This window comes from Cetorhinus maximus, chromosome 1, assembly GCF_964194155.1.
Source record: "Cetorhinus maximus chromosome 1, sCetMax3.hap1.1, whole genome shotgun sequence".
NCBI classification, from domain to species: Eukaryota; Metazoa; Chordata; class Chondrichthyes; order Lamniformes; family Cetorhinidae; genus Cetorhinus; species Cetorhinus maximus.
The window spans coordinates 67,598,668-68,175,383 of NC_135879.1; the positions used below are offsets into that span (position 1 = coordinate 67,598,668).

A 576,716-nucleotide genomic window follows, 5' to 3' on the forward strand; every position below is an offset into this window, starting at 1 on the left:
CGATGCTGCCAGACCTGCTTAGTTTTTCCAGGTAATTCTGTTTTTGTTCTGTTTCCTGTAGGTGCTTGACCTGCTGATCAGACAGTGTAACCACATTGTTGAAGCTCATCTGCTTAAGTATGTTCAGCTTTTCATTTTCTAATACAAATTTTATAATTTTATTCATGTTTTCAGATATTTTGACCCTGAGTTTAGCTGGGGAAGAATGTTGAAGCAGGGGGAAAGAGTTCTGGTCAGGATCCTGGAGCTGTGGAGTTTTAACTCACCAGCTTGTAAGAGTTTAACTCATAGTATATGGGGGTTTAACTCTCCAATGGGTTGGTGTTTAATTCTCCAGTGGATGGACTTTAACTCTCCAGTGGATGGACTTTAACTCTCCAGTGGATGGAGTTTAACTCTCCAGTGGTTGGGGGTTTAACTCTCCAGTGGGTGGGGTTTAACTCTCCAGTGGGTGGGGTTTAACTCTCCAGTGGGTGGGCGTTTAACTCTCCAGTGGATGAGGGTTTAAGTCTCCAGTGGGTGGGGTTTAACTCTCCAGTGGGTGGGCGTTTAACTCTCCAGTGGATGAGGGTTTAAGTCTCCAGTGGATGGGCGTTTAACTCTCCAGTGGATGGGGTTTAAGTCTCCAGTGGGTGGGGTTTAACTCTCCAGTGGGTGGGCGTTTAACTCTCCAGTGGATGAGGGTTTAACTCTCCAGTGGATGGGCGTTTAACTCTCCAGTGGATGGGCGTTTAACTCTCCAGTGGATGGGGTTTAAGTCTCCAGTGGATGGGCGTTTAACTCTCCAGTGGATGGGGTTTAAGTCTCCAGTGGATGGAGTTTAACTCTCCAGTGGGTGGGCGTTTAACTCTCCAGTGGATGAGGGTTTAACTCTCCAGTGGATGAGGGTTTAACTCTCCAGTGGATGGGCGCTTAACTCTCCAGTGGATGGGGTTTAAGTCTCCAGTGGATGGGGTTTAACTCTCCAGTGGATGGGGTTTAAGTCTCCAGTGGATGGGGTTTAACTCTCCAGTGGATGCAGTTTAACTCTCCAGTGGATGGGGTTTAACTCTCCAGTGGGTGGGGGTTTAACTCTCCAGTGGGTGGGGGTTTAAGTCTCCAGTGGGTGAGTGTTTAACTCTCCAGTGGGTGGGGGTTTAACTCTCCAGTGGGTGGGGGTTTAACTCTCCAGTGGGTGGGGGGTTAACTCTCCAGTGGGTGGGGGTTTAACTCTCCAGTGGATGCGGTTTAACTCTCCAGTGGATGGGGGTTTAATTCTCCAGTGGATGCGGTTTAACTCTCCAGTGGATGCGGTTTAACTCTCCAGTGGATGGGGTTTAACTCTCCAGTGGATGGGGTTTAAGTCTCCAGTGGATGGGGTTTAACTCTCCAGTGGATGCAGTTTAACTCTCCAGTGGATGGGGTTTAACTCTCCAGTGGGTGGGGGTTTAACTCTCCAGTGGGTGGGGGTTTAAGTCTCCAGTGGGTGAGTGTTTAACTCTCCAGTGGGTGGGGGTTTAACTCTCCAGTGGGTGGGGGTTTAACTCTCCAGTGGGTGGGGGGTTAACTCTCCAGTGGGTGGGGGTTTAACTCTCCAGTGGATGCGGTTTAACTCTCCAGTGGATGGGGGTTTAATTCTCCAGTGGATGCGGTTTAACTCTCCAGTGGATGCGGTTTAACTCTCCAGTGGATGGGGTTTAACTCTCCAGTGGATGGGGGTTTAATTCTCCAGTGGATGCGGTTTAACTCTCCAGTGGATGGGGTTTAAATCTCCAGTGGATGGGGTTTAACTCTCCAGTGGATGGGGGTTTAATTCTCCAGTGGATGCGGTTTAACTCTCCAGTGGATGGGGTTTAACTCTCCAGTGGATGGGGTTTAACTCTCCAGTGGATGGGGGTTTAATTCTCCAGTGGGTGGGGTTTAACTCTCCAGCGGCTGGAGAGGGGGTTTAACTCTCCAGTGGGTAGGGGTTTAACTCTCCAGTGGTTGGGGATGGGGTTTAACTCTCCAGTGGGTGAGGGTTTAACTCCCAAACCCACAGAATTTTACCTGCCAGCAGTTGTTATTTTAACTTGATTCGGTGCAGGGTTTTATCAACAAGCTCCTCCCCAGAAAGCTAACCTTATTTCGTGGAATCTAATGCCCTCCCACATGGTGAGTTTGGTGGCAGAGGGCAATTATTCAGGTGGGAGGGCAGCAGGTGGAAACTCCAATGCCTTCCCATCTCCACCCCAATTAAGCCCATGGAAAGAAGGCCTGTCGATGGCCTTCCCATCAATCGCCAACTGAAAACTTAAGGGCCTCATGCTTCTGCTGCTGGTATTCACCCAGTGGCGGGCTAGGGAGTCACCATACACAGAACACAACAAGCAAACCTGTGCAGGATTGCTTACAGACTCGCAGGGGTTCCCTCATTCAAAGGCACTTAGTGCCTGATCAGGGGACTCAACATCAGACAGGGGGGGCCAGCTGATAGCCACCCCCAGCCCTTGCTGCCAATCCCCCTTCCACTCAACCCCTACACTGCAACAACCACCCCCCCCATCATCTGCCATCATTCACCTGTGGCCTGGGATCCAGCGATGATCCTAAGCCCTGGCTGGGTGTTGTACAGGCAGCAGCCACCATCTCTCCAGTGGCTCTGATTGGCCAGCAGCTCTTGGTAAGTGGAACTTCCGCCCCCTTGATCCCCAGGAGGGCTCGCCGCTGTCCAGTTAAGTGCCTAAGTAGCACTTAATTCTTGCTGGCTCTCCAGCCAGTGGGTGAGACAGCCATTGCCTCCATTAAATACCGCCCATTGATAGACCTGGCTCCCTGTTGGATGGGGAACATTAGAGAAAAAGCCGTAATCCGACAGGAGGTGGATATCCTGCTGCATTATGCATTCGAAAGTGATTGCAAGGGCAGTGGCGGGTGGGGGGGAGGGGGGACGGTGGGGGGCCATGGGGTGTGTGGAGGTTAGGCGTGGGTCTTGGAAAATCAGGGAGATTATACAAATAGGAAAGGATGAGTCTAATGAGGCACTCGGAAACAAGGTTGAGAATTTTAGAATTAAGGAATTGCTTAACTGAGAGCCGATGTAGTTTGGTGAGCGCAGGAGTGATTGGTGAAGAGGAATTGGTGTGAGTTAGTACTCAAGTAGTAGAGTTTTGATTAAATTCCACATTATGGAGGAGTGAGGTGACAGGCCAGTCAGGAGAGCATTGGAAAAGTTGAGTTTAGGGGTAACAAAGCCATGGATGAGGGTTTGGGCAGCAGATGAACTGAGATAGGGGTGGATATGGTCAATTTTTTGGAGCTGGAAATTGGTGGTCTTGATGATGGCGAGGATATGGGACAGGGTTTTCGCCTTCCATATGGGGGTGAGCATGAAGGTGGACAAGTGTGAAAATTAATTTCGTCGGCTGTTTGTGCTGGTTTGCCATCACTGTTCTGATCGCCAATGATTTTGCTCAGGATGGTGGAAGGTGGAACCCAGCAACCGCCCAACTCAGTTGATAGGCCAAATGATACTGTGAATGAGCACGTTGTCAGCTTGTCAGGGGCCAATTTGGAATTTTGGTGGGGAGATATGGGGTTACACGATGGATCAGGAACAGTCCGAGTGGATGGAAGTGGGAACACAGTGAGGAGGCAGTCATGGCCGTGCCATTCAATCAGGAAAGCCAATAAAAGGGTATGTGACTGACAGCGTTATGACGTGGCAGATGATGTGTGCCAGGCGTACCAAATCCACAAAGGAAACTTGGTCACGTTATCACAATGGTTTTGCAATTTGTATTTATTACGAGATGTGTGCACTGAACTCAGAAGTAATAAGTCCACCAAGACCTTTAGAGATTTTAAAAATTAAATTAAAATATTTATTAACAAAATATAAAAGATTTCAAGCACATACATAAGGCTAAAATTATTTACCACTAATATAACTCCTAAAATTCCTAATTAACCTGACTCCCAGTTACACTCCCTTTAAGGCAGAAGTTCAGAATAGATTTTAGATTTAAAGCAGAACCAGCAGGTTAACACAATACTCACTTGACAATGGAATTCCAAATGGCTTTTTCCCAACTTCAGTTTCGTTATATACCAGACTTATGCACAAATGCTGGAGGCTTCATTAAGGCTATTTCACACACTCCTGTTAGATCTTACATGGCCTTCTGACACATAGACTTTCATTCTCCTTTATATATGTTTCTCTCTTTTTAATATGTAAAGTTGATTGTTCCATATGTCTTTGAAACTGTATCTTCCTCATAATATAAAAACTTTCATGTTGCCAATATTGTCAGTAACCTTTGGGAAAAATAAACACATTCCTTAGCCTTGCTTATCAAGCTAGTTATAAACAGACTAAAATCCCTTTGAAATCCAAATCTCTTCATTTACCTAAAAATGAAATTCCCTTCACACCTTACATGCTAAGCCAGCATCCATGTTTACTCATTAGCATGTCAAGCACCTAGCTTCTTTTGATGATTTCAAACTTGCAGTCTACTTGACTCCAAATGTAATTAAATCACACACAGGTCCAACTATACTTACCTCCATAAACCTACTTCACAATAGACCAGAAAAATATTATGAAAATTATTATACCTTCATCACAAGAGGGGCACTCAACCATTGGCACACAGGTGCCATCGGGTAAGGAGAGTTAGCAGAATGAAAGGTATGTACGATCATCCAGAGACTGCAGGGGCAATATAGGGCGGGGTGGCAGTAAGACCACAAGCAAGGCGACAATTGGATATGTCATTAAGGTACTCAGAAATAGTGATGTATAGTGATGAAGATCATCAAGGATCCATAGAGGCAGACATATAGCCCTGGGCATGAGGAGGGCAGAGGAGAAGAACAAGTGGTAGGAAGGCAACAAAGGCCACACTCTCAGCATCAAATGTGATGCCACAGAGAAAGCTACCTGAACATGTCAGAATTGGGGCCACAGGAAACAGCTGGTAACTGAGATTTGTGCCCCATTGAGGAAGGCCTCAGGCCTTGCAGCACTGCTCATCTTTCCTTGACACCTCCAATAAAAGTCACTGCAGTCTTCAACTTCTATGCCTCTGGCTCATTCCAAAGATCAGCTGCCGACCTTGGTGGCATCTCTCAAGCAGCTGCAGGTCGCTGATGGTCACTTTTAGCAAGAACAGGCCAGTACATGCAATTCAAACAGGTGGTCCCTGGCAGACACAAAGGGGAGTGGGATTTGTCTCCATTGCAGAGGGTGTAGGGCACCATCAATTGCACCCATGTGGCCATCAAGGTACTGAGTGAGAAGCCAGTGAGATTCATCAGCAGGAAGGACTTCCACTTCTTCAATGGTCAGCTGGTCTCCAATCACAACAAGCGCTTTATGCATGCATGCTGGCAGCTGCCATGGCATTTTCATCTTCTGGCAGTCAAAGGTGCAGCAGCTCTTCACTCCACCACCCAAACCTTCAGGATGGATTCTCAGGGACAAGGAATATCCACTTACCCCTCTATGTGATCCCGAGACGGAAACACAGAGGAGTTACAGCTCAAGCCACCTGCTCACGAGGATCGCCATTTAGCTGGCCATCGGGCTTCTGAAGATGTGCTCTGGTGTCTGGACAGGTCAGGTGGAACCCTGCAGTACAGGATCTGGCACACCGTGGTGGTCTGCTTCACTCTCATAACATAACCCTTCAGGGAGGCTTGAGGGGCTAGATCGACAGCCCATTGGATAAGGAGGAGGAGAAGGAGGAGGAATATGCAGGGTAGAATGATGTCCCGGCTGTGCAGGGAGATGGCCAGGGCAGCTCAAGAGTCCAAATCTTGTCAGGATGGCGTGAATGCCAGGGCACATCTGATGCAGGTGTGTTTCACCTGAGTGCTTCTCAGGCAGCGGGACTGCATGCCCTCTGAAAACACTTCTGTTGAAGACACAACCTTGAAAGATCCACTTATATTGCCAATGCATGATCCACATCTATCCAGCAGTCTCAGTGTCTCCATTCAATGACCGCAGCCTCCCTTTACCACTTCATCCCTCTTTTCCAGTCTTGCCATTAAAGAATGGAAGCTCACACGTCTGGGATCATGTCTCAACATTTACAGTGGGTGGAATCATCCCAGATTTGCACTGTGTGGTAGCGGGCGGGGAAAACGACATCACCTAGCCGCTTCATCATGCCGGGCGCCACATTTAAAAGTGCAGCCGTGCCCACACCTCTCAGCGCTCCCAGCCCAGGACTGCCACATGGAAGACAGGGTGGCCCCGAAGGGCAAAAAGACTGCAGACCCCGGCTTCAGTGACAGTGACAAAAGGCGCCCCTCGAGCGCATTTTGAACGCTGCGGAGGCCCGCTGTGATGTCCTCTACCCCCACTCTGGCCGCAGGATGGGCATCTGTATCACCAATCCATCATGGGAGGCGGTGGCAGTGGTGGTCAGCACCAATGCCCTGCAAAAGAGGACAGCCACCCAGTGCTGCTACAGGATGAATGGTCTCATCCGTTATGCCAGGGTAAGTCACTCTTCTGATCACTCTCAACTCACACACTCACAAACCCATCACACATCCACAGGGCTCTTAGACCTCAAGGCTCAATACCACTAACTCTCACACACACCCTCACATCTCCATCAGGCTCATATCCTCTGGAGTTCATGTCCTCATCCTATCCATGGCTCTGCTCACCACACAAACATTCCATGCAGTGCCATGTGCCCTGCTCACACTCTCCATCTGTTTTAATGCAGGAAAAGCCTGCTCACATCAGCAGGGAGAGGTCCCAGACTGGGGATGGAGTGGCCCACATTAGGCCTCGCACTCACTCTGAGAAGTGTGCCATTGCACTGACTGGTGAGGACGTGGACCCTGCCTGTGGCGACAGTGAGGTCAGCAGCAAACACCCACGTGAGGATCATGCAGCACATCATCCATCTCTCGACTGTGAGAGACGGAGAGCTCAGGAGCTCTCTCTCCTGTTTGTGACTCTGCTGCCATGCACTAATTATCTCTACTTTAGGTCACAGGGAGCTCTGCCAAGCGACTGACACCCTCAGCCAGCCAGTCCCACAGCTCCATCCACGTCCTCACCTCCAACCAAGAGGACACCATTGAAGAGCTGGAAATAAGCAGCCTGGAAGACCGGTCACAGCGCTTACCCACACCCTCCACCAGCGCAGAGACACACCTCGGTGGGACCTAGATCTAGAACAGGTTCAGGTTCACAATCTGGTTGTCACCACATGGACATGTGTCCACAGCAGCAGGAGGCAGGCTCGGCGAGTTCCCAAGGACTCGGAGGACTGCTGGGGACGAGGCATTTGTGAGGTCTGAGTCAGATGATGAAACTCTAGATTTAGCCTTCCAACTCATACTGGAGAGTCAGCAGAAGGCAGGGGAACATCACACAGAGCTGTTGGAAGCCATCAACAGAGTGGCACATGAGTCAGGGGGGTGCGTCCGCCTGCTCTCTGATGAAGTGGTGCCCACATGTGCGTATATGGAGGTCTCCATGGGGAGGATGGCTGATGCCATGGGGACCCTGGTCCAGCAGAATGCGGAGATGCGCGCAGACCTGCACTCCATCACGGTAGCCATGGGTGAGTTCCTGCAGTGGCGACGGGGTGGACAATGGGGCATCTCAATGTCCCTCCAGGTGCTCCTTCCCCTCAAGGTGTCAGGCCAGGGCCCCCGGGCACCCGAAAGGAGGAGGAGCGGCAGCTGGACACCCCTGGGTCACCCACTCAGGAATCTCAGCGTCTGTCCTCTCCCTCGGAGTCTTCTTTGCCTGTGAGCCCCTCAACCTCGTTCTCTGTCACCGCTGGCCCATGAGTGATTCTGGAGGGGTGTGTGTGGCAGGGACTTTTGGAGCCTCGTGCGAGCACTCCCAGACACATGGATCCTTCCCGAATCACACTCATCTCACTGTCCTGAGCATTTTCAATGCTGCCTGCTGGGGTTCACTTTCAGTTGTCAATCTGAGCTGAGCTTGATCTCCGCCCACCCACTGCTCACACTCCCATGCAGCACCTGATCTCACCCAGCATGACTCTTGTTTCACTTTCGATTTAGGCAGCATGGTCTGGATTCACTTTATCGTGAGCTCCCCCATCTTTTCCCCTCCCCAGTCACCCATTTCCTTTCTCCCATCACAGTTGAGCTCCCTGGCGTCACCTCCCACCTCCCCTCTGTGATCTACCAGCCACAACTCTTTTCCTTTGGGGATGTCCAGGTGAACGTGCATGCTCCCTTCCTTCCCAAAAATCCCACCCCCCCATCCACATTCACCTCCCCGACCTCCTCCTTTCCATCCCCAGAGTCCGTGTCTGCCTCCGAGTCCCCACCAACCACCCTCGCTGTCCCTTCTACCACTACCATCAAACCCTCACCCTCCCAGCCTATCGCCTCACTCTGCCCTCAGTCATTCTCACCATTCCCTCGTCCCACACTCATTCTCAGTTCAGTCCCTAGGAGGCAGTCATGGACTCATCAGAGCCTCTCTTGCACGTTCACCTGGACATCCCCCCTCTCTGGACCCCTTCCCCCATTGGAGCCCCTGCCCCCCACCCCGAACTAACCCCCCACTTGGTCCTCCCCACCTTGATTCCACCCCCGCTTAGTCCTTCCCCCTTCCTTACTCCTTCAAACACCCTTTCTTCTTCCGCCACCTTCAGTGCTTCCCCCCTCCTGACTCTTTCCTCCAGCCTTACTCCTTCCCCCCTCCTGACTCCTTCCTCCAGCCTTACTCCTTCCCCCCTCCTGACTCCTTCTTCCAGCCTTACTCCTTCCCCCCTCCTGACTCCTTCCTCCAGCCTTACTCCTTCCCCCCTCCTGACTCCTTCTTCCAGCCTTGCTCCTTCCCCTTTCTGCTCGTGGATGAGGTTTCGCAAAAAAATCCAAAGGCCACCTGGCCGATTCGCTTGTCCGCCAACCATATGGTTGGCTGGGCAGCGAAGAATTTATTTTAATTATGACATTAATGGCCTTAATAGGCCACTTAACTGTCGACTCCCTTGCGCGCCCGCCAACTGAAATAGCGCTCAAGTACGTGATGATGTCGGGACACTCGCCCGCTGTCATAGCGCATCATTTTATGCTCGTTTGGGTCGGGCACACACCTGCCCGATGAGTGAAATATTCTGCGTATAAAATTCTGACAGGGCTGGACAGACTGGATGCAGGGATGATGTTTCCTCTGGCTGGGGGGTCTAGAACAAGGGGTCACAGTCTCAGGATATGGGGTAGTCCATTTAGGACTGAGATGAGGAGAAACTTCTTCACTCAGAGGGTGGTGAACCTATGGAATTCTCTACCACAGAAGGCTGTGGAGGCCAAGCCAGTGAATACATTTAAGAAGGAAATAGATAGATTTCTAGACTCTAAAGGCATCAAGGGGTATGAGGAGAGAGCGGGAGTACGGCGTTGAGATAGAGGATCAGCCATAATCATATTGAATGGTGGAGCAGGCTTGAAGGGCCGAATGACCTACTCCTGCTCCTATTTTCTAAGTTTCTATTTGAGCAAGGCCCTGGCGGTAAGTTCTAACTTCTGCACGTCACACTTGTCAAGACGTGTTTTGCACCGGTGTGCAATCACACCAACGTGGATGGACGATACTGCAGCAGGGGTGGACAATTCCGGTGGGCTGGCCTTATAATGATATGCTGATGTATTACAATGAGGTTCCCGACGTTCGATGGAAGGGAACGCAGCCTGCCATCAATGGGCTGAGCGGATGATTGCAAACTGGTTTCACAATGTTGTGAAACCGATTCCGGCTTTCTCACCATATTGTCTGCTCACTCCCGCCGAGCACGGAAACTTCCGCCCAGTGCACAAAGTGCACATTTACATATGAAATAGACTCCAGTGAACCCTTAGTGTTCTTGCCCGATGCGGTGGCCTCTGCTTTCAGCCACCTCCCCTTGTGGCCTTGGACAGGGTGAAGGCTGCCTGCTTGTGTGTGTTGGCTTGCAGTTGAAATGCCCGTGCTGGGCATCATTACCGCGGAGATGCCAACGTGTGAACCTCCAGAGGCTGCTGTGTTGGCATCAACGCAGGGCCAGTGCCCATCAAAGAGCCTTGCTGTTTAGTCAAAGGAGGCCCATGATGATGACGGCATCATGAGGGTTGGCATCCTCATCCTCATCAATGACTGCCTCACCCCTTTGATGGCACTGTGGGTTGCTGGAGGGGACCACCAGCTGGGGTGTAACTGGCATTAATTCCATGTATCTCTACACTTTCAGTGCCACTGACTGATCAATGTTACAGAGCATTGGATCAATTCATTGCATGTCAGAGCACTGCTCCTGCAACCACTCCAAATTCTGCCACACAGTTTTCCATGAGGTTAGACACTCTCTCAAAGGAGGAGCTCATATGTTCAAAGCCCTCAGCTATGGTCGTGCCCATGAGCTGAATTGACTCCTTGAATCTCAGCCCATGAATCCACAGTGCCTCAGGAAACTCTGACACGCAGGTGCATTTCTCTCATTGCTGGTCAAAGTAGAGCTGCTTTTCTTATGACTCCTTTGGCTGTGGACCTGTGGCCCGCTGAGTGAGGCTGTGTCTCTCTGCCATCCTCAGATAGTGATGGCCCACAGCTGCCGCTACCCCTCTCACCGTCTCCTGCTCACAAGTGTCACGCTCTTCTCACGTTGCCACTCTTTATAACCACCCCCGAGGATCCACCAATGTCAGTGTATCTGCGCTGGTGGAGAGTGCACTTGAATGATGTGACAGCATTGGCTCTGCTGGTTTAGATTCTCTGGAGGCCCCCAGTGATGCTCGACTGGCCCTGTGGGAGACATAAGAAGGAGCTTGTGAGAACTTGCCTGTGATAGCAGAAACCTCTACAGAGTTGATGTTTTCCAATGTAGCTGAGGCATTGGCGTGCTGTCGGATGGGGACGAGTGCACTCCATCCCCTTCATCAACAGCATTCAATTTCTTTTCACCCTCTCCTCCAGATTTTCTCAACTCTCCATCATCCTACAGGGTCACCCTGGCAATTTCCATTGCAGCCCTCCATGGCTGTACAGGTGGTGAGCTGGGGCACTCCTCGTCCTGTGAGTACCCTCTCCCATGAGTTCTGTGCCTCCTTCCCCTGCGAGGACAAACGGAGGGCGATAAAGAAAAGTTGGTCCCTCCCACCAATACCAGAGACTCATTTAAGTGAGAAGTTGCATCAGTGCTGCTAGGTCCTCAACAGCACTCAGACTCTGGGCCTTGGTGACTGTTGAGTAATTAGCCTGGGTGCGTATTTCTCCCATGTTCAGGAGCAGCATGCATCTCTCCGGCTGCTCAATGGTGTGCCTGTTGATGGCTGCAGCCTTGGAAGCCTTTCATCTGGGTTTGGCACCTTGCCAGAGCAAGGTAGATCATTAAACCTCTTGCAGTAGACCATTCATCAAGTCCTCTGGATGACACTGTGGCTGCTGAGATTTTCTGCCATCTCCAGCCAGGCCTGTTTTTGTTCCGTTGAGTGGCCTTCTCCTGTCACTCTCCGGAAACAAGACCTTTCACCTCTCTTTCTCTTTCTCACTGCCTCCAACTGAACCTTGAGGGCAGCACCTGTGAAGCATGTGGTAGCCCTGCCCTGGTGCCAGGCCTCTGCCTCTCTTCCTACTGACCTCAGGCTTCCATGACAAAGCAAGATGGCCGCAATGGTAATGGCGGCTGTGATGTCTTTAAATTGGGCCTGAACTTTACAAGGCATCCTGCAGCTGCCATCATTTGTTGGCTGCTAAACCCGCCCTCTAGCCAATTAGCAGCTGGCATTGGGGAAAATCACGAGCTGTAATTACTTCCCACCCACCGCGCCCCCTGCCCACCTGCCTCCCTCCAACCCCCTATGGAGTTCCGACCTGGGAACGGCTCCTGACCCCAGAGGCAAAATCCTGCCCATTGTGTCAGAAGCTCAGCACAGGGTCAAGTATGGCGCCAAGGTTGTGAACAATCTGCTTCATGCTGGCTTCGCCAATCAATGGTAGTCGAATAGCATTGAGGTTGACTACGAAATGTACACTCAGTTACTGAGTAGGCAGGGATTCCACTCCCTCAATGTCCAGATGGTGTGTGACAACAATCAAAGAAACTTCCTTGTCAACACCCAATATGAAGGAAGTTGACATAGAAGGACTACATCCTTCATTAATTGGGTCCTTCGGAGAAGAGATTCAGAAATCCCAGGACTCACAGAGTTGGGCCAGGAGTGTACGTGGGAGTTAGTGCAGCGAGATGTAAAGCTGGATATTCAGCCTCGAGGTGGGTAACGGGAGTCAGGGAAATTCCCAGCTCAGCCCGCCCACCTCTGGAGAAAGTGCCCGGAAAGGCGGGATTTTCATTGTTGGGGGTGGGGTAGGAGTGGGTGTTGGTTGTAGGCAGCAGTTAGGCCAGCCGACACTGAAACGAGCTCGGAGGCAGTCTCAAGGGCTGCCAGGTGCCGAGGCGGGATTTATTGTGGGACTTCATTCCAGTTATCATGAATAAAGTAAGGCCCTCTAGCCCTCAACCCCCACACCCCTCACCCCTACACACTCCTCATATCCCAGCCATGCCACCCCATGCCCCCCAACCATCTGCTATGGCCCCTCATGCCACCCCATGCCAAACTATGGCATTTCCAAGCCCATTCTGGCATAATGAACCTTGGCTGAGAGCCCAGAAATCCATTAGAGTACTGAAACACCTGAGCCCCAGGGCAAAATTGCTTGATGGTCTGCTCTGGCTCTCTGATCTCTTCTCAATATCAATTTTTTTTCACACAGGGTAAAGAGATGAGAGATATAGGTGGTGGGTGGGTGCATACATTGGCTTGGGGGCATAAGGGGCTATAGTGGGTGTGTGGGAAACACAACTTGTCATGGTCAGGTGGTGGGGGGGACATAAGGAGGGCCTTTTGAACTTACCTTTCCAAAGATTCTTTGAAAAGCTGGCCTGACTCCATGTAAATTGCAGAGGACTAGGGCCTGCTTATCCCCACAATGGAACTGAGCAGGTCAAGAGTGCAGGGTGTAAGCTCACGACCCGAACCAGCCCGCACCCTTAAAAGACACTCCTGAAAACTGGAAGCCCCAGGAATGGGGTCAGGAATCCCAGAATCGGGTCCCAGCCGCCATTTTCACCCCTCCAAGGAGTTTTCCCCACCCCATGAACATCCAGCCTGTAATGTGTACTGTTGAGTGATTTTCTTAAAATAATTTTGTGAATTTTGGCATATTTATTATGTTCTAAATGTAACTGTTATGGGTACAAAATATAATCAGTGAGCAAACAGTATAGTCACAAAAATTGTTTGAAAGGTTTAAATGGCTTGCTCCATGTGAGCTCCTGTTTTCCCAGCAACAGGCAGATCAGTGAGGTCAATTTTCAATTCGGACACTCGGACTCCACAAAATCCATTGTTGTAAAAACAGTAATGGGTATGTGTTTGGCAGGTTAGGGTCATGTATCATGCACTTAACAGTTTAATCCATCCCACCCACCAGGCAGCAGAGGAATGGAGGTATCATCAAGACCAATGCTTGTTTTCAACTACCTCAATACAACGTCATTTGGAAATCAACAGCAAGTTATATTTATAGAATGTCTTTAGCAGAATTAAATATCTCTAAGCAGAGAGAAAGTACTGGAAAAACTTATCTGGCATGGCACCACCTCTGGCGAGTGCAACAGAGTTAATGTTTCGAGTCCAATATGACTCTTCTTTGGAACTGATGATAGATTTATGGGATTTATGATGTTCAGAAAATGGAAGGGGGGGCGCGGCGTGGAGTCAGGTGGAGCAAAAGAGAAGATCAGTAATAGGTTAGAGGGCGGAGAAGATTAAATGACAAAGATGTCATGGAACAAAAGGCAAAGAGAATGGTAATAGTAGTAAAGAAACACAGCGTTGGTCTACAGTAGGTTTAATAGCAGAATAAAGCTGAAAGCAAAACATGAGAACAAGTTAAAGACTGGTGCTAGGACTAAAAAAAACACAATGAAAGACAGAGTTCATGATTTGAAGCTGTTGAGCTCAATGTTGAGTACAATTAAATTGCTGTACTTCTTTCAATTTTGTCTGCTGTATTCGCTGCTCACAATGCGGTCTCCCTCTACATTGAGGAGATGTAGTAACTGAAGGTATAGCCTCTCCTGCTGTCTATCAGGGTCACGTGATGTTCTGGGAGGCTCTGACCAATGAGCCCTAAACGCGGGCAATCTGGGGGTTTGGCTTCCTAATGAGAGTCCTGGTCGAGCGTGTAGCATCTGAAAAGCTCTCTGTAATAAAGTTTATCTGTTTCTTGTTGAAATCTGTCCACTCCGTCAAGTCATTACATTTGGCGACGAGGATGGGATAGCTCCGACGCTGCACCTTGCCTGGTTACCGTGAGTACATCGAATCTTAAGTAAAAGAAAAGACTACCCACCAGCCATGCTACTCTTCAGCAGAATTGATCCTTATGATGTCACTCTGGAAGTCTGGAGCCAGTATGTAGAGTGCCTTGGATTTTATTTCATAGTGAACAAAATTACCGCGGAGGAAAAGCAGAAAGCCACCCTTTTGAGCATATGTGATAGTAAAACATACAATCTCATTCATAACCTGATGGCCCCGAGTGTGCCCGATTCTAAGTCCTATAATGAATTAGTGGACTTCGTGAAAAAATACTTCCAGCCGAAGCTATCTGTAATAATGCAGCGTTTTAAATTTAATTCCAGAGTTAGGGCTCTGGGAGAGTCCATCGCAACCTATATAGCGAACCTTAAGAATTTGACAAAACACCGCGACTTTGGGGACATGTTAAATAATATATTGTGGGACCGATTAGTATGTGGAGTTCACAACGACACCGTACAGCACCGTTTACTCACCGATGTCGACATTGACTTTAAGCACGCCTTAGAAATCTCCTTCACCATGGAAAGTGCTGCGAGAGATTCATAGGCTTTGCAACACGTACAACATGGTGCTATTCTTCGGCGGGAACCTATAGCTGAGCGTGGTGCGAAAATCTGACCCACAGCATCGAAGCGAGATGCAATGTCCACTGTAAGAAACATGAAAAGGTCGAGTAGAAACACTTCAGCAGCGATTCCAAGATTAAGTTGTTATAGAGGTGGAGGTGACCATGGACCGGACACCTGTAAATTCAAGGAGGCAGAATGTCAGAACAGCCCATAAAGCAGCAAACCAACATGATTGAATTAAAAAATACAGCAGAGCCTGAAGCTGCCGACACCAATATTTATTCCCTATATAACGTCACCGCTGTAAAAACCCAACCTATCATTGTCACAATCCAAGTGAATGAGAAGCCACTAGTAATGGAGGTGGATATGGGTGCCTCAACCACAGCGGTGGGAGAGCACACTTTTAAATACCTTAATGAAGGTAGACAGCCAATAAACCTGGAGCAGGCAAGCGCTAAATTAAAGACATACACTAGAGAATCTATTCAGGTAAAGGGCATCATCACAGTACCAGCGTCTTATAGGCAACAGACAGCCCAGCTGCCTGTGACAATACTGAAAGGAGAAGGACCCAACCTATTAGGCTGAGACTGGTTATAGAAGATCAAGGTTTGAGAAATTTCACCTGAAAACAGGAGGAGTTCCTGAACTGCTAATGAAATACGACAGGGTATTTTGAGGTGATTTAGGGAAGTTAAAAAGCGTGCAGGCCAAGATATGTGTGGATCCTCAGGTGACACCACATTTCTTTGAGCCCACACCTGTGCTTTATGTGTTGAAGGAGAAGGTAAATGCAGAACTGTGCCAGTTAGAAAAACTGGGCATTATCCAATCTGTCCAATTCTCAGAGTGGGCAGGACCCATAGTTCTAGTGGTTAAGCTTGACCAAACCATACGCATTGGTGGGGACTATAAATTGACCGTAAATAAGGCAGCAAAACTAGACAATTACCCCATTCCAAGGATAGATGACTTATATGCAAAGCTGGCTGGAGGTAAGACCTCTACAAAATTGGATATGAACCATGCCTACCAACAATTAGAACTGCATAGCACATCGAGAGAATATGTGACTATTAACACACACAAGGGTCTTTATCAGTGCATTCACTGACCCTTTGTAGTATTGTCTGCATGCGCTATCTTCCAGAGAACAATAGAGAGTCTTTTGCAAGGACTTCCCCAAGTGGTAGTATACCTAGATGACGCTCTGATCACAGGGTCAACTGAGACTGAACACTTGGTCAACCTGGAGGAGGTACTAAGGAAGTTCATGGAAGCCTGAAACCATTGTCTTAGAGACTGGTCCATTATCTTTCCATGTACAAGTGGAAGATAGAATTGTTCGTAAACACATAGATCATATTCATGCTAGAGATATATTCCAACATCCAGCTACTTCGCCTGTGATTAACGTCAAACCATCAATTCCTGAGGTGACAGATCAACCTAGAGTCGATATGCCCGATGTCTCTGTCGAGTTGCCAGACCCAGAACTGCCACTTTCTAATGATGTGTCTCGTGCTGCAGTTCAAGATCCTGTCGATCCCTTTGAAGAACCTCAAGTGGTAGAATTACGCCATTCTAGCCGTATAAGGAGAGCACCTCAGAGACTTGGGGCAGGACTTTCCCCTTGTCGGGTAGGCCTGGGAGTGGCTGTGAAATGGTTCGCCGCCCGCAATTGGGCCCTGACTGCGATTTCACGCTGGTTGGCTAATTAACGGCCATCCAGCATAAAGCGCGCACTGAGAGCCTCAGGGCTGCCGGGGTAGGTATGGGAGGAGTGCGAGCGTTGAAGTTTGCCCATGCGCAGGGATGCGCTCACTGAAAGCTCCCTGAAAGCAAAGAGTTGCGTCAGGAAGCTGCAGATTTTTAAATTGAAAAATGAAGAATCTACAATTAATGTAAACATGCCCCCACATGTGACTCAGTCACATGAAGAAGGCCATGTTAAAAATGAGTTTTAAAAAATGTATTTATTTTTTATTCACTGTAAGAAACCTTATCCCGTGCATGGATGAGGTTTCACAAAAATGCAAAGACCGCCTGGTCTATTCGTCCTCCCACCAATTATAAGGTTTGATGGGCAGTGAAAAATTCAACTTAATTACCTGCTGAAAGGCCTTAATGGGCCTCTTAATTGCTGGTGGGCGTGCTGCCGACTCTTGCGCATGCCCACTGACTGAAATATTGCGCAACTGTGTGATGATGATGGGACGCTCGCCTGACGTCATCACACGCTATTTCACACTCAGGCGTGTCAGCGCCTGCACGTCACCTGAAAACCCTGGCCTTGATCTTTAATCACTTGATGTTGTATACATGTATATGTTGGCCATTCAAATGTTTCCCTGTAAATAGAAATTGCAAAAAATCTAAAGAGGGTGGAAATGTAGTAACTGAAGGTATAGCCTCCCCTGGTGTCTATCAAGGGTCATGTGATGTTCTGGGAGGCTCTGACCAATGAGCCCTAAGCGCGGGCAATCCAGGGGTGGGGCTTCCTGACAAGAGTCCTGATCGAGCATGTAGCACCTGAAAAGCTCTCTGTAATAAAGTTTATCTGTTTCTTGTTGAAACCTGTCCACTCCATCAAGTCATTACAGGAGACCAAATGAAGATTGGGTTACCACTTAGCGGAACACCTCTGTTCAGTCCGCAAGCATGACTTCCTGTTGCTGCCATTTCAATTCACCATCTTGTTCTTATGCTCACATTTCTGTCCTTGACCTGCTGCAATACTCTGGTGAAGCCCAATATAAGCTTGAGGAACAACACCTCATCCTCTGATTAGACACTTTGCAGTGTTCCTAAGTCATTTTGGACTCAAAACATTAGCTCTGTTTCTCTCTTCACAGATGCTGCCAGACCAGCTGAGTTTTTCCAGAATTTTCTGTTTTTATTTCAGATTTCCAGCATCTGCAGTATTTTGCTTTTATGTTTTCAAACAACTTTTGGTCCTGAGCCATATAAGGAGGTAGTGGGGGAGATGACTAAAAACTTTGTTAAAGAAGTAGGTTTGAAGGAGTTCCTTAAGGGAGGAAAGAAAGGTCGATAGGTTTAGGGAGGGAATTCCAGAGCTTGGGGCCTAGGCAGCTGTAAACATGGCTGCCAAATGGTGGAGCGATTTAAGTTGGGCTGCTAAAGAGGCCAGAATGGAGGAGTACAGAATATCTTGGAGGGTTGTAGGACTGGAAGAGATTAAAGAGATAGGGAGGGATGAAGCCATGGAGGGACTTAAGTGGGGAATAGCTTTGGACTTCCCAGTATTTAGTGGCAGGAGATACTGTTCCAGTATGGAATGTTGAAGAAGCAGTCTGACAATATAGAGGTAGTGGATGATCGAGAGTGGCGGTGTGGTAAAGTCAAGCAAAATTGCTAATAGCGCTAAAACAAAAATACCTGGAAAAACTCAGCAGGTCTGACAGCATCTGCGGTGAGGGATACAGTTGACGTTTCAAGTCCGTATGACCCTTCATAAGAACTAAGACATATAGAAATGAGATGAAATATAAGCTAGTAGAAGGGGGTGAGACAGGAGAGCTCATTAGGGGGCCTGTGATAGGTGGAGGCCAAGAAGAGACTGCCAAAGATGTCATAGACAAAAGGACAAAGGGGTGTTGACGGTGGTGATATTATCTAAAAGATGTGCTAATGTGGACATTAAGGGAAGCAAGCTAGTGGCAGATGGCCCTAGTGCTGGTGGGGTGGGGGGAAGAGATCAAAGTGGGATAAAAGGTGGAGATGAAACAATAGATCAAAATAAATTTAAAAATAGGAGGGAAAAGAAAAAAATAGTTGTAAAAAAAATGATAAATTATTGGAAAAAGGGGGATCGGAAAGGGGGTGGGGATGGAGGAGAGATTTCATAATCTGAAATTGTTGAACTCAATATTAAGTCCGGAAGGCTGTAAAGTACCTAGTCAGAAGATGAGGTGCTGTTCCTCCAGTTTGCGTTGAGCTTCACTGGAACATTGCAGCAGGCCAAGGACAGACATGTGGGCATGAGAACAGGGTGGAGTGTTAAAATGGCAAGCGACAGGGAGGTCTGGGTCATGCTTGCGGACAGACCGAAGGTGTTCCGCAAAGCAGTCACCCAGTCTGCGTTTGGTCTCTCGTTTGGTGAGGAGACCGCATTGGGAGCAGCGAATGCAGTAGACTAAATTGTGGAAAGTGCAAGTGAAGTGCTGCTTCACTTGAAAGGAGTGTTTGGGCCCTTGGACAGTGAGGAGGGGGGAAGTAAAGGGGCAGGTGTTACATCTTCTGCGGTTGCATGGGAAGGTGCCGTGGGAGGGGGATGAGATGTAGGGGGTGATGGATGAGTGGACCAGGGTGTCCCGGAGGGAACGATCCCTGCGGAAAGCCGCCAGGGGGGTGAAGGGAAGATGTGTTTGGTAGTGGCATCATGCTGGAGTTGGCAGAAATGGCGGAGGATGATCCTTTGAACGTGGAGGCTGGCGGGGTGACAAGTGGGGACAAGGGGGACCCTATCATGTTTCTGGGAGGGAGAGGAAGGTGTGAGGGCGGATGCGCGGGAGATGAGCCGGACATGGTTGAGGGCCCTGTCAACCACCATGGGTGGAAAACCTCAGTCAAGGATGAAGGAAGACATGTCAGAGGAACTGTTTTGAAAAATGGCATCATCAGGACAGATGCGACGGAGGCGAAGGAACTGAGAGAATGGGATGGAGTCCTTACAGGAAGCGGGGTGTGAGGAGCTGCAGTCGAGGTCGCTGTGGGAGTCGGTAGGCTTGTAATGGATATTAGTGGACAGTGTATCACCAGAAATTGAGACTGAGAGGTCAAGGAAGGGAAGAGAAGTGTCAGAGATAGATCATGTGAAAATGATGGAGGGGTGGAAATTGGAAGCAAAATTAATAAATTTTTCCAGATCCAGACGAGAGCATGAAGCAGCACCGAAGCAATCATCGATGTACTGGAGAAAGAGTTGTGGGAGGGGGCCTGAGTGGGACTGGAACAAGGAATGTTGCTAATAGTGCTTTTTGGGAGGATTTTTTATTGTTATAGTTAGTAATTGCAACAAATTAATGCAATATGAATACAAAGCTTTTAAAAATAAAAAATGAATAAAATTAGGTATATAAAAGCAAATGCAAGTTTAATTACTTTTTGTACTTGACCTGCACTTAGAGGTTAAATTGTGAGCTGAAATCAAATATTACCTATCACCACGGAAGTCCAAAGTCTCATGAAATGTAATTGGTCACTAATGTAAAATGGCGAAACTACTGGCAGCAATTTTTTATTACACAAATTAAATCAAATTACAAGAAAATTTCCCATTGTTCCCTTACCAAAATTCCAACCAGGACAGTGAATGCTTTTTGACCGAGCATGTGAGTAGTTTTAACTTTAATCATTCTTTAATTTTAATTATCACTAGTAAGTGACTCACGTGGTTGCTATTGATCCTCTTTGTGAGAGTGAAGGAAAGCTTCATGGCAAAGAAGAATCGTCAATACTCTAATGCAAGTTAAACTCTGAAATATCAAACCCCTGGTAAGAATAAGAAAAAAGTCCACTCTTTCCAGGTGAATTCATAGACTTTCTTTTTGTTTTAATTTGATTGTTCAGATGCACAGATATTTCATGTGCATCTTATCTATCACTGTTGAATTGGCAACAGCAAATGAGCAAAGTTCAACTGGCAGAATTCATCTGCAAACAGATTCAAGAAACACCCTTCCCTAAACTTGACAAGTTGGTTAAGGTGCACTGACAGAAAGGCTTTTAACCATTTGTTGACGAAAAATTTCATTAAGCATTTTTAAATATTGTATAACTTATTGACAAAATATTTTCAATGTTAATCTCATTAGTTTATGCTAGATTATTCAGTGTAGCAGTGACACGATGTTGCTGCACATGGTTCTTCCAACCCTGCAGTATGAATGGTCAGTATGTAAAAAGAGAATGTGCATTTATATAGGACAGGATTTTTAGCCCGGCAGGCGGGCGTGCACCCGACCCTACCGAGCGTAAAATGACACGCGATGACGTTGGCTGAGTGTGCCGACGTCAATGCGCAGTCGTGCGATAGCTCAGTCGCTGGGCATGCGCCAGAGCCAGCATCGCACCCGCCAACAATTAAAAGGCCTATTAAGGCCATTAAGTAATCAATCCTTCTGAATTTTTCACTGCCCGTTCAGCCTAATGGCTGACGGGCAGGTGAAAAGGCCATGGGCAGGATGAGGTTTCCAAAAGCAAATACAAATAAAAGTCCACTCTCTCAAGGTGAATTTGTAGACTTTCTTTTTGCCTTAATTTGATTGTTCAGACGCCGCAGATATTTCATGTGCACCTTATCTATCGCTGTTGAATGCTATCATTGTAAATGCTCCTCTCACGTCAGACTGAAAACAATTAGATCATCAATATAAACAACACAATTGTTTAAACCCGCAATTACTTTGTTTGTCAGTCTTTGAAATGTCGCAGGTGCATTCTTCATACCAAATGGCATGACTTTAAATTGATATAGTCCCCTTGGCGTTACGAAAGCTGATATCTCCATTGCTCTCTCCGACAATGGCACCTGCCAATATCCTTTTAGCAAGTCAATCTTTGTGATAAATTTTGATTGTCCCACTTTCTCAATGCAATCCTCCAGCCATAGTATGGGATACGATTCCGCTCTTGTCACCGCATTCACTCAAAACATCATGGGTTCCCGCCCACCTGCAAAAGTAAGGAATCACCCTGAGGCATGTTCACATGTGAAGCATTTAATGAATTCACAAAATATAACAGAAAGGAAACTTAATTCAAAGGTGTTGAGCATCACACCAAATTATAATCAACTAATAGCGGGGCAACATAAAACCACCAGTGAGAAGCCTGTGGTGTACCTAAGGTGCCTTAAGTTTACTTTTTTGGGTGCTACATCTAGGTGCTGTCCCCTCGCTGGCACTGGCGTCTGAGACAGCCTGCTCACTCTGCTGTCCTGTTGGCCTCGATGAGCTTGGCTGTGCTCCGGCCTGTGGAGCCTTTGATGGCCCCGCCTGGGATGGAGCGGCCAGTTCCACAGCTGGCTTCTCCCTAGTCACCTCAACCTCATCCGATCCCACAGTCACTGGCAGAGGGGTGGAGGAACTGCTACCCTCATCCGGAGCGCCCTGAGAGGAGCCTGCAGAGATGACAGGCAGCTCATGCGCAGATGTGAGGTCACTTCGAACCTTCCTGCTCACCATTGATGGATGGGCCACTGAGCTGGGATACTTGGTGCCCAATCCATCTCCCACAGTGACACTGACCAGCTGAGGTCAGTGCTGCTGTGAGGGCTTGCTGGTCCCAGCACAACCCCAGGAAGCCCTGATTGTTCTCCTGGAGGTGCATCTCCACGAGAGTCACCAATCTCTCCATGGAGAAAGCATTGCACTCGACCGTAAGGGTCAATGCATTGCTGATCCTCTGCAATGACCCCTCCAGCACAGAGACCATGCCACGCATAGCCTCATGTATCTCCGCCAGATCCTCCCTCACACCCTGCTGGACATCCAGCGTCTGCTGCCTCAGGGACGACCCCAGAGGCACATCATCAGCCACTGACTGAGCATATTCCTGGTCCCCTGCAGTCCTCTGACTGCCGGCGCCCTGGGCACTCTCTGTCTCCGCCTGCACCTCAAGCGAGTGTGAAGTGCCCTCACCGCTGTGCCCCGGGACACTAGCCGACGATCTAATTCCCACCGAGGTGCTAGTATCTGTGCTGGTGCCTGCCTGGCAGAGATGGTGTGACGCTGGTGCTTGCTGTTCTTCCAGGCCCTCAGGTGTTAGTGGCGGCCCCTCTGTCCCCTCCTCCTGGCCCTGCTCCAGTGACGCTGAAAGGAAGAACAAGGACATTTGATTAGTTCAAGTCGAGACAATGTCAAGGTGCATGCCTGGCCCCTGGATCAGTATGCGCTCCTCCTTCCATAATCAATGGGAAACCCATGCTGGAAGCTGAAATCACTAAACAGTCAACAGTGGAATGGTTGCAGGGACAGACATGGTGACCTCAGCGCATGGCACTCTTACCCTGGCACCCCAACCTCATTGCCAACAGTGGACATGGGTGCATGGCGCCTCTCCAGCTCTATCGCCTCCTGCTCGTATCTGGTTATAATCGCCAACTGTGCCTGGCCTCCGCCAGTCCACATCTGCTCTGCGTTATTGTGTGTGGTTTTCTCCTGAAAAGGAGAGAGGAGCATTGATTAGTCCACCCTGTACCTGGATTGTCATTGCATCCCTGCCACCCCCACCTGAGTGAAATATTGCAAGGGTCCAGTGAATCGTGACCCTGGAGCAGACGCACACTCACACCAAGCAGCCAGGGCTGACCCCCCCTTACCCACATGCCACCCACATGGTTTCACCTTGCAAAGCAAGGATGAACAAGTACATGGAACGCCAAGGGCAGCAGATGGATGGGTGCCCCGCCACCTGGAGGTTCCCCTCCCAGTATGTCAGCAGCCTGACTTTGACATGTTTCGGAGTTCCAGCACTGTGCAGATCCTTGAGTTAAGTGACTCATGCCAATACTGTTCCTACCCTTCCTGAGCACAAGAGGTCATTGAAATGCTTGCAGCACTGAATCCAGGTACGTCACACCACGGCGTGTGAACTCACAATCTCTGCCACCTCCTCCAGGCACATTTGGTCATGTTTGGTGGCGGGGGGCCTCCTTCTCCCGTCCCTGGGAATGAGGATCTCACGCTGTGCTGCCACCTCCTCGAGGAGGGCAGCAAGGCACTCGTCTGAAAAGCGAGGGGCACAATGCCAAGCTGACCTGCCCTCCTGCCTGGCCTGCTCACCAGCAGCATTCTGGGGAGCCCTTCTGCTGGCCATGGTTTGCAGCCTTTGCAAGGCTGCAGGAGCACTGTTTGAACGGGCCACCGGGTCGCCATTGGATCCAGTGGTCATTGCAGTCCCGCCACCGCCTGCCAACTCTCGCTGTCCTCAGGAGCCGTGTTCTATGCTGGGAGGGCCTTAATTGGCCCACCCATGTAAAATGACGGCACGGAGCTGATCACAGGCAGCGAGTGGCTCCGCTCCCGCTCCCGACCAGCCCACCTGACGGGGAGAAAATTCTCCCCTAAGGATTGACTAGCCCATGTGTCTCTTAAAATTTTAACAACTTTACCTACTCCACTCTGTACACATGGAAAGACTTTCCCTTCACATACAAAGTCTTTAAACATTTCTGCAACCTCCTCCTCAGAATTCTCTTAAGTAAACTGTGAACACTTTCCCACTTCTTTACCTTTCACTGATTCTCCTCTTTTCACCTGTACACAAACCATTGGTTTATCCTGTGCCTGAACCTCAGAACCCACAGTACTTTTACTTCCAGAGCTTTTCTGTACCCCAACAATTCCTACAGATTTTTCCTGCAATCTCAAACTTTATTACAATGCCCACTTTATTACAATGAAAACACTTCAATTTTCGAATGTCACTTCTACCTTCAGTACCTTCCTTTTTATTCTGAGAAAAAAACGTACTGGGAACTTCCAGCTACTCCTTCTCTTCCCTGAATACCTGGCTTCCTTTCACCATCCCACTTTTTATCCTTTTCCAATTTGAAAGGGTAATGGTGAAAAGGTTTAGCTTTATGAACTAACTCATAATCATCAGCTATCTCTGCTGCTTGTCTTACAGAATCAACCCTCTGTTCCCCCACATGAGTTCTCACTACTGAAGGGATTGAATTTTTAAATTCTTCCAAAAGAATGACTTCCCTAAGAACTGCATAGATTGTCTCTATTTTTAATGCCTGTATCCACCGGTCAAAATTACTTTGTTTTACTCTTTCAAACTCAATATAAGTTTGACCAGGCTGTTTTCTCATATTCCTAAATTCCTGCCTGTATGCTTCAGGAACCAACTTATATGCACTCAAAATAGTTTTTTTCACCACATCATAATTCGCTGACAGTTCTTCTGAAAGTGAGGCATATACCTCAAGTGCCCTACCTAACAACTTAGACTGTAATAATAATGTCCAGTTTTTCTGTGGCCATTTCATCTGTTTAGCTAGCTTCTCAAATGAAAGAAAGAATGCTTTAATGTCTTTTTCCTCAAACTTTGGAAGAGCTTGTACAAATTTAAACATATCCCCACTGGTTCTAGAGATAAACCCTTCCTCATCTACTGACATCTTTTTCTAACTGCCAACATTTGCAGTTGGAATTCTCTCTCTCTCTTTTTCTCTTTCCTCCTTCTCTATCTTCACAATTTCTAATTCCCTTTTAAAAGCTATTTTGCTGTCCTTTGCTTCAAATTCAAGCTTTTTCAGTTCCTTTGCTTGTTCAAATTTAAGCATCTTCATTTGTAACTGAAGTCTCACTACCTCCAGCTGTGACTCACTAGTGTCATGTTTCACTTCCAACTGTAGATGCTGTGCTATACTTTTAACTATATCTGATTTCCTATCCACCACAGGTAACCCCAATTTTAACTTATCTGCCAACTCTTTTAACCTACTTTTGGTTATTTTTCTCCAAACCAATCAGAGTTATCTCTTCTACTCCCAGACAAGTCTTAGCAATTGCCAAAGTCATCTTGCAGTCTCACGACTTCTTAAAAAAAACCTCCCCAACCCCTGAATTCAAAGTGCCTCTCATACTTGTAACCGTCAATACTCACCAATTCCTACTCAATCAAGGAATTAGAAATATAATTTATCCCGGACGAGCCCCCAAATGTTATGACCGATGCAGTTGGTAAAGCGGAGTTATTTAAAAATCCCAGAGGGAAACTTTAAACAACTGTCATAACCTATCATTTTAAGTGTTATGTTTAGGATGTGACTCTAAATTCAGGAATCAGGCCACCAGTTCTCGAGGTTTTACATTAAGCTAAGTGAAACATTTTATTAATTTACACAGGTTAAAATATATAAAATATACATATGGCTTCAAATTACTACTATCATAACTTTCAGCAAATTCCCAAACTAATCTCCTTTAAGGCAACAGCAAGCCATAGGCTTAACCAAACACATGGCAAAGCATTTTCACTTTACAAATTCAAAATGAGGTTCTTTTCACTTTGGTTCCTGTGGAGACAGTTGGAGGCTTACAGCTGCTTTCTGATCTCACATTGCTTCTGCCCTGCACACCTGAAAACTGCTGAGGTTATACCTACCACCACGCATTGAATGTAAATTCTCATTGTATCACCAACTCCCGGAACTAAATCTCTCTAACAATAAAACCCTTTTCATGATACCAATTTTATTAGTAATATTAACATATTGCTTGGTATCTGTTAGATAGGTGTCAGCTTTCACCCCACTTCTTGAATGGTCTATTCAAAAAATGCAAATACACTCTACCTCTCTGTTTATATCTCAAACTAGTATGTATCAGAGCACCCAGACTAGCTGTCTTTAATCCAATTAAGACACACCCACATACTAAACCTCTATTTTAAAAGAAAATATTTTCCAATAATTTTATTTACATTAATAGCTTCATGGCACCAGATCACACCATATTGTCCTTGCCCATCGCCTGTCATGCCTGCTGCCAGCGGGCACAGAAAATTCTGCCCATCATGTATAGCTAAATCTGTCTTTCCCAATTTATTCCCACAAATGGGTCTGTGTGGCTACAATAGCTTTTCCAAATCACTTTGACACTTGTTTGGAAGGTAGCTCAATATTTCATTTAAATTTTCAAGCACCCTTTCATTATCCAATTTGATTAGATGAAAATCAATGTCAGAGTCCTGCATTTCTACCTCTTATCATCCAACATCACTAATACCTCTTTTTGTTCCTCTTCCTGTCAGAGTACTTCTTAAGCATATTTTCATGACACACCCTCTGCTTCTTTCTTCTACCTGGAGTATTTACTAAATAATTTACTTCACTCAATTTCTTTTCAATCATGTAAGGCCCACTAACTCTTGCATTTAATGAATCACCTAGGACTGGTAACAAAACCAACACTTTCCCTCAGAAACAAAACTGTGAGTTTTAGCCTTCTTATCTGCTTTCACTTTCATCACTTGCTGTGATATCTTTAAACATTCCCTAGCCAACTCACATGCTCTGTTCAATCTTTCCCTGAAATTTGATACGTAATCCAGAAGAATATTTTCTTAATTTTGACCCACCAATTTCTCATTAATCAATTTCAGTGGTCCCCTTACCTCATGGCCATAAATTAGTTCAAAAAGGCGAAAACCAGTCGGTGCATTAAGACCATCTCTAATAGCAAATAATAAGAATGGAATTCCCCCCCATCCCAATGCTGTGGATAATCCTGAAAGGATGCTCTCATCATGGTTTTTAAAGTTTGATGCCATCTTTTTAAATCTCCTTGTGACTCCGGATGATAAGATGTTGACTTAAACTGTTTTATCCCTAAACTGTTCATTACTTCCTTAAGCAGCTGTGACATGAAATTTGACCCCTGATCTGATTGTATTTCCTTAGGTAAACCATATTTTGTAAAAAAAAATAATTAACTCCTCCAAATCTTCTCAGTTGTAATATTTCTTAAAGGTATCTCTTCAAGAAACCTGGTAGACACATCCATTAATGTCAGTAAATACTGATTTCTGCTTTTAGTCTTCAGGAGGGGTCCTACACAATCAATCATGATCCTAGTAAAAGGTTCTTCAAACGCTAGTGTTGGGATTAAAGGTGTTGGCTTAATCACTGTTTGTGGTTTCACTTATTTGACATGTATAACATGTTCTATAGAATTTCACTACACCCCTATGCAATCCTAGCCAAAGAAAAAAATCCTCTGTATCTTTTCCTGTGTTTTCCTAATTCCTAAATGTCCCCCCATTGGAATTTCATGAGCAATCCTCAGAATCTCATTTCTATAACCTAATTGGATAACAATCTGATGCACCTCACTCCAGCTTTCACTTGCGGAGACATGCTCCGGCCTCCATTTTCTCATTAAAGTACCTCCCTTATGGTAATAACATATTGAAATACATTTTGCTTCTGTTTCTGAATAAGCTTTCTGATATAACTGCTTTAATTTCAAATCATTTTTCTGTAACTCCACTAACTTACTTGAGTTAAACACTTGAGCTGAATTGTCCTGTAGTCTTTCCTCCTGAACAATGTTATCAAACACAGTGCCAGCTAATTGAAACTGTGTCGCCTTCTTCTTGCCTTTGAACTGCCTGCCTTTCTTGTTTTTCTTGTTTCAACCTGTGATCTTGAGATCTCATTACCACACAATCTGGAAACATTCCAGGATGTTCCTTCTGTAATACCTCTGTTGAAAACACTTCTATAGGCTGCTCAACTACAATAGGCATCACCCACATTTGCGATCCAGCTGTATCATTACCCAGAATAAATTGAACCCCTGTAATGGGGTTATTCCATTACTCCAGCAATAACTTCACCTGTCCTCCATTTGCTCTATAAATTTACCTTCCATAATGAAATAGGTTTAGCATCTCCATGAACCCCACTTATTATCACCTCCTCCTGCAACACTCCCTCTGAAAAACAAATATAACTATCTCACAAACTTAAGGATTGACTAGCCCCTGTGTCTCTTAAAATGTTAACATCTTTACCTACTCCATTCTGTATATGTGGAAAGTCTTTTCCTTCACACACAAAGTCTTTAAACATTTCTGCAACCTGCTCCTCAGGTAAACTGAGGTAAACTCTTGGGTAAACTGTGAAAAGATTCCAACTTCTTTACCTATCACTGATTCTCCCTCTATTACCCATACACAAACCACTGGTTTTTCCTGTGCCTGAACATCAGAACTCACAGTACTTTTACTTCCAGAACTTTTCTGTATCCCAATAATTCTAACAGATTTTCTCTGCAATTTCCAACACACTGACTTTGTGTGCCCCACTTTATTACAATGAAAACACCTCAATTTTCAAATGTCACTCCTACCCTCAGCACTTCCCTTTTTATTCTGAGAAAAAACTTCCTGGGAATTCCCAGCTACACAGCAAGTTGGCTATGATGGATTGGGAAATGTTACTTAAAGGGATGACGGTGGATAGACAATCGCGAACATTCAAAGAACGCATGGGTAAACTGCAACGATTGTTTATTCCTGTCTGGCGCAAAAGTAAAACAGGAAAGGTGGCCAAACCATGGCTTACAAGGGAAATTATAGATAGTATTAGATCCAAGGGAGAGGCATATAAATTGGCTAAAAAAAAAACAATGCACCTGAGGATTGGGAGCAGTTTAGAATTCAGCAAAGGAGGACTAAGGGGTTGATTAAGAAGGGGAAAATAGAGTACGAGAGTAAGCATGCGGGGAACATAAAAACTGACTGTAAATAGGTATGTGAAGAGGAAAAGATTTTTGAAGACAAATGTAGGTCCTTTACAATCAGAAACAGGGGAAGTTATAATGGGGAACAAAGAAATGGCTGACCAACTAAATACATACTTTGGTTCTGTCTTCACAAAGGAGGACACAAATAACATACCAGAAATGTTGGGGAACACAGGGTTTAGTGAGAGGGAGGAACTGAAAGAAATCAGTATTAGTAGGGAAATGGTGTTGGGGAAATTGATGGGATTGAAGGCCAATAAATCTCCAGGGCCTGATAATCTACATCCCAGAGTACTTAGGGAAGTGGCCCTAGAAATAATGAATGCATTGGTGGTCATCCTCTGAGATTCTGTAGACCCTGGAACAGTTCCTACAGATTGGCGGGTAGCTAATGTAACCCCATTATTTAAAAAGGGAGGTAGAAAGAAAACAGGGAATTATATACCAGTCAGCCTGATGTCGGTAGTGGGGAAAATTCTAAAGTCCATTATAAAAGATTTAATAGCTGAGTACTTGGAAAACAGTGGCAGAAATGGACAGAGCCAGCATGGATTTATGAAAGAGAAATCATGCTTGACAAATCTACTGGAATTTTTCGAGGATGTAACTAGTCGAGTTGATGAGGGGGAGCCAGTGGATGTGGTTTATTTGGACTTTCAGAAGACTTTTGACAAAGTCCCACATAAGAGATTAGCATGTAACATTAAAGTGCATAGGATTGGGGGTAGTGTATTGAGATGGATAGAAAACTGGTTGGCAGACAGGAAACAAAGAGTAGGAGTAAACGGGCCTTTTTCCAAATGGCAGGCAGTAACTAGTGGGGTACCACAGTGATCGGTGCTGGGACCCAGCTATTCACAATATATGTTAATGATTTAGATGAGGGAATTAAATGTAATAACTTCAAGTTTGCAGATGTCACAAAGCTGGGTGGGAGGGTGAGCTGTGAGGAGGATGCAGAGATGCTTCAGTGTGATTTGGACAAGTTGAGTGAGTGGGCAAATGCATGGCCGATGCAGTATAATGTGGATAAATGTGAGGTTATCCACTTTGGTAGCAAAAACAGGAAGGCAGATTATTATCTGAATGGCTATAAATTGAGAGAGGTGAATGTGCAACGAGACCTGGGTGTCCTCGTACACCAATCGCTGAAGGTAAGCATGCAGGTGCACCAGGCGGTAAAGAAGGCAAATGGTGTGTTGGCCTTCATAGCGAGAGGATTCGAGTACAGGGGCAAGGATGTCTTGCTGCAATTATACAGGGCCTTGGTGAGACCACACCTGGAATATTGTGTGCAGTTTTGGTCTCCTTATCTGAGGAAGGATGTTCTTGCTATAGAGGCAGTGCAGCGAAGGTTTACCAGGCTGATTCCTGGGATGGCGGGACTGACATATGAGGAGAGATTGAGTCAGTTAGGATTATGTTTGCTGGAGTTCAGAAGAATGAGGGGGGGGATCTCATAGAAACCTACAAACTAGACAGGGTAGATGCAGGAAGGATGTTCCCGATGGTGGGGGAGTCCAGAACCAGGGGTCACAGTCTGAGGATACGGGGTAGACCATTTAGGACTGAGATGAGGAGAAATTTCTTCACCCAGAGACTGGTGAGCCTGTGGAATTCGCTACCACAGAAAGGAATTGAGGCCAAAACATTGTATGTTTTCAAGAAGGAGTTCGAAATAGCTCTTGGGGCAAAAGGGATCAAAGGGTATGGGGAGAAAGCAGGAGCAGGCTATTGAGTTGGATGATCAGCCATGATCATGATGAATGGCGGAGCAGGCTCGAAGGGCTGAATGGCCTACTTCTGCTCCTATTTTCTGTTTCTATGTTTCTACACCTTCTCTTCCCGGACCACCTACCTTCCTTTCACCTTCCCACGTTCTATCCTTTTCTCATTTAAAAGGGTGACGGAAAAAAGGTTTAGTTCTATGAACTAACTCATAATCATCAGCTATCTCTGCTGCTTGTCTTACAGTTTGAACCCTCTGTTCCTCTACATGAGTTCTCACTGCTAAAGGGATTGAGTCTTTAAATTCTTCCTAAAGAATTACTTTCCTAAGAGCTGCACATGTTGTCTCTATTTTTAATACCCGTATCCATTGGTCAAAATTACTTTGTTTTACTCTCTCAAGCTCAATATAAGTTTGCCCCGGCTGTTTTCTCATATTCCCAAATTTCTGTCTGTATGCTTCAGGAACCAACTCATATGTACTCAAAATAGCCTTTTTCACCACATCATAATTCACCGATACCTCTTCAGACAGTGAAGCATATACGTCCTGTGCTCTACCCAGTAATGTAGACTGAAACAATAATGTCCAGTACTCCTGTGGCCATTTCATCAGTTTAGCTAGCTGCTCAAATGAAATAAAGAACTCTTCAATATCTTTTTCCTCAAACTTTGGAGGAGTTTGTACAAATTTAAGCATCTCCCCACTGGGTTTTAGGTTAAAGGTTTTTTCATCATCAGAACTCCCCTCCGAATCTGAGGTCTCTTTTTTAACTTCCAGCCTTTTAAGCTGATATTCTCTGTCTTTTTCCTTAGTTCTCTCTTCCATTGCTAACTTTTCCCTCTGGAGATCAAGTTTTCGCATTTCCATTTCTTTATGAAATAATCTTTCTTTTTCCTTTTCTTTCTCTGCTGCCTGTCATATCAATTTTTTCATTCCCTTTGCTTATTCAAATTCAAGCTTCTTCATTTCAAACTGAAGTCACACTACCTCCAGCTGTGACTCACTAGTGTCAGTCAGGAAACACTTCCAACTTCAAATGCTGTGTTAGCAGTTCAAATATATGAGCTTTCCTAGCCCCAGCAAATATCCCTAATTTTAGCTTATCTGTTAACTTTGTTATCTTATCCTTGGGTATTTTTTGTAACCCAATCAGAGTTATATATTCTACTCCTAGGCAAGGAGTATAGCAATTGCCAAAGCCATCTTGCAGTCTCACCACTTATAAAAATATCTCACCAACTCCTGAATTCAAAGTGCTTCTCGTACTTGTAACCTTAAGATTCACCAATTCTAAACCAATCAAGGACTTACAAATATTATCCCACCAAGACCCCCCCAATTGTTCTGACACAGCAGTTGGTAAAGGCTGAGTTGTTTACATCCCAGAGGGAGTCTTTAAACAACTGTCATAACCTATATTTTCAATTGGTATGTTAGAGGTACAGCTTTGAATTCAGAAATGAAACCACCAAGCCTCCAGAGGTATTTTATGTAAATTAAATTAAACATTTATTAATTTAATAAGAAATTAAACACATACACATGTCTACAAATTACTACCATAATAACTATTAAACAAATCCCCAAATTAATCACTCCCAGGTAATTCTTTACCAAGGCAACAACAACCCATAGGCTTTAAACAGACATCAGACAAAGCACATTTGATCTTACAAATTCAAAACAAGGCTCCTTTCAATTTGTTGCAGACACAGTTGTAGGGTTTACAGGCTGCTTAGGTCTTATATGCCTTTGACCTGCACATACAAACTCCTCCTGTTGTACCTAGCCTTCCCTTAGAATGTAAATTCTCATTGTATCACTAGGTCTTTGAACTCCGCCTCTTCTAACAATAAAATCCCTTTCTTAGCATCAATTTTATTAGTAATATATAGCTTGGTGTCTCCTAGCTAGGTGCAAGATTTTACTCCCTTCTTTTGAATGGTTTATTCATCAAATGCAAATGTACTCTTTACCTTCTAGTCTTACTTTTATCTAAGTAACATCTCAAAATACTAAACACCAAAGCACACAGACTAGCTGGCTTTAATCCACACATGCATGTGTGCACACACACACACCCACACACACACACACACCCACGCATACACACACACACACACACACACAAACACACACACATGCACACACACACACAAACACACGCGCGCACACACACACACACCCTACCACAAGTCCAATTTAAAAATCATTTCCAATAACATTAATACATTAATATCTTCATGACAGGTAACATTTGGTGAGACTTGGTTTGGTAACAGTTGAAGTGACCATACCAACCCAAATAGGTTTCATTGTTGGTAAGAAGGAATAGCCATGCCTTTGAATGTTAGTTATAAAATACCCGTTAGTATAGGGAGTGTGAGATACTTATATTTATTTTTTTGAGGAGTTAGCAAAATCTAACACTGCTATAATTATGCACATATGTATAGTATTAATGTTATTTATTGTTCAATAACATAATTTGGCAGTTAAGCCTAAACAAAGTTCAGTGTTACAATACTGTCACTCCTTCTCTGCAAAGGCACTGGTCAGCTGAAGCAAAGTGAGAAAAGCTTGAAATTAGTGCAGGACTCAGCTAGATCTTCTTCTCCTTCTTCTTGTCATGTTGCTGCACCTTTTCTTGCCACTGTTATACAGGATCTTTCTTGTGAATCGAAAACCTTCAGATTTTCAGGGCTGCATGGCTTTGGTAGTAGAGGTGTTTCATCATTTGGGATGCCTCTGCAGAGTCACAGTCAATAGACTTTGTATGGTTGTATCCCCACTTCTGCATAAAAGGCCTTGCAGTGACCAACACCAGCCCTGAGGCAACTGAGACACAGCCAAGTAGACCATGTTTTGCTGGTTCCTGTTGGGAGGTTTTCCTCAGGATCATTAGGCTACTTGTGCGCCTTCATCAGTAGATGCCTTGACCAGTCAGAAGGTGACTACTCCTATTACTGGGAATTTCCACATCCTTGGTGTTTTGAAGGCCCAGCAGTAAGGTGGGTCCAGCAAACATTTTGGGGTAACAACTGAAAAGGAGATCTTGTTCCAAGAGACTGCAGATATCAGCAATGTCCTGTTGTGAAAACATGAGCCCCTTGAGACTCAGGAAATGCTGAGCCATGTCGAGAGAGTTGCTCCTCTGACTGTATGCCTTGTTTTGGGGGTATGACCTCCTTCCAGCTGGATCTCTGTGTCCATCCTGCTGTCCTGTGGAGCAGCATGTGGCTGGTGCTGCTGCTGCTGGTGTTGCTCCAGCTGCTGCTGGTGTTGCTCCAGCTGCTGCTGGTGTTGCTCCAGCTGCTGCTGGTGTTGCTCCAGCTGCTGCTGGTGTTGCTCCAGCTGCTGCTTGGTGTTGCTGCTTCTCTTGCTTTTCAACAGAGGTAGAAAGTGGAGCTGCATAAGTTGCTCCTATGTTATGGCGAAGGCTGACAGCAGAGAAATGCAGCCGAAGATGAGCAAAGCACTGGACACTTGAAGTGACTTCAAACAAGCTTTCAAGCAATGAAAACAATCTCTGAGAAGGAGTGCAATGTGCACCAGACACTCATCTGGCTATGGCTGCAGCTGTTCAGTTTCACTGGACAAAGGCTTCCCAGCCAGTCAGTTTCACTGAAGAAGTACTCCCTGCTGCGCCTTCACCTGGTTGCCCCTGGCGAGTTTCTGACAGCTCAGGAAATAGGTTCCCTGCCTGTTAAGGTCAGAATGCAGGATTAAAGAAACACTTAATTACCTGTTTGAATAATCCAATTAACTCCCTAACAGTTCCACGGAGGAGTTCCCCACTTGCATTCAATCCGCCCCCTCCCTGTTGAAACCCAGAGGATGGCAGAATAATGTCGGAATCCCAGCCTGATGTCAGTTTTTGGGGATTTTACTCCCCGCATGCACCCAAACCTGCCTCCTTTTGCCCGGAAAAACTCTTATGTTTTTAGCATGAGTGCAGAAAGGAAAAGAGATATAGAAAACATATTAAAATATATTTAATGAAGAAGGAGGTTGGCTTGGTAAAGAAATACACATAAGTGTAGATGTTTTTGTGAATTTAACGTTCGTTGTGTATTAATATGGTGTCATAATTTCCTTTTCTTTCTAGAAACACAGCAGTCCTGTACAATGCAGACCAATGACGGGGACATAAATAATTGCATCAAAATAAGGACTGTGGATAATATGAAAACAAAACAAGTTAGTTTCAGTTTTTCCCCTTCATTTTTAATTTGGTGAACTTCCTCAGTACTGCCGTGAAGTACCAGTCTAGATTTTTGCGCTCAAATCTCTGGAGTGGGACTTGAACTCACAATGTTCCTACTCAGAGGTGAGGGTGCTACCAACTGAATCACGCTGATGTGACAAGGATGACCTCTATTTTTGGACTTCACACAAGCAGAAATATTTTCTCTATGTGTGCCATGTCAAACCCTTTCATAAGCTTAAAGACCCTATCAGGTCACCCCTCAGCCTTCTCTTTTCTGGAGAAAAAAGCATCAGGCTGTTCAGCCTTTCCCAATAAATATATCCTCTCAGTTCTGGTATCATCTTTATGAATTCTTTTTTGAACTTTCTCCAGTCCAAGTGTGGTCTAACCAAGATTCTAGAAAATGCTTAAAGTAACTGCTTTTCAGTCCCTTCCTTCCAGAAGCGAACCCCAATGTTTTGTTTGCTTTTTTTCTATTTCAGTGATTCATATCTGCACCTCCAGATTCCTTTGGCTCTCCAACTCCATTTAGACTCTTGTTATTCAAGCAGTATGTGGCCTCCTTATTCTTCCTTCCAAAATGCTATGTTACAATTAACTACATTGAAATTCATTTGCTAATTTATTGCTCATTTTGCGTGTTTATTAGTGTCTATTGTTTTTCTGTCATTCTTCCTCACTATGAACTGTGCCCCCAATTTTGTGCTTCCTGCAAATTTGGAAATTGTACTTCCTGATTCCCAAGTCTAATTTGTTTATACATGTGGTTAACAACAGTGTTCCCATCCCTGTTTCCTGTGGAATACCACTTCCCACCTTTTGCCAGTCTGAGTAGCTAACCTTAACCTCTACTCTCTGTTTTCTGTTTTGTAGCCAGCTACCTATCCATTCTGCTAGTTGTCCCTTGACTCCACATGCTCTGACCTTAGTCATGAGTCTACTAAGTTCATAGAGTCAGAGAGGTCTACAGCACAGAAAAAGACCCTTTGGCCCATCAAGTCTGCACCGGTCAAACAAGTACCTAACTATTCTAATCCCATTTTCCAGCACTAGGCCCATAGCCTTGTATGCCATGGCATTGCAAGTGCACATCCAAATACTTCTTAAATGTTATGAGGGTTTCTGCCTCAACCACCCTTTCAGGCAGTGACTTCCAGATTCCCACCACCCCCTGGGTGAAAATATTCTTCCTCACATCCCCTCTAAACCTCCTGCCCCTTACCTTAAATCTATGCCCCCTGGTTATTGATCCCTCCACCAAGGGGAAAAGTTCCTTCCTGTCTGCCCTATCTATGCCCCTCATAATTTTATACACCTCAATCATGTTCCCCCTCAATCTCCTCTGCTCCAGGGAAAATAACCCCAGTCTATCCAATCTCTCCTCATAACTAAAACTCTCCAGCCCAGGCAACATCCTGGTAAATCTCCTCTGCATTCTCTCTAGTGCAATCACATCCTTCCAATAATGTGGATTCCAGAACTGCACAAAATACTCTAGTTGTGGCCTAACCAGCATTTTATAAAGTTCCAGCATAACCTGCCTGCTCTTATTTTCTATGCCTCGGCTAATAAAGGCAAGTATCCCATATGCCTTCTTAACCACCTTATCTACCTGTTCCGCTACCTTAATGGACAAGTGGACATGTACACCAAGGTCCCTCTGATCCTCAGAACTTCCCAGGGTCCTACCATTCATCGTGTATTCCCGTGTCTTGTTTGTCCTGCCCAAGTGCATCACCTCACACTTATCTGGATTAAATTCCATTTGCCACTGATCAGCCCATCTGACCAGCCTGTCTATATCCTCCTGTAATCTAAGGCTAGCCTCCTCACTATTTACCACCCCACTAATTTTCGTGTCATCCGCGACCTTACTGATCAACTCTCCTACATTCAAGTCTAAATCGTTTATTATATACCACAAACAGCAAGGGACATTCCTGTGGAACCCCACTGGACACAGGCATCCAGTCACAAAAACACCCATTGACCATCACCCTCTGCTTCCTGCCACTCAGCCAATTCTGGATCCAATTTGCCTAATTGCCTTGGATCCCATGGGCTCTTACCTTCGTTATCAGTCTCCCATGCGGGACCTTATCAAAAGTCTTGATGAAGTCCAAGTAGGCTACATCAAATGCATTGCCCTCATCTACACACCTGGTCACCTCTTCAAAAAATTCAATCAAATTGGTCATACATGACCTACCCCAACAAAACCATGCTGACTGTCCTTGATTAATCCCTGCCTCTCCAAGTGTAGATTAATTCTGTCCTTCAGAATTGCTTCCAATAGTTTTCCCACCACTGAGGTTAGACTGACTGGCCTGTAGTTCCCTGGTTTATCCCTTCCTCCCTTCTTGAATAACAGTACCGCATTGGCTGTCCTCCAGTCCTCTGGCACCTCTCCTGTGGTCAGAGAGGTATTGAAAATTATTGCCAGTGCCCCTGCTACCTCCTCCCTTGCCTCACTCAACAGCCTGGGATACATTTCATCCGGGCCTGGAGATTTATCTACTTTTAAGCCTGCCAGACTGCTTAGAACCTCCTCCCTTTCTATGCTAATTTAAAAAATTATATCACAATCCTTCTGTCTGATTTCCATACCCACGTCGTCCCTCTCACTTGTGAAAACCGACACAAAGTATTAACTTAGGACCCTACCTACCCCTTCGGCTCCACACACAATTTACCACTATGGTCCTTAATGGGCCCTGCTCTTTCCCTAATTATCCTCTTACTCTTAATGTACTTGTAAAATAACTGTGGATTTTCCTTTATTTTACCTGCCAATGTTTTTTCATGCCCTCTTTTTGCTCTCCTAATTTCCTTTTTAAGTTCCCCCCTACACATTCTATACTCCTCTAGGGCTTCTGCTGTTTTGAGTCCTCGTTATCTGCTATAAGCCTCCCTTTTGCTCTTTATCCAATCCTGTATATCCCTCAACATCCAGGGTTCCCTGGATTTGTTAGTCCCACCCTTTGTCTTTCCTGGAAAATGTTGGCCCTATACTCTCCCTACTTCCTTCTTGAATGAGTCCCACTGCTCTGATGCAGATTTACCTAAAAGTAGCTGCTCCCAGTCCACTCTGGCCAAATCATATCTGACCTTATTAAAATCAGCCTTCTCCCAATTTAGAACCCTGATTTCTGGCCCATCCTTGTCCTTTTCCATAACAACCTTGAATCTAACGGAGTTATCATCACCATCTGCAAAATGTTCCCCCACTGATAACTCTACCACTTGCCTGGCTTCATTCCCTAAAATTAAGTCCAGGACCACCCCCTCTCTTGTAAGACTTTCTACATACTGGCTTAAAAAGCTCTTCTGGATGCACTGTAAGAATTCCGCTCCCTCTGAGCCTATCACACCGTGATTAACCCAGTTAATGTTGGGGAAGTTGAAATCCCCCACTATTACTACCTAAATACTTTTACACTTCTCTGAAATTTGTCTACATATCTGCTCAACTATTTCTCCCTGACTGTTTAGGGGCCTGTAGTATGCTCCCAGCAATGTGATTGATCCTTTTTGTTTTTCAGTTCTACCCATATGGTTTCATTTGAGGAGCCTTCTAAAATGTCATCCCTCCTTACTGCTGTAATTGATTCCTTGATCAATATTGTGATACCCCTCCCCTTTTACCTCCTTCCCTGTCTCGCCTGAAGACCCTATATCCTGGAATATTGAGCTGCCAATCCTGCCTCTCTCTCAACCATGTCTCTGTGACAGCAATGACATCATACTTCCATGTGTTAAATTGTGCCCTCAACTCATCTGCCTTATTTGTCAGACTCCTTGCATTAAGATAAATACCATCCAACCTTGCCAAACTTCCTTGTGCCTTAACTGGCCTATAATTTCTATGCCTTCCAGACTCACTTGCTCTCTCTTCTAATTTTGGCTGTGCATCTCCCCCTGCTGAACCTCCTCTCATCCCATCCCCCTGCCAACATTATTGAAGATTTTTTTAAAATCCAAAAATAACACGTTGGGTGGGATTTTCCAGCCCCAACACCAGCGGGCATTGTCATGGGTAGGACAGGAAAATTTGGAGAGCCGTTGACTTTTAACATTTCACATTTCACTCATCAAGACAGTTCATAAAAAATTATCAACAGTAAAAGGGAACAACAATTTATACTGCATGAGAAGAGAGTGCTGATTGGTTAGCAAGTGGACTCTGATTGGTGGAGGCATTGCCGTGGAGCATGCAGCAGGGAACAGTTAAATGCCCAGCTTTGTTCAAATTCAAACTGGGGAGGTCGACTCTTATTGGTCAAGGCATTGCCCTGGGGAATCAACCAAGGAATGATTGTTTCCCAAGTTTTTGTTTAGTTGAAAAAGGTGTAACATATGACCTGTTCCTTCTGTCTGTCTTCTCATTATCTTTGCTTTCCAGGATGATCCTGGAGTAGCATTGGTAGCTTTGGCAGAGGACAGCGAATTCCAATAGCTATTGGTGATGAATTGGTGATTAAGTCAACAGATACACTCAGGTCTTCACCATTTGGATTTGAGGGAGCAAAGATGGAAGCCATATCAGGGGAAATGACCATGGTGGGAGAGAGTAAAGATTTTTCTGGGGATAATGGCATCAAAGTTAGTGGTGAGGGGGTGCTTGAGCAACTTCTAATGTTGTGACAAATGGAAATCCAAGGGCCAGACAGGTAAGAGTTTGAAAGTGTAGTTACAAATGACTCAGGTGAGAATGCTTACAAGAGATGAAGTGGGTTTGTAAGGTGATGGTAGTGTGTAGGTGGTGAGGAACATAAAGAAGTGGCCACAGGTGGCTAAATCTGTGATTGAGACTGAGGGTATAGAATGGCCATGCTAGATTGTGAGGGTGAGGTGTTGGCTGTGATCAGGGATGGAACTGCTCAGTATATAATAGGCAGTTACAGAAACTATTGGCCACAAATTGGAAATCTGGAAACAGTTATCAATAACTAAAACAATTGTTAAAGTAATCAAAAGCTGAACAGAAAGCAGAAATATTTCAGGCAGTTGAATATACACAATCTTGGTGTCTGGCAAAGTGCCTAATCTAGAGTTTACCATGCTTGTTCATGAAAACCAAGTTCAGTTAATTATCTGAAATTCTCTGATTTCACTCTTGACCCTTTCCATGAATAATTCCAGAGGAGATCGTTTACTGCATTGATAAATCTGTCAAAGTCACCAACTTCTATTGCATCTGCTAGAAGCTCCTTATTTCTATGTGTGGGTATCACCACCAATGCCTCTGCCTTAATATTTAAGATAAGAATTTCACATTAGACTGCAATTGAAGATATATCAGTGCTATCATTGACTATCACTTAAATTGCTGATTTTAGAAGTTTCAGTACATCGGATAAGACTAAAGGTATTTCTCAATTAGACAAAGAAAAGCAATTGCAAGAAAAGATTGATTTAAGCTAAGGCTAAGAAACATAGAAAATAAAGGCAGGCAAATTAAGAAACTGCAAGTTAAAAGAGCACACTGATAGGGAAAACAAATGAGGCAACAGTATTTAATGGCTAAGACTGGTTAGCCTGCGGTGGGAAGAAGAATGGATGTGAAAGGGCCTATCGGATATGGTATAGCACCTCAAAGCTAGCACTCTGGTTCCTGGATTTAGATTATACCCATGCTCACTTTGCCAGAATTGCAAATTTAAGATAAAGAAGTCAAAATAGAGAAAAATCTATTACAAAGATATTTTTTGGCCCAGAGTTTGCTGGAATGGAGCTTCTTGTGGCATGCCCTGTTAATTGGATATTTTCCATCACTCTTCAGCTTGAAATTTTTTTGCCTTGAGAGTTGTTGGAAGTGCAGGCTGATAAGAGCGTGGCAAGGGAAATTGTGCATCTAGGACCTTCATGAATGATGATACCAACAGTCTATCTCCTTAACCAATGAGATTTAGAGATTGTGAAAAAAACCAAGCAACTGTGGAAAAAGGAGGGCGAGTTAGGCTGGGTGGATCACAATCAAATCACATAGAGAATAGAAGAAAAGAAAGGTTGAGTTAAGACTTTGAGGAGAAAAAGAAGCTCACGCAATGCAATCTTTAAATAAAGATGCTGTAATTGGGCTGGACCCTAGTCATTAGTAGTGCCAAGCTCTGCCAGGAGGTGGCAACTGCCTGCTGAGCATGATCGTCAAAGGCAGATGGCAGCGATGATAGGGCTTGCTGTTGCCTTGCAGAATGGGGAATGCAGGACATCGGAGAGCCAGTAGCCTCACCCAGCAGACAAAGCAAAACTGCAAATGGCCAACTGTAAGGTCTCGATCCGAGACAAAAGCTCTTGGTGACAAAAAAATTTCTTCTAAAAAATAAATTTCTTAATGAGTCCCTGCATTGAACCCTTCAGCTGTGTACTAATGTGCACTAGACAGTTCAGATTTTGCCAGCTGTGCTTACAAAATCACCTTCTGGCGCTCCCATGCCTGTAACAAGTTTAATGGGCCGGTAAATGGAGGCGAGGGGGTTCCGACTCCACTGCCACTCCCTCACTTTGAAAATAGCAGCATATCTGGAGGTGTTGGGACACTGACGCACCATTCAAGGGCATTACTTTCAAAGCATACCCGCTCCTGGTCTCTCCCCAATAGACAATTAAAAATCCCAGCCTAAGTTTGGCTGTGTTCCACCTTCACCTCTTATTCTCGTTTTATTATTCTCTGGCTTGACCTGCTTTCTTCTATACAATAACCTATCCAACAGAGGTCATGCAAACTTGACAGCTATTGAGTTTTTAAAAAAATGTATAGACAATATCGAACTATGGATTCCAGGGAAAGACTGTTTGTAAGAGAATAATGTATATGGGAGGCATCTTATTCACTGAATACCAAATGTAATATTAACCAATATACATATATGAAATAAGAAGAAGACATGTTAAAAGCCAAATGGGATCTTCCCAGCAATAAAAACCTGGTAAAAAATGCTGAAAATGTTTAAATGGGATCTTTTACCTTCCCAGGGATTGACCTGCCACCTTGTGATCGCTTCATTGGCTGGAGCCTTTGGTTCATCATTTTTGTATGGCTATAACTTGTCGGTAGTAAATGCACCAGCAGTGGTAAGTGAATCAAAACACAAAAATAGAAGCAGGCCAAGAATCACCTCATAGCACCTTTTGTATATTCCCCTCTTCCTAATTCACCCCACTACTACTGACAACTTTCAGCCAACTAAGTCCAAAGGTCCAGAATACCCTCCCTTAAACCCTGAGCTCCCTATCTCCCTCTTCTCCTTTAAACACTCTCCTTACACCCATCTTTTTAACCAAGCTTTTAGTCACCAACCCACACCCTGCCTCCCCCACCCCGCCCCCAATATCCCATTCTTTGGTTCAATGTCTATTCCTTACATGAAGCACTTAAGGACATTTTTAAAAATGCTACTTTAATGCAAGTAGTTTTAATGCTCTACAAATTTGAAACTATTGTATGATTTTGTACTTTGCAACTTATATACTTTTTAAATTTACACTAATATAAAGCATTGAGATTATTGATTTTACAGATGTGATATTAAATTATTTTCTCATATTGCAGAAGATTCAAAAATAACTGAAAATTTAGTTTAATAAAAATGCTGTACTTTGCGTAACTTTGGCACAAGGTTGTAACATGCTTGTTGTATATTGTAATATATGTCAGGGTTCCGAGTGTTAATCGGGAATAAATATTCCCTACGCCATGAATAAATGGGCTAAGCGTGCATTGCGCAGGATGCCATTTTACATTGAGTAACAGTAGCCTTATGAATTTAAAGAATATTGCTACCGTATGCCATATTGTAGAATCATTGAACAGTACAGCACAGAAGGAGGTTGTTTGGCACACTGAGTCTGTGTTGGCTCTTTTGGAGAGCAATTTGGTTAATTCCACTTCTCTGCTCTTTCCCTGTAACCTTTCAAATGTTCCTCCTTCAAATATTTATCCAATTCCCTTTTAAAAGCTACAGTTGAACAATCTGTGGAGGCCTTGTGGCACAATGTGTAGAGTCCTTACCTCTGGGCTTGAGTCCCGCTCCAGGATTTGATGGCCATGGAAGGTGTGCTCATAATGTGGCTAAACAGGTTGATTATCAACCTCTTAATCCTGCCAATATGGCTATGGCGGGTGGCATTTTCTTCCAGGAAAATCTAGCTATGGAAACATATGTAAGCATGCGCTTTGTCTGCTTCATATGCCACTGGTGGGCGGAATTTTACGCCTGCGAGATTTTACGGCGCTGCCGAAAGTCAATGGACTTTTGAATGGCTCGCTAAATTTTATGGCCCTGCACCCGCCATGATGGGGCCATAAAAAACTGTCCTGAATCTGTAACCACCTCTCTATCAGGCACTACATTCCAAACCTTAAAAAACTGCAGCTTAACAAGTTTTTCCTCATGCCGCCTCTGTTTCTTTGGCTAATCACTTTAAAGCTGTGCCCTTTTGTTTATTGATCCTTCAGACATTGGAAACAATCCCTCTTTATTTAGTCTATCTAACCCTCCATGATTTTAAACACCTTATCAAATCTCCTCTTTGCCTCCTCTGCTATACGGAGAATGACTTCAGCTTTTCCAGTCTATCCATATAATATAATCCTTCATCCCTGGAACCATTCTAGTCAATCTTTTCTGCATCTTCTCCAAAACTTTCACATCCTTCCTAAATGATGGTGCAGAATTTCCGACCTTGTTTGATTATTTGCCTGGTAAATGGTAATATGTCAGGTTTCCTCCTCTTTTGTTATTGGGCAGAATATTGCCGTTGGTGTGCAGGGGGAGGGGCCCGAAACATTGATGCGTAAAATGACATACGATGAAGTCAGGCGTGCGCCCCAATGTCATCGCGCATCATTTCAATATTCCATCCGGCGGGAGTGCAGCCAGAGTAAGCTGCTCACCAGCTGAACTGTCAACGGCCTATCAAGGCCATTAAAAAGAGTAATTTAACTTGTTAACAACACTGCCTGTCCAGCCATAAGGTTGGGGGGCAGGCAAAGAGCCCAAGCGGCCTTCGCATTTTTCAGGAAACCTCATCCACGGGTGGGATGAGGTTTCCTGAAGGTTTTATAAAATAAATAAATAAGTTTTACTTACTTCACAAACATGTCCCAGTTCATGTAACACTGTCACATGAGGGGACATGTTTAAATAAATTCTCACTTTATTTATTAAAAAGTTTTCACAACCATTCAATCTCCCTGAGACAGCTTCGAGATTTCTGCGCTCTTTTGTGCGCACGCGCGAACGAGCACAGGCCCCGACTCTCCCTCCTCCCCCCGCCTGCACAGGGAGTGCTCAGCGCTACCGGCCACGCGTTACACTGGGCAGTCCTTAACTGGCCCGCCCGCATAAACTGGGCGTCAACTCTGTGCCCGCCCCCACCCGGTCCCATCCAGCCCGCCCGCCATAGGAAAAATTCTCCCCATAGTGCCAGAAATGTGATATTCTTGTGGTTTTAGTTAAGGGGTTTGAAACTATTATTCTCTTTGAATTATGTGATTATTCTAGCTTAATGTTTCATGTAGAGTGTTAGCAATTGATTTATTTAACTGGGAGAAAAATCAATGTTTTGAAACCATAGTCAGAAGATAATCATCATTTAACAGAAACTGGAAAAGGCAGTTTTACAAAATTGTCCTCAAGGCTCCTGTCAAGAACATGCATTTCCAAAATCAGACCATTAACGTTGATCTTCAAACATTTTTAAGGGTCCTGATTGATTGGGACTTACATTATTTAATTGATGCAAAGAAGGCTTCCAGCCCTGTTTATTTAAATTAGAACTCTAGATTTAATGAGTATAAATATGTCTTGGGTGATGGTACAAAATGGGTAATTGGGCATTAACAGCCTGTTTTATACTCATTCCCATTATCTTTCTATTGATTTATGACTTATTGGACCGTAACTACTAAGCTCCAGTTCAGCGTAACCCCACTGCAACATCCACAATGTGTAGCTCCCGACCTCTGCTTCCCCGCCCCCCTCCCAACCTCACATGGCCCAGCTCCCAACCTCCCAACACCCCACAAGGCCTGGCTCCCAACCTCCACAAATCCCAAACACCCCCCAGACCAGACCCAACCCCCCCCCTCCAAAGGCCCGACCCAATTCCCCCACCCCAGACCTGACCCGACACCACCCCGACCCTCTACAAATCCTACCCAGTTATCTTAGACACTTACCTTCTCCCTGGCTTCTCAAAGATTTTTAAAGCTGTCTGGACCTTTAAACTTACCTCGTTTACGGCAGCTTGTGCTGTAAAAAAGGGTGTGTGGCTTACTTATGCGACTGAGCTGCCCTCGCTGCTAGGCCCTCATAATGTGGTGTATTGCCCAGATTTCGCCCGGCCTGAGTTCGAAGGTCAGGTGAGATCGGATCAACTGGATTTTCAGGTAACTACGATCGAGCAGAGTGGCAATCTGGCTCAATTGCCACTTCAACCGGTAGTTATGGCCCAATATTGACTCCTTATGCAACTTTTTTGACGCCATGTTAGTGGCTTTCTTAATAGAAGATTTTTACCCTTTCGCAGTGCTCTCCTGAGGCTAGGGCCAGTGGAAGGTCATCCACATGGCCGGCGATTACTGGGTGCTAGAATCTGAGACAGTTTGGCTGCAGAATGCTGTCAATAGCTTCTGTATTGGCTTCTGCATTCTCACTCTTGCTTGGCTTATGCTTTGTTGCCTGAAAACACATTGTGCGAGACATTTAATAAACTTTTGGCTCAGTGCCAACCTACTGTAATCTCTCCTTTTACACCAATAGCCCTATTCCATTCAGTCTCTCATTTCAACAGATCTATTAAGATGAAGCCTGAACATACTTGGATGTTGCTGCACAGACCCAGCTTACCAAAATTGTACATTTCAACCCTCATTGATAGGTATGCAGTGCTGTCTGTCACTCATGCACCTCAGTTGTTTTGCAAAGGTCGCCAACGACCAAATAAACAAAACCGAGTTCTTCAGTTATCATCCCTTGAGTCATTAGGATCCCCAAGAAAATTTCGCGAGCAATCAGACCGCTGTCCATCTGGAGGCTGGTACTGCTTTCACAGCGCTTCACAGAGCGGTCCGTAGATCTAAATGTATCATCACTTGAGGTAGCCAAAGAGAACAGGAACAGAGAAGGTAACAAATGGTGGTCTATTTTTCTTGTTTTATTGAACAAGTAGCCTTTCAGTTCCCTATCACTAGAAACACAAAATCTGAATCATATCCTGATAACTTTCTTTTATTCATTCATTTGAAGTGGATGATGCTGACTAGGACAGTATTTGTCCATAATTGTCCTCAAGAATGTGGTGGTGAGCCGCCTTCTTGAACTGCCACAGTCCATCCGGTCCAGATAGACCCACAGTGCCATTAGGAAGGGAGTTCCAGGATTTTCATCCCGTAACAATGAGGGAATGGTGATATAGTTCCAAGTCAGGACTGTGGAGGGGAACTTGAAAGCGGTGATGTTCCTGTGTGTCCACTGCCCTTGTTCTTCTAGGTGGCCAAGGTCACATGTTTGGAAGGTGCTGACAAAGAAGCCTTGGCGAGTTTTACAGTACATCTTGTAGATGGTACTGTCACTATATGTTGATGGTGGAGGGAGTGAATGTTTAAGGTGGTGGATGTGGAGCCAATCAAGCAGGCTGCTTTGTCCTGGATGGTATTGAGATTCTTGAGTATTGTTGAAGCTGCATTTGTCCAGATAAATGGAGAGTATTCCATCATGTTACTGACCCATACCTTGTAGATGGTGGACTGGCTTTAGGGAGTCAGAAGGTGAGTTACTTGCATCAAAATTCCCTGCCTCTGACCTGCTCTTGTAACCACAGTATTTATATGCTGGTCCAGTTATGTTTCTGGTCAATGGTGGATTCAGTGATGGTAATGCCATTTAATGTCAAGGGTTAGATTCTCTCTTGTTGGAGATGGTCATTGCTTAGCACTTGTGTGGCATGAATGTCACTTGTCACTTATCAGCTCAAACTTCTATATTGTCCAGGTCTTGCTGCAGTTGGACATGGACTACTTCAGTATCTGAGAAGTTCTGAATGATACTGAACATTGTGCAATCATCAGCGAACATCCTCACTTCTGATCTTATGATAGAAGGAAGGTCATTGATGAAGCAGCTGAAGATGGTTAGACCTAGGACACTACCAGGAGGAACTCATGCAGTGATGTCCCAGGACTGAGATGATTAATCTCCAACCATCACAACCAACTTCCTTTGCGCTAGATATGACTGTAATCAGTGGAGAGTTTTCCTCCTGATTCCTATTGACTTCAATTTTGCCAGGGTGTGATGCCACACTTGTTCAAATGCTGCCTTGATGTCACTTTCACTCACCCTCTTGTGTTCAGCTCTTTTGTCCATGTTTGAATTAAGGCTGTAAGGAGGTCAGGAGCTGAGTAGCTCTGGCGGAACCTAAACTGAGCATCAGTGAGCAGGTTACTGCTGAGTAAGTACTGAATAGCACTGTTGATGACCCCTTCCATCACTTTGCTGATGACCTAGACTGATGGGGTGGTAATTGGCTGGGTTGGATTTGTCCTACTTTTTATGGACAGGAAAATAACTGGGCAATTTTCCACATTGTCGGATAAATGCCATCGTTCTAGCTGTGGTGGAACAGCTTAGGGTTATGGGCATGGCTAGTTCTGGAGCACAAGTCTTCAGTACTAGTGTCAGAATGTTGTCAGGGCCCATAGCCTTTGCAGTATCCAGTGCCTTCAGCCATTTCTTGATATCACATGGAGTGAATTGAATTGGCTGAAGACTGGCATCTGCGATGTTGGGAACCTCAGGAGGAGGCTGATTTGGTTCATCCACTCAGCATTTCTGGCTGAAGATGGTTACAAATGTTTCAGCCTTATCTTTTGCACTAATGTGCTGGTCTCCCCCATCATTGAGAATGGTGATATTTGTGGAGCCTCCTCCTCCACTGAATTGTTTAATTGTTGTTTGTCAATTGGAATCAGGGAGAAAACTCTCCACTGGTTGGAGTCATACCTTGCTCAAAGGAAGATGGTTGTGGTTGTTGGAGATCAATCATCTCAGTTCAAGGACATCACTGCAGATGTTCCTCAGGGTAGTGTCCTAAGCTCCAGTTGGTCATCAATGACCTTCCTTCCATCATAAGGACAGAAGTGGGGATGTTCGCTGATGATTGCACAATGTTCAGCACCATTCGCGACTACTCAGATACTGAAGCAGTCCATATCCAAATGCAGCAAGACCTGGACAATATCCAGGCTTGGACTGACAACTGGCAAGCAACATTTATGCCACACAAGTGCCAGGCAATGACCATCTCCAACAAGAGAGAATCTAACCATCGCCACTTGACATTCAATGACATTAGCATCACTGAATCCCCCACTATCAACATCCTGGGGGTTACCAGAAACTTAACCGGGCTAGCCATATAAATACTGTGGCTGCAAGTGCAGGTCAGAGGCTAGGAATCATGCAGTGAATAACTCACCTCCTGACTCCCCAAAGCTTGTCCACCATCTACAAGGCACAAGTCAAGGGTGTGATGGAATACTCTTCACTTGCCTGGATGAGTGCAGCTTCAACATTACTCAACAAACCTGAGTAATCCAGGACAAAGCAGCCCACATCCACAAACATTCACTCCCTCCACCACCGACACACAATGACAGCAGTGTGTAGCATCTACAAGATGCCCTGCAGGAACTCACCAAGGCCCCTTAGATAGCACCTTCCAAACCCACGACCACTACCATCTAGGAGAAAGGCAGCAGATAAATGGGAACACCACCACCTGGAAGTTCCCCTCCAAGCCACCCACCATCCTGACTTGGAAATATATCACTGTTCCTTCACTGTTGCTGGGTCAAAATCCTGGAACTGTCTTCCTAACAGCACTGTGGGTGTTTCTACACCACATTTCCACTTAGATTAGGAAAAATAAACATGAGAGGACATGGCTTTAGGGTGAAAGGGGAAAGGTTCAGGGGGAACATTGGGGGGAACTTCTTCATTCAGAGAGTGGTGAGAGTGTGGAACGAGCTACCATCTGACGTGGTAAATGCGGGCTCACTCTTAAGTTTTAAGAATAAATTAGATATATAGAAGGGCCGAATGGCCTGTTTTCTGTGCTGTAGTGATCTATGGTTCTATGGATTTCATTGGCTCAAGAAGGCAGCTCACCACCATCTTCTTAAGGGCAACTAGGGATGGGCAATAAAAGCTCACCAAGCCAGCATCGCCCACATCCCATGAATGAATAAAATAACTCAATACAGTCTAATTTTTATTATCAAAATGTTCTAAAGGCAGAAAACTTACAAAATTAGTCGAGTGGGTGAAACAAAATCAAATTTGAAGTATTGAATCAGTTTTAGTAAGCTGTCCAAAAGCAGACAGTAAGGAATAGAATATTATATATTCTGTCACTTCTACATTTTTCTTCATATATCCACTGAGGTTGGTATGGTCAGCCTGATTAGTAGATTATTACATTTTAAAGCTAGCCTTGTTACATACATAGAATTAGGATGACTGATGCAAGTAACAACATTCAGTACACCCAAGGAATACTGATGGTCCCAGAAGATTTGACAGGAAAATCCAAACCCCCAAACTTCAGCTCTGTGCACAGTTTTCAGCATTTTGAGAGGAGTATGAAGAGAAAATTTAATGGTCTGCTCCTAATGACTTCTGGCATGACCTGCACCAATCACCAAGTTATGGAGGGTGACAGCAAGGGCATTCTGTGGGGCATGGAACCATGTAGAGTTGGCAGACTGTGATGTCAGTTAGTGTGGAACTCTGATTTGATACCTGACTACGTTTACCCTGGAATGCTAAGTGGATTATTTTGTGTCGGAGTTGTTACTTTTATCTTTAACAATTGCATAATTTTCCAGATATGTGTCATAATGTTCAGACCTGAAGCTAGCCTGCCTCTTATTCCTTGCTCATGTGACAGACACAGTGTGCAACACAACGTCCCTTCTTTACATAGCCAGCAGCTGAAGTAATTTAGGAATTGATTTTGTTTTACCTGCACTATTTAAAGGCATTGACATTCAAGAACAGGTGAGGTGCTTTTGGCTCTCTACTTGCAGAGTTAGTGAAAGTACAATATTGTTTGAGATGTGGTCAGAGGTTCTGTAAGTCAGATGGAATAGTGCAGGATGTTTAGATGGAATTGTGTGCTTTTGAAAGACCGCTGAGTACACAGTTGCTCTCAAACATAGGGGAACATATTTACAGTTCTCTTGGGCTGTAGGTTCAGAGGGAGATGGAGCAGAGGAAAATAGAGGACAAGCTGCTTGCAGAGGAAGGAGGAGGGCACTCAGCCTTACCCACCTCGGGTCATCAGATAGCACGCGCCCCTACCTAAACCACAGCCAGGAGCAGTGTCTGTGATGGCTACGCTTCACCATGGAGGTGGTGACGAGCTGTGCCATCTCCTCCACCCAGAACTGCCACTTCAGAGCAGCGAGCTGCTTGCTGCTGCCAGTGACAATCAAGGTGATAATCTCCCTCAATTTCTACACCAGTGGATCCTTCCATATTGGAGCAGGTGACCTCACCAACATATTGCAGTTCATCATCTATCGCTGCATCCAGGAGGTCACAGAGGCCTTGAATGGCAGGACAAGGGATTTCATTGTCTCCTGTTTAAGTAAAGAGAATAGGAGAATTGAGCATATGGCTTCACCAGGATAGTGGCCATCCCCATGATACAGGAAGCCATTGAAAACACGCAGGTGGCATTATGGGTACCATATCTCAACAGGAAAATGTACCAAGGGGTATTACTCACTCAACATGCAGTTGGCATGCCACCAAAGCCAGAACACCATGTTGGAGAATGCCCACTATCTTGGCAGCAGCCATGATGCTTCTATCCTTCGCCAGTTCTCAGTTCCAGCCATCTTTGAGCTACCATGTCAAACCAGAGGACAGTTGCTGAGCGACAAGGACTATCCACTAATGATGACCAATGATCACCCTCCACCACCTGACCAGAAAACACAGCTTGATGTGTTGCCAGAACAAAGTAAATTAAGATAGGAGATCCGTTGCCTTCCAACTGAGTATTGGAAATTTTGTGATCATTATTTATCTTTTTGCAGGATTTTTAATGCTATCTAGAATCTTTGATAGCAATCACGGGCAGAATTTTGCCCTTGACAGGCGGGCTCGGCGGGGGTGGTCGGGAAGCCGACTACTGCCCGCGATCGGCACCGCACCATGATTTCACTCTGGTGGGCCAATTAAGGCCCACCCAGTGTGAAACGTGAGCGGCAGCGCTGAGCGCTGTCTGTGTTGCCGGGGCAGGGGGGGGTGGGGAAAAGGGCGAGCATGCATGTGAGTGAGCACTGCATAATCTTCCTGAGGCACGGAGCTACCTTAGGGAGGTGAAGAGATATAACGAAAAATAATAAAGAAAATAAAAATGTAATAAAACATACTCCCTCATGTGACCCTGTCACATGAGCAGGGACATGTTGTTAATTCAATTGTAAAGCTTTTATTTTATCTTTATTTGCTTTTGGAAACCTCATTCTGCCTGTGGATGAGGTTTCCAAAAAAATGCAAAGACCCCTTGGCCTTTTTCGCCTGCCCGCCAACCGTTCGATTGGGTGGGCAGCAAAAAATGTAACTTAATTGGTTATTTAATGGCCTTAACAGGCCTTTTAATTGTTGGCGGGCGCCCTGCTGACTCTGGCGTGTGCCCGCCGACCGAAATATCGTGCTACTGCGCATTGATGTCAGCACGCTCGGCCAACATCAATGTAGGATTCCTACAGTGCTGGAGAATCACTTACACATGGTGAGTTTTGATAGTTGTTCTGCTTTTACACCATTTTTTTTCCTCTGCTAGGTGTGAAGGGGCTGGGTCTTGCATTCTGCTCAGTCAAAACTTAAAAACCATGCTGCCACACTGCCACCATGTTACATTCTTCTCCACTTTGATCTAAATATACCAGTCATACATAAGGATTGCTGAAACAATAATGTGTGTTCTTTATATGAAGATAAGACTAACTACAGATAGAATTAACTTGGAGACTGTGTACTAGTGAGCTGGCATATGAGCTATCCTGTTCCTTTGCCTGGCTCCAGCCTACTCATGCTCAGTAACTCACCACGTTCAGATCCCATCACTATGCTACACTCTGAAGCACATGCAGAGCCAATATCTGGGCTGGTGACTACAAGAGTCAAATCAAGTGACAGTGTTTCTTCCTCACAGGTGTGGTTTTCCTCTGGCCTTCATCCTCATCATTCAGCAGGCACTGGCTGGTTAGGCCAGGATTTGAGTGCCTAAAAGATTAAATGCACAGGGGGAGGGTTGGAATGAGGGAAGTGTGGGCTGGGGTGGAAAGCAAGAGGTGCATGGTTACACTATCTGCAGCTTGTCCATCATAACAGATTGCCGCCTGAGGGTGAAGTGGGATTTGAGAAGGTGCATGAGGCAGGAACACACTATCATTCCCAGTATCTTCAGTGACATTAGTTACTACAGCTTCAGTGACAGCTGTGCCAATATTCCTGAGCACTAGCTCCTCCAAGTAGGTGAAGATAAATTGCCTGCCCCCCGCCATGTCATGGTTGCTGCCTCCTGTTATGTCACCTAGTAACTCACCTCCTGGCTCCCCAAAGCCTGTCCACCATCTACAAGGCACAAGTCAGGAGTGTTATGGAACACTCCCCACTTGCCTGGATGAGTGCAGCTCCCACAACACTCAAGAAGCTTGACACCATCCAGGACAAAGCAGCCTGCTTAATTGGCACCCCTCCCACAAACATTCACTGCCTCCACCACAGACGCACCGTAGCAGCAGTGTGTACCATCTACAAGATGCACTGCAGGAATTCAACAAGGCCCATTAGACAGCATCTCCTGAACCCATGACCACTACCACTTAGAAGGGCAAGGGCAGCAGATACATGGGAACACCACTACCTGAACGTTCCCCTCCAACCCACTCACTATCCTGACTTGGAAATATATCGCCGTTCCTTCACTGTCGCTGGGTCAAAATCCTGGAACTCCCTTCCTAACAGCACTGTGGGTGTACCTACACCACATCGACTGTAGGAGTTCAAGAAGACAGCTCACCACCACCGTCTCAAGGGTAATTAGTGGTGGGCAATAAATGCTGGTCTAACCTTAAAAAAATGTCCTGCAAGAGAGAGAATGAGAATGTTGCAATATGTTTGGATGATGTATTTGCCATAGCTGAACAGCTAGATGTAGGTGGAAGCTACGAGGTGTGGTTGTGAGGCTTGCTGCAATGTAAGTGTGTCAGGGTGAGGTGGAACATTGCAAGGTTAGGCCTGAGTCCCGATTGCTAGAGACTGTTGGGTGAGTGATGGGGGTGTGGTGCATTGAGCATGGTGTGAGATAGTGGTTGGTAGGATATGGTGTTTAAAGATGCATTCACTGATCTTGCCCACTTGTGTAAGGTTATTGAGCTTCTTCCAGTGCCACATTCAGATCCTTGGGGCCAGAGTCCGGGCATTGATCTCTGTAGCTGTCTGCTCTCACTGCCTTCACAGTGCATGTCTGGAGGGCCTTCTGCCCCCCACCCACCCCTCCACCCCTCCATGGATAGGTCACCTCTTTCTTTCCTTTCTACTCCTGCACTAAGGCCTCCAGTACTGTATTAGGGACCCTAGGAGCCCTTTCTCTGGCCTGCTGCTCTATTACTCAGAGGCAGGATTTTCCACTTGGCGCATGAGCGCACGCCCAACATTCCCAAGAGTGAAATAGCGCGCGATGACATTGGGCGAGCGTCCCAACATCATCGCGCACGCAAGAGCAGGCAGCGCGCCTGCCAACAATTAAGAGGCCTATTAAGGCCATTAATCAATTAATCAACCTGTACTTTTTGCTGCCCATCCAATGTTACAGTTGGCAGGCGGGTGAATTGGCCAGGTGGCCTTTGGATTTTTTAGGAATCCTCATCCATGGGTGGGAGGAGGTTTCCGTAATTAAATTTAAAAAAAACTGGGGGCAGAATTTTTCAAATATACATGTTAAGGTGAGCGAGTCCGCTGTGTGGACATTTTTTCTGGGTTTTTAAAAACTTTATTCATTGGTTTAAAATACTTCAGCTCCCTGAGGCAGCTCTGTGCCTGGTCCTTGTTTGTGGAGGGTGGCCTGTAGGATGCAAGACTGCTCCATCATATGCCTACAGACCCACATCTTACCAGCAGCTTCCTGTTCTTTCACTGTCACCTATCTGCTGTTTGTTTCTGCCCCGCTAAACTTGACAAAGGCTCCCAAAGAATCAAGAAGCCTTCTGAAGCTTTCCAATGGCTTTCAGTATCCCTTTTGTGACACTCTCCTTTAATAGTCCCCACCCCTTTAATTTCGATTTTCACCATTTATCCTACCACTAACCTGCGTTTTATATTTGTCCAAATTCACACCTGAACTTTTGTATAGCATTATTTATTTTGGGTGTTTATGGGGTTTGGGTTGGTGGAAAGGAAAGAGGTTAATATATTGACAGTTATTCTTTGGCTGTTTTTTTCATGTAATCACTGTAATGTATTCAAACTCTGCAGACCCACATTGAATGACTTTGTTTTTGACAGCGTGCTAACAAATGGAGAACATTATTTCTCATTGTGTGTGAAGACAAATTAAACCTCTAGATGGTGCAGTAGATTGATACATTATCCTTTAAGATTGGAATTAAGCATGAAATTCTGCTCTCTCAATTGGCTGTGAAGCCTCTCTTTAAAATGAGTTTGAGAAGCCTGAATCCAGTTCCCAACGTGCATAGATCTATACACAACATTGTATATTATTTTGGCCCTAAATCTCACTTGGACAGGCCTGAAGAATGGGCTGGTGGAATCGGGGGCAATTCTTGTGAAAATAGGTGGGGCTGATTTAAATTGCTGGGGCAGGTTAGACGAGTTGTTAACCTTAGAATTTGGGAATGATTAATGTCGACATTAGGGGCATAAGTTCATCCTGAATGGTATCATATCCTGGGCAATTGCAGATTGGTAGCCCTGTTTGCACTCGACCCAAATTCCTTTTCCATGTTCTTCCTTTCGCTCCCTTGGGTGAGTGACAAGTGGGCTGTTGATTTACTCACACCTGTACTGGCCAGTATAGGCTAATACCCTTAGGCATCCCATAAATGTCCAGAACATCTCTCTCATTATTGAACATAAATGTTTATCAAAATATGTTTAAAGAACAAAAACAAAATAATTTATTTAGGGAATCTATGCATATTTTAATCTGCAATTTGATGCTATTGTTTCAATTAAAGCTGATTTGCCTAATAGCATGATGCATTATATAGAGATTCTGCAACCTCTAACTTTAATAGATAAGACAATTTTCATTCTTATTCTTTAAAAAATCAAAATATGATGAAATACTCTTGCATTTTTGCTAGGTTGGTCGCATTTGGTAGCACAACAGAGGTGAAGACCCTGCTGTAAACTAAATGGCCATGAAGTACTGTACTCCTTTGAGCATTTCCCTAATTTTCCTCACAGGCCTTTGATCCTGGGCTAGATATTATAATGTACTTTCCTTTTCTATGAACATCCCTTAAGTTGCTTTGGTTACGCACTTTCATAGATCAAGTGTTCAACACAGATGGGTTGTTATTGATTACTAGAAATCAGGTATGTTAAAAAGGTGACTTCACATAAGATTACCTGAAAAACAGAAGAGAAAGGCTACTTGGCCTTGGCAGCTTGCTGAATCCATGTCTAATTTATTCTGATCAACTTCCTCTCCTTAGGGAGATAGTCTATCATAGGTAAGGTGCCAAGAAAGTCAACATTTGTTTATTTTCAGACCTGTCATAAAGAGGGATTCAGACAACTATTCTTCGAGATGTTAACTGACCCAGCATTAGCTATTTTACTGAACCTATTCCTCATATCCGCTATTCTGTGTGGAAATTAATTTCTTCTATTTTGTGGGCTCAATTGAGGCTCACTAATTTGTACGAAAAATTTCCAATTCCATGCCCAAGGACACAATAACCTACTTATATACACATTACCTCCGCATTATCCGTGCATCTAAAGAGTTAAAATAATTTATGAATAGGATAAATTCATCTTTTACTGAGTTGAATATTGGATGAAATAAGAGTGTAAGCACATACCTTTCCAGTCAAAAGTATATATATTCAGGTAAATGTTAATCCTATTGGCCTGGGGTAACTTACCCATCAATGTCTCACTTGGATCCCACCATTGGCAACTTTAGCAGCATTTTTGGACAAATGGTGAAGCTGCACACACAAAGCTAATTCGGATTGATCTTAAACTATGCAGATCAGGGTCTGATGACATCACCAGCCTGGAGTGTAATTTTAACTCCAGTCTTGCTCTTTCCCATTAAGTGGAAATCTGTCAGAAGAGGAGTGGTAGCAGAGGAGGCTGTTTAAAGATCCATTTTTCTTTTTCTTTTTGGGCCCCATGCTCCATTAGTGTCTGCAATGAACAAATAGCTTTCCTTTTGTAGCCACAAATGGGAGCTGTAAACTTAAGTCCCAGATATTAATTGTTGCACATCCTCTGACTACAATCTTTGTATTGGGTATGGTGTTATTTAACATCCATCTTTCCAGGTGAGTACCCACGAGGTCTGATCACATGACTCCAAATCATGAGCTGCCTTTTCCTCAGGGCTCACCAGTAATCCCTAGATGGATTACTCTTCTTAGTTAACAGTCTCAGAGTAAGCCATGTCTGTTCACAACCTTGGACATTTGACACTGATTGAAGGACTGCTGTAAGGCCTTGGATATCCCTGTGAACAGTGATCCAGAGCCAAGATGGCAGTTGTCTGAGCTTTCACTGCGGCGTTCAGACCTTCGGTAGAATCTGCTTGTGTTACAATGGAAGCTGCAACATTGGCCATCAAACTTTGCAGCTGACTCTGCATCCACAGGTGTGCTGAAGGAGGTGACCACCCATTTCATGTTGGAAAGAATGGGCTGCAAGCTTTGTGAAAAAGCCTCTGTCATGTTGCTGCTGGACTCTCCATGCTCCTCAACATTCAGGGTTTCTGGCAGGTGCCTCAAGCACCATCTGCCTTCTCCTGCAGCCAGGTCCATTGAAGGCCTCATTTGACTCCTCTGCAGCAGAACCGGTGCCTGACCTTGTGCTCCGGTGAGCTGGCATTTCCTCTATCCTTTCCTGCAGATAGCCTCATCATTAGTCACTTCAGCCCTGCCAGTGGCCACAATCTCAGTGATTCTTCTTCCAATGTGTCTTCCCACTGTTTTTTCCCTGGGTATTAAAAATTGCAGGCACACTTGGCCCTCTACAGTTCATTTCTGCTGCCTCCTGTCATCTGCCAACTTCTTCTACAAGAAAGAGGCATGTGTGTCATTGAGTACGCTGCAATATGTTTGCAGGATCTGCCTGTCATGGTGAATAGCTGTCAGTGTGTGTGAGCTGTGGGTGAAAGGTTTGCAACATTGTGTGAGGGTGAAGTAAAACATATAAGTTGAAGGTTTGAGTACAATCAGTAGAGATTGTAGGAAGGTGAGTGAGGGGATGTAGTGAAGAGTGGGTGAAGCTGGTGGTGCAGTTTGAGGATATGCCATTTGAAGATGAACTCACTCACTTTGACAACTTGTGCCAGGTTGTTAAACATCTTCCTGCACTGTGCCCATGTTGTACCACAGTATCTTTATAGTGCAGAAGGAGGCCATTTGGCCCATCATTGAGTCTGCACTGGCTCTCTGGAAGAGCATTCCACCTAGTCCCATTCCCCTGTTGGAGTAATATTTTTGGCACTGACCTCCACCTGCACTTGTTTCCACTGTCTTTTGAACAAGTGTCTGGAGGGCCTCCTGCCTGTCTAATGATACAAGATGTCTCTCCTTCTTTCCTCTCCTGTGTGGCAGCTAAAATCCTTGATACTCACTCTCGCACATGTTCAGCCATTGCTCAAATCAGAACACAAATGACTGCCCTATTTCTTGTAGTCTTAATTCATCTTCCCTTGAAGAGGCGCAGGCTGCTTTTAAGTTGTGCTTGCCACTTCCAATATCCAATGAACAGTACTGGGAGCACTTGCCGCGTGCAGCAATCAAGGTAGAGTAGCAGGCAGCCAGGATTTAATGTGCTGCCCGCAATGCAATGAACAGGCTTGTGTTGATCGCGTACCACAATATCCAGGCCTGTTTTCAGCGGCTGGCCAATTTCTCACCCTGACATTCTTGTAAAGCAGCACAGAAACAGTGATGGGCATCCAGACAAGCTAAATGACAGCCAACTTACTGAGCCAACCACTGGCCCCTACTTACTTGCTGCTTTTTCAGCCTGTTTCTGCAATTGTCAGCTAGAACTCGCTTTCTAAAAGCTGCGCTCTCATTTCCATGCTCCCCAGCTGATGACTGTAATTTTACAGGGGTTTTACGCCAACACTACACCAATGAATATGCAAGTGAGCTGACCTGCAATATTCTGGTGTAAATACATTTCCAGACCCATGGTGAGCAACTCATTTTTCATTTGAGGGGTTTAGAGACATATGAAACAGGATTAGAATAGGCAGCTCCGTAGGTATATAGAGCTGGTTTTGACTGAAATACCACTATTGATTTGTTTACTATTACTAAGAGGAAGGGAGACTGTGTGGACCTTAAAGTGCTGCAGCTGCTTAAAGGGACACATGGTTTGATGGTGCAGTGGAACAGTGAGTGAGGCAGGAGCAGCCTTTCCGAGGGAGAGAGCGGGAAGTGCTCCCAATGTCCTGATGGGAGTACAAATTCTGCCTCATGAAATCTACTCTTAGCCATCATCTGACTTCCTGCTGCTTCTTTATTGGCTCCACTCTTGCTGACTCTACTCATCAAGGTAAGGTGAGATCCTTCACTGCCTGCCTCCAATATTCAGATTCTGATTTGCGCTTATTTTGGCTATGGTTTTCAAGGAGCCCAAATCAAATTCAAAGAAAGCTCCCATTAAATACGGTAGGCTACAGGCGAACTTTAACTTCCTGAACAACCAGATCATTGCATCAGTACGAAAGACGGCAGCAAGTGCAAAATTTCATATGGTGCAGTCATGGTTGTTGCCTGAAGTTGAGGAAAATGCACTTAGCTGGGGCAGGTTAGAAGAAACTTTACTTTGCACATGCCCTTGCTGTAGCTGTCCCCCAGAGTGCTTAATGCTGATAGCCCCTGGAATTTGCCACCACACAGATTAGTTGTGGAGTGCAGCATATAGACGCATTTAAGGAGAAGCTAAATAATTACATACTGGAGAAAGGAAAAGAAGGACAGGGTGAAATGAAATAAAATGGAAGGAGGCTTGTGTGATGCATAAAAAGTGGAATGTGCTGTAAAATTCTATGTAAATGTTAGCGGTGCCATTTTGAAGCTCAAAACTCCAGCCAATGCCCTCTTTAAACCTTGCATAGCTGAATATGCATTCAACAATAGGAGGGACCCTCATCTGCCTCCTCGCCAGTACTATTTAAATAGATCATCAACTACTTACATGTTAGTGGCTGGTCGACTTCTGGCTGTGGCTGTGATTGTACAAGTGTTTGGTGATTTTAATATTTGATTAGAGTTGCAAAGGTCTACAGGGAGTAGTGTGTCAGGCAATGACAGGCTTCCTGCTTGACATTGTGAGTAATCCAGAGATTGTTACCTTTGAAGTCCTGCTTGCTAGTTTCTTTCCTAGCCCCTAAAAATCTGTCCGCAGAAGCTCATTCCTCTTACTGTTTTATTGTTGGTACTGACCTGGATCACAGCTGCTGGCTGTTTATCCTCCCCCCTCTGAGTGCTCTGCAGTTGCTCAGTGACATTCTTCATCCTGACACCAGGGAGGCAACATGCCTTCCTGGATTGACACCTGGGGCTGCAGAAATGCCTGTCCTGTTACCCTAACTATTGAATCCCATATCTCTGTTGCTTTTGCAACTTTCCTCCTGCCCCTCTGTACAGCTGGTGATGGGATTTGGCACTGGCTGCATTCCCCAGAGGAACCATCACAGAATCACAGAATTGTTACGGTGTAGGAGGAGGCCATTTGGCCCATCGTGTCTGCACTGGCTCTCTGAGCATTTTAACCTAGTACTAATCTCCTGCCTTTTCCCTGTAACCCTGCACATTGTTTCTATTTAGATAATCATCCAATGACCTCTTGCCACGCTCCCAGGTATTCAGAACTGGAAACCGGTTGGAGAGTGAGGTGCACTATCTCCCTGGTCCTTCGGCACTATCTCCCTGGTCCTCCGGCACTATCTCCCTGGTCCTCCAGCACTATCTCCCTGGTCCTCCGGCACTATCTCCCTGGTCCTCCGGCACTATCTCTCTGGTCCTCTGGCACTATCTCTTTGGTCCTCCGGCACTATCTCTCTGGTCCTCTGGCACTATCTCTTTGGTCCTCCTGCACTATCTCCCTGGTCTTCCGACACTATCTCCCTGCTCCTCCTTGACTGTATGGTGTGCACCCATTCTGTTTCTGCCTATAGCGTGAGCACATCCAAAAATGTGCTTTCCATGAAACTCCCAGCCTCACCGGTGAGCCGCAGTGATACTAGCTGCTGCTCAAGATCTCAAAGCTGGAGCTGTTCCATCTGACAATACTTGCACTTGTGGTTGCTCAGGAGGTAGGAAGCATCCTGGAGTCCCCACATAGAAAAGGGTGTGCACTCCATGGAACTGAGATGCCCTGCTATGCCTCTATTTAGTAGACTATTAACTGGCTTAACAGTAATAGCTAAAGACTTAAATAAAGACTTATCAGCTACTCACCAAATAGCTGCTTCCCTCGTACTGAGTTTTATTTTTACGGAGTTAACTCAAATGTTTTATTTAACTCTGATTATCCTTATACCTCATATTATAATTTACTGAAAAATTCAGAACCCTTCAGTGTTACTATACCTTGCTATTTAATTTTAACTTTATCCTCTAGATCTGATTAATTCATTGAATTCTGATCGCAATTCAATGACAAATCATCAACTTGTCTTTAATTTTTATGCTAATCAATTGATCTAGTCTTATTTTATAGCGGATTAACGTAAATTAAATCAAATGTACCAGTACACTCACTTCACGTGACTCCTTGTCCTGTGAGGGGCGAGGGGGAGTAGGACGGGGAACGGTGGCGTGAATGGTGGTGGACAATTAAACAACTCACTGGAGGAGGAGGCTCCACAAATATCCCCTCCTCAATGATGGAGGAGCCCAGCACATCAGTGCAAAAGATAAGGCTGAAGCATTTGCTACAATCTTCAGCCAGAAGCTTCGAGTGGATGATCCATCTCGGCCTCCTCCGGAGTTCCCCAGCATCACAGTTGCTAGTCTTCAGCCAATTCGATTCACTCCACGTGATATCAAGAAATGGCTGAAGGCACTGGATACTGCAAAGTCCATGGGCCCTGACAATATTCCGGCAATAGCATTGAAGACTTGTGCTCCAGAACTTGCCGCACCCCTAGCCAAGCTGTTCCAGCACAACTACAACACTGGCATCTGACTGGCAATGTGGAAAATGGCCCAGGTATGTCCTGTACACAAAAAGCAGGACAAATTGAATCTGGCCAATTACTGCCCCATCAGTCTACTCTCCATCATCAGTAAAGAAATGGAAGGGGTCATCAACAGTGCTATCAAGTGGCACTTGCTTAGCAATAACCTGCTCACTGACGCCCAGTTTGGGTTCTGCCAGGAACACTCAACTCCTGCCCTTTTTACAGTCTTAGTTTAAGCATGGACAAAAGAGCTGAACTCCAGGTGTGAGGTGACAGTGACTGCCCTTGACATCAAGGCAGCATTTGATTGAGTGTGGCATCAAGGAGCCCTAGCAAAACTGGAGTCAATGGGAATCGGGGAAAACTCTCTGCTGGCTGGAGTCATACCTAGCACAAAGGAAGATGGCTGTGGTTGTTGGAGGTCAATCATCTCATTTCCAGGACATCACTACAGGAGTTCCTCAGGATATTATCCTAGGCCCAACCATCTTCAGCTGCTTCATCATTGACCTTCCTTCCATCACAAGGTCAGAAGTGGGGATGTTCGTTGATGATTGCACAATGTTTAGCACCATTCGCAACTCCTTAGATGCTGAAGCAGCCTTGTCCAAATGCAGCAAGACCTGGACAATATCCAGGCTTGGGCTGACAAGTGGCAAGTAACATTCACACCACACAAGTGCCAGGCAATGACCACCTCCAGCAAGAGAGAATCCAACCATTGGCCCATGACATTTAATGGCATTACCATTGCTGAATCCCCCACTATCAACATCCCGGGGGTTACCATTGACCAGAAACTAAACTGGATTAGCCATGTAAATACTGTGGCTACAAGAGCAGGTCAGAGGCTAGGAATCGTGTGATGAATCGCGCTCCTACCGTACTCCTCTGTTGCTCTTTGGCGAAGAGGGGCATCACCCTCACTCTTCCTTGGCCTATTTGGGAATTTCCCTGTTCCCCATTTAAATTTGGCATGAAGCTATCGCTCAAACAGAACATTGGTTCATTAGAATCTGCGTTCCCCGAACCTGTTCCATTTCTCCTGGAATACAACTGCCTCCTAGTGGACGTTTGGCTCCTACCTTACTCCCTTGTGGCTCTTCAACTGGGTGAGGCATCTCCCTCACTGTCTGCCTTTCTGTTTGTGAACTCCCCTTGACCCTATTTAAATTCACCATGAAGCTGTTTGCCAAAAAGATCATTGGCCTATTCCTATCCTCCTTTCTAACCTTTACAGGTCCCCCATGGACCTCTTTTCTTACTGCTGGTCTAGCTTTGATCCTTTTAACTTGCTCAGGTTCTACCTTGTCTCTATTTCTCCCTTTAAGGCCTCTGAACCATTCTAGGTTCCCTGTATTCCTACTGGTTTCCTCCAGCCCTCTCAGCTTCTTTTGATTCAAGTGATTTTTCCTGATTTTTCAGGAGTGCTATCCTTTGGCCTGCCTCAGTTGCCTTTATCTTCCTTTCCAGTTTACGCAGTCTTCTTTGGAAAGCTTCCTCCCTTTCCCCTTCTTTTTCCTGTCTGTCTTCCTGTTCTCTTTGGAAAGCTTCCCTTTCCTCCCTTTTCTGTCCCTAGAAAACTTCCTCTATTTCCCTTTCCTGTCTCTCTTTCCTTTTCTCTTTCCTGTCTCTCTCTTCTTCATCTCTCATATTCTAATTCTTCTCATCTCTGTTCCAGCTGCATCCTCAGCAATTCTACTACTTTCTGTAGCCTTGTCTTACATTTGCGCTGTAATGCTCCAGCCACATGCTCGGATATTATACACCTCAGCTCATTCGAGGGAATCTCTCCTCCTAAGTGCCCAGCTAGCTCTTTTAACTCTTCGAGGATCAGAACCTTTAAATCCTCAAAAGTAACTTCCCCTTCTGCTGGTAAAGCACTGGCATCAAATGTAGACATTTTTACACTTTAGTGGTACAGACTCAAGAAAACCTTTTTGCAGTTTTTAAAATTGGTTTTGAAGGAACAATTTACTTTCCCCACTCTGATTCTTTTTTTTCGTCTATGGGAACAATCTCAGCACGAGCCCCAAATTTGTTACGACCGGTCCCGGACAAGGTCCCCAATTTGTTAGATTCCCGGCAAGATCCCCAATTTGTGACTGGTAGGATGGGACCCCAATTTTGTTATGACCCTGGTGAGAAGGAATGAGCTGGCTCCCCTCTTCATTAAACCCCCTCGGTTAGTCACAACAAGGTTAGTTTAAAAACCCCTTCCCCGTGGATACCTTTTCCCAGTCTAAATGTATTTACTTTTTATAAGGAGCCAATTTAATTAGGCTTTCTTGAGTCAAAGTAAGAGTAAGTTTATTAGTTACTAAAACCTGAGGAAAAATAATAAAATGATGTGACACACATACACACAGATCAGAAATGAGAAGTTAAGGGTCCAAATCGAAGTTAAAAAATATACACAATCTTTACCTTTCAGCAATCAATCTTTGCTACCATGCTTTTCTCCAGAAAGTTAGATAGCGAAGGATAGAACTGGAGCCAATCATTACACACTTTTAGAAATCTTTATTTATAGAGATACACATTACAAGCATGTACCTCCTAACCCAACAACCACAATTTTAGTCTGTATCTATTGTAAAGGAAATATCATTTTTTTCCCTAATACTACTATGGGATACTTTAAAGCAGGCTTATGGGGACTGTGTGTATATATGTTTATATGTGTGTGTGTCTAGTTTAATTAAACTTCAAACAGTCAGACTGCAAGGTTTGAATCATCAAAAGGAATTAGCTGTAAACAGGCATTTGAAATGGAGAAGGATAAGCTAGGATGAAGTGTAAATGGAATTTGCATTTTTAAATAAGTTGAAAAGTTGTTTGATTTTCAAAGGGACATGATAAAATGTTTACAACTGGCAAGATAAATAAGGCAATGTTATTAAGTTTATTTTTCCCCAAAGTGCTGGCCCTAATGACAACATGAAAGATTTTTATATTCTGGGATAAGTAACTTCCAAAGAAAGTTTTAAACAATGGGATTTACAGATCAGAAAGGAGAAATATATTTAAAGAAAAGATGGAAAGTTGTGTGGGGAGTGGCTGTGTAAGACCTGGAAAGGTGTACTGTGTGAAAAAGACCTATGGGAAAAAAAACTTCTAGCCATTCTGGAGAAATTTGCAGTTCCAGAAAACAAGGTTTTGATAAAAGCTTTGGAATCCCATTCTTGAGTGAGAAGGAGAAAGAAGCTGTGAAATACCTCCCTTATAGCAACAGTGGGTGCTTGTGGTAATATTGCTGGTTGTTTTATAGATTAAGAATCTATTTGGAGTGTTGCCTGAAAAGGGTGTGTAGCTGGGAGTTTAGTTAAATAGAAATCTTGTGACAACTGTTATAAAACTAAATGTAACTATGTAACTGTAGTCTTGTGTGTTTAAGTTTTCTTTTCTTTAAATGTTTTAATTTAATCTTTAAATTCTCTAAAGGTGATAGTGGACTTAATACTTATGACTTGCGTGCACAAACCTTCTTGTAACAAATGCAAATCCCAAAATCGTTGTGAAAGGGTGGCCAAGTTTCCGTTTGGGATTTGGTCAGCCTGACAAATACCACCTGCCATATCATAACACTATTTATACCTCTATTAGAAACCCATAAGCAATTAGGTGTCCCATTTGAAAGGGGCACTATTACCCTACTGTAATTAAAAAAAGCTTTAAAAGAAACTTATCAACTTAAAATAAGATGCACTCCAAGTCCTTGGTGCCCACCACCTGGGCATGGACAAAGCTGCAGAAGAGGGGCAGGCAGTTAGGCTGAATGACTCCCTCGACTGCCGGCTGCCTGGAGCTGTTAATGGCTGCTTTGGTCAGGCCCAGGAACAGTCTAATGAGGAAGCCCCCTGATCTGCCTGCCCCCCTCTGCACTGGGTGGACAAAGATCAGGAGTGTGGGGCTGCTGGGCAACTAGAAATTGAGGTGCAGCCCCTTCAGGTGATGGAAGAGGAGCTGCAACTTCTCACACTTTACATAAATGTGAAACACACACTCCCCCAGGCTGCAGAAAATGCAGGCGGCCTGTGAAGCGACTTAACCATTATTGCACGGGACTGCCAAGTGCAACACCTCCCATGCCAAATCCCCGATGGACAACGGGAGGACTCCCTTACAGAAACCCTCCAGCGGGGGCCCCACCTCCTCTAGATGGTAGGATGGAACTCCTCTGAGTGTTGGGATGCTTGATGAGGGCAAGAAATGGAGCGTGTGCAAGAGTAGTCTCTGCAGGAAACCCCTCCATGCAGAGTGGAATGGCACAGAGGAGATTTCCAAGTGATGGCTCAGCTTGTGGGGCTGAGGCTCTTCAGCTAGGTTTCCGAGCCTGGCACCAATTAGAAATTTCATCCGAATTGGGGGGGTCAGATTGGATGGGAGTGATTAACACGCCTGAGTACTCTCGACACTGTGAGTGCAGCTGAGGCTGAGCACCACATTCTTCAGGCTCTTGATAGCTTTGACCACAGGCTGGCATCTATCCAGGGAAGCACGTTGCACTAGTTCTTCCAGCGACATCCAGCTCGCTCTACGGTTCATTTCTCAGGGCACAACTGAATTTCCCAGTTAATGCCTACCACCTGCATATGATTAAACACAATTAATATACAATTAGCAAGTGATTCTTTCTCATCACTATTTCCTTTCTTTTCCTCCTGTCCAGTTTGCAGTACTTGGGTATCTGAAAGGAGGAACATAAGGGTAGAGCTGTTGTGCAGGGAAGTGGGTGGGCATTAAGACAAGAGGTGTGCGTTTACACTATCTGCAGTTTATAAACCAGCAGAGTGTGTGAGAGAAGAAGAGAAAGTGGGATATGAGTAGGAAAAAGAAGAAAGATAGACTTGCTCTGATATGGGTCTTTTCACAATCTTGGGATGTCTCAAAGTACTTTAGCACCAATGAAGTAGTTTTTTGAAATGTAGTCACTGTTGTCATGTAGGAAATGCAGCAGCTGCTTTGTGGGCATCAAACTCCCACAAACAGCGATGTGATAATGACCAGCTAATCTGTGTTTTTGTGATGATGATTGAGGGATATATATTGGACAGATCACTGGGGATAGCTCCCCCGCTCTTCTTTGACAAAGTGCCACGGGACCTTTCACATCATGTCAAGAAATAGAAACTTACCTGATTTCCGAGCAAAGATCGAGAACTACAAGTCCCAACATTCCCTGGGAACTTCTGCACATGCGCAGATCGGGAGCGGGATGTGCATGCAAAGTTCAGAGAGAGTGAGAGAGAACGGGAGAGGGAGAGAGAGAGAGAGAGGTGTAATGTTCTCAATTCAGTCCCGCTCACTGGTTGGAAAGCCAGTGGGAAACCCATATCGCTTTGGGGGAGGGGAGGAGGAGGGGGGTGGGGACTGACCAAATTAAGTGCCTGTCAGGCAGCTAATTCTTCCTTGGGAGTTAGGACCCCACTGGGAATGGTGCCTGCTGCTGGTAATACAGTGAGATCTCCACCAGAGATCATAGTGGTATCCTGGAGAGAGGTCATTGGAGCAGATTGGTGTTTGCAGGGAGGGGGTTGCTGACGAGAGGGGGATGGGGGGGATGGGGGGTCGCAGTTGGATGCAATGGCAGGGGCGTGATTCTCAGCAGGCAGCCCCCCCCTTCCCTATGCTGGGTCCCTTGGTCGGGCACTAAATGCCTTTGAAAGAGGGGGCCCACCGGGAGGCCGTTGGCAAACCCGGCAAGGTTTGCAGGGTGGCCTTGAGAAGCCATTTAAAACCCATGTGAGTTCAAGAGAATCCCTAAGCCACCACAAAGACCTGGTGGGCTCAGGGATAATGACTTTGAAATGGCTCAATAATTAGCCAGCAGAATGATTCCCCATATCGGTCTATCCTCGCCGCTGATTTAATGGGGCTCAGTTGGCCTGACTGCCACCTAGCCTGCTTTGGCAGGCTCCATTAAATCCTGGCCAGAGAGAGAGAGAGAGGAAGCTTAAATTCACAGCTATCATTTTTGCAGTATTGACAGGGGAAAAAAAATCAACTCTACCTGCCCTGAGAGTATGAGAGGACAGTGTGACAACAACAATATGTATTTATATTGCAGATTTAAGGTGGTAAACTATCTCAAGGTGTTTAACAAGAACGATGTCAATAAAGATAAACTTTGAGACCTAAAGTACATTTATTTTAATATGGTGGAAGAAAAACCATTTCATCCTGTGCTTTCAGGTATTTTGACAATTTGCTAGGTTGTTCTGTACTGGCAAATATTCCTCCTCTCCCAAAGCTCAGTGCAGAGTTCTCCTCTATTCGCTGCTTAGAATATTGTAAATTTGTCAGTCTGGGAGCAATTGCATGAGGATAACTGGTACAATGCTTACCACTCATGTGGAACAGGCACCATACCTTGTTCTAGATAAATGTAATTATAGGCACCTTCACAATAATGTTCTTCACAGAGATGCTTTTCACAGGGTACTAATCTGCACGAAACATGCACTTACTTATGTTCAAGAAATTCATACATTCCTACTGGCTGCTTTGCTAGTATGGTTAGAGCCAATCCAAATTCAAATTGCTGAACTGTTTCTTTAAATCAAGGTAAGAATGCCAGTGTGTATGTGTTGTATTGTTAACACTAGGAAAACATGTTGGCCACGAAATTGGACTCCATAGTCCCGATGGCATAAAATGGTGCAAGCCATTCTGCTGGCCACTTCCAGCTGAAATTTCGACTGTGCAGGTCCACTGAACACCTGTGTGAATCACTCTCAGTTTAAGGTATGTTCAGCAACATGGGGCCCCCACACCCACTTCCCTAAGACTAGCACTACTTAAAGGGTCAGCCATCCAACTTGCAGATGAGGTGTTTTGACTTACTTCTGCTATTGCAGAGTTGATGGAAGCACTGTGACTTGTTTTTGGCGGTCTGTCGGTGAGCTTGTGCACTCAGAGAGGGCAGAGAATCTTCTCACCTGTAGTCTGAAAGTCTTATAGGGCTGCAGTTGCATTGCCTCTGGGTCTGCAACACGACCTACAAATGGAGCAGAGGCTGCAGAAAGGGGAAGCTCTGTAAACAGGAAGGAGGAGGAGGGAAATGCTCCACAGAGGCCCTACCAACCATGAATTTTCCAATACCACTAGTCCTAAGCAATGCCTGAGGTGACTCTGATTCACCAAGGAGGTGGTCATGGAACAGTGTTACTTCGTTAAAGAGGCGTCTACATTCTGGCACAGTCTGCCATTCTCTCCATCTTCGCACCTCCAAGAACAACTAGAGGGTGGCTTCTAGGGGTCAAAGGCTATCTCCTCTATATGTGATTGATGACACCGACCATGTTACCACAAGAGAACTACAGGCCAGACTGACATCAGTCATTGGGAAAATGCTAGAATCTAGAAATGAGGAAGTCTCAGTAATGCACTTAGAAAGGCATGACATAATCAGACAGAGTGAACATGGTTTTATGAAAGGGAAATCATTTTGATAAATGTATTGAATTTTTTGAGGATGTAACTAGTTGGATAGATAAAGGTAAATCAGTAGATGCAGTACACTTGAATTTCCAAAAAGCATTTAATAAGGTGCCACACAGAAGGTCAATATGTGAGATAAAGGCTCATGGAGTTGCAGATAATATCTTAGCATGGATAGAGGATTGGTTAATGGACAGGAAACAGAGTTGGGATAAATGCCAAGCTGTGACTAGCAAAGTGCTACAAGGATCAGTGCTGAGGCTCCAGCTATTTACAGTCTATATTAATGATGACACAAAGCTAGTTGGGAATGTAAGCTGTGAGGAGGACACAGAGATATAAACAGGTTAAGTAAGTGGGCAACAAAGTGACTGAAAGAGTATTATGTAGGAAAGTGTGATGTTATTCACTTTGGGAATAAGAATAGAACAGCAGAGCATTTTTTTAAAAAGGTGCGAAACTTCTAAATGTAACATCTTTATTCAAAAGCACATCTACTTATATAAACAGAAATGAACTATTCACCCTTGTGCATTGCCTTAGTGTCTGTCCTGTAGGTGCCTTTGCCTAGCATAGTGCTCCGACACAATGTTACTCCAGTGGCTGCAGCATAGCTGATGGAAGGTTGCTGACTTTCACTGGAGGAGACTGCAGGTGGCTTTGCAGGATGACTTTGAGCTGCTCTGGGCTTCGAGGGCTTTGCACTGCATCACCTCAACTTGGGCGGCAGCAATTTGAGCTGGCTGGTTGAGAGGTAAGGGCACTGGTGGTGTGGCAGTGGTGGGAGCATGAAGAGTGTTCTCCTGAGAGAAGACTGCAGATTCTTGCTCCATGGGTTCACTGCCACTTCCACAGGGTGGCACTTCAGCAATCTTAGTCATCTGCTGGAGGACGGATTGCTGGACTGCTGTGAGAGCCTGCACACTCCTTTGAACACTGGTATCTGCAGCTATGACGGCAGCAGCCTAAACTTCGGTGGCAGCAAGCAGGAACTACATGACCCCAGCCTGAGCTTCCACTGCAGCAATAAGACCTGGGTGGCTTTCGACTGTGCAGCAGTGAGACAGTGGACACCAAACATTGTGTCATGACTGGGTCTACAAGTGCAGTCATGGAGCTGAACACCACTTCCACACTGAAAAGCATGTTCACCAAGTTCTGTGCACTGCCCTCTCTCACTTTGGAGCCAGCTCCTTGACTAGTGACAGGAGGCTGTCTGGCAGGCCTGCCAATTCACCAAACATTTTGGTGTGCATGTTCATCAGCAGGTATGTGGAAGCAGCGAGAGATGAGCGTGAGGCTGGCAGCATTGGTAGGTGTGTGAGGAGGGGTGGAGTATCTAGATGTTAGGCTTAAGAGCTAGTGACTGCTGCTGGGTGAGTGATGGGGTGTGGTTCATTGAGCAGTGTGAGAGGTTGGTATCATGGTGGGTAGGAGATATCATGTGAAGATGCATTCACTCACCTTGACCACCATGTGAGGTCATTAAACTTCTTGCAGCACAGCTGCCAGGACCTCGGGGCCAGACTACCTGTTCACCTCCCTGGCCACCTGCTCCCATTCCCTTTGTAGGGCATTCCTTGAGGGCTTCCTGGCTCCCTGGATAAACATAACATCTCTTTCCCTGTCAACCCCAATGACAAATGCCTGCAGTGCTGCAATTGTGAACTGCAGAGTCCCCTGTCTGCCCTGGTGCTCCACTTCTCTTCTCTCCAATTGCAGCACTGGCAGTCAACAGCAACATCCTCTCAGTGCACCTTCCCTTTAGGGACAGACTAAGATTGGCTTTAAGATAAAAACAAAAAACTACTGTGGATGCTGGAAATCGACTATTTTCTTCTCCACCGATGCTGCCAGACCTGCTGAGTTTTTCCAGGCAATTCTGTTTTTGTTTTGGCTTTAAGAGCTGGAGGCTAACTAGAACATGTGTTGGCCTTGCATACTCTTAGGCCTCTGTTGAGTGTGCAGTCAGACAGCAGTGTGGACGCAGTAAGTTGCAAACTGAAAACATTTAAATGAGGAGCCGGCATGAAGTTTGCATGCAGCCTGCTTCAATAGGAACGAGTGCGAGGCAGATCACGAATTGCAGCCCCTGAATCCAAAAACAGGTGTGACTGAACTTTTAGCCAATTGATTTTAGACTTCATCTCTAAGGTTCATAATTCTAACTACAGGGACAACTAGCAAATTAAAGTGCATTGACGAGCCACCTCATTTATCAGCAGTGCCGCCTTGCCATGTTATTATGCATCCAATTATATTATTTGTATCCAAATTGCTAATAATTATTTGTCACCTTTATATACAACATAGTAATTACTCTATTACCCTTTAGTGAGTTGAATTTTTTTTTCCCTGGAAGTTTATTTCTATAGCATTCTGTGTCTTTGCGTGCATGCCGTAGGCCATATCACATTTCCAATCTGTTCATGTTATTTCATACATGTTAGACATTCAGAATGTAAACAGATTTGACACCTGACTGCCTTTGGAATAGACAGTCGCCATTCTGAGTGCCGTTCAAAAACTTCAAAGATAAACTCAACCGCAAAATCTGATCTTTCAATTAGAAGTTAATATTTCCCTCTTATGTATGTCTTGTGAGACATTAATTATTGTGGTTATTAAGGTCTTTGATTTTTCATGGAGAAAACAAATCTCAATTGAATCTAAATAACTTTACTATCATTCATGAAAGACTAACTCCAGACAACAGTTACGGACTTAATGTCTGAAGACCAGACCATCAAGTGCCTTATGTGGAAGATGCAAGAAAAGCCTTTTGCCTTTTGCTAAGATGGCAACCCAGCTGAGTGACAAGCTTTGCCAGTGAGAATTAATGACTATAAGCAGAGATAACCTAGTCAGCCATAAAGAGCATCCTTACTCCATGCAGTGAGTATTGAATTCCATGTGAAAATTACATTCATGAATGAGCAAGATAATTGACAAATTATCCTTACAAATAGAGGTGAGAAACCATAACAGAAAACTGATCTGAACAGTAGAGTGACTTGGAAAAATTAAAAAGCAAAAAATAATTGAAACCAGCAGCTTGTTTAGAAAAACAATTTGAAACAGTTTAAGTCAGTTAACCTAACAGAAAGTAGCACTGATTTTAACCTAACTGAATGGGGAGGTTTCTGGTTGAATGCTGATTTACACCTCAACTGATCTCACACCCGTAGCATCTTCCAACAGGTATTAGTAAATACTGCAAAATATGCTTTCCCAAAAATATCTTTTTTTAGCAAAACCACTTTAAAACAAAAACTGGCAAGTTCGTGGTTACAGGTTACACTGGAATGGTTTATTCTGTCTCTGTGGCATAGCTTACACTGCTGCATGGTACTGGGCCAAATTAGTGGAGAAATTACAGGGACATCTGACTATTTGGACAGTTTAACTTTTTGGTTATACTAAGCTCTGGAGCTCATAATCTGGGAAGACTTACAGTTCTGTCTTTGTAGCATCGCCATTTCAGGGACATATATGGATCCAATCTTGTAAAACCTAATGAGCTAAATCTTGCTGGAAAAATAATGGCATGTTAATAATGCATGGTGTTACTAATGCAGAAATTGGCCAGCAAGTTGCTTTTAATAACTTGCTAGATTGCCACATTAATTGCCCATTAAACTCGCCACAGAAAGTTAGAATTTTTAGAATTAAGAGTGTAAGTACCATTTTAACAATATAATAATTGTTAATGAAATGCCTATTAATCTCCCTGGTCCAGAAAGAGAACAGTTTAAATTGTCTCATTTTAAATTTAAGTTTTTTTCTTACTTTTTCTTTCTCTCTCTTAATCTAATCTTTCTTTTCCTCTCTTTATCTCTTTCTGTGTACTTGATTGGCCGTGTTCTATCCGCTATAATTCACCTACTTTCTTTGTCATCCTCCATTTCACAATCCTTAAATTACTTTGGTTAAAGAAATAGACTACATACACCCCCATGGTGACGTCACCCAAAAACACATCTGGTTCCACATGTGTGCTGTCGCCATCCAGCTCAACCTCACCTCCACTGTCTCTAATTTGTCAAGCTGCTTTTTGGACATCCAGTACTGGATCAGCAGAAATCTCCTCCAGCTGAATATTAGGAAAATCGAAGCCATTGCCTTCTGTCATGCCCACAAACTATGTTCCCTAGCCACCATCTCTCTCCCTAAGTTCCTGAGGCTGAAGCAGACCATTCGCACACTTGGTGTCATATTTGACCTCGAGTTCAGCTTCCGACCACATATCTGCTCCATCACTAAGACTTTCTACTTCCACCTTCGATTCCACTCAATGAGGTTCCTGCCTGCTCTAGGCCACAGCTCGGGATGACTGTTTTGTTCACCTGCCCCAAGATAATGATGGACTTGGTGTCGGCAGGAATAGATCCACAATAGCATTCCCACTTAGCTCTCTGTCTAAGACAACAGTCAGGTACAAATGACAGCATTGGAGCTTGCCCTGCATATTTGGAGAGAGACCCCCCCCCCACCCCATTGACCCCCACACCACCAGAAACCTGTGGTTGTTCCTCTCACCTGTTCAGAACAGCAGCTTCAACTCAGAACCTGCATGACTTGTGCGGAATGGCAGCTCCACAGTGATTTCAACTGCCCACTCACTTTGTTTCTGTCAAGTGGACCAGTGTTAAACCACCTGCTAGAGATTTCACCAGCTCCTACTTGAAAATGACATGAAAGTCAGGTCTACAGGAATCAACAAGTTCACTTTGAAGAAAACAACAAACTGGATTTAAGTGAATTTTTGGTTAATGTCTAAACTGAAAAACCTGACATTGCCCATGTTCTGTTTTATTTTTCAACAGAACTCTGCCATATTCTGTTTAAGTTCAGTATGATACTATTGCTCTGTTTGTCATAACCAGGGAGTGCCAGGGAGGCAGCAACAAATCAATTGTCTTTTTATAGTATGGTGGTAATTTGGAGCTAGTGGGTAGAGGATGTTGCATGGAGTGGCAGCAGCAGGCAGCCCTGTCCATAATCATTCTTTGTGGAGCAGAATCCAGGCCAAAAAATTGTCAAATTTTTCACATCTTCTTCCCACAGTGTCCGAACCTGCGACTGCTCCCAATCCTCCTGATTTTTGCTCTCTTTTTTAAAAGATTAATAGAAGACCTTTATTAAGTAAATCTTCTTCTGCACAAAATGAAACAGGTGACGAAAATCTGTTTGTGTACAGTTGGCTTGACTACTGTTAAACAAAGCACCAGCAATCTTTTGAATTCTTTATTCCTGCTGCAGCTGGTGTAATATTAGATTAACCCAGGAATTTGCCTTATGTGTTTGATTATAGGGTGAAGGATATAATTCCTAGCCTGACTAGAATCATAGGATCATAAGAAGTTTACAGCACAAAGAGGTCACTTGGTCCTTCGTGTCTGCACTGGCTGAAAAAACTGAACCACCCAGCCTAGTCCCACTTTCCAGCGTCAGGTGCATAGCCCTGCAGGTTATGACACGAGAGGTGCATATCCAGACATCTTTTAAATGAGTTGAGGGTTTCTGCCTCTACTACCCTTTCAGGCAGTGAGTTCCAGATCCCCACAACCCTCTGGGTGAATTTTCTTTTCCCTCACCTCCCCTCTAACCTTTCTACCAATCACTTTATATCTATGACCACCTTGTCACTGACCTCCCTGCTAAAGTAAATAGGCCCTTCCCATCCACTCTATCCAAGCCCCTCACAATTATGTACATCTCAATCAAGTCTCCTCTTATCCTCCTCTGTTTCAAGGAGAACAACCCCAGCCTATCCAATCTTTCCTCAAAGCTGCAATTTTCCAGCCCTGGCACTATCTTCATAAATCTCCTCCGTACCCTCTCTAATGCAATTACATCCCTTCTGTAATGAGGTGACCAGAATTGCACACAGTACTCAAGTTGTGGCCTGGAATGTTTTATATAGTTCCAGCGTAACTGCCCTGCTCTTATATTCTATGCCTTGGCTAATAAATGAAAGGGTTCCAAATGCCTCCTTAACTACCTTATAGACCGGTCCTGCTGCCTTCAGGGTTCTGTGGACATTTACTCCAAGGTCCCTCACTTCTTCTCCACCTCTCAGTATACTTCCATTTATTCTGTATTCTCTTGCCTTGTTTGACCTCCCCACATGCATCACCTCACGCTTCTCTGGGTTGAATTCCATTTGCCACTTTCCTGCCTGCCTGACCAGTCCATTAATGTCTTCATGACTACTGAAGGTAAAAAATGCATAAATAATCCATTGCAATATGGCTTTGCACAAAATCATTTCCAAATTTCAAAAAGTGGACCAAAAGCTAGGAATTCAAACAACAAGAGCATTCTGTAAGGAACTCAGCTCTGACCTAGAAATGAGAGAAATAGGATCAATTAGAGGATTTCTTGTGAAAGAGGAACATTCAAAATTTCCTTCCTTTCCTGATAGCCACACTGTAAATGAGAAATAAACAGTTTGCTCAGAAATCTTGAACTGCAAAATAAAATTGATATTATGGCCAGGATTTTTCCTATGGCGGGCGGGCTGGGTGGAGCGGGCGGGGGTGATTGCTGCCCGCGACCAGCTCTGCGCCGCCATTTTACGCACGTAATACGCAGCTGGTAGTGCTCAGTGCTACCTGTGCAGGCGGGGGGAGGGGGGAGAGTCGGGGCCATGCGCGCGAAAGAGCATAGCAATCTCGCAGAGGCACGGAGATGCCTCAGGGAGGTTGGATGAAGATTGACATAATGAAAGGATTGATTTTAAAATTTATTTAAACATGTCCCCTCATGTGACTGTGTCACATGAGTGGGGACATGTTTTTATATTTATGAAAATTAATTAATTTGTTTAATAAAAGCTTCAGGAAACCTCATCGATTTCCTGAAAAACGCGGAGGCCGCTTGGCCTTTCTGCTTGCCCACCAACCTTAAAGTTGGATGGGGCAGCATTCTCAAATGGCTCAATTGATTTTTTAAAGGCCTTACTAGGCCGTTTACGTTTCGGCAGGTGCACAGCCAACTGTGGCATGTGCCCGCTGAATGAAATATTGCGATGGCGCGTGATGACATTGGGGCCGACTCTGGCGTGCGCCCGCTGAATGAAATATCGCGATGGCGCGTGATGACGTTGGGGTCAACTCCGGCGTCATCGTGCGTCATTTTATGCGTCAGAGTGTCGGGCCCGCCCCCACAGGCTGAATGGAAAATTCAGCCCTATATTTTTTTAAAATGGAAAATTCAGGAACACAATTAGAATTTGCGGAGGGAGAAACAATGACTACTTCAAGTCAATGGCCTTTCATTAGAACAAACTAATGTTTTTCTCTTTAGAATAAGGGGGCAGTTCTGTCTGTCGCATTCTAATGGGGAGTGAAGGCAAAGAGTATAATAACGTTTGGAGAACACAAGGGGAAATGGGGAGGGATTGAATATGGGCACATGGCCACGTTTTAAAAATAACTTTCAGCAATTCATTGCTCGGAAGCTCTTGGCTCTTAGCACCTTCTAGCTCTTAGCTATAGCTAGTGAGTGATACTGGTAGCGTTTACTCTGAATATTCCGACAAAGGTTCTATACCCGAAATGTTAACTTGCTGTTCCCTCCACAAGTGCTACCCAGCATGCTACCAGCATTCTCAGCAGGTCTGATAACATTTGCGGCAGGTGGTGGCATAGTGGTATCATCACTGACTAATATTCCAGAGACCCATAACAATGCTCTGGGGACCTGGGTTCAAACCCCACCCATCGAATCCCAACCAATAAAAATCTGGAGTTAAAAGTCTGATGATGATTGTCATAAAAACACATCTGGTTCCCTTTAGGGAAGGAAATCTGCCATCCTTACCTGGTCTGACCTACATGTGACTCCAGGCCCATAGCAATGTGGTTGACTCTTAAATACCCTCTGAACAAGGGCAATTAGGGATGGGCAATAAATGCTGGCATAGCCAGCTATGCTCACATCCCGTGAACAAATTTTAAAAAATCTTTGGAGAGAGAAACAGTTCAACTCACTGACCTTGCATTAGAGCTTTCTCTTTCTACAATTTCTCTCCTTTGTGCCTCTCACGCCATCATCACTGTCATTTAATCATCTCCTTTCCTCAACCACCTACTCACCGACCATTCTCTTTTTTTACGCCCAAATCTCCTTCTCCCTGGCTCTGTTTTCTCTTTACAAGCTGTTCGTCTCCGGGTTCTGGAGAAAGGTCATCGATCTGAAACATTAGCCATATCTTTCTCTCTCCGTGGATGCTTCTTGAGCTGTTGACTGTTTCAAGCTTTATCTGTTTTTTTTTCCAGACTTCCAGCATCTGCAATATTTTTGCATTTTAACCATATTTCACATTTAAGCCTTGAATGTGTAATGCTGACAGCTTATTTGATTTTCATCACTCGACATCCACAAAGGAAACTGGTCAGCAATAGGAATCCTGGTGGATTACAAATATATTAGTCAGTGTGAAGCTGAAACAGTGTTGACTTACTTCCCTGTCAGTTTGGGGGGGTTCTTTTCTGCTAAACTGAATCAGGCTGAGATCACTGCAGTTGTTTTGCCGATTCTGTGTTGATTCAAATGAATTTTTCATGTGAAAAGCTAAATAAAATTTTCAGTCAGTAGAAGAGTTTTCAGAAATAAATGATAGCCTTGGCTCAGGTGAAAGCACTCTCACCTCAGAAGGTTGTGAATTCAAACCCCATGCGCTCGATATAGACTGACACTTCATTGCACTACTAATCTTTTACACATTTTTTAAGAACAATCTTCCTGTGGAACCAGGAAGAGCAAGAGTGTTCCCCTAACTCCACAGGCATCATGTGCCTCATTGTCTGATCATTCATTAATTTACGGCTTGTGGGGTCTTACTTTGCACAAATCGTCTGTCATGTTTGCCTTCATAACGACATGAGGGTTGCCAACACTGGTTTGACAAATTCCTGGAGAGCTGATCATGTGACACTGCTTGTGTAATGCTTAATCACATGACATTTGACCATGTCATATTTGCTCACTTTGCAAATGTCATTGCATTTAGCTTGCGATGAGTGTCTCAGTATCAACAAGCAATGAATAAAACCTTTGACTTCTTGTTTTATAGTAAGATGAATGACAATTTTTAAATCAAACAAAAAGAACACAAAAGAATAGGAAGTTTTAAGGATAAATAATGTTTAAATAAACCTCCTTCTGTGATATTTCTGAAGTATCGACCACAATGAGAAACATTGAGTGTTTTCAGTATTTCTAGTTCATATTACAGGCTTCCAACATCTGGAGTATTTTGCCTTTGTACCAAAAAATCCCAGTTCCACTGATTCAACAAAAACATTGCCGAAATAAGTGACTTCTAACTAAAGTTCTTGTAGAATTTTATCACTTTTTACAATACACAGCAAATTATAAAAATGATAAATAAAATCAGCACCAAATCTAATTCAACTCACTGAATCCCACACTCACACATTCTGCCAATTCTATTGCTGCTGTTCTGTTTAACCCTCTTTTCTCTCCTATGGTTCTCTGCAGTCTGCTCATGCAACAAGAATGGTGAAAAAGACAGTAGGCCCACAAATGGTCATGTTATCCACTAGATGGTGCAATCTAGTCTAACTCCTCACAGAATCACTGAATTGTTACAGTGCAGAAGGAGGCCATACGGCCCATCGTGTCTACAACAGCTCTCCGAATGTGCAGTTCACCTAGTGTCATTGCCCTGCCTTCTCCCCATAATCCTGCACACTCTTCCTTTTCAGAAAACTGTCTAATTTCCTGTTGAATGTGTTACGGACAGAGTTTGTGTGGCCCCATAATCAAGATGTTTGAATGTAAGACGTGTGTATTTCCTTACCCTCAGAGTGATTTTTCCGAATTTAAAATAAATTCCAGCAGCAGGGTCTTTGGTGATTTTAAAAATAAAGGAGGTTATTTATTATCACACACTTGTCCTGGATAGTTAAAATGCAAAGTCTCAATCACTCACACTGTCACACAGGCAAAGATTAGTTATAGATTAAGTTAAAGTCATAATTATAAAAATTGAGTTTATGTCGATGCAGGCCTGATGTTTCCATGATTGATTTGATATTTTAGTTGGAGTGAAAGTTTTTTTTAGAAACAAAGGATTCTTATGATGCTGCGAAGCCACTTGTAGGCAAATAGCCAGAAGATTGATTCTCTGGTGGGCTTGGAAGCTGGAACAAGTACAGTACTTTGGCTGCCTTAGAGGACTTTCAACTATGATGGTTCAACTGTTTCAGATGTCTCTGCTGTTTCAGATGTTCCCTCACCATCCCCACCGCAGCTGGATTTGCTGTGTTCAGGATATTTTAAACTGCACTCCCTGAAAGATAGCTTCAGTCACATGATTGCAGGGTTAATATTTCTGAGGTCCAGACCACCACAATATAATGGGAGTTGACAACGGTTATTCACTCTTATCTCTGCCCCAACTTGAGCTCAAATATTCTCCTTTGTTCAATATGGCACTTGGAGACCAATAGTCTAGAAATCCCATATTACTTAAATGCTGGTTCATCCTTAAAAGATGAGATATGTAAACTTCACAGGTGGCTGTGAAGTACCCTAATTCAGATCCATGTTTAACTAAACATTTTCCACAGTTTAAATGCCCAGAGTAACATGTTCAGTTACAGCCATCTTAACATGTTTTGTGGCCACTTTCACAAAGTATGATCTTCCAATCCATAATATCCAATATCCTCATGCTTGTACTGAGCATGAAAAATGTTTCGATTGGACCTATTTCCACCATACTCTCAGACAGTGCATTCCAGACCCCAACCACTTGTTGCGTGAATTTTTTTTTCTCATATCGCTTTTGCTTCTTCTACCAATTACTTTAAATCTGTTCCCTCATGTTCTCAATCCTCCCACCAATGAGAACATCTCCTCTGTCCAGACCCCTCATCATTTTGAATACCTCAATCAAATCTCCTCCCAGCCTTCTCTTCTCCAAGGAAAACAATGCCAACTCCTCTGATCTATTTTCATAACTGAGGTTCCTCATACCTGGAATCATTCTTGTGAATCTTTTCTGTACTGTCTTCAATGCCTACACATCTTTCCTAAGCTGTGGGGCCCAGAACTGGATGCAATACTCCACTTGAGGCCAAACTAGTCTTATACAAATTCAACATAACCTCCTTGCTCCTGTACTCTATGCCGCTATTAATAAAGGCCAGGATAATGTATGCTTTATTAACTGCTCTCTCACTTGCCCTGTCACCTTCAATGACTTTTGCACATATACACCCAGGTCCCTCTGCTCTTGCACCCTCCTGAGAGTTGTATCCTTTATTTTATATTGATTTCATATTCTTCCTACCAAAATGAATCACTTTAAATTTCTCTGCACTGAACTTCATTTTCTACTTGTCCGCCCATTCTACCAATTTGTCTATGTCCTTTTGAAGTTCTACGCTACCCTCTTCAAGTTCACAATGCTTCCAAGTTTTGTATCATCCGCAAATTGTGAAATTGTGGCCTGTATACCAAAGTCTAGGTCATTAACCTATATCAGGAAAATCAAGGGTCCCAACATTGATCCCTGGTCACTATAAACCTTTCTCCAGCATCAAAAACATCCATTAACCATTACTCCTTGTTTCTTGTTGCTCAGCTAATTTCATATCCATGTTGCTTCTGTCCTTTTTATTCCATGACCTGTGACTTTGCTGATAAGTCTGTCCCGCCACATTCTATCAAAAGCCTTTTGAAAGTCCAGGTATGCCACATCAACAGCATTGCCCTCATCAACATTCTCTGTTACCTTTTCAAAAAACTCTAGCACGTTAGTTGAACATGATTCTCTCTTAACGAGTTCTTGTTGGATTTCCTTAATCAATCTGCATTTGTCCATATGACTATTAATTTTGATCCAAATTATTGTTTCTAGAAATTTCCCCACCCCTGAAGTTAACTGACTGGCTTTAGTTGCTAGGTTTATCTTTACACCCTTTTCTGAGGGTGTAATGTTTGCAATTCTCCAGTCTTATGGAACCACCTCTGAGTCTAAGGAAGACTGCAAAATTGTGGTTAGTACCTCTGCAGTTTTCACTGTCACTTCCCTCAGTACTCAGTATCCTTGGATGCATCTCCTCTTCTTTGAAGGTATCCCATTGTTCAGCTATCGTCTTTCCTGGCAACCTATGATTCCAATTTATCTGGCCCAGATTCTTTCTTATCCCATGGAGCTTTCCTCCAGTTAATTATTTTTACTCTAGATTGTTCTTTGTCCTTTTCTATAGCCAATCTAAACCCTATGATATGATGGTCACTATCTCCTAAATGTTTTCCTGCTGATACTTGATCCTCTTGGCCCACCTCATTCCCAAGAACCAGGTCACAGTGCCTCCTCTCTCGATGGACTGGAAACATCCTGCTGTAGAACATTTTTGTGAAAACACTCTGGAACTCTTACCCCTCTCTACTTTTTACAATTATACCATCCCAGTCTATGTTTGGGTAATAAAATTCACCATTAAACCTACACTATAATTCTTGCACCTCTCTGTAATTTTCTTGGAAAACTATTCTTCTACATTCTTTCCAATCATTGGTGGCCTATAGACTACAGCAGGCAATATAATTGCACTCTTTTTGTTCCTTAGTTCAGATTAAATAGATACTGAAACAAGAGCAAAAACACTGTGCATGCTTGAGATCTGAAATAAAAACAAAGAGTGCAGGAAAAACTCAGCAGGTCTTGCAGCATCTGTGGAGAGAGAAACAGAGTTAACATTTCAAGTACAATATGACTTCTCTTCCTCCTGGTCTCCTCACATTGATGCTGGCCTGCTTCACACTCCTCCCACTGTCTTCACAGTGATACTGACCTGCTTCACACACCACCCAGTCTCTACAGAGTGACACTGACCTGTTTCACACTTCTCCCAGTCTCTGTATAGTGACACTAACCTGTTTCACATTCCTCCCAGTCCCTTCACAGTGATGTTGACCTGCTTCACACTGTTCCCAATTTCTACGCAGTAACGCTGACCTGCTTCATCCTCTCCCGGTCATTTCACAGTGATGCTGACCTGCTTCACACTCCTCCCGGTAATTTCACAGTGATGCTGACCTGCTTCACACTCCTCCCGGTAATTTCACAGTGATGCTGACCTGCTTCACACTCCTCCCGGTAATTTCACAGTGATGCTGACCTGCTTCACACTCCTCCCGGTAATTTCACAGTGATGCTGACCTGCTTCACACTCCTCCCGGTAATTTCACAGTGATGCTGACCTGCTTCACACTCCTCCCGGTAATTTCACAGTGATGCTGACCTGCTTCACACTCCTCCCGGTCATTTCACAGTGATGCTGACCTGCTTCACACTCCTCCCGGTAATTTCACAGTGATGCTGACCTGCTTCACATTCCTCCCGGTAATTTCACAGTGATGCTGACCTGCTTCACACTCCTCCCGGTAATTTCACAGTGATGCTGACCTGCTTCACACTCCTCCCGGTCATTTCACAGTGATGCTGACCTGCTTCACATTCCTCCCGGTCATTTCACAGTGATGCTGACCTGCTTCACACTCCTCCCGGTAATTTCACAGTGATGCTGACCTGCTTCACACTCCTCCCGGTAATTTCACAGTGATGCTGACCTGCTTCATCCCCTCCCGGTCTCTACACAGTGATGCCGACCTGCTTCACATTCCTCCCGGTAACTTCACAGTGACGCTGAACTGCTTCATTCTCCTCTGAGTCTCTTCACAGTGATGCTGATCTGATTCACACTCCTCGTGGTGGTACCTTCTCTGAAAGGTAAAACAGGAATCAAAAGAACAATTGAAGTGATGAACTGCAGAATACTTGATCTGCAAGTTTTGTCCTTGCAAAATTGATATAAAGTTAGAAAATAAATCAAAACCAGAGGGCGCAGGCCAACAATAACAGCAAACGAGACTCAGTGGGAAAGAAGTTTATTGCCAGAGGGCAATATATTTATGTTATTTAACCATGAATTCCTGGCTTCTACAATAAGTTGTTTAACTTGGGGTTCATAGAAGCTCATCTGCTGCTACTGTCATGACTGGAACAATGCAAACATTACACTGTGCAAATATTTTCAATTACTCTCACCGTGTAACAATCATATTACTGACAGTGACAATGCAATATTTTTATATTCCAAATATAGTTCTGTTTGAATAGGACTCTTGATTTTGTTTATTGTCTCCAGAATCATCCATTTCTCCTGATGAAGTACAGCCACAGCAGTCTTCATGTCTCACATCTGTGCACTCCTCTTCTCACAGGCAGCTAAGCTGGCTGTGAAACAGAGTGCCAGTTGCAAATGATTACTGATATTGTTGGGCTTTGAATGGCTTATAAAGACCTTACAGTTTTGTTCCTCATCCTAGCATATGACACCACAGCTTTTCCTGTTGGAGTATTTAATTCAATTCCAATCTACATATAGCAGATCGTGATTGGATGCTGCTGAGACGAATGGTGCAATTGGAACAAATTTATGCCCCCAATGAGAGTGCATGTCTGTGAACGTGGTGCTGAGGCTAACAGGTTTTTCTCTTTACTGATTTTAAAGTTCAGTTTGAGGATGTTTCCTCAGATGAGGGTGATATGGGCTCCCAGTATGCAAAGTCAATGCTAACTGTGTGAATTTGTAAAATTGCCCCCTTAATAGATTTTGTCTAATTCCCTAAAATAGAAGCTGTCCATTTCAATTCATGGTCAGAGAATCAGGTAGATTCCCTAGTGAGCAGACCATCCTCCCTGCCCCTGTTTTCAGTGCATTTAGTTGACTCAATGTGCACAGGTACAGGAATAGGAAGATGGATTCCATAATTACATGCGAACATATGAAAATAGGAGCTGAGGTAGGCCATTTGGCCCCTCAAGCCTGCTCCGCCATTCAATAAGATCACGGCTGATCTGTTACGTTTCGAACTCCACATTCCCATCTAACCCCAATAACCTTTGATTCCCTTGTCTAATAAGAATCTATCTACCTCTGCCTTAAAAATATTCAATGACCCCTCCTCCACCACCTTCTGAGGCAGAGAGTTCCAAAGTTGCACAACCCTCAAAGAAAAAAATTCTCCTCGTCTTTGTCCTCAAAGGGCGACCCCTAATTTTAAAACAGTGTCCCCTAGCTCTGGACTCACCTACAAGAGGAAACATCCTTTCCGCGTCTGCCTTGTCAAGACCATTCAGGATCTTATATACTCCAATCAAGCTACTCCTCACTCTTCTAAACTCCAGTGGAAACAAGCCCAGTCTGTCTAACCTTTCCTCGTAAGAAAACCCATTCATTCCAGATATCAATCTAGTAAACCTCCTCTGAAGCGCCTTCAACACACTTACATCTTTCTTTAAATAAGGTGACCAAAACTGCACACAGTATTCAAGAGGTGGTCTCACTAATGCCCTTTGTAACTGAAACATAACATCCTTACTTATATGTTCAATTCCTCTCATAATAAAGGATAGCATTCCATTAGCCTTCTTAATTACTTGCTGTACCTGCATATTAACTTTTTGTGACTCATGCACAAGAATACCTAGATCCCTCTGCACCTTGGAATCCTGCAGTTGTTCTCCATTTAAGTAATACTCTGCTTTTTTATTTTTCCTGCCAAAGTGAACAACTTCACATTTTCCCATATTATGTCCCATCTGCCAGATTTTTGCCCACTAGCTCAACTCATCTATATCTGTCTGTAACCTCCTTATGTCCTCTTCACAACATACTTTCCTACCTATCTTTGTGCTACCTGCAATTTTAGCTACCATGCCTTCACTCCTCTCATCTAAGTCATTGATATGAATTGTAAAAAGTTGAGGGCCCAGCACAGACCCCTGCGGGACTCCACTGGTCACATCCTGCCAATGAGAAAAAGGCCCATTTATGCATACTCTGTTTTCTGCCAGCCAGCCAATCTTCTATCCATGCTAATATGTTACCCCCTACACCATGAGCTTTTATTTTACGCAATAACCTTGATGTGGCACCTTATCAATGCCTTCTGGAAATCCAAGTACAGCACAACTACAGGCTCCCCTTTATCCACAGCACATGTGATTTCTTCATAGAACTCCAATAAATTGATTAAGCATGATTTCCCTTTCACAAAACCATGCTGACTCTTCCTTATTGCCTTGAGTTTCTCTAAGTGCCCAGCTAAATGATCAGCTCTAACACCTTTCCCTGGACAAATACCAAGCTAACTGGCCCATAGTTTCCTGTTTTCTGCCTCCCTCCCTTTTTGAATAGAGGGCTTATATTTCCAGTCTAATGGAACCTTTCCAGAATCTAGCCAAATTTCAATACTGGCTCATTAGCCACCTCTTTTAAGACACTAGGGTGAAGTCCATCGGGACCTCGAGACTTGTCAGTCCGCAGCTCCAACAATTAATTTCCTTTGAAGAAGTTTTTTTAAATTTTGCTCATGCATAAAATATTTCCAAGATAATTGGTTTGGAAAAAGACTCATTTACTGCCCAGTTTAGGAGTAATAAATTGGGATTATTCAAACTCTGTTTAAATGTATATATAAAAAAAGACTTGCATTTATAGCTCTTCTCATGACCATCGGATGTCTCAAAGCACTTTAGAGCCAGTGAAGTACTTTTGAACCTAGTCACTGGTGTAATGTAGGAAATGGGCAAGCAATTTGTACAGCAAACTCCCACACACAACAACGTGGCAATGAGCAGATAATCTGTTCTTTGTGATGTTGATTGAGGGAGAATTATTGCCAGGACACCAGGGAAACCATCCCCTCCACCCCACACTTAATCAAAATGGATCTTTACTGTCTCATTCGGAAAAAGACACCTCCAACAGCACTTCCTGGGTACTACGGTGGAGTGTCAGGGCTGAATTTTCCCAGATTTGCACTAAGTGCGGTAGCAGGTGGGTAAAATGACATTGTACCCGCCGGACGCGATGATGGGTTTTCACGGCGTATCGTCCCAAACCCGTCACATTACTTAGGCACTCCCAGAAAACACGCCGTTTCCATGACGGGCAGGCTCTCATTCGCCTACCGGCAATCACCTCACCGTTGCATCATGCCATGTTTAAAGACCAGCCGCAAGCACAGCTCTCATCGCCTCCAGCTCACCACCGCTGCCCGGGAGACATGGCCAGCAAAGGAAAAAAGACCGCAGCCCCCTGCTTCCATGATGGGCCCCTTGAGCAACTGCTGGATGCTGTGGAGGCCCACCGGGTTGCCCTGTACTCCTGCTCTGGCTGCAGGATGGGCAGCAACGTGACCAATCCAGCTTGGGAAGTGGTGGAAGTACGATGTGTTTTTTGGAGACGATAACGGTTGATAAAGGCTGCAGGGAGTTGCTCTGCACACGGGGAAGGCATTGGTTGCCACTGCAAGGGACCTAGTCATAGGGGTTATAGTTGTGGTCCCTTACTGGGCTGCAGCATCAAAGGAAAATGGGTTAGAAGCAGCAATGAAAACAAGCTGCTTGCAGAGGGAGGAGGAGGAGGGCTCTCAGCAGGAGGCCATACCAGGTCTATAGAAGCATTTCTCCCACCTCCACCTTAGCCAGGAGCAGTGTGTTCACCAGCTGGGGTTCACTAAGGAGATGATGAAGGAGCTATTCGATCTCCTAGAACCACTCCTGCAGCTCAGAGCAGAGTAAGGATGGTGCTGCCATTGGCTGTGAAGATGTCTGTGGTCCTGAAATGTTTTGCAATGAGATCAGTCCAGACCAGAGCAGGTGACATAGGTAACATTAGGCAGTTAACCGCCCATTGCTGCATCCTGGAAAGTGACAGAGCTGCTGCATGGCAGGAGAATGGATTTCACTGTCTTCTCTCTGAATACAGCATTATGCACATGACTTTGCCCAGCGAACAGGCTTCCCCACGCAACGGGCAGCTTTGTGGGCAGTGCATCTCAAAGCTGAGATGTACAGGAATTGCAAGGGTTCCCATCTACTCAACATGCGCTTGGCATTGGACCACGCCCAGCAGACCTTGCTGGGGAAAGCCCACTATCCCGGCAGCAGTGATGATGTGTTCACCCTGTTATTGTTTACTGTCCCAGTAATCTTCCAGTTACCACAGTGAACAAGGAGCAACAAAGATCTACCCCTGGCTGATAACTGCCCATCGCAACTCAATTACTTGTGGCCAGCAAGTATATAGTGAGAGCCATGTAGCCAAGTGGAAGGAAATTAAGTAGGCAATTGGGGTGTTAAAACAATAGTTTCACTGCCTCAAACACTCTGGAGGAACCCTTCAATACTCGCTGAAGCGGGATTCATGGTGGTTTGTTGTATCTTCCAAAAGCTGGCTGTCATGAGGCCCTGGCATTGCCACTGCCAATTTAACAAGCACCTCAGGAGGAAGAGGAGGAGGGGGAAGGGAGGAGGCAATCAACACATCCATCTACTGGATGGGCTGTCGGTGAGTGCATCATTCGACTACGGTTCTCTGAATAAAATCCAAATCCGGCTTGTTAAACAGTTCCATTCATTATTATCCTTCTATTGCAGATCATCACAGTGTCCCCTGGACTACAGTCCTGAAATAAGAACCACAACAAAACAACTAACGAACTCTCTCAAACAACACATTCCATACTCCACACAAAACTCAATCAATGGCTCTCGTACATTCACTTAATGTTTGTCTTGCATCAGCTCATCTAGTGTTGCTATGCTACCCTAGCGGCTGCAGCGTGCATGGTGGAGGGCTATTGATTTTTATTGAGGGAGACTGTAGATGGCACTGCAGGACGTCTTCGAGCAGTTCTGGACCTTGAAGGCCTGCCTTCAAATAATGGTATGGGTGGCAGCAATCTGGTCTGGTTGCCTTACAGCTATCAGCAGGTACACTGGCGGAGTGTCAGAGGTAGGAGCACAAATGCTGTCATCCTGAGAGAGGACAGCAGGTTTGTGTTCCACAGAGCCACTGCCGCTGCCCTGGGAGCACGGCTTGCTTGGCTGCTGTAAGCATCTGCATGTCCCTTTGAGAACTGTATCCATGGTGACAGCAGTGTGGACTTGCAGGTCAACAAGCAGAGATTTCATGACCTCAATCTGAGCTTCCACTAGCACTCCGGTGTTGGTTGGTTACTGCTTGTGCTGTGATGGAAGCTGAGATATCAGCCATCAGACACTGTATCACAGTTGCTTCTGTAGGTGTTCTCCTGGCCACCATTTCCATTCTGGAAAGGACAGGCTCCAAGTTCTCTTACGTGGCCTGTGCCATGTTGGAGCCAGATGCTCTCATGCTCCTTAACGGTGATGACAGGCTCAGTGACAGGCCTGCCAGTGCACCAAGCATTTCTGCGTGCATGTCCACCAGCCTTTTCTGCAGCAGAATTCATCTGTGTCCTCAAGTTTTGGGCAGCTGGCACCTGCCCAGTCATTTACCCCAGCCTGGCTGTAGCCCACTTGTACCCAGTGATGCACCATGTGCAGATCCTGCCTCTATGCTATTCCTTAATGTTCGCACAGTGCCAACATCTGATCTGGTGTCTACGAGTGCCAGATCAAGTGATGGTATTTATTCCTCCTCGGTCTCTTCTCCCTCTAGGCCTTCAGCCTTAATTCTGCACCATTGCTTGGCCAGTTGGCAGTTCCTATGGTTCTGTAAACACAAAGACCCAGGGACAGGTCTGAGGAAAGGGAGGGAAAGCAAGAGGCGCACAGTTACCCCACCTGCAGCCTGTACACCATAGCAGATTCCAGGATAAAGGTGAAGTGAGATTTGAGAAGGTGGATTTGGCAGAAACATAGTGTCATCCTCCATGGTTTCAGTCATACACGGGGCATGGCTCCTCCAGGCAGTCAGCATATGCAGCCGTATCTACCCCACTTCCTGCTCCTCGCTGCTGATTTGCTGTTGCTGCTGCCTACAATGAGTCGTCTTGCCCTGCAAAAGAGGAAATGTGTCAGTGAGCGTGGTGGAATGTGTTTGGTTTGTGCTCTGGCCACAGTTGAATAGCTGGAAATGTGTGCAAGTTCTGAGGTGGGAGTGTGTGGTTTCCAGCAGTGCTAAGTGTGTGAGGGTGAGGTAAAGCATATGAATGTGAGGTTTGAGTCATGGTTGGTGGGTGAGTAAAGGAGGGGAGGTGGTGAAAGGAGTAGTATGTGAGGCTAGTTGTCCAGTTGGTAGGATACGGCATGTGAAAATGTGTTCATTGTCCTTGACCACTTTTGTAAGTTCATTAAACTTCTTTCAGCATCGCATCCAGGTCCTCAGGACTAGGCCTTTGCCATTGGTTACTACAGCTATCTGCTCCTATTGCCTTCTCAGCCTGGAGGGTCTCCTGGAACACCTAGGGAAGAGGGCTTCTCTCTTCCTGTTCTCTTGTACCAGAGTCTCCAGCGCAGCATCCACGAACATTGGGGCGCACACTCTTTCTGTTTGCGCCATTTCTGTAGTTCCTCTTAACCTTTCATTCTCCCCCACGCAGTTTCCTTTAATGCTGCAGTCAGAATGCACCTCACCTTTAAGAGGTACAGTCTGGCTTATAGTGCAAGATAGCTGCAAGCAGTGCTAACTCACAAAAACCTGGGTTCCCTGCTGAGGTATGCAGTCGCTCAGCAGTGGGTTCAACACTGGGTTACACCCACAATCATTATAATTAGTGGTAGCACGAAGTACGCGTGCTGCCTGCCATCACTTTCCCAATGCCTACATTGGGGGCTATCCAATTTAGCCCCCTATATGTATGAGGATGGAAGTTTAATCATTATCAGTCTCCATTGCTGACCCATGTCATTTCCACTGATCAAACATCATTATTTGCTGTTTGTGTATATATTCAAAGTCTGCCTGAACATTGTTGCAATCGGGATTTTTAAGAAAAGTATTAATTCTGCTGCTCACTCTTTTTAAAATCTTTGATTTTTAAAAAATTATGTTTGCCATCTAATTTTGCAATAGTTTCAATTTGTAAACAAAAATAATAATTTTCAGACATTGTGCCTACAAATGACAATTGTTATTTCTGTCTTCTTAAACGGTGAAGATGATTACCTGTCAATACCGAAAGAATATGGATGCCCCTTTTCCCTACATCATTAGTGTTTCTTCGGAGGGAAAGGTTTCAAGTGTTTATTTAAACAGTTGCAGTGGAAGGGATAAATGTTCATTTTTGGTCCTTCAGGCAGATGAAGTGCTGTGCCAGCGAAGCTAAAGATGAAAGTTACCTATAAATTGGTGATTTTGTTCAGCAGAGATGTAAGGATGGCTGTTGTGTGAACTGCAGAACAACGCGACCTCTTCTGGGCTATACTATTACTGAAACAAAAATAAAAATACCTGGAAAAACTCAGCAGGTCTGGCAGCATCTGCGGAGAGGAACACAGTTAACGTTTCGAGTCCCGAAACGTTAACTGTGCTCCTCACCGCAGATGGTGCCAGACCTGCTGAGTTTTTCCAGGTATTTTTATTTTTGTTTTGGATTTCCAGCATCCGCAGTTTTTTGCTTTTATCTATACTATTACTGACTTTGATGCTCTGTACCCACAACGAAAACACATTCACTTTCCCATTTGCCACATTAATAAGCACAAAAGTCAGCAACATTTATTTTAAAAGGTGAAGGTTATTACAGTTTCCAGCTGAAGGAATCTATTTCTTTTAGAATTTGATGAGCACATCCACATCTTAAATGAGGGCGATTTGATTATGCCTTCTTTGTCCGCTGTACAGGGCAGTTCCAATCCAGCTTCCTATGAGGGAATATATTACTTTTGATTTGTTTTCATCCTTGGATTTTTCATGTGTGATTGAAGAAATAATGTTCAAATTTAAAAACAGTTATGTGTATTGTCACTCTGAGGAAGTGGTGCAATGAGTTGCATCGTGTCAGCATTCCTTCCCAGCACCCTAATGAGTTTTTGTGGTTTCTAAAAATGATAATTCCGCATACTGGAAAATAAATCCAAAGTGTTGCATGTTTTAGATCACCTTTCAGTGCAAGCATAAATATATCATGGGTAAGTAGTTCTCCAGAAAGAATAGACCAGTAATACAATGATAATGTAAATCTTCATATCCCCGATTTTTGTTTACATAAATGGAGACATTTACAGCATTAGAAGTAAGGTTGGCAATCGTTGGGCATTCATCACCTATTGATGTGTTACTAATATAAAGATTTAGCAGCAGCAAGATTCGAATACACCCTAATTAATATGTCATGCGGAGGGATGGATGCCGCAGAGCTGTGCCTCAGTAGATTTTGGCTATGTGCTGCAAACCTCAATCTTCTGAAGAAAACATATTCTCATTAAGGGCAGAAAATAGCTTTTAAATTTCAAAATGCTTCTGTTTCTTAAAATTAATTGAAGCGTAAAATAATTTTCTCTGTAAGGAATTTAACAAATTACTTATTGCACCAATTCAATTAATTGACATTTTCTTAAAATTTGTTTCTGAACATTTCAGATTTTTAGCTGTTTCGCAATATTCTATTTCGTGACTAAAAATATGACTATATATGATCACAGATCAGTGAAAATAAATAGAAAATATATTTGGGGCTAATAACACTCAATTCTTTTGGTTTATTAACTTTTATCTTATTTATTTTACTGTTTCAAACTGCCCTTATGACATTCAGCTAACTTATTTTTGTTAAAAAAAAACTAGGCAATACGCAGGGATTATACGTAAGTTCAGCACTGCGGTACTGTTTCCTAGAGTCAATACGCTATACAGAGTAACATGGACCATGTCAGAACAATAGCAACAATGTGAATTCCTGCAATGTTCCTCACATGCAAGGAGATGCCTTAAAGCTGTTGCATTACACAAAACAACACAGTGGGCACTATACGAAAGGAAGCAAAATAAACTGGATAAGGTTAGCATGGGAGCTGAAGGCACAGAGATGAGATGGTTTTAACATTGGAAGTACAACACTGAAACAGACTACTCAGTCCAAAAAATCCATGCTGCATTTTATGTTCCACTCAAGCCTGCTCTCATCTTTGCTTATCCAGCTCTGCATAACCCTCTACTCCCTTCTCCTTCATATGATTATCTAGCCTATCCTTAAATGGACCGATACTATTTGTTTCCGCCACTTTCTGTGGTAACAAGTTGCACATTCTCATCACTCTCTGGGTAAAGACTTTTCTTCTGATTACCCTATTTGATTCCTTGGTGACTATCTTATAGTGAATCTAGTTTTGCTCTTCCCCAACAAGTAATAACATCATCTCTGTGTCTACTCTATCAAAACCTTTTATAATTTTAAAGTCCTCTATTCATGGTGTTTGAGTGCTTTTTGAAAAGAGGAAAGCGAGGTGAAGGAAGTTGGCAGGAAACTGGAGAGGAGAGCAATGTAATGGATGAATGAACAACCCCAGTGGAAGTTGTATGATGGAACATAAAGCTGGTGGCAATCATTAAGGTCGGATGGGGTGAGGCACTGGAGAGATTTAAAAGCAAGAAGTGAAAGCATGAACAAGATCCCTGAATGTAGCTCATGGAGCTGGTGTAAGTGTGAGGCTTTAAACAAGCCTCACAGCATTTTGAATGAGCTGTGGTGGATAAAAGCTTATAGGCCAGCTAGGAAACCAAGAGAGAAGCTGAGGGGAGAGGAGATGAGAGTGTCGATTAACAATCTGGCAGTGATCAGTGGATCGGTGGGAATAGAGATGGGAAATATTATGGACGTGTGTTACGGCACAGCAGATGGTAAATGCTGAGCTGTTCAAATCCCAGAAGGAAACTTGAAACTTGCCACAACTATTTTAAAATTTGTATTTATTTTGCGATGCGTGCCTTGAATTCGGTAGTAATAAGACCACCGAGTCTTATAGGTTTTTTTTTACAAAACTAAATTGAACCTTTAGCAATAAGAAAAATAATTTTAAGCACATAAATGGGTTTATAAATTACTACTATGATAACTCCTAGCTCCCCTAGTTATTCTAACTCCCAGTTACACCTCCGTTAAGGCAACAATAAAACACATAGAGCAGGATGTTCTGGTTGGTGAGCGGGGGTGGGGCCTGCTCACCGATATGTAAAATGACGTGGAACTCCCGACCTCACCCCGCGTCATTTCCATTTTCAGGTCGGCAGGGGTGCAGCCAAGTCAGCTGCACGCCCGCTGACCTGTTCACGGCCAACTGAGGCCATTGAAAAACTAATTAAGGTCATTGATGGACCTGTCCGTCTAACCTTAAGGTTGGCGGGCAGGCTGGGAGCCCTGGCAGGCTTCAGAAAAAGCATGAAACCTCATCCATGAGCAGGATGAGGTTTCATGAGGGTATTTAAATTTTTATCCAATCTTTCAATAAAAGTTATGGACATGTCCCAACTCAATTGACAGCGTCACATGAGGGGACATGTCAGGGAAATTTTTTTATCATTTGTATTAAAAATTTTAATTCCGAGCCAATCTCCCTGAGGCAGCACTTAGCCTCAGGGAGATCTGTGTGCTCTTTCACGCACATGCCCACTCCCGGCTGAGGGAATCCCCCCCGCCCGCACAGGGAGCACATAGCGCTTCCAAGTGGACATCACACTGGGCGGACATTAATTGGCCCGCCCACGTAAAATGGCGGCGCGCCCCAAACCGGGGGCACCGATTGGAGATGCACCTACCCGCGCCCGCTCTCACACTTCCCCCCAATGGAGGGAAAATCTTTCCCATAGATTTAAAAAGACCCAGGCAAAGAACACACCCTGGACAGTTGAATTCAAAATGAATTTTTCTCAGCTTCAGTTCCTTGCAGACAGCAGCCTGAGGCTTAGATGCTGAGGCTTTTCACACTTGTGTTAGATCTTAAATGCCTTCTCCCCTTACACATAACCTCATCTCCTTTATACAGGTTTCTCTCTTTTCAATGTAAATCCCATTGTTTCGATATGACTTTTCAGCTCTACTTTTCTAGTAATAAAAATCTTTCATAGTATCAATTTTACCAGTAAGTTTTGGGAAAAATAAACACATTGTTTAGCTTAGCCTCCATTGGTGAGGTGTAACCTTGCCAGCTCTTTGAAATTCACTACTCTAATTTATCTAAAAATGCAAATATTCCCTTTTCACCTCAGATTCTAAAACTACAGCCGTGTTTACCTATTTAACATTTCAAACCTAGCTTCTCTTCTTAATACAACAAAGTCTTCAGACCAGCTGTCTCTAACTCAATTAAGTCACACACACACACACACTATTTCTACTTTACAATAAATTCCAAAAACATTATGAAAATTATTATATTTTCCTGACATCATGGAAGAAAGCAGTTTTGCAACAGAAGTGGATGGGAAATGACATGCATTGAGAGGAAGACACCAAAGATCAACAATATCAAAGCCAGCATGAAGGTTCAAAAAATAGAATGGAGGAACTAGGGTGGATCACAGTTTTAAAGGAGGAAATGACAATGCCTGAGGAGAGACTGGTTAATGATATTGTCAAGCAAGGGACTTCAGAGGTGAAGCTGGGTGTTTGGGACTTGGGATGGGAGGATTTGAGGGACCAGTTTACAGGCTTAATAATTACCAAGCACAAGGAGTCCATGCAGAATCTGAGATCAGGCTTGAGAGAGACCGCTTCAGCGAGGAAGATTTATGGTGAATGAGAAGAGTTTTAAAATTGAGGGGCAACATTTTTGAGAAAATAGAAGAAGCCAAAGGAATAGACATTCAATGGCATTACCATTGCTAAATTCCCCCAATATCAACATCCTGGGGGTTACCATTGACCAGAACCTGAACAGGACTAGCCATATAAATACTGTGGCTACCAGAACAGGTCAGAGGCTGGGAATTCTTCAGTGAGTAACTCACCTCCCGACTCCACAAAGCCTGTCCACCATCTACAAGGCACAAGTCAGGAGTGTGATGGAATACTCTCCGCTTGCTTGGATGAGTGCAGCTCCAACAACACAAGAAGCTTGACACCATCCAGGACAAAGCAGCCTGCTTGATTGGTGCCCCATCTAGCAGCCTTATACATTCACTCCCTCGACCACCAACACACAGTTGCAGCAGTGTGTACCATCTATAAGATGCATTGCAGCAAGACTTCTTTGACAGCACCTTCCAAACCCGTGACTTCTACTATCTAGAAGGACAAGGATAGCAAACACATAGGAACACAGCCACCTGCAAGTTCCCCTCCAAGCCACACGCCATCCTGATTTGGAAATATATCGTCGTTCTTTCACTGTCACTGGGTCAAAATCCTGGAACCCCACTTCCTAACAGCACTGTGGGTGTACCTACACCACATGAACTGCAGCGGTTCAAGGCGGTGGCTCACCACCACTTTCTCAAGGGCAATTAGGGATGGGCAATAAATGCTGGCTTAGCCAGTGATGCCCACATCTGATGAAAGAATAATTTAAAAAAACACAGGGAGACAGGCTGAGCTGGTACTGTGAGAGACAGCTATATCGCTTCAGAACCATTGTCCTACATTGCATTGGGCAGAATGAAGACTATCCCAATTGGAGTAGTGTGAGCTTGAGTCTGTTGGCTAAGAGCCTAGAGCAATGGAGAAAGAGAGCTCAGCGAAGAAATACTGATGAATAGGGCTGGGAAGAGTCCAGTTGTAGAAGAGTCTGGTGTGAGAGGTAGGTAAGGTGCAAGGGAGGCAAAGATTAGACAAAGGAGATTGTAGGTGAGAAAAACAAGGTAAGTGAAGAGTTGGTAAAGAGGCACAGATGCTTTTGTGCTAGCTGACAACTAATATGTGCACACAGTGGAGGAGGAGCAAACAGGTTACAGTTGTAAATTACCTTGGGAGCAGGAAGGGGGAACTCTGTGGTCAGGACTTGGGGGCTTGGTGGGGGCAGGTTACCTATGCTTGAGCCTTGGCTAGAGACAGTAATTGATGAAGAGGAGACTGAAGGCTTCCCCAAGAAGCTCGTGTAGAACTCCTGTTCCTCCTGTCCCATAAAGGGTGCTGTTAAAGACTCTTACCTTGTGGAGCTAGTAGCTCCCACCTCTTTTTCACTGTCAGCTTTTCCAACCACTGGGAAATCTGTGCAGCAACTATCAAATTTAATTCTGGCTCCTTAAATATATTAATGAAGTGTCCTGCCTCTCCAAAGTGGGACACTTGCAAGTTTCACGACCCAGCAATGTGAAAATGGTGACAGGCTTGTACACTGTGAGCTGAGGTCAAGTTTCATGTATTTTCATTTTTATATCTCCAACCATTTTCTGTCCATCCTGGGAGGGTTAATATCAATGCCAGTGACTCCAGTAACAGGATGGCAGTGGATATTGGAATGCATTTCATTACTTCAGTGGGTGTATTTTTCACTCATCTATTGAACAGTTGCTGGCAAAAAAGAAAGTTAGATATTAGCAGATAACTCAGCTCCTAGAATTCAGTTTATTTTCTCTGTTTTATGCTTTATGGCTCTGAGCAGTGGACTTGGTAATTCTGCTAAAGTTATCATTGCCATCATGAATATGAATCAGTATTGAGGGATGGAGTAGCAAAGGCTGTGACTGTTAAAATGTTTGAACTACTGAGGACAACCAAAATTTTTGTACCACTGTCTGGCAGAATTTCCTCAGCCCAGATAGTTCCGATTGTTTTAGTCATTATTTTCTAACTTGACGAAATGTGTTCTGAAGACTGCAAGGAGATCCTTTGGTGTGGATGCTTAGCAACCTGATCTGTAAAGACAGTGGACATCCATTGGACTCCATGACACATCAGTTTTCTTCTTCAATATGTTGGCTATTGTGGCTTTCCAGAAATTAATACATGCAAAACAGATGGGATTTATTGCTAGTCAATTCTGCCTTAAGAATGGCCAAAAAACTTTAGCCATTCCTGCATACTCCTGCTGTAATTTCAGAGATGTGTGCTGGAACAGCTAGAAGCGAAGACTGGCTCTAATATGCAGTGTGTAGTCTAGCACTGAATTTTCTGTTGGGGGCTGGAGTCTTTTCTAGTCCCAAAAATGGCCATTGACATAAGGCACCAGGCCTGAACTCCAAGAATTTCCAATAGATTTATTTTCATTTTTAAGATGGCCAAAGTGAACCTGTACTTTAGTCCAGGGGTGGGGCCATCTTTCTGGTCTGCTCCCCTAATGGGTCAGGTGTTTATGAATAGTGGGAAATGTAGGGACAATACCTGACCTCATAAACTTTGACAGGGCCAGTGACAGAGGCCCAGGGTAGGCATGTCTTATGCTTCCTCAGGGATTTTTGCACCAAAATTTTTCTCCTCAATTTTGTCTTTCCCAATCCAGTTTCACCCCTGGATGACTCCGCCGTTCCTAAGTTGAGATGTGGAATCTATTTATACCAAATACCAGTTGAGATCAACAAACTCAGCACCATTTGTCAGGGAAGATCACAATGGTAGGTCTTCGACAAATAAGAGGTGCATTTAAGATTCCCTCCAAATGACGTTCCTTCTAATTTTTTCTCGGAATGCACGAGCGATTTGTTTAAGTGAGCGATGCCTTTAATTCTTGGCATGGCCACGTACACGCGGTAACTTATAGAGGCTAACTTGAGCAAGACCTGCCCAGCCGCGCAGCTTACAGGAAATATTGCTTCCCTCACGTCAACATGGGAAGTCAGATGGAGGTCTGGTGGCCTAGGTTGAAATGTTTTAGGAGATTTTCCAACCCCAACACCCCCCAGTGGAAAGAAAAGAAGACTTTGATTTTCTATTGAAGATAGAGGGAAAATAGGGGAATTCAATGGCGCAGTGGGTTAGACATGTACCTCAAGCAGGTTGAGACCGACATGAAATAAGTTTGGGAGAGTCTCCAAGCAAATCCAAAGGAGTATGGTCCAGAATGTAAAACTATCCTGAATTTAACAAAATTCAACTTAACCACATTGTCCATCTCGCTCAGAACCGTGATCAGATGGTTGATGTGGGAAATAGAAGAATATGATGAGGTGCAGAGGGGTAGGCTTTCTGAACTCGAGCTGAGGCTCATTGTTCTGGTAATGTAGAAGAAATTTTGCTCTGTATCTAAACCTGGGAATGCTTGGTACTAACAGGTGTGCTTGTAACGGGAAGTGCTCTAACCTCAAACTTCAGAGCAAAACTCTTTCTTTTAAAAAGAAACAGAATGTACAAGTGAGATGATGCTGTCGGAGAAATGGTTTACAATTTTGAGCAGAGACCAAACACCAACATAAATTTGTCTCAAGTCTCTCGATAGCCTTTAATGTCCTGTTTGACACCTGGAGGGAATTTTCTCAGGCAAGGGGAGGTGGGTTTGAGTGTGTGCAGGGATTTAAAATCCCCTAAAAGTGGCATTGGATCAGGATCTCAACATCACTCCACCCACTTCTGAGTTTCACCTGGGTGGCTGTGAAGGGGAGTGGGGAAAGCTGTAAGGTGTCTTTTAAATATTCCAATAGGCCATTAAGTTCTGTTTAAAACAAGAATTCAGTGGACCTGTTTCCTGAGCTGCCAGAAATTTGCCAGGCATGCGCACAGTAGGTAATGCTTCTTTAGTGAAACTGACAGGCTGGGAAACCTTTTGATTTGAAACGGAAGAGCTGCGGTTCTGGCTTGGTGAGAGACTGGTTCTCACAGCACTGCTCAGCACGTAAGTCACTTCACTCACCTTCAGCTGCATTTCCCTGCTGTCAGCCGCCACCACAGCATGGGAGCCGCTTATGCAGCTCCACCTTACACCTCTGATCAGGAACTAGAGGAGTGGGAGCACCACCACCATCAGCAACATGAGAATCAGCATCACCAGCTGCTTTTCCTCAGCCTCCTGATGTTCCACAGGACAGTGGAGATTGGCTCAAAGATCCCACTCCAAAGAAGTGAGACCCCCAACACTGGTGCTTCAGGCAGAGGGTCAGCTCTTTCGACATATGCGAGTACCATTGCCTCAGATGGTCCAGATTTTCATGCTAGGTCACTGCGGACATCTGCAGTATCTTGAAGAAAGCCTCCTTCCCAGTGGAGGACGTGGCCACACATTTCCAGTGGCCAACAAGCTGCCTGTTTCCCCCATACCCCCCGCCACCGGGACACTCCTTCTCCCCCAAGTTGTGTGCTCTCTTCTGTAAGGAGGGAAAGCAGTGAGGAATGTTGGAAATAGTGGGAGGCAGTGCCATAGTGGCGTTGTCACTGGATTAGTATTCCAGAGATCCAGGGTACTGCTCTGGGGACTCGGGTTCGAATCCCACCACAGTAGATGGTGAAATTTGAATTCAATAAAAACCTGGAGTTAAAAGTCTAATGATGACCATGAAACCATTGTCGTTAAAAACCCACCTCGGAAGGAAATTTGCTGTCCTTACCTGGTCTGGCTGACATGTGTCTCCAGACCCACAGCCATGTGGTTGACTCTTAAATGGCCTAGGAACTGCTAAAAAGCCGATAAGAAATGGAACCAGCTGGACCCCCCGGCATTGACCTGGGCAGTGGAAATGACAATAAACTCAGTCCTGTCAACCCTGCAGAGTCCTCTTTAATAACATCTGGAGGCTTGTGCCAAAGTTGGGAGAGCTGTCACACAGACTTGTCAAGCAACAGCCAGTCGTGAATGGTGTTGGACAATTAACCAACTCACTGGAAGAGGAGGCTCCACAAATATCCCCATCCTCAATGATGGGGGAGCCCAGCACATCAGTGCAAAAGATTCAGAAGGATGATCCATTTCGGCCTCCTCCAGAGGTCCCCAGCATCACAGTCTTCAGCCAATTCAATTCACTCCACGTGATATCAAGAAACGGCCGAAGGCAAAGACTGTGGGCCCTGACAATATTCCAGTAATAGTACTGAACACTTGTGCTCCAGAACTTTCTGCGCCCCTAACCAATCTGTTTCAGTACAGCTGCAACTACCTGGCAATGTAGAAAATCGCCCAGGTATGTCCTGTACATAAAAAGCAGGACAAATCCAGTCTGACTAATTACCGTCCCATCAGTCTATTCTCGATCATCAGTAAAGTAATGAAAGGGGTCATCAGCAGTGCTCTCAAGTGGCACTTGCTTAGCAATAACCTGCTCACTGATGCCCAGTTTGGGTTCCGCCAGGGCCACTCAGCTCCTGACCTCATTACAGGCCTGGTTTAAACAGGACAAAAGAGCTGAACTCCCGAGGTGAGGTGAGAGTGACTGCATTTGACATCAAGGCAGCATTTGACAGAGTGTGGCATTGAGGAGCCCTAGCAGAACTGGAGTCAATGGGAATCAGGGGGCAAACTCCCCGCTGGTTGGAGTCATACCTAGCACAAAGGAAGATGGTTGTGGTTGTTGGAGGTCAGTCAACTCAGTTCTAGGACATCGCTGCAGGAGTTCCTCGGCCCAACCATCTTCAGTTGCTTCATCAATGATCTTCCTTCCATCATAAGGTCAGAAGTGGGGATGTTCGCTGATGATTGCACAATGTTCAGCACCATTCGCAACTCCTCAGATACTGAAGCAGTCTATGTCCAATTGCAGCAAGACCTGGACAATACCCAGGCTTGGGCTGACAAGTGACAAGTAACATTCATGCCACATAAGTGCCAGGCAATGACCATCTCCAACAAGGAAGAATCTAACCATCAATCCTTGACATTCAATGGCATTACCATCGCTGAATCACCCACTATCAACATCCTGGGGTTACCATTGACTAGAAACTGAACTGGACTAGCCATATAAATACTGTGGCTACAAGAGCAGGTCAGAGGCTAGGAATCCTGTGGCGGGTAACTCACCTCCTGACTCCCCAAAGCCTGTCTACAAGGCACAAGTCAGCAGTGTGATGGAATACTCTCCACTTGCCTGGATGAGTGCAGCTGCAACAACACTCAAGAAGCCTGACACCATCCAGGATAAAGCTACCCGTTTGATTGGCACCCCATCCACAAACATTCACTCCTCCCACCACTGACAAACAGTAGCAGCAGTGTGTACCATCTACAAGATGCACTGCAGGAACTCACCAAGCCTCCTTAGGCAGCACCTTCCAAACCCATGACCACTGCCATCTAGAAGGACAAGGGCAGCAGACAGATGGAAATACCAGCACCTGGAAGTTCTCCTCCAAGCCACTCACCACCCTGACTTGGAAATATATCACCGTTTCTTCACTATTGCTGGGTCAAAATCCTGGAACTCCCTCCCTAACAGCACTGTGGATGTACCTATGGCATATAGACTGCAGCGATTCAAGAAGACAGCTCACCACCACCTTCTTAAGGGCAATTAAGGATGGGCAATAAATGCTGGCTTAGCCAGTGATACCCACACCCCATGAACAAATAAAAAAATTTGCTTGTGTGGAGAGGAGGGGAGGGTGACATTTGTGGAGGGTGACCGTGAGGCATGGGTGTGAGAGGGCAATAGGATCAGACTGAGTATTTTAATTGTATATTAATTGTGTTTAATTGTATACAGTTGTTGGCATTAATTGGTATTCACTTAAGCCACCTATAGATAATCACAGACAAAAACTGTCATTGTTTGGTTAGGAGATGTGTACTTGAAATGTGTAACTCTGTAAATAAATATAAAAGTATACAAAGATTGGTTCCAGTTCCAACCTTCACCAACTGACTTTCTGGAGTAAAATAAATGGGAGTGTTGGCTGATCAGATGAGGATGTGAGGAGGCATCTGGAGAGAGAGGAATGAGTGGAGCTGCACAGTATGTTGTTCTGAGTGCTGTACAAGAGAATGCTGGGGAAGTCAGAGTGTGGAGTTTATATCCAAGTGTTATGCCACTCACCTTTCCCATCCTCCTGAGGTCCTGTATCCTCTTGGTGCACTGTCTGCAGACTGGAAAGCCCACATTTTTGCTGCTGATTTTGGCCACTTTCATAGTGCCTGCTTTGTTGGAGAGTTTGTCCTCTTCCTCCTGTCCTCAAGAGAGCTCATGGATTGGCCAGAGAATCTGGAGGTGGGATGCTAATGCCCTGGCTGAGTCAAAGGATCTTGACAAAGCCTGCCAAAGCTGTCAACATGTTTCTTATCTCTAATGGTCTTGCATTTCAACAGGGACCATTAGCTGAAAATTCCACCCAATTTGATGTAAACTTAATGAGATGACCTCAGAACATGAAATGACCTAATCCTACATCGCATTGACTGGCACTCTGTATTTTAATATTGGTATGCTTATGCCAAACTACAGTCTGGAGTGTGCCTATAATGTAGCTTTATATCCAGTAAAAGTTCAGGTGAGAGCTTTAATTAAATTTAGGAGATGTTATCCTGCCACCAAAGTAATTAATTGGAATACCTGACCCCTAGAAGAGCAGTAACCGAGTTAGGGAGAAAAATGATAAAGGAATAACTCAAAGTAAATAGATATTCAGAAATAGATGAGGAATTTAAATTGATGATGAATATGTAGGTTATAATGAGAGGATGACATTAGGGAAACATTTTGTATTAATGGAAATGAATGTGCAACAGTCAGGAAATCACATGGCAATTGATTTTATTGGATCCTGACTGCAATCAGCTGTGTTTAAATTTCTGGCTGGCCTTCTAGCCAGATCTCATTGTCATATGCAATACTATTCAAATTAGATGTTGAAGAGAGTCTGATTTTTCATTCCTTTGAACCTGATTGTGCAATTCACACTGTCTATCCATGGTTCATGGACAGAAATGAAGCACCGCATGAACAACATTTAAAGGGACAATGCTTTATGGGGTGGCGGGGGAGAGTTGTAGAATTCCATTTTTCTCTTTGCACCCGAACATGTAGAAATAATGGTAACTGAGCTGAATATTATCTCAAATTCCTAAACAGCAACCATAAATAAGGGAGAAGAGAAAGATTCTTAAAGAAGGAAGACTGAAAAGTGACCACTGCAATGCTTGCTGAGTTTAGTCATTGATGGGATATTTAATGAAGGTTACAGAATCCTACGCCATTTGGAAAATCAAGTTAAAATTAATGAAGGGAATTGTCTGGGAAAGAGTAATCATAATATGGTGGAATTTCAAGTTGAGCTTTGGAGTGATGGGCATAAGTTTGAAACTAGAGTACTAAAGTTAAATAAAGCCAATGTATAGGTATGAAGAAGTTGGCTGAGGAAGATTGGGAAATTAGATTGAAAGATATAACTGAAGACAAGTAATGATCATTTAAAGAAATAAGTTATAATTCTCAACAAATTTACATTCCATTGAGGAATAAATATTCCATGATAAATATGGCTAACTAAAAAATTAAGCTTAGCATTAGATTAAAAGTAGAGGCTTATAATATTGCCAAGAAGAGTGCTAAGACTGAGGATTTGGAGAGTTTTAGATAACAACAAAGACTGACTAAAAAATTAGTAAAGAGGGAGAATCGAAAATATGAGAGTAAACTAGCCAGAAATATCACAGCAGATTGTAAGAGCTTCTATAGCTATGTAAAAAGGAAGAGAGTAACAAAAGTAAACATGGGACCCTTAGAGGCTGAGACAGGAGAAATTATAATGGGAACAAGGAAATGGCAGAGAAATTAAACAAACATACAAACATTTATACCTGTCTTCAAAGCAGAAGGCACAAAAACCTATTAGAAATAGTGGGGTACTCAGAGTCTAATGAAGATGAGTCATTAATATTAGTAAAGAAATAGTACTGGAGAAATAAATGGGATTGAAAGCCACCAAATCCTTTGGACCTGATGGCCTACACCCTCAGGCTCTACAAGAGGTAGAAGCAGGGATAGTGGATGCACAGCTTGTGATCTTCCAAAATTGCCAAGATTCTGGAACAGTGAATTGAAAGGTAGCAAATGTAGCACTGCTCTTCGAGAAAGAGAGGAAATAGGGAACTACAGGCCTGTTAACCCAATATCAGTTGTTGGGAAAATCCTTTATAAAGAAAATGATAACAGAGCATTTCAAAAATCATTGCCCGTAACTTCCGAGCTCCCCAGTGTCGGATTTGGGGGGCACCCCAAAGATACGCTGGGGAATCCCCTGGCATGTTCCCAGGTAAGGGTTTGTACGGCAATTGCCCCCATCACCCTTGGACTTCCGACCGTCCCCAACCTGGACCTCTGACCTCTGACCTCTGATAGAAGCCCTTACAATCTGCTGTAATATTTCTGGCTAGTTTACTCTCATATTTTCGATTCTCCCTCTTTACTAATTTTTTAGTCAGTCTTTGTTGTTATCTAAAACTCTCCCAATCCTCAGTCTTAGCACTCTTCTTGGCAATATTATAAGCCTCTTCTTTTAATCTAATGCTATGCTTAATTCTTTAGTTAGCCATGGGTAAATCTTTTTTCTCATGGAATATTTATTCCTCAATGGAATGTAAATTTGTTGAGAATTATAAATTATTCCTTTAAATGATCATTACTCATCTTCAGTTATATCTTTTAATCTAATTTCCCAATCTTCCTCAACCAACCTCCTGGACCACCACCCCACCCCCCCCACCCCCGCCATGGACCATCACCGCCCTGGACCATCCCCCCCAACCCCTGGACTACCCCACAACCACCCCCTGGCTGCCCCCCCCACCCTCTGCACCCCCAGACCCCCCTCCCAACCCCTGACCAACCCCCCACCCCCAACCACCCCCTCAACCCCGCCCCCATCCCCTACCACCCCTGACCACCCCCCACCCCCAATCACCCCCGGAACCCCCTCTCAACCACCCCAACCACCCTCTGACCACACCCCCCCCCCCCACCCCCAACAACCCCCGGACCTCCCCAACCATCCTCAACCACTCTGGACACCCCCAACCTCCCCATCCTATCTACTTACCATAGATACTTACCTCCCCCTGGCCTGTCAATTTCCCTTCCCCTTTAAACTTACCTGTTTTACGGCAGCAAGTGCTGTAGAAAAGGGGGTGTGGCCTCCTTGAATATGCTGGATCTGGACTTTGCTGCGGCCTGTGAGGAGTCTTTCGATGCAGGCCCCAAGCAGCTCCGACAAATGGAAATGGCAACGCAATTTTCAAGACCAGGTAACTGTGCATTTATTTCTTCTAATTTCTGCGGGCCAGCGCTTTCCGACACTAGACGGAAGTTATGGCCCATTATGTAATTAGGCAGAGTCAACATGGTTTTATGAAACGGAAATCATGTTTGACAAATCTGTTACAGATTTGTGAGGTCATACTAGCAGGGTAGATGAAGGGAACCAGTGGAAGTGATATATTCGGATTTTCAAAAGGCATTCGATAAGGTGCCACTCAATATTATTGTATAAGGTAAGGGTTCATGGAGTTGGAGGTAATATATTAGCATCGCTATATTATTGGATAATGGGACAGAAAACAGAATAGGAATAAATCTCATTTTCAGATTGGTTGGCTGTCACTAGTGGGGTCTCGCAAGGATCAGTGCTGGAGCCTCAGGTATTTACAATCTATATTAATGACTTAGATGAGGGGACCAAGCGTAATGTACCCATTTTTACTGATAATATAAAGCTAAGTAGGAAAGTAAGCTCTGAGGAGGACACATAGAAGATGCAAAGAGATATTGACATGTTAAGTGATTGGGCAAGAATGTGGCAGGTGAAGTACAATGTGGGGGAATGTGAAGTTATTCAGTTTGGCTGGAAGAATAGAAAAGCAGAATACTTCTAAAAGGGGAGAAACTGTGAAATGTTGGTGTTCAGAGGGCTTTTGGCATCCTTATTCAAGGAACAGTAAGTTAACATGCAGGTCAGCAAATAATTAGGAATACAAATTGACATGTTGGCCTCTAATGCGTGTGGATTGGAGTTCAAGAATAAGGAAGTCTTGCTACAATTGTGTGGACTTTGGTGAGGCTATATCTGGAGTATTGTGTACAGTTTTAGCCCCTCATCCAAAGGAAGGACAGTTGAATGCAATGAATGCTCATGAGATTGACTCCTAAAATGAAAGATTTGTCCTATGAGGAGAAATTGAGTAGCATGGGCCTATAATTCCTTGAGTTTAGAAGAATGTGGGGTCATCTCATTGAATTCAGAGATTCTGAGAAGGCTTGACAGGATAGACACTGAGAGGCTGTTTCCCCTGCCTGGCGAGTTCCAAACTAGGGGGCACAGTCTCAAGTTAAGGGGGTGGTGATTTCAGGTTGAGCTGAGGAGTAATTTCTTCACTCAGAGGGTTGTGGATATTCAGGTTGTGAGTATATTTAAGGCTGAGATTGATTGATTTTTGAACGCTCAGGGAATCGAAGGATTACAGGAATCAGGTGGAAAAGTGAAGTTGAGGTCAAGGAGCAGCCATGAGTTCATTAAATGGTGGAGCAGGCTTAAGGGATTGCATGGCTTCCTCCTGCTTCCATTGCTTATGTTATATTATTCCACTACCTTATACTAGATTATCTGAAAGAGCATTTACAGCCTCTGCTCTGCTGGATTACCTTAGAACTCTCGGCTCTGCTCTGTTCATTAATCAATAAATTAATGCTACCTGTTCCAAGCCATACTATCTAGACTCAAGTCTGTTGTTCTGTCCTTCATCTGGATGCTTTTTCGAGCTCCTGCACTTCTATCTAATTGTTTTGACTGCATTCCATGGGCTTTCTGTTACTTTGCTAGATCATTTGGGATTCTTCAACTGCTGAGATTCTCCTCTGTTACTGAACCACCTCATTTTCTCCCTTTGTCTTTTTGTCCACAACATCTTTGTCAATCTCTCCCTAGCCCCCTTTAAACTATCCCCTATCATGGGGACCTTCTATCCTGCTTTACCTGCTCCACCAACCCCCCCCAAACAGTATAAATTCCATCACTTTCTACTTCTCTTTAGCTCTGAAGAAGTCATATGACTCAAAATGTTAACTCTGTTTCTCTCTCTGCAGATGCTGTCAGACCTGCTGAGTTTTTCCAGCATTTTCTGTTTTTATTTCACTTCGTTTTGTCTGCCTGGGATTGAAAAATATCCATCTTTATTTGAAATGATTTCCTTGGTTCCTGGACTCAACTCTACTGGCATGAACTTCATTGCCTTACTGCCATCTGGGCTTTACTTGGCTGCTGCATTGACTCCTAGGTAGATGCCTGCTGACTCCTGCATGGAAGTCTGTTGGCTTGATGGTTTTCCAGCTGTGCTTCACTCTTTTACTGTTCTGGGCTGGACTTTGCTGCTAGTTTCCTGGATTTTCTCTGCCCCCTTACTAGTTCCCTGCATCAATTGCTGCCCATCTCTCACATGTTTTTCCTCTCTAAAGTCTTTGAATGTGGCATTGCTTCCAAACTCTGTGCCCATTCCTCCCAAATCCTCCTATTTGAATCCCTTCAGGCATCCAGGGCTAAAAGCAGAACTATATACAATGATGAACAAAATGTTCAAATTAGGGTCCTATGCTTGTTGAAGTCAATGGAAATGATAACCATGAGAGATGTATAATGTATGGCTGATCCAACATCATCAGTTTTGCATTATTACCCAAAATCAAAATTACATCCAAGGTATCAGGAAAGAAAGGTTGCAACCATGCTGGTTGTGTGAGTAGGAGGAGAAGGAGGTGGAGAGGAGTGTGGTGGCTGTAGGAGTGTGGGTGCAGGAGTGTGGGTGCAGTGACTGTAGGAGTGTGGGTGCAGTGACTGTAGGAGTGTGGGTGCAGTGACTGTAGGAGTGTGGTGCAGTGACGGTAGGAGTGTGGTGCAGTGATTGTAGGAGTGTGGTGCAGTGACGGTAGAAGTGTGGGTGCAGTGACTGTAGGAGTGTGGTGCAGTGACGGTAGAAGTGTGGGTGCAGTGACTGTAGGAGTGTGGTGCAGTGACGGTAGGAGTGTGGGTGCAGTGACTGTAGGAGTGTGGTGCAGTGACGGTAGGAGTGTGGGTGCAGTGACTGTAGGAGTGTAGTGCAGTGACGGTAGAAGTGTGGGTGCAGTGACTGTAGGAGTGTGGTGCAGTGACGGTAGGAGTGTGGTGCAGTGACGGTAGGAGTGTGGTGCAGTGACTGTAGGAGTGTGGTGCAGTGACTGTAGGAGTGTGGTGCAGTGATTGTAGGGGTGTGTTGCAGTGATTGTTGTAGTGTGAAGGGAAACAACGAGTGAAGTATTGTGAGGTTGAATGTGGTGAAGGTGTGAACAGAGATTAAGAGAATGGTATTCTTACCTCAACAACTTTGGTGATGTCATTGAACTTCTTCCAGCATTGCTGTCATGTCTTGGAGCTAAGCGCTTGGCAGTACCCTCCTCTGCTACCTCATCCCACTTGTGGCAAGTGTGTTGCCTATAGGGCTTTCTGCTCTCCTTCCCCCTGTTCACTGCTTGAACCAGAGTCTCCAATGTGCTATCAGAGAATCTAGGTGTCTAATCTGGATCTCTTCCAGCCATCCTCTTGAATCTTTTAGTCAGACAGTACTTCCCCTTTAAGAGGAACTGGAAGCCTTTAAGTGGCATCAGAGTTGTCCTGTTTCCCACCCCCAAACAGGTGTGCAGCCCACGAATATCCCAGGTAACACTGACTGCACACCTGAATCATTTTATTAAAGTCCCAGCGCAAGTTTAGTGTGTTGCCTGGGACCATGTGAACAGGGACATGCAGTATATACCCGATCTACTACCAGCTTGTTTGGGCATGATTGAAATGATCTATCCCATAAGGTTGTGGAAGCTCAGTTGTTTAGTGTATTCAAGACGGACATCAATAGACTTTTGGACACTAAGGGAATCAAGGAATATTGGAATAAGGCAGAAAAGTGGAATTGATGGAGAAGATCAGCCCTGATCTCATTAAATGGCGGACGGGCTTGAACAACTGTATGGCCTACCCCTGCTCCTATTTCCTATGTTCCTAATATCCGTAACTCATCATCACTGCTAACCTATTTGCAGGTTAGGCACTATAGTATGTATTTTACTTCATAAGATTTAAACATATTCAAAGACAGCACTATTTAGTATGAAATGTATATTTTATTTGCTCTATGCTAATTGAGAAGTGCAAAAGAATATACTTTATGTATAGAACTGTTATCACTTGTTTTAATATTTTTGTTATTGCCAAGGGAAAAACATGCAGCCGCACCATGGTTTCGTAAATGCTTTAACAACTTTGGACTTGTCAGTTATTGTTGACCCAGTTAATGACCTTCAGCATGGAAGGGAAGGAGACCTGCAACAGATAATAACCTTTAAACCTGTATTGTAACAGCGAGTTTGATCATGAAAAGATCAGTTGAAGTGCATGTTTGTTTCACTCACTGATGTTTTTCTGCAAATTTCCTGGCTACCGAATTCCAGCTGAGGACAAAAACGTTTATGTACAAATGTAATTTTCTAGCTGCACAGCATGACACTAATCCAAGGCAATCAAACACTCCTGTGAATAAGTAATTATCTCATAAAAGTTTTATTTTCAGCACCCTTTAAAAGTCAAAAAGTTGCATAAACTCAAGCTGATTTTTACAGCCTTTTTACTGATTTCTCGAACGATTGACTCTGCCACATTAAAGGAGATGAATGAGCGCACAGCTGACATTACATGGTTTTTGAAGGGGCCTGGCTTAATGATTATTTTGACCAGTGTTGATTCAGCTCATTCATGCTGTCTAACTCAATACTTCCAGTTTTCCTGACACTTTCTTCAGCAATTAACCTTCAAACAAGAAATATTTGAAAAGAGCCGGAAAAGATGAAAAATGAATATTGATGATATCGCAATAATTTGTGACGAAATCAGCTTTGTGTTGCACAGAGATTTTTTTCAAACTTAAATCTTTCGCTTGTCATGCCCAGTACAGGGTATGTCATATTGTGAACTTGCAGTCAATGCTTTTAAAAATTGGACACAAGCAAGCCATTAAGATGGTTGTGGCAAATCATATGACTTTGTGGCATTTGACCTACAGACATATCAAGTCTCCAGCGAATACGTAATTAGATATGGACATAGTTGAGGCTAACTCACAGCCATTTGTGGAAACATCTCATTATTTAAGGATGGACCAACACCTAAAGTCCTGATGCATGAATCCCAAAAAGCTAACATACAAGTTCAGCAAGTAATAGGTAAGGCAAATGGAATGTTGACCTCTATTTCAAAGGGAATGGAGTATAAAAATAGGGAAGTCTTGCTAAAACTATACAAGGCACTAGTTAGACCACACCTAGAATACTGTGAACAGTTTTGGTCCCCTTATCTAAGGAAAGATATACTGGCATTGGAGGCAGACCAGAGAAGGTTCACTAGGTTGATTCCAGGTATGGAGGGATTTTCTTATGCGGAGAGGTTGAGTAGGTTGGGACTGTACTCATTGGAGTTTAGAAGAATGAGAAGCGAGCTTATTGAAACATATAAGATTCTTAGGGGGCTTGACAGGGTAGATGCTAAGAGGTTGTTCCTCCTTGTGGGAGAGTCTAGGACCAGAGGGCATAATCTCAGAGGAAGACAGAGATGGGGAGAAATTTCTTCTCTCAGAGGGTAGTGGATCTGTGGAATTCTTTACCGCAGAGAGCTGTAGAGCCTGGGTCGTTAAGAATACTCGAGGCTGAGTTAGACAGATTCTTAATCAGTAAGGGAATCAAGGGTTATGGGGAAAGGGCAGGAAAGTGGAGTTGAGGATTATCAGATCAGCCATGATCTCATTGAATGATGGAGTGGACTCGATGGCCTGAATGGCCTACTTCTGCTCTTATGTCTTATGGTCTTATGGCCAGTGTACTGTGCTACAGACTTGCAGAACCTGCGACCTGTGGTCATACACTATCTGCACATTCATCATGGAGTGGAAGCTCTTCCTGTTGACAAAGGCTCCTGCCTCACCCGCTGGCGCCTTGATGGCCACATGTGTGCAGTCGATGGCACCCTGGATGCAGGGGATCCCAGCAATTTTGCTGCAAAGCCTCTGGCTCGCTCAGCCTGGCTGGCCTTGTCCGTATGGAAATGAATAAATGTCAGTACCCATCAGAAACGAGCTTCTGTCACCAGCTTGGTGTAACTGTGGACGGCTGATTGGGACACTCCACAAAGGTCCCCCACTGAGCCCTGGAAAGAGCCAGAGGCATAGAAGTTGAGGGCCACTGTGATCTTCAGAGCCACTGGCATGGGGTGTCCACCCACACAGTCAGAGCTGATCTCAGGCCCTATCACCTGACAAATGGAGGTCACAGTCTCTCTGGAGAGGCGGAGCCTCCTTCGGCAGTGCACCACCGACATATTGAGGTAGCTGCATCGTTGCCTGTAAAGATGAGGAGGAATTTGTGGCATCTTCTGCGGCCCCTTCTGCCTTGGACTACCTGTTGGCCCTGCGCCCCTTGTTGCTCACCTGGAAGCTGCATTGGCCCCCTCTCCCTTCTGCCCCTCTCTTCCTCCTCAGACCACAATCCCCAATTCCAGGGTAACAGAGGGGTCCACATGGTCAAAATCCTCCAGGGGCCTTGGATACACCAATGAGTCCTGAAATGAAGCCTAGAAATACTAGGACTGAAGCTCAGAACAGAGATGAAGCTGTCATGTTCAAATAAGCAACCAGCAGCAAACAATCTCCTAAACTCCTCACTCTCACAATGGCAATGCTGCTGACCCTTTTTATCCCGCCCTTGGATGAGGTTTTACAAAATGTGGTCTGCCCACCTGCCTGTTTTGCCCATGCGACGAGCGCAAAATCGCATGGGCAGCGTAAAATCGGCTCCAATTGGGTCTTTAATGGTTTTAAGTGGACTCTTAATTGATGGCGGGCATGGCTCTGACACCCGCACACGGCTCCCGACCTGAAGACTGTGCGCGTGCGGGATGACACCGGGACACTGGCCCGACGTCTTCTTGTGCTATTTTACACCCGATCGGATCGGGCGCACACCCGCCCGCGAGGCATAAAATTCTGCGCACTGACTATGGGCAGTAAGAGAGCAACTACATGCTGTCCGTGGCACACCCATCTCTCCTGTCAAGGCTCTCGCTGGATTATGATATCAGTGGCACTGGGCAAACTTAATTATCTTAAGATCGTGGTTAGTGGCTGTTGAAGCTAAATCGATCGCAACACCTTAAAAGAGCATTAGATAAATGCTTGAAGAGAATAGCTATTAAAGGGAATGGGAGAAACTATTAAAGGATACGGGAAAGGAATTGCATTAGAGTAAATAGCTGTGGTACGGTGCTAACACAGGCAGAAAACCAAATAACCTCTGCTGAAAGTTCTCTGTTCTATACAGGACTCTTCATGGTGAAAGTTAATGGGCGATGGAAAACATTATGTGTATATTTTCCACAAAATGGCTATGTAGCAATTTAGTTTGAAACTTTTGAAGATCAACATGTAAAATGAATATAAGATACTAGCTCAACAGGTGAATGCCTAGAGTGTTAATGATCTTTTTTCTCAATGGCCTGAATATCTTGGTTGTCGGGCGCGTGCAATCGTCGACCCTGAGAGCGAACGGCCCCCGAGAGCGATTTCACACTGGCTGGCCAATTAACGGCTAACCAGCGTGAAACACGCGCTGAAATGCTCAGCACTGCCGGGGTGGGGGCGGGAAGAGGGCAGGGGCCGACGTAACCAAGGGTGCGGGTGAGCACTTCGGGAGAGCTCCCTGAAGGCAGGCAGCTATCCCAGGGAGCTGCAGACCCCCACAGGCTAAAGGACATGACAAAAATGCTGCAAAATAAGTCCATGCAGCACCTGAAAGCACACCTCATCAAAAACCAGCCCCCAGATATCTCTTTTTGTTTTATTTTATTTCCCCATGGAGGTTTCATCCCGCCCTGGATCGAGGTTTGAGCAAAAACGTGAATGCCGCCTGGGAGAATGGCCTGTCCGCCAACCGTAAATGTGGACAGGCCACGGAGAATCGTCGTTGATTGCATTGTTAATGGGCTTAATTGTCCACTTAATTGCCGGCCGGCGCGCTTCTGACTGCCACATGCGCCCGTCAAGCGAAATATCATGTGAGTGAGCAATGACGTCAGGAAGCACGCATTGGCCCCCTCTCCCTTCTGCCCCTCTCTTCCTCCTCAGGCCACAATCCCCAATTCCAGGGTAACAGAGGCGTCCACATGGTCAAAATCCTCCAGGGGCCTTGGAGACACCAATGAGTCCTGAAATGAAGCCTAGAAATACTAGGACTGAAGCTCAGAGCTGAGATGAAGCTGTCATGTTCAAATAAGCAACCAGCAGCAAACAATCTCCTAAACTCCTCACTCTCACAATGGCAATGCTGCTGACCCTTTTTATCCCGCCCTTGGATGAGGTTTTACAAAATGTGGTCTGCCCACCTGCCTGTTTTGCCCATGCGACAAGTGCACAATCGCATGGGCAGCGTAAAATCGGCTCCAATTGGGTCTTTAATGTTCTTAAGTGGACTCTTAATTGATGGCGGGCATGGCTCTGACACCCGCACACGGCTCCCGACCTGAAGACTATGCGCGTGCGGGATGACACCGGGACACTGGCCCGACGTCTTCTTGTGCTATTTTACACCCGATCGGATCGGGCGCACACCCGCCCGCGAGGCATAAAATTCTGCGCACTGACTATGGGCAGTAAGAGAGCAACTACATGCTGTCCGTGGCACACCCATCTCTCCTGTCAAGGCTCTCGCTGGATTATGATATCAGTGGCACTGGGCAAACTTAATTATCTTAAGATCGTGGTTAGTGGCTGTTGAAGCGACATCATCTCATGCTACTTCACATCCATTTGGGTCGGGCGCGCGCCCGCTCGCAGGGTAGTAACATTCTGGCCAATGTCAGTGGCTTGTTTAAAAACATTAAAACAAGTGATAATAGTTATATGTAAAGTATATTTTTTTGCACCTCTCAAATGGTACAGAGCAAATAAAATATACATTTAATAATGAATGGTGCCACCTTTGAATATGTTTAAGTCTTATGAATTAAAATACATACTATAGTGCCCAACCTGCAAATAGGTTAGCAGTGATGATGAGTTAAAGGCATTAAGAAAGTAAGAAATAGGAGCAGGGGTAGGCCATACACCATACAGCTGTTTGAGCCCATCTGCCAGTCAATGAGATCAGGGCTGATCTTCTCCATCAATTCCACTTTTCTGCCTTATTCCAATATCCCTTGATTCCCTTAGTGTCCAAAGATCTATCGATGTCCGTCTTGAATACATTAAAGAACTGAGCTTCCACAACCTTCTGGGATAGATAATTCCAAAGATTCACAACTGTCTGAAGGAAGAAATTGCTCCTCATCTCAGTCCTAAATAGCAACTTCTTAGCCTGAGACTATAGCCCCTCAGTTGTGGATTCTCCAGCCTGAGGATACGGCCTCTTAACATCCACCCTATCAAGTCTTCAAAGAGGTTTAAGAATTTCAATGATCTTACCTCCCATTCTCCAAACCCCAGAGAGCATAGGCCCATTCTACTCAATGTGTTCTCATAGGACGTTAGAGTCAACCTAATAAACATTTATTGTATCCTCTTTAATGCAAGCAATGCCTTGCTTAGTAAGGAGACTAAATCTACACGGGATACTCCAGATGTTTTGCCAAAACACTATGTCATTGCAGCAAGACTTCCTTATTCTTATACTCCAATCCCATTACAATAAAGGTGAATTTAGGGTGGAATCCTCCCATCTTTGCATTAAGTGCGGTCATGGACGGGAGAAACGACGTTTTACCCGTTGGCCGCAATGGCGGCTTTTCACACCGTATCGTCCCAAACCCACCACGTTAATTATGCAGTCCCGGGAAACACGCCGCTTCCATGGTGGGCAGGCTGTCATTCGTCCATCACGCCATCACCTCGCCGCTTCATCATGCCAGGCACTATATTTAAAGTCCAGCCACGCTCACACCTCTCAGTGCTTCCAGCCCATGGCTGCTGCAAAGATGACAGGATGGCCCAGACAGGCAAAAAGACTGCAGCTCCCAGGTTCAATGACGCACCCCTCCAGCACCTTTTGGATGCAGTGGAGGCTCGCTGTGATGTCCTCTACCCCCGCTCTGGCCGCAGAATGGACAATAAGATCATTAATCCGGCTTGGGAGGTGGTGGCAGTGGTGGAGAGCACCAAGGTCCTGCAAAAGGGAACAGCCACCCAGTGCCGTTAGAGGATGAGTGGTCTCATCTGTTCCGCCAGGGCAACTCACTCTTCTCATCACTCTCAACTCACTCACTCACAAACCCATCGCACATCCACAGGGATCTAACACCTCAAGGGACAACAGCACTAACTCTCACACACACCCTCACATCTCCATCAGGCTCATACCCTCTCAAGTTCACAACCTCATTCTGTCCATGGCTCCACTCACCACACAAACATTCCACGCAGTGCCATGTGTCCTGCTCACACTCCCTCCATCTGTTTTCACGCAGGAGAAGCTGCTCACATCAGCAGGAAGAGGTCCCAGGCCAGGGGTGGAGTGGCCCACATTAGGCCCCTCACTCACTTTGAGGAGTGTGCCACCAGGCTAACTGGTGAGGGCGTGGACCACGCCTGTGGTGACGGTGAGGTCGGCGTTGAACACCCTTGTGAGGATCCTTCACCACATCATCCCTCTCTCAGCGCAAATGTGAGTGCTCTCTCCCCTGCTTTTGACTCTGCTGCCAAGCACTACTTACCTCTACTTTGGTTCACAGGGAGCTCTGCCAGTCCCTCAGCTCCATCCAGGTCCTCACCTCCAGCCAAGAGGACACCTCCTCCATTAAAGAGCTGGAAATAAGCAGCCTGGAAGACCCATTACAATGCTTACCCATATCCTCCACCAGCGCAGAGACACACATCTCGGTGGGATCTAGATCTAGAGCAGGCTCGGGTTCACAATCTGGTGGTCACTGCACGGACACATGTCCGCAGCAGGAGGAGGCAGGTTCATGCGAGCACCCGGCACTCAGAAGACTGCTGGGGACCAGGCATCTGTGAGGTCAGAGCCGCAGATGATGATGCTCTGGATTTGGCCTTCCAACTCATCCTGGACTGTCAGCAGTAGGCGTGTGAACATCACGCGGAGCCATCAACAGAGTGGCACGTGAGTTGGAGGAGTGCGTCCGCCTGCTCTCTGATGAAGTGGTGCCCACATGTGCATATGTGGAGGTCTCCATGGGGAGGATGGCGGGCGCCATGGAGACCCTGGTCCAGCAGAACGCAGAGATGTGTGCTGACCTGGACTCCATCGTTGGAGCCAAGGGCGAGTTCCTGCAGTGGCAATGCGAGTGGGAAATGGGACACCTTGACATCCCTCCAGGTGCTGCTTCCCCTCAAGGAGCCGGGCCGGGACACCCGAAGGGAGGAGGAGTGGCAGCTGGACACTCCTGGGTCATCCATTCAGCAATCTGAGAGGCTGGCCACTCCCTTTAAGTCTCTTTTGCCTGTAAGCCCCTCACCCTCGTCCTCTATCACCAGTGAGCAGCTGGCCAATGGGTGATTCTGGAGGGAGACGTGTATGTGTGTGTGGCAGGGCCTTTCGGAGACTCATGCAAGCACTCTCCCCCACACACAGATCCTTCACTTATCACACTCATCTCAATGTCCTGAACATTTTCAATGCTGCCTGCTGGGTTCACTTTCAGTTGTCCATCTGAGCTGACCTGCATCTGCACCCACCCACTGATCACACTCCCATGCAGCACCTGATCTCACCCACCACGACTGTCATTTCGCTTTTGATTTAGACGGCATGGTCTGGATTCCCTTTTTCTTCTGCTCCCCCACCTTTTCCCTTCTCCCGGTCGCCCATTTCCTTTCCCCCACCAGAGTTGACCCCCCTGGCATCACCTTTCACCTCCCCCCTTAACCAAACAGCCACAACCCTTTTCCTTCGGGGGTGTCCAGGTGAACGTGCACGCTCCCTTCCATCCTGAAAATCCCACCCCCCCATCCACATTCACCTCCCCGACCTCCTCCTTCTCACCCCCAGGGTCCGTGTCTGCCTTCGAGTCCCCACCAACCACCGTCACCGTCCCTTCTACCACTACCGTCGAACCCTCACCCTCCCAGCCTACCGCCTTTCTCTGCCCTCAGTCATTTTCACCATTCCCTCATACCACGCCCACCCTCAGTTTTCTCCCCAGGAGGCAATCATGGACCCATCAGACCCCTCCCTTGCATGTTCTCCTGGACACCTCCCCTCCAGACCCTTTGCCCCCGCGGAACCCCTTCCCCTGTCCGGACCCCTTCCCCCCCCCACCGGAACCTCCTCACCCCTGGAGCCTCTTCCCTTAGTCCTCCCACCGCCTTCCCCCCCACCCCAGACTCCCCCCCCCCCACCCTTCCTGACTCCCTCAGGCACCCTTACTTCTTCCGCCACCTTCAGTGCTTCCGCCTCCCGACTCCTTCCTCCAGCCTTACCTGTTCCTCCAGTCTCACTTCTTCTTCCAACCTCACTCCTTCCCCCTTCCTGACTCCCTCAGACACCCTCACTTCTTCCTCCAGCTTTACTCCTTCCCCTTCCCCAACTCCTTCCTCCACCCTTACTTACCCCTTCACCCTTACTCCCCCCCCTTTCTGTCGCCCTTCCTCTCCCTGGACTCTTTCACCTCTCTGCACTCCTTCCCGCCCCCCCCCACCCCTCCCCCACCCCCACCCCAAGCTCCTTTCCTTACACCTTACACCCCCTCCTTACACCTACCTCCCCAGTTGGTATCTTCCCTCCAGTTGACCCCTCATCCCCCGTACTCCCTCTCCCCCTCCCAACCTCACCACCCCCAATACCTTCACCGCCCCTCCAACCTCCCCCTGACACTTTCATTCCCCCCCACCAACCTCAACTCCCTAACACCTCTTCCTCTCCCAGCCGATCCTAGACCTTTCTCTCCCACCCCTTCGGCCATCATCTGTTGTGAACATCAGTGGTGACTTTCCAACTTCTGTGAGCTGCTTCGCAGCAGAGCCATGTCCATGAGAATCCACGCAGCATGCCAAAGACGTTCCTCCAGTGTCCCATTGCTGTTGGGCACCAGCATCTTCTGCTCCTCAGATGTTTGCGATGTGAGCAAGGCCCTGGCAGTCAGTCCTGAACTTTGCACATCACAGTTGTCAAGATGTGTTCTGCACTGGTATGTTTTCCCACTGACATGGGCGGACAATCCAGCGGTGGGGGGAATGAATCCACTGGGCTGGCCTTATATTGATATGCTGATGTATTACAATGAGGTTCCCGACATCCGATGGCGGGGAATGTGGCCCACCGTCGATGGGCTGAGCGGACGATCACAAACTGGTTTCACAATGTCGTGAAACTGATTCTTGGCCTTCTCACCATACTGTCCGCTCATGCCACTGAATACGCCTATCGCCAGTGGGCACAGAAAACCCTGGCCGAACAATTTGCCTTCCTAATTGTTTGCTGTACATGGCAGATTAATGTTCTGTGATTTATGTACAAGAATCCCCTAAAATTTATTAGTTTTTACCAGGCTTCTACCTTTTTAAAAAATATCCTGCTTTTCTATCATTCCTACAAAAGTGCATAACTTCAGCCTTCCCCACATTGTACTGTCATAAACACTTTAATCACAGAAAATGGTTCATCTTCAAATTCTGGAAGAATTTGTTTTAAAAGACGGTGTCCCTGAAATGGTTAATGCAGGAACTGATAGCTATCCCTGGGAAAAGCATCCTTTTACAAGAAAGGGTAAGTAAGCAGTTGTAAAAAAACTGTAAACCTCTTGACCCTTGTGAACTGTATATGGCTCTGGGAAATAAACCATGCCCGAGACTGTGTTTTAAAAAGTGGGTTTTGGTTTTGCTTTGAGAAGAGAAGGACCAACTGCTTGAGAAGGAAGACAGCAGCCTTTTTGCAGTCCAGAGCCAGTCCACAACCGGAAGTGATCATATGCTGCTCCTAAGTTGCTCTACATGCTGTGATAGAGTACTCACAAGTATTTCGCAAATCAGTGCTTAGAGACCAACTGTATAACCTGGACACCATTTCAAGGACTCCACCATCTATCCTTTGCCTTTGAACCATTGTTGGCTGAATTCCCAAATTCCTCCATAAAGTGTGTGTGTATGTGTTTGTGTGTGTGTGTGTGTGTATGTGTGAGAGAGAGAGAGACACACACTTGGGGTAACTGGAAGGATGATTGGCATAATTTCATATTCCATACTGTATGTTGATAAGCTTTGCCTTTCTATTTGATAAGACTGGTTTTATAATAAACAAATAAGTTTGTTGATTATTGAAAGAAGTCTGATTAAAGTCTTCTTATTCTGGGTAATTAATTAGCCATTTTGGTGAGTGAATTGGACATTTAAACTAATGTTGCGAGCTGTGGAGTAGTGGGGCTAGAGCAACTGGACACTCCTCTCATCCCGATCGTAACAATACTCCCATCTACCACCTTCTTGCCCAATCACTTAACTGCTCAATATCCCTTTGCAGCCTCATGCATCCTTTTCCACAGTTAACTTTCCCACCTAGCTGTGCGTCATTAGCAAACGTAGGTAAAGGCCAATGATACAAATTGTAAATAGCTGAGGCTGAAGCAATGATTCTTGTGGCCTGCACCCTGGGGTCTTAAAAGAAGTGGCTGCAGTGATAGTGGATGCATTGGTTGTAATCTTCCAAAATTCCCCAGGTTCTGGAAAGGTTCTAGCAGAGTGGAAAATCACAATATAACACCTCTATTAAAAAAGGATGGAGACAGGAAATTGTAGGGCAGTTAGCCTAACATCTGTCATTGGGAAAAATGTTAGAATCCATTATTAAGGAGGCAGTAGCAGGACATTTGGAAAATCATAATACGGTCAGTCAGAGTTAACATGGTTTTGTGAAAGGAAAATTGTATTTGACAAATTTATGAGGGGCCTTTGAGGAAGTTGATGAGCAGGGTGGATAAAGTGGAACCAGTCGATGTAGTGTATTTGGATTTCCAAAAGGCATCCAATAAGGTGCCACATGAAAGTTTACTGCACAACATAGGAGCTCATGGTGTTGGGAGTGATACAGGAGCAAAGGGTGAATTTCACAGCCATCCCCACCGGCGTATTTGAAGGCGGAGGGCACAAAAAATAAAGTGGGTGGCCAGCCCACTGCCTTCCAGCCCACCCCCACCCTGTACCCCATATTACAGGGATGGGTAAGGCCAACTAATGGCCAGTTAAGGACCTGATTCTGCCCCTGCCACAATAAAACGTGTGACTGGGAAGGCAGAAGGAAGGCGTCCGGCCCGGCAGGTCTCAAAGAACAGGTAAAGGCAGGAGGGAAGGGTGGGGTACCTCCTTTGGGAGGGTCTCCTGTGCCTATCAGCGGTATTCCTGCCAAGATAGCACCCCTCCTTTGTGCCTCTTCCCCAGGCTCTAAAACCCCTAAGATTAAAATTCCTGAACTTACTTTTAAGTCCAGGAGACACCTTCCTTCTTCTCAGCCCTGCCTGTATCCTAGCATTTGCCACTACTTACTTCTGGCACTCCTGGGACTACAAGAGCTGCCGGCAGCTCTCGAGGGGGCGACTTCCTGTCCCTGAAGGGCAGAGGTCCCACTCTCAGGTAATTAAGGTCGTCCCCAGTGTATTGTTCCTGCAGAGCAGCTAGATTTAAAGCCTTTGAACTTCCAACCACCTTTTTGACCAGGATGGGGCGAGGAATATGTCCTTCGTAAAATTCACCCATGGTCAGGGAATTGGCTAACAAACCGGAAACAGACAATTGGAATAAATGGATCATTTTCAGGTTGGCAAATGTAACTTGTGGAGTGCCACAGGAATGAGTACTGGGGCCTCACTATTAATGATATATATTAATGACACAAAACAAAAATAGCTGGAAAAGCTCAGCAGGTCTGACAGCATCTGCGGAGTGGAATACAGTTAACGTTTCGAGTCCGTATGACTCTTCATCAGAACTAAGAAATATAGAAATGAGGCGAAATATAAGCTGGTTGAGGGGGGGTGCGGGTAGGACAGGTAGAGCTGGATAGAGGGCCAGTGATAGGTGGAGGCAAAGAAGAGATTGCCAAAGATGTCATAGACAAAGGGACAAAGAGGTGTTGACGGTGGTGATATTAGCTAAGGAATGTGCTAATGATGACATTAAGGGTAGAAAGCAGGACGAGCAAGTGACAGATAGCCCTAGTGGGGGTGGGGTGAAAGGAAGGGATCGAAATAGGCTAAAAGGTGGAGATGAAACAATGGATGGGAATACATTTAAAAATAATGGAAATAGGTGGGAAAACAAAAGTATATTTTTTTAAAAATTATAAATTATTGGAAAAAGGGGGATCGAAAAGGGGGTGGGGATGGAGGAGAGAGTTCATGATCTGAAGTTGTTGAACTCAATGTTAAGTCCGGAAGGCTGCAAAGTGCCTAATTGGAAGATGAGGTGCTGTTCCTCCAGTTTGCGTTGAGCTTCACTGGAACATTGCAGCAGGCCAAGGACAGACATGTGGGCATGAGAGCAGGGTGGTGTGTTGAAATGGCAAGCAACAGGGAGGTTTGGGTCATGCTTGCGGACATACCGAAGGTGTTCCGCAAAGCAGTCACCCAGTCTGTGTTTGGCCTCTCCAATGTAGAGAAGACCGCATTGGGAGCAGCGAATGCAGTAGACTAAATTGAGGGAAGTGCAAGTGAAATGCTGCTTCGCTTGAAAGGAGTATTTGGGTCCTTGGATGGTGAGGAGGGGGTAAGTAAAGGGGCAGGTGTTGCACCTTCTGCGGTTGCATGGGAAGGTGCCGTGGGAGGGGGTTGAGGTGTAGGGGGTGATGGAGGAGTGGACCAGAGTGTCCCGGAGGGAATGATCTCTGGGGAATGCCGCGGGGGGGGGTGGGGTGAAGGGAAGATGTGTTTGGTGGTGGCATCATGCTGGAGTTGGCGGAAATGGCGGAGGATGATCCTTTGAATGCGAAGGCTGGTGGGGTGATAAGTGAGGACAAGGGGGACCCTATCATGTTTCTGGGAGGGAGAGGAAGGTGTGAGTATGTCCTCTGACATATCTTCCTTCTTCCTTAACTGAGGTTTTCCACCCACGGTGGTCGACAGGGCCCTCAACCGTGTCCAGCCCATCTCCCGCGCATCTGCCCTCACACCTGCTTTCTACCCTTAATGTCATCATTAGCACATTCCTTAGCTAATATCGCCACCGTCAACACCCCTTTGTCCCTTTGTCTATGACATCTTTGGCAATCTCTTCTTTTCCTCCACCTATCACTGGCCCTCTATCCGGCTCTAGCTGTCCCACCCCCCTCAACCAGCTTATATTTCACCTCATTTCTATATTTCTTAGTTTTGATGAAGAGTCATACAGACTTGAAACGTTAACTGTTTCTCTGCAGACGCTGTCAGACCTGCTGAGTTTTTCCAGCTATTTTTGTTTTTGTTTCAGATTTCCAGCATTCGCAGTATTTTGCTTTTATATATATTAATGACTTGGACGAGGGGACCAATTGCATTGTAGTCAGATTTGCTGATAACACAAAGTTGGGTAGGAAAGCAGGTTGTGAGGAGGATACCTTCACCTTGTCTATGCTTAGGGTGGAATGTTCTTTCTTCACTTTTTCAGTTTCCTGCGCTTAATGTTTAAAATTGATTTTTTATTCCTGAGTTAAACCGTTTAAGTGTTGACATTTCATTTAGTACTGAGACAATTTGTAAATGTTCAAGGAAATGTAAGCTGGACCCAAACAATCTAGATTTTTAATTCTCAAAAGGTTGGCAGGTTTCACAACATATTGATGGCTCCATTTTTCTCAATATTCAATCAGACAACCAAATATTATAATTTATTTTAATTATTCTACAATGGTGTGATAGCCAGGATTGCAGTCAGTTTATAAATTTTTGGATAATTGCCCAGCGTACTAAAAATCATGCTTACATAACAACATCTTCTTCAAAATGCAAAGTGTCGCATTCTGAGAGAACATTTAAATTGCTTTTCCCTCTGCCTGGACACAGATTGGATTCACATCTTATTTGATTATCCACTTCATGGCATTGCAAGCGCAAGTATTATGCATAAAGTTGGGGGAAGACATTCCCTTCCTGCCCTCAATTTTTAAGAATATTTTCGGTAATACATATAGTGACTTTTCATACAGCAGAGAATTTCAACACAGCCTTGCAGAACAGTCTCTTCCCCTTTCCTGTAAAACGGTTTCATTTTTCAGCAAAATGCCCAAAGACTTTTGCTGTTGGCAGGCGATTGCACTAATGTTAATTATATTTTGAGTCAGTATTCATTAAGTTCACTTTTTGAGTAGCGTAAACCATCAACTGAGGCATATCTTGAAGATTTTAAAGAGCTAATTAAATCAAGTTCACTTAAAAACAGAGCACTATCAGTGCTGTAGTGCAATTTCTGGTGAACATTGATGAAAAAAAGAGACATGTCAAAACTTTTCATCTTGCACTCATCAGGATACTTCACAAGAATGATCAGCACTCTCTTCTCATACAGTATAAATTGTTGTTTTCCCCTTATATTGGTATTCTTGCAAGGTGTCCTGATGAGTGCAAGATGAAAAGCTTCGAAATGTTTCTTTTTTCAGCAATACTCAAGGCTGGTGAATAGTAATATTTCAGATTTAGACCAAAAGGCCTGACAGTGAAGAAAATCTAGCATTGAGATTTAATGACATCCCTGTAGGATAGATCATTCTCTATCCACTACCCACCACCATTAGCAGAATTTTAGCATAAAGGCTCAAGCCCTGAATTTCCTCAGACTTTCTGCCATTGTGCCACCCTAGCTTTGCCAGAAGTGCCAACCCCATCCATACATGTGAACCATGTTCCCACCACACTTCCAGCAACATTATGACAGTGCAGCAGCAGAACATTTTGACGTGGCTACAGTAAACTTAAAATTGTATCACTGTAAATTTTTGATATTCAGGCAACAATTGCAGCCTGAATACCCAAGGTCAGCCCCACCACAGCCATTAAAAATGCTTGTAAGCCCTTTCCTATTGGGTTCCTACTAAGCTGAGGTAGCAGGGGCTCCTAATGTGATTAGTTTCCACCCCAACCTCGGCCTGTTCCATCCCAACCCCTTCCCCACATCATTTGATCCACTTGAACTTTTGGTACAGACTGGGACCCGTGATGCCAGGTCTTAGCTATTTTCCAACCCTTCAAGGTGGTGAAAAGTCTGGGAAATTTCTGTCTCAGGTGATCAGACTGTGTAGTGAATACATTCTGGAGAATATAAAACTGCTTGTAGACTGATTCAGTCTTTATTGTTGTGAAGATAGATGTTATTTTTCTTTCACGTGCATGTGCGAAAGAGTGCACTCCTGGGTCAGGGAATCCCCCCCGCCCGCACAGGGAGCACTCAGTGCTTCTGAGTGGACATCACGCTGGGCGGGCCTAAATTGGCCTGCCCACATAAAATGGCAGCACGCCCCCAATTGGGGGCGCCGATCGGGAACCCGCCCGCTCAGCTCCCGCACATCCCCCCTGATGGGGTGGGGGAGTCCTGCCCAATGAGTTTGTTCCTGAGATTTACCGCTCACTTGGTGAAATTATGTTCCCCTTAATAAAGCCAACACACAAAGACTCGTGCAAAATGAGTAGTCACTTGGATGAGATACCAGAGCATGATTGGTTCTCTTAAAGCTTTAGCCAAGAAAGGAGTGAGCAACATCAGGAAAGAAGGGAAGAAAATTGATGGAGAAAAAGATTCCAGTGTTCTTAATTTTCCTCTGAACTATTATTAAAATAGTTTTAAAATTAGCTTGGGGTTTTTTGGGTTTAAATAAAATTTGACTCAATTAATGACTTTTTGAAAACTTGGTTATAAATAGAGATGAAAAATGATCTTAATTGGTGATGCAAGTACATTGGAGCTTGAAGGGATTTTGACATAGAATAATGGAGATGCTGATTTGTAGTCACAATTCCACCACCACCCCCCCCCCCACTCCCACCCACCTCATCCCAGTAGTTATCATCCAGAGGAACAGAATGAAGGCAACTATTTCCCTGGAGGAAGAGGTCAGAGGGACATTCACTGCAGGCTTCAAATATGCATCCTTAGCGGCAGCCCATAGATAATCTTGACAAAAGAATTTGTTTGGAGCAGGCTGGGCTGGGAATAGCGCAAAGTGCAAGGAGGACAAACGGATGAAAAAATTAGTGCCAATACTTTGAAATTCTATTTTTACCAAATTTCATCAAGAAACAGGCATTTATTCTGTTAATGTAACACATTTCACATTTATGGTTTATTGATTCAGAGTCCTGCCATCATGTCAACCCATTGATCGGATTTAATTTGCTTCTTGCTATCCTGGTACTGATACAAATTTAATTTTTCTTTTCAGTACATTCAAGCCTTTTGTAATGAATCATTGACGAGGCGCTATGGAACAGACAATGAAACCAAATCAATAACTCTTCTCTGGTCGATAATTGTCTCCATTTGTGCCATTGGTGGTCTGGTTGGTGCGTTTATTGTAACCCCTTCCGTGAAATACTTGGGCAGGTATGTAGCTACAAGGAAAATCCGAGCTAAAACTGATAGACTTTTTTTTGCGTATTTATTACTAGTCTATTGAATTCCAATAGTTTGGAATTTGCAGCATTACAATGGATAAACTGTCAGCACTCATCATCATTACTATGTAAAACTGATAGCAACCCCTGGAGTCCGTTAATGCATGGCTAAACACAGAAATCCAGAAGTCGTTGTCAGTAACACCCAGCTCCTTCACATGTTATGCTGTGTACAGTCTTTGCAGATAGAATCATTAGAACTCACTGATTTTTCACGAACTACCTGCATTCTGTCCTTGGTCTAAAAAACAATGAAAATGTTAAGCCTTGTGGAATGAGGAGTAACTGAGTTTTTAAGCAAAGTGTTAAGTCATAATTCCTGCTCAACAAGCTCTCTGGTGCTGAAAAAATATTTTTCAAATATAAAATCTTACTTCCTCAGAACATTTAAAAATTACAGTTTTTTGATAATTTTTTAAAGAAGTTTTTGTTCTAAAATTTACAATTCTTCCTTAATCCCATGTGCATACCCCAATCTTTATTTTGCTTTCTATACAATGATTTAAAAGTGATTTATATTCACTGCCTTATACTTTCTGCTTTGCTGTCTGTAAGAACTCTTCAATCTGATTGACTAATCAGCCTGCCTGCTGTCTACACTGTTGTTGGATATTACAAATGCACTGTAGATGACACCAAATTGAAACTGGTGTTGGAAATGAGGAAATCTATGCTCCAGCACCTGCTAAGTCTTTGTGCACAGTTTTCTTGAGATCAGCAGTGAATGTCATCCTTCACTGATGGTCAATATGTTCTCTGCTAAATTATTTGCAACTGTATTGACTTTTCCATTGTGTTGCCAGCACAGTTGTTGTGTAAGTCTGTATCTAGCTAGGTTTTGCATCAGACAATGGAAAGATAGTAGTAAAGCATTTCTCAAGAAGCTGAAAAAGGGACCTTTGCAATCATCATTTTATTGCTTGAAAATAACAGTTTTGCTGTTATCAATGGTGCCTCCAGCTAACTGATTTATTAGTTTCCTGGTGCATTTAACTGTATCATTTCTGGAGAATAGCTATTATCTGATGCAGTGAGGAAAGTATAGAACATATTAATTTGGCACCCATTAAAGATGAGCTCTACCTACTGAAAAACAATGTTAAATTAATGAAAATCTGGTATTTTATTATGCCTATAAAGAAGAAATCTGGTCCTTATCTCAGTGCACCTCCAAATGCTTTACAACTAATTTGGTATATTTTTCGGAAGTAGTCACTGTTATTACGTAAGATACATGGCAGCCAAATTATGTATTTTGCTGTAGTGCTGTAGGGTTTATGGCTGTTGTTACCCAGCTTGGACTGGAACACCAGAAGGAATCAGCACAAATCTAGGGGTAGGGGGATCAGGAAAATGATTGACTTTTTCAACTCAGCTATCCCTTACCCAGGTAACTGGTAGCGTGTCCATTCTTAGCTGAGGCAGGTTGGGCAAGTGAAGGGAAGCAGAGGCAAAGGCAACTACAAAATGTTGAAAAATGTATGTTTTTCAAATTGTAAGCAATGTACTTACACAAAAGTAAAATCCCCTGATAAGTGTTCTTAAGCTTTTAGCATTCTAGGGCATTTGCCACACAAACAAAATTGGCGTTTTTCTTCATGAAACCACATTTTTAAATGCATCCGCCAAGCACAACTTGACCACAGTGATGTGATCCTGCCCAGGATGCCTTACATTCCCCCAGAAGTTAAAAAAGCAATGGTGTAAACTGATTTTTTTTTACTGTTATGACTACAGCCAATTTTAATTGTTGCGCAAACCAAATCCCAGAGAGAAAATTGGCTTAAGGGCCATACATTATTTTTTTTTCTGAAAATGAGAAGAAAACATACTAATCTCAGCAGCAAGAGTCCAGTCACAATTTTTTGGATTTTAAAAATTAAAAGTAAAAGTTTTATTAACAAGAATAAAAGAAAACATAAGCACACAAGATTACAGTTGTACAATTAAAATTAGTTTGACAAAACATTCCCCCAAAGACTCCCTACTTGTTCAGACCTACAAGTAAACACCTTTTAGGCAATGCTCCCTTATAGATGTTGAACTATAAAAATCCAGTAATATTACCCATGGCAAACTGCTGTAGCTTTAATAAAGGCATACCACATGACCTTTAACTCTCTTCCACTCTGCTGTGGAAATCCAAGACTTCAGGATATAACTGCTTGTTGCAGTTCAAGACTTCTCTGGCTTGGCTGGATGGCTGATTCAAACTGCATCTTGTCTCAGGTCCATCTCACAACTCCAGCAGCTCAACCCCTCAGCTCTCCACAGTAACTCTAAAATACCTTTTTTCCTCTTTCATCTCAGGTTCCAATGTTATCACATCTCTTTGAAACTTAAATCCTTCCAAATATCAAACCTTTCATGTTTCTATCTTGTCTTTGCTTTCGGGGCAATAAAATGTAATATTCCCTCTTCTGTTTACCTATGGAACTCCTGCAAGACGCAAACATGTTGCTTTACACGTCTGATTTCCCTTTGATATTCAAACAAACTCTCAACTTATCTAAAAATGCAAATGTTGGATCCAACCTATTCGTTTGTACCTCAAATCTAACACCTCTATCCTTTTATGTTTTTAACCCTCCAGACAACCTGTCTTCTATTAACCTTTGCTCAGCTTAATTAAGTCGTCTACACACACACACACACACACACACACGCGCGCACACCCGTCTTCACAGAATAACAAAATATTCCCCAAAAATATAAAAAACACCTCCATTTCTCACACTACCAAGAGACAACACATGATCACAAAATATAATTAGAGGTGCTCAAGTCCATTAGGAAAGAAAGCATCCAATTGCTTCTTAAATGGTTCCAGGGCTTTTGACTCCAATGCTCCATTTCACAAACTGTTCCTCGGTGTGCAGAGGTATTTCTTGATATCAATCCGAAAATCGCCTTTTACGAGATTGAACCCACATGCCCTTGGTCTACTCACACTATTTAATAGTTGATGAAATTGGGAGAGAGCATTTAGTGTTGAGTGAAGTCCTGAATTTTAAAAATTTGCCCAAATTGGATTAGTTCTTTTCCATAGAATGGTGTTAACAGTTCACATTATGGATTGGATCTTCTTCACTATGCCTGGCAGGGGTGGGATAAAGAAAATCAGCTATTAGATTATTAACAGTGTGTTTGTGAGGTGTGGGTGATATTGTCATAGCAGTATTTATTGCCTGTCCCTTATTGACCTGAGGACATTAAGACTCAACCACAGTGTTTAAGACCGGAATCAAGTATCAGCCAGATATTTTTCTTTTGCTAAAGGACATTAGTAAACCGTTTGGATTTTTGTGACAATTTATCAGCTTTCAGTAATTCTCTGGCGCTAGCCCATAAATTCCCAGATTTTAGGAATTTGATTTCCCAATCTGCCACAGGGAGTTATGAATCTACAACCTCTGGATCCCTGTTCTATTGGCATAACCACAAGGCTATCTCTAAACATATTAGACTCAGTCACTTGTCTATAATTAACATTCTACTGAATAGCTTCCAGTTCCCAAAACACATCTGTTACATTGTTGGAGGCGGCATCCTTTAACCAAGACCTTATCTGTTTGTTCCACTAGTTCAGGCGAGATCAAATGACACTATTCAAAAGAAAAGGAAGTTCTCCTAGTGTCATGGTCAATATTCTGCCAATACCACCAAAACCAGATAAAGTGACCATTCTTAACATTGTTATTTGCCCTGTTCAAAATAGCTGCCACATTTGCTTACATTGAAACAGTTACTGAACTTCATGTGAAAATATGATCATACATCTGAACATACGAACAAGGAGCAGGAATAGGCCATTCAGCCCCTCGAGCCTGCTCCGCCATTTAGTAAGATCATGGCTGATCTGATAGTAGCAGTTAATAACAGTTTATTTTACATGAATCATTTTGAGCTTTTCCCAAGAGTTTTGATAATGTGCAAAGCCAATGAAAATTCTATTTTCTTTTCCTGTTGTTGCTTTGGACACCGCCATAAGGGTTTCCTCCCGATAGCACTCAGATATTCCTTCTCACCAGAACTGTGTGACAAAGAGCTTCATGAAATAACGTTTACTAAATTGAAAGCTAAAATGTTTAATACACATTGCTTTCCTATAAGTTGTACCGAAGTCGAGATTTATTTGAAAATTTATTTAAGATTTATTTGATTGGCCATGCAATCAAGCAAAGCTTTCTAAAACCTAATGCATGGTTTCTGATGTGCGTGGATAGCGAGGGTGGCTCCTCGCCAGCCATACTCCTCAAGTTGACCCACCTGAATATCTCTTGCCATGAATCTTTAAGTAAAAAGATAAATAGTCAACTTTTGATATATGTACATGGCAGCTTTAGTTTCTATGGCATCTATCGTTTACCATAGATAGGGTGACTTCAAACCATTGGAGTGGTTAGCATTGTAAATCAGAGCCTGTCTTGTCAGATGCTGCGTAGAAATTGAGGAGAAATGCATGACACTGTGACAGAATGGAAACACATTCTAATTTGGGTAGATTAAATGACTGGAGTTTTTTTTTGACTGATGCTGGCATGAGATTGCTGTCGGAGAGAAAGTGCAAAACATTGACTATTCCACTTCTGCTAGTGCAATCGAGATTAAAGCTGCTCATTCACTTGTTTCTTTGGGAAGTCAATTAAAAGACAATAGAGGGCAGCTAATAAGTCATAGAGGCCACATTACATGTTACAAAAATATGTTCTCAAAACAAATCTACATCCGGATGTTAGCTTGATACTTTTTAATAGCCTTTTTTAACATAAATTCTATTTTACATCTAAAACATTTGCAGTTGAGCTGCCATATCTTCAGTGTAATCCTTGTTAATGGTACAACACTGAATATGATTAATCTTATTTAACATTATTTTGGGCTTTTTAAATCAATCACTGATCAGGTCTTTCTTTGGATTTTTTGTTTCTCCTGGTGAATTTTTTTTACATTAGTCCAAGTTAGAGATGTTATTGATGGATATTCCTTACTAAGGATAGATATACTTGCCATAGAGCAATGAAGGCTCACTAAATTATTTCCTGGATACAGTGATTTGTCCTATAAGGAACAAATAAACAGACTGGGCTTTTATTCTCTGGAGTTTAGAAGAATGAGAAGTGATCTCATTCAAACATACAAAATTCTGACAGGGCTCGACAGGGTAGATGCAGGAAGGATGTTTCCCCTGGTTGAAGCGTCTAGAACCAGGGAACACAGTCTCAGAATAAGGGGCAAGTCATTTAGGACTGAGATGAGAAGGAATTTCTTCACTGAGGATGGTGAATCTTTGGAATTGTCTGCCCCAGAGGGCTGTGGAGGCTCAGTTATTGAGTATGGTCAAGACTGAGATTGATAGATTTCTACACATAAAACATCAAAGGATATGGGGATAGTGCAGGAAAATGGTGTTGAGGTAGACAATCGGTCATGATCTAATTGAATAGCAGAGCAGGCTCGAAGGGCTGAATGGCCTGCTCCTGTTCCTATTTCCTATGTTCCTATTGGGAAGGGAATGTGTTCTCATTTTAGGTGTCCAGTTCCAGCAAAAAGAAGCTCAGTCAGGTTAGGTACACCATGGGCAGAATTTTTGTCCGGTGGGCGGGCGCATGCCCGACCTGAACGGGAGTGAAATAGTGCGTGATGATGTTGGGCAAGGGTCCTGATGTCATCGCACACTCTTCGATCTTTTGGTTGGTGCGTGCGTGCGAGAAGTGGCAGCACACCCGCTGACAATTAAGAGGCCGATTAAAGCCCTTAAGTAATAAATTAAGTTGCATTTTTTGCTGCCTGCTCAACCGTTCGGTTAGCAGGCGGGCAAATAGGCCAGGTGGACTTTCCATTTTTAACAAAACCTCATCCACGGGCAGGATGAGGTTTCCAGTGCTTACTAAATAAAAATTAAAAATTTTTTAACATCCTTTTTTACATGTCCCTCTTCATGTGACTTGAGTCACATGTTTATCTCATCTGTAAAAAGTTTATTTTTCATTTTAAAATCAGTCAGCTCCCTGAGGCAGCTCTCTGCCTTCAGGAAACTTTCAGTGCATACTCCCTCAGCGCTTGCCCACCTCCCGCCCCCACCCTGGCAGCGCTGAGGCTCTTAGCGTGCCAGCATGTAATCGTGGTCAGAGCCCGGTCGTGGGCGGCGGACTGTTTTGCAGATGCTCCCAGGCCCACCCACCCACCGCGTCCACCTGAGGAGGGGAAAATCCTCCCCCATGTTTAGAAACGGAATAAAGTTCTCACTTTTGAACTGTAACATCATGTCCTGATGCCCTGAATGGCATCTTTTATTATAAGGATGGGAGAGGGGCAGGTCTGTGGGCTTGTTATGATTAAATCATTTTTGAGCTAACTTTTGCAACACTTGGAATCTTTTTGTAGAATATGCCCTCCGGGAATAAAGTGGAGATGAATCAAATTTAGTTAATGAAGTGCCCCTACAGCTCACAGAACAATTTATGACACTTGGCTGATTTCATACCGAGGTCTCTAGATAAAAGGAGCTTTTTCATTCATGGTGCCTGCCACCCAGTCCCTTACATTCAATTGTAGAACATTTTCAGCACATCTGCTGCAGGCCAGTCAGTTTAACCTTGATGGTGCAGAAACCTTTAGAAATGATCTTCCTCATGCACCATAGCCTAAGAGGGCACAGGCAACCATGGACATCCATTGTATTGGTCCATGATTATGCTTGGTAAAGCACTGTAGTGGTTTGCCATTGCCTTCTGTGGTATGGCTAACCAGGAAACTCTCTGAATCTTACTGCCTGCCTTCAGGCACATTGGAAGGATTTATAGGCTGATTATCAACCTGCTTAGCCACGTTCTGAACACACCTTCCTTAGCTATCAAGTCCTGAAGTGGGACTTGAGCCCAGAGTTTCTGGCTTAAAGGTAGGGATGCTACCACTGCACCACAAGACTTCCCTTCTCCATCCCTATTCAGCAATGATAGTTTGGGAAAAAAAGAATAGTCACTTAGGCAAATGTGGATTAATTAAGGAAAATCAGCATGGGTTTGTTAAGGGTAAATTGTGTTTAACTAACTTGCTTGAGTTTCTTGATGAGGTAACTGAGAGGGTTGATGAAGGTAATGCTGTTCATGTACTGTACATGGGCTTCCAAAAGGCATTTGATAGAGTGCTGTACAACAGACGTGTGAGCAAAGTTGGAGCTCATGGAAGGGAGTAGCGACATGGATATGAAATTGGCTGAGTCACAGGAAACAGAGAGTAGTGGTGAATATTGGAAGAAGGTTTATGGTGGGGTTCCCCAGGGATTGGTATTAGGACTCCTGTTCTTCTTGATATATATTAATGACCTAGAAAGAAAGTAAAGCTCAGAGGATGACATGTTTGGAGACTGTAAGGGTCTATAGCTTCTCCTGCCCTATCTGCATGGTGGCTGCTGCCATGTTGTCCCTGAGACACTAGCATGTCGAGGTGATCAAGATGGAATTGCAGATATGTAACATCTTGAGCCCTGTGTGGGATGCTAAAGTTTCAGTGAGATGAGTGACCCACCCTAGCTCTGTGTTCCAATCTCTGATGTGGCGTATTAATGATCAATCAGTTGCTCATGGTCAATGAGTGGATGCCCTTTGTCCCTTGAGGAGTGTCACATCTGGTAAACATGTGACAGGAATTAATGGGAATGCTATATATGATACAGCTGTGTCTCCCTCACTATTGCCTGCATTCCCAAACTCTACATTCCTGTGTGTTACTCCTGAGATGCAGCAATTCTGATGTGAAGCCACTGAATTCTGAGTAGCCCTTTAACGGTGCTAATGAAGCCATTGGCTTTAAGTGACTTTCATCGCAAGGAGGTCTTCCTCCTTTCTTTCTAAGCCAAATCCTGCTCACTCCAGCGGCAACAAAAGGTTAGAGGGCGATCCCAGAAATGCCCCCCTCGTGTTCGTCCTTCCCCATCACTGCCATTCCACAGCCTCCCCTCCCCGTTAACCCCCTCGTGTTTGTCAGTCTGACCCCTTGCCTCACAGCCCACCCCAGTTGAAGTGCTAGTCTCTGAAAGTGGAGGCCTGCATGAGTACCACAGCACAGTGGGTGTTCCTCAGCACAATGAAAGTAAAGAGAAAGAGCAGTCCAACCCTACAGCCCCAGCAGAGCGGTGTTCATCACAACAAGACCGGCGCAGGATTATGGCAGCTATGTTCCACTCACCTCGAAGTTACCAGCGAACTGAGGCTCAACTTGTGCACACTACCCTTTTCAAACGAGTTTGGCGCTGACATCATTTCCCGCTGGCGTGACGGAAGATTGGAAGAAGCGGTAAGATTCTAGTTAGCAGCTGTGTTTTAATGAGCATTCATGACGTGCTAATGAATGCAAATGGCGTTCGAGCCACTAGTCGGCGGGATAACCAACCCACCATGTAAACATCATCGGGAGAATAGCGACATGTTTTTACAAAGGCAGGTTTCAGATTTTTTGCCTCCCGCTGGATTCTCCGCTCCCGCCCGGCACGAAACCCACCGCGGGCGGGTTGGGAGAATTCCGCCCTATGTTTCTATAATCTCTGATGTTATGTTTAACATCTGGAACTTATTTCAAGCCCTTCAATTCTAAGCTACACTGCTTCCATCTTGTCATTGTGAATTGTGCCCATTTTAAGTACTATCTGTCGAAATATAAGATTACTTATCCATCTGAAAGAAGTGCGAAAAACCTCCAAAATGCCATGCTTAATTAGAAGTAATGCATTATCTACAGTTTTCACATCCATGCTAAGCACTAAATTTCAATTTACATCTTACACAGCTCTCAATCACCATCTTTATATGCATCAGTAGAGCTAGTTACAAAGGAATGTGGCTGATAAGAATCAACAGTCATGAATGGAGAGCCCTTGATTTAATATGGCAAAGTGGAGCGTCCCATAAATCTAATTGCTGTAAAAGATCTACCCATATAATTTAGTAATGCCTTTCAATCATGCCTTGCATCAGTGCCTCATGTGTTAATACTGCTTTGAGCTATCCCAGGAGAAGAGGGTCATTTTGCAGAATGTGGCCCCCAGCCTGGCATGTCACTTGCTGGGAGAACTGAACAATGGATCAGGCAGGGAGGCATGTGGCCCTGATTTTCTAGTTATTAAAGTACATATGAATCAGATATTCTGACCTCTGCACTCCATTATCAGAGTGAAGCTGCTGGTGAATGAGGCTCCACACCAGAAAGCTCGACTCACCAAATCATTACTTTGGTATACTATATGCTACTTATTGATACCGCAAATGTCATTGGAGTAGGAATTCTTGATGTTAAAGAGGGAATTCTGCACAGGACATTTGACTTTCACACTTCCTCTGACTGGTAGTTTTAAAGTTGTAAATGAAACAAGTAACAATTGAGATATATCAGTAAATTGCACAGCTATGTATGTTTTTAATATTTAAAAACTTGTGATAATTCAGATACCTTAACTTTACCTTTGGAGGTATTCAAGGGGATAACTCACAAATAGCTTTCCAGAACTTGAGCTCATAACCTAGGTTAATAATACTTAAGAAAGTGTTACATTGTTTGAGATGCCATCTTGTAGATGCAATGTTAAACTGAGGCTCTGTCTGCCTGGTCAGGTGGATATTAATGATCCCATATCACTATTTCAAAGAGTAGGGCATTCTCCCAGTTTCCTAGTCAACATTTATGCCTCAAATAACATCAATAAAACAGAATAACTAGTCATTTATCTAATTTGTGTGTGGGAATTGAGTGCCACATTTGGTTCGAGAATACCAGTGCCAATACTTCAAAAGTAAATTATTAGCTGTAGAGCACTTTGGAATGTTCTGAGAATGTGATAAGACATTATATAAAAATTAGTCTGTCTTTCTTTAATTCAGATACATTTTACATAGATACTGAGCAAACACACTGGCATGAAAGAAAGTTTCTATTTTACATATTGTTAATGCCAGTAAGTATCTCCTTTAGCATCACTGATGCCGGCCAAAGATCTGCTAATGTCAGATTAGACAAGCACCACACTGAAAGGTAAACGTCAGTTCAACAAATCTGCTTGTAAGAACATCAGAGGAGTGAAATGCAATTTGACCCATCGACTTCACCCCTTTCATAGACCATGTGTACTTCTCTATCATGGGCTTCATCCAACCATTTAATCTCCCACAGGAAGGATAGCAGAGTTTGTCCCACAGAGGGTAAATCAAGCACAACACCAAAGTATTGAAATAAAATAAGACATTATTTTATATGTATTCAGCAGGTCAGGCAGCATCTATTAAAAGAGAAACAGAGTTAATAGCTGGGATTTTGTTGGGGTGGTGGTGGCCTGTCCATGAGAGGAAAGTGGGAGGCAGCCCCACCTTGGCTTTTCCTGGGAGCCCCAACTGGATTTTATGTCCATCAGACGGTCAAAGGGCTGTTGCCAGGGCTCCTGCCTCCTTTCAGGGGTGAGATCCCGCCTCCAATAGCTGCCGGCCAATCAGAGGGACAGCAGCTCTTCAGTCTCAGCAGTGTCACCATGAGCAGTGGCCACTGCTGGGACTGCTCCCTGCCCTGAGAAGCAGCATTGTCACTGCCCTCGGAAGAAGGTAAGTGGGTTGGGGTTTCTGGGCCCAGTAAGGCAGGCCCTGGGGAGAGGGTGTTGGATGGTTGGTGAGGAAGGGGTGTTGTTGCCCCAGCAATGGCTGTTGCTGCTGAGGGACCTTCCATGGGCTATAGGGTACTAAATCAGGAGGGACCCCACCAAAACCTGCAGGGAGGTCACCAGTGTTTACCTCAGAGTCTCCCCACATAAGAGAGTACCACCTGCCACTGGTAAAATGCCAGAGGCTCTTAATTGGCCACTTAAGGTCCTGGGGTGGGCAGGACCCTCCACTACCTACCCACTATTCACAATGGTGGTCGGCATGTAACAGGCACCTGAATTTTTGTCACCTCCCCTGTCTCCCAATCTGCTGCCTGAAACCCCATGAAATCCTGGCCATTATTTCAGGTGAGAAACAGAAAATGCTGGAAAAGCTCAGCAGGTCTTGCAGCATCTGTGGAGAGAGAAACAGAGTTAATGGGCAGAATTTTGCCCTTTTTGGGCGGGCTCGGTGGGGGCGAGAGGGGGTGAGAGGGAATTGACCGTCACCCACGATCGGGGTCGGACCGGGGTTTCACGCTGGCGGGCCAATTAAGGCCCGCCCAATGTGAAACATGGGCAGCAGCGCTCAGCGCTGCCTGTGCGGGCAGGGGAGCAGGGAGAGGGCGAGCGCAAACTTCACAGTGCGTGTGGGCGCGCGCTTGAAAATCTCCCTGAGGCACAGAGCTGCCTCAAGGAAATGAACAGTTTTCAAAATAAAAAAAATAAAGATGTTAAAAATGTTATAAAACATGTCCCTTCATGTGACTCTGTCACATGAGTAGGAACATGTTATAAATGAAATGTAAAATATTTTATTTCATTTTCATTTGATGTTGGAAACCTCATCCCGCCTGTGGATGAGGTTTCCAAAAAAAATGCAAAGGCCACTTGGCCTTTTCGCCTGCCCGCCAACCGTTAGGTTGTTTCAAAGACCTTGTTAATGGCCTTAACAGGCCTTTTAATTGTTGGCGGACGCACTGCCGATCCCCACACGCACCTGCCGACCAAAGTATCGCGCGACTGTGCGTTGGCATCGGGTCGCTTGCCCGACATCAATGCGCGTCATTTTACACTCGAGCGGGTCAGGCACACGCCCGCTGAGGTAAAAATTCTGCCCAATGTTTCGTGTCCGTATAACTCCTCCTGAAGAAGAGTCATATAGACTCGAAACGTTAAATCTGTTTCTCCCTCCACAGATGCTGCCAGACCTGCTGAGTTTTTCCAGCATTTTCTGTTTCTATTTCAGATTTCCAGCATCCGCAGTGTTTTGTTTGTACATTCTTTCAGTATGTTGGGCTTTCATCAGAACTCCGATCAGAGTATTGATCTATTCTTATGTCTTATTTTGCTTGTCCTTGGTGTGTTTCCTTCTTTGGCTGTGCAGTTCCATCCTGGCAGTGGAGCCACTATCTTCTTCACAGTATTTGAAAACACCAACTACTTTTAGCAATTTTTTTAAAGCAAGTAAATGGGAGAAATGGTAAATAATCCTGATATTTGATACGATGTCAATGTTTTGATACAAATCTCAGTCTTATGAGGTAAAAGGAGAAAATGCTCAGCTGGCAACATCTGTGGAGAGAGAAACAGAGTTATTGGCCGGGATTTTCCATCTCTGTTGGCGTTGGGCGTCATGGCAGGCGGGTGGGGACAATGTAGCGAGAAAGCCAAAAATTGGTTTCACTCTGGTGTGAAAGCACAGCGGGATCAACCAATGGTATCTACTATGGCGGAATGCCAATCCTGCTGGAGTCTGGCATGAACCTGCTTTGCATCCTGCTAATGACAGAATCACAGAAATCAGGACTTACCATTAGACCCTTGCTCAGATCATGGACATCCGAGGAGTAGAAGATGCTGGTGCCCTACAGCTACCGGACCCTGGAGGAACACGTGTATCACATGCTAGGGGGATGTTCATGGGCTTGGCTCCACCGTGACTCAGCTCATGCAAGGTGGGAGGTCTCCATTGATGCCTGGGGTCTGCTTCGGAACATCACGGTCTTGGCCACGGGCTGCTACAGATGATCAACGAAGGTGGGGGAGAGGAAGGCCCAATTGTGAGTGGGAGAGGAAGGTGTACTGGGGGCGGAAGGGGAGAGGAAGGTCTAGATTTAACTGGGAGAGGAAGGCATAATGGGGGGAGGGGTGAGGTTGGGAGGGTAGATGGGGGAACAATGGGGGTATATCCAGGTGAAATTGCAAAAGAGGGGTCAGTGGAGTCAATGACTGCCTCCTAGGGAGCAAATTGAGGGTGGGGATGGTAGGATGGAATGTTGCATTTGAGAGAGGACAGAGTGAGCCGGAAGGGTGGGAGGGTGAGGGTGCGACAGTAGGGGTAGAAAGTAGTTGGTGGGCACTTGAAGGCAGACACAGACCCTGGGGGTGGAAAGGAGGAGGTCAGGGAGGTTAATGTGGATGGGGGTGGGATTCTCAGGAAGGTAGGGAATGTCCATGTTCGCCTGGACATCCTGGAAAGACAAAGGTTCAGGTTGGTAGGTGACAGTGGGGACGTGGAAGGTGATGCCAGGGGGGTCAACACTGATGGGGGAAAGGACATGGGTGACTGGGAGAGGGGAAAGGATGGGAGAGCTGATCAGAAACTTAACGACTACCATGGCTGTCGAAATTGAAAGTGAGTGGAGCCTCGTGTTGGATGGGCACAGGTGCTGCATTGGAGTGTGATCAGTGGGTGAGCAGAGATGTAGGTCAGCTCAGATGGACAACTGAAAGAAAACCCCAGCAGGCAGCATTGAAAATGCTCAGGACAGTGAGATGAGTGTGATGGATGAAGGCTCCGCGTGTGAGGGAGAGTGCTGGTATGAGGATCTGAAAGGCCCTGCCACACACAAACACACACACACTTCTCCCTCCAGAAGTACTCATGGCCAAGCCTGTAAATGAAGCTGAAAGACAACATTACACAATATTCAGTGAAGGTGAATATATTTTCAGATTATAAAGTGAGAAAATGTTTTCACCTGTGCAACCAACTGTGATCAGAATTTCTTAACTTTTCCAGGCCTATCACTCCTTCTAGGTGCTGCCCTGACATCCGCAGCAGGGGTGGAGGCAGCCTATGCAATGGTTGGCCCTGCTGCCTCTGATGACTTCGGCAAGCACTCTCTGGAGTGCTGAGACCTTGAGGGCCCTGGCTTGCTCTGGCTGTCCTGCTGTTGGCCAGCTGCTCCCTCTGCAGTGGCAGAGGATGAGGTTGAGGGGGTCAGAGGCAAAAAAGGGGCTTGGAGGGAGAGGTCAGCCTCTGAGATTCCTGAGTGGATGAGCCAGGGGTGTCCAGCTGTTGCTCCTCCCCTCTTTGGATGCCTGAAGGCCCCAACCTGACTCCTTGAGGAGAAGGAGCACCTGGGGGAATGTTGAGCTGCCCCGTTTCCCTCTCACATTGTCACTGCAGGAACTCACCCATGGCTCCTGCGATGGAGTACAGGTCTGCACGCATTTCTGCATTCTGCTGGACCAGGGTCTCCATGGCATCTGCCATCCTTCCCATGGAGACCTCCATGTGCGTACATGTGGGCACCACTTCATCAGAGAGCAAGCAAGCCCTCCTTTGAGGGCTTCCAATGGCTCTGCCGGATGTTCCCCCGCCTTCTGCTGACTCTCCAGGGTGAGTTGGAAGGCCAAATCCAGAGACTCGTCATCTGACTTGGACCTCACAGATGCCTCTTCCCCAGCAGTCCCCTGAGTGCCAGGGAGCTCGGCTGAACCTGCCTCCTCCTGCGGTGTGGTGACCACCAGATTGTGAACCCGAGCCTGCTCTAGATCTAGGTCCCACCAGGGTGTGTGTCTCTGCACTGGTGGAGGGTGTGGCTAAGTGCTGTGACAGGTCTCCCAGGCTGCTTATTTCCAGCTCTTCAATGGAAGACGTGTCCTCTTGGCTGGAGGTGAGGACCTGGATGGAGCTGAAGAAGCTCTGAGGAAGAGTCATATGGACTTGAAATGTTAACTCTGTATTTCTCTCCACAGACGCTGTCAGACCTTTTGAGTTTTCCAGCATTTTTTGTTTTTGTTGGGGCTGGAGCTGAGGGATTTGCTGGCTAAGGGTGTCAGTCACTTGGCAGAGCTCCCTGAGAACCAAAGTAGAGATGATTAGTGCATGGCAGCAGAGTCAAAAGCAGGAGAGGGAGCACTCACAGCTGCAGTGAGACAGGGATGATGTGGTGTTCACCGACAACCTCACCGTCACCACAGGCACGGTCCATGTCCTCACCAGTCAGCCCGATGGCACACTCCTCAAAGTGAGTTAGGGGCCTAATGTGGGCCACTCCACCCCTGGTCTGGGACCTCTCCCTGCTGTTGTGAACCAGCTTCTCCTGCATGAAAACAGATGGAGAGAGTGTGAGCAGGGTGCATGGCACTGCATGGAATGTTTGTGTGGTGAGCGGAGACATGGACAGGATGAAGACACGATCTCCAGAGGATATGAGCCTATGAGATGTGAGGGTGTGAGAGAGTTAGTGGTGTTGGCCCTTGAGGTGTGAGATCCCTGTGGATGTGTGATGGGTTGTGAGTTGAGAGTGATGAGTTGGTTGACTTACCCTGGCAGAACGAATGACAGCATTCATCCTCCTCCTGCACTGGATGGCTGACCTCGTCTGTGCTCCATTGGTGCTGACCACCGCTGCCACCGTCTCCCAGGCTGGATTGGTGACCCTGGTGGACCTCTTGCAGCCAGAGCGGGTGTAGGGGACATCGCGTTGGCCTTCCACTGTGTCCGGCAGGCGCTTCAGAGAGGCGTCACTAAATTTCGGAACTGCTGGGTGCATGGTCCGCGAATGGCACTAATGTGTATTATTCAGCCCCTGACGTCAAAAGTTGCTGTTCTTCTACATATTGAACTTTGGTGAAGTAATTTAATTTGGCTATGTGCAACTGAATGAACACATCAGCACAAACAACAGGTTCATAACTTTCCTTCTAATGCCTTTAGTCTGAGCTGACAAAAGGTATCAGCTCATTGCTGCTGAATCACCACACTGGAGGCATCCTCTCTTAATGTCAATTATATATATATGAATCCAGTGAGGTTTACAGCAATTTTCAAAAACTTAAGAAGCAAATACTACAGGATGACACAACTGTGGCTTTCACAGATCATCCCTGTTGAGAGAAGGACAGTTTATGAAAGCACTAACTGTTTTTTATAACCATCAACACAGTCTTAAAATTGTACTGTGCAATATCCGTGTTATATATTTAATGTGTTTACATAAAATTGCTATTTCCAGGGAGATATTAATCCTATGGGCTAATGTTTATAAATATTGCCCAGCAGAATTTCACGTGAACGTTTAACACAACAGAATTCAATGGTGCACTTTTATACATGGAAACAACTTGCTCCTGTTTCCTGCCCCTCATGTGAAAATCCAGTCCCTTATTAGAGAAACACTCCTGCAGGCTGACTCTGCTATTGTCCCTCCAATCTGGACAGGGTCTAAGGCCCTACAGTGGTCAGTCGATTTTCAGCCTTCGCCGCTCCTTTTCTGCCACTGAAATGTGATGATTGGAATTTCAGCCCCAAATTGCCTGGATTTTCACCAAGTCAGGATGACTCAGGAGCCCTTTAAAAATGGCAGGCATGTCCCGATTCTGAGATTCTCATTCCCATTCCCAGGCTGCCTGACTTTGGAGAGTGCCTTTAAAGAGTGCGGGCTGGTTCCTGCCAAAAGCCCGCATACAACACTCTTGACCTGCCTGGCTTCATTGAGGAAATTGGTATCTCCTACTCCTCTGCAATTTTCATGGAGTCGGGCCAGGTTTTTAAAGAGTCATGGTTCACAGCCTCGCAGAGGAGTTGTGAACCCTCGTCTGCATAAGGGGAGCTTTTAAAAGGTGGTTTTTTTTATTTGTTCATGGGAAATGGCCAGCCTTTATTGCCCATCCCTAATTGCCCTCATTCAGAGGGCATTTAAGAGTCAACCACATTGCTGTCGGTCTGGAGTCAAATGTAGGCCAGACCGGGCAAGGACAGCAGATTTCCTTCCCTGAAGGACATTAGTGAACGAGATGGGTTTTTACAACAGTCCACAATGGCTTTATGGTCGCCATTAGACTTTTAGGCCTGAATTTTTCCCTCGTTGGGAAACAACCCCCCAACTGCGATCGGCCCCCGACTGAGTTTTCATGCTTGCTGGCTAATTACCGGCCAACCAGCGTAAAACGCGTGCTGAGAAGCTCAGCGCTGCTGAGTGGGGGCAGGAAGAGGGCGGGCGGCGATGTCACTACGGGTGCGGGTGAGTGCCTGGAGAGAGCTCCCTGAAGGCAGGCTAAAATGCTGCAAAAAAATGTCCATGCATCACAATCAAGCACCTGAAAGCATATCTCATAGAAATGCTGTCCCCAGATGTTTCTTTTTATTTTACTTCCTAACAGAGATTTCAGCCCGCCCTTGGATGAGGTTTCATGAAAAATGTAAAGACCATCTGGCTGAATTGCCCATCTGCCAACCGTAAAGTTAGATGGGTCACAACGTCCTTGCCTGACGTCATCTCGTGCAATTTTCCGCCCGATCGCATCAGGCACGCCCCCACCTGCGTAATCTGCCCTTAATTCTAGATTTTTAAAATTGCATTCGAATTTCACCATCTGCTGTGGTGGGATTCCAAGCCATGTCCCCAGACACTGTGTCTCTGAAATACTAATCCAATGACAATACCACTATGCCACCATGACCTCCCCCAAGTTCAAAAGGTTCTCCTCATACCCCCTATGCCAAGCTCTGCCCTTCCATCCACCCCATGGCCTCTCATGCGCCCATGCCAAGCTCTGCCCTCCTACCCAAACCCTTGACCCCTCATACCCCTATGTCAAACTCTGCCTTTCCACCTACCCTTGCTGAGAGCCCGGCCAACCATTAAGCTTGTTGAAATGGCTGCTCCCAAGAGCAAACATGGCTTGATTGACAGCTGAGGCTCTCTGATCTCTGCTGTCAATTTCAGTGTTTATTTACACAAGTTTAAGTGGTTTCTAGGGTTGTGGTTTTTGTTATTCATACTTTAATGGGTCTGCATGATTGAGACTTTTATTGCCTTGTAGTGAAATTACTTTTTTTCAACATAGTAGAAAGCTATGAATGAATTACTCTTTTAAAAGCTTTTTGCAACACATCCTATTGTCACTATAGGGTGCATTGGTTCAATACGGTGCATAGTGGGTGAATGGGTGTGGAAGTGCCAGAGCTTGGCATGGGGAGAATGAGAGGTCATGGGGGTTGAGTGAAAGGGCAGAGCTAGGCATAGGGCGAATGAGAGGCTATAGGGAGCCTGAGGTGGCATGGATGAGACATGGGGAGTATTTGAAGGATGAGGGGGTGTGAGGGGTGAGGTTTGGACCACCTTTGTGTTTTTATTTTAACTGGGCTGAAGCCCCATTGCACCAAAGTGAGCCTTGTAAACAGTCCACCTCCACACCCAACAGCTCTGTGGTGCCTCCAAACTTCTTCCTGGGTTGGTTGGCCTGACTCCAGCACGAACCCGTCGGCTGGAAATGAAGATCCTGCCTTAGTGGGCACTTTCTCCAGAGGCGGGTGGGCTGAACCAAGAATTTTCCTGACTCCTGCTACCCAGCTTGAGGATGAAAATCCAGGGCGAAATCTCTGGGGCTGAAATAGTATGGAGACTGCACTTGCATTTAGACTGGAGTCCAACAGGCTTCAGTGACACAATGTTTTCAGCATGTTAATAAAATAATTGCACCCTTATTAACATCATATTAGTCAGTCAAGATAAAGGATCATGGGATTAGGCATGAATAGATTTGTATCTAGCAACTCTTGTGTGGCATGTGCAAGGTTGGTACTGACAGTGCAGGCAGCAGCGAGGACTGAGACTGTGGCAAAACTCTTTACATTGTGACATCCTTTGACCCTGAAGCATTAACAGTAAGGGAAATTTGTAATGATCTTAAAATGCTTAGGGAGTCTGTAACTGTAAACATTTTAAACAACTTTCAAAAGAACTTTTAAGTGTTTGCTTCACTTGTAAAAGGATCAATTATAATTTTTGGATAATAAGAAATACTAGTCCATGTGACTTGAGGTGGATGGGCACTTTTCCGGTCTGAAAGTGGTGGTCTTTGGTTGAGGTGTTGCCATGGAGACAGCAATCAGAGTCAACTTGCCAACCAATTAGCATCCTTTTTCCCTGCATGAATAGATTGTGTGAAACTTGGCATTCTGGTGATTGTCCTGACGAATACAAGATGAAAAAAAATGTCTCTCTTTTCAGCAATGTTCAAGTTCGGAGGTCACTCAGTAAATTTGGCTCTTTTGGTTCACTGCTCCCTATGGGGACTGTAACAACATTAGGCGATGGTCCACAAGATGTCTGGGTAGGGACTGATTGACAGCGCCAGGCCCAAGTTGAGGATACATTTCAGCAAATCTACAACTCTTCATTTCAGTTGTGCAGACCCTCATTTATAAGCTTGTATCTAACTTGGTAACATTAGGAGAAGTAACAATGCATTGTTTTATTCTTGTTAACAGAAATCTGCCTGATTAACTTCCTTCCATTGTATATTTTTTGTTTTCAATGAACCTTATTGATGGATTGCAGTCTCCGATAAGAATATTTATTTTTTGGTTGTACAAAAGAGTTTGAGAGGCTTCATATCAATTCAGGGAGTTAAATGCACTAACTTAGTTTTTACTTTTTGAATGCAAACCCTTTGAAATGCTACATTACCTAGATGCTGAGTGTAAAGAATGCATTCTTAAGAAAATCTGTGGGATTCTATATGCAATATTTTCTGAAGCCTGAAGGCAATTTCTTTGTGTGAAAACTTTATGTTTTTTTTGCTTCTAGGAAATGTACGCTTCTCCTTAATAATGGCTTTGCAATCCTTGCTGCTTTGTTGATGTACTTGAGTGAAACTGCTGACTCCTTCGAAATGTTGATTCTGGGGCGTTTTATTATTGGAGTGAATGGAGGTGAGATAATTTTCAGTTCAGTTAAGTTAACCTGTTTAGTTATGTCTCAAGTTGCTAAAGTGTATTTAGCAGTGCGATGGCCCACAGAAAGGAAAGCTTTTCGGGGTCAATTCCCAGGTGCCTGGGATGGCTTGCGACTGAGGACTATGGAAACATTGGATGGATTGGAGTGTAGACCCAAAATGCAAAATATTCTGTCCTCCTCTATTTAAAAACTGGAAGGAAATAAAATGGGCTCTTTTACAGGCTTGTGCTCCGACCCATCCAAGTTTCCTAATATACACTTCACCCATGTAATCCTGTATAATTGGTTGCAGACTCAGGAAAGTCTCCCTAGAATCTTCCTGGTAACAGAATGCAGATTTTTATTTAACGTGCAGTCATAACATGGCAGGAATAACTGATCCTTTGGTGCGAATGTCATTATTGTATCAGGGACTGGAATGGTTAACTGATAAAGCATTGTAAAAAGAGCAAAATTCCCAGGTGAATCATTAGCTTTTAGACATCAGAGTGTGAATTTAAGACCAGCACATCAACTTGTGCTTTAGGTGGTGATTATAAATGCACTCAAGGCCCCACTTGTAAGGTTCCCTTGCAATGCCCCTCCTCTGTCACCCAGCTGGTGGGACTGTATCAGGGAGCCAAATAGTCTCTTTTTTGGTGGCTCTTTATGTGAAAAGACACTACCTAGCTTAATTTGGTTGAGGGCTACTTAATGATTTTCAGGACTCTTTTTTTCATTTTTACACAAGGGGTTCAGGATACTATTCGTCCTTTGGTATTTTCTCTCAAATCTGGATTCTATTTACAATTCCCAATTTATAATAATAAGCTAATATCAGATTCATCTCAAATTCCAACTATTTGACACAATGAAACAGAAATCAGACAGGCATAAGAAGCACTTAATGTAAGTTAGCAACAGATCAAATGAATTTCTGCATGGTTGATCATGATAATACGCGCCACATCTTTAGGGACCCCAGTGTGGCTGCTGCAGCTTTATATCATTGAATGATTGAATCAAACAATGATATTTAATGGGAAGATGCAGAATATGGAATTTGGGAAACAGAATATGCAATCAGAAAATACTAAGCAAAGCTGGTATGAATAAAGTCAGTCACAACTGGGATAAATTAGCTGTCTAGTGACTCGCCCATTGATTGTGCAAACTGCTGTACAAATATATCTCAACATAAGCAGATATATAGTAGTTCTTCGAAGAGAAACTTATCCCATGTTTCAGTACCTTCACCAGCTTCCTGATCATAGTGTGCATTTACATGCTGAGGAGACCATCCGCCTTCAGGTTGAGGTGATAGTGCTGCCATGCCAACACACCAAAGTCAACACTGGTAGGATAGCGGCCACCATGATGACCTTCGTCCAGGATGTCACTCCTGTACTGCAGCAGGGGCAGAACTCCATCGCTGACACCATAGTTTGCCTCCAACAGTGTGTTTATGAGAGGGGTGCCAGGCAGCCCGGTCTCACTCCAGCTACCCCTTCTCCTCAAAGAATTAGCCTGGGATCCTTGGGCACCCATAGGGAGAAGGATCAGCAGGTGTACCCCCACCCCCCCGGGTCATCCATCCAGGTGACTCTGGGAGTGTCCAGCCCATCCAAATCCCCTTTTTCTGTGACCTCAGCAGCTCCAGCTCCACAGGCCGAGGAGGGCGCCACTGCCACACAGCAGGACCCTGAACGCAGGTCGGGCACACCAAGTCTCAGCCCTCCAGAGGACGCCTGCCATGGTCATCACAGACAGGGCATAGCAATCAGCAAGCTGCCTCCACCTCCACTGTGGATGCCAGGGAAGCACCAAGATGTAGCGGCAGGGTTAGGAAAGTTAAGAAGGTATAGTTGCACAGCCTGGGCACAGGTGTTAATCACTTGTACATAATGTTCACTATTGTCAATAAACTCCCAACAATGTCTCTCTGCCTATGGCTCCTTGTTCTGATGAGCAGTGTTCGTGTCACTCAGATGTGAAACCTTTCTGCACAAGATAAAGGCAGGTGTCTCAGTCCAGGGCCTCTTCCCTGTGCTTTGTGCAACCTCCAGACCAAAGTGATGGCCTCACACTCCCTGGACACGTTACAGATGCCTGCACCTCGATGGTGATTGTCATTGTTGTCAGAATGTCGTGGGCAGGCGTCACAGAGTTCTCGCATTCTCTCTGTGTGCTCTCAGCAGCTTTGTGGTGGGGCTGGCCCTGATCACACCTGCATCTGTGACCAGTGACGCTGTGCTCCTGAAGGGGTCAGATGCTAAAGGCTGACAAAGGATCAGGTGTGTCTAAAGTTTCATGGCTGTGTCTCTATGATATGACCCTGATCAGGAAGCGCAGCGAGCTGCCCTCAGCCAGACAGGAGTCAGACATTCTCAGAGGCAATGTGAAGATCTATGGAGTGTCCTCACTGCATGTCATCATCATTGTCCTTGAATCGAGTGACTATTAGGACCTCCAACGCTTCCCAATGACAGGAGCTTTCTCACAGAGGGTATGTGCGTTGCCATAAGCCAGACTGAAGTCAAACATTCACAGATGCAATGTGAGGACCTATGGTGTCTCCTCACTTCATTTCGTCATCATCCTCCACAAATCTAGCAGCAATTGGGCCTCCTGAGCACGCCTGTCTCGTTTGGCTAGTGTGAGGGCCTCATTGCCATCATCGTTGCCTTCGAATACCACCTCACCCTCATCCCTGTTGACGTCCTCCTCATCAGAGGAGACCTCCAGCTTCTGCGTTTCCTCCTCAGGCAGCTCCTCTTCCCATTGCAGTGCCAGGTTGTAAAGGGTGCAGCAAGTGAAGACGATGCATGACACCCTCTGTGGACTGTATTACAGGGCTCCACCAGACTGGTCCAGGCACCAGAACCTCATCTTCAGCATCCCGATGGTCTGCTCCACCAAGGTGTGAGCTGCAGCATGAGCCTCATTATACATTCACTCTGCTGCAGTCTGAGGCCACCGCACGGGTGTCATCAGCCGTGGCCTCTGTGGGTAGCCCTTGTCCCTGAGCAGCTAACACTGCAGCCTCTGTGGACCCTAAAGACGTCAGGGATCTGTGACTGACTGAGGATGTAGGAGTCATGGACACTCCCTGGAAACTGTGTGCAGACCTGCAGAACGCGTTTGTGGTGGTTGCACACCAGCTGAACATTTAGCCAATGGAATGCCTCGTGGTTGACATAGTTGACCCCTTGTTGCAACGGAGATCTGAGTGTCATGTGAGTGCAATCAATTGCACCCTGAACCTATGGGAAACCCGAGATCTGGGCAAATCCAAACGCTCTTGCATCCTGGCTGTCCTGGTCCCGGGTGAAATGCAAAAAGTTGTGTGCCCTCATGAAGATGGCATCCGTGACCCCGTGCATTTGTGGGTGGAGGCTTGTGATATCCCACAGAGGTCACCTGTGGAGCCCAGAAAAGAGTGACTGGCATAAAAATTGAGCATTGTGGTCACTTTCACGGCATTTGGCAGTGGATGCCCTCCATGTCCCCGTGGCACCAAATCCTGCAGCAGGTGACAGATGTGGCCACCAGTTCCCTAGACATGCGCAGTCTTTGGCAACACTGCAGGAATGAAAGGCGGCATCTACGGACCCTGGGTCCAGCTAGGTGTCAACCAGCGGCGGCTCACTGTGGCTCTTCAGCGGCGTATGCAGGAGCTGCTCCTCCCTCTGTACAGCCAGGCACCTCTGTCACTGTCGTCTCCGTCATCTCTGCTCTCTGTACACGACGAGGCATACAGCTTGGTCGTCAGGCTCCATGCTCCTGATGTACTCCTCCTGCAGAATGAAAGAGAGAGACGCATGGGTTAGCTTGGGTATGCTAAGAACCTCTCTTGGTTAAGCCTGAATGCCCCTTAACGTACCCCGGAGAGTGCTCGCCTCCACTTGGATGGCCAGCGTTTAGTGCGCTGTATGGCTGCCCAAAACCCCACCTCCCTCCGCCCCACTCCATCGGACCGATTGGCAGTAGCTTTGCCCATTGGACTGCATGCTGTGCTCTCAGCTTAGGCACAGACATTCTCCTAACCCGCACTGCAAGGCTGCGCTGTTAGCTTGAGCCATGGGGGAGACGGGTCCAAACCAGGATGATGATATTGCAAGGGGCTGTGAGCACCTCCACTAGGCTCCACGGCCAACTTTAGCAAGGAGATTGTACAATGTGCCCAGTCGTCCAACTGTTCTACAGTCCACTAAAACTCTCATAAGTTTTCAGTCTGTGCCCAAGAGGTGAAAAGCTCTGGAACACTTGGTGGCACTTTCATGCCTCTGCGTTGCCCGAGTGGGCAGATGAGCTAGAGTCCCGACTCCACGAATGTCAACGTGGCTGTGCCTGAACTGTCTCAGCTGCAGAGGAATGGTCACTTTATACAAGGTTTCCCTAATGCCTGGCTGCTTCCCTCCCCCCCCATCCGCACCCTGTACATGCTTATGCACTATCTTCAACCGCAGGGCAGCCCTTGCCCCCATCCCAAAGTCAACTCAACCAAAGAGCAGCACTTGCCCCCACCCCCACATTGCCTCAACTACAGGGCAGCCCTTGCCCCCATGCCTCCAACGCACCTTAAACTTGAAGTCCAACAGGTGACCCAGGTGAGCGCTGTGCAACGTTACGGTGTACCCACCTCTGAGTTCTCTCTAAATGCACACCTTATATATGCTGTTGTGAAACACATTGACGTGGGTGGACGGTCCAGTGGGGGGTGGATGATTCCAGCGGGCTGGCCTTATAATGATATGCAGATGTGTTACGATGAGGCTCCCGACGCCCAACAGCAGGAAAGGCAGCCCACCATCGACGGGCTGAGCGGACGTTCGCAAACTGGTTTCACATGCCGCAAAACCAATTTCTGGCCTTCTCGCCATATTGACCTCTCATGCTGCTGAGCACGGACGATTCCACCCATAGGCTCTGGGCCCAAGACTCACTCCAGGATTTGATGGCCAATTTAGGTGCGTTCATACGTGGCCAAACAAGTTGAGTATCAACTTGTGAATCCTTCCAATATACGGCATGGCAGGCAGTAAGAACAGGAGATATTCCTGGGTAGCCATGTGATGGACTGAAAGTTGGAGCCTCTGCCATCACTATCCATTGCTCCAGGCTACAGCATCCATGTAAAAGTTCATGTTGGCACACCAATTCAGAGTCCTTGGGAGTTGGGTTATCTCAGTTGCCTGGACAGCCTGTGTGGATCCAGTTGGTGCCAACAGTATGGGCCTCGATCCCTGTTCTGGCTGGGGTGGATTTGGGACCTGCCTCCTTGCCCAACCTGTGGTGGAGATTGAGGCACTATGGGTCAGACCTGCCTTGGGGCTGAGAATTGAAGAAGAATATTTAGAATATATTCAGAAAGGTGTTTAAAATCAAGTAGAGTTTTGATACAGTAAATAAGGAGAAGACACAGATTTAAGATAATTAGAAAAACAATGAGAGATGCATGTGGAAAAAACATTTACACAGCAAATTAAGGTCTGGAAGGGCAGTGGAAGCAGAACTAAAGAATATCTGACAAATATTTGAAAAGAAAAATAAATCAGGGTTATAGGGAAAGAGCAATGGTGTAGGAATAGTTAGATAGCTCTTTCAAAGAGCTAAAACAGGTTTAATGGGACAAATGATTTTTGAATTTTTTTCTCCCCCTGTCAGGTTTCACTTGATGCATTCTCCAACTGACTGGGCATCTTTTAGCAGATGCGATATGTCAGATAACCATTCCACATCATTCCACAATGTTGTCACACTGGGCACCAACACATTAAACCCCAATGCTAACAGTTTTTATCAGAGGGAATAGGTTAACAAGTTATTTTTGGCTCGCCGCCTCCCTCCCCACCTCTCCTGCTTCCCGTCTCCCCCCTGACCCTCCCACTCAGCGCCTCCCTCTTCAATCTTCCCACTCGCTGTTCCCCGATCCTCCCTCCCTGCCTCTCCCACTCGCCACCTCCCTCCCCGACCCTCCTGCTTATCACCTCCCTCTCCAACCCTCCCACTTACTGTTTCCCTGGCCCTCTACTCCCTGCCAAGCCCTTATTCACAGTGTAAATAGGTTCATTTGAAACAGAGCTGTTTCGTGAATTGATAAACAATCAGGGCTGCGTCTGAAGAGAATGATCTATGATTCAATATTGGCACGTTAGCATGCAAAGAATATGTTTGAGGAATATCTGCAATATTGCTATCCTGGAACATAAGAGATCAGGATAGTGCCGGAAAGGAGTTCTGGAGTAGGCGGAACTGCCTAAGGACAGCATTTTAATTGGCTCCTGACCAGGTGACCAGGGTTTTGTGTGATAATCAGTGCAGGCAGAACAGCTCCTAGCCTGAAAAGAGGTAAGACCTGAAACCTCTCTCCCCTGTGTTTGTAAGATTCCAGTAATTCTGCCACAATAGCTAGCTGGCTATCCCTCACATCTCTGTAACCTGCTTTTTCTGAATACCCCTGTCAAGAGGAAAAGGGAAAAAAATCACCAGTACAGACATTGAAAAGCAAGCTTTTCAACGAGTGAACCACAGGCTGAAAGTGTTGGGTGACCACCTTGTGTCATCAACCACAAATTGCAAGGAATTTGGAAGACATCGATCAAAATCAATCCATCTAATCCTGTACTCCAGATTGGTGCTATCGAACTGTTTTATCTCACCCTTAAAATCCATGTTTTGTGTGTCTTATGTGTGTGTTTGTGTATAGGGATTTAAGAAAGGGGTAGAGTTTAAGTTATAGAGTTAAAAGTTAAAAGTTCATATTTCTTTCTTTTGTCACTGGTTAACGACAGTTTGTCCAATAAACAGTTATTTACTTGTTAAGTTTACAAACCTGGTGCTCATATTCTGTTAACCTAAATTAAACAGTTAGGCAGAATTGGGGCAATCTGGTGGTTTGGCCAAACTTTTCACATTTGTCTTGGCTCAGGGAACAGTGGGGCCTGATATTACAGTGCACTATCCCCAGTGAGTCATGACACAAGTGTTCTTTTACTGCATTTGTATTGCTTTTAAAACATTTAGATAGATTACTTCCAATCTTGACACCATGCAGTGTTGTTATTAAATTCAGTTAGTAACAAAGTGGATCATTTTTCAAAACTTCAAAACTTACAGGCTGGGGAAACCTCTGTCGTGAAATGGATGGGAGAGTTTATCGGCAAGTATCAGAATTTGAGCAGGGTCCAGTGAAGAAGGGTCTATGATTGGTGGCCTGCCATCTGGAAGGGCTGGAGAGATTGCATTGCCCACTGGAACTCTCAAATGACCTGTATGCAGCAAGTTGCCAGCTTCCAGTTCAATTCACGGGGCCCACACATTTGTCGAGGCCAAGGTTTTGTTTTGAAGCACTCCAGACAATGGAAAACTTGACATTTCATATTAGACCTCTGATCAAAAAGGCCAATTCCAACGTTTCCTTCAAACTTCTAATCTATCCAACCTACTCAGTATCATATTTCCGTCCTCCCCACCCAGTTAAACATTGAAGGTGCATCCAGAGTAATGTGGGCACCTGGTTTATGTTAAGTATCTGACTGTGGATACTTCAGTGGGGCCAGTCTGCCTGACAACAAGGTGCAAATTCTGTTCCATTATGGTGGCAGAACAGTTTTGAGGAATTCTGGCCATGGGTCATTTCAGTAGACAACATGCCACTATGAATACATTTTCAGGTTGGAGGTCATCAGAAGCAACTTCCTGTCCTTAAATATTGATACAAAGTGAACAAAAAGTGATCCACTTAATTGGTACATTTTATATGTGTTAGAGTTCACAATTTCTACAAGAAAGAGTTTAACTTTCCTCAGCTTCTCCAAAGAGTTTTATAAAACATGAGGCAAAATATAAGATGGTCTTTTATAACAACATTTGACTGAGTGTGACATCAAGGAGCCCTAGCAAAACTGGAGTCAATGGGAATCAGGGGGAAAACTCTCCACTGGTTGCAGTCATACCTAGCACAAAGGAAGATGGTTGTGGTTGTTGGAGGTCAATCATCTCAGTTCCAGGACATCACTGCAGGTGTTCCTCAGGATAGTGTCCTCGGCCCAACCATCTTCAGCTGCTTCATCAATGACCTTCCTTCCATCATAAGGTCAGAAGTGGGGATGTTCGCTGATGATTGCACAATGTTCAGCACCATTTGCGAATCCACAGATACTGAAGCAGTCCATGTCCAATTGCAGCAAGACCTGGACAATATCCAGGCTTGGACTGACAAGTGGCGAGTAGGATTCGTGCCACACAAGTGTCAGGCAATGAGCATCCCTAGCAAGAGAGAATCTAACCAACACCCCTTGATGTTCAAAGACATTACCATTACTGAATCCCCCACTTTCAACATCCTGGGGATTACTATTGACCGGAAACTGAACTGGACTAGCCATATAAATACTGTGGCTACATGTGCAGGTCAAAGGCTAGGAACCCTGCGGCGAGTAATGCACCTCCTGACTCCCATCTACAAGGCACAAGTCAGGAGTGTGATGGAATGCTCCCCACTTGCCTGGATGAATGCAGCTTCCACAACAGTCAAGAAGCTTGACACTGTCCAGAATAAAGCAGCCCCCTTGATTGGCACCACATCCACAAACATTCACTCCCTCCACCACCAATGCACAGTAGCAGCAGTGTGTACCATCTACAAGGTGCACTGCAAGAATTCACCAAGGCTCTTTCGACAGCACCTTTCAAACCCATGACCACTACCATCTAGAAGGACAAAGGCAGCAGATAAATGGGAACACCGCCACCTGGAAGTTCCCCTCCAAGTCACCCACCAGGCTGACTTGGAAACATATCGCCATTCCTTCACTGTCGCTGGGTCAAGATCCTGGAACTCCCTTCCTAACAGCACTGTGGGTGTTCCTACACCACATGGACTGCAGCGGTTCAAGAAGGCAGCTCACCACCACCTTCCCAAGGGCAATTAGGGATAGGCAATAAATGCTGGCCTAGCCAGCAATACCTACATCCTGTGAATGAATAAAAAAAAACTTGTGCATGGAAATGTAATTCCCTTCCATTTAACTCTTCATATTCTTATAAAGCTTATGGCAGTTAATTGTCTAACTTCCCAAGCCAATGCCTTACAAACACTTCCAATTATTGATTCCAAGCTGCAGGATTAAACTTCACTATTAAGTTATTGTAAGGGACCAAATCTCACTATGTAAAAGGATCACTTGTGAGGTATGATTTCAACAAAATACCACTGACAGTTAATCTGGTCATTACTTCAAAATGTGCAAGTAGGTTGTTAAATTTTTTTTGTGGTGATTTCAAGCTCCAGGATGTCTGTGCTGATTAACAAACGCTTCACTGCTTTTGGTACTCAAGCCATGAATTCCTTTGGGGTCCAGATTGAGGTCCTGGCACAAAGCAGCAGGAGTTAAAACCAGGTGAGACCTGTATAATTCAATGAGCACCCAAGCTGTGTGTGTTAATGATTTGACCCAGCTAACGAAAGGGTTAAAGATTTAATTCAGATAATGGACAGAATTGTCCCAGGTTTGCACAAAGTGCAGTAGCGGGCGGGAAGAAGAATGTTTCACCCTCCGGCCACAATGACGGGTTCTCGTGCAGTGTCATCCCATTCCCATCACCTCCTGCCTCATTAACAAAGCATTCCCGGGAAACACACCAGATCGCTGGCAGGGTGGCCTCTGATTAGTCTGCCCTGTCGTCACCTCAGGCCTTCAGTGATCCGGTCCGCCCCTGCAAAGAGCTAGCACTCTCTAAGGGATCAAAAGCTGTTGCAAAGGTTTGGCTGCCAGAGGGAGGAAACATGCTGCTGTCAAATTTAGCGACACCTCCCTTGGACACCTACTGGATGCAGTGGAATCCTGCCATGAAGTCCTTTAACCCACTTTGGGTGAAGACCAGCAAGCAACATCACCAATCTAGTATGGGAGGCGGTGGTACCGGTGGTTAGTGCCAATGCCCTGCAAAAGAGGACAGCCACCCAGTGCCGAAATAGGATGAATGGTCTCCTCCGTTCCGCCAGGGTAAGTCACTCTTCTCATCACTCTCAACTCACACACTCACAACTCCATCAAATATCCACAGGGATCTCACTCACTGCTGGTTCAAGGGACATTACCATTGACTCTCTCACACACACCTTCATCTGCCCTGTGGATCGTGTCCTCACCCTGTCCATGGCACCTCTCACCACCCACACATACCAGGCATCCTCCTCATCTGGCTTGGCAGACTTCCTGCTTAAGCTCTCACCATCTGTCTTCATGCTGGACAAGCTGCCACACAACCAAAGGGAGAGGCCGCAGACTGGTATAGGAATGCTCAACAACAAAGTCCTCAGAGATTTTGAAAATAAAGTCATCGAGCTGGCCGACGATGATCTGGACCATTCCTGTGCTGAAGGTGAGGTCGGCGGTGCTCTACCAAGTGAGGACCCAGCAGTACAACATCCATCGGACAACCATGCTATGAGTGAGTTCTCTTGTCCCACAGGCCCCTGCCATGCACTAATTATCTCTCCTTGCTTTTGTAGGCACACCTGGGAATCAGCTGACAAGTCCACGGCCGACAGGGTCCACATGTCAGGTCCTTAACTCAAGCCATGAAGACACCTCAGAAGAAGAACCTGATGACACTCTAACTGAAAACCCATCACAGAGCTTACTCACACCCTCCACCAGCGCAGAGACACTCCTCAGTGGGACCTAATACTAGAGTAGCCCCAGGGACACAATCTGGTGAGCACATCGCACTTTCTGGTCCACAGCAGGCAGGAGCAGGGACTTCCAGGTTTCTGGCCCTTGGATGAATGCTAGAGGCCAGAAAACTGCTGAGTCCGAGTCAGATGAGGAGCCTCTGGACTTGGTCATATCTCAGTTGCTGGAGCTGCAAAGGCAAGCTCAGGAACATCAGGAAGGGATTTCCGCTGCATGATGGAGGAGTCCGTCCACCTTCAATCTGAGGTGATAGCGCCAGAATGCCAATGCACTGAAGTCAACACTGGTAGGTTGGTGGTTGCCATGAAGACCTTGGTCCAGGACATTGCTCCTACACTGCTGTGTGGGCTGAACTCCATCACTGATTCCATAATTGGCCTCCAACAGTATTAACCTGAGAAGGGTGCGGTGCACCTCGATCTCACTCCAGCTTCCCCTTTTCCTCCAGGAGCCAACCAGGGGACCTCAGATACCCATAGGGAGGAAGATCAGCAGGTGCAAACACCGAGGACTTCCATCCAGGTGACTGCGGGAGTGTCCGGGCCATCTGAATCCCCTCTCCTTGACCCCAGCAACTCCAGCTTCGCAGACCGAGGAGGGTGCCACTGCCACACAGCAGGACCCCAAATGCAGGCAGGGGCCCTCCAGGCCTCGGCCCTCTAGAGGACGCCCGCTATGGTCATCACAGACAGGGCATAGCAGTCAGCAGGCTGCCTACACTTCTACTGTGGATGGCCGGGGAACACCAAGACTTAGCAGCAGGATTAGGAAAGTTAAGATGTATTTACAGAGCCTGGGCGCGGGAGTTAATCACTTGTACTTAATGTTGTAAATAAGCTCTCAAGAATGTCTCCTTGTCTCTGGCTCATTGTTATGATGAGCAGTGTTGTGTCACTCAGATGTGAAATCTTGGTTCCTGCACAAGATAAAGGCAGGTGTCTCAGTCCAGGGCCACTTCCCTGTGCAGCATGTAACCTTCAGACCAAAGTGATGGCCCAACTTCACACTCACTGGTCACATTACTGATGCCTGCACCTCGATGGTGTTTGTCATTGCTGCCAGAATGTTGTGGGCAGGTGTCACAGAGTTCCATCATTCTCTCTGTGTGCTCTCAGAACCTTTAAAGTGGGGCTGGCCCCCATCCCTTCAGCATCTGTGTCTAGTGATGCTGTGCCCCTGAAGGGGTCAGGTGCTGAAGGCTGACAAAGGATCAGATGCATTTAAGGTTTCATGGCTGTGTCTCTATGATATATGACCCTGATCACAGAGAGCAAGCGAGCTGCCCTCAGCCAGACAGGAGTCACACATTCACAGAGGCAATGTGAAGATCTATGGAGTGGTCCTCACTTCATGTCATCATCATCCTCCTGGAATCTAGCAGCTATTAGAGCCTCCGTTGCATCTCCATGACATGAGCCTGAGCACTGAGGGTATGTGCGCTGCCATCAGGGACACAGGAGTCAATCATTCACAGATGCAAGGCGAGAATGTCAGGACTGTCCTCATTGCATCTCGCTATCATCCTCCACGAATGTTGCAGCTATGAGGGCCTCCCGAGCGCTCCTGCCTTGTCTGGGACCAGTGCAATGGCCTCATTGCCGGCATCCTCACCATCGAGGACCTCATCATCGTCATCCCCTTTCACATCCTCCTCATCGGAGGGTACATGAAGCTCCTCTATCTCCTGCTCAGCCAGGTCTCTCCCCCCCCACCTCCCCGTTGCAATGGCCGGTTGTGGTGTGTGCAGCAAGTGACGGTGATGTGTGACATTCTCTGGGGACTGTATTGCAGTGTTACTCCAGACCTGTCGAGGCACCGGAACTTCATTTTCAAAATGCCTATCGTTTGCGCCATCAGAGTCCAGGTCGCAGCCTGAGCCTCGTTATACTGTCGCTCTGCTGCAGTCAGAGGCCGCCGCACGGATGTCATCAGCCACATCCTCTGCGGGTAGCCCTTGTCTCCGAGGAGCCAACCCTGCAGCCTCTGTGGATCTTGGAAGATGTCAGGGATCTGAGGCCTGCTAAGGATGTAGGAGTCGTGGATGCTCCCTGGGAATCGTGCGCAGACCTGCAGGATGCATTTGTGGTGGTCGCCCACCAGCTGAACATTCAACAAGTGAAGCCCTTGCAGTTGATGTAGTTGACTGCTTGTTGCCATGGAGATTTGAGCACCCATGAGTGCAGTCGATGGCACCCTGCACCTGTGGGAAACCTTTGATCTGTGTAAATCGCAGTGCTCCTGCTTCCTGGCTTTCCTGATCCTGGGTGAAAGGCACAGAATTCTGTGCCTTTGTGAAGATGGTATCCATGACCTCATAACCGCATCCATGACTGCATTTGTGGGTGGAGGCTTGCGACATGATGCACAGGTCACCTGTGGAGCCTCGGAAGGAGCCACTGGCGAAAAATTGATTGCTGTGGTCACTTTCATGGCCGCTGGCAGTGAATGCCCTCCATGTCCCTGTGGCACCAAATCCTGCAGCAGGTGGCAGATGTGACCAACTTGTTCCCCAGACATGCGCAGTCTTCAGCGACACTGGTTCTCAGTCATCTGAGGAGGATGACAAGCGCCATCTGTAGACCCTGGGTCTAGAGAGGCACCTACAAGTGATGGCCCACTGGGAATCTTCAGCTGCGTGCGCAGCAGGCCCTGCCACCCCTTCATCTTGAGAGAGGTGCCCCTCCCTTTGCCAAGCCAGGCGCCTCCGCCGCTCTCTTCTTCTCTGCTCCCTGTAAGCCAATGAGGCATACCGCTAAATCACCAGGCTCCATGATCCTGATGTTATCTTCCTGCAGGATCAAAGAGAGAGATGTGTGGGTTAGCATAGGTGTGCTAATAACTTCTCTTGGTTAAGTCTGAAGGCCCCTTCACGCATTCAGGAGAGCACTGGCCACAACTTGGATGGCCAGTGTTTAGTGCTGGCCACACTGATGGCAGCTTTGCTCACAGGACTGCATGCTGTGCTCTCAATTCAGGTGCAGACATCCTCCTAACCCACACTGCAAGGCTGCGTTGTTAGCTTGAACCATAATACATACTGGTTCAAACCTTAATAAAGAATTGCAAGGGGCTGTGAGCGCCTCCACCAGTGACTGCGCCATGGCCACCTTTCGCAAGGGGATTGTACAACTTGCTCAGTCAGCCAATTGCTCTGCGTCCACTAAAACACACATTAATTTGCTGTCTGCGCCCATAGGGTGAAAAGTTCTGGAGCATTTGGTAGCACTTTCATACTTTTGTGTTGCTTGAGTGGGCTGAAATGCTTCAGAGGCCCGAATCCAAGCACATCAATGGAGCTGCAGCTGAACGGTCTCAGCTGCAGAAGAATGCTTACTTTTGACAAGCTTTTCTAAGGGCAGGGCCGCTTCCTTCACCACCCCTGACCCCCACCCCTCCCCCAGCATGTGCTTGAGTATTTCTTTCAGTCTGTGCTGCCTTACCCCCCACTCCACCCCCGGCCTGATGCACTGAAAGCCAGCCAGGAAGAAGTGACTTACCTGTGAATGCACAGCTCCACTTCTTTGATGTCCTGTGGGCAACATTCGCAAGCGCTGCACAAGGTTGTGTGCGCTCAGCTCTGACTTCCCCTCAATGTTCAGGTTGTCAGGTACAAACTGGTTTCCCGAGAGTGTAAGACCAATTTTTGGCCTTCTCACCATTATGTTCCCTCCTCTCTTCCCGCCATGGTGCCCGGCGCCAAGAGCAGAAAGAGACAATATTATACACAGACGCAAAGGCCTTGAGGAGGCTTTTATCAGACAGGACATTGAGACTTTTTACAACAAGCTGGAGAATTGGAGAACACCTGCAGTCAGAAAACCACATTATTTGATCCCACAAGAATTCGCAAATATAGAACTCTTAAGAGTAAGATAGACAATGGTTATGTTATTCTAAAAGCAAAGAGTTTATTTAAATTAGACTCTTGGGTAAATATCTTAATCTGACTTGAACAGCTAAAAAATAATTGAGGTCTTATCTCCTCTTAGTTGAGACAAAGACAGAAACTACACTTTATATTTTGATTGAGAGTATAAACTTAGTTTTTTATTTGTTTGAATATCCTACATCTATTTTAGGTGGATTTGTATCTTTCATTTACTTCTAGTTGGATTTATTTTGCATTTATATTGAACTTATTTTACTCAACTTGCATGTTGTAATATTGCAACCATTACCATAAAATAATGGTAAAAAAATATTAAGCTTATAATAAAATATTATTAAGTAACCATTATAAAAAAAATGTAGACTCACTTTGTATACGGTAGGACCCTAATTTCTTTAGAATTCTTCAATAGAGAATTCTATGTGCTGAAAGAGGTTAACTCAGAAGAGTTATTCTGCTCTAATATACCTAGTAAGTATATTTTATTGTGAGATATCTTTGTTTAGTTTAAATACTCCTGGGAGGGAGGACATTTTACTTTAAGACCAAGTCTGTAAGCTAAGGTAGTTGACTAAGCTCTTAAAATGATTTAAAATCTTTCCTAGTCAAGGATTAAGACTACTATAGTAATTATAGCTTTGGGAAATGTATGACTGTGGCGTTAAGAATAATCCTGTGTTGTAAGGTCACATGATCTGTGTAAACCAATGCATTAACAGTGTGGGGGAATCTCTCCAAGAGAGTTCTTCTTTAGTTATGGAGTTTGAGGCAATTGTGTAGTTGCTGCTGCAGAATGGTAAACAAAGTTAAATGTTTCCACTAAGAAAAGTTGTCTGAAGATCAACTCTATAACAAACTGGCAATGAAGGTAAATCAGATTAGGTGCTGTGCTTTGCCCAGCAATTGTGAGGATCTAAGATAATTAAAAGGAAAGGAAAATATACTCACTAGGTATGCTGTCACTTTAAGTTAAAGAAAAAAATGGGCCCTGATCCAAATGACTGAAAAATCTCCAGGAGCGCTCCTGACATTTAAAAAAATGCCAAAATTGCAAAATGTCTGAGTGACAAGACGAGTGAGCAAAACATTAAAAAAAGAGAATCTATACTTTCTTGTAAAATAGGTGGCAGCCCCTTAGGTTCAGGAGGTTAGAGAAGCTGGCACACAGCTTGCAAGTTAAAAAAAAGGGGCAATCTGTGCAGAAAGCAGCACTGCAATTTTAAATTTAAACAAAAAAAAACAGCCCCAATTAGACTACGAGGCCACTGGGTCTCCTGAAGTGTGAGATGTCCAACATCAAAAGAACATGTGGAGTTAAAAAAAAGTAAAAAACCCACAGAATCACCCAGTAAAGGGAGAAGAAATTGCTGCTGTGTTTTTTTTCTGAACAGGAACAAAGTTTTACAAAGTTAAAAGAGAAGATCCATGATCGTGGGGATCCTGCCAAAACTCAAAAAGCGCAAGAAGCACAAAAACAGCACTGAAAAGCCGACAGCTGCAGAGACAGACCCAGTAAAAAAACATTGACTGCCCTTAAAGCAGAAATACATTTAATGTGGTAAAACACTGTGTACAATGTCAACAGTTGCAAGAGTTGCCAGTGGCAGCTCCATTACACCCATGGGAGAGGCCTGGTAGACCCTGGGTGAAATTGCACATAGATTACGTCGGTCCCTTTCCTTGGAACCATGTTTTTACTGATTATAGATGCACTTTCCAAGTGGTTAGATGTTTATGAGGTAGAGTCACCAATGTCAGATGCTACTGTAGAAAAACTACGCCAGAGCTTTGTCACCCATGGATTACCAGAGGTAATTGTCTCAGATAATGGTACTGCGTTTACAAGTGCTGAGTTCCAATGATTTATCAGCCTCAACGGTATCAACCACGTGAAGTCTGCACCGTACCATCCATCATCAAACAGACTGGCGGAAAGGACAATACAAACTTTTAAGGCGGGAATGAAAAAATTGACAGATGATTCATTGGAGACCAAACTTGCTCATTTTCTATTTCACTACAGAACAAGTCCCCACATTATGACAGGAGCAACACCTGCAGAATTACTGATGAGGCACCGTCTTTGAACAAGACTAAGTCTGATACTTCCCAATTTGGAGGGGAAGGTGGAAAAAAGTCAAGGGAACCAAAAAGCGACTCATGGTTTGCATAGTCGTGAGCGACAATTTACTGTTGGAGAATCAGTATATGTAAGGAATTTCGGTGGAACACAGAAGTGGTTACCTGGTAAAGTGAGTTCTGTGACCGGACATTGTCATACCATGTGGAAGTAGAGGATTGGATCACCCGTAAGCATGTGGATCATTTAAGAAAAAGGGAGATACCCCAACAAAATGATGTTCCACCTCTAACCATTGCTGAACCTGTGGTTCTTGTTGAAGTAGCTCAACTAAGGACAGACGTGCCCGATATCTCCATCGGAGTGGACAACACTGAACTGCCTGTGCATAATGAGGCACCTGATGTTAATGTGGTTCCAGAGAATGTGCTTCCTACAAAAGAACCTGAAGTCGTGGAGCTACGACGATTAGGAAACCACCTGAAAGACTAAACTTGTAATTTCATGATCTGTGTAAATATTGTAATATTGTAAATACAAAATGTACAGCAAAGTTAAAGGGGGAGGAATGTAGTAATTATAATTTTGGGAAATATAGGGCTGTAGCTTTAAGAATAATCCTGCGTTGTAAGATCACATGATCTGTGTAAACCAATGTGTTAATAGCGCGAGGGAACCTCTACAAGAGAGTTCTTCTTTAGTTAGTTTGGTGCACATGTGTAGTTGCTGCTGCTGTCTTGTAAACAAAGTTAAATGTTTCCATTAAGAAAAGTTGTCTGAAGATCAACTCTATAACAACTACAATAGGTTCAACTAAATAATTTTACCTTGCCAGAGGTAAAGATGGTAGAACCCTGACATGTGCATACTAGTGTAGGTACCCACCTAAAATATTGCAATGAGGTGACCCCTGGATGCCCCAGCATGGTCAGGAATTGGAGGTTAGTGGTTTTTTGGGATTTCCACTTGGCTGCACCAATGGTGTGGGGATGAGGAATCTTGGATTCTTAGAGTCCCCCAGGGAATCAAGCGTTACCTGAAAAGTCATTATACCTCATTGCCTCAACAAGGCATGTAACTCCAGCTTCAGAAAAGAGCTTCCTGCGATAAAATTGTGACAATTCCATTGTTTACAGCAGACAGTTATGCACCCTCTCTAGGAACATTAGTCAATTTAGTACCAATTTGCTTATAATTGTACTCTGGGTCATTTTACTTAACAAACTAAGTTCAGACTGCTCAATCTTATTTAAAGTAGGACTCTTGTAGTTCTGGGAAGAGGCCTTTAATCCATTACTCTGGAATGGAATCAACTTCAGATCCTAAAGGTTACAGTATAGTTATGTTAACCCCCAATATCACCTTATTGCTTTCAGATTTCCACAAATATTACAATTCATTTGCTTAGTATTGATGTTTTCAGGCTAAATAGGACAGCAAACATTAACTTTTTAAGTTATTTTGAATAGTATTGGGCATAAACAACAAAAATTACAAATAAAGTGTGTTTGCGCAGCAAGTCGCAAAAAATGCAATTGTTATGGACCTTAATTCTGACCCTATCAGAACAGCCTGGCTGGCAGCCCTCTGTTGACCTTTAGATTATTGCTGCAGCTGCCGACTTAGCAATTCAAATTTCTTTTTGAATATTTAAATATGAGCAGTCTTCATTATTTCATGACTGGTACCATTACAAATTGACAGAATAAATGTCTGGAGACACATGGCCCCAGCTTTCTGGTTCAATTCTCATCAATTATCTGTTCCGGTTTTTCCAGTAGGCTGACTGTCCATCCAGCAGGAGCCTTGCTGATTGACAGTGAGCTAAGGTTCACCGCTAAGCTTCCTTCTTCTTTTCTCAGCAATCAGACTGCCACTGCTGGGATCTCATCCATCATTCTGGGATGAGTTTTCCCCACAGGATGCTGAGTGCTGCCACAGGGAGTGGTGGTTTCTCCTGGGGCTGTGTCTGGGCGCACTGATCGACAGAGTGATGTGAGGAAATTCAGAGGGACTCCTCCACAGGCGAGCATTCTGACCCACACAATCATCTGGCATTCACTGTCCAATAACAATCCGTGCACCCAGGGCACAGACCCAGGGAAATCTCCTCAAAGAGGTGAGCAAACTGGAGACACTGAACACTTAAAGCAATTCCACATTATTCTTATTATATTCATTAAAAAGATTCTATTTTTTAAGACATCCAATAGAAAACTGAATCAGGGTGAAATAAATTGCAGGTCAGGCAGAACTAGACATATTTTTCCATTTGCTGACTCTTCTGTGGTGAACAGATTTAGAATGGGAAGGATTCCAAGAAGCCAGATGAATGATCAGAGCCTGCTGTAAATTATGACTCTGTAGGAATGGATACAGGTTTCTACTGCTTCTCATCAAAATATGTTACCAGTACTAATATGGGCCTTCAAGTTATTTTGTGTTATGACAAGGAGCTGGCTGATAAGGGACATTCACAAGGCAGCCAACACCACCAAGGTTCGAAGAACATTTCTAAGGGAATATTCCAGGAAGGACTCTGAAAAGTCTGAGTTATGAACCTTACTATATATCTAGGTGCCTTGGCTCAGAGCTAACACTTTTGTCTCTGATCCAGAAGTTTGTGGGTTGAAACCCTGGAGCAGGGAGTAGAGCACAAAACCCACGCTGCCACTCCAGTGCGGTGCTGAGGGAGTGCTGCACTGCTGGAGAGGCAGTACTGAGGGAATGCTGCACTGTCAGAGGGGCCAGCTTTAGAATGTGACATTAAACCAAGGCTCCATCTGCTCTCTCACGTGAATGTAAAAGATCACAGGGCTCTTTTCGAAGAAGAGCGTGGGAGCTTTCCCTGGTACTCTGGCCAATATTTATCCTTCAATCAACATCACAGCTTACCTAGTTTGTGAAAAGCTTGTTGTGTGCAAATTGGCTGCGATATTTCCTTCATTACAGCAGTGACTACATGCAAATGTGGTACCTAATTCACTGTAAAATGTTTTGAATATCCTGAAGTTGTGAACGGTACTATATAAATGCAGGTTTTCCTTTCTTTCATTTTAGCAGATACTATGATTATGTAGGAGATCTTGTTGTGCAGTGGGTTGCATTCCTACCTCTGAATGATGGAATAGCCTTGAAGGACTGAATGGCCTACTCCCATTCCTATGTTGTTGCTGCCCATGGAACCACAATCCTTCAGAACTAGGGGTGAAATCATCCCAGATTTGCACTAAGTGCGGTAGCAGGTGGGAAAAGGACAATTTACCTGCCAGCCGCAATGCTGTATTTTCACACCTTATCGCCCCCTTCCCATGCATTAATAATGCATTCGTGGAAAACATGCCAGATCGCTTGCGGGCAAGCTCGGATTTGCCCACCACGCAGTGACCTCAGCGCTTCCTCGCTCCAGGTGCCATATTTAAAGCTTACCAGAGTGCTGCCTACTTTATGTCTACAGACCAGGACTGCTCCAGGTGACAGGTGACAGAAAGCAAAGGTGAATGCAACCCTCAAATTTAGTGACACCTCTCTGGGGTGCGTGCTAGACGCAGTGGCATGCCGCTACGTCCTCTACCCCTGTTCTGGCCGCAGCAGGTCCAACAGACTTACCAGTCTCGCTGTCCTGAGTATTTTCAATGCTGCCTGCTGGGGTTCTCTTTCAGTTGTCCATCTGAGCTGACCTGCATCTCCACCCACCCACTGATCACACTCCCATGCAGAATCTGTTCCCGCCCAACACGAGGATCTGCTCACTTTCAATTTGAGAAACATGGTCGTGGTCAAGTTTCTCAGAAGCTGCCCCTTCCTTTACCCTCCTGCAGTCACACATGTCCTATCCCCATCACAGTCAACCCCCGGCATCATCTTCGACCTCCCCCACCATTACCCTACAGCCCGAACTCTTCTCCTTCATGAATGTCCAGTTGAACGTTCCCTACCTTTGTGAAAATCCCACCCCCATCCACATTGACCTCCCTGACCTCCTCCTTCCCACCTTCAGGGACTGTGTTTGCTACCGTGTCCCACCAAGCACACTCACTGCCCCTTCTACCAGTACAGATGCACCTCCCACCTGACCAGCTCCTTCTGCCCCCTCTCAGACTCACCATCCCCTCCTACCACGCCCACCTTGATTTCGCTCCCCAGGAACAGTCATTAGCTCCACAGACCCCTCCCTTTCATTCCAACATTCCAACCCCTCCCTTACTCCCTCCTCTCCTCATACTCATTCCTCCACCCTTACCCCTTCCTACCCCCCATTCCCTTCCCCCTCTGAACTCCCTCCTTCCTCCAGACTCCTTCCCCCCCTGAATTCCCTCCCTTACTTCTTCCTCCCCTTACACCTACCTCCCTACTTGCAGCATTCGCCCCGTTACACCCTCCTCCCCATACTCACTCCTCTTGTTACGCTCTCCTCCCCCTTACTGCCTTCTCCCCCCAGACACCCTCCTTCCCCCTGCCAACCTCATCCACTGACATCTTCGCCCCCCACAAACTCTCACCCCCCTGACACCTTCGTCCCCACACCCCCCTAAACTCACCCCCCTGACACATTCGCCCCCGCACACTCCCCAACCTCGCCCCCCGCTGACACATTTGCCTCCCCGGCTCTCCCAACCTCACCCCTCCCCCTGGCACACCTTCCTCTCCCACTCATACCTAGACCTTCCTCTCCCTCCCCCCTTCGCTGATCATCCGTGCCAGCCCATGGCAAACTCCGTGAAGTTCTGAAGCAGGCCTGAAGCATCAGTGGAGACAATGGAAGATGGTGTGAACCCATGGCGAAGTCCGCGAATGTCTGAACCCTCAGCGAAGTCGAAGCTGCTACGTGAGCTGCTTCGCAGTGGAGCTATGTGAATGAGGATCCACCCAGCATGCGATTTACATGTTCCTCCAGGATCCGGTAGCTGTAGGGCTCCAGCATCATCATCTCCTCGGATATCCTCAATCTGAGCAAGGCCCTAACGGTAGATCTTGGCCTCTGCACATCACTTGTTCAGACGTGTTCTGGGCTGGCATGTTTCCCCGCCAGTCTAACAGTAAATTGGACATGGCGGGACAATTCCGGCTGGGCCTTACTTTGCATCCCATTAGCGGGATGCAAATTGGGTTCACATCAGCCTCCATTGGGATTCACAGTCCAGGGCACGATTGGATGATCCCACTGTGATTTCATGCCGCTGTGAATTACTGCCCCTCCTGCCGAATGCTCCCTCATGCCCGCCATGATGCCCACCACCAACGGGATTGGCAAATTCTGGGCAAGGATTTAAAAGAAGACAATAAGAGTTGGAGGGGGAGGAAATTTAAAAAAAAGAATATGGGCTACCAATAATTGGTGTTTAGTCAACAGCCATTTAGACAACATTATTTATACAAACAATTCACTAGTGACTGATCAATAATAAAGATGGGCTTGGCTTCAAACACATTGGCCAGAGTTTTCCAGTCCCATTGGTGTTGGGCATTGTGGCGTGTGGGGGGGAAATATGACATATGAAGGCTTGATTTCATGCTGTTGTGAAACCAGTTTGCGATCGTCCATTCCACCCGTCAATGGTGCTGCTGCACATCAGGAATATCATTTTAATACATTTGCAACCAATTATAAGCCCTGCTTGCCAAAATCATCCCCCCCACGCTGGATCATCCGGGCATGTTGGCATGTTTCAAAACTGTACATAAGCAATGTGCAACTGGCAAGCTGCACTTTGCTCGGGGCTTCAAGGTTTGTTTGCCTACCTTGCTTTGGGCAGCACTCGCGGTCATAAGCGCCAGACTTCACAGACAGCACCACATCACTTTTAGCAAACTCACGGGCAGGTCTCCACCTACAAGACCAGCCGTAGTGCAGGGCTGGATTTTGGCTGCCGGGTGAAGGGGAAGAAGTGGCCTCATGCAAGGGAAGAGGCTGCAGGGCGAGGGCTGTAGTGGCAGGTGGGGTGTCCCAGGCTGTGTGTGTGGGGGCACATGTTGATCTGTGCAAGTGGCCTCAAGATGATGAGGGCCAAGGAGGCAGTCTCCAGAGGAAATGATGCCAGATGGAGATGTGGGGGTGTGTGTGAGAGATTGAGTGGTGATGTCTCTTGAGCTGGCAGTGAATGAGCTGGCAGTGAATGTGTGATAGGCTTGTGAGTGTGAGAGTTTAGAGTGATAAGATGGTTGCCATACCCTGGTGGCATGGATGAGATCATTCATCCTCTTTCTGCACTGGATGGCCAACCTCTTGTGTGCAGCATTGGCACTGACCGCATCCCAAGCTGGAGTGATTAGACTGATGGGCTTCCTGTGGCCAGAGCAGGGGTAGAGGACATCACGGCCGGTGTCCATGGTGTCCAGAAGGCATTCCAGGGATGTGTCATTGAATCATGGGCTGGACTCTTCTTAGCTTTTGGGGCCATGTCTTCACTAGAGCAGTCCTGGGCTGCAAGCATTGAGAAGTTTTTGCGCGGCTACATGAGGAAGCGGCGAGGCAAATGCATGGTGGGAAAATCAGAGGCCGCTCATCAGTTTGACGCCATGTTTCCTGTGGCTGCATAATTAATGAGGGGGAATTGGGACAATATGGTGTGAAAACCCGCCATTAAGGACAGCAGATTAGACGACTTTTTCCCACCTGCTACCACACTTTGTGCAAACCTGGAACGATTCCATCCATTGAGTTACTGTTATTTAAAAAATCTATAAGACACATAACCATGTCAGCTTTTACAGAGATTTATGTTATCTGGCCTTGCCCTCTGTAACTCAATAGATTTGGTTCTGAAAGGTTCTGAAAAGACTTTAACCAACTAAAGCAAAAGCAGAACTTGAATAGTAAATTTGAAAAGAAGTTAATTTTAAAAGGAAAAAGGTACACTTATCAAATACCTGAACAACTTTCACAACTTCCGTTGGGTGATCGAGCCAGGTAGAAGTGTGAACCTTCCTCGGGTTGCCAAACTGCCAACGATTTCCCAAAATCCTGCCTCAGGGAGCGGACCTGCACGACTATTGCCAAATTTGCAAGAATCGAGATGGCTCCCAAAACCCACTTTTAACCCTTGAATTAGCATTACCTCATCTCGAATCAGGACTGCTGTAATGAGCCAATTGGTCATTTGTTGTTACTGGGTTAATTTTCCATGGAGCAAAACAATGAGAGAGTTTATGATCTTTCTTTATCTGAACTTGGATAGTCTTTATTCATTCTTTTGCATCTACCCCAGATGGTCAACGACAAATGAGGCTCAAATTCCCTTCGGTATCTGAATGCTTTCTGTTCACACGGACAAATTTTACAGCAACAAATTAATATTTTAAACTTTAAACATGAGAATATTATCCAACCTTAATAACTATTTGATTAATTATTTATTCTCAAGTATATATTGAGGCTCACTACTTATTTGATCATCTGTTTCTGGCCTGTTACTAATTATACAGTAGTTCTTGATTAATACATGTGAGTGATCATAAAGTACAGAATTCAAAATGACTTGTAGCCCAATGTTAGTGCAAAATGGCAACTTAACCTTGTTAGCTTACTACAGTGAATATAATGTGAAGACTCCCTGAAGATGGTCAAGTCATGCTAAAATCTACTGCCCAGTCCTATGTATAACCATTTGCCAATATCGTCTTGAATTTATGTTAAAAGATTGATATTTAATCTTGCTACAATTATAACACAAAATGCTTCTTACTCTTTCAACAGTGAACAAACTTTGGATCTGTGACAATCAGAGATAGGAGAGTAATCAGAAGTTGAATCAGATCATGCTGATCTTATTCATATTTGAATGTATAGTTCACAGACAGGACTGTATCTCTATTCACTTAATGAAGAATAGAAATGTGTTGCCTTGCTGCAGTACTGTATAGGTCCACAGCCTGTGGGCGCCCTTCAATACTGAAAGGGCTGGTTGTTTTGTGAAAGCCTGGACAGTGAGTGCAGGCAGATTATTTGCTACCAATGGCATCATAAGTGAGTCCAGGTTGTCCTGATCTGACATGTGCACATTTCTGATTTCCAATAGAAGTCATTGGATCAATATGCTAATGAGTGAAAAACTGCAGCTGATGTACTTTCCACCTTGTTCTGACACCTTAATCAGCAGTTCAGATCAGCTGTGGCTCAGTTCATAGCACCCTCGCCTTTGAATCAGAGGGTTGTGGGTTCATGTCCCACTCCCGGAAACCAAGAACTGTGATTGTACTCAAAAGAGTTGCAACCTGTGACTGTTGATAACTCGAAAGAGTTTCAGGAGAGACTGTTGGTTGGTATGGATAGAGGATTGGTTAATAGACAGGAAGCAGAAAGTAAGGATAATTGGGACACTTTTAAATTGGCAGGCCGTAACTTGTGGAGTACCATAAGGATCAGTGTTGGGCCCTCAGCTATTTGGAATCTACAGTATATTAATGACTTAGATGAAGAGACTGAGAATAATGTATCTAAGTTTGTTAATGCTACAAAGTTTTGGGGAAAAATAAGCTGTGAGGAGGTCACTGAGGCTACAAAGAGATATAGACAGACCAAGTGAGTGGGCAACATGATGGCAGATGGAGTATAATGTGGGAAAGTGGAGATTGTTATTCACTTTGGTTGTAAGAATATAAAAGCTGCTGCATTGCATGGAATGGTGCTGTGGGAAGGGGCAGAGTGTTGGGGATGAGCGAGACTACAACCTGGGTATTGCAGAGCAAACAGTCCCATTGGAATGCTGAAAATGGAGTGGATGAGCAGATGAGTTTGGTGATGGCATCACGCTGGTGGTGGTGTAAATGGCGGAGGATGATCTGTTGAACATGGATGCTGGTGGGATGGATGGTAAGGACAAGGGGAACCCGATCATGGTTCTAGGAGGGAGGGAAATGGGTGAGAGCAGATATTTGGGTAACATGATCAAGAGCCTTGCCAACCACAGTGGGGGCAGGGGGAGTCCTTGGTTGAGCAAACAAAGGAAGGCATATCAGAAGCTCATGTGAATGATTACATCATCAGAGAAGATGTAACGGAGGCAGAGAAACTGGGAGAATGGAATCATTACATGAATCTGCGTGTGAGGAAGTGTAGCTGAAGTTGCCCTGTAACCATGCCATGCCCTTTTATCTCCTCTCTCCTTACTGCCCAAGGCCCCAAACACTCTTTCCAGGCGAAACAGTCTTTTACATGTAATTCTTTCAATTTAGCATTCTGCATTCACTGCCCGCAATGTGGTCTGCTCTACACTGGGGAGACCAAATGCAAATTGGGTAACCACTTTGAGGAACACCTCTGTTCAGTCCGCAAGCATGGCCCTGAGCCTCTGGTGGCCTGTCAGTTTAATTTTCCACCTTGCTCAGATGCTGACCTCTCTGACCTCACCTCATGCAGTGTTCTAATAAAGCTCAATGTAAGCTCAAGGAACAGCATCTCATATTTCGAATTGTCACTTTGCAGCCGACCAGATTTAACATCAGCCCAGATCTTCTGTTCTCCTGATGCCGGAAGCTGGACTCAAAAAACCCAGCCAGAAATGAGGAGCACTGTTGGGGCATTGCAAAGTTTGAGCAGGGTGGCAATCCGACAATGATTGTCGCTTTGCGGCAGTCCAGGGCAATTGAGTTCAACAATCTTAGACCATAATCTCTGCCCCATTTTGCTTCCTTTTCTTTGCATCTTTCAGTCTTATTATTGTTTTTCTCTTGTTTTCCTTTTGGATGGCAGTTGTTAATTATTCTGCCATTCACACCTCCTCTAGCCACCTTATTTTGTTTCTTTACTTGTTCCATTACTACCCCTTTTGGCTCTGCACAACCAACTCTTTTGTCATTTAACCTCCTCTGTCTTCTCCCTTATCACAGACTTTCCCTTTTATTCTCTTCCACCATTCAGCATTTCACCTGCTTCAAAACTATTGCATTTCTAACTTATCCCAGTTCTGATGAAAGGTCATCTACCTGAAACGTTAACTCTGTTTCTCTCTCCACAGATGCTGCCTGACCTGCTGAGTTTTTCTAGCATTTTCTGTTTTTATCTCAGATTTCCAGCATCTGCAGTATTTTGCTTTTGTTAAAGAAGGACATGTTGATGAGGTTTGATGATAAAGATTAGGGGAAGGTGAGTTTGGACCATAAACATGCTGGGATGAACAGCCTCTTTCTGGGCTGTGTGTATTATCACATTAGATGCAATTTCTTTCCATGCAAAAGGAAATCCTTGCTTATATTTCTAACCTTTCTTTTCTGTAATTAATATCTTAGTGAGGCATTGGACAGTATTTGAGATGTACTGTAGACAATGCAGGACAAATATTTTATAAATGTGGACTAAATGCAATATAATGAAGAACTCTGCTGAGGTAAAATGTTTTAGGATGTTGCCTTTTCTCTGCATGGTTTTGTCTCCAGCAATGAATCGTTGTCTTATTGTAGGCAATCAGACAGATCCAAATCTGCACACTGTTTCATAGGTTTTGCTTGTTGCTGTGTTTAACTGTAGGCATATTGTTTATAGTTTGGCAGTGATGTGTCACAGAATATTAGGTATCTGATGTTGAAGTTCTGCTCTCTCTACAGGCATTGCCCTCAGTGCCCTTCCTATGTACTTGGGTGAAATCTCACAGAAGCACATTCGTGGCTCCCTAGGGCAGGTTACATCTATTTTCATCTGTGTTGGTGTCTTTGTTGGCCAGGTCTTGGGGCTTCCAGAGATGCTTGGCAAGGTTTGTAAACTTGACATCTCAATCACAACATTACAGTGAGTTCTTTTGAAATTTCAATGTACACCAATTTGTTTACACGCTCTGTCTATATTTATATACCTACACCAATTGTTTGCTTTAATATTGTTAGGAAAATGACAATTAAAGAAGTCATGTGATGTGAGGAGAATTCTGTTGGTTGCTGTGTGTAACAATGCTATAAATGTATTTATTGAGAATGTGGAATGTGCTTGTTATGGACAGGGGAGGAGAAATAAACTGAAAGCCCCAATTCCCTTCCCTTATGGTCTGCAGTCAGTGTGGTTGTTTTTGAAAAGTAGATGTGTATGTTTCTAAACCACCTTTAGTGTGTGTTCAATTTAAAGGGACAGCAGCAGACTTTCATGGGTTTACAAATAAAGAAGATTATTTATTCATTCACTCACCCCAAAAAGTTTAAACACTATGGCCAGTATTTTCTGGCCCCACCCACAGCCAGGATCTTCCTGTCCTGCCAAAAATCAGTGGATTTGTGGCTGGCCTGCCGTATCCCCCGTGGAAGGTCATGGAAAATCCCGGTCTATGTCATTCACACGCCACACACTCAGTAAAGATATAATTAAAGAAGATAGTGCACTTCTACAAGTGTTAAACCAAAAGAATAGTTAACAGTTCATGTGATTAGCTTGCTGTAGGAGATCAGTCAGTGCAGGCTCGGTAATAGGGGTCTTTTTTCACTCTTGAATTGTAGATTAGATGAGTTCAAATCGCCGGAGTGGAATATCAGCATTATTGTAGGATTTCCTCAAAGAGTTGGCTTCTCAGTGCACCATGAAGCCACTTCCTTGTGGCTTCCTTATCAGGAGGTCCAATTTCTTTCCAGATGGCATTTTGGAATCAGGCTGAGAGGCTTTTAAAGACTTTACAGCCTCCCAGTTCTTAAAAGACAAAGATGATACTACTTTTCCTGCAGTTGCTGTCTCTTCAGTGTTTGCCTTCCGACTGCCCAGATCTCTTCTGAGTCTTTAGATAAAACTCATTATCTCAAGGTGGCTTTGATCACATGATTAATGCTGGCATCATCCAACCAAAATGATTTGAAAGTACAAAGCCATAACTACAATTTAGGGATAGATGGTGGTTTTTCACACCAAACTTCTGGATAACTGGTCTCATCAGCTTTCCTTTGTTAACTTACAAACCTGGAGATTCAGAGCCTAGGAGTCCACTGATTCTGTGTGTGGGGTGATCTTTAAACAAGGTGTGTTAATTCCCAAGATGTGTGTTGTCCTGATATGTCCATTGCAGCGTGATTCAATTAGAATTTCCTCGAAGCTTGAGATAACCTGTTGTGGTAATCTGATGTGTAATATACCTTTAAGAAGAATGTTATAATAGAAGATCACATGATCTTATTATCCAATGACAGAGTAGCATGTGACAGATTGAGTAGTGATGTTTCTTGAGCTGGCAGTGAGTGAGATGCCAGTGAATGTATGATGTCCTTATGAGTGTGTAAATTTAGAGTGATGAGATGGTTTCCTTACCCTGGCAGCACAGATAAGATCATTCATCTATTTCTGCAATGGATGGCTGACCTCTTGTGTGCAACATTGGCACTGTCCACCTCTGCCACTGCCTCCCAAGCTGCAGTAGTGAAAATAATGGGCCTCCTTTGGCCAGAGCTGGGGTAGAGGACATTGTGGTGCCCAGAAGGTGTCCCAGAGATGTGCCACTGAATCCTAGTCCATTATCTATTCCAGAATAAGCAGAAATAACAACTTGCATAACTTGAAGTAATTGAGAATTGGTTTTATAATCCCTGGGTAATTTAATTTTGTCCTACACAACCTCTGTCTAAAAGATAACACTATGCTGGAGAGTATTGGAGAATGTTGATTCATGCGAAGTTAAAATTAACTTTGACCTTCCCAGTCTCTTTTAACTCTTAACCTGATGCGTTCCCAGAATCCCTCAAAAAGGGACCCTGTAATTGAAAGGGTATGAATTAATTTGAAAACGCTGCTAAATGTAACGTTTTAAGCATACTTCTTACAATTTCTTAGCATTTCACTGTATCCAGGTAACACAATGCTGTTCCATTTGCTATTATAAAGTCTTTCACTCCTTCCTGTTCAAGTTGCAACTTTGTTTGAATAGTTCATCATTGTCAACCATAAGAACATTCATACAGATCTTACATTACTCCCTTAAAACCATTATATCTGGTACTAATCATGATATATTATTTCCTTCTGATGTTCAGAAGGCTAGACTGTGGATGATGATTGGTGGAAAAATCTGTCACATGCTGGCCAATATTAAGTCAGGGTGGGAAAAAAGCAGCTTTGTCAACCATCTGCCTCTTCATCACCAGCCTCCCCTCCCACCCCCAAATCCCTGGAGCATGAGGTCTGTGAGATTTTAGCTCATTCACATGCCCTGACTTTGATTCTCACCCAATGGTGACGTGAAGGATGTAATCACTGCCAGACCAGAGTCAAAATAATTGTGGGGGACTGAGAACCACCAGGTCCCATAGGAACTGTCCCCATCAAGGCAGATTGGAAGCAGGAGTAGGCCATTCGGCCCCTCGCGCCTGCTCCTCCATTCAACAAGATCATGACTGATCTGGTTGTGGTCTCAACTCCACCCTCCTGTCTGCTCCCACAAAACTCCTGACTCCCTTGTCTATCAAAAATCTGTCTAACTCTGCCTTGAATAAATTCAATGACCCAGCCTCCACTGCTTTCTGAGGAAGAGAATTCCTCAGATAGGGGTTGTTGGGTCTGGGTAGGATCCCGGAAAGTCCATCGGGACCCACAAGGAACAGTTAACAATTTATAAAAATACAAACACACCAGGCCCTGGGTCATTGTTGCCATCAACATTTACTGTGGGGGCTATAGTCAGGTCCATAATTAAAATGGCATGCATACCTTGATGACATAATCGAGGCATGACACTTTTATTTAAGTTCAGTCTCTGCTTCGCTGGGGTGAGTGGTCTTCATCCCTGGAGAGAGGTAAATAAAAATGCTGGAGGTGGAGAATGATGAGACATTGGAGACATGCGATGAGTACACCCTCAGCCACCATCTTATCCCCGCTTCACCATTCCTGCTTAGCGAGCGGTGGGTGGGGGAAATTGACCATATGATCACTGATACTAAGCGATCTATGTCAAGCTAGGGATACTCTCTTTGTGATTACAGTAAAGATCACCAGACCCAGTTTAAAAGTAACTGATCATTTCAAAAACAGTTTTATAGTGTTGGTGCGAGCAGATCAGTAATTGCCGCATGTTGTTCAATCTATGATTGTGCAGTTATTTGGTGCATAATTATTTTTGTGAAGTTAATTAAAGGTTGGCGGTCCTATTTTTTGGTTATCTATCTACTTGGTCTAAGTACACTGCCCAGGCCAGCTAGAAAGCAAGTTGTTTGTTTCTTGCTTATCCGACTATTTTGTACGAGTTGTTGTTCACCTAAGTGGCCGTATAGCAAGCTCGGTGCTTGACTATGTGGCTGGTCCCCTTATTGTTCAGGCTTGAGTCTGTTCCACAGTTTGTGTGATCGGCCTGTCTGGTTGGTTCTAATACTTGCGTCTCCCAGTACCAGTTGGTCCATCTCCTCATTCGTTCATTTTGTCTGCTGCCTACATGCCCATCTACTGAATGCCTGCCCAGCCCACTTGTTCAGTCAGTTGTCAGCTGCTTCCGCTGCCCTAACTGTCCATGCCACTGTCTGCCTGAACATATTTTTATTTTTTCTTGGGCTGTGGCTTTAAGATTGGACTCTGGCTTTAAAAACTACCATGGCTGCAGTTTAAAAGAGATGTTCACTAGAGCAGCAAGAAGAAAATCTACAATGTTGCTATCTCCTGGAATAGTGTGTGCCAGGTTGGACAGAATGGTGCTGGAAAGGAGACCTGGTTTAAGAGGAAACTGCCTAGTGACGGTGTTTTGATTGGCTTCTGACCAAGTGGCCAGGTTCTGTTTGAGGATAGTGCAGTCGATCAGCTCCTAGCCTGAAAAGAGGAAAGACCTGAAACCTCTTTCTCTCCTATGTTTTGTAAGACTCCAGTAATCCTGCCATAGTAGCTAGCTGCTTAATCCTCACATCGCTGTATCCTGCTTTCTTTGAGAAACCTCTGTCAGGAGAAAAAGGGGAAAAACTCATCAGTAGAGACATTAAAAGCAAGTTTCAACAAGGGAACCACAGACTGCAAGTGCTGGGAGCCCACCTCGTGTCAGCCACAACAACCTGCAAGGAATGTGGAAGAAAGCAATCCAAGTCAACCCATCTAATCCTGAGCTCCGGATTGGTGTTATTGAAATGTTTTATCTCACCACTAAAATCCATGTTTTGTGTGTCATGTGAGTGTATGTGTGTTTGTGTGTGTGTGTTTGTGTATAGGGGTTTAAGAAGGGATAGAGTTTAAGTTATAGAGTTAAAAGTTAGCAGTTCATATGTCTTTCTTTTGCTACTGGTTACAGACAATTTGTTTAATAAACAGTTATTTACTTGTTAAGTTTACAAACCTGGCACTCATATTCTCTTAACCTAAATTAAAGTTAGGTAGAATTGGGGCAACATGGTGGTCTAATCAAACTTTTCACATTTGTTACGGCTCGGGGAACAGTGGGGCTTGATACTACAGCGCACTATCCCCAGAGAGTCGTGACAACGTTTAGGGGCTCTAGTCCAGGATACTTTGGAACAAGACAACAAAGATTTGGGTGTAGATTTAGTAAGTAATGAAGCTACAAGGAAACACCAGGTTTGTACTATCAAAAATAAGATGACACTGGAAACTGCTAAAGCTTTCCTGCAAATGGAAGAAATGACCCTGACAACTTTGCAAGGGATCCCAAAAGCCAGGTTAATCGAATTGGCAAGTAAATTAAGAGTAGGGTTTCTTGCCAAAGCTGGGAAGGCAGAGATAATCGAAGAGATAGCACAGCATTTAAAACTGGAAGGAATACCTGAGAGACTGAGTTCTTCAGCAGGTGGTTCATTGTAATGAGCTTAAAGTCCAGTTGCAAATGAAAAAATTGGAACCAGAGGCAGCAGAAAGAGAAAGGACATTCCAAAGGGAACAAGCAGAAAAAGAAAGATAAAGGGAATTCCAAAGGGACCAGGCAGAAAGGCAGGAGAGAGAAAGAAAAGAAATGGAAATGCGAAAACTTTGATCTCCAGAGGGAATTAGAGATGGCGAGGTTAGAAAAGGAGGAAAGAGAAAAAGAGAGAGACAGAGAATTCCAGCTTAGAGTGCTGGCAGTTAAAAAAGAAACATGAGGAGCTGAGGCAGGACTTGTTTCCTGATCAGAATCCAGTGGGGAGATGTTTGAATTTGTACAAGCTCTTCCAAAATTTGAAGAAAGGGATGTTGAAGCATTCTTTATTTCATTTGAGAAGATAGCTAAACAGGTGAACTGGCCAAAGGAAAACTGGACATTGCCCATGCAAAACAAATTGACAGGAAATTTATGCCTCACTGTCAGAGGAGTTTTCTAGGGATTATGATGTGGTGAAAAATGCCATTTTGAGTGCATATGAGTTGGTCCTTGAAGCATGCAGACAAAATTTAGTAATTTAAGGAAACAGCCTGGGCACACTTACATTGAATTTGAAAGGGTTAAGCAAAGGCAGTTTTGACAGATAGATACGAGCATTAGGAGTGGAAACTATCTATGAAGTTCTCAGAGAGACCATTCTCTTAGCAGATTTTAAAACTCCCTACCTTCTGTAATAAGAACCCATGTGGAATGCCAAAGGGTTGCAGCTTCTAGACAGGCAGCAGTAATAGCTGACGATTATGAGCTGATCCATAAAACTAAACTTTTTTCCATCACCCCCATAAATTTGAAAAGGATAGAAAGTGGGAGAGTGAAAGGAATGCGAGTAGCCAGGGTGAAGAATGGGAATACTTTGAGATCTCCTTCCTAGACCAGAAAGGAAGTACTGAGGGTGGAGTTGAAACTCAAAGGCCAAAGTGTAATAAAGTGGGACACATTCGTTCAGAATGCAGGAAGTTGTGAGGGAAGCCAATGGGCCTTATTGGAGTTCATAAGAATGAGCTTGAAAAGGGAAATGAAACAGAAAATGCCACGGATAAAATTGTAGCTTTAACTACAAATAAGGGACTGGAGGTAAACACTGCTGTGAATGCAGGTGAAGTGAATAAGGCAGATGAGAGATATAAAGGGTTTTTGTCTAAAGGGAAGATAACCCCTTTTTCATCAAATGATGCAGCTAAACCCATAACAATATTAAGGGACACAGGAGCTACTCAAAATCTTTTGCTGGAGAAGGACCTAGTTTTCCCTCAAGAAAGTTCAATGGAAATTAAGTATTGATAAATGGGATAAGAGTATATCCCAGTTCCATTGTACAAAGTACAATTGGAGTCTGATTTGTTGCCTGGATCAGTGGTTGTAGGAGTGGTTAAGAAGTTACCAGTGGATGGACTGGATCTACTCCAGGGGAATGATTTGGCAGGAGTGAAGGTTATAGTCCAAAAGAGGCTAAAGAGATGAGCAGTTATAAGAACAGGTTCCTGGTATTTTTCCATTGTGTGTGGTGACCAGAGCAAAGGCTAAACAAAGTCCATCAGCAGAGGTCAAAGTAATACCACGAGCAGATGTTAAAGTAGCCGAAACTTTATTTAAGGGTGAGGATAATTCAAAGGAAGTGTTGGGTAGGTCTTCATTAATTGAGGCTCAGAAAGTAGATCCTGAGTTAATCAAGTTAGCACAGGCAGCTCTTACTGAAGTTGAGGCAGAAGGAGTTCCAGAATGCTATTACATTAAAAATGGAGTTCTGATGAGAAAGTGGAGACACCCTCACAGACCTGCGGATGAGGAATGAACGGTTGACCATCAGATAGTGGTACCGCCCAAATATCGTAAGGGGATATTGCGAGTTGCACGTGAGATTTCCATGGCAGGAATGTAGAAACACAGAAAGCTCAAACATCTATAAACAGGCATTCTACCTGGCCAAGACTTCATAGTGCTATTTTTGTAAAACATGTCATACATGTCAGGTAGTAGGTAAACCTCAACATATAATCAAATCAGCACCTTTAATACCCATACCGGTTTTTGAAGAAACATTTAGTCAGGTATTAGTAGATTTATGTAGGGCCCTTACCCCAAATGAAAACAGGAGCATGTAAAGTAGCACGAGAGCAGACTAATGGGAAAGAGTTGGAGAAACAAGTCAAGTCAAAATCCAGCACGTGATCCAGAGGAGACTAACAGTAAAGATGTAAAATCTAGAAGTAGAGATCATAAACAGAGTAAAAGCAAAGAGAGAGCAAAATGGGCCAAACCGAAATTGAAAAGCCAAGGACAAAGTAAAAGCAGAGAGCGAGAAAAAAGGGCCAAATCAAAACCTCGAAGCCGAGATAGAGAATAGAGTAAAGACAAAAATAGAAGGAAAAGGGACAAATCTTGAAGTAAAAACAGGATAAAAGAAAAAGTAAAGAAAGGGAAAAACATGCAAACTCAAGCAGCAGAGGCAGGGAACAAAAACACAAAGGAAACTGAGTTAAATCCAAAAGTAATGATGCGGAACAGGGCAAGAGTAAAGATCAAGAAAAAAAGAGCAAAACCCAAAAGCAAGGAAAGGATTAGAAGTAGGAGCAAAGAAGGTCAAAGGAACAGAAATAAAGAACAGAAAAAGAGGACGATAACAAAGAAACGCTAATCTACACTGACTATAATCCTCTGGCATTCATTGCGAAGTTTTTAAAACTCGAAATGCGAGACTGTTTAGATGGAGTCAATTATTTCAACCATTCAATGTAAAGATTGTTTACATTGCTGGTAAAGATAAAGGTGCATTGTCTCAGGTGTAAATTACTGAAATCAGTTAATACTTAAGATTGTATAAGGGGCAAGGATGGATGAATGAGTGTAAGTCTCGTGTTTGTTGTCTATGTATCACATCCCTGTGATGAAACGTATTTGTTAAATGGTGTTTCATCTTTTTAAGGGTAGAGGCATGTAAAGAACATGTCTTTATTTTTTCTTGGATTGTAGCTTTACGATTGGACTGTGGCTTTAAAACCTACCATGGCTGCAGTTTAAAAGAGATGTTTATTCGAGCAGGAAGAAGAAAATCTACAATGTTGGTATCTCCTAGAACTGTGTGTGTTGGGTTAGACAGAATGGTGCTGGAAAGGACACCTGGTTTAAAAGGGAACTGCCTGGTGACAACGTTTTGATTGGCTCCTGACCAAGTGTCCAGGTTCTGTGTGAGGATAGTGCAGTCGATCAGCTCCTAGCCTGAAAAGAGGAAAGACCTGAAACCTCTCTCTCTCCTGTGTTTTGTAAGACTCCAGTAATCCTGCCATAGTAGCTAGCTGGCTAATCCTCACATCGCTGTTTCCTGCTTTCTTTGAGAAACCCCTGTCAGGAGAAAAAAGGAAAAAATCACCAGTAGAGACATTAAAAGCAAGTTTCAACCAGAGAACCACAGACTGCAAGCACTGGGAGACCACCTCATGTCAGCCACAACAACCTGCAAGGAATGTGGAAGAAAGAAATCCAACTCAATCCTCTAATCCTGAACTCCGGATTGGTGCTATTGAAGTGTTTTATCTCACCACTAAAATCCATGTTTTGTGTGTCATGTGAGTGTGTGTGTGTGTGTGTGTGTCATGTGAGTGTGTGTGTGTGTGTGTTGTGTGTGTGTGTGTCATGTGAGTGTGTGTGTGTGTTTGTGTATAGGGGTTTAAGAAGGGGTAGAGTTTAAATTATAGAGTTAAAAGTTAGCAGTTCATATTTCTTTCTTTTGCCACTGGTTACAGACAATTTGTTTAACAAACAGTTATTTACTTATTAAGTTTACAAATCTGGTGCTCATATTCTTTTAACCTAAATTAAACAGTTAGGTAGAATTGGGGTAATTAGGTGGGCTGATTAAACTTCTCACATTTGTCACGGCTCGGGGAGCAGTGGGGCTTGATTCTACACTATCCCCAGTGAGTCGTGACACTGTCAATTTTGTTTGTTGATTGTCCACATTCCTGTTAGCTGTCAACCGGTGGTGTTCTTTCAGGAGGATGTTTTTTCTGTGGGCATGAAGTGGTTCAATATATGCTAGGAAGCCACTTGAGCTGTGGTAGTCTCATTTCCCAGAAATAATCTTCATGACTTCCTGGAGGTGGATATTCACCACATTTTTGTGGTGGCTCATAAGCCAGGTTGTGAGAGTAGAAAATGAATTTTTTTGAAGAAATTCCTATTGGGAAGATCAAGAAAACCAAGTACCAACCACTTAGCTCTCACTGTACAGCAGTGTGCATGGTAATTACAATTTATGACAGATTACATCATTGATATTTGTCAATTACTCGATGCATCTTATGTCCCAGCCTCGACTGTTTCAGTCATAGCTAATACAATTGACTGAGTCAAGTTCTCTGCCACTGACCTCTTCTGGTCTACAGGAAGACAAGTTTTGCTGTCAACAATGTCTAGCTGCATTGATAGAATGCAAAGATAAAATACTGTGGATGCTGGAAATTTGGAATACGAACAAACAAATGCTGGGAATACCCAGCAGACCAGGCAGCAACTATGGAGAGAGGAGTAGAGCTAAAGATTCAGGCCAGTAATCTTTAGTCAGTATTGGAAAATGTTCCCGAAATTAAGCAAGCACAGAGGCAAATGGGTTGATGTTGGGGAATAGTGGTGATAGGACTGGAAAGAACAAAAGTGAAGCTCTGTCACAGGGTGGAAGACAGGAGGAATTGTTATGACCAAGATGGGAGGAGTGCACGAATTGTCAAGCCCCACTACTCCTCAGGCCATACCATTATTTTAAATGCTTAATTTTCTCACCAAAATGGCCAATTTTGTACCTATACCTCTAGTACCCAGAAGAAAAGAGACTCTGACCAGGCTTCCTTCAAAAACTCAGTATGATTAATTTATTTTAAACAAACTTCTTTTAACAAGTTGCTAGTACTGGTTAACACACAATTGTAATTGGGAAGTATAACTATCTATCTCTTCCTAAAGAATTCCCTCAGCACACACACACAGACACACACACAGACAAGCAAGGGACAAACAGATAGGGCAGGATTCTGCCCTTGATGGGCGGGCGGGCCCGACCGACTCGGTGACGGGCGGGCCGCTGATCACCGCCGCCGAAACGGGCCCTGCCGCCATTTTACGTGGGCGGGCCAATTAAGGCCCACCTAGCGTGCCGCCCAACAGGAAGTGCTATGTGTTCCCTGTGCGGGTGGGGGTGGGATTCCCCAACTGCGAGAGTGTGCTCTTTCGCGCATGCGTGTGAAAGAGTGCACATCTCCCTGAGGCTAAGTGCTGCCTCAGGGAGATTGCTAAAAGGCCGTGAAACATTTAAAATAGAAAAATAAAAAAATCATTTACATGTCCCCCTCATGTGAAAATGTCACACAAGATGGGACATGTTAATAAAGTACACAAAGCCTTTATTAAATTTTTTTAAATCCGAAAACAAACCTCATCCCGCCAGTGGATGAGGTTTGTTAAAAAATCACTTACCCGCCTGCCCGTTGGGCCCATGTGGCGAGCCGAAGTTCGCATGGGCTCCTCAAAATCATCGTCAATTGCTGAATTAAGGACCTTAACAAGGCATTTAATTAATGGCTGGCGCGCGCTGTGCTACATAGCGCGCCTGCCGACCTAAACATCGCGATGCCGCGCGCTGATGTCGGGACGCTCGCGCAATGTCAGTGCGCGACATTTTAAGTGCTGACGTGCGGGCTCCGCCACCCGCACATCAGCCAGAAGAAAGCTGTGCAGAAATGGGCTTTGGAGGATGGGTGTTATAAAATAAAGGATAAAGTCCGCAGGGTCTTGACGCTGTCGACCTGGAGTTCTCCCATGTGAAGACCGGTGGATGCCTGGAAGTTCTCACCAACTGGTCCAGCTTTGCAGGTCCAAATGCAGACTGGTCACACTCAGCCACACACAATTTTAAGCAAGGTAGAGAGAGGGAGCCAGTCAAGGTAGCCTTCCTTCCTCACTTTGTTCTCCAAAAAGACCGCCTTCAAAACAAGCAGATTCACAACTTAAGTTTTTTCCTCTCTCCCATGTGATTGCCTTTTTGTCTTCCAGCTTTTCATTAATTGAAGTGCCTTGCAGTTCAAGACAAACAAACATCTGTCTCTCAAGCACCATATAGGTCAGGTGATTTCTTGGAAGAGGCCCACTTGTTGACAGTTCCAAGGTGAACCTATGACCTTTTAAAAAAAACCCAGGTTAGCATCCAGATGACCAGATCATGCAAGATTCTTCCATTTTGTAAAAGAAAACATCAGCCTTGTGAGATATGATTCCGCCTGGATTAAATAACAAAGATTAAATGATGATGGTGCAAGGCAAAAGGGGATATTATGGGATAAGTACAGGCTACACCTAAAGATGGGTGTAGGGAAGGTGTAAAGGGCAACACAGAATCATTGCCCTGCATCTGTTTTCTGGAAAATGGGAGCAGAGGCTTATGATCTGAAATTGTTGAACTCAATGTTGAGTCTGCAGGTTGTAAAGTGTCTAATTCAGAGCTATGGTGCTGTTCCTTGAACTTTAATAGAACAGTGTAGGAGGCGAAGGAGAGAGAGATCAGTGCGAGAGTGTGATAGCGATTTATATGTACTTCTTTCAAGTTTGCACATTGTATTATTGGTTAGGAGGTCTTGTGGCGTAGCCGGTATCATCCCTGCCTCTGAGCCAGAAGCTCTGGGTTCAAGCTCCACTCCGGGACTTGATGGCCACGGGAGGGCTGTTCATAACCCGGCCAAACAGATTGAGTATCAACTTGCAAATCCTTCCAACATACACCAATAGCGAGCTGGAGAGATTCCTGGTCAGTCATGTGATGGAAAGAAACTGGAACCTCTGCCAACATTATCCATAGCTCCAGGCTACAACATGCATAGAAAAGTGTATGTTGCCAGAGCAACTTAGACTCCTTGGGGGCCGGTTGGTTCAGTTGACTGGACAGTTGATGTGAATCAGATTGGTGCCAACAGCATGGGGTTCGATCCCCGTACTGGCTGGGGTAGACTCGGGACCTGCCCCCTTGCCCAAACTGTGGTGGAAGTCATAGTGCTGTGAGTCACACCTGCCTTCGGGCAGAGAGCTGAAGATTTATTGGTTACGATGGGGTCTCCTCTAAGTTGCAGAGACCAAACACTTGGGTAATCACTTTGCCGAGGACCTTCGTTCAGTCTGCGAGTGTCGCCCTGATCGTCCAGTCGCTTGTCATTTTTGTTTTTCTTCCCATTCTCATTCTGACCCCTCTGTTCTCGGCCTTCTATGCTCTTCTAATGAAACACAATGCAAGCTCAACAAACAGAACCTCACCTTTCAATGTGATGCTTTACAACCTTTCAAAGTCAACATTGAGTTCAACAATTTCAGGTAATAACTTTTGCTCTCATTTTTTCAGACTGTAGGTGCTGGCTATTCATTAAATCTCTTTTGTTACTTCCACTCCTCCCATTTTTTCCTGCCTTTGCACTTGCTTAAAACCTGTTACATCTATAACAATTTTCAGTTCAAACGAGAGGCCACCAGCCTGAAATGTTAACGCTGTTTCTCTCTTCACAGATTTTTCCAGACCTCCTGAGTATTTCCAGCATTTTCTCTTTGTATTACATTGATAGAGTATCGATGTACTTTTATTGGGAAGAGGAGCTTCATACAGCGATCAAATGAGCAGTGATTAGTATTGCTATTCAGTAATGTTTCTGCGCTATTGCCAGATTATCCTGTCTGCTTGGAGTAGAGGGCTGCATGCACTTGGAAATCAGAACTATTAATGATCTCTCTTTTCCCATTATTGATGGTGACAGATGACACTTGCATCGCCCCAGGGCACAATAAACAATCATCTAATTTTATATAGTTTTAAATATAAATACTACTAGTTGAATTGCTTGTAGGTTTCTCTTTTAATTAACAGCTGAGATCAATGCAAGGTGACATTCACAGAACATTGTTAGAGGGAATTAAATTATATGCACACAAACTAATTTCAGTTATCATGTCTAGGTAAGAATATATGAAAGTATACAATGAGAAAGAAAGATTTGCATTTATATAATGCTTTTTCAGAGCCACCAGATGTCTCAAAGTGCTTTACAGCCAATGAAGTACTTTTTGAAGTGTAGTCACTGTTGTAATCCGGGAAACAGGGAAATTATTTTGCACACAGCAAACTCCTATGAATGTGATGTTGATTGAGGGATAAATATTGCAGTTCTTTGAAATAGTGCCTCATGCTGTTTTACATCCACTGAGCGGCCTCGATTTAAACACCTCATCCAAAAGATAGCACCTCTGACAGAGCAATGCTCCCTCAGTACTGCACTGGAGTGTCAGCCTTGATTTTTGTGCTAAGCTGGAGTGGGACTTGAATCCAGAAACTTAGAGGCAAGCGCATAGCTGAGCCACAGCTGACACAGTCCTTATTTCAGACTTAGGGTTAAATCAGTTATGATACAAAAAAATGGACGTGGCGATTGCAGTGCATGATTAATCGGTGTCTGTTTCCGTTGTAGGCAGCACAGTAAATTGGTGCTGCCTGCAGTTTTCAATGACTGCTGTGTGCAGCCAGCTCCTTGTTGTTCATTGTCTGTGCACATCTTTAGGGGGTCTGATATTGTGAGTGCCTAATGCTACTTAAAGGAGAGGTACACCAAGGCTAGAATAGGTGGTGGGAATCCTTTGTGAACTGAATCTGTGGGCAGAATTTTTAGGTCAGCGGGCGGGCGCGAACAGCGGGTCTGGGATCGGCTGGGGAACGGACCGCTCACTATGATCGGCCCCCGGCCACGATTTCCGGCTAGCTGGCCAATTAACAGCCAGCTAGCGTGAAGCGCGCACTGAGAACCTCAGAGCTGCTGGGGCGGGAGCAGGAAGAGGGCGAGTGCTGACAGGAAGCTCCCTGAAGGCAGAGAGTTGCCTTAAGGAGCTGTCGACCTGAAAAGCATTAAATAAAGTTTTTAAATGAGGAAAAAAATGTGCAAGCATCACAATCAGTCACCTGAACATATACATGATAAAAAAGCTGTCCAGAGATTTTTCTTTTTCTTTCATTTAATAAAGGAAACCTCATCCTGCCCTTGGATGAAGTTTCATGAAAAATGCAAAGTCTGCCTGGCCGAGTCGCCCATCTGCTAATCGTAGGGTTGGACAGACCATGAAAAATCAGAGACAACTGCAACTTTAATTACCTTAATTGGCCTCTTAATTCTCGGCGGGAATTCTTCCAGCTTCTGTGTGCGCCCGCTGGCCAAAATATCACGTGAGTGCGAGATGACATCAGACGCTCACCCGACATCATCTTGCGTGATTTCGCGTCCAATCAGGTCAGGAACGCGCCTGCATGCCAAAATAAAAATTCTGCCCTATGTTGTGAAAGATTAAAAAATGGCTGACCATACAAGGGAGAGTGCGAGAGGAGGACCCAGGGACAGGCAGTCAGCAGCACCTAGAGCAGAGTGTGAGAGGAGGACCCCAAGCCAGGCAGTCAGCAGCACCTAGAGGAGAGTCTGAAAAGAGCACACTGAGGCGGCCAGTCAGTAACACCAAGAGGAGAGAGTGAGAGGAGGATTCTGGGACAGGCAGTCAGCTGAGGGCTCAATTACCAGGGGGCATAGATTTAAGGTGATTTGTAGAAGGATTAGAGGGGACATGAGGAAAAACTTTTTCACCCAGAGGGTGGTGGGCACGTGGAATTCACTGCCTAAGTTGGTGGTTGAGGCTGAAATGCTCAACTCATTAAAAAGGTACCTGGATCTGCATCTGAAGTGCTATAACCTGCTACAGACCAGGTGTTGGAAAGTGGGATTGAAATGAGTGGCTAGTTTCTTTCACCTTTTTTTGGCTGGTGCAGACATGATGGGCTGAATGGCCTCTTTCTGCACCGTAACTCTTCTATGGTTCTATGAGAGGGAGCACCAAGATTTTCTGATAATGCACTGGTGGCCTTGGTGGAAGCCTGCAATCTGAGCAAACCCTCATGCTTGCTCTGCTTGCATGTCTCTGGCAGGAGGAAATGAGATGAATCTGACTCTCTTTGTATAGCGAGTTTCAGTGACCTCCCTTATGCAGCACTGTACTACAAGTACAACTGCAAAATGTTCTTATTTCCTGCAGCAGCCCAGAATAAGCCAGAACCAGAAAAGCTAAGAGCCCTGGTCATCTTGACAGCCACATCTAATGTGGTCCTTGCCCTGCTTTGTGTTTGCTGTTGTGGCTGGAGCGGTTGGCATTAGTCTCATGCATTGGTCCTCATTGAAGTTCAGGTCACCTAATTGCCCCCTAAAGACTCTCAATGGATATGGCCTCCAGCTAAGAGCCCTTCTCCTCCTCCTCCTTCCTCTTCTAGCAGCTTGTTGTGCTCTGTGTGACCTCTCTTCATTCTCCAGGCCATGATCAATTCCAAGACCAAGGTCTACTAGGTCACCAATGCATGGAAGCAACCTGTTTCAATACAAGCTTTTAAATCTATGAAGAAGTCCTTCGGCACCAGCCAAACTACTCCCTGGAAACTATTAAACAGTTCAGAAAAGCTCCAAAAGCATGTACAATTGCATCAATAACCAGAAAACATAATCCAGCAACTAACCTGCTCCGAGGTGGGGCGGGGAGGGGATAGTCCTTCATGCTGTTTAACATTGTATTCAGCTGTATGAGGTTAACAGACGTTGTAGGCTGGAACACCTCATTTGAAAATGGCAGAGCTGGCATCAAATCAGCATTGCACACTGATTGACTTCATAATCTGCCTGCTTTGTATGCTGCAGGCAGTTACCAGGTGCATGCTGCACGAACCCCTTTTCCAAGATGCTGTCCGACCCACTTTCCATTCACCACACATTGCAGATACCATTTTCAAGCATTTGGAAGCTGCATATTGCCGAAAAGAACAGGGGCTACAGAGCTCAATTTCTCCCCTAATATGTCTGCTCTGCACAATTTAATGCTCTTACTCCCATGATGATACAATTGACGGTGGTAAAACTTTTTTTTTATTCATTCATGGGATGTGGGCTTTGCTGGCTGGACCAGCATTTATTGCCCACCCCTAATTGCCCTTGAGAAGGTGGTGGTGAGCTGTCTTCTTGAACCACTACAGTCCATATGATGTACATACACCCACAGTACTGTTGGGAAGGGAGTTCCAGGGTTTTGACCCAGCGACAGTGAAGAAACGGCGATATATTTCCAGGTCAGGATGGTGAGTGACTTGGTAGGGAACTTCCAGGTGGTGGTGTTTCCACTTATCTGCTACCCTTGTCCTTCTAGGTGGTAGTGGTCGTGGGTTTGAAAGGTGCTGTTGACGGAGCCTTGGTGAATTCCTACAGTGCATCTCGTAGATGGTACACACTGCTGCTACTGTGCGTCAGTGGCGGAGGGAGTGAACGTTTGTGGATATGGTGCCAATCAAGCGGACTGCTTTGTCCTGGACAGTGTCAAGCTTCTTGAGTGTTGTTGGAGCTGATCTGTTGGTTGTGGGATCGCTTAGCTCTGCCTATCACTTGCTGCTTATGCTGTTTGGCACGCAAGTAGTACTGTGTTATAGCTTCACCAGGTTGACACCATATTTTTAGATATGCCTGGTGCTGCTCCTAATATGCCCTCCTGCACTCTTCATTGAACCAGGGCTGATCCCCTGACTTGATGGTAATGGTAGAGTGGGGGATATACCGTGCCATGAGGTTACAGATTGTGGTTGAGTACAATTCTGCTGCTGCTGATGGCCCACAGCGCCTCATAGATGTCCAGTCTTGAGTTGCTAGATCTGTTTGAAATCTGTCGCATTTAGCACAGTGGTAGTGCCACACAACTCATTGGAGGGTATCCTTAATGTCATGGACAGATGCATCTGTGGCAGGCAGGTTGGTGAGAATGAGGTCAAGTATGCTCTTATTGGTTCTCTCACCACCTGCTGCAGACCCAGTCTAGCTATGTCATTTAGGACTCGGCCAGCTTGGTCAGTAGTGGTGCTACCGAGCCACTCTTGGTGATGGACTTTGAAGTCCCCCACCCAGAGTATATTCTCCCCCCACTTGCCAGCCTCAGTGCTTCCTCCAAGTGGTGTTCAACATGGAGGAGCACTGATTCATCAACTGAGGGAGGGCGGTTCCTGGTAATCAGCAGGAGGTTTCCTTGCTTGTGTTTGATCTGATGCCATGAGTCTTCTTGGGGTCTGGAGTCTTACAAAAAGATGATACTCTGTGACTTCAAATGGTTTTTGACTAAAAACTCCATGTTATAATTTCAACAATACAATTTATATATTCAACCACCATATGTTGCATACTATTGTTAAAATGGTAATGGTCCCAATAGAATTGGAACCTGCTGTGCCTGTAGTATGTTTGATCATCTTTCCCAGTACATATCCTTTTGATCTCTAATTCTGCTCCCAGCTGAATGGTTATAAAAGATTTAACCCACATAGAATCATCTGCCTTTGATGTCTGTTTATTCTGCGTGTTTACTTCACCATGGGGAAAATAGCTTTCATTTTGCCAAGTCTAGTCTTATTCAAAGGTTGATTTTTTTCGAGTTGTTTTAAGGAGGCAGCTCTCCTGGTAGGAGTAGCTGTGAGCAGCAGCAGAAAGTGGGTGATCTATGCTTGGTACAGGCAGGAGTTTGTTACTGTGCCCAATTCATTGGCTGGTCTCCTGTCCAATATTTATCAATATCACTGGAACAGATTAGCTGGTCATTATCACAGTGGAGTTTAGTGAGCATACTATGTTCAAATTGAGAGGGCGTTTCCCTCTTTGCAACAAGGACCACTCTTCGTGTTGTGTGGTACTACCACTGTGCTAAGTGAGATAGCTTCTAAACAGATCCCGCAACTGAAGACTGGGAAACCATGAGGCGCTGTGGACCATAAACTGCAGCAGAACTGTATGCAACCACAATCTGTAACCTCATGGCCCGGCATATTCCCCACTCTACCATTACCACCAAGCCAAGGAATCAACCCTGGTTCAATGAACAGTGCAGGAGGGCATGCCAGGAGCAGCACCAGACATACCTAAATATGAGATGTCAACCTGGTGAAGCTATAACACAGGACTGCTTGTGTGCTAATCGCATGAGCAGCAAGCGACATACAGAGCTAAGCGATTCCACAACCAACGGATCAGATCTAAGCTCTGCAGTCCTGCCACATCCAGTCGCGAATGGTGGTGGACAATTAAACAACTCACTGGAGGAGGGTCCACAAATATCCCCATCCTCAATGATGGGGGAGCCCAGCACATCAGTGCAAAAGATAAGGCTGATGCATTCGCAAAAATCTTCAACCAGCAGTATCGAGTGGATGATCAATCTCGGCCTCCTCTGGAGGTCCCCAGCATCACAGATGCCAGTAATCAGCCAATTTGATTCACTCCATGTGATATGCACTGGATACTGCAAAGGCTATGGGCCCTGACAATATTCCATGAATAATACTGAAGACTTGTACTCCAGAACTTGTCGCACCTCGAGCCAACTGGTCCAGTACAGTTACAACACTGGCATCTACCCGACAATATGGGAAATTGCCCAGGTATATCCTGTACATAAGAAGCAGGACAAATTCAACCCGGCCAATTACTGCCCCATCAGTCTACTCTTGATCATCTGTAAAGTAATGGAAGGGTTCATCAACAGTGCTATCAAGTGGCATTTGCTTAGCAATAACCTGCTCACTGATGCCCAGTTTGGGTTCCACCAGGGCCACTCAGCTCCTGACCTCATTACAGCCTTGGTTCAAACATGGACAAAAGAGCTGAACTCCCGAGGTGAGGTGAGAGTGACTGCCCTTGACATCAAGGCAGCATTTGACTGAGTGTGGTATCACGGAGCCCTAGCAAAACTGGAGTCAATGGGAATTGGGGGAAAACTGTCTGCTGGTTGGAGTCATACCTAGCACAAAGGAAGATGGTTGTGGTTGTTGGAGGTCAGTCATCTCAGATCCAGGACATCACTGTAGGAGTTTCTCAGGGTAGTGTCCTAGGCCCAACCATCTTCAACTGGTTCAGCAATGATCTTCCTTCCATCAGATGGTCAGAAGTGTCGATGTTCGCTGATGATTGCACAATATTCAGCACCACTCGTGACTCCACAGATATCAAAGCAGTCCATACTCAAATGCAGCAAGACCTGGACAATGTCCAGGCTTGGGCTAACAATGTGGTAAGTAACATTCGTGCCACACAAGTGTCAGGCAATGACCATCTCCAACAAGAGGTAGACTAACCATCACCCCTTGACATTCAATGGCATTACCATCGCTAAATCCCCCACTATCAACATCCGGAACGTTACGATTGACCAGAAACTGAACTGGACCAGCCATAGAAACACTGTGGCTACAAGAGCAGGTCAGAAGCTAGGAAGCCTGCAGAGAGTAACTCATCTCCTGACTCCCCAAGGCCTGTCCACTGCCTACAAGGCACAAGTCAGGAGTGTGATGGAATACTCCCCACTTGCTTGGATGAGTGCAGTTCCAACAACACACAAGAAGGTTGACACCATCCAGGCCAAAGCAACCCGCTTGATTGGCATCCCATTTACAAACATTCACTGTCTTCATCACCTACGCATAGCGGCAGCAGTGTGTACCATCTACAAGGTGCGCTGCAGGAACTCACCAAGGCTCCTTCGACAGCACCTTCCAAACCCATGACCGCTACTATCTAGAAGGATAAGGACAGCAGATAGATGGGAACACCACCACCTGCAAGTTCTGCTCCAAAGCACTCACCATCCTGACTTGGAAATATATCGCCGTTCCTTCACTGTCACTGGGTCAAAATCCTGGAACTCCCTTCCTAACAGCACTGTGGGTATTCCTACACCACATGGACTGCAGCAGTTCAAGAAGGCAGCTCACCACCACCTTCACAAGGGCAATTAGGGATGGGCAATAAATGCTGGCCTAGCCAGCAATGGTCACATCCCATGAATGAATTTTTAAAAAGTATTTAATTGGCTGTAAAGTCTTTGGGGACACCATGAGGTCATGAAAGGTGCTATATAAATACAAGCCATTCTTTCTTTTCCTGTATGAGTTGATGGAGTTTGTGTCAGCAGTCCATTGGACCATGTAGCCATCACAGCCAAGCCCAATCCTATCCTCAACTGATGCCCTCACATATGGGGCTGAATTTAGTCCTTGTGGCAGGGGTCCCACCGTCTGGCCCAAAAGTGGGGGTTGAAGCCATAGTTAGAGTGACCCAGGGCCACATCTCATCGTTGATAGCCAGTTAATGGCAGCCTCCAGAGATGCCAGTCCAATTAAGGACAGCCACCCACTCCCAGGAGCTACCGAACAATCAGAGGACTGGCAGCTTAGCAACCAGGAGTGATGGCCACTGCTGGGACTGCATCTGGAGGATGAGGGAGCTTCGATAGACATGTGCTCTCACAACCAGGTAATTGTGGCCTGGGGGCACCAAAACCCAGTCAGGCAGACCTCAGCAAGGGAAGAGGGGTGAATTTGGTGAGTGCAGGCAGTGCCCTTGTTGAAGGGATGCCTATTGCCTTCTTGGGCTAAAGAATGCTCAAGAAAGAGGGTTCCTGCTGGAAGCTGCTAGGGAAAGACTGAAGCCGTTGATTTTGGTCCCTGCTTCGAACTCCGTTTTCTAGTGACTGACTCCATCCCTCTCCTCGGCAACTGTCTGAAGTTAAGCAAGTTGGTTCACAACCTTGGTGTCACATAATCCTGAAATTAGCTTCTGACTTTATATTTGTTCCATCACCAAGACCACCTATTTCACTTCAACAATATCACTCGACTTGGCCCCATGTCAGCTCTTCTGCTGCTGAAACCCTCATTCACACCTTCTTTACCTCTAGAGTCAACTATTCTAACACACTCCTGGCTGGTCTCCCACATACTACCCTCCATGAACTTGAGGTTATCCAAAACTCTGCTGCCAGTGTCTTAAATCAAATCCTCTATTATCCCTGTGCTCACTGACCTACATTGGCTCCCGATTAAGCAAAGTCCTAATTTTAAAATTCTCACCCTTATTTTCAAATCCCTGCATGGCTTTGCCGCTTCCTATCTCTGTAACCTCCTGCAGTCCCATAACTCTCTGAGACACATGCAGCCTTCTAATTCTGGCCTCTCATGCATCCCCAATTTTAATTGCTTCAGTTTTTAATTACTAACTGGTGGCTGTGCCTTCATTTGCCTAGGCCCCAAGCTCTGGAATACTCTCTGTACACCCCCCTGTCTCTCTACCTCATTTTCCTCCTTTAAGTCACTCCTTACAGCCTAGCTCTTTGCCTAAGCTTTTGGTCATCTGACCTTACATATCTATATGTGACATACTTTGTTTTATAATACCCCTGTGAAATACTTTGGGACGTTTCGTTATGTTAAATTTGTTGTTGTTGTGCTGTGATTACGGTATAATGCTGAGGAAAGACAAAGGGCAGAATTTTGCTGTCGGCGAGCAGGGGGCGGGGCCCGCTCGCCGACACGTAAAATGACGTGGCATGATGTCGGGCAGAACCCCCAATGTCATCCCGCCCCATTTAAATTTTCAGGAAGGCGGGGGTGCAGCAAAATCAGCTGCGGGCCCGCCGACCTGTCAATGGCCAATTTAACCTCATTTATTGACCTGCTGTTTGGAATCAGCGCAGATTCAAATCAGAACCATTCAGAATTCACAAGATATCTTAAAATACATAAGCAGGTTATAACTGTGCCTCATTTTACACTAACATCACACAATAATGCTTTTTTAAAAGCAAAATTAGATCAAAAGCATTTTAAGTAGATATATTAATTTTAATACATATAAATATTATAGTGCAGAATTTTGTCTGTACCATCTAGGATTAAAATAATGGGAAGGAAAACCAGGCTGACTCATAATGGATACTTCATGATTACCCTCCATTGAAATAGAGAAAGTTGGATGGGTTTTGATAACAAGTAAGTAACATTCCCACCAGTTTTCCAATCTATGCTTCACAAGGGGTGATACATAATGTTCAGGCAGTAAAGAGGAGAATGTACTTCTGTAAATTGTAAATTAACATGAAAATTTAAGACAGTAGCATCTTGTTGTGATTCATTGCTTCACTATTAATACTTATTACTATTAATTATCAATTGAAAACTTCAAAAAAGTAGATAATTATCTGAGGAGAAAAAGCTTGCAGGGCCATGGGGGAAAAGGCAGCGGAGTGGGGCTGGGTGAGTTGTTTTTGCTGAGAGCAGGCTCGGATACGAAAGGCTGAATGGCCTCTTTCTGTGCTGTAACCATTCTATGATTCTATGAGTAACATCAAACATGACTGGCACGCCTGTGATCATTTTAAATCGTTCATCACAATAGGAGATGAATGTAATTAATTTATGGCATTTTTTGCACCAATGATCATAAATTGAAGAGCGTATATATGCCATAGTACAGTTTGAGCATGTGCCATGTTATAATTTTAATTTTGCTTGGTCCAGGTCACTGCACCTTGCACTGACAGTCATACAAAATGCAAACGGGATGGATATGAGATTGAAATTTATACTAATCATATGCATGGAGTGCAGTAGGCTCCTGGGACCTCAGACTATGAAGCACAGTGAATGGAGGATGGCAAGAAGAAAAATGCATGTGAAGAGTTTATTAAGGAGAAAAATACAATTGAATGATGGAAAGCTGTGATATGCAATGACAGGTAAAGTAAAAAGTGAAAATTGTTTCAGATAGTTTATGGAAGGTAAACAGCAAATACAATTTTTAAAGGCAAACATAATACATGTATAAGCTCAAATTCCAGTTAAGGAGGAACCTTCACACTAGGTAAAGTAACATGAAGTGCTGCAGCAATGATGGTGAGACCATTATTTATAAGTGTTAGGTCCTGCATGGGCCAGAAATAAACTCTAAAGGAAAAGGGCAGCCATACTGCTTCTTATAATGCGACAAAATAATCAAGGCACTTGCAACTGAATAGTTCACAGAAACGATACAGTTATGGTGGAACACACAGAGGAGCAGCAGCTGATGAATTCAAGCTGAACAAAGCTGTCAGTAAGTTGTGCTATTCGCAGCTGGAAGGTCCATATCTAAGGAATTGAGCATTTGATCATTAAACATTACACTGAAAGACTGAACAGGCTGGAGTTCTTTAGCTTAGAAACAAGGGGCTGAATTTAATGCCCTCCCCCTGACAACTTGTGGTGGGGGGCATTTAATCAGGTGGGAGGATAGCAGGTGGAGGTCCCACCACCTTCCCTTTTCCACCCCAATTAAATCCGTGGCATGAAAGCCCATGTCCCACCACGAATTGATGGCCTTAAGTGGGAAATTAATACCCACTTAAGGGGCTCATTTCATTGCCACTTTTATTGAGCCAGCTGCAGGCAGGGGGCTCACCATGCAGGGAACACAGCAAGCAGACCCTGTTGGGGTTGCTAACAGGCTACCAGTGGGTAGGGGTCCATTGTGTAAAAGCACTCAGTGTCTGATCGAGGGACCCGGTGTCAGGAAGGTGGCGGGCCCATGGAGAGCACCCCCCCCGGTCCTTATTGCAAATTCCCCTCCACCCTTCCTGCAAACTCCACCCTGTGAGCACCCTTCCGTCATCACTGACCTGTGGCCTGGGATCCAGTGGGTGCATGTCACACTGGCAGCAGTTACCACCTACCCATTGGCGCTGCGGCTCATTAGAGCTGCCAGTCTCTAATTGGTGGGCGGGACTTCTGCCCCTGGGGTCCTTTGTCTTGGGGAAAGTCTACAGGTGTCCAGTTAAGTGCCTGAGTGAGACTTAATTCAGTGAGCCTTCCCTAAAGAAGGCAACGCAGGGCTCTTGCCAGCTCTCCAGCTGGTGGGCGAAGCCCCCATCCGCCCCATTAAATACCGGCCAAAAAGACTGAAAGGTGACCTAATAACGGTTTTCAAAATTATGAAGGGGTTCGATGGTGGGGACAAAGACAAGATGTTTTCACTTGTGGGATATCGAAAACTAGGCGCTGTTAACTTAAGGTTATCACTGATAAGGCATTCAGGGGAAATTTCTTTACTTTGAGAGTGGTGAGAATGTGGAACTCACCACCACATGGAATATTTAAGGTGAATAGCATAGATGCACTTGGAATTATCCATTAGTTAAAACTGGAAATTTAAATGAAACAGCATGAGAAGCACTTTTTGCATTATTTCAGATTGAATTAGTAGATAATTCAACGAAAAGACCTTTGATTTCAGAAAAGGACACAATAAGCCCATCAACAAAGCTAGGAATTGGAGATATTTGAGAAGTAATAGGATGAGAGGGTGTAACACAATGAAAAGGATAATGCTAAAATTCCAGCAATAGGAGATCAGCTACTGTAGGCTGGCTGTGTGATTTGGGGAGTTATTTGCCTGGATTTTGCAGTCAGCAGGGAAGGAGTGGCACATACCATTCACTTCGCTGACAGCTGCCCACAGACATTTCACAGGCTTTTGACCGTTGACTGATCAGATTGATGAATCCTTACTGACTCATATTGTGTCTAAACCAGGAACAGAAAGCGAGGGAACGAAAAAAATCAGGATTAAGGGAGAAATAAAAGGGACAGAAAGAAAAAGTAAAAATATATATCTAATCTCCATCTCTAATTAAATGCTGATGGAATGAGACTTCACACTTGTAAATTTTCAGTACTAACGAGGTTGTTTGATAGTAATTATGACTCATCATATCATTTAAAATTCACTTACACTTGAATGCACCAGCCCTAACCTTTTCTGCCCTGTTTATTGTGCAACTAGTAGATAAAGTAGCAAATTCACATTCCTACATTGATATCAATGCTGACTCTATCAGTGATGTACTGTCATAATGTAGCCTGCGGAGTAGTCTGACAGCAACTTCCGCATTTCTGCATTCAATTGTGCATGTGCAGACTGTGGAAATTGCTGTCTGAATTATCTCAAATAATGGTGAGCAGGCTCACCCTTATTCTTGTTGCAAAGCCTGATCCATAATAACCCAATTCTTCTCTAAGGGAGGTTGTCCAATGTTTGAAAGGACTTTAATTTCCTTTGTTATGTTGCAGCAAATTCCTTCTTTTTGCCTTCTTATGTACATTGGGTCATTTGCCTAAATTTGTACACCTGGAGATGGAGCAGAAAATCAGGACTTTGAGGTTCTGGGGTCTCCCTCCATTATTCCTTGATGCCCCCTTATCATTGCAAGCCTCTTTGATTGAGATACTGGGGCTTGATTTTGAAGATGCTGCTATTTGTCCAGGGGTATTGCTGTGACTCAGCTCATGTTGCCTTCTTTTATCACTCAGTTGAAGGCTGTCCATGCACACAGCCCTAGGTGACCTGGAAACACATTTGTCTGCTGAACAATGTAAGCATGTGCATTTAAGAGGTTCTCAAATGTCTCCCTAATTAATGACAAGAAGGCTTCTTTGATGAAATTCCTGCCCTGGACTACCGTGGTGGTTACTGCTGTCACAATTGGTGCTGTTATCTCACCAATAGCAGACCACCATCCATCATCTGGTCCATTGCTGAATGAGATCAAATGACTTCTTCACCTGATCCATTTATTTAAATCAGCCTCATTTGGAATGCTAGCTATATACTGCAGAAATAGCATGTGTGATTGTTCGTCTCACCAATCCCCCATATCTCTTCTACCAATTCTTCACTTTTCCTTTTCTTTACCTTTTCCATATGCAATACCTAATGATTCTTCCCACCTCTGCAACCATAAATCGCAAAATGCTAAAATGTGAGCTGGCATTCAGCGCAAATGGTGAGGTTGTTCTCTCTAATGTACGTGCTGCTTTGGTTCTAGCTACATTCCACTACGTTGTGTGTCAGCATCTGTAAACATGGTGGAAGGTACATGACACTTTGCAAACTACCATTGCCTTTGATTGTAATAATATGGAAAATTGGTGACATCCAGATTGGCTTCTCCACCTATCAGGTGAGTTTAGTTTAAAGTTGGAACATGCTAGATGTGTGTATGTCTCTTTCCCACTTACTCAATAAGAGTGCTTTTCACTGTATTTAAATCAAGATGGGTCACCATCATGATATACTATCATTGGAAGATGGGTCACTTGCTACCTGTACTTTACACTATCCGATTGAAGAATGAAACTGCAGTGCATGGTAAAGGCTGCAGCATTTGCAGTTGTATCTCTGTGTAACCTTGGCAGCTATCCTCAAGTCATAGTGCTGTATCAGTTTATGTCCTTCAGGTTTCTGAGGCATCATAGGTATGCTTAGTAACCAACATTTTGGCACCCTGGAATGAACATGGTCAGTGGCTCATTCTCTTGCCTTACAAAGCTTGTTTGTCAAACATGCCACAAAGAAGGATTTTGAATCTTGTTGGAGAATCATGGTTTTGAATATGGTGATTAGTCATTGTCCCTTAGCCATAGCTCATTTGGAATCCAGGACAACGTAGCCCATTTGATTGGCACCCCATCCACAAACATTCACTCCCTCCACCACTGATGCACAGTGGCAGCAGTGTGTACCATCTACAAGATGCACTGCAGAAACTCACCAAGGCTCCTTTGACAGCACATTCCAAACCCACAACCACTACCATCTAGAAGAACAAGGCCAGCAGACACGTGCGAACACCATCACCTGGAATTACCCCTCCAAGCCACACACCATCCTGACTTGGAAATATATTGCCATTCCTTCACTGTCGCTAGGTCAAAACCCTGGAACCTCCTACTTCACGGGACTGTGGGTGTACCTACACTACATGGACTGCAATGGTTCAAGAAGGCAGCTCACCACCACCTTCTCAAGGGCAATTAGGGATGGACAACAAATGCTGGCTTAGCCAGCGAAGCCCATGTCCCATGAATGAATAAGAAATACATGGTGTCTACATTGCTTGCAAAGAAGTACAGTCTAGAGAGATGTTTTGCTTTGAGAGTTAGAGCTAAATTAGTTTAAAAGCATTCAGTGAACCTTGAAAGGCTACATCATGGAGATGGGAGGAGCTTAAGAAGGTTCTCTGTTTCAATTTATCTGAGTGTTCCACAGCAGGCGAAGGGGATACCAAAAAGGTGCTGCCATTAGCAGGCTCTATCAGTTAGGGCTGTAGAGATCTTGGGGAGCTGAGGAGGTGGCAGAAGAGATCAGTTCTGTGCTGGGGGCAGTTAGGGCTTAGAGAAGCCCTGTGAGCCTTTTATAGCTCGGTGCAGCCAGGAGTCTAGAGTTCAGAGAAACCCAGGTCACTGCCACCTTAGTAAAGTTAGAGGTCTGCGAAAGTGTTGGAATTGTGCTAGTAATTAGAGGCAGAAGTGCAGCTTTGTATATCCCATGAAACACAGAAGATATTGAACCATCAGTAGGTGAGCAGACATTAAGGGAGCCCAAGTCAGAGCAGCTTTGAGGGAATGCAGAGGTTAATCATCAAAAGTGAAGAGTTGAAATTCCTTATGAGGGAGACAGAATTTTAACGTGATTTTGTGACTCACAGTGGTCACTGACATCTGGATGGTTGCTGAGAAATCCATGGGTTGTGTTTTGATCGCATCTGCCATTAATGTGCCACATGGTGTGTTTGAACACAGTTTGCCTGTTAATTCATATTTACCTCATGTTAATTCTGAACGTTAGAGTATAAGATAGATATATTAAATTGTTTTACTTTTCTGACTTTGCATAGTGAACTTAATTTTACTTGTCTAAAACCGTGGAATCTTGTGGCTTTATTCTCCTGATGGGTAACTGGTTAAAATCATGTGACCTCAGAGTCCATTTTGACTTGTAGTCCATTTTTAAAAATGTAACCTGACATGTCACTCTAGTGCATTTTTCAGCCTCCCTGGACTGGCAAATGCATTTTGTGGTGCCAAAACCAGCTGTCTAACAAAGATAAAGCAGTAGAAAGTATTGAAGCAGACTGATATGATTACTATTTACTTCTTCATTGTCACCATGCTTTGCTATTATAAAAATCTGAACAACCAGTGAAATAAGCTTTAGTGGACAATATAATTTTTATGGAACAGAATGTATTTCCATCAGATCTGGGCAGGAGCTTTTCCATCTTTCATTGTCACATGTATATTATTGAACTGCTACACAAATCATTAAGAATCATTACTGAACCAAGGATGGATACAATAACATAGTTGAAACATGGATAAGGTTTTGCAAGAATATCAATAAAGGAGTTGTTTCAAACAAATGTAAGTTTATAGAATCATGGAATAGAAGTGTAGAATGGTTACACCACAGAGAGCTCATTCAGCCTTTTGAGCCTATATCAGTTCTCCGCAAGAGCAACTTATCCTGTCCCACTCCCCCCGGCCTTTCCTCATAGCCATGCAATTTTTTTCTTTTCAGTTGCTTATCCAATTCCCTTGTGAAAGCCACCATTGAATCTGCCTCCACCACACTCTCAAGCAGAGTATTCCAGACCCTAGCCAATTGCTGCATAAAAAAGGGTTTCTCCTTACCTCACTTTTGGTTCTTTTGCCAATCACCTTAAATCTATGACATCTGGTTCTCAACCTTTCTGCAAATGGGACTACTTTCTCTCTATCAACTCTCTCTGGGCCCCTCATCATTTTGAACACCTCTGTCAAATCCCACCTCAACCTTCTATTCTCTAAGGAGAATTCCCCAGCTTCTCCCATCCATCCATGCAGCTGAAGTTCCTCATCCCTTGCACCATCTCATAAATTGTTTCAGCACCCTCTCTAAAGCCTTCACGTCCTTTCTAAAGTGTGGTGCCCAGAATTGGACTCAACACTCCAGTTGAGGTCAAATCAGTGTTTTATAAAGGTTCATCATAACCTCCTTGCTTTTGTACTCTATGCCTCTACTTACAAGGTCCAGAATCCTGTATCCCTTTTTTATGACTTTCTCAACCTGCCCTGCCACCTTCAACAATTTTTGCACACATAATCCTGGATATCTCTGTTCCTGCACCCCCTTTAGAATTGTACACTTTTGTTTATATTGTCTCTCTTTGTTCTTCCTAGCAAAATGTATCACTTCACACTTCTCTGTTAAATTGCATTGCCATGTATCCGCCCATTTCACCAGCCTGGCTAAATCCTCTTGAAGTCTATCACTATGTGCGGAATTTCCGTTCCGGAGACTAAGTGCGGTGGCAGGCGGGAAACTCAGCGTGATTCCCACTGGGTGTCAGGGTGGGTTCTTGCGCCAGATCATATGCTTTTCAGCTCATTAATTATGCAGCAGTGAGGGGCCCGTCGAATCTCGTGGCGGGGTGGGCAGGGACCCACAAGATCCGGGTGCCATATTTAAATGACACCCACACACACATTCACACTCTGCAGGCCAGGGGTTGTTGCAGTGAGTGAAGCACTGGCCCCAAGAAGAAACAAACCATCTGCTCCACGGTTTAGCGAGGCCTCTCTGGAGAGGCTGCCCAGGCAGGCCAGGGCCAGTGGGGAGGTTCTCTATTCTCGGGATGGGTGCCGGAGGTCCACCGACCTGAACATGCTGGCCTGGGAGGAGGTCACCAGGGAGGCCAATGTGTGCAGACCACAACTAAAGGACTGCCCTGAGGTGCAGGAAGAGGATGAACTTATCCCTTCCTCCAGGGTAAGTGAAACTTCTCCTCACTCCAGACTCGCATTCTCATAAGGGCTTTAGTCATTCTAAAGGTTGCAGTCGACAGGGATCTCACACACTACCAGCAGAAGGGACATCAGCACTGATTGTCTGACAGACATCTGAACTTCACCTTCTCATGTAACATCCTGCACAAGTGGCATCTTCAGCCCTTACTGGAAAGGACTCAGCACATACAGCAGGTATGCATGCTTATGATTTGCTCTCTCATCTGCGGTGCTTACAGTCAATCCATCTGTCTTTACACAGGACAAGGTCACACACAACAAAAGGGTGAAATCCCAGACTGGAGGGGGGATGCCTGAGTTGAGGCCACTCTCCTCCTACGCGGGGCAGGTGACAGAGCTCGCTAGAGAGGACTGGGACCGTTCCTGTGTGGAAGGTGAGATCGGCATCTCCCAACAAGCCAGTGAGGGTTCATGTAGTAGACATAGGCTACACCCGGACAATGACTGTGAGTAATGTAAGTGCCTGTGCAGTCAATCAATAATTATCTCTTCTCTCTATTCCAGCCGCCAGCAAGGAAAGGTGGAGGCAGATTTCCAGCCAGCACATCAGCCCCAGGTCCCAGAGCACCTCGGATGAAGAGGCCGAGAAAGCATCCGAAGATGACCCGTCACTGCATTCACCTGCACCCTCCGCCAGTGTAGATACACACACCTTGATGGGGCCTAATTGTATAGAGGCTTGGTGTCATTATCTGGTGAGCACAGCACAGACACGGGTCCACGGCAGGTGGAGACAGTGACTGCCAAGGTCACCGACACTCGGAGGACTGCTGGAGAGCAGGCACCTGCTGAGCGAGTCCGATGACGAGCCTCTGGAATCGGCAACAAAGACAGGCAGGGGAACAGCAGGCAGGGTTGTCAGAGGCCATCACCAGAGTAGAACGAAGGGTGGAGGAGTTCTGTCTGATGTTGTGACTCCAGTATGCAAATGCAACAAGGTCACCATTGGAAGTTTAGTGGCTGCCACGAAGACCTGGTCCAGCGCAACGCTCAGTTTCTGCCGGATTTGCGTTTGGTACTGCACACCATCGCTTTAGCCATGAGCACATTCCAGCAGTGGTTAGGTGAAAGGGGGACGGGGCACCTGAACCTCCCTCTAGGTGTCCCTTCTCCTTAAGAAGTCAGGAGGAGCCCTTGGGCACCCATAGGGGGGTGGAGCATCGGCCAGATACCCTGGGACCACCCACAGGAGTCTCCAAGTTTGCCCAGCAGCTCCAAATCCCCTCTGCCTCTTTTCCCATCCACTCCAGCACGTCAGACTGAAGAGGGTGTATCTGCCGCACAGCAGGAGGCCTTTATCAGCTTGGGGTCCTTCAGGCCAGAGGACTCCTGCCAAGGTCATCTCAGGCAACTGGGCTCGGCAGGCAGCAGGCTGCCTCCACCTCTGCTGCAGATGTCGGGGATGCACCTAGGCATAGCGGTAGGGTAAGAAAAATTCAGAAGTACTGAGAATGCAATGCTGGCACGGGTGTTAAATCACAGTATATACTTTGCACCTTTGTAAATATATTTTGCTTCTCACCATCAAAGTCTCAGGTGCCTAATGGCTCTTCCATGTGGTGCAATGTTCCACGGCCATGCAAGAGTAACAGATTCCCTCCTCCTAAATTATCTCCCATCGTATCCCTCAGTTCCCTCAATCTCAGCTCAGTTAGTCGCCTTTATGCCCACATAAGCAAGATGAACAAAGCCAATTCCTGTATGAACATGGTGGTTGGACAATGCTTATGTAAAACTTGCACCAGAGGAACATATATTGTGGCCTCATGAGTACAGATCTTGGAAGGTTACTAATTACCTTGATGTAGCTGCATTGAAGCCTGATCTCTGTGTATGTTATAGGTATTTATCGCGACCCGCGTTGGAGTTATTCCAACCAAGTGCACCTCTCAATGGTCTCCATGTAATGACTGTCAGGTTTGGATTACAGTTTAAGTAATCATTGAGGACCTTAGCCTTTCAAGCCTGCCTGTAGCATTACCTCGTAGCCGCGTTTACAGCTGAACATTACCCCTATATTAGCTTCCACTCTCCACATGCATGATGCAGAGCAATGGAAGTAGTTTGCACTTGGTGACTCTAGATGGCCATCAGTATGCGATGTTATAGGTGTGTGCCTAGCCTCATGATGCTGGCCTATCACATTTGAGGATGCTAGTTTGCACCTGAAGGCCTGACTAGCATGCCTTTACAGCATTCCTGTGCTAGCTCTCATAAGGATGAGTGTCATGGATCTATTGTGACAGTGCCATCAGTGTCTTAAGCTTCCTCGAACATACCGCACTCTGGTAGAATGAAAATGTGGAGGACTGTAATGGGATGAGAGTGAAGCTCCTGCTCATTTTCTGAGTGGTCTTTAGTATTGACGATGGTACTAAGTTCTTTGTAAATGCTGTGTCGAGACTGACTGGGCCACATCTCTCCCAGATGCCAAGGCAATGCTGGACGTGAACTTAGGAAGCTCCTGATGAATGCAGGGTCATGAGTGCTTGTCAAAGATCACAATATCCTGCTGAAGCACTCTCTGTGCACACAAAGGTAACCTGACTGTCAGACTTGCTTCAGAATGATAGGTCACAGCCTCCTGAAGAGCGATCTCATCCTGGGGGTTCAGTGTCAGGATGAGGTCTGATCATTAATCATGCATGCATTTGGAGAGATGCCACTGTCCAGATTTAGATCTGTCCCCGGATGGTCAAGCGACAACCAGTGACTGATAATTTTCCTCCTTAAGACACTTTGCAACACTGCAGGCATACTGCCATGAGTGCATTGATGTTTGCAGTGGCGTTCCTGCCTCTTGAAGGCTACCATGGGCAGTGAAATGTTGGTGCAATGTAGAAAGCAGCAACATGTCTACTTGCTTCAGATTGAGCACCCCAGATTGAGCACTGGTGCAGTTCTTACCCAATTACAGAGGGGCCACATTCTCCATAGGCTGCTTAGCCTTCCAAGGATAGGGCCACAGTTACTCACGATTATGACTACTCATTCTGAGATTGATGTCCTTCAGAAGAAGATCTTAATGTCTACACTGCTTCAAAGGGATAGGAGAAATGCACTCATATGAGCTAGTCTTAATCTTCATCGCCCAGGAACCTTGTTGCTATAAGGGTCTCATGGGCACGTCTGCCACACTAAGCCCATGCAATGGCCTCTTCCTGTGGGACATCAGCATCCTCGCTCTCTTCGATGTCATCCCTTTTCGCGTCCTCCCTGTCCGAGTAGACGTGCACCTCTTCCATCTCTCCATGTGGTAACTCATCCCCCCTTTGTAATGCCAGGTTGTGTAAAGCACAGCAAACCACAATGATGCAGGAGACCCTCTGCAGAAAGTATTGGAAAGCACCGCTCAACTGGTCCAGACATCTAAAATGCACCTTCAACATGCCAATGATCTGCTTAATTAAGAACTGTGTTGCAGAATGTGCTGCATGGTACCTCTCCTCTGAAGCATCCTGTGGCCGCCAAATGGATGTCATTAGGCATGTCTTTTGTAGGTACCCTTAATCACCGAGGAGCCAACCCTGAATGTACTGTGGGCACTCAAAGATCTGTGGCACCCGTGAGTGACACAGGATGTAAGAGTTGTCCAAGCTCCCAGAGTATTTCACACAGACCTGCACAATCTGCTTCTGGCGATCACAGATCAGCTGCACATTGAGAGAGTGGAAGCTTTTTCTATTGATAAGTCCTAACTCCCCCTGCCAATGGCACCCTGCACTTGTGGGGCACTGGAGATTGCTGTGAATCCCACTGTTCTGGCAGCCTGGCTGGCTTCATCCAGTGCGATCTGGACGTAATTGTGTGCCTTATTGAAAAGGACATCAGTGACCCCCATTATGATTTATGAGTGGAGGATTGCAATATTTCACAGAGGTCCCCAGTGGAGCCCTGGAACGATCCATTGGCAAAAATGTTGAGAGCAGCAGTTACCTTCAGTGCAAACAGCATTAGGATGGCCATCCAGTCTGTGCGGAGTGAGATCCTCATGGAGGATCTGGCAGATATTGTCCACCACATCTCCTGACAATCGCAGGTATCTATGGCACTGTCTCTCGCTAATCTCTATGCATGAGAGGCATCTTAAGTAGACCTTTCGTTGTGCAAAACGCCTTTGTGGATTTGGCTTCTCCTCAGCAGCAGCAGGGTCTTGCTCGGCTGCCACTGGCTCTTGATCCTCAGGGCAACACTCCTCCCTGACTATGCCCTATGGTGATGGGCCCTTCTTCTCCTCACTTGCATCAGAGCTACCAAGAAGATAGCCTGCATTCTACACTTCTTGTATCTATGGACAAATAGAATGGAGAGGTGCTAGCACCTTACCCTGGAATGATCTCCCTCAGTCAGCATGCCATGAGGATAGCGTAGAGTCATAGCCCTGCCCTCATTCCTGACATGTCATCCCCAGGCCACCCCCGACAGCTGAGGCATACCCTGAAGGTTCACATGTGGCTGAGCATCCCCCCTCTGACTTGACTGCACACTCACTAAGGCTCTTTGAACAGGCTGAGTGCAGCCATGTGCTCTCACTCTCAGTCAGGTTACTGTCAGCCTGCCTCCTTTAGTCTAGACACCAGCCCAGCCTCACTCTAATTTCATGACTGTGAGCATTGTGGTCTGTAAGACATCACCAGTGGAATGAGAATGTGGAGTCTTGTCTACAGCTTGACGCTTATGTTCACCAGCTGTGGCACCTTAATTGTTTGAACGCCTTTCCCTCTCTACATGCCTCCCTTACTGACATGTGGGCAATCAGACCAAATCAAATGTTTCCCCAAGCCTTAACGGATTCTCACATGAATGCGCTCCATGAGTTCAGGTACCAGGCTGCTTCAATTGGCATTAGACACATGAACAGATCTCAGCTGAGCCATGATCCACAGGACTTCAGCTGAAAATTAAGGTGCCCCTTCAATTGGCCCAAAATTTCAGTTGTTGACTCCTCCCACACACTCTCTGACTCCTCCCTGGGCAATCTTTTTCAAACTTCACTTTTCAACTGTCATTCGGGACCTGAGTCAAGATGGTGTTGCTGCAGTTTCTGCTTGAGACCAGGTTCCAGCAACACCCCCCATCCCTCCACCCCCGCCTTGAGCTCCAGGTCCCTCCTATCCTCCTCCATCCTCACCACATCCAAACTCCCCGTCCACTCTCTTGTCTCCCCCATCATGCTGGATCCAATCTTCATTTATGTTGACATTCCTGTCCTTCCCCCTGAACCCTTTTCTGTTGATGTGCCCATGCCTTATGTCGACCTGACCCATCCCCTCTTTGAGGCTACATGTACCATGACTTTCCTGGAACCCCCATCCCTGCAATAGACCTTCCAATACCTGCCCATGACTTGCGAGCTCCCACTTTATAAGATGACAGGATGCAGATGCCTCCTCTAACCATGACTGTGCCATCTGCTTCCCAATACGGATCCTCCAACCCCCAGGAGCAACCTTTGTAGCACACTGGCCATGCACTGCACAGCATGCTGTACCTGACCATCACTCGTCAAGGAGGCCTTCCCCCTCCCAGGACTGGGGCCAAGACATGCTTGCCATGCCAAGCCCTCTTGTGCGGACCGGTCAGCCCCAGGGCTGTCTTCTGATTCTGCCCGCGAAAGTGTTGCCTTAGTCCCAGGAGTGGCTTTTGAATCTGTCCCTGACGGTGTGGCCTCAGCCCAGGATTGACTCACAGTACCACCCTCTGTATCTTGGACAATACCTCTCTACCCCAGTCATGCATCTGTGTTCCAGTCTTCCCTCCTGTGCTCCATTCATACCCACCCCGATCATGCCTGTGCCTTCTCGCTCCCACGCAGCAGCCCTGCCACAGCTCCACAGAGGCACTGAGAACTCACAGCCGCACTGTGAAAGGTACATAAGTGTCTAGGTGCCTCGAAGTTGCTTTTGAAGTGAAGGTCACCAAGTGCCATTTTTATATGTTCCTGAAACAGACGGTTCTAATTATCCGCTGGCGGGGTGGCATTTAAGCTTGGAGTGACAATGTGATTCCAGCGTGCTGCATTTTTAATGAGCATTCATGAGATGCAAAGGGATGCAAACATGGATCAGCGGGAAACTCGACCTGCCATGAAAGTCGGGAGAACAAAATTCCAAACTAATTTCCCATCAGCCGGAAACTGACTTTTGACATCACTCCAAATTCAGCCTGCCTACCATAAGTTCCTCCACTGGCAGGGGCAGAAAATTCTGCCCTGTCCTTCTCCCAGTTTACAATACTTCCAAGTTTTATGGCATTTGTAAATTTTGAAATTGTGCCTGTAAATCCAAGGCCAAGTCGTTAATATTTATCAAGAAAAGTAGTGGCCCTTGTACCAAGTACCCTATCATGCGGACTCCCATTATTTATCTTCCTCCAGTTCACCAATACTCTCTGTTCCCTGTCACATGGCCAATTTTGCATCCAGGCTGCCACTATCCCTTTTATTCCATGGGCTTCAACTTTGTTAATTATGCAACACTTTAACAAAGGCTTTTGGAGGTCCAAATACGCTGTAACAATTGCATTACCTCATCAATCTTCTTAGTTACTGAATCAAAAAATTCGATCAAATGAATTAAACATGATTTGTCTTTATCAAATCTCTGCTGGCTTTCCTTAATCAATCTACATTTGTCTGAATGGCTGTTAATATTGTCCGAGATTATGCTTTCTAAAAGCTTTCCCATCACTGAGGCTAAACACACTGGCCTGTTGTTGCTGGGTTTATCCTCACACCCTTTTTTGAACACGGCTGTAACATTTGCAACTTCCCCATTCTCTGGCACCACCCATGTATCTAAGGAGCATTGGAAAATCATGGCCAGTAGCTCTATAATTTCCACTCTTACTTCCCTCAGACCCTCAGGTGCATCCCATATGTTCCTGGTGCCTTATCAACTTTAAGTGCAGCCAGCCCTTCTAATTTGTTTTTATTCATTCACAGGATGTGGGCTTCGCTGGCTAGGGCAGCATTTATTGCCCATCCCTAATTGCCCTCGAGAAGGTGGTGGTGAGCTGCCTTCTTGAACTGCTGCAGTCCATGTGGTATCGGTACATCCACAGTGCTGTTAGGAAGGGAGTTCCAGGATTTTGACCCAGTGACAGTGAATGATTGGCAATATATTTCCAAGTCAGGGTGGTGAGGGGCTTGGAAGGGAACTTGCAGGTGGTGGTGTTCCAATCTGTCTGCTGCCCTTGTCCTTCTAGATGTTGAGGTCACAAGTTTGAAAGGTGCTGTTAAAGGAGTCTTGGTGAGTTCCTGCAGTGCATCTTGTAGATGGTACGCACTGCTGCTACTGTGCATCAGTGGTGGAGGGAGTGAATGTTTAAGGTGGTGGATGAGGTGACAATCAAGCAGGCTGCTTTGTCCTCGATGGTGTTGAGCTTCTTGAGTATTGTGGGGGCTGCACTCATCCAGGCAAGTGGAGAGTATTCCATCACACTCCTGACTTGTGCCTTGTAGATGGTGGACAGGCTTTCAGGAGTCAGGAAGTGAGTTGCTCGTTGCAGGACTCCTAGCCTCTGACCTTTTCTTGGAGCCACAGTATTTATATGGCTAGTCCAGTTCAGTTTCCCAGGATGTTGATAGTGATGGATTCAGTGATGGTAATGCCATTGAATGTCAAGGGGAGATAATTAAATTCTCCCTTTTTGGAGATGGTCATTGTCTGGCACTTGTGTGGCGTGAATGTTACTTGCCACTTGTCAGCCCAAGCCTGAATATTGTCCAGGTCTTGCTGCATATGGACACAGACTGCTTCAGTACCTGAGCAGTCACAAATGGTGTTGTACATTGTGAAATCATCAGCAAACATCTCCACTTCTGACCTTATGATGCCGGGGGGGTCATTGATGAAGCAACTGAAGATGGTTGGGCTGATGACACTACCCTGAGGAACACCTGCAGTGATGTCCTGGATCTGAGAAGATTGACCTCCAACAACAACAACCATCTTCCTCCGTGCTAGGTATAACTCTAACCAGTGGAGAGATTTCTCCTAATTCCCATTGACTACAGGTTTGCTAGGACTCCTTGATGCCACACTTAGTCAAATGCTGCCAGGATGTCAAGGGCAGTTACTCTCACCTTACCACTTTTGTCCATATTTGGACCAAAGCTGTAATGAGGTCAGAAGCTGAGTCACTCTGCCGGAACCCAAACTGAGCAGGTTATTGCTGAGTAAGGGCCACTTGATAGCACTATTAACGACACCTTCCATCACTTTGCTGATGATTGAGAGCAGACTGCAGGGCAGTAATTGGCTGGGTTGGATTTGTCCTGCTTTCTCTGGACAAGATATAGCTGGGCAGATGCCAGAGTTGTAGCTGTACTGGAGCAGCTTGGCTCAGGGTGCAGTTTGTTCTGGAACACAAGTCTTCAGTACTATTGCCATAATGTTGTCAGGGGCCATAGCCTTTGCAGTATCCTGTGCCTTCAGTCGTTTCTTGACCTTCAATATCAATACCTCCTCTTTATCAATTTTTAGCCCTTCCAGAGCCTCAGCTACCTCCTCTTTCACTAAGATGCTGGCAACATCTTGACCATTCCCTGTTCCTCCATGCTTAAGTCTCCTTTCTTGTCCCTAATTGCCTCTACCCTTCTTACTACCCGTCTACTATTAAATGCCTATAGAAGACTTTTGGATTCCCTTTTATGTGAGCTGCCAGTCCATTCTCACACTCTTCAGCCCTCAAACTTTTTCATTCTCCCTCTGAACTTTCTATAATCAGCCTGATTTTCACTTGTATTATCAATCTGACATCTGTCATATGCCTCCCGACATCGTTGATACATGGCCAATGATAGTTCTATCTATTATAGGAACATAGGAAAAGTAGTAGGACGTTCAGCCACTCGCTATTCTGCCAATCAATGAGATCCTGGCTGCCTTGCATCCTAACTCTATGTACCCGCTTAGGCTCCATATCGCTTAATACCCTTGACTAGCAAAAATCTATTGACCTTAGGTTTAAAATTATTAATTAAGCTAACATCCACCACATTTTTATGGAAAGTAGTAGTTCCACACTTCTATACCATGTACATGAAGAAGTATTTCTGAAGTTTATCGCTTGAATGACTTGTCTTTGATTTTGCAGTCATGTCCCCTTGTCCTAGACTCACTCACCCAGTAATAGCATTTCTATCTACCCTGTCAATTCCTTTCAAAACCTTAAAAGCTGCAATCAAATTACCCATTCCAGTGAATACAAGCCTAACGTATGCAATCATTTCTCATACTTTAATCCTTGGAGCCTCATAACATTATGGTGAATCTGGCCAATATGTCTGTTTTAAGCTGCAGTCCCCAGAACTGTGCACAATACTCCTAGGGCAAAATTTTGGGTTTTGAGTTCCCCCGTGCATGCACAGACTTATGCGCTCACCCTCCTCCCGTCCCGACCCCAGCAGCGCTGAGCTTCTCAGCGCGCCTTTCATGCTGGCTGACCATTAATTGGCCAGCCAGCATGAAATCACGGTCAGGGGAAGATCGTGGGCAGCGGGCTGTTTCCCAGGCCCACCCGCCGCACCTGCCTGACGACCTGAAAATCCTGCCCGAGGTTTTCAATTGGAAATTTGTGTCACTGTTGTGATGAGTGCAGAGAATAAGTCGAAAATTTAGAGGCACCAGTGAATTTCTAAGTTGGAGTGTATATTTTGCATTTTATTAACTATGAATGTTCTTTGATTACTTTACATTGTTTAGGATTTGACAATATAATAATATTCTAACACTTGCTCGTACGATTACACATTGATAATTACGCCCTTATAGTTAACTTATTAATGCTGTGCCTGAGGTTTACTGAGAAGGGAAAAAAAACAAGTAAATCAAGAATCACAATAATTTTATACAGCTCCTGTCCTACAGTTAATTTAATCATAATCCTTTAACAATCATGGATGAAATTCAGCTTATAAAGAACATTCTAACTTTCCTGATGATGAAGTGCTTTTAAAATTAATTAAGAGAGTAATAAGCTAATGAAGGGTGGAGATCAGGCATATTTTAAAACGACTTTTAGTGCTTCAAAGAGGAAGGGAAGTATAACGGAATACGACAACCTTCTATACTTTCCTAATATCTACTTAGAAATAAATTGGTAACATTTGTATTTATTATAGCTCAGAAAATATTTTTAGATATTTTGCCTTTATGACTGCTTTGGTGACATTGGTTGAAATGAAATATTGCACACATCTTTACTAAGGGAGTTATTTAGACATTTCAGACCCAGCTGGAAACCAACCAAAGCCAGCCAACCTGAGAAGAAACACTATTGGTTGTTCTCACATATGTTAGCCATTACTGCAGCATTAAATAGAGCTTCTATATAAATAATAAGACTTAAGTAGAAGAGGAACTAGGGGCTCAGTAATAGACTTTTATAGCAATGATAGTATGTGATGTGTGTGGAAACAGTTCCTTCCCTGACTTCCTTTCTTCATCTTAACCATCTATTTTTTAACTTCTGTCCCCTGCTATATGAACTGTTTGCTATCACAAACAAGTTGCCTTCATCAACTTCACCAATTTACTTCGTAATCCTCACGCCGCGTGCCTTATTTAAAGTGCAGCCATGCGCACACCTCTCAGTGTTTCCAGCCCAGGACTGCTGCACAGAAGACATGGCCCCGAAAGGCAAGAAGACTGCAGCGCCCTGAATCAGTGACTGGTCTCTGGCCTTTTGGATACCGCGGAGGCCCGCTGTGATGTCCACTACCCCTGCTCTGGCCGCAGGAAGGGCTGCAACATCACCAATCCGGCTTGGGAGGCGATGGCAGCAGTAGTCAGTGCCAATGCCCTGCAAAAGAGGACGATCACCCAGTGCCTAAAGAAGATGAATGATCTCCTCCGTTCTGTCAAGGTAAGTCACCCTTCTCATCACCCTCAATTCACACACTCAAATCCATCACACATCCACAAGGCCCTCCCTCACTGCCAGTTCAAGGGACATCACCATTCACTCTCTCACACACACCTTCATTGCATCATCCTATCCATGGGACCACTCACCACCCATACAGGCTGGGCATACTTATCATCTGGCCTGGTAGGCAGGACAAGCTGGCACACAACAAAAGGGAGAGGTCGCTTTCTAGTGGAGGAATGCCTGAAATCAAGGTCTTCACTGACTTTGAAAATCAAGTCAGCAGCCAGCTGGCCAGCGAAGATCTGGACCATTCCTGTGCTGGCGCTGAGGTTGATGATGCTCTACCAAGTGAGGATTCAGCAGTGCAACATCCATCAGACAACCATGCTGTGACTGATGTGTCCTATTTCACAGGCCACTGCCATGCGCTAATTATCTCTCCTTGCTTTTGCAGGCACATCTGGGAAACAGCCGAGGGAGTCCATGACCCAGGTCCTTGACTCAAGCCCCGAATACATGTCAGAAGAGGAATCTGCTGAAACCCTCATTGAAAACCCATCACAGCGCTCACCCACACCCTCTACCAGTGCAGAGATACACACCTCAGTGGGACCAAGCTCTATAGTGGCCTCAGGGTCACAGTCTGGTGAGCACATCACACTGTCTGATCCAGAGCAGGCGGAGGAAGGAACTTCCCACATTTCCAGCATTCGATGAACTGCTGCAGACCAGAGACCTGCTGAGTCCGAGTCAGATGAGGAGCCTCTGGACTTGGTCATACCTCAGTTGCTGGAGCTGCAAAAGCAAGCTCGGGAACATCAGGAAGGGATGTCTGCTGGACTCCTCAGATTGCAAGGCACGATGGAGGACTCTGTCCACCTTCAGTCTGAGGTGATAGTGCCTGCATGCCAACGCACCGCGGTCAACACTGGCAGGATGGCAACCACAATGGAGACCTTGGTCCAGGACGTCACTCCTGCACTGCTTCATGGGCAAAACTCCATCACTGACACTGTACTTGGCCTCCAGCAGTGTGTACATCAGCATCTGTGATAAGCGACAGTGTGGTCCTGAAGAGTTCAGCTCATGAAGGATGTCACAGGATCAGGAGAAGTTAAAGTTTCCCTGCTACATCTCCATGATATGACCATGTTCATAGATGTAATATCTCCAAATTTGCAGATGACACAAAGCTGGGTGGGAGGGTGAGCTGTGAGGAGGATGCAGAGATGCTTCAGTGTGATTTGGACAAGCTGAGTGAGTGGGCAAATGCATGGCAGATGCAGTATTATGTGGATAAATGTGAGGTTATCCATTTTGGTAGCAAAAACAGGAAGGCAGATTAGTATCTGAATGGCTACAAATTGAGAGAGGGGAATGTACCACGAGACCTGGGTGTCCTTGTACACCAGTCGCTGAAGGTAAGCATGCAGGTGCAGCAGGCGGTAAAGAAGGCAAATGGTGTGTTGGCCTTCATAGCGAGAGGATTCGAGTACAGGAACAGGGATGTCTTGCTGCAATTGTGCAGGGCCTTGCTGAGACTACACCTGGAATATTGTGTGCAGCTTTGGTCTCCTTATCTGAGGAAGGATGTACTTGCTATAGGAGGAGTGCAGCGAAGGTTTACCTGACTGATTCCTGGGATGGCGGGACTGACATATGAGGAGAGATTAAGTCGATTAGGATTATATTCACAGGAGTTCAGAAGAATGAGGGAGGATCTCATAGAAACCTATAAAATTCTAATAGGACTAGACAGGGTAGATGCAGGAAGGATGTTCCCGATGGTGGGGGAGTCCAGAACCAGGGGTCACAGTCTGAGGATATGGGGTAGACCGTTTAGGACTAAGATGAGGAGAAATTTCTTCACCCAGAGGGTGGTGAGCCTGTGGAATTCATTACCACAGAAAGTAGTTGAGGCCAAAATATTGTATGTTTTCAAGAAGGAGTTAGATATAGCTCTTGGGGTGAAAGGGATCAAAGGGTACGGGGAGAAAGTGGGAGCAGGCTATTGAGTTGGATGATCAGCCATGATCATAATGAATGGCGGAGCAGGCTCGAAGGGCCGAATGGCCTACTCATGCTCCTAATTTCTATGTTCCTATAGAGGGCAAGCGAGGTGCCTCAGCCAGACAGGAGTCAGACATTTACATGAACTATGTGAGGATCTATGGAGTGTCCCCACTGCATGTCATCATCATCCTCCTGAATGTAGGGACTATGGGCATCCACTGCATGTCCATGACACGAGCCTTATCACAGAGGATATGTGCGCTGCTATCAGCCAGACAGGAGTCAAACGTTCACAAATGCAATGTGAGGATCTGTGATGTCTCCTCACTGCATGTCATCATCACCCTCCACAAATTTAGCAGTTATGAAGGCCTCCCGAGCGAGCCTGCCTTGTCTGGCCAGTGTGATGGCCTCATTGCCATCACCCTTGACTTCAAGGGCCTCCTCACCCTCATCCCTGTCGATGTACTCCCCATCAGAGGAGGCATAAAGCTCCTCCATCTCCTCCTCAGCCAGTTCCTCTCCCCGTTGCAGCGCCAGGTTGTAAAGGCCGCAGCAGGCGACAACAATGTGTGAGACCCTCTGTGGACTATATTGCAGGGCTCCACCAGATCAGCCCAGGTGCCGGAGCTTCCTTTTCAACATCCCGATGGTTTACTCCACCAAGTTGCGAGTTGCAGCATGAACTTCATTACACCGTCACTCTGCTGCAGTCTGAGGCCCCTGCATGGGTGTCATCAGCTGCATCCTCTGTGGGTAGCCCTTGTCCCTGAGGAGCCATCCCTACAGCCTCTCTGGACCCTTGAAGACGTCAGGGATATCAGAGCAACTGAGAAAGTAGAAGGCGTGGGCATTCCCTGGGAACTGTGCGCAGACCTGCAGGATGTGTTTGTGGTGGTCACACACCAACTGAACATTCTGCAAATGGAATCCCTTGCGGTTGACCCGCTGGACCGTTTGTTGCCATGGAGATCTGAGTGCCACGTGAGTGCAGTCGAAGGCACCCTGCACCTGCGGAAAATCCAAGAGCTGGGCAAACCCCAGCGCTCTTGCACCCTGGCTTTCCTGATCCTGGGAGAAATGCACAAAGTTGCGTGCCTTCACAAAGATGGTGCCTGTGACCTCATGGATGCATTTGTGGGTGGAGGCTTGTGATATCCCACAGAGATCACCTGTAGAGCCCTGAATGGAGCCACTGGCATAGAAATTGAGCACTGTGGTCACTTTCATAGCCACTAGCAGTGGATGCCCTCCATGTCCCCATGGCACCAAATCCTGCAGCTGGTGGCAAATATGCCCAACCAGTTCCCTGGGCATGCGCAGTCTTTGGCGATACTAGCTCTCGGTCATCTGCAGGAATGACAAGCGCCAACTGTAGACCCTGGGTCTAGCTGGGTGCCGACCAGTGATGGCTTGCTGTGGTTCTTCAGCGACGTGAACAGGAGCTCCAGCCACCCCTTCTTCCTGAGGCTGCAGCTCCTCCCTCTATCGAGCCAGGCACCTCAGTTGCCCTCTTCTCCTTAGTCTCCACTGCCTGTAAGCCATGAAGATTACAGTTAGGTCACCAGGCACCATGCTCCTGATGTACTCCTCCTGCAACATTAAAGCGAGAAAGTCGTGAGTTATTTTTATTCATTCATGGGATATGGGCTTTGCTGGCTGGGCCAGCATTTATTGCCCAGCCCTAGTTGCCCTTGAGAAGGTGATGGTGAGCTGCCTTCTTGAGCTGCTGCCATTCATGTGGTGTACGTTCACCCAGAGTGCTGTTAGGGAGGGAGTTCCAGGATTTTGACCCAGCGACAGTGAAGGAACGTGGTCATGGGTTTGGAAGGTGCTGTCTGAGGAGCCTTGGTGAATTCCTGCAGTGCATCTTGTATATGGTACACACTGCTGCTACTGTGCGTCGGTGGTAGAGGGAGTGAATGTTTGTGGATGTGGTGCCAGTCAAGCGGACTGCTTTGTCCTGGGTGGTGTCAAGCTTCTTGAGTGTTATGGGAGTTGCACTCATTCAGGCAACTGGGGAGAATTCCATCACACTCCTGACTTGTGCCTTGTAGATGGTGGACAGGCTTTCGGGAGTCAGGAGGTGAGTTACAGACCTCAGGCGCCTTGTTGAGTTGAAATAAAATAAAGATCCAAATATCTTTACAGTTTTCACTATAATAACCAAACACTCCCATTCATGAAAGCCCATTCCAAACTTTATAAGTCCCTCAGGTACTTAATCCCTTATCAAAACAAACAGACTTGTATTGATTATAACCTCAAGCAAAAGACAGATAATGCTTTAATAGTCTCTTTGAGCTGTCAATCAATCTGTGAATTTACAACTTCCCAGGTGGGATAATTGTAGGTTATATAAAGCAACCAACCATTAATAATGCTAGAATGATAGCCCTTGGGGTAATGTAAACGAACAGTTATTGTAACTGCTGGAACAGATTTTTTTCAACTCTTGCTGATACAGACAGGCTGTTTTTTTTCTCAAATTTTTAAAGGGCTGTGGATTTAACTAACTTCAGTGCTTGAGTTTTTCAACTCACACTGATGCCGGCAGGCTGTTTTTAATATTTAAAGGGTTGTGGATTTAAGTAACTTGACAGCTTGGCAGTTCTATATAACTTACCTGCCCTTCATGAGCATTTATGTCAGCTGCATAAATTCGTGACTCCCACACTGATAATGAGGCTCTTGCTACTGTGAAAATGAACTCAGCACTCCGTTCAAATAGCTCTGCTGAGTTCAGTTTTCCCTTATTTGTGAGTCACACCCTGCCCACTTTCCCCTACCGTGGAAAATGGATCTATCAGAAATGGGGGCAACACATTTGGATCCAAATCCCGTCCATTATTTTTAAAGGTCCACGGTGTCTCTATGGCTGCGAGAATCTGGCCCCTTATCTCCCATTCCCAAACCTCCCCTTTATTCTGGAAACCAGATAAATAATTTGAACCTCTTATCAAGACAACTGTAGACATCTTGTCTCCACAAAGAAACTCAGAAAGGGTGCCCTATTATTTAATACTTTCCCATTCCCAACTCTGACCTTAGTAAATAAACACGGGCCAACCTTCGAATTGCAATTACTTTAAATCTGTTTATCACCCTTTCAAACCAGGTGGTTTCATTATCTTACATTTAAAACTTCAATCCCCAAACTAAAAGTTGTATTCCTAAAGCATATGAATCGTGAAATTAGACATTTTTACAGCATTACTTTTCTGTCGACCAGCGCAACTCCCCAACTTTGTTATCTTATCAATAGTTACACTCTACGTTTACACAATTGCTATTCATAAGAGCACAGGAATAGTCCATTCAGCCTTTCAAGCCTATTCTGCTGCCATTCAATTAAATCATAGCAGATCTGTATCTTAACTTCATTTACCAGCTTTGGTTCCATAACCCTAATACTCATGGCTAACAGAAATCTATAAATTTCAGTTTTGAAATTTTCAATTGACCCCAACAGCTTTTTGGCAAAGTGAAACTTCTAAATATAAGTCTGTACCATTCCATACAATCTCCTGCTTCTAAAAAGGATGATGTATTTGCAAAGCTAATTGCATTAAAGTTCTCTGAAATATATGAAACATGTCATTTCATTGCTGACCTGATGATTGCTTTAAGATGTGTCTTATTTCGACAGTTCAGTAGCCACTACATCTAAATTGGCTTATCCTGCCCTGCTTTACAGGCAAAAACTAAAGGTCAACGTTACTGCAATATGAAGAGAAATCAATAGCAGTATAACGTTAGCAGGATTTCAGGATTATCTGATTAACCCTTTCCTTACACTCCTTATGATATTTCTGTTATTTCATTTTAGTGTTGGAAAATCATAAATGATGTTTGATGCTCCTTGCCAGTTACATGCTATCTGAATTTATGTCCTTAAGTACATTAAAAGGAGGTGGCATGGTTAGCACTGCTGCCTCACAGCTCCAGGGATCCGGGTTCGATTTTGACCTCGAGTGTCTGCCTGTGTGGAGTTTGCACGTTCTCCCCTTGTCCGTGTGGGTTTCCGCTGTGTTCTCTGGTTTTCTCCCACCACTGAAAGATGTGAGTAAGTGCATTAAAACCCTCAAGACTGACCCCCTGAAAATAATGTTGCATGTTCAAATATGCATGATAAATGAAAGTAATAAGACACAGGTACAGTTTGCTTTTTTTCCTTTAACAATGCCTGGCTCATGGTTTCATCATATGGATTGGATAATGAAGTACAGGAACTGCAGTCTGAGGAAGTGCCATATAGATACTTAATAAAGAGTTTGTCACTCTGGATGCTCATGTCTCCTATGTTCTTTCTTGATATCTTGGGTGAAGGTTGGGACTTGAGACTACAAAGAATTTTAGACAGCGTTAAACCACCAAATCTGTCTTTTAGCATCCAACCATTTAGATTACATCAAATTTAAACTTTGAATAGGGAGCAGTGTTGAATGGAGAGGAGAGGTGAAGTGAAGGGAATCAATTGGCTATAAAAAAGAAGCTGCAAGTCAAACTGCATTTATGTATATTGGTAGCATTCTTCTGTTTGGACTGATTAGAATCTGTCTTTTAGCATCCAACCATTTAGATTACATCAAATTTAAACTTTGAATAGGGAGCAGTGTTGAATGGAGAGGAGAGGTGAAGTGAAGGGAATCAGTTGGCTATAAAAAAGAAGCTGCAAATCAAACTGCATTTATGTATATTGGTAGCATTCTTCTGTTTGGACTGATTAGAATCAGGAGTTTATCTCATTACCGTAGAATGACATGAAGAGATGTTGCTGAGTAGCACATTTCAACTGTATTAAGTGGATATATAAATGTCATTAATTCTTCTTTGTAAGATTTATGTAGATTATCAGCACATTACAATGCAGCAATCCATTTAAGAAGCCAACTGATTGGGGGAGATGGTGGTGTTGTGGCAGTATCACTGGATTAATAATCCAGGAGACTAGCCTGATGTTCTGAGGACATGGGTTCAAATCCCACTGCAGCTGGTGGAATTTGAATCCAGTTATCCAAAAAAAATCTGCATTATCATTGTAATTATTTTTCAGCACATTGGGATGATTTTCAACAGGGGTTCTCCTACTCATTCTCCGTAACTTTGGTAGAAGCGCTACAGAAATCCTAGATAAATAATGTAAGTGACAGGGGTTTTTCACTGAAGTTGTGGCAAATATAATGGAGCATCCCTGCGGTAATCATGCCCATTGTGCCATCAAATGTTGCTTTCACAGTGCCTAGAGTATGTGTTACAATGCTGCAGGCTGTGCACGTTTAAGATGGCTCGTGGATAATCAAATATATTTCTTACATTGGTGTTGGAGGCTGGCTCACATTTGTATTTTGATATTATTTCAGAGATTATAAAATATTGACTGTAAATTTTCACAGGCCTGGACAGTACCCATCTGACAGAAGACCATTTAGAACTTATCACAAGGCTCACTAATTAGGCCTGGAATTGGATACTTTGTAGGTGCCAGGTTTCTTGTGAAGGGTTTGGGGGGTGGTGTGGTGTGGTGTGGGGCGCAGTTGGGGTGCGTGGTAATTATTGTATTATTTAGTGTGTAATATACCTTTAAAAAGACTGCTGTTAAAGATGATTAAATGATCACGTGAATAGGAGATTCACGTGATCATTTAATAGAATAGGACCTCAAAAAAGCTCATGCATCTATCTGAAATGCCATAGTCCCTATGGAACATAATGCACACCCTACAAACTGACAACAACCACACCTCTCGATGGCACACCTTCTGACAATGTCACACGAGATGGGACATGTTAATAAAGAACAGATAAACTTTATTATTTTTGTACAAAACGCACATGAAACTTCATCCCGCCAGTGGATGAAGTTTCATCAATAATCTGGCCTGCCCGCCAGCCTTAAGGTTGGCCGGGCAGGTCTTTAAATACTTTAACTAGCCTGTCAATGGCCTCAATTGGCCATTGACAGGTCAGCGGGCGGACAGCTGATTTGGCTGTCCGCCTGCCTTCCTAAAAATTTAAGTGCCCGGGATCACGTTGGGGATTCCTCCTGACGTCAACCAGCATCATACTCCCCTCGGCAACTGGGCCCCGCCCCCAAATCGCCAAGGGGAAAATCCTGGCCTCTGACTTAAATAAAGTCGACACGCTCACCCACTCTCTGTTTTAAATACAGTCCACACGCTCACCCACTCTCTGTTTTAAATAAAGCCCACACGCTCACCCACTCTCTGTTTTAAATAAAGTCCTCACGCTCACCCACTCTCTGTTTTAAATAAAGTCCTCACGCTCACCCACTCTCTGTTTTAAATAAAGTCCACACGTTCACCCACTCTCTGTTTTAAATACAGTCCACACGCTCACCCATTCTCTGTTTTAAACACAGTCCACACGCTCACCCACTCTCTGTCTTAAATACAGTCCACACGCTCACCCACTCTCTGTTTTAAATACAGTCCACACGCTCACCCACTCTCTGTTTTAAATACAGTCCACACGTTCACCCACTCTCTGTTTTAAATACAGTCCACACACTCACCCACTCTCTGTTTTAAATACAGTCCACATGCTCACCCACTCTCCGTTTTAAATAAAGTCCACACGCTCACCCACTCTCTGTTTTAAATACAGTCCACACGCTCACCCACTCTCCTTTTCAAATAAAGTCCACACGCTCGCCCACTCTCTGTTTTAAATAAAGTCCACACGCTCACCCGCTCTCTGTTTTAAATAAAGTCCATCCTCTAACCCGCTCTCTGTTTTAAATAAAGTCCACCCGCTCACCCGCTCTCTTTTAAATGAAGTCCACACGCTCACCCACTCTCTGTTTTAAACAAAGTCCACACACTCACCCACTCTCTGTTTTAAATCAAGTCCACACGCTCACCCACTCTCTGTTTTAAATAAAGTCCACACGCTCACCCACTCTCTGTTTTAAATAAAGTCCTCACGCTCACCCACTCTCTGTTTTAAATAAAGTCCTCACGCTCACCCATTCTCTGTTTTAAATAAAGTCTACCCGCTCACCCACTCTCTGGGCAGAATCTTGCCCTCGGATGGCGGGTGGGCCCCACCGGCTCGGTGGCGGACGGCCAGCCGATCCCCACCATTGAAACGGATCCCGCCGCCTTTTTAAGTGGGCGGGCAAATTAAGGCCCACCTAGCAGCATCCCCGGGGAGAAGCGCTAAGTGATTCTTGTGCAGGAGGGAGTGGGGGGGGTGGGGGGGTGGGGGGGGGTGTGGTGGGGAGTGGGTTGAGGGATTCCCCATCTGTCAAAGTGTGCTCTTTCGCGCATGCATGTGAAAGAGGCACTGCTCCCTGAGGCAAAGTCCTGACTTAGGGAGAATACTGACAGTGGAAAAAACTTTAAAAATAGAAACATTGAAAAATTATTAACATGTCCCCCCTCATGTGACAATGCCACACGAGATGGGACATGTTAATAGAGAACAGAAAAACTTTATTATTTTTGTACAAAACGCACCTGAAACTTCATCCCGCCAGTGGATCAAGTTTCATCAATAATCTGGCCTGCCCGCCAGTCTTAAGGTTGGCCGGGCAGGTCATTAAATACTTTAACTAGCCTGTCAATGGCCTCAATTGGCCATTGACAGGTCAGCGGGCGGACAGCTGATTTGGCTGTCCACCTGCCTTCCTAAAAATTTAAGTGCCCGGGATCACGTTGGGGATTCCTCCTGACGTCATCCGGCATCATACACCCCTCGGCAACTGGGCCCCGCCCCCAAATCGCCAAGGGGAAAATCCTGGCCTCTGTCTTAAATAAGGTCGACAAGGTCACCCACTCTCTGTTTTAAATACAGTCCACACGCTCACCCACTCTGTTTTAAATAAAGTCCACAAGCTCACCAACTCTCTGTTTTAAATGAAGTCTACACGCTCACCCACTCTCTGTTTTAGATAAAGTCCTCACGCTCACCCACTCTCTGTTTTAAATGAAGTCTACACGCTCACCCACTCTCTGTTTTAAATGAAGTCTACACGCTCACCCACTCTCTGTTTTAAATACAGTCTACACGCTCACCCACTCTCTGTTTTAAATACAGTCCACACGCTCACCCACTCTCTGTTTTAAATAAAGTCCACACGCTCACCCACTCTCTGTTTTAAATAAAGTCCTCACGCTCACCCGCTCTCTGTTTTAAACACAGTCCACACGCTCACCCACTCTCTGTTTTAAATAAAGACCTCACGCTCACCAACTCTCTGTTTTAAATAAAGTCCTCACGCTCACCCACTCTCTGTCTTAAATAAGGTCGACAAGGTCACCCACTCTCTGTTTTAAATACAGTCCACACGCTCACCCACTCTCTGTTTTAAATAAAGTCCACAAGCTCACCAACTCTCTGTTTTAAATGAAGTCTACACGCTCACCCACTCTCTGTTTTAGATAAAGTCCTCACGCTCACCCACTCTCTGTTTTAAATGAAGTCTACACGCTCACCCACTCTCTGTTTTAAATGAAGTCTACACGCTCACCCACTCTCTGTTTTAAATACAGTCTACACGCTCACCCACTCTCTGTTTTAAATACAGTCCACACGCTCACCCACTCTCTGTTTTAAATAAAGTCCACACGCTCACCCACTCTCTGTTTTAAATAAAGTCCTCACGCTCACCCGCTCTCTGTTTTAAACACAGTCCACACGCTCACCCACTCTCTGTTTTAAATACAGTCCATCCTCTCACCCGCTCTCTGTTTTAATTTAAATAATTTAACTAGCCTGTCAATGGCCTCAATTGGCCATTGACAGGTCAGCGGGCGGACAGCTGATTTCGCTGTCCGCCTGCCTTCCTAAAAATTTAAGTGCCCGGGATCACGTTGGGGATTCCTCCTGACGTCATCCGGCATCATACTCCCCTCGGCAACTGGGCCCCGCCCCCAAATCGCCAAGGGGAAAATCCTGGCCTCTGTCTTAAATAAAGTCGACACGCTCACCCACTCTCTGTTTTAAATACAGTCCACACGCTCACCCACTCTCTGTTTTAAATAAAGTCCTCATGCTCACCCACTCTGTTTTAAATGAAGTCTACACACTCACCCACTCTCTGTTTTAAATAAAGTCCTCACACTCACCCACTCTCTGTTTTAAATAAAGTCTACACGCTCACCCACTCTCTGTTTTAAATAAAGTCCACACGCTCACCCACTCTCTGTTTTAAATACAGTCTACACGCTCACCCACTCTCTGTTTTAAATACAGTCCACACGCTCACCCACTCTCTGTTTTAAATAAAGTCCACAAGCTCACCAACTCTCTGTTTTAAATGAAGTCTACACGCTCACCCACTCTCTGTTTTAGATAAAGTCCTCACGCTCACCCACTCTCTGTTTTAAATGAAGTCTACACGCTCACCCACTCTCTGTTTTAAATGAAGTCTACACGCTCACCCACTCTCTGTTTTAAATACAGTCTACACGCTCACCCACTCTCTGTTTTAAATACAGTCCACACGCTCACCCACTCTCTGTTTTAAATAAAGTCCACACGCTCACCCACTCTCTGTTTTAAATAAAGTCCTCACGCTCACCCGCTCTCTGTTTTAAACACAGTCCACACGCTCACCCACTCTCTGTTTTAAATACAGTCCATCCTCTCACCCGCTCTCTGTTTTAATTTAAATAATTTAACTAGCCTGTCAATGGCCTCAATTGGCCATTGACAGGTCAGCGGGCGGACAGCTGATTTCGCTGTCCGCCTGCCTTCCTAAAAATTTAAGTGCCCGGGATCACGTTGGGGATTCCTCCTGACGTCATCCGGCATCATACTCCCCTCGGCAACTGGGCCCCGCCCCCAAATCGCCAAGGGGAAAATCCTGGCCTCTGTCTTAAATAAAGTCGACACGCTCACCCACTCTCTGTTTTAAATACAGTGCACACGCTCACCCACTCTCTATTTTAAATACAGTCCACACGCTCACCCACTCTCTGTTTTAAACACAGTCCACACGCTCACCCACTCTCTGTTTTAAATAAAGTCCACACGGTCACCCACTCTCTGTTTTAAATAAAGTCCACACGCTCACCACTCTCTGTTTTAAATAAAGTCCACACGCTCACCTACTCTCTATTTTAAATACACTCCACACGCTCACCCACTCTCTGTTTTAAATACAGTCCACACTCACCCACTCTCTGTTTTAAATACAGTCCACACGCTCACCCACTCTCTGTTTTCAATAAAGTCCTCACGCTCACCCACTCTCTGTTTTAAATACAGTCCACACACTCACCCACTCTCTGTTTTAAATACAGTCCACACGCTTACCCACTCTCTGTCTTAAATAAGCCCACCCGCTCACCCACTCTCTGTTTTAAATACAGTCCATCCTCTCACTCACTCTCTGTTTTAAATAAAGTCCATCCTCTCACCCACTCTCTGTTTTAAATAAAGTCCATCCTCTCACCCACTCTCTGTTTTAAATAAAGTCCACACACTCACCCACTCTCTGTTTTAAATAAAGTCCTCACGCTCACCCACTCTCTGTTTTAAATACAGTCCACACGCTCACCCACTCTCTGTTTTAAATAAAGTCCACACGGTCACCCACTCTCTGTTTTAAATAAAGTCCACACGCTCACCACTCTCTGTTTTAAATAAAGTCCACACGCTCACCTACTCTCTGTTTTAAATACAGTCCACACGCTCACCCACTCTCTGTTTTAAATACAGTCCACACTCACCCACTCTCTGTTTTAAATACAGTCCACACGCTCACCCACTCTCTGTTTTCAATAAAGTCCTCACGCTCACCCACTCTCTGTTTTAAATACAGTCCACACACTCACCCACCCTCTGTTTTAAATACAGTCCACACGCTCACCCACTCTCTGTCTTAAATAAGCCCACCCGCTCACCCACTCTCTGTTTTAAATACAGTCCATCCTCTCACCCGCTCTCTGTTTTAAATAAAATCCACCCGCTCACTCACTCTCTGTTTTAAATAAAGTCCATTCTCTCACCCACTCTCTGTTTTAAATAAAGTCCACACACTCACCCACTCTCTGTTTTAAATAAAGTCCATCCTCTCACCCACTCTCTGTTTTAAATAAAGTCCACACACTCACCCACTCTCTGTTTTAAATAAAGTCCTCACGCTCACCCACTCTCTGTTTTAAATACAGTCCACACGCTCACCCACTCTCTGTTTTAAATACAGTCCACATGCTCACCCACTCTCTGTTTTAAACACAGTCCACACGCTCATCCACTCTCTGTTTTAAATAAAGTCCACACGCTCACCCACTCTCTGTTTTAAATAAAGTCCACACACTCACCCACTCTCTGTTTTAAATACAATCCACATGCTCACCCACTCTCTGTTTTAAATAAAGTCCTCACGCTCACCCACTCTCTGTTTTAAATAAAGTCCTCACGCTCACCCACTCTCTGTTTTAATTAAAGTCCACACGCTCCCCCACTCTCTGTTTCAAACACAGTCCACACGCTCACCCACTCTCTGTGTTAAATACAGTCCACACGCTCACCCACTCTCTGTTTTAAATACAGTCCACACGCTCACCCACTCTCTGTTTTAAATAAAGCCCACACGGTCATCCACTCTCTTTTTTATATAAAGTCCACATGCTCACTTGCTCTCTGTTTTAAATAAAGTCCTCACGCTCACCCACTCTCTTTTTTAAATAAAATCCACACTCATCCACTCTCTGTTTTAAATAAAGTCCACACACTCACCCACTCTCTGTTTTAAATAAAGTCCACACACTCACCCATTCTCTGTTTTAAATACTGTCCACCCGCTCACCCGCTCTCTGTTTTAAATAGAGTCCACACGCTCACCCACTCTCTGTTTTAAATAGAGTCCACACACTCACCCACTCTCTGTTTTAAATAGAGTCCACACGCTCACCCACTCTCTGTTTTAAATAGAGTCCACACACTCACCCACTCTCTGTTTTAAATACTGTCCACACGCTCACCCACTCTCTGTTTTAAATAAAGTCCACACTCACCCAATCTCTGTTTTAAATACTGTCCACACGCTCACCCACTCTCTGTTTTGAAGGCAAAAGGCACTCGAGGAACGTGTCACTGAACCAGGGGGCTGCAGTTTTTTTGCCTTTTGGGGCCATGTTTTCCATGCAGCAGTCCTGGGCTGCAACCACTGAGAGGTGTGCGCGCGACTGGAATTTAAACACGGCACCCGGTATGTGGAAGTGGCGAGGTGATGGCTTGGCGGGCGAATGTGAGCCCGCCCACCATGAAAACAGCATGTTTCCTGTGAATGCATGATTAATGAGGTGGGATTGGGATGATACGGCGTGAAAATCCTCTATTGTGTGCCGGTGGTACCGCACAGTTCAAATCTGGGACTATTCCACCCACATGGCCACAATCTATAGGCAAAAAGAGGCTGCAGGTTGAATCAAATGTAATGATTAAGCAGGGTATTATTTGGGAAGCACCATTCAACTTGAGAATCCATACATTTACGGAAGTGTGGGCTGAGCAACAGACAATGCAGTGAAAGAATTCAGTTTCAAAAAGGAAACAAATAGAAAATAAACAGACTTGGAATATTTTCAAAAAGCAACAATGTGTTCAGCAGATCAAATATGAAAATAATTGCTTTTATAGTGTGATCTCATCGGACCAAATCTTGCTGCTTTGTAACATCTCACGGCATTCACCATTATTCAGACCTTCATCCGCGCAATTTAGGTTGAAAACCTTTTTTCACCATTACTAGGAGTGGGGGCTGATAAAGCTATGGCAAGGGCAGTGGGGCATCTGGTACCTTAGCATACATTCATACTGACAGTTTTATCTCCTTAACCATATTAACCTAACAATAAGATTTTAGGATTGGAAAGGAGCAGCAGAAAGGAGGGTGAAATAGAGTCAAATCGCGTAAAGAAGAAAGGAGAGGGAAAAAGGTTGTATTCAGTGTAAGGGACAGAAATAAATTAAGAAAAAATTAAATAAAATAAACCTCTAACAACAATTGACTACACGCAAGAATGAGATCAAATAGTGTCTTCCTTTTCTGGGCCAGAGAGATTGATTTCCATTGCATTAAGAATTATCACATGGTTAAAAATCAAAAATACTTACTTACAAGTTCCAGCCCTAACTTTCCACACCACATTTAAAGGGCAATTAATGCACAAATCCAGAAATCCCTATAAAATAACACAGAGGCTAAGGGTAAAATGTCATTTGTGCAAGGCAGAGAGTTCTGGAAATTCAATACTCATCTCATATCTCTTAATCTCCACAACTTGCTGGTGGTTTTGTGCATTAAAAATAGCACCTGTTGTGAATTCACCTATTTCTCCAGTAAGATCCAGTCCATTGTTTGTATAAATTCACTGCACTCTGGGAATCTGTGCTGGTCGATGGACTACTCCCTAGAGTATGGGAAATTTGGAAACGCTGAGCTGCAATCAGGTATACACAGACAAGCAGGTGCACCAGCTGACCATCAAGTTACTTCAATGAGGCATGTCCTCAATCCACAGGATGTAGTAAGAGCCACATCAATTCTTCAGGGGCAGAATTTTCCCACTGTTGGGGAGGGGGAAGTTTAGGAGTGGGCGCGCCCAGCGTGATGTCCGCAAGGAAGCGCTATGCGCTCCCTGTGTGGGCGGGGGGGCTGGGATTCCCTGAGCCGAGAGTGTGTTCTTTCATGCATGCGCGCAAAAGAGTGCACTGACCTCCCTGAGGCTAAGCGCTGCCTCAGGGAGATCGGCTCCACAATAAAAAATCTGAAAAATAGAGAAAAAAAAATTCCCAGACATGTCCCCTCATGTGACACATGTCCATCACTTTTAAATACACTTTAATTACATTTTTAAAAACCTGCATGAAACCTCATCCCACCTGTGGATGAGGTTTCATGCTTTTTCAAATGCCCGCCAGGGCTCCTGGCCTGCCCGCCAACCTTAAGGTTGGACAGGCAGGTCCATTAATTAGTTTAATGACTTTGTCAATGGCCTCAATTGACCATTGACAGGTTGGCGGGCGCACAGCTGATTCTGCTGAGCCCCCGCCTGCCTGAAAATTGAACTGGGGCGGGGTGATGTTGGATGGAACGCCCGATGTCATCCCACATCAATTTACGCATTGGCGAGCGGGCCCTGCACCCCCACCCCGCTCGCCGACCGGGAAATCCTGGCCCAGGTTTTCTTCAGCTCTATTTTCGTATTTCTAAGCCATTTCACTGCAATGATTAATGCAACATCAGACCCTCTTTGTGTACACCTTAATTAATTCATTATATTCTCATTCTTGATGATTGATCGTCAATTCACCGCAAAGTCAATATTGTTGGCCTATCAGCTCTCAACAGAGAAAAAGATGTTCTTGTCACTGTGCAGTGACATTATAAACACAGTTGCTTGGAGTTTCCGCCAGATTGCTCTCTTTCTCTCAGTGCAGTTCACCCAAAGCCTGCCAAAAGAGCGCAAAAGACTTGAAGAAGTTTGAAGCAAATTACATCCAGCGCAAACTGAGCCTGTGGTCTTTAGAGTTTGGGTTTAAATAGCATTGTGTTGGAAACCAGACCCGCCCCCAGATCAAATTAATCAACATGGTGATTTTCTGCTAATTGTGCCCCGCTTGCAAGCCTTGGAGGAGGCTCTTAGAATTAAGCTTTTATATTTCAGGCACAAGGATATTAAAAGGCACCTTTTAACAGCTTTGATAATTGGGGAGTTTAAAGTGTTAATCTTGTTCTTGTAAACCTAGTCTAGTCTATAATTAGCAGTAACTGCAAAGTACTGTGTACATAGACTAAAGGTGGAATTTTCTGCTCCTGTTGTTGGCGGGCGTATTTGGTGGCCTGAGCGGACAATATGGCGAAAGGGGCAAAAAATAAGTTTTACGCTGTCGTGAAACCAGTTTGCCATTGTCCACTCCACCTATCAATGGCGGGCTACATTTCCCACCGCCGCACGTCAGGAACCTAATTTCAATACTTTAGCATCTCATTGTAAGCCCTGCTCGCCGGAATCATCGCCCCCACGCTGGATCATCCTGGCTATCACGCGACATGTTTCACAACTGTACATCGCTCAGGACATCGAGGTTTGTTTTCCTACCTTATTCTGGGCAGCACTCAAGGTCATCAGCGCCAGGCTTCGCAGGCAGCACCACATCATTTTTAGGGGGGCTCACGGGCGGGTCTCTACCAACCAGATCAGACATAAGGTGGGGGTGGTTCCTCAATGGCTGCAGGGCTCGGGCTTGCTTGGGGAAGAGGGAAAAGTGACCTGAGAAGCTGAGTGCATACCTGAGAGTTTGGTGAGTGGGGGAGTTTGGTAAGGTTGGGGGGGGGAAGGAGGTGTTTGTTTCCTTTTACTTTGTTTATCTTCCCACCTTGTAGTGTTCAACCCACCTCCCCACCCCCCCCCACCCCGCCCACCCAGGTTGAGGTTCCCCAAAGTAGTTGATCCATGCAAGATCCCTAAATTTGTCACTGTCTGGCTGGGACACCCCCAAATTGTTATGCCCCAGGTGAGGAGGGATGAACTGGCTGCCTGTCTTTATTCAGCACCCCCACCCCTTCTGTTGGCTGGAACGAAATTTAACCTTTAACCGGAAACGTTTTTCCCAGACCCAATTGTTCTGGTCTTGAAGGAACCAATTTGATCAGACTTTTTTGAGTTAAAGGTAAGAGTAAGTTTATTAACTACTAAAGGCAAGAAAGGATAAAACACATGCATATATGGTCATGCAGGTTAAAAGTAAGAATTTAGCTTGAAGTAAGTGAATATATATATTAAAAAAGGTATACGGAACAGTCCTTGACTTGTCGGGGTAGGTGATTGAGCATTGCAGCCGTTGCGATTCGAGATTCTAGTAGAAATGACCCCAATGGATGAATAATCAGTTTTGAGGTTCCAGTAGTGTTGAATTCAGTAGAGAGGGAGAGAGATGGGGATGCCTGCAAAGTGGCGATTTGTAGGGGTACTGTGTGTGGCTGTTACTTCTAAGTCAAACTTCCAGCTCTTGCTCTCTCTCAGAGCACCTACCAACAGACAGACATCGGGGCAGCTTTTCAGCTGACTTTTAACCTCTCTTTGTATATTCCAAGTGGGAAGCAAATTCACAAATCTGTCTGGGCATTGCTCACAGGATTTCTTAATGATATGATGCTCATCTTCCATTATGTCCCATTGTCTTTACTGGATGGAGCAATTAGTTTCTGGATGTCTTTGGCAGTACCTTGTCTGGCAACAGGGTGGGGTTCCATTATCTCTTAGGGAGTCACTCTGCAGCATTCCAGCCAGTGGCTTGTGTGCATTTTAAAAACTCAGCTCTTATTTTTTAAAGTCCAATATTTTCAGAATCAATTCGGTGTTTTTTCTTTCATTATCATGACGGTAAGAATTGGTTCTTACCCTACTACAGGGAAAGGAGCTCGCTGTTTGGAGAGTATTTGGCAAGTGGTTAACTTCTGTTCCAGTCCTAAGGTTTAAACTAGTGTACAAACTGAAGGTAATGTTAATAAAATATATAAAAATGCAACATAAATAAGGGAATAATATAATTAAATAATTGATTAAAACACATTAAGAATGGAAGGGCAGGCGATGTGTTAAGGCTGCAGCATATGGGAGCTGCTGGATGTCAGTCTGCTCCAGGGCTGCATGTCTGCAGTAAGAGTTTGCGGCTCAAGTAGCTTTGGCCCCGAGTCATTGAGCTGGAGGTTGAGCTGCAGATACTGCGACACAACAGGGAGGGGGAAAGTTACCTGGATGTTTTGCACCAGGAGGCAGTCACACCACTTAGGATAGGATCTTCTGACTTGGTCAGTGGTCAGGAGGGTGTGACAGTGAGTGAGGCAGGTAAGGGGACCCAGTGGGCAGGACTGTCAGCTTCTGTAATTGTCCAATAGGTTTGAGATTCTCTCACCTTGTTTGGATGACAGTGGGGTTGCAGGATGGATGAGCTGACTGACCATGGCACCGTGGTACAAGAAGCCATTCAAGTGGGCGGAGCAAAAAGGAATGTAGTGGTAGTAGGGGACAGTACAGTAGCGGGATTGACATTGTTCTTTGCAGCAAAGAGTGAGTCCAGAAGGCTGTGTTGCCTGCCTGGTGCCAGGGTTCAGGACATCTGCTCAGGGCTGGAGAGGAACTTGTAGTGGGGAGGGGAGGCTCCAATTGTCATGTCCATGTAGGTACCAACAACATAGGTAGAACTAGGAAAGATGTTTTGCATAGCCAGTATGAGGAGCTAGGCACTAAATTAAAAAGCAGAACCTCAAAGGTTATACTCTTTGGATTATTAGCTGAGCCATGAGCAAATTGGCAGAGGGCACATAAAATTAGAAAGATGAATGCATGGCTCAAAGACTGGTGTGGGAGAAGTGGGTTCCAGTTTGTGGGCACTGGCACCAGTATTGGGAAAAGTGGGGGTTGTACCATGGGATGGTCAACACTTGAACCGTGCTGGCACTAGTGTTTTAGCGAATCACATAACTAGGGAAGTAGAGAGGGTTTTAAACTAAATAGTGGGGCAAAGGATCAAATGTGGTATACCAAAGAGTAGAGACAAGGCAAGAGAGAAAGGTATGAATATGGGAAATGATAAACAGGCCTTAACAGGAAAGGACAGAAAGTACAAGTCTAAGAGTAAAGCAACAGATAAGGCTGGAGGTTACAAAAATAATAAAAGGACAAAACTTAAGGCTCTGTATCTGAATACACGTAACATCAAAACAAAACAGATGAACTGATAGCGCAAATAGAGATTCATAAGTACGATCTAATAGCCGTTAAAGAAACATGGTTGCAGGATGGCTACAGCTTGTTATTTGGTTCTCCTGGACCTGCAAAGAGTTTGGACTGACAATCAGTGTCAGGAAGATCAATGTTATGGGCCAGGACATAGAGACTCCACTTGCCATCAACATTGACAGCCTCACTCCAGAGTGGATGGGTATTGGAGTTTCCAACAGTCACAGGTCATGAAGGCACTGGAGGTGTTTCTAAAATAGCACATCCACCCACATGGGCCATGCAAACGCAGTGAACCAGCAAGGCCAGTGCTGTGTGGCACTGCTGGACATATTTTTAGTATAGCTATCAGGATAGTATCTTGAGGAATTTTGGGGCCTAGTTATTTATTTGGCAGCTGGTGACCAACTATTATTATGACCATGTAACAATGATGACTGTAAAGATATTAGATGGCTAGCTGCCAAGTATCAGACTGCTTTGAATTGAAGCAAAATGTGAAAATAATAAAAATTAATGACTCGTGCATACAGATGATGCTGCAGCTATTTAGATATTTATCAAGATTCTCTTAGGTATCAGCCCCGCACAACAGTGATCACGCTCAATAATTTAATTTGTTTTTCTAGCCATCATATTTACATCTCACCATGGCAGGCCTATATGATCTTGGACCTTAAGAAAAGGTTGGTTGGGAACATTTTATTTTTTCCCTTCATTCAGCCCAACCAAGCACAATGCAAATGTTCTCACTGACATATCTTCAATGCTTTCCTCTCTCAGCCTCTGTTGAACGACATCTCATTCTCAGTAATTTCAATCTGTATCTCAATTCATCATGCTCTCTCTCCCCTTTGAGTTCAAAGCCCTCTTGTCTTACCTTAGCCTCTCCCTCAGTATAAACTCACTAACCCATTTTCATGGCTACCATCTTGACCTTGCCATCTCACTTGGCCTCGCTACTTCCATCATGTTAATCACAGATAAGGCTATCTGATCACTTCCTTGTTGCATAAGACCATAAGAAATAGGAGCAGGAGTATAAAAGCAAAATACTGCAGATGCTGGAAACCTGAAATAAAAACAGAAAATGCTGGAAAATCTCAGCAGGGCTGGCAGTATCTGTGGAGAGAGAAACAGAGTTAACATTTTGAGTCCATGTGACTCTTCTTCGGAGCAGGAGTAGGCCATTCGGCCTCTCGAGCTTGCTCCACCATTCAGTAAGATCATGGTTGATTGGTTTTGGCTTTAAGTCCACTTTCCTTCCTGCACTGTCTGCCCACAGCCCTTTCCCCTTCCCAATGCTACTTTCTTCTGTGACTGCCCTGGAAATAAACTCCCTCCCAATTCACTTACAACTGTGCTTTAAAAATTCCAAGAATCTAGCCTTTCACCACAACAGTTTTACAGCTACCATTCTACTTAACCTTCACATTCACCATCAATTCCCTAGTCCCCACTAAAATCACTGCTCTCTCTCACTCTAGCTATTCCTCCAGTGCAGGCTTTGTTCCTGCCCCCTCAAGTCCAAGGGCACAGACTTAAATGGATATGATGGACAAGTTGGCTTAGCCAGTCAGTGCCAGACCTGATCTTACCACATAAAGCAATGTCAGGTCCGGCTCTCATCTGCTAAATCTGCTCACTAATCCTGGATTATCCTGAAATACAAAGATAACCCTTGGCCACTTATCTTTTTGGCAGACAGTCTTCTTAAACCCTTCACCCCTGTCTCCTCCAGCCTCACCCCAACAACAAGTGCAAGGAGCTCAGGAGACAGTGGTTTTACTCAGCAGAAACTTATACTATCTCACAGTGAGGGAATGTCGCTGGCCTTAATTGTTAATGTTCACCATTCCTGTGTAGTTCTTTACATGGAAGATTTTTGATGCAGCAATACTCTATGTTTACTCTTAAAAAGGATGTCTTGAAGCAGTACTATTACTGTTTTTTGCTTTTCATATCTGTCCTTATAAAGGATAAGGAAAGAACTATCCAACACACGGTAGGTTGTTCAGTGTCTGGAAGAGAAAGTTAAGTTAATGCTGAAGGCATGATATTCAACAAAAGAGATTGTTTCCTGAAAAATTAAGCTATTTTCCTCTAGTGTTGATGGATCTGCTAAAGCATTTCCAGCATTTTCTGCTTTTTTTTTTCTCTATCTCTGTAACTTTCTCCAACCCTACAACCCTTCATGATCCCTGCAATTCTGGGCGCTTGCATTTACGATTTCCTTCACCTTACCATTGGCGGCTGTGCCTTCAGCTGCCTAGGCCCCAAAATTCATTTCTGTCTCTCTTTCTCTTTCTCCTCCTTTACAATGCTCCTTAAAACCAACCCTTTTGACTGAACAAAAACAGAATTACCTGGAAAAACTCAGCAGGTCTGGCAGCATCGGCGGAGAAGAAAAGAGTTGAAGTTTTGAGTCCTCATGACCCTTCAGCAGAACTGAGTAAAGTTAGGAGAGGGGTGAAATATAAGCTGGTTTAAGGTGGGGTGTGGGGTGGGGGGAGAGAAGTTGGGGGGGTCGGGGTGGGGTGGGGGTGGGGGGGGGGTGATGCGGGGGGGGTGGGGGGGTGGGGGCGGTCGTAGTAGTAGGGTCCGCCGATGCTGCCAGACCTGCTGAGTTTTTCCAGGTAATTCTGTTTTTCTTTTGGATTTCCAGCATCCGCAGTTTTTTGTTTTTATCCTTTTGACTAAACCTTTAGTCACCTATTCTAATATCTCCTTAAGTGAATCAGTGTTAAACTGTGATAATGCTCCTGTGAAGCTCCTTGAGATGCTTCACTCTGCTAAGAACCCTATGTAAATAGAAGCTGCTGTTGTTCCTTCCCTTCATTTTGTTTGGGGAACATGAAAGTTAACGCTGAATTCACATGCTGTGAATTATTTTTGTTTCTTTGATATCAAATATTATACACATAGTGATGTGTTCGGACGCAGTTTAAGTCATTGCATTACAAATGAGGAAAGGTTTGGTAAATGCTTTTCTGTGAAGCCACCATCCTGTTGAAACCCTCTGCTATATTTCACGGCAAATTGCTTTTAGATTAAGATATAATATACTTACTAGATATAATTACATAATATATTCAGATGGAATTTACCGATTTGAATCTCCTTCTGGCTATCATACAGAGAATAAATGGCCTGAATTTTGTGGTATTTTTGTAACTCCTACATATGCAATGAATAATGTGCATCGTTCTAAAATGCAATAAATCCACAGAGCAATGTCAAACCATTTAGCTCACAATCTTCGGGAAAGTAAATGATTTAGTCTGCCATCAGAAATTGATCATTTTGCACATTTCTCTTGTCCAAAGTCAGCTGTTATAATTATACCATTTATGGTGCTTGTGGAATATATTTGAAATATATTCAGATGGAATTTACCGATTTGAATCTCCTTCTGGCTATCATACAGAGAATAAATGGCCTGAATTTTGTGGTATTAGTGAGGGAGAAATTGTTAGTGTTCATTGTCAGTACTCTTCTGGAAATGACAACAACTTCTGGAATCTTCATTTTGCAGTTAAACACGAAAATGCTGGTGGAGCTGCTGGTGTGTCATTGCTGGAGGTTCTCCTATTGGCCCTTCAGCCTCTGGAACTCGTCCACCATTCCTAATTAGATAGCAAGTGTTCATCCTGGCTGCTATTGGCCATTCCTTAAAGAAACCGTGTCAAGCATCTGACATTGACACGATGCGGAGTAGAGATGGGAAGTTCACCCGACATTGGGCCCCGACCCCAAAATAAAAATCCAGCCCATAATTATTGCTGAAAAATCTCTCTGGTCCTGAAAAACTTTGTGGAATGTCAAATTTCTTCATTTAAAAAGAACCCAACATTTTCTTTGAAGTTTGTTTATGATATTTAAGTTTAATCTGATGTGTATTTTTCAAACATTTATTTTGCTCTCTGTAAAATGATATTAAAAGTGAATGATAATCAGTATTTATTTCTTCCTGGTTACTTATTGGCAAGATCACTGTAATGTGATTGGTTAAAAGCAAAATACCGCAGATGCTGGAAATCTGAAACAAAAACAGAAAATGCTGGAAAAAAATCAGCAGGTCTGACAGCATCTATGGAGAGAGAAACAGAATTAATGTTTCAAGTCCATATGACACTTCTTTGAAGACTCTACTTGATGACATCATTGTTGACAGGCTCCTAGAAATCCCCTTGAATTGGCAGAATTGGGAGAACTGTCCCACAGGCTAGTCAAGGAAAGCCTGACATGGTCATGCTCACTGAATCATACCTTCCGGACAATGTCGCAGACATTGGCATCACCATCCCTGGGTATATCCTGTTCAACCAGCAGGGCAGACTCACCAGAGCTGGTGGCACAGTGGTATACAATCAAGAGGGATTTGTCCTGGGAGTCCTCAATATTGACTCTGGGCCTCACGAAGTCTCATGGCATCAGGTCAAACATGGGCAAAGAAATCTCCTGCTGATTACCACCTACTCCGCCACCCGCCCCCCCCCCCCCCCCCCCCAACTTCGCTCCTCCATATTGAATGCAATTGGAAGAAGCACTGAAGGTGTCAAGGGCACAGAATGTACTCTGGGTGGGGGACTTCAATGTCCATCACCAAGAGTGACTCGGTAGCACCCAACTGACCCAACTGGCCAAGTGCAAAAAGACTTAGCTGCTAGTCTGGGTCTGCGGCAGATGGTGAGGGAACCAACAAGAAGGAAAACCTAATTTTTTTAATTCATCCATGGGAAGTGGACTTATTTCAGATTTCTAACAGCTGCAGTATTTTGCTTGTATTTGATTCCAATTTATCTGTGCCAGATCTGTTCTCACGCCACTGAAATCCCAGGCTGTATTAGACTATCCCCTTCTTCCTCTGTCCCACCAATGGCACTCATGCTTTCAGTCATCTAGGCCCAAGTTCTAGAATTCCCTCCCTAACCCTCTCCACCTCTATCTCCTCCTTTAAGCCACTCTTAAAACATAACTCTTTGACTACACTTGTAGTGAGCTGTCTTAAAATGTCCTTCTCTGGTTGGGTATCAGATTTTGTTTGCTAATGGGCCTATGAAGTGCCTTGGAATATTTTAACTTTAAAGGTTCTTTTTAAATGCCAGAGACCCCCAGGCAAACCACATAACTCAATGTTGGGTTGAACATCTTTCAGGCATCCTTGCAGGGCATGTTGGTCTCTGAAATTGGGTACTATTTATATCCATTTTAAGCCCATTCAATTTCTACCCCTAGGTGTTTGCAGAACAGCAGTGGTTCCCAACAATACAAGACTATGAGAATAAAACTCCCACATGAAATTGAAGCAGACATATATTAGAGAGACAAGAGAGTCATTTTAAATCTAGCGCTTAATGCAATTACAGGGTTCAGCTGAAGAGTATAAAATGCTCAAGCTTCAAGTCCCTTCCTTATAATGTGGTGTAAATCATTCAATTGTATTAGTGACTTGTAATCAATCCAGCAGTAATGATTTTATTGGGTTTGTTTTGCATGATACTAAAAGCAAACTATCAAAAGCGCACAGGTATTGAATTTTGTTGCCATAGTCAGCATGTTGGTGGCATATTTCTGGGCAGGGAAATTTTTACAGCAGGAAAATTGGGCAAAAAACCGTTTCTTCATTTTCCTCCATTACATCTCTTAGCGAGCTCCTTCAGGCTTTTTGGCACTCTCCCCAATGTGTCCACTGAGTCCTCTATTCCCTAATTTCAAAATATGCTAATGTGGTCCAATGGCTCTACAGCTCCCAGTTTCCTACTATTAAACTTGCAATGCACGCGAAGCAAATTAGGCTGAGATTTATATGGTGCTCTCTGACCTCTCCAGAGTCTGCTCCCATGAAATATGATCCAAACAGCAGCAGGGGAAGGTTACAATGAGGCACATGTCTTTACTGGGCTGATTATTGAACAGATTGTTGAGTTTTACAGGCAGGCCTTCACTGCCCGGATAGGCCGAAGGAGCTCCGAAAGACACTCCAAATCACATGTCATGAATAGTTATACTCTGGTGTGCCCTTATGACTTCTCCATTAAAAACACTTTGGCACTGCCTGAGAGCAGCCCTGGCTCTGTTGGAATCAGAACTAAATGGAATAGAGCATCATGGTGAAGGGCTCTTCAAGTATTGCTGAGTAACCATTGCAAATAGCTTCAGAACACATCTCATCATTGAAGTTTTCTTTTACATGACTGCCTTTCGTCCTTCTCTCCTGCTTTCAAAGAAAGGGACCTTCCCTCAATCTACTACCCTTCCTATGGGACAACACACCAGGCCATTTTGTCCCTAATTAACACCAGAGTGAATAAATAAGCACCTACCAGAGGACTGGTTAAAGGACAGAAAACAGAGAGTAATGGTGAATGGCTTTTTTTGGGTTGTAGGAAGGTAGGCAGTTGCGTTCTCTAGTGGCCAGTATTAAGGTCAATGCTTTTCATGACATAATAAGACCTGAGATTTGCATGTGCAGAGCACAATTTCAGAATTTCCAGGTGGCACAAAACTTGTAAGTGTATTGAACTGTGAGGGGGATAGTGATGGACTTCAAGAGGACATAGTCTGGTTTAATGGACGGACACAGAGACATGTGAAGTGATACCTTTTGGCAGAAGGGAAGAAGATAGGCAACATATACATAAAAGGGTACAATCGTAATGGGCGTGCTGGAGTAGAGGGACCTGGAGGTTTGATGCACAATCTATTGGGGGTGGCAAGGCAGGTGAGAAAGCAATTAAAATCTATACCAGATCCTGGGCTTTATAAAATAAAAATGGAAGCGTAGAGTACAAAAGCAACAAGGTTATGATGAAATTTATAAAACGCTAGTTCATCCACAACTAGAGTATTTCCATTTCTGGGCACCACACTTTAGTAAGGATATGAAGGCTTTAGAGAGGGTGCAGCAAAGATTTACAGGAATGGTTTCAGCATTAAGGGTCTTCAGACATATGGATAGATTTGAGAAAGCGGGGCTGTTCTCCTTAGAGAAGGAAGGTTTGAAAGAAGTTTTAATACATGTGTTCAAACTCGTAAGAGGTCTTAAACAGTGCCGATAGAGAGAAACTGGTATTGGATCCAGGGGAGGCTGAGGAAAGGAGTCTCTCCTCAGTTTTGAGGACCATCAGGAGGAGGAAGAGGAAGAATTCCACATGGAGAAGGAGAGTGAGGATGAAGGCCAAGAGGAAGGACCTTAGGGATGAAGGAGTGATGTCGCCGTAGAGGCTATGAGGAGTCCATGCAGGATACTATTGTGGCACCTTCTGATACAGTGGCACTTCACATGATGGGAACCTTCCATGAGTGCAAAAGGTGACCTGGAAAGCAGGGAAGAGTGTTTGAGATACCAAGAGAAGGGACTTGAAAGCATCCTGCAAGCTAACACATATGAGGATTGATGAAGGCCAACTGGATGCAGTGCTGAGGTGGCGGGTGAGACATTAAAAGACTTCTGCCTTCACGGAGAGTCCAATATTCTGTAAATATATTGTAAATAGTTAACATTTTGCACAGATAAAGATTTTTGTTTAACTTTACACATGTCTGTTAACTTGCTCTACACAACTTAATTTCTCTAAACGCTACAGTAACCCAATGAGCGAAGTAGCCTCCACTCTCGGACACTCCGACACAGTGTTCCCGTTGTTGCCGTGGCAGAGGTGGAGGCAGGCAGCTCAGTTGCCTGGCAATACGACTGTGAGAATCGTGATGTTTAGCCTTATTGTGCAGTGACCTGTTGGGGCCCATCCTGCGACAGCACGAGCTGCATCCCTGATGGGGAAGCACCGCTGCTGGGACCCGGCTGGCAGAAGCTGCATCTGGCTGAGGAACCGAGGAATCAGAGGACGGTGAGATTCCCTCAAAATGCCTGGATCCCTCCGCCTCCTATCCTGATTGCTTAGCCCTAGGCCTGATGGCTGAATGGTTTCCGGTGCTGGGGCACCGCAGCCATCACCTCTAGCCACCAATCTACCATCTATAAGATAGTACTTCCAGTGACCCTAGCTCCTCTCCCAGTGCTGCTGCAGAGCTAGTACCACTGTGCAGGAGATCTCACACTTCTTGTGTGGACTGCGTGTGTTGCTGCACTGGGGCTCACCACAAGGCTGGCCATTCTCCCATGGCTGCGCATCATGCGCTCCCCAACCCAACACATGCTCGAAATTATGACTACGGTAAACTCCTCCATTCAGAGTGCATGAGTTTGCAATATCTCAGGGAACTTAGTCAGATAGTCACCTCTCGGCTGCTGCGTGTCCAAGTACTCAGTCCCATAGGGAGACTCCTAAGGCTCTTCACTGTGTTCTTCACTTGGTGCTTTCCACTCTGTCCCCACTCTTAACCCGCTGTGTGTCTCTGGGTTGGTGCCTGCTGCCTCGGAAGGTGGCGATTTGCACCCTCAGACAGATGTGCCTCCTCCTGATATCGAAGGTGGGACTTCTCTCCAGGCGCTGGGACTGCTGCTGTGGGACCTGAGGGGGAAACCCTCCACAGTCATGAGATGAAGTCATGCTCAGCACCCCCGTTTCCATTGTCCTTTGTTCAAACCCATGCCTGAGCTGGGTTTGCCACAGGTCAACACCTCCCAGGCTGAACCCCTTCATAACTTGGAGTCACCCATCACCATTAGGGCCTGAGATTCCATCCCCAAGGCCCATCCCTCCCCCTTCCCCCCATCAGCCCTTGCTACTGCCTGCAATGTTCCATCAGCCCCGCGGCCATGTGTACCTGAGATGAGGGGGGGGAGCGGCTTGCCGTCACCCACACATCCTGATGGTGAAATCTGTGCTATGCGCTCTCTTCCACAGCCCTGACCTCTTTCAGGCTTGGTGTCCCAGCCCTGGCCTTGGCCAGCTCCACGGTGTTGTGGGCCCTCTTCCGAAAGCAAAAGGGGGAAAGGATGATGTGTTGACACATTGAGGCATGGAACTTGGAGATGCCTCCAAGATATCTCAAATATCACTTCCTCAATGTCCTCCATCCACATGTACATTATTTGCTTCGTCTTGCCCATGGACTCATGGTCCTGCAGCACTGCTGAGCGTCATGCGCCCTGTGTCCTCCCAAGGCCAGTCATGCTGCAAACTGCATGCCCCAGTAATGAAACCAGAGATTTCAGTGGGCAGCCACAGGGTGGAGCTAGAGATTGGGATCTCCATTAGTATCAGTGCCCAGGTAGGTAGATGTGAGCCACACTGGGTGGCAGCTCAAGTCAGGGGGATTGGTCAGGAACCCTAAAGAACATGGAAATTAAAATAGATAAATAAATTGGATTGCACAAGGGGACTGACAAGGTGCTGTATATGTTATGGGGACAGGACCAGGCCAAAGCTATCTCCTGAATGACAATCAGTTGCTGGATTTTCCTGCTCCATGTGACAGGCGGGGATCAGAGATGCGTCTGTAATAGCTCAAACAGCCACTGGCTCCATGTAAATTAGGCCCCCTTTCACCGACCCTACAAAACCTGGAAGGATCATCACTGGAGGGTTCGAACTGGTGATTAATATATTACATTTTATTTTCATTTCATTAAAATAGCTTTGCCTTTATGAAATGTACTCGATAATTCTTTTCTTGCTTGGGGACCAGGAGAAGCAAGGCCAGCTGTGCCTTGAATCATTTTTATTTATAATGACACGTGTGTGTGGGTGAGAAGTGATGTGATTGTGGGTTCTCATGTGACTTCTTTCATTGTCGCAAATAGTTGCGGGCAGTTGGAAAACTAAGTGGTACATAAAAGTGTTCATAGGAACATAGGAAGAGGAGTAAGCCATTCAGCCCCTCAAACCTGTTCTGCCGTTCAGTGAGATTGTGGTTGAACTGTATCCTAACTCCTTATACCCGCCTTAACTTTATAGCCCTTCATATCAAAAACCTTTAAATTTTAGGCTTAAAATTATTAAATGAGCTAACACTGGCTGGTCTTTGTGGGAGACAGGTCCATCTTTTGCATGAAGAGGTGCTTCCAGTCTAGAGGCAGAAGCAGGAGTGAGAGTGATTTCTGCTCGGGATGGGAGCGGGATGGCAGGACATGCGCTACCTCCTGCTGGTCAGCTTATTCCCTATGCATGTGCGAGGTGCATGGTGAATATTGTGGCAGAGGCAAGTGGGATAGCGATGCCCCCACTGCTTCCTCTTCAGCTGGACCGTTGCTAGCAGAAGTGTGGTGTTTCCTGGAGCCAGCATCATGTATGCCTGCGGTGATCTGTGAACAAATTGCAGTGATCCATCTAGTCAGCATATTCCTTGAAGCTGTCCCTCCAGCCCTGAGTATTTCAGGCAATGGGAAGCCCTGTAGCCCTACTCCAGGCCTCTCCACACCCCACCATGGTGAAGCCTGCCCTGGAGGACCACATGTGAGTTCTCCTCTCGTTTATACATCCATGTGCCAGGTTTGTGCACTCACCTTCAAAAACTATTGCGTTTCCCTCCATCACCCTCGAGACGCATTCAAGAGATGCTCGCCCTGCCATCATAGATGTTCCACCAAGCCCATCATTAGCCATGGCCATCAAACTGAGACCCTCGAGGTTCTAAACTGGCACATTGTTGCCGCCCTCCCCCTACTCCCTCTAGGCATGCAGGAGCTAACCCCTGCCTCCCTCCATGCGTCCCTCTGTCCCACTGCCTCTGCCTCAATCAACTTGAGTAACCCATCAGCGCAGACTTTGCTGCAGCTCCCAACCTTGCTGGGATCTTGATGTTATGAGACTCATGAGCCAGGAACAAACCTGCTATTGTGTGGGCTTCAGTTAGCCTTGCACCTATAACCATTACCCTCCACATGACTTCTCTCCCATAGGAGCCTACACTCATTGCCATTGCCATGACCACCCTGACCCTCCTCCTGTTATCCGAGCCACCTGTTTTGTCTGTCTCCCCCCACCATGAGACCATCCGCTATCCGTCCATGACCCCCTACCTGCCACCCTACTGCATCCCACTACCCCCTCTCACCGTGACTTCCCTCCACTGCCCAGTACCCTCAATTAACCCGCAGTATCCTACTATAGACAGCACCGACCTTGCCCTTTAGAATAATCTCGAAAATCACCCTCTAGTTCTGGTGTTGGGCTTGTGTGGGTTCCCAAACATCAAATTCTCTTGATGGCAGGATTGGGATTTGCAAATGAAAATTCAAACCGTTAACTCTGGTGCTCTCTCCAAGAATGCTGCCAGACCTGCTGAATATTACCAGAATTTTCTGCTTTTATTACTGCTGTTTGATATTCTTTCAAGTGTAATGTTGGTTATGTTTTCTATCTTTTCAAGGAGTCCAGTTGGCCTTTATTGTTTGGACTAAATGCAGTTCCAGCTGTGATACAACTCATTGTACTGCCCTTTCTTCCTGAGAGCCCTCAGTACTTGCTGTTTGAAAAGAATGATATTTCTCGAGCCAAGAAAGGTAAATCCATACCTAATGAAGTTTAATTCTGAAAATTATGTTCACAGCAACTAACATGAAGAGCCATAAAGTGCACTTGTCAGCTATCAGTAATTTAGTAGAAATAAATTGTTTCTGGAACATTTTAATGATTCATTATGACATATCTGACCAATTATATACAATATGTTTAACTTCCAAAGGGACTGTTCATGGGTTGACAGATATCGGGGACATGAAGTGCTGAGCCCTGATTAATAAGTTGGCTTCTAGCACTTAAGGACATTGTACATTGTATGATTTCAATCTTTTTCTGGGGGAGGGGAGAGAAGAGAACAATTTGTAGGAATTTTAGAACTGTATGTTCTTTCAACCTGTCCACGTGGACTAAAAGTGAGGAGAGTTAATCACAGAGCAGTGAAATATAAAAGGCTGACTGTAGTGATTGAAGGTATAGCTTTTCCTACTGCCTATTAGGGTCACATGATTGTTCTGACGAATGAGCCCTAAGCGTGGGTAATCCGGTGGGGGGAGCTTTCTAGTCGTGGACCTGGTTCAAGCATGTAGCTTCTAAAAGAGATCTATAATAAAGTTCTCTGTTTCAAGTAAGGGACTTGTCTAGTACATCAAATCATTACATTTGGAGACAAGGGTAAAATAGCTCTGACGCTGCATCTCGCTTTGTGAATGTGAGTACATCAGTTCTGAAAAAAAGGAAAGAAAAGTATACCCACCAGCCATGCCACTCTTCGGCAGAATTTACCCTTACGATGCGCCCATGGAAGACTGGAGCCATACAGAGCCATGGTTTTTATTTTGTGGCAAATGGAATAACCGCAGAGGAGAAGCAGAAAGCAATTCTTTAGAGTGTCTGTGGTAGCAAGACATATATAACCTCTTCTGCAGTCTGACGGCCCCGAACACACCCAATTCTAAATCTTTTAATGAATTGGTAGACTTTGTGAAGACACATTTTCAGCCGAAGTCATCGGTAATAATGCAGATGTTTAAGTTAACTCCAGAGTAAAGGCCTCGGGAGAGTCCATCACAACTTATAAAGTGAAGTTGAAGCAGTTGACTGAGCGCTGTGACTTTGGAGACACTCAATGACATGTTGCGGGACCAGTTAGTTTGTGGCGTTCACGATGACGCCATTAAGCGCCGTTTACTTGCAGAAGTTAACATTGATTTGAAGCGTGTTATGGAAATAGCACTAGCCATGGAAAGTGCTGAGAGGGACTCACAGACTTTACAGAATGTGCAACATGGCCCCGTTCTTCAGTTGGGGCGGGAACCTGACGGCGAGCATCGCATGAAAACCAGAGAGACAGCAGCAAAGCGAGAGACAGTCTCTGCTGCTCGAAAAACGGAAAGGCCTAGTGGAAGAAATTCAGCAGCAATCCTGAAGTTAATCTGTCACAGATGTGGGGGTAACCATGTACCCGACACCTGCAGATTCAAGGAGGCAGATGCCATCACTGCCACAAGAAAGGGCACGTTACAAAGCAATCGAAATCGAAACAGCCCATAAGACAGCAGACCAAAATGATTGAAGTGAATAATACGACAGAACCTGAATCTGCCGATACCGATATCTATTCCTTGTAGAATGTTAAAGCAGTAAAAACTGAACCAATAACCGTCACCATTCAAGTGAATGGGAAGCCATTAGTCATGGAGGTAGACATGGGGGCCTCAACCACAGTGATGGGAGAGCACACATTTAAATACCTAAATGAAGGTACCCAGCCACTGAATCTGGCGCAAACCACGGCTCAATTGAAGACTTACACTGGAGAGTCCATTCAGGTAAAGGTCCTATAGGCCACAGGCAGCCCAGTTTCCAGTGATCATTGTAATGGATGAAGGATCTAATCTTCCGGGCCGAGATTGGTTACAAAAAATTAAGCTCAACTAGGCTGAAATATTTCAAGTGAGAACAGAAGGAGTTCCTGGGCTGTTAAGGAAATACAACAGCATATTTCGCGATGGGCTGGGAAAGGTAAGAGGCTTGCAAGCAAAAATATATGTAAATTCGTAGGTGACACCCTGTTTCTTTAAGACCAAACCTGTGTCTTATGCCCTAAAGGAGAAGGTGAATGCAGAATCATGCCACTTAGAGAAGCTAGGCATCATCCAGCCAGTCCAATTTTCAGAGTGGGCAGTGCCCATAGTCCTTGTGATGAAACCTGATCAAACTATTCGCATTTGTGGGAACTACAAATTGACCGTGAATGAGATAGCTAAACTAGATAAATGTCCTATCCCGAGGCAAAGCTAGCTGGAGGCAAGCCCTACACTAAACTGGACATGAGCCCTGCATACCAACAGCTACAGCTGAATAGCATATCTAGAGGGTATGTAACCATCAATGATCCCACAACCAAAGGTTCAGATCTAAACCCTGCAGTCCTGCTACATCCAGTCGTTAATGGTGGGCAATTAAATAACTCACTGGAGGAGGAGGCTCCATAAATATCCCCATCCTCAATGCTGGATGCACATCAATGCTAAAGATAAGACTGAAGCATTTGCTACAATCTTCAGCCAGAAGTGCCAAATGGATGATCCATCTCGGCTTCCTCCAGAGTTCCCCAACATCACAGATGCCAGTCTTCAGCCAATTTGATTCACTCCACGTGATATCAAGACATGGCTGAAGGCACTGGATACTGCAAAGGCTATGGGCCCTGATAATATTCCGGCAATAGTACGGAAGATTTGTGCTCCAGAACTTGCCGCACCCCTAGCCAAGCTGTTCCAGTACAGCTACAACACTGGCATCTACCCGGCTATGTGGAAAATTGCCCAGGTATATCCTGTACACAGAAAGTCCAACCCAGCCAATTACCACCCATCAGTCTACTCTCAATCATCAGTAAAGTAATGGAAGGGGTCATCAACAGTGCTATCAAGCTGCACTTGCTTAGCAATAACCTGCTCACTGATGCCCAGTTTGGGTTCCTCCAGGGCCACTCAGCTCCTGACCTCATTACAGCCTTGGTTCAAACATGGACAAATGAGCTGAACTCCCGAGGTGAGGTGAGAGTGACTGCCCTTGGCATCAAGGCAGCATTTGACCAAGTGTGGCATCAAGGAGCCCTAGCAAAACTGGAGTCAATGGGAATTGGGGGAAAACTCTCCGATGGTTGGAGTCATACCTAGCACAAATGAAGATGGTTGTGATTGTTGGAGTTCAGTCATCTCAGCTCCAGGACATTACTGCAGAAGTTCCTCAGGGTAGTGTCCTCGGCGCAACCATCTTCAGCTACTTCATCAATGGCCAAATGTTGGGCTTCCGTTGACCCTGTGATCAGGACATCATCTAGATGTACAACTACTTGGGGAAGTCCTTGCAAAAGACTCTCCATTATCGTTTGGAAGATTGCACATGCAGATGATATATTGATACAGGTCCTTGTGCGTGTTTTTTAAATTAATTCACAGGATGTGGGCTTTGCTGGCTAGGCCAGCATTTATTGCCCTTCCTAGTTGCCCTTGAGAAAGTGGTGGTGAGCTGCCTTCTTAAACCGCTGCAGTCCATGTGGTGTAGGTACACCACAGTGCTCTTAGGAAGGGAGTTCCAGGATTTTGACCCAGCAACAGTGAAGGAATGGTGATATATTTCCAAGTCAGGATGGTGAGCAACTTGGAGGGGAACTTCCAGGTGGTGATGTTCCCATCTATCTGCTGCCCTTGTCCTTCTAGATGGTAGTGATTGTGGGTTTGGAAGGTGCTAAGGAGCCTTGGTGAATTCCTGCAGTGCATCTTGTAGATGGCACACACTGCTGCTACTGGCAAGTCAGGAGGTGAGTTACTTGTCACTCAATTCCTAGCCTCTGACCTGCTCTTGTAGCCACAGTATTTATATGGCTAATCCAGTTCAGTTTCTGGTCAATGGTAAGCCCCAGGATGTTGATAATGCGAGATTCAGTGATAGTAATGCCATTGAGCATCAAGGGGCGATGGCTAGATTCTATCTTGTTGGAGATGTTCATTGCCTGGCATTTGTGTGGCGCAAGTAATACTTGCCACTTGTTAGCCCAAGCCTGGATATTGTCCAGGTCTTGCTGTATTTGAACATGGACTGCTTCAGTATCTGAGGAGTCATGAATGGTACTGAACATTGTCCAATCATCAGTGAGCATCCCCACTTCTGACCTTATGATGGAAGGAAGGCCACTGATGAAGCAAATGAGAGCTCTTTGAATATCCCAGAGTCCAAAATGCTTTATATTGCCAATTTTTGAAAGTTGTGTATGATGCGATCCCTTCTCAAATTTTTAGTTCTGACCTCATTGCAGCTCATAGTGCCACAGATCCGTTAACAACATTTGTTCCTTCGTTCTTACTATATCCTTAATACAGTATACTTCCCTGAATTTCTTTCTGCTATTTTACTGGACATTTTACCTGATTTATTTTAAACAAGTTATTACTTTGTTGGAATAGCAAAAAAGAATATCATAGAAACATGCTGTGCATTTTGATGCTGTTATCCCAACGTGTAATTTCAAGCTACCTCTTACCTCTAACTGTCTGTTGTCTCATACCCATTACAATAAAATAGGTTTGACCCCATGTTCCACACACTAGTGCCTTGTGACATTTTAACTGATGTCAGTTCCAATCACTGTCAAGTAACTTTACAGAAACGTGCATTATCTTTGCTATCATATCTGGAGTGGTGTAATTACTCCTTCAGTAGAAAAATAAGGTCAGCTGAAGTGATGGCAAGAGAAACCAGCAGTCTCTGTAACTGGTATAGACAAAAGCTTTCTGGTAGGTGACCAACCATCATTATCATATGTGCTTTGCCTGAAGATAGGTCCTTGGCTCATAGTAATCTTCCCATGTCTCTCTATCCTGTGCCAGCCTTTTCATTTGCCAGTAGCTTCCTTTAATTTTCAAACCATCCAGCACTGATATTCCGTTCCTTCCTCTTCCTCTTTTTCCTTGAAATCTTCCTTCCATAACATCTCTTACAAGTCAGTTTCTTCTTAAGTTGTGCCCTGCTTTGTCTCTCTGCTTTTTCATTCAGCAAGTCTCTTTGTTTGCTCACTCTCCAGAGCACCTCATTATTTGTTACTTTTTCTGTCCAGCTGGTTGTTTGCATTCTCCTCCAAACCCACCTTTCAAAGCTATTGAGCAAGTGTTATCCTCTTTACGCAAAGTCTACATCTCACATCCGTACAAAACAACGCTCCAAATCAAGCTCTTTACAAGTCACTTCTCGAGTTGTTTATTCAGCTTTCCTGTTAGCAACCATCTCTTACCAAATACAGTCTTTTCTATTGCTATCCTTGTTCTTGTTTCTTACTTGCACCCTCCATCTGCAGATATTATGCTTCCTAAATATTTGAATTCTTGCACCTGTTCGAGTTCTCTTCCTTCTGTGAATGTATAAACATTTCTGGATGATTTTGAGATATGTATCACTTTGGTTTTGCCAATGTTCACTTTCATTCCAAAGTTCATATCTGTTATTACTAGTCCATCAATTAGATCTTGTAACCCTTCTTCTGTGTGTGCTACAAGTGCTTTGTCACCTGAAAATTTAACTGATGTTATCATTCACCACCCACAATCTTAATGCCAGATTCTGTGTCTTCAAACACTTCTTTAATCATTGCTTCTGCGTAGACATTGAAGAGGATTGGTGACAAACAACACACTTGTCAAACCCCTCTTCCAATTACATTTGGTTCCGACTCCCCGTTAGCTACTCTCACTGTTGTTGTTTGTCTCATGTACACATTTCTTATGAGAGGTCTATCTCTCCAGTCTACTCCAATGCCTTTCAGAACTTTCAAAAGCTTATTCCAGTCAACCCAGTCAAATGTTTTTTGAAAATCTACAAACCAAACTATCCAAACTCTAAACTGCATTCACTCATTAATCTTACATTGCCAATTTCTTCTCTCATCCCTCTTCCTCAATGGAATCCAAACTGGTCATCTCCAATGTAGTTCTGTGCATTCCCACACACTCCCTTTGTTACAATTCTCAACAAACCTTTAATGCATGGACAATCAGGCCCACTGTACACAAGTCAGAACACCGGCATGCCTTTGGCTTCTTTCTTAGGTTGGTCATTATCGTCTGCATGAAGTCCTCTGGCCATTCTCCTGATCAGTAAATATCTTTGTACATCTTATTAAACATTGATGAAATGCTGTCTCCCATATTTTTAATCAATGCTGCAGGTATTTCATCTATTCCAGCCACTTTTCCAGTTCTTATCACATGTATTTCTGCTCTTATCTCACTCTCCAATATTTCTGGTCCAATGAAATCGATGTCAACCTTACTCTTACCTCACTCAATAATTTCAGGTTTTTCATTTTTTGCATAAGGTTCTTCAATCTGCCCCTTCCATCTTTTTGACATTTCATCAGGGTTTGTTGATAAAACAACTTTTCTATTGCTGTGTTATTCTCTGTTGCTGTGGTTTTCAGCCTGTCATGTTTCTGCAGACATAAGGTCTACCCTTCCTTGTTGAAACAGAAAAGGCACAAGAACAAAAAGCAGTGTGATATACTCAAAGAATTGGATTGACTAGGAAGGGCAGACCTAATGTATGCAAAAGCAAAGGAGATCAGTGTCACTCAGCATAAAGGACTGAAAACAACAGCATAGAGAGTAAGGCGACCTGCAAATTCAGTAAAACAGAGGGGCTAATCCGATCAGATATTCCCTTAAGCTTTAACAGAGGAAGGCTGCATTTGCTCTTCTGGCTTCACTTTGAACACTGATTCTGAATCGGAAGAGATTTATTCTCTAACAATGTATTTCTGCTGCTGACCATCAGACATTGGCAATTTTGACATTACCAAGGAGTTCGGGGTTTGAAATTGGCCTTTCGCGAAAGTGTGAAATGGGCAGTAACAAAAGGACAGCCCGTTTTACATGGTGCCTGATTTACTTTTCCATTGATTTCAAGTGAAAAACAAGATGGGATGCAGTTTAAAAAGGGCTGCTGATTCACTATCATCCAATTTGTATTTTTGCTGAAGACCAATTTCACCTCCGAGATCTCAAACCACATTGTGTGATCACAGAGGGTAGTGATGAACCATCATCACAATTAACCATACTGTCCGAAAGTAAGTGGCACAGATCAACATCCAACTTCAGTTTTTACCCTGTGCTATACATAAGTTCCATAGAGCCTAGGCAACTTTCCATTTTTCTGTCCTGAATCAATCAGTTATTAGTAAAGCAATGCAGGTATATAATATAAGTCTATAATCTAAGACCTTCACATTTCTCTTTCTATAACAAAAACACGGTTTTTATTTTCATGCCTTAGCTTTATTAGTTTATAATGTTTGGTGTCACTGTAATTATGGAGGTAATAAAAAAGATCTCCACATTTTTCTGTAGTAGCCCCTTAGATTTCTGAAGGACTGCTACAAATCCCAACTTTTAGAGGCAGGCCGCTGTGCAGACAGGCAGAGCAGACATTATTATTAGGGGATAACTCCAGAGGCTTAGGGAACAAAATGACTGTGGCAAATTGCCTGTTGGAAGCTCTACTGTACACTATCCTGACTCAGTAAAATGCATCATAGAAAATCTACCCTTATGTTCCTTTCATGCTGTCCACCAATCCTATCCAACAAAGGAATATACATTTGGTCCCAAAACCCGAGAGATTGAAGAGGTCACACCATGCCAACCAGAGCTCACAGGCTAGATACAGTGCCAGTAACAGAAAAGGAGCAGGAATGCTGGCATCTATGACCATAGCGCTGGTCAACTGTTTGGCAAAAGTGTGACCAGCATATTAGCTAGCTTGGAATGAGTTGGAGGCAGATGAGCTGAGGTTGGTGACCTTGACAGCCACTGGCAGTGCTATGCTTATGCTACAGATTTGGCTGCAGGGATCCTTGCAGCAAGTGACAAACTACGCCTGGTTCCCTGAATGCCCAAAGCCTGTGCAGGCAATACTTCGATCATTGACAACTAAGTGTGCCAAGGCCTGCCAATATGGTTGGTAGTATAATGGCAAGTGTGAAAAGTGTTGTGTTGGTGCCTGGTCTCACTTTCATCCTGTAGTACTATTTTTTATTCTTTAATGGGATGTGAGCATCACTGGCAAAGTCAGCATTTGTTGCTCAAAATTGCCCTTGAGAAACTGTGAAATACTGTATATGGAGAGTACGCACACTAAACTGCATCATTAACTTTATCTCAGTATTCCAGAGTGAGAGCCTGCAGTTTGATCTAAATGCCTTGAGGCACCCTCAGCTCCTGTGAAAATTAGTGTTGGAAGAACTCTTTCTGTTTTCATCAGTTGTTGTTCTACTGAATCACAATTTGCCTACAATCCACTTTCTAGTGGTATAGCTGTTCTGATCCTTGGCCAGACCCCCAGGGGAGATCTGGTTAGGGACTATTAATGGTTTGTTTAAAGTAGATAAAGTTCAAGATTCCAGACACTTACCGAGTGAATAAAGCCACAAGACTCTGCAGGTTTTGGACAAACAAAAATAATCTTTACTATACAAGTTCAGAAAGATAAAACAATTTACAATATCTACCTAATGAGGTACATGTGAAATAACAGGCAAACTGTGGTCGGACAGGCTGCACTACATAGTAGATGACAGATATGACCAAAACAGATTCCATGGATTTCTCAACTACCCACCCAGATGTTTGTCACATTGGGTCATGACTTCCAAGCTCCAGGGCATTGTATCTGGAGGGTACCCCAAAGATGTGCTGGGGAAACCCCCACTCAACCCCACCCCCAGTAGTTCCCAGGTAAGGTTTACACAGCAATTGCCCCGAAGCGCAAACTTTCCATGGGCAATTGCCTTGCACTGGGAACCATCTGAAAATTGCAATTTAAATCGCAAACTTTGGATGGTTCCAACTCTTTTACATCAATAGTTACCCAGAAAAAGCTAAAATAATTAAGTTCACTTATACCTTCTGGGTAACAGACCCACGCTGACCTCCCCACGGGTCTCCCCGTCATACCCCAGAACCCCAGGGGCCTTCCCCCAACCCTCAACTACTATCCCCCATGGGAATGTGCCCCCCCACAGGATTCCCCCACCCTCCCCTACGGGACTCTCCCAACCCCACAATGGACTTCCCCTAACCTCTGACTACCCACCCTCTGCAGGCCTGGCCTGACCCAGCCCCGACCCCCCACTGCCTGACCCCCCCCAACTCCCTCCAACTGGCCAGCAACCCCACTGATTGCCCCACCCCTCTAACTGCCCGAGCACCACCCCCTCCCAGGCTGTCCAATTCCCCCTTGACTGCCCGACTACTCTTCCACCCCAAATGGCCAAGCTCCCCCACCCTGACACACACACCCGCCTCCCCTCCCGACGGGCTGACACCCCACCTCAAAGTCTAACCACTTACCTGACAAACCTACCTTCGCCCTGGCTTGAAAGTGGCTGGACCTTTAAGTGCTCCTGATTTACGGCAGCTGGTGCAGTAAGAAAGGAGGCCTGGCCTTCCTCCTTCCGATTCAGCAGCACTTGACTGAAGGCTTCAGGAGCCCGCTGTAGCTGCACAGCTCTTGCCCAGCCTGGGTCGGGAGTTCGGGCGAGGCAGGGTCGAAAACATTTCAAGATTGGGAAGTAGGATCCGACTCAGATTGCTACTCCTCGGAAGTTCAGGCCCATTGTGAACCAACCAATCTCACTGAAACTTCGTCTTCCTCACAAGGGTTTCCAATCTCCATATTTGAAGATCTCGCTTTGGAATTCCCTCAAAAAGTCGCTGCTACTCGGTGGCTTCAATGATGACCCACTTTGCAGGGTTTCAATCTCACCTGCCAAGATCCCTTTCCCCTGGAACTCTGGCCACACTCAAACCTCAACCTTCTAAGCACAAATTCAGATTTTTGGCTGTGCCAAGCAGAATACGGTTGCCCCAATGGCCTGCAGCAGGGAGCCACCAACCTTTCCCTGCCTTCTTGGGTCTTCAGGGCTTCTCTTATGCCCATGTCACTCAAAGTCTGCTCCCTGCAGCTCTTTCTTGAATTCAGACCTTGTTATTCTGCTCCTTTCTTAAAACTTTACTTAACGGGGCATATCCCTGTCCCCTGTGTGCATCACCTTGCCTGGGACTGGCTTTTGGGGCGTGTCCCTGTCCCCCTCCCTAATTTGCGACCTTCTCCCTGTCCCCCTCCCATGCCTTGCTCCCTGGGACACACGCACTACGATGGCGCTCCATATCAGGTCATCTGACCTGCCTTTCCACGCCGTTCCTCTCTTTCTTCTCTGCGCAGTCACCCAGAGCCAGTTATTGGCCTAAAGAACACAAAACTAATCGAGCTGTGCGCATGCGGCCAGTTCCCAGCCAGCGCATGTGCCGGAGACCAGAGATTCATCGGGAACTGGAGTTCCCGACCTCTGAAGGTAAATATAGGTCTCTTAACCCGGCAGACAATTGTTTTCAACACTTTTAAAAGGACATGTTGCGTAATGAGCAAATAAGAATTGTCCCTCAAAATATTATTCGAAAATACATGTTATTTGTGAAAAAAAAAATCATTAACATCGAAAAAAATGCATAATAGAGGCACAGTACACTTTAACCCCACCAGCCCAGAATGCTTGGTATCAAGTCAATTCTGGATTTTGGAATTTTCTGAATTAATGACATTAGGATGCCTTAACCATGCATGTGTCAACACTATAAATATAGTTACCTGAAACATAAAACGGTGATAAAACATTGTAAAGATGTAATAAAAATTGTTTTACTTTTCAAAACACTGTATCTTCCAGAGCTTAAGGTCCAGGCAACTGAAGGTGCAATCACCAATGGTGGAGTTATTTAAATAATAAAAATGCAGCACACAAGCTGGGCTGGATGTTTTACGTACAACAGGCGGCCACGCGCCCGATCCGATCGGGCTTAAAATCACACGAGAAGATGTCGGGTGAGCCTCCCGATGCCATTGCTCACCCCCGCAATATTTCACTCGTCAAACCCGCGCAGAAGTTGCAAGTATGCCCACCGATGATTAAGAGGGCAATTAAGCCCATTCAATGGTGCAGTTGTCTCTGATTTTCCGTGATCCATCTATAGTTGACAGACGGGTGAATCAGCCAGGCGGCCTTTGCATTTTTCATCAAACCTCATCCAAGGGCAGTTTGAAATTTCCGTTATGATAAAAGTTAAAATAAGTATCTGTGGACAGCATTTTTATCAGCTATTTTTTTTCAGGTGCTTGATTGTGATGTGTGGACATTTTTCTTGCAGCTTTTTTAACCTTTATTTGATCATTTTCAGGTCTGCAGCTCCCCGAGGTAGCTGTCTGCCTTCAGGGAGCTTTCTCGCAGTGCTCACCTGCGCCCGCAGAAACATCATCGCCCACCCTCTTCCCACCCCTCGCCCCAGCAGCGCTGAACTTTTCAATTAACAGTCAGCCAGCGTGAAATCATGGTCAGGGGCTGATCACATTTGGGGGCCCTTTTCCCAACTGTTCCCGGGCCCACCAATCGCGTGTAAAATTAAGGTAAAAGTAAGGTAATAAAAGATAAAATTAAGGCCACAAATTAGAATTGAGTAGTGAGTCCAGAAATAAAAGTTTAAGAAGGTATACAAGTCAGTCTTTGGCTTGTCTGTGAAGAGTAGATGGTGAAACGTTGTAGCTGTTAGGTTGGATGATTCTGGTAGATCTGACTTTGGGAAGTTGAGCAGTTGGTTTGGAGATTCTTGGTTCTGCAGGTTAGCTGAAGGGATTTGTCCTGTTTCCTTGTTGTCTGTGGCTTTGCTGACTTGTGACTTGCTTCCAGCAATCGGAGAGAGAGGACCTTTTACCTGCAAGCGCAGGGATGTCTGTTGATGTTCTTCAGCTGTGACCTTCATAGCACACACTAGCATCAGAATAGAACACCAAAACTAGCACATAGAGACCAGGGTTGCAATTGGTTTTTTAACCCGTTTTCTTATGTATGCCTGGAAGAGAAAAACAAACATGTCTTTCGACCAGAATCTGCTTTTTTCAAGTCAGTTCATGTCTGCAGTCTGGCATATAATTCAACAGGAGATGGTAATCAGTTCTTTTGCATTGCATCTCTTCCTTTGAAGTGTCTCTGTCTGCAAGAGGCCTTGACACCTTTTTAGATGCGACATTCCATCCTCTCTGGACTAATTGGTCAAGTGTAACCCACATAGGAATTTTCCAGCAAATGGTTACTTTACAGTCTCTGCCTACTTTTGCATGTATGCCCTTTAAAAAAAAACACGTCTTACTTAAAAGTTCAATATGTCGTCAGTAATTCAGGGCTATGCTCCATGGCCATGACACCGTGGAGGGATTTGAAAACAAGGATGAGAATTTTAAACAGGCACCAGTGTGGGTCAGTGAATACAGGGGTGATAGATGAACTCCCTGAAGGCACTCCTCAAAATCAGACAGCCTGGGAATGGGGTCAGGAACCCTGGAATTGGGACCCACCCGCCATTTTTAAAGTCACCCCGACTCGGTGAAAATCCAGGCAAATGTCTGACTCCCCCATGATTGTCTGATTCCTCCCACAATGCCTGATTCCCTTTGCGATGGCTGACTCTCCCACATTGCCTGACTCCCCTGCGATTATCTAATTTCCACCCCTGATCATCCATTTCAGCTCACCATTATCAGACTCCCCCCATGATTGCCTGACTCCCCTGGCGATCATCCAACTCCACCCGCCATTACCCGACTTACCCCACAATTATCGGACTCCATCTGCGATTGTCCAATTCCCCCCCAACAATGATCCTACTTCTCCTGTGATTGCCTGACTTCCCCCCATGATGCCTGGTGTCTGTAATGTCCAACTCAATGAACCGTGCCCTCTCTGCCCCACCACCAGTGATCTTGGATATACCTGATGTCTGCTCCTGGCTGCTTTCCAGTCTGACAAAATGTCAATCTAAAAGCTGCTACAAGAGAAACCCTATTAAACAGTTAAATTTAGTTGGACTGTAGATTTCCCATCTGAAAATCCTCTCCCACCCCACACCACACTCATTCACGGCTCTGAGTTGTTAGTGGGCCCAGAGCCGTTGCACAGATATGGCTCAGCTTCAGTCACTCTGACAGCTTTTCCATAGGTGACTATTTTCTCAACCTCATGAGTACAGACCAGCCTGACATTTACACTTGTTTTCCCATTAAGGCCTGTCAAAGCTCACCCGTTGGTTTTCATTTAACTGCCAACAATAAAATCAAAAACTGTCATCTATGTAATTTTCTTTGATTTATTTTGAAAATATTCAGGGATCAAAATGAGTTCTAATAAATCTTTGCTAACAGTAATTTTAGCAGTTGTGATGAGAGTGAATGATTTTACATAAATCAGGACTTAAATTCCCACTGAGTGGTGCAGACCAGCGGAAAGCAGAATGAGAATTGCAGTCTTTTCTCTGAGGCTGGGGCCAATGGCATGAAGCTGCCAAGACTCATAAAGGGAAAACTTGACCTCACAGCGACTCGTTCACTGGTTTTCTTGCTTTATTAAGATTGCTATTTTCAGTGGGATCAAAATAAGTTAGAATTTATTTCTAACCTTATTGTGGTAGCTATGCTCATCAGCGGGATGCCAAGGTTTCCTATGGTGTTTTGTTTGCTGACCCTAGTCATACTGAACTCTCCTCTTGCCTCTCCACTCTCACTATACCTGCACAGGTAATAGGTACTCCAAGAGATTGATATTAGATTTTTGCCATGGAGGTAGGAAGCTGAAGTTGGGAAATTTGGCAGATCCCCCTCCATTGAAATGACTCCCGCATGCATGAGTTTTGCTCCAAGGGGAGCAGGGCTGTGATTGAGTCGGGTCTGCCACCTCCAGGGGCAATTCAGAGGCGGCCATGGAAGTGGACTGGTTTGAAGGCCTGCCTTATTTCTTTGGGGTTTTAACCCACTTTTATTAAAGGCTGTTAGGCCCTCACTTTCTCCCCATCCACCTCCCATGCCCCTTCATAACCCCCACCCATCCCCCCATGCTTCTCATGCCCCCTGCCACCTCCATGCCACCTCATATCCCGCATGCCATCTCCATAGCCATTCACCCACTATCCACTTTGGGCTGACTTCAGGAGTCATGTGGAGATGGAAAAAAAAATGTAACAATTTAAAAGCGTTCTCACTCATATATACTTGATAAGAAAAAAACCCTCTAATTTATGAAACCCATTCAAAGGTTTCAAATCCCATCAAGTGGCTAGTCTGTTATAAAAACAAACAAACTTCTATTCACTAACCACATCGATGACAGTTAATGTTTTAGTAGCTTCTGAAAATTGTCAATCAAAATGTGACCTCAGCCCCCTCTTGAGATAAGTGGCTTTTAAGCTTTTGAAATTCAGCCAAGCATTCATAATGGGCTTAGCTGTAACAACAGCCCTCGATAAATGCCAACAATGAAGTCTATTGAAACTGCAGGAAATGATGGTAATGGTTTTTGTTTAAGCGATGCCAGGTGGTCTGTCAATCAATGAAATCCAGCAGCACATGTTTGTTTTTTTCACTCTGACAGCTGCAACTTTTTTCTTTTATGTTTAAAAAGCTGTGAATTTAAATAACTTCAGACCAGGACACTTAGCAAGACCATACCCATCCTTCAAGAGCGTTTCTGTCTTCTCTATCAATTCGTGACTCCCACAGTGTGGATTAAGGTCATAGAACAATGAATATGGCATTTATTTGAACTCAACACTAATTTCAAATGGCCCTGCTGAGTTCTGGTTTCCCTCCTGTGTGATTCATGCCCCGCCTCCTTTCCCTGCTGGCAAAAATGGGATCGGTCAGAAATGGGAGTGGGATTCTGCATACGGGTTCTGTCTGTCTTTTTTAAAGGTCGGCGGAGTCAACCCGACTCTATGAAAATCCAGCCCCAGGGGTCAATTTTCACCTTTGCTTGGGTGCTAATTTGGTAGGGCATATTAGCCATCTGTTGTAGAAGCTACTCTATTTTCATTTAGTTGATAACAGCAGAATAAACATTGACAGATTCTACAATGGGTGGATGATCAGCTCTGCCAGATTAATAGCCAGGCAGCCCAGACAAAAATATACTCCATTTGTTTAGCTTTTATCTTGGATATTAACCTTCTGAGTTCTACGGGAATGCTGTTGTAAAAAGCAAATAGTGATACAGATTGTCTAGCAGATAATTCACTTTCCTTCCCTGATGTAACACAAATTATTATGAAGTCAGTTTGTTTCTTATACCGCGCTACACAGTGTTGAGGAGGATATTGATATTCTAATGTCTGAAACGCACCATGGAGTACAGTGCTGCTTCTTCATGTCCAGTTTGTATTCAAATGTATTATGTCTCCAAAATACGCTGGACATAGAAAAAGAGAAGCATACAGTGATTAACTCATAAAGTTATTTTTATATACTTATGGTATTTGTTTCAAGAGGCACCCTATTATCACATTTTAGCCCTAGACTTAAGAAACTTGTGAAATGAAATCTGTGTCATTATTCCCTGGCTGATTTGAGTTAGTATGGTCTTGGTCTACAAATTAACCCTGACTGCTGTAAATTGTTTATTAGGTCACCCACCACATCTCCAGTCAATCTGGAAAAGATTATGCTGTTAGATCATTAACTGGTGTCAGAAATGATAACAAGTACTTTGGCATCTTTTCGTCTTCTGATTTCCTGCCCATTAGATAAATTATATTAATTGAAGCTGCAATTGAACAGCCAACTATTTTATAATGATTTGATTTAAAACTTTAAGATCCATTTATTCATCCTTACACATTAACCTGGTCAACAGTGACTCATGATATCCATAGCACTGTAGTCCTGTGCCAACTCTGCACGCAGATGGATGCACCGTAATTCCTTCTGTGGGATAAGATTCCATGTAACAGGATAACTATTATGTGCTGTACAAGGCAATGTTGTGACCTGTGGCTGGTATGATTATTGTTTAGGTTTCTCTGCATCTGGAAATGAGACTTTCCTCCTGCAAGGCTGTGCACAGCTTGTGTTGCCACAGCAACCTAAAATTTTACTGGATGGCGATAGGGCTGGATTATACGCTGAGGGCTGGCTCCCACACTCCAGGATTATTGTCAGGGTCAATTCCGCTTCTGCTTAGCCGGCTGACCCACTTGAAATTTTTGGGCAATGGTCCTTTAATTATTATGAGGCAGGAATTCTGTCCATCTCCAGGAGGAAGCCCCACTTCATCGGGGACTGGCAACTCTGTGCACCAAGCAGGAGCTGTGGTCATTTCTGGTGCTGCTGGAAGGCCAAAGAGGTGGCATTCAGTGGTGAGCCTGGACATTCAGGTAAGCTCAAATCTCGCTGGTGTCAGGGTGACAGGCCCCAGTGAGAGGGAGGGGGAGCAGGACAGGGCAGGGGGGGAAGGTGCAAATGGGGAGACAAAACTTTGAAAAGGGGGGGCCTCCAGTTGACACCAGACCCCCCTTTCACTGACCAGCAACCCGCAGAGTTAAATCGGAGCAGGGGCAGGTGATGCCCTTAATTGGACATTAATTGCGCCCAACGCCTCCCTGGATGCCCATTGAATGAAGGAGGGGGCAGGCGAGGGTGGACTGGCATTAGCACAACGCCCTCATTTCTGGCTCCACCCACCTATTTTCCCACGTGCAGGTGACCAATAAGAATTCAGCCCATATTTACAGGTGGGCTCTTTTTGGGTAGCTTTTCTTCCTCTCTTTGCATTACATTTGTGTTGACATGCTGTTTTACTCTGGCTTGTATTTCTGAAAGGTTGTTATTCTATTTGGAATCTCTCCCAGTGCTGATCGTTCACTGGAAGTTGTTAAAGGCATGGCCATTGTATTGGCGATTCCCATGCCCTCAGTAAGGATGTGGAGGAAGAGGAGCTTTATAGCTAGCAGTAGATCTGTCATCTGCCAAAGGTCCAGCTCTTCCAGGCATGTACAGGCTTCGAGGTCTGATGTACCCACACCTACATCTTCTTTGTGAGCTTCCTATGTTATAAAGAGATTGATGAAGTGTTATTTCCTGAGGCCTGCCATATCCATAGCCAATGTGTTGGAGATTCATAGAGTCAGAGGACAGTTATAAAAACTCAGTGGAGCCTTAATAAAGAGGAGGGTGGGGGGGCGTCTCCCTGATTCGAGGGTGCCACCCCCATTTCTGACCGATCCAATTTTTGCTGGTAGGGGAAAGGGGCTGGGGGTATGATTCACACTGGAGGGAAACTTAAACTCAGCAGGCCACTTGAACATAGTGAACAAACTCCATTTTGGCTGCTGCAAGGGCCTTGCAGCAGAGTGCGAGTCATGAATTGCTGGAGTAGATGTAAAGGCTCTTGAAGGGTGAATAAGGTCTGTATAACTGTCAGGTTAGAAGCTTTTAAAAATCCCCTGTTTTTTAAACTTAGGAAAAAACATGCTGCAGCTATCACTGAAATTTAGAAAAACAATCTCTGCTGGACTGCTTTGATTGTCAAGACATCTGTTGAAAGTTAGAAAGAAACAGTCGCATCTGGTTGTGCAGTTTCAATAGAGTTCATTGTTAAAATTTCCCCAAGGGCCACTATTATGCTGTTATGAATGCTTGGCTGAGTTTCAAATGCTTAAACCATCTCAGCAGATTGGCATGTAGTATATGAAGGGCCAACCTAAAATTTATGCCCATTAAGTATTCTAGTCTTGCCTTGTGCCTCTAAGCATATCACCCTCTTTGCCCTAATAGGAGCCACTTCATCCCTTGCTACCTGCTTACAATTGACATGCTGGTAGAAGAGTTTTGGGTTCCTTTTTATGTTGACTGCCATTTTATTCTCATACCCTCTCTTTGCCAGTCTTACTTTCCTCTTCAGCTCCCCTCTCAGCCTATTATATTTGACCTGGTTCTCACTTGAAAGATTCACCTGACATACATCATCACCCTCCTTCTATGTTTCATCATAATCTCCATCTCCCTAGTCATCCAAAGAGCTCTTGCTTTGGCTCCCTTACCTTTCACCCTTGTTGGAATGTACCTAACCTGTAACTGAAGCGCCTCTTCCTTAAAGGTCACCCATATTTCTTTGACAGCTTTTTCCTGTCAGTCTCTGGTTCTATTTTAGCCTGGCTAGATCCCTTCTCATTGCATTGAAATCAGTCCTCTTACAATTACATGTTCAATATTAGATTGTTCCTTGCTTTTCTGCATTGCTAATCTGAACCTTATGGCACGATGATCACTCTTACCCAAATGCTCCCCCACAGACACTTGGTCTACTTGGCCCAGCTTATTTCCCAGCATCCCATATAGGTAGGCAACTGTATGAGGGGAAAGTCTTTATGTGTGTTCTGCAGGTATGCCACTACAGAACAGTCTTATGGAATCTGTGCATGACCCACAATACCTAACAAATTGTGCCAAATTATTCTTCTTCACTGCGGATTTTCTATTGACCTATTCAGTCACGTCTTCCTAACCTGATTGCTGCATTCTCAGGAGGATAGCCCTCACATCCAAAAATGGCACAAGACTTCTCCTGGAGGCGCCTCCAGCAGCTGAACCTGTAGGGCTTTCTCAGGAAAAAAAGACCTAATCTTTCTCCCCTCTATCATTTGGCAAACTCCTCAGCAAAGCATTGGGGAGTGATTCAACAATTCACAGCCAATAGGAAGTGAAAGTGCAACTTTGAGGAGGTGCCTTTGTAGCTTAGGTCACATATCCATACCCTTGTTCAGGAATAAAAACAGAAAATGCTGGAATTACTCAGCAGGTCAGACTGTATCTATGTAGAGAGGAATAGGGTTAATGTTTCAGGTCGGTGATCTTTCATCAGAATGGCCCAGGTAATCCCACTGTCCCACATCCATCATTCTCAACTTCTGCCCCACTACCTCTGCACACTCAGATTGTAATATGTAAATGAAGGAACAACACAATACTCAGGCAAATCCCTCTGTGTACCAGGTCCTTGCTACATAACGTGATCTAACATACTCTTCCCTTTCTTGGATAATAAAAGCAAAATACTGCGGATGCTGGAAATCTGAAATAAAAACAAAAAATGTTGGAAAAGCTCAGCAGGTCTGGCAGCATCTGTGGAGAGAGAAACGGAGCTAAGGGCCGGGATTTTCCGGCCCTGTCGTGGGTGGGACCCGCCTCGGGCGAGGCAGTACCCCAGCCAGAAGTCCACTGACTTGTGGCGGAACCAGAAGATCATGGCAGTGGACGGGCGCGGAAAATACCACCCAACATTTCGAGTCTGTATGACTCTTCTTCAGAGGTGAAATCACGAATGTAGGTGGGAAGAGGCTGGACATGGGGAGGGAGAATAGAGTCAAGACAGGAAGAAATGAGTTCTGTGGGGCAGGAACAGGCTGACACATGGGTCTACCCGTTCAGTCCTGTTTGTGGATTTTGGGAAGTAGGTAGAAGTGGGCTGTGCAAAGTGGGGGACTATGAGGTTGGGAGCTGTGGAGGGAAGATCTCCAGTGGAAATGAGATCAGTGACAGTCCTGGAGACAATGGCTTGATGTCCGGTTGTGGGGTCATGATCCAGGGTGAGGTAGGAAGAAGTGTCTGAGAGTTGGTGCTTAGCCTCTCCGAGGTAGAGGTCAGTGTGCCAGACAACAACAGCACCACCCTTGTTGGCAGGTTTGATAACAAAGTCGGGGTTGGACCTGAGAGAACGGAATGCGGCAAGTTCAGAGGGAGACAGGTTAGAGTGGGTGAGAGGAGCAGAGAAATTGAGACGTTCAATGTCACGCCGACAGTTCTCAATGAAAAGATCAAGAGCAGGTAAGAGGCCAGAGGGAGGGGTCCAGGTGGAGGGAGAATACTGGAGGCAGGTGATAAGATCTGTTGAACGGGGGTGGGGGGAGAGGGGGGTGGACTCCCACCCAAAGAATTGAGAAGAAGGTAATGGAAGAAGAGTTCAGCACTATGCCAAGCCTGAAATTCAGTGAGGTGAGGGCATTAGGGGATAAAACTGAACCCTTTGCTGAGCACAGAACATTCAGCATCAGACAGGGGAAGGTCAGAGGGCATAGTGAATACATGGCAAGAGCTGGAATTAGAAGAAGGGGTGGGACCAGAGGGAAGGGATGGAAGGACCCAGACGGGCTCTGAAGAAGAGTCATATGGACTCAAAATGTTAACTCTGTTTCTCTCTCCACAGATGCTGCCAGACCTGCTGAGCTTCTGCAGCACTTTCTGTTTTTATTCCCTTTCTTGGGGATTAGTTGTCTCCTGTCTTCTGTCATGTGTCTAGTAAAGAGAACAGCCCCTTTTGTAATCCCCAGCTGATTGAAAGTACATAGAACCATAAATAGAAGTTCTTAATTTGGACAAGCATAACATCATATTTTTGGGTGGGCATTAACATTTGAAAATTGAGCAATTGGGCTGATGTAGAATTTCTACTAATGCCATACACAGATATGGATGACATTCATTTCTACCTCGCTATCACTTTCCTTGACTTCACCACTGCCTTTATGTTGTCAGATTGCTTGCCTGACATTGGCCCAGAATTTACAGGTGAAATTGTCAGGCCTCACTGTCATTACTGTGCAAAACTATCAGCAACTCCTGTTGTTCACTCAAACGTAATTAAATGTACAAATCTGGAAGTTGCTGTTAATGACTCCTTGCACGTCCATGTGGTGAGTCATTGCAGTCTTCGCCAATGAAATTAACACAGAATGTTATTTCACGAGAACTGCAACTTTATATGCACAGTATGCTCTGTAAAAAACATTGAAAATGAGTTGAATGAGGTGTAATTGAGCTTTTTAATGGCACATAGATCATAATTCCTGATGAACAGTCTCTGGCCCTGAAAAACTAATTTTATAAGTGTGGAATGTCATTCCTTCACAATAACATCTAAAAATGTCATGATATTTAAAACATTAAAAATTAACATTCTACATTTTTTATATCCATTTATAATAGATGAGATTCTATCTTAATTCTATGTATATATCCTAATTCTTTATTTTGCTTTTTGTTAAATAGCTAATAAGCGAATTACCATCTGTGCTTTTTACTTCCTGGTTTGCTGTCTATGAGAATTATTCACACTGATTGGCTATCAGCCTGCTTGATGACTTAGCTGTTGCTGGAAGCCACAGATCCCCTATAGATGGTACCAGATTCAAAGTCATATCAAAATAGGACTCTAGACACTCTAGAGCCTGCTAAATCTCTGGGGTATTTTTCTCAAGGCCAGTGGAAAGGAACATGCCTTTGCCACCGATGGCAGAAACTGGAACAATGAATCTTGGATGAGATATAAATTCCTCCAGCTCAATACTGGTAAGATCAAAATCATTGCCTTTGGTCCCATGAAGACTCTACCATCTGGACATTGATTCCATCATTCACCCTTCCCATTATCTCAGACTGGACCATACCATCTATAACCTTTGTGTAATATTTGATCTTGAGCTGAGAGTTAAGTCCCACATTCATGAAGATTTTTTACTTCCAGTGCCACGTCATCACACACCTCGACCTCTATCTCAGTGCTTCTGCTATTAAAACCCTTAAAGAGGTCTTTCTGACTTTTGGCCCTGATTACTTCAATGCCCTCCTTTCTGGCCTCCCATTGTCCATTCTTCATCGCCTTCAGTGTTTCCTAAATTCCACGGCTCATGTCCATTCTTGTACCGAGTCTCATTTATCCATCATCCCAATTTTTGCAGGCCTTCGTTGGCACCTCAAGAATTACATTTAAAGTTCATCTGTGGTTTTATCAGCCCCTCCTCATGCACTTCAGCTGCTCTTAAATGCTCCCTGTCTGCTTCTGGCCTTTGATTTATCTTGCCTCTTGTTGCTTCACCATTGGTTGTGCAGCTTTCAGTTGCATTCATTCTGCTTTCTGGAATTCTCTTTGGCTTCTTTCACCCAACATTTCTTTAGTAATCTTTAAAGTTTTTCTCCAAACCCATCTCTTTGAATAAGCTTTTACCCCATCATTGTTCATCTCTCTTTTTCTCATTCAGCATTACTTCCCTGGTGTCTTGGAATGGGTTCTCTGTTGAAAGGATAAAATCAATTCCAATTGTTGATATTGTACTGCCAGCACATGTAAATTCACCATCATTTCTTGGGGTGAAAATCAAGCCCTCCATGTCATTGCATTGTGCTGCCATCAAAGAGCACTTTGTTTACATTTTTGAGCTTAACTTTGCATTTTTACATTGAGTAGCCATAATGGTTGGAATCAATGATATGATTCACCCTGATTACATGTTGAGCATTTGGAAATAGCAAAGCATTTTTTCTGGCAATCTCAATCCTCTTTCAGGAATCTTGCTGCATTTTTGAAGTCTCCTGATGCCTAGTGTGCCACTAAGTCACAAATGATGAACAAAATGCTGGGCTTGCCCTGTCCTCTGCTGATTTAGCTGCTCTCTGCCTGTCTGGTCATGGTGATAGTACTTTATCACTTCACTGTCTCGTGATTAAGAACGAGGCCAGGCAAAGCTGGAATCGCAGATCAATCAGCCTCAATGCGGAGTGCTGACAGTTGATGTTTCAAGATCCTCCTTGTCATCAGAGCTGTAAAATATGAAGCAGAATATGGAGCATATTAACAGGATCAGAGAAAGGGAGCGGAGAAGAAAAAAGATATAAAAAGAAGAAGAAATGCACAAACACAAAGGATGATTCAATGGAACAATGAAGTGGATCAACTCAGTCAAGTAGTAGAGACTGTCATTGAAGAAATAAAACATGTAAAAGTAAAGGACATGTCAACAGCTCCAGAGGGAAGATAAGGAAAATGCTCAGAAATTGAATAGCTGGAAAAATTGGGCAGAATTTTTTGCTTGACAGGCAGGCACACGCCCGACTCGAACAAGCGTAAAATGATGCACGATGACGTTGGGCGAGCATCCTGATGTCATTGCGTATTTGTGTGATATTTCAGTCGGCGGGCACGAGCAGGAGTTGGAGCCGCACCCGCCATTAATTAAGAGACCAGTTCAGGCCCTTGACAACCCAATTGACAGCGATTTAACGTTGCCTGTGTGATTTTTCACTCATCTCACGGGAAAAACAGGCAGGCAGGCAGCCCACAATTTGCAAAACATCATTCATGAGTGGGATAAAAAGAGTCAGCAGCATTGTCCTTGTGAGTAGTCAGGAGTGTTGGAGATAATTTGCTGCTGGTTGCTTATTGGTACTTGTCAGCTTAATCTCTGATCGGGGCTTCATTCTTAGCATTTCCACACATCATTTCAGGACTCACTGGTGTCTTCAAGGCCCCCGGAGGATTCAGACCATGTGGACCCTTCCAGGTATCAGACAGCCTTCCCTTACCCTGGTAATGGGGATTGTGCTCTCCGCTGGAGGCACCTCCTCTGAGGGAGAGAAGGGCAGAAGGGAGAGGAGGCCAGGTGTCCCTATGCAGCTTCCAGGGGAGGGACCTATGGGGGGACAGGCGCAGGCACAAGGGGCGCAGGGCTAGCAGGAAGTCCAAGGCGGAAGGGGCCATAGAAGACACCACTGTCCTGCTGCCAGGGTTTACAGGTGGCAATGCAGCTACCTCAATATGCTGAGGTGCAGTGCCAAAGGAGGCTCCGCCTCTCCAGGGAGACTGTGACCTCCATTTGTCAGGTGATTGGGCCTGAGATCAGCTCCGACTGTGTGAGTGGACACCTCATGCCAGTGGCTCTGCAGGTCACAGTGACCCACAACTTCTATGCCTCCGGCTCTTTCCAGGGGTCAGTGGGGGATCTGTGTGGAGTCTCCCAATCAGCTGTCCACATCAAGCTGGTGACAGAAACTCTGTTCAGGCGGGTAATGACATTTATTCATTACCGTTTGGATGAGGCCAGCCAGGCTGAGCAAGCCAGAGGCTTCGCGGCCATTGCTGGCTTCCCCCGTGTCCACGGTGCAATAGACTGTACACATATGGCTATCAAGGCACCAGCAGGTGAGCCCGGTGCCTTCGTCAACAGGAAGGGCTTCCACTCCATGAACGTGCAGATAGTGTGTGATCACAGGATGCTGATTCTGCAAGTCTGTGCAAGGTACCCTGGCAGCTCCCAGGACGCTTACATCCTCAGACACTCCCAGGCCTGACTAGATGGATGGCTGCTGGGTGACAAGGACTATCCCTTGGAAAGGTGAGTCATGACACTTCTCCATCATCCAAGAACAGAGGTGGACCAGCAACAGGAGTTATGCCTCCACAAGGGAGATGGTAGAGAGGACCAGAGGTCTTCTCAAGATGCGCTTCCGATGCCTGGACCATTCAGGGGGAGCACTACAATACCCCCAGAGCAGCTGCCACTGATCGCGGTTGCATGCTGCACTCTCCACAATCTGGCACTGGCAAGAGGGTTCCCACTGGAGGAAGAGGATGTTGATGCAGCTGCGCAGGCAACAGAGGATGAGTCCAGTAGTAAGTCAGAAGAGGAGCACGGTGAGGAGAATGCTGAGGGTGTGGAGGCAGACCTCGGTAACCTCCAAGGAGGCAGGGACACCAGGGATGCTTTGATCCAATGGTCCTTCAGCTAGGCTGCCAAATAAGACCTACCACCTCATGCCAGGGATGTTGCCTCCATCTTGGATCACAGAAATGACCCTTTCCTTTGCCCCCAAGATACACTCAGTGCCTGTGCAATAAAGTTTCAAGCCACCCACGTCCAACATTACATTTTGGCCTACCCTGCACCTACAAAACAAATGAAGCATACTCAGGCAAATAACACAAAAGCAAATGTAATTTAATGTTGGAACTCACAGATTATTGAACAGAACAATATCCTGTGTTGTTGGTCACACCATTAAAAAAAGTAAAACATAACGCGGAACAGAAGATCACCTGTGGACATTCCCTCTTGTGCTTAAGGTACTTTAAACTTACGTTGATGAGTGCTACGTCTAGGTGCTCTCCCGCTTGCTGGCACCGGCAGTGGAGACAGCCTGCTGTCTTTTTGGACTTGATGACTTTGTCTCTAGCTGGGCCCGCCTGGGAGGGAGCGGCCAGTGGCACAGCTGGCATCTCCCCAGTCGCCGAAGCCTCATCGGATGCCACGGTCACTGGCAGAAGGGCGGAGGAGCTGCTGTTGTCATCCAGAGTGCCCTAAGAGGAATTCGCAGAGACAACAGGCAGCTCCTGCACCAACGTGAGGTTGCTCGGGACCTCCCTGCTCACCATTGATGAACGGGCACCTAGCTGGGATACTGGGTGCCTCATCCATCTCCCACACTGACATTGACTACCTGAGATCAGTGCCTGTGTGAGGGCTTTCAGATCCGAGCACATCCCCAGGAACCCCTGATTATTCCTGGAGGAGCCTCTCCATGAGAGTTGCCACTCTCTCCATGGAGGAGGCAGTGCGCTCAGCCATAAGGGTCAATGCAGGGCTCACAATCTGCAGGGACTCCTCCATAACGGAGACCATAGCACACATACCGTCTTGGATCTCCATCAGATCCTCCCACACACCCCGCTGCACCGAGATACTAGCCACAGAACTAATGCCCACCAAGGTGCTGGTACCTGCGCTGGTGCCTGCTTCAGATAGTGGGTGTGAAGCAGGTGCTTCGGGAGCATAGTGGTCCTCCGGGGTCAGGCGTAGCTCCTGGAGGCCCTGCGCTTGGCTGCTTGGTTGTAGATCTAAGGGAGAAGAAGGACATGTCATTAGTTTAAGTCATGACACTGTCACTGTGCATGCCAGGCACCCTGGTGAGACAATGGAGATCTGCATCATGGTGCCATCGTCTTTCAATGATCAATGAGGAATCCAGTCTGGAGGCTCCTATCAACAATGAGACTGCACAAGATTGTTTGCAGCATCCGAAGCTCTCACCTCAGTGTACTGCACTCTTACCTTCGCCTGACACCCCAGCCTCACGCGGCCAGTTGACTGAGGTGCATGGTGCATGTCGAGCCCTTAGGCCTCCTGTTCGTACTGGGAGAGGATGAGGAGGTGTGGGGGTCCCCCGCCAGTCCGCGACCTTGCAATATTGTTATGGGATGTCTTCTCCTGAAAGGACAGAGGAGCATTGATTAGTCCACTCTCTACCTGCAGCGCCATTGCAGCCTGGACAACCCCGCCTGAGGAGCACCTTGCAGGGCAGATCCGAGTCGTGGCCCTCGAGCCGCAAGGCAAATAGTCCAAGCAGCCAGGGCTCACCCCCTTGGCCAGCTCCGGCGTGATTGAGTTAGCACTCAGACTCTAACACCCCTGAGCTCCACAGGGGGGTGGCCAGTCCAAAACAATTGAACACACTGACTCATGCCAACTTGGTACTCACCCTTCCTGAGTGCAGCAGGTCATTGAAGCGCTTCCGGCTCTGCACCCGGGTGCACTGCACCACGTCACGGCTGCTCACCCGGGCTGCCAACTCCTCCCATGCCCTCTTGGTGAGGTGCGGTGACCTCCTCCTGCCATCTGTGGGACAAGGGTGTCCTTTCTGGCAGCCAGGAAGGCAGCGAGGCACTCATCGGAAAAACGGCATTGAGCGCCCAGCCGACCTCACCTCCTGCCTGCTCCCTGCATCCTTGTTTACAGCCCATGCCAACATGGGCAGCCTCCCTGGGGCAGCCTGTGCCGTTTCTGAGCCAGCCGCCAGGTCGCCATTGGACCCGGCAGCCAACAGGCCCCCACCCCAGCCCACCCCTCCTCAGGCGTTCGGCAGCCGGGCTCGCCCACCAGCGTGAAATTGCAGTCAGGCTCCGAACGCGGGTGGCAGTCGGCTTCCCGATCGCTCCCGCCCACACCCGCCGAGCCCGCCAGACGAAGGCAAAATTCTGCCCATTAAATGGCATGCGATGAATTAAGGTGGCAGGAGGTTTGTGTGGACCATTAACACTCACGTAGAGCTGTTGGGCAGAAACGCCTGTCTCTGTGCTCTAAATTCTGTGTACAGTAATGCCCCATTTTAAATCGCCTCATTCAGCGTTACCCCACTTCAGCGTCATCGATATAGTGGGGGTTGGTAGGTGCATTTAGGTCGGGGTTTCCATCTCGGAGTGTTTCCTGGTCGGTGGCATTTTGGAGCAGCCTCACCCCTTCTGCTCGCTCCTCCCTCCCCATCCCTCTCTCTCACTCCTGACTTCCCCGTCCCTCTCTCTTGCTGCTTCCCTCCCTGTCCCTCTCTCTCCCTACTTCCCTCCCTGTCCCTCTCTCTCTCAGCTTCTCTCCCTGTCCCTCTCTCTCACTGCTTCTCTCCCTGTCCCTCTCTCTCACAGCTTCTCTCCCTATCCCTCTCTCTCACTGCTTCTCTCCCTGTCCCTCTCTCTCTCAGCTTCTCTCCCTGTCCCTCTCTCTCACAGCTTCTCTCCCTGTCCCTCTCTCTCACAGCTTCTCTCCCCATCCCTCTCTCTCCCTACTTCCCTCCCCGTCCCTCTCTCTCCCTACTTCCCTCCCCGTCCCTCTCTCTCACTGCTTCCCTCTCTGTCCCTCTCTCTCCCTACTTCCCTCCCAGTCCCTCTCTCTCCCTACTTCCCTCCCCATCCCTCTCTCTCCCTACTTCCCTCCCCGTCCCTCTCTCTCCCTACTTCCCTCCCCATCCCTCTCTCTCCCTACTTCCCTCCCCGTCCCTCTCTCTCTCTCTCCCTACTTCCCTCCCCATCCCTCTCTCTCCCTACTTCCCTCCCCGTCCCTCTCTCTCCCTACTTCCCTCCCCGTCCCTCTCTCTCCCTACTTCCCTCCCCGTCCCTCTCTCTCCCTACTTCCCTCCCCATCCCTCTCTCTCACTGCTTCCCTCCCCGTCCCTCTCTCACTGCTTCCCTCCCCGTCCCTCTCTCTCCCTACTTCCCTCCCCGTCCCTCTCTCTCACTGCTTCCCTCCCTGTCCCTCTCTCTCACTACTTCCCTCCCCATCCCTCTCTCTCCCTACTTCCCTCCCCGTCCCTCTCTCTCACTACTTCCCTCCCCATCCCTCTCTCTCCCTACTTCCCTCCCCATCCCTCTCTCTCACTGCTTCTCTTCCTGTCCCTCTCTCTCCCTACTTCCCTCCCCGTCCCTCTCTCTCACTACTTCCCTCCCCATCCCTCTCTCTCCCTACTTCCCTCCCTGTCCCTCTCTCTCACTGCTTGCCTCCCTGCCCCTCTCTCTCCCTACTTCCCTCCCTATCCTTCTCTCTCCCTACTTCCCTCCCTATCCCTCTCTCTCCCTACTTCCCTCCCCGTCCCTCTCTCTCCCTACTTCCCTCCCTGTCCCTCTCTCTCCCTACTTCCCTCCCTATCCCTCTCTGTCACCGCTTCCCTCCCCGTCCCTCTCTCTCCCTACTTCCCTCCCTGTCCCTCTCTCTACCTACTTCCCTCCCTGTCCCTCTCTCTACCTACTTCCCTCCCTATCCCTCTCTCTCCCTACTTCCCTCCCCGCCCCTCTCTCTCCCTACTTCCCTCCCTGTCCCTCTCTCTCCCTACTTCCCTCCCTATCTCTCTCTCTCACTGCTTCCCTCCCCGTTTCTCTCTCTCACTTCTTTCCTCCCCGTCTTTCATGTTTTTGGTTAACACGTTAGCTTTGTCTGGTGAATGCTAGCTACACCCTTGCTATTAACACATTAGTTGGTGCTTGAAACAATACAGGCAGAGAGATCGTTTAATTGAACAAGCTCTGGTAGTTTATTGGAACTAAGAGTTAACACCATGTGCACTTCTTTTATCATCTCCAGCTCTAGACCTCCAGTTACCCAAGAAGTGTAGCAATTGGGTCAATAAAGTCACATGGTCAACTAACCACATTCTCGTAAAGGTACATAGAACTCCACTTTACCACATCCCTCCCCCTTTACTTGAAAGTAAAATTGACAAGCTTCATAACATCCCAACTATTTACATGAATAGCTATTTACAAGTCTAGCCCCTCACGAGGCTTCCTCGGATGTGTCAAGCGTCGTAGCTCAACGCCTTGGCTGTTTTCCCCGAGACCCCCTGCTCAGGAGACAACTGTCCACTTCAGTGGAAGTGGGCAAGTTTCTGTCTTCAACCCTCCCGGGCCCAACAGGCCCCACCGGTACTTCCAAATCATGTGACATTTCTTCCATGTGTGGTGCAGACTCAAACACAAATGATGACTGAGGGAGGTAGAGAGAAAACAGGGATTTATAGACCAGTCAGCCTGACATTGGTAGTGGGGAAAATTCTAGAGTCCATTATAAAAGATTTAATACCTGAGCATGTGGTAAACAGTGGCAGAATTGGACAGAGTCAGTATGGATTTACAAAAGGGAAATCATGCTTGACAGATCTACTGGAATTTTTCGAGAATGTAACTAGTAGAGTTGATGAGGGGGAGCCAGTGGATGTGGTTTATTTGAACTTTCAGAAGGCTTTCGACAAAGTCCCACATAAAAGATTGGCGTGTAAAATTAAAGCGCATGGGATTGGAGGCAGTGTATTGAGATGGATAGAAAACTGGCTGGCAGACAGGAAACAAAGAGTAGGAATAAACGGGTATTTTTCCGAATGGAAGGCAGTGGCTAGTGGGGTACCACAGGGGTCGGTGCTGGGACCCCAGCTATTCACAATATATATATTAATGATTTAGATGAGGGAATTAACTGTAATATCTTCAAATTTGCAGATGACACAAAGTTAGGTGGGAGGGTGAGCTGTGAAGAGGATGCAGAGATGCTTCAGTGTGATTTGGACAAGCTGAGTGAGTGGACAAATGCATGGCAGATGCAGTATGATGTGGATAAATGTGAGGTTATCCACTTTGGTAGCAAAAACAGGAAGGCAGATTATTATCTGAATGCCTATAAATTGAGAGAGGGGAATGTGCAACGAGACCTGGGTGTCCTTGTACACCAGTCGCTGAAGGTAAGCATGCAGGTGCAGCAGGTGGTAAAGAAGGCAAATGGTATGTTGGCCTTCATAGCGAGAGGATTCGTGTACAGGAGCAGGGATGTCTTGCTGCAATTGTGCAGGGCCTTGGTGAGACCACACTTGGAATTTTGTGTGCAGTTTTGGTCTCCTTATCTGAGGGAGGATGTTCTTGCTATAGAGGGAGTACAGCAAAGGTTTACCCGACTGATGCCTGGGATAGCGGGACTGACATATGAGGAGAGATTGAGTCGGTTAGGATTATATTCTCTGGAGTTCAGAAGAATGAGGGGGGTCTCATAGAAACCTATAAAATTCTAACAGACGGTAGATGCAGGAAGGATGTTCCTGATGGTGGGGGAGTCCAGAACCAGGGGTCACAGTTTGAGGATACAAGGTAGACCATTTAGGACTGAGATGAAGAGAAATTTCTTCACCCAGAGAGTGGTGAGCTACCACAGAAAGTAGTTGAGGCCAAAACATTGTATGTTTTCAAGAAGGAGTTAGATATAGCTCTTGAGGCGAAAGGGATTAAATAAAATGGGGAGAAAGCGGGAGCAGGCTATTGAGTTGGATGATCAGCCATGATCATAATGAATGGCGGAGCAGGCTCGAAGGGCCGAATGGCCTACTCCTGCTCCTATTTTCTTGTGGGGCTGTCTCTGATCTCCAGAGATGATCCACATGCCGTCTAATTATTCGGACGTTTACTGACACATTATTGGAGAGAGGTCCTGTCACGGCACTCACTTTGCCTAATAGTCAATTGGGCCCATCTCCAAAGTTCTTCACGAGGACTGTGTCTCCCACTGTGAAATTTCTTTCATGATTATGGCCACCATGTCCAGCCTTCTGGGCCTCTTGGCTTCTCTCCGCCCTCCTCCCTAAATTTAGCCTGATAGGAGTTAGACGGGTCTGGAGACATCTCTTTATTAGTAATTCAGCGGGGGTAAAACCAGTGATCGTATGTGGCATCGTCCAGTTTGCAAACAATCCCTGTCCAGCTTTTTCACCCCGGACTTAAAGGTTTGGACCGCCCGCTCAGCCAAACCATTAGAGGCGTGGTGTTAAGGCGAGGTTTTAATATGAGTTATTCTGCTGAGGGTTGTAAACCTGTGGAATTCCCCACTGTTAAATGCAGTCCCGTTATCTAACACGAGCACTGCAAAACTCTGTTGCAAACGGCCTGTGGTGGCTGCAGACGTGGATGACCGGACTTCATAGACATCCATCCTCTTGGAGTGGGTGTCTATTAGTAAAAGGAACACCGTGCCCAAGAAGGACACCACATTGTTGACGTAGAGGCGCACCCATGGCCACCCCGGCCATTGCCAGGGGCGCAATGGAGCTAAGGGGGGTTAGCTTTTGTACCTGCTGGCACTGAAGACAACTTTTGACTAGGGTTTCGATGTCTGTGTTCACCTCTGGCCACCACAAGTAGCTGCGCATGAGCATCTTCATTTTACTAATGCCAGGGTGAGCACTATGTAATTCGGCCAGCTACTCGAGTGAGAGAGATTCAGTGAGTGAGAAAGAGCCGTGAAGTGAGAGAGAATCGGAGAGTGAGGGAGATTCGGGAGTCAGAGAGAGTTGGTAAGTGTGAGAGAGCCTAGAAATGGGAGAGAGTCAGGCAGTTTGAGAGAGTCAGGGAGCAGGAAAGAGTCGCAGAGTGGGAGAGAGTTGGAGAGTGTGAGAGAGTCGGGGAGTGGGAGAAAGTCAGGGAGTGGGAGAGAGTCGGGGGTTGGCAGAGAGTTGGAATGCGGGAGAGAGTTGAGGAGTTGGAGAGAGTGAGGGAGCAGGAGAGAGTCGGGGAGTGTGAGAGAGTCGGACGGCAGGAGACAGTTGGGGCGTGTGAGAGAGTCGGTGGGTGGGAGAGAGTCGGAGAGTGTGAGAGAGTCCAAGGATGGGAGAGAGTTGGGGAGTGTGAGAGAGTCGATGGGCGGGAGAGAGTAGGGGAGTAGGAGAGAGTCGGAGAGTGTGAGAGAGCCAGGAAATGGGAGAGAGTCAGGGAGTGTGAGAGAGCCAGGAAATGAGAGAGAGTCGGGAAGTGTGAGAGAGTCGGGGAGTGGGAGAGAGTCAGGGACTGGGAGAGAGTCGGGGACTGGGAGAGAGCCAGGGAGTGAGATGTCAGTAGAAAGAGTTAGCATATTTCTTTATTATTTTTTTAATTAACTTACTTTTAGAAGTTACTTCATTCATTCACAATTATAGGAACTTAGGAATGAACAGTATTTAACTTATGGGATATAATGGTTTATTATAGTTTTCTGACAAGAAAGATCCTACAGAACTTAACCACAGCCTTTATGTTGGTTGTAATAGGAGAATCTGATTTGCTTAAATTTCTTTCACTTGAAGTTGCATTTTTCAGGAACACAACTACGACTTTAAGTGAGAAATTTCTGAAATTCCATGTAACATAAAAACCCTGGGAATCAGGTTTGCAATGTAAACAAGCTTGAGAATGAAATAGAAAATGCTAGCAAAGTACAACAGCTCCAAAAAGAGAACGAACTATCAAAAGACACAGTGCAGCACCCTCACCCACCAGTGCCTTGCTCCAAATTCAAAATACCAACTCATCTCCCCACATCCCTCCTGGACACCAACAAACTCACCTCCTCAATACCAACAAGGCCTGCTTGAAAGGAAATGGAGGATATAGCTAAAGTCTAATGTTACTGAAGTCACTTTTCAGACCAGAGTACTATAAGGAGCCAGTGAGAAAGAGAAGTTATTCCTGAAGACTGTGTTGATCTTTTTTTGGAATATTTAAGAGATTATGGACAGAGACGGCAGAGCAAGATTGGGAAAGGGGATTCTATTGGTAGGCCCCAGGCCATATGGATTCGGATCTACAGAAGGCTAAATCAGTAGCCATATTCAAAGGTGACTATGGCCTGTTTAAAGCAATTGCTGGGTGCCTGAATATCGTCTGTCCCTAATATGGCAATGTGCATATTTCTGGCACCCTGCTAATGTAGGAAATAGCCCCACAAAATTCACATTTTATATCTGAGGATAGGCTAAAAAGGGTAAAAATTTATTCCCCTCTCCTCCCTTCCCACTAGCGTATGGAATTAGTGGAGCTACCTGTAAGCTGTATTCTTACATACATGGAGAGTTTGGTGCCCTGGCCACCAGTGTGGGAGAAGGTGAATGGACAGGAGCTGCATCTCCTGCTATTGCAGGAGTGGTCAAATCAAGTTCTGGTTTCTCACTTCAGACCACTATTGACTAACTGCTGCAGGTAGGGACACAGATATGCATGCCAGACTTGATTATAATGCTTCTTCCACCCTTTCCAGAGTTGAATGCTCAGCTGTGGATGGTGAATTTTTTGTGAGGTAGGAGAGGCATGCTCCTTCGTACACATCACCTTTTCATCCTTAGGTTTGGGCAGGTGTTAGTTTGGGAATATAATAATGAGACCTAGGGGTTATAATGACCAAGGCATCTTATCAGCTAGCTTATTGCTCATTGGGCACCACAACTTCCCAATGGGGCACTTGACCCCAAGTTAAAATCAGGGGTCAAATATCACATACATAGCAAAGGCATTTTTGGACACAAAAAACATTATCAATGCTAAATTTTGTAAATTGCAGTGATAATTCTTATCAAATGCCAAAGAAATAGGCCAAGGATAAATGGATTTTATCTCATCATTGAAACCTGTCATGTTCAAGCTGTTGGTCCATCACAAACTTTTCCAAATTATTGTGTTATGAAGTTCAATCAGAAGCAAATTAATAATTTAAAATACAGAAGGAGGAATATAAACATGGAAAAATAGCAATGGCAACATTAAAGCAATGATATTGAGAATTAGATATTTGCATTAATGGCACTTAGCAACAGTCCTCTATTTCCAAAAGAACAATTAATTTTATAATAAAGGTCTTATAGGACAGGGATGGGAAACTGCACTCCATGTATTTTTCTTTTATTTTTCTTTTGGTTGTTTTAGGCACTAAAGCAAAGCCTGAAATGAACCTATAAAGTTCTCAATGGTGAAGAGCCCTGTGCATCTTTGTGACCTATTGTCTAACTGTATAATTTATAAAGCATTTTGTTCTGTTTCTGTTCTGAGGTAGCTGCAGTATCAGTTTGAGGTGGCTGCAGAGGGTTAGGAGCCAATTATAGTTGACGTGAGATGTGACAGGCACAAGACAACTGTGGCTGGTAAACTACAGCATAAGCATCCTTTTCAGTCATGGCATGCATATACTTTGTAGAAAAGGAGAGAAATAATATTTTTTACTAATTTATAGGTAGATAGGTAGGCGGATGGATTGGCAGACGGACGGACAGACGGAACCCAGTTGTCGTGGTCCACTTGGGTACCAGTGACATTGATAGGACTAGGAAAGAGGTTCTGCTTAGGGAGTATGAGCAGCTAGGGGCTAAACTAAAAAGCAGAACCTCAAAGGTTCTGTATTATAAACTGAACCACTGGCAAATTGATGGAGGGTGAATAAGATTAGAGAGATGATTAAGCGGCTCAAAGACTGATGTGGGAGAAGTGGGCTTTGATTCACGGGGCACTGACACCAGTACTAGGAAAAGTGGGAGCTGTAACTTTGGAATACCTTCACCTGCTCTGTGTTGGGACCAGTGTTCTTGTGAGTCATATGACTAGGGTGGTAGAGAGGGCTTTAAACTAAATTGTGGGGGAAGGAATCATATGAGAAGAGATGTGGTAAATCAAAGGAAAACAAGAAGGTAATAGAGCAGGGTAGCAATTTAGGCAAAAATAACCAAAGTGTGACAGGAAGGGACAGAGAGTACAAATCTAAGAGTAAATAGAGCAGCAGCAGATAGAGCCAGAGATTGTGAAATTGGTAAAAAGACAGAGTTAAAGGTTCTTTATCTGAACGTGCACAGCATCCGTAACAAAGTGGATGAATTATTAGCACAGAAAGAAATATGACGTGATAGCTATTACAGAGACATGGCTGCAAGGTGATCTGAATATTGAAGGTATTTGCCATTTCAAAAAGTCAGGAAGCTAGGAAAAGGTGGTGGGGTAGCTCCATTAATTAAGGATGTCATTAGTAAGGCAGTGAGAGATGAATTTAGCTTGAAAGATGAAGGTGTAGAATCAGTTTTGGCGGGGGGGAGATAAGAAATTGGAATGGGAAGAGGTCATTTGTGGGAGTAGTTTAGAGGCACCCTCACAGTAGTTACATGGTCGAACAGAGTATACAGGAAGAAATAAATGGGGTGTGTAAGAAAGGCACCGCAATAATCATGGGTGATTTTAATTTAGTAGATTGGATGAGTTGGATTGGCAAAGGTAGCCTGGAAAATGAGTTCATAGAGTGTATTCGGGACAGTTTCTTAGAACAGTATGTTCTAGAGCTAACCAGGCAGCAGGCTGTTCTAGACCTGGTAATGAGCAATGAGACAGGATTAATCAATGACCTCATGGTAAAGGAGTCTCCAGGTGACAGTGATCATAACATGGCAGAATTTCACGTTCAGTTTGAAGGACAAAAGTGTGGATCTAAGACTAGTGTTTTAAACCTGAATGAAGGCAATTATAAGGGTATGAAGGCAGAGCTAGCTAAAGTTAACTTGGAAACTAGGTTAAATGGTAGGACAGTAACGATGCAGTGGTAGAATTTTAGAGATATTTAGCAACTCTCAGCAAAGGTTTATCCCAGTGGGAAAGAAAGACTCCTTGAGAAGGATGCATCGTCCATGGTTAAATAAGAAAGTTAAGGAGAGTATAAAATTGAAAGAAACACTGTACAAATCTGCAAAGATTAGTGGTAGGTCAGGAGATTGGTCAAATTTTAAGAACCAGCAAAGAATGACTAAAAAAAATGAGAGAGAAAGTAGAATATGACAGAAAACTAGCTAGTAATATAAAAACAGATAGAAAGAGTTTCTACAAGTGTTTAAATAGCAAAATATTACTTAAAGTTAGTGCTTGTCCTCTAGAGATCACATCTGAGGAATTCATAATGGAAACAAGGAAATGGTGGAGGTGTTGAACAGATGTATCTGTCTTCATTGTAGAAAACTGGGAATCCTTCCCAAAGATATTTGAAAATCAAGAGGTGAAAGACGGGGAGGAACTTAAAACAATCACCATCACCACAGCTTAAGTTGCTGGGAAAACTATTAGACATAAAGGCTGACAAGTCCCCAGGACTGGATGGCCTGGATCCTAGGGTCTTAGAAGATGTGGCTGCAGTGATAGTAGAGGCATTGGTTATAACCTTCAAAAATTCCTTGGATTCTGGAAGGGTCCCAGCGGATTGGAAAATAGCAAATATAACACATTTATTTAAGAAAAGGAGAGAGAAAGCAGGAAACTATGGGTCAGTTAACCTGACATCTGTCATAGGGAAATTGCTAGAACCCATAGTTAAGGATGGGATCAGACAGTCAACATGGTTTTATGAAAGGGAAGTCATGTTTAACTAATTTATTAGAGTTCTTTGAAGGAGTATCAAGCAAGGCAGATAAAGGGGAACCTGTAGATGTGGTGCACTTAGATTTCAAAAAAGCAAGACAAGAGCACATGGTGTAGGCGATAACATATTAGCATGGATAAAGGATTGGTTAGCTAACAGGGTGCAGAAAGTAGGGATAAATGGGTCTTTTGTGGGTTGTCAAGCTGTAACTAGTGGAGTGCCACAGGGATCAGTGCTGGGGCCTTAACTATTAACAATCAACGGGTGGAATTTTCTGGTCCCACCAATGGCAGGCATCGTGGCAGGTGGGACTGGAAAATTTTCTACTCCAAGTTTCATGGCGGGCCGGGTTGCTTGCCGCACCATGTCAGGAACCGCATTTGCATGCCTCTGCATCTCATGGATGCTCATTAAAAACCCAGCTTGTCAGAATCACGGCCCCCACTCCAAATCAAATGGCCATGATGGTGGGTAGTTAAACTTTCGTGAATCACGACTGGATAGAACAGACGTGCGCCTGGCAAACTGCACTTCACTCGCGACCTCAAGGTTTGCGTATGCAGCATTCACCTACCTTTCACTGTACTGTGAAGATGGCTGCTCAGACAAGACCAGCGGGAAGGTACAGCCTTGCCTGAGGGAGGTATGAGACTAGGCAGAGGCATGGGAGGGGTCTGGAAGGCACATATTTGACTTGGGTGATGGGTTCCCTGGCACTCAAGAGGGAAGGGGTGGACAGAGACACGTGATTTGAGGGGGTTCCCTGGAGCCTGGGAGCAAAGCACTGAACAGAGACAAATGACTGGGGTAGAAAACAAAGAGCATTCCAGGGGCAGTGCCCACCATGCTACAAGGCTGTGCCTGGCAGGCATGTCTTGGTCCCATGTAGTTCAGGGCAGGGAAAGCCTGTCCATCCTGTGTCAGTCATGCATAACATGGTGTGCAGGGCGTGGTGAGTCTCTCACACATTTCGGTTCTGGGAGTTGATGGCACAGTTCAGGATGGAGGGCGGGGATATCGACCAGAATTATGGTGGGCTCCAGGAATAGAGGGGGGGAAAGAGAGTGATCCAAAAAGGGGGAAAACTGCACATGATGCTTTTCCAGGACAATAGGAGAGACTTGGACGGTCATGGGGGTGGAGGTTGGCGTTGGAAGCGGGTCTCAAAATAGAAGTGGAGCAGCACCTTTTCAACAGCCAATGGAATGACACAGTTGGAAAATAACCTGGGGAGGGGTGGAGCGATTCTATGGGCTTGTGGGAGGAGTCAACTACTGCACTTTTGGGCTGATTGGAAGGGCAGCTAATACTTTCCACTTCAGGACATGGAGAGCAAGGCTCAGCTGAGACATGTTAGGAATGCTCAAATACCAACTGAAGGATTTGGGCACCTTAACTCGGTGCACATTCTTATGAGAATCCCTTGTGGCTTGAGGCCAATTGTTGATTGGGTTTGAAATGACCATTTTCCTCTCTCATAGGAATGTGCAAAGGTCACAAGGATCCAACTGTAAAGGGGCAAAGGCTAAAGAGTATTGAACAAAATGCTCCAAAAACCTCGACACATCACAGCTGAGGGGTTCAGGCTTCATACGGCTCAACAATTACAGTCATTACAACAGTGCAAGGTTGGGCTCTAGTTTAATCCAGAGGAGGTGGCCTGACAGTGCCCTGACTGAGGCTGAGAGCACCTGGCTGTGCTCACCCAGGTCCAAACTCCTTAGTGCTGTTATGCCTGGGCTATTTGGGGTGGGCAGGGGGTGAGTAGGTCAGCTTCCAGTAATCCTTAAGGCTGTGCAGCAGCTGCGAGGGAGGATCTGGGAATGGAATGCCTGAAATGAGGGCAGCGCAAGGGCTTAACAATGACTCCCTAGCTTGCTGATGGAAGGTGATCATTGCAGGGTTACGTTCAATCATATCTCGGTTCAACCTTCCCACAGAGATGAGGGGGGATGCAGAATGGAGGTAGCAGGCAACGTTGTCTTTTTCACAGCTCTCATGCAGCCATGGAGGAGAAGAAGGACCAGTTGCCGTCAGGCAGGGCGAAGGGAAGAGCCTCGCCCTGAGGACCATGGGCCAGCAGGGCCCCATGCAGACCAAGAAGCTGAGGCAGACAGGCCAGTTCCACGGAGGAGTTGGCGTGCCCCCCGGGTGCACTGAAGACGCCTCTCATATTTGCAGATGAGCGAGAGTCAGTACTGTAGACGCTTTCACTTGTCAAGGGATATGGCAGCTCACATCTGCCATGTTATTTGAGATAAGCTGATGCCACACGTCCTGGGAGGCCATCCATTGCCAGTGTCTCCAAAGGTGACTGCCACACTCAACTTTTTTTGCAAGTGGTGCGTTCCAGAGCTCCACTGGGGACCTCCCTGGAATATCACAATCCTCCACTCATAAATGCATCAAGAGGTCACCGACACCCTGTTCCGTAAGAGACACAGTTACGTTCAGTTCACCCTGAATGAACACAGCCGAGCTGCCAGAGCAGTGGCATTTGCAGCGATATCCAGATTCCCAAGGGTACAGAGTGCCATTGACTCCACACATGTGTCTTTGAGAGCTCCCTGGCAGCAGCCACTACAATCCATCAACAGGAAAGGCTTCCACTCTCTCAATGTGCAGCTGACCTGTAACCACCAGAAGCAGATTATGCAGGTCACTGCGAGATAACCTGGCAGCTCTCATGACTCATACATCTTGAGTCACTCGCAGGTGCCACAGATCTTCGAGAGCCCTCAGCATATCCAGGGTTGGCTCAATGGTCCCAAAAGACGTGGCTAATGGCGCCCATTCAGCAGACACAAAGTGCTTCAGAGGAAAGGTACAGTGAGGCTAATTCCGCAACAAGCTTCTTGATTGAGCAGAGCATTGGCATCCTGAAGGTGTGCTTCCAATGAGTGGACTAGTCCAGCGCCACTCTCCAGTACTCTCCCCAGAGGGTATTCTGCATCATCGTGGTTTGCTGTGCTCTACACAACCTGGCGCCACAAAGGAGGGATGAGTAGCCAGATGGAGAGATGGAGGAGCTGCACATCTCCTCTGATATAGAGGATGTTGTGAGGGATGAGCTCGATGAGGATGAGGATATTGAGACCCCATAGCAAGGGCCAGATATGACAGATGTGCTCATAAGATCCTTATATTCACAAGGTTCCAGAACAATGAAGGCAGATGCCTCATATGTACAAGATGAAAAGCTGATATGGGAGGTGGTGGTATTGTAACTGTATTAGTAATCCAGAGACCAGGATAATGCTCTGGGCACTGGGCTCGATTGTTTTTTGTATGTTTGGCAGATGGTGGAATTTGAATTCAATTAACAAAAATCTGGAATTAAAAGTCTAATGATAACTAAAGAAACCATTGTCGTAAACACCCATCTCATTCACTAATGTCCTTTAGGGAAGGAAATCTGCTGCCCTTACTTGGTCTGGCCTACATGTGACTCCTGTTCCACAACATTGTGGTTGACTCTTAAATGCCCTCTGAAATGGCTTAGCAGGCCACTCAGTTGTATTCAACCACTACAGAAAAATCAATAAGGAATGAAACCAGACGGACTATGCGGCACCAACCGAGGCATCGGAAACGACAACAGCAAACTCAGCCCTGTCAACCCTGCAAAGTCCTCCTTACTAACATCTGGGGGCTTGTGCCAAAAGTGGGAGAGGTGTCATACTCACAGAATCATACTTTACAGACAATGTCCCAGACACCACCATCACAATCTCTGGGTGTGTCCTGTACCACCAGCAGGACAAACCCAGCAGGGGTGTGGCACAGTGGTATACAGTCGGGAGGGAGCTTCCCTGGGAGTCCTCAACCTTGACTCTGGACCCCGTGAATTCTCATGACACCAGATCAAACATAGGCAAGGAAACCTACTGCTGATTACTATGTACCGCACCCCACCACTACACCACCACAAGTTTCACCCCCATCAGTTGATGGATCAGCACTCTTCCATGTTGAACATCACTTGGAGCAAGCACTGAGGTTGGCGAGAGCACAGAATGTACTCTGGGTGGGGGACTTCAATGTCCATCACCAAGAATGGCTCGATAGTACCACTATTGACCAAGCTGGCCCTGTTATGTCCTCGGGACATCCCATAGCGCTTCAAAGCCAATGAATTACTTCTTGAATAGGCAGACACAGCCGTGCACATGTGACAAGATTCCACAAGAGCAGCGAGATGAATGACCTGCTAATGTCCTGGGGATTACCATTGACCAGAAACTGAACTGGACTAGCCATATAAATACTATGGCTACAAAAGCAGATCAGAGGCTAGGAATCCTTCAGTGAGTAACTCCTGACTCCCCTTGTGCACCATCTACGAGGCACAAGTCAGGAGTGTGATGGAATATTCTCCCCTTGCCTGAATGAGTGCAGCTCCAACAACACTCAAGAGGCTTGACACCATCCAGAACAAACCAGCCCACTTAATTGGTGCCCCATCCACAAACATTCATTCCCTCCACCACTGACACACAGTAGCAACAGTGTGTGCCATCTACAAGATGCACTGCAGAAACTCACCAAAGCTCCTGAGGCAGCATTTTCCAAACCCACGACTGCTGCCATCTAGAAGGTCAAGGGCAGCAGATGGATGGGAACACCACCATTTGGAAGTTCCCCTCCAAGCCACTCACCATCCTGACTTGGAAATATATCGCCGTTCCTTCACTGTTTCTGGGTCAGAATCCTGGAACTCCCTTCCTAACAGCACTTGGGTGTACCTACACCACATGGACTGTAGCAGTTCAAGAAGGCTGCTCACCACCACCTTCTCAAGGGCAATTATGGATGGGCAATAAATGCTGGCCTTGCCAGTGAAGCCCACAACCTGTAAATGAATTTTTTTTTAATGTTGTCCAGGAACCTTAAGCACTCTCCATTCTTATTTTAATATTGCCATGGGGTCATTTACATTTGCCTGAATAGGCAGCCTTTATCTAACGTCTCCCTGAAAGGCAGTACATCCAACAATGCAACCCTCCCTCAGCATTTGTAGCGTGTGTCAGTTCAGAAAATATTTTCAAGCCTGCATTGAAGCTTGAAACCTTGACTTGCTGCTCCAAGCTGAGCCAAGCTGACACTTGAAGATGTGTAATATTTTTAAATTAAAATAAATGACTGTCACTCCCAGCAAAAAATTAAAATTAAGACTGGGCTGAGATTTCAAGCTGCAGTGTCCGAAATGTAGCAGTTAATGTAAGATTCCTGTTAGATTGAGTGCTGAGTCACAAGCTATGCAGTGTTTTACACCCCAGTTGCAATTTCTAAAATGCTATTTTTTTTTATTCGTTCAAGGGATGTGGGCTTCACTGGCTGGACCAGTATTTATTGCCCATCCTAACTGTCACCCTAACTAACACTTCTGACTTGTGCCTTGAGGATGGTGGACAGGCTTTGGGGAGTCAGGAGTTACTCACTGAAGGATTCCTGGTCTCTGATCTGCTTTTGTAGCCACAGTATTTGTATGGCTAGTCCAATTCAGTTTCTGGTCAATGGTAACCCCCCAGGGCATTAGCAGGTCATTCATCTCACTGTTCTTGTGGACTCCTGTCACATGTGCATAGCCCTGTCTGCCTATTCAAGAAGTAATTCATAGGTTTTGAAGCATTATGGGATGTCCCGAGGACTTAAAAGGTGCTATTAACATAGGAAAATGCGAACAGGAATAGGCCATTCAGCCCCTCAGGCATGTTCCGCCTTTCAGTGAGATCTTGGCTGATCTGTGACCTAACTCCACATATCTGCTTTTGCCCCATATGCATTAATATCCATGGTAAACAAAAATCTTTCAATCTCAAATTCAAAATGTACAATTGATCGAACATCAATTTCCATTTGCTGAAAAAGAGTTTGAAGCTTCTACCCCCTTTATGTGTAAAAGTGTTTCCTAACTTCAATTCTGAAAAACAGGTTCTAATTTTTAGACCACGCCCCAACCGGTCCTAGAGTCCCCAGCCCACAGAAATAATTTCTCGCTCTCTAAACTATCACTTCGCCTTAATATCATAAAGACTTGAACCAAATCACCCCATAACCTTCTAAATTCCAAGAAATACAATCCCAGTTGCCATAATCACTCCTTGTAATTTAACTTACCAGGAAAGATTTGACAGTTTGGGTCTCTTTTCTCTTGAAAAAAAAAGTGAAGGAATGGTGATATATTTCCAAGTCAGGATGGTGAGCGACTTGGAAGGGAACATCCAAGGTGGTGGTGTTCCCATCTATCTGTTGCTTTTGTCCTTCTAGATGACAGCGCTCATGGGTTTGGAAGGTGCTGTCTAGATGGGACACACTGCTGCTACTGTGTGTAGCTGGTGGAGGGAGTGAATGTTTGTTGATGTGGTGCCAAGTAAGCGGGCTGCTTTGTCCTGGATGGTGTCAAGCTTCTTGAGTGTTATGGGGGTTGCACTCATCCGGGCAAGTGGGAAGTATTCCATCACATTCCTGACTTGCGCCTTGTAGATGCTGGACAGGCTTTGGGGAGTCAGGAAGTGAGTTACTCGCTGCAGGATTCCTAGCCTCTAACCTGCACTTGTAGCCACAGTATTTATATGGCTAGTCCAGTTCAGTTTCTGGTCAACGGTAACCCCCAGGACTTTGATAGTGGGAGTTTCAGCAGTGGTAATGCCATTGAATTTCAAGGGCTGATGGTTAGATCTGTCTTGTTGGAGATGGTCATTGCTTGGCAGTTGTGTGGCACGAATGTTATTTGTCACTTGTCAGGCCAAGCCTGGATATTGTCCAGGTCTTGCTGCATTTGGACATGGACTGCTTCAGCATCTGAGGAGTCGCGAATGGGGCTGAATATTGTACAATCATTAGTGAACATCCCCACTTCTGACCTTATGATAGAGGAAAGGTCATTGATGATGCAGCTGAAGATGGTTGGGCCGAGGACACTACCCTGAGGAATTCCTGCAGTGATGTCTTGGAGCTGAGATGACTAACCTCCAACAACCACAACCAATTTGCTTTGTGCTGGGCATGACTCCAACCAGTGGAGAATTTTCCCTCTGAATCCTATTGACTCCAGTTATACTAGGGCTCCTTGATGACACACTTGGTCAAATGCGGCCTTGATGTTCCAGGGCAGTCACTCTCACTTCATCTCTGGAGTTCAGCTCTTTTATCCATGTTTGAACCAAGGCAGTAATGTGGTCAGGAGCTGAGAAGCTCTGGCGGAACCCAAACTGAGCACTCTGCAGTCACTTAGGTTTGTTGTATGTAAGTACAATTAACTGGCATATTGGCTCAGATTTTGCAGTTAGGAGCACAGGAAGTTACAGCTGCCCACGGACCTGTTGTCTGCTTCTGAATGTTAACTTATGATCTTCAACATCTGACGCAATGTGGCGCCCCCTACAAATGATCTACGGCATGTGTAAGCAGGTACGCAATAGTGAGTCTCTTTGACCAATCAGATTGAAACATCTTCACAGAGGCAACAGGCCACAACCTTTACACAGTTATGTAAACCAGCGGTGGGGGGAAGGGGTCAGAGTTTTGACCCCACAGTGTAGGTAGTTTCTTTTGACAGGATGCCTGCCCCGAAGTCATCCCCGTCTTGGCTCCCAGTTGGACTGGGGGCAGTCTGCAGCTGGCCAAAGTCCCAAATAGGAAGCTTACAGCTATTACTCTGAGTAGGTGCTGGGGGGAGGCAGGGCGGTGGTGGGTGCATGTAGTAGAGTCTGAACCCCAACTCCAGAGGGGGAGGATGGTGGGAGTGGGGTCCAATCCTGGGAGAAATCCAATCCCCAATCTTGAACCTAACCCCAGGGTACCTTTGTCAGGGGCCAGTGTCTGAGAGTGAAGCTATCTTCGTCTCTCTTTAGCTGCCTGGGAAACAAAGCAAAGCAGGTTAACTCAGTTAAGCTAGCAGATATTTAAAATGGCCACTCCTCCTCTGTCCCGCCTCTGTTAAACCTGGATTTGGGTGGGTTCGATGCAAACTGGGGGTAGGTTTGAGATTTCTAAAGAGTTAACATTACGCCTGACCCCAACCCATCCATTTTTGGTGGTTGATATTCACCGCCAGTGTCTAAACCTGGAAGTGTTCATTAGTATTTCTAATTCGATATAAGATTTCTGCAAGAGGGAGAAAGTGGGTCAAACTTTTTTCTGCAGCGCTCATTAGTCAACCGCTATCATCAATACAGTCACAAGCCTGAATACAGATCCCTGCTCAGACAATGACTGGTGAGTAGGTATGAAATCTCATTAGTCATGCGATAAAGATCATTTCTCAGTCAGGAGAAGAGCTGTTGCAGTAGAGAATATTTTTATATTTACATTTTTCTGGCAACCACTGGTCCTGAATAAGGTAACTCGGAGAATATAATCCCTTTCTAACCTGTCTCTGATATCTTAGTGTCACAAATTCTCTCTCATTCTCCTCTTCTGCTCCTGTCTCTCTCTCTTCTCTACTGCTTCTCTCCACTTAAATCTGTTTTTTGCTTCTTGTGCTCTGACCTCTTCTGCTCTTTTTCCCCCTCTCTCCTTTTGTTTCAGGTGGGAACTGGTGGTGGGATAAATTAAATGTGTTTTATTCATACTTTGGGACAAAGTAAAAATCAGTTCTCTTCAATCCTTAGTTAGCCATTCTGGGTTTTAGTTGGTTCAGCCTTAGTCAAAGTAAGTGATGTGCCGTAAATGGTAAAGTCGTAAGAAATGGAGCAAAGGTTTGCCAAGGAGACAAAAAGATGTTGAAATACTGTGACCAGAATTTTACATTAGGCGTGTGGACACGGGCCTGACACACCGGAACGTAAAATGACGCACGATGACGTCTGGTGCGCGCCTGACCTCACCGCGCATCATCACGATATTTCGATAGGCGAGCGCGCTATGAGGATGGAGGCGTGCCTGCCATTAATTAACGGGCCAGTTAAGGCCCTTGAGGCACCAATTGTTTTTGATTTTACACAGTCCGTGCGATTTTCAGGACATCGCATGGGCCCAACGGGCAGGCGGGTAGGCCACATTTTCAAAAACCTCATCCACGGGCGAGATAAGAGGGGTGAGTGGGCTCGGGAATGCGAGTGGTTAGTACTTTAAATTATAACTTACTGCTGCTTGCTTGTGTGAACATCATTTCGCTTCAGAGCTGCTTTGACAGAAATAAGAGACTTCAGCTCAGGACTCCAGAGGAATCATAATACTTGGGGCTTTCCAGGTCTCAGACAGCCTTCCCTTACCCTGGGAATGAGGATTGTGGCCTCTGCTGGAGGCACCTCCTCTGAGGAGGAAGACAGGGCCAGAAGGGGGAGGAGGCCAGGTGTCCCTATTCAGCCTCCAGGGGAGCCACCTGTGGGAGGAGAGGTGCTGGCACAAGGGGCGCAGGGCCTTCAGGAAGTCCAAGGTGGAAGGGGCCGCAGAAGATGCCACTATTCTGCTGCCAGAGTTTACAGGCGGCGATGCAGCTACATTAATATGTCTGAGGTGCAATGCCGAAGGAGGCTCCACCTCTCAAGGGAGACAGAGACCTCCATCTGTCAGATGATCGGCCCTGAGATCAGCTCCGACTGTGTGGGTGGACACCCCATGCCAGTGGTGCTGAAGGTCATGGTTGCCTTCAACTCCTATGGCTCCGGCTCTTTCCAGGGGTCGGCAGGTAATCTTTGTGGAGTCTCCCAGTCAGCTGTCCACAATTGCCTCAAGCTGGTGACAGATGCTCTGTACAGGTGTGCATTGACTTTCAATCACTACGACACAAACAAGGCTAGCCGGGCAGAGCGAGCCAGAGGCTTTGCGGCGATTGCTGCCTTCCCCCGCGTCCAGGGTGCAATAGACTGTACACATGTGGCCATCAAGGCGCCAGCAGGTGAGCCCAGTGCCTTCGTCAACAGGAAGGGCTTCCACTCTATGAACGTGCAGATAGTGTGTGATCACAGGATGCAGATTCTGCAAGTCTGTGCAAGGTACCCAGGCAGCTCCCATGACGCTTAGATCCTGAGACACTCCCAGGTGCCGGGGCTCTTCAGTGCTCCAGCCCGGCTGGATGGATGGCTGCTGGGTGACAAGGGCTAGCTCCTCAGAAGATGCCTCGTGACGCCTCTCCGCCATCCAAGATCAGAGGCTGAGCAGCGGTACAATAGGAGCCATGCCTCCACGAGGGCTGTGGTAGAGAGAACCATCGGTCTTCTCAAGATGCACTTCCGATGCCTGGACCGTTCAGGGGGCGCACTCCAGTACCCCCCAGATCATGTGTCACTGATAGTAGTTGCATGCTGCACTCTCCACAATCTGGCACTGGAAAGGGGGGACACAGTGGAGGAAGAAGATGTTGACGCAGCTGCTCTGGCAGCAGACGATGAGTCCAGTAGTGAGTCTGAGGATGAGCACGCTCAGGAGAACGCTGAGGGGATAGGCGCAGACCTGGACAAACCCCAGGGAGGCAGGGACACCTGGGAGGCTTTGATCCAATGCTCCTTCAGCTAGCCTACCAAAGATGAACCACCAACACATGCCAGGGCTGCAGGCTGCATACTCGATACCTGACAACAACATTTGCTTGGTGAACAACATGAACTATGGGCGATTTCAATAAAGCTCAATAACAAACCAGTCACTCATAACATCATGGGTTACCCTTCACCTGCAGAACTAATGAAGCACCCAGAGGCTTGTTGAACACAAACACTCTAAATGGTGTGGTGCCTGGCATATATAAAATAAATTAAATGGAAATGACGTTCTCCATCATAGCTACTCATAAATAACTTAAAAGTGGGGTAAGAAAAAATCACCAGTGATAAGCCCGTGTTATGCTTTAGGTGCTTTAAGTTTGTGTTTGCAGGTGCTAAGTCTAGGTGCTCCCCCCTCTCTGGCACTGGTATTGGAGGCAGCCCTGCTCACTCTGCTGTCCTGTTGGCCTTGATGACCTTGGCGGGTGTCCTCTGGCCTGTGGAGCCCGTGCTGGCCCCGCCTGGGAGGAAGCGGCCAGTGCCATGGCTGGCATCTCCCCAGTCACCACAGACTCATCAGATGCTACAGTCACTGGCAGGGGGGTGGAGGAGCTGCTGCCCTCATCCAGAGCACCCTGAGAGGAGCCCACAGAGACAACAGGCATCTCGTGCGCCAACGTCAGGCTGCTTTGGATCCCCTGCTCACCATTGATGGATGGGCACCTAGCTGGGATACTGGGTGCCCAATCCATCTCCCACACTGACACTGACCACCTGAGGCCATTGATGGTGTGAGGGTTTGCAGGTCCAAGCGCATCCCCAGGAAGCCCTGATTCAGCTCCTGGCGCAGCCTCTCCATGAGAGTCGCCATTCTCTCCATGGAGGAGGCAGTGCACTCAGTGCATTGCTGATGCTCCACATGGACTCCTCCATCACGGAGACCATAGCACACATTCCCTCATATATCTCCACCAGATCCTCCCACACACCCTGCTGCACTTGCAGCATCTGCTGCCTCAGGGACGACTCCAGAGTCACATCATAAGCCAGCAACTGAGCATGTTCCTGGTTGCCAGCATTCCTCCCACTGCTGGTGCCCTGGGCACTCTCTGCCTCCACTTGCACCTCAGGTGAGTGTGAAGTGCCGTCACCGCCATGCACCGAGATACTAGTCGCCATTCTAATGCCCACCGAGGTGCTGGTATCTGCGCTGGTGCCTGCCTGGCTGAGAGGGTGTGATGCTGGTGCGTTTCTCTCTGTGTCCTCTGGGGTGAGTGGCGAGCCTTCAGGCTCCCGAGACCGAGGGTGCTCTGTTCAGCCTGAAAGGAAGAACAAGAACATGTCATTAGTTGAAGTCATTATGCTGTTATTGTGCATGCCTGGCACCCGGATCAGGGTGCGCTCGTCTTTCCGTTATCAATGGGGATTCCATGTTCGAGGCTCACATCAATATACAGACAATAGTGGAATGGTTGCTATGGCAGACATTCTGACCTCAATGCACTGCACTCTTACCTCCCTGTGGCACCCCTACCTCACCGCGGCCAGCTGACCTAGGCGCATGGCGCCTCTCCAGCTCCAGTACCTCCTGCTCGTACCTAGACAGGATTAGAAGGTGGGGTGGTCCTCCGCCAGTCTGCAAGCATTCAGCATTATTGTGGGCTGTCTTCTCCTGAAAGGAGACAGGAACATTGATTAGTCCACCCTGTACCTGCAGTGCCGTTGCAGCCTGGCCAACCCCACCTGAGGAATATCTCACAGGGCTCAGCTGATTCATGACCCTGGAGCTGCAAGACACTCATTCCAAGCAGCCAGGGCTCACCCCCCCAAATGCAGCCTCATTGACATTTGCCACTCAATCACACTCTATGAACTCTGAGGTCTGGGCAGGGGGCTGGATGGTGGGGCGGGGGGACCACTCCTAACTGCTGTGCTAAGTGACCCATGCCAACCCGGTACTCACCCTTCCCGATCGCAGGAGGTCATTGAAGCGCTTACGGCACTGAACCCATGTGCGCCTCACCACATCATGGGAGGCTCACCCTGGTTGCCACCTCCTCCCAGGAATTTTTGGTGAGGTGAGGGGGCCTCCTCCTCTTGCCCCTGGGGACAATGTATATCCTGGCGATGCTGCCAGCTCCTCCAGGAGGGCAGCAAGACACTCGTTGGAAAATCGCGGGTCCAAATGCCCCGACGACCTGCCCTCCCGCCTGCCGTGTTCAGCATTGACGTTCTCCATAACTAGGGTCCTCCGGGTCACTGGCAGCCTTCGCATGGCTGCCTGCGCTGTTTTTGAATCGGCCACTGGGTCGCTATTGGACCCGGCGACATTGAGCTCCTGCCCCCGCCCGCCCCCTCCTCGCTGATGCCGGAGTCGCGTATTATGCTGGGTGGGCCTTAATTGGCCCATCTGTGTAAAATGGCGATGTGGAGACGATCGCAGGCGGCAGACCCTGCCCGCTCCCGCCAAGCCCACCCGACCAATGCAAAATCCTGGCCTTTGAGTTTCTAATGTAAATAAACAGAAATGGAACAATGCAAAAGTAGTTTAGGTTTTCTTGCCAATTTTCTCCTCTCCCCACAGTAACTTTGGCAGAAACACCAGAGAAGCAGCATAAATGGCCATTTACAGCATTTCTCCATGATTTTGGGTAATTTTCCACCAAGGTTACAGTGGGAGATTAGGGAACCTCTCATGATTATTCTAATCTCGTGCCTGAACCACCGGATCAAGCAGCATAACATCTCACCAGGCAGGAGATCCCTCCAATGATGCAGCACACCCTCAGTATTGCACTGGAGTAGCAGCCAAGGATGGGTCTTCAAGGGTTTGGTGTGGGGCTATATGAGTAACTGCCTGTGCTGTCAGCTAAACTGGGCTAATAACCAAGGTTTCAGATTTTGGATAGTCCATGCACCAATATCACAAATGCAAATTCCATAAAGCCACCCATTTCAGAAAACATTTCCCTTCAGATATAGCAGGATCAAATTCTCTCAGTAACTGTAAGGCTGAAAGTTTGCTTCAATTTAATCTGTGATTAGTTTGTTTAGCTGAGGTTTATTGAACTAGGATCCATTTCTGACTGACTTAAATAATCCTGCCTTCCTTCCCAATCACACATGATAGAGAAATAACATGCTTGATGTTGCTTGCAATTTTAAAATTGCAAACAACACAGTGCACACAGTCATCAATATTAATGAACTTTTCCTTGGATCTAAGTGAGTTTAAATTCCTGCATATGCAATTTCCCTTTTTAGTTCAGGAGCTATGAGGAGAATGAAGGCGTTATGGCAGCTACCAAGATGTTGAGGGAGTAGAAGCCTTTGTTGATGTTGAATCTCACTGGCCCAGTCACTTGTTTCTTCGATGCCCATGAGTACAATCAATGATGCCCCATACCTGGGGCAATTAAGGTGAATCTCACTGCCCTCTGTGCCTGCAAGGCCCCATCTATCTGGAATTAAATGTACTGCCCAGTTTGGACTGCACCACAGCTGGGGTCTTGGCAACCCCATTATGCCGAATGCCTGCACAGAGGCATCGACCAGTCTGTAAGCGATTTAAAAGGGCCCACTGTCGCCGCGGGAGTGCAAAGCCAGGTGGACAAGCAGTAATGTCTACAATGAGAAAATGGTTTCTGGTGGATTCCTACCCTTGCCAATCTTCCTGCCATAGGTCCTCACTGTTACTCCTCAGCATGGTGGGTTTAACCACACGGGGTGGTGTGAGGGAAGGCGTACTGCTGGTGGGTTGAGGAGGTCCTTGAATAAGGGCAGGTTTGGGTTGAACTGGACCTTCTCCAGTAGCTTGCCTGTTGCAATTACCCTCCTGATGTGGGAGGAGGGCAATGTTGCTCAGGGCTGGGAGCCAGCGGAGGTGAGTTGGTTGAAGAGCACCTGTGATGATGCATATTGTTGAGCTGAGTTGCTCCTCGATAAGTTTGGTGTGGGCAGATTGGTCCATACTGGTGTGCAGTATTCTGAAGTTGAGTATGTGACGGCAAGAGCAGAGGTTCTTAGGGCCTGTGATCCCTGTGAAGTCCCTGCCTGTTTATTCAGGAGGCTGTTGTGTGTTTTAATTTTTTTCCTACAATTTTGATGAGGTGCTGTCTGTACATGAGAGCTCTGTCAAGGGCGACACCTAAATAAACAGGATGGAGGTCGTGCTTCAGTCTCTGGCAATCCAGGTTGATGTTCAGTTCCCTCTTAGCAATGACATGGTGAAGCTGGGATGTGCTAGAGATGGTTTTACTCGTGCTCGGTTGTAGGCGCCATGTCTGACAGTAGTCAGCAAGCTTTGCAATATCATTTTTTAATGTTTCTTCCAGCTCCTGGAAAGCCTGAGCCAGGATGCCACAGCAGATGTCGTATGCATAGATAAACTTCCAGGACCAGGTTGTGGGTAGGCCCTCCTAGTAGACTGAGTAGAAAGTGGCAGGTTTAATGTGCCTTCTGAGAATTTTACTCTATCAGAGCGATACACAGTGTGACGCTTTTACATTCTTGAGGCCAGATTTTCACGGAGTTGGGCCAATCCCGGAGGCCTTCAAAAATGGTGGGTGGGACCTGGATGAGGAAGACCCACCCCAATTTCTGGCAGATCCCATTTTTGCTGGCAGGGGGAAGGGGGTGGGGCATGAATCATACAGACAGAAAACCAGAACTCAGCAGTGCCATTTGAAATTATTCCTGTGTTCAAGCAGACCTAATTTTCCCTGTTGCAAAGGCCTTAATCTGCATTGTGGGAACCATGATTTTATGGTGGAGCATAAATACTCTTGAAGGGTGGTAAGGTCTGTATAATTGTCATAATCTGAAGCAATCTAAATCCCCAGTCCTTTAAAAAATAAATAAACATATAAGCAGATTTCAGTTAGAGTAAAAAAGTGGAAACCCATTGCTGGAGTGAATTGATTGACAGGGTAGCTTAGAAAAAAACTATTTTCCATCTGTTCCTGCAGTTTCAATAGACTTCACAGTTGAAATTTCCCAAGGGTTGTTATTACAACTGAGCCCATTTTGAATGCTTGGCTGAATCTCAAAAGCTCAAAAATCACTTATCTCAGCAGGGAGCTGAATTCACATCTTGATTACAGTTTTAAGAGGCTGTTAAAGGATTAGCTGTCTTTGATATGGCTAGCGAACAGAAGCTTATTTTTACAGCAGATTGAATTTTGTTTTTAGGATATGGGTGTCACTAGCAAACCCAGCATTTGCTGCCCATTCCTAATTGCTAGAGGGCCTAGTAGCCTTTTATATGACTATTTTTGAACATATTTATTATGTGATATGAATGTTATTTACATGTTGTACTTTCATCTGAGTCAGAAATTCGGTTGATGTCTAAAACCAATACAGGAAAGTAAATGGAGAAGTATGATTGAACTGAGCAATTGAATTGGGTTCTGAGAGTTTCGACTTCTGATTGGTAACTTTTGTGATCAGCAGCCTTTCATACTCGTTTACCTGAGCAAAATAAAATGTTATTGTAAGAGTGATTGTACATGAAATGATATTCGGTTCACTTCGATGGCAATGATTTAATTGTGAGAAAAGAAAAATACTGTGGATGCTGGAAATCTGAAACAAAACAAAAAACGCTGGGAATCTCGGCAGGTCTGAAAGCATCTGTGGAGAGAGAAACAAAGTTAACATTTTGAGTCCTTATGGCTCTGAAGAAGGGTCATACGGACTCGAAACGTTAACTTTGTTTTAACTGATTTAATTATAAAGCCTGATTTATTGAATAACAGCCAGCAATTAGATTTTATCCAATTAAGGAGGAAGTACTGCAACATCTGAACGAAAGCTCTAAAAGCAAGTGTATCACTGCATTTGAAATGGGTATATCCATTTATCTTATAGAAAGTTAGTTACGCTCTGGTTTTATGTTGATCAGGACCTTAAATGTAACCCAAATGCACAATATAAGGCAATAAGAGGGTTCTCTTAGACAACAGAAAAATGACTAACTCCATTATTTATTTTCAGCATTTCAAGTCTTTCACGGGAAAGAAGATGTCACTCAGGAACTGGAGGAAATCCAGGCAGAAAGGAAAGCCCAAAGGCACATTCGCTTGGTTTCAGTCTTAGAGTTACTGCGAAAGCGGTCTGCACGTTGGCAAGTCATCACAGTCATTGTCACTATGACCTGCTACCAGCTCTGTGGTTTGAATGCTGTAAGTATAAAGCACATTGTTGGTACTGCATTAGACTGCTTGCGCCCTGACTGCACGTGTGAAATGAAAAATGAGAAAGAGAAAGGTCACAATAGCTCAATGAGACATGCACTGAGTCATATAGACCAGGAGGATCCCAGATGGCCAGGCTGTTTAGAATAGGCTGTAGTTTGACCATTGTAATTAATTAGTCTCAGTAGATCTGTGTTGGGAAAGGGAAAAATCATGCTCTTCATTGTTCTTTAGTGACATCCGTCTGAAAATTGTATGGAGGAAATTTCCACTGACTCTGTTGGGTGAAAAAGAGGTGCCCTGAAATCTATAGGGTAATACTTGTTAGCTTCTGTTCCTGATCCAGTTGATGACATCCTGAAAGGGACTATCACCGGTGGCCAAGATGCTTGCCTGGTTCAGACATAAACCCCCTTTTAATAAGCAAGTCAGGGTTCCATGATAAAATCCTGATTGCTATTTTGGGAGACAGCTAAGTGGGACCTAATTTTATTCCAGCTGAACAGAATCTAAAGCATTACAATTTAGAATTATTACAATTATTATGGGGAAAGGATGAGGAATACTTTCTAAATTATAAGAAACCAGGAACTGCAGAGAAGCAAGTGGGAGTATTCCATCACTCCTGACTTGTGCCTCGTAGATGGTGGACAGGCTTTGGGGAGTCACTGCACAATTCCTAGCCTCTGACCTGCTCTTGTAGCCACAGTATTTATATGGCCATTCCAGTTCAGTTTCTGGTCAATAGTAACCCCAGGACGTTGATAGTGGGGGATTCAGTGATGTTAATACTATTGTACATTAAGGGGCAATGGTTAGGTTCTCTCTTGTTGGAGATAGTCATTGCCTGACACTTGTGTGGCGTGAATATTACTTGCCACTTGTCAGCCCAAGTACAGAAATCACTCAAACCTAGTGGTCAGGGACAAAAAATAATTAAAAAGGCTAATAGAATGGCTGCCTCTTTCTTAAGGCAATACAAAAGGGTGAAAATTATGCTGCAGCTTTACAGAAGCCTGATTAGACCTCACCTGGAGCACTGCATTCAGTTCTGGACACTGAACCTCAGGAAGGGTATTGAGCTAGGTGGGGGTACAGCTCAGATTGATCAGGTTGATACTGGGTTAAAAGGGTTAAAATATGAGGAAAGATTACATAGACTAGTTAATATTGAAGATTAAGGGGTGATCTAATTGAAGTGTTTGAGATGATTATTAAATTTAATAGTGTAGGGGGAAACTATGGCTGGAATTTTGTCAGCCCTTTGGAGATGGTCTGGGAGGCGGAAGGGGTAGTAAAATCTAGGCAGAAGGCATTGGGTGGGAAACCCGATGTGTTCCCACTGCCGCCAGATATTACCAAAGGTGGGAACAGTAGCAACTTGGCTGGCGGGCAGCCAATCAATTAACTTACTGGTGGCCATTAAACCAGGCCGCTGGGATCATGATTGTTGGGACCCGCTGCGTGGGAACTCTGCCAGCTGCATCAAGGCAGCTTCCCGGGGGGAGAGGGGTGGCAGGGGTGGGATCTTCCATTCTGGACACTCCACGGCCTACATAGGGGCCCCCAGTGGTAATGACCACCCCCCCCAACTGCCCCAATGCCACCACAGGAGTGTTCACCCCTCTGATTGCCGGAACCTGTTTGCCTAGCCCTGGCACATTCGTAACTTTCTTACCAGCCCTTTGAGGGCACCTCAACACAGAGGCGCGTTCTCCTTCTCCGTGCAGTCTCAGCCGCAGCTATCTCCATCAGTAACACTGCTGAGGCTGCAGGCCTTTTCATTGCAGCTCAGGGAGGCTGGCCACTGCCTATAATTGGCTGCATGGCCCCACCACCCACCCATGCGGACTCGGGACCCGCATTTGGTCTCAACGTCAGGACGCATGTTATGCTAGTAAGATCCCAGCCTACTTCTCAGGTGGGAAAATTCAGAACAAAGGGGTATAACCTTAAATTTAGAATTAGGCTGACATGGAACCCCCTACCCCCTGGAAGCTGTTGAGGTTCAGTCAATTAAACAATTGAGATTGAAAGATTTTTGTTAGGAAGCTTATGAAAGGTTACAGAACCAAGATAGATAGATGGAGTTTAAGATACAGATCAGCCATGATCTAATTAAATAGCAGAACACAACCCTATTCCTACCTTCCTATTAGGCACAGCAGGTTTAACAGCCTGCAATCGAGAAAGCTTTTCAATTTTTAATGTGACATTTACTTATGCCATAAAACTACATTCAAAGAAATAGAAAATACACAGCAGGTCTTAGAGAGGGTAATTAAATTTTAATAAAAATCAGAATAAATTGCAATTAAATGAATGGAAAATGTCTTTGAATCCTTCTGTTTCTGTGAACCTGCCTGCAACATTAAGAGACCATCTGAGCCATCACAATCGGGGGATACGAGCACCTGAAAGTCAGGGCATGCCCAGTTTTGTAGGCAGAAATTTGCTCGGTAAAGGGATTTAATAGAGGGATATAAATGATTAAGGGGATTTAGGCATATTTTAGTTACACGGGTGGCCCACCTACACCCAAAATTCAACGTCCTTCTGAGCCACGCAATCTGATTGCACCCAGATTATGGGCATATACGCAAGTGAATGCGGAGGAAATTCCAGGTCGGAATATTTTTTTGAAAATGAGATATTCCACTGAGAATTGGGAGAAAATCTGAACACAAACTTCTTTATCATGCTTGGTGCATTTCTGCTGCGTGATAATGACATATCACTGAAGACAATTGTGGATAAATCCCCAGCTCAGAGTGCTCTGTCCTTTCATTAGAAGAAGGTTTTGTGTGATCTGCAAAGAAAAAAGAACAACCGGGAGATAAAAAAATATACTTGTTAAGAGGATGAAATTGTTTGATTGCAAGAAGGAGCCTTTTTAATAGCACACAGCAGACTGTACTGATTCTTTTGAGTGAATAATAGACGAATCCCTGGTGAAGTTAACAGCTTAAATTCAGCCATAAATTTGCATTCATGCGAGTCTTATCATAAAAATATGATGTTAAAAAGGGAACTGAGCAAGAAGTAATGCTTCATGTTAAATTTAGCACTAAGCCTAAACTGGAATTGGAATATTAGGAAATAGTGAAGCTTTTAGCTTTATTTTGTTTTACCACTAGATTTAACCTTCTGACTTGATCGTCAGCGAAGTATAATAAAATGAACTTACTTTGTTCCACAAGATTTGTTTAAAGCACTGAGGAGAGACCAGGGAAAATGAACTGAAAATAAAATGGCTGCAGAAAAGGAATAAGCAAAAATCAGATGGTTATAAATATAGTTGTACACCTCCCAGGGTAATGGTGACAGACAAAATTGTTTTAAAAATTGGAATTGATGATATCTAAGCAGCAGATACCTGAAGACATTCAAAGAGTAATTAGAGATCCAATTCTCAGTATTTCTATACACTTCCAACTGCAATTCTATTTTAAATGATCTCTCTCCTCAATATTTCTAAAAAGATTTGAGGCTAGGGATTTGTCAGTTGCTAACATTTGATTTTTCTTTCCAACGAAAGGATTATAATGGCAAGTTAATTTCATTTTGATATCCATTAGTCATTAATCTCCCACCTTACAAATCTGTTAATGAAAAATGTTGGACCAATCAGAACGTTAATCCCTGTCATAGATCCCTGTCAAATAATAAATTGCATTTACAAACTTCGCAGGAACATTATTAAACTAGATTGGTTAAATGTATGGCTACATTGCTATCATGCTCCTGACCACAATATAGGCAAATCCTGAGACAGTGGTGTGGCACAAATTCCCTTGCATCCTCCAATGTCTTTGGCATTCTTCTTAAGATGTGCAAAGCTAAAGTACTGCACGCTTGGAGTTCTGTACATGGTTTTGGTCTCCATATTATAATTGTAATAAACTTGGAGTGCAGGACTGGTTTCTTGTAAGAAACAGTAAAATTTACAGACTCCAAATGAGGCTACATGCATGTTCCCAGACCAAGGCTAAAAAACTCTGCCCCTAAGATTCCCCGCACTTAGGGCTGATTCATCTATACAGTCACATGATCCCCATAACAGTAAGAAATGGTTTAACTTATAATCATTACAATTATACTATATAGAGACATTGGAGAAGCTGCAAAAAGGATTCACAAGGATGATACCTGAACCAAGAAGTTATGCTTATCGGGAAAAGTTGCCCAGACTGGGGTTCTGTTCTCTAGAAAAGGTGAACTGATAGAGGACTTTAAAATATAGAAAGGGTTTAATATGGCAGATATAAAGAAATTGTTTCCATTTGTGGGAGTACTCAAAACTAGAGGTCATTAATATAAGAATATCACTAATAAATCCAGTAGCAACCAGGAGAAACTTCTTGATCCAGGGAGTGGTTAGAATATAAAACTTGCTTCCACAAGGTCAGTAGTTGAGGGAAATAGCATAGATGGATTTAAGGGCAAACACATCTGGCAGAAAGAAATAGAAGTGTATATATGCATAAGTTATTAAAGGTGCCAGGACAGGTGGAGAGAGCAGTTAATAAAACATAATGTTTCCTAGGCTTTATTAATAGTGGCATAGAGTACAAAAGCAAGGAGGTTATATTGAGCTTGTATAAGACACCAGTTAGACCTCAGCTGAAGTACTGCGTACAGTTCTGTGCACCAAACTTTAGGAAGGATGTAAAGGCATTGGAGAGAGTGCAGTAGAGGTTTACGAGAATGATTCCAGGATGAGACATTTCAGTTATAGAAACATAGAAACTAAGAGCAGGAGCAGGCCATTCGGCCCTTCGAGCCTGCTCCGCTATTCATTATGATCATGGCTGATCCTCTATCTCAACACCATATTCCTACTTTCTCTCCATACCCCTTGGTGCCCCTAATATCCAAAAATTTGTCAATTTCTTTCTTGAATATACCTAATGACACGGCCTCCACAGCCTTCTGTGGTAGAGAATTCTACAGATTGACCACCCTCTGAGTGCAGAAATTTTTCCTTATCTTAGTCCTAAATGGCCTGCCCCATATCCTGAGACTGTGGCCCCTGGTTCTAGACTCCCCAATCAGGGGAAACATCCTCCCTGCATCCAGTCTGTCTAGCCTTGTCAGAATTTTATGCATTTCAATCAGATCCCCTCTCTTTCTTCTAAACTCTAGTGAATACAGGCCCAGTCAAACCAATCTCTCCTCATACGACAGTCCTGCCACCCCCAGTATCAGCCTAGTGAACCTTCACTGCATCCACTCTGTGACAAGTATATCCTTTCTTAGGTAGGGAGGCCAAAACTGCACGCAATACTCCAGGTGTGGTCTCACCAAGGCCGTGTATAACTGCAGTAAAACATCCTTACTTCTGAACTCAAATCTTCTTGCAATGAAGGCCAACATACCATTTGCCTTCCTAATTGCTTGCTGCACCTGCCCATTTGCTTTCATTGACTGGTGTACCAGGACACCCAGATCCCTTTGTACATCCACACTTCCCAATATATCACCATTTAAATAATACTCTGCCTTTCTGTTTTTCACAACGAAGCGTATAACTTCACATTTATCCACGTTATACTGCAACTGTCATGTGTTTGCGCACACACACAACTTGTCTAAATCACCCTGAAGCCTCCTTGAATCCTCCTCCCAACTTACAACCCCACCCAGTTTTGTGTCATCAGCAAACTTGGAAATATTGTATTTGGTTTCCTCATCCAAGTCATTTATATATATCGTGAAAAGCTGGGACCCAAGCAATGATCCCTGTGGTACACCACTAGTCACCGCCTGCCATCCAGAAAAAAAGCCATTTATTCCCATTGTCTGTTTCCGGTCTGTCAGTCAATCCTCAATCCATGCCAGTATATTACCCCCAGTCCCATGTGCTTTAATTTTGCCCACTAGCCTCTTACGTGGGACCTTATCGAAAACCTTTTTGAAATCCAAATACATCACATCCACTGGTTCTTCCTTAACTATTCTACTAGTTACATCCTCAAAAAAATTCCAGTAGATTAATGATTTCCCTTTCATAAACCCATGCTGACTTTGTCTAACCCTGTTAATGCATTCCAAGTGTTCTGTTACCACGTCTTTTATAATAGACTCTAGCATTTTCTCCAATACTAGGCTAACTGATCTGTAATTCTCTGTTTTATCTCTCCTTCCTTTTTTAAATAGCGTGGTTACATTTGCCACCCTCCAATCTGTAAGAACTGCATCAGAGTCTATTTTAGAAGATGACCACCAATGCATCCAATACTACTTCCTTTAGTGTTACTTCCTTTAGTGCTCTGGGATCCTCAGGCCCTGGGGATTTTTCAGCCTTTAACCCCATTAATTTCTCTAGCACCATTTTTTTACTAATACTGATTTTCTTCAATTCCTCCCTCTCACTAGACCCTTGGTTCCCTAACATTTCTGGGAAATTATTTGTGTTCTCTTTTGTGAAGACAGAACCAAAATATGTGTTCAATTCTTCTGCCATTTCTTTGTCCCCCATTATAATTTCCCCTGTTTCTGACTGTAAGGGACCTACATTTGTCTTTGCTAATCTTTTTCTCTTCACATATTTATAGAAGCCTTTAAAGTTTTTATGTTCTCTGCAAGTTTACTCTCATACTCCATTTTCCCCTTCTTGATCAATCTTTTTGTCCACTTCTGCTGAATTCTAAACTGCTCCCAATCCTCAGGCTTGCTGCTTTTTCTGGCAATTTTAAGTGTTTCCTCTTTGGATCTAATACCACCGCTAATTTCTTTTGTAAGCCATGGTTGAGCCACCTTTCCAGTTTTATTTTTGCACCAAACAGGAATGATAATTGTTGTAATTCATGCATACATTCCTTAAATATTAGCCATTGCCTATCTACTGACAACCCTTTTAGTAAGGTTCCCCAATCCATCATTACCAACTCGTGCTTCATACCCTCATAGTTCCATTTATTTAGATTCAGGACCCTAATTTCGGATTCAACTTCTTCACTCTCCATCCTAATGAACAACTCTATCATTTTACGGTCGTTTTTCCCCAATGGACACCGCACAACAAAAGTGTTAATGAATCCATCCTTTCTTATTGCACAATACCCAGTCTAGGATAGTCTGCTTTCTCGTTGGTTCCTCAATGTATTGGTCTAAAAAACCATCACATACACACTCCAGGAAATCCTCCTCCACAGTATTATTGCTAGCTTGGTTTGTCCAATCCATATGTAGATTAAAGTCACCCATGATTACAGTTTTACCCTCATTACATGCATCTCTAATTTCCTGCTTAATGCCTTCCCTTACATCTCCATTACTGTTTGGGGTCCTATAGACAACCCCCATCAATGATTCCTGGCCCTTGGTGTTTCTTATCTTCACCCAAACAGATTCCACATCATGATTTTCTGAGCCAATATCCTTCCTCACTATTGCATTGATTTCCTCCTTTACTGAAGGCGCTACCCCACCTCCTTTCCCTATCTGTCTGTCCTTCCCAAACATTGAATGCCCCTGGATGTTCAGTTCCCATCCTTGGTCACCCTGCAGCCATGTCTCCGTAATTGCAATTATATCATAACCGTTTATATCTATTTGCACTGCTAATTCATCTACTTTATTGCGAGTGCTCCGTGCATTAAGATACAATGCCTTTAGACTTGTCTTTTTAATCTTGTTAGTCATCTTAGCTTTATTTTGCACTATGACCCCATTTGTTTCCCTCCCTTGTTTTTTCTGCCTTCCACTTTTGCTTCTTACTTTTTTGTCTTTTGTTTCTATCCTTGTTTCCCCCTCCTCTGTCTCCCTGCTCAGGTTCCCATCCCCCTGCCATTCTAGTTTAAACCCTCCCCGACAGCGCTAGCAGGGTTTAGTAACAAGTTTAAAATGATAGAAGATAGATTGAAGAATTTAGGACTCTTTTCTTTGGAGAATAATAAGCTGAGAGGAGATTTCTTAGATGCATTCAAAATCATGAGGGGCCTGGACAGGGTAGATAGGAAGAAACTGTTCCCATTGACGGAAGGATCAGGAACCAGAGGGCACAAGTTTAAGGTAACTGGTAAAAGAAGCAAAAGCGATGTGAGTAAAAACACAGTGAGTGGTTAGGGTCTGAAATGCACTGTACGAGAGTGTGGTGTGGGTAGGTTCAATTGAGGTATTCAAGGGCGAATTAGATGATTATTTGAAAAGAAACAATCTGCAGGGTTATTGGGAGAAGGCAGGAGAATGGCACTTGGTGAAATGCTCATTCAGAGAGCTGGTGCAGACGTGATGGGTCGAATGGCCTCCTTCTGCACTGTAACAATTCTGTGACTCTGATTCAGATAGAGTTAGATAAAGAGGGGTGGGATGAGGCTCTTGTGGAGCATAAATTCCAGCATAGACCATTGGGGCTGAATGGCCTGTTTCTGTGCTGTAGACAATGATCTTGACAGGAGCAGGCTGAGTGGGGTGGTTTGGGGTGCTGGTGAGGGGAGGCATGATAACAAAGCTTCTGCCAGGGAATCTAGAAGTTTGGGTTTCCCCGCATGCTATGGGGATTTGATTCCACAGCCTGCATACTTTTGCTTTGGCAGGCTCTCCCCCCAGAGGCCAGACTGATTGACATCTTGGCTTCTAGCTGGGGATGGAGTACTTCAGAGGAGTTGGAGCACAAGAGGATGGGGGCAGCCATCTCTCAGCTGGGTGGGGCCTGACCTCAACTTAGGGGGACAATCCTTGAACCTGGGTCAAGAGGTGTGACCAAGGATGAGGGGCAATTGCAACCCCTGACATCAGTGGAGGTAGTTTGATTGAGGGGTGGCAGCTGGGAGACGCAGGGGAAACATTTCCCTTCTGCAAAAGCTGTCCACATCTTCTTTTATCTGCCTGCTTTCCCAGGATCTGGAAAATCCAGCTGGTCAGCTGGTAAAGCAGGATAAATCAAAGGCTGCCAGTCTCATTCAAATGTATAAATGAGTAACCTGGCTCCGGAAAGTGTGTTGACTGCCTGTTCCCTTGTCGCAGAAGTGGGCAGGTTGGAGGCATGCTGGCTTTGAAATTTTGAGAGGGCTATTTTGGTGAAAGGGTGAAAATGGATGTTAAATGGGTGCTGTGCTATTAAGACATGTTTGTTTGAAAGTCTGGTTTTAGAATGCAGTTTAGGTCCTAATTGCAGATTACCATCATTTGAACTATCTGGAGGTGTTAAATCAGACTCCTGCAGGTTTAACACTCGAGCCCTGATTAGAAGCAATTTTCATGGTGCTCTATATGTGAGCTCCTCACATCAGCTTCCACTCGAGGAGCGGAGTGCTCTGGCTGACATATAACAGCAGGTTTCAGGATGGTTCAAGGGCTGAGGCAGAGGGCACACACGTGGCACTAGAGGTCCTGGCGATGAAGGTCCAGAGGTGCAGTGATATCCTGATCCTTCAGGGGTGGGTGTTGGGGGGGGGGGGTTGGGGGGGAGGTGCAGTCCATCTCGCCTCTCTTTCTCCTGTAGCAGCTGGTACTCTCCACCTAGCCTCATGTCTTTCTCCCATTCCTCCCCCAGAGCAAGGAGGACTTCTAGCAAGATTCCCATGGCTAGGTATTCCCTTTCTTGTAGTGCTTCCTATCAGATATCTATTCTGAGATGTGCCCTTCTGCCTTGGACTCTAGACATGTGACTTGGTTTGTAGACAGGCTCTGGACATACTCCTGTACCTGCTTAACACTTGTTTATTAGTACTACATCTAGTAGTTACAGAGTAGACACATTGCTCCTGGGCATGATTCCAATCTCTCTCTCTCTCTCTCTCTCTTGAGAGTCTAACACATGACTGACTGATGTCAGTAAGTACATCATCATCTACGTCATACATTAGCATATCCCATCTGTTAATCTTTTATACAACAGTATCCAATAAGGAAGAGTAGCACAACACTTACTCATTTTAGGTGAAGTCTTCAGAGAATTTCCAAAATTAAGTTGTTTGAGTGTTGGTGAATTGTTGGCAAAGTGTCCCAGGAAGCCTTCCCAATGCGTTGCAACAGTCTCCTTCAAACCTCCCGCAGCAAGTGAACAGTAAAAGGTAATATGCCTTTAAGTAGTGCTTGAAATCCTCTGCAATGACAAGTTTGTCCCAATCAGCTGGTTACTGTTAGGAGATGGACATCAAGTCAAATTCTGTTCACCAAATGCCATGCATCCTCTTTAATTAAAGCCAGCAGGCATTTTAAGTGACAATCAGCCCCCTAACGATCCACCAGGGCCCTTTCATACCGCACAGTTCAGCTCCTTTCTAAGATGGCAACTTGTGCCAAACATAGGCTAAACCAGTGTTTCAGCTCAAGACCTTATCTGGCCCACCTCAGAGTCATCTTAGCACTTAAAGCAGCCCGCAAAAAAAAATCACCCTCTTAGCTTGTTAACATCCCATCCAACCCCAACCAATCTGTTTATCGGAGTTACGATTCACCCCTCGCTAAGTCAATGTAACTGTACATGATGGTATAGAAGAAAACCCAAAAGAGACAATAAAATGATATTTTGCTGTTAAAAGAGTAAAATTTCAAATTCAACTTTTGTAGGGGAATGTAAAGAGGTTCTGTTGATATCTTTATGGAGAAATATAAATGGGCAAAAGTTCACCTCACTAGCAGCAAGTTACTTGCTTGTGGCATTGCAACTGAACCTATCTTGTTCTTGCCTGACATCCACACAAGGGCACATTGCAGGGGTCACTGCATTACAGTCAGGAACAGAAATCTCGGTTAACTTTTCCCTTTCTCATCTCGAGCGTTAAAAACCAATTGAAGGTCTCAAGCTGCTGCCCCAGTTGAGACCAAGCAATAGGTGCGGAGGGCAGGTGAGGCTGAAAATGGCTGAAGAATCCGGCAAGGCCGGGGTCACGGAGGTCGAGCAAGTTTGAACAGCAGAATTTCATGAGCATCTTGTAGCTTCACCTAGAGGTGTCAGCTGTGGCTCAGTTCATAGCACCCTCGCCTTTGAATCAGAGGGTTGTGGGTTCATGTCCCACTCCTGGAAACCAAGAACTGTGATTGTACTCGAAAGAGTTGCAATCTGTGACTGTTGATAACTCGAAAGAGTTGTAGCTTCACCTTTTGCCTGGCAGCCAGAAAGCTAAACAGCCCGGCTGCCGGGTGGGAGGGAACACTCCTGGCAGGAGGCTGCCCATAGCTGGGGATCTTTAGGGATCCTGGCAATCAGGAGGGGAAGAAATTCAGGGCTAGGGTGAAGGAAAGATCGGCAGGCGATGGGAGAGCCCTGTGATTAGGAGGACAGTGGGGGGAGGCTGAGATTGAGGCTGGTGTAAACTAAAAGCCTCCTTGTGGGTCCTGGGAGTATGCACTGCTGCACCTCCTGGTCCACAAGGAGAGTTGAATCAGTCACTTACTTTCTAGGATGGACAGCTCCTCCCTCCCTTTCACTACTAGGTTTCCTGACATCTCATAAACCTGCACAACAGCAGTAAGTTTCAAATCCAGCTCCCAATTGCTCTGTGGGAGTCTGATTTAAATATAGTAATTAAGTGTCTTGGCTCACCACAGCTGACACCTGATATCTGCAGCCATAAAAATAGCAGCAAGCAGGTGTTTTTTTTTATATTCCTTCATGGGATGTGGATGAAGCTGTTCAGACCTGCATTTGTTGTCCCTTCCTAATTGTCCTTCAGAAGGTGGTGGTGAGCCGTCACCTTGAACTGCTGTCCTTGTGGTGTAGGTACACCCACAGTGCTGTTAAGGAGGGAGTTCCAGGATTTTGATCCAGCTACAATGAAGGCATGATGATATAATTCCAAATCAGGATAATGTGTGTCTTGGAAGGAACTTTCCAGTGGTGTTGTTTCCATGCGTCTGTTGCCCTTGTCCTTCAAGTTGGTGGGGGTCTCAGGTTTGGAAGGTGCCGTTGAAGGAGGTTTGGCAAGCTGCTGCAGTGCATCTTGTAGATGGTACACACTGCTGCCACTGTGCACTAGTGGTGGAAGGAGTGAATGTTTATTGTGTGTGGGGTGCCAATCAAGTGGGCTGGTTTGTCCTGGATGGTGTGGAGCTTCTTGAGTGTTGTTGGAGCTGCACTCATCCAGGCAAGTGGGGAGTATTCCTTCACATTCCTGAATGGTGCCTTGTAGATGGTGGACAGGCTTTGGGGAGTCAGGAGGTGAGTTACTCACCGCAGGTTTCCTAGCAACTGACCTGCTCTTGTAGCTACAGTATTTATATAGCTGGTCCAGTTATGTTTATGGTAACCCCCAGGATGCTGATGGTGGGGATTCAGCAATGATATGCCATAAAATATCAAGGGGAGATGCTTAGTTTCTCTCTTTTTAGAGATGGTTATTGCCTGGCACTGTGGTGGTGTGAATGGTACTTTCCACTTATCAGCCCAAGTTTTAATGTTGTCCAGGTCTTGCTACATGCGAGTATGGGAAGCCTCAGTATCTGAGGAATTGGGAAAGGTACTGAACATTGTGAATCATCAGCGCATATCCCTATTTCCAACCTTATGATGATAGGAAGGTCATTGTTGAAGGAGCTCAAGATGGTTGGGCCTAGGACACCATCTGGAGTATGTGTGTTTAGGTCACAAACTGCTCACAATTCCCTCCCGCCCGTAATGAGGGGGTTAATATCAAAGCCAAAATAACTCATAACAGAGCAACTGACCTGGAATCTACTGGTCTGCACAGTTCATGATACACAAGACAGTGCCTTTTTGTCAGTCACCATTGGAGAGGCTACAAAGTGTGTGCTTCTATGTTTTCTTAGAGTCTCCAGATTGAGTTTTTACATATACTGTGGTTTCACTCGTTCTTTTATTGTTTGTAGATTTGGTTCTACACAAACAGCATCTTCAAAGAGGCTGGCATAAACAAGGATTACGCCCCGTACATCACACTGAGCACCGGTGCCACTGAGATCATAGCTGCAATTGCTTCTGTGAGTAAACTTTGCACCATTAAATTTACAAAGCTCAAGCCTAAATTGTCATGATCAAATATTTATTTATTTTAGAATATAATGTTTTATTTCTTAGCGGGTAGTTTTACGAATTTGTGCCACTGATGGAATACTGCCAGCAGTGGACTTTAAAACTAGGGGCTGGATCATTCTAGATTTGCATTAAATGCAGTTGCGGGCGGGTAAAATGATGTTTTACCCATTGGCCGCAATGGCGGCTTTTCACACCATATCATCCCAATCCCGCCCCATTAACTATGCATTCCCGAGAAATACGCCATTTCCACGGTGGGCAGGTTCTCATTCGCCCACCACGCTATCACCTCACCACTTCATCACGCTGGGTGCCATGTTTAAAGAGCAGCTGTGCGCAGATATCTCAGTGCTTCCAGCCCACGACTACTGCAGAGAAGATGTCCATGAAAGGCAAAAAGACTGCAGCCCCCAGGATTAATAGTGCATCACTGGAATGCAATTTGGATACCAAGGAGGCCCACCGCAATGTTCCCTACCCCCGCTCTGGCTGCAGGATGGGCAGCCAGGCTTGGGAGGTGGTGGCAGCGATGGTCAGCGCCAATGGCCTTCAAAAGAGGACAGCCAGCCAGTGTTAATAGAGGATGAATGATCCCCTCTATTCTGCTAGGGTAAGTCACTCTTTTCATCACTCTCAACTCACACACTCACAAACCCATCACACATTCACAGGCTCTCACTCACTGTCAGTTCAAGGGATATCACCATTCATTCTCTCACACACGCCTTCATTGTCCACCTGTCCATGTGTAGTAATTATGGTTTTATTTAGTGTGCAATGCACCTTTAAGAATAATACTTGTTAGGAAAATCACATGATCACATGATCTCTTGTAACCAAAAGGAGAGTAGCGCGGTGACAATAGTAGCATTCAATTTTTTTAAAGTGCCAATTGCTAAAAGACTGATTGTTTCCACTTCTATTAAAATTATTATTTGATTTTGCTGCTAAGTTATTTCTCTTTATTCTTCAGCTAGCAGGGGGTGTTTCCCACTTCTCAGCAGAGTCTCACGTTTTTGCACCACTTTCACTTGAAGTTTCCTGCCTGATGTGGAGGACGGCGCCATTTTGCGCACCCTGTTTTGTTTTTGAATCTCTCAGCAGATAGTTTAGAGGTAGAGATGGAGTTGAAAGCACACATGTAGTTGTTGCTGAGTATATTGTAAATAGACTTAATGTTTCCACTAAGAAAGTTGTCTGTGGATCAACTCTATTGCTAATAGTACAATACGACCACCCTACAACAAACTGGCGATGAGGATGGGATAGGATTGAATGGAAGAAATCAAGTTAAAAAGAAATCGGCGCTGTAACTCGCCCAGTGATTGTAAGTAGCAAGCTCTGTTAGAATTGAAGAAGCTATCCTCTCTCAAAATGCCACAATTTGGGAAAATTGATCCTTTTGAGCCTGCCACTGATGATTGATTCAAAGTTTGATGGCACCCAGTGTCCCAGATTCGAAGAATTTCAATGAATTGGTGGACCTCGTGAAAGGCCACTTTCAACCCAAGCCCTCAGTCACAATGCAGAGGTTCAGGTTTAATTCATGAAATAGAGCCCCTGGTGAGACACTTACGTGCTATGTGGCAAATTTGAAGCAGTTAATGGAACATTGTAAGTTCAGTACGACTCTGAACGACATGCTCAGATGTCGTTTAGTGTATGGTGCGAAGGAGGACACAATTCAGAAAAGATTATTGCCCAAAGTGAGTCTGGATTTCAGGAAGGCGCTAGAGATAGCACTGGCTATGGAACGTGCTTTAAGAGATTCGAAAGCAATACAGGGTGCAGATAATGGTGCCGTCCTCCACATCGGGTGGGAAACCTCAAGCGAAAGTGGCACAAAAATGTGAGACTCTGCTGAGAAGTGGGAAAGACCCCTTGCTAGCTGAAGAATAAAGAGAAATAACTTAGCAGCAAAATCAAAGAATAATTTTAATAGAGGTGGAAACAATCAGTCTTTTAGTGATTGGCAGTTTAAAAAAATCGAATACTACTATTGTCACAGATATGGATATATGATGAGGCAGTGCAAGGAAAGATTCAAGCAGGCTTGTAAACAAAAGAAGCCCAATGAAATCTACAATGTAGAAGAGCCTGAAACAACAAATTCTGACATTTACTGGTAGTTTAATCTGAAAGTTGGAAAGGCAGAACCAATATTTGTCACCGTGAAAGTAAATGGCAAACCTGTTAAAATGGAAGTAGACTTGGGAGCTTCCACTACTGTAATTGGGGAACATACTTTCAGGTATTTGAATAATGGTGAATATCAATTAAGTTTAGAACAAACAGCTGCCAAGCTAAAAACATATACGGGTGAAGACATTCAAGTAAAAGGCATAAGCAGAGTAACTGTCCATTGTGGAAGCCAATTGGAAAAGCCACCAGTATTGGTATTGAGAGGCAGAGGACTAAGCCTTCTAGGGCGAAATTGGTGAAGGGAAATCTACCTTGATGGGCCACTGAGATTCACAAAGAAAGCTGGAAGCATCCCTGTTCTGAAAAAGGAGTGTGTAAGGACTCAACAACCTAAAGAAATGTAGGTTGTCTTAAGCCACAATCTGGAAGAACAGCAGAAGAAACTTGAAAAGACCCTGCTTGGTGACAGAGTTTGAGATGAGGTGAGCAACCTTCTCAGGGAAAAATAAAACTTGTTGAAAGACCTTCACACATGACAAGATTCTCTCAGGTCAGAGTCTGTACCTCTGGAAAAGTATGAAGAGAAACAGAAAGAGTTCAGCACTTCTCTGAACAAACTGAAGAATGAGTTGGCAAAGAAGACGCAACAATGTTCAATTTTCCAGGAGGCAGCAAATGCAAAAAAGAGATGGGAGAGCTGAAGAATCAGCTAAATGAAGCCAAAGAGGCTTTCGAAGCAAAAGTCACAGAATTTTCCAAAAAGCAGACAGTTAATGAAATTTTGGGAGACTCAGCCACCGAATTCAGATAAGTTGAGCTGGCATCTGAGAGAAGTCTGGCCAATAGTGAAGTCAAAAAGAAGGCCAAGTCTGCACTAGAAAGAAGAAGTTCATAGAAAGAAGATACAGAAATACTAATAGGGCCTTAACTCTGGCAGCATACAAATATGCTTTCATACATAGGCCCGGCAGTCAAATCGTAAACACCGATGCCCTTAGTCATTTGCTGTTACAAGAAAATTATGAGCATGTCCCAGTTCCACAGGAACTTGTTTTACTGTTAATGGCAGCATCCAATTTCCAGCATCTGCAGTTTTTTGCTTTTATCAATATGTTAGTAATAACTGATCTCAACACCCTTCACGCTCAAGGCCTTTAACTATAGGAAACAACATATTATTAACTGCCATTCCTTGTGGCGGCAAGGCTGTTTGCTTTTCCTTTGCTAATTAAGAATAACAGTAAGTGAAATAGATAATGTTTCTTGAACTCTGGGACACCCCATCCCACATTTTGAGCGTTAATTGTATTTTTGTGGCCACGAGTAAGAGTCTCAGAACATGGCTGAACTTCCAAGATGTGCCGAGGGGTGGAGGTGGGAAATATTCAACAAAGGACGATTCAGAAAAAGAAACTTCTCAAAGAAACAACAAAGCTCAGCATGCTGGTTTGCTTGCACTACCATCAGGCTGTCTGCACTGTGAATATTTATTGTGTTAGGACACCTGTTCTCATTCTGAACTAGGAAATGCAAACAACATAATTATTATGACCCAAACAGCATTGAGGTTGGGATAGTTAAGCAATGAGGTTACTTATGACAAAGGCATACTGTATCATATGTGATATGAAGTGCATTAACTCGTTTTCTAGCTTTGTGACAAAATGAGAAGGATACAAATGATGATTTTCTTTTCAGTTCACAAGTCTCCAACGTGTAAAAAGTAGTTGACATAAAACAGCAAAATTGTTAAAAGTCAAAGGCCGGGATATACCAGCTCCACCCATCGCTGGGATCTTCTGGTCCTGCCAAAAGTCAATGGGCTTTTGGCTAACCCACCGCATCCCCCGTGGCAAGTCCCACCACAGCAGGGCCAGAAAATCCTGGTGAATATTACAGAATCACAGAATCACATACTCCTTCAGAAAGCCTGCAAGCTCCTTCACAACAATCTAAATTGTCCGTTTTATAAGTGCCCCTTCCTGCCAGAGTGAAAGATGACTTCAACTTCAACAATGATTATTGTTGAGACTCTCATAACCAGGAACCTTCATAAAGCTAGGCACAGTCATAGGCCTTGCCAATTAGGCTGGAAATCAGAGAGACTATTTACCTGTCACATCAGTCAATTATATGGAGGAACGAAGGGGAGGGAAAGGAGAAGTTGTGGAGGAGAGGCTTCAGTTGTTGAACAGGGAGCGTTCGGAGCTCACCTTGCAACCTACAGGCTACAACTCAGTTCGGGAAGCCCTGCTTTAAGAGGTGATCATTTAACAGAATAAGTTTGGATTTTGAGGGAGTAATTTGTTTGCAACACCTACTGAAACATTCCTAACTGGTATTTGTAATGATTCATGAGTGGGCTCAGTTTGATGATGTCATATTGTGTGGCTGATGAGTTGTCTAAAATGATAATAATTCTATTTCATCAGGCTTGCTCAACTGTGCTAATTTTAAACTTGCGGGCTAGAAGTTATTCAAATTATTTTAAAACCAGTATGAATCATACAGTGATCAGTTACTGTAGATTTTTTAATATTATGATTTGCCAATTGGATAGAAGATGAAGGGCCTTTAAACATTATGACATTGAGCAGAAAATCCTTGAATTTAAGACCTATTTCAGTGAAAATATGCATTTTTTTGGTGTGAGCTCAGCTTCTAAATTTGTAAGAGTAAATTTTCAGAGAGTCTAAGCCTCATGCACCCAGCAAGAAAGGGGCAAGTAGGTTAATAAATTGCAGGGGAGTACTTACAGCTCCCTTCCTGACATGCTGCCACCCACCACCATTTTAACTGCACACTTTTCAAAAGCAGCTGAAATGTACAGGAACAGCAACAGCAGACTTAGCAAGCAGCAGCAGCTGGGCCTATCAGAAGTTAGCAGGTAAGGGATTCCAGCAAGACTCTCCTGTATTGCCCAGCATCACAGATGCCAGTCTTCAGCCAATTTGATTCAGTCCACGTGAAAAGGTATGGGCCCTGACAACATTCCAGCAATAGCACTGAGGACTTGTCCTCCAGAACCTGCCGTGTTACAACACTGGCATCTAACTGGCTATGTGGAAAATTGCCCAAGTATGTCCTGTACACAAAAAGCAGGACAAATCCAACCCGGCCAATTACCACCCCACCAGTCTACTCTCAATCATCAGTAAAGTGATGGAAGCGATCATCAACAGTGCTATCAAGCGGCACTTGCTTAGCAATAACCTCTTCACTGATGCTCAGTTTGGGTTCTGCAAGGGCACTCAGCTCCTGACCTCATCACAGCCTTGGTTCAAACCTGGACAAAAGAGCTGAGCACCAGAGGTGAGGTGAGAGTGAGGTGAGGAGAGCCGCCTCCCAAGGTATTTTTTCTCCTCCCCCCCTTCCCTCCAGATTTCCCCAGCCCTCCTGCCCTGACAATCCTAGCCCCTACAGCAGACTAGCCCAGAGATGCCAGGCCTACCTTCAGACCCGGGCTTCATTGGTGTCTCCTCTTTGAGATTGTCTGCAGTTCCAGCAGTGGCCACTAGTCCCAGTGGTGCTGCAGGGGCCAGAAAGCAGCCGGCCATTTGATTGGCTAGCAGCTCTCAGAGGTGGGACCTCCTTTCTGATTGGGGCCCACCTTGAGCCAATTAAAGGCTTGAAGGCCGTTAAATGGCTGGGGGGGAGCGAGCAGGCCAAGCGGAGGTGAGCTCGTTGGGGGGTGGGGATCTTGCCTGCAGCGTAAAATTAAGCCCATAGTGGGATTTTTAAAAAAGAAATTTACTAACTCCTACAAGTTGCTCCCTGAGTGTTCTCAGCAAAGCCGGTGGAGAATTGTTTTTCCTTATTTTTGTGACTCTCTTGAGTTGATTGTGGCTAGTGATTTTGCATGCTCATACCTCTAAGAGGCTGGCTGTAGACAGCTGCACCTGACCAGCTGGGTTTCTTGTATGGTGGCAGGGATTTGGCTGAGGGGACGTAAATGCAGCAGATGCATTAGTATCCTGAGAGAAGGTAATACACATCACTCCGATCTTGCCATCGGCATATACATATTACTGGGACTTATCACTTCCACTGATCCACATGAAAGTAGACTATTTGAAAAGCCCTAATATTCAGTTCACCAATCCGCCCAAGCTTGAACCTGTCTCTCTAAGGAGACCAGGGGCCAGAGCCTGTTTGGCAGTCATATGAACTTCCAACAAAGCTCCAAAGGTTCCTGATACTGACTCCTTTTGTGAGATGGTGATGCTGTGCAGGGTTGACTGCCGAGTATTGATGCCATACGGGATGACATGACACAGGCTGGAAGTAGACTCCTCCACACTCTTAGCCATTGCACTGAAACTCTTCAGTAGGATTTCAAAACCTTATACAACTGCAGAGCTGGAAAAGGACCCCACACTCCAGTCAGCTATCTCTTGGGCTGTCTTTGTCACCGGTATCTGCTTCTGCTTACTGGTACTGAGTATTTCGCCAGCTGCAGACCTCAGCCTCACCATCTAACCCACAAGGACAGCCAATGTTTAAGCTACCTCAAAAGGGAGGATGAAATGACTGATGATCTATCTTCATGGGGATTATCGTCCCCTAAGGAATCTTCTGCAGAAGCCTCTTGCTGCTGAGAAGCACTTGGAGAAAAATGAATGGCAAATGCAAGGTGGTCATTTGAAAGTCTTGGGAATGTAACTTGAAGTAAGAATATTTTCTGAGGCAAATGAGTTTGGCAGGTAATAGGCAGACACCCTGCTCAGGTTAGCAACTGATCTTGTCTTCTCTAAAGCTCATGGCTCTGGTTGGACCATTGATTGGCAGGGTTTTTTGGCCTGCTTTAGAGAGGGCAATGTGGTTGGGTATTCCTCCTCTGCAGAAAGAGATGGGGAGCATTAACCAGTGACTGGTGACAAGGGAAGTTGAAATGTGTAGGGCTTGTGCGCACAGTGCATCTGGTAAGAGCTGGAGAAGAAGCAAGATGGAATGAGGATGAAGAAGTCCAGATGTACAATCAAGTGTGTTGAATGTAGCCAGGAAGAGGGGCTGGGAGGAATTTGTGGTTATGTAAATGTTGAGTTGTAAGAAGAGAGTAGTGTTGGAGGGTGGTATGAAGAGAGCAAAGGAACTGGTGAGTGTGCTTGGAATGAGAAAGGTGTTGCAGTGTGCTTCTGTGGTTGTGTGGGTGTAATGAAGGGGAAGATGTGAAAGGATTGTTGGCAGACTTGTTGAGAGACGTGGGCCAGGATTTTCCGGCCCTGTTGTGGTGGGACCTGCTGCAGGAGATTCAATGGCCCAGCCAAAAATCCATCTTATCACTTTATCATGGTCCATTCTAACCCTTATTATTTGCTGAGAACCTGCAAGTCAAGGATGAGACCCTTAATGTTGCCTGATCATTCATGAGAGATGAAAAAGACTGATATTAATGTCTCTGTCATGTGCAGTTGCAGGGCAGGTGTCTCTATAGATGCCAAGCTCTCCAAGGTGTGCAACAGAACCCCATTCCTACAGCTTGTAGAATCCATTACACCAGCTGCCATGTCAGGGAAAACTCAATTCTTGGATCTATCCCGATGACTCTCACAATCTGTCATCCTACTTTTAACAGCTGGGCCTGGAGATCAGAGCCCCTGCCCTACTCAGCTGCCCCCAGCTTCTCCAGTACCACCTTCACCATCACCTGCTGACTTGTGGTCTGTGTTTCATACAATGTACTCTGCTGAACTTCACCTGCGGTAGGGATGTACTCATGCTACAGTTTGCAAGAGTGGCTGGGTGTCATGTGAGGTGTACGATGGCTCCTGATTACTGACCCCCACTCTGCCCCTTCTGCCTTACATACAGGCAGAGAAAGGAAAACTAGTGTAACCAACCAATTCTCATTCCAACTTGGCACCAGCAGCATTTTCCAAAGCAATGGTTTGGCGCTGCTGCTCAATGAAGGCTTGGTGTCAGTGATAGTATGACTAAATAAGATAGAGAATGAAGAATATACAACATGTTGTGCTTTGTGTTTCCTCATCTTCTACTTCCTCTTCTATGCCAAGCCCTCAAACTTGGAGTCTGTCCTCAAAAGTGGGGAGAGGATGCAGTTTGGCCAGTTCTCCTCACAGAGTTTTCTTCAATCTTTTATTATGCCCTGATTTATTCTACAAGAACAGCAACATGCATTTCAATATAGGAACAGGAGTAGGCCATCCAACCCCTCAAGACTGTTCTGCCATTCGTTGAGATTATGGTTGATTTGTATGCTAACCTCCTTTGCCCATCTTGGCTCCATATCCCTTAATACCCTTGACTAGCAAAAGCTTGGATATGACCTGAAAACAAGTGTGGGGATTGTGGTGGATGATTAACCTGTGCCATTCTGTATGGTTGCAGCACAGTAAGCTCATGCTATGTGCTCTTCTAAATGATTACTGTGTGCATCCAGCACTACCATGTTGTTCATTAGCTCACGCATCACCAGGGGCCCTGTTAGGTCAAATGTCAAATGTCTAACTCGACCTAAAGGCAGTCCGCCCCTCTTGAGTGATGCACTGTGGTTGCAAGGAAATATAGGAGATCTTTTTCAAAATGGAATCAATGGTTTGGTACTTTGAGCAATGGCTGAACATGTAAAAAAGTGTGTGCCAATGTTTTCAAACACTGGATTGGAAGCCTTTGTGGAAGAGGTGGAAAGGAGGATAGGTGTCTTTACATCTGCAGTGGGGATAAGTGAGATAGAAGGAGGCCCGCCAGACATTATGTTCAGGAGGCAGCGGGGGCAAGTAGTAGTAGTGGAGGTCAATGCCAAGAATGATGCTTCTAGAAAATGGATGTAGTGGTGCAGGAAGAAGTTTAATGATCTGACTGAAGTTGTCAAGGTAACTTCATCTTCAAATCCTATGAACTGCACCAGGAGCTTCACCCACTGCTCAGTTCCATTCACCTCCATCACCCATATCAATATTCTCTATCAGCCTGGATTTAAACTTAATATTCATATGATTTACCTCACCCTCACATAGACAGAACTCTTACGAGCCTCACATCCACAACTCACAGTTCACATACACTAGTAGCTGTTCAATCCTGACAGCGACATTACCAAAAATATTGCATGACACTCACTGATATACTTCCCTCTTTCTCATAGGAGAAGGTGGCATCTTACAGCAGGCAACAGCAAAATTCTGGAGAGTCACAAAAATGCCTGCATGCTTTATCACCAATGGAGGAGACAATAATAGACATTGCTGAGGACGTAGCCACTGGTGGTGCTGAAGCAATTGATGATGAGGATATCAACATACTTAATCTCCTTCTCCCATTTCACTTCTTCCTCATCCCTCAATCTCTCCTGTATCACAAGCTTCAGATAGTGTAAGCATGTACTTCTTACTTTTCCCTTTCCCCTCACCACAGCCAAACCATTATTCCTTCTTCATTTCTGATGTCACAATTTCTATTGCAGCACAAATTGCTTGCAATAAAGGTGTGAGTGCTGCATTAGAAGCTCAGACTGCTGCTATCGTGGCTGTAGATACCAGTATTCAAAGAGGCTTCCAGGGCATCACAACAATCCCTCAATCTGTTCTCCAATTGATTACTAGTATTGCTGAGCTGCCACCCTGGGCGAGTAACAGTGGCTTCAAGAAATATGAACAATACCATTCATACTCCCACGTCTGCCAGTGTTCATTGCCTGTCAGCCATCCAGCCCAGACTACTGTGGCCCATGTCAAGATGGTGGAGTCTGAAGCCAGGTCTTCTAGAGCCAGAGCTGCTGGAGGTCATTCGGCAAGGCCAAATGCAGTCTCCTCCACTGAAATCAGTCGGCTTCCATCAGCCATACTGCAGCTACTGAGGAAGCAGCCCATGTCCAAATGCAGCAAGACCTGGCCAATATCCAGATCTGGGCTGACAAGTGGCAAGTAACATTCGCGGCACACAAGTGCCAGGCAATGACCATCGCCAACAAGAGAAAATCCAACCATCGCCCTTTGACATTCAATGGCATTACCATCACCGAATCCCCCACGATCAACATCCTGGAGGTTACCGCTAACCAGAAACTGAACTGCACCAACCATATAAATACTGTGGCTACAAGAGCAGGTCAGAGGCTAGGAATCCTGTGGCAAGTAACTCACCTCCTGACTCCACAAAGCTTATCCACCATCTACAAGGCACAAGCCAGGAGTGTGATGGAATACTCCCCACTTGCCTGGGTGAGTGCAGCTCCCACAATACTCAAGAAACTTGACACCATCCAGGATAAAGCAGCCTGCTTGATTGGCACCCCTTCCATAAACATTCACACCCTCCACCACCAATGAACAGTGGTAGCAGTGTGTACCATCTACAAGATTTAACTCTTAGAACCCTAGTAACATTCTGGTGAAGCTGCGCTGCAGTCATTTTAAGGACAGTATAGCCCTTCTGGTGGGGCGGAATGGGGGAACATCAAGGTCACCGCTCCATTTTCTTGACAGAACAATCACATTCTGCCTGATTTAGTGTGGGATAGTGGAGAAATATCCAGCCCTTTGAGTTATAGCAGCACTTGAAGTAAATAACAAGCAAAGCAAAGCACCTGGTTAATGAACACAAGTGTGCTGAAATCTGGGAACAAAAAGGCAGATGCTTGGTGTCATCACATTTTCAAATCTCAGCCCTGGAGCGATTGTGATTAATAATTCTGAATTTGAGTATACATCTACACAGATAAGGCCAGAAGAGATCATGGTAATATCACCTGCATGTGATGCATTTAATGTGGATTATTTATGCTTTCAGGCTGTGCATTTGTAAACAAATGAAAAGAGATATTGCCAAACACGTTCTGGTGATGACTGCATTCCTTTAGACACCTTCTGCTCCAACCTCCAGAAAAAGATGTGAGGAGATGAAAAGCTGTAACCAATCTTTACTGAACCAATTTTTACTAAATTTATGGTATGGCAGTATACCCTGGACAGTCCCCATCAATCTCTCTTCTGTGCTTCAATACAACCAGAGGCCATTAGTTTTATGGTTTTAATCAGTGTGTAAGACATTTATTGGCTGTAACAGTACAAACAACCAAACAAGAGTTACTTAAATTAACTCACTCCATTCAATTTACTCAGCCACTTACTGTAACATTGAAATAATACAATGTGTACCGTAACATTGCAGACATGCAAGGGAGAAACTGAAACAGGTAAATAAATGATGAGTTGAGTTGGGCAGTTGTTCCCACTAATCTACATTTTGTATTTACTTGACATACATTTAAGCAAAAGGAAAATTAAAATAAGGGTTTGGATTTTGATTGGTAATGACAGCAAAACTGCCTGCATTTGCCATCATTCCTCCGAAACTGACAGGAATTTTGGGAATTTGGACATACGTAGTTAAGGTGGCAGAGGAGATGTAGGATAGGGGTGAAGAAGAGCTCTCAGCAGGAGGGCACATTGCTCATGGTGTTCAGGAAGCAATTCTCCAACTTGATCCTCAAAAAGAACAGTGTGTCAGATGCCTCTGCTTCACTAAGGATATCCTTACTGAAATCTGTCACCTGCCCTAGCCACAACTGCAGCCTTAGAGCAGGGCTATGACCAGGTTTCTAGTAGCTGTGAAGATTACTGGGGCCATGCACTTTTTTTTGCACCATGCTCCTTCCAGACTGGAGTAATGTCTCCCAGTTTGCTATCCACTGTTGGATAAGATTGAGGCTCAGTATTCCAAGAGGGGTCAACACATTTCATTCTATCTGGCCAGAGCGCATCAAACAGAGACAACTTGCGGCTTTGGGAGGATTGCAGGTATCTACCATGGAGCTATTGACTGCACAGACATCACTTAGAAAGTGCTGCTTGTCAACTTTGAGATGTATCCCAACCAAAAGGGGATTCAACTTCCTCAACATCCAACTGGTGTATGACCATACACAAAGACTCATGTGAGTCAATGCCTAGTAGCCTGACAGCAGTCATGAGACCTTCATTCTTTTGGCAGTCCACGGTACATTCTGCATTTGAGCCACCATGAGAAACCAGAAGGTGGCAATTGGGATCCGAGAGCTATCTGCTGACAACATGGTTCATGACTCTAGCCTGCAACCCACGCACATGTGGAAAGCATGCATCCAACAATAGCCATGCAACCAGACAAAATATACAGCCCAATATCCAGACTTGGGCTGACGAGTGGCAAGTAACATTTGCGCTACATAAGTGCCAGGCAATGACCATCGCCAACAAGAGAGAATCCAACCATTTCCCCTTGAAATTCAATGGCATTACCATCATTGAATCCCCCACTATCAACATCCTGGGGGTTACCGCTAACCAGAAACTGAACTGCACCAGCCATATAAATACTGTGGCTACAAAAGCAGATCAGAGGCTGGGAATTTTGCAGCGAGTAACTCACTTCCTGACTCCCCAAAGCCTGTCCACCACCTACAAGGCACACGTCTGGAGTGTGATGGAATACTTCCCACTTGCCTGGATAAGTGCAGATCCAACAAAAATCAAGAAGCTTCACACCATCCAGGATAAAGCAGCCCACCTAGTTGGCACCCCATCCACAAACATTTGCTCCCTCCACCAACGAAATACAGTAGCAGAAGTGTGTACCATATACAAGATGCACTGCAGGAATTCACCAAGGCTCCTTAGACAGCACCTTCCAAACCCACAGTCGCTACCATCTAGAAAGACAAAGACAGCAGACACATGGGAACACCACCACCTAGAAGTTCCCCTCCAAGCCACTCATTGTCCTGACTTGGAAATATATTGTCATTTCTTCATTGTTATTGGGTCAAAATCCTGGAACTCCCTCCCTAACAGCACTGTGGGTGTACCTACACCACATGGACTGCAGCGGTTCAAGAAGGCAGCTAGCCACCACCTTCTCAAGAGCAACTAGGGATGGGCAATAAATGCTGGTCTAGCCATTGAAGCCCATACCCCATGAATGAATAAAGAAAATCATAGTGCTGACCATTGGTATACTGTAACAATGGCTTTGCTGCCTGGGTCACTCTGAAGGAACCCTTGTAGTACTAAGCAGAACAGGTATCAAGACTCATAGTGTTCTGCTGCATGCTGCACAGTCATTGCCAGCAGCTACACGGTGATCAGCTGAGGTGCAGGAGGTTGAAGAGGAATTGAGGAGGCAACTAACAAAGTCCATTTTTGGCTGAGCTGTCTGTGATTGACTCATGTAACTGCAATGCCAGTGAACTCAACGCCAATTTCCCTTTAATTAATAGTCCTACAGCTTACCTACCCTGTTACCGACCATCACAGCATCCGCTTATCACAATGCAAAAATAAAAGCCAACACAAAATAAAACATTTCAAACCAAGCATATGAATATAAGCAAGCCACATGTCAACTTTTGTGCCTTCTCTTAGTGTTTGTCTTCCATTTGCTTTTGCCTGTTCTATTGCTCCTATGCAGTACTACGCCGGTGGCTACAGGATGGCTGGTGGAAGACCATTGACTTTCATTTGGGGAGACTGCAGATGTCTTTGCAGGATGCCCTGAAGAAACTCTGGGCATTAGAAGTCCCAGTGTCACAAAGCTGTCATATTTTTCACTATATTATTGGGGGACATTGTAAAGTAGGTTTATGTGTGTGTGGTTCTGTGTGTGGCTGATTTAATTAAATTAGAGACAGATAGACTGCAAGGTTGAAATTATCAAAAGAGTTAAGTGTAAAATGGCTTTTGAAATGCTAATGAATGAGCTAGGATAAAATCAGCAGATAGGGTAATGTAATGAAATTTACATTTTAAGATAAGTGGAGAGGTGTTTGGTTTTCAAAGAGACATGATAAGGTTTTTATAACTGACAAGATAAATAGGACAAGGTTATTACATTGATTTTTTCCCAAAAGTGCTGACCATGATTACAACATAAAAGATTTTTATATTATGGGAAAAGTAAATTCCAAAGACATGGGGGAACATTGGGATTTACAAATCAAAGAAGGAGAAATGCATTTAAAGAAGGATGGAAGGCTGTGTGAGAGGGTGGCCATGTGAAATCTGAAAGGTACACCATGTGAAACAGACTTGGGAAAAAGCCCCTAGCCACTTTGCAGAAGTTTGCTGTACCAGTAACCAAAGTTGCGTTAAAAGCCTTTGGAATTCCATTGTCGAGTGGGTGCTTGTGGTAACCTTACTGGATTATCTATATGAACTTAAAATCTATTTTGGACTGTTGCCTTAAAGAGGGTGTATAGTTGGGAGTCTGGTTAATTAGGAATTTTGGAAATTGTTATAATATTAAGTTACTATGTAACTGCAATCTTGCATATGTGTTTTATTCTTTTCTTTTGTTAATAAGTGTTTTAATTTACTTTTTTAAATATTTAAAAGTGTTAGTGGATGCATTACTTCTGAATTCAGTGCACAAACCTTTTTGTAATAAATACAAATTGCAAAACCGTTGTGATAGCGTGGCCAAGTTTCCCTTGTGGATTTGGTCAGCCTGGCAAATACCACCTGCTGTATCATAACACTGACTTTGGACTGCACCACCTCAACATGGGTGGCAGCAGTGTGGGCTGACAGGCAAGAGCAAGGGCACTAGCTGAGTGGCAGAGGTGAGAACATGAATATTATTGTCATCCTGAGAGAGGACAGCATGTTCGTTCTCCACAGAGCCACTGCCTTCCATGGTGCAGAACCTCAGCAATCTTGGTAAACTGTTGGAGCGCAAATGGCTGGGCATGAGACACTGCAAGTCTTTTTGAACACTGCTATCTGCAGTTACAATGGCAATAGCCTGAGCCTGCATTACAGCAAGCTGACCTTGAAGATTTCAGCCTGAACTTCCACTGCAGCAATCAGACGTTGGCTATCTTCTGCTTGTGCTGCAATGAAAGCTGAGACATCGGCCATCAGAAGTTCCATCATGGGTGGGTTTGCAAGTGTGTGAATAGAGTTGGCCACCACATTCATAATGAAAAGGATGGGCTCTAAGCTCTGCGCAAAGCCCAATGCAGAGTTAGGGCTGGACTCCTCCATGCTCCTTGATATTGCACACAGGCTTTCTGGCAGATTTTTCTTGCTCTCTCCCTTGGTTGGAAACCACGCTGCCTGGCACCTCACCACATGGAAATCCTGATCTTTATGCTATGCTCTAAATTACATGTAATGACTGTATCTGAGCTGCTGGCTGTGAAATCAAGTGACAGTGTTTTGTCTCCATCGGTGTCTCCCTAATCTTCCATCTATTGTTATTCCACCACTGCCTGGCCAGTTTGCAGTTTTTGGGTATCTGAAAGGAGAAAGGCCCATGGGTAGAATTGTGATGACGGGAGGAAGTGAAAGTAAGCAGTGCATGGTTATATCATCCGCAGTTTGCAAATCAGAAGAGAGTGTGGGATGAAGAGGAAGTGGAATGTATGAAGGTGGATTAAGCATGATGATGCTGTCATTTTCTATGGTTTCAACCCCACCAGGCTTGAGTCATCGTGATTCCATTGATGGTGAACACTGTCTCCACCAAGGCAGGGGGAAGGACCTGTCCCTCCCCAATGGTTAGGTCCTGCTGCCTCCAATTCTGCACCTCCTTGTCCTGCAAGAGAGAGGGAAGTGTGTCAATGAGTGTGGTGCAATCCGTTTGGCTCTCGTGGATAAAAAGCTAGCAGTGTGTGCAAGTTTTGAGGTGTGGATATAAGGCTTGGGGCTGTGTTAAGTGTGTGAGGATGAAGTGAAGTCTATGAATATTGGATGTGAGTTCTGATTGATATAACTTGTTGCTAAGTGAGTGATGGAGATGTGATGCATTGGTCAGTGGCGCAGTGGTAGGATATTGCATTTGAAGATACGTTCTTTGATCTTGACCACTCGTATGAGGTCATTGAGCTTTCAACACTGTACTTTGGTCTTTGGGCCCCGTCTATTTTTCCCTGTTTCAGCTATAAAACATAGGAATCAGAGACAGAACCTCTCGGAGAAGACTGAGGCCTCTTTTAGACTCAAGCTTACCAGCAAAGTGGTAGTGATTAGCAGCCCATATCTACAGCACGGCAACAAATTTTACCCCTGCTCCAGTCATTTCACCAACAATTGGCCAACCATTGACATTGTTTTTTGGAATCTAGAGACAGAAAGTTGACTTTATGTTAATCCCCCGTGATAGGGGGTTGGTGGGAGTAACTGATGCTTTCCTGCTGATCTTCTGTCCTGGCACATAGATGAAGAACCAAAAATTACATTTATTTGTACTATTTCGGCGTCGTTCAGATTTATTTCCATTTCTCGCTTTTTTTTTACACAATGCTGTAGTGCCTTGGTGACAGCGCTACAATCACAGGTGTCCCAGATGCAATGGTTTCTGACTGCAATTTCTCATCTAATCCCAGATGACTTCTAACTTGAGATTTTCTGCTCCTCGAATTCTCATTTTCAGCCTCAATGTCACTTGTCCAAGTCAGTACACATCGAATCAATTCCTCTGCAGCCATGTACCAATATTATGCCACTGTTGGTACAAGAAGAAAATAATAGGGCAAAAGAACTCAAAAGTACAAAAGAAAAATAATACCTCAGCCCTTTTGCTATAACAGCTGAAATAGCAGCCTCAATATTCATGGGGGTATGGGAGTGTGTGGGGGACATGGGGAAAACCTATCATGGCCTGGGGCACAGAGGTTCTGCCAAATTTAATGGCAGGAACTCAACCTTTTCCTTTCAAATCCTGCCTTACAGCTGACCAAACTGACAGACTGGCCAGCTGCCTGGTGAGGGCAGCGCCTTTGCCACCAGGCACATGGCGATCAGCTGAGGAGCAGGAGGAGGAGAGGGAGGAGGCTGCATAGCTGAGGGGAAGAAAGGCCATCGCAGGAGGGAGGGAGGGAGCAAGAGATCGAGACTAAGGGGAAGGTCTGTGATTATGACTGGGGGAGAGAGAGGCCTCCAATCAGTGGAGGTGAGGCTAGAGGCTTCCTTGAAATGCTGAGGGATGCTCACTCCTCCTGGCCATAGAAGGCACTTATCTCCTTGAGCCAGAAGCTCCTACCTCAGTTTCACTGCTGTGTTTTCTGAGACCCAGGAAACATGCATGGCAACCGTTAAATTTAAATCAATCTCCCAATTGCGCTGTGGGACCCTGATTTAAATATATTAATGAAGGGAGGGACACAGAATCCACTAGCATAAAGATAGCAATGGGCATGTAAGAGGCAAGTTGGGATTCCATTTCTCATTTTTAAATCTTTCTCTGAACTCTCTTCCTCCTATCCTAAGGAAGGCCAGAGGCTTTCTTCTAATTGACCAAGTTCTTTCACCCAGGAATCCAATGCTTCACTTAAGAATTTGTCACATACTGATTGTAAAGAATACATTTACACTTTTGCTACAGCAGGTTCATGATTTTGGCCATAAAAATGTACAGAGGAGCTTCACTTCAATAACTCCCGCCCACAACACCCAGGCAACTTTCCATCTGTTGGTAACTCACCAAGTAGATTTGGAAATTAGGTAAAATGGTATGATGCTGGATAAGTAATGGTAACATTTAAAGAAATAATTTATAATTCTCAATGAATAAACATTCCACCAAGGGATAACTCCACTGGAAAAATTGTCATTGAGCATTAAAAACTACAGAGAGAAATGGTACAACCATGGCTAACCAGAGAAGTTCAGGACAGTATAAGATTAAAAGAAGAGAATTACAATTTTAACAAAAAAGGGAAGTCAGCTGAGGATTGGGAAGGTTTTAAAAATGCAGCAAAAATTGACTAAAGAGGTGATCTAGGGGGAGAAAATAGAATGTGAGAGTAAACTAGCAAGAAATATAAAAACACATGAATGCTTTTACAAGGATGTAAAAAAGGAAGAGGATAGAGAAGGCAAATGGTGATCCCTTAGAGACAAAGCAGGATAAATGTTAATGGGGAAATAAGGACATAGCAGATAAATTAGAAGACAAAAAGAACATATCGGAAGTTGTGGGGAATCAAGGGTTGAATGAGCAATTAATAATATTAGTAAAGACAAGGTACTTGAGGAATTAATGGGACTGAAAGACAACAAAACCCTGAACATGAAAGCCTACCTCCTAGCATTTAGAAGAGGTGGTCGTATTGATAGTGGATGCATTGGCTTTGATCTTCCTAGATTCTTGAACAGACCCTGTGGATTGGAAGGTAGCAAATATAACTCCTCTATTCAGGAAAGGAGGGAGAGAGGAAACAGGGAACGATAGGTCAGTGAGCCTGACATCAGTAGTAGGGAAAATGCTAGAATCTATTATTGAGAACGTGGTAACAGTGCTCTTAGAAAATCACAATATGGTTAAGCAGAGTCAAGATGGTTTTATGAAATCATGTTTGACAAATCTAATATAGAGCTTTTGAAGGTGTAACTAGCAGGATAGATAAGGGAGAACCAGATGATGTAATATATTTAATTTTTTGGGTGGCATTCGATAATATCCCACACAAAAGGTTGCTACACAAGATTAAGACTCATGGGATTGGGATCAATATATTAAGATTAAGGTTTGTTTGATGCACAGAAGAAAAAGAGATTAGGAATAAATGGATGATTTTCAGGTTGGCAGGCTATAATGAGTGGATTGCCACAAGAATCAGTACTTGAGCCTCAGCTATTTACAATATATTTCAACCATTTAGATGAGGGGACCAAGTGTTCTATATCCAAGTTTGCTAATGGTACATATCTAGGTAGGAAAGTGAGCTGTAATGAGGACATAAGGAGGCTGCAAAGGGGAAAAGACAGGATAAGTGATTGGGCAAAAAGGTGTCAGATAGAGTATAACATGGGGAAGTGTGAAATTATCCACTTTGGTAGGAAGGATGGAAAAGTAGAATATTGTTTCAAAGATGAGAGACTGGTAAACACGGGTATGCAGAGGAATTTGGGTGTCCTTGTACATGAATGTCATCTTGCAGGTACAACAAGCAATTAGGCTGGCAATTATGTTGGGCTTTGCAAGCGGGTTGGAGTATAAGAGTGAGAAAGCTTTTTTTGCAATCATACAGGGCTTTGGTAAGACCACACCTGATGTATTGTGTACAGTTTTGGTCTCCCTACCTTCGGAAGGATATACTTGCCTTAAAGGGGATGCAACAAAGGTTCACTGTGAAGAAAGTATAGCCCTGTGAGAAGGGATTGAGGAGAATGAGCCTATGTTCTCTTGAGAAGAATGATAGATGATCTCACTAAAAGGCATAAAATTCTTAAAGGGCTCTGACAGGGCAAATGCTGACGAGGTCATACTATTAGGATAAGGGGTTGGCCATTAAGAGTTGAAATGGGCAGAAACTCTGAGGATGGAATTTTTAGAATTTTACACCCCAGTGAGCTGAGGATGCTCAGTTATTGAATATTGCCTATGGTAGGATGCATAGGCCAGAAGTTTACGCTTTCCCGCCAGCATTTAGGTGGAGGGGCGGAGCATGAAATTAAAGGAACAGGATTCCCTCCTGGTTACTGCCCACCCCAACCATGCAGCGATTTGAGAAGCCCACCCTGCTCCAGTTGAGCCACTAAAGAGGCTACTTAAGGGTCATTTCCCACCCAGCCTCAATTTTTAGGCTGGCGGGAGGATTGACCTAGCATGGGGGAAGCCCAAAGATCAATGGCCTAGATCTTAGGTGGGAAGAGGCTGGGGTGGGGTGGGAGTGGGGGGGGAGAGGGTGGGTGGTGGGGGGCGGTGGGGGTGCCTCTATCAAAAGCCCACTTCTGACCTGGGGTGCCCCCCCTCCCTCAAAGGTCCAGTGACCTCTGGACCTCCGTCCCCACCATCGCCTCCCCCCACCAGCCTCTCCCAAGCTTGCGTTCACTGAGACATTGGCCCAGTTTCTGTAAATAAGTCTGAGACCCCCTAATTCTCAACCCTCTTAACCCCCCACCCTCCCATACCCCCTTCATCCCTCTCTACACCTCAACCCAGCTAACTAGTATCCACTATAATTGGTACACCTAGTATCTACCAAAAACAAACTATAAAATGCCCACTTCTGCAATAGTGTCAGCAACGCCAGGACATCAGCATGCAGGTTAGTGACCAGCCCCCTTATCCCGCGCCGCTGAAAATTGTCGGTGCAGGTAATGGGGGTGGGAATCTCGGATTCAGTCCTGCCTGCTAGTTTTAAAGCCCGCCTCACGTACTTTGGCCCCGCGTCGGCTCGGGAAAATCCAGCCCATGGTGCCTTTCTTCAAGGGCCAAAATTAAAGCAGCAATGCACAGTGAGATATCAAGAAATGCACAGTGAGATATGTCCGAATGAATTCCTGCTGAAAAGATAACGCTTGGTGGTGGCATTCAAAAAGTTAATGTCAGTGCAGAAATGTTAGTGAAATTCATAGGTAGCTGGGCAAAGTGCACTGTAAAGGAGTTATCATGTTATTAGGTATCAGGCAACTAACATATTAAGACGAGTTGCCAGCTGTATGTTTTATTGAAGCAAAAGTAATTTGCCAGTTTATTCTCTTCTTCTGTGCTGGGATGGTTGACATGTTGTGAAGCTTCTACTATGTGATCAAGCTTTGTTGGCAGCTGATTGATCAGGCAAACCGCAGGGTACAAGATGCTCTGTCATCTTTGACAGCATGCAGTTGATTTTAAAAGAGGTTTATACATAGGTCTACTTGCCTTTAGTAAAGCATAATAATAAAAAAAAAACAGAAGCCATAAAAGACTGAGTTCTGATTAAGGGTCAACATTGGAAATGTTAACTCATTTGGTCTCTCCACAGATACTTGCTGACCTGCTGAGTGTCTCCAGCATTTCTGTTTTTTGTTCAGGCATCTGTATTTTTTTCTTCTTTTTATTAAGACTTCTTCTCAAAAGCGTTTCACAAGGAATCTTTCTAACGGCACAAAGAGGGTCCAGCTGTCTATCCCCCTGGAATCAATGAACACCCAGCTCTCGAAGGAAAAGCGGAATGCACTTCACCACTCACTGTCAGGCTAACTGGTTTCTAGATCAAAGTACCCAGTTCAATTTAATTCAGTATTAATAACTCAAAAAAATGTTGTTAATGTAGAGCTGCAAACTGTTACCATGATTAAACTAAACATCAACAGGAATCAGGTGGCAGAGTGAATTTATTAAACCAGCCTTCCAGCTGTGAAAATTGGGTATGAATCCAGCCAGACTGACTGATGAAAATCTTCCCTCTTCCTGACAGCTGTAAGGATCATGAATGAAATGAATTTGGGCTGTTTATAACGAGACAATTGGCTAGAGCAGACCCTGAGTACAGGCCTGCCCCCAATTTAGAGCAGAATAGCCTTGCTCGGAAACTTATAAATAAGTTTCTAATCTCAAGAATATATAGCTGCCAATCGTAGAGTCATAGATGGCACAGAAGGAAGCCATTTGGCCAGCTCCCCATTGATCAATCCAGTTACTCCCACTCCCCCACTTGACTCCCGCAGCCCTGCAGATTTATTTTCTTCAAGTACTTGTCCAATTTCCTTTTGAAATCATTGATTGTTTCTGTTTCCACCACCCTGGTGTTTCAGGTCATTACCACTTGCTGCCCCAAAAAGTTATTTTACACTTCCCTCTGCATCTCTTTTCGAAAATCTTAAACCTGTATCCCCCTAGCCCTTGAACTATCAGCTAATGGGAAGAGTTTTCTACATCTGCCTTATTTAAACTTCTCATAATCTGTCCACCTCTAACTAATCTCCCCAGTACTCGACTTGGGACCTAACCAGAGATTCAGCATAACTTCCCTGCTCAGTGCCTCTATTTATGAAGTCCAAAACCCCATATGCTTTGCTAATTACTCTCTTGATATATCCTGCCACCTTCAAAGATCAATGGGGAGGTGTCAGCTGTGGCTCAGTTCATAGCACCCTCGCCTTTGAATCAGAGGGTTGTGGGTTCATATCCCACTCCCGGAAACCAAGAACTGTGATTGTACTCGAAAGAGTTGCAATCTGTGACTGTTGATAACTCGAAAGAGTTTCAAAGATCAATGCACATGCACCCACAGGTCCTTCTGTCCCTGCACACTCTTAAAATTGTCATTAAGTCCATCCTGTCTCCATCCCTTCAGCCAAAATACCTTACCTCACACTTCTCTGAATTAAATTTCATTTGCCATTTACCTGTCCATTCTGCTCCTACCTTGCAGTGTGGCCCAGATACTCAGTGCTTCAGCCCAACGAAACTCACGTTGTGAGGCAGGTCCTGTTGGATTGAGCAGCCTGTCAATTAAACTCCAGGAGCCTTCCCACCAATGGAGATACAGCACCACCAAAACCAGCCCTCAGCCCCATGGCACCTACTCGCTGCTGGCTCTTGCTACTCTGCCAGCAGCCAATGAGTGCACCTGATATCTCTGGCTCTGTTCCCTGGCACCCTCACACAACTATTTATGGCTTTTATCAACCTGTGCCATCTCTACCCATTACCTAGTAGCACAGCCACCTTTGCAGAAGCTCTATACAGCCTTACTGCCACTCACAGGGTCAGTTACACTTAGATATGTACAGAAACACACCCTGTGTTACAGAGAATCTACAGCACAAATGGGCCATTCAGCCCAACTGGTCTGTGCCAGCATTTACACTCAGCACGAATCTCCTCCCATCCCTTCTTAATCTCACTACCAGCATATCCTTATATTCCTTTCCCCCTCAAGCATTTATCCAGCTTCACCTGAAATGCATCTATGCTATTTACCTTCAACTACTCCCCGTGGTAGCCTGTTCTACATTTTTACCACTCTCTAGCTAAAGGTTTCTTTACTATGCCAGCTGTGGTTCAGTTGGTAATCTTATTTTCTCCAGAGTTGTGGGTTCAAGTCCCACTCCAAGAAATTCCAGTGTAGTGCTGAGGGGGCACCACACTGTTGGAAGGTCAGTAATAAGAGGGCACTGCACTGATAGAAGGTCAATACCGAACGAGCACCGCACTGTTGGACGGTCACTATTGAGAGAGCACTGCATTGTTGGAGGGTCAGTATTGAGAGAGCACTGCACTCTCAGAGGGTCAGTACAGAGGGAGCACCACAATGCTGGAGGATTAGTACTGAGGGAGCACAACACTGTCGAAAGGTCAATACCGAGTGAGTGCTGCACTGTTGCAGGATTAGTACTGAGGGACTGCCACTGTCAGAAGGTCAGTACTGTGCGAGCGCCACACTGTTGGTGGGTCAGTACCAAGGGAGAACTGCACTGTCAGAGGATCAGTACCAAGGGAGTGCTGCACTGTCAGAGGGTCAGTACCGAGGCAGCGCCACACTGTTGAAGGGTTAGTACCAAGGGAGAGCCACACTGTCGAAAGGTCAATACCGCACAAGCGCTGCACTGTTGACGGTCAGTACTGAGGGAGCGTCACATTGTCAGAAGATTAATACTGAGGGAGTGCCACACTAACAGAGGGTTAGTACTGATGGAGCACTACACTGTCAGAGGGTCAGTACCGAAGGAATGCCACACTGTCAGAGGGTCAGTACTGAGGGAGTGCCTCACTGTTGGGGCGGTTAGTACCGAGGGGGTGCCACACTGTCCGGGGGTCAGTACTGAGGGAGTGCCGCAAGGAAAATATTTGGTTTTGGATCTGAACTAAAAATAGCTGGTCGTGAAATTTGATAAGGCCTGAAAACAAGTGCAGGGATATTAGAATCATAGAATTCTAAAAAGTTTACGGCACAGAAAGAGGCCAAAAAACGAGCCACTCAGCCTAATCCCAATTTCCAGCAGTTGGTGTGTAGCCCTACAGGTTACTGCAGCTGAGGTGCATATCCAGACACCTTTTAAATGAGTTGAGGGTTTCTGCCTCTACTACCCTTTTAGGCAATGAGTTTCAGATCCCCCCACAACCCCCTGTATGAAGAAGTTTTTCCTCACCTCCCCTCTAATCCTTCTATTAATCACTTTAAATCTATGCCCTCTAGTTACTGATCTCTCTGCTAGAGGAAATTCCGACTGACGCCCATTTTGGGTTCCACCAAGGCCACTCAGCTCCTGACCTCATTACAGCCTTGGTTCGACATGGACAAAAGAGCTGAATTCCCAAGGTGAGGTGAGAGTGACTGCCCCTGACATCAAAGCAGCATTTGACCGAGTGTGGCATCAAGGAGCCCGAGCAAAACTGGAGTCAATGGGAATCAAGGGAAAAACTCCCCTCAGGTTGGAGTCATACCTAGCACAAAGGAAGATTGTTGTGGTTGTTGGAGGTCAATCATCTCAGCTCCAGGACATCACTGCAGGAGTTCCTCAGGGTAGTGTCCTAGGCCCAACCATCTTCAGCTGCTTCATCAATGATCTTCCTTCCATCATAAGGTCAGAAGTAGGGATGTTCACTGATGATTGCACAATGTTCAGCACCATTTGCGAATCCTCAGATACTGAAACAGTCCATGTCCAAATGCAGCAAGACCTGGGGCACAATTTTGCCCTTGGTGGGTGGGGTCCGCAGGGGCAGGAAGCCGACCGCTGCCCTCATTTGACGCTGCACCACGATTTCACGCCAGCTGGCCAATTAAGGCCCGCCCAGCATGAAACACGAGTGGCAGCGCCCAGCGTTGCCTGTGCGGGGGTGGAGGGGGATGTCTGGAAGTCTCGCCTCCCTCTTGCGCCTTTTGAAGCCTCCAGGTCCGCATATTGATGCGTCCTTTGCTTCCAATTCTGGCAGCACATAAACTTTGTGCTGTCCCATCATTTAAATGATTGTAGCATGATGCTAGTGCAGCATATGCTATTAAGCGGCTGCAGGTCTGAGCAGGAGATACAAAATCATGAGCAGCTATCATGAGTTCAAGCTAGCCTGCATTACTTTAAACCAGACTGCAGCTCCTAAACCTTAAAGTGGAGCTGTATTTTTTCTGAAGCAGGCATTGGAAGTCATTGTAAAAGTTAGTTTGGCCTAGGAAAAACACAAAAATGGCACAGCATGGGGAAAGAGCTGGTTCTAAGATTTTCAGAAAGTGCACTGGAGTCCTTGGTTGAGGATGTGCAGAGCAATACAGATGTTCTTATACACAGGAGGTTAGGGGGCCCTTCAAACAAACCCTTGGAAGGCAATGGGACAAGATAACTCTTGCAGTCAATGGCAGGAATCTAGCCAAAGAACTTGGATGCAGCCTTGCAAGATATTCAATGATCCTACACGAGTGGTCAAGGTCAGTGAATGGACCTGCAAATGCCACACCTCGCCAAATGCACCACCAGCCTCACACACTGCTCAATGCACCACACCCCCATCACTGACCCACCAACAACCCCTAAGGCATCATGACTTAGGCTGCAAGCTTCACACTCACATCTCACAGCTTGCATCCATTTCTAGCTATTCAACCATGACAGATACATTAGCCAAAACGATTGCACCACTGGCAATTGACACTCTTCCCTCTCCCTTGCAGGACAAGGTGGCACAAAGGTAGCTACAGCTAACTGGCAGCAGACGTGCACAACTGCATGCCCTCACCCTGATAGAGGAACAGTAGTCACCATTATTAGAGCAGCCATTCCTGAGGCCGTGGGCAACAGCAGGGCTGAATCCATTGAAGATGACAGTATCCTTAAACCTAATTGTCCTTCTCACATGCCAGTTCACCATCATCCGGCAATCTCTTTTCATTTACAAGCTGCAGTTGGAATAAGTGTGTACCTGTCACTGTCCCCACCATCTCCTTATCCTTGTGCCTTTTTCCTTTTGGATACCAAGAACTGCAAACTGGCAGGCAGTGGAAAAGAAAGAGGCGGGAGAGCAGGAAGACAGTGATGATAAAGAAATACTGACACTTGCTCTCACTCTCAGTGTATATTTTACAGGAAGGCTTAGAGATGGGATCTGCACATGGTGAGACGCCGGGTGCAAGTGGAGTGCAGCCAGGGCAGCTAGGGGACAAGCATAGTGCAAGTAGCAGCTGGCTAGAAGGTGGGATTGCATACAAATTCCGCTGCAAAGGATTCTGATGATGTTTTCAATAGGGTGGGCAGCATAAGGCTGATCGGTAAGCACACCAAAATTGTTGGTGCAATGACAAGTCTGATAGAAAACCAGTCAATATCAAGGGGCATGGAGGTGTTTAGCCCCAACTTGGCTCAGAACTTGGAGCCCATCCTTTCCAGTGTGGAAATGGTGGCCAACTCCATGAGAACACTTGCAGGTGCCAGCCATGATGCAGCATCTGATGGTTGACGTCCCAACTTCAATTGCAGCATAAGCAGAAACTACCCAATGCCTTGCTGTAGTAGAAGCTCAGACTGAAGTCATGCAAGGTTAGCCTGCTGCCACGAAGCCGAGGCCTGCTGCCACGAAGCCGCAGCCTGCTGCCACAAAGCCGCGGCCTGCTGCCACGAAGCTGCGGCCTGCTGCCACGAAGCCGAGGCCTGCTGCCACGAAGCCGCGGCCTGCTGCCACGAAGCCGAGGCCTGCTGCCACGAAGCCGCGGCCTGCTGCCACGAAGCCGCGGCCTGCTGCCACGAAGCCGAGGCCTGCTGCCACAAAGCCGTAGCCTGCTGCCATAATGGCTGTGGATTATGGTGTGCAAAGGGCTTGCAGGTTTTCACAGAAATCTGTCCTCCAACACATTGCTGAGGTTGTTGAGGTGCCACTGCAGAGTGGTCACAGTGGCTCTGTGGATGACAGCATTCATGCTCCAACCTCTGCCACTCTGCCAGCGCCCTTGTTGTTGCCTCCCAGCCAGCCAGCCAGCCCAGACTGTCGCTCATTCCAAGATGTTGCAGTCTGACATTTGGCCTTTTAGGCCTAGAGCTGCTTGAGGGTGTCCTGTGAGGTCATCTGCAATCTCTACCGGTGAAAGTCAACAGCCACTGGAATAACATCGTGTAAGAGAGCTAGGAGAGGCAAAGGTACCTGCAGGATAGGCACTAAGGGAAAGCATAAGTGTGATTAATTGACTTTAGTGTGCAATATGTCATGGTTTGATTTATAAACTTGGTTTGGAATGTTTGTTATGTGGCAGCTTTTATTTTAGCATTGTAACCAAGAGCTGTGATGGTCAGTAATGGAGGTCAGGTAAGATGTGATACTGTTGGTGAATGGGGAATCGTGGTTGCATTCACTGGTATCACAGCCGGATGATTGAATCATTGAGTGGACAGAAAGGAAATGTGTTGGCTGCTTTCTCCCTTCCTCCTTCTCTACCCCGTCCTCCTCAGCCTCCTCAACTGGGTACTGTATAGCTATTGGCAAGGGCTGTGTCTTCATCATGGTGAGATTATGTAGCATGCAGCAGACCATGCCTAATTCTGACATGCACTTTGAAAAGTGTGGCAGGGCTCTCCCAGAACAACCCAGGCAGTGAACGCATGACTTAAACACCCCAATGGTCTGCTTGATCACTTTTCGTGTGATAGCATAGCTTTTGTTATATGCTGCCCACATGTGTCATGGTAAGTCTTGTTGTCCAGAAGCCACCTTTGGGTTTGCTGTGATGGCTCAAATGCAGATTGCACAGCAGACTGCCACAAAATAAAGGCATCATGATTGCTGCTGGTATATCAGCTTTGACCTGCACAATGCATTGAGTATGGCCACAGACCAGCTGGACACAGAGGAGCGGAATCCCTTTCATTCCAGAGCATCTCAGAGTTGACATGCGACACTCACAAAGTGACATGCATTAATTCAATGACACCCCGCACCTTGGGTAAGCCTGCAGTCCTTGCGAAGCCATGGGCTCACTCCACCTGATTCTGCCCGACAAGAGGGAATGAAGCGTATTCCGCCCTCTTGGAATGCAGAGCCTCAGTGCAAACAGTGGACAGCACACTGGGAAAAGTTGCAAATATCACTGTTCCAGCCTGGAAAGAGTCCGATACACAAAAGCTCATCAACTCAGTCACCTTTGCAGCCACTGGCAATGCTGTCCTCACCCTGCACTGAAGGTTGAAGCTGTAGCTGCAGTAGGTGGCAAATTTTAACATGAACATTCCTGGAAGACGTCTGACATACTGTTCCTTGCTGAGGTTCAGGTGGGACAATTGCTTCTTGAACACATTTGGATGGATATGACCTCCCATTGAGAGTCCTCTTCCCCCATTTCCCCTCTTCCAGAAACTTTTCCTTTGTATCACCTCTGTTTACTCTTCTTTTCATCCTGTAGGTCAGGGTGATGCAGGTCTGGGGGCAAGTGATCTAAGCAGAATCCTTGAAGTCAGGAGGAAGTCTTTCAGCACGTGCCACCCTGTTGACTTTAGCAACTCTAAATAGCTCTGAAAACTACCAAACATTTCTACAATCATAGAAAAAGCAAGTAGACTTTAATCAACAGCTAACCTGGAAGCAGTTGATGATCTTTTTAAATAGCACTTGGTGTTTTTGGGGGGGGGGCTCCTTCCTGCTGCTGAACACGTGTTTAAGAGACAGTATTAAACGGAGTGTTGGGCTCTAAAATCGTAGCGCTGGCATCAAATCAGCATCAAATAGAGATTGACATCATGATCTTCCTGCTCTGTATACTTCCAGCAGACGCTCTCTGCTAGCGTGTGCACTCTCACCTTCACTAAAATGCCATCTGACCTGGGTAGCACCAGAGTATACGCATGTACCATGGACTCCATTTTGGAGCCTAAATGACACCCAAAGCTGCAAAAAATTGGGCACTATGCAACAAAAATTTTACAGCAGTTGTGTTTAAAATATATGCACACTCGAGACACAATTAGGATAGTTTGTCAGCCAAGAAATGTTTAATAGTCTATAGGGGGACCATTTGTTCTATAACAACAACAGAGAGATTGAGGGACTGGGGATAATTGCAGATGTTGCACATTTTTACCCAGTTAGTAAGAAAGTAAATACTTTACCAAGGGGCATCTTGGCAGTCTGTCAGAATATAATTTCTTTGTAAAGTTGAACAATTGGGCTCTGTTCCAGTTGAATGTGAAAATACCAATAGGTATCTGTTTTCATCCTTCCAAGGGTTTTATTATATGTTTATATTTATTCTCCTTTTAAACAGTATAGGCAGAAATATTGGTGACCCTGCTTTGCTACCATAATTGTGGTGAAGCGGGAATAGCAATATTCCAGCAGGTTCAAAACCTGACAACGCTGGGAATTCTGGGATTGGGCAGGCATGCTAAGTAATTCAGGCTGTCACCCAAGACAATGTCAACACAGCTTGAACCCCTGAGAGAGACGGTGAAGAGGAATAAAGATATTGCATCAGAAAGTTGCCTAGAGGAGAAGCCAACTGGATTGGCAAAAAATAATTGATTCATCAATGCAATTGGCCCTCCTTAGCAGAGCTATGATTTTAAAAGTCAGCAGATTCCATCTGGTAGGATGATCCAGAGCATGATCATACCTAACAAATCTGATCAATCTCATTTCCACTGGTCCTATTACTAGGCGGCAATGTTTTGCAGTAGTTCCATATGATCAGGGTTCAGCATTGGGGAGCAGCAGGCATTTTTTTTGGCAAATGTCACCATCATGCTGGCACCAGTCCTTTTTTCATTTACAGATCTCCAGTGGGTGGGAAGAACTTGTGCCTACCCTTTGCTCCCTTGAGAAGCTGCCAGATCTTTAGGACTGTGTGTTCCTGAATCCCTTCTCATTTCTCACCTCTACAGTGCCTGCACTCCTGGTCTAGCACCGTTAGATGTGCTGTGGGCCTCAGGGAAATTCGGGGCTGATAGTTTTACAATCCTTTCATTATGCTGTAAACAGTAATTGGAACAGTTACAAATCAAAGATATTTCAAAAGAAAGCCTATTAAAGGCTCGGGTGGCAGGCATACATAGGGTTTAGCTCAAATGTGGAACTTAACTTGAAATATTTAACACTTAATGGGCGGGTAATAAAAATAAAACACACAATAAATATAAAACAAACCTACAGGAAAGGTACAAAAAGGTTAGATTGTAAAGGTGTGAGAAAATTACCAAAAATGTAGAAGGACAATGTAAGGCTTCCTACACGCATATTAATAGAAAGAGTTACATTAGGGAGCATGGCTGCTATAAGATAAGATAAGTGTGTATCTAGTGGAGAGTGAAGGAACGACAATGATACTAATGCATCATTTTGCCTCAGTTTTCACAGAGGAAGTGGATATTGGAACTTTACAACCACCAAAAGTTGTAGAGGTTATTGAAAAAGATGCTTAAAGTAGGCAAATCACTGGAACCAATAGCTTACCTGCAAGGATCTCAAGAGAAGCTGTGGGCACTCAGCTTCCGGTTCTCAGATGAGTGCCTGGGAATCCACGTGGAGCAGGTCAGTGCCAGGCGGGACATCCTCATCCCCAGGGATGGTAAGAGGAGGCCACCGCACTTGACCAAGAAAGCATAGTGGCAGCCCAGGTCAGCAGCCATGATGTTGTGCGGCACACATGGGTGTAAATGGTTCAACGATCTGCTGTGCTCAGCAAGGATGAGTACCGAGTTGGCATGGATCTGTGCGGAGAAGTGTTAATGGCTGGCCATCCCCCTGTGGTGCTCAGGTGTGTAAGAATCTGAGTGCCAACTGTCACTGACGTCGGTGCCGGCCAAGGCGGTGAGCTCTGGCTGCTTGGCCTGATTCCTTTGCGGGTTGGGGGCCATGACTCAGATGTGCCCTGCGAGATGTTCTTCAGGTGGATTTGGTCAGGCAGCAATGGCGCTACAGGTAGAGAGTGGGCTAATCAATGCTCCTCTGTCCCTTCAGGAGAAGAGAAGCCATAACAATGTCAAGAGGTCAAGGATGGGGGGAGGCCCCCTCAAACCTGATGATTCTGATGAGGTACGAAATGGATGTCCTGGAGATGCCCAGCTTGTTCCACTGGTCATGGAGAGGCAGGGGTCTCTGACGAAGGAAAGAGTGCAGTGCACAGATGTGAATGTGGGAGAGTTTAAACATTGTTGTGTTGTCTCATCTATAATGGAAACCTCAAACCTGGAGTCACCATTGTTCATTGAAGGGCAATGGCACCATGATGCAGATCTCCATTGTCTCACCAGCCCGCCTAGCATGCACAGTGACAACATGATGACTAATACTAATGACATGTTACTTTTCTCCCCGAGAATTGCCATCCAGCAAATGAGTGCAGGAGCCCGATGAGCCACCCTTGACGCCAAAGGACCAGTGCGCTTCAGATGCACCTTCATCACACCACCTCTCTGCACCAAGGCAGATACCAACACCTCGGTGGGCATTAGATCATCAGCTGCAGTGTCGGTGCACAGCGGTTAGGGCACGGCACACAAGCATGAGGAGCTGGCAGAGGCAGAGAGTGTCCAAGGTGCCAGCGGTCGGAGGACTGCTGGAGACCAGGACCATGCTGAGTCCAAGGCAGATGACGAGCCTCTAGAGTTGTCCATTAGGCGGCAAATGCTGGACGTCCAGTGGGATGCGCAGGAGGATCTGACGGAGATTCCAGAGGGATTGCGTGCCATGTTCTATGGTCATGGAGGAGTCCATGTGGAGCATGAGCACTGCATTCACCCTGAGCACTGAGCACACTGCCTCCTCCATTGAGAAAGGGGTGACTCTCATGGAAAGGCAGCTTCAGGAACAGACTCCTAGGGTTACGCTCAGACCTGCAAGCCCTCACACAGGCACTGACCTCAGGAGATCACTGCCAGTGTGGGAGATGGATGAGGCACCTAGTATCTCGCGCCTAGTGCCCATCCATCAATGGCGAGTAGAGAGATCTAGACTGACCTCATGTTGGCACACGAGCTGCTTGTTGTCTTTGCAGGCTCCTCTCAGGGTGCTCTGGATGACAGCAGCAGCTCTTCTGCTCCACTGCCAGTGACCATGGCATCTGATGAGGCCATGATGACTGAGGGGTGCCCAGCTGTGGTGCTGTGCACTCCCTCCCAGGCTGGGCCAGCACAGGCTCCACTGGCCAGAGGACGACTGCCATGGTCATCAAGGCCAACAGGACAGCAGAGTCAGCAGGCTGTCTCCAATGCTGGTGCCAGCGAGGGGGGGTCACCAAGACATAGCACTCGCAAACATAAGTTTAAGGCACCATGAGCACAAGAGGGGCATTCTACAGGTGATCTCCCGTTCTGCCATGTTTTGTTAATTTGTTTACTGGTGTGACCATTAACACCTTATATTGTTATGTTCATTTTCCATGAGTGCCAACATTATATAAATTTTGCATTTGTGTTAGTGGTCTGAGTATGCTCAGAGGTGCAGGGCACACCAGTATCTCATGCTGGACATGTGTGCCTCTAAGATTTATTGCAAGACACTGAGTGTACTTTGGGTTCAACGGAATGGGTCATTTCAAACATTCAGCGGCACTCCTGGCTTGAGGTGAAAGCAGTGCGTTGGCAGCCTGGCTGAAGGAACGTTGAATCAAGGCCTCCCTGGTGTCCCTGCCTCCCTGAATGTTCCAGTGGTCTGCCTCCACGTCCTCACCGTGTTCTTCCCCGGGCTCCTCTCCACCACTGCAGTCATCACCTGTGGCCTGTGGAGCTGCCTCAAGATCCTCTTCCTCCAGTGAGTCCGCCCTTGCCAGAACCAGATTGGTTAACAATGATTATCTGAGACACCTGCTCTGAAAGATATTATAGTGCTCTCCCTGAACGTCCAGGCATCTGAGTCTCATCTTCAGAAGACCTATGGTCCTCTCCATCATCGCCCTTGTGGAGACATGACTCCTGTTACACTTCTGCTCTGCTCCTGTCGTTGCATGCTGGAGAGGTGTCATAAGACACCTTTTCAATGGATAGCCCTTGTTATCCAGCAGCCCTCCATCCAGTCGGGCTGGAGCACTGAACAGCCTTGGCACCTGAGAGTGTCAGAGGATATAAACGTCATGGGAGCTGCCAGGGTACAGACTTGCAGAATCTGCATCTTGTGGTCACAAACTCCTGCATATTCATGGAGTGGAAGCCCTTCCTGTTCACGAAGGCACCCGGCTCACCCGCTGGCACCTTGATGGCCACATGTGCAGTCGATGGCACCCTGGATGCAGGGGGGATCCCAGCAACGCAGCGAAGTATCTGGCTCGCGCAGCCTGGCTGGCCTCGTCCACCCAGAAATGAATAAATGTTATGACCTGCCTGAACAAAGTGTCAGTCACCAGCTTCACGCAACTGTGGAGAGCTGATTGGGAAACTCCACACAGATCCCCCACTGACGGTGGTCCCCCCATAGAGGTTGAGGGCCACTGTGACCTCCAGAGCCAAAGGCATGGGGTGGCCACCCACACATATTTGGAAGTGATCTCTGGCCCATTCATCTGACATATGGAGGTCACGGTCTACCTGGAGAGGCGGAGCCTACTTCGGCACTGCACCTCTGAGATAGCTGCATCACTTCCTGTATACACTGGAAGCAGGATAGTGAAATCCTATGCGGCCCCTACCACCTTCGACACCCTATTCCCTGTGCCTTCTGTGCCTGTGCCTCTCCTCCCACAGGTCACACCCCTGGAAGCTGCATTGGGACACCTGGCCTCCTCTCCTTTCTGCCCCTCTCTCCCTCTTCAGAGGAGGTCCCACCAGTGGAGTACACAATCCCCATTCCCGGAGAAACGGAAGGCTGTCTGGTGACTGGAAGGGTCCACGTGGTATAAATCCTCTAGGGGTCTTGGAGACACCAATGAGTCCTGAAATGAAGGCTAGCAATGCAAAGGCTGAAGCTCAAAACAGAGATAAAGCTGTCAAGTTTCACTAAGCAACCAGCAGCAAACTATCACCTAAACTCATCACTACTCACAATAGCAATGCTCCAGATCCTTTTTATCCTGCCCTTGAATGACAATTCATTAAAAAGGGCTGTCCGCCTGCCCATTTTGCCTGCATGACAAGCGCGAAATCGCACAAGCCACATAAAATTGTGGACAATAGGCTTTTTAAATTGCCTTAATTGGCCCTTTAGTTAGCAGAGTTGGCTCCAACTCCTGCGCATTGCCTACCGACCTGAACATTGCTCGCATACGCAATGACGTCGGGACGGACACCCAACGTTATTTTGCGCAATTTCATGTTGGGCCTCGGAAGGTAAAACTCAGGCCCTTAACTTTATATTTATGCAGAGGACAACATGCTAATTAATATTTACATTCAAAGCCAATTCTGTCTCCATTTAACTTTATATACTAACAATACCATGGAATTTACCACATATGGAAAATAGTGATAGATTGTTTCCTCTAGTGAATGAGACAGTAACAAGAACACAAAATTAAGATAATCACAAAAAGGATTAAACGGGTGATTGATAACTGAAAAGTGAGCTTAGAGTTGCCTGATTTTGTACTGCAGTGTTCTATAATTTTATTGCATGAATTTTCTAATTGGTATTATTTCAATACTGGCAGCAGCCCATTTATGTGCTTCACCACCAGTATTAAAAACGTGGCAATTCTAGTCTTTGGTTTCTAAGTAGGCCTTTGAACATAAGTTACTATTTTTTTTGGCCTGCAGGCATTAATTCTGTTCAGTTGCCAGTTTACTGTTCCAAAAGTTATTGGCTTGATGACATGCATGGGTTTAGTCATGCAATTATATAATATAGAATATTAGCTTTTTGATAAATGCAATAACGAACTGGAAATAAAGTTTTTCATTCCAATAAATTACCATCGAAAACTTCTTCCATACCTGCCATTGGGTAAATCCCTTGCTTATAGGATAACTGTAACGGGCAGAGGTATTTCCAGCTTCATGGTAACTTCAATACCAATCGGAATATATCAGCCATGACTGAACAAAGCAGGAATCCCAGATTCACAGGGGCATAGTGGACCTCATGATGGGAAGAAACAACATCGAGGAACACTTCCATTTTCCTACATTTTTTTGGAACTAAAGCATGTCTTAGCCTGTAAAGAGAGATGGGGGGAAGAGGTTATTAAGAAACTGAAAATAATCCCCTGTAACAAAAGCTACTGGCATGATTTCCACAACCTGTGTTTTTTTCAAAGTAAAACAAAGCAAGTAATCAGGGGAAGACCTCATGCTGATAAGAACCTGACATTAGATAAGTGCGAGTACACCAACTATTAACTTAGGAACATCTGTTAAATGGGAAGGCACTTTCACCATAATTTCGTGAAGAAACATTTTTGATTTGACTTTTTACAACAAGCTGTCCCACAATGTGTAGAAAGAAATTAGATGCCTCATATTGGTCCAAATCATTTTGGTCAACCTTTCATTATAATTTATGGTGATAGGATTATACTCTCAATTATATACACTGGTTATTAAGAACGTTACTTGGCAATCGCATGCAGAATGTCTTGTGGTTGCTAGGAGAGAAATGTTTAGTCACTTAGTAGCTCAGAACTTGTGTATTGCTAAAAAAAAAGGGACGTGCTGTTAAAGCTTTTTGTCTTGCACTTATCAGGACAGATTCATAAATATATCAATTCTAAAGGGAGTAACAATTTATACTGCATGAGAAGAGAATGCAGATAAGCTGGCAAGTAGACTCTGATTGGCAGAGGCGTTGCATGGACAATGCACCGGGGAACAGTTAACTGCCGAGCTTTTGTTTAAATTCAAACCAGGCGGGTCGACTCTTGATTTGTCAAGGTATTGCCGTGGGGAATGAACCAGGGAATGGCTGTTCCCAAAGCTTTCGATTAGTTGAAAAAGGTGCAATGCATGGGCATACTTTTTATTTTTACAAAGGACAGGGCCCTCTGTGTGAATATATGTAGCTTCTAGCACGCATAAGTGAGCCACGCTACGAGCTCAACTGATAATCTTAAATTAGTTGTCAGTGTAATTCTTAGTGCAATCAGGATTAATTAGCAACTGCTGTCCAATCATGGAATGACATCTAATGTTGGACACTATGTTTTGGGTTTTGGAACATGGGCTGGTTGGGTACAGTTAGTACTTTGCCTGTTGTGAACAGCTGAAGGAACATGCTGTTTGATACAATCCACCAGCCATTGGATATATGGCTTACATACCTGGCATCACACCGGTACTGAAATTCATAACCAGCGTTACTCATTTGTGTGAAACGCAGAACGTCAGAGTACACTTGCCAACCATTTAGGGTTCTCTTCTCAGGCAGTATAAATTGTTGTTCCCTTCACAGAATCACGGAATCACACAGAGCAGAAGAGGCCCTTTGGCCCATTGAGTCTGCACCGACACATGAGAAACACCTGACCTACCTACCTAATCCCATTTACCAGCATTTGGCCCATAGCCTTGAATGTTATGATGTGCCAAGTGCTCATCCGGGTGCTTTTTAAAGGAGGTGAGGCAACCCGCCTCCACCACCCTCCCAGGCAGCACATTCCAGACCCTCACCATCCTCTGGGTAAAAAGGTTTTTCCTCACATCCCCCCTAAACCTCCTGCCCCTCACCCTGAACTTGTGTCCCCTTGTGACTGACCCTTCAACTAAGGGGAACAGCTGCTCCCTATCCACCCTGTCCATGCCTCTCATAATATTGTACACCTCGATCAGGTTGCCCCTCAGTCTTCTCTGCTTCAACGAAAACAACCCAAGTCTACCCAACCTCTCTTCATAATTTAAATGTTTCATCCCAGGTAACATCCTGGTGAATCTCCTCTGCATCCCATCCAATGCAATCACATCATTCCTATAATGTGGCAACCAGAACTGCACACAGAACTCCAGCTGTGGCCTCACCAAGGCTCTATACATCCCCAACATGACCTCCCTACTTTTGTAATCTATGCCTCGATTGATAAAGGCAAGTGTCCTATATGCCTTTTTCACTACCCCACTAACATGCCCCTCCGCCTTCAGACATCTATGGACACACACGCCAAGGTCCCTTTGTTCCTCAGAACTTCCTAGTGTCATGCCGTTCATTGAATACTTCCTTGTCAAATTACTCCTTCCAAAGTGTATCACCTCACACTTTTCAGGGTTAAATTCCATCTGCCACTTATCTGCCCATTTGACCATCCCATCTATATCTTCCTGTAGCCCAAGACACTCAACCTCACTGTTAACCACCCGACCAATCTTTGTGTCATCCGCAAACTTACTAATCCTAACCCCCACACAGTCATCTATGTTGCTTATATAAATGACAAATAATAGGGAACCCAGCACTGATCCCTGTGGTACGCCACTGGGCACTGGCTTCCAGTCACTAAAGCAGCCTTCTGTCATCACCCTCTGTCTCCTACAACTAAGCCAATTTTGAATCCACCTTATCAAATTACCCTGTATCCCATGTGCATTTGCCTTCTTTATAAGTCTCTCATGTGGGACCTTGTCAAAGGCTTTGCTGAAATCCATATAAACTACATCAACTGCACTAACCTCATCTACACACCTGGTCACCGCCCCAAAAAATTCAAATTTGTTAGGCATGACCACCCTCTGACAAAGCCATGCTGACTATCCCTGATCAAACCTTACCTCTCCAAGTGGAGATAGATTCTCTCCTTCAGAATTTTCTCCAATAGTTTCCCTACCACTGACATGAGACTCACTGATCTGCAGTTTCCTGGCTTATCTCTACAACCCTTCCTAAATAGCAGAACCACATTAGCTGTTCTCCAGTCCTCTGGCACCTCCCCATTGCCAGAGAGGAATTAAAAATTTGGGTCAGAGCCCCTGCGATCTCCTCCCTGGCCCCCCTCAGCAGTCTGGGACACAAATCATCTGGACCTGGAGATTGGCCACTTTTAAGCCTGCCACCACCTCCAATACCTTGTCACTCCCTATATCAATTTTCTCAAGAACCTCGCAGTCTCTCTCTCCAAGTTCCATACCTTCATCCACATTCTCTTTGGTGAAGACGGATGTGAAGTATCCTTTCAACACTCTACCGATGTCCTCTGGTTCCACCCATAGATTGCCCCCTTGGTCCCTAATGGGCCCTACTCTTTCCCTGGTTATCCTCTTCCCATTGATATACTTATAGAATATCTTGGGATTTTCCCTACTTTTACCAGCCAGAGATTTCTCATATCCCCTCTTTGCTCTCCGAATTGCTTTCTTAAGCTCCACCCTGCACTTTCTGTTCTCCGCTAATGCCTCTGCTGATTTGCTCCCCTTGTACCTGCTAAAAGCCTCTCTTTTCCTTCTCATCGTATCATGAATATCTCTGGTCATCATTCTTTAGGATTGGTATTCTTGCAAATCTGTCCTGATGAGTTCAAGACAAAAAGCTTCAACAGCATGTCCCTTTTTTCAGCAATACCAGAGAAATATTTAGAAAATGTGGTTAAATAATATTCTTGGAGCCGTTGTGCTAACACAGAATATTCACAGAGCCTACTGAGGTAAGGAAAATGTTAACTTTATTGGAACATCTGTTGCTGTGAACTACATCTTACCATGAGGTTGTGCAAGACAGAGCAATATCATGAGACATTGCATCACTTCCTATGATAATGTGCCTCAATAGCATATCACACAGTTATAATTAATCCCATATACTACATCTCCCCCAAGTCTCTGATTCTCCCCATTATACTACATCCAATCACTCCCCACCACAAGTCTCTGACTTCCATTTCTTTTTATAGGGACAACCACTGTGGCGGTTTCACTAGTCTACCCAATGGGCCCTCTGTTCCTTTGGAGGAAATGGGGGATTTGATTCCTGCATGTGATCTCTCAGGCTCTGCTGGCAGAAGGAGGATTTGTAGATGGCTCAGGTTCACCAGCCTGGCTGTCACCCAGATCTCTCAATGAACACAGCATCTCTGGTCTGTTCGGTTGGGTAGAATACTGCTTTGACTGTGTAGGAGGTTGCTTCTGTGAGGCAATTAATGCACATTTGTTCCATCTCATCATACCATTATCTGTTTGAATGAGGCAGGACCACTTATCCATAATGAGCTTGGCCTTGGATCAAACTGGCTCTCCTGGTTGGAGGTCTAGCAGGCTTTGTGACGTTTGTCATAGTTCCACATCTGGCAGGAATGATGCACATCCTCTTTCTCCCTCACCTTGTCCAAGTCATCAGCTTGTACACATGGCATGAGTGTATGTGGGAAAGTAGGGAGTGGAGTTCTCAGTCTTCATCCCATTAGTTCACATGGTGCTAATCCATTTTGGAGTGGAGTTGAATGATAGCTCAGAAATGCAAATTGGATGTTATCATTCTTCTTCAGCAATGATTTCACTGTGTGCTCTCCTCTTTCAATTTCACCACTGGCTTGAGGGTATCTTGTTGAACTGGTAGTCTGGACAAATGCATATGATGCTGTGAACTCTTTAAAGTATTCATTGGTAAACTGTGGTCCATTGTCTGGGATTACAATGTCTGGGATTCCATGTGTTGCAAATATCTCCTTCAGTGATGTAATCACTGCTTCAGAAGTGTGACCCTGCTGTTGCTTGACTACTATCCATCTGGAGTAGGAGTCAACTACAATCAAGAACATCTTACCTCTATGTTCAAAGAGGTCAATCCCAAGATGAGGTGGTGGCATATTGATATTGTCACTAGACTGGTAATCCAGAAATGCAGGGTAATGCTCTGGGGGCCTAGGTTCAAATCCCACAAGGGCAAATGGTGGAATTTGAATCCAATGAAAATCTGGAATTAAAGTCAAATGGTGTCTATAAAACGACTGCTGATTGTTGTGAAAACCCATCTGTGTCACTGATGCCTTTTGGGGAAGGAAATTTGTAATTCTGGCCTACATGTGACTCCAGATCCACAGCAATGTAGTTAACTTTCAAAAATGCCCTCTGTACAAGGGCAATGAAGGGTGGGAAATAAATGCTTGCCCAGCCAGTGATGCCCACATGCCATGAACTGATTAAAAAAAAAAATCATGTTGGAAAGGAAGATGACATCAATGGTTCTCTTAAATAGCACAAGTAATACAGTTTGATATCATCTCTTCCAATGGTTTTGGGAGACCTGATCACCAAACTGAATATCTTGCTCTGGCTCAACATTTTGTGATGCTCAAATGTCCCTGGTGTAGCAGCATCAGGATAATAAAAAACTTTCTAAAATCTATACTCATGAGGCCACATGATATGATCCTCTGACGTAAGTCTCACATTTGAATTGTCCAACCACCGTGTTCATAGCCACTTGTTTCCGTGGACATAAAGGTGACTGACTAAACAGAGATTGAGTGAGGCACCATAGACCAGTGGGATACGATGGTAGATGGGAGATAAGTGAGGAGGAGGGGCATCTGTTACACTTGGATGACCTCGAAGCATTGCATCACATGGAAGAGCCATTCATTAGAGACTTTGAGGCAGAAAAAAATATATATTTATACATGTGCAAAGTACATACTGTGAGTGAACACCCGTACCATCATTGTGCTCTCAGAACTTATTCATTTTTCTAACCCTACTGCTATGTCTAGGTGTATCCCCGACATCTGCAGCAGAGGTGGAGGCAGCCTGCTGACTGCTACGCCCTGTTATCTGTGATGAGCTTGCCAGGTGTCCTCTGGAGGCCCGAGTTCTGGAGGACCCCAGCCTGTGAAAGGCCTCCTGCTGTGGGCTGGTGCAACCTCCTTAGGGTGAGCAGCTGGAGGTGCTGGCGTTCACAGGCAGAGGGGATCTGGAGCAACTGGACACCCTTGAAGAGTCCTGGGTGGATTCCCCTGGCTGATGCTCCTCCTCCCTGTGGGTGCCCAAGGGCCCCACCCTGACTCCTTGAGGAGAAGGGGCACCTGGATGGAGTTCCAGGTGCCCATCCCCCCTCGTCTAACCACTGATGGATCCCACTTATGGCTACGTGGATGGTGTGCAGGGCTGAGCGCATATCCAGCATAAGCTCCTGGACCAGGGTCTCCATGGCGGACGCCATACTTCCAGTAGTGACCTCGATGCACACAAATTTTGGAGCCACAACATCAAACAGAACATGGATGGAGTCCTCAGTTCTAATCTGGTGACGGCCTCTGACAACCCTGCCTACTGCTCCCCTGCCTGTCTTTGGAGCTCCAACATTTCTCCAAGGGCCGATTCCAAAGGCTCATCATCGGACTCAGACACAGCAAGAACCTGGCCTCCAGCCCACGTCCAAGTGTCAGTGACCTTCGTTGTCACTGCCTCTGCCTGCTGTGGACACGTTTCTATGCTGTGCCCACCAGATAGTGACTCAATGCCTGTTCTAGAACTAGGACTCACTGAGGTGTGTGTCTCTGCACTGGAGGACGGTGCAGGTGAATGCAGTGACTGGCCTTCCTCGGATGTTTCCTTAGGATCCTCATCTGTGTGCTCTGGGAGCCGGGACTGATTGGTTGGCTGATGGTGTCGCTCTCTCCCGTTTCTTGCTGGTAGCTGTATTGGAGAGAAGAGATAATTAGTGATTGGCTGGATAGTAACCTACATTAAAGAGCAGTGTCAGTGTGTGGGTGATCACGACTGGGTGGACCCTCACTGGCTTGTTGGGTGATGCCAATCACACCTTCGGTGCAGCAACAGTCCATGACTTCACCAGCCAGCTCTGCCACCTGCCCCTCGAAGGGGATAAATTGCCTCAACTGCGCTATCCACACTCTGGTCTGGGATCTCTCCCTCTTGTTGTAGGCGATCTTGTCCTGCATAAAGACAGATGGAGCGCAAACAGCACGGACACAAGAGCAGATCATAAGCAGGCATGCCTGCTGTGTGTGGCATGGTCTTATGTAAGGGCTGAAGATGTGACTTGTGCAGGATGTCACAAGGAGATGATGATGTTAAGTGTGTATGATAGAATCAGTGGTGACATCCCTTGTGCTGGTAGTGTGTGAGATCCCTGTGGACTGTAACGCTGCAAATACCTGATGGCCTTATGAGAGTGTGAGTTGAGATTGAGGAGAAGGTTAGCTTACCCTGGCAGAGCGGATGAGATCATTCATCCTCTTCTTGCACTGCAGGGCGTTCCTCTTCTGAGGTCCAAGGCACCGACCTCCCTGGCAACCTCCCCCCAAGCCGGCATGGTGAGGTTGGTGGACCTCCTGCTACCATTTCCAGGATAGAGGACCTCCCGCCGAGCCTGGACAGCCTGGAGGAGACTCTCCAGGCACTTGTCACTGAGGGTGGGGGCAGGCGACTTGTTTCTTCCTGGGCCCATACTTGCCACAACAAGTCCAGGGCTGCAGAGAGTGAATGTGTGCATGTGGTGGCCGTTTAAATATGGTGGCCAAAACTTCAATCCCCTGAGGTAATGGCGGGGCGGATGATCCCAGCCTGCCCTGTCACGAGATTTGCTGAACTGCTCATTTATGCAAAATTAAAGAGCTGAAAAGCAGACGATCTGGCATGGAAACGCGGCGGGAATCATGCTGAATTTCCCGCTCGCAACTGCACATAGTCTCCAGAGTGGAAAATTCCACACATAGTCTTACAATAACCATGTTGTAATCAGTTATTTAGCTCAAATAAACACTGCCCTGCATAAAGAGGAAGGGACCATATGTTGACACTCAGAATTTTGCAGTTAACTGAATAACTATGTTACGAGAGCCACTAACTACCTGCAAGTTGAACAAAAATTTGAAATCTTTGTTTGATTTCATCCACATGGGTATGAAGGGCTTTCCCATCAATTTAAGCTTTTTGATTCACTCACCTTATTTATATTTCCGCTTGTGTACAATCCACCATAACAGTAGTCTAGGAAAACCTGAAATGTCATCAAACTTTTGCTGTTTGGCTACTATGTGCCTAGAATTTTAGGGGAATGAATGAGTCTGTCAGCCCTCAGGAATAGTGCATCTGTCAACTCTTGAGGGCAGATGGACAAGATGCCTTGCCTAATATCATAGGAATCTCTCCATAGCTTTCCTTGAAGCAAAAGGAAGAGACTAAAATGCTATGACTGATAATACTACAGGAAGAGCAATGAGTTTTGGAGATACCCTTTACACTAATGGTACTAAATCACCTGTTAACAATAACAATACCTATTTATATTGTGCCTTTAGCGTAATAAAATGGCCCAAGGCACTTCACAGCAAGCAATTCCACAAACTTGCCTTACATAAGAAATAAGATCAGGAGGAGGCCATTTGGCCCCTCAAGCCTGCTCCGTCATTCAATAAGATCATGCTTAATCTGATTGTGGTCTTAACTCCGCTTTCCTGCCTGCATCCCCTTCCCCCTTAACCCTTGACTCCCTTGTAGATCAAAGATTCTGTTTGTCTTTGTCCCATATTCCTTAATACATTTGGTTAACAGAAATGCATCGGTCAGTTTTAAAATTAACAATTGTCCTAGCATCAATTGCTGTTTGCAGAAGAGAATTCCAAACATCTACCACCCTGTGTGTGTAGAAATGTTTCTCAATTCCAATCCTGAAAGATCTGGCTCTAATTTTTAGACTAGCCCTCCCCCCTCCCCCAAGTCTTAGACTCCCAAACCAGTAGTAATAGTTTTTCTATAATGTTCCCAGTGTCGTCCAAAAATAATGGCATATATTTCATTATATTAATGATTCTCATTTTCATCACCATTAGTTAGCACTCTGCTGCAAAACATAACCAGGATAATTTCACTCTAGCAGGGATGTGGCATTTAAAGGAGGTGCAGGTCAGGGATAGATCTCTAAGACTGGAACCTGTGACAGCGACGTGGAGAAGCTGTCCAGCACGTTCTGGCATTGCAACAACAATATGCACAACAGAGCCTCTCTGCTCCTCATGTGCCACCTTCTTTTCAGAAATACCAAGTAAAAATGGATGAGTCAACAGCAACAATTATTTCCACAGCTATACCTCTGAGTAAATAAAAGTAAGTATAGAGGAATAAGCGCAAAGTCAGCTTGATTGTCAAAGAAAATAAGATGGGTTGCTGATTTGGGTTGGAACAGTAACTTATATTTCCAGCATTCAGTTTTTCTTTTTATTTCTAATTAACTGAAGAAAGCTGTCTGGCTGCTCTACATGGAGAACCGAAAGCCTCCAGAATTCTGAAACATGACCGGAGCTTGTACTGAGATTTTTTTTTTTTGCAAGCTTTTCTTTTCTACAAGCAGTAAGGCAATAAATCACTGCAGAAAATGTGTTACCTCTTTATATATCACCCTCACTATTTTAGTTACAATGCTTCATAGCATTACATGGATAGAATTAACAGCAGTGAAACAGGCCATTCAGCCCCACTGGTCCATGCTGGTGTTTATACTCCACACGAGCCTCCCCCCACCTTACTGCATCACAGCCACTCAGCCAGCTGATATTTCACCTCATTTCTATTTTTTCTTAGTTCTGATAAAGAGTCATATGGACTCGAAACGTTAACTGTGTTCCTCTCCGCAGATGTTGTCAGACCTGCTGAGTTTTTCCAGCTATTTTTGTTTTTGTTACAGACTCTTCTATTCTTTTTTCTTCATGTATTTACCTAGCTTCACCTTATAAGCATTTATGTGATTCGCCTTTACCATTCCATGTGGCAGCAAGTTCCACATTCTATCTACTCTCTGGATAAAGAGGTTCCTCCTGAATTCTTTACTGGATTTATTAGTAATTATCATAAATTCGCGGCCTCTAATGTTAACCTGTTTATTTTAAATGGGATAACGCCTGAACTAAAAAAGCAGACAGAGGAATGCCGTACAAATGTGTTAGACGTTTGTCAGCTAAGATCAGAAACATCAATTTCTAATCTATAATTACAATATTTTTCTTCCTAATTTAACCTATAGCAATGATGCATGAGTCGGGCGCACACTAGCGTTGCTTCTCTGTGACTTATATATTCAAACTGTGACTTGCTTTGTTCAAGGTCTAGCTATTAATCTGTGAAAAGATTATAACCTATTTCTGTAATTTGAACACAGTATTTTTGAAACAATTGAAGTTGAAGGTTTATTTTAATTTTCTTTTCCAGTGCTTGACCATTGAACGACTCGGTCGACGATCCCTTCTCATTAGTGGATTTGGTTTCATGTCACTGTTCTTTGGGCTGCTCACAATCTCGCTTAATCTACAGGTATATAAATTCAAATATCACCTTTATCAAACCTTGGCTCTTTCCACAACCTTCCTGTTGGATCCTCTCATGCATAATTTGTTGCTCTCCTGTATTTTGAAGGCAATTATTTCACCTTATGTCCTGCTGTTCTCATGTCTGCATGTTTTGGAAGATTTTGATTGTGTAAACTCAACGCCCAATGAATAGCATCTGAATCTTGTACTGCCTCCCTGAAACATTGACGCTTTGTCATGTATATACAACTCAATGGAATATCTTAAGGCCAAAGTAAAGCAAAGATGAAGGTGAAAATTTCACTTGTTGTGGCTCACTGGCCAGTTTGATGACAGCAAACACTGTTGATATTGTCTGGCACAGAATGTTGTGACTGCGTCAGGCTTAAATATGGGATCTTGTTGCATCTAAAGCCAAGTTCTACTGTGTTCCCTGGTCAACCCATTCAGCAGTGGTGTGTTAATCATGGCTCAGTTGGCTGCACTTTCACCTCTGGATCAGAAGGTTGTGGGTTGAAGTCCCACTCCAGGACCTGAGCACAAAGTTCAGGCTGACACTGTAGTGAGTACTGAAGTGTTCGAGGTGCTATGTTTCAAATGAGATAACTGAGACCCTGTCTGCCCTCTCAGGTCTCGTGGCACTCTTTTAAATATCAGGGGAGTTATATCCAGTGTCCATGCCAATATTTATCTCTCAAATCAACATCACAAAAACAAATCATCTGATCATTTACAGATTCTGAGAGCCATGTTTGCAAATTGGCTGCTATGTTTCCTACGTTACAACAGTGGCTACACTTCAAAAGTACTTAATTTGGGACACTCTGAGGCTGTGAAAGGCACTACATAAATGTAAGGTCTTTCTTCCTTTGATCCCTTTTGACCTTCCTGATTAACATTACCATTGAAAGGGAGACAAATCTTTACATTTCTTTTCTCATTACAGGCCCATTAGGTGATTAATTCCAAGATAGCATATTTATAATCTTGACTTATGCACACTGTCCACCAGCACATTGGTGGGTCAGGCCTCACAGACAGAAAGGGTGGCACTACATGAGGAGCACTTCACATGTGAGCAGGAGCAGTTGCTGGAGGCAGAGACAACTGCGGAGAGATCCATCAGAGGCCTGAGGATACCTCCAGCCATGCTCACCTCAAGAGAGATGCTAAGCCTCAGGACTCATACGCCAAGCAGTTACCTATGGAGCAGCAAAGGGAAATGTAGGAGCCTTTGACGGAATTTCCAGAGAGGGAGTGGTCGATGAAGCTGGAGGAGTCCTTTACGGCTATAGTGCAGTTATGTCTCAGGCTTTTGAATGCATGACCATCGCCATTGAAAGAGTGGCCAACCTCATGGATAGTCATTTGCAACAGGCCAATGAGTGTATGCAGGCATACAACAGTGACCTCCAGATGTTGGCGGCAACCTTGAGAATCATTGATCACGCACTTGCCTTGATGGTCGAACACTACATTGAAATGCAGCCAAGTGCACTCCCACTCTTGGTTAGCAGGGAATTGAAGTTGGTCCCTGAGAGGGCAGAGGTAGATAGGGATGGAGGCAGTGGGGGCTCTCCTCAAGGTGTGCCCAGTTCACAGATCATGACCTCAGCCCTTCTAGCTATACTAGGATCTGAATGGCACAAGTACAGTGCTGCATGGTACTGCCCTCAGTTGAAATGTGCATGAAAGAGGGTGTAATGGGCTTCTCTGGCATGCAGGTTTGACTGTGGCAGGATGCATCATAGGTACCTCCAGATGGTTATCCTCACCATGCCCTCCTCCCACTCCTCTGAGGAAGCCGGGTGCTCCCCACCTTCCTCTGGCATTAGTTCCACTCCTGTTTGAAGTGCAAGATTGAGTGGGGTACAGCACACCACCATAATAAAGGAGATCCTTGTCTGCTCATAATCAAGAGCACCCCCAGATTGGTCAAGGCATGAAAATCACACTTTCAGCAAGCCATTGGTCAGGTTTTCAGCTGGGACCCTTTGTCTCCTCGGACCCATCCGGAGGCTGTGTGCAGGTGTGAAGAGCTGAGGTACCTGAGACTGCTGAAGGATAAAAGAGTCACAAAAGTTTCCTGGAAAATTTGCAAACACCTTCAGGATCTTTTGTGGTGGTTGAATACCAGCTGTACATTGAAGGAGTGGAATCCCTTCTGATTCACAATCCGCTCCAGAGGTGAGAGTGCAACCAACTGAGCCATGGTTAACACACCACTGCTGAGTAGGTTGACTAGGGAACACAATAGAACTTGGATTTAGATGCAACAAGATGTTGTTGCAATGGATACTTGATCAACACATGTGTGGACTCAGTTATACCCTGGACCTGTCGAAATCCTGCCAAGGGGGCACAGAGTTCAGCTTTGGGAGCCTGCAAATGTCAGTGGCTGAGCCTTAGAATGTGCTGGGTGCAAAAAAAATTGAGAGCTACAGTTATCTTGACTGCCACGGGCAATGGGTGACCACCTACTCCTATTGGCCTTCGGTCTTCCTCCAAGGGGGCGCAAGAGTTCTGCGAACACCTGACACAAGAGCTGCAGGCTTCGGAGGCACTGCTGCTCTGAGAGGTCCAGGTAGCTCCCCTGGGCTGTAGACCTTGTGCAGAGGATGGTGCCTCCCTCGAGGGGCTGGCCTGCGACCATGCCCTCTGCTCCATCCAGTTACATGCGGCTGAGCAGAATGCTGAAGGTGCTGCTCTCCTGCAGTTGTTGTCACTGTTGCTCTGGCTGCTGAGCTGGAGGACACTACAGCTCCTCCTCAATGGTCCACCCTCTTTCAGAATATGTGCACCCCCTGTCGCTCACAGACTAAAAGGTCGGGAGCCCTATAGAGGTGTTCAAGTTTTCTCAATGAAATGGCACCGAGTTACTTATGCTGGAGACTATTGAATAGATTTGCCTCAAGGAGTTGATCCTCGCAGCACATGCCTTTAACTATGCATGGCCTATTGCCTGCCACTTTTCCTCTAATATTACTGATTTCATGTTGATTTCAGCTTGCAATGACCTCTCACCGTGCACTCACCTTTTCTAACTTGCCAAGTTGCTGACACAGGGTGGAATGATCTCAGATTTGCACTAAGTGCAGTAGCCGGCGTGAATAAAGTAATTTTACCCGCCGGCTGCCATGGCGGGTTTTCGTACTGTATCGTCCCATTCTCGGCACTCATTAATAATACATGCACGGGAAACAAGTTGGATCGCTGGTGGGGAGGCATCTGATTCGCTCGCCCCGCATTCACCTCAGGCCATTTGACCAATTGGCGGCAGACTCAGTCACTGGACTGCATGCTGTGCTCTCAGTTCAGGTGCAGGCATTCTCCTAACCCGCACTGCAAGGCTGCACTGTTAGCTTGAGCCATAATGGATACTGATCCACATCTTAATAAAGACATTGCAAGGGGCTGTGAGCACCTCCACCAGTGACTGCACGATGGCCACCTTTCACAAGGGGATTGTACAACTTTCCCAATTGGCCAATTGTTCTGCTGCCCCCTAAAATGCACATTAATTTGCAGTCCCCACCCGAGGGGTGAAAAGTTCTGGAGCATTTGGTGGCACTTTCATGCTTTTGCATTGCTTAAGTGGGCAGAAAAGCTTCAGAGGCCCGACTCCAAGCATGTCAATGGAGTTGCTGCTGAACGTTCTCAGCTGCGGAAGAATGCTCACTTTTGACAAGCTTTTCCAAATGTGTGGCTGCTTCCCTCAACCCCCCCCTCCCCCCATACCCCCACCCCCACGTACCCCACACCCCCACACCCCCCAACCCTCCCACACTCCCCAGCACGTGCTTCAATATTTTGTTCAGTCTGTCTGTGCTGCTTTGCCCCCCACATCCCCGTTATGTGCTTAAGTACTTAACCCAGCCTTACCCGCAGTGGAGCCCTTGTCCTAGCAGTGCACTGAAAGCCAGCTGGGGAAAAACGACTTGCCTGTGCCCCCCATAAATACACGGTGCCCATTCCTTGCTGTCCTATGGGCGATGCTCATGAGCACTGTGCAAGGTTGTGAGCGCTCACCTCTGAGTTCCCCTCAAAGTTCAGGTCCTCAAGTGCATGCCTTTTAAAGGCAGTTGTGAAACACGCTGTTCTGAAGTCACACTGATGTGGGTGGTAAATTTGATGTGGGGGGACGATTCCAGTGAGCAGGACATATACTGAGATGCTAAAGTATTGAAATAAGGTTCCGACGTGCGGTGGCGGGAAAGGCGACCTGCCATTGACGGGTGGAGCGGACGATCACAAACTGGTTTCATGACAGCTCGAAACCAATTTTTGGCCTTCTTGCCATATTGTCCCCCTCACCCACCGTAACGCCCAACAGCAACATGGTCGGAAAATTCCAGTCATAGTGTGGGACCTGTACGTCATTGGGAAAGAGGCACTGCGAGTGTAAAATGGCTTGATTGACATTTTAAGGCCTCAATTAGCTGTGCATTCCAGCTATGGGCATTTCTGGCTTCACTCCTAACCTGTCCCGGGAAAGATGGAATGAGGCACAACTCCATTTGTTGCTGTTTTCTTAGCTTGTCCTCCCCCACCAGATTGGGAAGATTCCACACTATGTTTGTGGTGACTGTGCATTAATTTTTTTAGGCAAGTTAGGATTATGATTCATATGCCAATGCAATGAAGAAATTTAAATGATTAAGCGTGTATAATTGTTGTTGCTACTTTTACACTGACAGTGAATTTCAAAATGCAATTAAAATAACTGTCTGTTAATCAATTCATAAATTGTCATGGCAATTCAGGAAACTTGAAGAAAAACATAGGCCTGAATTTTCACGCAGATGGAGAGGTTCTCTGTCAAAGTGAAAATGATGTCGGAGGCTCAAATCTGGAAGTCCCACCCCCAAATACGGCCCCCATCATCTTTACAGTCAGATGAGCAGAGGAGAGTTGACTTTGCCCATCCTCAATTCAGACAGACTGAACATGGAGGCTGCTGCACATGTTAAACTGCAGTTATTTTTGGTCGAATCCAATTTTGGCTAGTGGGCTGTCCAAAACACGACTTGTGCACTTTAGATTTATCAGGAGAAAGTTTAAAGTTAACAGAGTTCTTTAGAGAGGTAGGATTTTTTTTTTAATCAGCCCAGGAACAGCTTTCCAAGAAGTGGGCACCCTTTTGGAGAGGTAAGTTGCCCTTTGGGATTGTTAAAATTAGACATGAATGTGCGTAAAAAGTGGATAAACTCAGTGGGACTATCAAGCTCATTAGAATCATTAAGAGAGCTCTCAAGGGAACTGTCAAGCTGTCAAGTGGTTTAAATATCCTGGCCTTTAAATTCAAAAAGAAAGTCTGCCTGTTGAAAAAAAAGCAGTGCTTGCTTTTTCACTCTATTTGTTGACATAGCCTGAAGGTTATAATTATAGGATTTGTGCTGCATGACTGCTTTAACAACCTATCATTATCACAATGGGATGCCTATCAGTTCACAGTTTGATTGACAGTTCCAAGTGCTTATAAAGTCTTTGATGTGGAGCTGTTTGTTATAATAGATTAAGTGGCTGAAGGAATTTAAGTGTAGTAAATGGATCTTTATCAATGAGTGTTTTTTTAAAATAGTGAATTGATCAATAGACACTTAGGCCTGAATTTTTCGCTCGTGGTGTGTGTGCGATCGGCGGGCCTGGGAGCAGGTGGGAAATGGGCCACCAGCCACGATCGGCCTCTGGCTGCGATTTCATGCTGGCTGGCCAATTAATGGCCAGCCAACATGAAACTCGCGCTGAAATGCTCAGCGCTGCCAGGATAGGGGTGTGAAGAGGGCGGGTGGCGATGTAACCTAAGGTGCAGGTGAGCACTTTGAGAGAGCTCCCTGAAGGCAGACAGCTGCCCCAGGGAGCTGCAGACCCCCACAGGCTAAAGAACATGACAAAAGTGCTGTAAAATAAGTCCATGCAGCACAATCAAGCACCTGGAATCAAAGTTCATAAACAACCAATACCCAGATATCTCTTTCTATTTTATTTCCCAAAGGAGATTTCATCCCGCCCTGGATCGAAGTTTGAGCAAAAATGTGAATGCTGCCTGGGCGAATGGCCCATCTGCTAACCGTAAATGTGGACAGGCTACGGAGAATCGTCGTTTATTGCAGTATTAATGGGCTTAATTGCCTGCTTGTCAGCTGGCATGCTTCCGACTGCCGTGTGCGCCACCCCCGAGTGAAATATCGTGCGAGTGCGTGATGATGTTGGGAAGCTCCCCTGACGTCATCTCGCACTATCTCATGTCCATCCGGGTCAGGCGCGTGCCCACCTGCGGAACATAAAATTCTGGCCTGAGAACTTTATTCTATTTCCTCTGAGCATGGGTCCTGAGGTCTGCCTCTGGGGGTGCCAGGGTGGGGGCTGGAAGAGGGTGGGTGGGTGAATTGGCATGGAGGGTGTAAGGGCAAAGGATAGTGGTTGGGGGGCATGGGTTGGCACTAAGTTGGCATATAACCTGTTAAGTCCCATGGGAGGTGCGTGGGGTCATAGTTTGGCATGGAAGGAATTTAGGGATTCTAGGAGATTGGCAGAGGGGCATATGTTGGAATAGGGGCTATAAAGGACCATTGGGGGGGTTGGTAGAGGGGTATAGGTTGGCATAGATGCTATAAAGGGCCATGGGGTTGGTAGGGGGGCACATATTGACATAGGACCTATAAAGACTGATGGGGATGAATGGTGGTCATAGGTTTGCATGGAGGGTTTGAGGGGCCATGGGGGGGTTGGGTGGGGGTCATGAGTTGGCATGGGTTGGCATAAATGGGGCATTGGGATTGTATGGGGGTGAAGGGGTGTGAGGAGGTGAGGGTCATAGGGCTGTCTTTGTTTTATTTATTTTTTTGCAGTTGGGACAAAGTGCCAGATCAAAGTGCTGGCTTTTCACCCAGCCAGCCTCCGCACCTAGCAGCCCCTGTGCTGCCATCATATGTTGGAGTGAAAATTCAGGCCATAGAGTACCCTTGTAAGAGGAATCTTGTGTGTTTAGGAACCATCTCCCATTGCTAGAAAGTCCAAAAAGGACTCCTGATTCTAAACATTTATTAGAGACATTTTGGCATGTTTAAACTGCATAAGCCAAAAGAAATAAGTACTCACTGTAATTTTTACTCCAAAGATGCTGTCTACAATATACAGCTGTTTGACTAATTCACGGTTGCACCTTCCAAAGATACCAGCTCCAATTAGACCTGCCTTGGCTTTTCTTAAAGTGATAACTATCAAGATTTTTTTCCTGAACAATGTATGCTTACAGTAGGCATTAGACGTGCTATAATACCAGCGCTAATATTACTGAGTGTCAGTGTTCTCGATTTGGAGGTAATATTGCACTGTAATTGTTTTCTAAAGATTTAAAGCAAATTTGTGTCTTAACAAGTGACAGGGATTCTTGACATTATGATTATGTAACTTGGGACTTCATGTTTCTCTAACAGAACAAAGTTTACTGGATGCCTTATGTGAGTGTGGTCTCCATTCTTGGTGTAATAGCATCATTCTGCATTGGTCCAGGTAAGGTTTAAAGTAACACTACAGAGCAACTTTTTAATAATAACAGGTATAAGCATAATCATTAAGAACATTCACTGCACAGGGTGAAGTTATATTGTTGCTTTGATGTAAAGAATGTTCACTTTGCACTGAAGTAGAAATGAGAATATTGCCTGGAATTTCCATGATCGATCTCCAGTAGGGCATCAAAAAAACCCTGGAGAAATGATGTAAGAGACTAAAAATGGCTCTTTGTAGCACGTGAAAGGTTTCTGCCAATCCTTCATTGAAATTAGGGTGCGAAATCAAGAGAACCCTGTGGTAACTCAAGGCACATAATTCCAGAATCCAGTAGCAACCTTTCTGTGAAGCAAAGTGATGCAAGTGTCCTTGAAACAGACACTTTCACATCATTTGAGCTTGCCATTTTGTGGAATATAGCTCCGGTAAACTACAAGTCTAGACATCCTCTGTACTTTATAAACATATAAACATATAAAGTGTTGTTTTAAATGTTTTGAAAGAGTGACATTCTCACCTATGCTCTCAGAACATTTAAAAATTAATTAAAATTGAATGATCCCCTGCACACAGCTATAAACCCTCATCCATAGATGTACCTCTGACAAAGCAAACTTGATTTGGAGTAGGCATGAGGTAAAGTAAAAACTGAACCTCCTGTAAATATGCAGAAAGTTCATCAGCACCTGAAAGAGAAATGATAGGTTACCTTATGTCATGTTCTGGGTATGAGCTGGCAGGCACGGTAGGAGGGAACCTCCTCTGCTATGTATTGAGAAATTTATCTCTGATGCTTCAAGCAGAAGTCCTACAGCAAGTATGATCCAGATGCTGTAAGTTTGAACCACTTCTCTACCTACTGGTCTCAGACGCTAAATGTACTCCTGGCAAAAGTTGTGAAATCAAGTTTTGTATTGAGCTATAACCTTAAACAGCTAACAATGCATTCATACAGTGACTCTCAACAGGCTAGAGATTACTACTGATAGTAAAGCAGATCACTGCCCAGTTTTAATATCACATTTTTATCTCAAATTCCTCCTTTTGTCACATAACATGAATAACTTGTGAGTATACTTACAGGCAAAGTATTAATTAACCCTGCCTCCACATCTTTCAGCAGTGCTGATTATGGTATTGACTAAGTCTTAAGTTGTCATTTGATTTAGTTGTGTAACTTCCTCTGTGGCAGATCAAAATAGACCTGTAATTCCAATCATGATGTCTTTCTGTAAACATAATCAAAATGTGATTCATATACCCATATATTAACCATATTGTAACCTAACTTGGATGCATCTGAAATAGTCAGAACAAAAGGCTTTAGCCTCTCACTGACTTTCTAAATATGAATATATTATTTAAATCCATTTGTTAACTGACTATCCGATAGGGATTGCTATCAACAGGCGAGAAAGTCCAAAGAGGATTCCTGATTCTAAATGCTTATTAGAGACATTTGGCATTTTGTAAACTGCATACTTCAAAAGAAATTAGGACTCAGTGTAATCTTTCCCCCAAAGATGCTGTCTCTAATATATAGCTGTTTGACTAATTCACTGTTGCAACTTCCAATGATACCAGCTTCAATTAGACCTGCCTTGACCTTTCTGAAAGTGACAACTATCAAGATTTTTTTCCCTGTACAATGTATGCTTACAGTAGACATTAGGCATTAGAATACCAGCGTTAATATTGCTGAGTGTCAGTGTTCTCGATTTGGAGGTAATTGTTTTCTAAAGATTTAAAGCAAATTTTTGTCTTAAGTGACAAAGTAATAATCAAGAAATGACCACTGTAAGACAGAAAAATCCAGGCAGTGCTGCAGGTCACATCAGAAGAAGCTATTGCGTATTTAAATGGATCATTTTCAGGGTGGAAAACTAACTAGTGGAGTGTCCCAGGGATCAGTGCTGCGGCTTCAACTATTTATGATCTATATTAATGACTTGGACTATTGTAGCCAAATTTGCAGATGATATAAAGATAGGTAGGAAAGCAAGTTGTGATGAGGGTATAAAGAGCATGCAAAGGGATATAGATAGGTTAAGTGAGTGGGCAAAAATTTGGCAGATGGAGTATAATGTGGGAAAATGTCAGGTTGTCCACATTGGTAGGAAGAATCAAAAATCAGAATATTATTTAAATGGAGAGGGACTGCAGAATGCTGCAGTACAGAGGAATCTGGGTGTCCTTGTACATGAATCACAAAAAGTTAGCATGCAGGTACAGCAAGTAATTAAGAAGGCAAATGGAATATTGGCCCTTATTGAAAAGGGGATGGAGTATAAAAGTAGGGAGGTCTTGCTATAACTGTACAGGACATTGATGAGACCATATCTAGAGAATTGTTTAAATGTTGGTCTCCATGCTTAAGGTGGGACATGTTCAGAGGAGGAAGCAGTTCAGAGAAGATTCACTAGGCTGATTCCTGGAATGAAGGGGTTGTCTTATGAGGAAAGATTGAGCAGGTTGGGCCTATAATCATTGGAGTTTAGAAGAATGAGAGGTGATCTTATTGAAACATATAAAGATCCTGAGAGGGCTTGACAGGGTAGTTGCTGAGGGAATGTTTTCCCCCATGAGAGAATCTAGAACTAGTCACAGTTTCAAAATAAGGGGCTTCCATTTAAATAGGGGATGAGGAGGAGTTCTTCTCTCAGATGGTCATTAGTCTTTGAAATTGTCTTCCATGGAGATAAATGGAGGCTGGGTCATTCAAGGCTGAGTTAGACAGATCTTTGATCTCAACAGAGTCAAAGGTTATAGAAGGCAGGTAGGAAATTGGAGTTAAGGCCACAATCAGATCAGGCATGGTCTCCTTTGGTGGCAGAGTAGACTCGATGGGCTGAATGGCCTACTCCTGCTCCTAATTCTTATGATCTTATTAAAGAAGCAGAAGAGTCCCGAAGAGGAGAATGAAGGAGAAGCAGGCAATCAGGAAGGGTAGGTAACAATCAGAAAAGAGGTGATTGAGAATGTTGGGTAGTCTGATAGGAAAGGGGGAATCCGGGAACAGTGGGTAGTAATTGGAAAGAGAGCAATCGGAAAGAGTTGGTTGCAGTTAGGATCGGTGACCTTCACAGCCATAGACAGAGCCATTACTGTTGGCCTGCAGCTGGCAGAATTTTGTGACAGCCTCCTTTGTGAAATGAGGTCATGAATGAATGCCTGCTTTGATATTGTCTGGATCTGTAAATGCACATCATGGGGAGAAAAGAGCTATGAAGTATAGACACACTTGGCTTTCCTCACCTCTCATGAACTGATCTTCCAATTTCATGGGCAGGACGTTCCCCCCGTCGGGGGCGAAGTTGAAGGGCAGGTGCGCACAGGCGCGCCTCCGATCGGCGCTCCCGATCAGGGGTGTAGAGCCATTTTATGTGGGCGGGACAATAAAGGCCCGCCCAGCGTGACGTCCATTCAGAAGCGCTATGCTCTTCCTGTGTGGGCAAGGGGGAATCCCTAAACCCAAGAGTGCGCTCTTTCGCGCATGCACATGAAAGAGTGCACTCATCTCCCTGAGGCTAAGTGCAGCCTCAGGGAGATCAGATGTTCTGTCACAAATATTAAAAATAGAGAAAAAAAATTCCTGACATGTCCCCTCATGTGACACTGTCACATGAGTTGGGACATGCCCATAATTTTTTTAAAAACTTTAATAAAACTTTTTAAAGCAGACATGAAACATCATCCCACCCGTGGATGTGGTTTCATGCTTTTTATCTATTTCCCGCCGGGGCTCCTGGCCTGCCCGCCAATCTTAAGGTTGGACGGGCAGGTCCATTAATTAGTTTAATCACGCTGTCAATGGCTTCAATTGGCCATTGACCGGTTGGCGGGCGCACAGCTGATTTTGCTGCGCCCCCGCCTTCCGGAAAATTTAAATGGGGCGCGGTGACGTCGGGAGTTCTGCCCGACGTCACCGCGCATCATTTTACGCGTCGGTGAGCGGACCCCGCCCCCCGCTCGCCGACAGGAAAATCCTGCCCCAAGTCTGGGAGTGCCACTAAAAGGCCCACATTGTCTGCTTTAAGTAAAATAGTAAAAACTGTTGTAGGCAAAAAGGCTGTAAGTAAGAGAGCTGCAATTCTAAAAGAAAAATTAGGGCAAAACAGCAACAAAAATAATGCACCAATGAAAATGAAGGTAAATGTATGTGGCAAGGCAAAGAGCGCAAATTTTCAAACCAATGTTGAAATAAGTGTTGCCTTTAAAAAGCCAACACAAGAATGCTTTCTCACATTTCAGCTGGGTGAAAATGAAGGCTCCTCAAACATTGCAAAATTCACCTACTGATGTACATTATCCTTTCAAACTAAATCGGAGTGGAAGCAAGTCATCCTCGATCCCGAGGGACTGCCTAAGAAGAAAGAGATTCTTCACAGCAGTGGTTTCATTGAATTTGCATAACTGTTTCAAGATCGGCATTTTCTTAATGAATCAACATTTATAGATATATAATGTGGAAAATTAACTGATCTCTAACACAAACTTAAGCACACATGCCAAGTTATGACTTTGTTCTATATTTTTTCTTAAATTCTGCAGTTTTCATAAATTTCAACCATGCAATTCTTTCCATGTTATTCTATTCTCTCAGAAAAATGCAGGCCCATATAGATCAAAAATGATATTGCATAGAAAGAGGCAAGTGTGGACTTTAAGTATGGCAGGGTTGGAAGGTAGGGAACAATTGTAATTACACTCTTCTGCCAGTAATTATTTGATAAGGCACCAGGAGCAGATGAGATGCATCCTCAGATACTCAAGGAAGTGAGAGTGGAAATTGCAGAGGCACTGGCCATAATTTTCCGATCCTCCTTAGGCTCAAGGGTTGTGCCAGAGGACTGGAGAATTGCAAATGTTACTCTCCTTTTTTAAAAAGGGTGTGAGGATAAACTGAGCAACTACAGGCCAGTCAGTTTAACCTCGGTGGTGGAGAAGCTTCTAGAGACAATAACTCAGGACAAAGTTAATAGTCACTTGGGCAAATGCAGGCTAATTTAGGAAAGCCAGCATGAATTGTTAAGAGAAAATCGTGTTTAACTAACTTGCCGGAGTTCTTTGATGAGGTAACAGAGAGGGTTGATGAATGTAGTGCTGTTGATGTAATGTACACAGACTTCCAAAAGAGATTTGATAAAGTGCCACCCAAAAGATTTGTGAGCAAAGTTACAGCTCATGGAATAAAAGGGGCAGTAGCAACAAGGATACCAAATTGTCTGAGTGACAGGAAACGGAATAAAGGTGCATGGTTGCTTTTCAGACCGCAGGATGGTTTACAGTGGAGCTCCCCAGGAATTGGTGTTGGGACCCCTGCTCTTCCTGATATGCATTAATGACCGAGACCTTGGTGTACAAGGTATAATTTCAACATTTACGGATGATATGGAACTTGAAAGCATTATGATACATGGGGAGGAATACTGTGGAACTTCAAAAGTGCATAGACAGACTGGTGGAAGGTGCGGACAAGTGGCAGATGAAATTCAATTTGGTGAGATGTGAAATGATTCATTTTGGTAAAAAGAACAGAGAGAGACAATATGAAATAAAGGGTACAATTCTAAAGGAATAGAGGGACCTAGATGTATATGTGCTTAAATCATTGAAGGTGGCAGGACGGATTGAGAGTGGTTAACATGGCATCCTGGGCTTTATCAATAGGGGCATAGAGAACAAAAACAAGGAAGTTATGTTAAACCTGTATAAAACACTGGTTCAGCCTCAACTGGAGTATTGCATCCAGTTCTGGATGCCACACTTAATTTGGGAGCATGTGAAGGCATTGAAGAGAATGCAGAAAAGATTGACGAGGATGGTTCCAGGGATGAAGAACTTTAGTTAAGTCGAAAGTTTGGAAAAGTTGGGACTGTTCTCCTTGGAGGAGAGAAGGTTGGGAGGAGACTTGATAGAGGTGTTCAAAATCATGAGGGGTCTGGACAGAGTAGGTTGGAAAAAACTGTTCCCATTGGTGGAATGATCGAGAACTTGTGGCCATAGATTTAAGGACATTGTTAAAAGAAGCAATGGCGACATGAGGAAAAACTTTTTCATGAAGCGAATGGTTAGAATCTGGAATGCACAACTAGGGTCAATTGAGGTTTTCAAAAGAAAATTGCATTATTATCTGAAAAGGAAGAATTTGCAGGGTTATGGGGAAAAAGGCAGGGGAGTTGTGCTCAGTGAATTGCTCCTTCAGAGGACCAGCACAGACATGATGGGCCAAATGGCCTCCTGCTATGCTGTAACCATTCTATACAACACCCTGTTTATAAATAAAAACACACATTTAACCAAAGGTCAGGATGGTATTATGATAAAATTGATCACTTGGTTAAATTACTGGTGATATTAAGTGCTGAAGGTATTGGAGCGTTACGGGCCAAATATTCAGTGAATGCAGCTGAGCCCTCAATTACAACCAGTTTGCAAATGCTGGCAAATTGCTATTGAGTGAAATCGAGGTCTGAGTGCTACTGCATTTGATCATGCATACCGGCACGTTAGGAGCTCTTATATTAAAAGGACTGAGCATATTCCAGTGCTACCACATCACATCTGCGCTACACCACAGATGCTTGGTTAGAAATAACATTGCTGTAGAGGCTGTAGTCTGTGAATTTGTATGTTTAATTAAAGTTATTTCTGCTTGTCTTAATTGAAACTTCAAGCTTTTTGCACACTGCGACTGCAGCCATTCCGCTGCCTGCATTGAACCTGACAGAGACCAGCAAGAGCAGCAAAAGGGTTGGGACGTGATATGCAAGGTGTGCTATTAGGGCCCGCTGTTATGCAGCAGAGCGGCTCAATTATACTCAGTCATGATGGAAGAGATGTGTTGAAAGGAGGTTATGATCTCCTTCACGAGGATTTGCAGACAACATCTAACATCTACATGCCTTGCCAGTGGATATCAGATTCACCCTGTCACTAACTTTCTATATTTTCCAGTCTTTCAAGGCTAGCAGTGTCAATCTGTCATTATATCAAAATGGTTGGAGGTGCATTATCTTCAGCCAACAGCAATAAGGATAAAGCAACACAACCATAAAGATCACCTGGCATTCCCACAGTCCAAGAGTCATTGGTTGTACCAATCTTGCCATTCAAGAACCGATGCACTATGTTGTGCCTTGTGTGAATCAGAAAAGGATTTTATTCTTTCAAAGTCCAGCTCAAGTGTGGTCATCAACATAGAATAACGCAGACAAATGCTTGTTTCCCTGGAAATGTTGTGTCTTCAAGTCATTTGGCCATACCACCTTTATTTAAAAGGACAGCTCCTGGGAGACAAAGGCTGCCGTCCACTAACATGGATCATGATACTTTTGCAACTGGAGAGAGAGGTTATGCTACAGAGATAAACTCGTGCTACAATCCATTATCATAGATCACACCATTGCAACCTTGAAGCTGTACTTCAAATATGTCAACCATTCCCCTTCAGGGTTAAGAGTTATTGTCAATGCTAACATGCTTTAATTTCATTCTCATTAAGAGGCTTCACAATTGCAACTTTTTGAAATCTGACCTCTGAACTGTTAAAACTAAATCTAAGTGATTCCCATTTGGAAGAATAAATATTCTAGCTGGCTGCAGGATTTCACTGATAACTTGCTCAGATTAGAGTAGATAGCTCCAATTCAAGTGTTATCACCAGAACCTGTGAAATGGGCTACTTGCTGTAAGTGCAAAGATCAAGTAGCTCAGATGTTCCTAAAGCTTCTGCCTTGAATCTGAGTCAGTCACCGTTGTAGTTGACTGCCCCTTCCTGCTTCCTTGCACTTTTACTGTCGTTTGTGTAGGGATTTTAATGGTCTAATGTGATGCAAGATTGAGAGACAGTCTGCTGATTTGTTCCATCCCCAGATATACCATAGTGCTGGCAACTCTTATAGCTTTTCTACTGATCCAAATTAGAACAAAATTGTGAGCAGCTTTGAATTGTGTGAGTTACTGCTGCAGTGCAGATTCTGCACGATGAGCCAACATGTTGAAACCGCCTGAGAAAAGCGCCTCGGAAATTAGAGCTAAAAGTCTCTATGGAGCCTTCTCAGCAGTGTGACCATTGATGATAACTACGCCTGTTGTACCTCAGCCATGGTGAGATTGCTACAGATGCCATAGTCATTGCTATGTACCCCATGGCAGATTACAGTGCAGTATCATTTCAACCAAGACTGCGCAGATATGGTCAGTGGATTCCTCCATTCTCTTTCCCATACCTTGAAACATCTTACACATGGACACAAGGAAGTCATGTAGGTGACCCTCCTCAGAGAGCAATCTCCATTTATAAACAGTCCTTGAGGCTTAAATCCTTTGGCACTGCAGTAGAGATGGGAACTGTATTGATCCTTTGGCCTTCATCGCTTGCTCTCTTGACCTTGGCACTGTGACTAATCGTATCGTACGTCTTGAACCTCCAACTACATCTTTTAGGTATGTGTAGCTATGATGATGTTTAGTAGTGATAGCGATAATGGGATACTTGGTTGCTTTGAGTCGTTTGTTTGTTACTGGTTTGACTTCCATTTGTCGGAAAACACAAGCGACTAATTGACAGAAAGCATCTTCAAGCCCTAATTTCATTGCAAAATACAATATGTGAAGTTACTGCATTGTGACAAGTACTCAGTGGACAACATGACAAGTATATTAGCCATGAGCTCAGAGGAATGCTTTTAGTTTCAACAAGTTACATGCTCTCCTGGCTAATTCTTTTCCAGGATGACTGCCTTGAAACAGGCAAAGGCCTGTTTTACTTGTAAGTGTTATTTTTAGGCTCGGTCTCAACTCTCTTCTTATTCCCACTACAGATTCCACAGGCAAGACCAAGCTCTCCATTAAAACTGAACCATCTGCATACAGGATATATATGCTGCAGGGCGAACAATCCTTCCCAAGTTGTAAACTTGACACTAGTAAAGTATTCATTCCAGTTCAGAAGATTGAGGGCATTGGCCACTTCAGGTATATTTTGTAACAGGCTAAACTATTAATCAGGTTTATTAATGGATATTTGTTTCATAAATGATTATTTAAATAATCTGGGAATAGTTCATAAAGGGAAAAATATAAGCAAACAAGTTCATTAAGATCTTTAAAAACATCCCTGTAAAATCTGAGATAGTGTATAGAATCATAGAATAGATACAGCACAGAAAGAGGCCATTCAGCCTCTCATACCTGCGCCTGCTCTCAGCAAAAATAACTGACCCAGTCCCACTCCACTGCCTTTTCCCTCATAGCCCTGCAAGCTTTTTCTCCTTAGATAATTACCCATTTCTTTTTCGAAGTTTTCAACTGATGATTAATAGAAATAATTATTAATAGTGAAGCAATAAATCACAACAAGATGCTACTATCTTAAATTTTCATGTTAATTTACAACTTACTTGTCAAAAAGACTGTGGGAGAATTTTCTCCCCGTTGGGGGGGTTGAGCGGGAGTGGGCGCAGGCGGACACACAGCCAATCGCCGCCCATGATTGGCTGCGCACCGCCATTTTACCTGCCCAGCGTGACGCGCACCTGGAAGCACTGAGCACTCCCTGTGTAGGCGGGGGGAGGAGGCTGAGTCGGGGCCTATGCACAGAAGAGCGCAGAAATCTCCCTGAGGCACAGAGCTGCCTCAGGGAGTTTAATTTCATTGTGAAAAAGTTAATAAAAGATATCAAAAAAATTATTCGGACATGTCCCCTCATGTGACAGTGTCACATGAGCTGGGACATGCCTGTGAATTTTATTTAAAAATTTTATTAAAGTTTAAAAACCTTCATGAAACCTCATCCCTCCTGTGGATGAGGTTTCATGAAAAATGCGAAGGCTGCCTGGGCTCTTCGCCTGCCCGCCAACCTTAAGGTTGGACGGGCAGCTCTGTTAATTACTTCAATTGCTATTTAAATGGCCTTAATAAGCCTTTAACAGTTCGGCAGGTGCGTAGCCAACTCCGGTACACGTCCGCCAAGCTGAAGATCTGAATGACCTGCAGTGACGTGTGGGTTGGAGTGGCTTTCAGCTGCTCAGCTGGCGGCGGGGGGCGGGGGGAGTGGTGGGGGGGAGGTGGAAGAGGGTGTGGCCTTCAGCTGCTGTGCAGGGAGGGGTGTGGATTCAGCTGCTGAGTAGGGGTGGGGTCTGTGTTGGGAAGAGTGAGGTTGAGCATGATGGAAAATGTTTAAACAGTAGGAACTTTTTTTTAAGAAAAGAAAGCACCTACCTTTGGAATCAAGTTATTAGCATGTCAACTTACATTGTCATTTTTAAAAGGTCTCTTCAAATGGCTTTGGGGCAACTTCCTGGATTTGCCCTCCCTGTGGGAAACGTTGTGTACTCGCCCTACAGAGTTGAAATTTGAGTGTGCACTGCACACAATTTTCCAACTACTGTTTTAAAATTGGTGAGCAGCAACTCAAGGCAAAGGTCAATAGATTTTTGGGCTGTCAGGAAACTGAAGGAGGAGGTGAATTGGAAGATCAGCCATGACCTTAGCGAATGGCAGAGTAGGCTTGAAGGGCCACTCCTGCTCCTATTAATGTTCTTAGCATATACCAGCATTTGCAGTGGGTGGATATGTTACTTGTCAGAACACAAATTCAAACAATTAGACCTCCGATCTCAAGCCAAAGGGTTGACTTGTAACTAACTGTGTAATCCCCATTTAGAACAAGGTATTTTTTCAACTTATTTTAATCAAAGGGTAAGTTCACTGATCCTGCACTTCCAGTGAGAAGCCTGCTCAAAGGGAGTGCAAGTTGGAGACACCATACTCCAGTAGTGTAGCCTAATGTCTGGCCTGTGCTTCTACCAGTTCAGTTTCTAACCGGGTTCCCAGCACTAAAGAATTTAACTTTAAGAAAGAGAAACACGGTGAAAATAATTGTATCTTTGTCACAAAAAAAATCTCTTGTCCTATTCTGTTCTCATTTGTCTTCTGTACTTTCTTATCCTGTAAGGATTATGCAAGGATATTAGAAATTCACAAGAGCAGTGACAAGCTGTACATCTCTAGAAGCATACTGCATGCTACAGTTGCCTTATACAGTTCCAAATATATCCTAAGTATCCACATTCAGGCAAAGCATTCCTTGCCCTAGTTTTATTATGAGATAAATAGAACGTCACCTGTCTGCTTATATCTTTGAAAAAATTTAAAAATGAAACCACATTGGCACATGCACTTGTGATGGCTATTTGTCACAGAGCAATATATTGTTGGCTCTCATGGGAAATTACTTCAAATCTGACCTTTACTTCTTGGGCGGAACTTTACGTCAATGGGATTTTATGTTCCCGCCGAAGTCAATGGAGTTTTGAATGGCTCGCCGTATTTTACAGCCCCATCCTCACCACGATGGAGCCGTAAAATTCCCAGCCCTTGATTTTTTGTGGAGGTGGAGAGCACAGTTACATCCCCTTCCAGGTTCTTGGCTTGTCTGTTGTACCAAACACTTCTGGAGAAGAAGTAATGAAGTGTGACTCCTCTCTTCCTCACTCAATGCAGTAGGGTTTCCAGCACCTGAATAATTAACCTGATTCCTTCACTCTGTTAATAACCCGCCCTTCAAAAACTTTGCTCAATTAATAGATACACTGGCTTTTCTAACACCATATCAGCTGGCTTAATGCCACCTGATTGCAATTCTCCACAAATTTTGAGGATAATTGATTGTTTCATTTCATTGTCTGGCCTGCTTTCGGGATACACAGCCCACGTTTTAGCTCAAGTGCTAAGTTTGTTTCTTTGTACTGATCAGAGACCAAAATTAGCCCTCAGGTGATTTTTCAATACAATACCAACACAGGCCTATATTACCAGGGATATAATGCCAATAAAATAATTAAAAAGTTGAGAGATAGATAACAAGCGGATGGACGAAGGGGCCGAAGGTATGGTTGCTAAATTTGCTGATAACACAAAGATAGGTATGAAAGTAAGATGTGAAGGGGACTTAAGAAGGCTACAAAGGGATATAAGTAGGTTAAGTGGGCAAAGATCTGGCAAATGGAGTATAATGTGGGAAAATGTGGAATTGTCCATTTTGGCAGGAAAAATAAAAATGATGCACATTATCTAAATGGTGAGAGATTGCAGAGCTCTGAGTAATTAGGAGAGCTAATGGAATGTTATCGTTTATTGCTAAGGGAATTGAATACAAAACTAGCAAGGTTGTGCTTCAGTTGTACAGGGCGTTGTTGACACCTGGAGTACTGTGTACAGTATTGGTCTCCTTATTGAAAGAAGGATGTAAATGCATTGGAAGCCATTCAGAGAAGGTTTACCAGACTAATACCGGGAATGGTGAGGTTGTCTTAAGAGGAAAGGTTGGACAGGCTAGGCTTGTATCCACTGGAGTTTAGAAGAGTGAGAGGCGACTTAATTGAAACATAAGATCCTGAGGGATCTTGGCAGGGTGGATGTATGGAGGATGTTTCCTCTTGTGAGAGGATCTAGAACTAGGGGGCCACTTTAAAAATAAAGGGTCGCCCATTTAGGACAGAGATGAGGAGAAACTTTTTCTGTCAATGGAGAGTCTTTGGGACTCTCTTCCTCAAAAGGCAGCAGAAGCAGAGTCATTGAATATGTTTAAGACAGAGCTAGATAGATTCCTGATAAGCAAGAGAGTGAAAGGTTATCGGGGATAGGTGGAAATGTGGAGTTGAGGTTACAAATCAGATCAGCCATGATCTTATTGAATGGTGGAGCAGGCTTGAAGGGCTGAGTGGCCTATTCCTGCTCCTAATTCATATGTTTGTAGGTAAATCTTATAACACATGAAGAAAATAAGGTGTTATTGTGATTGGTTACACCGTTATATTATCATTAAGCCATTGCAGAAGCAGATAGAAATGGATGATTTGTGCGATGCCTTTACAATAATGTGTAAGATCTTATTCGTAGAGAAGGATATCTTGTTCCCAACCCTATTTTGTAAGTAAACAATGTTTTAAGGCATGGATAAAAGAAATAGCTATCATATCACAGACAAGAATTCTTTCTTGGCACATAATGTGGTGGCTAACTTGGTACCACAGACACACAATATTGATGGACTAGTAAAGAACAATTCGCATGTATGGTCCCAATCTCAATTAAACAATTCAAGGAGAGACTGAGCATTTTTTTAGTTCAGTAAAAAAAAAACAAAATTTCAGAAGGCAAATGACCCCCCGCCATTCCCAGTGCCGTGTCACACCCAGTCCCCTCGCTCCATTATCAGCGCCGTGTCGCACCCAATCCCCAAACCCCATTCCCAGCGCCGTGTCACACCCAATCCCCAAACCCCATTCCCAGCGCCATGTCACATCCACCCCCCATTCCCAGCGCTGTGTCATACCCAGTCCCCACCCCCCATTCCCAGCGCCATGTCACACCCGGTCCCCACCCCCCATTCCCAGCGCCATGTCACATCCAGTCCCACCCCCCATTCCCAGCGCCGTGTCACACAGTCCCCACCCCCCATTCCCAGCGCCGTGTCACATCCAGTCCCCACCCCCCATTCCCAGCGCCGTGTCACACCCAGTCCCCACCCCCCATTCCCAGTGCCGTGTCACACCCAGTCCCCACCCCACATTCCCAGCACCATGTCACACCCAGTCCCCACCCCCTATTCCCAGCACCGTGTCACACCCAGTCCCCACCCCCCATTCCTCGCGGGGGATTTTAATTGCACCCTCGAGGCCCGGGACCATCACGGTACCCAGCACCGCACGCTCGGTGTGAGTAAGTTCCGGGACCTGGTCAGGTCCTTCGACTTGGTGGACGTCTGGCCAAATCTCCATCCTGATTCCAGCGTTTTCACCTTTGTGTCACCTGGAGTCGGAGCGTCCAGACTCGACCGTCTTTACATTTCGAAGGCGTACGTGTCCTGTGTTCCTTTCGCTTCTGTGCGATGGGTGCTGTGCACGGACCACCGTCTGGTGTGGGCGGAGCTCACTTCATTCTGCGCTCGGACAGGGTCCGCGTACTGGCCCTTTAACAACCTGTTGCTGGAGGACGAGCGGTTCCTGGACTCGTTTCGTCGTTTCTGGGCCGGCTGGAGAAGGAAGCGGGGAGGCTTCCCCTCCTTGAGGCTATGGTGGGACGTGGGCAAGACTCACGTCCGAGTTTTCTGTCAGGAGTACGCGAGGGGGTCGACAAAGAGGTGGAAATCAAGGGTCGAGGAGTTGGAGAAGGAGGTGCTCGACCTGGAGGCACGTCTCCGTCAGCCCGATGCGGACCCGGCCCTGCGGTCGGTGTACGATGAGAAGAAGGGCACGCTGCGGGACCTGTAACTCGCCGGGTCCCGGGGCGCGTACGTGAGGTCACGGATCCGGTTCCTCCAGGACCTGGACCGTGGCTCCCCCTTCTTCTACTCGCTGGAAAAAAGGCACAGGGTCCGTCAGCAGCTCCTTACGCTGCTGGCCGACGACGGATCACTTATCTCGGATCCGGAGGGCATCAGGGCCATTGTCAAATCGTACTACACTGCCCTCTTCTCTCCGGCTCCGTCCAGTGAGGATATTCGCAGAGTTTTGTGGGAGGACCTGCCACAGGTTGCCCGGAGGGCGCCGGAAAGCTTGACTCCCCTATAAGTCTGGGGGAGCTGACCCGCGCCCTCGACAGCCTCTCCAGGGGCAAATCCCCGGGACTAGACAGGCTGACCATGGAGTTCTTCAGGGCGTTCTGGGACGTCCTAGGGAGCGACTTCGCAGGGGTCCTGAGGGAGAGTATCGTCACCGGGGAGATGCCCCTTTCGTGACACAGGGCCGTGATTGCCCTGCTGCCGAAGAAGGGGGATCTCCGCCTTCTTAAAAACTGGCGCCCAGTCTCCCTCCTCAACACGGACTATAAAATCTTTGCCAGGGCCATGTCTACTTGCCTTGGCACCATGCTGGACCACATGATCCACCCTGACCAGTCCTACACCGTCCCAGACCGCACCATTCATGATAACATCCATCTGGTCCGGGACATAATCCATCATTCCCAGAGGGCTGGTCTGTCGAGCACCTTCCTGTCCCTTGACCAGGAAAAGGCGTTCGACAGGGTGGATCACGAATATTTATTCGGAACTCTGCGAGCATTCAGGTTCGGGACGCATTTTGTCGCCTGGATCCGGCTTCTGTACACCGCCGCGGAGTGTCTAGTGAAGGTTAACGGGTCCCTGACGGCGCCCCTTCGCTTTGGGAGAGGGGTACGTCAGGGCTGCCCCCTGTCTGGCCAGTTGTATTCTATTTGCGTGGAGCCTTTCCTGTGCCTCTTGCGGAGGAGGTTGTCGGGATTGGTTCTGCGCGGGCTGGGCATCGGGGTGGTCCTTTCGGCTTACGTCGATGACGTGCTCCTCATGTTTAACGGCCCAGCTGACCTGCGGAGGATGCGCGAGTGCCAGGAGGTCTACTCTGCCGCTTCTTCTGCCGGGATCAACTGGGATAAATGTTCTGGACTCCTGGTCAGCCCATGGCAGATGGATCCCCTACCCGAGGAGCTCAGGCCTTTCACCTGGAGCAGGACCAGCATCCTCTACCTGGGGGTCCACCTCTGCCCTGCTGAGGAATCCTGGCCGGCGAATTGGCAGGAACTGGAGACGAAAGTCACCGCTTGCCTGCGGCGCTGGACAGGACTGCTCCGAGTGTTGTCTTACCGGAGTCGAGTTCTAGTCATAAACCAGCTGATTGCCGCCATGTTGTGGTATCGGCTGGTTACTTTGACCCCTCCCCCGGACTTTGTCACAAAAATCCAGAGAATGCACGTCGACTTCTTCTGGGACAAAAGGCTGCACTGGGTCGCTGCTGAGGATCTGAGTCTCCTGCTTAGGGAGGGTGGTCAGGCGCTAGTGTGCCTAGGCACACAGGTGGTGACTTTCCGTCTTCAGACCCTGCAGTGATACCTTTACGTCGCGCCCCCTCCGAGATGGTGTGCCCTGGCGACGTATTTCTTCTGCCAGGTGCACGGCCTGAATTATGACGTGCAGCTCCTGTTTATAGAACAAAGGGGCCTCGGTGGCTCCTTGCAGGCGTTGCCCGTCTTTTACCAGGACCTGATTAAAGTCTGGAACATGGTTGCCTCATGATGCAGCTCTCTACTGTCAGGAGTAGCGGCTATCGTCAGAGAGCCGCTGCTCAGGAATCCGCCCCTCCCTCCTTTTCATTGGCTGGCGGAGAGGAGGGCTGTGGCTGCCGGGGTGACCAGGATCGGGGACGTGCTGGGTGGCGGAGGACTGGGCTGGATGCTCCCGCAGGAGTTGGCGCGTCGCGCATCTGTGAGTGTCCAGCTCGCAGCTGATGCCATCCAAGACCTAAGGACGGTCGTGCTCGGACCCGATGTAATTTTAGGTCTCGAGGTGACCCAGGTGCACAGTGGTCTTCCGTCTGAACGTTCCCCTGTTCGGACGGAATTCCACATTGACCCCAAGCCCCGAACCCACCCTCGGGTGTCGGTGCTCCGCAATATGAGCCGCCTCGGGGACATGCCCTCCGTGTCATTTGGCACGGCGCGGAGGAGCTTTCTGTACAGACTGCTGCTGCACACCTTTCACTTCCTTGCCCTCGCCCGCCACCTGGACACGCCCTGGCGTGCCTTGTTGCCGTCCGGCGGCGGAGGTCCCCGTTGGGAGGCGCTCTATGGCGGTGTCCTCCCGCTTTCTATTGGGGACCTGGGTTGGAGGGTGTTGCACGCAGCAGTCCCCTACAATCGGAGAATGTATAGGTTCACGGACTCCCAGGACACCTGCCCTTTTTGTGGTCTTGTGGAGTCCGTGGACCATGCTTATATAGGGTGTGGTAGGCTGCACTCCCTTTTCAGTTACTTGAAAAGCCTTTTATTACTGTTTTGTTTGCACTTCAGTCCCATGCTCCTGATCTACGGACACCCGGTGCGGAGGGGGGTCGGGAAGGAGGAGGACCTCCTTGTGAACCCGTTCCTGAGCCTGGCCAAGTTGGCCTTTAACAGGTCCAGGCAGCAGGCAATCGAGGGGGTGGTCCCGCCCGATTGTTTGTCCCTCTTCCGCGGCTACGTTCGCGGCCGGGTGTCCCTGGAGAGGGAGCACGCGGTGTCTGCCGGCACCATCGAGGCCTTCCGTGCTCGGTGGGCACCGCGGGGACTGGGGTGTTTTATCGACCCCTTTAATCACATTTTGGTTTAATGTTTGTAAGTTTCCTTTATACTTTGTCCTTAGTTTTACAGCTGATCTGACTTAGGGGCTGTGTTTGCTTTATCCCTTATTTTGTTGATTTAGTTTAATTGGTTGACTCAAAAGAGTTACCAGTTTCCAGTGAGGATACTTATAGATACTGCTTCCTTCCTTGCTGTGGTTCAGTTCATAGCACCCTCGCCTTTGAATCAGAGGGTTGTGGGTTCATGTCCCACTCCCGGAAACCAAGAAATGTGATTGTACTTGAAAGAATTGCAATCTGTGACTGTTGGTAACTCGAAAGAGTTTCCTTGCCAAACCAACAAAGGAACCTGACAAATCATGTAATAACAGCTATTTATTGACTAAAGACCACTACTACCCCCAGCTTAAATTCAAAAAATTAAAAGGCATTTATAAGGGTAGAAAGGGTCACCAAGTAAATTGGAATAGTAAATAAACAAAGTTGCTTTACAGAAGGAATAATGGTCAATAGTACTGTAGTTCAGCATTAATCATTTAGTAATAAAATAAATAGATGGTAATTCAGATCTTGTTGTGCATCATTTGTTTATGAAGCATTTTGAGATTGCTCAGGGATGTGATTTTTTGCAATAAGACATTAAAGCTCTTGGGATGGAGGACAGGGTAGGAAAATACATTTAAAAAATTAGATCAAGAATGCATGTTTACATTACCAAATTAATCAGATTATTATTTTTGAAAAATGTATTCAACCTATTCAAATATAATGACCACAGAGTTAACCATAGTAATTCACAATCATTATTACATGGCACAATGTTTCATTCACTGCCCACAAAACACTCTTGTACAAAGTCAACTAAATTATACAGTGTATAATGTTACATAGTATAATAGAGAGAATTTACACTGTAAAGACCAGCCTTGACAAATGAATAGGAAATTGTATGAAATCATACTAGCACATTGAGAGGTGGCAGTAGCATAATGGTATTGTGACTGGTTTAGTATTCCAGCAACCCAGGGTAATACTCTATGGTACCTGGGTTCAAATCCCACCAAAGCAGATGGTAAAATTTGACTCTACTAAAAATCTGGAGTTGAAAGTCTAATGATAAAACCATTGTCCCATCTGGTTACTTTAGGGAAATCTACTGTCCTTACCTTGTCAGGCCTACAAGTGACTCCAGGCTCACAGCAATGTGGTTGACTTTTAAACTGCCCTCTGAACAAGGGCAATTAGGGATGGACAATAAATGCTGGCCTAGCTAGTGAATCCCACATCCCATGAACAAAAAAAAAAAATTGACCTCCAATTTTATATTATTTGACTGAGAAATCTCAAATTCCGTTTGTGACAATAATAATGTGTGTCCTTTCACTGCACATGATCAGTAAGCTTGTGTAAGAGGGGTGTGTTTTTCTTAGCCTTGGAATGTGTGTCCCAAGGAAATAATTCCAGCAGCAAGCTTTTTGTGAGTTTTAAAATAAGGAAGATTATTTATTATCACACACTTACCTAGAATTTAACACAACATTTCACTCACTCACCTCACACACACACACACATACACACAAAGATAAGATACAGATACAGGTAATATACTGCTACAGCTTATAAATATGTCAGTATCTTTCATGGCAGGCCTATAGTTTCTTAGATGAAGTCAATGCTTTAGTTAAAATGAAGTTCTTATAAAGTGAAGAATTTCTCAGCAGACTGTAAGGTTTCTTGTAGTCGAACTTCTAGGAAGTTGGTTCTCAGGTGAACTTTAACTGGAATAGGTTGAGGGAGTACTTCACTCTGTTGGAATCTCTCACTTTCAATGCATTTGTTGTTAATTACCTTGGCTTTTTGATGGCTTGTCGCGCTTTGATGGCTTTTGGTGGAACTCTCTGCAAGCAGCTTCTTGCTGGTTTTTAAAAGCCAACAACAAAATGCTTCCTTCACCACATGACTCCCACAAGTTCAAAGTCCTTTTTTCAAACAAACAGTGGTGTATATTTTGACCCAAATCATCCTGCGTTGTTGTTTGACACCTGAGACTCATCCAGTCTAGTTTTGGATGAGGGAAACTATCGTAGTGGAAGGTTGATAGGATCCATTTGCATTTGTCTTGCATGCATTAAGTATTGATGCCCCCTTTTGTCCAGGGTGAAACAAAGAGTCAGAGTGGCTAGAATTCTATAGTTTTTTTGTGTTGATCCTCCTTCAACAAAGGGATGTGTGAATTCCCCAGATGGTTGTGAATGTCCATATTTAATTAGGAATTCATTTGAGACTCAGGACTGTCTGAAGCTTAAAATGCCAAAAGTCACATTATTTGCAAGGGTCTTTTTAATTGTATGTGTCCAGCTTTTAAAATTATGACTGAAAGTTCATTATATACTGAGACATGACACTATATTTAAACTGGATTGCACAAATATCCTTTTAGTAATTTTTATTCATTATGTTAGTAGCAAATACTCTGGGGGAACCAACAATAATTTATTTTAATAGTAACACCATCCCTAAAACTGTAAGATCAGTAGCTTGAGCTTTGCTTCTTATTTGTGTGAGGCTGGCTACTTCAGCTGCATTCTGATATGGAATCAATACTTGGCTGCTAATCTCTAGGTCTTCGGACGATAAACTTAATACACTGCATTGTGAAAATGTCAAGGCCTTAATGACCAATATAGAACAAATGTCAGAGTATAGTAATCTCTTCATAAATTGGACCAGGTTAGCCTGGTGCACCTGCATTAAACTCAGCTCTTTTGAGATCTACTTAGCACAAAAGAACTGCCTAGGACAGGACTTCTAGCATAAATTCCATTGGCTATATTAAGAAACATCTACTAACTAAGTTGTGCCTTGCATGCTTTAGCTCATAATACAGCCTAACTGTCTGCATCTTGTGAAGGTATTAACCCAACGAATATCCCATGCCCCTTTAAATTCCTCCTCTATCACTCAACAACTTCCTCACTACAGTGGGCATGCGTTCAGTGACTGAATTCTGTATATGCCAGACCAATACCTTATGATACAAATGACCCCAGAGAGAAATTGTGCACAATTGGGACTGGCCTGGGAGAGTGTACTTCTAATGCAATCTACATTCTTAACTACTGAACTGAAGAGACGGTGGAAATACAGTCAGAGAATAAGATCTGTAGCAAGAAAAGCAAACTGGCTAATTGTTCCTTTATCCATTTCAAAGCAATAGTCCATGCCAGATCTCCTGTATTTGAACTGGTCTACAATTTGAATCCTATCATTTAAGTATTATGTTTCTGTGAATACTCAAAAGGAAAATTTTGTCTTTTGGAGCAGGAATGGTTTCTTTGTTTTGCAAAAGCTGTGTTTATTTCGACCAAAGGGTGACAGTACGTGCTAAATGGGTGCTATGCTAATAGGAAATGCCTGATGGAAATTATGAATTTAGCATGCAATTTTCAGGCTAATTGATGATGATCAAATGTGGCTGCAGGTCTTGGTGAGGAGGTCCAGATGTGGAGGGAAGTCCTATATCTGCAGGGGGTGGGGGAACATCTCTACCTTGTGCTCCTGGTCCTCTCTCCCGCAGTAGCTGATGCTATACTGCCTGCCCTCATGCCTTTTTCACATTCCTCGACCTGATCAAGGGGACCCCTGGCAAATGTCACTGACCAAGCTCTCCTTTCTTCTGCTAATTCCAATAAGGCCTCCAATAAAGTAGGGCAGTGCAGAACTTACACTTTTTTGGTGAAGTCGTCAGGGATTTTCTGGAATATATGTTGTTTGAGTGTTGGTGAAGTCATGATAAAGTGTCCCGAAAGGTTTCCTGATGTGTTTCAGATGTGCTTTTCACAACTCCAACAGCAGTGAATGCGAAAAGGGGAGTATTCCTTTGTGTAGTGCTTAAAATCAACATCAATGCTGTGATTACTCCCAAACTGCTTGTCTCTATTATTAGAGGGTGTTAGCTGAGGCTCTTGCCACCAAAATGCTGTGCATTCCGTTCAAAGAGCATTAGCCAGCATTTTAAGTGGCAATCAGCTGTTTAGCAAGCCTCTGGGTAGTAGCCCCTAGCACTGTTTTAACCTACTTTGCCAAGGCGGTGGACCTGTGCTTAATGCAGGCTAAAGCAATGTTTCAGCTCAAGGCCTCATCTCGGACCTTTAGAGTCTCTTTAGAGTCTTGAAAATCACCTCTATGGCTCTCTATGACAAGCAGGCATAGTGGTATTATCACTGCACGAGTATTCCAGCAACCCAGGTAAAGCTCTGGGGACCTGGGTTCAAATCCCACTGCAGCAGATGGTGAAATCTGAATTCAATAAAAATCTGGAATTCAACCACAAAGCCATTGCTGATTGTTGTAGAAACCCATCTGGTTAACTAATGTCCTCTAGGGAAAGAAATCTGCTGTCCTTACCTGGTCTGGCCTATGTGTGACACAGCAATGTGGCTGACTCTTAAATGCCCTCTGAACAAGGGCAATTAGAGATGGGCAATAAATGTTGGCCTAGCCAGTGACACCCACATCCAATGAATAAAAAAAAGCACAATGCTAGTTGCAAGCTAAAACATTAGATGACCTCACATCAGTGTTAGCTAAATGAAATTAGATTTGTAATTAAAATGTATTGTTTACTCCAATGCATTAATGATGTTTTCTCTATATCAAAGTAGATAAATATTGGTGCAGCAGGCTGAGTAGATGAAAATAATATTCTGGTACAAATAGCTGTAATTATAGATTTGTGCATTAATATCCAGCAGCCACACATTCACTAACCTGGAAAATCATTTTATAACAAAGGACAATCACTTGCAGGTAATTACAGAAAAAAATTATTTCAGTGTTCAAGTGGTTGTAATTATATGTGAATCAGCAGATTAAATCAAACACAATAACCTCAATATTTCTGGGGAGGTGGGGAGGGTGCAGGGGAGGGTTGAAAACGCCAAAGAACCTGGTAAGGTCAGAGGTCCTGCAGCATTTAACAGCAGAACATTATTAGAATTTTTATTTCCTCAAAATCCTTGGGGTTGGTCCCCAGCAATTGAGACGTGGCAACATCAGGTCTTGGGTTGTGGGGGTGGATGGGGAGGTGGAGAGATGTCATGGTATGTCGAGGAGAGCTGGGGAGGCCAAAGGCTTCCTTTAGGGGCCGGGTTACAGCTCCTGCTTCTCCTGTCCCACAAGGAGTGCTATAAAAGATGCTTATCTTATGGAATGCGAGCTCCTGCCCCCCTTTCACTGCCAGGTTTCCTGACCCCCGAGAAACCCACAGGGTAACTATAAAATTAAATCAGGCTCCCAATTACACAGCGGGAGCTCAATTTAAATATGTTGATTAAGTGTCCCTCCTCTCCACAGCCGCACAGTCAGATGTTAAGCAGCTCACCAGCGCAAAACGGCAATGTGTTTGTAGCCGGTGGGTTGGAGATGAATTTCCCTCTACCATTTTTCATTTTTACTCACTATCAACCTCAGCGTAGGTTGTTAAAGTTTGACCTGCAGTGCAGTTGCAATATATCTAAGCACAAGGGGATGCCGAGAAGCTTTTATAGATCAAGAATTTGATATTAAAATTTCTGCTTTTGCCCCGATACCATTTTCTAGTCTTTCACTGTTCTGGGCAGTTGCAGAGGTGGGAAGGTGCCCTTAATTGATCACTTAAGTGACTCAATTGGACTCTGCGCAGGAAGACTGTCCACCGCCTCCCTGCCACTGGCAAGATGGCATGGCAAAAGAAAATTGATGGGCACACTATCCGCTGCCTTCCCTTGCAATTTTACAGGCACCCGCCTCCCAGGCCATCCCCAGAGTGCTGGCAAAATCCAGCTCCATGTGTCAGTACTGCACACCTATTGTATTCTTGAGCCAGTCACTGGCAAATATATAAAAGGTAGCCTCGTGGGGCTTAACTTCAGATATTTCTTCCCCCCCCTCTGTGGCCACAGGGTAAAGTGCCTCACATAAACAATCAGGCATAGCTCACCAGTGATGCACTAAAGAGCAATAGTTTTACTGCCTCTCACTAAACCAATGAGTGTGAATTCCATCCTGGGTTTTTTCCTTTCATGGAATGAGTGTCGCTGGCTGGGCCAGCATTTATTGCCCATTCTTAAATTGCCCTTGAGAAGCTGGTGATGAGCTGCCTTCTAGAACCATTGCAGTCCATGTGGTGTAGGTACACCCACAGTGCTGTTAGGAAGGGAGTTCCAGGATTTTGACCCAGCAACAGTGAAGGAACAGCGATATATTTCCAAGTCAGGATGGTGAGTGGCTTGGAGGGGAACTTCCAGGTGGTGATGTCCCCATCCATCTGCTGCCCTTGTCCTTCTAGATGTTAGAGGTGGCAGGTTTGGAAGGTGCTGTTGAAGAGGCCTTGGTGAGTTGCTGCAGTGCTTCTTGTATATGGTACACACTGACACTGTCCATCAGTAATGGAGGGAGTGAATGTTGAAGGTGGTAGATGGGGTGCTGATCAAGCAGGCTGCTTTGTCTTGGATTGTATTAAGCTTCTTGAGTATTGTTAGAGTCTCACTCATTCAGTTCATTAGGCAGTGTTCCATCACACTCCTGATTATGCCCTGTAGATCATGTACAGGCTTTGGGGAGTCAGGAGGTGAGTTACTCACGGCAGAACTTCCAGCCTATGACCTGCTCTTGTAACCACAGTATTTATATGGCTAGTCCAGTCCAGTTTCTGGTCAATTGTAACCCCCAGGATGTTGATAGTGGGGGATTCAGTGAAGGTAATGCCGTTGAGTGTCAAGGGAGATGGTTAGATTCTCTCTTACTAGAGATGGTCATTGCCTGGCACTTGTGTGGCATGAACGTTACTTGCCACTTATCAGCTCAAGACTTAATGTTGTCCAGCTCTTGCTGCATTTGGACATGGACTGCTTCAATATCTGAGGTGTCGTGTATGGTACTGAACATTGTGCAATCATGAGTGAGCACCCCCACTTCTGACCTTATGATGGAAGGAAGGTCATTGATGAAGCAGCTGAAAATGGTTGGACACTACCCTGAGGAACTCCTGCAGTGATGTCCTGGGACTGAGATGATTGATCTCCAACAACCACAACCATCTTCCTAATAGGCAAGGTATGACTCTAAGCAGCGGCAGTATGAAGCAGCCAATAGCACGTCAGCAGCTCGTGTTACACTCCATCTGATTTTCTTCTTGGTTAAAAAGTTTTAATGGAGTAAATAGAGTTGAACTGTTTCCAGTGGTGGGAGAGTTGGCAGCCAGTGGTCACAGATTTAAAGTAATAAACAAAAGAACCAGAGGGGAAATTATGAGTTTATTTTGACACTGTGATTGTGATCTGGAATGCACTGACTGAAAGTGTGGTGGAAACAGATTCATTAGTAACTTTCTGAAGGGAATTGGAGTCTTGAAAAGGAGAAACACTTGTGGGACTAACTTGATAGTTCTTTCAAGGTGCCCACACAAGCACAATGGCTGAATGATCTACCTTTGTATGATTCAATGATCTGAAGTACCTCCTACACTGTTCTGTTGAAGTTGTACAAATGCTCAAGGACAGCACCTCATTTTTCAATGAAACACTTTACCACCAACTGGACTCAATATTGATTTCAACAATTTCAGATCAGAACCATTTCTGCCATTTTTGCAGACAGCAGCTATTGGTGTTGAGTCTGCTTTTCTCATTTACACCTCCTCTAGACACATCTTTTGTTTATTTACTTGCCTCATTGCCATCCCATTTTGCCTTGCACCATCATCACTTTCGTCATTTAATTTCTCCCACCTTATACCTTATTACCAACCTTCCCTTTTCTTCATTCATCCCTTACATCCTTTCTCTGCATCTTTCCTTGATTAAAGCCTACTACGTCTCTAACTTCTTCCAGTTCTAATGAAATCATCAGCCTGAAATGTTAACTTTATTTCTCTCTCCACAAATGTTGCCTGACACATGGGAGTATTTCCAGCATTTTCTGTTTTTACCTAAAGCAATGGCAGTTTTATAAAACATCATCTTACATAACATAAGCATCATACATTTGAGACACCTTATGTTGGAATTAGTTAAAGTACCTGTATTGTGTAGTAAGGTTGTTTGGTGTCTCACTAACAGGCCTGGAGGCTTATTGGTTGAACATAAACCATTTATTGGTAACCCATAACTATATAAATTTCCAAGGTACAGCCCTGCATGGGTGCTGTCTCCATGGTGGCTTCTTCCAGACACACAGTGTACCATCATGTTCACTAGACTTGTTCTGGGAATGGCAGGATTCTCTTATGAAGAGAGATTGGGGAAACTGGGCCTGTATTCCCTAGAGTTTCGAAGAATGAGAGGTGATCTCATTGAAACCTACAAAATACTTAAAGGAATAGACAGGGTAGATGCAGGTAAGATGTAGCCCCTGGTTGGGGAGTCTAGAACCAGGGGACACACATTCAAAATAAGAGGGAAGCCAGTTAGGACTGAGAAGAGGAGAAATTTCTTTACAGAGTCACAGAATCACACAATGCAGAAGAGGCCCTTTGGCCCATCGAGTCTGCACCGACACATGAAAAACACCTGATCTACCTACCTAATCCCATTTACTAGCACTTGGTCCATAGCCTTGAATGTTATGCTATGCCAAGTACTCATCCAGGTACTTTTTAAAGGATGTGAGGCAACCCGCCTCCACCACCCCCCCAGACAGTGCATTCCAGACCATCACATCCCTCTGGGTAAAAAAGTTTTTCCTCACATCCCCCCTAAACCTCCTGCCCCTCACATTGAGCTTATGTCCCCTTGTGACTGACCCTTCAACTAAGGGGAACAGCTGCTCCCTATCCACCCTGTCCATGCCCCTCATAATCTTGTACACCTTGATCAGGTCGCCCCTCAGTCTTCTCTGCTCCAACGAAAACAACCCAAGTCTATCCAACCTCTCTTCATACCTTAAATCTTTCACCCCAGGCAGCAACCTGGTGAATCTCCTCTGCACCCCATCCAGTGCAATCACATCCTTCCTATAATGTGGCGACCAGAACTGCACCCAGTACTCCAGCTGTGGCCTCACCAAGGTTCTATACAACTCCAACATGACCTCCCTACTTTTGTAATCTATGCCTCGATTGATAAAGGCAAGTGTCCCATATGCCTTTTTCACCACCCCATTAACATGCTCCTCCGCCTTCAGAGATCTATGGACACGCACACCAAGGCCCCTTTGTTCCTCATAACTTCCTAGTGTCATGCTGTTCATTGAACACTTCCTTGTCAAATTACTCCTTCCAAAGTGTATGACCTCATACTTTTCAGGGTTAAATTCCATCTGCCACTTATCTGCCCATCTGACCATCCCGTCTATATCTTCCTGTACCCAAGACACTCAACCTCACTGTTAACCACCTGGCCAATCTTTGTGTCATCCACAAACTTACTAATCCTACCGCCCACATAGTCATCTCTGTTACTTATATAAATGACGAATAATAGGGGACCCAGCACAGATCCCTGTGGTACGCCACTGGACACTGGCTTCCAGTCACTAAAGCAGCCTTCTGTCATCACCCTCTGTCTCCTACAACTAAGCCAATTTTGAATCCATCTTATCAAATTACCCTGTATCCTATGTGCATTTGCCTTCTTTATAAGTCTTCCATGTGGGATCTTGTCAAAGGCTTTGCTGAAATCCATATAAACTACATCAACTACACTACCCTCATCTACACACCTGGTCACCTCCTCAAAAAATTCAATCAAATTTGTTAGGCATGACCTCCCTCTGACAAAGCCATGCTGATTATCCCTGATCAAACCTTGCCTCTCCAAGTGGAGATAGATTCTCTCCTTCAGAATTTTCTCCAATAGTTTCCCTATCACTGACGTGAGACTCATTGGCCTGTAGTTCCCTAGCTTATCTCTACAACCCTTCTTAAATAGTGGAACCACATTAGCTGTCCTCCAGTCCTCTAGCACCTCCCCTGTGGCCAGAGAGGAATTAAAAATTTGGGTCAGAGCCCCTGCGTTCTCCTCCCTTGCCTCCCTCAGGGACACAAATCTTCCGGACCTGGAGATTTGTCCTCTTTCAAGCCTGCCAACACATCCAATACCTTGTCACTCCCTATATCAATTTGTTTAAGAACCTCGCAGTCTCTCTCCTCGAGTTCGATACCTTCATCCTCATTCTCTTGGGTGAAGCTGGATGTGAAGTATTCATTCAACACTCTAGCGATGTCATCTGGCTCCACCCATAGATTGACCCCTTGGTCCCTTATGGGCTCTACTCTTACCCTGGTTATCCTCTTCCCATTGATATACTTATAGAATTGGGATTTTCCCTACTTTTACCAGCCAGAGCTTTCTCATATCCCCTCTTTGCTCTCCTAATTGCTTTCTTAAGCTCCACCCTGCACTTTCTGTACTCCACTAATGCCTCCGCTGATTTGCTTCCTTTGTACCTGCTAAAAGCCTCTCTTTTCCTTCTCATCATAACCTGAATATCTCTGGTCACCCATGGTTCTCTGGGCTTGTTACTCCTTCCTATCACCCTAGGGGGAACATGTTGAGCCTGTACCCTCCCCATTTCCTTTTTGAATGCCCCCCCACTGCTCCTCTGTAGATTTCCCCACAAGTAGCTGTTCCCAGTCTACCTTGGCCAGATCCTGCCTTATTTTACTAAAATCCACTCTTCCCCCAATCCAAACCTTTTTTTGCAACTTGTCTATTTCTTTGTCCATAACAAACTTAAACTGTACCACGTTGTGGTCGCTATCACTAAAATGGTCCCCGCCACCACCTCAGCCACCTGTCCGGCTTCATTTAATCAGAGGGCTATGAATCTTTGAAATTCTCTACTCTAGAGGGATGTGGAAACTCAGTCATTGAGTATGTTTAAGTTAGAGATTGATAGATTTCTGATTAACAATAATATAAAGGGTTATGGGAATAGTGTGGGTAAAAGGCACTGAAGTGTTCGATCAGCCATGATCGTATTGAATGGTGGAGTAGGCTCAACGGGCTGAATGGCCTTCTCCTGTTCCCATGTTCGTATGTTCCTACGTAACTCTCTACCATATGCAGTACTGTTTCCCCAGTCCCACATTAAGCTTTGCTCTGCCTATACTACATATTGAACCATATATAATTACGACTATTTAAAAATAGCCTTTGGGATAATATTTTTAAAAAAACACAATTGATGTCATCACCAGCAGTCTGCATTATAGAAAGCTTTGGCTAAGCAGAAATGTGTTCCTCTTCAGAGATTGTTCTTGCTAACTTATTACTGTATTACTAAATTACATTCATAGAGACAATAAAGTCAGCAAAATATCTCACTGACATATGAGACAATATCCCCTTCCCCACAGAATGTAATAACAAATACAATGTCACCTTTTGAAATAAGGACACATGGTCGTGGTCATTGCCTTCACCATATCACAGAAAGGCTCACAGTTTAGCTGTTGTTGCCTTTCTCTTAAATGGTGTCTCTTGCACTATTGCTACAGACCACATAAATTTCCAAAAATGCCACATAGAGCATCTCAACCTTTGTGTATCTGTTTTCTCAGTTAATGACCTCCCTGCTGCCAGTCTGGTTTGCAGATTCTTATTGTTATGCAAATTTACAACCCTCATGTTTTTCAAACTTCTTTGGTTTCATTTATTTGAATAACCTTTTTTCCTCTTTTTAGCTTTCCTCCCACAAATAATTTTGGAATTTCAGCAAAATTGATATTGAATTGTATTTTGTAATGGAAACCTAAGTCCTAAGAATTCTGTGATATTCTGATTAATGTCATGAAATGAAAAAGCAGGACTTAAAACCTAATGCCTTCCAAAAGTGGCAAGTAAAAAGGTGAAATTATAAATGACTGGGGGTAATTTTGACTTTGGGTGATTGTGTAAAATGGGCGCTATTGATCCAGTTGCCAGCTATACATCTCTCCCAATCTCCTTTGAGGTCAATCAAAATGAAAATCAGCAGAGATGCATAATGGGCAGCTGAATCAATATCACCCATTTTACACTATCACCCAAAGTCAAAATTACCCCCATTGAAAGTGAACTGAATATTGATTCTAATTCAATCTTTCCTTACTCTAATTGAAGCACAGAAAATCTTGAGCAAAATGAGACTAGAATTAAGATTGGCTTCAGTACAACGTACAACAATAATGATGTTTGCATTTCCATTAACTTGGAGCTATGACAAATAAATAATTCTTCTGATGACTTTGACGTGCATCTTACGGAGAGCCAAGGTCTTGAGGGCCCTGGCTTGCTTTGGCTGTCCTCCCATGGACCAACTGCTCCCTCTGCGACGACAGAGGATGAGGTTGAGGGGGTCACAGGCAAAGGGGACTCGGAGGGAGATGTCAGCCTCTGAGATTCGTGAGTGTATGGCCCAGGGGTGTCCAGCTGCTGCTCTTCCACACTTCAGGCGCCCAGGGTCCCTGGCCTGACTCCTTGAGGGGAAGGAGCACCTGGTGGGACATTGAGGTGCCTCATTTCCCTCTCACATTCCCACTGCAGGAACTCACCCATGGCTACCGCGATGGAGTGGAGGTCTGTGCACATCTCCGCGTTCTGCTGGACCAGGGTCTCCATGGCATCCGCCATTATTCCCAAGGGGACATCCATGAGCGCACATGTAGGCACCACTTCATCAGAGAGCAGGCGGATGCACTCCTCTGACTCATGTGCCACTGTGTTGAGGGCTTCCAACAGCTCCATGTGATGTTCCCCTGCCTTCTGCTGACTCCCCACGATGAATTGGAATGCCAAATCCAGAGGCCCGTTATCTGACTCGGACCTCACAGATGCCTCTTCCCCAGCAGTCCTCCGAGTGCCAGGGAGCTCATCTGAACCTGCTTCCTCCTGCTGCGGACACGTGTCCATGCAGTGGCCACCAGTTTGTGAACCCAAGCCTGCTCTAGATCTAGGTCCCACTGAAGTGTGTGTCTCTGCACGGGTGGAGGGTGTGGGTAAGCGCTGTGACCGGTCTTCCAGGCTGCTTATTTCCAGCTCTTCAATGGAGGAGGTTTCCTCTTGGCTGGAGGTGAGGACCTGGCTGGAGCTGAAGAAGCTCTGAAGAAGAGTCATACGGACTCGAAATGTTAACTCTGTCTTACTCTCCACAGACGCTGTCAGACCTTCTGAGTTTTTCCAGCATTTTTTGTTTTTGTTGGGGCTGGAGCTGAGGGATTGGCTGGCTGAGGGTGTTGGTTGCTTGGCAGAGCTCCCTGAGAACAAAGCAGAGTCAAAAGCAGGAGAAAGAGCACTCACATTTGCGCTGAGAGAGGGATGATGTGGTGCAAGATCCTCACGAATGTTCACCGCTGACCTCACCGTTGCTGCTGGGACAGTCCATGTCCTCACCAGTCAGCACAATGGCACACTCCTCAAAGTGAGTTAGGGGCCTAATGTGGGCCACTCAGCCCCCAGTCTGGGACCTCTTCCTGCTGTTGTGAGCCAGCTTCTCCTGCGTGGAAACAGATGGAGAGAGTGTGAGCAGGACACATGGCACTGCATGGAATGTTTGTGTGGTGAGCGGAGCCATGGACAGGATGAGGATGTGAGCTCGAGAGGGTATGAGCCTGATGGAGATGTGAGGGTGTGTGTGAGGGTTAGCGGTGTTGTCCCTTGAGATGTGAGATTCCTGTGGCTGTGTGATGGGTTTGTGAGTGTGTGAGTTGAGAGTGATGAGAAGAGTGACTCACCCTGGCGGAACAGATGAGACCATTCACCCTCTTTCAGCACTGGGTGGCTGTCCTCTTTTGCAGGGCATTGGTGCTGACCACCACTGCCACCGCTTGCCATGCTGGATTTGTCACCTTGTTTGCTGGTGTTCACCCGGAGCGGGGGGTAGAGGACATCACAGCAGGCCTCCACACATCCAAAAGGCATTCTAGGGATGCGTCACTGAATCGGGGGGAGGGGTGCGGGGTGGGGGTGGGGGGGGTGGGGGGTGGGGGGGTGGGGGGGGTGAGTGCAGCCTTCTTAGCTTTTGAGACCATGTCTTCTGTGCAGCAAACTTGGGCTGGAAGCACTGAGAGGTGTGCACGCAGCTGCACTCTAAATACAGTGCCCAGCATGAGGGAGCGGCTGTTGCTGTTCCTGCTGCTGCTCTTGCTCCTGTTCCTGCTGGTGACACTGCTGCTCCTGTTCCTGCTGGTGATACTGCTGCTCCTGTTCCTGCTGGTGACGCTCCTGTTCCTGCTGGTGCTGCTGCTCCTGTTCCTGCTGGTGCTGCTCCTGTTCCTGCTGGTGCTGCTCCTGTCACTGCTGGTGCTACTGCTCCTGTTCCTGCTGCTGCTGCTCCTGTTCCTGCTGGCACTGCTCCTGTCCCTGCTGGTGCTGCTGCTCCTGTTCCTGCTGGTGCTGCTGCTCCTGTTCCTGCTGGTGCTGCTGCTCCTGTTCCTGCTGGTGACACTGCTGCTCCTGTTCCTGCTGGTGCTGCTCCTGTCCCTGCTGGTGCTGCTGCTCCTGTCCCTGCTGGTGACATTGCTGCTCCTATTCCTGCTGGTGCTGCTGCTCCTGTTCCTGCTGGTGCTGCTGCTCCTGTTCCTGCTGGTGCTGCTGCTCCTGCTGGTGCTGCTCCTGTCCCTGCTGATGCTGCTGCTCCTGTTCCTGCTGGTGCTGCTGCCGATCATCTTGGTCCTCATCTGAGGTTCAACCCACCACGGCATAAGTGGCTTTCATGCTGATCTGATAGAACCAAGCTCCAAAAAGTATATTAGACATCTAAAGTATAGATGGCACCTCTAAAGCGTGTGAAGTAACCTCTCAACACAAGTAATGTAAACCCTTTTACACAAGCAGCCAGGAAAGCAACAGTGAGTAATAAATACTTATTGAAGTATTTCCCAGTCATGGATTCAGCACCCCCATCCCCCCCACCCCGAGATGGTGCTGTGTACTTGCCTTGCTTTCACTGGCGAGTTCCAGGAAATATGTGGACCCAAAGTTAATATGCAAAACCCACATCAATATAGCTCTAATTGAGTGATTAACATTTTTCATTTGGCAGTCCACCTCCTCTGAGGAGAATGCATGTACAAAGCCGAATGTTCTGCACTGAAATGGGGGAGTCAGTGGGTTTGAGCCGGCTTTGAAAATGTGTAATTATGCTGAATTTAACCACCGCCCCACCACCCCTTCCCCCACCCCACATCCTAACCCATGTGCTCTTCCAGGTGAAAATTCCACAGTCAAACCCCCACTGTCTCTGCAGGCTCTTGGACTGGCTGGCAACTGTAACTAATTTTTAGGATGAAGCATTTTTATTTTTTCTGCCTTTTTATATTACTGGAATTCACATGAGGGTTAGCATCTCTGCATGAGGCATTGAGATGAACTTTCATTGAAAATGGTATGAGATATCAAAACAGTCTAGTTGTACTCGTAACCTGATTTATACGGTATAATACTTCTCACCAATAGGGCAATTGGAAAGTGGGTTTACAGGCTCAGCATAATAGGAAATGACAATGATCTTCAGATACTGTGAGTGTATTATATCAAAATAGAAATACACACAAAAAATCTAAAAATGTTCAATTCAAAAATACAATAATGCAAGGTAAAAATGGATAAAATAAAATGTATTTTCCAGAACTATGAACACCAGCATCATTTTTTCTTGTAAAATTAAGCTTTTAAAGCAAATGTGGCAGGAATTCTGCTGTCTCTGCCCACATTCTTGCTATCTTCACACATCCTTCTGTTATCTTCGTCCATGTTCCTGCAGCTCAACCCATGGTCTTGCCACGTTTGCCCATTTTCTTGCTAGCCCCGTCCTTGTTTCTTCTATTTTGCATACCCTCTTTCAATCAGAAAGGCAAGTGTCTGAATGAATCCTGGGAGATCAAGATGACTTGCTTCAACTTTGACTAATGACAACCGTGCTCTTTCCAAAGGTCATAGCTGATCTGTTTTGTCACAGAGTCACCACAGAGGAAAGTACTGGAATTCTAAAGGTACAATTCAGGTGCCTGTTTTGGACCGAGGATGCTCTACATGTATTCCCGTGGCCTCTCTAGTGTGCTGCAAAACTTCTCTTCATGGAAGAAGTGACCCAAAAGCTGGAGGGGAGATCAGGTTAATGAGCAGCAGCAGCTTAAATAGGATTTAGAAATACCTGTCCTCATAACTGAGACTCATTATCAAATTCAGCAGCAACCCCTTTCCCATTATTGTGATATCACACTCCACCTCACACATCGGCTGCCTGCCTGAAACATGGAGCTACTTTTTATCCTGAAAGTTGCATTTCTTGTGGGCAGGTGGTCTGCGAGCAAAATGTGTGCCATCAGTTTGAATTAGGCTGTTTGAAAGCTTGCTGCATGTGGAGTAGAAATCATGTTGAGCTTAATGTTGTGCTGTCTGACTGAACCACATATTAACTAAGAACAACTTTCACCTGAATCAAGCGCTGCAAAGCTTATATGATGCATGAAAAACCCTCAGCGGTCTTCTGAAAGGAGCCAGAGGCAGTCAGAATCAATCCCAGTTTATCCTTTGCATGTATAAACAGTGGTAAATTCAAGGTTTTTTTTAAGCTTATTCCAATGCGAAGCATTGTCTCCACTCTCAGCTTGTTCTTTCTGAGTCTATTGATGTGTCTAGTATAAATAGCTAATCCTGGAATAGAACACATCTTCCATCTATCTGTCATCTGCGCATTCAGTCATGAAGATCCTCTTATTAAAATGAAACTCAGAGGTGATAATGTATGGTACTTGTATTAATTGCAAGTAATTAGCTTAAACTGAAGCCCCATCAATTAAATAACCTGTTATTTCCTTTCTCGTGTCTGGAATATTTATTGGGTATTATGCACTGCTACTAATCTAAAGTGCAATACCTTCAAGTAAATACTTAAAGCAATATTCTGATATTGCTTCTGATAATATTTCAGCAATATTTGCTGAAATAAAACTGCAGAATGAAAGAATTTACATTGACTGATGCCAATTAATTTAAGATGGGGCCATATGTGAGTACGGGTGCTTGGGGGCGTTGATAAAGCACACAAAAGTGCATGAAGGGGGAGGGTGAGTTTGTCTCAGCATGCACATGGCAGATAGATATAAGGAGTCATTTTATGATCCATACTGCCAGTTGATGGTTTTATGCTGCAGTAAAAATCAAAAATTCAGGCACACACTGGTCATGAAACTATCAGCAGCACGCACTCAAATTTTCCATGTTCTCTACTGGAGGGTGAGGCTCTCAAACTCACACCTTTACATTCCTAGAACATTCGCCTCTGGTGTTCAAGCTTAGCAATTAGCGCTCTGACTGAGATTCGTCATTGTTACAGCCTGCCTCAATCATTGAAAAATAAGATGGTGCCATATTTATTTTCATCAGGTTTGTTATTTAAAATGAGTGCACGTGCATAGGGTGACCCAATTCTGCCATGTTTCTGCTCCGTAATAACTGCAATCTGGAGCCTTGCATGTGTTCACCTCACTAAGGCTGCTCATGTGCTTTTCTAAAATAATGAGGAAGAATGGTTCTGAGCTCCAACTTGATTGAACTAGTCTTATCTCTACCAGCCTGAAGGCTTCTAATAGAACCTTAAAACCACTGGGAAATGTTTGCGTTCACTCACGATAAAAGGTTCTCAGAATCAACTATAGGATTCCCTATGGCATTCCTTTGTATGCAATATTTAACAGAAGTACAGAATGAGCAGTGCAGGATGGTGGAAAGAGATTGAGGCAGCTATGGTAGAAAGAAAGCTGTAATAGGCATAGTGAGAGGTGGTAGCATAGTGGTTATGTTACTGCACCAGAAGCCTGGAACAAGGATTCAAAGTCATGAGGACATTGAATCCCACCACAGCAGCTACAGGAAATTAATTTCAATTAATTAATAAATCTGGAATTAAAAAGCTAATGGTGACCATGAAACTACTGGATTGCCATTTGGGATTTTAGGGAAGGAAACATGCTGTCTTCACCTGGTTTGGCCTGTATGTGATTGCTGACACACAGAAACATGGTCAATTCTTAACTGCCCCTCACATGTTCGAGAAAAGCTACTCAGAGATTTCCTGTTGAAAATACAGGTAACCCATGTTGGATCCAGAAAGGATCCCTCATGTGACAATTGCAGCCCACCCTCACCTTCCCACCCTGAGGCCACCACATGTGGTCCAGGCCAACATGGACAGCCTGTATTTCGAGAGCTGGCACAGGAGAACAGGGCCATAATAGGCCCCTTAATTAATTCTTATTAGCCTCAATTGGCTACCCACCACTCGCCGGCAGACAGCCAATTCAACCCTGAGCTGCTCTCTTTAAAAATGGTTCAATGTCAGTATCATGGCAGGGAAATTAAGCACCCACCCACCTCCAATCTAGAATACAACCTTTTTAAAGATCCAGCCCTTGATCTCTCAGGTAATCAAAGGGTATGGTGAGCGAGCAGGAAAGTGGAGTTGAGGGAGAAGGTCAGCCATGATCCTGTTGAACCTACCCCTGCTCCTATTTTATATCTACTGCAGCTTGTTATCACAATAGCTAAACAGATTTGGCAGCTTAAATGACCACGGGGTGGATTTTTCACTTGGGTATAGACAGGGCTGTGTTTACACCTTGGCTACACTGACAATCAGGTTGCTATGATGTATATAGGACCAGACTGGAACTTTGATGGACAACTGGAAGCAATCGCCATACATTCTGTTTTTTTTCAACACATTTGCTTTCTTTCCCTCTCTTTATCATCTTTCGGTCTCTGTGTATTTTGTTGACTCTAATTCACTGTATTTCCTTCTCCTCCATCTTCCACTCTGTTTCTTTCTCAATTCCTTTTGTTTATTGGTCAAGGGGATAAGCTACTGGATACAAGAGTCACAAAGTCCCAGCAATTTTGACCTCACTGCGCTGGATCAAGGTTCCAGTGATCTGTGATAACAATATAGTGCAAAGTGACCAGTGAGCAGAAACACTCAATTAACGTTGTACACTGCCAATTGCAGCAATTTCTAACCAAGGAGTTTAAGAGCCAGAATGTTCTACCGAGTATAACTGGTTACAGGCGTTTGAAGTTTCATTCTGTTGTCCGAAAGACTTGTGTGGAAGAGCCAAGATATGTTTAGAATTCTCGAGAAAATAACATAATACACCATCAGCTTCTGCACTGAAAAGAGACACAGAGAAGGTAACAGCAGGGGGGTGATTTCTATTTCACTCTTGCTTCATATTTCAGTATGAATGGGCAGGCAGCGAGATTACTTTTTTTTTAAGTTCCTAAATTGTTCACCCAAGAAGAGGGCCCTGATTTCAGCGACCAAAATTACTGCTCAAATCAGACAGGAGTTTCATTAATATATTTAAATCAAGGTTCTTAAGACATGGTTAAGACTCCAAAACTGTCGTGGTCTTTCACTGACTGGAGTGCGCACTGCACGTGCTCCAGCTGGTGAACTTGACCATAAAGTGGCCAAAGCAGTGCTCCTTCACCAGTGACTACAGGCCCTTTGAGAAACATCGCCAAAAGCTTCATACATGGTGAATGCTCCTCCTGGCCCCACAAATAACCTCACTTCCTGCAGCTGGATTTCCACAGCTGTTTCCCCAGGCTTGCCCTCCACTCTTTAATGAAAGCCATTTGGCTCAACTCTCTATGGGAGGAGCCGCCAGATCTCCTGCTCCTCCGGCTGGCGAGCTGCCTGTCAGTGCTGGCTCAGCTCTGCCAGCTCACTGAGTTAATTTTAATCAGGCTCACCACAAACATGGATCAACTATCCCACCAATGATACTGGGCAGGCCCAGCAGGCACCTCATCCACCACTTGCCTGAAGTGCAGCAGACACCACAATCAATGGCCAGTGTATTAAAAGCTTTCTACCAAAAGAATATCTTGGCATTAGATGACAAACGTTGTTGCTTTACTTTTGAGGAGCTAGGTAAGATTTCTACTTTACAAAGGTGCACATCGTAGCACTGCTGCTTGTTTTGTTTGTTCATCTTTTAAAAAAACACTTAAGGGTCAGAAACACTTTTGCTTATCAAATCTGGAGAGACAGTCTATAGAAACATAGGGCAGAATCTTCCGTTCTGGAGTCCGATGCCGGGCAGGAAAGTCAGTGTGATTCCTGCTGTGTGGCAGGCTGGCAGAATACCTGCGATCTTCCACTTTTCAATTATGCATCGGCAAATCTTGTGGTGGGGCAGGCAGCGAGTCGGCTGCCCCACCGTTACCTCATGGGGTCGAAGGCCCTGGTGCTATATTTAAACAGCACCCGGACAGACATTCACTCACTGCAGGCCAGGTGCTGTGGAGAACTGCACGATGGCTCTGAGACAGGAGAACACTTCGGTTCCACGGTTCAGTGAAGTCTCCTTGGGGGTTCTTCTCCAGGCCGTTCAGGAAAGGCAGGTGGTCCTCTTTCTGAGGGATGGGAATTTAAGACCCTTCCACCTGACCATGCTGGCCTGGGAGGAGGTTGCCAGGGAGGTTAATGCCTGTGGAGCCCAAAAAAGGACCACTCTGTAGTGCCGCAAATGGATGAATGCCTGCTCCACTCCAAAGTAAGTGAAACTTCTACTCACTGCAAACTCACACTCACATAAGGGCATCAGGCAGTCTAAGGGTTGGAGTCCACAGGAATGTCACATGACCAGCGGACGGGACATCAGCACTGAATGTGTTCCAGCTAGTCGAAGCTCACCATCTCATTGTTTCTGCACAAACAGTGTCTTAATCCTTTACTGGGGAGGGTTCAGCAGAGACAATAGGCATTCATGCTTCTGAACTGCTCTTTCATCCATTGTGCTCCCAGTAAATCCATCTGTCCTTATGCAGAGCAATATTGCCTATAATAAAAGAGAGTGAGCCATGACTGGAGGGGGGGCCCCTGACATCTGAGCCCAATCCAGTTTTGAAGGACAGGCCGCAGAGCTCGCTTGTGAGGAGTCAGATTCATCCTGTCCAGAAGATGATATCAGCCTCCCCCAACAAGCCAGTGAGGATCATCCAGTAAACATTGCCAAGACGCGGGCAACAACTGTGAGTGATCTTCAACATATGAACCTGCTTAGTCAATCACTAATTCTCTCTTCTCCCTATTCCAGGTACCAGCAAGAAAAGGAGGGGGTTGACATCCTCCAGGTGACTCAGCTCCAGCCCCCAGACCACCTCTGAGGAGGAAACAGATGTATTCTCAGAGGAAGAACTGTCACTACATTCACCTGCACCCGCCACCAGCGCAGATACATGCACCTCAGTGGGATCTAGTTCTAGAGTAGGCTCAGGTTCAAAATCTGGTGAGCACCTCACAGACACTTGTCCACAGCTGGCGGAGGGAGTGGCAGCCGAGGTCTCTGACACTCGGAGGACTGCTGGAGATCAGGCCTCTGCTGAGACCAAGTCCGTTCTGTCTGCTTTTGTGGCTCTGGCATGCGAGTGCACCGGAGTCTTCATGGGAAGGGTGCCGGCCGCCTTGAAGACCCAGGTCTGGCAGTTTCTGTTGGATTTGTGCTCGGACCTACACACCATCCCTCTAGCTATGGGTGCGTTTCATCAGTGGCTTGGCAAGAAAGGGACTGGGCACCTGGTGGGAGGTTGAGGTGGAGGGAGGAGGAGGGGCACCAGCCAGGCACCCCGGGCGCATCCACCCAGGACTCTTCAAGGGTGCCCTGCCATTCTGACTCCCCTCTGCTAGAGGCCCCATCAACTCCGGCAGGTGAGGCCGAGGAGGATGCACCTCGAGTAGAAGACACTTAACAGGCCGAGGCCCTCAAGGCCTCGGGCCACCAGATGACGTCTGCTAAAGTCACCTCAGACAACAGGGCATAGCCTCCACCTCAGCTGCAGATGTCAGGGCTACACCTAGATGCAGCAGTAGGGTTAGAAGTATTTAATACACACTGGTGGCATGGGTGTTCAATTATTGTATAGACTTTTTACTTTTGTAAATATATATTGCATCTATCCTTCTCCAAATTTCATGGATTCCATTCATTTTCAATTTTCTTCCACATTTCACTGTCATTTAAGGGTCCAAAATGTAGCACCCCAATGAACTCCCATTTGAATCTCCAATTGTATAAATTCTCACACAGTCTCATCACAGTGACAAGCCTTTATTTTGATATCTGCGACATCAGGAAATACACATCCTTTGTGACACTGCTTCCTGGCCGATACACCTGTCAGCCTGTATTCTCAGGTAGACATGCTTTGGGCTCAGGAGAAGAGCTCATCAAGTTTAGTGATTATCCTGCTGCTGTTGCACTGATGTCTGTTGTTTGTGGATGACACAAGTAGTCATTGCAACTCACATTATATTTGTATTTCCAATATGTCATTTAGAATGGCATTTACTTTATGAGAATCAGTTTATGAAAAATGTACTATAAAACTTCAAGTCAATAGGCTTCCATGTCTCTCTGAAGGAAGATGGGGTGTCTGTGTTTAAGGTTGACTGTCATTCCTTGCTGAGTTCCCACTCTCTCCACGCATGACGCTAAACTGGGGAATTAAGGTTCAATCCTTACACCTGACTGTAAGAGGGGTTAGAGTGTGTGAAGTAAGAGGTGTATGTTCATCCTGATGAAGCTGTCTCCTTACCTGTGAGGTTCTTATATTGGACCAGCACGGCTGCTTAGTGGGACTTTATGTGACCCTTGTGTAAAGGCACAGCACACAACTCAATCTGGAATTCATTGCATGGCAATGCTCTCACTGACGTAGGGTATTTAGAAAGGAATGGCCTTCGTGAGCTGGACCATCTCGAGGACTGTGATGCACTAAAAGCAATGTATATGCAACTCTTCTAAGGCCTCAGCAGGGCCTATGAAGGGAAGGTGTTGTCATTGGCTGCTGTGTCAATGCTGACTGGGCCAGGTCTCGCACTAATGCAAAGGTCATCCAGGACAGAAGGCTGTCAGGCTCCCGATGATTGCCGGGTCCCGGGTGGTTGCACCTCAGCAAACCATTGACCTGGTGAGGCACTCTCAGTGAGAACAATGCCATCAAACCTCACAGCTTTGCTGCAATCTAGATGTTAATGGTTACTGCTTCATGATGTGCGAAGGGCAACTGGGGGGCAGTAGCAAGATGATGCCTCAACATTCTGCATTGAGAGAAAAGGAGCTACCCAAATGCTGCCCCCTGTTGAGCCGTCCATGTGGCAAGCATGAAACATTGATATGTGTGTTTGTGCCACCTTATTGAGCAGGCGTCATACTAACATGAGTGAATTCTTGTGTAATATGGACATGCAGCTGCTTAAAAGCTGCCATGCACACTGACTTGGTGAGGCCATGGGTGAAAGGACTGTACTACGTGGAGTTGCTTAAGGACGTGCATGAAGGGAGTGCAAATCAGATTCCACAGTGGCCATATGTTGCCAAGGCAACTTAATTAGGAGTGGTTAAATACCTTCCAAGGATGGTCTCATCATCAGGGCATACGATGAGTACTGATATTTCCCTGATCATTATAAGATCATTGAACTATCGGGAGATTTTCTTGTGGAGCTTGAAGGTGGTGGGGTGTTCCATGAGGAAAAGGCTGAAGAAAATATTGATTGAGAGAATTTGTCAGCACCGTACTCCTCCTGGAATCTTGTAGCTATCAGGTTGTCACAGGTGCATCGTACCCATGCAATGACTTATTTATCTGGCTCATCTAAATCCTCACCCTCTTCAGATTCATCCCCTTCAACATTCTCCTCTATTTCTCTCTCAGGCAACAAAACCCTCCTTTGCAGTACTAGGTTGTGCAGGGCACAGCAAACAATGGTGATGCAGGGCACTTTCTTTGGTGAGTAATGAAAAGCCCTGTGTGACTGGTCCAAACACCAAAGATGCATCTTCAGGAGGCCAGTTGTTTGGCTATCAAGGACCTTGTGGCAGAATGTGCAGCATTGTGTCTCTCTTCAGCAGCACTATGTGGATGGCAAACAAACATCATCAGCCAGGTCTTCTGCGGGTATCCCTTGTCCCCCAGGAGTCAGCCCTGTGAGCGCCAAATTCCCTCAAAGATCTGTGGCACCTGTGAACGTGTCAAGATGTAAGAGTCGTGAGAACTCCTTGGGTGCCAAGCAAGTAATCACAAATTAGCTGGATGTTCAGAGAGTGAAACAAAAACAAAAAATGCTGGAAAAACTCAGCAGGTCTGACAGCATCTACGGAGAGAGAAACAGAGTTGACGTTTCGAGTCCAAATGAAAATGCTAAGTTTTTCCAGCATTTTCTGTTTTTGTTTCAGATTTCCAGCATCCACAGTATTTTGCTTTTCTCTTATTTCAGAGAGTGAAATCCTTTTCTATTTATGAATCTTACTGGCTGCTGCCAGGGAGCTCTCATGGCCACATGTGTGCAGTTGGTGGCGCCCTGCACTTTTTGGCAGCCTGGCATGCCTCACCCATTTGGAACTGGACGTAATGGTGAATTTGTCACTTCCATAATGCATTTATGCGTCACCAATTGTGATACTCCACAAAGGACCCCAGTGGAGCCCTGGAAGGACCCGATAGCAAAAAAGTTCTGTGCGCAGGTCACCTTCAAAGCCACAGCATGGGATGCCCTCCAAATCCTTGCAGCACAAGTTCCTCATGGAGAAGATGGCAAATGTGAACTACCACATCCCTAGACAAGCAAAAGCACTTTCACTCATCTCCATATATGAGCTGCGTCTTCTACATAATTTTGGTCGTGTCACACATCCTCGTGGATTTAGCCCCTCTTTGGGAGCATCTGGGACTTCCTGGAGCCACACTCCCTCTAGCTCCGCCTGACAGGCCCTTCTTCTCCTCACTCAAATCACAGTTAATAACAAGGCAGGGTTGCCTGCAGCCTGCATTCCCCTCTCCTCCTTGTATCTGTGAACAAATAGAAATGAGACATCATTGCAACTTCCCCTTGATTGCTCTCCCTCCATTTTGAAGCCAGGAATTTTTTTTTTCTTCTTTATTCGTTTATAGAATATGGGTGGCTGGCTAGGCCAGCATTTATTGCCCATCCATAATTGCCCTTGTTCAGAGGGCTTTGAAGAGGCAACCACATTGCTGTGGGTCTGGAGTCACATGTAGGCCAGGCCAGGTAAGGACAGCAGATTTCCTCCCCTAAATGGCATTAGTGCACCAGATGGGTTTTTACAACTATCAACAATGGTTTCATGGTCATCATTAGACTTTCAATCCCAGATTTTTATTGAATTCAAATTCCACCATTTGCCATGGTGTGATTTGATCCCAAAGCATTAGCCTGGGTCTCTGGATTACCAGTCCAGTGACAATACCACTATGCTATTGCCTCCTCTGGAAGGGAAGCAAGGGCTTGACACTGGAATCCAGTGTCTAGGCCTTGGCCTGCCCTCAGTTTAGACATGGCATCCTCAGGCCACCCCTTGCAGGTGAAACACATCATGGAGGTCCACAGGCTGAGCATCCCCCTCAGACATGACTACGCATTCACAATGAGGGCCTGGATTAGGGTCAATACACCCATGTGCTATAGCCCTCAGTCAGGCTATTGTCAGCTTGCTTCCAATAGACTAGAAACTGAATATCGACACCACAGCCTTGCGCTTATATCATGACTGTAAGCATGGTGCCTTGTAAGCCATGACCAGTGCACTGGGAATATTGAGGTTTGTCATGTGCATGTAGCTTCAGTCAAAAAGCAGTGGCCCTTTATTGTTTGCTCCTAATTCCCTTTTCACATGCTTCTGTCAGGGAGGGATGGCCATTCAGACCAGTTTAAATGTAGCCCCAAGAGCAAAGCTCCTTCAATGTGCATTTGACCCTTGAAACCAGACCTCCGCTGAGCCTCATTCTCCATGGCTTGAGCAAATAATAAATAGGGTGCCCCTTCAATCGGTCCAAAATGGTAGTCCTGAATTCCTTCCATATGCCTTGAGACCATTCCCATATCGTTTTTCTCAAGCCTGTTTTTTCAACTGAGTCATTCCTCACCAAAGATGAAGATGGTACTCCTAACTCTCATGAGTGTAACTGTTACAATCCCCAGCTGAAGTTACCCCTGGACAAGTCTGATCCCAGAGTGGAACCCAGCTTGATAGACCCTGACCTTTATCAAAAACAGAATTACCTGGAAAAACTCAGCAGGTCTGGCAGCATTGGTGGAGAAGAAATCAGTCAACATTTCGAGTCTTCATGACCCTGAAGGGTCATGAAGACTCGAAACGTTGACTGATTTCTTCTCCACCGATGCTGCCAGACCTGCTGAGTTTTTCCAGGTAATTCTGTTTTTGTTTTGGATTTCCAGCATCCGCAGTAGCTTTTAGCTTTTTGTTTTTATCCCTGACCTTTATCTGTTTGTTTGGATATGTGGAGAGTAGCTACTGAACAAAGGCACAGGCGTCAGCTGATGAACTTTTAACAAAAGAATAAATCATTTATTCAACAAGAAAAGATGAACTATATTACAATACTCCTTCACCCACAACTACACCTTTTACAGATATGTACAGATTTGTAAGAGTAACACAAGTTACAAAAGCTATCTTATACTCTAAAAGATCTCGCCCATAGAATAATTCCAGTGCTACAAGGGGATTAATGGAAAGGTTTTTCTACTGGTTTTTGGTGGGCTTGTCAGCAAAAGCTTACCTGGATACCAAGGTGACTGAAAACTGAGACTTATCTGCGATCTAAAATTCAGAAACCAAAAATCTAGAGTAAGTAGGACAGTAAAGACTCAGAAAAAAAGAAACTTCATACTGGCATCATCCAGTAGAAAAATATTCATCTTTCTGCAGTGCAAGTTCTTACTGTAAGGTTGCACCCATCCTGGGGTGATGTGTTGTATTTGTCAAAGCCAGTGTTGTCAGTAGTTGATTCAATGGACAATAGGACCATGCGACATCTAATTCTCTATAATCCCTTCGCCTTCACCAAAAATCTGTTGTTTATTGGGAGGAGCTTGTAGCGAGAGACTGCCAGCAATATAGCCAGATCACATGTTTATTGACATCATCATGCTCATTAAAACAATTAAAAGGGGAAGCAGTGCTTTGAACTATTTACAAGTACACAAACCATACAACTTCAAAAACAAATAAACAAATCTCTGTGAATATTCACACTTGGCAAAATTACAACTGATCCTTTTTTTCTCTTTGAACTATATCTCTATAAATCAACTGGTTAATTTCTATTTTGTTTGAACGACTGAGAACTTAAGCACAATAGAGTGGCAGGGGGCAGGGGCTTTATTTCTTGGGGTTCCCACAGCAACCTCTTGGTTTGTGCAGTGATTGTTCACTCTTGCTCTCCTGTTCTTCAGATACAGATTGCCAACTCGGTTAGATGTATTCCTGGAGGTTTCATGACATGACCTATCACTTCCAAACCACCTCCCCCACCCTCCACACTCCTGCCATTGATTGTTGACCCACCTTCCCACATCAATCAGGGATCAAGCAGACTCTTGTACCAAAAGTTTGCAAACCCGAAGGAGGCAGCTGTGGAGGTGCAGGAGGCATGGACATTTAGAACACAGCGTGGCAGATTGGCTCCCCGACATGTATGTTCCCACCTTTATGTGCTTTTCCTGGAGGAGGGCTTCCAGTGGTAATGGCTACCCGTCTGGCAGTGGTGTGGGTAGCTAATTAGGGTTTTTAAAAGGGAAATTAGCCCCTATTTTTGCATTCCAATGACATTTTACAAATGGCACACAAGCCCCACGTTGTGTCAGAAGCCTGGCAACATTTCAGAGATAGCTTCAAGTCAGGAGGTCAGAGAGCCATCATTTGATTTCACACATTCATGTATAAAGGAGCAGAGAATTGTAAGAGGTACATCCACAGCCAAATGTATTCACCTGGAGGTATTTCCCCAACAGACCAATGCCCCTGGCAGTTCTGGTTCATCGTTTTTGCAAGCTGTTTGGTCCATTAGGTGAATACTTCTATTTTATGGTGCCCTCTCACTCTCCTTCTGCCTGAGCAGCACTCACCTTTCCCAATGGAGCTGCCAGCCAGCCCTCCCTGAGGCCCCTCCAATTGGCTCTTTCACATTTGGGCGCTGTCTGTTATCCCCAGTTGGTTGCCTCATGCAAAATTAAGCCAATTGGCACACTACTGAAACGCACAGTCTCAGGACCCAGAAATAGTACTGACATTGGGTTCCCAATGCCTGTGGGGAAATTCAGCCCATTGTTACCCAACTGAATGATTCTAGGCTCTCCATCAAACAGCCTTTTCTTCCCATCCCCAATATTTTTATAATTAATAAGCAAAAAAGTGTTCAAAGAAAATGAACAAAAAAACATTTTTTTAATGCCCTTACGATTTTGCTCCAGGATTTCTAGCAGCAGGGCCCTTGAGAACAATCTTCAATTCCTGGGGCCTCAGGTCAATCCTGGAGAGTCGGCAACCTTTTCTTTAGATTTGGATTTAGGATCTGTGGGAATTCTGCAGCAAAGAACAGAAACCATAGCTGTAAGTGAAGAAATCATGCACCTCTGAGGTTAACCTATTTTGGAATACAAAATGAATGGCATGTGCACCAGCATTTTATTTGTATGAATACAGACCATAAAATCTGGGCCTTATAATCCTTCTGACCTTTTGGGTTTTAAGTAGTAGGTGTCAGAAAAGTCGCCGCAGGGTTAACTAGCTTGCGCCGGCCAAGCATTCATAGTAACAGCATTTTTTGTACATTCAATGTTTCCTTTTCCTGTCATTGTGAAACAGAATTTATCAAGTGTTGAATTGTTCGTCCACTAAGAGGGAATGGAAGCTGGGCTTAGACCACTGTGAGATGGATTAGTTTTAGCCTATGGATGATGTGTTGCTGCTGTAGTAATCCTGCACAATACGAGTTCAACTGCAGGTCTAGACTTCCTGAGCTTCCTAATCTTCATCATGATTTATAAGTAATCACTTGGCCCTTCGAGAAATTCAGGCCTGTGACACCTTTCTATTCATGCATTCAGATTCCTAGCAATGTACTAGGAATTGAGTCTGTATATTATTGTGTGCTGCCTTGCAGGAATTGACTTTAAACTAAAATTGTGCCCTGTAAGATTAAAATATGAACCATTATCCACCTCATACATGCTCATCATTCATCAATAGTCAGCAAAAGAGATAGACAGAAAAATACTTACGCTATTGATATAAAAGCGTACTGACTGGGACTACCACGACTAGTCATTCTTAGTCGGCAGCAGCAGCGGTCCCTCGGAATCGAGGAAGACATCCATCAGTCTTGGGGAGACTTCAGATGACTGAGGAGCTCAATTCTGGATCCACATGTTCTTCCGTAGTGGGACCACGTTGTTGCGCAGGGGAGTGGAAATCGCAGCCCCAGGTTGGCTTCCTTCTCCTTCCTCTGCCTTCACCATTCTGCCTCACTGTCGAGTTACCCTGCCTCGAAGTGGCTTGTGCCTTGATGGGCCAGGTGATGCCATGCCGAGCAATCGGCAGCACTCTCTTCCCAGTCAGTGATGTTAATGCCTCTGTGCTTTAGGGTAACCTTGAGCGTATGCTTATACCTTTTCCTTTGGCAGCCCTTTGAGCGTTGGCCAATGGAGAGCTGTGAGAAGAGGACCTACCGAGTGAGGCAGTTTTTGGGCATCCAGACACAATGTCCCGTCCATCGGAGTTGGTTCTGCAGGAGCAGGGCTTCAATGCTGGTAAACGCAGCTTCATGGTGGATGTTCGCGTTAGTCCAGCAGTCCTCCCATTTGATCCCCAGGATTCAACGCAGGCAGCTCTCAAGGATCTTAATGTGGCGTCGGTAGACAGCCCATGTTTCGTTGCAGTAGAGGAGGGTGGTCAACACAACGGCCTTATAAACCAGAACCTTTGTTAACTTGCAAAGGTCCCTGTTATCAAAGACACATTGGTGCAGTTTGAAGAAGGCAGCGCTGGCACAGTTGGACTTCCTCATCGATGGTAGCCCCTTGGGAGAGGAGAGGTGGCTGCCAAGAAAAGGGAAGTGCTGCACATACTCCAGAGCCACCCCATCTGTGTGGATGGCGCGGGGGATACTCAACTGGCCGGGGAAGGTTGGTGAAGGGCCTTCATCTTGGTGATGTTTAAGGATAGGCCAAACCTCTTATACGAGGTGTTGAAGAGGTCAAGCGTCCTTTGCATGTCCTGTACAGAGTGATCCACCACGCAGCAGTCATGCCCAAACTGAAGGTCATGGATGTCCATGGTGGTGAGTTTTGTTTGTGCCCAGAAGTGACCAAGGCTGAAGAACTTCCCATCCAGACGATACTGAATGCTGACACCAGGTGGCAGGTCATCTCGGATGAGGTGGACAATGACGGTCAGGTAAATGGTGAACAAGGATGGGGGGGTTAAACAACCTTGTGTGACCCCGGTCCAGATGTGAAAGATGTCAGTTTCAGATCCTCCACTCAGGACGGTGGCAGCCATGTTGTCATGTAGGAATCTCAAAATAGTGACAAACTTCAACGGGCAACCAAAGCACTGGAGGACGGTTCATAGAGCCTCACGATTTAAAGAATCAAACACTTTGGTCGGGTCAATGAAGGTGAGGGATAATTCTTGATTATGCTCCTGACATTTTTCCTGGATCTATCTAGTCACAAAGACCATGCCCGCAGTACCCCGAGATGGTTGGGAGCCACACTGGGTTTCCGGGAGGATCCCCTCAGTGACTGGACGAAGGCGGTTCAGGAGGATGCAGACCAGGTTCTTACGCACGATGGACCGGAAGGAAATCCCCTGTAGTTTTCACAATCAGATTTGTTCCCCTTGTTGTGGATAGTAATGATGGTCGAGTTCTTGACATTCAGGGGCATGTCCTCTTTGTCCCAGAGGCAGAGGCTGAACTGGTGGAGTTGTGATGTGAGCTGATAGCTGCCAACATGGTAAACCTCTGTGGGCATACTGTCTGGTCCACCAGTTTTGTTGGTTTCCATCTGTTGGATGGCTGCTCAAGCTCATCGATGGTTGGTGGATCGCTGAGGGAATCCTCCACAGGGTGTTGTGGGACAGCTTGGGGGGGTCTCCTCCGATACAGTGGATTCCCAATTGAGGAACAGTTCAAAGCACTCCTTCCAATGCTAACAGATGGCATTGTTGTCAAGAGGAGCCAGGAGCTGTCCTGTCATCGGAGAGGGTTTTGTCTGGTCAAGCGGGGTCCATATCATCTTGGTAGCCAGCAAGAAGTTGTGTATGAACTTCATTCTCAGTGCTGCTACCTGAATACCTTTGGGGAATGGAAGGAATGATGAACTGGCTAACTTGCATCAAAATGAAATGTATTGTGCCAATAGGTCACTGAACTAGGATATAGATTGAAATCCATAACCTCTATGAGAACAGAATGTTTGTTTTAATTCAGCATTCTTTTAAAGCAGGAAAGACAAATTATAATTCCTATCTTTGTTCCAATTGCAAACAAAGAGGCACCTCATCACCATTAGATAAGCTCTATTTTAGGGAAAAACAAGCCAATGATTTTAATTAGAGATAAAGATAACTAAAATGCAAATTCTGAAAATCTGAAATAAAAACATCAAATCCATGAACATTTGACCATGAAAAAATATGCTCTGAGCCTCTTTATCCCCAAACTTTGGAACTGGGTATTTCTATATATCTTCCTAATACGCAATTTTAATGGGCACATTTTCTTGGCTCCTATATTGGTACCAAATAATGTTGTAAAAACTGTGGTGCACTGTCGCTTTAAGGTCACAGGAGAAGTTTCTACTGAATGTTTTGAGTTATTTATGAGCGTCACTCAACCAGAAAGTGCACTTAAATTCTCACCATTCTTCAATGCACAAATGTATTCCTTTTCTGTTCCACAGGCCTTATGCTGAGCTAATATTATTTTCTCAATGACCCATGTAGTGGCAATATTGCCTGGTTAACAGTCTGTTAAGGAAACATAAATTGATGTAACTCTGTCATTTCTATCCTTATCAACTCACACTGAAGGCTATCATTCCAAAGATTCAAGCATAATTTGAAACCTAGACAAATAACTGAGATTTTCTGGAGAAAGCTCAAGTTTGTGATCATGACAATGAACATCATTCCAGTGCTGTCTTTTGTGACAGTATGCTGAGTGATTTTTTGCATTGATGACACCCATTAAATTGTGCTGGCTAAAGAGCTATTTGTACAACAAAGTGGCTTTACATTGGTTGCAAAGTGTTCGACAGGTTGTAGAATTGAATTTTTAGATTAAGTATTAGTGTGGGTGTTTGCTTCTGTGGTAATACAAGGGTATCTGACAGAATCTAGTAATGAAACTCAAAATACGTCATTCCTGCTACACATTGACAATTAAAATATGAAAAAAATGTCACTAATGTGGCTTTATTCCAATTTGAGCCAACATTAGAACTACAGGTGCTTCCAAATAGTTGAGTACAAGCAACAGAAATACTTTAGGTTCTTAATTCATTCTGAGCTATTGCATACTCTGTCCTACTCCATAAAACTAAAACAACTTATTGAACTATTTAGTTAAATAAAAACATAGTAACGTGAGCAGGATTTTTCAGCCAGTGTGCAGGGGCGGGCCAGACATGCCGACGCGTAAAATGATGCGTGATGATGTAGGGCGTGCGTCCCCACGTCATCGCGCATAGTTGCGATGTTTCATTCGGCGGGCACGCGCTGGAGTTGGCTGCGTGCCCTCTGGTATGTAAATGGCCTATTAAGGCCATTAAGGATCTAATTAAGGTTATTGTAATCGCTGCCCATCCAACCTTAAGGTTGGTGAGCAGGTGAAAAGGCTAAGTGGCCTTCACATTTTTAGGAAACCTCATCCACAAGCGGGATGAGGTTTCCTAAAGCTTTTATTAAATAAATTTAAAATTTTTCAGATAAATAAAAACATGTCCCATCTTATGTGACAGAGTCACATGAGGGGACATGTTTAAATAAATTTATAAACCTTTTATTTCATTATTTCAGAAGCCCTTCAATCTCCCCGAGGCAGATCCATGCCTCAAGGAGATTGAAGCGCTTTGTCGCGTGCATGTGCGAAAGAGCGCTGGCCCCGACTCTCCCTCCTCCTTCCGCCCGCACAGGTAGCGCTGAGTGCTACTGGTCACGCTTTACACTGGGTGGGGCTTAATTGGCCCACCCACATAAAATGGCGGCGTGGAGCTGATCACAGGCGGCGATCGGCTCTGCACCCGCCTCCGCCCGCTCCTGCCAAGCCCGCCCACCATATGAAAAATTCTGCCCAGTGTTCCCGCTTTACACAACAAAAACTTGCATTTATATAGCACCTTTAACTTGGTAAAACATCCCAAGGCACTAGAAGTGCCTAAGAAACATTATCACACAAAATTTGACACTGAGCCACATACTTAAGGATATGGAAGATGCCAGAATTAGAGGAGCAGAGAGATTTGAAAGGCTTGTAGCGCTAGTGGTGGTTACAGAGATTGGATGGGCCAAAGCCATGGAAAGATTTGAAAACAAGCATCAGAATTTTAAAATTGAGGTGTCAGGCTAGGAGCTATTAGGTCAGAGAGGAGAGGATGATCAGTGAATGGGACTTGGTGTAGCTTAGGATACAAACAGCAGAGTTTTGAATGAGCTCATGTTTACAGAGGGTGGAAGAGAGCAGGAGAGCATTGAAATAGTCAAGAGTTGGAAACAGGCGTTCTTACTAAAGAAAAGACAACTTGGTTCATTTTCATCACAGCCCTGAAAACATTGCTGAGAATTGCAATTAAATCTAGAGTAATGACCCATCTGTCTTGTGATACTGTTTGGGGTGAGATGAAGATGTAAATGTACAACTCCAACCTCAACCTGGGTCAAGTAGCAACCACTGTAATTAGATAATACCACCAAGGAGGAAGATTTCCTCAGTGTGCCAGGTATAACAAAATCATTAAACAATTTATGAAACAAATTTGCACAATTTTATTGCACATATTGCATAGAAAAAATATTCCTCCCCTCCCATATGTCCATTGTGAAGATGTTCACCATATTGTTTCCTTCATAGTTACCTATATTCTAAACTAGATGGGTAGACAGTTAGCATTACAGCGACTTACATTCTGTAGTCTTTCTGCTTTCCTGCAGATTGTATTTTTTACCTTAAGCAGGTAGAAGAGACACCTGCCAGGTGATAATGGGGTCCTTCTTGAAATATGCATATTGGCTCGGTGACATCATCAGTGCACCATTACAATTTTAAGTCAAAGCCTGAAGGCAGATGTTGCTGCACCTTTATTTAAATGAACAGTAACTTGGGCAAATAAGAGTTAATTAAGGAAAGCCAGCATGGATTTGTTAGGGGAAAATCATGTTGATCTAAACTGCTTGAGTTTTTTGATGATGCAACAGAGAAGGCAGATAAGGGTAATGTGGTTGATGTGGTGTACACGGACTTCCAAAAGGCATTTAATAAAGTGCTGCACAACAGATTTGTGAGCAAGATTAGAGCTCATGGAATAAAAGGGACAGGAGCAACATGGATAGGAAATTGGCTAATTGATAGGAAACAGAGAGTAGTAGTGAACAGTTGCTTTTTGGAGTGGAGGAAAATTCAAAGCGGAGTTCCTATGGGTCGGTGTTAGGACCCCTGCTCTTCCTGATGTATTATAATTGCCCTGAATTTGGTGTACAGGGCACAATTTTAAAATTTGCAGATGATATGAAACTTGGAAGTATTGTGAACTGCGTGGAGGGGAGTGTTAAACTTCAGAAGGACCTAGGCTGATGGAATGGGTGGACAGGGTGCAGATGAAATTTAATGCAGAGAAGTGTGAAGTGTGAAGTGAAGTGACTAGTGGGGTACCACAGGGATCGGTTCTGGGACCCCAGCCATTCAAAATATATATTAATGATTTAGATGAGGGAGCTAAATGTAATATCTCCAAATTTTCAGATGACATAAAGCTGGGTGGGAGGGTGAGCTGTGAGGAGGATGCAGAGAAGCTTCAGTGTGATTTGGGCAAGCTGAGTGAGTGGGCAAATGCATGGCAGATGCAGTATAATGTGGATAAATGTGAGGTTATCTACTTTGGTAGCAAAAACAGGAAGGCAGGTTATTATTTGAATGGCTATAAATTGAGAGAGGGGAATGTGCAATGAGACCTGGGTGTCCTCATACACCAGTCGTTGAAGGTAAGCATGCAGGTGCAGTAGGTGGTAAAGAAGGCAAATGGTATGTTGGCCTTCATAGCGAGAGGATTCGAGTGCAGGAGCAGGGATGTCTTGCTGCAATTACACAGGGCCTTGGTGAGACCATACTTGGAATATTGTGTGCAGTTTTGGTCTCCTTATCTGAGGAAGGATGTTCTTGCTATAGAGGGGGTGCAGCGAAGGTTTACCAGACTGATTCCTGGGATGGCGGGACTGACATATGAGGAGAGATTGAGTTGGTTAGGATTATATTCGCTGGAGTTCAGAAGAATGAGGGGGGATCTCATAGAAACCTATAAAATTCTAACAGGACTAGACAGGGTAGATGCAGGAAGGATTTTCCCGATGGTGGGGGAGTCCAGAACCAGAGGTCACAGTCTGAGGATATGGGGTAGACCATTTAGGACTGAGAAGAGGAGAAATTTCTTCACCCAGAGAGTGGTGAGCCTGTGGAATTCGCTACCACAGAAAGTAGTTGAGGCCAAATCATTGTATGTTTTTAAGAAGGAGTTAGATATAACTCTTGGAGCAAAAGGGATCAAAGGATATGGGGCGAAAGCAGGAGCAGGCTGTTGAGTTGGATGATCAGCCATGATTATAATGAATGGCGGAGCAGGCTCGAAGGGGCGAATGGCCTACTCCTGCTCCTAGTTTCTATGTTTCTGTGTTTCTATGATTCGAATTTGGCAGAAAGAACATGGAAAGACAATTTAAGTAAAGGGTACAGCTCTGAAGAGGGTGCAGGAACAGAGGGTGGCAGTGGCATAATGGTATTGTCACTGGGCTAGTATTCCAGAGACCCAGGGTAATGCTCTGGGGGCCTGGCTCCAAATCCACCATGGCCAATTGTGAAATTTGAATTCAATGATGACCACAAAACCATTGCAGATTGTAGGAAAAACCCACCTAGTTCACTAATGTCCTTTAGAGATGGAAATCAAGTAGGGTCTGGCTTATTTGTGACTCCAGACCCACAACAATGTGGTTGACTCTAAAGTGCCCTCTGAACAAGGGCAATTAAGGATGGGCATAAATGCTAACCTAGCCAGTGATACCCACATCCCATGAACGAATAAAAACAGATATAAGTGCACAATCATTGAAGGTGGCAGGGCAAGTTGAAAAAGCAGCTAATAAAACATACAGGATCCTGAGTTTTATAAATAGGGGCATAGAGCACAAAAACAAGGAAATTATATTAAACCTGTATAAAATGCTGATTTGGCCTCCAGTGGCATCCAGTTCTGGGCATCACACTTTAGGGAGTGTGTGAAGGCATTAGACAAGGTGTAGAAAAGATTCACGAGAATGGTTCCAGGGATGAGGAGTTTCAGTTATGTAGATATATTGGAGAAGTTGGAATTGTTCTCCTTGAAGAAGAGAAGGTTGAGAGGAGATTTGATAGAGATATTCAAAATCATGAGGGGTCTGGATGGAGAACCAGAAGAAACCGATTTAAGGTGACTGGTGAAAGGAGCAATGATGACATAAGGAAGTTTTTTTTTCCTAGTGAGTGGTTGGGATCTGGATTGCACTGCCTGGGAGTGTGGTGGAGACTGACTCAATCATGTCATACAAAATGGATCATTATCTGAAAAGGAAAAAATTGCAGGGCCACAGGGAAAAAGAGAGGGGAATGGGACCAGATGAGTTGCTCTTACAGAAAGCCAGCACAGACACAATGGACCAAATGGCCTCCTTCTGTGCTGCAACTATTCTGTGATTCTACAATTCCCGTCTTGCCAACCTGCCAACAAACAGGAGTGTGACCATATGGCAAAATGTTTTTGTTTTTGCTTTCCTTGTTGTACAGGAGGAGTAAGAGTAGGCATCCAGGCCCCACAAGAAATCTTCAGCCTTCACTTCCCTGAGCTTTCTTACCTTCCCCTGAATTCAATGACCTCTCAACCCATCCTCCTATTCATTGATCTAATTTCCAGGGACTGTTCTTCTGAGTCCCCAACAGAAGTCTTTTGCTGCCCTAAATTATGCTCCCATCTGCCAGACGTTAAACTGAGGTCCCATCTGCCCACAGGTGGATGTAAAATTATCCCACGGCGCTACTTGAAGGGAAGTCAGGGAATCCTCAATAATATGTATCCCTCGAGCAATACCTTCAAGCAGATTATCTGATCATTATCTTATTGCTATTTCTGGGAACGTGCTGGGCAAAAAATGGCTTTGGGATTTCCTACAGCAGGGACATAAAGTTCTTAATTGGCTATAAAGCATTTTGGTCGCCCTGAAGTCATGAAAGATGCTACCGAAATTCATGCCTTTCTTTTGTCACCTACTCTTTGCATTCATTCACTGGACATGTAGAGATGAAGTCACTGGTCAATGATAGAATCAATCATTCCTTCATATCAGCTTCTTCAATACTTACATAGGAACATACGAAATAGGTTCAGAAGGAGGCCATTCAGCCCCTTGAGCCTGCTCTGCCATTCAATAAGGTCATGGCTGATCTGCTTGTGTTTCAAATTCCACATTCCCATCTACCCCAGATAACCTTTGATTGCCTTGCCTAACAAGAATCTATCTACCTCTACCTTAAAAATATTCAACGACTCCGCCTCCACCGCCTTCTGTGACAGAGAATTCCAAAGTTGCACAACCCGCTGAGAGAAAAAAATTCTCCTCATCTCTGTCCTAAAAGGGCGACCCCTAATTTTAAAACAATGTACCCTAAGTCCTGGACTCAACCACAAGAGGAAACATCCTTTCCACATCCACCTTGTCAATACTGTTCAGGATCTTATACACTCCGATCAAATCACCCCTCACTCTTCTAAACTCCCAGTGGAAACAAGGCCAGTCTGTCTAACTTATCCTCATAGGACAACCCACTCATCCCAGGTGTCAATATAGTAAACTTACTCTGAGCCACCTCCAATGCATTTACATCCTTCCTTAAATAAGGAGACCAAAACTGCACACAATATTCGAGATGTGGTCTCACCAATGCCCGTATAACTTATTGACCTTTATCCTGAGTCAAACACTTGGGCCTGAATTTTTCCCTTGTTGGGAGCGTGCAATCGGCCAGCCCGGGAGAGGTTGGGAAACGGACCCCGACCGCGATCGGCCCCCTACCGCGTTTTCACACTGGCTGGTCAATTAACGGTCAGCCAGCATGAAACACGCGCTGAAAAACTGTGCTTTCGGGGTGGGGGCAGGAAGAGGGCAGGGCACTTCGAGAGAGCTCCCTGAAGGCAGACAGCTGCCTCAAGGAGCTGCAGACCTGCAAATAATAAAATAAAGCATAAAAAAGTGGGAAAAAATGGTCCATGTAGTACAATCAAGCACCTGAAAGCATACCTCATAAAAAAGAAGTCCCCAGATATTTATTTTTATATTATTTCCTAACAGAGATTTCATCCCACCCTTGGATGAGCTTTCATCAGAAATGTAAAGGCCGCCTGGCCGACTGGTCTGTCCACCAACCGTAAGGTTGGACAGGCCATGAAAAATCACATCCAATTGCACCGTTAATGGGCTTAATTGCCCTTAATTGTCAGCGGGTGCGCTTACGACTGCTGCTCGCGCCCACCGAGCGAAATATCGCGTGAGTGCGCGATGATGTCGGGACACTCGCCCAACGTCATCTCACAGGGACTTAAAAACAGTTTATCACCCACTGTCACCCTAGAAATAAGGACTTGGATAAGAAATTGGCTGAGTGACAGGAAACAGAGAATAGTAATAAATGCTTGTTTTTCAGATTGGAGGAAGGTTTGTAGTGGAGTACCCCAGGGGCCAGTGTTGGGACCCTTGCTCTTCCTGATATATATTAATGACCTAGACAGTGCTGTGCAGGGCATGATTTCAAAATTTGCAAATGATATGAAGATTGGAAATGTTGTAACGGTGATGTGGATAGTCTTGAACTTCAAAAGGACATAGCTATGTTGGTGCATTGGGCAGACAAGGGGCAGATGAAGTCCAATGCAGAGAAGTGTGAGGTGATTCATTTTGGCAGGAAAGATATGGTGAGACAGTATAAAATAAAGGGAGAGACTCTAAAGGAGGCGCAAGAACAGAGGGACCATGGTGCATACATACATAGGTAATTGAAGATGGCAGGGCAAGTTGAGAGAGCAGTTAATAAAGCATAGAGTATCTTAGGCTTTATTAATAAGGGCATTGAGTACAAGAGTAAGGAGGTCATGTTGAACTTGTATAAGACATTAGTTAGGCCTCATCTGGAGTACTGCCTCCAGTTCTGGGCACCATACCTGAGGAAGGATGTGAAGGCATTGGAGAGAGTCCAGCAGAGATTCACAAAAATGATTCCAGGGATGAAGAACTGTAGCTATGAGGACAGATTGGAGAGGTTGGGACTGTTTACCTTGGAGAAAAGAAGGCTAAGAGGAGACTTGGAGGTATTCAAGATCCTGAGGGGTATGGACAGGGTAGATAGTGAGAAACTGTTCCCACTCAAGCAAACATCAAGAACTAGAGGGAATAGATTCAAAATAATTGGCAAAAGGACTAAATATCATGTGAGAAAATTTTTTTTCACCCAGAGGGTGGTTGAAATCTGGAACAAACTTCCTGAAATAATGATGAAGGCAGGTTTGATCGAGGTATTCAAAAGGGAATTGGTAGTTACAGGGATCGGGCAGGGGAGTGGAACTAGGTGGAATGCACTTTTAGAGAGCCAGTGCAGACTCGATGGACCGAATGGCCTCCTTCTGCTCTATAAAGATATTGTGATACTGTGAAATAAGAACTATCAGTGTGTCAGAACCTGAACTATTAAACCCATGGGTTGTGGAAGCAGCAATTAAGGGGTTAAGATCTTTACAGGCAATGCAACAACACAGTCGGAAAAAAATTTGCATAGAACAAGTCTTGGAACAGCAGCCTGTGAAATTGATCTCCTCCAGGACTCCAGGGTCAAACTTGAATTTCCACTGAACCCAAAGTTCACCAAAGACCACAGGCTGAATCTTGCAGGGGGTGGGGGACACATTTCTTGACCCCCAGAAGAAATGTCAAATGCCAGCCAATGCATATTAAACAAGGTGGCCCTGCAGCAAAAGGACACAGCATGAGCGAAGTTTTTTAAAAATTTATTTAAGGGATGTGGGCATCGCTGGCTAGGCTGGCATTTATTGCTGATCCCTAATTGTCCTTGAGAAGGTGGTGGTGAGCTGTTTTCTTGAACTGCTGCAGTCAGTGTGGTGTAGGTACACCCACTGTGCTGTTAAGGAGCAAGTTCCAGGATTTTGACCCAGTGGCAGGGAAGGAACAGCAATATATTTCTGTGGTAATCGGAGATGTAATACACTTTTAAGAGACTGTGAGCAGATTGACCACGTGACTGTAAGATCCAATAGCTGTGTAAAGAAAAATTGAGGCCAAAGTTCAAACAAAAAGGCAGAAGTTGTGAAAGTTATATAATGGAGGAGCCAGGAGACACAGAGTCAGATATTTACTCCTTGTACAATTTAAAAATGGGTAAAACAGAGCCAATCTATGTGACAGTAAAAGTCAATGGAAAGCCCCTTCAAATGGAGGTGGATACAGGCACATCCACGACAGTGATAGGAGAACACACGTTTAAGTATCTGAACGGAGGAGACCACTCACTAAAGGTGGAAAACTCAGATACCAGACTAAAGACATATACTGGCGAAAACATATGAGTGAAAGTTATATGCAAGGTTCCAGTACAACATGGAGGCCAATCTACTAACCTACCCCTGATAGTGGTAGCAGGGGAGGGTCCACTTGGTTGGAACTGGCTTAAGGAAATAAAATTGGAGTGGACTGAGACTTTCCAACTCAGAATGAAAGACCTACAAGACTTATTACAGAAATATACCCCTATATTCAGGGAAGAGCTCAGGAAGATTCAGGCACTGCAAGCCAAAATCCATGTGGATCCCAAAGCAACCCCCTCTGCATTACGAGAAAAAGTGGATATTGAATTAACAGGCTGGAAAGGCTGGGAGTCTTACAACCTGTACAATTTTCCGAATAGACAGCGCCCATAGTTTCAGTACTAAAGCCTGACCAGAGTGTGTGAATATGCGGGGACTACAAGTTGACCATTAACAAAGTAGCCAGACTTGATAGGCACCCTATACCAAAAATTGATGAATTGTACTCCAAGCTGGCAGGGGGGACCGCATATATGAAACTTGGCATGAGCCACACCTACCAGCAAGTTGAGCTAGAAAAGGCCTCTCGGGATTTTGTGATTATCAACACACATAGGGAGTTATGCCAGTATACCAGCTTACCCTTCAGAGTCTCATCGGCTTGTGCCATTTTCCAATGAGCTATGGAAAATTTACTCCAAGGTCTACCCCATATGGTGGTTTATCTCAATGGTGTCCTAGTAACAGGACTAACTGATGAAGAACACCTGGCTAACTTGGAAGAGGTATTGAAGTGTTTCTCACAAGCCGGAGTACACTTGAAAAAGGAAAAATGTATCTTCCAAGCAAAAGAAGCTGGGCCTTCACCCAGTGGAAGACAAGCTGAGAGCTATTCGTGAGGCACCAGCCCCGAAAAATGCCACAGAACTCAAGTCCTCCTTGGGAATGGTTAGCCACTACCTAACTTGTCGATGGTACTGGCTCCATTATATGGGTTACTCAAGAAAAAATCACAGGTGGACTTGGCAAGCCCCACTACAACAGGCTTTTACGACAGTAAGGCAGTTACTACATTCATCGGCCCTGTTGGTACATTTCGACCCAAAGAAACAATTGATTTTAACCTGTGATGCATCCCCTTACGGTGTAGGGACAGTATCCTCCCACCAGATGACAGATGGGCTCTGTACGGCCCATTGGCTACGTTTCAATAGCACTCAGTGAGGCAGAACAAAGATACTCACAAATAGAGAAAGAAGGCTTATCCATCGAATTTGGCATTAAAAAATTCCACCAATACATCCATGGCCACCACTTCACCATCGTATCCGGCCATAAGCCGCCAGTAGGCTTTTTTGGGGAAGATAAGGCAACATCCCCCAATTGCCTTGGCACGCATCCAAAGGTGGGCGCTGATTCTAGATGTTTATGAATATACTTTTATCCACAGGCTGGGAAGCCAGGTTGCCAATGCTGACACCCTGAGCCAATTACCCCTGAAGAACAGCAATGTGAATGTCCCCATCCCACAAGAACTTGTCTTGTTATTCAATTTTCTGGATTCATCGCCAGTGAACACGAAACAGATCAGAGAATGGGCTAACAGTGATCCAATTTTTGTCTCACATCAGAGAACAAGCCTTGCAGGGATGGTCTAATGGGCCAAAGTCGGACAAAATGAAGCCCTATTTTAACAGGAGATACGAGCTCACCTGCCAGGATGACATCTTTCTGTGGGGAGCGAGAGTCATTGTGCCTCCCAGAGGAAGACAACCATTATCGATGGAATTGCACAGCGCTCACCCCTGTATTTCCAGAATGAAAATGTTGGTGCACAGCTACTTATGGTGGCCAGGATGGACACAGATCCAAAGCATGGTCAAGAGCTGCATGTAGTGCCAACAGGTCTAGAAATTGCCTTCTTCTGCTCTACTGCATCCTTGGGAATGGCCAGGAGGACCATGGGTCCGCCTCCACGTTGATTACGTGGGACCTTTTTTGGGCACAAAGTTCCTCTTACATATCGACTCCCACTCCAACTGGATGGGTGTATACGAGGTGCAATCACCCACATCTGCCGTCACCATAGACAGATTGCTTCAGAGTTGTGCAATACATGGTTTATCAGAGGTAATAGTGTCTGATAATGGAATGGCATTCACTAGCGAGGAGTTCTAAAGATTTACAACTCTCAACGGCACAACACATGTCAAGACCTCGCCATACCACCCTGCATCCAATGGGTTAGCTGAGAGGGAAGTCCAGACCTTTAAGGCCGGAATGAAAAAAACTAAATGGGGGGTCTATAGTAACAAAGTGATCACGTTTCCTGCTCAGCTACAGGACTACGCCACATATGACCACTGGTATTGCCCCCGCAGAGTTATAACTGAAGAGACGTCTCAGGACACGGTTAAGCCTCATAAGGCCAGATTTAGTGGGGAGGGTAAAGAGAAGTCAGGAGGCCCAGAAAAATGAACATGATTATCATAGTCATGAAAGAAACTTCACTGTAGGGGAAGCTGTCAGTGCAGTGACAGGACCCCTGTCCTACCATATATCGGTTAAAGGTTGGATAATCAGGAGACATGTAGATCACCTCAGGAAACAGGAAACAGATTCACAAGAAAAGGTGTGCCAAGCATTTCCTTTGGAGTCTACACCACAGGTAGAAGGAACTCTTTTTGCTTTGGGAGTACCTGTGCTGAGCCTGAGAGAGTTGAAGCGGCAAACTTGCAGGTTTCTGCTGGAGAGCCTCATGGACAGAGAACTGCTGAGAGAGAGGCCTTAGATAAGCCATTCAAAGTCTTAGATCTACAGCAGATGACACATTCGAGAAAGCTTCCTGAGAGACGAAATTTGTAAATAGCTCATTTTTGTAAATATTTAATATATTGTAAAATGTACTTTCAAGTAAAGGGGGAGGGATGTGGTAATCTGAGGTATAATACATCTTTAAGAGACTGTAAGCAGATTGAACATGTGACTGCAAGACCTAATAGTTGTGTAGCGTGGGCTCCCATGTAAATGTTAGTCTAGAGTAGGGTCTGGTTGGAGAAGCACACATCATGTTAATGCGCTGTTGTTTGTGTAAATAAATAGTATGTGCTTCATTTCACATTGGTCTCTGCGTTTGCCGTATATTGTAATCGACTCGCCTGCTGAAAGATAAGCTTGCAACTGGTTCGTGAACAAAGCGACCCATAGCCAAAACATAACAAATACCAAGTCGGGTGGTGATGTTCCCATCTGCCTGCTGCCCTTGTTCTTCCAGATGTTAGCAGTTGTGGGTTGGGAAGGTGCTGCCTAAGGAGCCTTGGTGAGTTTCTGCTGTGCATCTTGTAGATGGTACATACTGCTGCTACTGCTTGTCAGTAGTGGAGGGAGTGAATGTTTGTGGAAGGGGTGCCATTCAAGCGGGCTGCTTTGTCCTGTATGGTGCCAAGCTTCTTTAGGCTGATCAATGGTAATCCCTGGGATGTTGATAGTGGGCAATTCAGCGAAGGTAATGCCATTGAATGTTAAGGGGCAATGGTTAGATTCTCTCTTGTTGGAGATGGTCACTGCCTGGCACTTGTGTGGGGAAAATGTTACTTGCCAACTGTCAGCCCAAGCCGGGACATTGTCCAGGTCTTGTTGCTTTTGGACATGGACTATTTCAGTATCTGAGGTGTCACAAATTGTGCTGAACATCATGCAATCATCAGCGAACATCCCTACTTCTGACCTTATGATGGAAGGAAGATCATTGATGAAGCAGCTGAAGATAGTTGGGCCTAGGACACTACCCTGAGGAAATCCTCCGGTGACGTCCTGGAACTGTGATGATTGACCTCCAACAATCGCAACTATCTTCCTTTATGCTAGGTATGACTCCAACCAGCAGAGAGATTTCCCCCTGGTTCCCATTGACTCCAGTTTTGCTAGGGCTCCTTGATACCACACTCAGTCAAATGCGGCCTTGATGTCAAGGGCAGTCACTCTCACCTCACCTCGAGTGTTTGGCTCTTTTGCCGATGTTTGAACCAAGGCCATAATGAGGTCAGGAGCTGAGTGGCCCTGGTGGAAGCCAAACTGAGCATCAGTGAGCAGGTTATTACTAAGCAAATGCTGCTTGATAACACTGTTAATGACCCCTTCCATCACTTTACTGACAATCGAGATGTGTGGTAATTGGCCGGGTTGGATTTGTCCTGCTTTTTGTGTACAGGACATACCTGGGCAATTTTCCACATTGCCGGGTAGATGACAGCATTGTAGCTGAACTGGAACACCTTGGCTAGGGGCATGGCAAGTTCTGGAGCACCTTGACGTTCAATGGCATTACCATTACTGAATCCCCCACGATCAACATCCTGGGTGTTACCATTGACCAGAAAATGAACTGGAGTAGCCATATGTATACTGTGACTACAAGAGCCGGTCAGAAGCTAGGAATCCTGCGATGAGTAACACACCTCCTGACTCCCCAAAGCCTGTCCACCATCTTCAAGGCACAAATCAGGAGTGTGATGGAATACTCTCCACTTGCCTGGATGAGTGCATCTCCCACAACACTGAAGAAGCTTGACACCATCCAGGACAATGTAGCCCACTTGATTGGCACCACATGCACAAACATTCACTCCCTCTACCACCGATGCAAAGTAGTAGCAATGTGTACCATCTACAAGGTGCACTGCAGGAATCCTTAGGCTCCTTAGACAGCACCTTCCAAACCCATGACCCACTACCAGCTAGAAGGACAAGGGCAGCAGGTAGATGGGAACACCACCACCTGGAAGTTCCCCTCCAAGTCTCTCACCAGGCTGACTTGGAAATATAAGCATAAAAGCAAAGAACTGCGGATGCTGGAGTTTTTGCAGGAATTTTTGTTTTTGTTTTTGACTTGGAAATATATTGCCGTTCCTTCACTGTTGCTGGGTCAAAATCCTGGAACTCCCCTCCTAACAGCACTGTAGGTGTACCTACACCACATGGACTGCAGTGGTTCAAGAAGGCAGCTCACCACCACCTTCTCAAGGGCAACTAGGAATGGGCAATAAATGCTGGTCCAGCCAGCGAAGCCCATATTCCATGAATTTTTTAAAAAGTGCTTCCTCCAAGTGGTGTTCAACAAGGAGGAGTACTGATTCATCAGCTGAGGGAGGGCGCTCCGTGGTAATCAGCAGGAGGTTTCCTTGCCCATGTTTGACCTGATGCCATGAGATTTCATGGGGTCCAGAGTCGATGTTGAGAACTCCCAGGGCAATTCCCTCCCGACTGTATACCACTGCGCCGCCACCTCTGCTGGGTCTGTCCTGCTGGTGGGACAGGACATACCCAGGGATGGTGATGGTGGTGTCTGGGACATGATAAGTAAGGTATGATTCTATGAGTCTGACTATGTCAGGCTGTTGCTTGACTCATCTGTGAGAGAGCTCTCCCAATTTTGGCACAAACCCCCAGCTGTTGGTAAGGAGGATTTTGCAGGGCCAACAGAGCTGGGTTTGCTGTTGTCATTTCTGGTGCCTAGGTCATTAACGGGTGGTCTGTCTGGTTTCATTCCTTTTTATTGACTTTTAAGCTGTTGGTTACAACTGAATGGCTTGCTAGGCCATTTCAGAGGGCATTTAAGAGTCAACCACATTGCTGTGGGTCTGGAGTCACATGTAAGCCAGACCAGGTAAGGCTGGCAGATTTGACCCCCTGAAGGATATTAGTGAATAGATGGGTTTTTACAACAATTGACAATGGTTTCATGGTCATCATTAGACTTTTAATTCCAGATTTTTATCGAATTCAAATTCCACCATCTGCTGTGGTAGGATTCAAACCCGGGTCCCCAGAGCATTACCCTGGGTCTCTGGATTATCTGTCCAGTGACGATACCACTACAAAGTGAGAGTGGGGCTTCTGTCCCTCTGTGGAATGAAGTCCCACCCTTGGGAGCTGCTGCCCAATCTAACCTGGTTATAACCAGCTGCACTATATCAGCAAACATAGGATGCAGCAAGTATGGGCTAAATCGTACAGGCCCTGCCAGCATATTTGAAGACAGGAGGGCTCGTAAAATGCAGCATGTGGCCTTCCTGCCACCATCCTACTTGTCCGACTTGTCTCCCATTTTGGCATGGGTTGGGGAGATGTCAGGCAGTCCACCATCCTGTGGCCTATTGAGGCCCTAAAGTAGCCAATTAATGGCCAATTAAGTACCTCATTCCACTTCTGCTGCTATTTTACACACAGCAAGGGGAGGGCCTTGCCAGGTGGGCAGCCTGGCTCATTTCACTGCGCAGGCCGATGATGGGCAAGGCAGGGTTAGTCATCTTTGGGGGCCCCCTGTGCCCTTAGGAAGCAATCCCCTCAAGGCCATAGCCTCCCCTTTAACCCTCCCCCCAGCCTTTCAAAACCTGCCTCCCGCCCTGCTCGTCCCCTCATTGGGGTCTGTTAGCCAGGTCCCACCGAAACCCCGGACTTACCTTAATGTCCGGCTTCATAACCCCCTCCTGTTCGGGGACTGCCTTTAGTCCCAGCAGTAACCACCTCTGGAATTGGACACTGCTGAGACTACGGAGCTGCTGGTCAATTCGATTGGCTGGTAGCTCTCTAAGGCGGAACTTCCTCCCCAGATGGGGGCAAAAGTCTAGACTTTAGGTATTGAGCATTGATTCCAGCATAAAATGGCTGCAGGGCAGCCAGCCTTTTGGTGGGTGGGCTTCCTGCCGACTTTTTAGTGGAGTGTGGTGGGGTGTTGGGGAATATGTCACCTCATGAAATCCAGCCCAATGGTTTAGTCAAAATTATGCTATTAGTTCATGAATGGTACTTTTGATTTTAAAAGTACTTAAATTCGTTAATTGGAAAACTACTAAACCGAATCAGATTTTGCCCATTCATAGTTAACGCTACAAAATTCTAACTTACCATCTTTGAGGGTCCAGGCTGCGATCTCCAGCCTTGACACCTCCCCCCGACCCTAATGGGGCCCACTTCCACCCCCAAGCAGTGGTATACCTCTTCTCATATAGACTTTACATTGGTTTCCTTTCAAACCAAGGGCAGGATTTTACACGTCGGCGAGCGGGGGCGGGGCCCGCTCGCCGATGCGTAAAATGACATGTGGTGATGTTGGGGGGATCTCCCGACATCACCGCGCCCCATTTAAATTTTCAGGAAGGCGGGGGCGCAGCAAAATCAGCTGCGCGCCCACCGACCTGTCAATGGCCAATTGAGGCCATTAACAGAGTCAATTATGTAATTAAAGGACCTGCCCGTGGCAGGCCAGGAGCCCCAGTGCAAACTAGAAAAAGCATGAAACCTCACCCAAGGGCGGGATGAGGTTTCAGGTATGGTTTAAAAAATTTTAATAAAGTTTTTATGACAATTACGGACATGTCCCAACTCATGTGGCATTGTCACATGAGGGGACATGTTAGGGAAATTTTATTTTTCTATCTTTAGGTTTTGTACATTTTGAGCCGATCTCCCTGAGGCTGCACTTAGCCTCAGGGAGATGAGTGCGCTCTTTCGTGCACATGCGTGAAAGAGCACACACTCGATTTTGGGATTCACCCTCCCCACCACCACCACCCCCACCCCCCCACCCCACCGCCCACACAGGAAGCGCATATGCGGACGTCATGCTGGACGGGCTTTAGTTGGCCCTCCCACGTAAAATGGTGCCACGCCCTCAGTTGGGGGCGCCAATCGGAAGCGCACCTGTGCACGCCCACCCTTCAACTTACCCCTTGACGGGGGGGAAATTCAGCCCCAAGGGTTCCCAGGGTAGAGAGTCCCTGCTCTTTCCACCTCAGTGGCCTAGTATTAGGCAGATGGAGGTTTCAACCCCGAATAGGAAACTCCAAGGCCAATCTAGGACCTGGTCTACCTGGGGGCCAGCAGAGTTTGCAGCCACTTCAGTCCTGGAGTGTTCTTAAGAAATTAATACAGCGTAAAGTCTTTGCAGACTTAAGACTCAAGCAGATGAATGCCAGTTGGTATTTAATGCTGAGAAATACAAGGTAATATTGGTCTTAAATTAGCAAATTTTGTCACATTTTATTTAACCATATGCTCTTTAGTGCCTCAGGAAAAGAATTTAGCCAAACTAGTTGGCTAAATATTGAAAATATTATCTAATTATGTGTCAGCAGCTGTGAAAGTGAAAGACGTGTTGAAATACAAATAGATTCACCATACAAAAATCCAGTGAAGAAGATATAAAATGGGGATAAGTCTCCATCAGAAGTATTGGGCGGAATTTTCCGTGCCCGCTGGCGGCGGGTGTGATACGTGGCGGGTGCGGACAATATGGCGCGATCGGTTTCACGACGGCAGGAAGGCAGGTCGCGAATGTCTGATCAGCCCGCTGACAGCAGGCCGTGATTCCTGCCATCGGTCATCGGAAACCTCATTGTGATACATCAGCGTATCATTATCAGGCCATCCCGCCAGGCTCTTGCATCCCTGCTGGATCGTCCGTCCACGTTAGCGGGAAAGCACACCGACATGTTTCACAACAGCACAGAGGCGACATGCACTTGGCGACCTGAACTTTGGGTGAACTGGAGGTGAGTGCACAGCAACGTTCTGCAGAGCTCGCCAGGGTTGCCCGTTGCTTTGCAGGCTTCAGGGGCTCTGAGGGCCAGGGTTAAGTGCCACCCTGCCTGACTGGTGGAGGCGGGGAGGGGGATCAGGGGGCAAGTGCAGCCCTGCCTCTGAGGCGACTTTTGAGGGTGTGGGTGAGCGGTGTGACGGGACTTCAGGGAGGGTGCCCCCAGATTCATCTTCAGAGGTTTCTTTGGGGCTTGATTGGAGGCCCTGGGTCATGGACTCTGTCGGCTGTTTGGCAGATGTGCCTGCGAAAGCAAGGGGAGATAATTAGTACATGGCAGTGGCCTGTGAAAGAGGACACATCACTCACGGCATGGTTGTCTGATGGATGTTACACTGCTGGATCCTTACTTGGTAGAGCAGCGACGACCTCACTGTCAGCACAGGGCTGGTCCAGATCCTCTCCGGCCAGCTGGATGGCTCTGTTTTCAAAGTCCGTGAGGACCTTGATTTCGGGCATTCCACTACCAGTCTGTGACCTCTCTCTCTTGTTGTGTGCCAGCCTGTCCTGCATGGATAGAGATGGAGAGAGTGTAAGCAGGACGCCTATCAGGCCAGATGACAATTACGCCTGGCCTGTGTGGGTGATGAGTGGCCCATGGATGGGATGAGGACAATGACAGTGTGTGTGAGAGAGTGAATGGTGATGTCCCTTGAACCGGCAGTGAGTGCGGGCCCTGTGGATGTGAGATGGGTTTGTGAATGTGTGAGTTGAGAGTGATGAGATGAGTGACTTACCCTGTCAGAACAGAGGAGATCATTCATCCTCTTGCAGCACTGGGTGGCTGTCCGCTTTTGCAGGGCGCTAGCACTGACCACCACTGCCACCGCCTCCGAAGCCAGGTTAGTGTTGCTACTGCCCATCCTGCAGCCACAGCAGGGGTAGAGGACACCCCTGTGGGCCTCCATGGCATCCAAAAATCACTCAAGGGACAGGTCGCTGAACCTGGAGGCTGCAGTCTTCTTCAGTTTCAGGGCCATGTCTTCCGTGCAGCAGTGGTGAGCTGGAAGCACTGAGATGTGTGCTTGTGGCTGGATTTTAAACATGGCGCCCGGCGTAATGCAGCGGCGAGGTGATGGCAGGTGGGCGAATGAGAGCCCGCTCACCATGGAAACGGCGTGTTTCCCCGGAGTGCATAAATAATGAGGCAGGTTCAGGATGATACGGCGTGAAAACCCACCATCGCAGCCCACAGGTAAAAAGTCATTTTACCCATCTATTACCGCACTTAGTACAAATTTGGGAAAATTCCGCCCATTGTATCCATGCAAAACCCAGAGGAAAGGATTCAGAAAAGAACAATAGGAGTCTCTCTGGATATGAAGTTAGTGGGGATGAATTCTCTGGCTCCCTTCTGCCTGAGCATTGGGCAGATACATCATGCTCAAAGTGTGCTGGGCCTGTCTGGGGGTTAGGTAATTTTGAAGGTCATAGCATCTTGGCCCATTAGCAGCACCTAGTGCCTGGAAATGATAGGGAAGAATCAGCTGTGCCACTGCAAACCTGAGAATCCTGCAACAACAGCAATGGCTGCCACGTTTGGGACCCCCTGATTACTACCCAGACACAACAACCAGAAGGCTTCCAGCTGAACCCTACCCTGAAACCCCGGGAGCAGGTTTCCCTGGAGAGCTGCTGCCTAACCCTTTCTATTCTTCAGCTGGAGAGGGGCTGATGATAAAACCTTAGGGACTGCTTCACTGGAAATCCCAACCAAAGGTATGTACCGCTCGTAAGACATCAGAAAAATAGGAAATGTAATTTTTCCTGCATCCTTCCCCTGACTTGTTCTCCAGCCATCTTCACTGTCGTATCCTCCCCCAAATTATCAAGGGCTTTGACTCAGCCAGAGACACTACTTGGGGTAGGGATAGAGTCTGCAGCAAGGGAAAGAGCTCTGTAGCAATGTCCAAATATAGCGGTGCCATGAAAGCAAAATACTGCTGGATGCTGGAAATCTAAAAATAAGAACAGGAAATGCTGCAAATACTCAGCAGATCAGGCAGCATCTGTGGAGAGCAAATCAGTGTTGATCTGACCCCGCATCAGACCAAATATATGGCTATTCTTTTCATTTTGATGATCTGGAGGAAATTGTGACTGATGCATGACTTGATGTCAGAAAAACTGATAAGGGTCAAGAAAGGTAGAACTGGGTAAAATCAGGGTTCATGTGAAAGTTGATCTTGCTTGCAGAATAAGGGGCAGAATAAGCAAGAAAGGGAACAAAAGATGTCAGTTAGTGGGAAGTAATAGGATGTCCCGGACATGTTTTAGCTGCTTTCACATAGGTAAGAATGAAACCGCGCAAGGGCAGTTCCAAGGAGCCGAACAATGAAGAGGAGGGGAAGGGGGTCCCTGGAAGAGGGTGAACACCCCCAAAGTTACCTCGTGTACACAGACTCACAAAAAATGTAAAGTTGTCGTGCACTTAAACAAATCACCTGCGCACTCCAAAAGCAGTTAGAGGGTACAGCTGTATCAAATGCTGTGAATGATCACGGCAGTTAAGGTGGTATGATATATCATGGCCACGGTCACAGCAGATGCCATTCATGACTTTAGTTAGGTTAAATTGGGTTGAAACCAGAAGCTAAATTGGTTGGATTCAAAGAGATAGTTTAGGGACTAATGGGCTACGGACTTGCATTGACAGCATATTTAACGAGGTTTGAAGATGGGCATCAGTTGGATGGGACATGTGGGTTTTTGTGAAGATGCTTTACGATGGTGGTTTTGAAAGGGAAAGAGAAGAAAAAGAGGAAAGTGAGCCATGAATAATGTTAGGGGTATGGGGATCAGTAGGGAAGTTGAGTAGTAAGTGGCTGAGTACACTAGAGTGCGTGACAGACTGGGTAGAGGTTGGGATTGAGGACAGAACAAAGGGAAGCAAGTTACAAAAGTATCCTTACCTTCCAGGCTGCTCTTGCAGTAATAAACGGTTTAGATTAATGAAGGTAACTCACAGCCAGATTTACTGAGTGATGATTGGGACAGTTGTATGCCAGATGTGATCAAATTTGCACACTTCTGCCATAAGGGAATGAAGACTAAACAAGCTGTGTCTCTTTTCTCTAGAAAAGAAAAGGCTGAGGTCTTTAAAATTATGAAAGTGTTTGGTACAGTAGACTTCAAGAGGTTGCTTCCACTGGTGGGAAGCCCAAAAGTAGGGGTCATAAATATAAGGTCGTCACTAATAAATCCAATAAGGGATTCAGGAGAAACTCCTTCACCCAGAGAGAGGCTAGAATGTGGAACTTGCTACCACATGAAATAGTTGAGACAAATAGCAGAAATGTATTTAAGGGAAAGCTGGCTAAGTTTAGGAGGAGGAAAGGAATAGGAGGATATATTAATAGGGTTAGATGAAATAGAGTGTGAGGAGCTTTAAAAAAATTCACGCAGGTTGATCGATATAAAATCTACATTTTTGTCAGGTGAAAGATTTTTAAGAGAAGTGTTTCTGAAACCACCTAAAGAAGTGAGTGATGTAGAAGGGAAGCTGTCTGAAACCACCTAAAGAAGTGAGTGATGTAGAAGGGAAGCTCTGAAAATTAACCAAATATGGTTATGGATTAAGTGATGCATCGAGGGTATGGCATTTCTCGGTTAGGTCTGAAAGCAGGTTGTATACAGCTGAAAGTAGACCCAGCAATGTTCTACTGGTACCATTGGCATCTTTATGATACACATTGATTATTTTCTATGGGCAGGTCCTGTGGAATTTGACCAATTTGTTATTGGTCAGGTAAAGGGGTTAGACATTAAGCAAAATAGGCCAGGAATAACCTTGAATCAGCAATCAGATTTAGAAAGTGTTTAGAAATTGTATCGAGATAAATTGTGCCAGGCCCTCACAGAAATATGGTCATGCATCCAAAGAAGAAACAGAGCAGCTAAGAAGCTTGACTCGACTGTTAAATTGGCTACGTACTCAGATAAGACCCAATGCCAGGTATGACACATTGGAACTTAGTGTTATAAACATACATGCTATAGTTGAGGAGGTTCTGAGGAAAAAGCATTTCAGAAATTTAATTCAGAGAAATGTGCATTCAAGTTTTCAGCCTTGGGTGACTGAAAGATACGAAGTTATTCCTTTTTAGTGTTGCTTCCCATGCCAATCTTCCAGATGGGTATTCGAGTACAGCTGGGTTTATCATATTGTTGGTGGGTGAAAACAGAAAATGTTGTCCCTGGGCCTGGTAAGCCAAGAAGATAAAAAGGGTGGTTAAAAGTACCCTAGCTACAGAAACGCTCGTGCTAGTGAAAGCAATAGACATGGGATTATACCTATCTAAAATTCTGAAGCAAATCCCATACAAGGGACACTCTGAGAAAGGATAACTTTCTCTTTAGGATAATATTCATTCGACAAAGAGTGCCACTTAGAAAAGATTGAGGATTGACACAGGAAGACAAGAAGACAAGAAATAGGAGCAGGAGTAGACCATGTGGCCCATCAATCCTGCTCCGCCATTCAATATGATAAGGCTGATCTTGGGCTTCAACTCCATTTTCCCCATACTCCTTAATTCACTGCAAGACCAAAAATCTGTCTATCCCAACCTTAAATGTAATCAACAATGGAACATCCACAATCCAAAGATTCACATCCCTTTGAGTGAAGTAATTTCTCCTCATCTCAGTTCTAAATGATTGTTCCCTTATCCTTAGACTGCGCCCTGTGGCTTAGACTCTCCAATCGGTGGAAACAATCTCTCAGTGTCTACGTTATCAAACCCCGCTAAGAATTTTGTAAGTTTTAATGAGATTGCCTCTCATTCTTCTAAACTCCAGCAAATATAAACCCAATTTACTTAATCTTTCATCCCAGGACAGTCCCCTCATCTCAGGGACCAACCTAGTGAACCTTCACTGTACTGCCTTCAATGCAAGTATATCCTTTCCTAAATGTGGAGACCAAAACTGCATGCAGTATTCCAAATGCGGTCCCACCAAAACCCTGTACAACTGCAGCAAGACTTGTTTATTCTTGTACTCCAATCCCCTTGCAATAAAGGCCAACATGCCATTTGCCTTTCTAATTGCTTGCTGCACCTGCATGCTAACTTTCTGTGTTTCTTGTACAAGCACACCCAAGTCTCTTTGAACATCAGCCCTTACAAGTTTCACACTTTAAAAAAAAATTATGCTTTTCTATTCTTATGACCAAAGTGAAAAACTTCACACTTCCCCACAATATACTCTATCTGCCATCTTGTTGCCCATTCACCTAAACTGTCTATATCACTTTACAGCCTCTCTGTGCCCTCCCTACAAGCTTACCGACCCACCCAGATGGGTATCATCAACAAACTTGGATACCTTATTCTCTGTCGTTTTATCAAAGTCATTAATGAAGATTATAAATAGCTGAGACCTCAGCACTGATCCTTGCGGCCAACTTAGATTGCTTGGCATAATTAGGTACAACCAAAATTGATGTCATAGTTAATACAGTTATCAAACTGTCAAATGCCTTCTGACACTCCTGTGTCCATTGAAACTTTTGTTCTTCTTTAATAGTTCAGTCAATGGAGCAACCACACTGCTAAAATTTGGTACAAATTTCCAATAAAACCCACTCATGCACAGAAATCTCAAAACTTCTCATTTTGCTGTAAGGCACGGGGAAATCCATGATAGCCTTGACTTTCACATCGCTCAGAACCACCTTACCATGTCCAATGGTATGGCCTAGATATGTAACTTGCACTTTTGCAAATTCACTTTTAGCCAAGTTCACCAGCAAATTAGCTTCTTGTAATCGAGTAAGTAATTCTTCCGGATGTTGTACATGCTCCTCCCACGTCTGACTGAAAACTATCAAGCTGTCAATACAAACAGCACAATTGCTCAGACCTGCAGTTACTTTGTCAGTCTTTGAAATGTTGCAGGTGCATTTTTCATACCAAATGGCATGACTTTAAACTGATATAGCCCATCTGGCATAACAAAAGCCGATACTTCCTTTGCTCGCTCTGATAACAGTACCTGCCAATATCCTCTTAGCAAGTAAATCTTTGTGATAAATTTTGATTGTCCCACTTTCTCAATACAATCTTCCAACTGTGGTATGGGATATGAATCTGGTTTTGTCACCGCATTCACCTTTTGATTGTCCACACACAATCTTTGTGTTCCATCCAGTTTCGGTACCAGCACAATAGGTGAACTCCAGTTACTGCAATTAGGCTCAACGATATCATCTTGAAGCATGAATTTGATTTCCTTCTGTACTTGTGATAACTTTGCTGTGTTTAATCTATAAAGATGTTGCCTTAGCGAAGATGAAACTTCTATACATACATCATGTATAGCTAAATTTGTCCTCCCCAATTTATTTCCACAAATAAATTTGTGTGACTGCAATAGCTTCTCCAAATCACTTTGACACTTGGTCTGAAAGGTAACTCGACATTACATTTAAATTTTCAAGTACCCCCTCATTATCCAATTTGATTAGAGGAAAATCAATTTCAGAATCCTGCATTTCTACTTCTTTTTCATTATCTACCACTACTAATACCTCCTTTTGGTCCTCTACCCTTTCAAAATACATTTTAAGCATATTTACATGACACACCCTCTGCTTCTTTCTTCTATCTGGAGAACTTATTAAATAATTTACTTCACTCAGCTTCTTTTCAATCCTGTAAGGCCCACTAAATCTTGCCTTTGATGACTCAGCCAGTACTGGTAACTGAACTAATACAATCTCCCCAGCAACAAAACTACAAGCTGTAGCTTTCCTGTCTGCTTTCATTTTCATCACTTGCTGTGATATCTTTAAATGTTCCCTAGCCAACTCACATGCTCTGTCCAATCTCTCTCTCTGAAATTTGATACACATGAGAGTAGTTTCTGAATTCTGACCCACCAATCTCTCATGAATCGATTTCAGCAGTCCTCTCACCTCATGACTAAAACCAGTCGATACATTATGAGTGTCCCTAATAACAAATAATTAGAATAGGATTCCCCTATCCCTATCCTGTGGATAATCCTGCCTATACACTTTCATCACAGTTTTTAGAGTTTGATGCCATCTTTCCAAAGCTCCTTGTGACTCCGGATGATATGCTGTTGACTTGAATTGTTTTGTCCCCAAACTATTCATTACTTCCTTAAACAGCTGTGACATGAAATTTGGAACCTGGTCTTATCATAGGTAAACCATATCATGTAAAATAATTTAGTTAACTCTTCCACAATTTTCTTTGTTGCAATATTTCTCAAAGGTATTGCTTCAGGAAACCTGGTAGACACATCCATTATTGTCAGTTAAGTACTGATTTCCACTTTTAGCCTTAGGGTGGGGTTCTACACAAACAATCATGACCCTGGTAAAAGCTTCTTCAAATGCTAGAATGGGAATTAAAGGTGCCAGCTTAATCACTGCTTGTGGTTCCCCTATTGCCTGACATGTGTGATATGTTCTACAGAATTTGACTACATCCCTATGCAATCCAGGCCAATAAAAATGTTTTTGTGTCTTCGTCTGTGTCTTTCTAATTCCTAAATAACCCCCATTGGAATGTCATGAGCTATCCTCAGAATCTCATTTCTAGATCTAAATGGTACTACAATCTGATGCATCTCCCTCCAGCTTTCATTTGCTGAAGCATGATAAGACCTGAAATTTCACATTAAAATATTTCCCTTAAGATAATAACATTCTGGAATACATTTTGCCTCTGTTTCTGAGTAAGCTGTCTGATATAAATGTTTTATTTGCAAATCTTTTTTCTGTAAATCTACCAACTCCTTTGAGTTAAACACTTCAGCTGAATTGTCCACTAGTCTTTCTTCTGACACAGTGTCAGCTAATTGGATTTGCACACCTTCTCCCTGCCTTTGAACTTCCTGTTCTTCTTGTTTCAACCTATGAGCCTGTGATCTCATTATCACACAATCTGGAAACAATCCAGGATGCTCTCTCTGCAATGCTTCTGTTGAAAACACTTCTACAGGCTGCTTAACTACCATAGGCATCACCCACATATGTGATCCTGCTATATCATTACCCAAAATAAATTTAACCCCTGTAATGGTTAATTTTCCCACTACTCCAACAATCACCTCACCTGTTTTCCATTTACTCTTTAAATTTACTTTCCACAATGGAATAGGTTTAGCATCTCCATGAACCCCACTTATTATCATGTGTTCCTGCAATACTCCCTCTGAACAACAAATGTCACTATCCCACATCATGAAGGATTGACTAGCCCCTGTGTCTCTTAAGATTTTAACATCTTTACCTAATCCACCCTGTACACATGGAAAGACATTCCCTTCACACACAATATCTTTAAACAATTCTGCAACCTGCTGCTCAGAATTCTCATGGGTAAATTGTGAACACATTCCCACTCCTTTACCTATCACTGATTCTCCCTGTTTTACCTGTACACAAACCACTGATTCTTCCTGTGCCTGAACCTCATAACCCACAGTACTTTTACTTCCAGTACTTATCTGTACCCCTATAATTCCAACAGATTTTCCCTGCAATTTTCAACACAGATTTGGTATGTCCAACTTTATTACAATGAAAACACCTCAATGTTCAGGAATCACTTCTACCATCAGCACCTTCCTTTTTATTCTGAGAAAAAACTTCCTGCGAATTTCCACCTACTCTTCCCTTACTACCTGCTTTCCTTTCACCTTCCCACTTTCTATCATTTTCTGGCTTAAAAGGGTGACGAAAAAAAAGATTTAGCTCTATGAACTAACTCATAATCATCAGCTATCTCTGCTGCTTGTCTTACCGTTTCAACCCTCTGTTCCTCCACATGAGTTTGCACTACCGAGGGAATTGAATCTCTAAATTCTTCCAAAAGAATTGCTTCTCTAAGAGCTGCATAGGCTGTCTCTATCTTTAATACCCGTATCCACCGGTCAAAATTACTTTGCCTTACTCTCTCAAACTCAATATAAGTTTGCCCAGGCTGTTTTCTCATATTCCTAAATTTCTGCCTGTATGCCTCAGGAACCAACTCATATGCACTCAAAATAGCCTTTTTTTTACCACATCATAGTTCACTGACATTTCTTCTGACAGTTAAGCATAAACCTCATGTGCTCTACCCACCAGCCAAGATTGTAACAACAATGTCCAGTTTTCCTGCAGCAATTTCATCTATTTAGCTATCTTCTCAAATGAAATAAAGAATGATTCAACATCTCTTTCTTTGAACTTTGGAACAGCTTGTACAAATTTAAAAATCTCCGCACTGGGTTCTGATCTGGAAATTAGTCCTTCCTCACCTTCAGGTGTCTCTTTTTTAACTGCCACCATTTTAAGCTAGAATTCTCTCTCTCTTTTTCTCTTTCCTCCTTTTCTAACCTTGCCATTTCTAATTCCCTTTCCTGTTTTATTTTTCTCTCCTGCCTTTCTGCCTGTTCCCTTTAAAATGCCCTTTCTCTTTCCTTTTCTTTTCCTTTTGCTTCTAGTTCCAATTTTTTCATTTACAACTGAATTTGAGCTGATTCCAATGACCCACCCCTTGGAGAACTTGGCCTCTTGGGTATTCCTTCCAATTTCAAATGCTGTGCTATGCCTGCAATTATATCTTATTTCCTTACCCCTGCAGGTAATCCTAATTGTAACTTATCTGCCAATTTCATTAACTTAGCTTTATTTGCCTTTTCTAAACCAACCAAAGTTATAACTTCAACTCACAGACAAGTCTTAGCAATTGCCAAAGCCATATTGCAGTCTCACCACTTAAAAAAAAACCTCACACCAACTCCTGTATTCAAAATGCTTCTTGTACTCATAACCTTAAGATTCACCAACTCCAAACCAATCAAGGAATTCCAAATATATCCTGCAAATAGCCCCCAATTTTGTTATGGGCACAGCGGATGGTAAATGCCAAGCTGCTCAAATCCCAGAGGGAAACCTGAAACAGCTGCCACAACTGTTTTGCAATTTTTATTTTTATTTTGAGATGCGTGCCTCGAATTCAGCAGTAATAAGTCTACTGAGTTTGAGGTTTTTTACAAAACTAAATTAAGCATTTATTAATAAAAGAAAAGAGTTTAAGTGAACACATAGGTCTACAAATTACTACTATATTAACTCCTAAATACCCTAATTAACCTGACTCCCAGTTATACCTCTGTTAAGGCAACCGTAAAACAAAACAGATTTCAACAATCTCAGGCAAAGCACACAATACCCTGGACAGTGATATTCACCGTGAATTTTCTTAGTTTCAGTTCCTGCAGACAGCAGCTTGATGCATAGAGGCTGGAGGCTTTTCGCACTTGTGTTAGATCTTAGAATGCCTTGCTCCTTACACATAACCTCATCGCCTTTATATGTGTTTCTCCTATTTTAATGTAAATTCCATTGTTCCAATATGTCTTTACAACTTTACTTTTTCCATAATATAAATCTTCCATAGTATTCATATTATCAGTAACCTTTGGGAAAGACTTAGCTTCATATGGCTAGGTGCAATGCCTCGCCATCTCTTTGAAATTCAAACTACTCTGGTTTATCTAAAAATGCAAACATTCCTCACACCTCACATTCTAAAACTTCAGCCATGTTTACCTTTTTAGCATTTCAAACCTAGCTTCCCTTCTGATCGCTCAAAAACTCCAGACTAATTGTCTGCAATTCAATTAAATTCCCCACACACACATACCCACAAAGAAACAAATCCAAACCCCACTATTAACCTACCTTTACAATACATTGCAATCATATCATGAAAATTATTATATTTTCATCACAACTGGCAGTCTCTGAGAAGATTCTGCAGGCAGGCTGGACTCACAGACCGACGGGAAGGGGGCCCATATTGATCCTGATGCAAGGATATTCTCAAAGGTGATAAAATTCCACCCAGTGTTTCAAGTCACTGATTTGTCGTCAGAACTGGAAAAGGTCAACAGGTTTTAAGCAAATACAGAGATGGGAATAGAGTGGAGAGAAAGAAAGAACAAAAGGAAAGGTCTGTGATAGGGTGGAATGCAGGAGAGATTAAATGGTAGAAGATGGTGCAAAGCAAAAGGGGGTGATAATCAGACAAGTATCAAAATAAACAATGGATTTATGATAAGTTAATGTGGCATCCTGATTAATGTCACTATCTTCATATGTCTTGACTGCAGGAATGGTCTACTTGAAATGGGGGATAGGCTATGGCCCTAAAATGTCACAGTCTTATTGGTTTCCCTCTGTAAATCTGGTAGTACACTGGTGAAAGCCCCAAGGAGAAAGGGGAGACCTGGCTACGTTTCATCGAGTTTCCACTTCCACCTGCCCCATACAAGGAAAATGACTGGCCTGAAGCAGGGCCAGCACCAGGGGTGGGCAGTCCTTAAGCCAGGAGCTCCCACTGCCAAACCTCAGTCAGGCCTCACCATTTTAGTGCTGGATATACATTAAAAGAGATGAGGCAGAACCATTTCCATGGGTGAATGCAATTTCCACTAGTGGCAGGAGGTCTGAATCCTTGAAGACAGCATTAAAATAAATGATTTCCTGGATCAAGCCACTCACTCACAGGCAAATCTGAGCTGGGGAAACATGGGTTACTCCTTTCTCATGCATAGGCAACCGCCTCTCATTTCCTGACATGTGGACAGACAAGTGCCAAAGAAATTAGACAAGGGGCTATTCTGTCCACCAGTACCAAGCAAATAAAGGTCTGAGCATAAAAATCTTGGTGAGGGTCGTGGGGCAAGATTCTGACACAACCATTAAGATCACAGCCCATGCAATTTCAAGCAATTTGTGATTTTAATATTTCATTTTGCATTCAGAAATGGTTGTTCTGTTATTGGGCAATAAACAGATACCTCTTTTTAAATCTGCACAAAAGATTATGCTTAACCATTTAAGAGGGATGTCTGATAAGAGAGGGCTGAGAGTTCTCTAATACTAATACAATGTGCTTTGAGGGTACCAGTTAATGTTATATTTGTTTGAGAGCTGAACTTGATGGTATTATCGTGTTCACTTGGGTTAGTCCATCAGTACATCTATGATGTTGTAATATGCACTAAAAGACATTTGTTTTTAAGACCTGGCTGTTGCATTCTTTTAATTTCAGGTGGGGTTCCTTTTATCCTCACTGGTGAGATGTTTGATCATGCCTGTCGACCTTCTGCATTCATGATTGGTGGCACAGTGCTCTGGCTTTCTAACTTTTCCGTTGGACTTCTTTTTCCTTTTATCCAGGTATGGTTTAAATTTAAGCAAACTATAGAGCAACATAAATTTGGAGAAGTAAATTAAAACCAGCATTACAATCCTAGAAAAGAATCTTGCAATATTTAAAGAACTAGATGGTAAGACACACTGGACTTTGAACCACTGATTTTATAAAACCAGTCCTGCCATTCCCTTTTATTCCTATAGCACCACCTAAACTTTTCATGGAATCATGCAGACCAGAAGGAGGTCACTCAGCTCATCATATCTGTGCTGGGTCTTTGAAAAAGCTGTTCAATTAGTCCCAACCCCCTGCTCATTCCCAATAACTCTGCATGTTTTACATTTTAAGGCATTTCCCTTTTGAAAGTTATTATTAAATCTGCTCTCACCACTATTTCAGGCAGTGCATTCTAGATCAAAGTCATCTGTTCTGCAAAAAAAATTTCTCACCTCTCACTGATTCTCTTGCCAATTATCCTAAACCTCTTGGTAATGACCAAAAAGGGCTAGAGTGCAGCCATCAGTTGATACATCACAAAAACAGAATTACCTGGAAAAACTCAGCAGGTCTGGCAGCATCGACGGAGAAGAAAAGAGTTGACGTTTCGAGTCCTCATGACCCTTCAACAGAACAGGTTGATACATCACTGTTAGTTAAAATTTATTCAAATGAATAGTCAAACTGAGTTGAGTGACAGGAATGATCTCTGATTCACTTTGATTTCACAAATCACATGCATGTAAGCAGTCAGGGCACAATAATTGGCCCCAGCGTCTCTAAAGTACTGAGAGGAAAAAAAACAGACTTTCAGCTCTTGTTCCCATCCAGTGAATTTTTCTGGAAAATGTACCAATGTGGGTGTCAGGTATGGATCTGATCAAAATGAGAGGTGAAAGCCTCCATCGTTGAATAGCCTGCCTGTACTCATTTTCTAGACTCACACATAAAGAATACCCACCTGGATGAGGATGCATACAGTGACCAGACTTTTAGAACTATATTCTGTTACAACCAGGTGAGGACAGGTGCAAGGATTCCCCCTTTTTTTTCCCACTCATCGATTGATCTTAATCGGATTTTTTGAAATTTGTAATGATGAATGTGCCAGTTCAGTGTATGTACTTAACTATTTATGTGCTGATTACAAATAAGTCAGTCCAACAGACTTTCTCAAATTTAAACAAGTAAGGGGTTAGTTTTTATTGTGCTAAAAACCCACTTAGATAAAGATATCAAAATATTAAAGGTAAACACATGTCCCATCCATTGCAACACACACACACATACAGATGCAAAGTTACAAGTTACAAACTAGAGGAGGTTAATTTTTGGCCAAATTAAAGTTCAATAATAAAAGGCAAAGATGTAAAGATAAAAACAAAAAGATATAAAGAGTTCACTGATCACGAGCCATTCACTGTTGTTCATGGCAGAGGCAGTTCTTAAAGCAGTAGTTCTTGGTTTTTTTCCCCCTGGAAATGCTGCTTTGGAATTTGTAATAAAGGACTTTAGTTTGTCACGTAGCGACTGGCCATTGATAAGCAATGGAAAGTAATCAATAGTCTATGCATGTTAATGAAAGAGTTTCCATCTCCCATGGTCAAAACCATCGACATACAATAGAGGCAGATAGTGGCCCTTAGCACTTCCCTTGTAAATAATCAGTGTTGTGAGTTCTCCTTTGTTACCTGGCAGTCCTGGAGACAGAAAGTCTGAGGCCTTATTGTCTTTCCTGTTTTGGGATAACTCATGACAAGGGCAGGTGCGACAAGGGCAGGGCAGGATGTGGTTTAGCATGTTCATTGTAATCCACTTTTAGAAGCTTCCAGAAGCTTGACAAAGCTTGCAGTCCCAAACGTCAGGTGACCTGCTGTAGCCATCTTAAGTCAGTGTCTGTTTTAACCGTTGAAACTGCCTTTTAAAAAAAGTTCCATATGTGAATCTAACAGATGAAATTTAATATTTGACATCAACACACCTCTGTAACAATTTCAATGTAAATTAGGAAAGGCTCTTAACTGCAGGGATTTCCCCATGACCTGCTGTAAATTCAGTAGGAAATTGGTGGAACATCTCCCCCCACAAAATTCTATGTTCCTATATTGTATGGGGCAGAATTCCACACCTATTAGCTATTAGTGTGTGACCTTACAGCAGTAATTAGCCATTCATATTCTGAGATACTAGGTCACCCAGCTGACACCCTTTGCAGTCCTTATGACAAAATGAGCAACAATGAAAAGAGGAAGAGAAAACTGTTTAAAAAAAGAATTCTTCTTATACCATAGATTATTGCAGGCACTAAGATCTGCTGCCTGACTCCTGGGGTGCAATTTTCCTGCGGGAGGCGGGAACCTGGGGTTGGGACCGAAGCTGAGTCACATTCCTGCCTTCATCTTCAGGCTGCTGGGGAGTCTTGTGTCTTTTCTTTCCATATGGTCTTATCCCCAACACTGAAGGCCCCCACTCTCATCTAGGTCTTCAGTGAGATACTGCTTCCGATCCGCAGGAGGTTTCTAGCCCTTTCAAGTCCCTCAATAGCTCTTCTGATACTGCAGTGACATCCCTACACAGTACAAATAATATTCTGCTCTTTGCACTGCTAGGCTTCCTCTTAATGGCTGGAATCCCACTGGGAAGCTGCTCTGCACTTCAGATAAGTTGATGCAAGTGGGTCTGAGCTGTAGCAAATCGGAAAATCCTATCCTGCTGGAATACTGCCTCAGTAGAGAATGCTGGTTTGGATGAATTATTGACATTACTGCAACCTTAGAGCTCACTTGGTGAAGAAACCCATCAATCTTGACTCTTTTATTCTTTAATTACCTGAATCATTTGATTGAATTATTGATTAATAGTCCGCTGCTGTCCATCCAGTACCTTGTATAAGCACATACCATTTCTGGCCTCCTGTTTATATTTTGCTTTTTGTTCTGTTTACTCAGTTTGTTTGAATTGCCTTGTTACGATGCTTTGCCTGGGGTTTTCCATTTCTGCACTTGCCACCCTCAATCCATTAAAGAGAATGAGTGGAAAATGGCAGGATAGAAAGTTAAGCATAAACTCTTGTTTGTATGTCCTGAATTTTAACTTTCAGACCTGCTTGCGATAGGGAAAACCAGCAGCACATCAGGAACCTGGAAGTTTCAGCAAACTCAGCCATCGCATTTGCATCTGACTTCCAGGTTTCCTGACCAATTGGAGCAAGTCGGCATGATCGTGACTGCATCAGTCTCTTGCAGTCCCAATATTTAAAGGGACCCTATGGGGATCAGAATTAAAGGATTGGACAAGCGTGTAAACATAGCCAAAATCTGCAGAAATGGAGACTTGGCATGGCAAGGTAGCAGCATTCTTTTCTGGTGCCTCCCTGGATTTAACGCTGCGGGCTGTTGGGACATGCTGGGAGATTCTGCTCCCCACGGTGCCTCCTTCCTGGTTGCAAGAGGTTCAATGACCTAATCAGGGTAGAAGTGTGATAATGATCATGATAAGCTAAGTGTTCTTTCTTTGGTCCAACTGTCTTTTGTGTAGGATATGACTTTAATTGTCTGAAAGTGCCTCCTTTAACTGTGTTCAAAGGATTTTCAGATCGTCAGGACATTATTTATTTCCTTATTCAATAGTTTCTCTGTACTTAACTGCTTACATTTTCCAAGGGTTGCGTTTATTGCCACAGAATTCGGTTGCAGCACGCATATTTTCGGAGTCATGGGTGCCATTCCTGGACCAAAATAGCCTCTATGCCACACTTACTTACTTTGACTCTAGTGGTGTTATTTACAACTTCAGCGCTCCAACTAAGGCTTTCTCTTAATGTGGCATAGCTGAACATGCATTAAGCAGCATGGAGGACCCCCTCCCCCCACTATGCTCACCAGCACTATTTAAAGGAATCATCAACCATTTTCATGTTAGTTGCCAACTGACTCCTGCCGAGTCAGCAGAAGTGTTTGGAAATTTGTGCTGCTGTTTGAAAGTGGGGAAGTCTGCAGGGAGTGTTGTGGCATGTGGTGAAAGCCTTGGTTCTGTCTTCAAGGGTTCTCCTCAGAATATTTTTCCCCATCATGGGAGCAGTAGCTTCTATCCTGCTTGACCTGCAGCATGACAGAGAGGTTGAGCAAAGCTGACACAGAGGAAACAAGATGCTTAAGCAGGCAGGTGGAGGAGAAGAGTTCTTTGCAGGAAGCCATATCCACCTGGGGTGCCCTGGAAATATTTCTCCTGGAACATCAACGTGTGTGTCTAGGGAGGTGTTCATTGACCTTGCCTGCCTGTTACAGATCTTAGTGCAACACAAGGACAGCATTGCCAGTGGCTGCGAACATCACTGTAACAATGAATTTTTTCAAGTCTGGCTCCTTCCAGATTGGAGCAGAAAACATTTGTGACATCTCCCAGTTCACCGTCCACTGTTGAGGGAGGTCAACTGATGCTGTGCATACAAAGAGAGATGAACACATTTCATTCTCCTTTGTCAGAGAGAAGCATGGATGCCAGACTTACCCACATTGCACACATCGCTTTGTGGGTGCCACATGTAAATTCAGAGGTGCATCGCAACCAAAAGGTTTCAATGTCCAGCTAGTGTGTGATCACATCCATTGCAGCATGGAGGTCAATCCTGGTGTCCTGGCAGCAATAACGATACCTTTATTCTGCAGCAGTCCACTGGACCATCGGCATTTGAGCCACCACGAGAAACCAGAGGAGGGTGGCTACTGGGCAACCAGGATTATTCTCTGACCATCTGGCTCATTGCTCTGGTGCACAACCTTGCACAGATAAGCAGCATGTGGATAACGAGAGCCATGCTGCGACACAAAATGTCATCAAAAATACCTTTGGGGTACCAAAGCAATGCTTCCGTTTCCTGGCTGCTCTAGAGCATTACACTCCTAATAGCCTAATTGCTGAACAAGAATCCAAAGTCAGTTTTACTTGGAATTACTGTGAACTTTATTCACAGAGTGAACCATTACTGGTATATATCTCCTGACCCCACTTAACTCATGTGTTAATAAGTGTCTCTTTATATGTGCTCAAGTAATCATCCAGTCAATGCCCTCTGCCTGTATGTACCTCACTTCAAGATACAATTAACATGGAGGAGCCCTGCAGTACTCTGTAGAATGCATCTCACCATTTGTCATGGATTCCTGCATCCTGTACAACTTCACCATCATTACAGCATTTGTCGCCAGGTATATAGCAAGCAACTGAGGAAGAGGAGGAAGACAGGGGGGCACGGGTGTGGGGGGGTAGTGTGGGGTGAAGGGAGGAGACAAGCAACACAGCCTCTTTCCGGCCAGGTCGTCTGTGATTACTCATCAAACTCTGGTAAAAAGCAACCCTTTAACCTTTGAATGGAACACCAGTTCCCCATTGACCAACAGTCTCATATCTTACCTTCGCTCTGTTACTGACCATTACAGGGTCCTCTTGGGCACAATGCTGAAATAAAAACCACCACAAAATGAACATTCCTCGTGAACCAACTTTATAAATCAAACTATTCAATATTTCATTAAAAAGTCAACTATTTCCCTCGTGCAATCCCTTTGTGCCTGTCTTGCAGGTGCCTTTGTCTGTCCTAGTGCTCCTACACACTGCCACCCCAGTGGCTGCAGCACAGTTGGTGAATGCTGTTGACTTTCACTGGAAGAGACTGCAGCTGGCCTTACAGGATGACCTCCCATAGCTCTGACCCTAGAAAGTCTGGCTTCAGGCTGCATCACCTTGGTAGGGCCAGCAGCAGACTGGGCTGACAGGCAACAGCAAGGGCACTGGTGGAGCCCAGTGATGGGAGTATGAGTGCTGCCATCCTGAGAGAGGACAACAGGCTTCTGCTCCACGGAGCCACTGCTAGTGACCTGGTGCAATGCCTCCCTAATTCTAGCAATGTGTTGGAGGCCAGATCGCTGGGCTGCTGTGAGACCCTGCAAGCCCCTCTGAACACTCGTAGCAATCTGACTTTCGATGGCAACAAGCTAAGATTAGATGACTTCAGTCTAAGTTTCCACTGCAGCATTCTGTTTGTGCTACAATGGAAGCTAAGGCATTGGACATTAGACGCTGCATCATAGTTGGGTCCAGAAGTGTGATAATAGATTTTCCCACCACTTTCATGCTGGAAAGGTTGGGCTTTGGTCAAAATGCACATCCCCTTTAGACGGTTTAGGCTGACTTTAAGTAGCACAGGCTAGGTAAAACTCATGCAAGCCTCCCAAAATTTGCATCCTCCTGCTGAGGTGAGTAGCCACTCAACACCATGTTTAGCACTAGCCATACGCCACAATCAAGGCAATTAGCAGGCAACATGAAGTTTGGGTGGTGCCTGCATCAGAAGGAACTGATACAGGTCAATACACATCATGATTGCTGCACCTATTTTCATGAGGTATTGTATTTTGCTATCTGTGAATCATTGCTGAACTTCATTCAAGGTGAACAAAGTGCTGTGATTGAATCAAACAGCATGTTCCTTCAGATAAAAGCAAAATACTGCAGATGCTGGAAATCTGAAATAAAAACTGAAAATGCTGGAAAAACTCCGCAGGTCTGACAGCACCTGTGGAGCGAGAAACAGGGTTAATGTTTCAAGTCCATATCACTCCGCTTCAAAGCATGTTCCTTCAGTTGTTCGTAATAAGCGGAGTACAGACTGTACTCCACCAGCGCGCACTTGAAAAACACAAAACAAAATGTCCACCATTAGAGGTGATTCAGTGATTGGACAGCACTTGTTGAACAATCCTGAGTTTGCTAATAGCTACACTAACAAACAATTTAAGATAATTGGGTGAACTCGTAACGTGGCTTATTTATGCTTACTTGAAGCAATATACATTCATATGAAGGGACCCGTTCTCTGCAAACAAAAGGAATAAGTTCAAGCCTTGCACCTTTTTTGAATTTCCAGGAATTTGCAGAGTCTATAGTTCCCTCTTGAATTCTCCATTGCAACACCTCAGCTAATCTGGGTCAACTTGCCAACAACCAGCACCCTTTTCTTCTGTAGTATAAATTATTGTGATCTTTTGAAATTTGGCATTCTTGTATTTGTCCTGATGAAAGACGAAAAGGTTCAGTGACATGTCTCTCTTTTCAGCAATATTCACGTTCTGTACTACCAGGCAACTTTTTTCCCACTGAGACTCATTAGTCCACAAGGGGAGTCCAGAACAGAGCAGCTCCATTTTTCAATGTATTTGCTGCTAACCCAGTTCAATCAAGTATTTGGGACAAAATTCAAATTGGCCCATATCCAAACCTTTAGGATCTGCCTCCTTGAGAATCTATAAATTGATGCTTATGATGTTCTTTATGATTACCACATGGACTGCAGCAGTTCAAGAAGGCAGTTCACCACCACATTCTCAAGGGCAACTAGGGATGGGCAATAAATGCTGGCCCAGCCAGCGAAGCCCACATCCCGTGAATGAATTTTTTAAAAATGTGGCACAGGAAGTTTTTTAAAAAGGGAAAAAGAAACATACCAAGTTGGCGAATTTGTGTACATGGGACTATTAATGTGAACATCCTGCTGTTGATTTGCATTGGTTTTGATGGTCACAATCTGGAGCCAAAACAATAGAGTCTAATGTAGACATTTTGCTGGATTACCCATCCCACATTCTGCTATGGACACACGCATTCAATTTAACTGTAGTGGTTGAACAAACATCAATTTTACCAGTAAGCAACTGGTAGAGTATTCATTTATTTTCCCAGGCTAATTAGTTTGAGAGGCAGTAGTTTTCCTTAGAGTAAAGAAACTTAATGGAAGTATTCAAAATTATGTAAGGAAGAATTTTCCGGTCGGCGAGCGGGACCAGGGCCCACTCGCCAACGTGTAAAATGACACGTGGTGATGTAGGGCGGGCGTCCCGACATCACCGCGTGTCGTTTAGATTTTCAGTTCAGCAGGTGTGCAACCGACTCGGCTGTGCACCTGCCGAACTGTCAAAGGCCTATTAAGGCCTTTTAAAAAATAATTTAAATAGTTAAATGAGCTGCCCGTCCAACCTTAAGGTTGGTGGGCAGGTGAAGAGCCCAGGCGGCCTTCGTATTTTTCATGAAACCTCATCCACCGGCGGGATGAGGTTTCATGAAGTTTTTATAAATTAAATGAAGTTTTCCATTAATGTTCCTTGACGTGTCCCAGCTCATGTGACACTGTCACATGAGGGGACATGTCTTATAATATGTCCTGTTCTGTACTTAGCTTTTAAAATCTAAGCTCCCTGAGGCACCTCTGTTCGACTCAGGGAAGCCTCCCCGCCCGTAAAGGGAGTGTTCAGCGTTTCTGGGCGAGTGTCACGCCAAGCCTCATTATGTACGCTTGGCTGAGAGACCGGACAGTTATTGAATTACAAGAACACCTGTGCTGAGAGGAAAGATTGTTTGATTGACTGCTCAGGCTCTCTGATCTCTGCAGTCAATTTCACAATGGTTATTGGTGTGAATCAAATGGTTTCAAGTGCTTGTGGTTTGTGGTTTTCGAAACTTCAAAGGGCCTGGATGTTTGACACTTTTCTTATCTTACCTTCCAGACATTTTATTCACAGGATAAATTTATCAATGGAGTACATTTTTTTCAAGGCTTTTGTTTTACAGATACAACAATTCACTGTGGTATTCATTGGTTCTAGAAAGTGTGCAATGGGTCAATGAGCTTAGCAAAGGGGGGCATGAGGGGACATGGGGATGGGTGGAAGGATAGAACTTGGTATGGAGGCATGGAGGGTCTGAGGAGATGGATGGAACGGCAGAGCTTAGGAGTAGTGAGCATGAGGGGACATAAGGCATGAGGGGGGTGTAACTTGACAGAGGGGGCTTGAGGGTCCTGAGGGGGGGAGTGGAAGTGCAGAGCCTTCCATAGGGGCATAATGGTCCTGAGTGGTTGGGTGGGTTGTGTAACTTGGCATAGGTGACATGAGGGGGATCTTTTGACCTTACCTTTTGAAAGGCCCCCTCATGAAAACTCATGACTCCTCTAAGGGACCATGAGCCACTGCAATTTGAAAACCTGGCCCGACCACCCGGGGGAGTAGGAGTTAACTGTCTCTGCAATGGAGCTGGCCAGGTTGGGAGTGCCAGGTGTGGGAGTGGACAGGAAGCAGCCCACGTCCTTTAAAGGCACACCCGAAAATCACACAGCCCGGGAATGGGGTCAGGAATCCCGGAATTGGGACCCACCCACCATTTTTAAAGGTCTCCCAAGTCTACCCAACTCTGAAAATCCAGGCCTAAGTAACCAGAGGACACCGATTTAAGATAATTGACAAAAAAAGTTATGGGGGAATGTAAGGAAAAATATTTTTACCCAGCAAGTTATTTATGATCTGGAACACACTGCTTGAAAGAGTGGCGGAAGCAGGTTCGATAATAACAGTCAAAAAAGGGTATTGGGTAAATACTTAGGAAAAATTTGCAAGGCTAAGGGAAAGGACCAGAGGAATGTAACTAATTGGATGGCTCTTTCAAAGAGCTGGCACAATGGATCAAACAACCCCATGCAATGATTGTGATTTTATAATTCTGTATGGTCGTGGATACTGAAGTGGTGTGTTTGGTTTCCGTGGTGACTGAGTGGAAATGGGAGGTGACAAGAACCAAGCTCAGTGTTCCCTGGTGGCTTTGAAAAATTGTGTCGCGAGACTCTTGACTTTTGCTTTTGTTGTCACAAAAAGGTTTCAACCAATGAAGTAAAATATAAATGTGAAAGAAACTCAAATGACGTATTATTAAACCCATTTTCTTCTGCCTTACTCACTGTGCTTCTACTTTGCTTTATTGCCAGCCCCCCCCAATATCTCTGCCTGATTTTAGCATTGGAAGGCTTGATTCATTATAGAATGGCCATGGCTCCTTGCATATTGGATTTCCAGTTGTTAAAAGTTGCCTATTTGAAGGAGTGAGTTAACTTTCTTTGTTAGCTCAGTTACGCTTTTATCGTATGTACAAATGATGTAGGCTGTAGCAGATTGGAGATTTGTGGTAATCCATTGTCCATATTTCATTAGTGGTTTGGCACATAACCCTGGGAAATGCAATGCTTTCCACTCATATCAAACTCCTGTCTCCAGTATGACAACCATCTATGCACACTTGCCACCACACACACAAAAGTGCACAAGAAAAATACATCATGAAATACAGTAGTTGCCAACAATAGCCTTTCAGCCCAACATTGCATCAGGATATCAGATGCAACAGGAGGGGATTATTTTTGCACTAGTTCATTAACATATAGTGCAAATTTAGCAGATGTGGATTTGGAGGTACAAATATATCTACCCAGTTAAAAGGTTGATGTGGATTAAGACCAGCTAAAAGGGTAAATTAAATGGGCCGGGGTGGTGGCTGATTGCTGCTTTGCTTCATTGTGAACTGTTGTCTGATCTGCTTGCAATGGCTTTTCTAAAAAGAAAAAAAATGACATGCAGATTTAGACTAGTGCTGTTGCAATCTCTGCATCAAATTAGCACCAACTAGAAAACAACATCTGTGAGACATACCAGTGCATAGCTTTCAGTATGAAACTAATTGACCTTTTCAATATGATTATTTGACAGATGACATGTGAAAATATGATGCCCTAACATAATGATATAAGTTGCAAGCATTAAAACATTGGGTTTGTAATAAAACAGATTTAGAAATTTATCATGCCTGAAGCAATGAGCCACAGTGTGAGGAGATGTATGTGTTATTCATAATTTTCAGATAATATCTACGTTGTGTAGAAAATGCATAGAGGTAACTTATATCTGCTGCCAGGTAGCTATAGGTTTATAAGTTTTTCTTATTGTTAAACTATGTTGGGCAAAGTGTTATTGTTCTTATGACAACATGTTTTCTGAGATTGATGTGCTCACCTGGATTAGCATGAGTCAAGCGTGGCACTCCAAAAGGAAAAGTATGCTAATAATGTGATGCCTCAAGCACTGTCACCGAAATTTCTTTTGTTTTTGGTACATATAAAGTCAACACTCTATCCATTTTAGAGCAACGCAACATGACACAATGTCACCATTGAATTAAGATTCGAAAGGCGAATAAACGTTAACAATCTCAGAATCCTTACTCTGATGACGCTAGAGACTCAATTCTCCTCCAAATCACCACCCTATATGGGGGAAATCTGAGGTATAAAATGGCGCAAAATGAGCTCTTAAAGGGTACCTCCTCAAAACGGCTGCTAAAAATCTACAACTGAATAATATTTCCAAAAGTAACATCATCCCCCACCCCTTTTAAACCTCGCTGTGTATAAATTGTGCCAAAGGTGTGGCTAGCACCTCCAATATAATTCCTCCAATTTACATCCCCAAACATGTCCAAATAAATACTGCCACCTATATTCTGTTAGTAGGCACTGCAGGAAGGTATCCCTGAGAGAAACTGGATTATGGAGGCTAATTTGTGTGTTGATACTGAAGTTGGTGTTACTTTGCCTTTATATCAATCTCTTTAGTGCTTTGAAGGTTCTGTCAAGAATTTTGTTCCTATTTTTATTCAGTTGTGCTTAAGGTACTACTTGGCATTATGGACATGGAATCCACAATGGGAATATGCCTATGCTTATGCTAGGAAGAATCATCGATTTATAGAATGGTTACAGCACAGAAGGAGGCCATTTGGTCCATCGTGTCTGTGCCAGCTCTCTGCAAGAGCAATTCCCCTAAGTCCCACTCCCTGCCACTTCCCCATAGTCCTGCAATTTTTTTCTTTTCAGATAATTATCCAATTCTCTTCTGGAGATATTGGATGCATTGGTGATCATCTTCCAAAATACTATAGATTCTGAAAAGATTCCTGCAGATTAGAAAGTAGCAAATGTCACCCCACTATTTAAGAAGGGAGGGAGAGAGAAAGTAGGGAACAACAAATCTGTTAGCCTTACATCAGGAGTAGGGAAAATGCATCTATTCTAAACAATGTGATAAATGGACACTTGGACAATTATGATCTGATTGGGCGTAGTCAACAAGGACTTATGAATGGGAAATCACGTTTGTTGAACCTGTTGGAGTTTTTTGAGGATGTTACTAACAGAATTGATAAAGTGGAGTCAGTGGACATAGTGTACTTGAATTTTCAGAAAGCTTTTGATAGAGCCCCTCACAGAAGGTTGGTTAGCAAAATTAAAGCAAATTGGATAGGAGGTAATATACTGGCATGGATTAAGGATTGGTTCACAGGCAGAAAACAGAGAGTAGGAATAGACGGGTCATTCTCGCTTTGGCAGGCTGTAACTAGTGGGGTCCCGCAAGGATCAGTACTTGGGCCCCAGATGTTCACAATATATTTCAATGATTTGGATGCGGGGACCAAATGTAACATTTCCAAGTTCACAGATGACACAAAGCTAGGTGGGAATGTGTGTTGTGAAAGAGATGCAAAGTGGTTTCAAAGGGATTTGAACAGATTTAGTGAGTGGGCAAGAACATGGCAGATGGAATATTATGTGGAAAAATGTGAGGTTATCCACTTTGATAGGAGGAACAGATGTGCAGAGTATTTCTTAAATGGTGAGAGATTAGAAAGTGTAGATGTACAAAGGGACCTGGATGTCCCTGTCAATAAGTCACTGAAAGTTAACATGCAGGAGCAGCAAGCAATTGAGAAGACTAATGGTATGTTAGCCTTTATCGCAGGAGGATTTGAGTACAGGAGTAGCAAAGCCTTGTTTCAATTGTGTAGAACCTTAGTTAGACTGCACGTGGAGTAGTGTGTGAAGTTTTGGTCCCCTTACCTTAGGAAGGATACTATTGCCACACAGGGAGTGCATCAAAGGTTCACCAGACTTGTTCTGAGGATGGTGAGGCTGTCCCCTGAAGGGAGATTGGGGAAACTGGGCCAGTATTCTCTAGAGTTTTGAAGAACGATCTCATTGAAACCTACAAAATAGTTAAAGGGATAGGCAGGGTAGATGCAGTAAGATGTTACCCCTGGTTGGTGAGTCCAGAACCAGGGGGCACAATTTCAAAATAAGGGAGAAGCCACTTAAGACAAAGGTGAGGAGAATTTTTTTCCTATTAGGAAAGTTGTGGGCTAGTCATTCAACCTATTTTATATGCCCCCACCCCCTTTATCGAAAACCTGCTGGCGGGGGCATCTAAAATCTAGCCCTAACAGTCTACAGCACAGCTGCTCTTCCATTGCCTGCAAGTGTGAACATCTAGACCCTTCTTCCCAGTAAGACAACCTGGGCCCCCCTTAACCTTTAACAATCAAGCCACTCAGGTTTGTTGTCGGGCAGAAGTCGGAGCAGGTCCCATGACTCCCTTCATTCCTCGATCTTGCATTAAGGAGACAATCCCAAAAAATATAAACTTTATATTTGTAACAGTGAACATAGAATACACCCAAAATTTCAATGGTACCTCTATTGTTTCTTAGCTCTAATCAAATAGTCTTTGTCCTTGAACCCTCGAAGGCATCCTCTCTCTCCAGCACTGTAAGAACTGTAATATTCTCCTTGATCAATCCTGTTGCTCTTGCTGCATCTTTCCTTCTCTATCTTTCCTGAGCAGTTTGGCTTGGATTTACAGGGCCACTGGAGCATGCTGGGAGGTGAGGGCAGGGGCATAAAATTGGCTGGGACAGTTTGAGGCGGCATGCCCATTGCCTTCCTCCCACCGTTGACATTTTACGAGCAGCAGGGAAGGTGACAAGCTGCCCTCCTGCCCTTAGGCCAATTGAGGCCCTTCAGTGGCCAATTTAGGACCTCTTCCTGCTGCTGCTGAGATTTTACCATTGGCGGGTGGATGCTTCACCATGGGGGCTTGGGAGTGGGGGCCTCCTGATCAGCTACAATGGAGGACCCTTCCCAGTGGCAAAGGCCCCCCCCCAATGAAAGTCATCCTCCTGCCTTCATGACCAACACACCCCACCCCATTTCACCAAAACGCAACCTGCCTTGCCTGCACTCCTTTATGGTGGCTGGTCTAGGACTGGCTGCAGTCCTAGCAGTGGCCAACACTCACGGTGGTGCTGCTGGGTCTGAAGAGCTTCTGGTCCTCCGATTAGTTGGCAGTTCTTGGGGGTGGGACATCCTATCTTAGGGGGATGGAAGATATGACTGCAGGCAGTTAATTGTCTGATCAATTTAAATTCGGTCAGGGCTTCCAGGACCAGCGGAGGCTGGGTTCCCTCTGACATTCCAATCAGTGGATGGGGCCATCGCTGCCCCATCAAACCCTGGCCCTTGTAGCCAGGAATATTTAGTACCCAGTCCTGTCATTTTTTGAACCAGAGGAGTAGAGTGAGGAAATGGAAGAGTCACAGTTGAAGGCACTAAGGGTTCGGCATCAATCACAAAAGGCATATTTTCCCCACGTGCATATACCAACTCATCATCGGTCCACAAACCAAAAAGGGCATATTTAGACTTTTCTGACCATTAATATCTCAGAAGACTGCAGTGATCCTCATCCTACCCCCGCCCTCATCGGGAATCGGGCAATATACCAACCATTGGCTGAAGACCTGCATAGCACAGCAGAACAGCACTGTCTGTTCCAATCAAGGTCACCAGTGTCTTAAATTTCTTTGTGATGGACCCTTCCAAGCTTAATTTTGTGACCTTTGCCACATTAGTCAGACAGTTGCTCACCATTGCATCAAGAAGATCGCACATACTCCATTCAGGATATATATTGTAGTCAATTTTGACTCTTTGTTCAATGGATCAATGCCCAAACTTCATTCGTAATAGTTATAATCTTACTTGACAAAAGTACAAATAAATCAATCAGTATTTAAATAGTAGTTTACAAAGGAGAATTGAGTTGTACAACCCCATTGTTCTTTGGATATAAGTGTGCCCAGCTCCCTTTGCTTTAACCAGATTTACCTTTCCCACTAAGAAAACCAGTTACCTTAGCTAGAGAGAAGCTATTTACATTGGTCAGGGAGTCTAGGACAAGGGGACATATAAAAAAATTCGACCCAACTTTTCAAGGATGATATTATGAAACACTTCTACTTAAATTTGGAATTCTCTTTGCAAACAGAAATTGATGCCAGATCAATTATAACATTTATATTTGATATTGATAGACTTTTGTTATCCAAAGTTATTATAGGGATATGGAACAAAAATGGGTAAATGAGGTTAGGTTGAAGATCAGCCATTTGGTATTCTTGCAAATTGTCCTGTTGAGTACAAGATGAAAAGCTTTGACATGTGTCTTTTTTTCAGCGATACTCAAGTTCTATATTACCAAACGACTATTTTCCCACTTTACTGCATTAGCAAGACAAATTCCTAATAAAGATATGTGTTAATTTCTAATAATAAAGTTAGGTTTTAACAATTAGTATTCTAGTTAGTAACCTAATAACCTTAAAGCATTTAGCCTCAATGACATTGAATTCATTATTTCGACTTACATTTCCTGGTTCAGACTCTGTGCTGTTTGTTTCACAACCCTTCAATGTGATTGGCTAAGGAAATGCACAGTTACTTGCCCTGTTCATACAGATCCCAGATGCCCTGTAAAATACACTATCTCATGCCTCCCGAGCAAAATCTCATGGAAATTAAATCAAGGGCGTGTATAACGAGCAGCAATTGCCATTCATCGATTGGCCATAGCAAATACGACCCTATTATTTTAAGATTATTATTGGTTACTATTATCTGAACACGTATTCAGATTTATTTTCCTTCAACTGGGGGGATTTTCACAAGGCCATTTGTTCTGCCTAGGCTCTAAATGGTGCTTTGCAGCATGATTAAACAAATCACCAGTCATACGACCACAGCCCTGATTTACTGATTAACCAACAATGATAACTATTTTGTCTCGAGTGACAACTATTTAGTGAACCATGACTAGTGCTCAAATCCAAGGATAAAATTGGAAAGAAAATGTCATTGCTGATATATCATCAGATGCATACGATCATCCGAGACAATTCCCTTGATTCACTGCTGAGTTTGAATCACAGCTTCCTTCCATCATAATTTGTCCTTAATTTTCCTTGTTCTGGGGAGGGCAGCTGCCAGAGCTGTGATTTTCTCCACATAATCACCAAAATCTTGGAATGTTTAACCAACATGGGTATCCTACTCGTCTCCCAAGAATGGGGTAGTTTGCTGGAACAGAGTATCCATCTAAGAGTTTAACCAGGAAAGGTGACACAGATTTGAACTTCAGTCCAGGTCAGGTTTCAGTTGCTGAAATTAGTATAGGAACTGAGCCATTTACTGTCGTTTAACATGATCAATCACATTGTTTTAAATCATTCAGCTGAATCTACAACTGCTTTAGATTCTAAACTGAAGCTCTTCAGAACAACACTAATGAGAACACAATATGATAAGTCTGGCCAGTTAAAAATAATTGTAGCTGTTGGTTCTAATATAGAAACATAGAAACATAGAAAATAGGAGCAGGAGTAGGTCATTCGGCCCTTCCAGCCTGCTCCACCATTCAATATGTTCATGGCTGATCATCCAACTCAATAGCCTGCTCCCGCTTTCTCCCCATGTCCTTTGATCCCTTTCACCCCAAGAGCTATATCTAACTCCTTCTTGAAAACATACAATGTTTTGGCCTCAACTACTTTCTGTGGTAGTGAATTCCACAGGCTCACCACTCACTGGGTGAAGAAATTTCTCCTCATCTCAGTCCTAAATGGTCTACCCCATATCCTCAGACCTGGTTCTGGACTCCCCCACCATCAGGAAAATCCTTCCTGCATCTACCCTGTCTAGTCCTGTGAGAATTTTATAGGTTTCTATGAGATCCCCCCTCATTCTTCTGAACTCCAACGAATATAATCCTAACCGACTCAATCTCTCCTCATATGTCAGTCCCGCCATCCCAGGAATCAGTCTGGTAAACCTTTGCTATACTCCCTCTATAGCAAGAACATCCTTCCTCAGATAAGTAGACTAAAACTGCATACAATATTCCAGGTGTGGTCTCACCAAGGCCCTGTATAATTGCAGGAAGACATCCTTGCTCCTGTACTCGAATTGTCTCGCTATGAAGGCCAACATACCATTTGCCTTCTTTACCACTTACTGCACCTGCATGCTTACCTTCAGCGACTGGTGTACAAGGACACCCAGGTCTCGTTACACATTCCCCTCTCTCAATTTATAGCCATTCAGATACTAATCTGCCTTCCTGTTTTTGCTACCAAAATGGATAACCTCACATTTATCCACATTAAACTGCACCTGCCATGCATTTGTCCACTCACTCAGCTTGTCCAAATCACACTGAAGCATCTCTGCATCCTCCTCACAGTTCACCCTCCCACCCAGCTTTGTGTCATCTGCAAATTTGGAGATATTACATTTAGCTCCCTCATCTAAATCATTAATATATATTGTGAATAGCTGGGGTCCCAGCACCGATCCCTGCGGTACCCCACTAGCCACTGCCTGCCATTCGGAAAAAGACCCGTTTATTCCTACTCTTTGTTTCTTGTCTGCCAGCCAGTTTTCTATCCATCTCAATACACTACCCCCAATCCCATGCGCTTTAATTTTACACGCTAATCTCTTATGTAGGACTTTGTCGAAAGCCTTCTGAAAGTCCAAATAAACCACATCCACTGGCTCCCCCTCATCAACTCTACCATTACATCCTCGAAAAGTTCCAGTAGATTTGTCAAGCATGATTTCCCTTCCGTAAATCCATGCTGACTCTGTCCAATTCTGCCACTATTTTCCAAGTGCTCAGCTATTAAATCCTTCATAATGGACTCTAGAATTTTTCCCATTACCAACATCAGGCTGACTGGTCTATAATTCCCTGTTTTCGCTCTACCTCCCTTTTTAAATAGTGGGGTTACATTAGCTACCCTCCAATCAATAGGAACTATTCCAGAGCCTATAGAATCGCGGAAGATGACCACCAATGCATCCACTATTTCTAGGGCCACTTCCCTAAGTACTCTGGGATATAGATTATCAGGCCCTGGGGATTTATCGGCCTTCAATCCCATCAATTTCTCCAACACCATTTCCCTACTAATACTGATTTCTTTCAGTTCCTCCCTGTCACTAAACCCTGTGTTCCCCAACATTTCTAGTATGTTATTTGTGTCCTCCTTTGTGAAGACAGAACCAAAGTATGTATTTAGTTGGTCAGCCATTTCTTTGTTCCCCATTATAAATTCCCCTGTTTCTGACTGCAAGGGACCTACATTTGTCTTCACCAATCTTTTTCTCTTCACATATATAGAAACCTTTACAGTCAGTTTTTATGTTCCCTGCAAGCTTACTCTCATACTCTATTTTCCCCATCTTAATCAATCCCTTGGTCCTCCTTTGCTGAATTCTAAACTGCTCCCAATCCTCAGGTCTGTTGTTTTTTTCTGGCCAATTTGTATGCCTCTTCCTTGGATCTAATACTATCTCTAGTTTCCCTTGTAAGCCATGGTTTGGCCACCTTTCCTGTTTTACTTTTGCGCCAGACAGGAATAAACAATTGTTGCAGTTCACCCATGTCCTCTTTGAATATTTGCCATTGCCTATCCACCATCATCCCTTTAAGTAACGTTTCCCACTCCATCATAGCCAGCTGGCGCCTCATACCATCGTAGTTTCCTTTATTAAGATTCAGGACCTTAGTCTCAGAATCAACTACGTCACTCTCCATCTTGATGATGAATTCTATCATATTATGGTCGCTCATCCCCATAGGGCCTCACGCAACTAGATTGCCAATTATTCCTTTCTCATTACACAATATCCAGTCTAGGATGGCCTGTTCTCAAGTTGGTTCCTCAACATACTGGTCCAGAAAACCATCCTGTATACACTCCAGTAATTCCTCCTCTACGGTATTGTTACTAATTTGATTTGCCCAATCCATATGCAGATTAAAGTCACCCATAATTACAGATTTAATTTAGATCAACAGAGCTTGTTGACAGGGACTTTTTTCATACTCCCTTGGTGTTAGTGATATGTTATCGCTATCTTGATTCAAACAATATTATTGAGTTTCTAAGGGACAATATTGGCAAAAGACTAAATGAGAGTACAGTTAGCAATTATGGTCAGCCTGTGGAAAGTGGGTAAGAAAGGTGAAGTGATAGATGTAGGTTTGTGAGGATGTTAAGCTGTGAAAGGGGTTTTGGAGTTGTGCAAGGTGGACGTCGTGTGTTAGTGAAGCTGTTAGTCATAGTTCAGAATAGAAAGTTAGAGGTACTCTTAACCAGACAACATTGTGAAGGGTTGGTTGTGGAAGTGTTGCTTTAAGAGAGTGAAGAGGGAGACCAAGGATAAAATGGAGATATATACAGTGTGTTGCCTTAAATACCCTGCTGAGGAAGTAGAACTTCTTCTGAAATGATTCTACAGATCTAGGGCTGAAGGAAATATAAGTCAATGTCATCTCCCTGCAGCTAGCACAGGGAATATTCTGGTTCAGTTCATGGCACGAAGCCTTGTGAGTTTGTTTATCTCGTGCACACATAGCCCAGAGGTCTTTGCTTCTGCACACCTGTATTCTTTATTTTATATTCTCGCTCCTTGTTATTCCTTAAAAAATGTATCACTTGACAATTCTCTGCCTTAAATTTCATCTGCCAAGTGTCCACCCATTCCACCAGCCTCTCTATCTCTTTTTATAGTCTAACTCCAAGGTGAACTCAAGTTGACAACACATCCAAGTTTTGTGTCATCTGCAAATTTTGAAATTGTGCCCTGCACATCCAAGTCTAGGTTATTATTCTTCGTCTTGTGCTCTCTGCCCAAAGGTAGATCCAACTCAGCGCTATGATCTCCACTACAGGTAGGACAAGGAGGGAGGTCCCAAATCCACCCCAGCCAGAATGGGGATCAAACCCCATGCTTTTGGCTCCAATCTGACCCACACCAGCACACCCAAGTCTAGCCAACTAAGTCCTCCCAAAAAGTCCGAGTTGCTGTGCCAACATACCATAAGACCATAAGACATAGGAGCAGAAATTAGGCCATTCAGCCCATCGAGTCTGCTCCGCCATTCAATCATGGCTGATAAGTTTCTCAACCCCATTCTCCCGCCTTCTCCCCGTAACTTTTGATCCCCTTACCAATCAAGAACCTATCTATTTTGGTCTTAAATACACTCAATGACCTGGCCTCCACAGCCTTCTGTGGCAATGCATTCCATAGATTCACCACTCTCTGGCTAAAGAAGTTTCTCCTCATCTCTGTTCTAAAAGGTCTTCCCTTTACTCTGGGGCTGTGCCCTTGGGTCCTAGTCTCTCCTACTAATGGAAACATCTTCCCTACGTCCACTCTATCCAGGCCTTTCAATATTCTGTAAGTTTCAATCAGATCCCCCCTCATCCTTCTGAACTCCATCGAGTATAGACACAGAGTCCTCAAACGTTCCTCATATGTTAAGCCTTTCATTCCTGGGATCGTTCTCGTGAACCTCCTCTGGACCCTCTCCAGGGCCAGCACATCCTTCCTGGCCTGGAGCTATGGAGATTCATGGCAGTGACTCCAATTTCTTTCCATCACATGGTTGACCAGGAATCTCTCCTGCTCTGACCACCTGCTATTGGGGTATTGGAAGGGTTTACAAGTTGACACTCCACTAGTTTGGCCTTATTATGAACGCATTTTCCTTGGCCATAGAATCTTGGAGTGGGGCTTGAACCTGAAGCTTCTAGCTCCAAGGCAGGAAGCTATCCACTGCACCATAAGACCTCCAGGTTAGTAATATAGATCAAGAAAAGCAGTGGTCCTGGTACCAATCCCTGGGGAAGCCCACTATCTATCTTCCTCCAGTCAAAAAACAATGATTCACCACTACTCTCTGTTCCTGTAGCACAATCAACTTCGTATCTATGCTGCCACTGTCCCTTTTGTGCAATGGGCTTTAACTTTGCTGACAAGCCTGTTATGTAGTACTTTATCAAACAACTTTTAGACGTCCATGCACACTACATCAATTGCATTATCCTCATCAACTCTCACCATTACCTTGTCAAAAAACTCAATCATTTTGTCACCACATTATAGGAAGGATGTGATTGCACTGGAGGGGGTGCAGACGAGATTCACTAGGATGTTGCCTGGGATGAAACATTTAAGTTATGAAGAGAGGTTGGATAGACTTAGGTTGCTTTCGTTGGAGCAGAGAAGACTGAGGGGCAACCTGATCGAGGTGTACAAGATTATGAGGGGCATGGACAGGGAGCAGCTGTTTAGGAGGTTTAGGGGGGATGTGAGGAAAAACCTTTTTACCCAGAGGGTGGTGACGGTCTGGAATGCGCTGACTGGGAGGGTGGTGGAGGCAGGTTGCCTCACATCCTTTAAGAAGTACCTGGATGAGCACTTGGCACACCATAACATTCAAGACTATGGGCCAAGTGCTGGTAAATGGGATTAGGTAGGTAGGTCAGGTGTTTCTCACATGTCGGTGCAGACTCGATGGGCAGAAGGGCCTCTTCTGCACTGTGTGATTCTGTGATTCTGTAATATGTTAGTTAAATATTATTTGTCCTAAACAAATCTATGCTGGCTTTCCTTAATTCATCCACATTCATCCAAGACACTGCCAATGTTGTCTCAGATTATAATTTCTAAAAGCTTTCCCAACAGCATGGTTAATTTGACTGGCCTGATGTTAGTGGGCTTTTAGGGTTTAAGGACAGTATAGGGAGTCTTCAGGGTTAAGCACAGTGCTAATGGGAAACACACCTATATATATATATATATATTAGTCTGTTTTTCATTTTCGTGTTTGAAGGATTTTTGAAGGTTAATTTGCAACAAGAGCCAATTCTATCTAATTCTCTTACTAAACCTTTGTCTTCTTAGATTGGCTTATTCTGAGACATCATCAATTGAACAACATAATCTTGTATATCCTGTTAGAAAAGTACTGCCTAGTTGATCATCTTTTCATTTTCTGTAGCCATATATCAAATGACTCATGGCTGAAGTGTTTGTCATGGTATGGCATTCAATGCCTATGATTATTGGCCCTGTCAGCTGATGTTCCTTCCTTCCAGAAACATGTTTGCAGCCTTGTTTACATGAGCTTGACATAAGTTTCAGCATTTGACCTTTGCCTCTTAAATATGATTCAGCAGCTTCTAGAAAGGCAAGTGGACCAGAGGACTATTTTTTAGAGTAAGACATCAACCTTGAGATTGGATGGGGACCTATTCCTCAACTTAAGTACAGTGGTCAGGAAGCCCAATAAAGCTGCTGGTATGGTCACATCCCATATTGGGAGACTGGGGTTGGAGGGAGTGGGTTTCAGGGGGGACGGCTTGGGGTTTAGGGGTGGTGAAGAAGCTCTAGTTATCTGGTGTATCTGAACTGCTCCAACAGGGGGAGGTAAAGTCCAGGAAAGGTCAAAAAATATTATAGGTAAGTGGAAGTTATGCTTCTAAATGAGCAATATGGAAACAATTTGGAAGTAATTGCTAATCTGAAGAATGAATTATCTTTATCACTGGAGATTCTATCACCCTTTATGGGCATCAGCAGATCACATATCAACTCTCAGGCAGAATGTCCCAGGCTAGCTTGGGACATAGGGCAAAAGCAATGGAAGATCCAGTCATAGCACTCACTTGACCAAAATTTAGAGGCAGAAACCTAAAGTAATCCAAAATTCCTGTATCACCAGATGGAAATTGTCATTTTTCCCCTCTCAGGTCCCATAAACTTTAGGGCCACGCTCTTTTTTTAAAGATATTTCCTCCCTTCTTTCTATGACAGCTTTTTCATTCGGTGATTGGCCGACTGTGTTGATTATGCCCTATTTTCTGTGTACCTTTAAAACATATTGAGTGAGGAAAAAAAAGAGAAATCAAGTTCTTCCTTTCCCTAAGTGGAATATTAAAACTACAATCCGCTGTGCTTTAGGATTCTTACACTACTTAGAGTTTATTGGTGAATTGACACATTTTCAAAAGTTGCATTTAATACCTTAGGCTTTTAACTTTTCAAATTATTCCTCTAGAACAAACATAAAACATATGATTTGTGCCAAAACAGTTAAGAAGTAAGTATGGGATGATTCTCCAATCAGGCATTTCCAACAAAAACCAGAGTTTGTAGAGAGCACGAGGTGGGAAACCACAGGCCCACATCCCTGATTTATCCATCAATTAAAATCAATAAACAGAACATAAGTCGCTCCAGGCCTATGGCTCCCTGGCTGGTATTATATGTGAGCACCGCTTCTCACTAGAATGGGCAATTGGGGAGTAAGATCTATCAATTAAATACTTGAAGTGAAGTCTTACATGGTCTTATTTTTACAGACATGCCACAAAATACAGCATGCACAACTGAGGGGGTTAAAGTGCTTTTTGAAACAGTAGAAGCCCTTTTATAGTAGGTGAGCCACTGAATGGTAGTGTCACTTTATCATTTTATTTTTAGATGCCTAGATTTCTGATAAGCTCAATAACTATTGATATTGTGTCAAATTTTCCTTTCTTTTCCAAATCATGGAAATGGTAAAGAGATAACAAGGTCTGAATTAGGATCAGTTGTTCAATATGAAGTCATCAAATCCTCAAGATTTCCCTAGTCACCGCATGTTATTTCAGCAGAGAAAATTTACATTGACAAACTGATCATCTTCACTGACCCAGAAACAGTTTGAGAAGAAAAAACAACTTCACAATCAACTGCTGTTCTCTGGCATTACAGCATTACTATTATAGGTACCTTTTAAAGGCACTATTGATCATAAGACCATAAGACGTAGGGGCAGAAGTAGGCCATTCGGCCCATCAAGTCTGTTCTGCCATTCAATGAGATCATGGCTGATCTGATAATCCCCAACTCCACTTTCCTGTCCTTTCCCCATAACCCTTGATTCCCTTACTGATTGAAAACCTGTCTATCTCAGCTTTGAATATACTTAACAACCCAGCCTCTACCGCCCTCTATGGTAAAGAATTCCACAGATTGATCACACTCAGAGAGAAGAAATTCCTCCTCATCTCTGTTTTAAATGGGTGACTCCTTACTCTGAGATTATGCCCTCTGGTCCTAGACTCTCCCACAAGGGGAAACAACCTCTCAGAATCTATACTGTCAAGCTCCCTAATAATCTTATATGTTTCAATAAGGTCACCTCTCATTCTTTTAAACTCCAATGGGTTCAGGCCCAACCTACTCAACCTCTCTTCATAAGAAAATCCCTCCATACCCAGAATCAACCTAGTGAACTTCTCTGGACTGCCTCCAATGCCAGTATATCTTTCCTTAGATAGGAGGATCAAAATTGTTCACAGTATTCTAGGTGTGCTCTAACTAGTGCCTTGTATAGTTTTAGCAAGACTTCCCTATTGTTACACCCCATTCCCTTTGAAATAAAAGCCAATATTCCATTTGCCTCCCCTATTACCTGTTGAACCTGTATGTTAGCTTTTTGGGATTCATGCACAAGGACTCCCAAATCCCTCTGTGCTACAGCTTTCTATAGTCATTCTCCATTTAAATCATATTCAGCTCCTCTATTCTTCCTGCCAAAGAGCATAACTTCACATTTTCCCACGTTATATTCCATCTGCCACTTTTTTTCCTACTCACTTAACCTGTCTATATCCCTCTGTAGACTCCTTGTGTCATACTCACCTCTTGCCTTCCGACCTATTTTTCTATCATCCACAAATTTGGTGATAGTACATTCACTTCCCTCATCTAAGTCATTAATACATATTGTAAATAATTGAGGCCCCAGCACTCCACTAGTTACAGGGTGCCATTCTGAAAATGCCCCCCTTATCCCAACTCTCTGTCTTCTATTAGTCAGCCAATCCTCTATCCATGCTAATATACTACTCCCAACACCATGGGCTCTTATCTTATTAAGTCCCCTTACATGCAATACCTTATTGAACACATTTTGGAAAACCAAATATATTACATCTACTGGTTCCCCTTTATCTATCCTGCTAGTTACCTCCTCAAAGAATTCTAATAAACTTGTCAGGCATGATTTCCCCTTCATGGAAGCCATGCTGACTCTGCTTGCTTAGATTATGTAATTCTAAATGCTCTGCTGTTACATTCTTTATAATAGACTCTAACATTTTCCCAATGACAGATGTTAAGCTAACTGGCATATAGTTACCTGTTTTTTGTCTCCCTCCCTTTTTGAACAAGGGTGTTACATTGGCAGTTTTCCAATCCTCTGGGACTTCTCCAGAATCTAAGGATTCTTGGAAGATTACTACCATTGCATCCACTATCGCTGTAGCTACTTCCTTTAATATCCTAGGATGCAAGCCATCAGGTCCAAAGGACTTATCGGTCTTTAGCCCCATTAGTTTCCCTCGAACTTTTTCTCTAATGATAGTTATTGTAGTTATTCCCTCCCCCTCTTTTGTTCCTTGATTATTTATTATTGGAATGCTATTAGTGTCTTCTACTTTGAAGACAGAAGCAATGTATTTATTCAACTCCTCTGCCATTTCCTCATTCCCCATTATTATTTCCCCAGCCTCATTCTTTAAGGGGCCTATGTTCACTTTGGTGTCTTTCTTCCTTTTTATGTATTTAAAGAAGATCTTACTGTCCATTTTTATATTACTTGCTTGTTTACCCTCAAAGTTTATTTTCTCCCTCTGTTATTTTTTGGTCATCTTTTGTTGTTTTTAAAAATGTTCCCAATCCTCTGGCTTACCACTTATCTTTGCCACATTGTATGTCTTTTCTTTTAATTTGATACTATCCTTAACTTCCTTGGTTAACCATGGTTGGTTTATCCCCTTCCTACAATCCTTCTTCCTCACTGGGATATATCTTTGTTGTGAGTCATTAACCATTTTCTTAAACGTCTGCCATTGTTCATCAACTGTTTTTTTCTGTGAAAATCCTATCCCAGTCCACTCCAGCCAACTCTGTCCTCATTCCTTTGCAATTACTCTTATTTAATTTTAGCATAGTTGTTTCCGACCCAAGTTTCTCACTCTCAAACTGAATGCTAAATTCCACCATATTATGGTCACTGTTTCCTAGGGTATCTTTTACTCTATGATCATTTATTAAACCTGCCTCCTTATACATTACTAGATCCAAAATAGCTGATCCCTGGTTGGATCCACAATATATTGTTCTAAGGAACTGTCCCAAATACATTCTATGAATTCTTGCTCGTGGCTACCTCTGCCAGTTTGGTTTTCCCAATCTACATGAAGATTAAAGTCACCCATGATTAATGTACTGCCTTTTTTACACACCCTCATAATTTCCTGATTTATTCTCTGTCCTACAGTATATCTACTGTTCGGGGACCTATAGACTACTCCCACCAGTGTCTTCTTCCCCTTGTTATTTCTTACCTCCACCCAAATGGATTCTACATCTTCTGATCCAAGATTCTTTCTTGCTATCGTACTTATTCTATCTCATACTAACAAAGCTACCCCACCACCCTTTCCATCCTGCCTGTCCTTTTGAAAAGTCACATACCCCTGAATATTTAGTTCCCAACTTTGATCTCCGTATTGGCTATGAGATCATACCCATTAACCTCTATTTGTACCATTAATTCATTTATTTCGTTCCGAACACTACGTGCATTTAAGTAAAGAGCCATTAATTGTGCCTTTTTACCATTTTTTCCCCCTTTGACCCTATTTGCTGCTTTTTTAAAATGTTTGTACACTCTGTCCCTTCCTGTCACACTCTGGGTATCATTATCTAAATAGCTGCCCTGCAATGCTGCCATATCCTTTTGCTTTGTTAGCCTACGTATCCCCTTTCCTGAACCCTCCCCCCACTCTATTTAGTTTAAAGCCGTCTCTACAGCCCTAGTTATTCAGTTCACCAGGACACTGGTCCCAGCATGGTTCAAGTGAAGCCCATCCCACTGGAACAGCTCCTTCCTACCCCAGTATTGGTGCCAGTGCCCCATGAACTGAAACCCATTCCTCCCACACCAATCTTTGAGCCGCGCATTTAACTCCTTGACTTTATTTTCCCTTAGCCAGTTTGCCCGTGGTTCAGGTAGTAATCCCATAAGGAGTAATTATTGGTGGCCATGCCTCACTCTAAGCTCTGGCATTCTCTCCTAAACCTTTCCACTTCTCAGCCCCTCAATCCTTCTTTAAAACTTAATTCCTTGACTAAACTTTTGATCATCTGCTCCAATATTTCCTTATGTGCCTTTATGTAAATTTTGCTTTGTAACACTCCTGTGAAGTGCCTTGGCGTTAATATTCCCTCTAATTTTTTTGGAGTGTGCAGGAGATTTATTTACGTGTCGGCTCCTTAAATTTTTTAGCGCAATCGTGCGTGCATGATAATTGACAGGGATCAACTTATGCGCAGTCTGTGCTGGGACTTTCAAATTGTCTCGCTGCTGCATGACTTACAAGGAACATTGGTCAGGATATTTTATTACATTAATGATGCTATATGAATGCAAGTTGTTTATATTTGAGCTGCCAGGAGGAGTCAGGGCAGAAGTACAAGAGTTGAGATATCAAATTGCCATAGTTAGAATGGAGGTTGCCTTTCTCACTAAATTCTGAGATTGTTATTTGAGGGAGAGGGGCTGTGAGAGCAGGAGATGGGTTAGTTTCAGCACAGGTTCGGATTTGGGATGTACTCTTTTGACATGGTTAAAACAGTGCACACTCTGACCAAGCCTGTTGAAGCTGGATCCAGACTCTCTCCAACTGGACTAATCAGCCCACTAATGGGGCTGGATTTTACACTCCCCAGCCCATGGGTTTGAAGGCGGTGCGGTGGGGTGGGGTGGGGTGGATCTCATAAAGTCCAGCCTGCCCTGACCTATCTGATATTTTTAAGGGACCAGTGGAGGCACTGGGCGGCCCATCTGCCCTTGAGATCCTTAAGTGGCCAATTAATGGCCTATTTAAAGGCTTCATTCCACCCCACCACTATTTTACTCACTGCAGGGGTGGCCCACAGGAGGCAGCTTTAGCTGCACGTGCTCGTGTGGAGCAAGGGAGAGGGGTTGAACCCTGTGCCCAACAGAGGCAAATCCACCCACCACCCTCAACCAAGGTCATAAATCCCCCACCCACCGCCTTTAACCTTTCCCCCAGCCTCTCAAACCCACTCCCAAACTCCTCTCATGCCCTTCACTGGGGCTAGGTTGGCAGGCTACAGCGATAGCCTGGACTTACCCGGGCTCTCCTCCGTCGGGACTGTCTGTAGGGGCCAGCGCTCCTGCCTGGCGCTGCTGGGGCTGCGGAGCTGCTGGCCGGCAGCTCTCCAAGGCAGGACTTCCTCCTGAGAAAGGGGTGGAAGGCTCGCCTGAAAAGAATTAATGCTGTTCCCAGCGTTTTATTGCTATGGAGCAGCCGGTTGAATTGCAGGCGGGCCGGCCGACAACCTTTTAGCCAGGGGCGCAGGTCCACGGCGCCCTGTAAAATCCAGCCCATACATCCAGGGAAGCCAATGTAACTTGCTCTATTGGAAAGTCAGAGAAGGGAGCGCTCCCCGACCCTGACCGCAGTGATTTGAAAGAATCTTCAAGACACTTGAGCAAACAGCTCTCATCCACAATAAACAGTCAAGAAACTAATAAGAAAATGTATATAATCACATAAGTGAACCAAGACACTTGTTCTTTGAAGTGTATATGTCACTGTTTGTTATAAAGATTAGGTACTCCTACTAAAAAGATGTTGCAACTTTAGCAACCCTTTTCTTTCTCAGAATGTGACAATAATACGGGGGTGCGGGGGTGCAGCTGGGGGGAGGTGGGAGGCAGGCGGCTCACCTCCCCCCACAATTAAAGCCGGCGTGGAGCCAGCCCACTCCATACCCGGCAGCCATGATGTGCTGCGAGCGGGCTTCACAAGGGCAATGCGGGACTTCCGCCCTTCACTGGGGAGGAAATCTCACCCTCTGGGGCTGCCAGCCAATCCGATTCAGAAGGGAATTGGATTGCTGCCTGGAAAGAGAGAGTGTGCAAGGTTACAGGGATAAGGCAGGGGAGTGGGACTCAGTGGAATGCTCTTTCAGAGAGCCTCAGTCCCAATAACGCCAAGAGCGCATAAATTGCTGCTGCTGGGACCGCAAGGAGAAAGCCCACGACTCCTTGAAGCCGCTAAGCCTGGGGTCTTGGCCAGGGAGGGTATTGGCTCGTCAGGAAGCGGGGCTGGGGGATGAGGGGGGAGGGGTATGGGTTTAAGACTGCAGTGGTGGGCGTGGTTAGGAAGAAAGGGGGGGTTTCGATTTTAGGCGGCCGCCCCCCAATCCACAAAGAGCAGTCCCAAAGATTGAACCTTCCTTCCCACCCTTTAAAGGTTCCATTTAAAAAAACCAGGCTGCCTGGTCCCACCCTGCTGCCCACACCAAACGTTTTATGGCAGGGGCAGCGTGTTCTCAGGGTCAGTCGGCTTGGTAACAATTGATCCTTGATTACCTATTTGAATATGGCCGGAGGGCTGTCAATTTCGGCACCTGTCCACCCCTCAAAGGTGGCGGGGTTGACACCCACCCTATTTTATGTGCCCACCCCCCCCTCCGCAAATATGCCTGGCAGGAGCATATTAAATGCAGCCCAATGTCACTTCCACTTGAGGTGTAATTTTCTGACTTTGTGCTCCTCGTGGGAAGCTTCTCCCATGGGTAGTTCATTATTAGAAATTCAGGGATGCACAGAGCAGGGTTTTCCAACCTTAGTGAGAAATGCAGACTCAGAATATAAACCTTTGATATATCACAGTATCTTCGCAGTGCTGAAGGAAGCCATTCGGCCCATTGAGTCTGCACTGGCTCTCTGAAAGAGCATTCCACCTAGTCCCATTCCCCTGCCTTATCCCCATAACCTTGTACATTCTCTATTTTCAGGTAACAATTCAATTCCCTTCTGAATACCTTAATCAAACCTGCCTCCACCACCCTTTCAGGAAGTTTGTTCCAGACTCCAACCACCCTCTGTGTGAAAAAAATTTTCCTCACATCACATTTACTCTTTTTGCCAATTATTTTGAATCCATGCCCTCTAGTTCTTGATATTCTCTTGAGTGGGAACAGGTTTCTCACTATTTACCTCATCTATACCCCTCAGGATCTGGAATACCTCTATCAGGTCTCCTCTCAATCTTCTTTTCTCCAAGGAAAACAGTCCCAATCTCTCCAATCTGTCCTCACAGCTACAGTTCTTCATCCCTGGAATCATTTTTGTGAATCTCTGCTGGACTCTCTCCAATGCCTTCACATCCTTCCTCAGATATGGCGCCCAGAACTGGAGGCAGTACTCCAGATGAGGCCTAACTAGTGTCTTATACAAGTTCAACATGGCCTCCTTACTCTTGTACTCAATGCCCTTATTAATAAAGCCTAAGATACTCTATGCTTTATTAACTGCTCTCTCAACTTGCCCTGCCATCTTCAATTACCTATGTATGTATGCACCATGGTCCCTCTGTTCTTGCGCCTCCTTTAGAGTCTCTCCCTTTATTTTATACTGTCTCACCATATCTTTCCTGCCAAAACAAAACACCTCACACTTCCCTGCATTGAACTTCATCTGCCATTTGTCTGCCCAATCCACCAGCGTGTCCATGTCCTTTTGAAGTTTAAGACTATCCTCATCACAGTTGACAACATTTCCAATCTTCATATCATCTGCAAATTTTGAAATTGTGTGCTGCACACCACAGTCTGCTTCATTAATAAATAGCACTGACCCCTGAGGAACTCCACAACAAACCTTCCTCCAATCTGAAAAACAACCATTTATCACTGTTCTCTGGGCAAAATTTTTTGCTTGGCAGGTGGGCACGTGCCTGACCCACTCGAGCGCGAAATAACGCGCGATGATGTCGGCTGAGCATGCCAACGTCAACGCACACTATTGCGATATTTCGCTAGGCGGGCGCACGATGGAGATGGAGGCACGCCCACCATTAATTAAGAGGCCAGTTGCCACACCAATTGTCCCCGAATTTACGTAGGCAGTGTGATTTTTCGGCCATTGCACAAGCAAAACAGGCAGGCGAGCAGGCCGCAATTTGATAAAGCTCGTCCACGGGCAGGATAACAAGGGTCAATAGCATTGTCAATGCAAGTAGTGAGGAGTTTTGGAGATAATTTGCTGCTCGTTGCTTCTGTGAACTGGACAGCTTCATCTAGCTTCGGAGCTGCATTCTGAGCATTTCTAGGCTTCATTTCTGGACTCAGTGTTGTCTTCCAGGCCCCCGGAGGATTCAGACTGTGTGGACCCTTATGCGGAGGTATCATACAGCTTTCCCTCACCCTGGTAATGGGGATTGTGGCCTCCGCTGGAGGCACTGCCTCTGAGGAGGAAGAGAGGGGCAGAAGGGAGAGGAGGCCAAGTATCTCAATGCAGCTTCCAGGGGAGCGTCCTGTGGGAGGAGAGGCGCAGGCACAAGGGGCACAGGGCCAGCAGGAAGTCTAAAGTGGAAGGGGCCACAGAAGACGCCACTATCCTGCTGCCAGGATTTACAGGCGGCGAAGCAGCTACCTCAATATGTCCAAGGTGCAATGCCGAAGGAGGCTCCGACTATCAAGGGAGACAGTGATGTCCATCTGTCAAAGGATTGGGCCTGAGATCAGCTCCGACTGTGTGGGTGGACACCCCATGCCAGTGGCTCTGAAGGTCACAGTGGCTCTCAACTTCTATGCCTCCGGCTCTTTTCAGGGCTCAGTGGGGGATCTTTGTGGAGTCTCCAAATCAGCTGTCCACAGTTGGGCCAAGCTAGTGACAGGTATTGATTTTCGGGTGGGTATTAACTTTCATTCATTTCCGTACAGACGAGGCCAGCCAGACAGAGCGAGCCAGAGGCTTCATGTGGCATTAAGGCGCCAGCGGGTGAGCCTTTGTCAATAGGAAGGGATTCTACTTCTTGAACATGCAGATAGTGTGTGATCACAAGATGCAGATTCTGCAAGTCTGTACAAGGTACCCAGGCAGCTCCCATGACACTTACATCCTCAGACACTCCCAGGTGCTGGGGCTCTTCAGTGCTCCAGCCCGGCTGGATGGATGGCTGCTGGGTGACAAGGGCTATCCCCTGAAAAGGTGGCTCATGACACCTCTCCACCATCCAAGAACAGAGGCCGAGCAGCGGTACAATAGGAGCCACGCCTCCACAAGGGCGGTGGTAGAGAGAACAATAGGTCTCAAGATGTGCTTCCAATGCCTGGACTGTTCAGGGGGAGCACGCAATACCCCCCAGATCGTGTGTCACTGATAGTGGTTGCATGCTACGCTCTCCACAATCTGGCGCCGGCAGTGGGGGACGCAGTGGAGGAAGAAGATCTTGACACAGCTGCACAGTCAACAGATGAAGAGTCCAGTAGTGAGTCCGAGGAAAAGCACGGTGACCTGGGTAACCTCCAGGGAGGCAGGGACACCCAGGACGCTTTGATCTAACACGCCTTCAGCAAGACTATCAAATAAGAACCACCACCACAGGCCAGGGCTGCAGGCTCCATACTTGATCCCTGACAGGACCATTTCCTTGGTCAACAACATACAGTCTGTGCCTGTGCAATCAGGAGACACACGTCCATCATTACATAATGGCCTACCCTGCACCTACAGAACAAATGAAGCATACAGAGGCCAATAGCACAAAGTAACATCTCATTTAATTGTGATGTGAAACATAGCTGACATAAACATGTTTTTAATCACATCATTAAAAAATTTAAAGCAAAATGGGGGAACAAAATATCACCCGTGATAAGGCTGTCTTGTGCTTAAGGTGCTTTACATTTACGTTTGCAAATGCTACGTCAAGGTGCTCCCCCCTCGCTGGCACTGGCATTTGAGACAGCCTTGCTCAATCTGCTATCCTCTTAACCTTGATGACCTCTGGCCAGTGGAGCCTGTGCTGGCCCTGCCTGGGGGGGAGTGGCCAGTGCCAGGGCTGGCATCTCCCCAGTTGCTGCAGCCTCGTCAGATGCCATGGTCATTGAGGCGGAGGAGCTGCTGCCATCTTCCGGAGTGCCCTGAGAGGAGCCCGCAGAGACAACAGGCAGCTCGTGCGCTAAGGTCACACTGGAGCCCCCTGCTCACCATTGATGGATGGGCACCTAGCTGGGATACTGGGTGCCCAATCCATCTCCCACACTGACACTGACCACCTGAGGTCATTGCCCATGTGAGGATTTGCAGGTCCGAGCACAACCCCAGGGATCCCTGACTGAGTCCCTGGAGCAGCCTCTCCATAGGAGTTGCCACACTAACCATGGAGGAGGCATTGCACTCGGCCATGAGGATCAATGCTGTGGTCATGCTTCACTGGGACTCCTCCACAACAGAGACCATGGCACACATTCCCTCATGTATCTCTGCCAGATCCTCCCACACACCTCGCTGGACTTCCATCATCTGCCGCCTAATGGACGACTGCAGAGGCTCATCATCAGTCATCAACTGAGCATCATCCTGGTCCCCAGCAGTCCTCTGCCTGCTGGCACCCTGGGCACTCTCTGCCTCCATCTGCACTTCAAGCTAGTGTGAAGTGCCCTCACCAATGTGTACCGATACTAGACGGTGATCTTATGCCCACTGAGGTGCTGGTATCTGTGCTGGTGCCTGCTTAACAGAGCGGGTGAGACGCAGGTGCGTGCTCAGCATGGTGGTCCTTCGGAGTCAGAGGTGGACCTTCAGGCTCCTCATAGCGACCGCCTGCTGGTGAGCCCAAAAGGGACAAGAAGGACATGTCATTAGTTTAAGTCATGACACTGTCACTGTGCATGCCTGGCACCCTGATGAGACAGAGATATGCGTCATGGTGCCCTCATCTTTCGATTATCAATGGGGACTCCATTTCAAGGCTCACATCAATATGGAGACTACACTAGAATGGTTGCAATAACCAATATTCTTACCTCTGTGCACTACACTGTTACATTCATCTGGCACCCCAACCTCACCGTGGCCGGTTGACTGAGGTGCATGGTGCCTCTCCAGCTCTAGGGCCTCCTGCTCGTAACGCATGAGGATTAAGAGGTGTGGGGGTCTCCCGGCAGTCCATGACCTCTCAATATTGTTAAGGGATGTCTTCTCCTGAGAAGAGAGAGGGGCATTGATTAGTCCACCCTGTACCTGCATTGCCTTTGCAGCCTGGCCAACCCCACCTGAGGAATACCTCGCAGGGCACAGCCGATTCATGACCCTGGAGCCGCAGGACACTCAATCCAAGCAGCCAGGGCTCACCCTCTTGGCCATCTCCTGCATTTGCCACTCACACTCTAACCCCCCTGAGGTCCACGGGGGGATGGCCATCTGCACACTGACCCATGCCAACACGGTACTCACCCTTCCCAATGGCAGCAGATCGCTGAAGCACTGCCGGTACTGGACCTGGTTGTGATTGTTGAAAGCTAGTCATCCCAACCTCAGGACATCACTACTAGTGTTCGCCATAGGAGTTCATCAAGGAAGTATCCTCAACTCAACTATCTTCAGCTGCTTGATTCATGACCCCTCTGATAGAATGTCACAAGTGGGCTCTTGTGGATTGCACTTAGGGAAAACATCTTCTTAGGTTCCTCCTCTACCCTTGCCCCCCATCCCATATTTTGCCCTGTTGTTGATTTAAATTTAAATAAGTAAAATGCAACCCTGGTGTTACATTTGACTGGGCTCTTGATCATGTCCCATATATTAGCCCTACTGTATTCCCTTTCCACTTGGAGTTTCCATTTCCCAGTGTTAATTTGAATCTTGTGCCAAGTCAAGGGTTTGCATCCAGCAATGATGATGCCATGAAACAGGGTAAGCAGCCAATCACATTGTAGTATTCTCACAGACAGCAAATCATGAAGTAAAATGTACTGATTATCTTTCACTTTTAATTAAATTTTACAAGGAACAAAATAAATGATTGGGACACAGGATTAATGTAGAAGCTAAAATATAATACACAAACTTTTTAAAGAAAAAATAAAAATGTGTGATTTATTTTATCATAATGGAGAAATTTGACTTTTGACAAAAGGCATTTTACAATGCCGCACAACAGCCTTGTGATCAAAGTTTTTGCTCATGGAATTAAAGGAACAGTAGCAACATGGATAAGAAATTGGCTGAGTGACAGGAAACAGAAAATAGTAGTTCATGTATGTTTTTCAGGCTGGAGGAAGGTTTGTAGTGAAATTCCCCAGGGGTCAGTGTTGGGACCCTTGTTCTTCCTGATATATATTAATGACCTAGACCTTGGTGTTCAGGGCATAATTTCAAAATGTATGGATGATACGAAACTTGGGTGGATTGTGAACTATGAGGAGGATAGTGTAGAACTTCAAAAGGATATAGACAAGTTGGTGGCAGATGAAGTTCAATGTGGAGAAATGTGAAATGATTCATTTTGGTAGAAGAACATGGAGAGACAATATGAATTAAGGGTGCGATTCTGAAGTGGGCGCAGGAGCAGAGGGACTTGGGTGTATGTGTGCATAAGTCATTGAATGTGACAGGACAGGTTGAGACTGCAGTTAATAAAGCATACGGTATCCTAGGCTTTATTAATAGGGGCATAAAGTACAAGAGTAAGGAGGTTATGCTGAACTTGTATAAGGCACTATAGTTCAGCCTCAGCTGGAGCCTTGGTCCGATTCTGGGCACCGCTCTTTAAGAAAGATGTGAAGGCATTGGAGAAAGTGTAGAGAAGAGTCATGAGTGTGGTTCCAGAGATAAGGGACTTCAGTTATGAAGATAGATTGACAAGTTTGGGACTGTTTACCTTGGAGAAGAAAAGACTGTGACGAGATTTGATAGAGGTATTCAAAATCATGATGGGTCTGGACGGAGTAGATAGGGAGAAAGTGTTCCCACTCATGAAAGGATTGAGAACAAGAGGGCACAGATTTAAAATAATTGGCAAAAGAACCAAAAGTGATGAAAGGAAGTCTTTTCACACAGCGAGTAGGTGAGGTCTGAAATGCACTGCCTGAGAGTGTGATGGAGGCAGGTTCAATCAAGGCATTCAAAAAGGAATTTGTCAGTTATCTGGAAATGAAAAATGTGCAGGAATACAGGGAGAAGGTGGAGGAATGTCACTCAGTGAATTGCTTATTTGGAGAGCTGGTGCAGACACAATGGGCCAAATGGCCTCCTTCTCTGCTGTAACAATTCTATGATGGCATTTCACAAACATACAATTAATTTTTCAGCATCAGAGATTTATCAGCAGTAATTATGAATTTAGTACGTTATTAAAAACCCAGTTGTACCTCATTCAAAAAGGCATAATTTTTTAAGGGTTTTTATACCAAGGTTGGTAGCATAAAAGGGCAACTTCTCATTATTTCTAATTGACTGTAGACTTGGGAGGAACTTAAATAGTGCAGTCTCTCGAGAAGCGTCGAATCACTGACAGCAAGTTCTGGATTTCCACAATTAAAAATACATTTCACTGCAAATTTGCAGTTATTGTTCCTGTCAGTTTCAGTGGATTAATTAAGGTGCATACACGCAGTTTTGCTATCATTGCTACTGCAAAATATGGGCCATTACATCAAAGACACACAACAAATTGCCTGTTATTTTGATTTTAGAACTGTAGGACATAAATACATAATCATCATTTGGAGCAACACTACTGATTAGAAGGATTTCCCTCCTCATTCCAGAAATGTGGATTTGATTTCCTAGAGAATCTATTAAAAGATGTGTTGGTTGACATTTTCCTTTCAAAACAACTCAATGAATATTTAGTTAAAAGCAGGACTGGGAGATTAAAAGTACAAAATGAAGACAGTGATTATGGTCCATCTGGACCAAGAAAATGTCACCCTTGGAATGGGACTAGTTAGGGCTGAATAATTTAGGCTGCACACCGCGAGTTCAGGATAACTTGAAATTTTGCCAAACTACTTTAGGGGGTCGGGGAGACATTCACAGTGATTTATTTGCTGGAAAGTTTTACATCCGATTGTTCTTTCCTCTCAAGAGATTAAATAAATTAGTGGGAGTTGATTATGATGCGTATACCCGAAGGGCCAGACTGAATATTCTGATGAATGACTCCTTTCATTCCTTACTCATATTTTTATCTGCTTGACCTATACTAGTCTTGTTATGCTTAACAATTAATCATATTCGACCATGGCTCCCACAGTATCACTAGGGAGCTTTATCTTTGATCAGATACGCAATTGTCACTTGCTAAAAACAGGAGAGCAATTGGAATGCTTCTAAAGTGTAAATGTTTTATTTTCTAGGCTGTTTTCCCCTTTTTATTTACTATTAATTAAATTAAAAAGATACCACAAAAATTTTTTTTTCAATGTTCAGAAATGCTGGAACAAGCATTACATGGCTATTGTCTTGGACATTTCCTGCAGTGGATAATAACAGAGTATCAATGAGCAAATCTGTCTACTTGCTACCTGCTCTATGGTCACTGGCAGAATACATTACTGAGAAAGCATTCAGTTCTGCTGTTATTTACAGCAGAAACACTACTGGTGTTAGACAATCATAAGTGAGCTCCTGCTTCCCATCACAGAATGAGAGGTTGCTGGTACTATCTAAGTTTGTCAAAAATCAGGGCAGTAGATATATTTTGAAGAGCAGATGAGTTCCCCCCAGTATCTTGGTCAATATTTATCTCCCAACAGTAAAACCGATTATCTGGTCATAATCACATTACTGTTTTGTTAAAATTTGTGGTTAGGCTGCAGTAGGCCCAGAGTAGCTGAGCAGACCAAACACCACCCAATCTGTGCCAAATGTGGGATCATCCTAAAGAGGGGTTTAAGACCCACAATAGCACATTTAAGAGATCTAACACCTGTTTTCAAGCGGGTGCCCGGGACATTTTTATTTTATTCATTTATGGGATGAGGGCATCGCTGGCTAGGCCCATCCCTAATTTCCTTTGAGAAGGTGATGGTAAGCTGCCTTCTTGAATCGCTACAGTCCATATGGTGTAGGTACACCCACAGTGCTGTTAGGAAGGGAGTTCCAAGGTTTTGACCCAGAGACAGTGAAGGAAAGGTGGTATATATCCAAGTCAGGATGGTGAGTGGCTTGGAGGGGAACTTCAAGGTGATGGTGTTCCCATGTGTCTGCTGCCCTTGTCCTTCTAGATGGTAATGGTCATGGGTTTGGAAGGGGTGCCTAAGGAGCCTTAGTGAGTTTCTGTAGTGCATCTTGTAGATGGTACACACTGCTGCTACTGTGTGTCGGTGGTGGAGGGAGTGAATGTTTGTGGATGTGGTGCCAATCAAGCTGGCTGCTTTGTCCTGGATGGTGTCAAGATTCTTGAGTATTGTTGGAGTTGCACTCATCCAGGCAAGTGGGGAGTATTCCATCACACTCCTGACTTGTGCCTAGTAGATGGTGGACAGGCTTTGGGGAGTCAGGAGTGAGTTACTCACTGCAGGATTCCTAGTTTCTGACCTGCTCTTGTAGCCACAGTATTTATGTGGATAGCCCAATTTAGTTTCTGGTCAGTGATAACCCCAAGGATGTTGATCGTGTGGGATTTGACAATGGTAATGCTATTGAATGTCAAGGGGCGATGATTAGATTCTCTCATTTGATATAACAGTGAATGCCCTTTGAAATACTTCATTCACTGTAAAGAATTTTGGGACATCCTGAAACCATGAAAGGTGCTATAAAAAAGCAGGAATTTCCTCCCTCCCCTCCCCCCCACCCCCCCGCACCCACCCAAGTTATGCTTAGCTGGGAAAACTACCCCTCCAAAATTGGCATGTTTGTCCCCCTCGCCTGCGCCAAAATGGCAGAAGATGATGCTCAGCTTGCTAGGTATGGGGAAATACCAACTCTCTCCTCCCCTCCACTGAGAAATAACTCACTTATGTCCCCAAATGCTGCCTTTGTCATTTTTAAACAGCATAAGTTTTACTTCAAAGGTCCGACTGCACTAAGGAAGAAAGAAATAACTCTCATTTATATGGCACCTTTGACAATCTCAGGATGTCCAAAAACACTTCAGAATCAGTGGCATAATTTATTTAAAGTATAGTCAGGGTTGTAGTTTAGGGAAACACGGCAGCCAATTAGCATTCAGCAAGGTCCCACAAACAACAATAAAATAAATGATCAATTAAACTGTTAAGGGGATAGTTTGACCAGGTCACAAGAAGAACTCGCATGTTCTTCTTCAAATAATCCACCTGAGAGGGCAAATAGTTCTTCAGTTTAATGTCATCATCCACAAAGCAGCCCCTGCAATGCTGCACCACTCCCACTGTGCTATAATGGAGTGTTAGTCTTGACAAGCTGTTCATATCTCTGGTATGGGCTAGAACCCATGACCTTGAGGCTCCAAGGCAAGAGTGCTCTCACTGAGAGAAGGATGGTACCTTTCAGCCTAGGGTCCCAAGTAGAGGCCTCTTCCGCTGTTTCGCAGTATATTATGGGTGTTGTATTATGGTCCCACCACAGAGCACCATGTTGCATTATGGGTTTGTTTGATGTCTGAATGATGAGATCTTGAAACGTGCATGTTTATAACATACAAGTTATATATGAACCATTTATTGTTAATCTTTAACTGTTTACAAATCCCAGTTAATGCCATGCAAGGTGCTGCTGTCATGCAGGTAGGCTGCTTCTAGAGCGCTCTCTCTATTACCATGTGACTCTATACATCATACTGTGGGCAATGCTATTCTCCAGTCCCACGTTAACCCTTGCTCTGCTGAGCAGCTTTACATTACAATGGCATGCAGGCACATACAACATCATACAACAATGGCATATAATTTCTGATCCTACATCATGTCTCAATGAGAGCATGAGGTATGGAAACTCCTGACTTTATAAGTCCCTGTAGTCCCATCCCATCTCCCGATTCCACCCACACAGAGGGCTGAATTTTCCCCCCATCGGGGGGAAGTTGATAGGCGGGCACATGCCGGCGCGCTTCCGATCGGCGCCCCCGATTGGAGGTGCAGCGCCATTTTACATGGGCGGGCCAATTAAGGCCCACCCAGCGTGACGTCCACAGGGAAGCGCTATGTGCTCCCTGTACGGGCGGGGGGGGGAATCCCTAAAATCGAGAGTGCGCTCTTTCGCTCATGCTAGGTGCTGCCTCAGGGAGATCGGCTCTACTTTCAACAATATTAAAAATAGAAAAAAAAATTCCCTTACGTGAGTTGGGACATGTTCATAATTTCCATAACAACTTTATTAAAATTTTAAAAACCCTACATGAAACCTCATCCCACCGGTGGATGAGGCTTTATGTTTTTTCTAGTTGCCGCCGGGGCTCCCGGCCAGCTCACCAACATTAAGGTTGGACAGGCAGGTCGTTTAACTGTATAAATGATTCTGTCAATGGCCTCAATTGGCCATTGACAGGTTGGCGGGCGCCCAGCTGATTTTGCTGCGCCCCCCCGTCTTCCTGAAAATTTAAATCGCGTGCGGTGACATCGGGAGATCCCCCCGACGTCACCACGCGTTATTTTACACGCCGGTGAGTGGGCCCCGCCCCTGCTCGCTGATGGTAAAATCCTGCCCAGAGTTTCTGCATCTAATGAGGATAACAGAAATCCTGATGTAAGACTTCTCACCTGAGGTATCTAAATTTCTAACCTAATTTCTAGAAACTCTCTCACTGGAGTTATTGTAACAATGTGCCTGAAAGCCATGAAATTTCCAACCACAGATTTGGAAGGTGAAAATATGTAACTGAATCATTGCAAAGTGAACATTCAGTGATGTAAATATGATTATTTATGCATCAGAAAACTTAAAGGTTTTCAAAAATCTCTTTTATTAAGATTTGCTTGAAATTCAATTTATATCTAAAATTGTATTCGCATATAATGCAAATCAGTTTCAGATTTTGAAGCAAACATTATTTTGCAATATTTAATTTTAAACTGTAATCTTCAGCTGCTTACTTAACTTTTTTTTATATTACAGAGAAACTTGGGATCATTCTGTTTCTTGCTGTTTGCTGCAATTTGTATATTAGCGTCACTATATCTCTGCATCATCTTACCTGAAACCAAAAACAAAACCTTTGCGCAAATATATCAATCATTTGCCAAAATCAACAAGGTATCCGAGCTAGAAACTGAGCCGAATGAAGCACTGGAGAATGAACTACACCTCAGAATGACTCCTGTAGAAAATTTGGTGAAGAGCAACGTAAACGGGAGCTCTGACAACATTGAGAGTATTTCATAACAGATAAAGCAATAATTGTTCCTCATTCAATGTTATTACATACTTGCATTACTTGTTATTGTGCTTTTCACCATTTGCCCTCACTCTCTTGCTGGATTCACCAAAACCTAACTGGTTTTAGTGGAAAACATGTACCAGCTGAGGCAATATGGTGAGGGCAGACATCTTCTGTCTGCTATTTGCAGCTAAATCATCTCAGCTCTTAAAAAGGAATTGTGTTCAATTTCACTACAACGGCAAAAAGAGGAACACTTCCTCCAATTTAAGTCTGAATTAGAGGAAAATGTGTACAGTCACTATTCTTCACTTTATTGAAATAATTATTTTCATGTTGCTAATATATTAATTTACCTGGCTGAAAATAAACAAGACAAATATTGAAATAAATGTCTCGAGAGAATTATTATTGCCATAATCTAGTGCCTACTTTTTAAAAGTTGTTTAGAAAAATTATTTGGATAAATTATAGTATGAGCATTGAGCAATTTTCCTGGGGCCTGTGCTTGGGTATAAAAGCTCTGTAGCCAAGGCAGATGAATAGACTTAAGATACATATCAGCCATAATCTCACTGAATGGTGGAAATGAATCAAGGGGATGAATGGCCTGCTTTGCCTATGTTTCTAAGAAGAATTCAGCCCCATATGGAGCTTCAAGTCAAAACTTGTCAAAATGCTTTTAATTGTAGTCATGATTGCTAAGCTACTTCTACTTTACTATCACTGTCAATCTCTTCAATTACAAATATTCTGCTTTTTCATTTGATGATGATATGTAAGCTGTGCTGGGGCCCAAAAATTATAAAGGTGCCTGTAATAATTGCTGAAAACATGGGGCAGAATTTTCCATTCGGCGTGTGGGGGCGGCCTGGACATGCCAGAATGTAAAATGACGCGCGATAACGTCGGGCGTGTGTCCCGACGTCACTGCGCTGTCTTGCGATATTTCGTTAGGCGGGCACGCACCGGAGTCGGCTGTGCGCCTGTCAATAATTGATAGGCCTATTAAGACCATGAAACAGGTAATTAATGTTACAGTTGGTGGGCAGGTGAAAAGGCCAAGCGGCCTTTATGTTTTTTAGGAAACTTCACCCACGAGCGGTTTCCTAAGGCTAATAATGATTATATAAAAACCTTTTCTGAAAAATAAAAACATGTCCCATCTCATGTGACACAGTCACATGAGAGGACATGTTTCATTAAATTTTTATTGTTTTTATTCATTTTTTTTAAAAAGCACTTCAAGCTCCCTGAGGCAGCTCCATGATAATCACTCTTGCCAAGCCTGCCCAACCAGTGAAAAATCCTGGCCATGGAAAACCTCAGAAAGGCTCAGCCCTACTTGCTACTATTAACAACTTCAGTGTTTCACAAAGCCTGTAGTTACTCATGGTGGGGCATTCCGGGGGGGGGAAATTCAATATAGCAAGGAGAATAAGAGAGCAGGAGCAGATCAGACGTCCGTTATGCACCTTGCCTGATTTTCCTTGCCATTTACTTAAATCGAAAGCACTCCTCCAATGTACAATGTAAGCCAAATACAAAATGACTTATCCTTTCATCAGCGATCTCCAGTGGTTCCCTTAAAGTTAACTGGTTAGGCCTTCTGGTTCACGAGGAGATGGTGGCATAATGGCAATGTCACTGAACTAGTAATCCAGAGGCCCAGGCTAATGACCTGGGGATATGGGTTTTCAAATCCCACATGGCAGCTGGTGGAATTCAAATTCAATGAATAAATCTGGAATGCGAAGCTAGCCTCAGTAATGATGACCGTGAAACTATCATCGATTGTCATAAAGTCAGGCCTGATTCACTAACGTCCTTTAGGGAAGGAAATCTGCTGTCCTGATCCAGTCTGGCCTACGTGTGACTCCAGATGCACAGCCATGTAGTTAACTGCCCTCAGTTCAAGAGCAATTAGGGATGGGCAACAAACGTTGGCTTTGCCAGCGACGCCCATGTCCCATGAAAGAATAAAGGAAAAAAAGAATAACTGAGCCCATCAATCTGCCCTAAATGGGAGAGGGATCCTTAAACTGATGTATGACCCTGAATAGGACAAGCAAGAGATCAACCCCTGTTTTCTAGCACGTCCTGGATATTTGGAAATCACTGTTGCACAGCCAGGGCAGACATGAGAGAGCACCACAATAATTACACCCCCCTGAACTATTATTTACTACCCACAGAACAAGAGCAACTTCACCCCTCCCCATGGATTTCATATTTTGAAGAGACACTGAGTCATGTATCACTTTTAGATATTTTATGAGTTAAGTGCTGAAATTGTGAAGAGCAACTGGTGCATTATCCTGCTCGTTGGACATTGACAGTTGATTGATTCTCACTTTGTTGAATTTTGCAGCTGAGAATTCAGAACAGCAACCATTTTAAATGGAGACAGAAAAATAAGAATTGGAAATCTAAAGAAAAGCACAGGGAGGAAATGAGAGAATCAAAAAGTATTGCAGAACAAATTTCCATACTGTTCCAATAACCATTTGCAAGGCAGAGTACATAAAAACCAAATACCCTGAAATTCTAGCAAGGTTGTACCAACCTCGGGCCATAAGTCCAGCAGGAATCTGGAAGAACTCCACGAAATGGTGAACAATTGTTTAACCCAGGTACTCCATTTGTCCGTCGTGTCCACCTGACCACCACCAGGGATGAGAAAGGACACACCACCCCATGCCACGTAGAATTTCAAGGCAATTATTTAATCTGAAGCTACCTTTTTCTGTTAAAAAAAATTTGCTTGACAGAACATTCATTAAAATCATCTAAGTACTTGTGATGAATCTACAGGAAACATTAGGCTGCAATTTTACTGCCAATTTTGCCTTGATGCAGATTAATGCAAAACTGGCTGTACAACCCCAGAATCAGATCCCAAGCAGACTCCTCAGTGTACAATAGCCAAGCAGTGTGACCTGGCCATCACATGCTATTTGCGCTTTATATTGGAAGGGGGGGCGGGGATATACAAACTGAGGAACAGATGAACATAGGAACAGATGGACAGAAAAAGACCTCTGGCCCACCCAGACTGTCCCACTCCATTGTGATATGGTAGACAGGAAAGTAGAGGCCACAATCAGATCAGCCATGATCTTGTTGAATGGCAGAGCAGGCTCGAGGGGCCAAATGGCCTACTCCTGCTCCTAATTCATATGTTCGTATGTGACATTTGGGCCAACTCTTCCGAGGAGTGGCACTGTCAGATTGTCACTCTGTTCCTATTTTGTTACCTTACACAGGAGCTCCACATTTCTCACCCAGACTTCCGAACCGGATCTCCTGAGAAATGTGCAGCGTACCTGCTCCTGAAGTCCTTCCCTCATAGTGTAGGATCAGCGGGGGAGGCTAAACCACACATCCTTTTTACAGCACTATCTGCTGTACACTGGTTAAGTTTAAATGCCCCTTTGTTTAAATGCCACCTTGACCAGCTGGAGAGAGAAGGTAAGATGTAAGGCAAGTGGCTGAGGGGGTAGAGTGGGTCAGGGAGTAAGGGGAATAGTAGGGGGTATTCATGAGTGTGGAGCATAATCGCAATGAGGGGAGTAGTCAGGGTTTGGGGCAGTGGCGGGGGGTAGTCAGGTGTTAGAGGCAGTAGTCGGGGGTGGGGGGTAGCTGGGGTTGGGGTGATAGAGTGGTAAGGTAGCAGGGAGTAGATGGTAGTGGGGTACGGGGTTAGTCGGAGTGGGGGGCATAGTCGGGGCGGAAGTAGTCAGGGGGTTCAGGGAGCTAGTCAGGTTGTGCAGCTAGTTGAGGGATGGGGGCATGGGGGGCATGTTGTGGGTTGGGGAGGATAGTCAGGGGACAGGCGAGTTAAGGGGGCTAATTGGGAAGTGGGGGCTAGCTGGGGGGTGAGGACCTGGGGGGCTGGTTTGGGTTGGGGAGAATAGTCACGGGGTTGAGAAGGATAGTCGGAGGTGGGGTGTAGTTAGGGGGTCAGGATGGTAGTTGGGGGCAGGGGGCAATGGGAGCTCAGGGGGTACTTGGTTCAGAGGGGAGCAGTCAGAGGGTCATGAGGATAGTCAGGGGGTCGGGAGGGTGGTCGGGAGTGCGGGGGAATCGGGGGCTCAGTGGGTAGTTGGTTTGGGGTGGTAGTCAAGGGGTCATGAGCGTAGTTAGATGATTAGTGGTGGTTGGGAAGGTAGTTGAGGGGGGTCAGGGTTATTCAAGGGTTAGGATTAGTCAGGAATTGGGGAGGTTGGGGAGGGGGAATTGGGGGTTCTGGGGTGTAACTGGGAGGGTAGTCAGGTGTCCAAAGGGGAGTCAGGGTTCACTTGTATAGTTACCCCAGAGTTAGAACTGTTTTTTAATTATTTTAACTTTTCCTGGGTAACTATCCTGCTAAGTAAGTCAGAACCATCTCCGACTTTAAATTGGAGTTTCAGAGGATTCCAGGTGCAGGGTAATTGCACAATGGAAGTTGAAACTTCCTGGAAAATTCCCATGTAGTCAGTGCGTGGGAACTTCCAAGAGGGCCCCCATCCTATCTCCTGGCGTATCTCCAGGGTACGACTGTCCGGAGACCAGGAGAACTCGCCCCCATGTACATTGATATATACACTCTTCCTCTCCCACCAACCGTCCACCCTGGTCCTGCCCTAATCCGGGTGATCGAGACTCAGCAGGAGATCGCTCTGGCGCTGACAGCTCCTTCCAGTACTGACGTTTTGTAAGCTGATCACCTCCTCAGCCAGAAACAGGTTCAGCTCTTCCTTGAAGTAATTCAGTGAATTGGTGCCCACAGCAAGAAACAACAGTCTGGTCCAGAGATCCACTAGTCTCCATCACTCTCGGACCTAGCCTTATTCAATTGAAAATTGGGGCCACTGGTCCTCCCTGACTTATTTAACTGCAATAAGCTGTCAATGCAAGCACAATCCATTCCTTCCATCATCTTATAAACTGAAAACTCCAGCTCTTTTAGTCTATCTTGATATCTGAGATGTTTCAACTGAGAATCAGTCTGTGATCCCCCTCTGCACCTTTCACTATCCAGCTTAGTATCACCCTCCATGGGAGGAGAGCAAAGTTTGTCTCATTGGCCCAAATCTTTCAATCAGGGCTGGAACCCCTATTTCTGACCCTGATCAGACAAAAAAAATATACATTTACCTTCCTCCCATTTTTCTGGGCAATCTTCCAATGGAGGATCATTCACAGCTAACTCAGTGCAGCAAACCTCAGAGGGAGCATTGGGGAGAATCCGCGCAGAACCCTTTTTCCGGCACTAGCTGCTGTATTCCAGTAAGCAAAGAGTTTATATGTGTCAAAGCTTCTTTGAAAAGCTACAGAGAGATGGTGATGGATGAATGGATGGAATTCCAGGTAAGTAGGTAAGGGGCTAGGGTGGGAAAGGTAAGTGGGTAACGGGGTATGGTGGCTGAGGAAAGTGGGTGAGGGGTAGCGTGGGTAAAGGTGTAGGGCAGGTGACGGGTCGGGCGAGTAAGGTGTAGGGTGAGTAAGGTAAGGGGGTAGGGTGTTTAAGAAGGAGTGAGATGGATGATGAAAGTGGATAGAGTGGGTAAGGCTGTAGGGTGGGTGAGGGGGTGGGGTGGGTAGGGTATGTGAGTAAGGGGTAGTTGACTAAGGTCAGTGGTAAGGGGGTAGGGTGGTTAAGAGAGTAGGGTGAGTGAGGTAAGTGTGTAAGTTGGGTAAGGTAAGTTGGTAAAGGGTAGGGTGGGTAAGGGGGTAGGGTGGCAGGTGGGTAGGGTGTACAGTGGGTGAGGGGTTGGGTGGGTGGGATAGATGGGCAAGGGTGTAGGATGAGTAAGGTGAGTCAGTAAGTGGTAGGGTGTTTAAGGGGGTAGAGTGACTGAGGTAAGTGGATAGGGTGGGTGATAGGGTTTGGTGGTAAGGTTTCTCAGTAAGTGGTTAAGGTCAGTGGGTAAGGGATAGGGTGGGTAGGGTGGTGAGTAGGTTTGCAGGTGGGTAGGGTGGCAGCTGTATAGGTGGGTTGGGGGTAGTCAGGTCAGGAGGGGCTGTTAGGTTGGGGGCTACTCAGGCCAGGTCAGCCGGAGTCAGGTCATATCAGGGGCTAGCCAGGGGTCGGGGAAGTTGGATCAGTGGTGTCAGGTCAGGTCGGGTCGGGAGCTGGAAGATGATGTCGGGTCAGATCAGTTTGAGGGGTGTCGGGTTGGGTTTGGGATAGTCGGGGATCAGGGGGTGTCAGGGGGGTCAGTATGAAGGACTGGGGGTGTCAGTTGTATAGTTACTCAGGAGTTAGACTAGGGACAGAATTTTCCGGTTGGTGTGCGGGGGCGGGCCCCACACGCACGCAGGTAAAATAACGCGGAATATCATGATGGCGCGCGGTGATGTCAGGACATCAGACGAGCATCCCGACATCACCGCGTGCCATCGCAATATTTCGCTGGGCGGGTGCGCGATGATGTCCGACAGGCGCCCGCCATTAATTAATGGGCCACTTAAGGCCCTTAACTCACCAATCGACGCCGATTTTTTGGCACCCGTGCAATCTTCAGGTCGGCACACGGGTGCAACGGGCAGGCAGGTAGGAGACATTTGTATAAACCTCATCCACAGGCGGGATAAGAGGGGTCACTGGGGTCGCGAGTGTGCACAGTCAAGTATTTATTTTTGAAAGTTTTTGAAACTTGCCTGTGTGATCTGCAGTATTTCAAAACACATCCCAGCTGCTTTTTCTGGATTCTTAACCTTCAGGTCAGCACCCAGCAGTGAGGAATCTTTTCCAGGCCTTCAGGTTTCTGGAAGCCTCCCATTAGCCTGGGAATGGGAGCTGAACTGTCCACTGGAGGCACCTCTTCTGAGGAGGAAGGGGAGGCTAGAAGGGAGAGGAGAGCACATTCAGCCTGCAGGGGAGCCACCTTTGGGAGTACAGGTGCAGGCACAAGGGGCGCAGGGCCAAGAGGAGTCCAAGGCGGAAGGGGCCTCGGAAGTCGCCACTATCCTGCTGCCAGGGTATACAGGCGGCGAAGCAGCTACCACAATATGTCTGAGGTGCAGTGCCGAAGGAGACTCCATCTCTCAAGGGAGACAGTCAAATATATCTGTCAGATGATTGGGCCAGAGATCTCCCCTAACTGTGTGGGTGGACACCCCATGCCAGTGGCTCTGAAGGTCACAGTTGCCCTCAACTTCTATGCCTCTGGCTCCTTCCAGGGCTCGGTGGGTGATCTTTGCGATGTCTCTCAATCAGCTGTCCACACTAGTGTCAAGCAGGTTACAGATGCTCTGTTCAGGCGTGCATTGACCTTCATCCACTTCTGCTGGGACCAGACAAGCTAGACACAGCGAGCCAGAGGCTTCGCGGCCATTGCTGGCTTCCCCCGCGTCCAGGGTGCAATAGACTGTACACATGTGGCCATCAAGGCACCAGCAGGTGAGCCCGGTGCCTTCGTCAACAGGAAGGGCTTCCACTCCATGAACGTGCAGATAGTGTGTGATCACAGGATGCTGATTCTGCAAGTCGGTGGAAGGTATCCAGGCAGCTCCCATGATGCCTACATCCTCAGACACTCCCAGGTGCCGGGGCTCTTCAGTGCTCCAGCCCGGCTGGATGGTTGGCTGCTGGGTGACAAGGGCTATCCCCTCAGAAGGTGGCTCATGATGCCTCTCCGCCATCCAAGAACAGGAGCTGAGCAGCGGTACAATAGGAGCCATGGCACCACAAGGGCTGTGGTGGAGAGACCCATCGGTCTTCTCAAGATGCGCTTCCGATGCCTGGACTGCTCAGGGGGCTCACTCCAATACCCCCCAGATCGCGTCTCTGTGATAGTAATTGCACGCCGTGCTCTCCACAATCTTGCCTGGAACGCAGTGGACGATGAAGATGTAGACGCAGTGGCTGCAGCTGCACATGATGAGTCCAGCAGTGAGTCCGAGGATGAGCATCCACAGGGAAATGCTGAGGAGGTAGATGCTGACCCGGGCATACTGCAGGGAAGGAGAGGCACCCGGGAGGCTTTAATCCAATGAACCTTCAGCTAGAACACCACAGATGGACCTCCAGGACAAGCCTGGGCTGTAGGCTCCATACTCAATATCTAAGTACAAAATCTGCCAGGATAGGAACATTAACTAAGGGCCTTGTTTTATAAAACTGAATGTCCCACAAATCACTCCTAACATTTTTGGAAACCATACGCCTGCAGAAGAAAAGAGGCACCCTCAGCCATGGTGACATATCTGAATTTATTCTGTCAAGCAAACCAACTTATTCCAAAAAAAAGACAATAGTGTTACAAATCAAAACAAATCATAAGGACCTCATCTCTGTCCAACACAAAAGCACCTGTGAGAAACCCGTGGTGTGCCTAAGGTGCCTTATGCTTTCATTTACGGGTGCTATGTCTTGGTGCTGCCCCATTGCTGAGAGTGGCATCTGAGACAGCCTGCTGACTCTGCTGTCCTGTTGGCCTCGATGACCTTGACGGTCATCCTCTGGCCCGTGGAGCCTGTGCTGGGCCCGCCTGGGAGGGATCTGCCAATTCCACAGCTGGCATCTCCCCAGTCACTGCAGCCTCACTGGATGCTACGGTCATTTGGAGAGGAGCGGAGGAGCTGCCGCCCTCATCCGGAGCGCCCTGAGAGGAGCCCGCAGAGATGACAGGCAGCTGCTACACCAATGTGAGGTCGCTTCGAACCTCCTGCTCACCATGGATGGATGGGCACCGAGTTGGGAAAGTTGATGCCCAAGCCATCTCCCACACTGGCACTGACCAGCTGAGGTCAGTGCTGATGTGAGGGCTTGCTGGTCAAAGCACATCCCCAGGAAGCCCTGATGGGTCTCCTGGAGGAGCCTCTCCAGAAATGTCGCCACTCTCTCCATGGAGGATGCATGGCGTTCGGACATGTGGCTCATTGCTTCGGCGATCATCCGTGTAGACTCCTCCACCACAGAGACCAAGCCAAGCATAGCCTCATGTAGCTCCCCCTGATGCTCCTGCACACCCGGCCACATTTGCTGCAGCTGCTCCGCACCACGTCGCTGGAGCTCACCACTTCCGCCACCTCCTCCCAGGCACATTTCGTCATGTGGGGTAGCCGGGGGGGAGGGGGGGGTGGGGGTGGTGCTCCTCCTCCTGTCCTGGGGAACCAGCACCTCCCATCGTGCTGCCACCTCCTCAAGGAGGGCAGCAAGGCAGTCATCCGAAAAATGAGGGGCACACCAAATAGCAGCACGGACCCGATCACGGGCGGTGATCAGGTCTACGCCCGCTCCCACTCCGCTCCCCCGTCTCTGCCAACCAGAAAATTTAGCCCTAGGTTTTTTTTCTGTCTAATATTTCCTGCATAACTTTCCAGGAAAGTAAGTCAGAACTGTCTAAAGTCTCCAATTGCCCATCGGAAATTCAAACTTCCCAGGCAATTCCCACAGAGACCTCACGATAGCGCTTTCAAGGGTTCTCATAGCACATCTTCCAGGGTAAGTCTGATCTCTGACGATCCGAAGACGGGAAAATCTAGGCTAGTATTTCAAGGTCTGACCAAGGTCATGAATAGAAACACAAAATGCTGGAAAAACTCAGCAGGTCTGGCAGCATCTGTAAAGAGAGAAACAGAGTTAACATTTCGAAGCAAATATGACTCTTCTTGGGAACTGGCCAAGGTCACATACAAGTATAAAATGGCATGTTTTGCCTGATAGTAAATTGTTTCATAAATGCACCTCAACGCCCTATTGCTCTAACTATTGCTTCACCACATCGGTCATAAGCCCTCAGAGATCTATGCACAAGAATGCCCAGAACGGTTTCTTTCTCCAGATTTTTTAACACTTTTCCCTGAAAGATGGAGGTATGTTGAGCGTTTGTCCGGCCTGCATGTAAACACTGCACTTTTCCCAATTGAATATCATTTGCCAGTCACAAGCCCAATCCCCCAACCCATCAAGATTCGTCTGATGCAGTAGAGCAACATGTACAGTCATAAGACTCACTCAGATTTAGCTTCATCTGCAAATTTCCAGATCATGGCTCAATACCCACTGCTAGATCATAATGATGCAAGTAAGAAGCAACAGTCCCAACACCAATTCCTACAGGACACCACTGATGTCCAAACAGATCCAAATCCAACTATAACAACTTTCTGCTTATGTTCTTCCAGCAACTTCTCAATTCAGCTCATTATATTACTGATATCACAGGCTTTCACCCTGCAGAGAAGCCTCATGTGCAGTACCTTGGCAAAAGCCTTTTAGAAGATTAGGTAGCCAATATTTACTGGGCTTCCCTCATTCACCATGTTGGTGGCTTCTCAAAATAAGTAATCAAATGTGTAGGATGTAACCTTTCTGAAACTATGTTTGGTGTTCTTAATATGGCCCTCTCTAACCAAGCATTTTTCATGTGACTGACATCAAGCTAATTGGCCTATAGGTAACCCTTGACTGTCATGTCTCCTTTTGTACAAGTCGAGGCTATGCTTTCTGTCTATCGAAAGGAACTGTGCCAAAGTGCATAGGGATATTAAAAATGCAGGCTTGCACAGTTTAAATCAAGTTTAAGAAGTTTACAGATGGCCTTTTGGAACACCTGAACTCTATGCCACCAAAATATCACAGAAGTTCAACATATCTCCTGTCATATCTTCAGGGAGAGACTAGCACAACCTGCAAAGAAATGGTGGAGTGCCAATTATGATGACTCTCTGGCATTTCTGCATGCTTTTGAGTTGCTTTGTAATGGGTTGCATTTCCACTCACCAGGCAAATTATGGTATGGCACCAACCCAGAGATAGGAACTCCTTCAACCTAGAGTTCCCATCCCCGGTCCTGGATGAGAAGCTGACATATCAGCGACAGCCAGAATACTGAGTGAGATGAAGTATTTCAGCCTCACCGAGCAACCAGGACCACCAGAGAGAGAATTTTTCAAACAATTGCCTGGATTCGTCACCTGATCATAGGAGTGGGGGAAGAGGGGAGTGGCAATCCTGGGAAATCCCTGCTCACGGGCAGGCAACTGGCTAAATTTGTGGTGACATGGGTCAGGAAGGCACCAGAGAAGTGCCCATGTGGCACTCTGGCCTCTTGCAAATGAAATGCCCTCCCTTTGACCCCACAAACCCCTACAGGAGCGAGCACTGGAGGACACCAACAGGCCGATCCTTGGCACAAACAATAGAGTTACCATGTGTGAAATTTCGGGGTCTATACCTTTGGTATTGAGTCTTTTTAATGTAATGACAAAGTCAATACTGCCACCTATGCTCGCCTAATAAAAGGATCAAGGGCTTTTTCTCTTTCTGTACTGCTGAGCAGAGTACAAAGCATTAGCTACAGCTGATAATGCCAGCTACATTTCATGTTTGACAGTTACCCATGTCAGTATAACCAGTTTAAATATTAAAAGCAACTATTAAAACCACATGAACGTGAAAAGTAACTTATTGGTGAAAAAATTATGCAGTTGCCTCCAGCCAGGTTTGTTGTCATGTCCGTATGACTCTTCATCAGAATTAAAACATATAGAAATTGGATGAAATATATGCTGGTAGAAGGGGGTGGGACAGGAGAGCTGGATAGAGGGCCAGTGATAGGTGGAGGCCAAGAAGAGACTGCCAAAGATGTCATAGACAAAAGGACAAAGGGGTGTTGACAGCGGTGATATTATCTAAAGGATGTGCTAATGGAGACATTAAGGGAAGCAAGATAGTGGCAGATGGCCCTAGTACGGGTGGGTGGGGGGAAGGGATCTAAATGGGCTAAAAGGTGGAGATGAAACAATAGATCGAAATAAATTTAAAAATAGGAGGGAAAAGAAAAAAATATAGTGTAAAGAAAGATTATAAATTATTGGAAAAAGGATGGTTGGAAAGGGGGTGGGGATGGAGGGGACAGTTTATGATCTGAAATTGTTGAACTCAATATTAAGTCCGGAAGGCTGTAAAGTGCCTAGTCGGAAGATGAGGTGCTGTTCCTCCAGTTTGTGTTGAGCTTCACTGGAACATTGCAGCAGGCCAAGAACGGACATGTGGGCATGAGAGCAGGGTGGTGTGTTGAAATGGCGAGCGACAGGGGGGTCTGGGTCTTGCTTGTGGACAGACATGTACTCTGAAGAGCATGTTTTCAGTACTATGAAGATATATTGCTGTGAGGTAATTTGTTTTTTGTTTCTCCATATTGAATGAAATGGTCTTGAACTTCCTGTACTCTGACATTTATTCCATTACCTTTACTGCTAAACATCATCTACAATTTTCAATCTTTTACCAATAGCACTGCATTTTTGAGAAAAACCTTTGAAGGGCCAAGTTCCATAGTGTAGGAGGCACTGAGATTGGGAAGGTTAGGAGAAAACACAATGAATCAGAAAGCTGTGGTTGGTGATGGCAATTCGAGCCTTAAAAGATTAAAAATTGTGGATAGAAAGAAAGGCTGAATTAAATTTGTAGCATTAAACACAACTCTACTTCAACACCACCTCTATTGACACTGCCAATGTTACTGAGTTTTCAGACTGCTTGTCCGGCATCCAGTCCTGGATGAGTCAAAGCCATTGACTTCAGGCCCTGTCAAAAGCCTTGTTCCCTAGCCATCAATTCCAGCCCTCTCCCTGGCTGATGTCTGAGACTGAACGAGAGTGTTCACAGGTGAGCTGAGTTTCCAACTCCGTATCCAATCCATCACAAAAGCAGCCAACATCCACCACTGCAACTTCGTCCCTCTCCACCCCTGCCTCAGACCATCTGTTGCTGAAACCCTCAGCCACTTAACTCCAGCTTCAACTATTACCATGTTCTCCTGGCTGGCCTCTCATCTTCAACCCTCCATAAACTTGAGCTTATTCAAAACTCAGCCAACCGCCCATATTCTAACTTGCACTTCACCCCATTCACCCACCACTAATGTGCCTTATGATCTATATTAGTTTCTGGACTGTAACATAAGGGTCTGGCACATACAGGGTTAATGTGGGTCTGAGTAAGGTAGTGCCCACACAATGATGTAAGAAGGCACATGACCCAGAAGTAGGGTCATTGTGATGTTGAACTGGGATGTGTTAAGACCTAGACATGGAGATAGCTCCTTGCCTGTACCCTTTACTGTATATATGTATATAGTTACAAGTAGTTAATAAAGACTTGCTGTTAACATACAGAAGGCTACAAAGACTTCATTAGCAGACACATTCTGTAACCAACACCATCCCAACATGTTGTCAGCTTGAGACCAAAAACTTCAACCTCACAGAAATGCTGAAAGACTAAGAAAAAGAAAACCTTCAACAGCAATTCTGACCTGCATGAAGCTCCCAACTGAGGCTGAAGACGCTGAGAAATCCACCAGAAAAAACTCCAGAGAAAAGAGTCTGGAAGGTGAAGACAGAGATTTTACTACAGCAGAAGATTCCATAGAATCTCTTGGAAGTCCAGTTTCAGCATGCAGAGTCCAGAGCCTGCAAGGGTGACCTGAATATTTTTAAACTCCAGGTTGCAGATAATCCTGAGAACCCCTTTCACTAATCCAGACTCAGAAGCGCCATTTGAATGAAATCTGTGGCTAAACCTGATCCCCAACTCTGAGCCTCAAAATGTGGCTTCTGAGTTTGAAAAAGAAAAAAATATTTATTAAATTACACAGCTTCTCGGGAAAGTAGCAATCATCTAATTCATAAAACAGCAAGCCTGCGTTGAATTTGACAACAGTAAATCACTGAACAAATAAGTCGGCGGACATTCAACACACGCAGCCATTGTTAAAAATATTTCTTCCAGAAACGTGTTGCCACCATTTTCAGGAGGCTGCCAAAACCAGAAAGCACAGGAAATCCTTTGTACTGCAGTGATTGGTGATGCCATCTTGAAAGCCTGTAAGCTCTTAAAGCTGTACCCACACTTTAAACAGCTTTAACATGGATCACAATTCCACACTTCCAACTCCACTTGGAGTCATCCAAGGTCCAGATCTGTCGCAAAATTAGGGTCTTTAGAGGAAAGATTTTTAAGGTACAGCATTGCTTCTCATTTAAATAAAAAGTCAGAAGAAGAGCAAGTAAACGCACTTCTTTACTCAAAAGGGCCAACTGCAGACAACATCATTGCACGACAGTATATAAATGAGCCATCCGCCAAATTTGATGAGGTTTTAGAATCTTTTACATTCATTTCAACTTGCGATTCAACAAAATATTGGAAAGAGCTAGATCCAGTAAAAGGGTCCAACTGCCTGGGAACCAGGTGATCCCTTCATAAGTGATCTCTACAGGATGGCAGAGGGGTGTGAGTGTGCAGATTTAAAGTCTGAACTCATCAGAGACAGAATAGTGGTGGGTGTTGCAGGTGGTTCACTCTCTGATCTCCTACAAGTAAAAGATGATCTAACCCTAGACAAGACAATTCAGAGAGTTAGACTGTCTGAGCTACGTGAACAACACAGGACAATCCTACAGGGAGCGAATACAACATGGGACAGAAGCCAACCCTTAGCCCAGCTTATCAGGTCACAAAGGCGCAGGGACAATCCAAGTCAGGGAAAGCACTTCCTGAACTGCCCAGCAGAGCGACCTTGCCAGCGCCCTCACAGGAGAGATCAAAGTCCTGCGAGTACAGCCCAATGCTTCCACTGCAACAGACAGGGACACTTTGGCAAACTGTGCAAGTTTAAACACCAGCACTGTACAGATAGCCCAAAGGTCATCCACAAGGTCAAAACCAAAGACCCTGAAAACACACAGCCATGCTTCTTGCATGAGGTCAAAGATTGTGGTTCCTCATTTTGGAATGGTGACATCCTGGTAAATAGTCATCTCACAAATTTTAAATTAGATTCAGGTGTCCATGTGACAGTCCTGTCAGATGAGGAACCATGGCTCAAAGACCTCTGGCTTCAAACAATGAACACTCCAATTTATGGGGCAGGGAGAGTCCAACTTCTGGTCATCGGCATGATCCTGGGACCACTGAGGTATGGCAGCAAACAGATCTCTGAGCTGATGTGCTTCATCCTTAACCAGCCTTTTTCTCTCCTGAGCAGGGATGCTTGGGTAGCCCTGGATCTCCTCCAGTTGGCTGAGGATGCCAAGGCTACCATTGTTGTTAGCCAGCCAGAACAGCATGGTCCTGAGTACTCAAACACTAATGAGCATTCAGGCTCGTATTTCACCATTGATCTCTTTCCGCTCTTTGCAGAGCAGATTTGTCCATGTTCATTCCAGGTCCCGAAAGTTCCCCAATGGTCAGACCACCCATGAGATTACCATGATGCTTCCAGTGGAAGCGGTAGCAGAGAATGATCAACAGCCTGAGAAGCCTGTACCTCCAACTATGATGATGGTACAGCTGGTTAACACAGCAACCACTGTGCAAACACTGCAACCTCCAGCCAGTGTGCCACAACCACAAGAGATGCCGGAACCTGGCAGCAGGCTCTCACCATCAATAACAAAAAGCAGAGGTGAGCATACCACTAAACCTTCTTCTCTTCACAGGAACACTCTCCCTCAGCCTCAGAGAGCTTTGAGATGGCCCACACAGAGAAAAAAGGAAAAGCAGCACCAAGGAAACAAATACCATGTTTGTCCACCCAACAAGAAACGATTGAGAGTAACAGCAACCATGGATCAATGTAACAGCTGAACCGACCAGGCGTGGTTCAACATAAAGCAATGGATGAAAAGAAGCATACCCAAATGCCTGTCTAACCTCCAAGCCAACAGCAAGAACCTGAACCAACAGAGCCTACCACTCCACCGACAGAACAGCGAACGGGATATAGAGTGAGATATGGATATAAAATGCCTCTAGGCCACCTGAACTTGAAGGACTTGAAGGAGGGAGACAGGGTAGTGAGAATGTTGTAATTATACTATGTTACAGACAGGAGGGAGTTTGATTTAGAAAAGCCTTGACTTCCCTACTCACTACCTATCCGTAAACAGAAAGGTTTTTTTGATTTTCGATTTCCCCCTTATAAGCGGTGGTGTATTTCACCGAACCCCTCAGTTCCGGAGTGATCCAATCCTCTATTAATAACCCCACAGCAAACTCAAGATAAGGTAAAATAAGAGAGGCAGTTTATTTTACACACACACAAAACACGGGAAGGGGTTTCAAAATGTCCGCCCCTTTTTGCACTCATACAATAAAAGAAGGATAAGGGAAAGAAAGGGATTCAGGGCAAAGACCATGATAAAAATAAGAATTATGGTTTTACGTGAGTCCAGAGACCAGAATCAAAAAGTCCAATGGTGCATTCCTTCAGGGGTTAGTAGGCTGAAACTGTTGCAGGGAAATCAGCTTTTCCAGCGATGAGTTCCACGATGGAAGAAGGCATGTAGAGATGAATTAGTCTTCTAGATGCAGAAGTTCAGATGTACACAGTGTAGTTGAGGGCTACGTAATTTCAACCCTGGACAGAGCCTGGTTCCATTGCTGCTCTGTTAGGTGGTAAATGGCAGACAGAGGCAGGCTAATAGCCTGGAGTCCTGGTTTTCTTCCGAGGTTGAACAGCTACTGAAGATAAAACCCAGAAGCTGTATAATTAAAGCAATTCAAACAGCTCAAGTCTTGGTCATGTGACAGGGTAGTTTCAGGTCAAGCTATTCAGCTAACGCTGCCCCTTGTTAAAACCATTGTGTTTGAACAGGTAACTGTAGAACCATTAGCACAATATTGGAGATAAGGAGTCACAAATAGCTCTGCATTTGTCCATAGCTGGCTCGTGCAGATGTCTCATCTACTATCCTTTGTGTTGGCTTGACTGGAATATTTATGCAATGCAAGGAGTGTTACATTCCAGGGGTTTGATGTGTTAGCCTTTGTCCATTTTTAAACTGCTCAGAAACTTCCAGAGCTACCATCATATGGTCAGCGGCAGCCATTTTATCAGTCCAGCATTTGTCCATTTAACAAAAAACAGAATTTAAACAAGAGAATATGGAAAAGAAACAAATTTCTTTTAGATTTATTTTTCTTCATGCCATCTTGGTGGGACAGCTAATACAGTAATAGCAATAATGTTGGAATAGCAGTAAGGCAATAACAACAATAAGATTAATAATAATGTAAGACATGAGGTAAACTAGAGTAGCTCCATATCCATGTGACAAAGACTTGGAGAGAGGTGTAGTATAAGGGTTAAGAGCAACATGCCCTCCACAGTGTTAACCCAAGCAAAATTGACAACCAAGGTAAATAAGAAGCAAATTCTAGGCAGGCTAAATGTTCTCAAAACCAATAAATCCCCAGAGATAAAAGGCATTTATCAAAAAGTGCTAAAGGAGACTGAGAAGAGGTTTATAAAGCATTTACAATCATTATGAGAGAGTGACTAGGCTTTGGGGCGGTACCAATAGAATGGAAACAGAAAGAATGACAAACAGGCAACTATAGACCCAACAATTGTATTTCAATCCTGTCTGAAATAATGGAATCAATTATCAGGTATTAACTTGATTATTATCCACATAATAATTTAGTAAAGATTACTCAGCATGGATTCAGAATCAGAAAATCTTGAATTACTAAGCTCTTGAATTTCTTTGAGGAAGCGACATCCCAAGTGAACTGCCGTAAGCCCTACAATATGAGATACTTGGCTGCCAGAAAGCAGTTGACAAAATTCTAGGTGACAAGCCAAGGGTTGAACCAAAGCAGTGGGCGCTCAGGGTAAATCTTGGGAATGAATAAAAAAATGATCTAGAACATTAAAAATTAACCTGCAGAGGTGTGTGGGGTGGAGGGGTGGGGGGTGAGGGTGGGGTGGGGTGGGGTGGGGGTGGGGGGGTTGTAATTTGAAGCCAATGGTAATTCCTTCTCCCGGAGGCAATGATGCAGGCGGATTTGTCGGAGGATGGGGGGGAGGGAGGAGAGGCGGGTCAGATAGTTAAGATGGTTATGTTGCATTCTGAAATGTTACCACTCCCACCATTTTAACTTATCTGAGAACAGGTGTTGGAGGAGCCCCACTCAAGGGGCTACAGGGAAATTGCGTAGGGGTAATTGGATACCTGTTTCTAAAGCTGGCACCAGCACAATGGGCTGAATGGCCTCCTGCTGTGCTGTATGATTCCCTGAATGGAAAATTGGAAAATGTCTTTAAATCCGGGCAAGGGCCACAGGGTTAAACTAGTAAGAGCCAAATTTAAAAATCTGTGTGTATCAGCTGTGGCTCAGTTAAATAGCACTCTATCTTTGAGTCACAAGGTTCTGGATTCAAGTCACACTCCAAGGTGTGAGCACGGAAGACTGAGGGAGTACTGCCCTGTCGGTGGTGCTATCAGTTGAGGGAGTACTGCACTGTCTTTTGGATGAGACACTGTCTGCTCGGGTGAATGTAAAACCCATGGCATTATTGTGAGGAAGAGCAGGGGAGTTACCCCAGTGTCCCAGCCAATATTTATCCCTCCATCGACATTAAAAAAAGATTACCTGGTCATTATCACATTGCTGTTTGTAGGGGTTTGCTGTGCGCAAATTGGTTGCCACGTTTCCAACATCACAACAGTGGCTACACCTCAAAAAGTACTTCATTGGCTGTAAAGCACGCTGAGATGTCCATTGACCATGAAAGGCAGTATATAAATGCAAGTCTTTCTTTTTATCAGACAGATTTTCTTCACACAAAAATTGATCAACACAAGGGATGGGCTTCTGGCTGGAGTAACAGAGACAAAAACCCTGGAATCATTTAACACCCATTGTACGAATGAATAGTGTGATTCATCATAAAATCCACCCACACTGTAGCAACTACAGACCTCATAATGACACTGGCTCACATTTTAAAACTTATATAACAGTTGTAGATAAGTACAGATAAAGGACAAAAAGTGAAATGGACTCCATCTAGATTATGCCTTTCAAAGTCTATCTTGCTTCCAAACTTTCTATTATTGTCTCACTGAAGGAACATTAAAAATCTCCCATTAACTTCTTGACTTTTGAGATGAAAGCACCGACATTTTGTTAGTTGGTGTGATCTACCAGAGTGGAGACAAATGGGTATTTGCAAGAACCATGCTCATGGGGAAGGATTTGCCCCTCGTCAGGCGGGCGCAGCAGGTGGGCCTGGGGGCAGCCGTGAAACGGTCCACTGCCTGCGATCGGGCTCCGACCGCGGTTTCTCGCTGGCTGGCCGTTAATCGGCCAGAACCTCAGCGCTGCCGGGGTGAGGGTGGGAGGAGCGCGAGCACTGAGGTTTGCGCAGGCACAGGGATGCACTCGCTGGAAGCTTTCTCATGGCACAGAGCTGCCTCAGGGAGCTGAAGAATTGTGGACACAAAAATAAACATTTTGAAAATGAGAGAAACGTGTCCCCACACGTGACTCAGCACAGGAAGAGGGACATGTTTAAAATTATGTTTAAAACTTTTCTTTTAATTACTTCTGGAAACCTGATCCTGCCCGTGGATGAGGTTTCATAAAAAATCCAAAGGCCGCCTGGCCAATTTGCCCGCCTGCCAACTGAGCATTGGACGGACAGTGAAAAATATAATTTAATTACCTGCTTAAGGGCCTTAATAGGCCTCTTAATTGTCAGCAGGCGTGCTGCCGACTCTTGTGCGCATCTGCCGACCGGAATATCGTGTGAGTACGTGATGAAGTCGGAATGCTCGCCTGACGCCATCGTACACTATTTTATGCCCAATCGGGTCGGGTGTGTGCCCGCCCGTGGGATGTAAAGTTCCGCCCATAAATATTTGAAAAATAAGTGAAATGTGTCCCCAACATGTGGCTCTGTCACATGAACAGGGACATGTTGAAAATGAGTTTAATTTTTATTTTATTCACTGTTAGAAACCTCATCCCACCTATGGATGAGGTTGCGCAAAAAATGCAAATGCTGCCTGGCCTATTCGCTCACCCGCCAACTATGAGGTTGGACGGGCAGCGAAAAATTCAACATAATCACCAGCTTAAGGGCCTTAATAGGCCTTTTAATTGTCGGCAGGCACACTGCTGACTGACACGTGTGTCCGCCGACTGAAATATTGTGCGAGTCCGCGATGGCGTCGGGACGCTCGTCTGATGTCATCACACGCTATTTCACACTTGGGGATGTCAGGTGCATGCCTGCACACCGAGCTGAAAATCCTGCCCATGACATTGGTGGAATTCCTCAAGGCTTTTAGCAATAAGTAATAGAGAATCATAGCAGGGAGCCACAGAGCAATTGTAGCAATGAATACCAGAACGATCACAGAATCTCATGGCAAATGCACCAAGGTGTCCTAGGATATTGCCACGTTAAGTCTAGGGCAATGACAGCAAGGAGTTCCAGGGCATCAGGTCAAGGGTCATCAGGAATTGCAGCAGGGCTTTAGATCCATTTCTAAATCCATTTAGATCAGTTCTATTGAAGGGTCATTCGGACTCGAAACGTTAACTGTGTTCCTCTCCGCAGATGCTGCCAGACCTGCTGGGTTTTTCCAGCTATTTTTGTTTTTGTTTCAGATTTCCAGCATCCGCAGTATTTTGCTTTTAGCTTTTGCCTCTTTACCTCGTTCACCTTCATTGCTTTCTATTTCCTTTCTTGAGTTTGGTCAGGTGTCCATCAAAACTTGCTTCCACAGCAAACGTCTCTGGCTCTGACTTATTCCATGTGGATTCCAAACAAAATTCTCTCCTTTTTGTTTTGGATGCGCCCATGATTACAGGCATTTTTGAGACTTTCAACGGTCCTCGCACCACTGTTCTTGCTGAATCCTGAGATCCACACTCAGTGCTATGTGCAGACTCTTGACCTCTCCCTTCAGCAGCACTGACTCTCCCTGTGTCACAGCCATTCTAATCCACAGTTCCAGTTCACCCTTTGTCACATCCGATGCCTGAACGAAGCACTTTGAGAAAAACTTTTAGCTTTACGGGCAGGCACACGCCCGACCCGCTCGAGCATAAAATGATATGTGTTGACGTTGGGTGAGCGTCCCAACATCAATGCGCAGTTGCGCGATATTTCATTCGGCGAACGTGCGCCAGAGTCAGCAGCGTGCCTGCCGACAATTAAAAGGCCTGTTAAGGCCATTAAATTCTCAATTAAATTGAATTTTTGGCTGCCCGTCCAACCTTACGTCCTACCTTACCTGGGCGGGCAGATGAAAAGGCCAAGCAGCCTTTGCACTTTTTAGGACACTTCACCCATGGTGGGATGAGGTTTCCGAAAGCAAATAAAAATAAAATAGAAATTTTAAAACTTAATTAGTAACATGTCCCTGCTCATGTCTCTGGCTCCGACATGTCATGAGGGGACATGTTTCATTACATTTTTATTTTCTTTATTTTTTTATATAACTCTTCGTCTCCCTGAGGCAGCTCTGTGCCTCAGGGAGATTATGAAGCACGCACTCGTGTGCATGCGTGATGTTCACGCTCGCACTTCCCCCTTCCGCCCACACAGGCAGCGCTGAGCACTGCCGCTCGTGTTTCACGCTGGGCGAACCTGCCAGCATGAAATCACGGTCCAGTCCTGATCGCAGGCAGTGGTTGGCTCACCGACCTCCCCTGCCCACCCCCGCCGAGCCCGCCCGACATGGTGAAATTCTGCCCTTTGTCTCTTTCTTTCAGGTGTTAAGGGTCATAAGCTCCAACAACTCATGGGTCAGGGTTTTATCAATTCTTTTGAGGTCCTGGCATGGGGAGCAAGTGCATGTTGACAACTCGTACAGGTGGGCAGAGGGACTTACCCCTGCATTTTCCAAAGAGCAGCCAATTAATGGGCTGCCATTAGGGAAGTCTTCCAATTAACGGCAGTGGGTGGGGCCTAGTGCTGGCGACCTGTACACAGCTGCAATATTACAAGGCCCCCTGTGGAGAATTCAGGCATCTGCAACCCTGAGGACAGAAGAAGGAGGTGGATAACTTAGGAGACAGTGCTGAGATGGCAGCAAAAAAAGCAAGGTTCACCCAAGACTTCAACAACACCTCCCTTGAGGCTGTTCTACAAACAACCAGTGAAAGCAGACAGGTGCTTTTCCACAAGAAGGAGGAGGCTGCCGGTCCTAACCAAGAAGACATGGTTAGAAGTGACCAAAGTGATGAGTAACTGAGGAGTCGTGCTTGGAACCTGGTCCAGTGCAGGAAATGCTTTAATCGCCTGCTGTGGTTGGAAAAAGAGACTGGCATTAAAAGTTGGTATCCAGAAGCCCAGCAGGAAGTGAAAGGTGCCCATGAAATCAGAGTAAAGGTGGTGGACCCCTGCATGGGACAATATCATGCACCAATGTTGACACAGGCATCCTGCAATCATGCAACAAAGACCCGTGCTCAGGCATGGGCAAAAACTGCATTGAGTTGGCTGAATGGCCACTTGACCATGATCTGCCATAGGCATGGCACTGAATGTTTACATTGCCTCAGATTAAGCAGCACTTCGGTGCCATGAAACAGCACAGACATTGCCCATGTTTATGCTCACAGGAGAGCCGCACCCAGGATGCCAGGGAGCACCAATAGACTGGAGGTGGAGTAGCCTTTATTGCTGACTTGACACTGATGGAAGAGGCAGCTTTGGGAATTGTATATGTCACTGTAGGGCAGCCTGTCACTGAGGGCCAGGTAATTATGGAGTTCCTAAAGATTCGGTTGCATCCAACATTCCCTACACCTTGTATTTTTTTCTTTATTCTTTCATGCGTTGTGGGAAAAGCCAGCATTTATTGCCAATCCCTAATTACCCTTGAACTCAATGGCTTGCTAGGCCACTGAGAGGGCAGCTAACAGTCAACCACACTGTGTGGGTCAGGAGTCACATGTAGGCCAGACTAGGTAAGGATGGCAGATTTCTCCATGTATGGCATTCAGCTCATATGAGCACCGTCAATGCCACTCTAAGCTCCTCACCAAGGAGAGGATGGAGGCACGGCAGTAGAACCAACAGCTGCACTTGAGAAATGATCTTCAGCAGGTCTGGAATCAGATGAGGGTCAGACGAGTGATGCACAAATCCTGGAAAGCTCAGAAGATGTAACACCATCAGAAGATACTGTGTCACTTCATTCCTGCAAACCCTCCAGCAGTGGGTCTTTTGTGCATGTAGAATTGGTGGCACTATCTGGTGAGCACCTCACAGATGTACAAGAGGAGGGAGCAAAGGCAGCGACAACCATTTCTCCTCAGAGGAGTGAGGAGAGGTCCAACGAGGCTCAGCTTCATGTAGATGGTGAACCTCAGGTCTCATTAGTGTAGTATAAAGGGTTAACAGATGGGATATGCTAATGCATGATGTAGATGATGATGTATCACTGACAACAATCAGTCATGTGTTAGACTCTCAAGAGGGAGGTTGGAACACCATGCTCAGGAGCAGCATGCCTGCTCTATAACCTGTTTAGATGTAGCGCTATTAAATAAGTGTTAAACCAGTACCAGAATATGACTACCGTCTGTCCAGTGACCAAGAACCATGCCTAAAGTCCACAGATAAGAAGGACCATCTCAGAACATTGTGGCAGCGGTGGATACGCCAATGTAAAAAATACATTAGTGTTATCGAAAGTGATGAGTGGGGAAAAATTTGATAGCAGTTCACACTTACAACTCGACAGAAGGAGGAGGCAAACCGGAGAGGTAACGATGACCGTACCCGGTGAGCAGTCCCTGCCCCCACCCTGCCTGTTTGACTGCCTCGAGGGCCCACAGGAAGGTCAGCAGAGGGAGTTATGGAACAGCCATTTCCTTCAGTGTGGAGCAGCATCGGGCCTTCACGCTAAAGAGCAGAAGCATCAAGTCAGTTCCTGTCTTTATGCTGTAGGACCAGTAGCAGACAATGTTCTCTTGAGACAGGGGGTCAAGGAGACCATCGTGGACTTTGAGACCGTATTCAAAGCCTTTTATCACCTACTTTAGTTCAAAGTGAAACTCAGTTATATAACGAGTATGTTTTAACCAAAGGTCCCAATGACCTGGGGAATCGATTGAATTATTTTGCACCGACCTATCGCACCTAGTTAGTTCTTATGGCTACCGGGAGCTGAAGGACAAGCTAATCAGTGATTGCATAGTTGCAGGTGTCCAAGATGAAAAACTCTCTGACTTTCCACAGCCCAAAGGTGATGTTAGTTTAGATCAAGCAGTCCAGTACATGAGACAGACCGAGCTTAGAGAATTTAACTGGGTTATAATTCGGTGCGTCTCCGAGGCTTCATATGACTCAATTGTTGCAATGGCCCCACCCATAAGAAAGCCCGACAAACCATGCAAAAGGGTGGGAAATGCCACACCAGCAACCATTTTGAGATGCTTGCGTTGTTGCATGAAGAACCAACATAGAGGCCAGGATTGCCCAGCAACAGGTGCAGAATGCTTCCAGTGCAGGAAAACTGGACATTTCAAGCAAATCCAACAACTTTAATCAAGGCAGAGGACAAAAAAATGCTTATGAAACACACTCCATCCAAGAAATTGGAAGTCCAGGTAAAGACAAAATTACAGAGTTCCTAGGGGAAGTTAACGGTTTTAGTCCAGACTACTGGTCAGTTACAGTGCAAGTAAAAGGCTTCAATACCATCTTTAAAATTGTTAGCGGACTGGTGTAAACATACTGGTAGATGATCTCGACTGGCTTCAGCCGATACCCCTTCATCCATCAGACATCAAATGACATGGTCCAGGCAGCACAGACCTTCCAATTAAAGGCAGGATTATTGCTCCTCTTAATTTCAAGGAGATCATTGATTCTCTCTCTGTTGTCCACAATCAACGGACATCCTTATTAAGTGGTGATGTTGGTGTATTTCTAGGAGTCCTGGAAAAACCAGATAATGTCCAGCATTTGAACAACACAACGTCATTCATGGAACAATCTTCAACCTTTTATTTAGAATCAGTGGAAATTCAGTCTTCAGCAGTTGACCCCACTTTATCCACTAGACCCCAGGCGGAGACTGAAGTTATGAATCTCTCAGTTCTTCATGAAGTTAGGCCAGAGGTGGCAGATACAGAAAGCACTGCGGCAGATGGTTGAAGACTTCCTGGACTTGAACTGGCTCTTTCCAGAAGAAAGTGATGATGAGGATGCCACAGCAGCACTTTGCAATCCTTTGGAGGAAGCAGTATTAGAAGTTCATCTGTCTTTCCAGTTATGGACACACTATATGAAGTCTCTGGGGCCTTTTTTGAAGAGTCAGCTATGTTCCTATTGGCTGAGCAGCATTCAGATCTTTGTTCCACTGGACCTTCCAATGTATTGCCTAGTCTATCACTGGTTGCCCATGAAGGGTCTTCCAGGGAGAATGCCTTGCCTGATTCCATTTCAAAGCCAATGGAGTAGGATTTTACCAGGTACATGCAGTGTTATCAGGGAACAAGGGAATCACAGAGGATCAGAGGCTTGTCAAGTGAAACAAGGTGAGAAATCAGCCAGCAGTATCAGGAGGATAAAAGGTAAGTCAGTGAATCTGGCTACAATGTGTGGTCTTAACCAAGCCAGGCTGTCAGATTCAGCAGCTCTGCAGAGGTAAGGCCCAAAGATAGTTGCTGCTACTGCTGCTGTTGCTGCAGCAAAGATACCTCCAAGGTGTGTAAAGTACTTTCCAGCTTCTGTTCAGTCTGCCACCGATCCACAACACTGGCCTCCTTCAGAAACAATCGGCCAATGGCAGGAAGCATCCGGGGATCCTGCCTTGCTGTTTTACCAGACCCCTGCCTCCATTCCCACTTTCAGGGGGCTGGTAAAATTCTGCCCCATGGCTACCAACACCCCTCCAGATCTTTCTTCCCCTCCACTTCCCTCTGGCCCTATCTCTTCTTCTAGGTTTGTCTCTTGTCAGTTCAGGTAAAAAGCCATCAACCTAAAATGTTAACTCTGTCTCTTTCTCCACCGATGCTGCCTGACTTGCTAAGTATTTCCAGCATTTTTCATTTTTATTTCAAGCTTGACATGTTAATTGGTCCAGTACAGCTGGGTAAAACAAATTGTGAGTTAGGAATGAGGAATGAGAACCAACTATTTTAATAGTCATTCTTTTATATTGAAGTATTAATCTGATAACAAATTAATCACATCACTAAATGCATTCATTCAGAATAGTTTCAGCCACTTTTATGTATGAGCATCATTTTTAACAATGATACAAAAAAACTAAATAATCCTGAATCCGTTCCTTTCTGTTTTGGTTTCATGATGGGGGTATCAAGGTCCATGAGGAAGATTGGGAGAGCCACTTGATTATTATCTGGTTTAAGGGCCTTTAGTTATGAGAGCAAGCTCAGAGAATTTAGTTTGGAAAAGCGTAGACTTTGAGGGGTTATGATTAAGATCTTTAAAATAATTATAGGATTCAGTCCACATGCATTGTCTATTTGCATTAGATAGGCAGAGGAGGATTAGGGAGCATCAGTGTAGATTATGAAAAAATAGAATTAGGTTAGATGTTATTAAGTATTGTTTTTTACTCAGAGCAATCAACTTCTGGAAAATGTCATCAGTATATGTGCTGAGTACACACTACAAGCTTTTAAAGGCACCTGGATGAGTTCACCTCAAGGCATCTCAAGATATGATGGTGGGTGGTAGGGGAGGGGTGGTTGCTAATGTGAACAGGCAATATCAGTCACTGCAGTCTTACTGGAACTTCCTTGACTGCTTTGTGAGGTCATGTAGGAATTTGGAAGATTTTTATCCTAAATTTGCCAAGGTTACATTTTGTGACTGAGTGGGAAAGATAATGGCATCGATGATGTCTGCCAATTGCACCATGTCAGGATGGGATTGGCATGCTGTCTTTTCCTGTACTTTTTCATATGTTTGTATTAAGTCAGCAATTATACGATAGAAATGCCTCCAAGTTTCTCTGTCTAATCCTGTCCCTCTCTTTGAAGCCTAAGCTTGAGCCCTGGTGCATTCTCAAGTTTCTTTTAATTGGCTGGACCTCAGCTTTATCAACTGCACAACAGATTCTCTAAATGTGCCAGTGTTACTCCGCTTGCACACTGTTGGGCTACAAGCTCCATAATATGAAGAGTCATACGAACTCAAAATATTAATTCTGTTCCTCTCTCCAAAGATGCTGTCAGACCTGCTGAGTTTTTCCAGCATTTTCTGTTTTTATTTCAGGTTTCCAGCATCTGCAGTATTTTGCTTTCATCCCATAATAGAGCATTGTCCTATTGTGTCACTCAGATGGATTACTACTCCCAAACACAGGGGAAAATTTTGTCCTTGGAGAGGGTGCTCAGCTCGGGTGGGTGGGGGTGATCGGGAAGCTGACTGCCGCCCCAGTTGGCACCGCACTGCGATTTTACATGGGTGGGCCAGTTAATACCCACCTAGCGTGGAACGCGAGCAGCAGCGCTCAGCGCTGTCTGTACGGGCGGAGGGAGGAGGGCGAGCAGGCCTAGCGTGAACTTCACGCATGCACGCGAAAGAGTGCTTCAGTCTCTTCAGGGAGATGAAGCACTTTTTTTTAAAAATAATGAAGAGAATAAAAATGTCATAAAACATGTCCTCTCATGTGACTCTGTCACATGAGCAGGGGCATGTTTTTAATTCAAGTGTTAAAATTTTTATTTTATTTTTATTTGCTTTAGGTAGCCTCATCCTGCCCGTGGATGAGGTTTCCTAAAAAGTGCAAAGGCCGCTTGGCGTTTTCGCCTGTCCACCAGCCTTAAGGCTGGATGGGCAGCGTAAATTTGAAATGAATTACCTTTTTAATGGACTGAATAGGCTTTTTAATTGTTGGCGGGTGCACAGCCAGCCACGGCACGTGCCCACCGAACGAAATATCGCGGGACTATGCGATGACGTCGGGACGCTCACCTGATGTCATTGCGCTTGGCCGGGTCGGGAGCACACCCATTCACCGAGCTCAATATTCTGCCCACAGTTTAGCCATGGTGAGCTCAACTGACTCTACTGCAGAGCTGGATAAGGAGGCCGGGAGCTTACAAACAAAAAATTGTGAAATGTCTGCTGATTATTTAGTCTTGCTTCCAATATACAAAAAAAGCTTAGTTCCTTCTAGACAATTCCAAAATGTCTCATTGGAAAAATGTTTTGATTAAAACTGCAGTTTCATTACCTTTTTATTATTGGGCTTCTGTCTTAAATTTACTTTCACATCAAAATCACCTACAAATATATCCAGGAGCCTCTAAAAGTAAAACATTCCAGCAAAGTTTGCACAAAGCAGCATAATAGATAAAAACCAATATCATGTAGGATATGAGGTCTTTCTCACTCAGGAATTGATGTAAAATTCCAATATTCCCCAGCAAATATGAATCTGCTAATGGAATCCATCATCAACTGTTCAATCACACACTTGCACATAACCCTAGATTTTTTTTATTTATTCATGGGATGTGGGCATCGCTGGCTAAGGCAGCATTTATTGCCCATTCCTAGTTGCCCTTGAGAAGGTGGTGGTGAGCTGCCTTCTTGAACCGCTGCAGTCCATGTGGTGTAGGTACACCCACAGTGCTGTTAGGGAGGGAGTTCCAGGATTTTGACCCAGTGACAGTGAAGGAACAGCGATATATTTCCAAGTCAGGATGGTGTGTGACTTGGAAAGGAACTTCCAGGTGGTGGCGTTCCCACATGCCCTTGTCCTTCTAGATGCTAGCGGTTGTGGGTTTGGAAGGTGCTGTCGATGGAGCCTTGATGAGGTCCTGCAGTGCATCTAGTATATGGTAAATGCTACTGTACATCAGTGGTGAAGAGAGTGAATGTTTTTGGATGTGGTGCCAATCAAGTGGGCTGCTTTGAACTGGATGATGTCCAGCTTCTTCAGTGTTACTGGAGCTGCTCTCATCTAGGAGAGTATTCCATCACACTCCTGACTTGTGCCTTGTAGCTGGTGGACAGGATCTGGGAGTCAGGAGGTGAGTTACTCACCGCATGATTCCTAACCTCTGACCTGCTCTTGTAGCCACAGTATTTATATGGCTAGTCCAGTTCAGTTTCTGGTCATGGTAACCCTCAGGACGTTGATAGTGGGGGATTCAGCAATGGGAATGTCACTGAATGTCAAGGGGCGATGGTTGGATTCTCTCTTGTTGGAGATGGTCATTGCCTGGCACTTATGTGGTATGAATGTTACTTCCCACTTGTCAGCCCAAGCATGGATATTGTCCAGGTCTTGCTGCATTTGGACATGGACTGGTTCAGTATCTGAGGAGTCACGAATGGTGCTGAACATTTCCAATCATTAGCAAACATCCCCACTTCCGACTTTATGATGGAAGGAAGGTCATTGGTGAAGCAGCTGAAGATGGTTGCGCCGAGGACACTACCCTGAGAAACTCCTGCAGTAATGCCCTGGAACCGAGGTGATTGACCTCCAACAACCACAACCATCTGCCTTTGTGCCAGGTATGACTCCAACCAGCGGAGAATTTTCCCCCTGATTCCCATTGTCTCCAGTTTTGCTAGGGCTCCTTGATGCCACACTTGGTCAAATGCTGCCTTGATTTCAAGGGCAGTCATTCTCACCTCACCTCGGGAGTTCAGCTCTTTTGTCCATGTTTGAACCAAGGCTGTAATGAGGTCAGGAGCTGAGAGACCCTGGCAGAACCCAAACTAAGCTTCAGTGAGCAGCTTATTGCTAAGCAAGTGCTGCTCGATAGCACTGTTGATGACCCTTTCCACCACTTCACTGATGATTGAGAGTAGACAAATGGGCGGTAATTGGCCGGGTTGGATTCTTCCTGTTTTTTGTGTACAGGACATACCTCGGCAATTTTCCACATAGCCAGGTAGATGCCAGTGTTGTAGATGTACTGGAACAGTTTGGCTAGGGCACGGCAAGTTCTGGAGCACAAGTCTTCAGTACTATTGCTGGAATGTTGTCAGGGCCCACAGCCTTTGCACTATCCAGTGCCTTCAGCCATTTTTTGGGATCACATGGAGCGAATCCAATTGGCTGAAGATTGGGATCTGTGATGCTGGGGACCTCTGGAAGAAGCCGAGATGGATCATCTACTCGGCACTTCTGGCTGAAGATTGTTACAAATGCTTCAGCCTTATCTTTTGCACTGATGTGTTGGGCCCCCCCATCATTAAGGATGGGGATATTTGTGGAGCCTCCTCCTCCAGTGAGATGTTTAATTGTCCACCACCATTCACGGCTGGATGTGGCAGGATTGCAGAGCTTGTATCTGATCCATTGGTTGTGGGATCACTTAGCTCTGTCTATCATTTGCTGTTTATGCTGTTTGGCATGCAAGGAGTCCTGTGTTATAGCTTCACCAAGTTGACACCTCATTTTTAGTTATGCCTGGTGCTGCTCCTGGCATGCCCTCCTGCACTGTTCATTGAACCAGGGTTGATCCCCTGGCTTGATGGTAATGGTAGATTGGGGGATATATCGGGCCATGAGGTTACAGATTGTGGTTGAGTACAGTTCTGCTGCTACTGATGGCCCACAGCGCCTCATGGTTGCCTATTCTTTAGTTGCTGGATCGGTTCAAAATCTATCTCATTTAACATGATGGTAATGCCACACAACACGATGGAGGGTATCCTCAATGTGAAGTTGGGTCTCCACCTCCACAACAACTGTGCGGTGATCATTCCTACATCCATGGGCAGATGCATCTGTGCAGGCAATTTGGTGAGGATGAGGTCAAATATGTTTTTCCCTTTTGATGGTTCCCTCACCACCTGCTACCAACCCAGTCTAGCAGCTCTGTGTTTGGGACTCGGCCAGCTCAGTCTGTAGTGGTGCTACCGAGCCACTCTTGGTGATGGACATTGAAGTCCCCCACCCAGAATATACTCTGCACCCTTGTCACCCTCAGTGCTTCCTCCAAGTGGTGTTCAACATGGAAGGGCACTGATTCCTCAGCTGAAGGAGGGCGGTACGTGGTAATCGACAAGAGGTTTCTTTGCCCATGTTTGATCCGAAGCCATGAGTCTTCATGGAGTCCAGAGTCAATGTTGAGAACTCCAAGGGCAACTCCCTCCCGACTGTATACCACTGTGCCGCCACCTCTGCTGGGTCCACCCTGCTGGTGGGACAGGACACACCCAGGGATGGTGGTGTCTGGGACATTATCTGTAAGGTATGATTCTAAGAGTATGACTGTGTCAGGCTATTGCTTGACTAGTCTGTGAGACTAGTCCCAATGGTCACTGCAAAATTTAAAGAGATAAGTAGAACAAACAAAGCTAAATTTCACCAGCCCTGTGGGATATAGCTGTATTTTACTTCAAAGATTGTGTTGCCAATTATGCATGTGCTATAAACAGAATTTATGGGGGAGGAATAATGCAGGCCATGTTTATTTTGAAATTAGAACTCTACCAAACCGTTTTCAAAGAATTATACATCATTATCATTATCATTAGGTCAATCTCCTGTTCACAGTGCATGCATAATCTGCAACATAAGTTGCTGCCTTGATTCTTAAGTTTCTATGAATAAGATTGTTCAGTATTTGAATTATTCATCATGCAGGTACGCAGAGCCAGGGAGAGAAGTCATGGGTCCTAGCATTTCTTCTTTCCCTGGCCCCTTAGCCCTGCCTCTTTACCCCTCGACAGCTTCCGTTGAGCGCCTTGGTGATGCGCTTTGTGTCCTTTAGAATAGTGCAGCACAGAAGGAGGCCATTCAGCCCATTGAGTCTCTGCCAGTTCTTTCAAAGTGAAACCCAGTCAGGCCTGCCACACCGCCCACCACCCACCCCAACCCCCATCCACCTTTCCCCTATAATTTTTTGCTCCAAATATTTATCCAATTTACTTTTGAATACTAATTTGGAATCTGTATCCAGTAGAATATCAGAAAGGGGGTGCATTCCAAATCCTAACCATTCTCCATGTGAAAATTTTTCTTTGTGTTGCCTCCAATTCTTTTGCCAGGCAACTTGAATTAAATTAAATCTGGACCATCTGATTATTGATCTTTCAGCCATTGGAACCAGTTTCTGTTTATTCTATCTAACCCTCCATAATTTTGTACACCGCCGTCAAATCCCTTCAGGCTTCCTGGCTCTAAGGAGAACAACCCCAGCTCCTCTGTAATCCCTCATCCCTGGAGCCATTTTAGTGAACCTCTTCTGACCCCTCAACAAAGCATTCACACCCTCGGGTGCCCAGAATTGGGAACCGCAGTCACGGTGGGGTTGAACTGCTTCATATAGTTTCAGCAGAACATCTTGGTTTTTGTACTCTGTGCCTCTATTTATAAAGCCCATCAAAAGGTCATGTTTCAGTAAGATACACTTTACAACCACAGCTTTGCCAAACAATTACACACAGCTTGGTCATTCATATTATGCAACCAGCTCCGCTTCTTTGAACCTAACCCTATGCAATATCCGGACAGCATCATCCAAAAGACTGAACCTTTCAAGCACCGCAAACAACAATCTCATGTAAAAATGAGAATATCTTCAACTCACAGTGACATATTCAATTGGCACATGACTCCTGGTTTCACTAAAATTAAAAATGGTAAAACCTTCCAGTAAACTAGCACCAACCAATTCACCTGCAATAACGTGCTATTTCTAACCACACAAGTGAGATTTGTTAACAGAAAAATTACACTTTACATTGAGTGATAAATTTTTTCTCATTTTAAATTGAAACCAACCACACTTACAAATTCCCAGCATGGACCATGTAATAGGAGAGCAAAGTACTGCAGATATTGGAAATTTGAAATACAACCAGTAAATGCTGGAAATACTCAGCGGGCCAGGCAGCATCTGCAGAGGAGAAAAACACAGTCAATGCTTCGTGATCTGCATTAGTTCTGACAAAGGGTCACTGATCCTTGTTTTTCTCTGCACAGATTTGCTGAGCATTTCCAACACTTCCTGTTTCTATTGGAACAAAAATAACCCCTTTTTTTCAGTCCTCCAAAAAGCAACCAGAGTTCTTGTAAACCTCTCATTCCCCGTCATCAGGAAACCCAGCAGCAGCTGCCTGAGATCTGGTTTGGCACAACATTAAATATACATTTCAAAAAATAATGTTAAGCTATGAAGAAAACATAAACAACTTAGTGAACAAAAAAAATCAATATCAAAGCAATAAATTGATCATTTAAAAAAATGAGTAATCAATAAAAATGACCATTAAAAAGTGCCAGGTAGCAGAGATGAATAATAAAACCTTTTCTGCCTTTTTGCTTAAGAAGCAGAGCTGCAGCAGACAGACTAGGCCCCAAGTCCTGGTCACCAGGGAAGGGGGAAGGGATCGGGGCTAAGCTGTGTTTAGCTAACACTGACATTCTGTTCACCTCTAGTGGCACACACCCCGAACTGACCTAGGCTGAATTCATTCAAAAGTGAGGGTTGGAAGTGAGTTGCTTTCAGCCTGGGTTTTCCTCCTCTCCTGGACTTAGAAAATAATTGCAAGCTGGGACCATTTCCAGGTCCTGACTCTGCTTAAGGCAATGGTGGTTTGGAAACTATTCTACCTGAACTGCAATATTGAAGAAGAAGCTTTGAGAAAGAAGTGGCTGATCTTTTTACTCCCCTGTGGTTTGTATAGGAACCTGCTAAGTTTTGTTTTTGTTTCCCAGTCTCAAGACATTTACATTCTTACTTTCTCCAGTATTTTGTTAATATTACTTACACACATGTCAACTATCAGCATTTTGCAACCTTATAATAATAAAATATATTATTACAATACATTATAGTAAAAAAACATCCACTTTAAGAACTAAGCTAAATCTTTGTAAATAGCTTTTAAATGATGCAACAATTCCTTCATCCCAATTTCTCCTCATCATTGCAGCCGAATTAATTTAACTTCTTTTAGAAATTCAAGCTGATTTTTCTTTCTTTCAGCAGTTTCAAACTGATCAATTGTTTTCAATTTTGTTCCTCCAGCAAATTGGGCTAAAAATGGGGCTTTGTGGTTTTCGTGGTTGGCTGGGGGTTGGGTCGGTCACTATTTGTGACCTACCTGCACCAATGCAGGTTGAGGTGGAGAAGGCCATGCAACCTTTATGTACCCACTTCATCTGCCTCATTGTACCGTTAGCCCAAGGCAGTTCCAGTGCTGCATCCTCTTCATCAGCGCTGCTTGTGGGTTCTGCACACAGGAGGGGGACTGTCCAGGGCGCGGGAGAGGAGGATGCACTACCGCAGGTATGCTTGTCAGGTAGATCTCTCTGGAAGTGGCTCATTAGGTTGTCATGTGCAGGAGCTCCGTTCAATTAGGGACAACTGCCGGATTTCGGAGTCAGGATGTCCAGTGTGGCCTGTGGATATGGCCATCTGCGGACTGCGCAGAGGGGCAGTGCAGCGGGTAAAGCAGAAACTGTGAGTTGGAGCCCCGGGCCACCCATCCATCGCCTCCCACCCAGGGCATGGACTCCAATGTTTTGCACCTTGTGGGGCCCCTTTTCCTGGGCCTTGCAAGTACAATTAGAGAGGTCAAACTTAACAAAATATATGCTTAAATAGCTTGACTCCATTTAACCTTAGCTGATTTCTCTCAACTCATTTATTTGTTCCTTGGCACTTTGTTATTTGGTCAGCCTTTAGTTGGATTGGTTCTCTATTTATTTGTTTGCTTCCCTCTTTTGTTTCTATATCTGTTTGTTCACTTATTTGTTTTTTCCGGTCTTGCTTTAGAGCTGAAATGTGAAATGTTTTTTAAGACACTGGTGAACTCATTCACGTTGAGCTGTTACATATGCTATAGATCACTGAGGTCACAAAGCCTTATAATCATGTTTGTCCCACAGATACCTGTCCTCCCCTTACCATTCACCTTGAAGGAGGGTGGCAGGGGTGAATGTATCAAAGGAGGCAGAGAGGTCAAGAAAGGTGAAGAGGAAGAGTGCACCACAATTACAGAGGATATCATTTGTCATTAGGATTGGAGCTTTTTCAGTACCCTGGGCCAGCACAGAAAGCTGGTTGCAGAGATTCAAATATGGGGGCCAGAATTTAATCATCCTGATGTGGGTCCCAACACAGGACCCAGAAATGGGTGGCATTGGCGCTAAAGGAGGGAATGGTTGGTTGACTATGTTGGTTACACGGCAGTCGGCCAATTAATATAGTAGAGGCATAGGGCCCAGCCAATTATAAGGCGGGGGTGGAATGAAGTCGCAAAACTCAGCCTCAGCTGATGGGGTCAGAGGTCCAGGTGCCATTTTTAAAAGGCATCTGGACCTGTCTGCAGTGACTACAAGCCAGCAGCATCGGATTTTCAGAAGTAACGAAGGATCCTCATCCTGCAACAGACCTCCAGCCTTAATCTGCTCTTCTTCTACAGAAACCCAAGCCTCATTATCCAGACCACCAAGCTGCTTCCCCAGACCTCCAGCCTCATTCAAGTTTGTCCTGACCTGTGAACGGCATGGAGCAGGGTGTGGTCAACTGGCAAATGGCTCAGACCAGACTAAGGATGGCCTCATGATTCAGCGGTGTCTCCCTGCAGGTTCTCCTCCAGGCTGCCCTGGAATGACAGGAGGTGCTTTCCCTCACAAAATCATCAGGAGACCCACCCGCCTGGACAGACATTGCAAGGGAGGTTAGCAGCCGCAGGGTCTACAGGCGTACATGGGTCTACTGGAGAAAGAGAGTCAACGTCTTCCTCCGCACCACCAGGGTGAGTATAACAGAATGTTTAGAGTGATGTGACTCCCATGTGAGCAACAAGCAAAGTGTCTCGGCAAAAGGAGGGAGATGGCAGGTGGGCGAAAGAATTGGAAGGCTCAGCAGTGGGTGCATCATGAGTCTTGGCTGCATGTGGGCAATGAGTAGCAGCCTCACAGTTCCAGCATTATACAATTGCCATGAGAGTGGAAGCATGAGCAGGACAACCAGGAGGCCCCATTATCTGTCAGAGGAATTTATGCCAATAATGGGCTCAGTTGTCCATGAGTGGAGGCTCATTCGCCCCATCTGCCTGCAGGAGAAAATAGCACACAATAGCAGAGAACAGGTAAAGACGGGTGGAGAAGTGCCCAACATTCGATCGCTCACACCGTCAGAAGAGTGTGGAGTTGGCCGGAGTGCAGGGCGGCTGGGCAATGATTGATAGTGAAGCAGGAGTGCAGAGAGAAGAGAGTGAGGAGGCCTTGAGCCTGGTGTCAACCACTGGGCAGAGAGGAGACATGCGTCAGAGAGGGAAGCGGAATGCCATCAACCAAGTTCATTTTCTTCTCTGATGCAGGTCCTCGCATTCCAGAGGGACAACGTGTTCCATCGTCCAGGACCCTGCAGTCCACAGGAATCCACAGGAAGACGGTTTCGAAGCCTCAGAGAGTGCACCGTCACATCATTCCATGCACACCGTCCACTAGCGTGGATAATTTCAACTGAGTGGGAGCGTGATCGCGGTTAGACTTGGGGTCACACTCTGGTGAGCACAATACAGACATGCTGGAGTAGCTCCTGATGGAGGCCAGCCCCATGCTGAGCCCCAGGCTGATGACGGGCCTCTGGTGTCAGCAACATGGAATCTGCTGGAGTTGTAGCAACAGACAGGAGCTTGTGGCAGAGCTGCCAGAGGCTATGTGCAGCCATGCTTGAATGATGGAGGAGTCCATCCAGGCCATGAGATCCCCCATGTCTCAGCTGTGTGAGCACACGGCTTCCTTCATGGAGAGGTTGCCGACTGTCATGGAAAGCCAGAATCAGGAGACCGCTCAGTGGCTGCTGGATATGTGCTTGGACCTACATGCCATCACTCTGGCTTTGTGCTCTAAACAACGTCTGCCAGGCAAAAGGGGGACTTCCATCCAGTCACCCCTCCTCTCCCGGTGGACAGGGAGGTGCCGTCATGCACCTTGAGGGATGAGAAGCCCTAACATGTCACTCCTGGGGGCTCCTCTCAAGGCACTCCGAGGGTGAACAGCCACTCCTCAGCCCCTCTGCTAGTGACCTCACCATCTCCAGTAGCCGCAGTCACAAAGGAGGCCCCTGCGCTTGGGAAGGAGCCCCTCAGCATTCCAAGGCCCTCCAGACCTCAGGCAACCAGGGGACAGCCACCAAGGTCATCTCATGCCACTGGGCATCACACTCAGCAGCCTGTCTCCACCTCCATTTGCCAATGTCAGGGCCGCACCATGTCACAGCATTTCTAAATGCATGAGAAAGCACACGTGGGCATGTCTGCATGGCACAGGTGATCAATCTGTCTAGGATAATTTATGGTAGTGTGTGATTAAATAGTCTTGTTCCCTCTATTCATGTGTGTTGGATAATGGTAATGCTGTCTCCTGATTAGCTGTTTGAGCACTTGCAAAATAAGTTTCAAGCCTGTATTGGAAGCAAAGTATTGACCTCTGGTGAGTTGCTCTTGTGAAGAGATGTAGAGGCCCTGTGGGTTGGAGCTCTGATGCATAGAGCTTGTCAATCATGCTTGCTGGAACCTGGTGTGAATTGAAGGACTCATGGGCCTGCCTTGTGCGTATTTCCATTGCTCTTGCATAGAAACATACGTACGAACGTACAAATTAGGAGCAGGAGTAGGCCATTTGGTCCCTCGAGCCGTCTCTTCATAGGCGAGTAAATCGTCAACTACACTGAGCTGTCCTCTCTGTTCACAGCACTGTCTGAGGATGGGATTGTGTGGCATATATGCTGGTCATCCTTTGATGCTGCACGCTCTGACCTGAGCACTTTCTTCATCAGATTTCTGTGCATCTCTGATTTCATTTAGTCACTAAGTTGTTGCTGGTAGAGTTGTGGCTGTTGTCGATGCAAAGGTTCAACAAGGATTACACCACCTTGTTTGGGCCTTGCCACTGGGATATGGGGCAAAACATCTGCTGTAGTCTGCTGCTTTCCCGGAACATGCTCTATTTTTACATCAAACCTCGTCATTCTCAGTCTGAATCGCTGTACAAGCGGAGACCATTTTTGCCAACTCCTTCAAATTGAAGAGTGTTACTAAGGTCTGCCCCTATCTTGAAGTGGAGACCATTTTCACAAGCCCACGAGGCAGCTAATGTATCTCTCTGCTCAGTTTCTGTCAGTGAACAGGATGCATGGTAAACTGGTCTACGCTTTCTATCCATCTGTATCTGAATGAGTACAGCTCCCAATCCTGTAGAAGATACATCTGCAGCAATGATAGTGGGTAGCTCTGGGTCATAGTGAGCTAAAATATCAGGTGATATCAGCATCTCTTTGATTTTCTCAGAAGACGTCTTTTGTGCTTCTTCCCAGCTTCTTCCCAGCACCATGTCTTGTCTTGTGAAACAGTGGACATGATGACTCATTGATGGCAGCTAGATTGGACAAGAATTTCCCTACTTGGTTTACCATACCCATGAATCTCTGGAACTCAGTTACATTGCAAGGAGCTGGAAACTCCTTGATTGTTCTTGTCTTCTGTGGATCAAAACTAACACCAAACGCATCCACAATATGCCCAAGGAACTTGACAGTCGGCTGCGAGAATTTGCATTTGTTATTGAGCGTAAGTCCTGCTCCCTGTAGATGTTGCAGCACAGTTCATACTCTAGTGTCATGTTCTGTCTGAGTGGATCCATGGATCAGAACCTCATCCATGTGACATACGACTCCATCCAGTCCTTCTAGGACATTAACCTCTGAAAGATTCCTGGTGCTGATGTGATCCCAAAGGGTAATCTGTTGAAACAAAACCTCCCAAACAGTGTAATTAAGATTGTGAGCAACTTAAGACTCTTCATTAAGAGGTAGTTGCCAAAACAAACACAATTTGCATCTAGCTTTGTGAAGAACTCTTCCCAATTTTGCTAAGCTCTCTTCCACATAGCATGAACTTTGTGTTCGACTGCTTTGTTCAGCTGTGTAAGATCTATGCAGACTCTGATAGTTCTGTTCATTATTGGCACTGGGACCATCTCCGAGCAGGAGCTTGTTGGTCCTGTCATGGGTAAGATAACCCTTGCTTCAACATTGAGCCAATTTCCTTCTGTACCTTTGGCAAGAGTGGATGAGGAACTTTTCTGGGGGTAAACAGACACATTGGCTTCATTTCATGATGTAGAGCGATGTGATATGCTGCCTTCAGCTTTCCTAACCCTGCGAACACCTGTAGAAATTCAGCTTTGAAGGTTTTAGGCTGATCTTCTTGGTTTTCCATTTGCAAATCAGTTGTAAGTCAGTACAGGCTTCCCTGCTTAAGATGACCTTGAACTCTATACCTCCAGGCCCGTGTAGTTTTTTGCATGGTGGCTGAAGAGAAATTTTCTCCAACCATGGTTCAACATCAGAAAGAACCAAAACTGCTGCACCCATGTCTAACTTAAAGTGTGTCTTGTTTCCCTCTACTAGGATATCAGCACTCCAGTAGCTTCTGTTTGGTTCCTGTATCTCTCCAAGGAAAGGCATCTCAATATTGTTGATATCTTTTAATTCATGGATCTTGTCACCTTTCAAAGGCTTTTCTTTCTTCTTATTCTGTACAAGCTTCTTGCTGCGGCACACAGTTTGGAAGTGACCCTTCTTAATGCGAAAATGGCATTTGCCTTCTTTAGTGGGCCAATTTTCATGCCTGTGTTTTTTCCCGCCACACCAATCACAGTTAGCCAGGGTGATTAATGGAGGCTACTTCTGCCTCCCCTGCTTTTGTACAGTCACCTTTCTGCTTTTTAACATACTCCATTGAGTCAGCCGCTTTTGGGATCTGGTTCCCTCTGTCACCTTGAATTGCCAATTGATTTTGCTTCCTGTCCTTAGCTTGTTTGCTCAGTTGAATTGTCTTTGTTAAGGTTAATTCATTTCTTAGCTGCAAGTGGTCAGACAATGCTTCATCCAAGTCTTGGACAACAATTCTATCCCTGATTAGTTCACCTTTTAAGCTTCCATATTCACAGTTCTCTCCAAGTCTATAGAGATGGTTGATAAATGTATCAATGCCTTCCCTTTGTCATTGGCTACACTTGTTAAACTTAGTCTGCTCAACAATGGTATTCTTCGCAAACTGAAGTAGGCATCAAGTGCAATTATTACTTCATCGTATGTAGTTTTTTCTTCGTTGATCCTTGCCTGACTAGGGCATCACCTGCACAGCCACCCATCATGTATAATAGCATCCTGACCTGCTCATTGCTGACCTTCACCACAAGGTCCGATGCAGTGCGATATCTGGCAAACCTGCAGCACCAATTCAGCCACGCTTCTACTTAATTGAGATCTGCAACCCGCTTGAAACTTTCCAGAGACTTTTCCATGGTTGTTCTTTCATTTGCTGCCACTATACAATATTCTTGGTCTTGTTGTGATAACCAAAGAATATCCAAAGAGTTTGCTGCGGTAAGCAAAAGGCTAACTTTATTGAGATCCACGGTGGCTCCAATTGAGCCTCGAATGTCAAGACCTGAAAAAGGGTATGTCCTCCAACGTGTCTCCGGCCTTGAAGAAACACCTGGCACCTGTGATCGCAGCACACCTTCTATAGTCACCATGTTCCTGCAGTCAGTTAAACCTGCCTTCGTGTTTCCCTGAGGTGCTCCCATCCTTCTCTGGGATGACCCTCGACCACCCCAATGACCCTCAACCTCCCTGTAGTGATCCTCGGCCTCCCCACAGTGACCCTTGACATTCCCGCAGTAACCTTCAACCTTCCCGAGACACCCCTGTCCTTCACCGCAATTACTCACAATTTCATTCCCTCTCTCCAAAGAAAATTGCAGAGTTATGGCAGGCAGTTTCAAATGGCTCACCTTCACCTCAGAGACTGACTTGCCTCCTCACTGCCATCTTTAAACGACTGGGGAACTGAAGGCTGAAGATCCCTGTGTGACTCACGCTTAATTCCAAAGGTAACATTTTATTGCAAAAATTTCTGTGTTAATGACTGATGATGATATATTAAACAATTAAAATTACCTTCCCACCCTATTGTTTTGGCATTGCTTCTTCCCTGCCTCCGGGATAATTCGGACTTTTGATCCTAACATTTGTGATCTGACACAAAGGCTCCTTCATGATTCAGCCCCTTCCCCCACCAACTCCCCAGCTTCATTCCCTGCTCCCTCAGCAAGCATTAAATTCCACTTGGAGTTTCAGGAAGGACAGGTCAGTTGGAGATGGGTGATAGTTTGCAAGAACAAAAGGGTCAAAGTTGGGTCTGTGAGAAGGGGGTGATGATAGTGGTTTTGACATGACTTGGGCAGTGGGAGCCAGTTATAATATGGGCTAGCATGGGGACCAGGAAGGGAATTTGAGTGTTCAGTGAATTAGTAGGAATGGAGTCAAAGGAGCAGGAAGAGAGTCTCATGGGTAAAATGAGCTTGGAGAGAGCATGAGGGGAATAATAGTGAAACGAGAAAAAGACACGGATTCAAGGCTAGGGCAATGGGGAATCAGGGAGGTTTGTGGGGATGTGTCAGAGGCAGCTGAATGGATTATCACAATCTTAGTGACTGTGAGAGACCATAAGCTTAATGTATTTGTTGGAGGGACTGTGCAAGCGGGAGGGAAGAGAGCTGTGAAGAGATGATTGATAGCCAAAATAAGTAGTCTTGGGTTATCCTTACTTTCCAGGATGATGTTGAAGTAATATGTGGCTTTGGCAAAGACAGTAAGGCCTGATGGTGCTTGATATAGTCCAGCCAGGTCTAATGATGGATAGTTAAACAAGTTGTGTGCCAGATATACTTAAATCTGTGTCCCTTGGACTTAAGAGGATAAAGATAGTAACCAATCAGCATTAAGTATGAGAGGATGTTGAGCATGTCAGCAACTGTACTAGTATTGTGGTGAATGAAAGGTCAAAGACTGGGCAATGAGGATTTTGAGAGTGCAATGGCGTAGTAGGGGAGGTGATGGTTTGGGGAGGCGATGGAGTAGTGGTATTGTCACTGGACTAGTAATCCAGGATAATGCTCTGGTGGCCTGGGTTCAAATCCTGCCACAGCAGATGGTGGAATTTCAATTCAATAAAAATCTGGAATTAAAAGTCTAACCATGACTATGAAGCCATAGTTGATTGTGCTAAAACCCATTTGATTCACTAAGACCCTTTTAAAAAAAAAAATCTGTTGCCCTCATCCAGAGTCCCAAAATTGGGAGAGCTGCCTCACAGACTAGTCATCATCACAGAATCATAATCCTTACAGATAATGTCCCTGTCACCATCCCTGGGTATGTCCTGTCCCACCAGCAGCTCAGACTGAGCAAAGGTGGCAGGACAGTTGGAAGGGAGTACCCCTGGGGATCCTCAACATCGACTCCGGACCACATGAAGTCTCATGGTATCAGTCCAAACCGCCTGCTGATTGCCACATACTGCCCTCCCTCAGCTGATGAATCACTGCTCCTCCATGTTGAACACCACTTGGAGGATGGCAAGGGTGCAGTACTCTAGATGGGGACTTCAATGCCCATCGCCAAGAGTGGCTTGGTAGCACCACTGCTTGCTGAGTCCTAAATGACAGAGATATTAGACTGGGTCTGTGGCAGGTGGCAAGGGAAAAACATACTTGACCTCATACTCACCAACCTGCCTGCAGCAGATGCATCTGTTCATGACAGTATTGGTAGGAGTGACCACCGCACAGTCGTTGTGGAGACGAAGTCCCATCTTCACATTGAGGATACCCTACACCGTGTTGTGTGACACTACCACCGTGCTAAATGGGATAGATTTTGAACAGATCTAGTAACTCAAGACTGGGCATCCATGAAGCGCTGTGGGCCATCAGCAGCAGCAGAATTGTACTCGAACACAATCTGTAACCTCATGGCAGAGCATATCTCCCACTTTACCAATACAATCAATCAGGGGATCAGCCCTGGTTCAATGAAGAGTGCAGGAGGGCATGCCAAGAGCAACACCAGGCATACCTAAAAATGAGATGTCAATCTGGTGAAGCTATAACACAGGACTACTTGCATGCCAAACAGCATAAACAGCAAGTGATAGACAGAGCTAAGCGATCCCACAACCAACGGATCAGACCTAAGCTCTGCAGTCCTGCCACATCCAGTCATGAATGGTAGTGGACAATTAAACAACACATTGGAGGTGGAGGCTCCATAAATATCCCCATCCTCAATAATGGGGGAGCCCAGCACATGAGTGCAAAAGGTAAGGCTGAAGCATTTGCAACGATCTTCAGCCAAAAGTGCCGACTAGATGATCCATCTCGGCCTCTTCCAGATCCATCACAGATGCCAGTCTTCAGCCAATTCGATTCACTCCACGTGATATCCAGAAACAGGTGAAGGCACTGGATACTGCAAAGGTTATGGGCCCTGACAATACTCCCTCAATTGAGCCCATTCAGCAACAGTGCATCATTCCATTCTGTGTCCTCGTTCCAGCCTCCTCCGGAGCTCCCCAGCATCACAGAAGCAAGTGTGCAGCTAGTTTGATTCACGCCGCATGATATCAAGAAACAGTTGAACATACTGGATAGTGCAAAGGCTATGGGCCCTGACAATATTCCGGCAATAGTACTGAAGACTTGTGCTCCAGAACTTACCACACCCTTATCCAAGCTTTTCCAGTACAGCTATAACACTGGCATCTACCCGGCTATGTGGAAGATTGCCCAGGTATGTCCTGTACACAAAAAAGCAGGACAAATTCAACCCGTCCAATTACCGCCCCATCATTCTACTCTTGATCATCAGTAGAGTGACGGAAGGGGTCATCAACAGTGCTATCAAGCGGCACTTGCTTAGCAATAACCTGCTCACTGACGCCCAGTTTGGATTCCGCCAGGGCCACTCAGCTCCAGACCTCATGACAGCCTTGGTTCAAACATGGACAAAAGAGCTGAACTCCCGAGGTGAGGTGAGAGTGACTGCCCTTGACATCAAGGCTGCATTTGACCAAGTGTGGCATCAAGGAGCCCTAGCAAAGCTGGAGTCAATGGGAATCAGGGGGAAAACTCTCCGCTGTTTGGAGCCATACCTAGCACAAAGGAAGATGGCTGTGATTGTTGGAGGTCAGTCAACTCAGCTCCAGGACATCACTGCAGGAGTTCCTCAGGGTAGTGTCCTGGGTTCAACCATCTTCTGTTGTTTCAACCAGCTGTTTCATCAATGACCTCCCTTCCATCATAAGGTCAGAAGTGGGGATGTTTGCTAATGATCATACAATGTTCAGCACCATTTGCGACTCCTCAGATACTGAAGCAGTTCATGTCCAAATGCAGCAAGACCTGGACAATATCCAGGCTTGGGCTGACAAGTGGTAAGTAACATTCGTGCCACACAAGTGTCAGGCAATGACCATCTCCAACAAGAGAGAATCCAACCATCACCCCTTGATGTTCAATGTCATTACCATCACTGAATCCCCCACTATCAACACCCTGGGGGTTACCATTGACCAGAAACTGAACTGGACTAGCCATTTAAATACTGTGGCTACAAGGGCAGGCCAGAAGCTAGGAATTGTGCGACAAGTAACTCAGCTCCTGACTCCCTAAAGCCTGCCCACCATCTACAAGGCACGTGTCAGGAATACTCCCCACTTGCCTGGATGAGTGCAGCTTCCAAAACACTCAAGAAACTTGACACCATCCAGGACAAAACAGCCCGCTTGATTGGCACCACATCCACAAACATTCACTCCCTTCACCACCAACGCACAGTAGCAGCAGTGTGTACCATTTACAAGATGCACTGCAGGAATTCACCAAGGATCCTTTGACAGCACCTTCGAAACCCATGACCACTACCATCTAGAAAAGCAAGGGCAGCAGATAGATGGGACCACCACCACCTGGAAGTTCCCCTCCAAGCCACTCACCATCCTGCCTTGTAAGTATATCACCGTGCCTTCAGTGTCACTGGGTCAAAATCCTGGAAATCCCTTCCTACCAGCCATGTGGGTGTACCTACACCACATGGACTGCAGCGGTTCAAGAAGGCAGCTCACCATCATCTTCTCCAGGGCAATTAGGAATTGGCAATAAATGCAGGCCCAGCCAGTGAAGCCCACATCCTGTGAGTGAATAAAAAATCTAAGTGCAGGGGTGGGCACAGGATGAAGTGGGATTTGAAGATTTGTGGGCAGGGAGGAATACAAGGGGATGATCTTCAATCTACTAAATTAATATTCATGGAAATTAAATCCAGCCTTCTGTGATCCCTGTAAGCTAATTCTAATAATCTTGGGCTGTATCTTGTTCCGTATGTAAAATTAATTAAATTGTTTTATTGATATGGAAATTTTTAGAATAATAGTTTGGTAAAATTATTTCTCTTTACCTCTGCACACAGAATAAAATACATTTACAAAGTGACAGCTGCTACTACCCCAGTTTTCTTTTGTGAACTCAACTTTTAATTGAACTAATGTTATATATTTGACAGAAAGATATAACAAATCAAAGGGAGTAAAGACCTTTCACTCAATGTCAGTGACAAGAAAGATATCGAGATCTTTACTCCAAGGGATAATCGAGGAATATCTAGAAACCGAGAATATAATGAAGAGCATTCAGCACAGGTCTTGCTTGACCAACTTTATTGAATTCTTTGAAGACAAGAGACGAAGAGTAGACAAGGATAATGCAGTAGATGTAATAATTCAGCAGGCTATCAGCCTGGTGGATTCAACTATATCCCTCCACCCAGCTGTCAACTAACCTCAAGTCAATCTTCTGGGCTAGAAATGAAATTGGATCATTAAAGCACAGCGATACCTCTCCTGAAATATATATATAATATATATATATATACAGATTTTGTGCTCAGTATTTTAAATTTATTAGACACTAGAACTATTTAATGAGTATAATCACTTATATTTAATTAAATGAAAACAAAAAACTGCGGATGCTGGAAATCCAAAACAAAAACAGAATTACCTGGAAAAACTCAGCAGGTCTGGCAGCATCAGCGGAGAAGAAAAGAGTTGACGTTTCGAGTCCTCATGACCCTTCAACAAAAATTCTAAAGATATACTACCTACTGTTACTACAGTCAATTTCACATATAACATTCTACTTTATGCAGATTTATGAAAGCCAGATGAAGGCAACGTGTTAACCAGTCCCCATTTACTTCTTGTTCAATACTTAGTGTGCACCTTGTGCCACACAGACGTTCAAATCCGATCCTTCAAGAGAGACAAGAAACCAAGGCCTGGCCTGCTTATTCCAGTAGTCCAACTGGGCATTAAAGGCCCTTCTAAGCTATTCAAAGAAGAGCAGCAGTGTTTACTGGTGTGTTCCCTTTCTCAAACAAACCAGGCAACAAAAAATTAAACAGACTAACTAATCAATCAACTCATTGCTCTTAGTGGGTTGTTACTGATGAAAATTGGCCACAGCATCTGTGCTTTTAAAGCTGGGTTACATTTTGATTACCTGTTTCTGTTACAGATAAAGTTGCACTACTGATTGCATTGTTTTGCTACTTTTTCCAGGATGATTTTACAATGTCAATTCCCCGTTGCTCCTGTCCGAGGAGGAGAAGCCTTCGTGCACCCCTCAGTTTTTGCCTGGACGTCAGTTGTCATCTGGTCTCTGCTGTTTAAACATGTTGTTTAAATTAGTAGAACAAGCTTCCTAAACCTAAAGCAGTGGCCCATTTATACAATAGAGTGTAACAGACAGAGGGACATATGCGTATCCCCAGTTAGTTGCACTCCAGCAATATAAAAGCATCTTTTATAATGCGTTGTTGTCTGCTTGTTAAGTGTTATTTGCCATTTATTTGTTGGTCCGTGACTCAGTTGGAACCATGGGTTTCTTACAAAGGATGGCCAACCATTTTAGCTTTCTTGCCTTTTTCATGTAATTCTTGTTTCCCAGTTTAATTGTTTTATATTGTATTATTGACCAGTCCATAAGGGGTTTGAATGCCAAATCTTCTGAGCTAATCCACAGTGATGATAAAGATGATGACCAATTTATTACTGTCGTTGTTTCCCATAATCATTTGATTTCAGCCAATTGCTCCTCCGCAGTTGGCAGCAAATCAACAGTGAAAATGAAGCTGAAATACTGTATTCACTGCTGCAGCCAAACAGGAAAAGGAAACTGGCTCCCATTCTGTCTTTGGCACATGTACAGTTTCTCTAGCCACTTACATCATTATTGTGTGTCTGTCACCAGCTATCCATTTCCTGAAACCTGCCACTCTGGGAAACCTGCCACACCTGCTAGCCACCTGCTGCACCCTACTGCACACCGCCCACTCCCTCCTGCTGCTCCCCTTCCTCCCACTGCCTGCTCCTTCCTGCTGCCCGCCGCCTGCTCCCTCGGGGGCTGGGGAGTGACGAAAGGTGCAAGGGGGAAAGCAGCAAAGGGTGCAGGGGAAATGGCAAAGGGAATGAGGGAAGCGGGAGGGAACCAGGATTGTGCTGTGTGTTTCTTTTCTGTCTTTGTTCGATCTGCACCATCATTAATGCAGGCAGCTTCCTGGGACATTGTTATCAGTGACATCACAGGTACTATTAGTGCATGTGCCCATTTGAGGGGACCGCACCCTCTGTGGTTGCGGTGTCAGCAAATGCAGCTATATGACAAAGGCCCAAGTTGCAGCAGCACCTCACTGCTGAAGCAATCACAGGAATGGAAAGGATACCTGAGAAGGTTAGTTCCTCAGGTGTCTTTCTGAAGGTCCTGCTGCCAGATTTGAGGATGAGAGGTAGAGAACATAATTCAAAAAAGCTTTATTGTTTAATGGCTGCTGGAGAGCTAAACAGTTGAAATGCTCACATAAGCCAGTGAAGTGGTTCTGATATTGAATTGTCTATCCCACATTGTCATTGTTCTGACTTTGAAAAGCTTTGCTTCCACTTTGTGTGCATCTGACAGCTGTAGAAACCACTACACTATTTAAAGAGGATGCACAGGCAGGTTTGTAGAACTGCCAGGCAGTAATATAGATGCAGCATTAGCTCCATACACTTATTGCCAAAATCAATATAGCAAGCTTATTTATCAACATTCAGCCGCAGACTGGAAAACATTCAAGGCTTCCTCCACAGCCCAACAAAATTAAATGTGAACATGGCTAATGAAAATTCAAGGTATTGAAGGTTTTTTGTCTTTCCTTCCGTCTGTTGAATATATATCACCAATAACTTTAATATAGAGGTCAGTGAATGCAAATAGATGGCAACTAATCACTTCTGAGATTTCAGTTCCTGCTATTTTTAAATATGAACATTGAAGATGATTTTTTTTAAAGGAAGGGGAACAGTAGTTGTAGGTGCTGGGCATCCTGGAACCAAAATTCCTCGGCCACAAGGGTGTTCCTGTGGCATGAGACGAGTGCAGGAAGCCTGGTGAAAGCAGCATTTCCAACGGGGCCCTGGAACACTGAGGGTGGAAGTTTACCAACTTAGTCCCTGGTCAAATGACTGAAATCTAAATAGTGCAGGAGCGGACTTTGCTCTTGAACTGAACCAATGCATTAATGTCCCACCTCCAGTTGCCCAACCAATCAGAAGGGCAGATCAGGTGTTGCACTGATTTTGGCAAAGGAAGGAGTTCTAGTTAAAACTCGATGTGGGTTACAATGCCTCAGCAGCGCCTGGATTTTACAGGCTGAAGCAATCACAGGAATGGAGAGGATACCTGAGAAGGTTAGTTCCTCAGGTGTCTTTCTGAAGGTCCTGCTGCCAGATTTGAGGATGAGAGGTAGAGAACAAAATCTCCAACCAACCAGATGAGCATGAAGTAGCTAAGGAAGTGAGTACAGAAGTCTGCTGCTGCCAAGCTGGAGGCAGTGCACCAAGAGGATCCAGAACCTCGGGAGGGCATGATGGCTGAGTGACGTGATATTTTCAGATTGCCACTCCCACACTCTGATGTTCCCAGTATTCTGTTGCACAGCACAGCAAAACTTTGCAGCTCCACTCATTCCACCATCTGCAGGCACCTCCTCATCCTTAACTGAGTAGCCAACACTAATATCCATGTTCATCCTATTGTCGTCACACACCATGCCTCACAGTCTCCCTCCACAAATGTTGAGCTTCCTTCCTCTCTGCACAAGTCATTTGGAACCATCATAATTTTCTGCTTTCTCTCCTTGGAGGAGAAGACAGCACATAAACTCAGGGAGAGGCAGAGCCCCAGGCGGAGGGGGTAGCCACTCTTCCCGTGGCTAGTACCTAACCGGCCACTGGCAATGTTTGTCCATATGGTCCGCTGGATGGGAAGTCTTGTTCCAGGAGACTGCAGATGTCAGCAGTAATCTGCCATGAAAACCTGAACCTCCTGAGGCACTGGTACTCAGACATGTCGGGAGAGCTGATCCTTTGCCTGCAGGCCCTGTGTTGGGATCTCAGTTTGTTCCAGCTGGATCTTGGTACCACACCCTCTCTATCCTGTGGAGGGGCAAGCGGCTGAGGAGAAAGCCTTCACCTGTCAGTTACTGAAAGCACTTGTGAAGAAGGAGGACTGTAAGCAGCAGCCTCTCACTTGGCCATGGCTGGAGCTCTTCAGCTTCACTGATCAAAGGTTTCCCAGACTGTCAGTTTCATTGAAGGATCTCTTCCCATTGCGCTGTCACCTCCGAGACTTGACAAGTTTGTGACTGCTTGGGAAACAGGCATCCTAATTGTTGAATCCAGAACGTGGTGTTATGGCATCAGTTAAGTACTGTTATAAAGAGCTCCAAGGGAGGGGCTCCTGCTCCCCTTCAATTCCACCCTAGAGGTGAACTGGATAATGTCAGGATTCTGACTCAATGTCACTTTTTAGGGACTTAACTGCTCACATGCACCAAAACCTGCCTCCCCTTGCCTAGGAAAATTCCACCCCAGCCCTCCTCTGCTAATCCCACTGGCAACCTTACTCGCACAGGGGCTTGCGATGGGCAGAATTTCTGTCCATCCCAAACATGGCCCATGAAGAGAGGGTGGGACCAGGGAAAGGGAAACCTCACACTGACATATTCTTCAGCCTCAACCACTTTTCTGCCAGTGACCTTGATTCCCAAAATTAAGGCCCTTTGAACAGTGAATGCGGGACACCCCTGGGGGAAGCTCAGGTCAACCTATCAGAAAACTGGCAGCATAATTAATATGAACTTGTGGTTGTGTGAACCTGCCAAATCTGCTTTTCTTGTGCCTTCATCTAGCCCAGCTACATCCACGTCAGCCCACAAATGCTGTTTAAATTAGCTGATCCCAATTTGACCGCAGAGACTCCACTGGAAAGGGGAGGCCGCCAATGCCCATGTGACCTTTCCTCTGTAGGATTGCAGATTTTCAGCCCTGCAAGGCTTTGGAGATGCATCCATGGCTCAGCACATTCTGGGAAGGAGACAAAATTGGAACACTATTTTTTTATTTTCATTGACTACAAGGGAAATGGCAATTGGGGTAGATATATAATGGACGGATGAATCAATAGCATTATTTAAGAAGCCCAGGATCCTTATGCTTTTTTAACCACTTTCTCAACTTGCCCTGCCATCTTCAATGATTAATGCACATATACATCGAATTGTAACAATGCACAGAGCCCAGCTTTCACGAATGAATAAAATAATGACAACACATACAAAAGATATTTGTCTCCCTTCCAATTTCTTGTAGTTGCCAAATATTTAGATTGAAAACTAATGAATATTGGTTCTAGCACTTCATCAAATTAGTATTTTCTTGAGTTGCAGGCCTATGGGGACAGCCAAATATGCAGTACCTGGCTGAGTTCCCACATTAAGGCAGGTCACCATAGTAGAGCAAAAATGCACATGTGGCTATAAGATTTAAAGACCTGAAGCAGCTTAAAAGGACAGGACAGCAAAATCTCAAATTTCTGGCAATAGAAGATAAGGGTCTCAAAAATCTATCAGTCTTTGAAATTGTTTTAGCTGCTGCATCAACCTCCAAGAACCTCTGTCACTGACCCCTGGGAATATTCAAGAGTCAAAGCTCCTCTAAGCTATATAAAACTGGTGGACACCTGTGCCACTATGCGCACATCACAGGTACTTGCCAGAGGAGGGATGATGGCTAACCATTCACTGCTTCTACAGCAACCATGGCAATTTTAAAGGACTTCTCAGTTCCCTCACAAACGGAGTTGATGGGGGCACATGGCAGGCAAAATTCCTTTGGGATTGAAGCTAAGACAGAGACTTGGACAGCCAGGTGGGCCATACATCTGCCAGAAAAGAGGCTGTAAATTCAACTTTTCCTTGAGGTATTGGCTGCCCATCGTAACTCAGCCATGGACCAAGGAAATTCTTGGTTTAGAAGGCCAATACCACCCACCCCAGCATGGCCATGTCAGCTCAGATATCTGAGACTGTTTTGGGTAGACAGAGGTTCCATTCCAAAAAGCCCTTCCTACAACCTGGTAGCATATCCAAATCTTGGCCTAATTCTTTGGCTTTCCATTGCACTCCCAGAAGGAGTACAGCCATAGTCTGTCAGATTCTTGAAGCCAAGGTGTGTGAAAATTCCAGAGGCTGAATGAGGTCCCATGTTCCCAGGTGAGGCAGTGAAATTGCCCCGAACCAAAGCTGAGCAGAAGAGAGGGTCATTTGGGATCCTAGCAAGGAGAACAGTGCAAGAACAATGACAGAAAGTGGCCAAAGCAGCCAGCCTATACAAATCAACAAAGTGTCGTAAAAGGTTTAACAACCTAGTTCTGCCGAGGTAAGAGGAATCAGCCACATCTTTAAGAATACAATGAACTCAGCATGTTTGCAAGTTTCAGTCAACTCTCCCTCATTGTGTTAAAGTGCTTCTGTAGCTCACCATCAATCCCCCAGCATGGTTCTTTATACCCACAACATTCTCTTGCAAGTGTTCCATCACTCACATCCTTGCGTGGTATGTAATTGCTCAGGAGATGCACATGCCATCACTCCCGTTGTGTTCTGCATGCTGCTGTCTGGGTTCGACTGCATTTCACACCAACTGGACAAACTTTTATTTTTGGCATCCTTTTTAAAAATAGATTATAGATTAAATTTTAAAAGCAGCTCAGAACATCAGAGAGAGGGAGGGGGCGGGAATGACTCCAGGAGGTGAACCTGCCACCCTGTGCCTCTTCACCTCCTACGAGATGGAATCTTTGACAGGGGAAGAATAAGCAGTAGAAAATGGGACAGGTAAAAAGTGGTTTGGTTATAGATTCCTGTTACAATTTCCATTCCTGTCTATTGCTGTGTCATGCAAAAATTCTGCCTTTGGCTCCAGCAAAGCTGAGTGAAACATCTTGTTCAAATCAGCCATCATGTACCCTTTAGTTTAACCACTATGGCTTAATCCAAGACACAAGCAGCCAGTGGCAGAAAAGCTAATTATTATTTTTCAATAACATTGTTTTCCTTCCTTTCTTTTGTACCCAGTGGCAACTCGTCTGGCTCCTGCAGGTCACATTGTTTGTGGTGTCTAGCTCCAATGTAATGTTTAGAGAATGGATTCTATCTTATGCAGGATGGCCAAATTGTCAAGATTCTTCATTATCTATTTGAAACTTGCGTTCCTTCGATCAATGAAACAAAAGCTAACGAGCTCATTACAGCAGCAACAATAACATCCATTTCAGTAACTCTCCTCAAGTACAAAGAGAGACATCTCAGAGCACTTTACCTGGCGACTGACAATGAATAGACCCAAAGCAGCAGAAAGAAGAGGAAAGCTGTGGGTTAGGAGGAGGTAAAGGCATGATCAAAGTGAATGGTCTTCAAAAGGCAAAGCAAGGATGGAAGAGACATGATAGAATTGCTAAGGAAATGCCCATGATTGAGCAATTAGTTTGCATCTGAGACCTATGGTCGCTTTGGGTGCAATTTTCCCTTCCAGAGACCAAGTGCGGTGGTGGGCGGGTTTCATGGCCTGCTTCTCACTGGGTGGCGTTCTCATTAATTATGTACCAGCCAGCAGCTCTCCGAATCACAGGGCAGGGTGGGCACTGATTACTCTACCCCGCTGCTGCCTAATGGAGTTGAAGGTCCAGACGCCATATTTAACACCACCCAAACACACCCGTTACTCTCAGCAGGCCAGATGGTTGTCAGGAAACTTACTGGGATGGCTGCACTGAAGGAAAAAGCTGCTCCCAGGTTCAGCAATGAATCCCTTGAGACCCTCATCCATGGAGTTCACCGGCACTGGGCTGTCCTCTATCCAGGAGACCCACCAGCCTCAACTCGCCTGCCTGGCTGGCGGTTGCAAGGGAGGTCAGCTTATCGGGCACCTGCCCAAGAAATGCCATCCAGTGTAGGAAGAGGATGAATGATCTCACCCGCTCTGCCAGGGTATGTCAACATTCAGCTCACTCCAATCTCACACTCTCATGCACTCAAAGGGTTACACTGCTCAGGGATCTCACGCAATATAAGAGGGGGAGACATCAGCACTGATTGTCTCAGAGACACGTTAACATCACCAACATCTCATCTATCATGCTTCACAAAGTCCATCTTCATCCCTTTCTGGGAAGGGCCCAGCACACACAGCAGGCAAGCATGCTTCCCAACCTCTGATCTCCATCCCTTCTCATCACATCCCATCCATTCGTCTTTATGCAGGTCAAACTCGCCCACAGCTGCATGGTGATTTCCCAGACGGGAGGAGGGATGGCAGACGTCCAGGAGCTGTCCCAGTTTGAGGAGGATGCTACCGAGCCGGCAGGTGAAGACAAAGATCACCCCTGTGGTGAAGACAAGATCAGCCTCTCCCAGGAAGCCAGTACGGATGAGTCCTCCATGAGTTGATCACATCCTGGTAATCACAGTGAGTGATGTGCAATGTTGTATTCTTCCTGCTTATGACCCAAATCTATCTTCTCTCTCTTACCCAGCAGGCCCAGGCAGAGCTCCAGACCAATCATAAGCCCCAACCCCCAGGCCACCTCAGAGGAGGATGCATCAGATGAAGAACCATCACTGAATTCACCTACGCCCTCCACCAGCGCAGGGACACAGTGGGTCATAGATCTAGATTACACTCGGGGTCACATTCTGGGGGATACCTCACTGACAGTCTCCACAGCAGTCGGAGGCAATGACAGCCCAGGTCACTGGCACTCAGAGGACCGCTGGAGATCAGGCACCCGGCGAATCTGAGTCAGACAATGAGCCTCTGCAAGTGGCCATTTCAAACATGCTCAAGATGCCATGACAGGTGGCGAAAAGTCAGGTAGAGTTGTGAGAAGCAGTCAGCAAACTAGAGCAAAGTATGGAGGAGTCTTTCCACATTCTGCTTGATGTTGTGGTTCCGACATGTGAGCACCTCGAGGTCTCCATGGGAAGGGTGGTGGCTGCCTTGGAGACCTTGGTCCAGCAGATTCAGCTGGGTTTGCGCTCGGGCCTGCGCTCCATCACTATAGGCATTGCTGGTATCCATCAGTGGCTAGGCAAAAGGGTGTGTGGCACCTTGCCCTCCCTCCAAGAGTCCCTTCTCAGGAAGTCAGGCAGGGGCCCACGGACACCCATAGGGAGGACCGCCAGCAGCTGGAGACCCTGGAGCCTTCCACCCAGGTCACTCTGAGAGTGTCCAACCAATCCCAATGCCCTCTGCCTGTGATCCCATCACCTCCAGCTGTACAGGCTGAGGAGGGTGCACCTGCCCCCCAGCAGGAGACCCAGAGCAAAATGGGGCCCTCCAGATCTTGGCATCCAAAGGACTCCCGCCAAATTCATCACAGACAACAGGGCGTAGCCGTCAGCAGGCTGCCTCTACCTTTGCTGTGGATGTCGGGGATGCACCAAGTCATAGTGGTAGGGTTAGGAAAATTAAGAAACTTTGACATCACTTCTGGGGCATGGATGTTCAATCACTGTATATATCACCTCTGTAAATATAATTGCCTTCTTATTGCGAGGGCCAGCCACTCTCCCACTCAGTGAACACGTCTCTTTGTGAACCTCACATGTGATGTGTATCTGAGTCATGATAGTTACTCAACCCTTGTGTTATGTCAGGGAGATGTGTCAAACTCTTTACTGGAGGAGTTTGCAAAATGCATTAGTAACATTTACTCCTTACAAGACAACATGGAATTAGGTATGCTCAATAGCCTTGGAGAGTTAACTGGAATTGTTTCTCAAAGTGACGTGGAAGACGTACCCATGTCACACTGGAAATGTTTCCCAAAGTGAGATGGCTGCCTTCATGCCAAAGTACAAGACCTGCAGACAAGATGGTCTCTCCAACAATGCACGTTTCTCAGTGTCCGCTAAAAATTCCTCATTAAGGTGGTGATGACTGCATCAAGTCCTTTGACGCAGTGTTTGCACTGTAGTGCCGGCTCTCACTGCCCAGAGAGCATGGATACAGGGTTCGCCGCTGACCTTTCCAAAGGTCAGGGCCTGCTAAATCATGAGGGTTGAATTTGCAAGTGTGATTGCTGAACTTGCTCTCGATGTTACTGGGTGTAAAGGCCTCTCAGTGCACTGCCATGGCACTAAGTGACAGAAGGCATGTGGCTGTGTCCCGTTGCCTGCACCTTACTCCTCCTGGAATCTTGTGGCTATCAGTGTGACGTGGAAATGTCTTCCACTTCGTGCTTCTTCGATGACACCTTCACATGGAAGCTCACCCTCATCTCCTTCTTCAGGTTCTTGCTCTTCCTGCTCTTCATCATCCAAGGAGTTCTCAGCCTTCTTCATGTCTCTCTCTGGCAGGGAATCCCCCTTCAATGCGCCAGGTCAGGTCCTGAAGGGTGTAACAGACCACACTGATGCAGGACACCCTCTGTGGAGAACACTGCAGAGCCCCACCTGAGCAGTCCAAACATTGGAAGCACATCTTCAGGATGCCAATGGTCTGCTCGATGATGGATCGTGTCGAGCTATGCGCTGCATTGTATCTTTCCTCCGAGGCAATCTGAGGACGACACACGGGTATCATGAGCCATCGTTTGAGCGGATACCCCTTAACCCCAAGCAGCCAGCCCTGTAATCACTGAGGCCCTTTGAATATGTGAAGCACCTGGGAGTGGCTCAGGGTGTATGAATCATGGGAACGCCCAGGGTACCAGCACAAACATGCATGATGTGCTTCTGATGATCAGAAACTAGTTGACCGTTCAGGGAGTGGAATCCTTTCCTGTTAATGAACATCAGGGGCTGCTGCCATGGAGCTCTCAAAGCCACATGTGTGCAATCGATCGCACCCTGTACTCTAGGGAAGCCTGAGAACAGCCGCAAATCCCAGAAACCTAGCAGCCTGGCAAGCTTCTTCCATTGTGAACTTCACATAATGATGAACCTTACTGCAGAGGGCATCCGTCACCTCCTTGATACATTTCTGTGTTGAGGACTGTGAGATGCTGCATAGGTCCCCTGTGGATCCCTGGAACAATCCGCAAGCAAAAAAATTGAGTGCAGCAATGACCTTCAGGGGCACTGGCAGGGGATGTCCTCCTAGTCCATGGGGCGTTAGATCCTCTCACAGAATGTGACAGGTGTGATCCACGACATCTCTTGACTAGTGTAGAGGTGCACGGCATTGTCTCGCACTCATCTCCAGATAGGAAAGGCTTCTGCAGTAAACCCTTGGTTGTGCAAGTCACCTCGTTGGGATGGGTTTAACCTCCTCATCCTCTGGGTCTTACTGGGGCCCCCCTGGATCATGGACCTCAGGCTGGGCCTCCTCTCGAAGCTGTGCTGGGTGGCGCTGGGCCCTTGTCCTACTCAATCAGATCACTGCAATCAAGAGGCAGCATTGAGCGCAGGCTCCATCATTCAATCTTCCTTCTCCCTGTTGACTGATAGATGCAATAGATTAATGAATACTGGGCAAATATAGGAGACCTCCCACTCGCAAACAGAAAGCTACCTTTATGCCCTAGAGCTGTGTCCGTGCTATTAGCTTTTCATTGATACAGCCTTGTAGCTGAGGCACAAACTCACAGATATAGGTTACTAAGTTGCCAACCCTGATACTTGACATCTCAATCTCACAGAGACTGGAGGAAATTTGGACATGTTCATGAAATGTGCCACCTTACCAAAGACACTCCTGCAATCTCTGACCTGGTCTGCTGATTAAGCTCAACTTGCACTTGACTGGATGCCCTTTGGTCCTTTATCCATGGCCAATTAGACAAAGAACATTAGAGGCTTCCATTGATGATCTGGCAGATGTACAGCAGCTGTGCTTCCTGCAGTTTCCTGCATTTTCCATTCTCGCATACCTCACTGTTAATGCTCAGATGGAGCAACTGTATTGTGAAGCCAATAACTCCAGCATCTCTCATTAAAGTGCACCAAAAGGCCATGGCTTCAATTGCACTTTCTCAAGGAAGTCTTCCTCTTTTCTCTCAGCTCTGACTCTATTTCAATGTTGTGACTCTAAGCAGTTTGAGGGAACCCCCTGAAAGGGCCTCCATGTCCAGCCGTGGGCTCCTCCCACACTGCCTCAGGCACCCACTGTGCAGATTCTTTTCCAGTTTCAAATTTGAACTGCACCATAACTTTGGAGTTTCAAGATGGTGATTCTCTATTTTTATTTTGAGACCAGATTCGATCCTCTCCCTGTCGGTGTCCGGGTCCCTCGGATCTTACTGGAACCTCACAATGTTCAGGTAAAGCTCCCTCCGGTTATTCTCCAGCCTCCCCCAGTAACTCTGGATCACATTGTCATTGTGGTGGGCAAACCAGCCCTCCCCCACTGAACCTATCACTGTTGGTGTCCCCATGCCCCATGAAGACCTCACCCCTTCCCATCTTGAGGCTGTGTGCACAGTCACATAGAGGAGAAACCCCGCCTAGGAGAGCTTTGAGTATCCCCCCTACCCCCACACCTTTACTACAGCTTCCCCATTTATAGGCTGCAGATGCCTCCCCTAACCAGGACCATCCCATCTGCAGCCCGGTACCGAGCCAGACAACCCCATCACCACTGACTGTAAGACAATGAACACGCCCTGCACACCAAGCTGTGCCTTATCCCAATTAAGCACACAGGCCTTGCCCCTCCCTGGAGCGGGACTACCACATGCATGCCATGCATAACCCTGTAGCATGAGCTGCAGGCCACCCTTTTACCTCTCATTCTGACTACGAGGGGCACAAAGCCCAGGACTGCTTTTAATATCTCATTCTGACCTCTTGGCCCCAGACCAGTGTCTATGACTGTCTTTCAATGAGCTCTCCTGTTCCTTCATGACTAATCACAACACAGTCTCCCTTCCCCCCCCCCACCATCCCTCCCATGAGTCTCCGTGCAACCTGTCCCTCTTGTGCAAGCCTTTCCCCTCCCCCAGCTCCATGAGTCTCTGAGTAACCCATTGCTCGTGTGCACATTAACACAGGACACCCCCCGCCCCCCCCAACTGACCACCCTTCCTGCTCCTATTCCGGAGTCTGTATGCATCCCCTCCCACTCATACAATTCAATTCCCACCCACCCACTTCTGTGTCAACGTACTAGTCTTCCATGTCGGGCCCCAGCTTCCCCACCCTCAGTTTCCTCTCTGCCAGCCATTGCTCCCCAGCACCCCCCCAACCCTCATCCAACTCCACCATAGCCCTTTGTTCCCATCCTCTTCCCCCCTCAACCCCACCATAGTCCATTGTTCCCCAAGTCCCCATCCTATTTCACCCCCCCTCAAACCCCACCATAGCCCATTGTCCCTGTCCTCTTCCCCCCTCAACCCCACCATAGCACATTGTCCCTCATGTCCCCCTCCTCTTCCCCCCTCAACTCCACCATAGCACATTGTCCCTCATGTCCCCTTCCTCCTCCCCCCTCAATTCCAACATAGCACATTGTCCTCCATGTCTCCGTCCCCTTTCAGCCCCCAAACCCCACCATAGCCCTGTCATTAAGAGATTAATGTCTATAATGTTATTGGAAATTATTTTTTTAAAATAGAGTTCCAGTGGGGTCTGTGTCTATGTGTGTGTCTATCTGTGCCTTAATTCAATTAAAGCCAGGTGGTCTAGAGGTTTTGATGTATAGAAAGAAGTAGGTTTGAAATAGTAATTAGACAAACATGGGGAAGTTTAGAAACATAAGTGTCAAGGGGGTACATTTGCATTTGTTGAATAAACCATTGAAAACTATGGGTGAAATCTTGCACATAGCTAGAAGACACCAAGCAATGTGTTTATTTTTTTCAGCTTACTAATAAAATTGGTGGAATCAAAGGATGTTATTGTTAGAAGGGGTAAAATTAAAAGCCTAGTGATACAATGGAAAATTTACATTCAAAAAGAAAGATATGTATAAAGGAGAAAGGAGACTGTGTGTAAGGTAGAGGTATTTTAAGATCGAGTGTGAGAAGCCTCCAGCCTGTAAACCTCAAGTCTGTCTACAAGGACCCAGAGTTGAAAGAAACTCATTTTGAATGCGACTGTCCAGGGTGTGCTCTGCCATGTGTCTCTTTAAATCTATGAGATTTACTGTTGCCTTAACGAGAGTCTAACTGAGAGTCAGATTAATTAGGGGATTTTTGTAGTTATTATAGTAGCAATTTTGTAGACATATGTATGTGCTTACAATTTTTCTTGTATTAATAAACATTTAATTTAGTTTTATAAAAAAAACCTCTTGAGACTTGGTGGTCTTATTACTACTGAATTCAAAGCCTGCATCTTGAAACATACAAATTACAAAAAATGGGTTATGACAGTTATTTCAAGCTTCCCTTTGGGGTTTGAGCAACTCAGCCTTTACCATCAGCTGTGTCATAATAGCCCATTGTCCCTGTCCTCTTCCCCCCTCAACCCCACCAAATCCCAAGGTCCCCCATGACTCTGTCATCCTTTCCCCCCAACCCCACCATAGCCCATTGACCACCCCATATCTCCATCATCGTTTCCTCCACGACCCTGGTCACAACACTGGTCTCTGTTTCAGAGTGCAACCCTGCCTGAAACCCTCAGGATACACCCTCCTGGAGTACAGAGGAACCCAGTGAGAAAACCAACCCTACACCCCCACCAGTGTGGCGTCACACTGGCGTTGCCGAGAAACTGGAGCAGCGGTGTTGCAGGTAGGCTTTGAATGTTGCACTCACCTTGAAGTCACAAGCAAAGTGAAGGCCGACAGCTGCACGCCACTTATGTCTGATCGTGGTATAGACTGATCTAATTTCCCGCCGGCCTGGCCTGTAATTGGGAGGGGAACGTGATTCCAGTGAGTAGCATTTTTAATGAGTGTCCATGACACGGTAATGTGTGCAAATAGCATTCCGACATGGATTAGCGAGAAACCCGACCCGCCATCAGCCCATGGTGAGGGAAAAATTCCGAACTGATTTCCCGCCAGTGGGATTCCAATTTTTGGCCCCTCTCTGAATTTTCTTCTCCCACATGCCATGAAACCTGCCACTGGCAGGCCCAGAAAATTCCAAGCTTTGTTTCTCATTCACCTTTCTTGCTATGTCCTAAGTTTCTATTTATTTTGCTGCCTGAATCCTGCAGTATTCAACATGATAATTTCCTCAGCATATGATTCTTTCTCATTCTCCGGTTGTGGGTGTTGTTGGCAAGGCCAGCATTTATTGTACATCCCTCGCTGCCATTGAGGAGGTGCTGGCTAGCCTTATTCTTGAACCTCTGCAATCCATATGGTGAAACTGCACCAATAATACTTTTAGGTGGGAGTTAAAGGATTTTGACCAAATGACAATGAAAGAACTACGATAATATCCAAGTCAGGATGGTGTGTGAATTGCTCGTGAATTTGGAGGTGGTGGTTGTCCCTGCACTGGTTGTCCTTGTTCTTCTAGAGATCAGAGAATGTAGGTTTGGGAGGTCCTGCTGAAGAAACCTTGGCAAGTTGCTGTAGAACATCCAGCAGATAGCCACGTTACATCCTGTTGATGGAGGGTCTGGATATTTACAAAGGTGTTTAAACAGGTGGGGAACTCCTGAATCAATGTCCTGAGGCTGAGATCCCTCCAAAAGCTACAGCCAACTCCCTTTAAACCAGGATAAAAGCAAAATACTGCAGATGCTGGAAATCTGAAACAAGAACAGAAAATGCTGGAAAAACTCAGCAGGTCTAACAGCATCTGTGGAGAGAAAAACAGAGTTAACGTTTCGAGTCTGTATGACACGAAAAAGAGTCTTATGAGCTTGAAATGTTAACTCTGTTTTTCTCTCTCCGCAGATGCTGTTAGGCCTGCTGAGTTTTTCTAGCATTTTCTATTTTTGCCCCTTTAAACCAGGTGTGACCCCAGCCACTGGAAAGCTCCTCCCCATCGCCCCACCAACGGCTATTGGTTTCAATTTTGCTGAGGCTCCTTGGTGCCACACTTAAGGCAGAATTCTTGTGCCTGCTGACGTCGGGCATCCTCAGCAGCGTGAGTGGACAATATGGCGTGAAGGCCATAAATTGGCTTCACGACATCATGAAAGCAGCTTGCGATTGTCCTCTCAGCCTGTCAATGGCGGACCACGTTTCCTGCCACCAGAAGTCAGGAACCTCATTGTAACACATCTACATATCATTATAAGTCCAGCCCACCAGAATCGACCCCCCCCCTCCCCCCCCACTGGATCATCCGCCCACGCCGATGTGTTTCAGAACAACATATATAAGGCGTGCACTTGGCAGCTGCACTTTGTGGGGAACTCAGAGGTGAGTGCACAGTAACGTTGCAAAGTGCTCATTCCGGTCACCTGTTGGTCTTCAAGGTTGAGGCGCATTGGAGGGGGGCAAGGTCTGCCCTGCGCTTGAGGTGCTTTGCGGGGGGGGCGGGGGGGGCAAGGGCGGTTGAAGGTAGTGCACAAGCACATGCGGGGTGAGGGGGAGGGAAGCAGCCACGCATTAGGGAAACCTTGTATAAAGTGACCATTCCTCTGCAGCTGGGGCAGTTCAGGCAAGCCACATTGACATGCTTGGAGTCGGGTCTCTAGTTTACCTGCCCACTCAAGCAACGCAGAGGCATGAAAGTGCCACCAAGTGCTCCAGAGTGTTTCACCCCTCGGGCACAGACTACAAAGTAATGAGCGTTTTACTGGACTGCAGAACAGTTGGACGACTGGACACGTTGTACAATCTCCTTGCTAAAGCTGGCTGTGGAGCAGTCACTGATGGAGGCGCTCCCAGCCCCTTGAAATGTCATCATTCAGGTTTGGACCAGTTTCCCCCATGGCCCAAGCTAATAGTGCAGCCTTGCAGTGTGGGTTAGGAGAATGTCTGCACCTGAGCTGAGAGCACAGCATGTAGCCCAATGGGCAAAGCTGTTGCCAGCGGGTCAGGTGGGTGGGGCGGAGGTGGGTAGGGTTTCGGGCAGCCGTGCAGCGCACTAAACTCTGACCATCTCCAGAATGAGTTAAGGAGCCTTCAGACTTAACCAAGAGAGGTTCTTAGAACACCCATGCTAACCCACGCGCCTCCCTCTTTCATCCTACAGGAGAGGTAGATCAGGATCACAGAGCCTGGTGACCTAGCTATGCACCTCGTGGCATACAGAAAGTGGAGATGATGGAGAAAAGAGCAACAGAGGCACCTGGCAGCGCAGAGGAGGGAGCAGGACCCTCAGGAAGAAGGGAGGCTGGGGCTCCTGCACTCACCGCAGAAGAATCACAATGAACTGTCACTGGTCGGGGCCTAGTTAGATCCAGGGTCTATTGACATCGCCTTTTATTGCTGCAGGTGACTGAGAACCAGTGTTGCCGAAGACAGCGCATGTCTAGGGAACTGGCTGCACATCTGCCAGCTGCTGCAGGATTTGGTGCCACAGGGACATGGAAGGCATCCACTGCCAGTGGCCGTGGAAGTGACCGTACTGCTCAATTTCTATGTCAGCGGCTCCTTTCAGGGCCCCACACATGATCCCTGTGGGATATCACAGATTCCTGATGTCTTCCCAGGTCCAGTGGCTGCAGGGATGACCCCTCTGGGACACGGGCTACCCGCAGAGGCTGTGGGTGATGACACCCATGTGGCAGCTTCAGACTGCAGCAGAGCGATAGTATAATGAGGCTCATGCAGCAACTCATAGCTTTGTGGAGCAAACCATCAGGATGCTGAAAATGAGGTACCGGTGCCTGGACCGGGCTGGTGGAGCCCTGCAATATAGTCCACGGAGGGTGTCACAAATCGTCGTCGCCTGCTGCACCCTTTACAACCTGGAACTGCAACGGGGAGAGGAGCTGGCTGAGGAGGAGATGGAGGAACTGGAGGGATGAGGGTTGCGAGGTCCTCAAAGATGACGATTACAGCAATGAAACCCTCACACTGGCCAGATGAGGCAGGCTTGCTCAGGAGTCCCTCATAGCTATTACATTTGTGGAGGATGATGACGACATACAATGAGGAGCCTCCATAGATCCTTACATCGCATCTGTGAATGTTTGACTCCAGTCTGGCTTATGGCAAAGCACGTACCCACAGTGATAATGCTATCATGGAGATACAGTGGAGGGCCTAATAGTCACTTTTTTGCAGGAGGATAATGGTAACATGCAGTGAGGACACTACATAGATACTTACGTAGCCTCTGAGAATATCTGACTCCTGTCTGGCTGAGGGCAGCTCGCTTGTACACTGTGATCAGGGTCATATCATGGAGACAAAGCCATGAAACTTTAAATGCGCCTGATCCTTTGTCTGCCTTCAGCACCTGAGCCCTCCAGGAGCAGAGCATCACTGGTCACAGATGCTGAAGAGATGGGGGGCAGCCCCACCTTAAAGGTGCTGAGAGCACACTGCCTGAGGGGGTGGTAGAGGCAGGAACCCTCACAACATTTAAGAAGCGTTTAAATGAGCACTTGAACACCAACGCATACAGAGCTACAGGCCAAGTGCTGGAAAATGGGATTAGCATAGCTAGGTGCTTGATGGCCAGCACGGACACGATGGGCCGAAGGGCCTGTTTCTGGGCTGTATAACTCTATGACTCTATAACTATGATTGTTTCCACGTTGATAAAAATTAGTTTTCAAATTTGCTGCTAAACTGTTTCCTCTAAATTTTCGGTTAGCGGGGGCTGTTTCCCACTTTGCGGCAGAGTCCCGGATTTTCACGCCACTTTCAGCTGACCATTCCCGCCCAACTAAGAAAACAGTGCCATTTTATGCACCTTAAATTGCTTGTGAATCCCTTACAGTGCTTTCCATCACAAACGCTATTTCTAAAGCTTTCTTAAAATCAAGATCCACTTCAGCCAGCAATCTTCACTGAATAGCGTCCTCCTGCACGCCACAAACCAAACAATCCCTGAGCATTTCATTCAGGGTTTCACCAAAATCACAATATTCCGTTAGTTGTTTTAATTTCACTATGTAGATAGCAATGGTTTCCCCTGGGGCTCTATTCCGTGAATTGAACCGGAACTTCTGAATTGTGACTGAGGGCTTGGGTTGAAAATGTCACTTAACGAGGTCTACTGATTCACTGAAAGTCTATGAATCTGTGGCACTGGGGGCCATCAAGCCTCGATTTAAACTGTAGGTTTTGCTCCCAAAATTACTCAGGGGAATCGCTCTCCTCTTGTCCTCTGCTGTGATTTCGTTGGCTTGAAAGTAGAACTCAAGACTTTCTATATATTGAGACCAGTCACCTGTGGCTGTCTCAAAGGGATCGATCCTGTCAAACTGTGGCACCTCGGATGAGTATATCTTCTTTTTTAAAAATTATCTTAGATACTCACAGTCGCTGGGCAATGGACAGTACCGGATCAGATTTATCCTCAGTCAGTTTGTTAACGAGTTGATTTTCCAGGCAACTTTTCTTGGTGGAAACATTGAACTTTATTTACAAGATAGAAGCAGCAACTAAATGTGTGCATCAAACTCTATAATTAAGGAAGAGGTCTCTCCTCAATGTTCCCTGCACAGCGAACTCATTGGTTTACACAGATCATGTGACCTTTGAACACAGTCTTAAAGCTATAGTCCTACGTTTATCAGAACCATAATTACTACACTGTTGGAGGCCAACTATGGCATCAGTGAAGTAGTTGGGCCCATGCAGCAGTGCAGGAGCAACATCCTAGACCAAGGTCTCCATGGCAGCCGCCATCCTACCAGCGTTGACCTCGGTGCATTGGCATGCCAGCGCTATCACCTCAGCCTGAAGGCGGATGAACTCCTCTATCGTGACTTACAATCAGAGCAGTGCAGCGGACATCCCTTCCTGATGTTCCTGAGCTTGCCTTTGCCGTTCCAGCAACTGTGATATGACCAAGTCCAGAGGCTCGTCATCTGACTCGGACTCAGCAAATTTCTGGCCTCCAGCAGTCCTCTGAGTGCCGGGGACCTGGGAAGTCCCTGCCTGCACCTGCTGTGGATCAGACAATGTGATGTGCTCACCAGAGGCTACTCACACACTGAGGTGTCTCTGCACTGGTGGAGGGTGTGGGTGAGTGCTGTGACAGGACTTCAAGGAGGTTGCCTCTAGATTCCTCTTCAGAGGTTTCTTTGGGGCTTGATTGGAGGCCCTGGGTCATGGACTCCGTCGGCTGTTTCCCAGATATGCCTGCAAAAGCAAAAAGAGATAATTAGTGCATGGCAGTGGCCTGTGAAACAGGACACATCACTCACAATATGGTTGTCAATGGAAGTTGCACTGCTGGATCCTCACTTGTTTGAGCACCGCCGACCTCAACATCAGTACAGGAACGGTCCAGATCCTGACCGGCCAGCTGGATGGCTCTGTTTTCAAAGTCCGTGAGGACCTTGATTTCAGGCATTCCTCCACCAGTCTGCGACCTCTCCCTCTTCTTGTGTGCCAGCTTGTCCTGCATGAATAGAGACGGAGAGAGTGTAAGCAGCACACCTGCCAGGCCAGATGATATGTATGCCTGGCATGTGTGAGTGGTCAGTGGTCCCATGGGCAGGATGAGGACAATGACGGTGAGTGTGAGAGACTGAATGTTGATGTCCCTTGAACCGGCAGTGAGTGAGGGCCCTGTGGGTGTGTGATGGGTTTGTGAGTGTGATGAGAAGAATGACTTACCCTGGCAGAACGGAGGAGATCATTCATCCTCTTGCAGCACTGGGTGGCTGTCTCTTTTTGCAGGCCATTGGTGCCGACCACCGCTGCCACCACATCCCAAACTGGATTGGTGATGTTGCTGGCCATCCTGTAGCCAGAGCGGGGGTAGAGAACATCACGGCGAGCCTCCCCTGCATCCAAAAGGTGCTTGAGGGACACGCCATTGAACCTGGGGGTTGCAGTCTTTTTGCTTTTCAGGGCCATGTCTCCTACGCAGCAGCTCTGGGCTGGTAGCACTGAGAGGTTTGCACCTGGCTGCACTTTAAATGTGGCACCCTGCATGATGAAGCGGCGAGGTGATGGCGTGGTGGGCAAATGAGAACCTGCCCGCCATCAATACGTCGTGTTTCCTGGGAATGCATAATTAATGCAGCGGGTTTGGGGTGTGAGAAGCCACCACTGCGGCTGGCGGGTAAAGCGCCGTTTTACCTGCCCGCTACCGCACTTAGTGCAAATCTGGGACGATTCTGCCCTTAGTCAAATTCTGCCAAGGGCAGGCACTCTCATTTTACCTCTGGAATTTAGCTCTCGTGTCCATGTTTGGATCAAGGCTGTAATAAGGTCTGGAGCAAGTGGCCTGCCTGGCTGATTCCAAACTTTGTATCAGTGTAAGAAATGGGTAACTGAATTGGGATAGTGAAAAACATCCAGGAGAAAATGTTTCAAATTATCATAATTCAGTGAGCCATGGTATCCATTGCCACTAAAATCCCTGAGGAAGTTATACTGTGTTCCACACAGACAAATGAGCTCCCAAGCAGAGCATTGTTGAAACATCTGGCTGAATCTTAACTTCCAAAAACCAGTGGGTTGGGGTCTTGTCAGAGGTTAAAATGCAAAAAAACCTGGAACAGGTAACACACCTGCCTCAAGTCCACCCATGTCAAATTTAACGGAAGCAGTACGAGCGGCAGGAAATTGGTTAGTCATTTAACTATTATAATGAAGCTGTCGGCCTCACTACTGATGACACCCAACTCTACCTCGCCGTTACCTCTCATAACCCCTCCACTATCTCTAAATTGTCAGACTGTTTGTCCAACATCTAGTACTGGATGAGTAAAGGCATCTTCCAATTAAATATTGGGAAGACTGAAGCCTTCAGTCCTCACAACAAACACTATTCCCGAGCCACTGACTCCATCAACTGGCTGAGGCTGAACAACTGTTAGCAACTTTGGTGTCCTTTCTGACCCCTAGACGATGTTCCAACCACATATCCGTACAATTAATAAGATTGCCTATTGACACCTCCATAGCATCACCTGACTCAGCTCATGTGCTGCTAAACCCTCATCCATGCCTTTGTTAACTCTGGGCTTGTCTATTCCAATGCGGTCCTGGTCGACCTCCCACGATCTTGAGGAAACTTCAGAAACTTGAGGTCATCTAAACCTCTGTTGTCCATGTTCTAACTCATCCAATACCTCTATGTCCACTGGCCTACATCAGCTTCCAGTGAAACTATGCCTTAATTTTAAATTTCTCATCTTTATTTCCATGGCCTCAGTCCTCTCCGTCTCTGGCTTCACAACCCTCCGGTATCTGCAATCCTCTAATCCTGGCCTTCCGACCATCCCCAATTTTAGTCGCTTCATCATTTAGCAGCAATTGCTTCAGTTGCCAAGGGCCAAAGCTCTGGAATTCGCTCCATAAACCTCGCTATATTTCTTTAAGATGCTCCTTAAAAACCGACCCCTTTGACAAATTTTTTACTCATCTGCCCTAATATCTCCTTATGTGGCTTGGTGTCAAATCTAGTGTTGTTATGCCCCTGAAAGTGCAATGGGACATTTTACCACATTAAAGATGCTATATAGATACAAATTCTTGTTGTTGTTTGAAGTAACTTAAGGTATGGCCTCTCCTACTGTCTGTCAGGGGTCACATGATTGTTCTTGGAGGCTCCAACCAATGAGCCCTAAGCGTGGGTAATCCGGGGTGGGGTCAGGGCTTCCTATCGAGGGATTGGTTCAAACATGTAGCATCTGAAAAACTCTCTGTAATAAATTTTATCTGTTTCTTGTTGAAACCTGTCCGCTCCTTCGAGTCATTACATTAAGTGACGAGGATGGGATAGCTCCAACGCTGCACATCGCCTGGTTACCGTGAGTACATTGAATCTTAAGAAAAAAGAAAAGACTACCCGCCAGTCATGCCACTCTTCGGCAGAATCGATCCTTACGACGCGACTATGACAGACTGGAGCCAGTATGCAGAGCGCCTTGGTGAACAAAATTATTGCAGAGGAGCAACAGAAAGCCATCCTTTTGAGCATATGTGGTGACAAGGCCTACAATCTCACCAACAGCCTGACCACCCCGAACACGCCCAATTCAAAGTCCTTTAACGAATTGGTGGACCTCGTGAAAACACATTATCAGCTGAAGCCATCCGTAATAATGCAGAGGTTTAAGTTTAATTCCAGTGTAAGGGCCCAGGAGAGTCCATCACATTCTATATAGTGAAGTTGAAGCAGTTGACTGAGCACTGGGACTTCGGAGACACACACTCAATGATGTGCTGTGGGACCGATTAGTTTGTGGAATTCGCGACGACGCCATTCAGCGCTGTTTACTCGCAGAGGTTGACAGCGATTTGAAGCGCACCCTGGAAATAGCACCAGCCATGGAAAGTGCTGCGAGAGACTCAGAGGCTTTACAACAGGTACAACATGGCGCTGTTCTTCATGTGGGTTGAGAACCTACCGCCGGGCGTGGCGCAAGATCCAGAGACACAACAGCAAAGCGAGAGGCAATTCCTGCTGCCAGAAGCATGAAAAGGCCTAGTTGAAACATTTCAGCAGCGAATCCAAAGTTAATCTGTTATAGACGTGGGGTGACCACGGACCAGACACCTGCAGATTCATGGAGGCAGAAAGCCATTACTGCCATAAGAAAGGTCACGTAGTAAATCAATGCAGGGCAAAGTCAAAACAGTCCATAAAGCAGCAAACCCATATGATTGAATTGAATAATACAGCAGAACCTGAAGCTGCCGATACCGCGTCTATTCCCTGAACAACGCCCACAACTGTAAAAACCAAACCTATTATTGTCACAATCCAAGTTAATGAGAAGCCACTGAAAATGGAGGTAGATACGGGAACCTCAACCACAATAGTGGGAGAGCACACATTTAAATACCTAAATGAAGTTACTGAGCCACTGAACCTGGAGCAGACAACTGCTAAATTGAAGACATACACTAGAGAATCCATACAGGTAAAGGGCATTGCCACAGTACCTGTGTCTTACAGGCAACAGACGGCCCAGCTTCCAGTGATCATAGTGACAGCTGAAGGACCTGTCTTCTGGGCCGAGACTGTTTACAAAAAATCAAACTTAACTGGTCTGAAATATTTCACTTGGGAACAGGAGGAATTCCTGAACTGCTAATGAAATACGACAGCGTATTTCGTGATGAATTAGGGAAGTAAAAATGCTTGCAAGCAAAAATGTATGTAGGTTCTCAGGTGACATCCCGTTTCTTTAAGGCCAGACCTGTGCCTTATGCCTTAGAGGAGGCCGGTCAATTCTCAGAATGGGCAGCACCTATAGTTCCAGTGGTGAAGCCTGACCAAACTATATGCTTTTGTGGGGACTATACATTGACCATGAACAACAGCCAAGCTAGATAAATATCCTATCCCGAGGATAGATGACTTATATACAAAGTTGGCTGGAGACAAATCATATGCAAAACTGGACATAAGCCATGCTCACCAACAATTAGAGCTGGATAGCACATCTGAAGGATACGTAACCATCAACACGCACAAGGGTCTTTATCAATATGCTTGCCTACCCTTTGGAGTATTGTCTGCATGTGCAATTTTCCAAAGGACAATGGAGAGTCTTTTGCAAAGACTTCCCCGAGTGGTAACATACCTAGATGATGTCCTGATCACAGGGTGAACTGAAACTGAACACTTGGTCAACCTGAAGGAGGTGTCAAGAAGGTTCTTGGAAGCCAGTGTATGATTAAAGAAAGAGAAATGTACATTCCAAGTGCCAGAAGTTACTTACCTGGGTCACAGCGTGGATGCCATGGATTTGCATCCGGTAGAAGAGAAAGTTAGGGCAATAAAAGATGCGCCCCTCCATCCAGTGTAACCGAACTCAAATCTTTCCTGGGTATGATCAACTATTATAGCCGCTTCTTGCCAAACTTGTCAACTGTCTTAGCACCACTACACTTGTTTTTTAAAAAGAATCACTGTTGGTCATGGAATTCACAACAGGAAGAAGCTTTTGTGAAAGTTAAGAAACTATTACATTCATCGTGTTTATTGGTACACTACACCCCATCGAAAGAATTGGTGTGTGATGCGTCTCCTTGTGGTGTAGGAGCTGTGTTATCACAAAGAATGGAAAATGGATCAGAAAGGCCCATTAGCTATGTCTCAAGAACCCTCTCTACAGCCGAGAAGGGTTATTCCCAGCTAGAAAAGGAAGGTTTATCGATAATATTCGGAGTGTAGGGGTTCCACCAGTATCGTGTGGATGACATTTTACCATTGTGTCGGATCATAAACCATTAATGGATTTATTCAGTGAGGATAAGTTCATTCCGTCAATGGCTTCAGCAAGAATACAACATCAGGCTTTGATATTATCTGTGTATAAGTACACCTTTATGCACCGTTTTGCATATTGCAAATGCGGACGCACTCAGTTGTCTTTCATTACCAGATAGCAATGTACAAGCTCCAGTGCTGCAAGAAGTTGTGTTTGTGCTGAATTTCTTGGGTTCTTCACCTGTGTGTGCGAAGCAAATTAGAAATTAGACAAACAAAAATCCAATTTTGTCAACAGTCCAAGACCTTGTATTTTAAGGATGGTCAAATTTACCAGTGTCTGAAGAGATGAGACCATTCCATGCCTGAAACACAGAGTTAAGCTGTCAAGATGGAATCTTGTTGTGGGGATCAAGAGTTGTCATCCCATCACAAGGTAGAGAACCACTCTTGACAGAGCTTCACAGTGCGCATCCAGGCATATCAAAGATGAAAATGCTTGCACGAAGCTATGTCTACTGGCCAGGCATTGACAGCAACATTGAAAGCATTGTCAAGCACTGTCCCCAGTGTTGGCAACAACAGAAGTTGCCTGTTTCAGCTCCACTGCATCCGTGGGAGTGGCCTGGTCGACCCTGGGTTAGACTACATATTGATTATGTAGGTCCATTCTTAGATACCATGTTTTTATAGATCGTAGATGCACATTCTAAATGGATGGATGTGTATGAAGTCAGATCACCTACATCGAGCGCAACTATCGAAAAGCTGGGTCATAGTTTTAAAATACATTGACTACTGGGAGTAATCATTTCAGATAATGGTACAGTCTTTATCAGTACAGAGTTTCAGAGATTCACGAGTTTAAATGGAATCAGACATATTAAAACAGCACCATATCAAGGTTAAGTCTGGTGCTTCCAAACTTAGGGGGGAAGGTAGAGAAGAATCAGAGTAATCAAAAATTGAATCAAAACATTCATAGCAAAGCTCGCAGATTCAGTGTAATAGATACAGTTTTCATGCGGAATTTTGGAAATGGACCTTGTGGGGTTCCTGGAACTATTGTCTCAGAAACTGATCTGTTATCCTTCCACATGGAATTGGAAGGCTAAATTGTTTGAAAACACGTGGGCCATCTTCGGGATAGAGAGACCTTCCAAAAATCAGCTATCCATCTGTGATTAACGTCAAACCATTAATCCCTGAAGTGACAGATCAACCTAGAATAGACATGCCTGATGTCTCTATAGAGTTGCCTAACCCTGAACTGCCACTTTCTAATGATATACCTGGTGTTGCAGTCCCTGATCATGTCAATCCTGTGGAAGAACCTCAAGTGGTAGAATTACGCTGCTCTAACCGAATAAGGAAAGCACCTCAGAGACTTAATGTTTAATCACCTGAGTTGTATATATGTATATGTTGTTGGATATTCAAATGTTCTCTGCAAATAGAAACTGCAAAAGAAACTAAAGATGGAGGAATGTAGTAAATGAAGGTATAGCCTTCCCTACTGTCTATCAGGGGTCATGTGATTGTTCTTGACGACTCTGACCAATGAGCCTAAGCACAGGTAATCTGGGGGGAAGGACTTCCTGTCGAGGACCTGGTTCAAGCATGTAGCATCTGAAAAGCCCTATTTTTCTTGTTGAAACCTGTCCGATACATCGAGTCATTACATTGTTGTTTTTGTTGCCTGCATTATCACATTCATTCTATTTTTAATCATAGATGTTTGGGTTTCCCAGATGTTGGGAGATTCGGCAGCTCATTTCTGATGAGTTACCAATAGGAGTGGAAATGCCTCATAAAATCTTGGGCCCTGATATTCTAGTAAGACTTCCACCAGTTGCCTGCCACTTACATAGCTAATGATGATGGACTTGTCAAACTTGGAGTCCCTACTCCAGTTCCAGCATACAGACATGATGTTTCTGTGGCAGCCAGTGCACTAAATGGCTGGTGTTATATTAACCTCAGGGCTGCATTTGGCCCTACCAGACAGGCAAAGATTTCAATTTTTGCCAGAGTGGCTACTTTACCCAGGCAGTCAATAGAGGCATTGCCAGGGTCAAAGGGTGTCAGCCTAAGCAACAACACCCCCATCCCTGTTCCTGGGCAGCACCAAGGTTTCCAAGGGTATGAGACAGGCAGATACACATGCTTCATGCTAATGTAGTTCCCTCCCCCAGTGGTGAGACCAGTTCCAGAAGGGCAGGATGGGCGTAATCCTGGCATAACTAGGGGATCATGACACAAGGAATATTGGATAAAAGTCTTGGGAAATGTGAAGCAGGAATAAACAGATAGGGGAGAGGAAAGAAATGAAGGAGTTAAGGTCACAAAGAAAAATGTCCTGTGCAGGCAGGTATTGACAAGCATTCATGGAAAACACAAAACTGTCAGCAGATTCAATAATTAATTATATGGGCAGAAGGTGTGTAGTGGAGATAAGATAAATTGAACAGGTTTCTGTTTACAAAAGACTAAGGTAGGCCAGATTATGGAGAAAGTGGACTATAAATTGAAGAGAGGTAGAAAAGCCTGATTGAGCTTTCCATCTCAGTTGAAGCAATGTCAATGACAGACATTCTAGCACAAAGAAATGTTAAACTTATGAAGTGGGCCCTTAAAAGTACATGGTTGCCTAAAATTTCTAATCCCCGGTGGCTGAATTTTTCAGAATGGTAGGCCAAGCTTTCTGGGGGAATAAGTAAAAATCACAGCAGGTAAAGGAAGGGTTAAAGGCAAAGCTTTCTCTATAGTCACAACAGTCCAGACTGAAATAAAATTGAACTAGTACTAAACAAACATTTCCTTCTAATACCATGTATGAAACTACTCTTGTGGCATAAATTCAGTACAAACATATTCCCTTCAGCTACAAGGTTCATGTAATACTCATGAGTTCCTTGAGCCCTGATTTTAACCTAACCCATCCAGTGAGATTGAGGTAGGTTGGAGTCAGGTGCTCTATATGACATCTGTCCAATTTTATGCGACATTGGAGCCAGTGCAGCATAAAACTGAGCGGGGTGTAAAATGGGCTTCTGACCTGAGCCTGCCCAATTCCTGCTGGGGCTTAGTGGTTCTCTTTAATTTCCTCTTCAGTATTCTAAAACTAATAAGAAACTAGACCTATGATAATTCCGTATAAAATATGTCGTCATGCCACAATCAGGCCACAAGGATTCACTGAGTTCCCACACTGACAAGACGAACTGGACTTTAAATCTTTCCTAATAAAATACAAGGTCTCATACATATTTACTCAAGTCAGTTAGCCATACAGGCATCATACCTAGGCAGGAATGTGTTACAGGGCAGTAACACATGAAAATTAAATGGTATTAAATTAAATGATATTTAATGATACAAAATGAAAAAGATGGGTTATATCCTTGAAATACATCCATGCCTGTGTTGTTCTCTATAATAAGTAGTTCTCAACTCTGATTCAGATTCCCTTGCCCAGATAAAGATCATAGGGTTGAATTAGTGCTGAGAAATATCAGTAGCAACTAACCAATTTTCCATGGCAAGGTCCATTGTAAGTCAGAGAATAACTGTTATCTGTTTTTGATGCCATTATGTTGCTGTTTCATTTTATCTCTTCTGTTCTGCATCTCTCTACTTTGCTTGCTCTCTCACTGCCCTTTCTCTTTTGGTTAAGTGGGAGGTGGTGAGTGACACGGTATAGTGTGGTGAGAAAAGCAGCACCCACAGCTGCCTTTGGGAGAGGGATTGTAGGGGAAATGTGGCCCTCAGTCGCTCCATTCCTATTCCATCCCCCAATCACTTGTGTTTCCCCGTCCTTTGGCTCTCATCCTTTCATCCACACATTCACACTTTCACCACGCATTCCCGTTCCTATCATTCACTCACTTCAAGTATTATCCCTATCCGTTCCTCTTTCAAATATCTGGGGCAACATTTTCCCGCCGTTAGGGGGGATGTGCGGGAGCGGGCGCAGGCAGGCGGGTTCCTGATCGGCGCCCCTGGTCGGGATCACGCCGCCATTTTACGTGGGTGGGCCAATTAAGGCCCGCCCAGCGTGACATCCACCAGGAAGCGCTGTGCACTCCCTGTGCAGGCATGGGGGGGATTCCCTGAGCCAGGAGTGCACTCTTTTGCGTATGTGCACGAAAGAGTGCACTCATCTCCCTGAGGCAAAGTGCGGCCTCAGGGAGATTGGCTCAAATGTGAGAAGCAGTTTAAACAAAAGAAAAAATTTCGCTGCCACGTCCCCTCATTTGGCACTGTCACATGAGTTGGGACATGTCCATAACTTTTATTTTAAAATATTCTGAAATTTTTAAATCCCTCATGAAACTTCGTCCCACCGTGGATGAGGTTTCACATTTTTTCAAAAGCCTGTCAGGGCCCCCGGCCTGCCCGCCAACCTTAAGGTTGGATGGGCAGGTCCATTAATGATTTCAATTACTTTTTTAATGGCCTTAACAGGTCGGCTGCACACCCACCGACCTGAAAATGTAAATGATGAGGGGTGACATCGGGACGCACACCCGACATCACCCCGCTCCATTTTACACGTCGGCAAGCGGGCCCCGCTCGCCAACCGGGAGATGCAACCCCTGCTTAGCCAATGTATCCTCCCCTCCCCTGCAACCTTAATTTTCTATCCACTCTCATTCTCTCCACCCAAAGGCAGGTGGTGAAAGGCCAAGGACTATTTCGCCCTCAATTTGCTTCCCTCTGTACCTCTCCTTGCTCCGCATCCATCCCATTCCCCTCAAAGAGACATTGGACTGAATAATACAGGAGGTGGAAGGCTCGCACCCCGGAAACAAAGTCGGCTTGGAACCAACCCACTCCACGCCGACCCACCCCACAGCCAAAATGCGCTGCATGCTGGCTTAACAAGGGCCAACTGGGACATCTGCCTCTCACTGTGGAGGAAGTTCCGCCCTCTGAAGCTGCTAGCCAATCCGATTGGCCAGCAGGTCCATCAATCCGAGCACACCAAGAGCGCGATAGTGGCCACTGCCAGGGCTGCAACAAGAAGAGGATGAAGGCATGGATCCTCAAAGCTGGTAAGGCCAGGGTCTTGGGCAGGGAGGGTTTCGGCAGGTCAGGGAGGGAGGAGGGGAATAGGGGTTTGGTTTTAAGGCTGCGGGAGGTTAGGAAGAAAGGGGGAAGAGCTTCCATCTCAGGTGGGCCACCCCCGATTGCCAAAGGGCAGCTGCTGAAGATCAAACCCCCTGTTGCTTCCCGTCCTTTGATGGATGTAGTTAGTAAATCGGGCCTCCCACTCCTACTCAATATTTCAATTGACTCTTAATTAACTATTTAAATATGGCAGGTAGGCTGCCACTTTAGGCACATGCCCTACTTTACATGCCCTCTCCCGTGGAAACATGCCCGGCAAGGCACATAAAATGCAGCCCATTGTTTGCTTTCAAATTTCATCTTGTTGGGGTAAAGTTTAACTTCATCAGAGGACAAAATAGGGGGTAGTGGGTCAGCTGCATGTTGTATACCCCGTCCAATTTTCCTTTCTAATAAATTCCTGCCTGCTTTGTGCTTTCTCAAAGTTGAATTTCACCCTTGTTGTTTTATAAGAAATCAAATTAGAATGAGGAAAGAAAACATCTTTCTTTATCTCCCCTTCTCCCTCTCTCATAGTTGTTAGAAATGAGAACTATATGCATAATTTTAATCTAAACCATGCAGTGTAATTTTGATGGGATCCAGTCAGCTGTCGATTTAAATGCCTGCCCAATTTTACTTCCCATTAACTTCAATGTCTTCATGTTTTTCAAAATTATATGAAGAAAAGCATGGAAGCTAAAGAAAACTACTCCATTCATATTGATGACTGAACAGCACTAATGCATTCTGGGGAATCAGGTATACAGGACATGCTCAGACTGTACAATCCAAATTAGGCTCACAGTGTCACAGAGCTGGTCAGAAATATCAAGTCAAATACCTGGCATTAAAGGGCACAAAAGTCATCTTGGTCAACAAATTTACTCCTATCTCAATAGTGAGATATGCCATTTTAAGATTTTTTTGAAAGAAAACATTGCTTAAACCCTTATTGTGAATATCAGAAATTTCAGTTACCGAGCATAAGAACAGCAGATGAAAAGAGACTTAGAAAACATTACGAACAATTTGTTTGGAACCAGGTGACCAGATTCTGAAATCAGAGAGTGAAAGATTCTCACTATGAAATAGCATCAATCATGTGTCACACAGCGTGACAGCTTTAACATTGAAAATACCTATTACAACACCACCTTCAGGAGTAACAGACATTGTAGGTACTTATGATGAGTTTACAGTGAAACATAGGAACAAAAGAAGGTAATTTAGCTCCTCGAAGCTGCACAACTTTCAATGAGATCATGGCTGATCTGTAACCTAACTCCAATTACCTGTCGATAAAAGCAAAATACTGTGGATGCTGGAAATCTGAAACAAAAACAAAAATAGCTGGAAAAACTCAGCAGGTCTGACAGCATCTGAGGAGAGGAACACAGTTAACGTTTCGAGTCCATATGACTCTTCATCAGAACTAAGGAAAAATAGAAATGAGGTGAAATATAAGCCGGTTGAAGGGAGTGGGACAGGTAGAGCTGGATAGAGGGCCAGTGTTAGGTGGAGGCAAAGGAGAGATTGCCAAAGATGTCATAGACAAAAAGACAAAGGGGTGTTGATGGTGGTGATATTAGCTAAGGAATGTGCTAATGGTGACATTAAGGGTAGAAAGCAGGACGAGCAAGGTACAGATAGCCCTAGTGGGAGTGGGATGGGGGGAAGGGATCGAAATGGGCTAAAAGGTGGAGATCAAACAATGGATGGAAATAAATTTAAAAATAATGGAAATAAGTGGGAAAAGAAAAATATATTTTAAAAATTATAAATTATTGGAAAAGGGGGGATCGGAAAGAGGGTGTGGATGGAGGAGAGAGTTCATGATCTAAAGACATTGAAGACTACATCGGAGAGACCAAACGCAGACCGCTTTGCGGAACACCTTCGGTCTGTCCGCAAGCATGACCCAGATCTCCCTGTCGCTTCCCATTTCAACACCCCATCCTGCTCTGATGCCCACATGTCCATCCTTGGCCTGCTACAATGTTCCAGTGAAGCTCAACGCAAACTGGAGGAACAGCACCTCATCTTCTGATTAGGCACTTTACAGCCTTCCGGACTTAACACTGAGTTCAACAACTTCAGATCATGTCCTATACTGATATGGGCCCCCCAACCCTCCCCCCCACCCTCCCCCCAACCCTCCCCCCCAGTCCTATACTGAAATGCCCCCTCCCCCTCTGATCTATACTGATATGGCTCCCCAATCCTATACTGATATGGTCCCCCAGTCTTATACTGATATGGCACCCCCAGTCCTATACCGATATGACTCCCACCCCAGTCCAATATTGATATCACCCCCACCCCCCAGTCTTATACAGATATGACCCCCATAGCCCTATGCTGCTATGGCCAGACCAGTCATACCTATAGTGATATGGCCCCCAGTCCTATACTGATATAACCCCCACCCCAATCCTACACTCATATGGCCCCCCAGTCCTATACTGATGTGACCCCCCCAGCCCTACACTGATATGACCCCCCAGTCCTATACTCATATGATCCTGCCCTCTCTCCGGCCCTATATTCCCCCAACTGGGGAAATACTTTCTTCCAATCTACCCTATTGGATCCCCTTAATATCTTGAAAACTTCAATCAGACCACCCCTTAACTTTCTAAATTCCAAGGACTATGACTCTAATTTGTGCAATCCTTCTTCGTAATTTAACCCTTGGAGCCCAAATAACATTCTGGTAAACTTGTGCTACAATCCCTCCCAGGCTATTATATTCTTCCAAAGATGCAGTGCCCAGAAATGCTAACAGTGCTCCAGCTGCAATTTGCTAGAGCTTTGTAGAACTGAATCATGACCTCTAGCCCCTTGTATTCTAGTCCTCGAGATACAAAGGCCAGCCTTCCATTAACTTTTTTGATTATTTTCTGTCCTTGTTCATGACATTTTAATGGTCTTTATACCTGGATCCCCAAGTCTCTTTGGATCAGTGCTGTTTCCATCTTTACAGAGTGTATTTTGTTCTATCCTTTTTAGATACAAAGTGGATGGCTGCATATTTGCCTGCACCAAAATCCATTTTCTACAGTTTTGCACATTCACTTTGATCAATCAATATCTCTTAGTAATTTTACATTTCCATCTGCCCTTCCTGCAATGTTTCCTATTGTTGTGTCATCATTGAATTTGGAAAAGTGGCTTACCATCCCAGTGTCTAAGTGATTAATGAAGTCAGTGGATAGCTGAGGCCTCACACAGATCATCTCAGGACATCGCTAGTCCCATCCTGCCAATTAGCGTGCATGCCTATTATCCCTACTCCCTGCTTAAACACATGGGGCAGGATCATCCCCCCATTGCGGGGGTTGTGCGGGAGTGGGGGCAAGTGGGCGGGTTCCCGATCGGCACCCCTAGTCCGGGGTGCGGAGCCATTTTACGTGGGTGGGCCAATTAAGGCCTGCCCAGTGTGACGTCCACCAGGAAGCGCTATGCGCTCCCTGTGCAGTCTAGGGGGGATTCCCTCAGCCAGGAGTGCACTCTTTCGGGCATGCACACAAAAGAGTGCACTAATCTCCCTGAGGCAAAGTGCTGCCTCAGGGAGTTCGGCTCAGGTTTGAAAGTTTGAATGAAGAAGGGTAAAAAAATTACTGGCATGTCCACTCATGTGCCACTGTCGCATGAGCTGGGACATGTCAATTTCTTTCATTTCAACATTTCATGAACATTTTAAATCCCTCATGAATCCTCACACCGCTCCTGGCCTCCTTGCCTGCCCACCAACCTTAAGGTTGGACGGGCAGGTCCATTAATTACTTTAATTACTTTTTTAATGGCTTTAAGTGGCTGTTGACAGTTCGGCGGGCGCGCAGCCAACTCGGCTGTGCGCCCGCCGAACTGACAATCTAAATTACGTGTGATGAATTTGGAACGCACGCCCGACGTCATCCCGCGTCATTTTACGTGTTGGTGAGCAGGCCCTGCCCCTGCTCGCTGCCCGGAAAATGCAGGCCATAATCCACCAACCAAATATATAGTAGACATATGTGAAACTGCATTAGGATGAAATTGATTTGTCCACTATTGTAATGAAGACATTAACTAAACACGTTACACTCGAGAGTAGTGGATGCAGGGATTTAATACAAATTCTTAACCTGTGCTGCACTAATATCATAAGATGCAATTTCAATGCAAGAGTTCGCTGCTCTTCAGTCATATGTAACAATGCCAAGATGGAGTTAATTACAGAGATAAGGCTTTGCTAACCAAAGAAACCATGTCACTGGGGGCACTTTACTGTCTGGGAATAAGTTACTGAAAGATGTTTAATTTTATTGTGCCTGATCTTGAATTAACTTAGGGTGTTTCAGTAACTTGTCTGATGTTTGACCTTGGATTTCATAAAGCACTTCAACAACCTTTAACAGTGATGAGGATTGGGAGGCAAGGTGGTAGGGTGAGTGAGGGGGCTAGTTGCAGCAATTCACCCCACCTCAGTGTCAGCCAAAAAACGTTTAATTAGCCTTGTTCCAGAAAATTTGCCAGGGTCAGCAATGTAGCTATCAGGCCGGTTCAAAGCCTCTCTGCCATATGAGCAAAGTTGATCCTGGCTACAAGCAAATCTAGGCTGCAGTGTGCAGTTTCATGCTCTGAAGAGAAGGGATTAGTGGCTTTATCCCTCAATCACGACATTATGATTTACAGACATTTTCAATGCTGCTAGGGAGCGACATTCCTCAATCTTGAAATATTATTGGAACCGTTGCAACCTTGGACTGTTTTTCTGGAATTAAAGAAGTTGAGAGTTTTTTTAAATTCATTCATAGGATGTGGACACCACTGGCTAGGACAGCATTTTATTGCCCTTCCCTTATTCAGAGGGCATTTAAGAGTCAACCATTTGCTGTGGGTCTGGAGTCACATGTAGGCCAGACCAAGTAAAGATTTCCTTCCTTAAAAGGACATTAGTGAACCAGATGGGTTTTTACAACAATGGTTTTGTGGTCATTATTAGACTTTGAATTCCATCAGTCATGGTGGGATTTGAACCTGGGCCTACTAGTCCAGTGATATTGCCACTACACCACCAAGGTCTTCAGCTCTGTTTTGCTGTTGGAAGTGTGGTGGAGCAAGTGTCAGCGACAGATGTTCCTTATCCTATTTGAGTTTCTAGGATCTGAATAATATCAGTGGGCATCCATGCCAATGAAGTTGCATCATGTGTGCCTGCCAGTAAGGAAGGCAGGAAATGTGATGTTGGCAAGCTTCCCATTTGATCCCACACTTTTACTGAGGGAACAATATTAGTCATGCTGCCAGGATTTTGACTGGTGGTGCAGGGCAGAACGAAGAATAACAAAAACAGCTATAACTTGTTTTACATAACAGCTTTAATGTAGTGAGATGTCCCAAGGTGATTTGATGTTAGGGAAGGAGTTATTCAAAATGTTGCCATTCAGATTGAAATGTGTTGAGTTTTGGACCACAAATTATGTGCTGAGCAAATATATAAAATGGTAAAATAAAGACTAAACAAATGCTGAATATAATAAATGGTTACACGACCAGGCTACATTTGCAATTAATATTCGCATCACCAAATTTATCCATCAATCCCATCTGGATTCTGTTTTTTACATTGTTTCATTATCTTTCAACGTTTGTTGATCTAACCTGCTCCTTGCACTGGAAAATTATTTAGTTGTTTCCTTACCCATTAAACTGACACCTTTTGGAGTCCACACATGCACAATAAAACATAGAAATCTAGAAGTTGCTACCAGTGATACACTCCCTGCAAAAGTCAATCTGTAGAAATCACTGTACTCAGGAATATATCCCCTTTTACGCTGCAATCATAAATCATAGAATGGTTATAGCACAGAGGAGGCTATTCAGCCTGTTTTATGTGTGCTAGCTCCCTGATAAAGCAGCTCAACTAATCCAACTCTCTCCACCTTTTCCACATAGCCCTGCAATTTTTTTTCTCTTCACTTGTTTATCCAATTAATTTTTGATAGCCATGATTGAATGCACATCCGCCACACTCTCAGGCAGTGTATTCCAGATCCTAATGACTCACCGCATAAAAAAGTTTTTCCTCATGTGACCATTGGTTCTTTTGCCATTCATTTTAAATCTGTGTCCCCTGGTTATTGATCCTACTACCTATGGGATCACTTCCTATCTATTCTGTCTAAACCTCGCATGATTTTGAACACCTCTATCAAATCTCCTCGTAATCTCTCCTTCTCCAAGGAGAACAACCCTAGCTCCTCCAATCTAGCCATGTAACTGAAGTGCTCACACATGGAACCATTCTCATAAATCTTTTCTGCACCCTCTCTAAAGTCTTCACATCCTTCCTAAAGTACGATGTCCATAATTGGAGGCAATACTCCAAATGAAGCCAAACCAGTGTTTCATAAATGTTAATCATCACTTCCTTGCTTTTGTACTAAATGCTTCTACTTATAAAGTCCAGCATTCTGTATGCTTTTTTAATCACATTCTCAACATACCCTGCCACCCAATGCCAGGGCATATGGAGAAAGTGCAGGAAAATAGTGTTGAAGTAGAAGATCAGCCATGATCTCGTTGAATGGCAGAGTGGGCTCGAGGGGCTGAATTGCCTTTTTCCCTTCTTTCACGGGCATCACTGGTTAGGCCAGCATTTATTGCCCATCCCTAATTACCCTTGCGGAGGCTGTGGTGAGCTGCCTTCTTGAACTGCAGCAATCCATGTGATGTAAGTACACCCACAGTGCTGTTAGAAAGGGAGTTCCAGGATTTTGACCCAGCGACAGTGAAGGAACAGCGATATATTTCCAAGTCAGGATGGTGAGTGACTTGGAGGGGAACTTACAGGTGGTGGTGTTCCCACCTATCTGCTGCCCTTGTCGTTCTAGGTGGTAGAAATCATGGGTTTGGAAGGTGCTGTCAAAGGAGCCTTGGTGAATTGTTGCAGTGCATCTTGTATATGGTACACACTGCTGCTGCTGTGCATTGGTGGTGGAGGAAGTGAATGCTTGTGGATGGGGTGCTAATCAAGTGGGCTTCTTTGTCCTGGATGGTGTCAAGCTACTTGAATGTTCTTGGAGCTGCACTCATCCAGGCAAGTGGGGAGTATTCCATCACACTCCTGACTTGTGCCTTGTAGATCATGGACAGGCTTTGGGGAGTCAGGAGGTGAGTTGCTGTCTGCAGAATTTCCAGCCTCTGACCTGTTCTTGTAGCCACAGTATTTATATGGCTAGTCCAGTTCTGGTCAATGGTAACTCCCAAGATGTAGATAATGGGGGGATTCAGTGATAGTAATGCCATTGAATGTCAAGGGGAAATGGTTAGATGCTCTCTTGTTGGAGATGGTCATTGCCTGGCACTTGTGTGGCACAAATGTTACTTGCCACTTACCAGCCCAAGCCTAAATGTTGTCCAGGTCTTGTTGCATTTGGTCATGGACTGCTTCAGTATCTGAGGAGTCACGAACAGTGCTGAACATTGCGCAATTATCAGCGAACATCCCCACTTCTGATCTTATGATGGAAGGAAGGTCATTGATGAAGCAGCTGAAGATGGTTGGGCCAAGGACACTACCCTGAGGAACTCCTGCAGTGATGTCCTGAGACTGAGATGATTGACCTCCAACAACCACAACCACAATCCTTTGTGCTAGGTATGATCCCAATCAGCGAAGAGTTTTGCCCTGATTCCCATTGATTCCAGTTTTGCTAGGGTTCCTTGACACCACACTCCGTCAAATGCTGCCTTGATGTCAAGGGCAGTCATTCTCACCTCACCTCTTAAGTTCAACTCTTTTGCCCATGTTTGGACTAATGGCAGCATCGTCTCAGATTTGCACTAAGAGTGGTAGCGGGCGGGTAAGACGACAGTTTACGGCTTCTCACGTCGTATCATCCCAAAACTGCCGCACTAATTATGCATTCCCAAGAAACATGCTGTTTACATGGTGGGTGGGCTCTCATTCACCCGCTACGCCATCACCTCGCTGCTTCATCATGCTGCGCAGCATATTTAAAGTGCAGCCGCACACACAACTGTCAGTGCTTCCAGGCTAGGACCGCTGCACAAAATACATGGCCCCAAAAGGCAAAACATCTGCAAGCCACCAGGTTGGATGACGCATCTCTCCAGTGCCTTTTGGACACCGTGGAGGCCTGCTATGGTGTCCTCTACCCCCGCTCTGGCCAGAGGATGGGCAGCAACATCACCAATCAGGCTTGGGAGGCGGTGGCAGCGGTGGTCAGTGTCAACGCCCTGCAAAACAGTACAGCCACCCAGTGCTGCAAAAGGATGAATGATCACCTCCGTTCCGCCAGGGTAAGTCCCTCTTCTCATCACTCTCAATTCACACACTCAGAAACCCATCACACAGCCACAGGGCTCTCATTCACTGCCAGTTCAAGGGGCATCACCATTCACTCTCTCACTCACACTTTCATTGTCCTCATCCTGTCCATGGGACCACTCACATCCACACAGGCTAGGCATACTTATCATCTGGCCTGGCAGCCGTCCTGCTTACACTGTCTCCATCTCCAAACAATCAAGAGAGTCCACGACCCAGAGCCTCCAGTCAAGCCCCAAGGAAACCTCTGAAGAGGAATCTGGAGGCACCCTCCCTGACGTCCCATCACAGCGCTCACCCACACCCTCCACCAGTACAGAGACACACACCTCAGTGGAACCTAGCTTTACACTAGCCTCAGGATCACAATCTGGTGAGCACATCACACTTTCTGATCCACAGCAGGTGGCGGCAGGGACTTCCCAGGTTTCCGGCACTCAGAGGATTGCTGGAGGGCAGAAATTTGTTGAGTCCGTGTCAGCAAGGAGCCTCTGGACTCAGTTATACCACAGCTGCTGGAGCTGCAAATGCAAGCTCGGGAACTTCAGGAAGGGATGTCCGCTGCACTGCTCAGATTGCAAGACATGATGGAGGAGTCCGTCCGCCTTCAGGCTGAGGTGATAGCGCCGGCATGCCAATGCACTGAGGTCACCATTGGTAGGATGGTGGCCGCCATGGAGACCTTGGTCCAGGATATCACTTCTGCACTGTTGTGTGTGCTGAACTCCATCATTGATGCTATAGCTGGCCTCCAATAGTGTGTACGCCAGAGGGATGCAGGGGCAGCCTGATCTCACTCCAGCTACCCCATTCTCCTCAAGGAGTCAGCCAGAGGCCGTCAGGCACCCATAGGGAGGAGGATCAGCAGGTGTAGCCCCCTCCTGTGGAGGGTTCTCAAAATTCCCACATTTTTCATTTCATCAACAAGGATATGACTTTTGGACTTTTACCTGAAACCAGACAATGAGAGGAGACAGAATATACATTCTTCCCATTAAAACAATCAACATGAAACTAAAGCCCATCAAAACCTTGCATAAATAATCGCTACTAACTATGGGGGCAGGAAGACCACAATCAATGCGATTATGCGAACTCATCAATATTCCACACATACAATGGCTTTCAGTTCAAGACTAGTTACGGGGGCAGGAAGACAATGATAAACATCATGCGAGCCCATTAAAAACAACGAGACAACAATCACCTGGGGAAGCCCACCAAAATCAAACAAAGAACTAACCTTGATTTGGATTGAGATAAGAAATTCAAAAAAAACAGTATAACTGGGCCAGGAGATCTGAAGTGAGCAGGTTTTGGGAGCAGTTTTGAAAGCTGACACAGGGCAGTGAGCAGTTGGGAGCGGTTGAAGCCGAGTTTAAGCAGGGAGCTGAGCCAAGCAGAGGGAGGAGATCTGGAGGTTTGCAGGCCCGCAGGCAACATCATGGCGAGGGGCACGGGGTGGCAGGCTCAACCGAAGACAACAAGGCCGCAACCACAGCCCTCCACCAAGATCGACCACCCACAACCGCGCCCTCCACCCAACTGAAGAACCTTCGCAGATTCCACAGACCAGGACCACGTGGGGACGGCAGGCCCCAGAGGACAGAAAGACCGTACCCCAAAACTGCAACCGGCTTACCTGGCTGGATTTCGAACTGTCAAGGAACCCTGGTTGGTGAGCATGATCCCTGACCTCTCCTAGTTCAATTTAGTTAGGTTTTGGGGGTGGGACAAGGGTAAGGGGATTAGTAGCGTGATTTTCCCTCGTTGTGCCATGTGTTCCCCATTCTTAACTAAGTGTACTTTGTAGGTCTGTATAATCTCAGTGTAATCCTCATGTTATAAGTTCATTTGTGACTTCAATAAACTCAGTTTTTTATCTTGCACCAAAACCAGTTGTCTGCTGCACTTTGTCACAGCCCCAAATAAGTCCAAGGTCTAGAACCCAGGGAGTGGGAGCAATTCGGATCGCTCAGCAGTCAGAGGTGAAGCTGACACACACACCACCACCCCTTACACCTGGGGCCATCCATCCAGGTGACCCCAAGACTATCCGGCCCATCTGAATCCCCTCTTCCTTGACCCCAATAGCTCCAGCTCCACAGGCCGAGGAGGGTGCCGCTGCCACACAGCAGGATCCCAAAAGCAGCCCAAGGCCCTCCAGGTCTCAGACCTCCACATGACGTCCGCCATGGTCATCGCAGGCAGGGCGTTGCAGTCAGCAAGCTGCCTCCACCTCCTCTGTGGATGTCCGGGCAGCACCAACACATAGCAACAAGGTTAGGAAAGTTAAGAAGATATGGTTCCACAGCCTGAGCACAATTGTTAATCACTTGTACATGCTGTTCACTATTGTAAATAAACTCCCAAGAATGTCTCTCTGCCTGTGGCTCCTTGTTCTGATGAGCAGTGTTCATGTCACTCAGATGTGAAACATTTCTGCACAAGATAAAGGCAGGTGTCTCAGTCCAGGGCCTCTTCCCTGTGCTTTGTGCAGCCTTCAGACCGAAGTGATGGTCCAGCCTCACGCTGCCTGGACACATTACTGATACCTGCACCTCGATGGTGCTTGTCATTGCTGCCAGAATGTCGTGGGCAGGCGTCACAGAGTTCTCTCATTCTCTCTGTGTGCTCTCAGCACCTTTAAGATGGGGCTGGCCCCCATCCCTTCAGCATCTGTGACCAGTGATGCTGTGCTGCTGAAGGGGTCGGGTGCTGAAGGCTGACAAAGGATCAGATGCATTTAAAGTTTCATGGCTGTGTCTCCATGAGATGGCCCTGATCACAGAACGCAAGCAAGCAAGCTGCCCTCAGACGGACAGGAGTCCGACATTCTCAGAGGCTATGTGAAAATCTATGCAGTGTCCTCACTGCATGTCGTCATCATCCTTCTGCAATCGAATGACTAATAAGGCCTCGACTGAGTCTCCATGACAGGAACACTATCACAGAGTGTATGTGCGCTGCCATAAGCCGGGCTGGAGTCAAACATTCACAGGTGCAATGTGAGGATCTATGGTGTCTCCTCACTTCATGTCGTCATCATTCTCCACAAATCTAGCAGCTATGAGGGCCCCCCCAGCGGGCCTGCCTAGCCTGGCCAGTGGGAGGGCCTCATTGCCACCATTGTCGCCCTCGAGGACCCCCTTACCCTCATCGCTGTCATGTCCTCCTCATCAGAGGAGACACCCAGCTCACGCATTTCCTCCTCAGCCAGCTCCTCTCCCCGTTGCAGTGCCAGGTTGTAAAGGGCACAGCAGACAATGACGATGTGTGACACCCTCTGTGGACTGTATTGCAGGGCTCCACCAAATCGGTTCAGGCACCAGAATCTCATCTTCAGCATCCCGATGGTTTGCTCCACTAAGTTGCGAGCTGCAGCATGAGCCTCATTATACCTTCACTCTGCTGCAGTCTGAGGCCGCCGCATGGATGTCATTAGTCACGGCCACTGCGAGTAGCCCTTGTTCCAAAGCAGCCAACCCTGGATCCTGGAAGACGTCAGGAACCAGTGGCCGGCTGAGAATGTCAGAGTTGTGGACACTCCCTGGACACCGTACGCAGACCTCATAGACTCATAGACATTTACAGCCCATCGTGTCCATGCCGAACTGCAGGATGCATTTGTGGTGGTCACACACCAGCTGCACATTCAGCAAGTGGAAGCCCATGAGGTTGACATTGTTGACCCCTGGTTACAATGGAGATCTGAGCACCACATGAGTGCAGTCGATCGCTCCCTGCACCTGTGGCAAAACTGAGATATGGGCTCTCTTGGTCCCGGGTGAAATGCACAAAGTTGTGTGCCCTCGTGAAGATGGTATCCATGGCCTCCTGGATGCATTTGTGGGCGGAGGCCTGTGATATCCCACGGAGGACACCTGTGGAGCCCTGAAAGGAGCCACTGGCGCAGAAATTGAGCATTGCGGCCACTTTCACAGCCACTGGCAGTGGATGCCCTCCATGCCCCTGTGGCATCAAATCCTGCAGCAGGTGGCAGATGTGACCAACCAGTTCCCTGGACATGCTCAGCCTTCAGTGGCACTGGTTCCCGGTCATCTGCAGGAATGAAAGGCAGCATCTATAGATCCTGGGTCTAGGCGCCAAACAGTGATGGCTCGATGTGGCTCTTCAGCAGCATGTGCGGGAGCCCCAGCCACCCCTTCTTCCAAAGGATGCTGCTGCTCCCTCTACACAGCCAGGCGCCTCTGTCACTCTCTTCTCCATTTTCTCCACTACCTGTAAGCCACAAACCCTACAGCTAGTTCACTAGGCTACAAGCTCCTGATGTACTCCGCCTGCAGGATGAAAGGGAGAGGTCCATGGATTAGATTGGGTGTTCTAAGAACCTCTCCTGGTTAAGTCTCAAGGTCACTTAGGCATCCCAGAGAGTGCTGGCCACCACTTGGGTGGCCAGAGTTTCGTGTGCTGCATGGCTGCCCGAAACCCCACAAACTTCCACCCCACTCCACCTGACCAATTGACAACAGCTTTGCCCACTGGACTGCATGCTCTCAGCTCAGGCACATGCATTCTCCTAACCCATTAGCTTGCACCATGGGGGAAACTGGTCCAAATTTGAATAATGACAAATCAAGGGGCTGTGAGCATCTCCACCAGTGTCTGCTCCATGGCCAGCTTTAACAAGGAGATTGTACAATGTGCCCAGTCATCCAACTGTTCTGCAGTCCACTAAAACGCTCATTATTCTGTGACCAAGGGGTAACAAGTTCAGAAGCATTTGGTGGCACTTTCTTGAGTGGGCAGATAAGCTAGAGGCCCAACTCCAAGCATGTTAATGTGGCTGCATTTGAACTGTCTCAGCCACAAAGCAAAGGTCACTTTATACAAGGTTCCCCTAATGTGTGGCTGCTTCCCTCCCCCCCAAACCTCATGTGCATGTGCACTACCATCAAACACACTGCAGCCCTTGCACACCCCCCCCCACCAGCTTGCATCAACCACAGTGCAGCCCTTGCCCCCTCAAACCCATCTCAACCGCAATGCAACCTTTGCCCCCTCCCCCAAGTCACCTCAACCTTGAAGTCCAACAGGCGACCCTGGTGAGTGCTGCATAACGTCACTGTGCACTCACCTCCGAGTTCCCCTCAAAGTGCAGCCCGCCAAGCGCACACTTTATATGTGCTGCTGTGAAACACATTGGCGTGCAATCCCACCCACGTGCTGGGATGATCCAGTGTGGAGGGATGATTCCGGCAGGCTGGCCTTATAATGATATGTACGTGTATTACAATGAGGTTCCTGATGTCTGATGGCGGGAAATGCGGCCATTGATGTGCAGAGTGGACGATTGCAAACTGGTTTTATGACATTGTGAAACTGATTTTTGGCCTTCTCGCCATATTGTCTGTTCACGCTGCCAAATACGCCGACGCCATTGGCACGGAAAATTCCGTCTTAAGACATCAGTTAACAGGAAACTGTGACCCTCTGAACAAGGTTAACAAGCACTGGCCCAACTTCCCACATCCCAGAGGATGCAGTTAGTGAGCTTGTAGGAACAGGTAAATCACAGCACACAGTCAAACAAATGGCAGGGCGGGGTGGGGTGGGGTGCGGCGCGTGAAGCAGGAAATAAACTTGTTGACTAGATGATTACATGGCTGCCCTTAATGAACCTCTTGGCTTCGAAAAAGGCAAGAATGTGGTGAAATTGGCAGACATATAATGTGCCTGTTTTTGTTCAATAGGAAAGAAGATGAAAGTGCTGAATATAGGAACAGGAGTAGGTCATTCAGTTCCTTGAACCTGCTCTGACACTCAATTAGATCATAAACGATCTGTGCCTCAGTTGCAGCAGTCATATATTTAATGGGTAGAAGCTCATTAACTGATACTGTAAATAACGGCTATATTAGGCTGAAGGGATGCATGAACAGAAGAGTTGAAGATGATGGTAACTTTAATTGTTGCCATCAGTGCTGTTCCTAAGTTGCTGGCAGTGTGTTTGTGGGAGAATGCACAGCTGTGTAACTAGTTGCTTGCTGACCTGGGGAGACCTGAGGAGGCAGTTGTCCCAGGGAATTGCTAGCTAGGGCCTATGGAGACAATGGTGGCATAATGGTGGGTGCAGGCAGTACATTTCTGGTGCCAAATGATCTCTCTGGCATTCCTCCCCACATCATGTCCTACCTCAGCCATACGGTACTGGGCATTTTAAGAACAGCCTCATTATTCATTTTAACATGGACTCTCACCTGATGTATGTTTCTGTGGCTTGCAGTTAGATACCCTGTCCCTCCAATTGTATCAAAAATTAAAATATTAAAAATTAAGCGTTCATTTGCACCAACTGTAAACTGTACCCAAATTCAAGGACAGGATGAAGGAGGGCAGAAGATCAAAACCTGTGAAAAGGAGCAGAATTGTTTGTAACAAAGAAATGCATAAAAATATTATAAGCAGGTTTTGTATTCTCCTCATGTCAGACAGTTCACAGGGTTAGCTGGTGACTTTTTTTCTGAGCATGTCCCTCATTTACTTGAAATTAATCTATATCGTATACTTTTAAAGACCAACTACACTAAGAATGAGCGTAATAATCACAGCATAGTCTTAACATTCAGTCTGTGGATTTGAAATAATTTGCTACTATTGAATTTTGCTTTTTCTCCATTGTCTTCCTATTAGTCAGCAATACCAACACAATTTAGCAAGGGAAGGGTTTAATTTTAACTTGATTATTTTGCTAATAGCCTTTCTCAAGCTTCCACAGACACCAGTGCAACAGGAGACGTGTCATCATTTTGCCTTCCACCTTCACAGCACAAAAATACTAAATGATAATTGACTGCGCCTCACCTTGATAAGGCCTCTTTATTTATGTTTACTGTTTTTATTACCGGTGTTAGAAATGAAAATAGACACCCGGCAGGGTGGGGGGGATGGTGGGTCGGGGCGTGGTGGGGGGCTGCTGGGTGGGGGGAGGGGGTGCGGTGGTGGCCTGGAAACATTTCAGGAGCAAAGATTAAGTCTGTGCAGAATTATTTTCCAGAATTCGTCAGAAATTGCATAACCTTTCCAGCAGGTTCATTATTTCTTGTATGGGAGCTACTGCTTATTTCAAAGTATTGAAAGTATTTGTGGTATAGAAACAGGCAATTAAGCCCAGCTTGAACATGTCAGTGTTTCATGCTCCACACAAACCTCCTCCCAGCCTTCTTTCTCAAACCTCATCATCATATCCTTCTATTTCTTTCTCCATCAAGTACTTTGCTAGCATCCCATACAATGTTATTTACCTCAGTTGCTGCTTTCAATAGGGAGTCCCACATTTTAATCACTCTCTGCATACAGAAGTTCTCTGAATTACCTATTGGATGTATTAATGACTACCTTATGTTTATGACCCCTAGTTCTGGTCCCATCTGTAAGTGGAAACATCACCTTTACACCTACCCTATCAAACACTTTCGCAATCATAAAGCCCTCTATCAGGTAACCCCTCAGTCTTCTTTTTTCAAGAGAAGAGAGAGTAGCTTGTTCCAACTTTCCAGATAGGTAAACCTCTCAGTTCTAGTAAAATATACCTTCCCCAATGCCTCTATATCCATTTTATAATAGGGAGACCAGAACTGCTCACAAGTGTAGTCTTAGCAAAGTTCTAACCAAGTTTAACATTATCTCTCTACTTTTCAATTTTATCCCTCTAGAAATGAATTATAGTTTTTCGTTTGCATTTTTAGGGCTTTGTCAATCTTTGTGGCTACTTTTAGAGATCTGTGTATCTCTACCCCCAGGTCCCTGTGTTCCTGTATCCATTTAAAGACTTATTTTTCTCAAACGTGCTACCAAAATGTACTACCTTGTATTTATACTGAAGTCCAATTGTCAATTCAATGCCCATTCAGTAAGTTTACATGTCAGCCTTGGCTTAATGGTAACACTCTCACTTCTAGTGCAGAAGTTTGTGAGCTCTATATTGACTGCAACTTCATTGCTGAAATGTGGGAGTTCTGCATTATCAAAGGTAGTGGCCACAAAATTCAGTCTGCAACACGGTTTTCGGCGCTACAAGCGCCATTTTGCATCAAAATGGTGTCTGCAGCACACATACAGACTTTCGGTGCTAGCCACGCAAGATCTCATTTGGCAAGGACATCAGTGAACACTTCCAATGGAAGTATGCAATATAGGCAGACTGTGATGCCAATCAGTGTTAATGCTGATTTGATGCCAGGGCTGTCATTTTGAAATTCAATTGCTCCAGCTAACACCCTCTTTTAAACATGCACAACTGGACATGTGTTCAGCAGCAGAATTTCCCACCAACATTATTGAAATGGATGATCAACTACTTTCAGGTTAGTTGTTGACTGATTTCTATTGGCTCTTGCTTTGGATGTACAGTCATATATATGCAATCATGGTTATAAGCACACTCATATTCCTTAGGGTTAGGAAACTCTTGCTATTGCAAGAAAAAATATCTTCAGAAGCCCTATATAACTTTACCAAAGGACAGGTGAGGATCTTTTTCAATAGTATTTGAAATGTCCACCTCAGGATTTGTGCCACCCAGGGTTGATGGGCAAGAGCAAAAAGTGCTGGGTGGTGTACAGAATTGTTGCTGGAGTCCACAGGAAGTGGTGTGGCATGTGCTGCCACATGAGGACTCGCAGACATGAGCGCAGTAGCTTGGATCCTCCTTGCCTTACAGCATGACAGGAAGAGTGTGCAGAGGTGACACAGAGCAGGGTGAACTGCTGGAAGAGGGAGGAGGGGGAGAAGATCCCTCAGCAGGAGGCAATATCCACCCAGTGTTCAGGGACCAATTCTCCTATCTGAACCTCAATGAGGAGCAGTGTGTAAGGCACCTGTGCTTCAGTAAGGGCATTCTCATTGAAACCTATCATCTGCCACAACAGCACCCCCAGTTATTGCTGATTTTGCACCTTGCTTGAGCTGCTGGTGGCCAAAGCTCCCATCTAAAAATGCCACCTCAGAATTTGTACCACCTATGGTTGATGGGCAAGAGCCTCACAAATCAAGTAATGTCCTTATGCTACTAATGGCTTTTTGAAGTCTTACCGCCTGAGTAATACCACTTCTTGCTCTCGCCCATCAACCATGGGTGGTACAAATCCTGAGGTGGCCACTTCAAATACTATTAATAAAGATCCTCAACACACCTCTGCTAAAGTTATATAGAGCTTTTAGAAACATTTATCTTGCAATAACAAGGGTTTCATAACATTAGGGAATTTGAGTGTGCTTATCACGATGACTGCATGCTCTGAACTATTAAGGGATTTCAGGTCACTGCAATTGTTGCTTTCTGGGATCTTTCCAGGAATCCCACTCAGAAGAGGAAGAGGAAGAAGAGGAGGAGGCAGAAGGAGCAAACAGGCCTTTTGCCTACTTCGGTGTTTTTTCGAGATTCTCATGCAGTGGATATAATGTGGGGACAGAGAGGCTGCTGTGCTCACTTAAGGGCTGGTGGCCTCAAGGGTAAGATGTGAGTGAATCTTTCAGTTAGTTTTTCCCTTGCTTCTGCTCACTGTGCCCAGTGAATCCCTCAGCGGAAGCCCCTCAAACTCACAGGGCGGAATTTTCCGCGCCCACTGGCGTCAGGCATCATGGCGGGTGTGAGCGGAAAATATGGCAGGAAAGCCAAAAATCAGTTTCATGCCATTGTGAAACACATTGCAATCGTCGCTCCGCCCGTCAATGGCGGGCTACATTTCCTGCTGCTGGATGTTGGGAGCCTCATTTTAATACATCTGCATATCATTATAAGCCCAGCCCGCTGGAATCATTCCTCACATGCTGGATCATCAGAGCGCATTGGTGTGATTGCACTCCAACGTGTTTCACAACAGCATTTATAAGGCGTGCACCTGGCGAGCTGCACTTCAAGGGGAACTCGGAGGTGGGTGCACAGGAATATTGCACAGCGCTCGTCAGGGTCATCTGTTGGAATTCAAGGGTGGGGCGACATGCATTCAGGCGAGGGCAGAGGCAAGCCACAAGTCGCTTTTTCCTGGCTGGCTGACAGTGCGATGCCGGGGCAAGGGCTGGCCTGCGGCTGAGGCAAGTTAGGAGAGGGGTGACTCCTGTTGGGCGCAAGTTTTGAGGGAGGGGTGGGCAAGAGCTGCACTGCAGTTGAGGTGAGTTGGGGGGGTTGGGGTGCAAGGGCTGCACTCCCGTTGATGTTAGTCCACAAGCACGTGTGGGGTGTGGGTTGGGGGGGAAGGGAAGCTGCCACACGTTAGGGAAACCTTGTATAAAGTGACCATTCCTCTGCAGCTGAGACAGTTCAGGTGCAGCCACATTGTTATGATTGGAGTCGGGCCTCCAAATGCTCCAGAGCTTTTCACCCCTTGGGCACAGACTACAAACTAATGAGCATTTTAGTGGACTGCAGAACAGTTGGATGACTGGGCACATCGTACAATCTCCTTGCTAAAGCTGAACATGGAACAGTCACTGGTGGAGATGCTCACAGCCCCTTGCAACTTCATCATTCCGTTTGGACCAGTCTCCTCCATGGTCCAAGCTAATAGTGCAGTCTTGCAGCATGGGTTAGGAGAATGTCTGCGCCTGAGCTGAGAGCACAGCATGCAGTCCAATGGGCATAGCTGCTGCCAATCGGTCAGGTGGAGTGGGGCGGAGGTGGGTGGGGTTTCGGGCAGCCATGCAGCACACTAAACTCTGGTCATCCAAGTGGAGGCCAGCAGTCTCCTGGATGCATTGAGGGGCCTTCAGACTTAACCAAGAGAGGCTGTTAGAACACCCAAGCTAACCCATGTGTCTCTCAATTTCATCCTGCAGGAGGAGTACTTCAGGAGAATGGAGCTTGGTGACCTAGTTGTATGCCTCGTGGCTTACAGAGAGTGGAGACAAAGGGGAAGAGAGCGCAGAGAGAGGAGCAGCACCCCCGGAATGAAGGGGTGGCTGGGACTCCCGCACACACCCCTGAAGAGCCACAGCGAGCCGTCGCTGGTCGGCGCCTAGCTAAATCCAGGGTCTACATACAGCGCTTCTCATTCCTGAGGATAACAGAACCAGTGTTGCCGAAGACTGCGCATGTCTAGGGAACTGGTCAGTCACATCTGCCAGCTACTGCAGGATTTGAAGGCACAGGGAAATGGAGGGCATCCACTGCCAGGGGCTGTGAAAGTCACCGCGGCGCTCAATTTCTATGCCAATGGCTCCTTTCAGGGCCCCACAGGTGACCTCTGTGGGATCTCACAAGCCTCCACCCACAAATGCATCCATGAGGTCATGGATGCCATCTTTGTGTTGGCACACAACTTTGTGTGTTTCACCTGGGATCAGAACAGCCAGGATGCAAGAGCGATTGGATTTGCCCAGATCTCGGGTTTCCCATAAGTTCAGGGTGCGATTGACTGCACTCCCATGGTGCTCAGATCTCTGTGGCAACAAGCGGTCAACTATGTCAGCCCCTAGGTCTTCCACCTGTTGAATGTTCAGCTGGTGTGCG

The 576,716-nt window shown here is 45.2% G+C and overlaps 1 protein-coding gene and 1 long non-coding RNA gene across 3 annotated transcripts; one reads left to right on the forward strand and one right to left on the reverse strand.

Moving 5' to 3' along the window:
• The first annotated feature begins 20,137 nt into the window (after positions 1–20,137).
• slc2a9l2 (solute carrier family 2 member 9, like 2) lies at positions 20,138–482,018 on the forward strand. 2 transcript variants are annotated; one of them, XM_078541911.1, is made up of 13 exons: positions 20,138–20,272; positions 35,047–35,138; positions 42,124–42,222; positions 125,085–125,245; positions 144,766–144,890; positions 172,109–172,254; positions 243,763–243,895; positions 296,458–296,645; positions 309,435–309,545; positions 354,369–354,470; positions 361,906–361,981; positions 440,443–440,570; positions 481,365–482,018. In XM_078541911.1, the coding sequence occupies exons 2-13, from the start codon at positions 35,067–35,069 to the stop codon at positions 481,629–481,631; spliced, it is 1,608 nt and encodes a 535-aa protein (XP_078398037.1). In that variant the 5' UTR covers positions 20,138–20,272; positions 35,047–35,066; the 3' UTR covers positions 481,632–482,018. The 2 variants fall into 2 exon arrangements, with proteins under 2 accessions (XP_078398037.1, XP_078398045.1); XM_078541919.1 differs by lacking the exon at positions 20,138–20,272 and adding an exon at positions 26,522–26,567.
• On the reverse strand, positions 298,945–308,104 carry LOC144680683 (uncharacterized). Its single transcript, XR_013576604.1, has 3 exons — positions 308,003–308,104; positions 306,534–306,708; positions 298,945–299,466 (listed from the first exon to the last, which is right to left on the reverse strand). It is a non-coding gene; the product is annotated as an uncharacterized LOC144680683 (long non-coding RNA).
• Positions 482,019–576,716: the final 94,698 nt, after the last annotated feature.

Bases quoted from the DNA above. Each gene is read 5' to 3' on its own strand.
- slc2a9l2 (XM_078541911.1), top strand. From the start codon at position 35,067: ATGCAGACCAATGACGGGGACATAAATAATTGCATCAAAATAAGGACT. The intron at 144,891-172,108 runs GTGAGATAATTT...CTCTCTCTACAG, and splicing joins TATTATTGGAGTGAATGGAG to GCATTGCCCTCAGTGCCCTT. The intron at 440,571-481,364 runs GTATGGTTTAAA...TTTATATTACAG, and splicing joins TTCTTTTTCCTTTTATCCAG to AGAAACTTGGGATCATTCTG.